Below are 528114 nucleotides of genomic sequence, written 5' to 3'. Positions count from 1 at the left end.
GGCAGGCAATTGCCAGAAGTTAAGGGTGGTCCCCCTTTTACCCCCAAAGAAATCTGGGTGGTAGTGTTGCCACCAGTTACAAGTGGCAGCTCTTCTTGCAGTCCTTTCCTTGTTTCCCTGCCAGACACCTCAATCCCTCCAAGGGCCCGCCCTGCCTCCAATTCCCCAGCATCTAAGCACTTTCACTCAAAAGGGAGGCCAGGATGTTATCACATTGAGCCATGGCACTTAAAAGTGGTGGCAAGCTGTATTCATTCTAGGGACAGCCAAAGTGCCTGATCATTTGTGATACGGGTTTTCTGGGAAATGTTGGCTTGGATTGTTTTTAAATAGGCTGATTTGCATAGAGCTGTTTGCATTGGGAAATGTTTGAGGCCCTGAGGGAGAGATCAGATTGAATATGTTCAAGGTTAAACCAAGCCTAAAAATGTACTCATTTTAATTTTTTGCTCAAAGGATAAGCAGCCGTTACAGCATGAAGCAATGTTAATTGGCCTGTCTGTAAAAATGTATTAAGGCATTGGTTCACTTCAAGAAAATAAAGGCTGTGAGAGTTGTTGTTTGGTACAAGTTAGCAATGCAAAGAACTGAGAATGACTTTTTCAATAGATTTCGGTTGTTATGGCACCATCTGTTTTGCCGTCATTAATTATTAGTTCCATTGCACATAATAGTTTCTTATAAAAATCATGTTCTTGCTACTTTCTCCCCCCTCCCCATGTCTCCATATAAATCAGTTCTTATATTTAGTAGGAACAATTACCCTCAAAACACCAACGGCAACTATAAAACTGCCAGGCTTGCCATTTAATGCAGTTGCTGTTGACATTGTCACTAGGGTTGCCAGCTGTCCTTTTTTAAAAGGATCATTGGAAAGCTTCTTCCTTATCTGACTGGTAGGTGTCTAATCCATTACACTATGGGCCCTTCCAAGCAGGCCCTTTATCAGAGGATCTGATCCCACGTTTTCTGTTTATCCCAGATTATCTGGCAGTGCAGACTCATATAATCCATTTTAAAGCAGAAATTCTGGGATTTAAGGCCTGTCTGGAAAGGCCCTATGTAACCTGATTGTTGTTCCTGGGTTATGAATGTCATTTCCTAATTGATTATATGATAAAAACATGGGGAAAGTTTATTAAACTGCAAAAAAAAAATTTAAGCATTTTGAATAAGGGATACTCTACATCAGGGATCCCCAAACTTTTAAAGCAGAGGGCCGGTCCACAATCTTTCAGACTGTGGAGGGGCCAAATTATCATTTGGGGGAAAAAAACCCGAACAAATTCCTATGCACACTGCACATGTCTTATTTGTAGTGCAAAACAACAACAACAATGAAAGAACAATACTATATTTAAAAATGAAAACAACTGTAACCAACATAAACCTATCAGGATTTCAATGGGAAGTATGGGTCTGCTTCTGGCCAATGAGATAGTCAAGTTAATTAGGATTGTTGTTGTTGTTGTTGTTGTTGTTGTTGTTGTTGTTATTGTTGTTGTTGTTGTTGTGTGCCTTCAAGTCATTTCAGACTTTGGGCGAGCCTATGTCTAAAATTATTTATTTATTCATCTACTACATTTATTTATTACATTTATATCCCGCCCTTCTCACCCCGAAGGGGACTCAGAGCAGCTGTATATACATACAATATATTATATTATTAGCATTGCACAATATTAGCATTATATATTACTATATTGAACTATACTACTATACTGTAATATTATATGTAATATATAATATATAATTGATATTATTATATGGTATTATTATTTGTAATACCAAATAATTTGTCAGCTCACCACAGCCGCTCCTGAATGAACACACGAGACTCTCTGTGGTATCACCAGGAACTTTTACTGTAGGAAACATGAACATCAGAAAAGCCAAGAATGGGAGGCTCCGGCCAACCCTCCTTTATATACCCTCCCCCTCATTTGAACAGTCTCTTCCCGCTCAGTAAAACCCCGCGCAAATTCCCCGCCAAGTCCATCAGCCGTTTCTCCTCCGAGTCCTGGGACGCAGGTGTCTTATCAATGTCAGTGACCCTGAAACTCAGAGCCACATCCAGGCTCTAGTAGCAGGGTTCTGACATGGCGTCCTCCTCCCCTTCGTCCTGGAAGGAAAAGATTAAACACAACTATTGTTCTCCGCTGTCCAGAGTTCCTTTATACTTTTTTAACAGGCTGCAATGGAATACCGGGTGTACCTTTCCTAGGTCCTTTGGTAGCCTCAGCTCATAGGTCACTTCGTTTATTCTTTTTGCTACCCTGAATGGCCCTATATAGCGTGGAGCCAATTTCTTGGATGGGAACCCCAATTTCAGGTTTTTTGTGCTCAGCCAAACCAGATCTCCTTCGCCCAATTTGTCCCCCTCTCGGCGCCTACGATCCGCAAAGAGCTTGTACTTCTTTTGTGTTTCCCGCAATGCCTCTACCACGGTTTGCCACCCTTGCTTGATTTTGGCCGGCCATTCCTCGTCGGTCTGGCCCTCCCCTTCCTTCCACTCGGGTAGCCTGGGGAAAGGTGCCACCTCCTGTCCGTATACTATTTCGAATGGGGCACGACCTGTGGCCGAATGTACGGCCCCGTTAAAAGCCATCTCAGCAAACGGAAGAAGGTCCGCCCAATCATCCTGTCTATAATTGGTGTACATCCTTAAGAATTGGCACAGTGTCTGTTGGGTACGTTCGACCCCCCCGTTGGTCGCGGGATGAAAGGCCGAGCTCAGGTTCCTTTCTGCTCCTAACAGCTGTAAGAATTTTCCCCAAAATTTTGCAGTAAATTGGACTCCCCGGTCACTAATTATCTTGTCGGGACACCCATGTAGGCGATATACATGCTTCACATACAAATCAGCAAGTTTTTCAGCTGAAGGGAGTTTTGGCAGAGCCACAAAGTGTGCCTGTTTTGAGAATAGGTCCAATATTGTCCAAATGTATCTGTGGCCTCTGCTGGGGGGTAGTTCGCCTACAAAATCCATGGCTACGCATTCCCATGGCCTCATGGGCTCCACCACCTTCTGCAATAGCCCCTGGGGCTTCCCCGGTGGTGTTTTTCCCTCTGCACATAATTCACACTGCGTGACGTATCCCCTGGCGTCTTTCCTCATTCCGGGCCACCAGCATTGTTTGGCCAACAGTTTAATAGTCCTGGTGGGGCCTAGATGACCCGCACCCTTGTTATCATGGTACTTCCTTAACATTTCTCGTCTTAAACATTCAGGAATATACAATTTCTTATTTACAAACACCAAATCCCCACACAATTCTCCCTTTTCTTTGTTTGTTTGTAACCATTTGTCCATTCCATACGCTCGCTTCAACTCTTCCTCCCATATTTCTCCTCCCCCCGTGGAAATGGCAGTACGTTTGTTTTCTTTGGCCGCTTGTGCTCGAGTTAGTACTGCCAGGCCCCATTGCTTATCAAGAAAAATACTCCCTTCAGATTCCTGAATTCCTCCCCCGTGCTGAGGCATCCGAGAGAGAGCGTCAGCGAGTATATTATGTTTCCCCTGGAAGAATCTGAGTCTGAAATCAAAACGGCTGAAATATTGGGCCCATCTAATTTGCTTCGCTGATAGTTTACGAGGGGATCTTAGATACTGTAAATTTCTATGGTCAGTCCACACCTCAAACGGTGTTCCACTTCCTTCCAGAAAGTGTCTCCAGCACTCTAGTGCTTTTAGAATCGCTAAGGCTTCTCTCTCCCAAATCGGCCAGTTTTTTTCTGTATCGCTAAACTTTTTTGACAGATAGCCACATGGCTTCAGGTTCCCCCCCTCGTCTTTCTGTAGCAGAACTGCCCCATATGCCCGGTCTGACGCATCGCAATGTAATACAAAGGCTTTAGACATATCAGGGTGCTGTAGGACAGGCTCCTCAGTAAAACGCTTTTTAAGGGCTTCGAAAGCTTCCTGGCATTCTATTGTCCAGGTCAGTTTGGCCCCTGGGGCCTTCACTTTGGCTGTTTCTCCCCTACCTTTAGTCTTTAACAAATCCGTTAATGGCAAAGTGAGGCGCGCAAAGTCCTTGATAAATGTTCTATAGAAGTTTGCGAACCCTAGGAAGGATTGCAGCTGCTTCCGTGTTTTGGGGGCTTCCCACCCCCTCACGTCTTCTACCTTCGCAGGGTCCATCGCCACTCCCTGGGAGGAAATCCTATACCCCAGAAAGTCTATCTGGTCTTTATTGAACTCGCACTTGGCAAGCTTCGCATACAGTTTTGCTTCTCTCAACTTTTGCAGGACTTCCCTGACTAGTTCTATGTGTTGCTCCTTAGTCCGAGATACTAACAATATGTCATCTAAAAAAACAAAGACTCCCTTGTACAACAATGGATGCAACACTTCGTTGATTAATTGCATGAACGCGGCGCCTCCGCCGCACAAACCGAAAGGGAGCACACGATAATTGAATAATCCGAATGCACAGGAGAAGGCCGTCTTCCACCTGTCCTCTGGTTTAATCTGCAATTTATGGTACGCTTCAATTAAGTCCAATTTAGTGAATATCTGTCCCTCCGATAACTGGGCGATCAAGTCCTTCACTAAAGGTAGGGGGTATTTATTTCCAGAACTGATTGCATTCAGGCCCCTGTAGTCAATGCAGAGCCTCAGCGTTTGGTCCTTTTTGCGCCTGAACAACACAGGCGCCCCTAGAGGGGAATTTGAAGGCTCTATGAAACCCCTCGCTAGGTTTTTATCAATGTATTTTCTCAGTTCCTCCTTTTCCCTAGCCGACATTGGGTATATTTTTGCCTTAGGAAGCTCTGCTCCTGGGACTAGCTCTATCTTCACTTCAACTCTCCGCTTCGGTGGGAAACTGTCTGCTTCCTTCTCATCAAATACGTCCACAAAATCCCGATACTCTGGGGGTAATTTATCTGCCAGTTCTGCTATCCTGATAGAGTCTTCCTCCCCCCTTTTCCCCGGCTCCCTTTCCACTTCCTGGCTCCCTCCTTCCAACTTCATCCTGAAGATCATGCTCTTATCCTCCCAGTTGATTTGCGGGTTGGCCTGCCCCAGCCATGGCATGCCTAGTATAACATTATAGCTGGCTATTTGTGATATCACAAATGACACCTTTCCTTCCCAACTCCCTATCTTACACTTTACATCTTCGGCACTGTACTTAGCTAATGATCCCGATGCTGTGGATCCGTCCAACTGCGAAAAAGCTATTGGGGATTCTAGGTTCGTTCTTTCGCATCCCAATCCCTCGGCTAATTCAGGGGAGATGATGTTCCTGGAACATCCACAATCCACAAATGCTTTGCAGGTTGCTTGTTTGCTGCCACTTTCCAGCTGAATGGGGACCACTATCATGGCTTTGTCCTGACTTACCAACCCCCCCGAGTGGTGCCTCATCGGTGGTTCTTCCTCGGCGCGTTTCCCTGCCACGGCTCTTGGTTTGGGCGGGCCTCCGCCTTCCCCTTTTCTCTGCCAGCACTCGGCAGCCCTGTGGCCCAAACGGCCGCACACGAAGCAGCCCCTCCTGCTGGTGCTCACGTTCCCTGTCGGCTCCGTTCTCCTCCCGGCTGGGGTTGATCCCTCCTTCCGGCTCCCCTCTTTCATCTGCGGCCGCTGCTGTAGCCCTCCTCGGTGCCTCCTCGCCTGGGCCAGCGATGTCTCGATGCGCCCCGCCAGCTGAATCCATCCGCGCAGTGTGTCAGGCTCATCACGATGCACCGCCCAGGAGAGGATCTCCCGCCTGAGCCCCTCTTTGAAGAGTTCTATCTTTGTCACTGCAGACCATTCCGGCACCTTTTCAGCGAGGCATTGGAACTCCTCCGCATACTCAGATACCGACCTCTGCCCCTGGGAGACGGTCTTCAACTCCTCCCTCGCCCGGATCTGCTCCAGTGGATCTCGGAAACGGGTCTCCAGGGCCCCCATAAAGCGTCGGAGTGACCCCAGACATGGGTCGCGCCGCGCGTGTAGTTGAACGTACCAGCTGGCCGCTCCCCTCTTCAACACTGCACCAATGGCCCGTACCCGGCTGGATTCCGTTCTAAAAGTGTGGGCATTGTCCTCCATATAGCCCCTCACCGTGGTCAGGAAAAAATCCAGTTCAGAGGACTCTCCCCCAAACTCGATCCTTAGTTCCTCTCGTCTCGGTAGGGGTCCCTGTGGTGGCAATCCCCAATTCTCCGCCCGTCGCAAGCCCCCTTGCGGGCCAGTGGGCCCCGCTGCTGCTTCCCTTTGTCCTGTGCCACGCCCGGCATTCGCCAGGGGCACCAGGGTCTCAGTTGGGAGCGTAGCCGGGATTCTCGGAGGCTTTTCCCCTTCGTCGTCACTCTCCTCCACCCGCGTCAGGCTCGTTTGGATCTTGGGCCGGGCACCGGGCTCCTTTCGCATTTCCCTTCCCTTCGGTGCTGGGAGGTCTGCAAAGCCCTGGCTGCTTCCCATGCTCACGTCCCACATTGAGCTAGCCCGGAGTTCCCTTCCTCGCTCCGGCTCCGCCAAAACCGCCAGGCGCTCCATCGCCCTCGACATCACTGCCAGGGTGGTCTCCATCGCCGACATCCTCTCCTCCAGAAACACCATCTTTTGCGGGCCTGGGGAAGGTGAACCTTCCTCTCCTCCGGTGCTATCTCCCCGCACCACTCCGCGCCTCTGGGTTACCCCATTTGGCTGGGCATAAGCGGTGGATGACGCCAGGGCCGCCAGCTGGTGGAACTCAGCGTCCGTCTCGGGAGTGGCCCTTTCCGACCTTCCTCCTCCGGCGCCCAAGAGCTCTTCATCCTCCACTTGCATGTTACACCTCACCGCTACAGCGGGATGGTGTCCGTTTCTTGGCTTAGTGTCAGCTCACCACAGCCGCTCCTGAATGAACACACGAGACTCTCTGTGGTATCACCAGGAACTTTTACTGTAGGAAACATGAACATCAGAAAAGCCAAGAATGGGAGGCTCCGGCCAACCCTCCTTTATATACCCTCCCCCTCATTTGAACAGTCTCTTCCCGCTCAGTAAAACCCCGCGCAAATTCCCCGCCAAGTCCATCAGCCGTTTCTCCTCCGAGTCCTGGGACGCAGGTGTCTTATCAATGTCAGTGACCCTGAAACTCAGAGCCACATCCAGGCTCTAGTAGCAGGGTTCTGACATTATATTGTATAACATTATAATATTATTATCAGTATTATATGTAAATACAATATATTATATTATTAAAAATGATATAAAATATTATATTATAAAACTGAGGGCGGGGGCCAGGTAAATGACCTTGGAGGGCCGCATCCGGCCCCCGGGCCTTAGTTTGGGGACCCCTGCTCTACATGTATTCCCTTTCTGAAGAGAAAGAAAACTTGAAGGCTACTACAATAAAAAAGGTCAAGTTAATTTTATTTACACTATTCCCTCCTCATCATAGGCTATCACTCGTGTTAATATATTGCTACATACAATACTATTATTAATACAGGCAATCACTCGTGGCCAAGTATGATTATCTTCAAAGGGTAGAGTCTTGGCAGTGACTGTAAGTGACTGTAAAGACCTATTCTGGATCTACATGGTAGGGCTTCCCAGTTCTCAGTGTCAATGGCACATATTTTAAGGTTAAGGTAAGCCCATCTTTGAATGTCCTTTGTTGTCCACCAACATTTTGTTTTCCATTCTTGACCTGAGAATAAAATAACTGCTTTGGGAGATAGTGATAGTCAACAGACATAATTGAGTGCAGCATTTTTTTAATGAAGCAGAAAGTGTTTGAGGATTGGGACATTCATACAGATACCAAGATGTTTATCAAGCTCTTTCCCTATGTAACAATATTTGGAAAAAAGATCCTCATTTGAAAGTGTTATTTCCTGTTAAATTGTGTGGTACTGTACTTACTTTGAAAAGAGTTGTTATATTCCAGAAATTTTGTTTTTGTGGCTGCCACAAACTAGCATATTTACTCAAATCTAATGCCCATCTTTTCAGATTAGAAGACCTAGCCAAAATTAGGGTGCACATTAGATTAGTGTAATAGGGTAATCTTAGTGCTGAGCCAAAGCAAAAGGGGAAGCTGCTCCAGGAGCTGCACTTGGGGCTCCTATTTGAGTGACTAATCTGTAATTTAATTGCCATGGTTCAATGCTATGCAATCCTGGGATTTGTACTGGTAAGGCATCAGCATTCTTGAGCCTTCCCTGCCAAAGAATGCTTTATTTATTTCGTGTCATGCTTTTGACACGAAATAAATAAAGCATTCTTTGGCAGGGAAGGCTCAAGACCTTGTAAAACTACAACCCCCACGACTCCATACCATTGAGCCAGGACAGTTAAAGTGCCCCAATGCGGCATCCTCATAGTTTGTGAGGTTTGTTGGGATCTAGGCAAGTGAGCTTTATATATTTGTGGAATATCTAGGGTGAGAGAAAGAACTCTTGCCTGACTGAGGCAAGTGTGAATGTTGCAAATTGGCCACATTGATTAGGATGGAATGGCCTGGCAGATTCAAAGTCTGGCTGCTTCCTGCCAGGGGATTCTTTGTTGGGAGGTGTTAGCTGGCCCTGATTGTTTCTTGTCTGGAATCCCTCTGTTTTGTGAGTTTTGCTCCTTATTTATTGTTCTGATTTTATTTACTGTCCTGAGTTTTTCAATGTGGACAATTTCAACAGAACGGAGGAAACCATGAAAAAGAACAAAATCAGTAGTTTAAAAAATTCTAAAATCAGGACAGTAAATAAAGAACATCACTCAAAAAACAATTCCAGACATGAAACAATCAGGGTTAGTGTCATGCCACAAGGAGGCAGAACATCACCTTCTAAAGGGGTGGAGCTTAGCCTTGGCTCCTGCCAGCCTGAAACGGCAGTTATTTTTTTGTCAGTTGGTGAAGCACTGGAAGGAAGTGTAGGAAGCAAAAGGAGACAGAAATTCACGTCACGTCGGAACTGTACCCAGTTTAGATATAAAGCCATACACTACAGCAATAGATAAAGTCGTGACAACATTGTATTAATCACCTCAAAGCTACAAAGAATCCAGTCATGACAAGACTTCATACTGTGTGGCAATATCTATCCAGAACTGCATAGACTTAAAGATTTCCTCACAAGAGACTTCATACTGGCAATAAGAGGAAAAGAGATCAATTTTGTCTACCAATAAAATATTTCGTTTTACCAAACACAGTGTCCGATCTGTCCTTCGTGCTATGGTTCCTTCCAGTTCATTTAGTTCAGCATGGAGGCAGAACAGCTAGCTAACCCCTCCCAACAAAGGATTCCCGCAGGCAGGATGCAGCCAGCCTTTGAAGATGCAAGGTTATTTAATGCTAATCAAGGCGATTAATTGCAACATTCACACTTGCCTCCAACACACAAGAGTTCTTTCTCCCACTTTGGACGTTCTAGAGATATATAAACTTTACATGCCTAGTTTTCCAACAGACTTCACAAGCTCCGAGGATGTCTGCCATAGCTGTGGGCGAAACGTCAGGGGAGAATGCTTCTGGAACACGGCCATACAGCCCGAAAAAAACCCACAGCAACCCAGATCCCAGAGGGGAGAGCAAGCAGTCTTTATAGCAGGCGTGGGCAAACTAACAGCCCTACCGGCAGTTAGGAATTGTGGGAGTTGGAGTCCAAAACACCTGGAGGGCCCAAGTTTGCCTACGCCTGCTTGATAAGGAAGGAGCCACGCGCTCTGCTCTCAACAAGTTCCTGGCGGAAGTTCTGAAGCAGGCGTGGCGCGAGGACAGCTGTCTCGCGAAGAAGGCGGGCAGGAGGGCGGGGCTAGCGTTGCTCCTCCCCTCCAGCCCCGCCTCCTCCCTTCCCCTCCCCTCCCCTCCCCGGCCTCACGGGCCTTGCCTGAGGGGCGCAGGCGCTGGGGATGCGACGGGGCCGTCGTGTGCGTGCCCCTCGCGGGGGAGAGCGCGCGCTAGCAGTGGCCGCGGCATTGGCGGCGGGGCTGGGGGCGCTAGGCTTGTTGTTGCTGTGGCAACGGGGCCCTCCCGACTCGGAGCCGGGCCCAGGCGGCGGCGCGGCGGTGTTTGTCCCCTCTTCTTCTCCTGCGTTGTCCCCGCGCCTCCTCCGCCGGCCCGTGTACGAGAAGCCGCCGCTGGGCCGGGAGACGGAGCTGGGCGAGTTGGGCCGGGCGGCGCGACTGGAGCTGAGCGAGTCGGAACTGCGGAGGCAGGAGGAGAGCGTGGCCCTCCACCAGATCAACGTCTACCTCAGCGACCGCATCTCCCTCCACCGCCGCCTCCCCGAGCGCCGCCACCCGCAGTGAGTCCCTTCCACGGAGGACTGAGAAGGCTACTTCCTAGAGCGCTAGTTGGAACTTTCCACGCAGGGCAGAAATCCCACAATAGCTGTTTCGAACTGGGTTATAAGGCAGCGTGGACTCGGATAACCCAGGGCCCTTCCACACAACCATATAGCCCAGAATATAAAGACAGAAAAATCACATAGTGATAGTGCTTTGAACTGGTTTATCTGAGTCCACACTGCCATATATTCAAGTTCAAAGCAGATAATCTGGGATTTTATTCAGCTGTGTGGAAGGGGCCCAAGTAACATCAAGATTGTCATTTCCAACAAACAATATTTACGTATTAGAAAAAGTCAGTCTTTCCTTTTTTATGAATGCTCCCATTAGAAAATGTATAAGTATGTGGGTGAAAACATCCCCAACCCCCACCCAGTTCAGAGTTGGCCAAGTTGGGTCTGTGTACCAAGTTTGGTCCAGATCCGTCATTGGCTGGGTTCAGTGTTCTCTGAATATGGGTGAATTTTAATTCCCGGATTCCACGGTCTTTCACCCTCAAATCCCACTCAAAGTTGGCCAAGCTGGGTCTGTATGCCAGATTTTGTTCGGATCCATCATTGCTTGGGTTCACAGTGCTGTCTGGATGTAGGTGAACTGCAGCTCCCTAAAATCAAGGGCAATCCCCACCCAAACCCCTCCAGTATTTTCTGTTGGTCATGTAGGTTCAGGGTGCCAAATCTGGTCCAGGTCCATCATTGGTGGGATGCAGAGTGTTCTTTGATTGTAGGTGCTTCTTGACAGGGGGTTGGACTGGATGGCCTGTGAGCTCTCTTCCAATTCTATGATTCTATGAACTATAAGTCCCAGCAACTACAACTCCCAAGTGTCAAGGGCAATTATCCCCAAACCCCATGTGTATTCAAAGTTGGCCATGTTGGGTCTGTGTGTCACCATCATTGGTGGGGTGTAGAATGTTATTTGATTGGAGGTGTGCCAACTTTGGTCCAGATCCATCATCATTTAGGTTCACAGTGCTCTCTGGATGTAGGTGAACTATAACTCCCTGACATCAAGGTCAATTCCACCCAAACCCCTCCAGTATATTCTGTTGTTCAGAAGGTTCTGTGTGCCTTTTTGGTCCAGGTCTGTCATTAGTAGGGGTCGCAATGGTCTGTGGCAGTTGAAGGTACTGCAAATCCCATCATCTGTGGTCCATACTTCCCCAAACCTCACCAGAACATAAAGTGGATCATTGGGGTGGGGGGGTGGGGGTCTGTGTCCCAAGTTTGGTCCAGGTCCATCATTCATGGACTAGTGGTCTGTAGAAGTCGGAAAAACACCGCCCGCTGGCTGGATACATACTTACTCACAAACCCTGACTTTTATTTTGTTTTGTTTTATTTTATTTATTTATATAGATAGATAGATTACTTTTCCATCATATTATTTACATTTAATTCCAGTGCAAATACACCTAAACCTTGTATGACCACATTTCTAAGTTGTATTATTGCTGTTATTTCTATAGTATATGCATTTCATTTGATTATACCTTGATGTTTTGTACATCCTTTTCTTATTAACATTTGACTCTTTTTCATAATAAAAAGCCAGCCATGTTGCCCACCCATCAAAGATTACATAAATCTGCAGGTGTACTCCACCAAAAGGAAAATCAGCCTGTTTAGTAAGCTTGGTAACATGTAACACAAGTTATGTTCCTGGGTCATTTATGTCATTTCCCAATTGATTCTATCATAAAACCACGGAGAAAGTTTGTTAATCTGCAAAAACATTGTCTTTGCTGGACATCCTGCTGCACGTTTTGCTCTAGTTTTGCAATGAATATCTCAACCTATTCAGCATAGTTTGTGGCAGCCACAAAAACAAAGTTTCTGGAGTAGTCCATCTACTTTCAAAGTAAGTCCTGCGCAGTTAAACCAGTTGTTCCTGGTTTGAAAGGAAACAACACTAAAAAAGGAACAGATTTTTTAATTAAAAAACCTTTATTACAGAGTGTTATGTAAAGATTTTATTTTTATAGGATTTTTTTCTATTATGTATAAATTTCTTGTGTGGAAAGGGGTTTGGAGTGGGACAACATTAAAATGCCCTGATCTACCTGTATAGAGATGCTTCAGGTTTCCTTCTCACTCCTTTGCACTCAAAGAATGAGCTTGGTGTCTCTGACAGTGAATGTAAAATATATTTCCGTCTTCAAGGTGCTACTAGATTCCTTTTTTCTTTATTTCCACTTCCTTTTTTTTACTGCCAGCACACAGACAAGGCTTTCTCCACCCTTCTTCCTTCACAATAGAAAGGAAGAGTCTTATGAGTTTTTTACAGCACAGGCAAAGCAAGAATCACCAGGAGTCTGGCAGCAAGTGAAAGGCTCTCCAGTTTCATCCTGAGGGAAGTTTTTGTGGATCACTGTCACTGCAGTCAACTTGGAAAGGCAATTAACACAATGGGGTTGGTGTCTTAAGTAAACATGTTCAAGGCTGGCACTCTGCAGCACACACTTGGAGGTCAGAGAGCGGCCACCTGAGGATGAGGGAGAGGCTATATAGAGAATAATATGGGAGGAGAGCCAGAACCTGGCAGAAAGGTAAAAGCCAAATGGGTGTAACCTTCCCTCAGGTGACAAATGAAAAGTATGTGTACACAGATACCAAAAGAGGGACAATTACATCCTGTCACTGGCTCATAAAGCAGAGCTGGGGTGTTCTGGGTCTCTCTGTGTTATTTTTGCTACACTAGTTTTGGTGAGTCCATGTCACCAAGGATTCAGTTTCCCAGGGCGGGCTATTCCTGTCATAACAATGAGCATTTATGCCACTTGTGTTCATAGGTTGTCTTAAGGTGGTTCTACACTGGCCATACAATGTAGTTTAAGTCAACTAGAGGCCAGGATGGCCACAAAATACATACCACCAATGCATTCTACAACATTCATTAAGGGTGATACAGCAATTTAAATAAAGTCCCAGGAAAGTCCAGGTTCTGTTAAAACAATGTGCTGGAGCAGATGCTAGTGTATTCCAGACCCCAGATCCAGGGCGGAATCAGTTCTGCTAAATGCAAAGCACATTGTAGATACCCGCCCCACTGAAGTGCATTATGAACAACCGAACGGGCTGCTGAAAAGCACCCCAAGGGCCTGGCTGGGCAGCAGCAGGTGAATTGGCCTCTTGGATTACTTCTGCTCATACTTCTCACTTTCCCTTTTAACCCTGTATTCCTTTGGTGCTCTAATGTTCATATCTCCAGAAATGGGGGACAAAAAAACCCTGGAAAGTGATTTGAAACTAGGTTTCATGGTAAATGTAATTACTGTACCTTCATGACCTCAAACTGGTTCCAGGCATAGCAATCTGATCCACCTGCAGCTGAGCAGGTTCCCTTTGAACTGATTCCAAGATGGATTATAGTGTAAGTGTATAAGTGCCCTTTGTGGGACATGAAAAGCACCTATCTTCAGGTTTTGTGGGTCTGCCCCCTCTCATCAGACAGATATATTTTTAAAAAACATGAACAGTTTCTGTGTTTTGCTGCTAGCCCATCAGTGAAGTGTCGTGTTGGTCCAATTGTTTCACTTATGTATTTTAATACAAAAACTATGCTGATAGTAATCACAAGCTTCAGAAAGAAGCCTTTGTTCAGAAAGCAAACTTCTTATGCATGTGAAGGAAGGCTACCAGGAAGTACCAGGACATTATCAGTAACAGCAATAGCTTTGTGAGAAACCAGCAATAATGTTGCAATCTTCTTGATCAATACTTTTATGTATTTAAATGTTCTTCTGATCTCATGCTTTGCAATTCCTTTCTTGTGCCATGGGGATTGTATATATACAGGTTGTGTATCCCTGATCTAAAATGCTTGGAACTTGAAGTAGTTTGGAGTTTGGAGTACCTGTATTTGCATATACCTACATACGCTCCATGCAGTCATGCTGGCCACATGACATTGGAGGTGTCTACAGACAACGGCGGCTCTTCGGCTTAGAAATGGAGATGAGCATCATCCCCCAGAGTCGAACACGACTGGATTTAACATCGGGGGAAACCTTTACCTTTACCTTTACATAATGAGATATCTTGGAGAAGGGGCCTAAATCTAAACATTAATTTATGTTTCGTATGCATCTCACACACATAGCCTAAAATCAATTTTATACAATATTTTAATAATTTTGTATACTTTGAACTATCAGAAAGCAAAGGTTTTACTCTCTCAGCCACCCACGTGTATGCAAGTATAGTTTGTCATGCAAGGATAGTTTGTCATGCAAGCACCCTCAGATGAAATAGTTAAGTGACAACATTTATATTTTTGCAAAAGAGATAGTATTTATTAAAGCCTTTGTACATTCTTCTGGAACATGGCCATATAGACATACAACAACCTTTGTACATTCTTTAACTTGATTATGTTCAGACTGTTATTAATATCATTCTTAAGATTACTTAGGAGGGGAATGAATCCAACTGAACTTACTTATTTCTAAGCAAAATTCATAGTCCTGGTTATTTTCTTCTTATCAGTAATGGTGTTTGAAAACTTTTTCTTACTGGGAGTTTTCCAGGCACGTGATCCTTAATGGATGAAGCCGGATGCAGCTGTGTCCACTCCTTGTTTGTTTCCCTTCAGATGTTAATATCTTAGCCTGCACAAGGAAGTATCCTTTGTGGGACATATGGACGTTGTCAGCAGTCTCTTTGTCACATTCAGCCCTGCTTGTTAGCAGACATTTTTAAACAAAACGTTCTAATATGATTTCAGATTGATTGCAGAAAAGGAATTGACTGAATCAGTTTTTTTTGGCAGGGAGTGGTAGAGGGAGTATAACTTGCAATATTGGCTAGTTTCAGTGAGGGAATTGTAAGCTGTGAGGATGTGCACGTATCAAGGTGACAATCATATTTTGAAACTCTGCCATCTTATAAATAGCTACTAGCAAATTTTCAGAAAAAGTATATCGTCTTTTGCCCTTTTACTGTGTTTTTGTTCTTTCTATAAATAAGTTGGGAAATATATTTAGTCACTTGGATTCTTAGATATTTGATGCTAGAAAAACAAAGTAGTGTTTTAGAGAAGTTTTCTATTTTTTTATTTGTTTGGCAAAATTAAGATTTGGGCAGATCCTAGCTTTATCCACATTGTGTTTACTCATGTATGCTTCTGGAAGTCAGCAAACAGGGTTTTCAAATTACTCCCAACTTTTTTCAGGACTTCTCAAAAACAGCATTAGGTTGTCTGCAAAAATATTCATTTTATATTCACAAGTTGTTATTGCTACTACTTGTGATACTCTAGGCTGCGTGAGCACTGGAAACCAGACACCAAAGCCAATAAACAATCTAATATCTTTATTAAAGAATTGAAGAAATAAAACAAAAATAAGCAGAATATATAGTCCAACAATAGACCTTCTGGAAAAGGTCAAATATAGACCAGTATTATAAAGTCCAGTCCAGTATTAGAGTTTAAAGATGATAATCCAATTAACCGAAACACACTCAAACTTCCAAGCAGTTTGAGTGGGGAATAATCTAGGTCTTTTGCAAGAGTCTCAGGAAGCTAGTCCAAGGCAAAGGAGTTCAAAGCAAGGCAAGGTAACAAGGCAAGGCAAGGCTGAAGATAGTGGATCCAAACGTGGTCCAGACTTGACTAGAAGGCGAGGCGCATCGCCCGGTCTACTTGAGAGTAGCGCGCCACAAGGAACTAGAAACGAAGTTAATCCTCCAACTGACACGTTGACACCACGCTGGCTAGCCAGTGCGCAGAACTTTTAAGGGACTTCAAATCTCCCTTCAAAACAGGTGTCCAACACTTTTCCCAAGGGAAAAACTGGCTAGAGGCAACATCTTCGCCAGATGCAAGCCTCCCTGGAAACTCTCAAGGGAAACGGGTTAGTCAGCAGTTTCTCTGGCTGCTAATCTCGCGCTCCTCCGTAAGCTAGCCTTCTCCGAGCGACTCGATTCCCAAAACACCCTCCTATCAAAGGGAGGGGAACCGCTGGGAACAGGCTCGGCCCCAAGGCCTTTTTTAATGAGCTTTGGGCTTGAACTGTCAACAGGGAGCATCTGGAAGGGAACGGACTCTTGCTGAGTCGGCATAAACCCTATATCCTCGTTGCTCTGGTCCGCAATGAATACAGGATCATGACCCGAGGGTCTCTGGGACATCACACTACTTGGATTTCAAACTGCTGCTTGATTGCCTTTGCCAAGGAGTCTAGTGCATTGTTAAATAATAATAGTGACAGAGAACATAGGTTGTGTGTGTACGGCAGGCATGGGCAAACTTAAGGCCCGAGGGCCGGATGCAGCCCCCTGGGCGCTTACCTCAGGCCCTCCTTATTTTCCTTGTCCTCTTGGCATAAGGACATGGTGGCCCACCACATCCTTATGCCAAAAAGACAAGGGAGGAAGGCACGCAGCAGCTGAGAGCCCTCTGGAGCACTCTCAGCCACCGCCTGTTTCGCTCTCCTCCTGGCATACCTCCAAGAGGAAGGTCCGAGGATCGGGGAAGTTGTAGCATGTCTTGCCTTTCTCCCAGCATAAGGATGGGGTGAGCAGCCCCATCCTTATGCTGGGAGAACAACCTAAGGATGACCCCCTGCTTTCCTGGCTGTGTCTCACCCAGCGTGTACCTGACCCCACTCCCTCCCGGCCTGGCCCTCCTGGCTGGGTTTGTAATGCAGCCCCAAGGCAAAAAAGTTTGCCCATGCCTGGTGTAAGGTGTATTTGTTGCAAGCCTCTTTTGTAGAGTGAAGGCGACTGGACTAGCCCCTTTTCGTTTTTAATTTATCCAGGTGTGAGAAGAGGTAGTTCAACTCAAGATAGTTTAAGTCTTCAATGAAATGACAGCAAATTTTATTTTTATACTTATGTTAAAATGATCATATTAGATAAATTGCTTCTGGGTGTAAAACACAACTCATCATTTTAATGTAGGAGCCCCCAGTGGCACAATGGGTTAAACCTTTGTGACGGTAGGACTGCTGACAGAAAAGTTAGCGGTTCAAATCTGGAGAGAGCGGATGAGCTCCCTCTGTCAGCTCCAGCTCCCCATGCAGGGACATGGGATGGTAAAACATCAAACATCTGGGCGTCCTCTAGACAACGTCCTTGCAGACAGCTAATTCTCTCACACCTAAAGCGACTTGCAGTTTCTCAAGTTGCTCCTGACACTATTTTTTTTAAAAAGTAGTTAGTAGGCATGCGCAAAAATATCAGAATCCTTCTTAATCATAATAAAATCATTAATAGTAATACAATCAAACAGGGTTCCGATGTGGTTTGGCCCTTCAGAATTAACCTTCCAATTTGAAGCATTGGAGCCCATCCTTGGAATACCTTTCAGAATACCTTCGGATATATGAGAAAGCATTGGGCTTAAGAGCCCCATAAAAAGCACGCCTGGAGCGTTTTCACTCCTGGAGGAGAAGGAGGGAAAGAAGACAAAAGGGGCGAAGGGAAGCAGGGAAAGCCGTGCGTAGAAGAGAAGGGGCGCATTTTGCAAGAGTGTGCCTCCCTGTAAACAAAATGTGGCACGTGGAGTGAGGAATGGGTGGAAGGAAAAGAGGGAGGAAAGGGTTGCCCTGCTTGCTGCTGCTCCAACTAACCCGGGCTGACTACCTGCTCTCAGAGGGCCCTCTCCAATGTCCAGCTCCCATTGCAGCCTCTCTGCCCGGGCTTCAGCAGCATTGGCTTGCTCCTGAAGGCTCTGGATCTTGCAGCACGCTGCCTCTGATCGAGGACGCAAGGAAGGAAGGAAGGAGGGAGGGAAGGAAGGAAGGAGGAGGGGGGGGGGAAAGGAGAAGTTTCAATTGGCTTCCCTTTCTCCCTCTTTTGCACAGAGTTCTTCAAAGCTTTGTAAAAAACGCAGCTCCCAAACTGGATTATCCCCCTCCTCCTCTGGGAGGAGGAGGATTATGTATGTTCCCACTGCCATATAATCTAGGATAAGATCCTGGGATATAGGGACAGTGTGGAAGAAGCCTCAGGCTGGAACTAAGGTAAAGGTAAAGGTTTCCCCTGATGTTAAGTCCAGGGGAAACATGGCCAACTGTGAATACTGACAGGCTTTGTGGGTGATTGACCTTGGCATCAGAAAGTTATAGTTCACCCATATTTGAGAACACTGAACCCAGCAAGTGACGGATCTGGACCAAGCTTTGCATACAGACCCAACATGGACACAGCTATGAATCCTGGGGGAGTTTTGGGAGGGTTGACCCAAGACTTTTGGAAATTGTAGTTCACCCACATCCTTATACATTTTCTCATGGGAGCATTCATAAAAAACAAAAGACTGAGATTTTTTCCTAAGACATAGTGTAACATCGGAAGCGGGCTAAGAAAGCCACTTGTGAGTAGAAGAGGGCTAAGCCTCATAGGAAGAAACAGCGGACCCTTTTTTGGAACAGCATGGTGTAGTGTAGTGGTTTGAGAGTTGGACTACAATTGTGGCTTGATTCCCCACTCAGCCATGGAAAGCCACTGGTTGTTCTTGGGCAAGTCACACACTCTCAGCCCCAGAAAACCCAATGAAACAGGAAATAACACTTTCAAACCAGGAAAAGATTTTTGTTATTATTTAAAAATGTTTTTTTTAATAAAAACTTTGAAAATTTGCCAAAAATCTGAGGATAAGTCAAACGTTCTTAGATTTGGTGAGCTAACAGTGTTTTTTTTGTTCTACCACTGTAGCAAATTTCATTAGGATAGCTCAGAAAATGAGGGAGAGAGAAGCCCTCAATTTTCCCCTTGACAATAATGTTTTCCTTCATGCACATGCGCCATTAATTAGGTACATACGAAGATTCGGAAGTTTTGGAAAGTTTTTAATTTTTTGCTTCAAAATCTGGAAATGACTTTAGAAATGAAGCGCCAGCACCCCCTACTTTTAAAGCGAGTATTGAACCATTTTTTTCATGGATCGCACATGCCCAGTAGTTAGAGATAGATTTTAGATAGATAGATAGATAGATAGATAGATAGATAGATAGATAGATAGATTGTTCAATTTGAGCAATCACAGTTATAAGAATTTTCAGGTCCTGATTAAGGATGGCTACATCATACTTTACTGAGTAGTTTAGTTAGTGACTTTGCAATCTTGTTTCCACTTACATGATTCAAGAGGACCCTCTAGAAAAGAAATCATTAAAAGAATCTTTATGTTTGAGACAAGTTTTCCCTAATTTTTTAAATAAAATGCAATGTTATATCTGAGCTTTATAAACATGAGCGGTTTTCCCCTTCCCTAATCCATCTCTTAATTGTTTGATTAAATGTGTGTGTGTGAGAGAGAGGGCAAGCAATAGCACCAGAATTTAGATGTGAATAGCATTTGTGAATAATGCAGTGTGGCTTTGACAGTCAGATATACATCCGGATGGATGTTTGAATCCAAACATGTGCTTCTTAAATATATTTTATGAATTACAACACACATTGGATTTTTTTAAGGGGCTGTTGCTTGACATGTGAGTAATGCATGAAGAAATCATGAGATAAAGTTTCTTGTTAGAGGTCTTATCTTCTACATTCTGTTCTTTCTTTGCTTGCTCGCCTCCATTTTACATAAACTGTTTGTCATGGTAATGTTTTACAAACCTAATTTCAGAACTGGAAATGTGTCTTCTTGTTACAGATGTACAGAGAAGAGATACGATTATTATAACTTACCAAAGACTTCAGTTATAATAGCCTTTTATAACGAGGCATGGTCAACACTTCTTAGAACAGTTCATAGTGTTCTTGAGACATCTCCTGATATACTTTTAGAAGAAATTATCCTTGTAGATGATTACAGTGATAAAGGTAAGCTATTTGAGTTATCCCCACAAAACACTCAATTGATAAGGATTTCCAGTAAAAGAAGTAGATTTTATGGTATACCAAACTTAAGACCAAGCACAGGCCTATTTATAAATAACTAGCTTTGCCCGGCCATGCGTTGCTGTGGTTTATGGGAATCATTTGTTGGCCAGGTGGAATAGCAGTGAATAGCCTTGCAGACTCAAAGCCTGGCAGTTTTCTGGAGTAGCTGGAGTAGCATCCTGGCTGCTTTCTACCTTGAGGAATCCTTGGTTGGCCAGTTTGAATAGCAATTAATAGTCTCAGTGTGGCAGGTATAAATGCTGCAATTAGCCACCTTGATTCACATTTAATGGCCTTGCAGCTTCAAAGCCTGTTTGCTTCCTGCCTGGGAGAATCCTTTGTTGGGAAGTGTTAGCTGGCCCTGATTGTTTCCTTTCTGGAATTCCCAATTGCCCTTCTTTCAGAGTGTTGCTCTTTATTTAGTGTCCTGGTTTTAGAGATTATATTGTTCTATATTATTATACCACAGTAATTATTTCATATTACAGTAGAGTCTCACTCATCCAACATTTGCTTATCCAATGTTCTGGATTATCCAATGCAGTCAGCCTTTTAGTAGTCAATGTTTTTGTAGTCAATGTTTTCAATACATTGTGATGTTTTGGTGCTAAATTCGTAAATACAGTAATTACTACATAGCATTACTGAGCATTGAACTACTTTTTCTGTAAATTTGTTGTATAACATGATGTTTTGGTGCTTAATTTGTAAAATCATAACATAATTTGACGTTTAATAGACTTTTCCTTAATCCCTTTTTATTATTCAACATATTCGCTTATCCAACATTCTGCTGGGGTGTTTATGTTGGATAAGTGAGACTCTACTGTATATTTATAATCTTATATGCTTAGAACTGGATTATACGAGGCCCCTTCTACACAGCTGTATAAAATGCACATTGAAGTGGACTATATGGCAGTGTGGACTCAAGATAATCCAGTTCAAAGCAGATAATATAAGATTATAAATCAGATAATCTGTATTTTATAGGCAGTGTGGAAGAGGCCTGATTGAAGCGGCCCTGGGCGCCATTAAATGGCTGAGTGGGTTGCTAGGAGACAAAGTGGGCGGAGCTTAGCCTTCTAACTGGCAGCAATGGGAAAAAAAACAATTGTTCCTCTCCCTCTAATTAGAACTTTATTTTTCTTGGTTTTTTATGTCTAAACACAGCGGGGATGACCATGTCTTTTGTGGCCAAATTTTGTGGGTTTTGTGTTTTTTGTTTCGCTGTTTACTTTAAGGCAGAAATGGTCAGAATATTTTTATATATATAGATAGATTTGTACAATTTCGTATCAGTGATAGAACAGAGTATTGGATATATTATTAACACAACATATGAAACACATAAACTGAAATGGCTTGAAAATGACCTACATTTTAGCCTTTGTTTTACATTCTTTCAACTTCTCACTGACAACCACATGATGTTCTGTCCTTACACCATAGTGTTGAGTACCTTTAAATGCTTTATTTAGTTATTTATCTCCCAACCGTCAACCCTTATCCATTCATATCCCAAGCTAACTGATACTTTAGGATCTGTCAAAATGTAACAGAGCCATAAGTACAATAAAACAATGATTTATTGATTATATAATGATGCTAAGAGGGATACAGCAATAAAACCTCAGGCAAAGTCAAAGTTGTAATGTAGTGGTTTGAGCTTTGGACTCTGAAGACCAGGGTTCTGAAGACCAGGGTTCAAATCCTCACTCAACTATGGAAATCCACTGGGTGACCTTGGACAGCTACACTCTCAACCACATAGGAAGGCAAAGGCTGCCCCCCCCCCAAAAAAAACAAAAACAAATCTTTGCCATGAAAATCCTGTGACAGGTTCACAGGGTTTCTATAAGTCAGAATTGACTTGAAGTTACACAACAGCTACAAAGGCAAAGTTAGCTCACATCCCTTTATCTGATTTATGTTGTTCTTTATTACAGCTTCTGTCCAAGGTAGTCCGTGTGATGAGTCAGACCCTGCCCCAACTGATCAGGTTTCTACACAGGGGTATAGTTGATTGTATACCCCTCAGGACCAGACCGCTAGCCTGATTTCCCTCTCCCCAATCTTTAAATATCGTTTCCCATTTGCTCTGAAAGATCGTAAGGCTTACAGGAGAAAATGTTTACTGTATTCTAACAAAGGACCAGTTCTTTATGTGTTTCGCAGAAAACATTCTCATCTTTCTCTAGAGGATGAACTGATATTACACACCCTATTAGGGAAATTGCAACTACTAAAAGGTGTATTATTATTGCCATCATTTGCTAAAGACCTGTTTCTCTAGGAAATGCTCTATTATTATATTGTGCATTTCTTAAGCATATAAAACTCATGTATAGGCTATAAGGCTATACATGAGATTTAACGCATCTCTCCATATTAACTCTTCAAGAAATCCCACCCCACCCCCCCACCCCACCCCCCACCCCCATATTTAATTTGTGTTTTTCCAACTAAACTTTAATCCAGTGAACGTTTCTATCAGCAGAATGAGGATTGAGATTGTTTTCATCATTTCCCCCTCTGGAGTTAATAGAAACATTTTGATGAAAAATCAGCATACTATTAGCTACTTTGTCTTATCTATTGATCTCTTTTTTTACAGAACACTTAAAGGAGAAATTGGAAAACTATGTGGCAAATTTGCGCAAGGTACGGCTTATCAGAGCTAATAAGAGAGAAGGCCTGGTTCGAGCAAGATTATTGGGAGCTTCTATAGCTAAAGGAGATGTTCTTACATTTCTCGATTGTCATTGTGAATGCCATGAAGAATGGCTTGAACCATTACTGGAAAGGTAATTTCCTGTTAAATTCTTCAAATATTTATAAAAAATGAGATGTATTTGGTAGCTTTGGTGAGTGTATTTTTATTTGTAACAGTCAGTGTTTCCTTCTATACATCCTTTTCTGTAAGGTCTTAAAATAAATTTAAGTGCAACATGCTAGGGAGCAGTCATAGTGATCTTTTTTTCATTAGCATTTCCTGTAATGCATGATACTATTGACTACCATCTCCCACAGTTCCTTACCACTTCTATATTAGGTTGAGCCTCCGGGAACTGAAGTCTAAAGCTTCTGAAAGGGTCTCCTCCTCTGATGTAAATTTAATTGATAAGCTTTGGTGCTTACAAGCTCCTGCACAATGTTTCATCCCAGTCTTGTGTGTATAGATGTGGATGCATGTAGAAAACTTGAGTGTCTTGGAAACTGTCTCCTGCAAGGAGGACTAACTGTGTTAGCCTTAATCCCACATTATAAATTAGAATACCGGTAAACCATTTTCACTTAAATTGGCTGTGCTCAGGAAGCCTGCACTGAACATTGTCAACTGAATTCAGATTCCATTAGGACAGCGATGCTCCTGTAGGAGTTTGTAGAGTTTGCCACTTTTGAAGTAATCAAAGATATTAGTGTCATTTTAACAGTTTCTAAGATATAGCTTGTTAAGGAATAAAATCTTCTAGCATATTAAAGACTAATATATTTATTCTGGCAAGAGCTTCCGTGGAGACAGTCCACTAAAAGCATAATGTGTTAAAGTGTCAAAATACTTTTTGTTATTACAGTAGAGTCTCACTTATCCAACGTTCGCTTATCCAACGCAGTTTGCCTCCCGCCTGGATACATATCTGTTTCTCTAGGCAGCAAGGCCTGAACTTTTTACGGATTTAATTTTCAACAATGTTGTTACTGTATGTTCATTTTATGCAATTCTATCTCTAATAGGCTTTTCCTTAATCCCTCCTTATTATCCAACATTTTTTATCCAACGCTCTGCAGGCCGGCTGTTTATGTTGGATAAGTGAGATTCTACTGTATTAACATTGTGAATAAACCACAAGATGGCAGTGTGGTGCAAGTTTTAGATTGAAAGTCAATTATTTTCCTCAGGTTTAACAGCCTTCAAAGCATATGGTCTTTACAATGATTCATGATTATATGTTTTTTTGTTTCCAAGCATTATGTACAAATATGATCTGATAAATCATAGATTTGTCACGACATTACCCGTTATCCACTAGTAAATGTAAATGAACTGCTATGCAATATTGTTTTGTGCAAGTGCATATAGTGCCATTGTACGATAAGTCTGGTAATGGATTTTGCTGTTCAGTCCTTTACCAGCTGCTGCTGCTGCATCACTCTAGTTGTCACTTGAATAAATTAAGCATTGTCAAATATTTCAGAATTGCAGCTTTATTCTGGGAGTCTTGTGGTCCAAAAGAAAAGGGGAATTTAGAAATAGGGTTGGTAACATGTCAAGTAGCATTAACACTGTATTTTGAAATGTTTGAGTCAAAATCTTTCCCAAAATATTATGTTGCTCTGAATATTGGGAAGTGTTGTAGCTGCTACTTTTTACTGGATGCTGCAGGATAAAGGAAAGCTAATGCATGTTTGAGTAGGGATTGCTGCAGATTTTTATCTTTGTAATGCTTGGCTTTCCCATCTGTGAGTAACTTACTCTTGCTATACCCAACGCTCTTCCTTTCATTTCCTCACCTGCTTTGACTTCATCTTCTCTGTGCTCTTCGTTCTCTGTCTTCTTCTCCTTTAGCTGTTTGGCAGCCAGCCTGCAGCTTGCCTACCTGCTTGGACTGTGGCCATCTCACTGACAGACCCAGTCAGGAAGTATTGGTCATTGAGCTCTTGAAACCAATTGGATCTGAGAGTGAGTAAAGTGAATCTCCTTGCACTTTGGAATTTGGGAGGTGATTAATGTTCTGCTTTGGCTTTATGTCTTCAGTATGTCATTAAGCCTAATATTCCATCACATTCTGATGCAAAAAGCTCAGAGAAAAGTGTAGATTGGCAGCACCCATATAAGTGTTTTTCTTTTGATTGCACTTTTCAGTTACTCAGTATTACTTCTTTAATCCCTCGGTGGCGTAGTGGATTAAAGCCTCGTAACTTGAAGGTTGGGTTGCTGACCGGAAGGCTGCCAGGTTCGAATCCCACCCAGGGAGAGTGCGGATGAGCTCCCTTTATCAGCTCCAGCTCCATGCGGGGACATGAGAGAAGCCTCTCAAAAGGATGGTAAAAACATCCGGGCATCCCCTGAGCAACGTCCTTGCAGACGGCCAATTCTCTCACTCCAGAAGTGACTCAAGTTGCTCCTGACACGAAAAAACAAAAACAAACTTCTACTGCAGATAGAATTGCCCTGGGTTATAATGGTTTTACTTTTATAAAAGAAATGTGTGAACCTTATGGTGCAAGTAAATATACTTCATTCTCTTTGACTCAACTTGATTTGTGTAACAATGCTGAAAAGAGTTCATTTAGCAGGAATTACCACCATGACATGTTTCCTTATTGACACTGGTGATTACAAAACAAATCAAAAGGATAAAAGTTGTTGTGCTCCAACTCTGTTAGGATGGCTAAAATTTAGCCGTCTAAAAATTTCCAGCTGTTAACATATTTGTACATAACTTCCCTTTTGCAGAGCAAAAGCTCTGCTAAGCTCAGTATTTGTACATCTCCTCCATTGCTATCAGTGAACTTACTGGCATTAATAAAATACTTGATTCCCCAAACTCATTGCTGGATAGATGAAGCTTGGCTGACTAATGATATTTAAACAAGTTACATTTCATTATGCCACATTTCCAGACTGTGAAGCAAAACACCTATGTATATTGTAAAATGTAAAATGCTACTAGGCATTTGGACAGGTTAGAAATTGTGTGATTGTTAGTATATATATATATAAAAAACAACCAAAAGGACCTATAGATCACAAGCTGAAAGCCCTGGTTGTTTGTTTATAGATACCGTACACAAATTGTGGAAACAGTATTTAGCACTTAGGCCCCTTCCTCACAGCTGTATGAAATCCACATTGAACTGGATTATATGGAAGTGTGGACTCAGATAATCCAGTTCAAAGCAGATATTGTGGATTATTTGTCTTGATATTCTGAGTTATATGACTGTATGGAAGGGCCCTAGAGTTCTATAGGTTTAATCATTGAAGGGTTGTGGGGCATTGAGTAGAAATGTGGTAAAAATAAAGAGGAATTATTTTTGATGTGAGCACACTCAAACGTGCATATGTATTTAGGGCTTCTCCTGCTCATCTATTTTCCAAAGCTGTTTGGAAAATTAATCCAGTAAAAGAACTTGGTGTAGATGTATATTGAAGTTTTAGGAGAAAATGAAATATATGTAAATGTTTATTTTCTTACATTTTCCCAAACTTATTTTACTACTTAGTGATCTAACATCCATTGTTAGTAATTTAGCACATAACATTCTGGTGTATGTTTATAAATTATAAAGTTTGTAAAGTATACATTACTCTGTGGACAAACATGTATACAAATGGGGTGTAGTGGGATACGTGTACCTTTGTCTTTTTGACTTCTCTTTATGGCCATTGTTAAATTGTTTTTTACGAATATATCACATTTTGCTTTACTGTTACATTTCACACTTCCCTCCATCCCTCCCTCCTGTCCACAAAACTTGACTCCATATATCTAATTAAAACCTATTTTAGAAATTTATCTTTTCCCAATTAGTTTGAAAGTTGTTATTATGTTCTTTTATTTCTTGTTATGCTGAAGGAAACTAAAAATGTCTGTCTCCTGGAATCAAAGTATAAAACCTTGTTTCTAAAATGTTCCATTTATTCTAAAAGAGAAAAATATTTCCAGTTTTTGCACATTCCCTGTAATGTCTAGATAAAATGAATTATTTCCAGAGAGACACTCTTGGTTTTTTTTCTTTTGTGGGGAGCTGCTTTATATTTCTGGTGGACTGGTGTTGTGGGGACAAGAGGGAGGAAAAGGCCAGATGTGGAAGGAAACCTTAATCTTCAAAAAGTTATGTTTTGATTTATAATTCTCAGAATCTCTCAGCCTACATGGTTAGTAGCCACACTGGCTGATACTCAAAAATTGTTTGAGAGAAATTGAACAAGATGCAAAAGGTAACATCTTATTCTTTTCCACCCCCCCCCCCCCAAACGTATTTTGTTCCTGTAGTGGAATAGAAAACAGTAAATGACATGGAAATTATTTTTCTTTATGAATTTCCCTAGAATTAAAGAAGAACCATCTGCTGTTGTCTGTCCTGTGATTGATGTGATTGACTGGAATACTTTTGAATACTTGGGAAATGCTGGGGAACCCCAGATTGGTGGCTTTGACTGGAGACTGGTCTTCACTTGGCATGTCGTGCCTGAGAGGGAACAAAAACAAAGAAGATCTAAGACTGATGTCATCAGGTCAGATTTAATTTTTTTATTCTTATGACCCAAAATATACTTGGCCAAAATCCTGTAGGAGCCCATTACAGTTGAAGCTAGCTAGGAGTTCCCCTTCTTGATACAGTGTCCAATTCAACCCCTAAACCTTTTCCAGGGCACTGGAAAACCATTGAGGGCTGGTTTCTGAAACTACCTGAAGGATGCCAATGGAATATTTGTCATGTTTTCCAGGATAGTATTGGCTCTCTACTCCGATTCCTGTCTATGCTTTAGCTGTGTGGTTTATTTTTTAAACCTGTTGAGTGACTAGTTACCGCTCAGCAGTGGTATTGAATGTAATAGCTAAAACACATGACACAAATGCATTTATAGACTGATACACTGTAATGTACATTTGGCCTTTTAATTGAGTTTTGTAACCTTGCTTTTTATAAATATATTTTGGCATTGTGAACTTCTCAGTACAGAAAGTTAAACAAGTAGCTGTGCAAGTCAGATACTATTTTTAAAATTAATAGGGTACAAAAGAAGATCAGTTGGTGTTTAGTTCATAAGACCATGGCAAATGGAATATTGGTTGCAAATGAGTCATCATTTAGAGCCTGTATGGAATGGGTTTTACACAATCATATTCACTGAATGCTAATACGTACGTTATTTTCGAAATGCCCTTTAATATGGCTAAACAAAGTCATTCTGAAATATCAATGCAATATCATTTTTAATGCCAATGAATTTTTTACAAATTTTAAACTCTCCTCACCTTTAAATTTAAAATAGAGCTATTCTTTATAGGTTACACAAGAAAACGGATGTCTCAAGAACAGAGATGTATAGATATTAATGGTTACAATTTGAGAACATGCAAATAAACCAGCTGTTTTAGCTATATAAGGCTGTCAATAACTGCAATAAAAAGTGTTTTTCTAGTCTTGAAGACCCTGTATCTGTTGTTAGGGAGTCAGAGCTTTGTGCAGAGGTCTTAGCTGGTTGTTTTCATATAAAGCATTGATTGCTGGGATACAAAAGACTGATGATTTCTGTCTACTGTCCTTTTCAGATTTATGCAATTCAAGAAACATAGTTTTTCCATCATCGGGGTGATTTTATTTCCTGATTATTCTTTACTCCCCTTTCTTTATTACTATTTTTCAATTTGTATGATCAACACAAATAATTGAAGTAGTGGAAATTGGGTATAGTTCTGATACCTGTTGTTTTTACCTCCCTTTTTTGATTACTAATTGGCACTCTTTTTATTCCCTGATGACCTTTTAAAGATAATTTATGTTTGAGCGGTGAACATATACTCTAGGTGGGGAAATGGATTCATCTGAAGTACTTTCAAAATACTATAATAGTCTTGACTATACTGTAGTTTAAGTATATACTGGATTGTAGCATTGAATCCCATTTATTTTTAGTGGTGCTTAACATGTTCATCTGTACTTCTGTTGTCTCAAGAGTTAGATAGTATGTGTGATGTGCTTTTGGTTCTCCATATCTTTTAAACGTTCCCTCTCAGAATTCCTGATGATTGCTAGCTGGGGCATCTGGAAACTAAGTTGCAAAACATCTAAAGGACCAAAAGGTTACAATCATAAATGGTTATGATTTTTTAGTCCCGTCCCCCCTTTGTGGAATAAATTGTGCTTTAAAATGTATTAGGAATGAGTTTGGCAGAGTTTTTTTAACAGCTTTGGTTTCAGCTGCAGCTTCAGCCTAATTTTATTTATAACTTATAGCTGACCCGAATATAAGCCATGGCACCTAATTTTACCACAAAAAACTGGGAAAACGTATTGACTCAGGTATAAGATGAGGGTGGGAAATGCAGCAGCTACTGGTAAATCTCAAAATAAAAATAGATATCAATAAAATTACATTAATTGAGGCATCAGTAGGTTAAATGTTTTTGAATATTTACCATATTTCAAAGAAAAACAGTAAACTAGCTCTGTAAGTAGAAAAGTATGGTCAACAAAAACAATATGGTATCAACAATACATTTTTAATTATAATAATAAAACTTCATTTGTATCATGTTCTATCTCCCCATGGGGACTCAGGCCAGCTTCCAACATAGTAACAGGCAACATTCAATGCCTATATAAACAATGCAGAGCTAGATATAGATGTATAATTATGTATACTAATTTCACATATGCATTTTCCCCTGAAACATTTGTAAATCCTCTTTATATGTTCATTTCCCTCCTGCAATATTTTACAAAGTTACTGTTAAACGCCCAATCCTATTACTATTTAGTAGAAAAGAAAGCTCATGCATTTAAATCAAACTGTTTAGACCAAGGGTCCCCAAACTTTTTAAACAGGGGGCCAGTTCACGATCCTTCGGACTGTTGGAGGGCCGGACTATAGTTGGCCACCGAGCAATAATAATAATAATAATAATAATAATAATAATAATAATAATAATAATAATAATAATAATTCCAGCATATCTATCTTGTTTGCTGTGTCATACAATAAAATAACAACAACAACAATAAAAAAGGGTTGGAAGAGACCCTTTGGGCCATTGAGTCCAATCCCCTTCTGCCTTTGTGCACCGAAAGCACAAGCAAAGCACCCCTGACAGATGGCCACCCAGCCTCAATGTTAATAATAATAATAATAATAATAATAATAATAATAATAATAATAATAAAAGAGGGTTGGAAGAGACCCTTTGGGCCATTGAGTCCAATCCCCTTCTGCCTTTGTGCATCAAAGCACTAGCAAAGCACCCGACAGATGGCCACCCAGCCTCAATGTTAATAATAATAATAATAATAATGTGATTTTGTGATACGAAATCCAGCATATCTATTTTGTTTGCTGTGTCATAAAATATAATAATAATAATAATAATAATAATAATAATAATAATAATAATAATGGTTGTAAGAGAAGAAGAGACCCCTTGGGTCATTTAGTCTAACCCCCTTCTGCCCTTGTGCCATGGGGGCTGGATAAATGGCTTCGATGGGCCGCATCCGGCCCCCGGGCCTTAGTTTGGGGACCCCTGGTTTAGACTCATTGTGGCTTTTGAGTTTATTCCTGGTTGTACATTTGTTTGGTTGTCTTGGTGGATGATGCCAGAAGAGGCCTACTCTGACCATTTTGATTATTGAGTTTTTGCTGGCTTTTAATACTATAAAAGTAGTATTTATCTGCATTGTTTCCTGGGACGAGAATAAGGAGCACCGTGTAACAATGTTTTTAGTCCTATTGGGATGAAAATGAGGAGCACTGTATAATGATATTTCTAGTCCTGCAAGATGGGGTAATTCCAGCATTTTGCAATGAAATGCTGTGAATAAATTGATAACACTCTGCTCTGATGGAATGGGATACTTGGTTGAAGCTCTGAGTGTTGCAAACAGGTTCCAAAGTCAGAGTGAGTTGGGCCAAGAAGGTACTTATGGCTAATGCAATTTTTTGATTGATGGAGTTAGGGTTCACCCTATTTTGAATGGGGCTGCTTAGTCCCATAGGACTGAGACCAGGGAAGAAAATAGATGTGATGCTCAGAGTCCCCTTTACCAATGGCCCATATGGTTTATTAGAGGTACAGTAGAGTCTCACTTATCCAAGACTCGCTTATCCAAGGTTCTGGATTATCCAAGGCAATTTTATAGTCAGTGTTTTCAATATATCATGATATTTTGGTGCTAAATTTGTAAATACAGTAATTACAACATAACATTACTGCGTATTGAACTACTTTTTCTGTCAAATTTGTTGTATAACATGATGTTTTGGTGCTTAATTTGTAAAATCATAACCTAATTTGATGTTTAATAGGCTTTTCCTTAATCCCTCCTTATTATCCAAGATATTCGCTTATCCAAGGTTCTGCTGGCCCATTTAGCTTGGATAAGTAACTGTAGTTCAAAATCTTGGTTCGAGTTAATGAAGCATGAACCACCCAAGGACCAGAGTACTTAATAATCTGGATAGCATAGTGATTAGTGTCTATTAGTGTCTTATTTGTCTGTATATATTGTTTTTTCTTTTATTATGGATACGGTCAGCGGACTAATCAATAAACAAATTTATCTTAACAATCACCTTCCTCTATGTTAACTCATCCGAGTATTACTTTTTTCTTTGTAGCACCAGCTCCAGGTACCCACTGTGTTCTTTGTTTTCCATTTCTTTCAACATGTTTAATGCAAATCCATTTGTATTAGCTCTTGTGTCTCTGTCTTTTCTATAAAAAGAAACATCATTTCAGTCCAACGTGTGAAATCATATAGAGCTATAAAAATTTTTAAGGAAAGATAAAATAGGTTGATCTGTTCAGAATATTTTAGTTGATTCTTGAGAATGGGCAGTATAAAAATGAAATCAGTTAAGAAATATACTGTTATATATTGTTTCACAGTATGAGTCAAGACAGTGTTGACATAATAGGACATGTTTCAAATGCTCTGACACCTTTGTGGGGTTTTTCCTTCCTCCCATACTGCCTTGTTCAGTCTTTTATTTGATTACTTCCTTTCGCCATGCAATGTTTTGAAAACTTTGCATTATATGTTTTCACCATCTCTTGCATTTCTTTCTACCTGCTCTGTTAGTAACTCTCCTAGATTGAAAATGGAAGCTTAGGGACCTTCTACACTGCCATATAAAATCAAGACTATCTGCTTTAAACTTGATTATCTGGCAGAGTAGATACATATAATCCAGAGATGATAATGTGGGTTATTTCTTTGATAATCTGGATTATATGGCAGTGTAGAAGGGGCCTAAGAACCACAAATCTTTGGGAATATAATACAGTAGAGTCTCACTTATCCAACATAAATGGGCCAGCAGAACATTGGATAAGTGAAAATGTTGGATAATAAGAAGGGATTAAGGAAAAGCCTATTAAGCATCAAATTACATTATGATTTTACAAATTAAGCACCAAAAACATCATGTTTTACAACAAATCAACAGAAAAAGCAGTTCAATACAAGGTAACATTATGTAGTAATTACTGTATTTATGAATATAACACCAAAACATTGCAATATATTGAAAACATTGACTAAAAAAAATTGGCTACTAACAAATTGACTACAAATAAAGATAGAATTGCATAAAATGAACTTACAGACAACATTGTTGAAAATTAAATCCATAAAAAGTTCAATCCTTGCTGCCTAGAGAAACAGCTGTGGATCAGGGCGGGGGCAAACTGCGTTGGATAATCCGGAACATTGGATAAGCGAATGTTGGATAAGTGAGACTCTACTGTACTTCCTGTTTTGAACTTGCTTTTTCTTCTCTGTAACAATTGGTGATAATCTATATATGAGCAAAGTATAGAGCAAGCCCAAGCACAGCAAGGTCTCCAAATAACTCAAGATTGATGAATGTTTACCTATGAGGAAGCTGTGATTATCCCATACTTAACTCATTGATCACAATTCCTACTGTTAACACTTTTTACGCTGTGAATCATAGAATAGTAGAGTTGGAAGAGACCTTATGGGCCATCCAGTCCAACCCCCTGCCAAGAAGCAGGAAATTGCATTCAAAGCACCCCCGACAGATGGCCATTCAGCCTCTGCTTAAAAGCCTCCAAAGAAGGAGCCTCCACCACTGTCCAGGGGAGAGAGTTCCACTGCCAAACAGCGCTCACAGTGAGGAAGTTCTTCCTGATGTTCAGCTGAAATCTCCTTTCCTGTAGTTTGAAGCCATTGTTCTGCGTCCTAGTCTGCAGGGCAGCAGAAAACAAGCTTGCTCCCTCCTCCCTATGACTTCCCCTCACATATTTGAACATGGCTATCATGTCTCCTCTTAGCCTTCTCTCTGCAGGCTAAACATGCCCAGTTCTTTAAGCTGCTCCTCATAGGGCTTGTTCTTCAGACCTTTGATCATTTTAGTTGCCCTTCTCTGGACACATTCCAGCTTGGCAACATCTCCCTTCAACTGTGGTGCCCAGAATTGGACACAGTATTCCAGGTGTGGTCTGACCAAGGCGGAATAGAGGGGTAGTATGACTTCCCTGGATCTAGACACTATACCCCTATTTATGCAGGCCAGAATCCCTTTGGCTTTTTAAGCTGCCGCATCACATTGTTGGCTCATGTTTAACTTGTTGTCCACAAGGACTCCAAGAACTTTTTCACACGTACTGCTGTCGAGCCAGGCTTCCCCCATTCTGTATCTTTGCATTCCATTTTTTTCTGCCAAAGTGAAGTATCTTGCACTTGTCCCTGTTGAACTTAATTTTGTTAGCTTCAGCCCATCTCTCTAGTCTGTTAAGATCATTTGAATTCTGCTCCTGTCTTCTGGAGTGTTAGCTATCCCTCCCAGTTTGGTGTCATCTGCAAACTTGATGATCGTGCCTTCTAATCCTTCATCTTAAGTCGTTAATAAAGATGTTAAACAGAACCGGGCCCAGGACGGAATCCTGTGGCACTCCACTCGTGACTTCTTTCCAAGATGAAGACAACGCATTGGTGAGCACCCTTTGGGTTTGTTCGCTTAGCTAATTACAGATCCACCTAACCGTAGTTTTGTCTAGCCCACATTTTATTAGTTTGTTTGCCAGAAAGTCGTGGGAGACTTTGTCGAAGGCCTTACTGAAATCCAGGTACGTTACATCCATGGCATTCCCTGTATCGACCCAGCTTGTAACTCTATCAACAAAAAAGATCAGATTAGTCTGGCATGACTTGTTTTTGGTAAATCCGTGTTGACTATTAGCAATGACTGCATTTGTTTCTAAGTGTTTGCAGACAACTTCCTTAATAATCTTTTCCAGAATCTTGCCTGGTATCGACATGAGGCTGACCGGACGGTAATTGTTTGGGTTGTTCTTTTTTCCCTTCTTGAAGATAGGGACCACATTCGCCCTCCTTCAATCTGCTGGGACTTCTCCTGTTCTCCAAGAACTCTCGAAGATAATTGCTAGTGGTTCTGAAATAACCTCAGCTAGTTCCTTCAATACTCTTGGATGTAGCTGATCTGGCCCTGGGGACTTGAATTCGTTAAGAGCAGCCAGGTGTTCCTGGACAACTTATTTCCCTGTTTGGGGTTGGATTTTCCCTAATCCTTCATCCACTCCATGTTGCTGAGGTTGAGGACGGCTTTCTTTTTGTGAGAAGACTGAGGCAAAGAAGGCATTAAGTAGTTCTGCCTTTTCCCTGTCCCCTGTCACCATCACCCCATCTTCTCCTTGCAGTGGTCCTATTGCCTCCTTGTTCTTCCTTTTTCTACCAATGTAAGCAAAAAAGCCTTTTTTGTTGTTTTTAATGTCCCTGGCAAGCCTGAGCTCATTTTGCGCTTTAGCCTTGTGAACATTTTCCTTACAGGAGTTGGCTATACGTTTGAATTCTTCTTTGGTGATTTCTCCCCTTTTCCACTTCTTGTGCATGTCTCTCTTGAGCCTTAGCCTGGTTAGAAGTTCTTTGGACATCCATTCTGGCTTCTTCGCACTTGTCATATTTTTTTTCTTTGTTGGCACTGTTTGCATTTGTGCCTTGAGTATTCCACTTTTAAAAAACTCCCATCCATCCTTAACTCCCTTATAGAAAATGATCTTCTGCTTAGATCATTTTCTTGGATCTTCTGCTTGGAGTCAAATGGGACAGATGACCCTGTTTTGAGAAATTGCTAATTATTGAGAAGAAACAATACTTCTCATACCTCTCAGACTGTGATAAAACCATGTCTTTCAACAGCCTATTTCAATCTATGAATGCTTTGAAAACAATAAACAACCTGAGCTTCTTACATTTTCTTTTAAGTTAATTCAAAAACATGAAACTTTAAAAAACTTTAAACTTTAAAAAAGAATTTAAAAAGAAGTGTAATATCATAAAAAGGAGGAAAAATTAATGAGCAAAAAATAATACCACAAATGATTCTAGGGGTTGTTGACTAGCAACTCAAAAGGAGCGGGAGAAAGAAAACTTCAATAGGATTTTACAAGCAAAACAAATCATGTTGCAAATTGCTTGTAACAGAATAAATGATGGTAGATGCAGGTCATATAGAGTCATCAGATTTTCTCTGAGCCATGTTTTTACATATGTACTCACAAAGATTGATATTTTTGCTGTAGAATGTTTTCTTAGTGTATTTGCACATAAGAGAATTTTGGTGACATTTGAACAGGCAACAATCCCTCTTAGCTGAGGAAAATGAACTTGTTTCTGTCCCACTTCAAATAATACTAATGCAAGTTTTTACTCATTTAATTATCGTGAAGCATAGTATTGGGATGCCCAGAGAGGAAAGGTGTATCTGCTTGTTAGTCTCCAAAGAAACGTCTTGCAAGACCACTCTGCAGCATTTTCCAGCCAAAACTTCCAGCATTGTACCAGAGGAGCAGTTTATGGACCTAAATGAATCAGCTATCAAAGGAGAACAAGAAGATATTGCCTCTAGACTGAATGATCCTAAAAACATGTCATCTACTATCACTGACATGGTTAAACCACTGGGAAAATTAAGATCAATTGATGAGATGTGTCATTCTGAGAGGGATCTGGTTGAGGTCTGTATCTATGTTCTATTAGCAATGAATGAGGTATAGCAGTGAATGTGATGACTTCAATTCCAGCAAAAACCCTTCTATTAGCTATGAATGAGGTATAGCAATGAATATGATAACCACAATTCCAGGAAAAGCCCTTGGAGCCAAAGAGGGTTAACGATATTACCATCATCCCTCGGCATGAATTTTTTTCTGAATAAATAGTCTCTGTCCACATAGAATTGTTGAGTGCTTGTGAGGATACAGACATGACTACATCACTGTGACAATTATACTTACTATCTTGAAATATTGTGCTGGGGAATACATTTCTTGATGTAGATTTTGCACATTATTTACACAAATTAAAAATTCTTTGTTTGAACAAAACATGGGCCCTTGAAGCTAATTCAGCATATCATTGTGGAATTTGGTCATTTTCTGTTCCAACTGTCAAAACATGTACTGGAGACCATCATAGTGGTGGCGGTGCTATCACAATTGATTTGTAAGTCAGTATTCAATCACTGGCTAGTTTTTTCATCAATGTGTATAGATTCTTTTCAATATGGATATGCGTCTTGGTTTTCTTATTTGTATAAATGTCATTTTTTCCGCCTTCATCTTCACGAAGAGTCGTTTCCGACTCCATGACCTCATGGACCAGTCCACGCCAGAGCTCCCTGTCGGTCGTCGCCACCCCCAGCTCCTTCAAGGATACCATCCATCCATCTTGCCCTTAGTCAGCCTCTCTTCCTTTTTCCTTCCATTTTCCCCAGCATCATGATCTTTTCCAAGCTTTCCTGTGTTCTCATGATGTGGCCACAATACTTCATCTTTGCCTCTAATATCCTTCCCTCCAGTGAGCAGCCGGGCATTATTTCCTGGAGTATGGACTGGTTGGATCTTCTTGTGGTCCAAGGAACACTCAGGATTTTCTTCCAGCACCAAAGTTCAAAAGCATCCATCTTCCTTCGCTCAGCCTTCCTTATGGTTCAGCTTTTGCATCCATAGGTTACTATGGGGAATACCATTGCTTTAACTATGCAGACCTTCATTGCCAGTGTGATGTCTCTGCTTTTCACTATTTTATTGAGTTTGACCATTGCTCTCCTCCCAAGAAGTAGACGTCTTCTGATTTTCTGGCAGCAGTCTGCAGAATGCCCGCAGTGGCGCAATTGATTAAACTGCTGAGCTGCTGAACTTGCTGACTGAAAGGTAGGCAGTTTGAATCCAGGGAGTGGGGTGAGCTCCTGCTGTTAGCTCCATCTTCTGCCAACCTAGAGGTTCGAAAACATGCAAATGTGAGTAGATTGATACTGCTCCGGCAGGAAGATAACGGCACTTCATGCTATCATGCCAGCCACATAACCTTGGAGGCATCTATGGATAACACTGGCTCTTCGACTTAGAAATGGAGATGAGCACCAACCCCCAGAGTTGGACACGACTAGATTAAATGTCAGGGGAAAACCTTTACCTAACAGAATACATCATGACACAATGTTGGGTGCCTAAAGTTAGTCACCAGCAGGAGAGCTAGCACAATAGATGATATGCCATTCCATTCCATTCCATGACATACATTGATTTGATTTTAACAACAGGGTTGAAAGTGATTATTTTTCTCTGTTGCAGTTATTTAATTTTGACCCCCATGTCTTTCACAAAATCTAGATGGAATTCATGAACAAAGAATACAGTAGTCAATTAATCCGATCATCTCCATCCTTCACATTTTGAGAGTACTACTTTAAAAACCTTTTGCCAAGACAGTTTAGATTTTAATTTGTATATTACATAATGCTTATCAAACCATTATTCAAAACCATTATTCAAAACGATAGACCAAAACGAGTATGCAATAAACAGTTTAATCCCACAAGAGTAGTAACTAATAAATTGTTTCATACTGAATTCAAAAATGCCTGAAAAGCATTAAGGGATTACTCTCGACAGGTACAGTAGAGTCTCACTTATCCAAGCCTCGCTTATCCAAGTTTCTGGATTATCCAAGCCATTTTTCAATATATTGTGATATTTTGGTGCTAAATTCGTGAATACAGTAATTACAACATAACATTACTGCATATTGAACTGCTTTGTAAAATTTGTAAAATCATAACCTAATTTGATGTTTAATAGGCTTTTCCTTAATCCCTCCTTATTATCCAACATATTCGCTTATCCAAGCTTCTGCTGGCCCGTTTAGCTTGGATAAGTGAGACTCTACTGTACATAGAAGTAACTGCTACTTCTGACAGTTTAGCTTCTATGAGGTTAGAAGCTAAACTTCTAAAACAGGTGGGAAAAACACATATGCTAGAACATAACGTTAACGATTAGCCCTAGCTGTGTTGGAAAAGAATGAGAAGTAGTTTGGGGATAGCTTTTCTAGTGATAGTCTCACAGTCAGACCTGTAATCATTGGGCAAGTTGTATCTCATTTTAGCAGGCTGTAAAGGATGATTGGTGCCCCCAGTGGCGCAGTGGGCTAAACCGCTGAGCTGCTAAACTTGCTGACCTAAAGGTCAGCGATTCAATTTGGGGAGCAGGATGAGCTCCCACTGTTAGCTCCAGCTTCTGTCAACCTAGCAATTCGAAAACATGCAAATGTGAGTAGATCAATAGGTACTGCTCTGATGGGAAGATAACGGCGCTCCATGCAGTCATGCTGGACACATGACCTTGGAAGTGTCTACAGACAACTCCAGCTCTTTGGCTTAGAAATAGAGATGAGCATCAACCCCCAGAGTCAGACAGGACTAGACTTAATGTCAGGGGCAAAACCTTTACTTTTACAGGATGATTCCTTCCATTGGTTCTGAAATTACCTCTTTGCCTCATTGGCTCATTTGAGATAAAGAAGTTGAACAGCTATAGTGTTCTGAGCAAGGCCCCAGGAGAAAATGTGATACCGTCATCAATGTTCAAATACTTGAACTAAATGGTGGGCCTGATATTAGCCAAAGTGTTTACTCGGATTAACAACACAGGTATAATTCAATTGGACTGGAAGTAGAGTATAATTGTTCCTATTCACAAATAGGTGATATGTTAGATCCCAATAGTTATCAGCCTATTAGCCTTCTAGACATTACCTCTAAGTTATGTTATCTGTTAGATAAATCGAATGGCTGTGACTCTACTTAACCATGTCATTTACCTTGAACAGGCTGATTTTAGGGAAGGGAAGAATACTATTGCCTAGTAGTCTGCCTCTTTTTTTTAGCCCAACAAAAATGCTGATCCTACCAAATACATGTTTCCTTTATTAACTTAAGAGCAGCTTTTGATTCAACTGATGTAAACCTGTTGTGGCATAAACTGGCCACATATAGATATTCTATTTAATCAGTGAATTCTATTCCAATTCAACTGCTAAAGTAACACTTGGCATTTGTGGCTCATTGACCGATCCTATCCCAATACAAATTTTTAATTTATATCTGAGCAACTTAATCCAACATTTTATGACCAAATTTTTTTGGTGAAAAAAGATGTTTGTTCTTGCTGGTGATGTGGTTTTTAATTCCACTATAAGAATGATAAGGTTGCTCTCTAAGCTCAGTGTATTTTGTTCTACAGTAAAACTAAACATTAACAATCATGTTTACTCAGATCTAATGCTCACCTTTTTTTTACCTCACCAAAATTAAGGTGCGGATTAGATTAGTGTCTTGTACTCTTAGTGCTGAACCAAAGCAAAAGGGCTATCATGGCTCAATGCTATGCAATCCCGAGATTTGTGATTTGGTGAGGCATCAGCATTCTTTGGTAGAGAAGGCTCAAGACCTTCTCTGCCAAATTACAGCCCTCATGACACCATAGCATTGAGCATGGCAGTTAAAGTGGAGTCATTCTACAGCATAGATGCACCCCAAAGTTTTATTTTCCGTTGCTGGAAGCTTAGGTTTTTATAGATGGAATTCTAAGCAGGTAGCCACTGTAATACACACCTTTTTTGAACAAATGTCAAAGATTGTATTTTTTTTAATGTTGCGCATTACATTTGGCAGCAAATGCTTTTTTGGTTTCAGAGTTTTGAAAATTGAGGTCCAAGTTATTTTGGTCTGGAATTACTGCATAGTCTTTTACCACTGACCGTTGTGGCTGTCCCCCCCCCCCCCGTTTGTCTGAAGGGGAATTAGCATTTAAGAGTATTCAGTGTGTGTGTGTGTGTGTGTGCTTGTCCAAAATAAAACTTCTTGTATTTCACCTCTGTATCATACCTCAGAACCCCCTTCAAAGTATCAAATAATGTGGATTAATTTACTAATAATACCATAGCCAAAATATCACATATATGGAGGCAGGAAGTAATACCACCGCTCTCTGTTTTCTGGTCATTTATGAATAATTACTACATTGTTTCATTCTGGGCTATGAGAGATTTGGGGTTTTTTTTTAAAGGGAGAGATGTGCCCTTAATATTAAGACATTGTGATGTAGAGTCACAGGTTAATGGTTAATTGGCAATTGGGAATGGCATATTATTTAAAGCTGTAGTTTCCCCCAATAGGTCTCCAACTATGGCTGGTGGACTCTTTGCAGTCAACAAGAATTACTTTAGTTATCTTGGCTCTTATGACACAGGGATGGAAGTCTGGGGAGGAGAAAACCTTGAATTTTCATTTAGGGTAAGTAATATTATTAGATGTTTTCCTTAGAAATAATATACCTTATGCACTATTTGTTCTGTATGCTTCCTGCATGAGAAAATGTGAAAATCTTATAGTAGATATTATATATAGTTTTTTAAATTATAGATACTAATAAAAATGTTCCTAGGTGAAAATTTTATAATTTTGCATACATTTGATGTATTGGGGCATAAAATTGCACAAAAAGGTGGTTTAGGCAAAATCCAAAAATTCTGCACATAAAATAAATGCTAATCGTACAAAATTCTTTTTTGTACAAAAAATTGTGTATTACACACACACAAAAAAACCCTATCCTCACTATTTTTTCAGAAACATTTTCCTAAAATGTTCCAAAATGGAAAAGATCTCTCTGTGTTTGACTACCTTTTTATTATTATTATTATTATTATTATTATTATTATTATTATTAAACTTATATACCGCTACTCCCGGTTTGGCTCGGAGCGTTTTACAAAAATAGATTAAAACAATACACTTGGCTTTAAAATAACAATAAAAACAATAAAAGCAACAATAAAAGCAACAATAAAAGCAACAATAAAAGCAACAATAAAAACAGACATAGCCCCGAGTCTTTCACCCATTGAACGCTTGTCGGAAGAGCAAGGTTTTGCAGGCTTTCCGAAAGGCAAGTAAGTCTCGGGTGGTTCGAGTTTCCACTGGCAAGGCATTCCATAATTGAGGGGCTACAATCGAGAAGGCTCTCTGCCTAGTGGAAGACAAATGATAAGTCCGTATGTTAGGGACTTCAAGCAAATTTTGGTCTTCGGACCGAAGTAATCTCTGGGGTTGGTAGGGTGATAAGCGGGCCCTGAGGTACGCTGGCCCCAGACCATGTAAGGCCTTGAAAGTTAGTACCAGTATCTTGAAAGTAATCCGGTACTCAATCGGTAGCCAGTGCAGCTGTTGAAGAATTGGGGTGATATGCCATCTCGCCGGCACCCCGGCGAGAAGACGAGCCGCCGCGTTTTGCACCAGCTTCAGTTTCTGGATCACTGACAGAGGAAGGCCAATGTAGAGGGCGTTACAGTAGTCGAGCCTCAAGATGACCGTCGCCTGGATCACCGTTGCCAGGTAGTTCCTAGATAGGTAGGGAGCCAGTCGCCTAGCCTGACGTAGATGGAAAAACGCAGATCTGCTCACAGCAGAGACCTGGGCCTCCATTGTGAACAGAGGGTCCAATAAGACACCAAGACTTTTTACCGAAGATGACAGACGTAATGTCTCACCATCCAGGGTAGGCAGCTGGATCTCCCTCCCACCCGGACGGCCCAGCCAAAGGATCTCCGTCTTCGCTGGATTCACCCTCAACCTGCTGGCACGCAACCATCCAGTAACGGCTTCAAGGCACTGATGGAAACTATCGGGTACGGAGTCCAGCTGGCCCTCCATCCTCAGAATGAGCTGAGTGTCATCAGCGTACTGGTGGCACTCGAGCCCAAAGCTCCGCAACAGTCGGGCAAGCGGTCGCATATAGATGATAAATAATAGAGGAGAGAGAATAGCTCCCTGTGGGACCCCACAAGTTAGCGGAGACCACGCAGAAACCCTCCCATCACCACCCGTTGTCCCCGATTTTGGAGGAAGGAGGACACCCATTTCAGGGGTATCCCCCTAACCCCCGTCATGGCTAGGTGGTGGGTCAATAGATTGTGGTCAACCGTATCAAATGCTGTTGTGAGATCCAATAACACGAGCAGCGCTGATCCGCCTTGATCCCTCTGGCAGCGAAGTTGGTCTGTGATGGCGACCAGCACAGTCTCCGTCCTGTGCCTCCTACGGAAGCCGGACTGGAAGGGATCAAGTCCGGCTGTGTCATTGAGGAACTGCTGCAACTGTTCCACTGCTGCCCTCTCAACCAGCTTGCCCAGAAACGGAAGGTTCGAGACTGGGCGGTAGCTAGCGGGAACCGAACGATCTAAGTCTGGTTTCTTCAGCAGTGGAGATACTGATGCCTCTTTTAAACACTCTGGAAAAACTCCTTGCTCAAGGGAGCTATTTATTATATTCAACAGAGGTTCACGTAATCCATCTAGGCAGGATTTTACTAGCCAGGAGGGACACAGATCGAGGGAGCAGGTGGTCGGCCTAGCTGCAGTCATGATCCTGTCAACAGCCTCTGCATCCAGCGGGGTAAACCGGTCCAGGATGGGCCCAGAGAGTGGCCACGGAGTCTCAAGTTCAGTTACTGTATCCATCGTGGCAGGGAGTTCCCGGCGAAGAAGCGAGATCTTGTCTGCAAAATAGCTCTGGAAAACCTCAGCAGAAGGAGCCAGGTCATTATTGTTTGGAACAGAAGGGACCTTTGTCAGGGATCTAATGATCTTAAATAATTGTGCTGGGTGTGAGCTCGCAGACGCTATCAAGGAAGCATAATACGACTTTTTTGCCTCGGTGATAGTCTTACCTTCTAATAGAGTGTTTCTGTTTTAAGACCCTCCACTCACTGAGGACAAGAAATTTTGCAAGCAATATGTACAATGCCATTTTGATTATGAATCTATAATGTGTTTCAAGCACTGCATCTGGCTTAGCTGTCTGCAACTAAGAAGTTCATAGAATTATAGAGTTGGACGATACCATAAGGGCTTTCCAGTCCAATCTCCAGCTGTGCAGGAATAGTTATAACACTATATTGTAATAGATCAGGGCATTAATTCACATCAAGTCTTCTGTAGGGCTAAAATGGTCAGTAAAGCAGTTTTAAGCAGTTTTGTCCTCCTCCTCCTCTAACAGTGCTTCCAAATTATAATCAAATAAAAATATTTACTACCGTTTACTTTATAGGAAAAATAGTGTGCACGAAACATCATTAAAGGGAATGTATTGCTTTCATTAAATAAAAATATGATGTATGTGTGTCAGGCATTTTTGGATGAGGGTCCTTGAGTTTTCTGGATAATGCAACATCCAACCATAAGTGCATTTGAGTCATAAGAGTTAAATCCTTTGTTCTGAATGATAACACTTGCTGTTAATCACTTTTGAAAACAGCATCTATCATGGTCCAGAAGAAAGGATTTCACTATTTGCAGAGGAAGGTTTATGTGTTTACAAACATTCTGCTATATTTATATTAATCATATACGAAATATAAAAGACATGAAAACTGCAACAGTATTATGGAGGTAAACACAAACAAATAAAAATAATTGTAGTAGTGTTGAAAATTATTATGAACAGACAGTGCCCTGCAGCAGTTTTTCTTCTTCCCACCAGTTGACAGCCATGGCAAAATATAACACCAAAATATAGCAGCTCTACTGAGACTACAGAAATGCCTATGCAGGTATTCACCTGTATGTGGCTGAATTAAAGATACATATGAGACTGAAATACACATGCAAGCCATACTTTATGTCTGTGGCATGGGTCTGGAAAGTGTTTGTATTTGCATTCACCTGAATACAATTAAAGCCTCTGTGCAACAGGAACCATGATAAGGCTGAGTTTCCAATTACTTAGAATCTCAGTACACCTGAATGCAAGTAGAAACTCTTTGCTGACCTTCCTGTTCTACAGGGAAAAGTGTTTTCGGGAGCCTACACATCCAGGGATATCTCATGTGAAGCCCTGCCCTCTTACACAGTTTGAGCCTTCACATTTAGACATGAGCTTTGGTTTTATGGATCTAGCAGTCTGGAGTGCTTTCAGAAGCTGAATCTAAATCTCTAGCAATTTCAAAGAAAACTGGTGCATACTGTAATTCTTCAATCTAATATCACAAACTTTAATTTCATACTCTTTGATCTTTATATAGTATCTAATTGAATGGATCTAAAGCACAAATGAGCCAATAATTATTTAATGATGTGAAATGCCCCGGCTGCTTCTTCTTTCCTCTTATCTGAAGTGTCCTCCACAGCCACCTGCTGACTTGTATATAAAATACATGCCTCTGAACTTACTAATTGCATTTTTGTAAAGGCAATAAATGGCTTTGCCCATGTGTCCTTGTCCTATCTTTTTAAAAGTTAGGGCCAGTTAATGCCTACTTAGAGACCTGTAGAAACTTACAGAAAGGAGTGCCTGCACTATTAATCTCTAGTTCTTCTGTAAAAGTTGACAGGTTCAAAATGCCTCAGGAAATTAAGGTAATACTGGTATGGTATGTTACCAAAAAGAATCATGCAAAGTTGTTGACATGAGGTACTTGTATTTGAATGTGTAAAAAAGGCTCAGGAATTGGAATCATTTAGCACTGAATATTGTTGGATAGCAGCTCCTACAAACGATCACCACTGGCCATACTGGCAGGGTCTACTGGGATTTTCTGTCCAACACACTCTGAACTGATTCCCATGCTTGGCTTAAGAGATCAAAATTAGTGTTGGTTTTTACATCACCAAACTTATTTGGTAAAGTATGTATGTGCATGCATATAAAATGCATTTTGAAACATGAATGAAATGGAAAAGTCTGTACATATTAACACAAAGCTGTTGTTAGTCAAAAGTGGTAACAAGCACATTAAAAACTTTTTGTTAAGCAGGTTTGGATTGCAGGTGTCTACTCAACTTTCCAGACATTTGAAGGGACAAAAAGTCTTGAAATAGCTTAGTGTTTACCAATCCATGAGGTAGATTAACAAGAAGCAATTAACAAACTGAACAGAATAAAACCCTACAAGCAATTTTCAGTTTATGCCTTTTTCAGTTGCTAAAAATGAAACTAAGCTACATACAAGGTGGAAGTGTAGAACACTGTGTTTCTAGCATTCTTTATTGGATTGTGGTAATATCCTCCAAGCTGAGGCCATGCTGTTGTATTAGGGTTTTAAGTTTATATATCCATAAATTCTCCCATTTATCTAATATCCCTAAAGACCAAGGTACTTCAATACTAAACAAGTATACTGGGGATACTGTGATGTTCAGAGCAGATGTATACTGTGTATACATTATGACTGACTGTTTTCTTCTGGGATCCTGAACAGACTTTGGAGAATTGTTTGCTTTTTAATCACACAAGCACATATGTATCTCATAGACATATTTTGTCTTTTTGTTTTTGTTTAGATCTGGCAATGTGGAGGAAGTCTTGAAATTCATCCTTGTTCTCATGTAGGGCATGTTTTCCCTAAGCAAGCTCCCTATTCACGGGCAAAGGCTTTGGCTAACTCTGTTCGTGCTGCAGAAGTGTGGATGGATTCATACAAAGAGCTTTATTACCACAGAAATCCACACGCACGCATGGTAAGTTTATTGTTGAGCACACAAGCATAAAATATAGAGCCTTTTTTGAGGGACCCACAGCCTAAATTTTGAATCCAGGCAGAAATAAGGAAAAGTCAAGGCAACGTTACAAGGCACAACTTTACAGGCACAGTTGCATATATGTTGCAAGTTTTCAGAGGTGCAGAAAACCAGCCTCCTAATTTACTGTATATCAGTTATTTAAATACAGTAGAGTCTCACTTATCCAACACTCGCTTATCCAACATTCTGGATTATCCAACGCATTTTTGTAGTCAATGTTTTCAATACATCGTGATATTTTGGTACTAAATTCGTAAAAACAGTAATTACTACATAGCATTACTGTATATTGAACTACTTTTTCTGTCAAATTTGTTGTATAACATGATGTTTTGATGCTTAATTTGTAAAATCATAACCTAATTTGATGTTTAATAGGCTTTTACTTAATCCCTCCTTATTATCCAACATATTCGCTTATCCAACGTTCTGCCGGCCCATTTATGTTGGATAAGTGAGACTCTACTGTAGCATATTTCTAATCATTAAACTAAAATGGTTGAGAGTTAAATCTTTGAAAACCTGGAGCCAGAGAGATCATTGAACAAGCTTTCCAGGATTGAGACTTGCGTATCCTCTAATATTTCTGAAGACCTGCATGTAGCAGATCACATATTTAGTCCCTGGATTTCTAAGCAGGGGCTAGGAGACACTGTAGTCAGTGTCAACAACTAAAATGGATGGACTAATGGTCTGAGGCATTGGTTTGACAGTTTGTTTGATTCTATGACTAGCAAAATCAGAACATATTATGTAGAATATTATGAACTAGTAAATAATATCACTACAAGGGCATCTGAAGAAGTGGATTGATATCCCTGAAAACTCATCATCAAATTGATCAGTTAGTTTTCAAGGTGCTACTAATTTTTTATCTGGTGGTTTTTCTTTTATTGTACTTTTACTCTGGGATTATTATTATTAGGAACCATATGGAGATGTGACAGAAAGAAGACTTCTTCGAGAAAAGCTGAAATGCAAGGACTTTAAATGGTACTTGGACAATATTTACCCTGAACTCCATGTGCCAGAGGATAGGCTTGGCTACTTTGGGATGGTAAGTAACATTTTTCTTTAAAATTTAGTTTCAGCAATTTCCAAGCCTCATTTCTCTTTTTTTTTCAGATTTCGTGGTCAAGATCATTCAAATTATTTTGTTTATCTGAAGTAAAGATAGGTAAAGAATGAAGTTGTTATGCTAGTCTTTTGTTAATATTACTCAAAAAGGAATAAGGACATCTATCATCATGAAGTTTGGTCTCCCATGGAAACACAGTTCTGGACTAAAATCATAGAAGTGAATCCCAACAGTGAAATAGAAAGGAGCTGCAAGAATTCACAAAAGGAAAAATGAGTTGGCAAAATGACAAGACTGGCTTCTTTGGTGTTGTCACGGTTGAAATTGGAAGGGGAAAGAACAGTCAAGAAATTGTGGTAGTCATAAGGCTAGGTCATAGAGTTGGAAGAGGCCTCATGGGCTACCGATTCCAACCCTCTGCTCAATGCACAATCTCCAGCTAAAGCATCTCCAGCAGGTAGCTATCTAGTCTCAAGACATCCAGAGAAGGTGACTCCAACAGAGATTAGAACCTTCTCACCCCAATGGAGTTAATATGTTATGGTATCAGTGATCCTCAGACTTCATTCCTCTGGATGTTTTAGATTCACGTCCCAGAATCCCTAATGTTAGTCAAGTTCAATGGGGAGTTGATACTCCTAAAGGACTGAAGTTTGAGAACCACTGAACAAATGACCTATCATCCGTTTATTGTGGTAATAAGGACAGGCAGGTATACTTGCTTTAAGAACTGGGACAACAAGGCCCTGGGACATTACTTTTTTCCATCAAGAGGAATGAAATTTCCTCCATTATTCATTACAAAATTACACTCACATGGTGCTGTCCAGATTTGCAGTGCAATAGTGCGCTGTGGGAACTCCCCCCCACAAAGAATGAATAGACTGAATTTCCAATGTCCTAAAGCTAAGTAAAACCTCTTTCTAAATTATTTCTTTTGTTTTCTTTCTTTAAACAAATTCTCTCCCACATAGATTGAATTTTGTTTAAAAGATTTTTTAAAAAAGTCAATTTGAGACAGAATGGAAGGCTAGCTGCAGTTCCTGTTGGGTTTTATGGAGAAACATTTGAAGGGGAAAGCATTGCACTTTACTCTTGTGAAATTAAGAAGGGTAACAGTAATATCCTCTTAATAGACTGGAAAATGAGTAATGCAAGAAATTCCTTTTTTTCCAATAATGCTCCAAACTTTTCTATAAACCTACAGAGGTATAGGTTAGGATTTCTACAGAGATACAATCAAGAGTATTTGGGTGTTTCTAATTTCTTTCAAAGCTGATATTGTTAAAAGATGCATGGTTATTACTTTCTTAATTTTTTTTTCTTTCCTGGGAGAGAAAAAGTCATCCTTCCTTTTTATAACATACACTTGCTTACATTATATAGCAATCAATCCACATAGTTCTCCGTTCTTGAACTATAATGCAGTGGTGGCAAAACTTTGGCACATGTGATAATATAATGCTGCAGAAAAGAAGGCTTATTTTTTCTTGGAAATTCTCATTTGTTGTGCATGGTTACATACGTGGAGTATGCACAGGTGGAACAGAGCATGGACCATAGTCTGTGGGCAATGCCTGTACATGAACTACAATTCCTATATAGATCTAATTTAGTAGTATAACATAGTAATTAGCTAACAAATACTGTTCTGGTGACCTGCCTGGTGCTGCTTGCTTAAAGGATTTCTATGCAGTTTTCTCAGAACTGGTTTTTTCTAGCTGTATCTAGCCCAACCATGATTGCCTTACTTTATCATTCCCTCACTCTGGTTTTATGTGTTCTTAGCCAATTTTTGCTTTGTGAAATTCTACACTTCTGATGCTGCTATGAATTTCCTTGAAGGGAAAGTTACTTTTGGTTCTATGTAGCTCTTCAGCTTGATGTTTCCATTCAAAACAAAAGGGCATGATCATAGTGAAATTATTTTTATTCATTTGTTTTTTATTGAGAAGTAGAATGTTTGTAATGCATATTTCTTCCCAGCAAAGTAGCACATACATCTTGGCTGTGTTCAGCACATAATTATGATATACTCTTGCTAAGAAAGTATGACGTACGTGAAGTATATATTATTTAGAAAAAAGTCAAAAGTTGCAGCATTTTCCTACACGTTGAATTCTTAAGATAGATAATGCAAAATTATAAAAGCAGTTCATAGACCCAACTGAATGCATTTTCACCACTTCCTCAATAGTTTGAAAATTGAATCCCAGTTACAGACATTTGAGAATTCTGCCCAGTCAAAAAAACAGTTTTATTTATTTCATGTCAAAAGCATTTCATAAAGTGATAAAATAAAGGAATCACAAGCAGCTAAATAGTTTTAGACCAAAAGCGAGAAACAGCGACCCTATTGTCCATAACTTTAAACAACTCCCCCGTACATGAGGCAGGACATTGTGGGCAAGCATACATATGCAGACTTATTTGTTCTGCTCCGCAGTCACACAAGGTGGAGGATTCCTCCAGGTAGTGCCATCTTGCCAAGTTTTCTTTTGATCTGCCCACGCCACTTCTGTTTAGAGACTTCCAAATCTGCCCCTGGAGGCAGACCCTCATGGGGGGACATTCAGTTGGAATTACCTGGTTTAGCTGCCCAGAGGGATCCTGTTGCTGCTGCTGGAGGAACATTAATAGGAATGGTGTTTCTCATGAAGCTTTTCCTTGATTTGAGTAATAAAAAAAATCAGCTTGGCTTTAAAAGCTTCGATATAGCTATTTGACTCTTAGGAGAAACACATCTAATGTTCATAATGTGGATGTGAAAGTTGTTATATAGGGCAGGATCTAGTATTGTTATGCTATTAACATATTAACATGAACCGCTTGTACTGTAATGACCTTTCATTGCCTTTTAGCTAAAGAATAAAGGAATGGCAAATTTTTGCTTTGACTACAATCCTCCCAATGAACATGACATAACGGGACATGTGGTCATTTTATATCCATGTCATGGAATGGGGCAAAATCAGGTAAGAAGTTATTTTCACTGCTGTGAAAGGAGGAAAATTGTTTTGAAAGCCTCTTGGTCACAAAACTATAAAATGTTTTAAATATATATGGCTCTACTCCTGTACCTGAGATTAGGTGACAACTGTTGAGTTTACATATGAATAGAATCACTCTTTAAACCACTTGTTCTTTCTGACCATTTGGTAAGTTTCCATACTATTCACTTACTTTTGTTTTATTCCTTTTATTAAAAAGCAGTTTTATATTTCTGTTTTTCACATTTGTTTACTATGTACAATGCATCATATAAATAGACAGACAGACAGACAGATAGATAGATTTATCCCAAACAAGCCAGAACAGGGTTGAAATCTTGTAAATGTTGGTGGAATGATCAGTCCTTGTAGAGATTTTCTTCACAGTTGCTTCTGCTGATTATTTTTTGATGTAATTACTACCCTGGAGAACTACAAACTTGCTTAAGACCTACCCTGCATGATTTATAATATTTCTTAGTGTCTATAATGCTTTTTGGTCTCAGAATTGTTCTTTCCTCCCCTTTTGGTGGTTTCCAGTTTTTTGAATACACCTCCTACCATGAAATACGTTATAATACACGACACCCTGAAGCCTGTGCAGCAGTTGATCCAGGAACTGATTATTTGAAAATGTATCTATGCCAAGATGATATTCAGAAAATTCCTGAAAACCAAAAATTTATGCTTAGAGAGGTAAGGATGTTAACAATAGGATGTTAACTGTACATTACAAACAAAAAGAATGAGCTGCAATGTGAATGGAATAGGTTGTCCCCAGGGGACTTCAAACTGTACTGTTTTCTCTAATGTCAGAGTAATAATTCCACTTCAGTGCATTACTTCTCTGAATAGATTGTTTGGTGCCTTGAACCCCTCCCTATGAGTTTTTCCCCACCCCTTAATTGAAATTGATGCAAAGGTGTTTCAGTAGAGTATCAATTTTCATAGAATGTGAGAGATATTGTCCCTTTGTTCTCCAAAATGCATCCATAAAAGGATTGAGGTACATGCATGCAGCAAGGAGTTGAGCAGATTTCCTGATAGCTGCCAATGTAGATTATGGCAAACACCATCTGATTAGTTAAGCTCCACTTGGTCCTGCACTGGATAGATATAAATGTTCTTCCTGTTCTTATAGTGGAGTTTTCTAAGGGGCCTCTTGGCTTTTAATTGATTTTTAAAATTTAACTGTTAAATATGGTTACTCTGTCATAAATACTAAACTACTTTTTATCATCTCCAGGATGGGACATTAGTGCACATGCAGACCCTAAAGTGCCTACAAGCTGAATCCAATGCCTACAATGGCAATCCAGCACCAGTATTGCGACCATGTTCCAATTCAGAATACCAGAAATGGTTTTTCAAAGAAAAACGTTGATATAGAAATTCTTTTTCGTGGTTGATTGAGATCATCTTTGGAAGCAAGAAAATCTCTTATATCCAAAAGAAGTATAATTCCTGCCCCCCCCCCCCCAATTTGTATTAGCAATTGTTTTAGTTGAAGTGCTTGAACATCTGCACATGATTTTGATACTATATACATTTTCCTTGTTTTTCCCCAAAGACCAAATATTTTTATAATCCTATTGGAAATCAAAATGGAATGAAAGCAGTTGCACTAACATTTGACAATAACTCAGATATTTATTTTTTTTAACTGAAACATTTTGCTTTGGTGCCTTTCTAGGAAACACTGAAATAAATATATAAAATTAGAACAAATTATGTTGTGAAATGTGTGATTGTTCCACATGTACCATATTGATTTGTTTGTATGTCTTGATTAAAATCATAATTCCATACAGTCATCTCATTCAACAGATATGAATCTAAAACAGCACTGTTTACACTGCCGCCATGTGCAGAAGCACAACAGTATAAAAAAGTGGAGGATCCAAGTACAGCCAACCCATTCTTAACCAAAGGAGTATGCTCAGTCATGCTCATGAACTACAGTAGAGTCTCACTTATCCAAGCTAAACGGGCCGGCAGAAGCTTGGATAAGTGAATATCTTGGATAATAAGGAGGGATTAAGGAAAAGCTTATTAAACATCAAATTAGGTTATGATTTTACAAATTAAGCACCAAAACTTCATGTTATACAACAAATTTGACAGAAAAAGTAGTTCAATACACAGTAATGTTATGTTGTAATTACTGTATTTACAAATTTAGCACCAAAATATCACGATATATTGAAAACATTGACTACAAAAATGGCTTGGATTATCCAGAGGCTTGGATAAGCGAGGCTTGGATAAGTGAGACTCTACTGTGTTTTAAAATGGGGTAGGAAGGGATAACTGGGAGGGCAGAGAACAGGAATGTAGAGCCCTGAAAAATGGTGTGGCTATTAACTGAAACAGAAAAAAGGACCTGAAAAGGACCTATTGGGGTTCTAAAACCTAGAGAATGTTGAGAGTATCTGCTGAAAATGGAAGGCAGAACAAGGAATTGGCCTACTTAGTTCTCAGGCTACATCTAGTAAAAGAATATGGAAACAGGGATTAAGTGATGTGATGAGGTTCAAAAAAGAAACTAAAAACAAATTCTCTACAAATGCTTATGTGACTAAGAAGACAGCTATATGGACAACCGTTTAATAAATATTGGATTAAGTTGAAATATCACAGACTATATTAGGTTGGCTGGTTTCAAACACAGACACATCATACAAGCACAGGGAATTTGGAAAAGAGTTGTGTGGTTACAGGTTTCACAAAGAGTACTCTACCACATGGGAGCAGGTCCCAGAAAAGCAGCTCCCCCTTGAATGTAACTGCATTTTAAGAGCCAGATACAGAGGAAGATTACAGTGTTTGGTTATGAGCTATATTTCCCTCAGCTGCTCCAGGCAAATGGTCTTCATTCTCCATAGAGAAAGTATGCTACTGAAGCTAATCAGAATATTCCACCAGGAGAACCATGGGAGGGAAAACCCCACAGCAGTATTTGCTTTCCTACTCATCTCCAGCTTCAGAGATGGCATGCTTTTAAAAAACAAAGCATGTCAGAATTTAGTGAGTGTCCCAGTACTAGAGATGTGTGTGATGAGATTAAAATGTACCTCTTCCAGAGAAGTCTCAGAAATGAAGAAAAGAAAGGAAGTATCCTTAACTTCCTACTCTCCAAGAACCACCTAATTCCTCCGAGTACCATATATAGCAGTCCTGACATTAGGGTTATGGTTGACATGGCAAGTGATTTGAGACCAGAGACACGCACACATGTAGATTATGATGCCAGAATCTACTATCCCATAGCTATTTGGGGAGATAGCAAAGGAGGATAAAAGAGGAAGGGACATATTGCTCTTTTCCTTTCCCAAAGTCTTTCCACCCCTCCTCATCCCATTCCTATTTTATAGTGTCACGTGTGTAAGATTAAAATTGACAGCTGGGCCCAAATGTGAAGTTTTACCACATAATAGAATAAATAACATTTCAGACAAGGAGCTCTGGTGGCGAAGTGCGTTAAAGCACTGAGCTGGAGACCGAAAGGTCCCAGGTTCAAACCCCAGGAGCGGAGTGAGCGGCCGTTGTTAGCTCCAGCTCCTGCCAACGTAGCAGTTCGAAAACATGCCAATGTGAGTAGATCAATAGGTACCGCTCTGGCAGGAAGGTAACAGCGCTCCATGCAGTCATGCCGGCCACATGACCTTGGAGGTGTCTACGGACAACGCCGGCTCTTTGGCTTAGAAATGGAGATGAGCACCAACCCCCAGAGTCAGACATGACTAGACTTAACGTCAGGGGAAACCTTTACCTTTTTAACATTTCAGAGAATGGCTGGAACATGTGTAAACACTTCTGTTATGCCCCCCCCCCCCCGGTTAATATTTGAATCCCAGTTTCTAATATGCTCTTCATCTGCAGATTGAAAGAGTGACACTTACTGATCCCATAGCCCAAATGAGAAAAAAAAAAGTCCTATAAGGTAGATATTGGCTATTGCTCATATAATATTTGCAGCAGCTTTCTGAAGGGATTTTGACAGAAATTTGAGAGGTCTTGTGATACAAAGCAATTAGGACAGAGAATGGCAACTTCCTGAGTATAGCACTATTGAGGACAGTGAAGCTGCTTTGTGTAACCTGCACCATTTCCTTTGTCCTCGTCTTTGTCAGTAATAACCGAGAGTTTGAAGTCTAGAAAGGTTTTGCAATGGCATGAGCATTATTTTGTATCCATTGAAGATTTGAAATGGAACAGGAAGCACTAGTTTGGAGAGTGGAAAGATGGCACTTGAGCACTGATTTACAGAGAGATTTTGTATGATACAAATACTGTCTGTGGAGAATGACCTCTGGCTTGCAGACGGGGAAACTGTTTTGCATCCTTCAAAGCTATCACTGTAAGAGAATTTGATAAGATTTGCATTTGGTCCTTCCCTCTACAGTGAATCCCAGCCACTGCTAGAATGCAGCTCCAGAGACCCTGCCCAAATGAGAATTCTCCCCAGCTCAGCATACAAAATAAATCCTGTATGAAATATACCATTATGGAGAGGTTAAAAGGGTGACAGAACTAAAGCAAAAATAAATAAATGAACAATAAAAAATCATTTCCCTATACCATTCATCATATATCAATTACAACGTCCTGCTTCATATGAAAGGTAGGGTTGTAATAGGCAGGTGCATTTATTCATCCACTGGGAGCCTAAGGAGGCTGGCATGTAGCAAGACACCTGCTCCCCAAGCAGTATGCTTTGCCAAGGCTTCTCAGTACCTGTGCTCATAATAGGGAGCAACAGGCCATAGAAATTGTGGGACAGAATCAGATGGAGAGCAGTTGTTTGGTACCAAATAACTACATCTGTGCCTGAAATGTGCATGTGAAATGACTATAATTTTAAATATTGAAATGACACAAGAAAAAAGGATTAATCTATACATAGTGATATTTTATGTGAATAGTGTGTTTTTCGGTTGCAGCATTTGTTTCACATGTAGACTAAGATAAGTGAAAGCAGCACTGAAAATATTGTCATACAGTGGTGAATGAGAATCTGCAGAAGTTGAAGGCAAAGAAACATTTGATGGGAGAAGCAGGTTATGTGTAGTGAAAGTGGAGTGTGCAATAAGGAAAACATAACACTGATTATGTATGTATGTATGTATGTATGTATGTATGTCAGTGTTATATCTTAACAATGTGTAACAGATGGGCAGAGTAAGTCAGGAAAGGCATGACCCTGAGTTCGCAAGAGCCATTAATTATGGGCTCTTGAAAATATTTCGTTCATAGGGTTGCCACAAACTCAATCTGACTTGATATCAAGTAACAGCAACAAATACATCATCTGAACTCTATTTTGTTTTATTTACAGTATTTCTGCCTTGTTCTTTAAAGGAGAGACTTATGGATCAGCTCACTTAAGATTAAATAAAAAACAAGCAAAAAACTCAAGAGCTTACAATTAGAAATACATCATGCTAAAATTACAGTGCTTGGGGATGTGGAAGAAGATAGGCAAACAAGCAGTAGTCCTGCATTGTACAGGAGTGGTTAAATTAAAATCAGAAATTCATTCCATAGCTTGAACATGGCTCCTTCTACCAAATGTATTTGTACACTGACATATATTTGTTGTTTATTCATTCAGTCACTTCCAACTTTTCGTGACCTCATGGACTAGTCCACGCCAGAGTTCCGTCAGCCATGGCCACCTCCAGCTCCTTCAAGGTCAAGCCAGTCACTTCAAGGATGCCATCTATTCATCTTGCCCTTGGTCAGCCCCTCTTCCTTTTTCCTTCCATTTTCCCCAGCATTATCCTCCATCTTTCTTGTCTTCTCATTATGTAGCCAAAGTACTTCTTTGCCTCTAATATCCTTCCCTCCAGTGAGCAGTTGAGCATTATTTACTAGAGTATGGACTGGTTTGATCTTCTTGCGGTTCAAGGCACTCTCAAGAATTTTCCTCCAACACCACAGTTCAAAAGCGTCTATTTTCCTTTGCTCAGCCTTCTTTATGATCCAGCTCTCACATTCATAGGTTACTATGGGGAATATCATTTCTTTAATTATGTGGATCTTTGTTGCTAGTGCGATGTCTCTACTCTTCACTATTTTATCGAGATTGGTCATTGCTCTCCTCCCAAGAAGTAAACGTCTTCTGGTTTCCTGGCTGCATTCTGCGTCTGCAGTAATCTTCATGTCTAGAAATACAAAGTCTGTCACTGCCTCTACGTTTTCTCCCTCTATTTGCCAATGATCAGTCAGTCTGGTTGCCATAATCCTGGTTTTTTAATGTTTAACTGCAACCCAGCTTTTGCACTTTCTTCTTTCACCTTGGTTATAAAGATCCTCAGCTCCTCCTCACTTTCAGCCATCAGAGTGGTATCATCTGCATATCTAAGGTTGTTAATGTTTCTTCCAGCAATTTTAACTCCAGCCTTGGATTCGTCAAGCATGATGTGTTCTGCATACAAATTGAATAAGTAGGGTGATAGTATACAGCCCTGCCATATTCCTTTTCCAATCTTGAACTAGTCTGTTGTTCCATGGTCTGTTCTTACTGTTGCTACTTGGTCATTATACAGATTCCTCAGGAGACAGACACAGTGACTTGGTATCCCCATACCACCAAGAACTTGCCACAGTTTATTATGATCAACACAGTTAAATGCTTTAGAATAGTCAATAAAACATAAATAGATGTTTTTCTGAAACTCCATATCTTCCTTCATTAAAGGTAAAGGTAAAGGTTTCCCCTGACGTTAAGTCCAGTCATGTCCGACTCTGGGGGTTGGTGCTCATCTCCATTTCTAAGCCGAAGAGCCGGCGTTGTCCGTAGACACCTCCAAGCTCATGTGGCCGGCATGACTGCATGGAGCGCTGTTACCTTCCCGCCGGAGCAGTACCTATTGATCTACTCACATTGGCATGTTTTCGAACTGCTAGGTTGGCAGAAGCTGAAGCTAACAGCAGGCACTCACTCTGCTCCCTGGGTTTGAACCTGGGACCTTTCGGTCTGCAAGTTCAGCAGCTCAGCACTTTAACACACTGAGCCACCGGAGGCTTCCTCCATTATCCAGCAGATATTGGCAATTTGGTCTTTCGTTCCTCTGCCTTTTCTAAACCCAGCTTGTACATCTGGCAACTTTTGCAAGATTTGAGCATTACCTTACTGGCATGTGAAATAAGTGCCACTGTACAAAAGTTTTGGCATTCTTTAGCATTTCCCTTTTTTAGTATGGGATATAGACTGACATATATACTGGCTAGTTAATTAAAAACTGATTCACCGTCTCTCCCTACGCTTCTGCATCCCTCTTCCTTTTCCTCTTCTTTCTCCTCCTCCTCACCTTCTGATAGTGAACTCAAAACCTATACTTAAATAGTTTAAATTTCACTTCATAAAGAGACGTATCATTTTACTTGCTGCGGGGAGGGGGGAGGATTGTGATAAATTGCCAAAGCAGCCCAAATATGATAGTGTGTTCAGTAGTTTTGGCTGTTGCAGTTATTGTTGGTGATGGGGAGGGGAAATGAAATTGAATATTGTAGAGGATGGCATAATGGGCTGACTGAAGTACCTTACACTGTAGCATTGTGTCATAGAGTGCACTTGTTATTTTAAATTTTTTATTGACTTGCTTTATTGAAAATATTCCCATTGGAGCATACTTTGAAAGTACAGCTTGAATGCACATTCGCTTCAGCACTTCTTTGGTTCTTCGAGAAAAAAACCCATGACCAATATTTTATAAATAGAAAATTATTCTAGGAAGAGATGTGTGCAGGCTAGGGTGAGAGTGAATGTACAGGTCAGACCGTTTGCATTTAACATGGCTAGATTTTGTTGTAAAGATGCAGAAAAAAGGAAGAACGGATTGACACCAAGGTCAGTGGCGAGTGAATGAGCTGAGGACTGAATGTTTGTATAAAAAATGGTGACTACATTTATCAGCACTCTCAACTCTCCCTTACATGTGTCAATTGCATTATACTTAAATATTTGATAGCTGCCTATATGAATGAGCTCAATTGAAAAGCATTGTAAAATACAAATATATGACCAGCATTTTCTGGATTCAAGGTTGTAATGGATCCCCCGGTGGCGCAGTGGGTTAAACCCTTGTGCCGGCAGGACTGATGACTTGAAGATGGGTTGCAGACCTGAAGGTTGCTGGTTCGAATCCGAGGAGAGGACGGATCAGCTCCCGCTATCAGCTCCAGCTCCATGTGGGGACATGAGGGAAGCTTCTCACAAGGATGGTAAAAACATCAAAACATTTGGGCGTCCCCTGGGCAACGTCCTTGCAGATGGACAATTCTCTCATACTAGAAGCGACTTGCAGTTTCTCAAGTCGCTCCTGACATGAAAAAAAGGTAATTTTGTACTTTGGAAGGCCAATTCAAGAGTACATCACAGTTTATGCTTGCATCCACCAAGTGGTGAATATGTAGTTTCCTTGAGGGAAACAAGTATGAATTACTTCAGGGAAAAATTAATAACATTATTAATAACTGTGTATATGATTTTATACACACTTATTAATCATGTTATTAATTCTCCCTGAAGTAATTCATACTTGTTTCCCTCAAGGAATTTACACATTCATATGATTTTATATAGGGGTGGTGCAGTGGGTTAAAGTGCTAAGCTGCAAAACTTGCTGACTGGAAGGTTGGCGGTTCAAATCCGTGGGGCGGAGTGAGTTCCCGCTATTAGCCCCAGCTTCTGCTATCCTAGCTGTTCGAAAACATGCAAATCTGAGTAGATCAATAGGTAATGCTTTGGCAGGAAGTTAATGGGGCTCCATGCAGTCATGCCAACCACATGGCCTAGGAGGCATCTACAGAGAATACCTGCTCTTCGGCTTAGAAATAGAGATGAGCACCACACCCCAGAGTCAGACTCTACTAGACTTAAGGTCAAGGGGAAACCTTTACCTTTTATATGATTTTATACCCCTTCCTGTGCTTGCTCACTTACTTACGTTAGGTATCACCTCCCCAATAAGCAGTTTCTATCAGCAATGGAAGTTACAGATGTTTCATAGAACTCTGCTTAAAAATAAATTGAAAAAGCCTGAAATTATTGGCACCATGCATGTATGTGTATATGCTGTCAAGTCACCTATTGACTTATGGTTTCCCCATGAAATTTTTGAAGAGTTTTCTTAAGCAAGGAATATTCAGAACTGGTTCTGCCAGTTCCTTCCTCTGAAATAGTCCAATATATTTACCTGAAAGATCTTGCTGATCTTAGTTAACAGTCCCATTAATACTGTAAAAATGTTACACTTTTAATAGCTTTAAATCACACATGGTATTTTATAGCCTTACAGATTTATTGTGTGAATGATGAAGTGACAAAGATTTTTTTTTCCTGTGAGGACTGCAAATGGAAGAGATTGAAAGGCCGTGATTCAAAATTCATGTCCTCTTTTTCTCTGTCTGATTTAAAACAAATGTGATGAGCTTTCAACCAATTCCCTAGAGCAGCCTTCTCTGTAATTTGATAAAATACTCTAGCAGAGTATAGTCAGAGAGCTAACATTCTGTAGAGTTATCTGAAATGAAATCTTTGCACATTTGATTTGGCATTAATAACTATCTTCAGAACAACGCATGTGGAGTAGCCTCTCGATGCGTTTATAATGTGTGTACTTTTTTGAAGTAATGAATAAATAGACTGATACAATTCTGATGGATATGACCATTAATGCTGTTTTAATTATTAAATTGATAGTATTTTGGGATCTTTTCTTTAATTATGAGAAATAACCAAGACCAATGTCTTTGGAAGTTGAATCTGTGTGCATCATAACAACATCTGGTGTAACCCCCTGCTTAAATGTTGCCCAAGTATGCCTGCTTTCCTCTACATTCCTTGTTCCTGTAATGTTAACATAATATATTTATCCCTTATTGTTAACAGCTTGTTTATTTTAACTTTAGTTGTAGTGTGGGTTGTATGTTGCATGTGCTAAATGTGTTTGTCAAATGTTTTGATATGGCCAATAGGCTAATCAATAAAATGTACTGTGGGTTTTTTGTTAACATAATATCTTTTAAATTGGTCTGTTTATAGACACAAAATATCTTGTTTATTTACCTAGTTACTTACTTTTCATCTTATGTAAACTGGCCTGAAAAGCTTCCTACTGAAGAGCAAGACAGAAGTGCTTTGACTTCAATCTTAAAAATAAGTATCAGTAAAAAAAATAGTTTTGCAAAATTAGATGTGTAAAAGAATATATAAACACTGACTTGACAGTAAGAGAAAATGGTATGTATGGTCTTCCCACAGGCCATACCAAATATAATTTTATACAGATTAGATCAAGAACAGCACGTAGCAGAGTTCTCAGTATTGAAACTAAGTGAAAGCAGAGAGCTGTGGAAAAAGGGAGTGTCGATGAATATCACATTCCCACCTCCTTATATCAGTAGAGAGTCTTGATCAAATGTTGATAGCTTTTTAAATGAAAGAAGCCTTTCCATTCATGGAATAATTGACTTAGATCCATTCCTGTACATCAGTGTTGGGCACTAAAATGGTTATTATAATAAAGAGGTTATTTACTTCTTGTGTCAGAAGCGAAACCAAGGGTACAAGTTGTAATGGATTTGCAAACATAGAGATTGTTTTTAAGAAAGAAAAAAACAGGGAAAAAAACTTGGCATTAATACTAAATATCTTTTGCCCAGTAGCTGGCCACTTGGAGTGCCTCTGGTGTTGCTGTTAGAAGGTCCTCCATTTTGCATGTAGCAGGCCTCAGAATGCATTGCAGTAGGTGGTCTGTGGTTTGCTCTTCTCCACAGTTGCATGTTGCAGCCCCATTACTTAAGGTTGGCTCTGCATCTCGTGGTGCCAGAGCGCAGTCTGTTCAGCGCCTTCCAAGTTGCCCAGTCTTCTGTGTGCCCAGGGGGGGAAGTGTCTCATCTGGCGTCAGCCACTAATTAAGGTTCTGGGTTTTAGCCTGCCACTTTTGGAATCACACTTGCTAAGGTGTTCGTGTGAGTATAAGCTATTTCTTGATTTAAGGTGTTGGCGTGCTGGCTGGTATCCGAACAGGGGATGGGCCAGAGATGTCAATGCCTTGGTCCTTTCATTGTTGGCTGCTACTTCCCGGTGGATGTCAGGTGATGCAATGCCGGCTAAGCAGTATAATTTCTCCAATGGTGTAGGATGTAGACATCCTGTGATAATGCAGTATGTCTCATTAAGAGCCACATCCACTGTTTTAACGTGGTGAGATGTATTCCACACTGGGCATGTGTATTCAGCAGCAGAGTAGCAAAGCACAAGGGCAGATGTTTTCACTGTGTCAAGTTGTGATCCCCAGGTTGTGCCAGTCAGCTTTCGTACGATGTTATTTCTAGCACCCACTTTTTGCTTGATAGTAAAGCAGTGCTTCTTGTAAGTCAGAGCACGGTCCAGGGTAACTCCCAAGTATTTTGGTGTGCTGCAATGCTCCAGTGGGATTCCTTCTCAGGTAATCCTTAGAGCTTAGAGGTGGAAAGCACACGTCTGTGTTTTAGATGGATTAGGGATCAGCTGATTTTCCCTGTAATAGGCAGTAAGAGCACCTAAAGCTTCGGAGAGCTTCTGTTCAACCATTTCAAAGCTCCTTGCTTGGGCAGTGATGGCACGATCGTCAGCATAGATGAAACTCTCTGTCGCTTCTGGCAGTGGCTCATCATTTGTGTAAATGTTAAACATTGAATGAGCAAGCACGCTCCCCTGAGGGAGGCCGTTTTCTGTTTTCACCATCTGCTTCTCTGACTCTGGAATTCAACAAAAAAAGCTCCTGTTTTGTAGCAGACTTCCTATGAAGCGGATGAGGTGGTAGTCCTTTGTAATATTATAGGTTTTTCTCAGGAGAAGGCGATGGTTTACTGTGTCATAAGCTGCTGACAGGTCTATGAAGACAGCTCCTGTAATCTGCTGCCCTTCAAACCGACCTTCTATGTGCTGAGTCAGATTCAACACTTGTGATGTGCAGCTTTTGCCTTTCCTGAAGCCAGCTTGCTCCAGAATCAGACATGGGTCTATTTTTTCCATAATTCTATTCAAAATAAGTCTCTCCAGAACTTTGTAAAGATGGCACCACAAGGAGATTGGTCTATAGCTTTCTGGGTCATTACGGTCTTTACCTGGTTTCAAGATGGCTTTGACTCTTGCTTTCTCCAGATTTTGGGAATGACAGGATGTTCATCATCTTCAGCAGCCAGCACCTTGCTTTTGGGCCAAAGTTCTTAATTTGTTCCATCCGTAGATCGTCCAGGCCAGCGGCTTTGCCATTTTTACATTTATTGAGGGCCATGTTCAATTCAGTTGATGTAAAAGGTTCTTGAAGGTGGTTGTTCTCATTATCTGGTTGTCTGACTATTGGTTTCCTTCCTACTTTGGTGGAGAGTTTGGGTTTCCCATTCTTCAGAAGTTGATGCGCTATCTGATCTGCCTTTATGTTGACATGGGTGTTAGTTTGTGATGAATCATTGCTCAGCCATCTTAACAGCCTCCATGCCTTCTGACAGCTCCTGCCCATGTCGACTTCTGTTATCAGCTTAACCCACTGTTCTTTCTTGGCTTCAGAGATGGAGGACAGAATGCTCTGCGCTGTCTGGAGAGTTTGCTCACTAAATGGGTCTTCATTGTGGAGCCTGTAGTAGTCTTCCAGCAAGGCAGCTGTATCAGATATAATGCCCTGAAGGTAGTGTGTTCTGCAGCCTCTCGGTATAGAGGCCCGTGAGCAGGTTTTTACTATTTTGATAAAGCGCTCATATTCCTCAGGGATTGGGGTGACTGATATGATCTTGACATCTAGCATGTCTGAGAATTTGGACCAATCTGCTTTTCTGAAATTGAATCTTCGTTTGAATCGAACTTTCAGAGGCCTTATGGTTGGGAACAATTGGCATGCTATTGGCCGATGCTATGTGTTTGGTATTGGCGGCCCCACTGATTTAAAGCATTGCTGCACATTGCTGTCACCCACAAATAGGAGGTCTGGGTTAGATCCTCGGTGCCATCTCCCACTGTTGTAGGATGGTGGGAGCTTACTATCGTGAATCAGTGATAGTTTATGCAGTTCAGCCCAGGAAAGGACAGCCTCTCCATTTTTATCCTCCTGAGCATAGCCCCATACGTGGCTATGGCTGTTAGTCACCAATTACTACAGTCCTTTGGTGACTATCAAAGTTCTCTGGAGACAAGAAAGAAAACTCTTCATTTAGGGGTTTGTAGACAGAGGTAATTGTGATGTTATTAAGCTCTACTGTTATAACCTCTATATTGTTTCTTTCGGTGTTATGGACACTGCTGACTTGAAGGCCTGGTTTGACAAAGACAGCGCTTTCATACTATGCATGTGGTCTCTCTGCCACTAAGATCATTCCTGGGACTTTTGGTCATTTCTGTTGTTTATCCCTGTGTGTTTCTTGGACACACAACACGTCACATTTCTTCTTCTCGGCACAGTTCATAAAGCAGCTATTCTTTGGCAGCTGACATGCCTTCGATGTTGATTGAGATTATTGTCATAGTTGGTCCTGAAAAGGTCAGTTGGTTGGTTGGTTTGCTTGCATGTTGCAAGTTGCACTTCAGTTCTGGTTGTGAGAGAATCTGTCATCTACAAAGACGTTGCCCAGTGGACGCCCGGATGTGCCACGATCCTGCGTGGAGGCTTCTCTCATGTTTGAGGTAAATTTGACAGTGACTGCCAAAGTTGCAAGAGTTAACATGCAAAACTGGAGGTGGCCAGGTTCAATTTAAATTTTGAAACATTTACATTTTGTAAGCTTAAACAGTGTGATGAGATGGAGGGCTATAGTGCCTTTAAAAGGTAACTTCTCTCTCCTGGAGGCCTTCAGAAGAAACAAAACATTTTTTTCCATCCAGGAAGTATGAAGAGATAAAAGCCCACAATAAATAGCCACACATGATGACATGCACCATGGTGCCCCCCTCAATGCTATGGATCTCAGTTAACATTTGGATAGGCTTCATTAAATTGCCCAGTTTTGTATAATTTGGTTCTACCTACTTGTACTTTTGTAACTCGTGAAATATTTTGACCATATCAATAGTTTTCCTCAAAGCTGCAAAGATGTTAAATGACAAGACCAATTGATACACTCCTTTGAAATATTAGTCTCTTTGATTAAAGCTTAAGGTTAATGGTAACTGAAATAGAACAATGGCTGCTTCCCATCCTTTTCTCATCAGTGTGCCATGTGCTCTTAAATTTATGTTTTATATTTTTCTCTGCTATGGCTTTTGAATGATGCCACTGAGAAATCAAAGTTATTTTTTCTTCCACATTGGAGTAGATCATGCTCTGTCTAAAGGTAGATTTTGCTGTCCTTTTATCACCTTTTATCTCTTTTGTCAGATGAGAGTCAAACTATATCATCTTTAAAAAGTTATCCTTCATCTTCTTTTAATCCAGCTCTTGGTTAACTCTCAACTGAATTGCCCTTCTTCCTAATAAGATGTTTGTTCCATTTCTAAGTACTTTGCTCTCTTGGAATGGCCCATCAGTCACTGCCTTTTGAAGTATTAATTAATGAAAACAAACACTGAAAAGGTGCCTGCATTTTGTTATGTGCTCTTTATTTTCCTTGTATAGTATACACGTTGAATTAAATCTTGGAACTTGCATACATCATTAGCAGTTTGCATATGGCTCCACTAAAATACATTATGAAGATATTAACCCCATTGATTAAAATATCCCACTCTACATAGGATTAGTTGGATTTATCCTGCTGGACACTTGTCATCAAAAGTAAAATTTCTGGCTAGACATTTGCAGTTCCTGGTTCTTGCAAACATGAGCCTTGTGTTCATTGCCCCACACATTCCTACAAATGTATACTCTGTGATATCCTTTCCTTCTTCTTTCAAAATTGACCTTTCTCATTTTCCCTAATTTTATACCCCATTGTCCCTTTTAAACCATTCTTATTGAAATCTTATTTACTAATTTTATTGAAAACTTTGTATTATGTTGCATTTCACCCTTTTTCATTCCAGTGTATTAATGAGCTTTTTAATGCTGTCAGTGGAATGATGACATAGTGGTGAAACAAGAATACAGGGTGTTTGAAAAAGAACTCCCTAGTTTTAAGTAATGACACATTAAAACTAGGGAGTTCTTTTTCAAACACCCTGTATATCCATGATATCCTTTTAAAGATGCCTGAAAATGGAGCAAAAACCATGAGTCAACATACATTTGCAAAGCAGTCCCACCATAAATAAAAAATGAGGCCCATTAGTTAAGATCCATTAGAAGAGCCTTATTGCTGGGATGATGCTATCTGCCCAGGCAAGCTTACTTAACCTGGTATCCTCTACATGTGTAGGACTGTATCTGTCCTGGTCATGTTGAGTGGGGATGGTAGTAACTGCAGTCCAACACAGCTTGAGAGCAATTGTTGGTGAAAGCCTCTCTTAGGCTACATTATCCAGAGTGGGAGCAAGAGGCTTCTCAAAGCTCAAAAGATGTTAAATGACAAGACCAATTGATACACTCCTTTGAAATATTAGTCTCCTCAACTCATGAATCTAATTTATAAAGGATATTGTGATATAATTCTGAGCAGTAAAATGTAATTTGCAACTGTTTATTTTACGATAAATGTATTTGTCTTCATGGGTCAAGACTCATTCGCCTTTTAATGCATGAGGTATGTACAGTTCCTATGTGGAGATGGAGAATAATGTGTGCCAAGATGCATCTAAAACAAAACGTGTTGTAATTTACTTGCATAAAATTTTCACCCACTAAGTGGAAACCAGCTTACTGGCTTGTTGTGTGTTCAACAAGTCCAGCCTTACTTTTGGGTAGAGAGTTATGAAAGCAAAGCAAATGCCTTTATTTTATTAAATGTTGCTGTATCCTACCTTCTGGGGAAGAGTGTGATGTGGTGTTTGTGAGACTTTTCTGTTCTAGGTGACAATATCATTCTGCCAGTTTTGAGTGCTGGGCAGGAGGATGGGTGTGGAGAATGGCAGGAGAATATGTAGACTTGTTCCTCTGCTTCAGAGTTTGCTGCTCTGGTTCTTGGATGGCTCATCAGAAGCCACATGGTTTTTCTTCAAAGGCCAAAAGGCTGGCAAACCATAATGCATAGATGTGCTTGGCCAAGAAGCAGTCATCTCCTATGTAGGCTTGCCAGACATACTTCACCAACGATGGCACATACTGGAGGGACATTCGTTCCATAAAAGGGTGCATTAGCAAACTCAATCCCTGCCATCCATCTTCATTTTAAACACTTCTCTGGTGACAGACCTGGGAGAGTTGTTGGCCAAATGAGCCTCAAGGCAAGCCACACAAAATGCTTGTTGTCTCACCTGGGGCTTGGTTTGCCTCATGTCCTTCTCTGCTTTGGTTAGACCTCACCTGGCAGTGCTGGACACACACTGGACTTGGTCTTTTGTCAAGGATGGGAGGAAGGTGGCAGTGTGGAGGAGCTATCACTCAGTTGCCATAAACCGACCATCACCTGATCAGGTTAAAATGGTCCGCCCCAGGAGGCTTATGGAACCAGAAGGATTCCTGATGGCTCTTGGAGAATTTTCCGCCTCCTCGGTAGGTGATCCTGTCAATGCTCTGGTCTCTCTCTGGAATGGGGAGATGACCCAGGCAATAGACACGATTGCTCTGGAACATCCCCTCTCAAGTAACCGAGCTAAACCAGCTCCTTGGTTCACCGAGGAGCTGGCAGTGATGAAGCGAAAGAAGAAGGAACTAGAGTGTGTGTGGCAATCAGAGCACAGCGAATCAGACCGAACACAGCTATGTTCCTATCTTAGGACGTATGCCATGGCAATCAAAGCCGTAAGGAAAGCTTACTTTGCGGCCAACATTGCGTCTACAATGAACTGTCCGGTGGCGCTGTTCCATGTTGTCAAAAAGTTGTTAAATCCCACCACTCAAGGTGGGATCCTTGACAATTTGGCAGCCCGCTGCTAACCATTGCTCAGTTCTTTGCAGACAAAGGTGCTCTGATCCGCTCTGACTTTGACGCCATATTAATGGCAGTCTCTGAGGATGTAACACGAGCACTTGCTTGTCCAGTTTTGATGGATTCATTTCAATTGGTTGAGCTCGAGGATGTGGACAAGATCCTTGGAGAGGCGAGGCCAATCACATGCATTCTAGACTCCTGCCCTTCCTGGCTGGTGAGGGAAGCCAGAGGGGGTTTGGCCGAGTGGGTGAAGGTGGTGGTGAATGCCTCCCTCTGGGATGGCAAGTTTCCAGCGAGCCTAAATTGGCTGTGATCAAACCACTGTTGAAGAAGCCATCACTAGACCCCACTCAATTCGTCAACTTTCAGTCCATTTCCAATCTCCCCTATTTAGGCAAGGTCATGGAACATGTGGTTGCTTCGCAGCTCCAGAGATTCTTGGAGGACACTGATTTTCTAGATCTGGCACAGTCTGGCTTTAGCCCGGGGCATGGTACCGAGACAGCCTTGGTTGCCTTAGTTGAAGATCTTTGCTGGGAGCTGGACAGAGGGAGTGTGTCCCTGCTGGTTCTGCTGGACCTCACAGCGGCTTTCTATACCATTGACCATGGTATCCTTCTGGGACACCTTGCGGGGATAGGGCTTGGAGGAACTGTTTTGCAGTGGCTCCACTCATTCCTGGAGGGTCGGTCCCAGATGATGTCACTGGGGGACAACCATTGTCTTGTGTGGTCCCGCAGGGCTCTGTATTGTCTCCCATGCTGTTTAACATTTACATGAAGCCACTGGGAGAGATGATCAGGAGTTTCGGAGTGCGGTATCATCTCTACGCAGATGATGTCCAACTCTGTCACTCCTTTTGACCTGTCACTAAGGAGGCTATCCAGGTCCTGAACCAGTGCCTGGCAGCTGTGTCGGACTGGATGAGGGCCAACAAATTGAAATTGAATCCAGACAAGACAGAGGAAGGCAGAACAGGGTATAGGGTTACAGCCTGTGCTGGATGGGGTCACACTTCCCCTGAAGGTGCAGGTTCGCAGTCTGGGGGTGATCCTAGACTCATCATTGAGCCTGGAGCCCCAGGTCTCAGTGGTAGCAGGGGAGCCTTCACACAGTTAAAACTCATGCGCCAGCTGTGCCCGTACTTTGGGAATCTGGACTTGGCCATGGTGGTTCATGCTCTTGTTACATCCTGATTATACTACTGCAACACACTCTACGTGGGGCTGCCTTTGAAGACCCTTCAGAAGCTCCAATTAGTCCAATGGGAGGCAGCCAGGTTGATAACCAGAGCGGCGTACATGGAGTGTACTACTCCTCTGTTACGCCAGCTCCACTGGCTGCAGATCAGCTACTGAGCACAATTCAAAGTGCTGGCTTTAGCCTATAAAGCTCTAAACAGTTCCGGGCCAGCTTACTTGTCTGAATGTGTCTTCCACTACAACCCACCATGTAATTTAAGATCTTCTGGGGAGGCCCTGCTTTCGGTCCCACCAGCCTCACAGGTACAGCTGGTGGGGACGAGAAACAGGGCCTTTTCAGTGGTGGCTCCCCGCCTATGGAATGCCCTCCCAAGTGAAATCAGGCAGGCTCCCTCTCTCCTATCCTTCCATAAAAGAGTTAAGACTTGGCTGTGGGACCAGGCCTTTGAACAATAGTAGCAGCATCAACTGCAACTACATGTCTCAGGATATAATGACAGACCCGGTTCGGTCTTGAAATGCGCCTAAATGTATATTTATATGTGTATTTTATGAATATTTTAATGTAACTTAATTTTAAATTGAACTGAAACGTTATTGTAATTTTTATATGTGTGTTTCATATTTGTAAGCCGCCCTGAGTCCCCTTATTGGGTGAGAAGGGCGGGGTAAAAATACTGTAATATATAAATAAATAAATAAATAAATAAGAAATTCTGGTTAGTAATGATAACCGAAACCCCGGCCTTTAAATTAATTTAAAAACGCAGCGGGGAGTTCCGCAGGTTACTCACCAAAGGAACGGAGCGGGACCGCAGCAGACTATTATTGAAAGATCTTTTTTTATTTCACTTTCCCCTTCCCTGAACTATGTAACAAAATCCCCCAATAAAAGTAGCATTTATTTTAACAATAACACTCTCTATCTGGTTATTTTGTATCTTTCTCTGACTCCTTCCTTTGCATGCAATTTCTCTCTCTCTCTCGTCCCTTTAACTCCGGCTGAGGTTTCTTCGCCATAGATTAATATGGCGGACGATACAAATCGGCTCATATCTCTATCAAAATTACCCCTAGAACGCTCCTTTTTTAGTCCTAACCCTTTCTAAGGCTCCTGACTCGAAGACAACCAGCGGAACCGGAATCGGTCCAGTTTTCGGCACCTCAACAGCTGATTGTCAAACGGGACCGACCGCTTCCTTCCAGCCTTATCCCGGATTTTCCTCTCCCCGCGACTCGCGGAATGGTTTTAAGAGATCCCTAGCCCCCTTCTGTGAACTGGGGATGGGGGGATCGCTCTCTCGCGGGGGAGACATGGATCTCCAAGTACCCTCACCCTCTCTGCAGCTGTCAGGGGGTGCCCGGACGGGTGCCCTCCACGTTTCATTCATACTTTCATGATTTTATGAAGGAGAAGAACACTCTTCCTCAGACCTACCCCTGGACTTATGAAATCCTACACTTCCAAAGACTGCAACCCACATGTGCCTCTTCCCCATGCCATCTCTACGAATTCCTCCCATCACAGATGAACTCTTTTTTCCTCATGTATCCATGAATGTGCATATTCTATGTACCTGGACACCCTCATGACCCACTGTTGTATGAATTTCTAATCGTTGGGCTAACTTCATGAATTGTGAAATCATGCTGCTTGAACTCCACTCCTATGACTTTCCATATTGGGTTCCCCAGATGTTGTAAACCTCATTCTTATCAAATGTTTTCAATTGTTTATATCATCCATGGTTCCCCTTTGTGCAATGTAACCCCCCTCTATGGATTCTCCTTTATTTCCTTGAAATCTATCTATCTGCCTATATGTATTTGTACTCTTTGGGATCCCCGGAAAATATGTATTTTTCCCAGCAGGGTTTATGTTCCAACTTTATTTTAATTTTCATTCTATCCCATATAATTGTCAAATCATGAAATCAAATGGGAAATATTATGACCCCAACGTGAACTCTAGCCCTATGACCCAGACCTCCCTTCCCAAAAAACAAAAGGATAATCTGCCACCGTTTAATCCAATCTCATTCCGATCGCATGGACAATATAGGGCTTGAGTCACCAAATTCCTAAAGGTGACTCGCCCCCAAGGCAAACATTGTCATATCCCAGGCCAGGACGCCTCAGGAAGGCACCCCTGTGGAGCCCGTCAATGACGGCTCATCACCACCCTTCTTTACTTCCCGTCTGACACCCCAAAGACATATCTAAAATCTGTGAACGTGACAGGACCCCGGACATCCTTGATGGGTGCCATTAATTCCTTTAGAAATCGGCTGGGCCAGGATTAATCTGATATTTCCTGTCCTGTCACTTCATTGTTCCAATAACTCCCGCCTTCCCCTTCCTGATTAGCCCGGGTGGGGACAAAAAGCAGCTCCCTATTGGGCCAGCGGAGCAAGGCGGGAAACGAAAGCCCGCCTCGTTCAACCCTCTAGCCTATCCGCGATCAGATGGGCGGGGGAGCAGGGCGGGAAATTCAAAGGGCTGTCAGACCGAAACATTGTATAAATATGGCTTTATTTGAAACATATGTTACGCTAGTAGATTGAATGATCGCTATTAGCGTCCTTTTCAGCTGAATTGCTCAATAAAGGCTCCTTGGCGGATTTTCCTTCAACTTTGGCGAACCTTCTTCATTTCAGGCTTCAGGTTGTATTGCGGCTTATATTCTCCTTTTGGCTTCGCCAAGGTCCGTTCCCTCTGGACCGGGTCGGGTCTCTCCTTAAGGGCCCGATCCCCTAAAACGCGGTCGACAACAGTAAGAGATGTTGAACACCGGAAGGGGCTGCCACAGAGTGGAGTTGCTTTCTTTGGAGGTTTTTAAAGAAAAGTTGGAGGGACATCTGTTGGGCGTGCTTTGTATCTTTTTGCATGGCAGGGCATGGTCCTTGTAGTGTCTTCCAGTTCTGTGAGTCTAGGTTTTTGTTACTTGTTACAAAAAAAGTGTGTGTGTATGTGTGGAAAGAAAAGCAGCTGTTCCAGCCTGTTACCACAGTAAGTGGTTTTTTTTTAAAAAAAATTAAAATATTTTTAAAAATATTTTTTCTTTTATTATCCTTGTTTCTTAATACATTTTCATCACATTTTCATTTGGTAAAATTACATCTAGGATATTTTGTATCCAGCATTCCAGCATTTATTTTGTTTATATGTTAAAGTTTTACATACCCTTTATTTAATCAACATTTACTACTAAATTTCTAAGCAGACAATAATAAAACCTGAGACAAATGAAATAAAAACCCCATGTTATCCCCCATCACCCACCTCTTAACCACATTTTCCACTATATTGTTATCTTTAGCCATGTGCACAATTCTCTTACTTTCTTGATAATATATGTATTGGTTTTATCCATTTTTACCCATTCTATATTGTCCATTTGTCCCCCCCCCTATTTTATCCTCTTGCGTATCCTTCTTCATTACACTTGTCATAATTTAGAATTGTATCTGTTCATATATGTAACTAGCTGTGCCCGGCCACGCGTTGCTGTGGCTAAGTATGGTGGTATGGGAAATAAAGTATTGAGGAATTGGTGGTAGTTAAGGTCAAGGGTAAAGGTTTTCCTCAGACATTAAGTCCAGTCGTGTCTGACTCTGGAGGTTGGTGCTCATCTCCATTTCTAAGCCGAAGAGCCGGCGTTGTCCGCAGACTCCTCCAAGGTCATGTGGGATGACTACATGGAGCGGCGTTACCTTCCCGCCGGAGCAGTACCTATTGATGCACTCACATTTGCATGTTTTCAAACTTCTGGGTTGGCAGAAGCTGGGGCTAACAGTGGGGGCTCTCTCCGCTCCCCCAATTCAAACCTGTGGCCTTTCGGTCCAGAAGTTCAGCAGCTCAGCGCTTTAACACGCTGCGCCATCTGGGGATATTATTTCCTAAAGGTTGTGAATATACAATATTTCTGATTGGTTTTTTTTGTTTGTTGGAGGCAAGTATGAATGCTGCAATTAGGAAAAATGATTAGGATGTAATGGCCTTGCAGAAAAAGTAGTCCAATAGGCAGTAATGTTATGTTGTAATTACTGTATTTACGAATTTAAGCACCAAAATATCATGATATATTGAAAGCATTGACTACAAAAATGCGTTGGATAATCCAGAACGTTGGATAAGCGAGTGTTGGATAAGTGAGACTCTACTGTAAATACTACATAGCATTACTGCGCATGGAACTACTTTTTCTGTCAAATTTGTTGTATAATATGATGTTTTGGTGCTTAATTTGTATAACGATTACCTAATTTGATGTTTAATTGGCTTTTCCTGAATCCCTTCTTATTATCCAACATATTCACTTATCCTGCCGGCCTGTTTAAGTGAGACTCTACTGTATATTGATAATCTTAAATTATCTGCTTAGAACTGGATTATATGAGGCTTCTTCTTCACAGCTGTATAAAATGCACACTGTAGTGGATTATATGGTAGTGTGGAGTCAAGATAATCCAGTGCAAAGCAGATAATATAAGATTATAAATGGGTTATATAGCTGTGTGGAAGGGCCTTGAGTCTACACTGCCATATAATCCAGTGAAAATTAGATAATCTGTGGAAGAAGTCTAAGTGAGGCCTAAATCGGCCTGTCCCCTAACTGAAAGCTGGCTGTCCCTTGGTTGCTAGGCAACCAAGTGGGCAGAGATTAGCCCTCTAAACTGGCAGCAATTGGATAAAAAAAATTATTGCTCTCCCTCTAATTAGGACTTTATTTTTCTTTTCTTTTTATTGTATCAACCTTGAGGCGTGGATGATGGGTTGTGTTGTCAAATTTTGAGGTTGGGGGGCGTGTACTTTTGTTGTTTTGTGAATTGCCGTGATGCCATCACTCTTTTATATATATAGATTGTTTCAGTTTTCCAACGTCTACTTTTTACATCTTTCCACCTCCATGGAGTTGCTGCTTGTCCATCTCAAATCATAACTTTAAACAGTTCTTGTTCTTTTCTAGTCATTCTCTTGTTTCCTAATGTTCCCATTAGTATCATGTCTAAATTTACTTGTATAGGTATTTTAAATATTATTTCAATAATTTTGTTATCATTCCAGAATATGGTTACTTTTGGACATTCCCACCATGTATGTGAATACCACCCCTTGTTCTTTCCGCATTGCCAGTACATTGGGCTTACTCCTTTTAGCATATATGATAATTGGGCTGGAGTTCTACACTATTTTAGTATCAATGTCCTTTCTAATTCTTTGTATTTATCCATTTTTATTTCCTTCATCCCCTTTGTTATATCTTGTGTTATTTGATTTACAAGTGGCCCTTCTCTTTGCCATTCATTTTTTATTGTACTTATCTATATAGTCATTGTCTTTTATGCCTTGGGAAGTTGGACATCTCTGGAACAGGCAACATGGGCTTCGTCTAGTCAAGCAAGGAAGAAAGAAAACTATTTGGGGCATGAGTTCTTGTGGGGGTCACAAAAAGAAATGAGATTGACGGAAAGCATGGGCCTGGAAACAACCCTCAGGTACCAAGAGTCAGGCCCGTAGCAAAAAAAAAATTGGGTGGTATTAAAACTTTTTTCCTGAGATGACTGAGATGATCTAGCATGAGATCTTAACAAGGCCCTGAAATTACCACCATTGTGCAAAGGTTCTACATAGGTAACAGGTCCTGAATCATTGCTCCTCTTAAAGCCAGGTCTTGTTGGTCACAGAGGACAATTGGCAGACATTTCTTTCTTTTTTCTTCTGCTTTCTTCTTATTTCAGTCCTCATGATGATGGATTACATCAAGACATTTTCCACTGTGAATTAGGAAGAAGTTTTCAGCCAAGCACAAGTTGTTCTGATGGGACTCTGTATTTCAGTGTCTATTGAAGACTTGTATTGCATCTTTCCAATGCACAAATGGTTTAGCAACTAATGCACCAAGCTTCTGATGAGCACCTTTACCCCCAACTTCTCCTCCAAACTCCTCCACTCTGTAAATCAGTGGTTCTCAAACATCTCATCCCCAGATGTTTTGGCCTTCAACTCCCAGAAATCCTAACAGCTGGTAAACTGGCTGGGATTTCTAGGAATTGTGGGCCAAAACACCTGGGGACCCACGGGTTGAGAACCACTGCTGTACATGAAATGAGTAGGCTAATCAGGGAAATATGCTGAACCATTTGGGTTGAAAACGTAGGTGCTTCTTTTTATCCACAGGAAATACATGTCCTGGCAATAGAGTCTGTGGATTTTGCACTAATTGAGCTTTCATTTGGTCATCAGAAACAGTCTTGTTCATAGAAAGTCCAATGACACAGCTTCTCTTTGCTCCAGTTCCATTGTTTCTTTGGCAGGGCTTCCACTATGGACGCTTCCATTATGTCAGTTATTGCTTCTATTGCAATGTAAATGGGTAGAAAGGTAGGTGATAATGTGAATAATCCAAATTTGATTGAGATAGTGCTTGCAGTTCTGGAGGGACTCTAATTTTGGCTTCTCATAGACTTGGCATGGGGATTTGGTTAACCAGTTAAAATTAATGTATTTATCCATTTTGATTTCATCCCCTCCATTATATCTTGCGTTATTTGAGTGGCCCTTCTCTTTGTCATTCATGTTAGACAGTTATCATATAGTCATTGTCTTTTGTGCCTTGGGAAGTTGGACATCCCTGGAACAGGCAGCATGGGCTTCGGTTGCTGTGAATTTTCCAGGCTGTATGCCCATGTTCCAGAAGCATCCCCTCTTGAACAGATGTTTTGCCCACATCTATGGCAGGCATCCTCAGTGGTTGTGAGGTCTGTTGGAAACTAGGCAAGTGGCGTTTATATATCTGGAATGTCCAAGGTGGGAGAAAGAACTCTAGTCTGTTTGAAGCAAGTTATTTATTTATTTATTTTTCATGTCAGAAACCTTCGGTTGGGTTGCTGACCTGAAAGCTGCCAGGTTCAAATCCCACCCTGGGAGAGTGCGGATGAGCTCCCTCTATCAGCTCTAGCTCCATGCAGGGACATGAGAGAAGCCTCCCACAAGGATAGTAAAAACCTCAAAACATCCAGGCGTCCCCTGGGCAACGTCCTTGCAGACGGCCAATTCTCTCACTCCAGAGCGACTCAAGTTGCTTCTGACATGAAAAAAAATGTCAGAAGCGAACCAAGGATGCAAGTTGTAATGTATTTGAGAACACAAAGTAAAAAAAAAATTGCATTATACTAAATGTCCTTTGACTAGTAGCCCACTTTTTGCTTGATAGTCAAACAGTTCTTTCTGTAAGTCAGAGCATGATCCAGGGTAACTCCCAAGTATTTTGGTGTCCTGCAATGCTCCAGGAAAAGAGATTTAAAGATGGGCTTAAAGCCAACCTTGGAGCCTCCGATGGCCTAGGGGATAAAAGCCTTGTGACTTGAAGGTTGGGTTGCTGACCTGAAGGCTGCCAGGTCCGAATCCCACCTGGGGAGAGTGCGGATGAGCTCCCTCTATCAGCTACAGCTCCATGCGGGGACATGAGAGAAGCCTCCCACAAGGATGGTAAAAACATCTGGGAGTCCCCTGGGCAACGTCTTTGCAGACAGCCAATTCTCTCACTCCAGAAGCAACTCTGGTTGCTCCTGACACGAAAAAAAAGCCAACCTTAAAAACTGTGGCATAGACACTGAGAACTGGGAAGCCCTGTTCCTTGAGTACTCTAGCTGAAGGTCAGCTGTGACCAGCAGTGCTTTCGAATTTGAAGAGGCAAGAATGGAGGGTGAAATGTGCAAGAGGAAGGTGCATCAAGCCAGAGCTGGCCCTAGGTATTTTTCAAGTGTAGGCGAACAGAATTTTGGCACCCCCCCCCCCAACCAATCACTGAAAAATAAAAGCGTTGGATAAGCGAAAATGTTTGATAATAAGGAGGGATTAAGGAAAAGTCTATTTAACATCAAATTACATTAAGATTTTACAAATTAAGCACTAAAACATCATGTTTTACAACAAATCAACAGAAAAAACAGTTCAATACCTTGCGAAGGCAGGCTGCAGGAGACAGGAGTTGCCTCAATGGTGCCCCCAACAAGATGGCACCACAGGCAACTGCCTAGTTGGCCTGGTAGTTGAACCGCCTCTGCATCAAGCGAACCCTTCACTGTGGAAGAACATGTGGGTCAAAAACAGGGGTACACGGTCACCTACGTACCCACCGCCAGAACACTATGCCTGGAAGACAATCATCCTTGGACAAGGAAGGATCACCTAAGTAAGTAAGCAAGTAAGTAATGCTCCAGTGGGATTCCCTCCCAGGTAATCCTCAGAGCTCCAGGCAAGTGTGAATGTTGCGATTGGCCACCTTGATCTGTGGAATGTCCAGGGTGGGAGAAAGAACTCTTGTCTGCTTGAGGCACGTGTGAATGTTACAATTGGCCGCCGTGATCTGTGGAATGTCCAGGGTGGGAGAAAGAACTCTTGTCTGCTTGAGGCACGTGTGAATGTTACAATTGGCCGCCGTGATCTGTGGAATGTCCAGGGTGGGAGAAAGAACTCTTGTCTGCTTGAGGCACGTGTGAATGTTACAATTGGCCGCCGTGATCTGTGGAATGTCCAGGGTGGGAGAAAGAACTCTTGTCTGCTTGAGGCACATGTGAATGTTGCAATTGGCCGCCTTGGTCAACATTTAATGGCCTTGCAACTTCAAAGCCTGGCTGGTTGCTGCCTGGGGGAATCCTTTGCTGGGAGGTGTTAGCTGGCCCTGATTGGGCTTCGTCTAGTCAAGCAAGGAAGGAGGAAAACCACTTTGGGGGAGGACGTGAGAGTCCTTGTGGTATCAGAAAAAGAAATCAGATAGAGGGGCGTTTTCCATAGAGCTGAACGCATGGGTCTGGAGACGCCCTTCAGCTACCAAGAGTCAATTAGCGTCCACCTGTGTGAGGGAGAGCGCGCGCGAGCGAGGGCGTGAGAGGCGGGAAGACAATATCACCCCGAGCCCCCATTTTCCCGCCTTTTTCTGTCTCTGGGTTTTTTTTGGGGGGGGGGGGTAATGGGACGTGCCCGAGCCTTGCATCTTCTCTTGGTGCGTCTCGTGCGTCTGTGCGAGAAAGGGAGGGGGGCGGTGAGGGAGTGTGTATGTGTCGCCTCCTCGGCGGCAGTAGCAGCAGCAGCAGCATTGGAGGGAAGGACAATCCCGAGCAGCAGCACACAAACAAGCCTTCTCTGGGGAAGGAAGGGAAGAAGCATTGAGGAGCGGAGCCTAGGAGGAGCCCCTCGCCCAGGAAGCCGCCGTGGTGCTGGTGCTGAGGGAGGACTCCGGGGGAATGCGGCACTGAGGGAAAGAGGAGAAGGCGCTTGCTTTCCCGTTTGCCTTCCTTCCTCGCTTGGCTAGGACTCCCCTCAGCCTACCTGGCTTGGAAGGAGACGGAGCGCGCCCTCGCCCAGCCTGGCCGGGGCTGAGTGAGGGGCTGAGGAGGCGCCAAAGCGAAGCAAAACAGGAGGAGCAGCCGCAGGAGCAGCATCTCGCTTTCCATTGCCAGCCCTAAGGAAGGAGCAGGCGCCATTGCCAGGAGGCTTAGCGCTGGGGCCCCCTCCTCCTTTGCCCCCACAAGGATGCCTTCTTCTGCCTCCCCCCGGCGGCCCAGCCCGGCCCCTCCGCCCGCGTGGCCCCTGCTGCTGCTGCTCTTCCTCCTCACCTTGGCCTCCTCCTCCTCGTCGTCGTCGGCCTGGGCGCGGAGCAGCTCCCGAGCGCTGTCCGGGATGCCCCCCTCCTCTTCCTCCAGCAGCACCCCCATCGCCATCATGGGCTTGATGCCGCTCAGCGACGCCGTGGAGAAGGGCAAGATCGGGCGCGGGGTGCTGCCCGCCATGCAGCTGGCCATGGAGCAGATCCTCAACGAGTCCTTGCTCAGCCCTTACGCTCTGGACCTGCGCTACTACGACACCGAGGTGAGGCTGGCATCTGGGGATTGGGGTCCAGGCGAGCTTTGCAATTGGAGCCCCCCCCCCCCCCCCCCAGTTCTTTGGGAGCCCTTCCACACAGAATATCAAGGCAGAAAATCCCACATTTTCTGAGTGTGGACTCAGATAACCCAGTTGAAAGCAGATATGGGATTTTCTGCCTTGATATTCTGGGATATAGGGCTGTGTGGAAGGGCCCTAAGTACCTTTCCATACAGCTGCATCAAATCCACACTGAACTGGCTTATCTGGCAGTGTGACTCTGGGCCCTTCCACACAGCCATATAACCTGGAACATCAAGGCAGAATAACCCACAATATCTGCTTTGAACTCAGTTATCAGAGTCCACACTACCATATATCCCAGTTCAAAGCAGATAATGTGGGATTTTATTCAGCTATGTAAAAGAGGTCTCAGTTCAAAGCAGATATTGTGGGTTATCTGCCTTGATATTCTGGGTTGTTTAGCTATGTGGAAGGGCCCTAAGCCTCTTCACTCCCCTCCCTCCACACAGCTGTATCAAATTCCACATTTTCTGCTTTGAACTGTAATATATGGCAGTGTGGGCTCGGATAACCTAGTACAAAGCAGATATTGATGGTTATCTGCCTTGGTATTCTGGGTTGTTTAGCTGTGTGGAAGGGCCCTAAGCCTCTTCACCCCTCCCTCCCTCCCTCCCTCCACACAGCTGTATCAAATCCCACATTTTCTGCTTTGAACTGTAATATATGGCAGAGTGGACTTGGATAACCTAGTACAAAGCAGATATTGTGGGTTATCTGCCTTGATATTCTGGGTTGTTTGGCTGTGTGGAAGGGCCCTAAGCCTCTTCACCCCCCTCCACACAGCTGTATCAAATCCCACATTTTCTGCTTTGAACTGGAATATATGGCAGTGTGGACTCGGATAACCCAGCACAAAGCAGATACAGTAGAGTCTCACTTATCCAACACTCGCTTATCCAATGTTCTGGATTATCCAACACATTTTTGTAGTCAATGTTTTCAATACATTGTGATATTTTGGTGCTAAATTCGTAAATACAGTAATTACTACATAGCATTACTTTGTATTGCACTACATTTTCTGTCAAATGTGTTGTTAAACATGATGTTTTGGTGCTTAATTGGTAAAATCATAACCTAATTTGATGTGTAATAGGCTTTTCCTTAATCCCTACTTATTATCCAACATATTCGCTTATTGAACGTTCTGCTGGCTCGTTTATGTTGGATAAGTGAGACTTTACTGTATTGTGGGTTATCTGCCTTGATGTTCCAGGTTATATGGCTGTGTGGAAGGGCCTTAAGCCTCTTCAGCCCCTTCCACAAACTGTATTAAATCTACACTGAATTGGTTTATCTGGCACTGTGGACTCAGGCACTTTTCACACAGCCATATAACCCAGAATATGTTGTGGAAGGCTTTCTTGGCCGGAATAAGTAGTTTGCTGTGAGTTTTCCAGGCTGTATGGCCATTTTTCAGAAGCATTATCTCCTGACCTTTCGCCCACATCACTTCCCAACAAAGGGTTCCCCCAGGCAGGAAGCAGGCAGGCTTTGAAGCTGCAAGGCTAATCAAGCTGGCCAATTGCAACATTCACACTTCCCTCATATCGACCAGAGTTCTTTCTCCCGTCCTGGATCTTCCACAGATATATAAACCCCATATCCTCACAGCCTCTGAGGATGCCTGCCATAGATGCAGACGAAATGCCAGGAAAACTCACAGCAACCTAGTAACCCAGAATATCAAGGCAGAAAATCCCACAATATCTGCTTTGAATTGGGTTATCTGAGTCCACACGGCCATATATTCCAGTTCAAAGCAGAACATGTAGGATTTTATTCAGCTGTGTGGAGGGGGCCTCAGATAACCCAGTTCAAAGCAGATATTGTGGATGATCTGCCTTGATATTCTGTGCTATAGGGCTGTGTGGAAGGGCCCTAAGACCAACCTAGCATGGTAGAAAAGGATTGGCAGAGGTAAAGGTCGGCTAGCCATTTCTTGGAGTTTCTCGCTCTGCGTTTGGGGCTTGCCTCTTGGGGGGGAAATAAGAGAAGGAAGGACACGATCCTTTGGAAACGGAGTCACTAAGGGCCCTTCCACACAGCTGAATATAATCCCAAATTATCTGCTCTGAACTGGGATATGGGGCAGTGTGGACTCAGATAACCCAGTTCAAAGCAGATATTGTGGGATTTTCTGCCGTGTTATTCTGTGTTATATGGCTGTGTGGAAGGGCCCTGGTGAGCATCTGCCCGACACGCTCTGTGGCCTCGCTTCCCGCATTGAGAAAGCAAGAGAGCGAAAGAGGGACCCGCCGTTTGAGGCTCCGCCGCCCGCTTCGGCGAGCATCTCCTTTCCCTGCCCAGGAAGTCCCTTCAGCAACAGATGCCCGCCGGTGAGCTTGGCCACCCAGCCCAATGCCCTGCCATGCAAGGAGATACAAAGCCCTGCCGCTTGATGCGCCCCTTTGATGGACTCCTGAAGGGCGAGCAGAAAGAAGGCCGGGTTTCTGGGGCTTTAGTTAGGGAGAGAAAGAACGAAATAGAAGGATAGAGAGAGAGGTTTGTCCTTTCCCTCCGCCTCGTGTGCTGCCTGGCGCTTCCATCAGTAAACACACAATGCATCCTCCCCTTGTCGCTCTCTCCTCGCTCTCTCGGTTCTCCCTCTAGCTAACTGTCAGCCAGGTGCATCTTTGCTCACAGAGGATAGCAGCAGTACCATTGGGCTGGCTTGTTGTGAAAGGAGATCGGTTCCCGCCTGGAAAGAGTTAATTTTGCAGTCCCCCCCTCTCCTCCCCCTCCTCTTCCTCCTCCTCCCACCCGGCTTGTCGCCGTTGCAATGCCTAATTCCTCCTCCTGCCAACGCCGGGCACCCCGTCCTTCCTTGCACTTGGTGAGGAAGGTGGGCGAAGGGCTCCAGTCCCAGCCACTGCGAAAATGCCCCCTTGAGGTGTGCCATTTGGATCAAAAGCAAAAACACTTTAGTTCTTCCTTAGCTGTATTGTGGGCGCACTGGAGGGTTTTATTGTTTGGGGCTTGCTGGTTTTTTTGTGTTTTGTTTTTTTGGTTACAATTCAAGCGAACGTGTTTGCGGCAAAGAACTGCTGATTCAGTGTGGGACCTTTCCTGAAGGTGGCAGCATTTTCTTATGTAACACTTGGGCCCGAAGATCAAGCTGGCCCCTGCTGTAAAAGTCTCACAAGCAAGGTGTTCGCTTTCCCTGTCCCAAATGGGTCTAAAATAAGTGCCCTGCGCCTTTGTCCTGTTCTGCACTGGGTGTTTGGGCAGGTGCGCTTGCAAATCAGCAACATCGAAGTTTGCTAAGGAACAAACAATTCAGTGTCGGGTTCCTTTCTGTTTTCCAATTCATTGGCTTGGGTTAAAGTGACTATAGGTTACCCCGTACAATGCATTTTCCTTTTTTTTTTTTTTTTGCTTAGATAGAAGCCGAGAAACAGCAGAATCTTAAGGAGCTGTGTAATACGAATTTTCTGTTATCTTTCTGTAACTACTGTCTCACTAAGCTTGTAGTAATATCTTTGGAAACATTTCTTGATCAGCTCTAGGAAGCTTCACCGAAGGGAGGGGTGGCAGTGCATCTTATTTTTGTTCAATATTATATATATATTTGCCATGCTATAGCTTTACTCATGATAAGCTATGATTCAGGGTGCATCTACACTATAGAAGTTGTAGTTTCACGTGGCCTTTAACTTTGTCTGCTTAATAGGGCTGGTGCCTCACAAAACTACAACTCTCTGGGTTGCTGTGAGCTTTCCGGGCTGTATGACCATGTTCCAGAAGCATTCTGCCCTGACGTTTTGCCCACATCTATGGCAGTCATCCTCAGAGGTTTTGAGGTCTGTTGGAAACTGTTGGATATATAAAGTGAGGTTTATATATCAGTGGAATGTCCAGGGTGGGAGAAAGAACTCTTGCCTGTTTGAGGCAATTGTGAATGTTGCATTTGGCTGCCTTGATTAGCATTTAATGGCCTTGCAGCTTCAAAGCATGGCTGCTTCTTACCTGAGAGAATCCTTTGTTGGGAGGTGTTAACTGGCTCTGATTGTTTCTTGTCTGGAATTCCCCTGTTTTTTGAGTTTGTTCTTTATTTACTGTCCTGATTTTAGAGTTTTTAAAATACTGGTACTAGATTTTGTTCATTTTCATGGCTTCCTCCTTTCTGTTGAAATTGTCCACATGTTTGTGGATTTCAGTGGCTTCTCTGTGTAGTCTGACATGGTGGTTGTTAGAGTGGTCCAGCATTTCTGTGTTCTCAAATAACAATAAACAATCAGGGCCAGTTAACACCTCCCAACAAAGGATTCCCCTAGGCAAGAAGCCCCTAGGCTTTGAATCTGCAAAGCTATTCAATACTTATCAAGCTGGCCATATGCAACATTCACACTTGCCCCAATGCCGACCAGAGTTCTTTCTCCCACCCTGAACATTCCACAGATATATAAACTCCATTTGCCTAGTTTCCAACAGACTTCACAACTTCAGAGGATGCCTGCCATAGATGTGGGTAAAACACCAGGAGACAATGTTTCTGGAATATGGCCGTACAGCCTGGAAAGCTCATAGCAACCCAGTGATTCTGGCCATGAAAGCTTTTGACAACACTACAACTCTCTGATTTCCATAGCATTAAGCCAAGGCACTTGAAGTGGTGTCAAATTGCATTCTACAGTGTATATACACCCTAAGAAAGAAGACTGTGACCATGAAGAGTAAATGGGTGCAGATCTTTGTTTCACATGCCAGATCAGAAAAAAAGCAAATGTACTTTAATAGTGTTTGGGCTTATATTTGTACATTTGTACATGATGACATTTGTACATTTACATGATGACATAAAACAGATTTTTGAAAACTTTGGTTGGCAAAGCGATTTCTTTATTCCCAACTAGATAACTACAGCATCATGGCTGTGTGAACTGACCATCACAGAACACTTCAGACAGAAATTTCATATCTTATCATCCTCTCCTTCAGCTACATGTTTTTTTTTGTAATGAATTCAATTCACATATATTCCAGTCATTACTGCGATAAGCAGAAAAACAGAGTTGTCTGAATCAAGCCTTAGATAATGGCATTCTAGATTAGTAGAATTTGTGGTCTTGTATATTTAAGAAAATCATTTTTCCTGTTGCTTGCATTGGTTTTAGTTGAGTATAGTTGTAGGAGGCTATTTGTACCAGACTCTGCATGGGATGAGCCTTTATATGTTCACAAATATCCCTGAAAGCAAGGTAAACAAGGATGCTTGATGTTTGCATCTGGATGCAAATCCACTTGCAGTTCTCAGTCCAGATGAAGAGATCAATATGTCAAAGATGCTTCTTTGTATGGATTTCCTTATCTCAATCAGAGTGTGAAGGTTGAGTAACAATCCTTTAAACATTTAACTAGAAGAAGAAATAATGTAAGCCAAGGCAGACTTTGATCTTTGGAGTAGTCTCATGCTTGTTAACATAATATTTCACCCATTTGCTGATGTTAAACTGATATCATTAATAGGGAAAATGTGCAAGTCACATGCTATATAAATGTTCAGAAAAAATGGAAACGTGTATTCTGTGTATTAAACAGAGCATGAGTTTATAGAGAGATGTCTCTTTAAAGCTACTTTAGATGGGACGTTTTCTATATGATATAAGAAATGGAAAGCTGCTTAGTTTATAAGTATACTGTTTCATGTGATGAATGCATGCATGTTAATTTCATAATCTATAGATGCTGTGGGATGCTGTGATTAATGACATTTTCATGAGATACTCACAATCTTCTATACCATTGGGCTTCAAGTAGTGGGCTATGTTCCCAAACTGCTGACAACATTAGTAGCTCATGTGGGCTGTTACTAGCAATACCTGGCAATTCTCATCATTTGGTTAAACATTTTAAAAAGTAAAGACATCATTGCTGTGAATGCATGTGTGCGTACAGGAGAAATTATGGATAATATTGAAAGAGAAAGGGCTTTTTCTTCTTTTATGGTTCTCACCACATAGGATTTGTTTATCACAGAGATTTTGTTTTTTGCTGGAACACTAGTTGAATGATTTATGTGACTGTAATAAAGAATCAGATGTGTTTATTAGGTCTTGTGGCAAGGGTACAATACATTTGCATTAGAACAAAAAAGCAAAGGGGCTAGATGGTTTTACTTGCATTGATAATATTGATGTAGTTATCACCTTATAGTGGACCCTTTGTATCCTCTGGGGCATGGGTACCAAAATCTGTGAATGCTCCAGACCCATTATATACAATGGTGTAATAAAATGGTGTGCCTTATATAAAATGGCTAAATTAAGGTGTGCTTTTAGGATTTGAAATGAATATTTTCAAGCTGTGGGTGGTTAAATCTGTGAGTGCCGAATCCATGGATATGGAGAGCCAGCTGTACTGTACAACCACAACATTTGCTCAGTTCAAGTTGCACTTTCGTGTTGAATGCGTCCAAATTTTACACTTTGGTGTGTCCTCTGAATTTCTCTCCCCCAATAAGTTTGCGTGCATGTGTCTGGAGTGGGGACAGAAGAACTTGCTACAAGAATTTAAAAAAAGGAATAAATGGCATGATAAAGACTGAGTCCTGTGTTAAGTCCTTTGTTGCAGCCTTGGGTCAAAGTTGAGTCTTGTGTCTGAAATAATTCAGGTTTATAAGGTCATATGCCAAGGAGACAGCCATTTAGAAAATGTTAAACATTAAAACAAAATAAAACTGCAAGTGAGCTGACCATGGTGCTAGTTCTGCCATGCCTGTAAGTGCAAACTGGTGTTCCTAGCAGCTGTGGAGGAAGAAATAGGTCATAAAAATATTGTCAATGTTCCTGTAACAATACAAGCTACTTCACTGACTTCAGTTTAAGTTCTTTTAAGATGCACAATGATTTCTGTTAATAAAGAATATCGATGAAGCCTTATAATAAGTTAGCATCAATAATGAGGAATATCTTGCAGGGGAAATTATGTTCCATTTAAAAAAACTGCTTTACATTGAAAGAATGAAAGGTTGAGTTAAGAGAGTGATATGATGTTAAACAGGTGAAGTGGAGCAGCCTGTTCATTCTTTTTGTCAGATATCAACATTGGTATTCTTTTGGTAAATAAATACATAAATAATACTTCCTAGTGCTGTAACACTAGGATCCCCTGGTGGCTACGTGTGTGGCCTGGCAAATTTTGGATCACCGTCTAAAGCGTTGTGAATACTTGTCTCATTATTAGAATGTGTGCCTTGAGTCTAAAGAATTTGTGCTGGGTTTATGAGTCATCATGTCCAAGAGTACAAAGCAGTCAGGACATTATGAGCCATCCACTATACAATACATTTGGCAGCCAACCTTTGAATATAGAACTGATACTAATACTATGTTCACAAAGATCTTTTTATAGATCATTAGGTTACTCTTGCAGCAACTTTGGCAACAAAAATTATATTATAGTAGTTTGCTCGATGCCAGCTCCCTTGATCCCTCTAGAGCATTAGTTCATCTGCACCAGTGGTTCCCAATCTTTGGTCCTCCGGATGCATTGGACTTCAGCTCCCACAATTCCTGACAGCTGTAAAGCTGACTGGGATTTCTGGGAGTTGAAGTCCAAAACAACTGGAGGGCCAAAGGTTGGGAATCACTGGTCTAAGGAATGAGACAAGCAGTGGCTATTGCTGGCAAAGGCAGTTTGTTGCTGTATAGAAATGGAGGCCACATCCATTTCTCCCCAAGAAAGTTTGAATAGGTGATTGCTTGGGGAACATGCAAAAGAAGGAAGGAACATAATAGCTCTTCTTTCTCTTCTAACGTGACAAATAATTTGCTCTAAAGCACTGGTTCTCAATCTGTGGGTCCCCAGAAGTTGGTAAACTGGCTGGGATTTCTGGGAGTTGTAGGCCAAAACATCTGGGGACCTACAGGCTGAGAACCACTGCTCTAAAGCAAGGCTGCTTTAATGGTACAGTAGAGTCTCACTTATCCAACACTCGCTTATCCAACATTCTGGATTATCCAACGCATTTTTGTAGTCAATGTTTTTAATAAATTGTGATAGTTTGGTGCTAAATTCATAAATACAGTAATTACTACATAGCATTACTGAGTATTGAACTACTTTTTCTGCCAAATTCGTTGTATAACATGATGTTTTGGTGCTTAATTTGCAAAATCATAACCTAATTTGATGTTTAATAGTCTTATCCTTAATCTCTCCTTATTATCCAACATATCCGCTTATCCAACATTCTGCCGGCCCGTTTATGTTGGATAAGTGAGACTCTACTGTAGCTGAAATCCAGTTCTGCAGTCCTATATGCAAATAGCTTAGCTCTTACTTACCTCATGCGTAACATTGTGCAGGATTTTGTTGCCAAGACCTTTAAAGTCTTGTACATTTATATATATAAAAGAGTGATGGCATCACGGCGACTCACAAAACAACAAAAGTACAGGCCCCGCAGCCTCGAAATTTGACAACACAACCCATCATCCATGCCTCCAGGTTGATACAACAAAAAGAAAAGAAAAACAAAGTCCTAATTAGAGGGAGAGCAATATTTTTTTTATCCAATTGCTGCCAGTTTAGAGGGCTAATCTCTGCCCACTTCGTCTCCTAGCAACCAACTCCTAGCAAGCCAAGGGACAGCCAGGGTTCAGTTAGGGGACAGGCAGACTTAGGCTATCTAATTTACACTGGATTATATGGCAGTGTAGACTCAAGGCTCTTCCACACAGCTATATAACCCATTTATAATCTTATATTATCTGCTTTGCACTGGATTATCTTGACTCCACACTGCCATATAATCCACTTCAGTGTGCATTTTATACAGCTGTGAAGAAGGGGCCTCATATAATCCAGTTCTAAGCAGATAATATAAGATTATCAATATACAGTAGACTCTCACTTATCCAACATAAACAGGCCGGCAGGATAAGTGAATATGTTGGATATTAAGAAGGGATTAAGGAAAAGCCTGTTAAACATCAAATTAGGTAATCGTTATACAAATTAAGCACCAAAACATCATATTATACAACAAATTTGACAGAAAAAGTAGTTCCATGCGCAGTAATGCTATGTAGTAATTACAGTAGAGTCTCACTTATCCAACACTCGCTTATCCAATGTTCTGGATTATCCAATGCATTTTTGTAGTCAATGTTTTCAATATATCGTGATATTTTGGTGCTAAATTCATAAATACAGTAATTACTACATAGCATTACTGTGTATTGAACTACTTTTTCTGCCAAATTTGTTGTCTAACATGATATTTTGGTGCTTCATTTGTAAAATCATAACCTAATTTGATGTTTAATAGGCTTTTCCTTAATGCCTCCTTATTATCCAACATATTCGCTTATCCAATATTCTGCCAGCCCGTTTATGTTGGATAAGTGAGACTCTACTGTACTGTATTTACAAATTTAGAATCATAGAATCATAGAATAGTAGAGTTGGAAGAGACCACATGGGCCATCCAGTCCAACCCCCTGCTAAGAAGCAGGAAATCGCATTCAAAGCACCCCCGACAGATAGCCATCCAGCCTCTGCTTAAAAGCCTCCAAAGAAGGAGCCTCCACCACGGCCCCGGGGAGAGAGTTCCACTGTCGAACAGCTCTCACAGTGAGGAAGTTCTTCCTGATGTTCAGGTGGAATCTCCTTTCCTGTAGTTTGAAGCCATTGTTCCGTGTCCTAGTCTGCAGGGCAGCAGAAAACAATCTTGCTCCCTCCTCCCTATGACTTCCCTTCACGTATTTGTACATGGCTATCATGTCTCCTCTCAGCCTTCTCTTCTGCAGGCTAAACATGCCCAGCTCTTTAAGCCGCTCCTCATAGGGCTTGTTCTCCAGACCCTTAATCATTTTAGTCGCCCTCCTCTGGACGCTTTCCAGCGGTTTACCACTAAAATATCACAATGAATTTAAAACACTGACTACAAAAACATTGATTATAAAAAGGCAGACTGCGTTGGATAATCCAGAACATTGTATAAGCGAATGTTGGATAAGTGAGATTCTACTTTAATATGAAATAATTACTGGGATAGAATAATGCAGAACAATATAATCTCTAAAACCAGGACAGTAAATAAACAGGGGAATTCCACACAGGAAACAATCAGGGCCAGCTAACACCTCCCAACAAAGTATTCCCATCATCAAAGTCTGGCAAATCCTCTGTTTTTTCAGGGTCACAGACAGTAGAAGCACATAAAATATCGCAAACAACACCACTCTGAAAACAAGGGAATTCCAAACAGGAAAGAATCAGGGCCAGCTAACACCTTCCAACAAAAAATTCACTCAGGGAGGAAACAGCCAGGCTTTAAAGCTGCAAGGCCATTACAGCCTAATCATTTTTCCTAATTGCAGCATTCATACTTGCCTCCAACAGAAAAAAAAACCAATCAGAAATATTGTATATTCACAACCTTTAGGAAATAATATCCCCTGATGGTGCAGCATGTTAAAGCGCTGAGCTGCTGAACTTCTGGACTGAAAGGCCACAGGTTTGAATTGGGGGAGCGGAGAGAGCCCCCGCTGTTAGCCCCAGCTTCTGCCAACCCAGAAGTTCAAAAACATGCAAATGTGAGTGCATCAACAGGTACTGCTCTGGCGAGAAGGTAACGCCGCTCCATGCAGTCATCCCATATGACCTTGGAGGAGTCTACGGACAACGCCGCCTCTTCGGCTTAGAAATGGAGATGAGCACCAACCCCCAGAGTCAGACATGACTGGGCTTAATGTCAGGGGAAAACCTTTACCCTTTACCTTAACTATCACCAGTTCCTCAATACTTTATTTCCCATACCACCATACTTCGCCACAGCAACGCATGGCTGGGCACAGCTAGTGTAATATATAATATGGAATAAAATAATGAGATATGGCAACATTTATAGTGCCATAGCTATATTTTCAAGTCATGATGGATGAGTTGATTCAAGCCAACTTTTATTTTAATTTAATTTTAATTTATTAAAATGGTATAACTTTTAAACACACTCTAGAGCATTTGTTTGTTTGTTTGATTGATTTATTGATTTTCCATATTTGTACTCAATCTTGATGGGGACTCAGAGCAACTTCACATGTTGGCAACAATTCAATGCCTTGAAAACATACACTTGGTAAAACATCTGCATTAAAAACAGAGAATTAAAACAAATAAAAACAGATACATCAATTATTAAAATCACATAATCCAAAGTCATAGTGCATGGCCGTTCCAAACTGTCGTTGCACAGATTCTTTGTTTATTTATTGAACTGCAGGTATTCTCCAAAAGCTTAGTCCCATAGCCATGTTTTAACTTTTTTTCTGGAGGCTAGTAGGGAAGAAGCTCAATAGCCGAGAGGCCGCTACTGAGAAGGCTCTGTCTCTCATCCCCACCAACCATGCCTGTGAAGGAGGTGGGACAAAGAGCATGGCCTCCTCAGAAGATCTTAATCTCTGCAATGGTTCATAGGGGAGGATATGTTTGGATAGTAAGCTGGGTCAGAACTGTTTAGGGGTTTGTTGGCCATGGAACGGAAGGATAAGAAAAATTATCAGTCCTAAAGTATTATAATAATGAAGGCCTTAAATAAAATAAGGAAATAAATAGTAACTCAATGAAAACAGTTTAATCTATCAGTATACAATTTATAACATTCATTTAGTAAGTGGAATTGTGCATTTAGTTACAAATAATTCTACATTATGGATTGCATTGAAATAGACCTTAATTACTGCACTGATTTCTCTACAGATTATGATTAGACTCTTATGAAAACTTAGTACATCATTGGGAGAGTTACCAAAATATTAAAGAACTTTATGGACATAGTGTTGTATATCTGACAATTATGTTTGCTCACAGACATCTAGTCATGCATTTTGATGAGTGATTCGTATGAATATTGTCTTGGAAATGAAGTGTAAGGATGATTCCTAGATAGATAGATATACTGGATTACATGTTAAGAATGATATTCTTGCTCACTCCTCCCTGGAAGTCATGTTACCTGATGCTTGACATTTTGGGATGTTTTGGTAACATAGAAGAATACTCCTGAAGCATGAAGCTGTTCCATTGATCTAGAAGGAGATTTTCTTGGCAAATATACTATACAGAATATTCAGTGAGATCTGTATGGCCTTAAGGCAACAATTGTCGCAAGATCTGGTGGAAAGTTAACATTGAATCCATTCTATTTTACGGTAATATGATGTTCTTTGTAATTGTCCCATTTTACTGATATTGTACCCATGGCTTTATAAAAGTCAGTTTTCTCACCTAGACAAAATATAGCTCTGAGAAATGCTCTGAAGCAATTTTCCACTCTCCAGTTTATTATAGGTGAGTTTGTAAAAACAAAAATAAAAATAGGTACTCAAAGACTTTTGTCCACATGAGATTCCATTTAGTTGGCATCATGTTTAAGTGGGTTCATAGCTCTCTGCCTGTAGTATGTTAGTAAGTCCTCATTGTGATGTGTTAGTGAGCCATGGATCTTAATGGTGCTTGTGCTTTACTCACAGTATTTAAGTGTGAGTTTAAATGTGAGTTGAGTTTCATATAACTCAATCTAAATAACTTTATTTTGCATATTCATTGTCACTTTTATATCAGATGTCTGTTGAAAAGAGTACACTCTTATATATGGCTATTTAGAAGCAACCACCCCTGAGTTCAGTGGATCTTACTCCTCAAAAACTGTGTTATAGAGTTTCAGCCATTAAATTCTAAAAATGAAATGGAAATAGACACTTTAAATGCTGGTTACCTAGAAGAGGTAATTGGTAAAAGCAAGCAGCTTGAAAGCTGCATACACCAAATGTAGAGTTTCCCAGGCAACTTTAAATCTCCCATCTATTGAGGCAAGTATCCTGATGGGAAAAATAGTATGTAGTGATGTATCCAAAGAATTTTTCATAATCTTTTTGCTGAAGGGAGCAGTATTGCATTCATACAGAGCAGTACAGATGTCAGACTTCCTCACATGCAAAAGTCTGATATTGTGATACTGTGCAAGGCAGCTTCTTATGCCATTTTTGTGGGGAGAGAAATAACAACCAAAAAGAATGATGGTGGTGATGTACTTTGTAAGGTTCCCCTGTTAGCAATTCTGAAGCCTGATCCAGTAAAGGTGCTGCACAGTTGAGCTGCCATGTTTCCTGCCAGTAGTAAAGAGTAGGATTAAGCTTTGAGCTGCAGTGTTCATTTGATGTTGAATTTTTTTCTGTTGGAACTAAGGAGGTTTTAACAGCAGTTTGATGTGCATAAATCAGTACTGTCCACAAAACATTGCATGCCTGCTGGTGTGCAATAACATTGAAAATGATTATTTTAATATATCAACGTTTCAATGAACAGACAGATCAGTCTTCAGAAGAATTATTATTCTAATTTGTTTATAAATTTGTCAGCTGCAAGTGATGATTTCTGCTAGCAAAATGTCCAAAATGACAAATATTTAAAATTAGATTTGGCAGAACAGTTTGCCTTGAGAATTATTCTTGTGAGGGACTGATTCACAGCAGCACTGCTGTGAGCAGGATTACTGTCCAAATTGGAAAATCCAGCCTTGGAGAGCAGTTTATCCGTTAATAACAATTAGCTCCGTTCTTAGAGGGACACAGCAGCCCAAGGAAGTATCAACTTCAAAATGTCAGGCTGACAGACAAGCTGAGGCCTGTTTGCTCTAGAGATGAAAGCTCCAAGGGGAGGAAGGAAGTCAGAAGGAAAGTCTGGGAAAGATGTTTACTTGGAAATGGAGGATGGGCATTTTCCGGATTTGCATGCTGCTAATGATCAGATATTCTGAAGAGCGACCTCCTGCTCGGACTCGCCTCTCTATTCTTGGACTGCTACCTGTCGGTCACCTTCTGGAGAACAATAACCTAACAGCGGGTGTGCTACCTGCCGTTCGCATAGCTTTGCAACATTTACGTAGACATTCATGGATCCTGAAGAATTATGAACTTCAAGTATCATTTCAGGACACTCAGGTAAATGCAAATGCATTTGTTGACAGTATGTTTTTTTTCTGAAACCTTTTCTCAAACTAGTATTTAGATAGTTTGTGGTTTCTAAAACCCATGCATTTGTTCATTTTTGAGGGTGTGGAACTCTACCCTTTTTCCATACACAAAGGAATTGTGGAACAAGTCAAATAAATAGCAGAGCCCTTTGTTTCTTTTCTGTTAATTCATCTTGTAGATTAAAGCAGTAAATAAGACTGAGTTGCTTTGAAACATCAATCTTAGACAGGCTTCAAAGCAGTGGTGTCACAGCTTGCCACACTGCTTCTGTATATATAATGTTATCACACTTAATCAGGTCATTGATGTATTTAGCATGCCATTGTTTACACCAAAGTAGAAACTCCTCAAGGAGTTAGCAGAAGGGTCCCCCAACACTGCTTTCTGAAAGCCTTTTGATTAGAGATGCTAGCAACTAAATCATGAAGCAAATTTCCATCTGCCTCACTTGTTAGAAGTGTCTAGAAATTCCTTATGTGTGGCAATGAAAGTACTACTCAGTTTTGAGGCAACGAGATTGGTGGGAGCAAGATTCACTGCTTATTCCAAAGACATACTCTTGAATATGCTTAATATGACAATTAGGGGAGAAGGAAGTATATTTTTCAAAGCATTAGCTGGTGCTATTATCACTGTTATTTTTTTTAAAAAAAACAGCAATATGATTAACACAGTATGAACACTCATCATGCCATTTTAGAAGTGTGTTCTGACACATAAGGATGTCCACTCTTTCCTCTTTTCCCAAAATGACATGTTAGATGGGGAAGATGGGTTATTGTGTCATAAGCTCATGTGTTAAGATGGCCGTTGTATGCATATCTATTTGAGATTAAGCCCCAGAGAGCTTAGTGGACTTAACCTCCAAGACAGCATGCCTAGATTCTTGTCCAGGGCAGAACTCATTGTGAAGCATCCTGGAACATATTTATGAAAAACAAGTTGATTGTGTTTTGCCATCTCTAAAGCCCAAATTGCATTACAGTTCCAACATAATGACAAAAATATAATTCCTTTTCAATTGATACTTTGTTTGTATTGTGACAGGATATGTCTAGGGTCTTACTTCTCTAGCATGTGTTTTGTAGTACAGGTCAGAGGATGCATTCTGGTCATTTTTGAACAACGAAAGCACAAAGTTATTTTTATACTTGGTGATTTTGGAACTGTAACTGTAGTGAATTACTTTTAAAAGGGTAAAGCCTAAAGTCTAACATAAGCATGGTGGTGGTCTTGGGGAGCATGCAAGAGTGTCCAGCATTAATTCTTAGCACCTCCAATAAAATAATTTTAGGTTAGAGAACCAGAACAGGAAGTTGCCTGGAATGGCTGCCATAGTCAGATAGCATGGGACTAGTGCATAACAGACTTGGGCATGTAGAAAACAGAACAAATGTTGAGTTGTGAAGGTAGCTATAGAGTACATCACAGTTCCTAACTGAAATATTTGCTTCCTCTCCCCACTTACCTCTGGACCAGTGGTTCTCAACCTGTGGGTCCCCAGGTGTTTTGGTCTAAAATGCCCAAAAATCTCATCCAGTTTACCAGCTGTTAGGATTTCTTGGAGTTGAAGACCAAAACATCTGGGGACCTAAAGGCTGAGAACCACTGCTCTGGGCAAACAATGATCTTAAGGAAAGGGGGACCAGTTTAAAAGCAGGGATTTTGGTATCTCACAGTAAGCATGATGGAAGTTGCATTCCAGCTGTTGGTCAGCTGCAATTAGATGAATGTTCTTCCAGGATGACTGGAGGATATTGAGTTTGGTCCCTAGGCAGATTCTGGATTTGGTAGTAGAGTAGTAGTAACAGAAGAAAAAGAAGACTATATCAAAATAGTCTTGCTTTGGAGTTGCTGTGAGGTTTTTGTTTTTGTTTTGCTTTGTGAAGTTTCTTGGAACGCATTATAGAATATATGTCCAGTTCATGTAGCATTGCTAGACTTGATGGCCCTCCCTATGTCCTTGGGTGAACTAAGAGTTTCCCTTCACACAAATCCCCAAGCTCTTATAACTACTCTTTGCTGGAAAGATAAATGGCATTCAGTGAAGCTAGTTTGCCACTGCTGACCTTCTAAACTGAGTAACACTTTATCAGCTCCCCAAAATGAAAAACCTACATTTAGAAAAATCCCCACAAATCTCCTGCAGTATTCTGTATTCCGTGATAACTGCTCAAGGGATCCTTTTCCTTGGCAGAAAAGGTTCCCAGCAGATGGACAATTCAAAATCCACTTCTTTACAGTAAGCACAGTCTATTCTTTGCTTATATGTTGACTGGCCTTCTCTTCTAAGCTTATGTGTCAGCTGTCACAGGTACTTGTCACTTAAGAGCTTTAGACTGACATTTCTCAGTCTTCCTGGATTTGCCTTCTGAATGAAGGACATGGGCTGATTTTTCTCTTTGTTTTTATTCTTAGGTATATCCTCTCAGATTTTCTTGATAGGAGGAATTGTTTCTCCTTTGCATTGTAAATTTTGAATGGCGAACTCAAACAGTAACCAAACAAGATTAGCTACAACTGTCAAAGTTTTGTTATGGTATATAATAATGCTGTATTCATTCAACTTGGGAGATTAGAATATCTTTGGAAGCTTTTTACCTAGTTTTGATTTAAGGTTAATGAGCAATTGTCAATCTCGTTCATCATCAGTCTTTATTGGATTATAAAGAATAATAATAAACCTCTTGTGTTTTCTATAGTCTTCTCTCTGAACACTGGGCAGAAGGAAGCTTCAGATTAATTTATGCTTATATTAAATGTGAAAAATTATGTTAATCTTCATTTTTGGAATGTAGGCATGTTTATTGTATTCTGTGTGCCAAGGTGCTGACATGAGGTTCATAGAAACCTTTTAGTTTAACAAGCTTTTCCTAAATTGGCTATTCCTATAAAGAAAAGAATGAACAAGGAACAATGAATCAACTCTTCCCATTTGTTGTTTATAACCCGAGGGAACATGTTGTGCTCCATGATTATTGCTATTTGAAATGATAGAAACAGTAAGAAAGATACTATTGGGACATAACTGCTGGAGTAAAACATCACTTGCCCTCCAAAGAGTGTACAAACTTTTTAAATTTTAGAACTGTTACTTTAAATGTCAAAAGCAATGAAAAGACTGTGGGATTATTTTTCTTTGTAGTGAAAAAGCTGGATCCCATGTATTTTCCAGGGTGGCTGCATCTATTGGTGCAACGGAATATACATTAATGACCTTGTTCACAGTGTATTTGATTTAATTCAGGATAGGTTACTATTTCACAGTTGCAAAGTGAAACGCGTATGTCTAGAAAACACGAGAATGTGATCAAGAGGCTAAAGGCATTAATGACACACAAGCTAGATAAGGTGAAGCAGTTTGTTTTTCCCTGAATGTACTGGGAAGGGTACAAGTCTGCCCTCCCCTCCCTCCTGCTGAATTAAATGAGTACAAACTGATTTTTCACTTTGAGCTCAATTTGCAGCAATTAAATTAAGTTTATGATAAAGGGTAGTAGAGAGAAAAACTGGGATATTTTTAAAAACAGTTGAAACAGTGGAATAGCAGAGGATTGATTTAGAAAAGCATTACCATTTAGAGATCATAAACTTTTAGAACATTGCATTTATAGCCTTTTCGAGAAGAGCCAAATATTCATTGGAGTAGAATCTTCTCAAGTGGTATATAACCAAATGTAATTATGCAAGGCAATTTGCTTCAGTTGTTAGACTCAATAACTTATTGTTTCTGAGGACACATCCAGACAGCCCCTTTAATGTGGGACTTCCCGCCACAAAAAGGAGGCTGTCCAGATGAAGTTTTTGGAAAAGACAAATTAATTTGCCACAAACCAGGAAAAACTGGTTTGTGGTGAATTAATTTGATAGTAGGTTTGTTCCGCACCTTCTTGGGTGCCTTTCCCTTCTCCCTCGCACACTTTTCCTGCTGCTGCTGGGGAAGGCATGCACGGGGTGAGGGAGGAGGGAAAGCTGGGCACCTTTCCTGCATCCTCACCCCATGCATGCCTTTTCTGCCTCCTCACTCACCCCACACAAGCCTTTCCCGCCTCCTCCCTTGCCCGGTGTGTGCTTTCCAATGCTTTGCTTGTGCTTTTTATCACTGCATTATTTATTTATTTAACAATTAATTATTAAGGGGTGCTTTGCTTGTGCTTTTGGTGCACAAAGGCAGAAGGGTATTGGACTAAATGGCCCAAAGGTTCTCTTCAAACCTTGTTTATTACAATATTTTTGTTGTTGTTGTTGTTGTTGTTGGATGGCTATCTGCCAGGGGTGCTTTGATTATGTTTTGGTGCACAAAACAGGTAGAGGGTTGGACTAGATGGCCCAAGGGGTCTCTTCCAACCTTTATTATTTTTATGATGATGATGATGATTAACATTGAGGCTGCATTTGTTCCCGTTTTGTTTTTTTTACTTCAAAATAAGATTTATTTATTTTTTTAAAAAACTATAGTCTGGCCCTCCAACCATCTGAGGGACAGTGAACTGGCCCTCTGTTTAAAAAGTTTGGGGACCCCAGGTTTAGAAAGTCTTTATATAGAAATGAACAATTTTACTTCAGAACATCAAGGATGTTTATAGCTAAGCACATCAGTAGGATGAACTAGTAATATCCAAGTATCCACAGGTTTAAATCTTGAGAGATCTGCCATATAGATCAAAGTGGCAGAGTATAAATAATTAATTAATTTAAAAACCAGTTCTTTCTTGCCTTGGAGATCTAAATTTATAATCTAAAGTATGCTTGGAACTACATCCAGCTCCAGTTAATGCTTTAAAGTAAATGCAGTAAATAGACATAGGATCAAATGATATCCTGCCGTCCTCAACAGGATTTTAGTAGGAAAGAATTCTAAGTAAATCCAGTTAGGATTAAGTTGCAAACAGAAAGTGTATGTGCTTTGTCAGTTTACAAGAGTGACCTGTACACACAAAAGTACATCCTCAAGGATAAAATCTTTTGAAAAAAAGGAGGAAACTCACCCATATCTTTATATACATTGAGTGTTAGCATATATATTACCGGAGCCCCCGGTGGCGCAGTGTGTTAAAGCGATGAGCTGCTGAACTTGCAGACCGAAAGGTCGCAGGTTCGAATCCGGGGAGCGGAGTGAGCGCCCACTGTTTGAGCCAGCTTCTGCCAACCTAGCAGTTTGAAAACATGCAAATGTGAATAGATCAATAGGTACCACTCCGGCGGGAAGGTAACAACGCTCCATGCAGTCATGCAGGCCACATGATCTTGGAGGTGTCTACAGACAACGCCGGCTCTTCGGCTTAGAAATGGAGATGAGCACCAACCCCCAGAGACAGACACGACTGGACTTAACGTCAGGGGAAATCTTTACCTTTACCTATATATATTACAAGGACTGTTAATCCATCAAGGCAGAATAACCCCAATATCTGCTTTGAACTGAATTATTTGAGGCCCCTTCCATGCAGCTGAATAAAACCTTACATTATCTGCTTTGAACTGGGATATATGGCAGTGTGGACTCAGAGATTTCAGTTCAAAGCAGACAATGTGAGTTATTGTGCCTTGATATTCTGAGTTATATGGCTGTGTGGAAGGGCCCTGTGTCATTGGAAGGAGGACTTACTGATGGGCAGAACTGGTTGGTAGAAAATAATAATTCTAAAGAAATGGTTGTTTATGGAGTTGAATTTTATTTGTAAGTATTCTTGTGTGAACACCCTCATATCAGTATATCAGTGTTATTTTATATCCGTTTAACAGAAAATACATTTATTTTCATGTATGTATGGGAGATGTGTGTGAGTGTGTGTATGGTTGCATGGATGAAAATAATGTGAAGGATTGGACACATGGGCCACCTCCTACCAACAAGTTGTGTTTAGCAGAGGGAAATGTATGTCTGACTATGTCAGTCTTACCACAATGTGTATAGTGCTAACTGGTCACTTCATGGCAAATGTGAACTGGGAAAATGCAGTGGCAAACAAGACCTAAGTTGTGCAGTGAGGGAGAACTGGGTATAAATCTCTTGAAAAGACAAAAGTTTTCCAAATTGGAGGGCATAACTACAATTTCTTAAAATGCAAACTTTTTCCTCAGAATTACATCAATTGTTGCTGTAAAATCCCGTTACTGCTCTACAATTTGAGAGGGAAGCACTTCTCTATATGAATTGTGAGTCCTGATGTCAATGCAGGCTCCTTGATTCTCGTATGTTACTATTCCTTTGCTCACCCTTTACTGTTGTGTGCTCTGCTAATTGAATATTCCACAATATGCTTTTCTCTTTATTTGTTTTCATGCTCTTCTTAAGTTTGATGTTTTATGACCTGTTCTCTACAAGTAGAATGCTTTGAAGACAAGATATTACAGTGTCGTTGTTTTTGTCATTTCCTCCTTTATCTACCCACACAATTCATCACATGTAGACTATAATATAACAAAAAGAGAGAGAAAGAGACCAGCCATTGCACAGTGTCACATTATTCTATGTTATTGCAATAAAAGCAGATTATTTCAAGAGGAGTGCAAGAAATGGGAGCTATTGAAATATTAATAAATTGACTGAGCCCCATGAAAAAAGCCTAAAAAAATCCCACAACTTCTCTTAGTAGACAGCTCTGCTGTTATTAGAATTAGCTTCTTCTATAGTGAAACAATTGATCTGTCTGTAAAATCCAAATGACAGTACCGCAGAGGGTGAATTGCAAGAGGTGGATTAACATAGGTGATTTAGAACCATGAAGATTTGTATCCCATGTAGTTGAATGTTCAGAATATGGATGCTTGGATACTGCAGACAGATTGTCAGAGAATTAAAGATTCGTGAAGACAAAGCTTGCATGTTTGCTGATCATTGTTGCTATTTCAGAAGCTACATGGTGTTGGGTATTTCATTTGCTGCACAATGAAAGAAGAGAATGTAAAACCCTTGCTTATTTGACCTCCATGGGTACACAAAGCCAAAACTTTGGCCATTATAAATCAGCTCTGATTTCACCAAAAATTATACCACAAAACATTTACTATTGTATTTACTGGAATAAGCAATAGGGGAAGCTGCTTCAGAAGCACCTGGAGCTTCTATTTGAGGGGTGTTATCTGTAATTTAATTGCCATAGCTCAATGCTATGTAACCCTGGGATTTGCAGTTTGATGAGACATCAAGGCATTGCAAAATGACAGCCCCCACAGCATTAAACCAAGGCAGTTAAAGTGGATTCATTCTGCAGCATAGATACACCCCAAGGTTTCTTTTTCATTGTTGGAAGCTTTGGCGTTCTAATACAATTGTTTTTAAAGAAGGAATTCTAAGCAACGTAACAGGCATATTACAAAAACTGCTCGTTTTGCTGCTGCACATTACATTTGCCAGCAAATACTTTTTTTTGGTTTCAGGCTTTTAAAAATTGAGGTGCACATTAGATTCGAAGGCGCATTAAACTTGAGTAAATATGGGTATTTTTAAGGTGCTGCCGAACTCTATATTATATCCGATAGTTTAGATTCTCCATACATTATGGGACAATGGGAGGCAAAAGTGTTCTGTTTTAAAAAGCACATTTCACTTTTAATATCCTCTACTCATCTTATTCCATCTCAATACTTTGATAATCAATTTGTTAGAGCCTTTTGGGATAATGCACACCTCTGTACTTCAAGAGATCTGATCTCTTAGCAATAGAGACCCAACAAGCTGTTCAGTTCAGCTTGAGTTCATGTGAGTTAAACATATCCATTACTAAGCCTATTTAGTGTGCCTAGAATAGATGTGTGCCCTGCAATGCGTGAACACAAGGGGATGTGGGGAGGAAGAGAAAAAAATACAGCTTGCCAATCACAGATATCCATGTTACTCACTGCTTTCCTAGATTCTCTGTCACATACAAGAAATGTCTAGATGGCATTGCAACCAGCGACATCAACACCCAACTCAACACGCTGTCCAAAAATCATCTTCCTGCTTCACTTACTTGAAATCACTCAGTCCCTTACCTCACACAACAGAGCTGTGATGTGAGCCCACAGGACAAGGACAGGCATTGGCTCAGTAGGCCAAGAGGAGATAGGCATCAGGTATGAACAATACTCCTCGCATATGTATCCCTCATTTGCAAATGGCACTTCAGTTGCTACATTCCCCCAAGCCTGCTCTTCGGAGAAGCTATCTTAGGTTTTTAAATGGAATAATTTGAAGTTTTTACTGAACCTTCTTGAATTAAGTGTAGTTGCTGGGTCTGTGCTGGTAAAGGTGGGATGCCTATTAAATATGCTGTGGCAATTTTAATAGGCACCTCACTCTATTTTAATTAGGCAATTTAGGATCTCTTGTCTTGGCTTATGTCTTTGTCTACATCTTTATATTCTGCCTTGCTTGCATAGAACTCAGAGTGAAATAAATTTTATCCTTTTATGGATTTTACCCCCATAAGAACTTTATGTGTAAGTTTAGGCCACAAATAGTAACTACGCGTAGTTCAAAGTCCCACTGAGGTACTAGAGAAAAAGTTGTATTACACAAATTTGGTACAGCAAGATTGCAGCAGTATAATACTGGAGCCCCAGTGGCAAAGTGTGTTAAAGCACTGAGCTGCTGAACTTGCAGACCGAAAGGTACCAGATTCAAATCCCGGGAGCGGAGTGAGTACCCGCTGTTGCTCCAGCTTCTGCCAACCTAGCAGTTCTAAAACATGCCAATTTCAGTAGATCAATAGGTACCGCTCCGGTGGGAAGGTAACGGCGCTCCATACAGTCATGCCGGCCACATGACCTTGGAGGTGTCTACGGACAACACCGGCTCTTCGGCTTAGAAATGGAGATGAGCACCAACCCCCAGAGTCAGACATGATTGGACTTAACATCAGGGGAAACCTTTACCTTTTAATACTGTCTGTGGCCATTCCTTATCTCACAGTATTATTACTCTTCCATCACTGAATATGCATTCCAACTACTATTGTGGCTAACTTTTTTTTTAATGAGAAAAAAACAGAGTAGTGCCCAATATTTCTGCTTTTCTACTACTACCCCAGGTGTGATAAGCGCCTCCCACTGCAGTTCTGATATTGGAACATTTGCATGCTAGCGGGTATAACTTTCTTCCTCTTCCCTTCCCTATTCCCAAGCAGCAATAGGTCAGTCAGCTTCCAGTATATTAATATAGAAGGTTTGTCACTTGCTAAGAAAGAACTATTAGCCAAAATGTCTGAGGACATCTCGTGTGACATCCTATGTATACAGGAAACACACAGAGACATCACAATGAGAAGACCAAAAATTCTTGGAATGCAACTGGCAGTGGAACGACCTCACAGATAATATGGCAGTGCCATTTTTGTATGATCTGGTGTAGCAATCTCTGCAACTTCCCTCACAGAAGTGAACAACATTGAAATCTTATCTGTGGAACTTGATAGTTGCACCGTATCATCACTCTATAAACCACCTGGGGCTGATTTCTATTTTACACCCCCAACCAGTTGCCACAATCATGAAGCCCATTTTGTTGTGGGAGATTTCAATAGCCACAGTTGTGTCTGGGGCTATGACGAAGATGATAGAAATGGCGAAGCAGTTCTAACGTGGGCCGACAATAGTAGAATGAGCCTCCTTCATGACAGTAAATTACCACCATCATTTAATAGCGGCCGATGGAAGTGTGGTTATAACCCTGATCTGATTTTTGTAAAGGAAAGCATAAGCCACCAATGCACCAAAAGGGTATTAAACCCAATACCTAACACACAACACAGACCAATATGCTGCGTAGCATATGCAGCTGTAAGACCGAAAAGTGTCCCATTCCGCAGAAGATATAACTTCAATAAAGCTAACTGGACAAAGTTTACAGAGACCTTGGAAGCTGCTATTGCTGATATAGAACCTTCTATAGAAAATTATGACCTGTTCGTAGAAGCTGTGAAAAGATCCTCAAGGCTCTTAATCCCTAGAGGCTGTCGCACAAGCTACCTACCAGGCCTAAACGAAGAATCACTAAATCAGCTACAAGAATATCTCAGATTATTTCAAGAGAACCCATACAGTGATGGGACTATAGCAGCAGGCCAAAAACTATCTACAGCCTTAGCTAATGCTAAGAAAGACCGTTGGATAGAGCTGCTTGAGAACCTGGACATGTCCAAGAGTAGCCGAAAAGCCTGGCAATTGCTGAGACGCCTGGATAGTAACCCTCTGGTCAACCCTGGACACGCGAACGTGACACCAGATCAGATAGCTCACCAGCTAATTCAGAATGGGAAAACCAACTGCAGCAGAATAAAGATGAAAATCAACAGGGTGCCAGAACTTGAAACCCACCAGTTGTCTTCTCCTCTAAACCTGAAAGAACTCAGAGAAGCCATCAAGCGATTTAAGACTGGTAAAGCACCTGGCCTAGATGACCTGATGATGGAGCAAATCAAACACTTGGGGGCTAAAGCTGAAAACTGGCTTTTGAAATTCTACAATCAATGCCTGGCACACAAACAGATTCCCAGAGCATGGAGGAAAACTAAGATCATTGCCATCTTAAAACCTGGTAAAGATGCCTCCAATGCCAGGAACTACCGACCAATCTCTCTCTTATGTCATCTATATAAAGTCTATGAGAGGATGCTATTAAATCGACTAGGACCTGTTATCGAACCCAAGCTTATTGCACAACAAGCAGGTTTCAGACCAGGGAAAAACTGTATAGGTCAAATTCTTCATCTGACTGAACATATCGAGGAAGGCTATGAGAAAGGCTGCATTACGGGAACAGTCTTTGTGGACCTTACGGCAGCCTATGACACGGTGCAACATAGAAAAATGCTGCATAAAGTCTACCATATCACCCGGGACTTTGACTTTACAAAAACTGTCCAGACCCTCCTAGAAAACCGCAGCTTCTATGTGGAGTTTCAGGGCCGGAAAAGCAGATGGAGGAGGCAAAAGAATGGTTTACCCCAAGGCAGCGTTCTTGCACCAACCTTATTTAATATTTTCACGAACGACCAGCCACAACCACCACTCACAAAGAGCTTTATATAAGCTGATGACCTTGGCCTTACAACACAAGCAAAAGATTTTGAAACAGTTGAAAAGCAACTCACCAATGCCTTGAAAGATCTCTCCAGCTACTACAAAGAGAACCACCTGAAGCCTAACCCTGCCAAGACACAAGTGTGTGCTTTCCACCTACGTAACCGCGAAGCCAACAGGAAACTGAAAGTTACTTGGGAAGGCCAAGAGCTCGAACACTGTTTCCATCCTAAATACCTTGGTGTCACCTTAGACCGAACACTAACATATAGGAAACACTGCATGAACACCAAGCACAAAGTAGCTGTACGCAATAACATCCTGCGGAAACTGACTGGCAGCTCATGGGGTGCAGACCCACAAGTAATAAGAACATCAGCCCTGGCCTTGTCTTTCTCAACTGCAGAGTATGCCTGTCCTGTTTGGCACAAGTCTGCCCATGCAAAGCAGGTGGACATAGCACTGAATGAAACATGCAGAATCATCACGGGATGCCTTAAACCTACACCTGTTGATAAACTCTACAAGTTAGCTGGCATTGCCCCTCCTGACGTGCGACGGGAAGTTGCTGCTAATGGTGAGAGAAAAAAGGTCGAACATTGTGAAAGCCACCCACTGCATGACTATCAGCCTCCTCCCACCAGACTCAAATCAAGGAAGGGCTTCATGAGAACCACCACTCCTCTTGATGTTCCTCCAGCAGCAGCAAGGGTGTCTCTCTGGGCAGCTAAACCTGGCAATTCTAACTGGATGGCCCCCCAAGAGGGTCTTCCTCCAGGGGCAAACCAAGAATGGGCAACTTGGAAGTCCCTGAACAGACTCAGAAGTGGAGTGGGCAGATCAAAAGACAACTTGGCAGGGTGGCACTACCTGGAGGAATCCTCCACCTTGTGTGACTATGGAGCTGAACAAACAACTCAGCACATGTATGCTTGCCCACAATGCCCTACCTCATGTACGGAGGAGGAGTTGTTTAAAGCTACAGACAATGCGGTAGCTGTTGCCCGCTTTTGGTCCAAAACTATTTAGTTGCTTGTGATTTCTTTTTTTTCTTCCCCCCCCCCCCCCATTATTTGAAATGTATTTGTTGTACAATGCTTTTGACACGAAATAAATAAATAAAGCTTCCAGTAAATAGACGTGAGAACTCTCATAAACAAATTGGGAGTATATTGCTATTACTGAAAGGGTGCAAAAGAAAGAAATGCAATGCTGGTATGTTTCAATTTGCATTAAGTGTTGGCAGCTCTACACTTACTTGCTGGCTAGAGTACTCTGACCCCTTTACTGGGGTCGATCTGGAGTGGAGAATGTTGGATTGGCTCTGGGATGGTTTAGATCACCAACAGAGCCAGCCCTAGGTATTTTTCAAGTGTAGGCAAACAGAATTTTGCCCCCCCCCAACCAATCACTGAAAAATAAAAGCGTTGGATAAGCGAAAATATTGGATAATAAGGAGGGATTAAGGAAATGTCTATTAAACATCAAATTACATTAAGATTTTACAAATTAAGTACCAAAACATCATGTTTTACAAGAAATCAACAGAAAAAGCCGTCTCAACTGCACCCCCGTATCTTTTGCGCCCCAAGCGACCGCTTAATTCACCTCATTGTTGGACCGGCTCTGATCACCAACCTCCCAGACACTGAGTCCTGATGGTTCAGTGAATCTGGACTTGGATTGGTAATACTGGATGGCTGCTGTTACTGTCCTCACTTGCCATTGAGGCAGTCAGTGGGTGCACCATGGCTCGTGTCAATAACTCACCACCTGGTATGATGTTGCCTGAGGCACTAGAGCGAGGGGAAGGGGGAAGAGGAATCACCCCTCTTTTTGCCCCACCCTTCTCTGATCCCCTCGTCAATCCAGACAGCGTCACTCCAGGGAATGAGTGACAGACACTAGTCATGTCCTGCTAGCAGGCCACTGCAATGATGAGAGGGAGTGCGGTGGTGAGTGCCAGCGCATGTAGCCAGGCCAGCCATGCCTGGGTTATATAGTTGGCTATGTACATAGTTGTGGCTGGTTCTGTCTTGGAACTGGCCCAATTGCTTACATAGGTCCAAACTTCCAGTTTGCTCTAGATTCTTGGGGAGAATTCAGAGAAACCTGCAATGTTTATTAATATAATTCAAAGCTGTGCTGAGGTGGCCTTGACCCATGTTAACCCAAATAAGCTCAATGTATTGTTTAACTGCTGAGGAGCTGATTTACCCACCCTTCAGGAAACAGAGTTAGTGTAGACGTGCCCTACAGTATTGCTGCACTAAGAGTGCCAGGTGTGATAAAGTCTCCTCGATTCAAGTTCAACAGTGTTCTTTATTCATGATTTTCAAATTTCCAGTGTGCAAATGAATACAACAAATTAGACATAACTGTAATCTGAGGATCATTCAGTGTATTCAGGTTTGCTGGCTCTTCTGTGGAATAATACCTTTCACTAATTAATTGTTTCAAATCCCCTCCCCCCCCCCAATGATCTCAGAAATATGTTGTTCCTGGTATATTATTTTATATATACAGGACAAACATGGGGGCACTTGCTTGACAGGAAGGTAGGATATAAATTAGAAGTTAATAAAATAGATAGATTAATTTGAGCAACAACTGGATTATTCAATTTCTAAATAAAAATAGTTTTCCACTTAACTTGTAGTATGCATTTGTACAGCAGCAACAGTTTAATGTAGCAACAGATCAAACATTAGCATTTAGAGTGTTTTCTTCTATCTCAAACATGCTCCAAAAAGCATTAATAAGCTAATGTTAACATTTTCTTGCTGTGAGGTAAATAGGTGCTATGACTAATTTTTCAGATTAAAACTCAATTTTTTTTCACACAGAGAAGTTAAATGTTTTGCTCTTTGAGAAAGTCTATGCTAAATCTTCCACCCACAGTCTTGACCCGAACACTTTGAAGTGGATGGTGAAATTCCATGGAGTTCAGTGGGGCGGGATCAGTTTTTATTCTCTCAAAAGTGCAATCTTAAAATAGGAAGAAAGCTAACCATTACCTACAGAGAAGGTCCATGTCAGAAATTGATTTTCAGGCCTGCCAGTGTCTTGGAATATATGCCCATTTGAGATTGTTAAAAGTGCTTCTCTCCTGAGGAGCTGAAGAGACCTATTATAGCTTCAGGGTAGCACCTGTGAAGGAGAGTTGGTAATTGTGGGATTTGCCGTACTTGAGCTGCAAGTATGCTACTGCCTCTGAACTGTGTCGTTTTGTTTGTTCCTCTTTACCCTATTCTCCCAGTCATTCTCAAACCTACATGGTGTGACCATGAGGATTTTAGGAGCTGAAGTACAACAACACATGGCTTTGAGATCATGGGTTACATCGTTCCCCAATAGCTCACATATCCCTGCACATTGCCCACATATTCCTGCTCATTGCCCTCATATCCCTGCTCACAATCATGTCCAAATTAGTTTTCTTTGAACTGATTCTGTTTTTTTATTTGCATGCCCTGTCAATTTATGGGTACATTTCCTAAATAGGCCACATACAATTGTAGAACCAGATCATGACATTGTTATACATAATGCAGATATGTGTCTGTTTCTTTAAGCCACCTGTCAGCTTAAGGTGACCTCTATGAATTTCATGGGGTTGCCTTGAGCAAGGCATAAATAGGGATGGTTTTAAAGTTCTTATTTTTGAAATATGGCTTATAGCATTTAGCGTTTGTTGTTAGCTTCCCATGCAGGTACTAACTAGAGCTGACCCTGTTTAACCTCCAAATTCACACCATGATTTGGTACCTCTAGAGCAGGGGTTCTCAAATTTTTAAAGGAAAAGGTTTTCGTGGAGCCCCAAGAACACAGGGGCTGTATTGCATTTCAAAATTTGACAGATGGGCCCGGCCAGTGGCAGATAGATGAACAATGTTTGTGTAAATTAATTGAAAAAAAATGGAACAAATTCCTACCCTGTTTTCCCAAAAATAAGACATTCCCAGAAAATAAGACCTAGTAGAGGTTTTGCTGAATTACTAAATATAAGGCCTTCCCTGAAAGTAAGACCTAGCAAGGTTTTTGTTTGGAAGCATGCCCGGCACCTGCCAAACAGAACACCAGAGCATGCAGAATTGGTAAATATACATACCAGGTGTACATGGAAATAATAGTAGTAACAAGAAATTCTTGATAGGATTCACAGTTTGTCTGGTTATGTTGGTTTGTGATGACAACTACTGTATAGTATATAATAAATGTTCAATTTTTTAGTTCAACAATAAATGTGAATTCTTCTTCATGGAAAAATAAGACATCCCCTGAAAATAAGACCTAGAATCATAGAATAGTAGAGTTGCCTCTTGCCTTCTTGCTTTGCCTTGGTGGCTCCCTTCCTGCCTTCCTTCTTTCTCAGAAGCCCAGTTCTTCCAAGACCTCTTATGCCAGCTCTGCCTCCTCCTTGGAGCAGGTGCCTGCCCTCCAGCGCAGCATCCAAGATGGTGAGAGACAGACAGAGCACCCTGAGGCACGTGCAGAGTGCCCCCCTCCCCTCCCTTGCCATGACTGATGAACAGCAGTGCTTCAGAAGTGTTTTTCAGTGCCCAAAATATATATCTTTAATATTGAGGCTGGATGTCCATCTGTCAGGGGGGCTTTGATTGTGCTTTTGCTGCATGAAGGCAGAGGGGGGTTGGACTAGATAGCCCAAAGGGTCTCTTCCAACTCTATTATCATTAATATTGAGGCTGGATGGCCATCTGTTGGGTGGGCTTTGATTGTACTTTTGCTGCATGAAGGCAGAAGGGGGTTGGACTAGATACCCCAAGGGCTCTGGTGCTCCAGGGGGTTTAGGCATCAGTTCCCAGTTGGAAACTAAGAAGATCCAGCATGGGAGAAAACTTATCTGAGGCAAGTGTGAATTGTGCAATTGGCCAGCTTGATTAGCATTGAATGGCCTTAGAGCTTCAAAGTCTGGCTTCTTCCTGCCTGGGGGAATCACAGAGGGAATCACACAGAGAAACCACTGAAACCCACATGCATGTGGACAATTTCAACAGGGACACAAAATGGTGGACGTAGAGGAATAGGAAGCACCCCTCTCCCTTCCTTTTCCTCCTTGGCATTGTTTTGTGTGGCTTTTAAAAATATACACATTGAGTGCAATAGAAAAGCACATTTTGATTCCATGCACAAAATTATTTAATTATTGCGATCATATCTTGGGTCCCAAGATATGGTATATATAAAGATATGGTGTGTATGGTATGTGTGTATATATAGTTTTTATTATTATTATTATTATTATTATTATTATTATTATTATTATTATTAGGATCATTTCTTGGGTCCCAAGTAAGGTATATATAAAGATACGGTATATATATATATAGATATAGATATGGAGTGTGTGTGTATATATGGTATATATAAAGTGTATTTTTCAGTGATTGTTTTTTTTTGGGGGGGCACCAAAATACTGTTTGCTTACACTTGAAAATTACCTAGGGCCAGCCCTGAGAGTGGAGATAATAATTTTTCCTTCTTAGGGGTCTGTTAGCCCCCTGCTGCCCAGCCATGTCCTTGAGACATTTCACAGCAGTCCCCATTCTGTATTCTTTCTTGTGCTTAAGCAGGGTGGGTAGCTGAAGTGCACCCCACATTTTGCAGAGTTGATTTCATCTGGATCTGGGATATATTTGGATCTGCTGCAGCACATTTTATGGCTTAACTCTGACTTTCCTTTCCTGTAGCTTTTTAAATGCACTATATCCCTGCAGTGCGAATTGGCAGCATGCATTTTGTGGCCACCATAGTTTCAAGTAATCTTGAAGCCGCATTGTACTATCAATGTAGATGGAGAATCATATGAAATACTGTTTATTTGTTTGCTTGCTTTGTAAGTGGCCATTTAAGACCCCCATCAGTCTTGCTTCTAAAATTTTGAAGACCTTGGAGTCCAATGATGAAAATAGTATCTTTTATATCTTTTTGTATTAGACTCAACAATGAAGAGCTTTACCTTATCTCTGGACAGATACTTATTTGTGTTTTGTCAGAGACATATTATTTATCAGAAATTCACAAGCAACTTTTCTTATGTCATGTTTACACCACGTACATTTTAAGAAGGCTAACATTTTTCAAGGAGCTCATATATTTATCAGGATGCATTTGCATAGCCTTAAATGGACGTGCTGTCTGATTTAAATGGCTTGAAAAATAGGGTAGGTCATTAAAATGAAGACAGAATGGGAAGGACATGGTAAATACTGGTTTCACATAGCAACAGAAAGGCCAGTTTAATGGGATGCTTAATACACACCTCAATCTGGAAACAGAATATATTGTTCTCCTCTCCCTATCAGCAATGTCTAACAAAACACATCCATATCCTGACATTATGGCATCCTGTTTTTCCCTGTATGTGTTTCACATCAGTGATTACTGTTGCTTCTTGCAGGTTGCAAACAGCAACAGGGATTGTAAGGAGTAAGCGTTATTGCAGAAATATATTGTATTACATTTTGTGGACAAGAGACAGAATGAGCTTATAGATTTTGTGTCTGTTGTGGACATTGGTCCACCCTCAGATTCTTGTTTGGTGATTAAGCTTTATACTATTATGCAGTGGCAGCTTACTACTTTTTCATCTATCACAGTCAACCTGTGATGTGGAGTAGCGTTTACAGTGGTTGTACCTACTCTGGATTGTGCTTTTTGGCTTTCATTTTGTTTACCTTTTATTCAGAAAAACAGGTAGCTTTATGAGGATTTAATTTTTAAATGTTTATTAATTGTAACTGTATTGATTAGAAGAGCAATTAATATGCATTTATATTTATTCAGAATATTCATACACTGTTCTTTGCCAAAAGTCTCCTTGGATGGTTTACAAATCACTAATTTGTTAATCCCCCATCTTCAGGCTTATACATGACATAGAATGAAAAGAGAATGGTATGTAGGAGGGGACTAAGTTCAGCAGAGTCTGTCTGCTTTTTTCTTCCCCAGTTGCCACAGTAGTGGCACCTGGAACATGAAGGTAGTGGATCTCTCCAGCCAATGGGACACAAGGGAGTTGGGTCTGGTTGCTCTTCTCCCCTTCAGAGGCCCAAAGAGTGGCAATTTGAACATGGAGCTTGCAACACATGGTGGAGGCTCCCTAGCCATGAATGGAAAAACCTATCCCATGATGTCATGCTAAATTCATTGCAAACCAATTTTCAGTTTATGTTGAAGCAGTGATTTTTAGAAAATGGAAATTTAGGCCTGATGAATGCTCATTTAATGAGTCTTTAGACGTGTTTTCAGCCGTGTGGTAATTTCAAGTCGCTTCTGTTGCAACTTTGGGGCCAATTATGTTTGTTGTGGGCGTTTTGTGGGTGTTCCTTCAGTCCTCTACACTTCCCTGTTCCCAGTCTGTTGCTATTTAAACTTCCAATAAGCAGACAGAGAAGACCATTGACAGCAAATCCATTACTTTCACTTTCTCTCTGTTTGCTTCCTTTTAATTTTTAATTTTTATTTAATTTTAAATATTTATATTTTTTTAAATTCAAGTAATTTCACCTTTCCTTATAAGGCCATTTTCAGAACTTCCTGACCAAGTCTAAACTACACCTGTGTGTTCTATTCTAAGTCTAAACTACACCTGTGTGTACAGGCAGGTAGACTACTCTGATCTGCACATTGAAAACTAAAACAGGCTCAGATGTTTTTTTAACATGCTTGTTTTCTATGTAAGGAACATTTTTAGAATAAAAAAATACTGAATTACACAGTGTAAAGTTTTAAAGGCAAGACTTTGGTTATTATCTCACATTAAAATTAGATTTTTGTTTCTTTTAGGCAACCTTCCCTGCCTCTTCTATTTTTGCTATGTATCCTGTCCTAACTTTTCTGATAGTAGGCCAAATGTTTTTCTTCTGGCTATAGCTCCTGTGATTCATGATACATTTTGTACAAGGCACGCAATGTATATTACGGGGCTAAATCCTTCATGGGGAGAGAGTGATGGATGTGGGGCAAGAAGCCTCCAACAGCACCATTAGAATCTTAAGGCCAAAATATACCCCTCTGATGGCTAGACTGAGTCCCCATTTGCTCATTATCATACTGTCTTTTCTGTGGCATGTGATCACATCAGTAGTGCCTTTTTCCTAGACTAATTTTTCTCCATTTTGTGGGGAAAATGTCTTCTATTTCACCTTTCCATGAATGTGAAGTAAAATAGACTTCAGATTTAATCAGGATTGTTGAGGAAGCATTAAGCGTCTTTGGCCTTAGCAATCAGTTGTCAAATTATTCTAAATATAAAGCAATTGCATTCTTATTTAAGTAGGTCATGGGACAAATCAGTTTAAAACACAAGGTTTAATTAAACTAGCACAATTTATGTTTTTGGGAAAAACCTTTCCCTTTCAAAGATTGATCTTACTAGCTTGTTTTATTTGTAAAATACTCCACCCTTATTAGTATCACAAGCTATAGTTACAATCAGGATAGTGCATTCCGACACTATGTCCTCAAGTGTGATTGTGGCAGAACATTGTTAGCTTACTGTGTCTGGCTGATCAATGGATGGAGTGGGGGCAGCAAGTTGTTTTTCACATTGTGATTCCAACAAACTTTGTTTGTGCAAAATGAATACATATATTTCTGCTCATTTGAAGAAGCCCATTTAGCGCTACGCATAACTCTAAGAAGCTGGCAAACTGGGGTTTACTATTACTAGCCTTGAAAACACCACAATGCTTTCCAGAACCTGATAACTGGGGAAAGTTAAAAACAACACCACCAAAGTGTAATTAGAGGTGTGCTGTATCCAAAAAGGTCTTTTTTAAAAGCATGGATATGGGGTGGGGGAATATGTGTACCCTTCCCAAAGTTGTGAAACTGCACTTTTCAACATTCCTCACTTTTGCTTAAACCTACTTGGAATTGCAGTTCAACAATATCTAAAGTGTCCTGAAAGTTCCACTTCTGTTTAGAGTGTGGAAAAGCAAATGGTGATTATTCACCTTCAGAAGAGCTTTTTTACTTTGTGTGTCTGAATCACTACTCAGAGCAGCCGTTTTGAATGGAAAGAGGTGAGCCATAAACAGTGACGCATACAGAGAACAGTTGCCAGCTGCAACATTTTGCTACCTGGGAGCTTGAAGGAATCGTATTCAGTCCTATATGGGAAAGTATCATTAAATGAGGCTGACTTCTGAGTGGACATATATGGGTTTGCATTATAAATAATTCAATCACATTTGATGTAGGCATTACAAAATTACCTAACCTGCTGGAGACTGATTGGAGCAGCAACAGCAATAAAACTGAGAGAGGATGCTGTGGATAGCTTCCTCTATAGATAAATGCTTTTGGTTAATATTAATCTTTCTTGATTTTCTGGCAGCACACAAAAATAACAGAAAGTGTCAAGGACAGAACGCCACAAGATTCAAAGTAACAGAGTTTATTAGATTACAGAACTCAAAAATGCCCGTAAAACACAAGGGCCAGGCAGTTTTTGCCTTTAGGAGCAAAAAGGGGCAAAAGTAAATGTTCAAAAGATAAACCGGATTAAACCGGAGTTTAATCCGGGTAAAAACAAACTGCTTGCGTCAGCCTGGGTATAAACGAAACGAAAGCCAAGGAACAAAAGACACAAAGAATGCAACTAATTGGCAGCAGATTCCTCTCTGCTGCCAACACTGTGCTTAGAGTAACTTGCGTCGCTCCCCCACACACACAGCAGACAGGATCTCCAACACGAGTAAATCAGCCAAGGATTGTAGCAGTTGAGTAGACCAGTTCCGTTCCGTAGATCAAAGCCAGAAGCAGACGTTTGTAGTTTTTCCAAGTCCAAGAAGGGGGGAAGACAAGCCGTGGTCAGTTCAGTCCGAGTTCTCAAAGCAGGAGATGGCGTCCGTCAAGAAGACGACGGAAGGTCAAGCTAATAAGAGTAAGCACAGGTTTGCACAAACAAATGCCCACACAATCCCTCCCGCCGTCTGACCCTGGATTCCAATCAACTTACGTCACAGCACAGGAAAGCACACAAGTCTTCAGGGAAGCGTCCCACACACACACGGATCCCAAGCGTTTGCCCAGATTACCTTGCCCAACGCAATTTGCAATTGCTCTCAAGCCCCATTTTATGCCAGTTACAAATCTTCATCACTGTCAGCTGTCCTCCTTAACCCGGGCGTTTCCTCATCACTTTCCTCGTCAGAGCTGGAACACCTCTGACTACGCCCAACAGCATCTCCAGCTGTGGATCCCGTCCCATCCCTCCAGCTAAACCATGGGTCTAATCCTGAAGGTCCCCATTCATCTTCTGTCCCATCATGGCCAGTGGCACCCACTTCCTCCCTTACCCGAGTCCAATCCATCTCATCCTCCTCTGAGCTAACCAGCCCCTCCTCCATTCTCTCCGTAAACCCTTCGAAAGACTCCTCGTCAGATGGTGCTGCAAATATGTCTCGCAGTCTTTTTCTCTCTCGCTCCTCGAGAGTATCTGACTCTCGAGGAGTCTTACGCCCACGTCTGTCAGTAACAGAGCCATGAGGCTCAATCATAACACTATCCCCTCTCACAAAGGCCTCCTCCCCCGATGGCGGAGAAGTGGCAGTGATACCCTCCGCTATAGCACCACGACGACTAGAGGTATCAAGTTTCAACAGCGAACGATGAAAGACTGGATGGACCTTTAAACTAGACGGTAAACGCAAACGAAACGCAACAGAAGAAATCTTTTTAACGATAGGAAAGGGACCCAAATACCGAGGCGCAAACTTTCCCCCAGCCTGTTTAATATGTTTGGAAGATAACCACACCAAATCCCCTTCTTCCAACTCCTCCCCTGCCTGCCTGTGGCGGTCAGCCTGAGTCTTCTGCGTTGCCTTAGCTTCCAACAGTAAGCGACGGGCAACATCATGCAATGCAGCCATTTCCGAAGAGCGGTACACAGGGTCCGAAGAGACCACATTGGTCGACGGCGCCACACCTCCCCGTGGGTGAAAACCATAAGTTAGCTCAAATGGCGTATGCTGACTAGACGTGTGCACCGCATTGTTGTAAGCAAATTCCGCCACCGGTAACCACTTTACCCAAGCCGTGGGTTGATCTAAACAAAAACAACGCAGATACTGCTCTAAGAGCCCATTAACCCGTTCCGACTGTCCATCCGTTTGCGGATGGAAAGCTGAAGACACGTTTAACTTAGTCCCCAAACACTCATGGAAGTGTTTCCAAAAGCGTGACACAAATTGCGGAGCCCTATCTGAAATAATCACCTCGGGTGCTCCGTGCAAACGATAGATGTGCTTTGTAAATAGTAAGGCCAACGTAGGGGCCGCCGGAATGGTTGAACAAGGAATAAAATGAGCCAGTTTACTAAATAAATCCACCACCACCCAAATACAAGTATAACCCCCAGACTTAGGCAAATCTGAAATAAAATCCATGGAAATGATTTGCCATGGCCTCTCCGGAACAGGTAAAGACGATAACAACCCTCTAGGGCGCCCAACAGGCGTCTTACTCTGCTGACAAACGGCGCAGCTGTCACAAAAGCGCAGAATGTCTTGCCGCATCTTTGGCCACCAGTAGCTCCTGGTGATAAGCTGTACGGTCTTGAACCTGCCAAAGTGCCCAGCCATGGGTTCGTCATGGTGGGCTCTAATCACCTCCAACCTGAGGGTCCCTACTGGTACGTAAACCTGCCCCCTACGCACCAATACCCCGTCTTGATCCTGGAGATGCGGCAGTATGGTACGGTTACCTGCAGAGAGCAGCATCAGTTGCTCCTGAGTCCACACATCATCCTTCTGAGCCTCAAGGATCTGGTCATGTAACCCAAGCTCATTATCTACAACACACAGAGAGGCAGTAGGCAAGATGGTCTGACATACTACCTGCTCATTGGTCTTAAATTCCGGCTTGCGGGATAAAGCATCGGCCCGCAAGTTTGCCTTCCCCTCCACGAACTGCACCTTGAAGTTAAACCTGGAGAAAAACAAAGCCCAGCGGATTTGACGCTGGTTTAACTTCTTTGCTGTTTGCAAGTGCTCTAAGTTCTTGTGATCAGATCTGACCACGATCTGGTGCCGTGCCCCTTCAAGCCAGTGCCGCCACACCTCAAACGCCACCTTAATCGCCAACAACTCCTTCTCCCATATGGTATAGTTCTGCTCGAAGGGTGTTAGTTGCCGCGAGTAAAATCCACAGGGACGCAAGGTCCCTGAGGAATCCTTCTGAGACAATACAGCCCCCAACGCGTAGCTAGAAGCGTCCGCTTCTACCACGAACGGTCTGTCAACATCAGGATGGGTTAGTATGTTGTCCGATTGAAAACTAGACTTTAGTTGTAGAAACGCCTCGTGAGCTTCCCGCCCCCACACAAATGGCTGTTTCTTGCGCAGAAGCTGCGTCAAAGGTACCGTGAGCTTTGCAAAATTCGGAATAAACTCCCGGTAGTAATTAGCGAAACCCAAGAACCTTTGTACATCCTTCTTAGTCTTCAGCTCCTGCCATGAGTTGACGGCGTCAACCTTATGTGGGTCCATTTTAAGTTCCCTACCTGACACTACATGACCTAGGAACTCCACTTCAGGCACATGAAAGACGCACTTGGAAGCCTTGGCGAAAAGCCCATTAGCCCGCAGTCGGTGCAGAACCTGCTTGACATGTTGACGATGTTCTTTCTCGTCCTTAGAAAAAATCAAGATATCATCCAAATAAATCACTAAAAATTGATCAATTAGGTCCCTGAACACATCGTTCATGAACCTCTGGAATACCGCAGGAGCATTACAAAGCCCAAAAGGCATGACTCGGAACTCGTGGCATCCGAAACACGTGTTAAATGCCGTCTTCCATTCATCCCCTTCCCGTATACGGATTAAGTTATAGGCCCCCCGCAGGTCAAGCTTGGTAAAGACCTTAGCCCCTTGCACCCTTGATAACAGTTCCGAGATTAAAGGGAGCGGGTACCTATCCCGAATGGTGTATTTGTTTAGGATCCGATAGTCACAGACCAGCCTAAGTTCCCCAGTCTTTTTGGCTACAAAGAATACTGGTGCCGCAGTTGGAGAACTAGATGGGCGAATAAACCCCTTGGCTAAATTTTCATCTAGAAACTCCCGCAAAGCTTGCCTTTCCGGTACAGTCAAGGCATACAGCCTCCCTGCTGGCAGTTTCGCACCTTCTGCCAACTTGATGGCGCAATCATATGGCCTGTGCGGTGGTAATTTGTCCGCTTCTCTTTTACAAAATACATCAGAGAACTCCCCATACTCAGCAGGCACTCCCTCCATATCAGAATGAGTAACATTTAGAGTGCAACAATCCTGCCTCTTTAAGATCACTTTACGTGTTGCCCAATCTACTTGTGGGTTTACTACAGCTAGCCAATCCATCCCCAGGATCACATCATATCTAGGCAAGCTCGTAATATCCCACACAAACGTTCCCGTTACTCCCTGCACCTCCCACGTTACTGCTGAGGTTTCATGGTTAACCACCCCAGTCTCCAGCAGTCTCCCATCTGCTCCTTCCACCCACACGTCGCATGCCTTGCGCACTCTAGGAATGCCATGCTTCTTAGCAAACTCAATATCTACATAGGAGACCGTAGCCCCTGAGTCCAGCAGTGCCAAAGTAGAAACAAGTTCCCTTCCCCCAACAGATAATGTAATGGGTACGAAAACATGCTTCCTCCCCTCAGTTGACTGCTTGAGGAGCCCTAGTGCGTTGGACTCACGTCGCACTAGGGCTGGCCTTTTCCCGAAAGCTGGGAAGGTTTCACATTACAATTTTTGGCAAAATGCCCAGCATTCCCACAGTACAAACACAAGCCCAGCTGCCTCCTACGGCTCTTTTCCTCTGTAGACAGCTTTTTAAAGACCCCAAGCTCCATGGGCTCTTCCCCCATCACCACAGGTGCCCTGGTTACATGCATGGGTGGCGCACACATTGCTTTTGAGTGTTTACGAGCCTCGAACCTTGCGTCTAAACGCAGCACCTTAGCTACTAAGGCGTCCCAGCTTTCAGCCGGCTCCAAGCGTGCTAATTCATCCTGGAGCATATCACTTAACCCGGCAGTAAATAAAAGCATGAATGCATTTTCCCCCCAATCCAGCTGGTGGCGATACAGGTTAAACTTATTTAAGTAATCCAAAACAGTCCCCTTTCCCTGTTTCAACCGATACAGAGCCCACCCAGCGTTCTCCGTGCGGAGAGGATCCCCAAAAGTATCAGTTAACAACTTTTTGAAATTATTCAAATTGTCCTTGACTGGGTCATTTCCCAAAATTAAATTAGTGGCCCATTGTCCTGCGGGACCGGTCAACAAACTCAAAATAAAGGCCACCTTGCTAGTGTCTGTAGGAAAAGCATGAGCACTGAGCTGAGAAAAATAAAGCTCCACTTGTGCCAAAAAGGTTGGCAACTTGCACCTGGTTCCGTCAAAGCGTTCAGGAGTCAAAACATGTCCTTTCACAGCCTGAGCTGTTTGACTAACGGTAAAAGCCGTTTGCAATTGGTCTACTTTGGCCCGTAACTCATCCATCGTCTTCCTGACGGGTTTATTGCTGCAATAAACTTTTTATGGGCGTTGGGCAATCTGTCAAGGACAGAACGCCACAAGATTCAAAGTAACAGAGTTTATTAGATTACAGAACTCAAAAATGCCCGTAAAACACAAGGGCCAGGCAGTTTTTGCCTTTAGGAGCAAAAAGGGGCAAAAGTAAATGTTCAAAAGATAAACCGGATTAAACCGGAGTTTAATCCGGGTAAAAACAAACTGCTTGCGTCAGCCTGGGTATAAACGAAACGAAAGCCAAGGAACAAAAGATACAAAGAATGCAACTAATTGGCAGCAGATTCCTCTCTGCTGCCAACACTGTGCTTAGAGTAACTTGCGTCGCTCCCCCACACACACAGCAGACAGGATCTCCAACACGAGTAAATCAGCCAAGGATTGTAGCAGTTGAGTAGACCAGTTCCGTTCCGTAGATCAAAGCCAGAAGCAGACGTTTGTAGTTTTTCCAAGTCCAAGAAGGGGGGAAGACAAGCCGTGGTCAGTTCAGTCCGAGTTCTCAAAGCAGGAGATGGCGTCCGTCAAGAAGACGACGGAAGGTCAAGCTAATAAGAGTAAGCACAGGTTTGCACAAACAAATGCCCACACAATCCCTCCCGCCGTCTGACCCTGGATTCCAATCAACTTACGTCACAGCACAGGAAAGCACACAAGTCTTCAGGGAAGCGTCCCACACACACACGGATCCCAAGCGTTTGCCCAGATTACCTTGCCCAACGCAATTTGCAATTGCTCTCAAGCCCCATTTTATGCCAGTTACAAATCTTCATCACTGTCAGCTGTCCTCCTTAACCCGGGCGTTTCCTCATCACTTTCCTCGTCAGAGCTGGAACACCTCTGACTACGCCCAACAGCATCTCCAGCTGTGGATCCCGTCCCATCCCTCCAGCTAAACCATGGGTCTAATCCTGAAGGTCCCCATTCATCTTCTGTCCCATCATGGCCAGTGGCACCCACTTCCTCCCTTACCCGAGTCCAATCCATCTCATCCTCCTCTGAGCTAACCAGCCCCTCCTCCATTCTCTCCGTAAACCCTTCGAAAGACTCCTCGTCAGATGGTGCTGCAAATATGTCTCGCAGTCTTTTTCTCTCTCGCTCCTCGAGAGTATCTGACTCTCGAGGAGTCTTACGCCCACGTCTGTCAGTAACAGAGCCATGAGGCTCAATCATAACAGAAAGACTTTTAACATTCACATTTTTATCTTTTTAAATATTCCCTTTTAAATACAAATTAATGTATAGTCAAAAATATAAATTAAATAAAAAGCAGAATAAAAAATTAAATAGAAATGAAAATACAGTGCTCAAACACTAAATGCTACTAACTCAAACACAGTGAGATTTTGTCCCCCCAATCCCAACTGTAATGAAAGAAAAGAAAAAAAAAACAATTTCAGATCCAATCACATATTCCAACTAGTTACTCATAACAACAACCACAAATTATTGCAACATTTGCTGAAAAGGTCTATAAACAGTTCCCAAGCTTTCAGAACATTTTTTCAATTGAATTATCTTTTAAAATCCATGCTAATTTGGGGTAAGTCAACAGCATTAGCAATCTGTTTTTCCATTGTCCAAATCAGAAATGAGTTTTAACATGTACATTGTTTCTAATGTAAGTTTAAATTGTTCTCATGTAGAATGGATCTAATGCATATCCATACTACACCTGTCTTATAGAGTGAAGTGTTGTGCTGTTATTTTGTGATAATAGGGGTCACAAAAACACAGGTTGCAGCTGCCATGTAAATGTACTTTGGGCCTGGCTGCAGAGGATCCCAAATTATTCAGCCTAGTCCCTATGGGGCAGTCATAAAGTTACCTTCCTTTAACGAGTGGGAGAAATTTCAACAGACTGTTAAGGTGCAGCAAACCTTCAACATCTTCATGGAAGGTGGTTTTGTGCCCCTGGGAAATGCCCAACTGCCACCCCTCTCCCTCTCTGTCACAGTCAACCAGTCACATGGCAGGGAAGGATGAAAGACGACTGCTGAGTAGTAGGTACATAGCCCTATTACCTCTTCAGCTGGATGATTTCCCAGGGAGAGAGATGACAGGAGGGAAAAGTCTTTCTGTCTCCCTGGGATGCCTGGGCCTGTGTAGCATGGCATATCTTTTGGGATATCCACTGGTGTCTGTACTGCCAGTACTAAGGGGAAAGCCCAAATGCTGGTGCAGGATCTGGGCTTTCCCTTGTATTTGTTAAACCTAGGAAGCAGTTTTCCCCGGGTTAATCCAGATCAGTCCACATGTGTTGTATAGCCACTTGCAAATTGATTTTATCTCTCACTGATCTAAATGGACAATGTAGATGGGGCTTTTGAGAGCACAGCTATGCATTGCAATTAGAATCCTTGGGTCTTTAATTTCCTTTGCACAGAAACATTAGCAGTTACCACCTGCACTCCAGTACCAGCATTGAGATAAGGCTGGGTGCACATTTCATAAGACATTGCTATATATCATTTATGATAAACTACATAGTAAGATGTTTATGTATAGTTCTTCATGCTGGACTTTTGTAAATTCTCAAAACTGGATGGACCAAAAGAAAGCAGACCTACTATTTGACACGATCTTAGGGCACTCACTTTGGAGTTAGTGCCATTACATGTAAGGAAATATATGCCTAGTGATAGTATACCAAAGGAAGACAGAACAACTATTTGACAGCAATCTTATGATTCTATCAAACTTAGAAGTCAAATGTTTTCATTTGATTATATTAGTCCATTCCTTAAAATGCAAAGGCTGCAGTAAGTCCCATTAAATTCCGTATAGATGACTTCTGAGTAGGCACATATTGGGTTGCATTATGAAGATCTTTAGGATTTATTTCAGAGTCTAAAGGTCAAGCAGTATGGGTATTGATTTAACTGGATGTTGCCTCTCTTTCTTCATCAATATTTCCCATGATGAATTCATTTGAGTTGCAGGTTTATTTTGCTTTACATGAAAATCCATTTCTATCTACTCCTTTTTTGTAGTGCTGTTGGTCATCATTATGAAACTATTTTTGCTTTTGTAATCAGTTTTAGAGGATTTTTTTTACAGTCACTTTGCTTTTTGCTCTCTATGTATTTATTTATTGTCATCTTGGATCTATACATTTTTGTCCATAATTATTTTATGAACTCATTGCTTTATGGTTTAATTGATATTTTTCTGATATTACGTAATAATTAAAGCTGCAACCTTTCCTCATTGGCATATCAGCTGCACACATTTTCATAATTCATTTCCCCCTGTCCACATTTCTGTTCTATTTCTATGCCTATAGTCTACATTAAATAATGCATGTCAATGGTTAGTTTCATTGAGTCTACTAATAGGAATGCCATTTTACATACCAGTTGTCATCCAATTCATTCAAAAGGGATATACCAGTGGGACAATTTCTATGATTAAAACTTAATTCCACTGATCCCTCTGATATCAATGTGTAAGACAGGCTTTTTAAAAATCAAACGAGTTATCTGAGTCATATTTTACCATCAGCACTGGCCACTGTAAATTCTGCTGGCATCTCTAACTTGCCACAGGCTGGAATTCCAGTTTTATGTACTGTATTAGCAGACTGGATGTTGTAGTAGAGCCTGTGAGTAACGTTACAAACAGTAGTATGGGTGCCAGAAGGGGAAAAAGGGTTACTCGGGAGCAGGAATCTGATGATGAGCAGCAAAGAAAGAGGATCCGGGACATACTTACAGCACCTACAGATGAGGAGTCATTTTGAGGGATTATCTGGGGATGATGGGTCAATGAGTGAAGGAGAAAAGGAGACACCATGGATTGGACTAAGATAAGAGAAGTACAAGCTATTTGTGAGGCGCCAACAACTAGTGATACCTTTATGGGGTTCTCTGGGGGTGAAGACTGGCAGTCAGGGGATCCAACTGAGTCTTGGGGGGGGATCTAAGTCTTGACAGGAGATGGAGGAATTGGAGGGAAAGTCAAGGGAATTCACGTGAAGAGCTGGGAGCAGCTGTGGGGGATAGTGATGGGGTGGTGGTCAGTTCATCTTCTGATGATGATTTGTAAAAGTGGGTTCAGGGGTGAGAAGTCTTTGCAGAAGGCAAGGTGTTGATGTGCATTCGTGTACTGGGTGCTGTGTATTGGTAAATATTATTGTAGACTTGCTGTTGCCTGTTTCGTGTTCGGCGTTGGATTCGGATCTGCAGTTTGGACCTCCTGATCATTTGCGTGTTTTTTGACATGAATCAGCTTCTCGTGAATGTGGACTTCTCTCTTTCTGGACTTGGACCGGTTTGGCTAAAGATGCTGCTTCTGCAGATACTGGAGCGACACGGTTTTGGATTTCTCCCGCTTTGACCCTGGACTTCTGCTGATGATGCTTCTCTTCCTGTGACTCTTTTTGTTAATCATTTGTGTACTGTGTCTTTTTGTTTTGCCTCAGAGTGTTTTGTTTGACTTGTTGCTCTTTGCATCCAGTTAATCTGGATTAAATTTCTGTTTTGAAGTCACTTTTAAGTCTGGACCTTTAAGGCGTCTGTGATTCCAACACTGAAAGCTAGTATGGTGTAGTGGTTTGAGTGCTGAAGTCTGGGAAACCATGGACATGGTCACATGCAGCTCATTTAAAGTAATGGGGGGGAATGTAGTAATAGTGGTGGTTGTATTTAAAATTGCAGGTGAACCTCCAGATTCAAAAAGGGCAGCTGCTTATATTGTGCCTTGTCATTCCAGCCTCAGTAATTGGTTAACCCTTTATATGTTTAAAAATAATATTCTTAGACTATAATTCATTAGTATAAAACTAATGAAATAGTTATATAATTGTGTCCTTATGCTAACCAGTATATGTGGAAAAGATAAACAGATATCTGAAAAAATGTGTCACTGAATACAAAAGCAGACTCAGACATCACATCAGGATGCTATATTTATGTAAGGATATCTGGATTTCAGACACATTCTGTAAAATTTTATTTCCTCCAGGTTATATTAAGCACCGCAAACTTCATAGGATCAACATGGAAATTATACATTATTCACACAGTCTGGATTTATAGACAAACACTTTATGACTATGGATTAAATGAAAAGGTTGAATACATTTCCTTTTCATTTCTTCACTAGTATGCCATGTTCCTTTTATTTGTAATATTTTGAGTGGTCTGGATTCATTTAGAATGTGAATTTTATTAGAATTGGAACTTATTCTGGCTTGACATTGTACAGCGTGTTTCAAAATGATGAACCCAAAGGAGTATACAGTAGAGTCTCACTTATCCAACATAAACGAGCCAGCAGAATGTTGAATAAGCAAAAATGCTGGATAATAAGGAGGGATTAAGGAAAAGCCTATTAAACATCAAATTACATTATGTGTTATGATTGAGCCTCATGGCTCTGTTACTGACAGACGTGGGCGTAAGACTCCTCGAGAGTCAGATACTCTCGAGGAGCGAGAAAGAAAAAGACTGCGAGACATTTTTGCAGCACCATCTGACGAAGAGTCTTTTGAGGGGTTTACGGAGAGAATGGAGGAGGGGCTGGTTAGCTCGGAGGAGGATGAGATGGATTGGACTCGGGTAAGGGAGGAATTGGGTGCCACTGGTCATGATGGGATAGAAGATGAATGGGGACTTTCAGGACTAGACCCATGGCTTAGCTGGAGGGATGGGACGGGATCCACAGCTGGAGATGCTGTGGGGCGTAGTCAGAGGTGTTCCAGCTCTGATGAGGAAAGTGATGAGGAAACGCCCGGGTTAAGGAGGACAGCTGACAGTGATGAGGATTTGTAACTGGCATAAAATGGGGCTTGGGAGCAATTGCAAATTGCGTTGGGCAAGGTAATCTGGACAAACGCTTGGGATCTGTGTGGGACGCTTTCCTGAAGACTGGTGTGTTTTCCTGTGCTGAGACGTAAGTTGTTTTTGGAATTCAGGGTCAGACGGCGGGAGGAATTGTGTGGGCATTTGTTTGTGCAAACCTGTGCTTACTCTTATTAGCTTGACCTTCCGTCGTCTTCTTGACGGACGCCATCTCCTGCTTTGAAAACTCGGATTGAACTGACCACGGCTTGTCTTCCCCCTTCTGGACTTGGAAACTACATACGTCTACTTCTGGCTTTGAACCACGGAAAGGAACTGGGTCTACTCTTCTGCTACAATCCTTGGCTGATCTGTTCGTGTTGGAAATCCTGTCTGCTGTGTGTGTGGGAGCGACGCAAGTTCCTTTAAGCACCGTGTTGGCAGCAGAGAGGAATCTGCTGCCAATTAGTTGCATTCTTTTGTTCCTCGGCTTTTGTTTTGTTTACCCTCAGGCTGAAGCAAGCAGTTTGTTTTTACCCGGATTAAACTTCGGTTTAATCCGGTTTATCTTTTGTACGTTTTTTCCTTGTCCCTTTTTTGCTCCTAAAGGCTAAAATTGCCTGGCCCTTGTGTTCTTACGGGCATTTTTGAGTTCTGTAATTAAATAAACTCTGTTATTTCGAACCTTGTGGCGTTCTGTCCTTGACATTATGATTTTATGAATTAAGCACCAAAAACCATGTTTTACAACAAATTGGCAGAAAAGGCAGTTCAGTACACAGTAATGTTATGTAGTAATTACTGTATTTACGAATTTAGAATCAAAATATCGCAATGTATTGAAAACATTGACTACAAAAACATTGACTACTAAAAGGTATATTGCACTGGATAATACAGAACATTGGATAAGCAAGACTCTACTATATTTCATGATAGCAACATGTTACTTTACACAAAAAGTTACAAAAAGTTCAACAAGTTATTAAATGATCAAATTTTACTAACCATTTTGAGCCAGAAACAAACCTAAAAATATCTCTGCAAATGGATAATATCTCATTAGGCCTTATGTTGTGGGGTCATCATCTTGCAAATAACTGAGACTAGGGGCTGTTTGTGCACTGGGAGAAGTATCTAACAGTAATCATTTGAAACTGTATGCTCCACCCTTTTGAGCAGTAAGTTTCTTTCATGGGCAGTTTGTAGTTGCAAAAATACAGTGATTTCAATTTGAGCCCATCTTTTAGAAACAGCCTGTATACAAACCAAATTGGTGAGATGGGGAAATCTGTATCCATGTTCTCTCCCCTTCAAAGCAGAAAGGCTTATATGTACTGGAAATCAGACTTTGGTAGGGAAGAGGTTTAACCATTTTCCTGTGTTGTTTCTTGGGTGAAAGTTACATATTTTTATGCTGTTTTCATACAGTGCCCAAAACAGTTCAGAAGAAAAATTACTTCTCAAATTACTTGTCATCTGAGTGGGAAGAAGAAGGGAAGAAAGGCAAAACATGGATAAATCGAAAAAGAAAAAGAAGAAACACAGGATAAATTAAATATGATACATAAATAGAAAGAATTAAAATGAAGAGACAACACATCACTGACAAAACTAACCTTGAGTGCCAGCACATATATTCCTGCATTTCAAGGAATTCAGCACCATAGTTTAAATATAGTACAGTGTATAAATGCAAAGGGCAGAGAACATGTCTATGCCCTTGCTTGGAGACCTTCGTGTGTGTACTGTCCTCACTGGTAAAAAGCTTCAAGGAGATTGGGTGTCTGGTTAGCATCTTCTCAATAGCTGGAACAGGCTTCCTTGTCTCTCATGAGGTGACCCAAAGCAATAAGAGGAAAATGCTGAATAAACTAGAGAGAAAGGCTTCTGATTCACACAAATGCAGAGCGCATGAAGCACTTCTGTTCCATTCCCAGGGTGCTACTCTATGCCTCCAAAATTCACCAAAGAACTACTGTAAATTAAACCAGGAGTAACTTCTGATTCCTGTGTTGATTTTTTAAAGATGATTTTCTTCATTTTAGAATTTTGGGGAGACTGGGGGTGTTTTCAAGATTTCTAGCATTTCTTGAAGATTTTAATCAGATTTGAGCAATAGCCTTCCATTGGGGCGGGGGTTGTTTGATTTTGGGGAGGCCTGATAAGCTACAAAAAACCCTGTATATCAACTGTATATCCAGAAACAGATAGTAAATTAAGGGGAACTACCATATTTCATTACATAATAGTTGCCATTGCATACTAGTCACGCCCTCCTTTTTTTTGGGGGGGGGGATGTCTCAAAATTGTATTTTTGAGGAAATACGGTAATAGTTGTACCCTTGAATCACCAATCCATCTGCCCAAAAACCCACACACCCACATCACTCACTCAATTGCCCAGCCACCCGCCAATCTGCCCACCCAACCACCCTCCCTCCCACTCACTTACCCATGCACTCTCTCACACACTCACTCAGTTACCCATCAATTCCTGAATCAATTTCTTCCAACATGGAACACCAAATTATCCAATGCACTCGATGAGATCGCACCTAGACGCCTTCTCCGACCCCGTAAGAATCAGTCTCCTTGGTTCACTGAGGAGCTCCGTGCGATGAAACGGGAGAAGAGACAGCTAGAGGTCATGTGGCGGGAACGCTGTGATGAGGAATCGGAATCAGCTTATAAGAAGTCCAGAGAGTCTTATGAGCAGACTATCACCGAGGCAAAAAAGTCGTATTATGCTTCCTTGATAGCGTCTGTGAGCTCACACCCAGCACAATTATTTAAGATCATTAGATCTCTGACAAAGGCCCCTTCTGTTCCAAACAATAATGACCTGGCTCCTTCTGCTGAGGTTTTCCAGAGCTATTTTGCAGACAAGATCTCGCTTCTTCGCTGGGAACTCCCTGCCACGATGGATACAGTAACTGAACTTGAGACTCCGTGGCCACTCTCTGGGCCCATCCTGGACCGGTTTACCCCGCTGGATGCAGAGGCTGTCGACAGGATCATGACTGCAGCTAGGCCGACCACCTGCTCCCTCGATCCGTGTCGCTCCTGGCTAGTAAAATCCTGCCTAGATGGATTACGTGAACCTCTGTTGAATATAATAAATAGCTCCCTTGAGCAAGGAGTTTTTCCAGAGTGTTTAAAAGAGGCATCAGTATCTCCGCTGCTGAAGAAACCAGACTTAGATCGTTCGGTTCCCACTAGCTACCGCCCAGTGTCGAACCTTCAGTTTCTGGGCAAGCTGGTTGAGAGAGCAGCAGTGGAACAGTTGCAGCAGTTCCTCAATGACACAGCCGGACTTGATCCCTTCCAGTCCGGCTTTCGTAGGGGGCATGGGACGGAGACTGTGCTGGTCGCCATCACAGACCAACTTCACTGCCAGAGGGATCAAGGCGGATCAGTGCTGCTCGTGTTATTGGATCTCACAGCAGCATTTGATACGGTCGACCACAATCTATTGACCCACCGCCTAGCCATGACGGGGGTTAGGGGGATACCCCTGAAATGGGTGTCCTCCTTTCTCCAAAATCGGGGACAGCGGGTGGTGAGGGGAGGGTTGATTTCCACGTGGTCTCCGCTAACTTGTGGGGTCCCACAGGGAGCTATTCTCTCTCCTCTATTATTTAACATCTATATGCAACCGCTTGCCTGACTGGTGCGGAGCTTTGGGCTCGAGTGCCACCAGTACGCTGATGACACTCAGCTCATTCTGAGGATGGAGGGCCAGCCGGACTCCGTACCCGATAGTTTCCATCAGTGCCTTGAAGCCATTACTGGATGGTTGCGTGCCAGCAGGTTGAGGGTGAATCTAGCGAAGACGGAGATCCTTTGGCTGGGCCGTACGGGTGGGAGGGAGATCCAGCTGCCTACCCTGGATGGTGAGACACTACGTCCATCATCTTCGGTAAAAAGTCTTGGTGTCTTATTGGACCCTCTGCTCACAATGGAAGCCCAGGTCTCTGCTGTGAGCAGATCTGCGTTTTTCCATCTACGTCAGGCTAGGCGACTGGCTCCCTACCTATCTAGGAACGACCTGGCGACGGTGATCCAGGCGACAGTCATCTCGAGGCTCGACTACTGTAACACCCTCTACATTGGCCTTCCTCTGTCAGTGATCCGGAAACTGAAGCTGGTGCAAAACGCGGCGGCTCGTCTTCTCGCTGGGGTGCCGGCGAGATGGCATATCACCCCAATTCTTCAACAGCTGCACTGGCTACTGATTGAGTACCGGATTACTTTCAAGATACTGGTACTAACTTTCAAGGCCTTACATGGTCTGGGGCCAGCGTACCTGAGGGCCCGCTTATCACCCTACCAACCCCAGAGATTACTTCGGTCCGAAGACCAAAATTTGCTTGAAGTCCCTAACATACGGACTTATCATTTGTCTTCCACTAGGCAGAGAGCCTTCTCGATTGTAGCCCCTCAGTTATGGAATGCCTTGCCAGTGGAAACTCGAACCACCCGAGACTTACTTGCCTTTCGGAAAGCCTGCAAAACCTTGCTCTTCCGACAAGCGTTCAATGGGTGAAAGACTCAGGGCTATGTCTGTTTTTATTGTTGCTTTTATTGTTTTTATTGTTATTTTAAAGCCAAGTGTATTGTTTTAATCTATTTTTGTAAACCGCTCCGAGCCAAACCGGGAGTAGCGGTATATAAGTTTAATAATAATAAAAAATAAGATAATGGACGGGCAACCGAGTTTGTGCATGAAAGAGTATGAGTGTATGAGTGAGTGGGAGGAAGCGAGGGTCTTTAGAAGGGCAGGCAGCAGGATGTATGGCTGGGTGGATGGATAGATTAATAGTGAGTGAGTGAGTGAAGAGGGTGTGTGGATCTTTGGGTGGATGTATGAATGATGCACCCCTGCTTAAAGGGTCCGGCGAGTTTCCTCAAATTGATGAGGAAGCGTTTGTGTATGGAGGTGCCCAACAATGGCTGCAGTTTATCTTACAAGATGTTGCAAAAGAAAGCACAGGAAAGGAGAGCAAACATGACATCCCACAACTCTGTTTAAGGCAGGTCGTGGTTGAGTGATAAGATTGACGTGCCAACACAACGTGTCTGTGCAGAGGAGAACCACCCTATGCCAAAAGTTGCTATTTAATTACACCAAGAAGATGAAAAGCTTTCATCACTTTGTCTTGCATATGAACAAGGAAACACCATATCCCCTTTTACAAATTTCCAGTGCTGACTAGACAGCTGTATTCTTCAATATACCACGCAAAAGCACTATTGTGCCAAAAAGCGCATCTAGTGTTACCATGAGACCAGTGGTCATGAGCAATTAAGGTGCACCATAATTATTTATTTATTTAAAACATTTATATTCTGCCTTTCTCACCCTGAAGGGGACTCAGGGCAGAGCACAACATTAAAATCAGTTACCCTGTTTCCCCGAAAATAAGACATCCCCAAAAAATAAGACCTAGTAGACGTTTTGCTGAATTGCTAAATATAAGGCCTCCCCCGAAAGTAAGACCTAGCAAAGTTTTTGTTTGGAAGCATGCCTGGCACCCGCCAAACAAAACACCATATCATGCAGGGTTGGTAAATGTACATAATAATAATAATAATAATAATAATAATAATAATAATAATAATAATACATCACACAGTCCTAGACACTTGGGAAGTGTTTGACTTGTGATTTTGTGATACGAAATCCAGCATATCTACCTTGTTTGCTGTGTCATACAATAAAATAATAATAATAATAATAATAATAATAATAATAATTTTATTTTTATACCCCGCTTCCATCTCCCCAGAGGGACTCGGGGCGGCTTACATACCAGTTATATATGGAAATAATGGTAGTAACAAGAAATGCTTGACAGGAGTCACAGTTTGTCTGGTTTAGTTATGTTGGTTTGTGATGACAACTACTGTACAGTATAGAATAAATGTTCATTTTTTTTGTTCAACAATGAATATGAATTCTTCTTCATAGAAAAATAAGACATCCCCTGAAAATGAGACCTAGCGCATCTTTGGGAGTAAAAAATAATATAAGACACTGTCTTATTTTCGGGAAAACACGGTATATCTACTTTAAAATCAGCTGTTTAAACCAACTCAGGACACCATGCTGGCTCTGGTCAGCAGAGTAGGTTTCCTATTATTGCTTCATTGCACCTCGCCAAAGCTTGGTCCCACAGCCAGGTCTTTATCATCTTTCTGAAGGACAGGAGGGAGGGGACTGATCTAATCTCGCCAGGGAGGGAGTTCCATAGCTGGGGGGCAATCACTGAGAAAACCCCCTCTCTTGTTCCCACCAAATGCGCCTGTGACGGTGGTGGGACTGAGAGCAGGGCCTCCCCGGAAGATCTTAATCTCTGTGGTAGGTCATAAAGGGAGATGCTTACTACTATAGCCAATTGAAGGAAGTAACTACACATCATTTCAAAGAGAGAAACGATGCCTAAGGGAGTCTAGTATCCCAGTGGAATTCATTCAAAGGGTTGGATGGACTTAGAATTGATGGTGGATTGGGTCAGAACTGTTTGGAACAGAGGGCCAGGTGTGCTAGAAAAACAGCTGGGTATGCAAATTTTGCAGTTACTGAAGTCACATTGTCAAGGAAGTGAAGGAACTTCTTTGTGATAATAAGACGCATGAGGTAGCCATTCTTGGTAGTTTAGCCACTGGATGTATAGATGAAAAAGCCCTTTAAAGACTGTTTGTACCATTTGTATAATGAGAAGATGATGAGCAGTGATCACCAATTGATATCCACTGGACATGTGAAGCGCCTGTCCTTGAAACTGATGTGCACATGAGTAATACGGATTTTGGACCTTATCATGGCTAACATTGTGATTAAAAGTTTTTTTTTAAAAAAACTGACATTTCTAATGCAGTGGCAATGGCTGGAATAGAATGATGGTAATGCACCATGGGAAACTGAGGGGGAAGAAAAACGTCTTCCATGAGCAGTGCTGAGGACAGCACATCAGATAATGACAATAACAGTGGCACAGAGTCTTTGGACACGGAAGTTTAAGATGTTTTCTTAGTATTTAAATTTGTTCCATGGACATATGTTCTCAAGTTGCTTTCAATGTTTTTTTAATTAAAATATTATCTTTTTTGGAATTAAAAAGTGGAGGTTTCTCCTCACGTAATAGCCACACTCCTTTTTTCCAAAAAAGGGGGCGGAATTGCAAGTATTATGCAATGAAATACGTTATTTAGAACTGGGAAAAGAAGTCCAGGATAAGGACTACACTTGGGAGAAGTCCAGAACAAGGCAGTTTTTTATTTCCATTGTGGTATCACATAAGAACCTAATTCTACCAAAGCATATATGTTAAGTTAATTAGGAGCATGAGTCAAATCTTAGCATCTTGTATGTGGCATGATGGGGGATCTCTCATATTCCAGAGAGGATGGGGACTGCAATAGCTTTTGGTTTCTGTGACAGCCTCCCAGATACCATATGACTGACTCCAAGAGGGTTTCATCAATCTTTCAACTAACTGTTACTTATATTAAATAGGGGTTATTTTAGCTATGGTTTGGAACTTGCTTGAAACAAATTGAAAGTTAAGTAAGAGCAGAGCCGGTCCAAGGTAATTTTCAAGTGTAGGCAAACAGAAATTTTGGCGCCCCCCCCCCCAAAAAAACCCCAATCACTGAAAAATAAAAGTGTTGGATAAGCAAAAATGTTTGATAATAAGGATAATAAATAAACAACACTCTGAAAATTGGAAATCCAGACAGGAAGCAATCAGGGCCAACTAACACCCCCCAACCAAGGATGCCCCCAGGGAGGAAGCCCCACTTGCCTTGCTTCCTAGACTTCCTACAGAGGAGGAGGAGGAGGCTGAGTTGGATGACCCAGTAGTCTGAATCAGTACAACTATTTCTGACAATGTATGTCAGATTTTCTCAAACGGACATTTTCCAGAAGTGCTGGACATTCATTACTGCCATCTCTGCCTTGCACATCCATTAGAAAGTGTAGATTCTATATCTCTGCTAAACTAAATAGTTGCATACAGGTGTTAAAACTTTAATCCTCGGGAAAATCTACTTATAAATGAAGGTACTAGGACTTATTTAACAATTTCCCTCCTTTCTCATAAATGGGGCCAAAAGTGGCTCACCTATGAATTAAAACAAACTCCATAAATTAAAAAGTAACAGTAGAGAATGAACATTCAATTAAATAAGTGTGTATGCATTAAATTAATTCACCCAAGTTAGGTAAGATAAACAATACTTACTTCACAGGCTTCCCAAAAACCATATTGTCTTCCTAGGCTCCTTTTTGCCGCAGGAGACAGGAGTTGCCTCGATGGCGCCCCCCAACAACATGGCGCCACAGGCAAATGCCTAGTTTGCCTGGTGGTAGAACCGCCTCTGAGTAAGAGTAAACTGCTTACTACTAGCCAAATTTAATGTCAGTATTGGCTCAGTTAATCATGGTTAAATTTAGTGGTTTAATTGTGTAATTCAGAGTCAGACATTCAGTTCCATGGTGCATTTCTTATCCTAAGACTAAGGAATCATTTCTATTATACTTTCAGCAGGTGTAAAAAAGTGTAATACCAGATGAAAAGCAGTTTCCCCCCTGCTTTTTGTTACTTTTATCAATTTTAACTTTTTTTGGTGGGGACCCTCTGTATTTTCCATAAAGATACCGTAATTGCTGTATTGGTTCAATTAAACACTCTAAGATGTAAATATGTGTTAATATGCATAAAACATATTCACAAGTAATGCGGGAAACATTTTTCTTTGCTAATCTGTCAATTTTGAACTTAATATGGTTGTCACAGCATCTAATGTGGGAAGCAGTTTGTTTTAAATTGAAATAAAGGTCTATCTGACTGTTTAATCTGAATGATTTGACATATTCATATTGTCCTCTTTCTGTGAATGGATATGGCTTAAGCAGAAGCATTAGTATAATTGCTGAATATGAAACATCTGATCTCCCTGGCCAGCTGGCCTCCCTTCAAATAAATGGAGTGGGAAGCAGCAGGACAGGATAGGAATGTTAAAAATACTCTTTTGTAAGCATTTGATCTATAAAACAGAGGTAGTTTAGGCAAAGCTTATACTAATTTAAGACTAGGAAGGGAAGGTCAGGCATTGAGAGTGACATTCTCATGTGACACTAACACAAGTTTGGGATCTTTCTTCAGCCTTTGGTGAATTAAATCAGCAGCAGATATCACCTGGCCTCTAGATAACTTCTTGTGAACTAGAAGCACAGTAGAGAAAACAGGATGTGCCATTGCTTTCCTCTGCAGAATTCCTGTAGTCTTCAGAAAGCAAAAAGAACAAGAGAAGGGATGACGATTTTGCTGCTAGGAGAAAAGAGACAAAGAAGGCAAGCAGGTTGAAAGACTGAAAAAATACTAAGATTCTGGTAGAGAAAAGCCATACAGATAAAAAAAGGATAGAGAAGATAAGCAAGGAAACGTAACTGCTTGGTCCTTCTTTTGGAAGTGCAATCTCTTCAATATGTGGCTGCACCAGATCTGTCAGCTTGATACATTGTCATTTGGACATAAATTGCCATGAACTCATCTTAGGATAAGAGCAACAGTGCTGAACTTGGTGTGTCAAAGTTGAGGTTAGTGCAGTTATGTCTGTAAAAGCAGTCTGTTTCGAAATATATTTGTACTTCAGTATTTTTTCCATATTCCATCTGAACTGTGACTTTGAGCTTTTTCAGAAAGCTGCCTGCGGTTTCCTTTGTCCAGGACCTTTTGTTTGAGCTTCAAAACTCTTTTACATTTTACCTGTAATGTTATGTGGATGTGCATCTACCCTGTCAGCTCTCTTCATGCTCATACCATGTTATTACTGAATGGCAAATTAGCAAAGAGGGCGCGGGGGAGGGGAGTTGATCCATTGCCAAAGTATTGACTTTCCTCTGTATAGAGAGGGTTGCTCAAAGGGCATCTGGGGCATTATTTCAGATGACTTGGGCCATGTCACTAAGCCAGATCTAGTTATTTTCCTTCTGTTGATAGTCTCTGGGAAGAACTTTATACTGCTAGTGTTATCTTGCAACTTAGTAATATAAGTTGTTTATGATATGTTGTGGCTATTTTGAATGAGGATGTGATGCTGTGTTTATTGCCTAGACTACAAAATTTGTGGCTAATTGGTACTGTTTATAAATTAGTATTTGTTTTTTAAAGAAATTTTGTTGCAAAATCGTGAGACAATGGCAGATGTATCCTTTCACTCACATTGAATGTAGCTTTTGTTTTGGTTTTTTTTGTTTCTAAATAGTCCTCCTGCTTTCCTATTGCTCCTCAGAAATTCCTTTCCAAGATATTCAGTGTTTCAGGGAAGAAGGTCATATTTATTCACCTAATTAGTTTATGTGCCATTATTCAATTAAAATCCTCTAACAAAATTAAAAACATAAATCATCAATGAAAGACATTAAAAACCACATTAAACTGCAGCAAAATGAATTAGTAAAATGAGATAATGGCAAGAAACTGTCTTAAAATGCCTGGAGTGATTAAAAAGGACTTCACTTGGCACCAAAAAAAGGCATTGGGGCTTATGACCAAGACACATTCCCTCCAAGGGGCTACATTTTCAGAGGCTTTGTTGTTTTAAAAGAAAGGGCCTTAATGGGGTACTGTACTATTTTTAAACTCATTTTATTTTTAATCTCTGTTTTACATTGCTTTTGATGTTAATAGTTAATTACTTTTTGTTAGAATCTTTTGTTTGGCAGTGGCAGTGCTACTGCTTTTTTAAAATTTATAACCTGCCCTTTTCTCAGTTCTGAACTGGAAGCTTACAGCAGTTTAAAAAAATCATTAAAATTTAGAAAATACAAAAGCTAAAAAGCTGCTACATAACAATTTTTTAAAAATCAGTTACGTAAATACATGAATCATTAAAAACAACAACAGAACAGCACAACAAAATAACAGATATGACAAACCTTGCAAAATACGCTGGATTTTTTTTGTCTAAACAACCAGTCCTCAAAGGCCTGTTGGAGCTCAAAACTCTTCACCTGTTTATGGAAAGGAAATAGAGAAGGGACCAGTATAGCTTTTCTAGGAAGGGGGTTCCTGAACATGAGGACAGCTATTAAGAAGGCATTTATTTGAAGGCTTGATATTTGTTCTCATGGTGTAAATGTAAACTGCCTGTGCCCTAGTTCTCAGAAAATAATCAAATATAAATGAAGATAAATACTGTAATAGTATCTCATTACAGCAGTTTTAACTAGTAGCACCAGAATGCCAAAGCTCAATGGATCCTGGGCTCATCTTTGTAGGCTGTGAATCCCAAAAGAAGAACCACAAGGAAACAATGTGGAGTGAGAATGAGTCATTAAACAAATTAGTCCCAAATCATCTCATAGTGATGCATTATTTTGGGTTTTAACACATTGCAGGGTGGATATATGAGTTTGACTTTAAACAATCTATCTGCAAGAATATATATTAAAGCCTAGCTTTATCATCATCATCATCATCATCATTTAATTACTTATTAATCGCCCTCCATCCAAGATGCTCTAGGCGATTTACAAGATAAAATAGTAAAGGATAAAAATACATACATACAAATATTGATAAAATTAACATAGATTAAAAGCTCTAGTAAAGAGCCAGGTCTTAAGTGCTAGGATAAAAGGCCCTAACTCACGCATGGCTCTCATATAGGGCGGCAAGGCATTCCATAAGGCAGGGGCAGAAATAGAAAAAGCTCTGCGTCTGGTCCTTTCCAAGTGCACTTCCCTAGGACCCGGTATGTAAAGTAAAGTAGTTACCAAACAATCTATCAAACATTACTTTTCTACATAAAAATACAGTTATGATGAAACTATCTGACAGGAGAGAATTAAAAACGATAAACAACACTGAGCTAATATGGATAATCTTGCATTCTCCATTCTGATTCTGTGTAAATATGACCATGACACTATGAAACTGCATGCCCCCCCCTCTCAATCTCTCTCATTTTTGCCTAATAAATGTAGTCTCTTGTATTTGGAAATATGTAGGCATTTATTAGTGCTGGAACATGTTTCCTGAACATAAATCCCACTTTATTCAGTGGGATGTAATACCAAAAAAGTGCACATAAAATTTCAACCTTAGTTTTTAAGCAAGTCCTTCCCATAGAGAGAACCATACACAAGCCTGCCTCTTTTCTTTAAGCTGATCTACTTCTGCTTGCAGGCTGCCATGTTAATAGAATGCACACATTTCCTTGTAAGTTGTGAACTGAAAAAGGTGTAATGGTAATAGTAAGCACTTAATGTTGATAATTTTCAGGAAATGATTGCAGTTCAAAATGCTAGTAGTTATCTAAATAAGTGGTCTAAACTACAGTATGTCCTTATCCATGCATTTGATATCTACAGTTTCATTTATCCATGTTTTCCTCACTTAACTGTCAAATTACTGGGTCTGTGGCTTGCCCTCCTGCCTCGTCAGAAGTAAGACAGTTTTAAAAAGAAATACAGCCAGAGCTGGCTGAATCAGGGGCTCTTTCCCTCTTACTTTTGAGGGGGCAGGAGGGAGTAGATTCAGCTGGCTTAGTTTGTATTTCATTTTTTAAAACTTTTTTAAAAACCATCTTAGCTCTGAGGAGGCAGGAAGGAGAGCCTCAGATCCAGCCTCCTCAAAGGTAAGAGAGGGAAAGCTCGACACCAGTGGGTGCTCAACCTTTGGGTCCCCAGATGTTTTGGTCTTCAACTCCCAGAAATCCTAACAGCTGGTAAACTGGGATTTCAGGGAGTTGTAGGCCAAAACACCTGGGGACTCACAGGTTGAGAACCACTGCTCTAGGCAGCTCTGCACAATTGTTTTCTTCATGTAATGGTCACACCCCTCTCCCTTTTCCAAAGGAAAATAAAGATAAAAACTGCAACTATATACACAGTGAATTATGGTATCATCAAAATATAGGATTTACTATTATCAATGGCTTCAGGTATTTGGGAGGGGGGGGGGGGTTGGAACACATCCCCCATGGATACTGGTGTTATACTGCTCTATGGTTTAAGGGCCTCCATCCTATTCATTTAGAAAGTGAGTGAAGGATCAGGTACAGCAACACTGACATTATTTTTGTTAGTGTGCCAGCTAATATGGAAACTATTATTCATCCCCATCCAGATGGTGTAACCCATTATTTTAATAGATCATTTTTGGAATTGCTTCTGGATCATGGTCTGCTTCTAGAGGCAGCTGTAACTGTAAATATTTTTGTACAATTTTGTCTAGCACTGCTCCTTCCTTGGAGATGGCAAAACTGGTCACTATTATAAATGTGTTGATTACATTGCAATACAGTCTACCCTTAAAGGCTGTTTGAAAATGACACCTTGTTTGGAATGATTAAGTTCAATTTATCACCAGGATCCCTTTATTCAGAGTGTGTATTTATTAATAATATATTTCAGAGTCCAGTTTAAATTTGTTAAAATATTAATATTTATTTATATCCCACCTCCCCTCCTCAATTGGGAATCTCTCTTACAAATTAAAACCAATGCAAATATACTGTTTAAACATACAATTAAAATGTAATTAAACTGTCAATAACTTTCAAACATGTAATTAAATATAATAAAGCAATTTAAAATAGTTCAATTAAAAGCAGTAGAGCATTTTATTAAAAGCCCTCTTTTAAAGCTGGAGTTTTAAAAAAGCTTTGGGTATATCCGCAGTGTAGAATTATGCAATTTGACGGTACTTGAGCTGCATGGGTCAATGCCATGGAATCCTGGAATTTGTAGTTTGGTGAGGCACCAGCAAATTTTTTTTGACAGAGAAGGTTAAACTACAATCCCATGACTGCATAGCATTGAGCAGTGGTAGTTAAAGTAGTGTCAAGCTGCATTAATTCTAAACTGAAGATGCATTCCTCACTAGCTGATGGAAAGACACAATTTTCCCTTTCAGCCTCTAGAAAGTTTCTTTAACTGCTAAGCATTTTGTTCTATGCTGTTGGTTTTAATATTGTCTTCAAAAGGGTGGTACCCTCTGAAAAAGTGTGGCTTAGTGTAACAAAAATGTACCTTTGAGAACATCTAAACCAGGGGGCCCCAAACGACGACCCGCGGGCCATATGGGGCCCCTCGAAGGCATTTATCCGGCCCGCACAGTGGCAGCTCCCTCCTCTTTCTCTGTGGAAGGTGAGTGCTGCTGCCACCGCCTATCCTGCCTTCTCCCTCTCGCTACAAAAGCCTTGCTGGAGCCTTCCCTTTCAAGCATTTCCTGCCGTTTCCCTCTGCTGCTTGAGCCTTTGAGTCTTTCCTGCCTTCTGCCTCCCGCTGCACAAGCCTTGAAGCTTGCCTTTTCCCGCTTCCTCCCTCTGCTGCATGAGCCTTTGAGCCTTTCCCACCTCCTCTCTCTGCTGCACCTCCCCCTCCCTCGCCCAGTGTGTGCCTTGGAAAACTTTGCTTTGTGTTAATACAGGTATTTTAATTATTATTTAATTAACTATTAATTATTAAGGGGTGTTTGGATTGTGCTTTTGGTGCACAAAGGCAGAAGGGAGTTGGACTAGATGGCCCAAGGGCCTCTTCCAACCCTCTTCATTATTTTTATTATTATCTTTATGTTTATTGCTATTATTAACATTGAGGCTGGGTGACCATCTGTCAGGGATGCTTTGCTCTTGCTTTTGGTGAACAAAGGCAGAAGAGGGTTGGACAAAATGGCCCAAGGGGTCTCTTCCAAAATAAGATATGTGTAATGTGCATAAGAATTTGTTCATAGTTTTTAAAAAAGCTATAGTCCGGCCCTCCAACGGTCTGAGAGACAGTGAATTGGCCCCCTGTTTAAAAAGTTTGGGGACCCCTGGTCTAAACTATTAGCTTTAGTTTAATACTTGTGTGCAGAGGCCAAAAAGAATGTTTGTAATAATAATAATAAATAAAACTTTATTTATACCCCGCCACCATCTCCCCGTGGGGACTCGGGGCGGCTTACATGGGGCAGAGGCCCAAACAACATAAAACAAAACATAGGCAACAAATACAAATCACACTATAAAAAGATAAAACAGTAATACAATATATCAATTAAAACAAAAATACAGGATAAAAAATTGCATTTAAAACACATAAATGGTAGAATCATAATAAAAACGGGATAGATTATTAAAAACCCTCTGGGGCTGATTAATTAATGACTGTATCTCCAAAGGCCTGCCAAAACATCCAAGTCTTCAGTTGTTTCCTGAAGGAGCCAACCTAATCTCCCTGGGGAGAGAGTTCCATATTTGCTAATTTGTCTGTTTGCTAATAACAATAACATTTTGATTGAGTGATTGATTATTGTCATTCAATTTTCTTGAGACATCCTTTTCAAAATGAGTCAAGATTATTTATATCAATATAAAAACATAGAAAGTGTGACCACCTAAAATAAAACAAGCATCCACAAATGACCAAAATGCAGTTGCGCACATAAAGTAACTAGAAGAGATGTGAAAAAACAGACGCGGCAAAGCAATTTAACTGATGCATTAAAGCATTTCATCATACACTACATTAAGACTTCCAAATGCCTGGCAGTAAAGCAGTTCGTCTTACTCCTTGTGATGTGGTGGACCAGCAGTTGTTATTTTTCTCCAGTGTGCCAGGGACTTGTACCATATTTATGTTCATTGGCTAGAATTCCTTTCTTTCCTGGAAACTCTCCAGGAATTGGCAGCTACTGACTTATTGACTGGCAGAAGTCAATGGGAAGCACTATATCAGTATCAGGTACAGTATTTTATGAAAGGAGGGGCATAAAGATTATGTCCTTGGGTGCATCTACACTACATAATTAATGCAGTTTGACACTGCTTTAACTGTCATGGCTTAATGCAAGGAAATCATAGGTGTCCATATTATATAGGAATCCATTTTATATGGATTCTGTTTTACAATTTGATACCTCAAAGAGAACATGCAGTTTTATATATCTTTTCTCTGCCTGGTTTTAGAAAGAATGTAGGCTGCAGTTATTTATATCACTGCAATTAAAAATGTCCATATAAATGTTTCAGCTGCTGGTGGAATTATATTTTCGGTGTTGTGGGAGAACTGAATTTACACTTTTGTGAATTAATACCCAGTTTTGTCCTAAAATATTTTGTTTGTTTTTTTCTACAGTGTGACAATGCAAAGGGACTTAAAGCCTTTTATGATGCAATAAAATATGGACCTACACACCTAATGGTTTTTGGTGGAGTATGTACAACTGTCACCTCCATCATTGCTGAATCCCTAATAGGATGGAATCTGATCCAGGTAAGGAACCATACTTTGTATATATATTTATGGTGAATGCCTTAAAAAGGTAGGATATTGGGTTGCTGTGAGTTTTCCATAATGCATGGCCATGTTCCAGAAGCATTCTCTCCTGACGTTTCACCCACATCTATGGCAGGCATCCTCAGAAGTTGTGAAGTCTGGAACTGTGTGCTTCTGGAAAATGGCCATACAGTCCAGAAAACTCACAGCGACCTAGTGATTCTGGCCATGAAAGCCTTCGACAACACATGGTAGGATATTATTTAGAAAATTATATATTTTCTTGATTAATAGTTCTCCAGAAGATGCAGATGGATCTCAAGCATGCATGATCTACTTTATTTTTTAAAAACCCACATTTGGTTGGTTGATAGAGATTAGTCTTAAGTGGGTATATTTAATTTTCCCCCCAATCATTATTGTTGTTCCTTAACTGACTCATCTTTATTTCATTGAAAATTGGATTGTATTAAGAACTTTCACATCTGATGTGTTCACATTTCTGAAAATATACAGTACCTTTATTACTTCAGACTCTCCTTTAGCAATCAATTGTCTTTTATTAAATATTGCCAATCTCATATAATCACCTTGGAATCAGCTGCAATGAATTTGCATTATGTTTTAAGCAACATTGCCTAATCGGCAGTTAAGCCTCAGCAATTATTTCATTGTTCATAAGCCCAAAGTCAGCAAACAGTGCTGAGAGAGGATTGACAGTCATTGCATCCATCCACTTCATAAGCTATAATCTCCTGGAAACTTCTTGGCATGTGCAGTTTTGCTGATAAATATAAGATCTGGAAAATTCCTTTTCTCAAATCGATGCACATGCTAGCTGGAGGGTTCTGGGAGTAGTAAAGGTAAAGGTTTTCCCCTGACATTAAGTCTAGTTGTGGCCAACTCTGGGGATTGATGCTTATTTCCCTTTCTAAGCCAAAGAGTTGGCATGGACTACATGGAACGCCGTTACTTTCCTGCCGGTGCGGTACCTATTGATCTTCCTACACAGCAGCCCCCCAAAAAGGATTATTATTATTATTATCATCATTACCAATGCAAAGGCTCTGGCATAAACCAGTACAGGTATTCGCAGTGGTAGTTGGTGCACTGGGTGCTGTGCCAAACGATCTCAGCCGACATTTGAAAACAATAAACATTGACAAAATTATGAGCTGTCAACTGCAAAAGGGCACCTTACTGGAATCTGTGCACATCATCTGAAAATACATTACACAGTCCTAAATGCTTGGGAAGTGTTCGACTTGTGATTTTGTGATATGAAATTCAGCATAGATATATCGTTTGCTGTGTCATATTCTGTCTTTGTGTCAATAATAATAATATTTTTTGTACTCCACCTCCATCTCCCCGAAGGGACTCGGGGCAGCTTACATATGGCACAAGGTGTCTAAAACAATGCATAAAATAAACACACAGTACAATACAAAATAAAACTACTACTATATATAACAACAATTTGTATTGTATGATTCCTTATACTGTGGTCAGTGGAACTCATTTCCAGGAAAAGTGTAATCCAAATTGACTAGAAAATAAAATAAAACTGAATTTATTTTCATGCAAATATGCATAGGATGGCCCCTGTAAGGCAGCATGAAGGAAGATATAGCTACCTTCACTCAATTATCAGGAAGCATTTGGTTGGAGATCTTAAAGTAACTCTCTCTTCCAGGTCAGGTTTCCTGCTATCAGACAATGTTATGAATCAGTATAAAAGAAATTTGAAATGGGAGTTGCTTAAACCTTGGTGATTGATGTGCTATTGATGAATATAGTTGAAATTTGTCAAGATGATGTGACAGTGATATTGCCATAGCAATGGAGCCTTAATTGTGTACTAGCACAATTATATTTGATGAGCCGATGAAGGGCAAATCCTACATACTTAGCAGGCTACAAGTTCATTATCCTTTTCAGTGTAAAAACTAATATTGTAGGACTTTTAGGGGAGTTTTGGTGCACAGGGCAAGAAATATACCAATATTTTTAATAGAATTACTCGCTAAAAATAAATTGATTAGCAAAAAAAAAAAAAAGCTTTAAAAAGGCAAAAGGATGTAAGAAAGGTTGTTTTAAAGTATATTGATAACAAACTACTGAATCATTTGAAAGAGCAGAAAAATCATTTGGCACAAACAACTCTGCTGAACTGCAACTTTGAAATGTGTTTTTCACCCATTCTTTCCATGTCTTCCTTGGGAAGAGTTGTAGCAGAGTTATAGCCCTGTGAAAGCATGTGTGAAAGCATTGGCTCCTGAGAGATATTTCTAGACTATCCCTGAATGTTAGCTTCATTTTGGGAAACCGTTTATCTTTTCTTTTACTAATGGACATGTATGACAAATATGCTCAAGTATTCTACTCAATTGCTCACCACAAGTAAGCTTGTTTCCATTCTTGTGGTCAATCAGCACAATGACCCTGGAAGTACTGAGCAGCCATTTGGCTTTCAAAAATGATTTGTGAATTAGCAAAACTTTATTAACATTACTACACACTAATACCATGGCAGGGCTATTTTAGACATTGTACTCTAGTTTTGGATCTCTCTTCGATCAGATTGTGCCAGAAACCTTTGTCTTTTCTGCATTACTAAAAACATATCTTGCTTATGCAAGCTTTTGAGGAATAAGTGATTAATAGGCCCTTGACTGGTGTTGCAAGTATTACTATTATTATTGTTGTATTTTAAACACCCTGACTTACTGTGATGAAAAGAAGAGTATAAATCAAATAAAGCACTCTAGGAAAAACAGCTGCTGCTGCTATTATTATGCTATTACTAATAAGATTAATCATATTGAACTATTTGAGTGTACTATTTGTTAGATGGTCTTCAAGAATATTTATACATTTGCAATCTAAAACTGCAGTTAGTGAAAACAGATGTTTTTGTAAAAGCTAATTTAAAAAGATGCCAGCAGATGTAATAGTGAGAGTGGGGATTTTGACTCTTGTTGGGCTCCCAATCCAAACCAGAAGTATAGATCTATACATTGTTTGTTAAAGACTTCTATAAGGTCCTTGGTGGTTTTGATCTCCCAAAATATAAGATCAAGGCCTTCTTGGTCTTACAGGACTAACCTGTGCAGTTCTTTCAGTTCAGTGATGGTCGGAAATCTGCAAATAATAGCTGCCCCCAGCATAACATTCCTTTTTTTCATGTCAAGAGTGACTTGAGAAACTGCAAATCGCTTCTGGTGTAAGATAATTAGCTGTCTGCAAGGATGTTGCCCAGGGGATGCCTGGATGTTTTGATGTTTTTACCATTCTTGTGGGAGGCTTCTCTCATGTCCCCGCATGGAGCTGGAGCTGATAGAGGGAGCTCATCCGCACTCTCCACAGGTTGGATTCGAACTGGCAACTTTCAGGTCAGCAACACAACCTTCAAGTCAGTAATAATAATAATAATAATAAAACTTTATTTATACCCCGCCACCATCTCCCCAACGGGGACTCGGGGCGGCTTACATGGGGCCATGCCCAGAACAATATAATATAAACAGCATATAAAAAACAACACATCACAACACAGTGAACAATACAATAAATAATAATATCCATTTCAATGCAAATCAAGAAAACAATAAAAACAAGGGCAGACCACATGAACATTTAGTTAAAACTCGGGGTGAGAAAGACATAAGGATAAAAAAACCACAGCGAACGGGGTCAGTAGTCCTGCCAGCACAAGGATTTAATCCACTGTGCTACTTGAGGCTCCTATAACATTCCTGTACCTTTCCCATTGAAAGGCTTTACTGACTTTCAGGTGTGAGGGAAAGAGGCTCTGTGCCTAACATGTCCTTGAGGGATGTTGTGGGGTATTTTGTATATGGTATATTTGACAACTACATATTTATTAAAGACTAATTTTTGTTGGATGTGTATTCATCATGGCAGCCTGCTAGTGCTACGGACCCTCATACTTAGTAATGAGGTTGTTTTGTAGGTAATTGCTGTGATATTATGCTTGTAGAGTTAATGCCATGTGGGATAGAGCAGAAGCTTAATAAATGTTTATTGGTAACAAACTGCTTTTGAAATTGTCCTCAGTTTCAGGAGTGGTGTGATGTTTGGCATGGAGAGCTGCTGTCTGTGATATACAATCTCAGAAACACAAGCTCCTCAGGGAATGGAGAATGATGAGATGTACATTTCTCTGAAGCCTGGCTGATCCTGAAATGGCTGTTTAGTTCTCTAGCTTATGATGCATTTTTAATGTTTATAATCTATTTTTATGAAATGTTATATATTTAGCTAAGGATGTGAAGGATATTCTTTGTACTTCTGAAAGTCTAAATCAAAAGGAGCTGGGAATGGGGAGGGTGAGGGGAGAGAAAGCAGAACTGGTTTACAGGAGTTGAGCTTGAAGCAATCAGTAGTCATTTGTGGCTGGTGCTACATCCACCAACACCACCTGCCTATAAAATACTGCCAGAGGTCCTGAGAAGGAGAGATAGGCAGTAGCATGTGTGTGTATGTGGGTAGACTTTGTGCACTGCAGCTTTTTCAGGAAGGGACTTCTGGCACTGTTGCTTTGAGACAGGCAGACCTCAGAGTTTTGGCAGGGTCTATGCCACTGTTAAATAGGTTGCCTTATGGCTGCATTGTAGCAGTATTACACAAACCCAGTGGGAGTTTCACACAGCTCCAAGTTGGAATAGCTTTCAATCTGAGCGATGCACAGATAGCTGGAAGGGCAGCTGAGAAGTCCTTTTTAAAAGGGCACCCATTCTGTCTCATAGTGGCCTCTTGTGTAAACAGAGGTGCTTTGTAGAGGTTGCTGAAGTTTGACAAGGTAACAATGATATTTCTCTGCTATTGTGCTAACCCCAGTTTATTTTGAGAAATATAGAAGATATATAAGGTTCCTGCTGTCAGTTAAACAGCTATTACTTAGTAATAAAATGTGCCAGTCTGCCAGTCTGTAGTAATTCATTAGACTCTGGAAATAACACTGACACGTGGTTGTATGTGTCATAAGGACCTACTTATTCTGTTAAAAATAAATGTCTGTTCTTTTTTGAACAATATCTTTATCATGGCTGATCAACTCTAGCTGAAGCTACCATCAATACTGTAGGATTATTTTGAAAGATAATGGGCTGCATCTTTTGCTATTTAAGGAGATAGAAGTGTCAGTGAAAAGTGTTCACAATCTTTGACCATTTAAAGTAGGAATATTGGTTTTTTAGTTGCTTTTACAGGATTGAAAATATGGGTACTAATAGAAGATGTTCCTAAAATTTGTGAAGAGGCCATGCTAGCAGGGGGATTCTAGAATTCCAGTCCAAAAATCTAAAAGGCCAAAGCTCTGCTTTTGAGTGCATGTTCCATATGTTTTCATATGTATAAGGAGCCCCCAGTGGTGCAGCAGATTAAATTGCTGAGCTGCTGAACTTGCTGACCAAAAGGTTGGCGGTTCGAATCCAGGGAATGGGGTGAGCTCCTGCTGTTAGCCCCAGCTTCTGTCAACCTAGCAGTTCGGAAACATGCAAATGTGAGTAGATCAATAGGTACCTCTCTGGCAGGAAGGTAACGGCACTCCATGCAGTCATGCCGGCCACATGACCTTGGAGGTGTCTACGGACAATGCCGGCTCTTCGACTTAGAAATGGAGATGAGCACCATCCCCCAGTCGGACACGACTTAATGTCAAGGGAATCATAGAATCATAGAATGATAGAGTTGGAAGAGACCTCATGGGCCATCCAGTCCAACCCTCTGTCAAAAAGCAGGATAATGACATTCAAAGCACCCCTGAAAGATGGCCATCCAGCTTCTGCTTAAAAGCCCCCAAAGGAGGAGCCTCAACCACACTCCGGGGCAGAGAGTTCCCCTGCTGAACAGCTCTTACAGTTAGGAAGTTCTTCCTGATGTTCAGGTAGAATCTCCTTTCCTGTAATTTGAAGCCATTGTTCCGCGTTCTAGTCTCCAGGGCAGCAGAAAACAAGTTCTCCTCCCTATGACTTCCCCTCACATATTTATACATGGCTATCATGTCTCCTCTCAGCCTTCTCTTCTGTAGGCTAAACATGCCCAGCTCTTTAAGCCTCTCCTCATAGGGCTTGTTCTCCAGACCCTTGATTATTTTAGTCGCCCTCCTCTGGACACTTTCCAGCTTGTCAACATCTCCCTTCAATTTCAGTGCCCAGAATTGGACACAGTATTCCAGGTGTGGAATAGAAGGTAGCATGATTTCCCTAGATCTAGACAGTATACTCCTATTTATGCAGGCCAAAATCCCATTGGCTTTTTAGCTGCGACATCACATCGTAGGCTCATGTTTAACTTGTCCATGAAGACTCCAAGATCCTTTTCACACGTATTGCTGTCCTGCCAGGCATCCCCCATTCTGTATTTTTGCATTTCATTTTTTTGCCTAAGTGGAGTATCTTGTATTTGTCCCTGTTGAACTTCATTTTGTTAGTTTCAGTCCATCTCTCTAATCTGTAAGAAAATCTTTACTTTCCTATGTTTATGCGCAGATTATTTTATTCACTTTTATACAGTCTGTATCCCTTGTATTGGTGGTCGCATCCATTTCCTCTCCTGATAGGTGCTCTGGCATGCTGAGCATTTTGCAGTAATTAATCACATCTTGTAGTTACCAAAATGCACATGAAAGGATGGGAAATAACCCAATGGACATACTAACAACACAGTGCCAGGTATAAACTGTGGATGGAGATAAAGCAAAGATATTTCAAAGCAGTAACTTCTTTTTGATAGTCAAAGTAGTGAGCTGGAAGTTGTTATAGGGGTTCAGCAGTTCTTCCTCAGGTTTACTGCTACGAGGTTTCATCAATAACCATTAACCAATAACCATCACAATAGTGGCTCTAGGCTTTAAAACCAGATAGCCCTTTAACAGCAATTTAGGAATGCTGCAATTTATGTTATTTTTATGTAATTAAAAAGAGTGTAAGGAAAAGAGTAATTCTCCTGTTGCAGATTTCAAAACCATTCTTAAATTCATTATTGGTATAACTGACATCCACATGTTACTTCAACAGCGTCATTTTAAAAAAGGATGCAAAAGTATTAGTTCTTCACACAACTTTATCTGCACATTTAGGTTTCTGATTACTTTTACATTGGTGAACAAGCCCTCCCAAAGGGAATTAAGGAGAAAACATGTCCTGAATTAAAATTTAAACAATCTACCTATGTTTTACATGTGTGATCTCTACCATCCAGCATAATTTAATCCTATTTAACTTTCATCTTAAAAAAAACGACAGTGTTAATATCTTAAAATAATTGAGTTTTGCTGCTAGGTATTGGTGCATCAAAACTAAACCGAAGTTTAAAGTAAAGCAAAACAGCATAAAATACCATTATCAGTACAGTATGGCCCTCTTATCCATGGATATCCCATGCACAGTTTCACTTACACTCTAAAAAATAACTGCCCACTGGAAATGTTTGTTGGCCTTTCTGGGTTCTCCAGTGCTATTGCTTTATGCTTCTGGCCAAAGTATGTCAAAATGTAGGGTTCAGAGTTTTGTGTATCCATGTGTATATCTTGGAACAACCTGTATGTGACGATGATTAGGAATCAGGCATGAGAGCAATTCTAAACTTCTGAGGAAGAAAGCTGAAGGTCTGTTGAACAAATTCAGTCAATAAATCCTATGATAATTCGTTGTTGGGTTACTTACTGTAAGTCAGAAATTACTTGAAGGCATACACCAACAACTTGTCCTTTGTATGCCCTCAGGGTTATTCATGGCCATTGTGTGGCCCTGAGGATGCAGCCTGTTTCTACTCTCAAATGATCATTTAAGGCCCCCATTTGAGAGATCTGTCCCTACCCTGGCAAGGACATAGATGATGAAGTAGGGGAAAGTGAAGGAGAGAAAAAGAGAATATGGGTGTGATTCTCTTATTTTTGTCTGTGGTGCTGTCCAGCACTAATTTCAGTTTTACTCACTGCCAGCCCCTAATAGATTACCCTCAAAGAAGTGTAATACTCAGCAGAAGAAATTTGTTCCATCATGTCTTCAGGCTATTTGTCACCATCCAATGCTCCCTGGCCTCATATAGGCCAGGAATGCAGAATGGCAGTCCCCTACCATCCATTTTCCCCATATTGTGGCTGCTGACAGCCACAACACCCACATCTGCCTTTCCATGGAGAGTCTGGCTGCGAACAGCCAGATAGCAGCCCCACTAAGAAGGTGGGGGAGGGCTTTCCCATCTCCCAGCCACCTTGACAAGTGGTATATTGGCTTGCATCAGCTGCATCAACTGGAGATAGGTGTGAATATTATAGTTGTCACCAGTCACATGGGTGAGGGGTGGGGAGGGGGATATTGTGATGCTAAAACATGTTTGATATAGCTGTGCAGTTGAGATCCAGGATTGAGCCTTCTTTTTGGGTCATTCTAGAAGGCCTAGGGTTCATTTATATGTTCTTCAGTGATACTCTTAGAGAAAGAGGGAAGGAGGGAGGTAGAGTAACAGAAACCTTTTGTTGTGATTTTCATCTAAATATTTTACAGTTGATTATGATCATAGAGCAGGAGTGAAAATCATGTGACCCTCCAAAAACTTTTACTAACATAGCTGGTTGTGGGGGATGCAGGAAGTTGTGACCAAACAGCATCTGGAGAAATGAATAATTCTTAACTATCAATTAGCTTCAGACACTAATTGCACATCTGAGTCTTGGTGATTACAATTTACTAACAGTGCATCTAACGCTGCTACTGATAGGACAGTAGTCAATCACAAACTGTGTTTTTTGTAGTAGAAAGTGAGAGAGGGGATGGATAGATAAATTAGAACAGCTTCAGAGGAAGCAACAAAGACAGATGTGTGGAAAACAAGTTTTGTGAGGAAAGGCTGGAGGACCTGAAGGGAAGACTGAAAGTATGGGGATACAGGCATGATAATGCAGTTCAGATTTGTGGGGACTAGTTATAGAGTAAAATAAAGAAGTTTGATGGCATATTTCAGATCCTGTGCTACTTACATATCCCATCCAACCATGGCCTGCTTTTGTAAAGTATTGGAGAATTACCTTCTATTCTATACATAGTCTGTTCTATGAAAAATTCTTTTTTAGTATTCATTAGTTGACAATATGTTTTAATTAAGTTGTGGGCAGTGGCCTTTGCTGACTCCAAAGTTAGCATGCTGAGCCTCAATTTGGACTGGTGCCACAGGGAAGAGAATTTTACCCCCCCCCCCCAATCTTCTCTTTTTCCTGTATCAGCTGGAAGAAGAATGGTATGGGGGAGAAATGTCCATTACTACCTTTGGAATTACACATATTTTAACGCTAGTTAACACCCCATACCTAGTTCATCACACCTTCATTCTAGTTCCCAGCCAACATCATAAACATTTCAGTAAGCCTCTCTACCATTCCTATGGTTATCTACTCAACATCATACCCACGTGTTCTGCATTTCTGTTGTTATTCACACATAGCACCTGCTTATTTCTTGTTGTAAAGGCACTTCCCTCAATGCACGTAGTCTATGAAAATAAATGCAACATTCTACATTATTATTTCAGTGAGTCTCAAATGTCCTAACTCTACCACGTTTAGAACTCTTTTATATTTTTATTTGCTACAACAAGGTAGTTATAATTATCTCTGGGGTGAATGGTCCCAATGATTACTTTAACATAAATAGAAAAAAGAGAGAAAGCTTCATGATATACAATTAACATGTTAATTATTTATTTAGTATAGTATAAATTTGTGTTGCGTGAACAAACACTTTTAGATAATTCTCTTGCCTTATTTGAAGGGTTTCTTTACTGAGCAGTTATCGTTACGAGTTAAAATGAATTTCTGAATTTTTAAAATTTTTAGAATGAGAAACATTGATAGGAATCAATTATTTAAATTGGTCTTTGTCACAATCTGAACTTTTTGTTGATTTAAATGGCCCTGATTTAAATCAATCCACCCAAGACAGGAACCATTTACAAAAGAAAGTATTGATGTGTAGGCTAAAGATGTTTGCTGGCAGCTTGAGGTATGGAAGGAAATCTAATTGTTTTTGCCCATACTGATTCAGAGGTTGACTTGGCAGTGCTTTTAAAATGAGAAATGAATGGTAACTCCTTGTATTGAGAGAAGTTCAGAGAATCCTTCTGCCAATGGAACAGAATACTGTGAAAGTAACTAGAGTAATTTTGCAGCTGCCTCTTGGTATTCCCCAAGAGAAGTCGGAAAAAAGCAGGATTAGTTTCCAACCTTTCTAAATTTCAAGATGAAACTCCTAGATACTTGAAAGCTTTGTTTCTAGGAACACTTTCAGCTAGGGTGAGGATTAAATAGCAGTTTCATTACCTACTAGTTAAAATAACATTTAAAAAAATGTTCATTGAAATAAATTAATATGCCTTAGCAAATGTAACTGATTCTATATTTAGAGTGGGCTTCCAGGCAAAGGTGTCATAGGTCACCTGTGGAGATCTTAACAGGATGGGTTTTAACAAGGTGCCTCTCTTCCATCCATCGTTTCTGTCCAGAATACATTTGGATTGACGTTTACTGCTTTTTATATTGGCTAGACTATTGGAAATGTGTTCATTTTTTGCCAAAAGCTATCTAGGAATGTAGTGTGGAGATGGTACCATGCTAGACTTGGAGATAGGTGTGCATTGTGACTCTGGACTCATGAAGAAAACATGGAGTTAAGTATTGCTTTTGGGAACTGACTTCCTGGGAATCCTGGATAGTATTTTAAAGCAAATTTAGTTACAAAGGTAGTGTTACAAAGCTAAGCTTGAAAAATTTTTTGGGTATTGCCTTGTGCATTCTTACAAACTAAAGCAAAGTGTTGCACACTTCAGTGCTCTGTATGTCCCCTTGTCCCTTCTGATGGTTAGCAGTTCCAGTTTAAGCAAAAAACATAACATTATTAAGATTTGTTCAGTCTATATCATTTATCTTTTGCAAGTGAAGAATGTGGACCTTTTGGTTGCAGTTCTGGTCACATTGACCTTATTTCCAGATTCAAGAAAAGATGGGATGAGCAGGATTTAGGCTTGCTGGATTTAGTTTCCTTATCACTAGAACCCCCAAAATCTCCCAACCAGGGGCAAGTGTTTTAGACATAATTTCAGAATTAAAGAAAAAAAAATCTGCTTCTGAATGCATTTCAAGTCTAGGAATTTTGTTTTTAAGTCTAGAACTAAACCACAATCTAGTTCATTTCACACAAAGACCCTTGGGGGTTCAAAGGTTACTCTAAGCAGTCTTCATTTCTGTCACCCAGTTTCAGTAGGAACACCATTTGGAACCAGAACCTCTTGCTGATCTTCTGCAGTCCTTTGCACTTTCCTATTACTGCTTCCATTGATGAAGCAGCTCTATAAAAAGAATGTGAACACTGGGCAAGAGAACACCAAACCATTTTAATTAGCATTGCCCATGAGGTATCGTTCTTTTAGCTGATAACATCCTTTTTCTTTTTCTCTTTGGCTCCTAAAATAGTAATTTTAGATATGGCTGTTTTTGATTTTGCTTGCTTGCTTTCAGGAGAGGAACTGTCTAAAGCATCCATTACTCATTGTTCTCTAACACTATCACTTGCGAGATGTACAGGTTTCTAAATTGCCATTGAACTGAAACAATGCCACACAAAGTAATTAGCTGCCTTGTGAAAACAAGTACTTAGAAACCAATACTGTTCTGACTCTTGAGGTTTTGGTAGGCATAAATGGACAGGTGGTCAAAGTAGTTTGGCTGCATGTCATGAAAATAAAATGCAAGAAAGAGGCTTGAAAACAAATTGTACAATCTGTTCTCTTGCACAAATGCTATAGACGTGAAGAAACATGATTTGATTACACCAAAAGTATTGTCTAAAACGGCAGATTGTTCTGCAGTGATACTCATATATAGATGCCATTGTTCTTGTTGCACTTCAGCCGAAGAGTATATTACTAGATGACAGCCAAATTATATAATAGTGATATTCCTCTACATATATATATATATATATATATATATATATACACACACACACACACACACAGAGTAGAGTCTCACTTATCCAACATAAACAGGCCGGCGGAACGTTGGATAAGCGAATATGTTGGATAATAAGGAGGGATTAAGAAAAAGCCTATTAAACATCAAATTAGGTTATGATTTTACAAATTAAACACCAAAACATCATGTTATACAACAAATTTGACAGCAAAAGTAGTTCAATAGGCAGTAAAGCTACATAGTAATTACTGTATTTACGAATTTAGCTCCAAAATATCACGATGTATTGAAAACATTGACTACAAAAATGTGTTGGATAATCCAGAACATTGGATAAGCGAATGTTGGATAAGTGAGACTCTACCATACACACACACACACACACACACACACACACACACAGAGTTGATACACACACTAGAAAAATAAATTGCTAATTACTTCTAATGTACACCTTGAGTTCAGGTTATCTAAAAATAATATCTCCCTTTATCAGCCAATCAGATCTCTAAGATATTCCGAAGAGGTCCTTCCTTCTGTTACACCAACTTCTCAGGCCTATTTGGTAGATACAAGGGAGAGGGCCTTCTTGGCAGCTGCTCTCAAACTTTGGAATTCCCTCCCTAGAGAGGCCTGGAGGCCCCATCCTTACTCTCCTCCCACCAGCAAATTAAAACTTTTTAATGATATTAGTTTAGAAAATGACTGGGGTTGGCTTTTAATGCTGTCCAGTGCTGTTCTCAAGAAGGGTTATATATAATCTTTTAATACATTTAATGTTTTAACTTTATAAATTATTTAATTAGTTTTGAAATAGGTGTAACATTTATTTTTTTGGAAGTTTAGCATAGTTTTAATCTGTGTTGTTTTTAAAATGTTGCTGGCTGTTTTGTGTTCCATAATTGAGAAAATTGTTATAAATGAATTGCTATTTAATCCTGAAAATATCAGACATTGTACCACTGAATTTAACCTCCCCTCAAAGTATATCTATATCAGCTGCCAAAGTATTACATTGCACTTGTGTGTCACCTTTAAAACCAATGACAGTGCTTTATCATGAAAGATAGGGAAGCATGGGGGCACAAATTAATGCTATTTATCATTAATGTTATAATGTGCACTTACTACACCTTTGAAACTGATTTTTTTTAAAAATTGCAGGTTGTTTATAAAATCTCACTCTAAACATTCTCTAATGCAACCCTAATGCCAGAAGATAATACTGAACCTTTGTGCATATGTATTCAAACTAATGTGTATATAGGCTTCCTATCTCTGTTAAAGTTCACTTGTGTTTGCATGTGGTAAATTAATATAAAAAGCTTTGTATTATTGCCATTATGGGTATGAAAAGGTAGGTATATGGCACTGAAGTGCTAATAATTTTTACCCAGTCACCCAGGTTTGTACCCTAGAATGATCCTTAAGAAATCTGGTTACAATATAAACATGTGGAAAGATGTTGCTAAGAAAGGCATATTTAATTTAGATGTATGCGATGCCATTTATCTAAATGGTATTAGGGAGTTGTGTACAGTTTGGTCCCACTACTACTGTACTTGCTGTCCCGGAATCAGGTGTAACAATTTCAGTTTGCTTTTTAAGTTAAGTCTTGGACAGTCCCTGAAGGTATATGAAATTCAAAAGTGAAGATTGTCAGTTAGTTCAAGAACGCTAGATATGTCACAACAAATAAATATTGTAGGCATACTGTTGACAGTAGAAGTGAATGAAAGGTCTTACGGCAATTGTTCTGTTTTCTGCCAAGGAATGGTGAGTCTCTACTGAAATGGTATATTTGCTCACTTATTAATGGTTTCATGCAAGAAAACCAGAATGATCAGCAATCCCGATATACAGGAAGGCCTCAAAAGAGAAGGAAGAAAATGCTTGGGTGCTTGGTTGGTTTATACATAGAAGGCTCCAGTTTCAATTTATGAGTTGAAAGATTTCCATTTCAAATCTAGGTTCTTTCCATCTGCTGCCTCTTCTGCCACACAATATGTGTATTTCAACTAGAGAGTGGTTGGACTAAAGCATGAAAGAAAGGCAAGAACAATGCTTCCATTATTTTTAAAAAATCTGTAGTCTTCTTTCATGATCTTGAAATGTCATGGGGCCAGTCCAGTATGGGACTCTACTGGTGTACGTGTTGTACTTCTTCCAGTAGGATTAACAACCCATGAGTACAGTAGTTAGGAAGCAAAGTTTCTGACTGGTCTTGTGTTTTCCACTTCTGTGCCAATCTACCCGGTTGTTTCTGTGCTTAAAAACTGAGATATCTAGTGCTACCCTCTCTCATTCTTTTCACACACACCTCCAGAACAACACAAAAATTTAGGAGGGGATGTTTTTGCAACATATAAGCAAAATAGACATAAAACCCTGCAAAGCACTGTAGATAATATGAATGGCTTATTCAGTCTTACTGAATAAAACTATGTGTCCTACAGATTTCAAGCCAAGCTTTTGTCTGGAAGGAATCTACCATATTTACCCTAGTATAGACTGAGTTTTTCAACCCTTTTTTAAGGCTGAAAAAGTTCCCCTTGGCTTATACTCGGGTGAAGGTCCTGGCAGGAAAGTGTGGGCCTTAAAGACCAGGACCCTCACCTCGAGAGAGGAGGAGAGGAAGGCCTCTTCTTTCCTCTTGGCACACCAGTTACACGCTGCCCTTCTTCCACTCCTATGTTGTCCCTGGACCAAGGCATGCTCCAGGGAGGCTGCCTTTGCGCCCTCCTCTTCCTCCCTTCCCCTCCCCTCTGTTCTCCTGTGTTGTCCCTGCCATATTGGGTGAGAGTCAGGAGGGAAGGGATGGGGAGCTAGGGGAGTGAGGGCATGCTCCAGGGAGGCTGCCTTTGCTCCTCCCCCCTCCTCCCCCCACCTTCACTTTCCCCCTCTATTCAATGCCTGGCTTTTCCCTGCCTGGTGGAATCCTTTGTTGGGAGGTGTTCCCATGATGCTGTAAGCCCATTCAGTGTTAATCGAGGTGGCCAATTGCAACATTCACACTTACCTCAAGCAGACAAGAGTTCTTTCCTCATCCTGAATGGGCTTACAGCATCAAAGCCTGACTTTTTTCTGCCTGGGGGAAATCCTTTGTTGGGAGGTGTTAGCTAACACCTCCCAACAAAGGATTCCCTCCGGTAGAAAAAACCCAGGTCTTGACGCTGTAAGCCCATTCAATGCTAATCAAGGTGGCCAATTGCAACATTCACACATACGTCAAGCAGACAAGAGTTTTTTCCCCACCCTGAACATTCCACAGATATATAAACCCCACTTACTGATTTATTCTTGTCTGGAATTCCCCTGCCTTTTTGAGTCTTACTCTTTATTTACTGTTCTGATTTTAGAGTTTTTAAATACTGGTAGACAGATTTTGTTCATTTTCATGGTTTCCTCCTTTCTTTTGAAATTGTCCACATGCTTGTGGATTTCAAGAGAAGGCATGCTCCATGGAAGTAAGAATAGAGTAGGAAGAGACCCCCAAAGGCCATGTAGTCCTGCTCCCATGCAGGAAAAGCACAATGAAAGCTCTCAAAAGTGGCAACCCAGCCTATAATGATGATGATGATGATGATGATGATGATGCTGATGATATAGGAAGAGACCCCCAAAGGCCATGCAGTCCAACCCCCTCCTGCTCCCATGCAGGAAAAGCACAATAAATGTTCGCAAAAGTGGCAACCCAGCCTATAATGATGATGATGATGATGTAGGAAAAGACCCCCAAAGGCCATACAGTCCAATCCCCTCCTGCTCCTATGCAGGAAAAGCACAATAAAAGCTCTCAAAAGTGGCAACCCAGCCTATAATGATGATGATGTAGATGTAGGAAGAGACCCCCCAAAGGCCATGCAGTCCAACCCCCTCCTGCTCCCATGCAGGAAAAGCACAGTACAAGCTCCCAAAAGTGGCAACCCCAGCCGATGATGATGATGTAGGAAGAGACCCCCAAAGGCCATGTAGTCCAACCCCCCCTGCTTTCATGAAGAAACACCACAATAAAAGCCCCAAAAAGTGGCAACCCAGCCTCTAATAATGCACTTCATTTTTTCTGCCTAAGTAGAGTATCTTGCATTTGTCCCTACTGAACTTCCTTTTGTTGGTTTTGGCCCATCTCTCTAATCTGTTAAAATTATTTTGAATTCTGCTCCTGTCTTCTGGAGTATTAGCTATCCCTCCCAATTTGGTGACAACTTGATGATCATGTCTTCTAACTCTTCATCTAAGTAAACAAAAATAAAGATGTACAGAACCAGGCCCAGGATGAATAAAGAGGAAGCAAAGCCAGCACTCTGGAAGGAAAGAAAGAGGCAGACCATTTTTATTTTTGAAAATTACCCATCCTCAGCTTATACTCGAGTCAATAAGTTTTCCCAGTATTTTGTGGTAAAATTAGGTGCCTCAGCTTATATTCGGGTCGGCTTATACTTGAGTATATACGGTATATTGTCTTTCTTATACAATGACTGCAGTAGTTATCTGTAACAGAATTTAGATCCGTTCATCTTCTGAGAATGAGAGTATAAATTTCTGCTCTTAGAAGAAGCCTGTTCTTCAAGCAGGGATGCACAAAATATGTTCTTTTTATTTCTCTGGGTATTTTCCCCCTTTGATATGCTGGCTTCATGTTTAGGATGTTAACTTGTAAATATGGATATAATTTCCCTGTCCCTTTACATTTCAAAATCATTGTCATATAATCACCTCCACATTATTATGTGTGACTGGCTAAATTTGACATAATTTTGTACATCCTCTATTAGCTCTTGCTTGCTTTGGAGTTACAAATGTATCCTCAATCCTGTTGTCTATTGGGATCATTTTTCAAAAAGAGTGAAAATATAGTTTTCATCATGGTAGTGGAAAATCATGGCATTTCATGCCCTTTGAAACACACGGGGAACTCATTTCTTAGATCATAAATTATTCATTGTATCTGGTTTCAGGGAGAGGGATTTGGTCTATATTTCTTAACACCATTTTGAGATGATGCTCTCTGTGAGCGGGCAATAAACACAATTCCTTGCTCACAGTCACCTCACCACTGGCATATTATCAGAGCTTATTAATGATGATAATTGGGTTTTTGCCCACCCCCCATCGCCCCTGGCGGCTGATGACCTTGAGCTGACTTTAATCTGACCCAGCCTCCTCCTTGTGTGTCAGGGAGATGGAAAGGACATGTAGCATCTCCAACAGCTGAGCATCTTAGGCCTTGAAGTCTGCATTTTTTTTTATTCCAGCTGACCTGGTTTGAAGTTCTACACTTCAGTCACCTATGCCTCCTCCCTTTCTTAATTGTAAGATGGACTCTGGAAACAGGCCTGGGAGCATGTACTTTTAAATCATGTAATTCATTCTTGCAGAAAGAACTGGCTTTCGTGATGTAGGATGATAGAAGTAAAAGTGTCAGAATACTCAACTGAAGCATAATTCAACAATTTGGCAGAAATGTGTGGTACAAAAGTTCAGTGTATACCTGAAGGAAAGGGGGAATGGTGGTCACTATTGTTTCACATCCTTATGGAGTCAAGCAGATAAAATCAAGTAGTGTGATAATTTTTGTATAATCCTTATAATGAGAATCTGATATTAAAATATGTAAAGGTGGTATATTGGAGACAAATTGGATAATGACATATAGGAAATGCAAGTAATTTTTTTGTTCTATTATATGTATTACTAGAAATAGAATCATAGAGTTGGAAGAGACTTCACAGGCCATCCAGTCCAACCCCCTGCCAAAAAGCAGGAAAATGACATTCAAAGCACCCCGACAGATGGCCATCCAGCTTCTGCTTAAAAGCCCTCAAAGAAGGAGCCTCCACCACGGCCTGGGGGAGAGAGTTCCACTGTCGAACAGCTCTCACAGTGAGGAAGTTCTTCCTGATGTTCAGGTGGAATCTCCTTTCCTGTAGTTTGAAGCCATTGTTCCGCGTCCTAGTCTGCAGGGCATCACAGAACAAGCTTGCTCCATCCTCCCTATGACTTCCCCTCACATATTCATACATGGATATTATGTTTCCTCTCAGCCTTCTCTTCTGTAGCTAAACATGCCCAGCTCTTTAAGCTGCTCTTCATAGGGCTTGTTCTCCAGATCCTTAATCACTTTAGTTGCCCTCCTCTGCATACTTTCCAGCTTGTCCAAATCTCCCTTCAATTGCAGTGCCCAGAATTGGACACACTATTCCAGGTGTGGTCTGACCAAGGCAGAATAGAGGGGTAGCATGATCTAGACACTATACCCCTATTTATGCAGGCCAAAATCCCATTGGCTTTTTTAGCAGCCACATCACATTGTAGGCTCATGTTTAAGTTGTTGTCCACGAGGACTCCCAAGATCTTTTTCACACAAACTGCTGTCGAGCCAGGCGTCCCCCATTCTGTATCTTTGCATTTCATTTTTTCTGCGTAAGTGAAGTCTCTTGCATTTGTCCCTGTTGAACTTGTTAGTTTTGCCCATCATTTTGCCCATCTCTCCAATCTGACAAGATTGTTTTGAATTCTGCTCCTGTCTTCTGGAGTATTGGCTCTCCCTCCCAATTTGGTGTCGTCACCAAACTTGATGATCGTGCCTTCTAACCCTTCATCTAGTCATTAATAAAGATATTGAACAGAACTGGGCCCAGGACGGAACCCTGCGGCACTCCACTTTTGACTTCTTTCCAGGATGAAGAAGACGCATTGGTGAGCTCCCTTTGGGTTCGTTCGCTTAGCCAATTACAGATCCACCTAACCATAGTTTTGTCTAGCCCACATTTTACTAGTTTGTTTGCCAGAAGATCACAGGGGTCCTTGTTCAAGGACTTGCTGAAATCAGTGAGAAAATCAGCTAAAAATAAACTACAGTAAAACCAAAATCATGATTTTCTCAAAAAACATAATACAACAAGTTTCTTCCTTTAAATATCTGGGGGTGACCTTTCAGGCCTCTGGCTCCTGGGGTTGTCATCAAAAAATGGCAATACAAAATGCTTTATCCAGTAGTAAAGCTATAATATGCTTTTTCTATACAAAAGGTGGTCAATATATCCCCGCTGCAATAAAGGTTTTCCGAACAAAGGTAACAGCCCAGCTACTTTATGCAATTCCTGTTTGGATCACAGGCTTCTCATCTAAAGCTGAACAAGTTCAATCAGGGTTCCTTAGAAAACTGTTTGCTGTCCCCAATTGTGTTCCATCTGCTGTTTTAAGACTTGAATCAGGAACAGCCTCATTGGAATCAACAGCTTGGAGAAGGGCCCTAAGATATTGGATTGAGAGGATACTCAAAGGACCTGAAGCGGGATATACATATTTGATTCAAAAAGACCTCTTCAAATCCCACCAATTCAAAGCATTAAATGAGAAGTTTAGGCAATTGGGGCTTTCAGAGAACATACTGAGGGGTTTTGAGTATAAAAAGACTGTGAAGATCTTAGCAGAGCGAATTAGTGACATAGACAAACAGACCTCAATGACTCAGGCGCGCTCCACATGCTCCCCATTGACTCTAGGCCTAACATTTAATTCTATGGGAGGTGCTAAATATCTAGAAAACTTAAATATACCAAAATTTCGCCTTGCTTTTAGCTGGGCCAGATTCAATGCACTCAAATCAGCCATACTAGAGGGTAGATATAAAGGCACTAAATACGAACACAGAGCATGCCCTTGCGGGGAGGGTAATGTCGAAACTGTAATACATGTACTTTTTATTTGTACAATTTACAAAGATGATAGATTAAGGTTAATATCCCCTTTACTCACTAAATGGCCAGGAAAAACCCTAAATTGTTACCGCAGTTATTTACTATCTGATCTTGACAAAAGGATAACGGAGCAGGTGGCTAAATTTCTCTTTTCAGCGGCAAAAAGCCGTAAGTGCTTCATGAAAAATCTGTAAGTGTTGAGAATATAACAAAGAGTATCTAGGGGACGGTTTACTAATCTGTAATAAGTTTTTGTTTTAGATTATAAAGATAGTCAAATAACCAATAGAGATTGTACATACTTGTTATTAACCATAAGCCAAATGCAATGTCATAAATTACTCAAATGCTGTATTCCATCAGTGTACTGTAACTTGATCCTAGCCAATGGTTTGCTGACCGAAATAAAGGCTACTGACTGACTGACTGACTGAAATCCAGATACGCTACATCCACGACTTTCCCTGTATCGACCCAGCTTGTAACTCTATCAAAAAAAGAAAAAAAGAAAAGATCAGATTAGTCTGGCATGATTTGTTTTTGGTAAATCCGTGTTGACTATTAGCAATTACTGCATTTGTTTCTAAGTGTTTGCAGACCACTTCCTTAATGATCTTTTCCAGAATCTTTCCTGGTATCAATGTGAGGCTAACCGGATGGTAATTGTTTGGGTCATCCTTTTTTCCCTTCTTGAAAATAGGGACCACATTCGCCTTCCTCCAATCTGCTGGGACTTCTCCCGTTCTCCAAGAACTCTAAAAAATGATTGCTAGTGGTTCGAAATAACTTCTGCTAGTTCCTTCAATACTCTTGGGTGTAATTGATCCGGCCCTGGAGACTTGAATTCATTTAGAGCAGCCAGGTATTCCTGGACAACTTCATTCCCTATTTGGGGTTGGATTTCCCCTAATCCTTCATCCACTCTATGTTGCTGAGGTTGAGGCTAGCTTTCTTTTTGTGAGAAGACTGAAGCACAGAAGTCATTAAATAATTCTGCCTTTTCCCTATCCCCTGTCAGAATTTCCCCATCTTCTCCTCGCAGAGGCCCTATCACCTCCTTGTTCTTCCTTTTCCTACTGATGTAAGCAAAGAAGCTCTTTTTATTGTTTTTAATGTCTCTGACAAGCCTGAGCTCATTTTCTGCTTTAGCCTCGCAAACCTTTTCCCTACAGGAGTTGGCTATTTGTTTGAATTCTTCTTTGGTGATTTCTCCCCTTTTCCACTTCTTGTGCATGTCTTTTTTTAGTCTTAGACCAGTGAGAAGTTCTTTGGACATCCATTCTGGCTTCTTTGCACTTGTCTTATTTTAATTCTTTGTTGGCACTGTTTGCATTTGTGCCTTGAGTATTTCACTTTTGAAAAACTCCCATCCATTCTTAACTCCCTTGTCTTTTGGTATTGGCATCCATTGAATGCTGCTCAGCATTTCCTTCATTTTTTGGAAATCAGCTCTCTGAAAGTCCAGAATGCGGGTTTGACTTGTCTTAGTTTCAGCCTTCCTTTGTATCACAGACTGCAGGAGCACATGGTCACTTGCCCCTAAGGATCCGACCATTTCGACTGCATTGATCAGGTCTTCCACATTTGTTAAGATTAGATCAAGATTAGCCGATCCCCTTGTTTCCTCTTCTACCTTCGGGACCATAAAATTGTCTGCAAGGCAAGTGAGGAATTTGTTGGACTTTGTACTGTTGGTTGAGTTTGTTTTCCAGCAGATATCAAGATAGTTGAAATCACCCATGACTACTGTATCTCTTCTTTGTGCTTGTTTGGTCAACTGCTGACAGAAGGCTTCATCAAGTTCTTCATCCTGGCTCGGAGGTTTGTAGTAGACACCCACGACAAGATCTTTTTGAGTCCCGGTTCCCTTGATTCCTATCCAGATGCTTTCAAGCTGGTTTCCCGGATTGCCATCTTGCATCTCTTCTGCAACGTACATTTTTTTTACATATATGGCTACTCCCCCTTCTCTCCCCTTTGTTCTGTTTCTGTGAAAGAGGATATAGCCTTCAATGGCTGCATTCCAGTGATGGGAGTAATCCCACCATGTTTCAGTGATGCCTATGACATTGCAAGTGTGGTGTTGTGCTAAAAGTTGGAGTTCATCTTGTTTATTCCCCATGCTCTGTGCATTAGTGTAAAGACATGTAAGCCCTTGAGAACTTCCCCTGAGCTGTTCATTTGAGATTATAGTGTTCTTGGTAACTGATCCTTGTTGTGTTTGTGCAACCCTCCATTTAGCCTTATGGTGATTCCCTGTGGTCAGTAAAATACTGTTTGCAAGGCTATTGTCCCCCTCCCCCAGCTGACCTAGTTTAAAGTGCGCCTGATGAGGTTTGCTAGTCTATGAGCAAAAAGGTGTTTTCCTACTTGTGTGAGATGCACCCCATCCCTTGTCAGTAGGTCTTCCTTCTCAAAAAGCAGGCCATGGTCGAGGAAGCCAAAGCGTTTCTCCTGACACCATTTTCTGAGCCAGTTATTGACTTGTACTATTTTTCTGGCTCTTGCAGGGCCATATCTTACAACGGGGAGAAGGGATGAAAAGACCACATGTACATTACTTTGTTTTAGCTTTGTTCCAAGAGCTCAAAAATCATTTGTGATCTTTTGAAAGGTATGCCTAGCAGTATCATTGGTTCCTATATGAATCAACATGGGGGGGGGGGGTGTGATGGGGCTATAGGAGCCTGGTGAGCCTTTGAGTGACATGGTGTATTTTTGCCCCCCGGGAGGCAGCATATTTCTCGAGCCATCCCATCCTGTCTGGAAATGATGGCTTCCGTTCCTCTAAGGAGGGAGTCGCCTACTACCAAGACCTGTTTCCTTTGAGGGTTGACAGGTTTTCTTTTATGCAAGATAGTGTGTAGGTCCCCTGAAAAGTGTTCCTGTTGAAGTGGATTGTGTAGGTGTAAAGTGTTGTCCTCCTCCTCGACATCCCCAGTGCATTTGTCATTGACAATCCATTGAGATGCGTCCAAGAGCCCATCACTCTCCCAAGGGTGTTCCTGTTGTGCCTGGTCTACGATTGGGGATGGAGCATCTGCATGATGGTGTAAGCGTGAATGTGGTGATGCATCATTCCCGTCAGGGCTATCCCCCACGCATTGATCAAGGGTGGCCCATTGAGTGGTATCTAAATAACTGTGGTCCTCCACGAGATGTGTTTCCTGATCAGATGTTAGTGGTGTAAGAATTTGGAATCTGTTGTGTAAGTCAAGCCGAGAAGAAGAATTCTGCGGAGGCTGCCTGGTCCTGTGTCTCTTTCTACAGGTGACCCCCTGCCATGCCTGAGGGTTGTATACATTTGAGTTGATCTCCCCATAAAGTTCCTAGTCATGGTAGTGTTGGTGTGATGCGGGTTGCGTATCTAGAACAGTGTGTTGTGCAGCGTCCAAGAAGAGCTTGAGTTCCTGAATGTCCTTAAGGGTCTTAATACGGGCCTTGAGTTGTTGGATCCTCTGCTCCATCAGAGTCATCTGTTTACACTTGATGCAGATGTAGTTGAGTAGTTGTTGTGCAAAGAAACTGAACATGCCGCAACTTGTGCATGCGAGTTTTTGTTTTTGTTCCATCTCGTGGTAAGTGTAGTAACCAGGAATCTACTACTGTTGTAATATATTGATCTGAAGTCCACATATTAATTACTAGCTGTGCCCAGCCACGCGTTGCTGTGGCGTTGTCTGGTGGTGTTGGTGAGAAATTTGAGTTAGTGGTGGTATTGAATGTCTGTTGTATGGTTGTCTTTATGTTTAGTATGTATTTGGTTGTTTGTGTAATGTGAAAGTGGTGGGAGTAGAGGGGGTCTTTGTCGCTGTGTAGTATTGTATAGTATGCATATGTTGTCCAAGTGTTGTGAATGGTTAGATTGTGTCTTGGTGCATAGTAGAAAGGGTTGGGGTGGATGGCCGTTAGGGGTGTCTCCAAATTATTGGATGGTATAGTTCTATGATGATGATGATGATTATTATTATTGTTGCTGTTATCATCATGATTATTATCTTTATTATCATCATTATTATTATATAGTGGGTGGGTGGCCATCTGTCAGGAGTGTTTGGATTGTGTGGTCTTGCATGGTAGAAGGAGGTTGTACTGGATGATTCTTAGGGCTGTCTGCAAACATAAGGATTCCGTGATATTAGTATTGTTATTATCAAGAGTCTGTATGGCCATCTGTTGGGAATGTTTGGATTGTGTTCTCCATGGCAGGAAGGGGTTGGACTGGATGGCCTTTAGGGGTCTCTGCTATCTCTGTGACTGTAGGATTCTATTATTATTTTTATGGTGGAGATTGTGGAGATATTGGATGGCCATCTGTCAGGAGTGTTTTGATTGTGTGGTCTCGCATGGTAGAAGGAGGTTGTACTGGATTATTCTTAGGGCTGTCTGGAAACATGAGGATTCCACGATATTGTTATTAGTATTATTATTATCAAGAGGCTATATGACCATCTGTTGGGAATGTTTGGATTGTGTTCTCCATGGCAGGAAGGGGTTGGACTGGCTGGCCTTTAGGGGTCTCTCCTATCTGTGTGACTGTAGGATTGTATTATTATTTTTATGGTGGAGATTGTGGAGATAAGCACCAAAACATCATGTTAGACAACACATTTGGTAGAAAAAGTAGTTCAATATGCAGTAATGTTATGTTGTAATTACTGTATTTACGAATTTAGCACCAAAATATCATGATATATTGAAAACATTGACTACAAAAATGGCTTGGATAATCCAGAAACTTGGATAAGCGAGGCTTGGATAAGTGAGACTCTACTGTAAATAATTCGGATGATGGGCGGGCGCTAGGACCCAGGGGACAGCTTTTTCCCATTGCCTGCCTTTCCTCTTCCCTGCCAGCCATGAGGGCTTCTCTTTCCCTCCCGGCATGGCTCCCGATGGTGCGTTGTGGGTTCTGTCCATGTGGAGGTGCGTGACGTGATTTTGTGTTGTTTCAACCTTAAGGCGTGGATGATGGGTTGTGTTGTCAAATTTGGAGGTTGGGGGGCCTTTACTTTTGTTGCTTTGCTCGGTGCCGCGATTCCATTAGCCTTTTATATATATAGATTGTCTGTTGACACTATTGCATAACCTATTGGAAAATAACTACACCCAGTTTCTGGGCAATGTGAATCTCCATGAATATGTGGAAACCACCTTTTGAAAACCACTAGTCAAGAAAAGCATAACCTTGTTATAAGTCAACTCTTTGAACAAGTGATATTCACAAGCATTCCTGTAATGGCACACAGGTAACTCAGCTGTTAAACTGAAGAACCATGTCTTTAAACTGCCAAGGATAAAGACATGCCACTACAAAAATATATCTGGTTAACAGAGGATGGTTGTTTCTTTGCAGTTGAAGTTGCCCGTAAGATATACACTCTCATTAAATAACTTTTAGTTTAAAATATGCACTCAGAGATAAAAAAACAAAGCCTTCTTTGAAAAAGAACATATTTTGTTTACTCATAAACATCTTGCATTATTCACCATATAGGCACATTTCTTACTGAAGTTCAATTATAGGTAGGATATAGCTTCTCACAGGGTATCATTCTTTATCAGTAGTTCATAGTATTTAAGGTATAGTTGTACTCATTGAAGTGAGGAAAAAGATTTAATCCTGTGATGACACCTACTACCACCACAAGTTCCTACTTGGTTTTTACCAGGCCATTCCAGGCTGTGAAACGGGTGTTTGCCTGGTGTGGCTGCCCAGATTCCACTCAATAATCCCCATCCTTCAAAGGGTTTGACACAACATGAAGCAAATCCTGTGTTAGATTTGCCTGTAGAAGAAAGCACTTTGTATGTGGGCCAGGAGAAGCCCTCATGGGTTTTCTGGGTCTGGATGTTGTAGTTGTGGCCATACGCTCTGACATGATTTGATTCATGAGAACTAGCTCTGACATGTGTGTGTATGTATGTGCATTTCCTTGGTCAGTGGGTATTTATGTGAAGTGAATCCATTTAGATCTAGGCACTGGCTGTAACAGCACTCCTGCTGCAATGATTTTAATTGGAGTAGTTTGCTTGTCACGTATTCTTAGGCAAGGAAGTCATCTTCTAGCATCAGTTTCTCCCAAAAGTCTATGGGTCATACTAGGGCTGTGGGTTGGAGCGTCTATCCTCTGCTGTAGTTGCTCTGGGGTGGTTTTACAGAGGGTCCCTGTGGGGGGCTGAGTGCTCATGGACTGCACTAGGAAGGCCGACAATACGAGGCTGCAATTCAAGGCGACCAGGGACCTTGAGTAGCTGGTGGGCTTCTTCCTGTGGCAGGGGACATTCTTGCAGAGCTGGAACCACTGTGGGTGGAGGCCCGCCCAGGGGATGAGGCAGGGGCAGGAGGGGGTTCAAGGGACCGAAGGGGCACAATCTAATGATGCAGTGGACTCTAAGCTCCCTTTCCTTGGCCCAGAGGTAGGCCCCTTACAAGGAAAGGGTTTCAAAGGGCTCAACAGCACCCTTTTGCCGTCTAGGAAAAGTTCAGTCTTGGGTTAACAATTTGCTTCCAGCTGAATTACATTTTTAATCAATTGGTGCATTCTCCATACCTTAGGGCACATCTATACTGTAGAACAGAAGTCCTCAGACTTTTAAAGCTGATGGGCCAGTTCATGGTCTCTGTCTGTTGGGGGGTCGGACTAGAGTTTGAAAAAAACAATGAATGAATTCTTATGCACATTGCACACATCTTATTTGTAGTACAAATATTTTTTTTGAAAGAACAATACAATATTTAAAATTATGAACAATTTTAACCAACATAAACTTACCAGCATTTCAATGGGAAGTGTCAGCCTCCTTTTGGCTGATGAGATAGTCAAGTTAATTAGGGTTTTTATTTTTGTGTGCCTTCAAGTCATTTCAGTCTTAGAATGACCCTAAGTCTAAAGTTTTGGGTGAGGGCTGGAGTGCTGCATCTGGCCCACTGGCTTTAGTTTGGGGACCCCGAGTTTGTAGTGTAGAAAATCTGTTTCCTTTCACTATGTCTTGTATTGAGATAGACTAGTTTAGAAAGGTACATGCCTTTTCCTGCCTCATTAAATATTTGAAATGGTTACAGTAGATTTCTTTTTATTGTATGAGTCTAATTAGTCAGTGTGAGACCTTCATGTAAAGTATGCTAATGAAAAGTTTTTTTCAAAACACAGTAAGGTAGCTTCCTGAACTTAAGTTAAAAATAGAAGCTCTGTAAGAGCAGCATAATAATAGTATCATATGAGCCAGAATAAAATAAATCAGAAAATGTAACTTTCACAAATATGTATTGAACTCAGGGATGCAACACTGTAATATATGAATACTTCCACAGAAGTAAATTTCATTTAAGCCTTCCAAATTGTGAGTGTGGGTGTATTGTTGAGATCTGAGAACATTTTAATGCAAATTGAGAGGATTAACTGTTACACCTTTTATCCTCAGTTATTATTGGGTTGTGAATGAAAGCATGTTTTTTTTTTTAAAAAAAAAAGATTAATTTTGCTATGTTTACACTTGTTACTGTTTTGGAGAATGAAGAAACAATATGACCTCCTCAGAAGCTAAATTTGTGAAAAGTTACAAAGCACTCAGCTCTTATTGTAAAAGTGTATTGGCAATGGGAGCGGCTTTGTGCTTGCTTAATAAATGTACCTTGATATCTATTCTAAAAGTGAAATGTGATGGTGCATAAGGCGACACACTGGGACATAAAAAAGCTTTACAGTTTTAACTCTTTTGGGGGATTTCAATAACGTTTTTAAAAAGAGCCAGCTACTTTGATTTCCTTTGAAATACAGGAACATAATCTGTTGGAATAAGGTATTGCTTACATTTCCTATCTGAGAAGTTTGAAAGGTTGGCACTGAGATGTGAAAAACAGAATGATCTCTGATTCATGAAAATATTTTGTTGTTGCTATTCATTCACTCAGTCGTTTCCAACTCTTTGTGACCTCATGGACCAGTCCACGCTAGAGCTTCCTGTCAGCTGTCGCCGCCCCCAGTTCCTTCAAGGTGAAGCCAGTCACTTCAAGGATACCACCCATCCATCTTGTCATTGGTCAGCCTCTCTTCCTTTTTCCTTCCATTTTCACCAGCATCATGATCTTTTCCAAGCTTTCCTGTCTTCTCATGATGTGGCCAAAGTACTTTGTCTTTGCCTCTAATATCCTTCCCTCCAGTGAGCAGAGGGCATTATTTCCTGGACTATGGGCTGGTTGGATCTTCTTGAGGTCCAAGGCACACTCAGGATTTTCCTCCAGCAACAAAGTTCAAAAGCATCTATCTTCCTTCACTCAGCCTTCCTTATGGTCCAGCTCTCGCATCCATAGGTTACTATGGGAAATACCATTGCTTTAACTATGCAGACCTTCGTTGCCCGTGTGATGTCTCTGCTCTTCACTATTTTATCAAGGTTGACCATTGCTCTCCTCCCAAGAAGTAAACATCTTCTGATTTCCTGGCTGCAGTCTGCATCTGCATATTTAGTTTATTAAGTTTATGCTAATATTCATTTTGAAACTGAATGAGGGTCAAGTAAATGGCTTGGAAATTAACAGAAACTGTCTGAATGCCAAATTAAAGGTAAATAGCTGTTAAGATTGCCAGCATGGCATAATAGTTTGAGCAGAACCGGCCCGAGGTCATTTTAAAACATACGCGGAAAAAAAAATTCCGCCCCCCCGCGGTGCGGGAGGCGTGGCCACGCAATGCGGGAGGTGTGGCCAGACTTGGCCCCGCATCGCGCGACCACGCCCCTGTGTTGCGTGGCCACGCCCCTCGCGCCGCGGGCGGTGCAGGAGGCGGGGCCAGGGCGCGCGATGCGGGAGGCGGGGCCACGTCTGGCCCCGCCTCCTGCACCACGCACCCTGGCCCAGCCGGGCTGCGGCGGGAGTCTCTCCAGGCCACAGCAAAGGCTTTGCTGCAGCCTGGAAGGCCTCTGCCACAGCTTGGCTGCCCCAGGGCAGCTGGGCCAGGGTGCGCGGCGCGGGAGGTGGGGCCAAACTTGGCCCCACCTCCCGCGCTGCAGTCCCTGGCCCCGCCTCCCGCACTGCGCTCCCTGGTCCCGTCTCTCGCGCTGTTTGGGGGGCGGGGCCAGGGAGTGCAGCGCGGGAGGCGGGGCCAGGGCGCCGACCACGCCCCCGCTTTGGGCGCCATGTTGCGGGGGCGCTATCGATCCCCACGGGAGGTGGGGCCAGATGTGACCCCGCCTCCCGTGGGGCTCGATAGCGCCCCCGCAACATGGCGCCCAACGCGGGGGCGTGGTGGGCGTCCCATGTTGGGCCGGGCCTGAGTGCTGGATAAAGACTCTGGGAGATCAGGGTTTAAATCCCCTTTCAGTTGTGGAAACAGACTGGTTGACTTTGGGCAAGTTACAGTTTCTTAGCCTGGAAAGATTTTCTAATAAATCTTTAGTTTTCTCAGGGCATTATAAAAACAGTGTTAGAAAAAACATTGCCATTCGCATTTCAAATTGTAACATTATCTTCTCTAAACTGATGTATGCATTTAATGAATTAATGATAAACATCCATGTGAAAATGAATAGTAAACAAAACCAGCCTGCATTTTTTGATACCAAACCATGTCTTCTAAGCAATCATATCTTGTATTAATCTCAAAACTGCAGCTGTCACACATTTGGTGACACCCAAAAAGGTTCTTAGAATTTTTGATTGAAGCTTTTCAGGACTTCCGTTAAGAGGTGACATTGATCTCATGAAATTTGCATAGTCTTTAAGAGGTAGGAGTCAGGATTAAATAGATTAGACTCTATTTGGTATGATACAGTTTCCAAAATACACCTAGGGCTCTTGAGATAAATGGAGCAACCAGCCATTGCATGCTCATTACCCGAAGGGGACTCAGGGCGGATCACAATGTACATATACATGGCAAACATTCAATGCCATTAGACAAACGGCATATATAGACAACCACATATAGACAGACACAGAGGCAATTTAACATTCCAGCTTCTGGCTTCATGAGAGTATGCTCGATTCAGGCCACAGGGGGAGCTGCTGCTTCATCATCCACTGTGACACTAAGTCCTTGATTGAGTACTTCCTCATCTTCTGCATATTGCTGGAGATTTTATGGTGTCGTAAATTAGTTAAATTAGCCTACCGGCATAAGCGGTACCTAAATTCCAACTTGACCGATGCAACTGTCTTTCGGCTGCATAGGTCAACAGCAAGCTGGACTATTAATGGTCAGAAGCTTACCCTGACCCGGGCTGGCTTTGAACTCCTGACCTCTCGATCAGTAGTGATTTATTGCAGCTGGCTACTAACCAGCTGTGCCACAGGGTTATTAAAGGGTTTAGGTTACACTTTTTGGAGGAAAACATTTAATATTGCCGTTAGATGGGATATATAAAGCAAATTTAATAATTTTTTAATCATATTGAATCAAGAAGGTAAATTATGTCAATCTAGGTCTGCTTTAGAGTATTATTGCACAGCCTAACAAAAAATATTTTGGTGTCTTGGTTTTTAGGCTTGTTCCTGGAGTTATTAGGGCACTGATTCAGAAGATTGCATAGACCACATCAGCTCTAGTTTCTTGGATATGCTTATGATTTTCTATGGGTGGGCAAATTGTGACTGGTAGTTGGCATATGTTCTGCATCTCAAAAACTAAAGCTGATAGGGGAAATCTGTTGATGCTTTTAGAATCAGCAGGTGAAATATACGCAGAGACAGGGCTAACATTTGTCTGATATTTGTAGGTTGTGATCTCAACTTGCTTTCCTGTCCCTATGTTGTTGGCAAAAGTTCTAAATTGTCAATTTCTTCATATTTGCTCTGTTGGGAATATGTAGCATGGTTACATTTGTCAGTGAAAGCGGTTTTGCATATGGAAAACTAGAACCTTTGGCTGACCCAAGAAGTTAGCTTTTTTTTTTTTTTTTTGCAAACATGTCCTTTGGGGAGCACTTACTAGTTGTGCTGTCAAACGCTTTTCATTTTTTATTTATTAAAATCCTGGATTGAAATTCATAATTTGAATTCACCAAAATGTAAAGATCTGGGGACACTTATTGGACAATTAACATCAGAATGTTTTATTTATTAATCTTGTTTCCAAATCTTTCCATTTCTACAATGTTTGTATGGATTCTTACTTACACTAGCAGTATAAGATTGATAAGGTGCAGGTCCTTCAGAAAGATTATTTTTCTCTCTTGCTCCTGTATAAAGCATTCCCTCCATGAAACTAGTGCATTGTTGTCTTTTTTCTTTTCAAATAGTGATACTATATCTAATTATCTCCTTCCCCATGCTGACTTCTATGCCATTCACATAGCTCTTCAACTATTTCTTTTAGTGTTAGCTTTGCTGTCATGCTGAGAAAGAAAATAGAGGTGACCCCATAGTCCTCTGCATTGTATATGAAGTATTATTGTGGATGCAGCATTTAAGGGAGGTAGATCTACAGACGCTAACCAGGAGTGTTTTATATAGTCAGGTCCAATGAATAACAGTATTTTGATATCAAGCAAAGTGAAGGAAGCCGCTAGTTTGCACGATATATGTGCAATACACTTGTTACCAAAAGCTGTCTTTGACTAGGTAATTGGTTCTTTTAAATTATCTGGAGCGAACATTTGTCCCAGCTTTAGGAATACCGAAATAAGAGTTTAATAGACACCAGATCTGGTTTTCAGTCACTATTCATGTAACATTTATTAAGACATTTATCAACTACATCAAGTGGTCTCAAGCACACTCCATTCATTCAGTATACTCACTCAATTTGACCCTTCTCTGTAGATGATCAGTCTTACAGCAAGAGTAATGGGAGCTCAGTTGCAACTGTCTGGAGCACACCTTAGCCATGGAAAGTCTCCTCTACCTATAGTAGTTGCTTGCATGGCAAGCCATCTGGTAATCAGGCATTCTTTATCTCTCCAATCCCTTACACTGTTGTTGTTGTTGTTGTTGTTATTAACTGCATTTCTATACCGCTTTTCTCACCCCTGGGGGGACTCAAAGCAGTTTACAACATAGTAAATGGCAAAATTCAATGCCTTACATAATTCAATAATAATTCAATGCCTTATATAAAAATATATCACATATCTAAATCAAAAACATACAACTGTAGATTAAAACCATTAAAACTATAAAAACATCAAACATAGACATATGCATGAAACATGTTATTACAGCAATTAACATAGATCCCTTCTCTTTCCCCACCACCATCCCCCATCTCCCTCTCCACAGAGTTTCAACCTTTCTTTATATACCCTCCCTGCTCCCCCAGGGAGCAAGATGGTGGAGGCCCTCGATGACTGAGACCCCCACAGGCGTGGTCCTTTTATGCCCCAGCCTCTGGAGACAGGCAGGTGTTCTTTCTGGGCCTGGCTTCGCAGAGTCACAGGGCCAGGGCCTCAGTTCTGCAAGGAGTGAGTTCCAGGAGCTGAGCCAGAGGCAACAAGGAAAACAAAGGCTGCCTCTTTCCTCAAAGCCCCTGGTGATGGTACCTTCACTCCCTTGATGGTAGTCTATGGCTCTCAACAGCGAGGTGTTATGAGATAGAGTGTTCTCTGGAACAGTGAGCCCTCTCTCTGGAAGCCAGCAGATTCAGACTTTTGCTGTCAAGAGAGAATGACTTTGCTTTCTATCACCATTTTATCATGCATTGCACGTCTTCCATTTTTGTAGGTCTTCTCAGCCTCTATAGCAGTGGTTTTCAACTTAGGGGTCCCCAGGTTTTTTGGTCTATAACTCCCAGAAATACCAGCCAGTTTACCACTTGTTAGGATTTCTGGGAGTTGAAGGCCCAAACATCTGAGGACCCACATTGCTCTATAAGGTCTTTAACAGGAATCCCCCATATATTCACAACATACTTATAGCCTGAAACAATCTGGACTACTGAGGGATGATTATATATAATCTAGCAAATCATTTTGTGTCAAGAGTCAGACGCCAATTAACGAACAAAACAGAGTTTATTCAGGAGATAAGCCAAAAAGTAAACATAAACACAGAAGATAGCTTGAAACACTTGACTATCAGTGTTTCAAAAGCAGTCCAAACAAAAATATATCTCAGAAGTACGTTTTAACAAGCCAACCTATTTATCCACGCAGGCATTCAAATAAAACTAAAAAGACGCTTCAGTTCAGCTTAGAAAACAAATTGAGTTGGCTTCTAAAAAATAGGCAGAACAAACAAGGACTTGAAACCTTCCAAGAGCTGCAATGAGGAGCTTAAATACGGAACTCCAAGCAGGAAAACAAAGCAAAACAAACTTAGAGCTAGTGCAAAAGGCACTTTGGGTCCAAGCCCTTACTGTAGCAGCCAGCCGGCTCTGTGGATTTAAAGGGACAGTTCCCAAAAGAATCACCAAACTGGTCTGAAGACAAACAAACTAGAAATGCAGTAAACTGCTTCCACGGTGCAGATAATGCCAGGAGCTCCAAGAGAAGGGTGAAGAGGCGTTGTCAGGAGGATCCAAGGTCAGGTCAGGAGACAGCAGCAGAGTCCGGAGGGCAAGCCAGTAGTCAAAAGCCGAGAGTAGTCATCAATCAAAGGGCGAAGACAGAAGCAAGGTCAAATTCCAATCCAGGGTTCGAAAAGGATGCAGTCATCAAAACCAGGTCCACGAAATGGCACAAAGAGCCAAGCAACGATGGTAACAGCAGCTAGAAATAGTAATCAGAGTGCAGTCCAGGGAAACCCACACAGTTCCAGCCCTCCGTTACAGAGCAATCCCAGATAACTTACATCAGAAGCAAAGTCCCAGTCCAGTCTTCTTGAATGCACAGAAATCCCAATGGCGTTTCAGCAACACCTTGCCACACCCAAAGTGAAGTGACCAAACATTCCCATTTTATTCCCCTTCCTCTTGGGTGTCCAAACACTCACACCCAAACACCAGGTGTCCCAGATCTTACTCCGAATCAGAACTCCACACAGCTAGGGCTCGTGGATCAGGCGTGCCTAATTGCTTGTCAGAGTTCCAATCATCCTGCCCATACTCAACCCCATGCACACTTAAAGAACCATCCTCCCTTCTCCAAGCATCCCAAGTGGGATCTGCTCCTGAAGATACCCCAGGTTCAGTAGTATCCATAGGCCCCAATTCCCCAGACATCTCCGGTGGCTGTGCCCATTCAGTGCCCACTTCCCCAGCCACCACCTGTTCACCAGCATCCATTTCTTCCCCAAACTCCCCATCTGAATCTTCCTCAGAAGATTCCCCATTGAGCTCTCTAATCCGTTTCCTGCGCAACTCTTCCAATGAGCCCTCATTGCGAGGGTTTTTCCTTCCTCTTCTAATCCCATCACCATCAACCATAATCCCCGAAGGCGCAGTCACAACATTTTGAGTCTGAAACTTGTCAGGGGGCTTCGTGGACTGTAAAAGTGGAGTTCTGCAACCCACATTTTCTGCACTGAAATTCAGGAACCTTTCCAGACTATTCTGTACATTTTTTAGAGTTTAATTTGCAGATATGAATGCTGGTGATCTATTAAAGTCAAAGCTACTGATAAGTTTGACTAAAGATTCATCTATCTAATTACTTGTGTACTGCAATAAAACATTTTGTAGAGCATTTTTTTGGGTAAAATTCCAATTCTAAGTTGTGTGGAGGAGACACTTATTTACCCATGGATAACAAGGAAGTAGCTATCTGGAGGCATTTTTTTTGCAACAGTTCTGTAGAGAAAATAGCATCTAGAAACTATTTTACATTATTTCAATAAAAAAATCAAAGAGAAAAATAGTTACATTAATGTTATCACTGAGAATTGTCTGGTGCCATTTTTTATACTTTATCACTATCACAGAGGTTGGCTTTGAACTGGGTATGAGACAAATTGTTGAAAGGTGGTTTGGGATCTTGAAGAAACATTAAAATAATGAATGATAACCACTACTTTTCTAGTTGTCTACATCTGGTTAATGTGTGTGCCTATGCCATAGCACAGGCATAAGGTGTGGCAATTTCCTTAAAATATCTACCACTCAGTGAAGTAAAAGTAATCCCATCTTGCAAAGTACTGCTGAAATGGAATTAGGAAACCACAGTGCTATGGTCGGAAAACATTAGCATTCTATCATTTGCCAGAATGATATTGGCTTCAGCATATTTACATTGCATATATGGGCTGTGAATCACATTAATATGAATATGATATTTGTACTGGTTCTGTTAAAATGGTAAATTCCTGGATACTGACCATTGTGGTCATTCATAAAGATGGTATAATGTCTTTAGAACATGCATTATAAATATGTAGTGTATAGTAATTAGAGAAGGCCTATTTCTTAATATTTTATATCATTGTATGATTTAGTACAGTGGTGGATCCAAGTTCCTGACCTTGGGTCTCTCGACTGCTTGCAATGTCTCCCCCAAATACAGATATGTCCAAAGGCTTTTCTCTTTTGTTAAATGTTAAACCATATGGAGGCAGGTGCAATATGTTTTCAAGTTGAATTTCCCCTGCTGGAGACTTCATGAGTTAAAATAATATTTTTAGGCCATTTTAGGTAGTCCATGAAGACAATTTACATGTTGATTAGCTCAATGCTGAGATGACAAAATGGAGGCTTTCATTTTTTTAAATCGTGTCAGAAGCGACTTGAGAACATACTGCAAGTTGCTTCTGGTGTGAGAGAATTGATTGTCTACAGAAACGTTGCCCAGGGGACACCTGGATGTATTAGCTGGGAGGCTTTTCTCATGTCCCTTCAAGCTAGAGCTGACAGATGGGAGCTCACACTGTCTCATAGATTTGAACCAGCAACCTTCATGTCAGCAACCCAAACTTCAGGTCAGCAGTTCAGCCCACACAAGGGTTTAACCCATTGCGCCACCGCGGCTCCTGGAGGCGTTTATGCTTTGGACCTACTTGAGTCAAAGTGACTAAGAGGAAAAGTAAGAAGAAGGAAAAGACAGAGTGCACTAAAACTATATTGATTTAATCAAGGAAGCCATGCCCTGAGTTTGTAGGATCTGATCAAAGCAGTTGTTGACTAGGGTTCTTGGAGATATTTAATTTATAGAGTTGTTATAAGTTACAAATAACAACACTAAAACTTTGATGTAGTGTATATTCCAACTATCCTTGGCTTGTTCTGGGTTATGTTGGAGCACCATTTCTACTGGCCTTTCTATTTAAAAGATAGGAGGACCTGTACTTGAGCACATCTAGAGGATATCAAGTTAGGCATAGCTCATCTCATTGTAAGGTATATACAGCAAATAAACATCATATTGCTAGTGAGATTTCAGATTCTTTAGAAAGCAGAATCTAAAACCATGATGTCTCCTATGAGAGAGATGAAAAAATATGCTTAAGAAAGCTGGTGTTCTGTATCCATGGATTCAACCATTCACTGCTTGAAATATTTTTTTTAAAAATAAAAAAGCAAACCTTGATTTTGCCATTTTATATAAGGGATACCGTTTTATTTCATTTTTGTACATCAAAGGATTTGAACATTCATGGATTTTGATATTCATGAGGAGTCCTGGAAACAAGCCCTTGCAGATACCATTCGCCCCCTGTACTGTCATCTGCATATTCGGCAGGCACAGCAGTTTGTGCAGCCATTGTAAAATGCGCTTTTTTTCAATCAACTTCATGCTGGAAAATGTCGGCTTTATAGCCTGCCCCTCACCTGCTTACAAGGGATTGTTGCAGTTCCTTCTGTTACAGAGTTAGGTTTCAAAGTACTGTATTTACTCGGGTATAAGCTGACTTGAATATAAGCCGAAGCACCTAATATTACCACAAAAATTGGGAAAACTTATTGACTTGAGTATAAGCCGAGGGTGGGAAATGCAGTAGCTATTGGTAAATGTCAAAATAAAAATAGATACCAATAAAATTACATTGAGGCATCAGTAGGTTAAATGTTTTTGAATATTTACCATATTTCAAAGAAAAAGAGTAAACCTGCTCTGTAAGTGAAAAAGTAGGGTCAACAAAAACGATATGGTATCAACAACAACAACAACAACTTAATTTGTATCTCCCTATGGGAACTCAGGCCGGCTTCCAACATAGTAACAGGCAAACATTCAATGCCTATATAAACAATGCAGAGCTAGATATCGATCTATAATTATATATAGTAATTTCACATATGCATTACCCCCTGAAACATTTGCAAATCTTCTCTCTATATATGTGCATTTCCCTCCTGCAATATTTGCAAGCCCTATATATCTGTTTATATCTATTTAGACATCTCTCTGTCTATATATGTGTGTGTGCATTTCCCCTATAATATTTGCAAGCCCCATGTATCTATATTTATATCTATCTAGACATGTTTATATATATTTGTGCGTGTATTTCCCCTCTGTAATATTTGTAAGCCCTATATATCTATATTACTATCTATCTAGACATCTCTATATAGACAATTATATCTATATAGGATTTGCAGGCTTGCAAACATATGAGGGGAAAATCCATATATAAAAATAATGCATGCATATGGATATAGATAGACAGATACAGGGAAATCTCTCTCTCTTTATATATATATATATATGTGTGTGTGTGTGTGTGTGTGTGTGTAGGATTTGTGAAGACCTGCAAACATGAGGGGAAAATTCATATATAAAATTAATGTATTTCTAGGGGGGAAATCTATGTATTATTTACAAGCTTTGGGACATACATTTGCTCAAGGAAGAAATGTAAGCAAAGCACCCTAAAAAAAACTTGGGCCTCTGTTCTGCTCCCAGTTCCCACATCTTTTATTTCTCCCTTTTTCAAATTTTAAAAGTAGCCAGAAAAGGCTTTTGAAACCCCCCCCCCCCCAAAAAAAAAACCCTCACCACTTTTTTGTTTCCTTAGGAATAAAAAGAAACACACACCTTCTGTTGCTGACTTTTGCAAACATAGGTCTTTATTTTCTTTTGTAAACAGACATGGGGCAGGAGTGAAATAGATATTGCTTCTTCCCCACCAGAAAGAAAATTCACTCAAGTTGACCAGGAAGTTGATTTTCTCTCCTCTGCAAGTTGAGAAAATTGGGTGGGTTTGAAAGAGAGCCATACAAACAAGGAGGAAAGGAAACATATCTTCTTTCCCTCATTCTCTCCCTTTTGAGTTCTTGCAATATAACAGTAATAAAATAATAAATCCTGCAGATTTGCAAGAGTCTCTCTTTTTCTTCTCCTTCCAGCCATGCAATCTTTTTCTTCTTCCTGGCTTGCAAGAGCTTCACTCACTCACTCTCCTTTCCCTTTTCAAAACATTCCCTTCTTCTCTCTCACACACTCTTTCTAAAAAATAAGATAACTCCAGTCAGGGAGGAGAAGCAGAGGAAGGAGGCTTTGGAAAAGAAAGCACACTGGGGCCTCCAGGCTCTGCTGCCCGGCTTGACCCCGTTATAAGCCGAGGGAGGCTTTTTTAGCCTAAAAAAAGAACTTAAAAAATCGGCTTATCTTCGAGTATATATGGTACTTAATATTACAGTCATCGAACTTGAAAGGGTGAATAGCTCTTAAAGGCTACAAGACTGGCTTCCATATAACTTTGTCTCTTCACTTAGAAGATTCCTAGACATCTAGGAGTTGGCCGTTTACACTTGGCCTTCCAGTAAATCTACTGATCACCGGAAATTCTACATGGAACCATGTACCAAATAGGTATTTTAGTCCCTATCCTTCATGCTGAGAATGTTCTTTTTCCTGTCTGTGTTCCTGTTTAGCACCTACTTAACTGGAAGAAAATGATAGCTGAACCTTTCCTCTAAATTCTAACTTTCTGTCACAAAAAGCCTGAATGTAAAGGAGTTCCAGTTTCACCCATCAAGTTCTGCCAGTTACTCGTGGTTGCTATTAAAGGTACAAGTGGCAGCTCCAGCAGTTTTCCTGTCATATGATTGCTTTTTTCCTGTAAATGGATCATGAACAGCACTGCCTACAGTGCACTGTTAACAATAATAACATATAATAGAGTCTGCATGAAAATTCTTCCAAGTTCATTTTCTGCAGGGTGTTCTTAGTAATGACTTGACAAAGACATTTAACGTGTATCACATTTTGGAGATCATTTTCATTTATTGTTTTGCAAACCTGTGTTGATTACTCACTTTTAATGTGACTTTTTTCTTATCCACATTCTATATACTCTTAAAACAAATTAGAGGTGGAAAGCTGACATGACAGCTCAATTGTTGTGATTATAAAGCAGTTACTGTCACAGCTGTTTTCACACTTGCAGACTCTGTACTTTAAAGACAACAACTGATAGCCATGTGTTACATTAAGTGCAAGTGTTAAGAAAAACTGAGAATGATAACGTGATTTAAGAATAATTTAACTTTTGACTTTTATACACTATGCAGAAGAATATTTAATTCTTCTCTGTATGTTAAATGCAATAGCACAGTTGGAATGTTTTAAAATGTGCTTCCTTCTCTTGGTGCACCCAGAAGAGCTGAAGTCACGAGCATTTTTGCTGCAAAATAGAACTAGGATGTTTCTGGTTTTGACTGGCTTTGATATATTTAACATCTGACATTTTCCAATCTTTTTTCGCAGCCTGCTTTTCCTGTTGCTCCATCTGTACATGTGTGCTCCTTGTCGTTCATGTGACTATCCATCAAAGGCATCATCATCATGCATCCCTAGATTGGATCACAGTCTAGTCAAAGCTGACCATTTCACTTGACTTATGGCAACCCCATTAATTTCATAGTAATTTTTTAGTCAAGAAATACTGGTTTTGCCAGTTCTTTCCTCAGAAGCATAGCCATTGCAATTGGTATCTGTTGCCAGTCTCCAGTTTAAATATTGACCAGGGCTGACCCTGCCTAATTTCCAAGATCAGACAGGATCTGATACCTTTTGGGTATTTTAAGAATTACTATGACATTTTAAGTGAAATCAGTGGTATGATAAAGTGCTTGCATTTGACTAGATCATGCTCCAATAAAAACATACTGCTATTTATTCAATATCCTCTGAACCTCAATAGCTTAATGGGAATAACATTAACCCCTGAATGCAAATATCTTTTCTCCAACGTCCATTGTCAGTTGTTGTGGCTAGGAATTTCTGAGGCACCTTAGTTTGATCAATTTTTTTAAATTGCAGATGGACATTGTTACATCTTGTGGTAAAGTAATAGGTACATTAATTTAAAACTTGTGCTCAAAAAGCTATCACCTACTGCTTATAAGCTTTAGGAAAGTTTATGTTTTTCCAATCTGATAAGGATCTCTGAATAGTTTATAATTTTGGAAACACATTTTCTATTATAATTTCTGTTGTTGGTGTTGCTGGTGCTTAAACATAAAATACCCGGTTTATTGTTATATGTATGAAGACTGCGTATGCAGATGCAAAAAGAGGAATGGCCCCTTTAATAGTAAACCAGTAAAAAAGTTACTTTTTGAGAATATAGCTTCCAGAATCCCCCAGCTAGCAAGGGTTGCACTGCTTCTTATGAGTGGTGCAGGAGCATTTCCCATCTTTTCTGTTTGACTACTCCTATTCTTAAGTGTACCCGGTAATCAATTGTTATGTCTTTTTCTGTATTTTATTGCAGTTCATCATTATTTCTAAGAGGTGAGATCAGAATGGCAATGTTTAATTAACCTTCTACTTTTATTAAGCCAATACCATCTGGGACTAGGCTCATCAAGATATGAAGAACTTTTGCTGAGATTCTAGATAATGTTGGCTGTTTCAAGAGTCTTCTTTCCAGTATGAGACAGAAATACATTTTTTCATGGTAATTTCTTCAGGAAGATTGTGCAAAATAGACTGCTTTTATTCTTACTAATCATAGCATTTTTTCTGGATGCCTGAAGGCTGTCTATTTAATGATATGTTCTAGATCATTTATTGGTACTGACATTAAGCCGACTAGTTAGGATTTGCTTGACTGGTCACTTCTCTTTTCAAAGACAGTGCAGCAACCGAATTGACATTTTAACTCAGGTTTGTAATCTAAACCTCATAGCTTTTTTCTGTGCAGTATGACTAAAATATTTCCTATCCACTTTATTGGTGGAGTTAAAGTTTTTGCTTCAGTGTGCCGTATTTGGCACATGCCTCTTCTTTTATTCCTCTGTCTGGTTTACTCGATTCTAATGCTCACCTTTTTTATCTAAATTACCTTCTTAAAATTAGGGTATGCATTAGATTTGCGTAATATCATAAATACTTTTTAGGGTTTCAGGGTTTTGAAAATTGAGGTGCGTATTAGATTCAATGGTGTATTAGACTTTAATAAATATGGGGTAATTCAAAGAGAGAGGGAGAGAGAGGTGGGGATCCTTTTGGGAGTTCTTCAATCTGATTTTGTAAAATAACTTTTGGTGTATGAATAGGGGACAGTATGTATTTTGGTCTTGTATTTTGTCTTAGAATAAAAATATTTCTACAGAAGTCTTCCAGCAATGCGTGGGGAGAAGAATCACATTTTTCACCATGTATTTTTCTGATGGTGATTTCAAAGAGGAGTTGGGAAGAGTCCATGGGTATAAAAAAGACAGAGATGGTACATAGGTCATATTATTTCCATTCTGTTGTATTGGAAGGGGCATTTGGTAAAATCCAGTTTCAGTTAAAGCTGCATTTTTTTTAGCAGTGGTCTTCAGAAAACTGTTTGTAGTGAAAGATAATAAAGAGCCCGACCCACCAAGGACACTTTATTTAAGCAGGCTTTCTTGTACTATATGGAAATATATGCAATATGTACAATATGGAAATATGTACAATATGTACTATATGGAAAGCAAATCTTCCAGTTTTTCTTTCTCCCACATTTACATTTTATGAATGTTGGGCACATTTAGCTAAAAACCCACAAAGGTTTGAAATTAATTCCTGTCCTATAGGGAATGAAGTATTATGTCAATTCAACTTCCTCCCACATTTGTATTTTGAAATTTTTGGGCAAACTTTGATAAAAAACAAATTGGATTGAAATTTTTATGCAGCCCTACTATTAAAAATGTTTAACTTGCTACCATGTTCCTGCACAAACAGCAAAGAACAAGTATGGGCTAACTTAGAATAATGTTTATTTGGGCAAACCATCAAAATTATTCATGGTTCCAAATAATTGTTTCATGTATCTTCCATGAGCTTTAGCATAATTTATCCTACTAATCAATAAAGATAAGCAATGGATACAGATCAAACTAATGTGAGATCTAAATCTACATCTAGATCCAGTTTTTCTAAATGTTAACAGAAAGATAATTGATACATTTGATAATCCATTTTTGAAAATATTTTGACTATCTGGTGCAAGTGAAGGAAATAGTTACTAAAGTGAACCTCTCCTCTGATACCTGTCATCATACATATTTTGTTATGTTATGAAAATTTAAAAAGCTCATATTGGGGACTGGGAAGAAGCAGGGCTATACAGGTTACTGTTACACTGTTGTTTCTGACTGGTCAAGATGCCCCTTTAGATGCTGAAGACCAGATTATATTTTATTCATTGTATTACTGTCTTGCAATGGAGTTTTTATTTATAGACTTTATTTGTTTTATAGATTGTATTTTAATTTATTTTTTAATTATTTTAATGTAATTTTTAATAAAGTTTTTAAAAAAGAATACCCAGTCTGATTTTAGATTTATTCTTTTGAGTGGCACATATGCCTTCTTCCACACCCTTCCCCAACCCTAGTAAACCATGTCCAAAAGACAAATAGAGAAGATGTCCAGACGTATCTGTTTTTTGTACTGTTTCTGCTGTGAAGAATGATTTAAATAGGCAAAGGCAAGAATCAGATATTCTATTTGTCCTGCTCTCCAGATCAAGATATGTTATAGATGGTAGTCAGCTTACATATTTTAAAAGCATCAGATCCCATCTGTAGACTGTAGGCTATATTTCAGAGGAAGAAACTGGCAAAACTATCTCTGATCCAGAAATTTTCTGGAAAGGTAACCTCTCTAGTAATTTTATAGTATTATAGAATCATAGAGTTGGAAGACACCACAAAAGCCATTCAGTGCAACCCCCTGTCATGTAGGATCTCATGATCAAAGTACCCCTAATAGATGGCTATCCAGTCTCTCTTTAGAAACCTGCTAGATACTCCAGCAGGCATGGAGTATCTATGGCAGGCATGGACAAACTTGGGCCCTCTGTGTGTTTTGGACTACAACTGCCATAATTCCTAACAGCCTCAGGCTGCTTTCTTTTCCCCCTCAGCCACTTAAGTGACTGAAGGGGAAAAGAAAAGGGCATGAGGCTGTTAGGAATTGTGAGAGTTGTAGTCCAAAACACCCGAAGGGCCCAAGTTTGCCCATGTCTGCTCTATGGAGTCCTCCAGTGGAAGCATACTATAGAATTGGCTGTAGAACCTAGAAAGTTCCTAAAAAGGATGTGAGAGGGTGAATTTGTGGCTACTAGTTTTGTGGGTTTAGGGGTCATACTGTATATCTATAAGATAACATATTGCTCTTAAAAATCATTTGGAACCTGGTGAAGTCTTGTGACACCTTTAAAGAGGAACACATTTGTTATGGTATGAGCTTTTGTGCATGGCAACCTAATTAATCATATGCATGAAATATTATGTTCACTTATCAGATATGCATCTGTGTCTCAGAGTGAAAGAATGGCTGAAAGCAAGTTCAAAGGTAGAGGAAATGCCAAAATACAGATGATAATGTAGTAGCAGTTCACAAAGCAGTAGTTGTTGCTGCATGATATTAGTGAACGGCCACTGTTAATAAAATAATTCCAGGAAAGTATCTGAGGCTTGGCAGGTGTAGCTTGTCATGAAAGGATGAGGAAGACTGCACTTTGCAATGCCAATGCTCAGCTTCCCTACTGCCTGCCCAAAGAAGTCTTTTCAAATTGCTCTCAATAGCTGTTGACACACTGTCAAGTTTCTTATAGGCAGCCTCTTGGGCAAACAATTCTCTATATTTTAGCTTATCTGTTATCCTTCCCTGCCTTTTGTTTCGTCCTTTTGAACCCAACTGAAAGAACATTCCAGGTAATCATAGAAGGGCAGTGATTTCCTAATGGCATTCCTGATAATTACTGCAAGATCTAAAAATGTGACTGTGCCATAAAGATTTCTGTGGAAGCGTTTAGATAACAACCAGTAGCAAATAAATGCTGAGAAAGAAATGTCTAAAGTGAGCCAAATGAGAACATCAAGAAAATAAACTAGAAGCATAATTCCACAAAATATTTCCCTTACAGAGTCCTGAGCTTTCTGCTTGACAGCATTTATTTTTGCTGCCATCATATTTGGTCAGAAATACCTGTCAGTCATGCTCACTGCAGGATTCTTTTACACTTTGGCACTTTTCTCCTTGACTGGAATGGAAGGTATTATGAAAGAAGCCACTTTTTTTGTTCAGCTTCTCTCAACCTTCTCAGCAAGTGAAACGCATTAATTTAAAAGGCTTCTTATTAATAGACTTACAAATAATGGATAGTGGCTAATAAAACTGCACTTAAAATGTGTCTCTGCACATTTTTCATGAAAAATTAAGAACAAACACATTCTGTAATATTTCTACAAAATTTTTCTTTGATTTCATAAAACAGCTTAAAAGCGACACAAAATTCAAAGTGTTCTCCACCCCTAAAAAAGAGATTGCCCAGTTACTAAAGGTAATATTACCAAACACTGAAAACACAAACAATAACAAGTGTTGCTTGATGATAATCTCAATTTCCATGCTATCGCAAAAATAGCCTAATGGATTTTACTGACTATTTTTATAGATATCATAAAATCTTATATATATATTGAATTAAATACAGTACAAACAATTTAAATTCTTCAACAACGTCCAATTCATCCTTAAAATGTAGCTTATATCTGTTGATTGCACAAATTTTCTTTTCAGTGTTCAATAAACATTGATCAGTTTTAAACAAAAGCATTATGGTTGTGGGTTTTTTCACTTAAGTGAGTATATGTCATAACTTTCCACATTGCTGTATATTCATACGTTTTGATTTCCCATACAGCCAATGAAGGAGGTATTAGAATCTTTCTGCTGTTTTTTTTGCAACAGATCCAAGCATGTACAATTCATATCATGCAGTCATTAGTTCTCAGCATATCTAAGGTTAATATTTCTTCCAGCAATTTTAACTCCAGCCTTGGATTCGTCAAGCCCTGCGCTTTGCATGATGTGTTCTGCGTACAAATTGAATAGGTAGGGTGAAAGTATACAGCCCTGCCGTACTCCTTTCCCAATCTTGAACCAGTCTGTTGTTCCGTGGTCTGTTCTTACTGTGGCTACTTGGTCTTTATACAAATTTCTCAGGAGACAGACAAGGTGACTTAGATATGCAGATGATACCACTCTGATGGCTTAAAGTGAGGAGGAGCTGAGGAGCCTTATCACCAAGGTGAAAGAAGAAAGTGCAAAAGCAGTTAAACATCAAGAAAACCAAGACTATGGCAACCAGACTGATTGATAACTGGCAAATAGAGAGAGAAAACATGAAGGAAGTGACAGACCTTATATTTCTAGGCACGAAGATCACTGCAGATGCAGACTGCAGCCAGGAAATCAGAAGATGTTTACTTCTTGGGAGGAGAGCAAAGGTCAACCTTGATAAAATAGTGAAGAATAGAGACATCACACTGGCAACGAAGGTCTGCATAGTGAAAGCAATGGTATTCCCCATAGTAACCTATGGATGTGAGAACTGGACCATAAGGTAGGCTGAGTGAAAGAAGATAGATGCTTTTGAACTTCGGTGCTGGAGGAAAATCCTGAGTGTGCCTTGGACCGCAAGAAGATCCAACCAGTCCATCCTCCAGGAAATAATGCCCGGTTGCTCACTGGAGGGAAGGATATTAGAAGCAAAGATGAAGTATTTTGGCCACATCACGAGAAGACAGGAAAGCTTGGAAAGGATCATGATGCTGAGAAAAATGGAAGGAAAAAGGAAGAGAGGCCGACCAAGGGCAAGATGGATGGATGGTATCCTTGAAGTGACTGGCTTGACCTTGAAGGAACTGGGAGCAGCGACGGCCGACAGGGAGATCTGGTCCATGAGGTCACAAAGAGTCAGAAATGACTGAATGAATAAAGAAGAAGAAAGTTCTCAGCATATGTTTAATGAGCATATGGAAAAATAGGATGTTTTGTGATTGGATTCTTTTGTTCTTACTGCCACTGTTATGGGATTGGTCAGCAGAAGTAAAGCTCACTTTGTTGTCTAGCATCAAGTAGAATCACTTAAAGTCTACCTTTATCTCCTAAGAATAACAACAATCATGAAGGAGGCTAACTGGGCCCCATTAATAGTAGAAGATAATTGATTTTCACTTACCTGCCAAAGGGAACTTACACCTCTTCTTGCCTTGAACATATGTCCTTCTTCTTAACCTTTCTTCTACTTAATAATAATAATAATAATAATAATAATAATAATAATAATAATTTTATTCTTGCATCCCGCCCCATCTCCCCGTAGGGACTCGGGGCGGCTCACATGGGGCCTTGCCCAACATCACAATATAAAAACTTCCTTTGTCTCTCTTGTTATTTCATCTTATATGCTGAACCCCCAATGGCGCAATGGTTTAAATCCTTGTGCTGACAGGACTGCTAACCTTAAGGTTGGGTTGCTGACCTGAAGGTTGCTGGTTTGAATCCAGGGAGAGCGCTGATGAGCTCCCTCTGTCAGCTCCAGCTCCCCATGTGGACACATGAGAGAAGTCTCCCACAAGGATGGTAAAACATCAAAATATCTGGGCATTCACTGGGCAACGTCCTTGCAGACTGCCAGTTGTTTCAGACCAGAAGCGACTTACAGTTTCTCAAGTTGCTCCTGACACACACAAAAATCTTATAAATCTCTCTTTCATTGGCTATTTTCACTGTTGTATCATATCATTGATTCATGCTTAGCTTGTGGTAGATTACTACTCCTGATCAAAGGTTTATACTTCAACAACCATATCCAGGTTAGAACAGGAACCAGTGGTGCCTTGACAAAGTGAATAGATTCCTGCAAAGGTGTAAGACAAGGATGTTTATTGGCCCCTTTACTTTTCAATCTTTATATCAATGACCTGCCTGACCACCTCAGCAGGTCCACATGCGTAAAATTGGTAATAGACACATAAATACTCTTCTATATGTGGATGACATGGTTTTGATGTCTAATACTCAAATAGACTTACGAAGATTACTGATTAAACTTAACACCTACGCCCATAAAAATGAGCTGACAATAAACAAATCTAAGTCAAAAATTATGGTGTTCGGAAAGCACCCATCTAGACACAAATGGATTCTAGATGCAGAGCATGTAGAACAGGTTAGCTCTTTTACATACCTAGGCTTAGAATTCTCAGAGACTGGCTCTTGGCTGACACATGCCCAATCTTGCACGATCAAAACTAGGGCATGCTCCAACACACTGGCAAGACTGCTAACCCACAGATATCCTGGCTCTTTAACTCCGATAATCAAAGTTTATAAAGCAAAAATCCTCCCCATGATATTATATGGAGCAGAAATCTGGGGCCTAAGCAAACTACCAATACTGGAATAAACACAATCAAAATTTTTAAGACAGATACTCAGCGGATTATAAATTACCTCCTTAGGCAAGAATAGGGATGCTGAAAAAAGGACAGTAATCCAAAGGATCCTAGATATTGAAGCCCAGAAAGACATAGCCACCCTGTCAAACACAGGATCTCTGAAGTGGTTAGGACGCTTTAAACATAATTTCCAGTGGGCGCTGTACCTAAAAGTAGATATGCCAAGACACCTAAGAATCACTTTCACCAGGGCAAGATTGGAACAAATGGAGTCCGTGGAGAGATATGGCAGATTCAACCACATACCATACGAAGAAAGATTATGTATCTGTGGCACCCCTGAAGTCGAAAACTTGAACCACACTTTGCATAATTGTAACCTATATGAAAAAGAAAGGAAACAATACTTATGACCTTTTATTTGTAATAAAACAAGCTGGGATATTGCGGCCAAAATTTCATTTTTTTTGGCCGGCTATAACCCCACTCTGACAACAAAAGTGGCCCTGTATTTCTTTAAAGCTGCTAAAAGGAGATCGGAGTACATAGATCAGATTGGGGTGCAGTGTATGGGAGATGAGAATAGTTGATGCATAGATCTATAGTTAAGCAACATTGGCACCAAGAAGACAAATACAGTAGAACCTCGGTAGTTCGAGTTAAACGGGCGGGCCTCAGCTCAGTCAACCCGGATCACTCGGATTACCAGGTTCCTTGCTCTCCCTTTGGCGGCGGCTTGGAGCCAGGGAAGCAGGTGTCGCTTCCCTGGCTCCAAGTGGCCACCAAAGGGAGTAAGCCTCTTCGTTCGGCGGGTGCTTCCTTCCAAGCATCCGCCAAACGAAGAGGCTTTCTTTCCCTTTGGCGGCTGCTTGGAGCCAGGGAAGCAACTCCTGCTTCCCTGGCTCCAAGCACCCGCCAAACTGAGAGGAAACCTCTCCGTTCGGTGGGCGTTTGGGCCAGCCATTGAACGGGTGAAGGGGGAGGGCCGCAAAAGCCCTCCCCGTTCACCCACCTGCCCGCCCGTGCCTCGGCTCCTTCATCATGCAAGGAACCAGCTGTGCGTGTTGCTAGGTAGATAGCAAGCTACCTAGCAACACGCACGGGGCGCTCGCCCTTTGGGAGGTGCCCCCTGCATGTAGGTAGCTTGCACCTAGCAGCATGCACGCCAGCGAGCAGGTGAACGGCCCTCCCCGTTCACCTGCTTGGATTGCACGGAGGCTCAGACGAGCGGGGCTCGAACGAGCAGGGTTTTACTCTACCTGTATATCTGTATTTTATCTTAAGTGAACTAGATGTATGTTGTATGTTGCGTTTGTACTGTCTGTTCTTGATAAGGCCAACTGGCTAATCAATAAATTGTTGTTGTGGTGGTCTAATAAGATCCCTAGACCCTTTTCATATTGTACTACAGTTGGCCCTCCACAATTGTGGGATTGACTTTTTTGCAGATTTGATTATTCATTGATTTAATTAAAATGTTATCTCTAGAAATTCTATGTCCTCCAGTGTGATTTTATGGTGAAAATTAAGCACAGATTGAGCTCAGAGTCTTGTTCAGAAGATATAGAAATTCCTAGACAGACATTCTCTCAGGTAAAAATACAGTAGTTTTTGTGTTTTTTCACATTACTGAGGTCCTGTATCCTTAACATTAGTGAAAGTAGAAGGCAGAGACTACTTTTAATTTAGGTGTCACACCCTATATTTGTGTGTTTCATTTTCCCTGCCTACATGTAGTACCTTACCTTGGGCCATGGGAGAACTTTGTCAAAAGCCTTACTGAAATCAAGAGATGCTACATCTACAGCACTCCTCAAATGCAACTCTATATTTTTTAAGAAAGAGATTGGGTTACTTTGGCATGACCTGATCTTGACATACCCACGCTGGCCCTTAATAATCACAACATAATTTTCAAAGTGTGCACAGATTGTTGAATGTTCTCTTTAAGAACTTTTCTGGTATCAACGTCAAACTGACTGATTGGTAGTTATTTGGGTCCTCTTTTTGCTGCTTTCTGAAGATAAGGAAGCATTTGCCCTCTTCCAGTCTGCAGGGACTTTTCCTGTTATCCAAGAATCCTTAAATATTATTAATAGTGAGTCTGAGATTACATCTACAAGTTCCTCTTGTATTTTTGAAAGAAGCTCATCTGGCCCTGGAGACTTGAATTCATTTTAGAGTAGTAGTGTCCTCATTGCATGATTCATTCTATTTTTTTTCCCAGTTACTGCTTCCTGCTAGCATTTCACTGTCTTCTCTACACAGTGCCCATACCAGTTTCTTGTGCTTCCTTCTGATCTCAACAAAAACCAAAACTCCCCTTTTATTATTGTTAACCACCTCTGTAGTAATCCTGAGCTCATTCTGAGCTCTCGCTTTTTCATGTACCCCCTACAAATACTATCAATACCTTTGCATTCTGCTTTGGAATTTTCCCCTTCTTCCATTTGTTGTACATCTTATCAGTCACAGCTTATCTGCTCCACTTTCTTTAGACATCCCTGTCTTTTCCTCATTGAAATTATTTGCAACTGTTCCGTCAATATCTCAGCTTTCAAAACCTTCCATGTACAATGAACTACCTTCCCTTTGGACATTTATGATAACGAGACTCCATAATTTCACTAAACTTACTGAAATCAGTTCATTTTCTTGTAGTTCAAAGGGCGTTTCTGAAAATGTTTGGCTTCCTCTTTCCTCTGTGTGATAAATCTCAAGAGTACATGGTCACTCTTATTCAAAATTCCGTCAGTTTCCGTGCCATTGACCAATTACTCTAAATACGAAATAACTGACTCCTTTATTGCTTCCTCCACCTTTTATGCAATGAAATTGTCTGTAACACTAATGAAGAATTCATTGGACTTTACACTCTTGACAGAGTGTGACTTCCAAAACAGTGGTTGAAATTTTCCATTATTGCTCTCTCTTTCTCTTCTGAAGATTTGGCCATTTGATCTAGGAAGGCAACATTGAAACCTTCGGTTTGATTTGGAGCCAAAAGTAGATATCCATAAGGTCACTTCCTTTAATTTTTCACTGAAAAGCTATAATCTGTTTTTCATGTTCTAATTTGTGGAACCCCTCACAGGTGTATACATCCTTGGCATTCAATACTACTTCTCCTTACTGAATGATCTATTTATTTGCAATAGGTTAAATCAGGCATGGGCAAACTTCGGCCCTTCTGGTATTTTGGACTTCAGCTCCCACAATGCCTATCAGCTGTTAGGAATTGTGGGAGTTGAAGTCCAAAATACCTGGAGGGTCAGAGTTTGCCCATGCCTGTGTTAAACCCTTTTATTGCTATGTTCCAATCATGAAACTCATTGTACCATGTTTCAGTAAGTCTTTTGAAATCATACTTGTTTTGCTATGTTATGATATGCAAATAAGCCACATTTATGTATGTCACCTATGGATAGTCTTTTAAAAAAGTATGGCGAAAAACAATATTATTAAATAGCATACAAAAAATACTTATTGTCTTTTTTAAAAAAAATCTGATATTTAAAAATGAGTTGGGAATTGTGCAATACAGGGAAAATTATTTTCACAGATGGGATTGAGATCCAAGGGAGAATGTAGCCAAAGCGAGAGGGAGGGGAAGTGTTTGCTGACACATCCTCTCCTTGCAAGTCCCTTTCCTTTTTCCATACTGTTCCCCTAGATTTTTAGGGTATAAACTGAAAGGTTTTGAAGGATCAAGGTTTTTCTCCTGGTGGGAAGATTCTATAATAATTTTTTTAGATTCTAGCCAAGGTTTGTGGAGTGAGTACGCAATGAGATGAAGGGCAAATGTAAGCCACCGGCAACAACTGCATTAAACTATGTATACAATAAGTACAGAAATCATTCACAAGACAGTGTTGATGGTAACATTGGCATGGGTGTGCTTCTTATTATCTCAAGTGGGACACAAACACATTATCCTATTTCAGAAAAAAAGGTAATTTTTGATATGTGTAAAACAGTGCTTGAATACTAGAATCACATTTTGAAGTACAGTATTTTCTTTTTCCATGAATAATGACTGTCTCTTTAAAATCACCAAAGGAATATCCTGGAAAAAATAAAATGGATTCACACTTTTCCCTTCTGCTGTCAGACTTGGTGTAAAGACAGGCTGTTGGCACTATTTGCATTGCAAGGGTTAAGGCTGTGTGTCCTTTTAAGTTAGGTGAGTGAGTCTGTGGGCTGGCTACCTATCTCATCTGTCAAGTTAAATCTGTCATTTTGCATTTTCTTGCATTCAGACTGTTGATAAATATAAAGAGACAATAAGAATTATACAAATTTTGGAATGTGAATTATATTATTGTTTTGCACATACAGTAGAGTCTCACTTATCCAACACTCGCTTATCCAACGTTCTGGATTATCCAACGCATTTTTGTAGTCAATGTTTTCAATATATCATGATATTTTGGTGCGAAATTTGTAAATACAGTAATTACTACGTAGCATTACTGAGTATTGAACTACTTTTTCTGCCAGATTTGTTGTATAACATGATGTTTTGGTGAGAAATTTGAAAAATCATAACCTAATTTGATGTTTAATAGGCTTCTCCTTAATCTCTCCTTATTATCCAACATATTCGCTTATCCAACGTTCAGCTGGCCCGTTTATGTTGGGTAAGTGAGACTCTACTGTATTGGTAAATGCTGATCAACATACCAAAATTTATGACTTGTGTGCCTTGGCCCTCTATAAGACATGCTTTATTAGAATAGCAACTTATATGCAGTATCATATTGGTGGCTGCTTGGTTTGTAATAAGAAAACATTTCCAGAAATATCAACAGTCTACTTTTCTATTTCAAGCACAGTTTAAATAGATAGATTAAATTAACAGAATTTTTATGACTTTTGTTTTACAGCTCTCATTTGCTGCAACAACACCAGAGTTAGCTGATAAGAAAAAGTATCCTTATTTCTTCCGGACAGTGCCATCTGATAATGCTGTGAATCCTGCAATTCTGAAGTTACTCAAACATTTTCAGTGGAAAAGAGTAGGAACTCTAACCCAAGATATACAAAGGTTTTCTGAGGTAAGATCAATGTTCTTTCTTGTGTTACGTGGTTTTATTTCAGAAGTTCTATGTTCTTTGCACAAAGCTACAGTATGAGCAGAGGTATATTTCAGTAAGCAGTGGCTAAAATTACTATAAATTTCATATACAAAAGTTATGGCCTATTCAGAAGATAAGATGGCATGTGAGAGCTAGTTTGAATGTTGGTGAGATTAGGGTTCAAATCCCTGCTTAACCATAGACGCTCACTCGGTAACCCTTGACCAGTCCCACCCTCAGCCTCTGAGGATGGCAATTGACAACCTCCTCTAAATGAATCTTGCCAAATCCTGCCCTAAAAGCAGAGATTGAACTATCACATGCTGACCTTCAAAAGAGGGAATCAGAGACTGAGGACTTTATCACTCAAAGGTGACAGATCAGTATAGTAGCAGGACCATCTTTTTCAGTGATAGTTCTTATTGCATGATGTTGATGCTGGCCTGACACCAACCTGTGATGAAGCTGTTGGGGTGATTGACTGGAAAGACCATCAATAGCCCCTGGTTACACTATGGTGCTGAGCCTTACCTTGTGGGATGAGATCCCTTGGCTTCTTTAAATAGATAATAATAAAGAAAGGAAAAAAATGGCTGTGTGGAATTATACCTTCCACCCAGAAGCGGAGCTTAGAATAGCCAATTTGTCATAATGGCATGAGAATAAGAAGCTGCACAGTGCCACCTCTCATCCTTACAGTTAGTTGCCACTATCCTGAATGCTATGGGATAGCGACAAGCATACCTTAGTGTCCTAAAATATCAGTAACACAAGCACAAATAAAGGGATAACCTACCTCAAAAGGAAAGGTCCAGGATAACTTTCACTCTCTGTTTAATTTGGAACAGTTTTTGTGCTTAGATCTTTTAGGGAATTCTCCCAAAAACAGCTGAGCATCTACAAAAGCAGTATACTTAATAAGGCAGTCAGCTCACAGCAAGCAGAAGGTGAAGTGTTGTGGCTGTAAAATAATTCTTGAGCTTATGAGGCAAAGATGCAGAGTTCAGTCTTTAAAGTTTCAAAAAAATTATTTTAAAAATATAAGAACTACATTTCTTGATAGATAGGAGGTGGGGGGGGGGATTCCCTCAGCCTAGCCTAGCCTAGCCTAGCCTAATGCTAACTAGGTAAAGTAAAAGCTTTCCCCTGACATTAAGTCTAGTTGTGACCAACTCTGAGGGTTGGTGCTCATCTTCATTTCTAAGCTGAAGAGCCGGCGTTGTCCGTAGACACCTCCAAGGTCACGTGGTCCAGCATGACTTCATGGAGTGCTGTTACCTTCCCGCTAGATTGGTACCTATTGATCTACTCACATTTGCATGTTTTTGAACTGCTAGGTTGGCAGAATCTGGGGCTAACAGCGAGAGCTTACCCCACTCCCTGGATTCTAACCGCTGACCTTTCAGTCAACAAGTTCAGCAGTTCAGTGGTTTAACCCACTATGCCACCGGGGGCTAGCCGTTCTTTATTGAGGACTGCAGAATTGAGCAGTGTGAGGTTTATTTCTAACAAGATACTGGATTGTTTTGAAAATTTATCTGTTTGTTCAGATGCTCTCTGTATCATTCTGGACTGACTTGGTTCCTTCTTTGTTTGTTTCTTGCATGTACTCTCTCCAGAACAGAATATACAGAAAAATCCAGTGACAAGATGAGGTCAGACTGGTTTTTTGCTTCCTGTCTTTAAACAGGGCCTCTTGGAAGCAAGCTTTGGAGTGTTTGGGTGGAAGCCTAGAAGAAGTATCATAGTTCCAAGGCTATGATTTCTTGTTAGGGTTTCTCTAGGGCCAAGTAGGCCTTGCTAGTTTTGTTGGGCTGGCTGGGACAGCAGTTAGCCTCAGTGAGACAGTCCCCTCTGGTATGAGGCATTTGTTGTGCTTACATTCTGCTTTGGTGGTAGTGTATGTGTGTGCATGCGCACAAAGTACAGCAGGTGACTACCAGTTGTTTTTGCTTATGCAAGGAAATCTCTGGCATCTCCCTGCATGGGAGTAGAGGCAGTTTTAAAAACAGCTTGTGCATAAGCAGTTTTACCCTATTGACTCCTAGCCATTAAATATACATTTTTGATTTGGGTTGTCATTTTCCTTACTGCAAAATGATGAGGTTTTGTTTGGAGCTTTTCTTTTTTCATCTAAGCTCATTTTGCTCTTTTTCAAGATTGATTTTTGCACACCTTTCGTAATACCATATTTAAAATATAGTAAATGTTGCTTTGTTGCATGAGTGGTTCAAAATGGGTTGTTCATATTGAGTGGTTAACCAGCCTGTCCTTTTGGGGTTGCTTCCTGTATGTCTGTGTACTATAATATACAGGTGTGATCCCTCATGGCCGAATATGATTATCTTCCAAAGGTAGAATCTTGGCGGTGGGTCTGTAAGTGACTGTAGAGACTTCTTCGGGATTCACATGATCTTCCACAATGAGAATATAGGTTTCCAGGTGAAAGACAGTTTGCTTGATGTGCCTTCCTCTTGGCATATTTCTTCCTTTCACTTGTAATCCATAGCACTGTTGGTAATAGTTGACCCCTAGTTACAATGCTCGAAGACCAGAGCTTCCCAGTTTTCAGTGTTTATGCCACATTTTAAAGGTTAAATGTAAGCCCATCTTTAAATCTCTTTTGTTGTCCACTAAATCCATTTTCTACTCTTGAGCTGCAAATAAAATGAATATATATACACACACACACATATATGACACAAAAGTTAGTTCCATTAAAATCAACTGTTATGGCAACTGTAACTGTATGCAAAATGGGTCTACAGCATGTAATGCTTTAAACCAGGAGTTCTCAAAGTGTGCTCCATGAAGCCCTTGGGGCTCCACGAATAATAGTCTCCACAGTGCCATGCTGCTTCCCGCCTACTCCTCTTCCTCAGAAATTCAGGGAAATTAAAGTTTGGAGCTGCCAAAACAGCAGCAGCAGCATTCTCCCAGAGCACAAGCCCTTTTCCAACAAGGGAGGCCTAATTGCCCACACTCCTTTCCTTGCCTACCAGACCCTCCCCTCCTTTTTTACTTCCAAAACTCTATTTCCCTCCCACCGCTCAGAGCAAGGGCAGAATCAGGACTTTGAGATGGGAGACCAGGGATTAAGTATTCTGGACCAGCTACAATTAAGGACAGATGGCATTCAAGTATGGAGATCTAGCAGTTTGTCTGAGAAGAGGGCCAGCAGGTGGGATCACTTGAGAAATCTGCATAAATAGTTGAAGTTTTGAATAGATAGTTCCTGGTAGCGATGTGGGTATTTAGCTGCAGCATGGAGCATCACGTCTTAAAGATTGAAAGATGGACTGTACCCTGGATGTTGGATTGTGGACTATTCTTGTAAACTGTGCTGGTGAGATCTCCTAACTTCGGAATGTTGGAAGGGACTTAATGGCTTACCCTCTTGTCTCCTCTTTACTTGGCTGATTGATTCATGTGTTGACCTCGTATTGCCTCTCAACTACATTTCTGTGGATGGCTGATTTACAGAGACTTGCTGGGCAGGACTCTGACATTACTGTAAACCAGGAATGAGCAAAGACAAGCCTGTGGGATACACCTGATCCGCCACACCCCTGGACCATTTCTGTGATCCCCAAGTACCTATAGAGGTCAAAATTAATTTTTAGCATTTTTCAAAAAGTGCTCCAAAATCAATCCCCTCATCTTCTAGGAAGTGTGGATGGCATTCTCACCACATTTCAAGCCCCTGGGGGTAAAAACATTTTTACAGTTTTTGCCAAAACCCCCCAAGGGTTGGCATTTTCATCATGTTTTCAGCTCACCTTGGACCAATTTAGACTCAAGATACAACTTTTTTGAAAATGGCTTCTGCTCATTTGTTGTTGTTGTTGTTGTTTAAAAAAGGCTTCTCTTGATTCTAAAATGGCCCAAGAAGCACCTCCCTTCCCAAATATGTTAAAAACAAACCCTTATCCCTAAAAGAACATGCGGAAAAGTTTATTTCCCCAGTGATGGAAATAATGTATCCTAGCAATATTATTAGTATGCTTCTTCCTTATATTGGCTATGGTGTATGGGGCTGATGCAGTTCAACAATATCTGGAGTGGTGCATTAATGATAAGTTTGCCCTGCTTTATTGAATAAACTGATAAAATTAATATATAAATATATTCATAATTTATCTGTGTAGTACTAAAATAATCCTAGAAACTGTACTGCATGTCAATTCAAACTTCATGATATTTTGGGACAATTTGTTGTTTTTGATTAAATCTTCAATTGAGTTTCCTTTCCCTTCTGATAAGAATGTTTGACAGTGATCGTAAACTGTGTTGCCCCACAAAATGGTACATTAAGAAACAACAAAAAGAAGAAGATTGTTGCTTCAACAAACTGTTTTCCTCCTGTTAAAATTGAACATAATTTATTAACAACTTCTCTTTCTTAATTTGCTTTTACTACTATACTGTTCCTCTGATGATGTTCTTGTTATCATGAAATATTGGGAAAGTAGAGAGATGTCCCAAGTTTTCCTGCTTCCTTTCCTCTCACCCAGTTTCAAAGTGAGTGTACAAAAAATAAAATTGGGACATGGAAAAAGCCAGCAGTAGAAAGATCTGTGATTAGAGTAATGACACAAAATGTGTAATAAATAGCAGACACAGCTGTTGCAATGTCCTGTTGGGCCCCAGTTTACTCTTTATTCTGCTCAGGAGGAGAAAAGAGGAAAATAAACAGCAGAAGGTAATCTGTGAATTGTTCCTAAGTGTTTTCTTTCAATCACCACCATCCGTCTTCTATCCTCTGTTTCACTCACTCCCCTCAACCCCCCCCTAAAATACACATGCAGAGGATTGCTCTTGTTCCTGTTAACAGTTTTCTCTGTGAGATAAGCACAGACAAATTCCTTCAAGTCTCATTTCTGTTCTAACAGAACGTACAGAGCTCTAGATAAGGAAGCAATTATGAGTTTTTCCCCTCCTTGGGGAGCATCTGCTCTATTTCCTTTTTAAAATCTATTGCACTGGAGGAAAGCATAGAATTAAAGCATTGTTCCTGGGGTCTAGCTCCACACCCCTAAAATCCATTATTTAGGCATCCTTGGAGGCCCATCTGTAGTCTCATCTATTGTCTGGTTTTCTCAGACTGAATAAAAATCATGTCTTGAATTTCACCTTGGCTGCCACCCTCTACCAGTAGGGAGTCTGTACTAATGAGCCCAGCCTAGGTGACTCATTATCCCCTCCTCTCACCACCCTTTAAAGGAGAATAACCAAGCACAGCATTGTAGTCTATCTGGAAATTTAAGAAAGCATTTGTAAGAATGACATAATTGATACCATATTTTGGAAAATAAGAATGAAAAGGTGGTCTGATTCTTAGCATCATAGAGTTCAAAGGAACTGCCAGAGCCATCTATTTGAATGCATTGTTATGTAGGAATACATAACTAAAGGACTTGTGGAAGCTGGCAATCAAATCGCTGTTTAGAAACTCCAGTGAAAGGGAGCCCACCTTCTTCCAAGGCAGTCAGTTTTGTTTTTGAACATCTCTTGTAGGAAAATGTTTTTCCTATATTTATGTGGAATTAATTATAGCTCAAGTAGTTTGTGTTCTAGTCCCTGAAATAGCAGAAAACAAGCTTGCATTGTAATCTACATGCCATTCAGGTATTTAAAGATGGTTATCGTGAGCTTTCAGTCTTCTCTTCTCCAGGCTAAACATACCCAGCTCCCTAAGTTGGTCATCATAGGGCATGGTTTCCAGACCTTTTACAGTCTTGATTGCCTTCCTTTGGACATATTCCAGCTTGCATGTAAGGGTGATCCCAATTGCCCTTCCACTCTCTATATACTATCACATTCCACTGTATGTATAAGATCATACTTCTGCCAGAGCTTACATTGTAAGTGTCAAAGGCTATTTTTCCCCTTTTGAATTTGAAATTCTTTCATACTGGTATGACAGATCTCCCATCAAGAATGTCCTCTAGGCACAGTTACATGGTGGTACCCAGATCCCCATTTAGTTATTATCCTCTCAATCAAAATTCATTTAGATTAATTCAATTGATGTAGATAGTCTCTCCAGATCTTTGAGAATGGGACACGCAATGAAAAACACCAATGCTTGACCTTATGTGTTTCCTTCCACACAGCGGGGAGCCTAATGTGGTTCAGAATCCTGATTACATGGAGGCCTGTGCATGAGATACACTGCACCCAAAGCCATTTCTGTTAAAAAGAAGCCATGAGGACACATGATGATTTATAAAAGTAATCTACTCTGTAGAAGTAATGCCACCACTATGACTGCCATGGCCCAGTCCTATGGAATCACAGTGCTGGTACTTTTACAAGCTGGCAATTCCCGGATTTCATAGCATTGAGCCATGGTATTCAAAGTAGTGTCAAACTGCAATACTTCGTCAGTGCAATTGCTCCTTAATAACACCAGGACAAATGCAATGGTTCTTTAGTTCATCTTTCATACTGCCATTTACATAGGCTGCTGTCATGAGGGGTTGTGTGCAGAACTGAAATGTACAAACAAAATGTATTTGTTTAGTCATATATTAAAATATTTATATACAACCCCCCCTGCAGAGATCTCAGTATGAAAAATCTGGAAGATAGTTTCTTTTTAAATGAAGGAGTTAGCAATTAGCAAAATGGGCTAGAATAAACACTTTCATAATTCCTGTAACAAATATCCCTGTTTATAAGAGTTTTCTACTTACAGTATACTGGTGGGAATCAAAATTGAAATATTCAATAGAGACTTCTTGACACTCTTCTTTTCTGTTCCCATCCTTGCAGATTCTCACACATATTCATATGTAGTCTACATGTATTTAGGTGGATTCCTCAATTTCTCAACAATAGAAAACAGGTTTCTGTCACTCAAATCCTTTTCTTCATTCACAGCCATATAAGTTCAACCAAGATCATTTATCTTGTGTATTCTTGTGCGCTTAGATGCACCAGGTCATGCATACATATATTCACGCAAACCTTCTTGATATGATCAATCCAGTTTGATGAAAGGAACAGAGGATTCTACTTGTGATTCCTACACTCCTTGCTGGCTATTGTACCTTTAATTTGATATTTTTCTCTGTTTATATTTGAACAGAACAATTGATGCACTTGAATTACACATAAATCTGTTTTTACAAATTCTGATGCTCTGCTTTTTTTGCTGCTTCCCCTTTTGCAACAGTGCAACATATTGCCTACACAGTGTAGGAGTGTGCTTTAATTTTTGGAGGAGGATTAACTCCAGTTCAGAGGGAGCCATGGGGCAGAGTAGGTGGAGCAGTAAGTGTAAAGGTCTGAAATGTTATCAAAGGTTCGGATTAGAGCTGTGATAAATATTAACTGTGATGACGATTATGACATTTATTTGTATTCTTCCTTTCTCTCAAAATGATGAGCCAAAGCAGCCTACAGTTTTTTTAAAAAAGAGCATTAAAGCTAAAAACATAAAAAATGATCATTAAAATGGAATTGATCTATTCAGAGTATTAGAACATTCCAAACCTACACTAAAAGGAATTAAATGCAATTAAAAACATAAGCTGTTTATAAAAGGTCAGATTAAAAATACATAGCACCATTAGTCCATTCTTAAAAACTTACTACTTTAAAAGCTTGTTAAAATGAAATAAAAATGTTTGGCTGCCCACAGAAGGAGAGTTCCAAAGTCACTGTGAAGGCCTCTTCTCATGAGCCTAGGCAAGCTCATATGGGAGATATAGGCTGCACCTACAGCGTAGAATTAATGCAGTGTGGCACCCCTTTTAACTGCCATGACTCAATGCTATGGAATCATGGGAGCTATAGTTTTACAAGTTCTTTAGCCTTCTCTGCCAAATAGTGCTGGAGCCTCAGCTAACCACAGCTCTCATCATTCCATAGCATTAATATGTGGCGGTTAAATGGTGGCAAACTGCATTAGAAGCACAGCATCATAGACCTGGAAGGGGCCTCATGGGCCATGAGATCCAACCCCCAGAACAGCAAACCACCTCTAGCTCTGGGTATCATTTTAAAAAGTATTTCTCACAGGAAGCTGTCCAGTCTTTAAAAAAACCATCTAGAGGAGATTCTACCAGCTCTCTAGGCAAGGGGTTCAACTGCTGAACTGCTCTTGCCCTCAAGCATTTCCTTCTAATGTTCAATTAGAATTTATCCTCTTGACCTTTAAAACCATTACACCAGTCTCTGCCCTCTGGGGCAGCGGAGAATAGGCCTGTCTCCTCCTCTCTGGGACAGTACTTGACATTTTAAAGGGTGTGATCATGTCCTCTTTTTGTTTTGTCTTCTGCTCAGCTCCTTCAACCTGTCCTCATACATTTCCTTCTCCATAGTTCTTACCCCCCATATTGCCATCGTCTGAACTTGCTCCAAATTGTCTATATTTTTCTTAAAATTAAATCCAGAACTGAATCAGTGCAAAATATAGTGAGATTATTATTCTCCTCAATTTGAAAATGGTGTTCCTATTAATACAAACTAAAATAATAATAATAATAATAATAATAATAATAATAACTTTATTCTTATACCCCGCCCCATCTCCCCGAAGGGACTCGGGGGGGGCTTACATGGGGCCATGCACGGACACAACAGCACAAAATCAAAACAAAAACAATAGCATTTGCTTTCTTTGTTGCAGCTTTACACTATGGACCCACATTCAACTTAGGATCAATAATGATCCCAAAGCCCTTTTTGTATGTGGTACTGCTGAGCCATATATCCCCCATCCTATTCCTGTGCATTTGGATTTTGTAACCTAAATGTTGAATTTTGCATTTTTTGTTATTGAATTTCAATATATAACATGTTGCCTAATTTTCTAGCTTATCTAGTTCTTTTTCAACTTTATCTTCCAATGAGTTCATTAACTGTCCAGTTATGTATCATCTGCAAACTTGATAGGCATTCCCTCAACCCCATCGCCAAAATCATTCATAAAAATGTTGAAGACTGATGGCCCTGAGACACTCCAATGGAGACCTCTAATCACTACATGTTGCTTAGATACCAGTAGTGATAACAATAAAAATGTATGTCTCTACATTTTTTGCATTTGATTTATAAACTATTTTTATGTTCTTTAAAAATTATTGTACCAGATTTGAATTTTTAGCAATTGATTTTATTACATAAAGTGCATTTGTATATCTATCTATATAAAAATGTAATGTGCCGTTTTACTATGGAGTAAACAACAAAACCACTGAACCAAATCACACCCAGTTTGGCCACAAAAGTCATAATCATCCAGTCTATGTCTTTCAACCAAAAAAACCTAGAAAAATAAAGCCCAAATTAGTGGAAGAGAAAGAGCTGTTTTCCCCCTTTAGAAATGGCTCAGAATGGTAGGCCCCACCCCCTTTAGGCCCCACCCACTTTATATCCTAGCAATTCCCTCAGTCAAAATGGCACCCAGGGCACAGGCAGAGGGCACTTAGGCCTCTCCACACTGCCTATAAAATGCTGATTATCTGATTTGAACTGGATTATATGGCAGTGTAGACTCAAGTTCCTCCTACACAGCTATATAACCCAGAATACCAAGGCACATAATCCACAGTATCTGCTTTGAACTGGATTATCTTGAGTCCACACTGCCATATAACCCAGTTCAGTGTGGATTTTATACAGCTGTGTAGAAGGGGCATCATATAATCCAGTTCTAAGCAGATAAGAGAAGATTATAAATATAATATATAATAATTACTGTGGTATAATAATACAGAGCAATATAATATCTAAAATCACGACAGTAAATAAAGAACAACACTCTGAAAACAGGGAAATTCCAGACAGGAAAAAACCAGGGCCAGCTAACACCTCCCAAAAAAGGATTTCCCAGACAGAAAGTATCCAGGCTTGAGGCTGCAAAGCCATTAAATGCTAATCAAGGTGACTAATTGCAGCATTTGTACTTGCCACACCGAGACTATTAATTGCTATTCAACCTGGGCAACCAAGGATTCCACAAGATAGAAAGTGGCTAGACTTGCAAGCAGTAAGACTATTCAGTGCTGTTCAACCTGGCCAACCTAGATAGAACACACCCAGGATTTGAAGCCACGAGGCTACTCCACCCCATTCAACTAGGCCAATGAAGATTGCCCCTATGTAGAAAGTGGCCAGGCTTTGAAGCAGTGAGGCTATTCAGTGCAATTCAAGTTGGCAAAAAACCCCATTCCCCTAGAACGCAAGTATCCAGCCTTTCAAACAGCAAGCCTATTCCATTGTATTCCAGCTCACCAAACAAGGCTTCGCATAAGAAGATAGGGTTTGAGACTGCAAAGCTATTCACTTCTATTCCACTTCACCAACAAATGATTCCCATAAGCCACAGAAATGCGTGGTCGGGACAGCTAGTAGTAGTATAAATAACAATAACAGCAACACAATTTATAGTTAGAGGTCTCAGATTTATGTTTGGTTTAACAATATGAAAACAAGTTTTTGATAGCTTCTGGTTGGTATGGCCCAGACATTATGAATCCTTACCACAAAGTGTTCTCATTCACCATTTGAAAAGGTGATATATTTTCACTGTGGATTATTGGAGATATGAATCAATGTACATAGATATGTTCAATCAGAAATGTCACCCTGGAATGCATGCATCTCCCTCCCTCTCTTTAGGTACTGCTTGTAGGCCCAGTTGCAGGCACAGCATTATTACCCTTTTGAGGACAATGTACAGTGATCTTTCCACACTGTAGTTATCACATAGTACATTTCTTTGTTTTACAGTTATTCTATCAGCCTCAGAGGAAGGCAGTGGCAAACCTCTTCTGAATAAATCTTGCCAAGAAAACTCTGTGATAAGTTCACCTTAGGTAGGAAACAACTTGAAGGCACACAGCCGCAAAAAGAAGTAGCTGTCTTCAAGGTACTTTCACAGCTTCAGTAACATACACTGAATGGTAAACATGTTCAGTGCCTAATGTTTAGTGCCTAAGATGACAAACAACTGGATCTAAACCTCTAAACCAGGCTGTGGCGCAGGCTGGAAAGCAAAGCCAGCTGCAACAAATCAACAAATCAGTCTGACCAAGAGGTCATGAGTTCGAGGCCAGCCTGCGTCTTGTCTCTGTCTCTGTTCTATGTCATGGCATTGAATGTTTGCCTTTATGTGTGCAATGTGATCCGCCCTGAGTCCCCTTCAGGGTGTGAAGGGCGGAATATAAATGCTGTGAATAAATAAATAAATATTACTGTTGAGCACTCTTAGTTCTGACTCCACTCATGATCTCTCCAGACTAAATAAAGAAGTTTTGTTCTCCCACCACTGTTTTCTAAAATGTTCCTACTCCTTAAATTCATAGTACTTTAGCTTCTTTACAAAGCAAGCAATGATTTCTAGTGAAACATTTTGTTATGTTCTAGTAGCCAGCTTATGGTTGATTTCTTCCTACCAATCCTGCCCTCTAACTGGAAGCCTTCATAACACAGGAAGTCATTACTAATGTTCCCTTAACAGCAGAATGCTAGTTTAGTTCCTTCACTGGTAAGACAAAGCAGCATGAGCACTGTGCTCAGTATGTCCCAATTTATCTTAATTTGTGAATATGAGCTATATTGTACACAAAAGTGCAGTAAGACTTCTAATATTACCTTCAGGCCTGTTACTTTCCCACTGTTACCCTTTCATATGAATTGGGAGAGGATATCATTTTAATGTCCAAGCTGTCTCTTTTAGGGGATTCCACATATTAAAAGCCTTAATCATTTGTTTTAAACCAGAAATATCACTATTTATATGCAGTTGAAGAATGATTGATGTTTTTCCTTGCACCTCATCTTCCAGGATACTGGAGGCTGCCCTGACAGCCAATGTGCTGTTTTTTAAAGGCTTACGAAAATGTGCAGAAGTGGTGTTTGGTGTAGTTACTTCCCCTTGGTGCTTTCTATCAACATCAGTTTCACTCCTGTAGATCCTTCAGGACAACTTGTCTGTCACAAGAAGAGTGGCAGATTAACCAAGGCAGCTGCCTCTGGCTTACTTGCCCTGGGACTGGGTTGAGGAAGGCTTGACAAAGAGGTACGCACAGGATCAAAAAAGCTGTCGATCTTTCAAGTCAAAATAGTTAGGTTATAAAAATGTTTTAATGCATACAGTCATTAGGATGGGTTTGCTTTTCTTTTTGTATAACTTTAATGGATTAAAACTCAGTGTTTGCAATCATTCAGACCTTAAAGGGCAACATTGCAGTTTGTACAATCTTATATAGAAAAATGAGGAGATTGGGTTTCATTGTTTGTATATAAATATTTCTGTATTCATTTTCCATTGTTATTTTTGTATATCTTCACAATGTCTCCAGCTTATGGTGACCCTAAGGCAAACCTATCACAGGGTTTTCTGGGCTGAAAGCATATGACTTGCCTAAGATCACACAGTGGGCTTCCATGGCCAAGCAAGGAATCAAAACCTGGTCTCAGAGTCATAGTCCAATGCTTAAAGTATTTCACAAGACAGAAATCTTAAGCGGCCTGCAAGAAAAAAAAGGTTTCACTAATAAAACAGGAAGACAGGAATGAATCATGAAGTTAGAGAGACAGAAAAAATCCTTTAATGAATTTAAGCAAGAAATGCAAAGGTTTTTTTTGAAGGTTTTAGTGAATTTTTTAAAACCTTTACTTGTTCTCAGAACATTTAAAGACTATTAGTGCCTTCTCTACTTGTCAGGAAATAGTGTTCCATGATCAAAGTGTCACCACTGGAAATACTTTTTCTTTTTCAATCTTCCTGACTTAGAGGAGATCCTATGAAGTAAATCTTAAGTTTCAGGCATGGGCAAACGGTCTTAAATGGGTTACATCTAGTCCGTACATTATTGTGAAGAGTGGGATCATAAGCATACAGAAGGATTTTCTTTGTCTTTTCTACATATAGCAATCCATATGAAGATGGATACTGTATCCCTTCAATATGTCCAGACTAGCAATTCCGCTTGGAAAAAAAAAGCCTCCCACTGAAGCCAATGGGAGCTCCTCCTCTCCAAACCTAATTACTCTGTAAAGAAGTATGTGTGAAAGTGAAAATATGTGCCTGAATGAATAGTGTGTGCTTCTGTCTGGATGCCTAGGCATATATATGTGAGGTTGAGGTGATCACCCACCACCTTTTGTGTGGATGCCCATTGATACCCCATCCACCAACCCCATTGGCACACAGTCCTACAAAGCATGAAAGAATGTGGTCACAGATATGAAAAAGGTTTCCCACACATATGAGGGTCACTCTTTAATACTTGGTGCTTTCAAAGATTCAGACGTTTGAACATCAAGGGTGTATTTAAATTAGAATTACTGAGAAGGATGTAAGGTGAATCACAATTCAGCTAACTGAAATATTTGCAGACTGATAGTTTTAATCACTGGGGATCCAAGCATTCAGAAGTTTTTACGTAGCGAATTCTCCCAGAGCCACAAAACACTTAAAATGTTATATGTAGGGATTTATACTTATCACCCATTCTTACATTTTCAGATCTTCACAGAAAACCAGTAAGGCCAGAATGTTTGTTACTGTGAATGCATGTCTTGTTTTCATTTACAAAGCCTTTGCCTTAGTAGGGCCTTCTCCGTGGTGGCCTCCCGGCTCTGGAACACACTCCCAAGAGAAATTCGGCTAGCTGCCACTTTGGAAGGGTTTAGGAAAAGCCTGAAAACCTGGTTGTTTACACAGGCTTTTGAATAATTACCACCTTCCTGAATGCTAAACTCTTGAACAAATGGTTATCCTTGATTGGTTGCCTCCGCATGGGTAATTTCTTTATATAGCGTCAGAGTTCAATTCGCATTTGGGTTCTCCCCAGTGTTCTTATAGCACCTTTAACTTCCTCTATGTTTACAAGTCTCAGTGCACTTTGATCAGCCCATCCTTATGTTTTTATTGATATATTTTAACTTTGTTTTATTAATGGTTTGATTTTAATCATATGTTTTAATTTTTCATTTGTGTGTTTTTGGTGGTTGATGGTTTTTTTTGTATGTATACTCTTTTGCATTTGTAAGCCGCCCTGAGTCCCTGCGGGGAGATAGAGGCGGGGTACAAGAATAAAATTATTATTATATTATTATTATTTGAAAATATCGTCATGAGTTGGTCGGCTAGAAGAGAAGGCTGAGAGGAAACATGATAGCCATCTACAAATACATGGAGAGAAGTCATAGGGAGGAGGGAGCAAGTTTGTTTTCTGCTGCCCTGCAGACTAGGACGCAAAACAATGCTTCAAACTACAGGAAAGAAAATTCCACCTGAACATCAGGAAGAAATAGTTGAAACTATTGCTCTGTGAATGAATACAAGTGGACTGTGGTCTGAATATATTTGTAATAGCTGTACATTGTTGATTAAACCATCTCTTTTTATAGCCCATCTTAAATTAAAACATCACCTCAATAAAGTAGATTGCAATTTGTGCCTCTCTAAATAACAGCCTCGCTAAAACTGAACAAGATTCAAACAGTAGTGTGAATAACATATTAACAAAGCAAGTTCTTTGCACTCAACCACTAATTATTCTCACTGAGTGAGAATGGCATAAATTTTAAAAAAAGAAGAAGCAAAATTTGATCCAAGTGTGAAAGCACTCCCGCTGGATGTTGCACTAATTAGCAAGAGGAAAATATTACAATTAAAAGCTTCCCCCTAGCTTCACCTTTTCATCATGCATTTTCATATTTAAAATGTTTTACTGGGATGTAAGCATTCCTGAGCTCTCTGATTCTTACTTTGTAAAGAGGATTAACTGGATGGGATAGGATACGTAATACAAACACTTACATAGTAATTTCCAGGGAATCCTTGGAACTGTAGGGTGTGGATGGCCAGGTGAGAAACAGGAAGGAGCTTTAGGTCTTTGAATAGAGAAGCTTGACCTCTCATTAGATTATTAAGACTATTATTGTGTTTGGAAAAAAGGTGAACAATTTAACTTAAAATATTTCCAAATTCATATTTCCACCAAAAAGGTTCATCCACTATGGAATTAATGCAATTTGACAGCATTTTAATTACCATGGCCCCATACTGTGGAATCATTGTAGTTTTAAAGGCCTTTAACCTTCTTTGATGCTTCACAAAACTACAAATAAAAGGATTTCATTGCATTGAGCCAAGAAAAGTTACATTGTAACAGCTAAAATGTGGGTTGAACTCCAAAAAGGACTCAGGGATGCACTTTCCCACTCACTAATTGAGAGGAACTCCTATAAAACTGAAAGAGGAATAGCCTTATCCTACATGCATTTCTCTAATCGCCACTTACAGGCAGCTGCAAGTTGGTGGTCATCATTACTTTTTGTGGTTAAGAATTCCTATTTAACTATGCACTGTGGAAGAAGTATTTCCTCCCATCTGTCTTGAATCTCCAACCACTCTGTTTTAGTGGATGACCATCCACACCATGCATACGTTTATATTCAGTATTACCCCCTAAAAGGGGTGGGGGTATATTTCTGTATCATATTTAAATGATTGACTTCTGTCAGAAGCAGAGGTGGTCCACCGGCGAGGCCAATTAAGCGGCTGCTGGTGGTGCATTGTTCCTGGGGCGCCATCGAGGTGCCCCCGCGGTGGCGGCAGCCCCCTGGAGAGCGCCACCCATCCGCATGGCGCAGGCCTTCCAGTCGACCGCACGGTCGATTGGAAGGCCTGTGCACGCACACAGGCCCATCGCCCTAAAAGCATGGTCAATGAGCCTGTGTGCAGGCCTTCCAATCGGCTGCTGCCTCCACTGCCGCGCAGGCCGCCTGCGTTCCAGCCCAGTTTCAGGGAGACCATTTACCCCTGCAAGAAGGCCGTCCAGAAGCAAATCCACTCGGCCAAAGAGGTGAGAGGCTGAGGGGGAAAAGGAAAAGGGCCTGAGGCTGTGAGGCACGGTGGGAGTTGAACTCCAAAACACCTGGAGGGACCAACTTTGCCCATGCCTAGCACGTGGGGAACGGGGAAGTCGGCGTCGGGTGGGAGCTGAGGGGGAAAAAAAACAGAAAGCATGGAGGAAAGAGTTGCGAGTGAAGGTGCAAGGATGGCAAACTCACCCGCTTGGAAGCGGGGCCCTGGCGGTGCCAGCTAAGGGGCTCTCTCTCTCTCTATTCCCCACACTGCAGACTGGTGTCCCTGCCTTTGCCTCTTTCTCCCTTCCTCAGTCCCTCTCTGTCTATCTCTCCTCCTTCGCTAGCCAACCAGCCCCATGCAGGAGGCACAGCGTGCGGCCCCGCCACACAATAAACAACAATAGAGTTGGGAACTAGCTTCCCAAAAGGGGGAAGAGAGAGGAGAGAGCGGAGAGGAGAGAGAGCAGAGCAGGTGAAGACCATGCAGTGAAGCAGAGTCAGGGAAGGAAGGAAGGAAGGAAGGAAGGAAGGAAGGAAGGAAGGAAGGAAGGAAGGAAGGAAGGAGCAATCCCAGTGTTTCAAAGTCTCCTTCCCACTTTGGAGTTGTTTTGGTGAGGGACTGGGAGGGTGGAGGGAGAGAGAGGGGAGGTTTAGCCTTAGCCAGTGTGTTTGTTTTGTAATATCAAGGCAGAATAGCTCACAATATCTGCTTTGAACTAGGTTATCTGTGTCCACACTGCCATATAATTCAGTTCAAAGCAGATAATGTGCATTATCTGCCTTGATATTCTGGATTATATGGCACACAGCCATATAACCCAGAATATCAAGGCAGAAAATCTCACAATATCTGCTTTGAACTGGGTTATCTAGGATCCTCCCTCTGGCCCCTTCCACACATAGCTGAATAAAATTCCACATTTTCTGCTTTGAGCTGGAATATCTGGCAGTGCAGACTCAGATAATCCAGTTCAAAGCAGATATTGTGGGATACAGAGCTCTGTAAGGGTCCTCTCTCTGGCCCCTTCCACACATAGCTGAATAAAATCCCACATTTTCTGCTTTGAGCTGGAATATCTGGTAGTGTAGACTCAGATAACTCAGTTCAAAGCAGATATTCTGGGTTATATGGCTGTGTGCAAGAGCCCTCTCTCTTTGCCTCCTTGTCATGTTGCTCAACTGACCCATGATTTGCATTTCTGCCTGCTGTAGCATGCAGAAGGAATGCCTAGCTTGCCAAAGTTTATATGCCACTTAGGACCCTTCCAGACAGGACCTATATCACAGGATCCAATCACAAATTTTCTGTTTATCCCAGATTATCTGGCAGTGTGGACTCATATAATCCAGTTTAACATCAAAAGCCTGGGAAGGATCCTGGAATGTGAACTATTTTCACACCCTGCTCCTTTGGATCTTGATAATAATAATAATAATAATAATAATAATAATAATAATAATAATAATAATAATTATTATTATTATTATTATTATTTGTGTGTTGTCATGACCAGAATCAACGCTTTTATTTTTCAGTGATTGGTTTTTTTTGGGGGGGGGGGCACCAAAATTTCTGTTCACCTACACTTGAAAATTACCTTGGACCTCCTCTGGTCAGAAGTCACCTTAAAGTTGTGCTGAAGGACCTAGAAAACATATTTGTGAAAATATTTTGTCAGATATAGGTAGGTGAAACCACAAATAGCACTTTTTGTGGGTACAGGGTCCATACTGTATTTGTGACACCTCCAAACATTATAATGTTTCTGCATAAGAGAACTGCTCCAACACCTTGTTCATTTTGATTGGGCTTTGCTACAGCTTTTCCAGCTCTGCAACATCTTTTTTCAGACGCATTGACCAGAACTGTGTACAGTGCATTATTTCATATATGATTGCCCCTTAGATTTCAATAAGGCTAGTGTGATACTGAGTACTGGTGTGGTGTAGTGGTTTGAATGTTGGACCAGGACTCTGAGAGAACAGGGTTCAACTCCCTGGTCAGCAGAGGAAACCTGTGAGTCCCCAGGTTTTTTAGCTTACAACTCCCAGAAATCCCAGCCAGTTTCTGGGAGTTGAATGCCAAAACATCTGGGGACCCACAGATTGAAAACCACTGCACTAGACCATCTTAGGCAAGCCACACTTAGCCCCAGAGGAAGGCAATAGTAAAACCCCTATGAACAGATTTTCTCAGGAAATCCCTGAAATAGGTTCTCCTCAGGGTCAACATAAGTTGGAAATGACTTGAAGGCACATAACAACATTAAGTTTGATACTGGGTGTCTTTTTTCTATTCCTTTGTTAGTTGTGTCTAACATAGGGTGGTTCCCCCCCCCCCCCCCATATTTTGTATGTGTGTGGGTAAGGGGGGGTATTACTTTGAGTTTACATATTCATCTAGCACAACCCCAAAATCTCTCTTTTGGTCAGTGTCTGCTAGCTAAGATCCCTTCCATGTTCATGTGAAATTGGCATTTCTTTGCTAGTTTCTTCCAACTGCTGACATAGCCAGTTAGATTAGAAGTCTGGATTTAACGCAGAAAGGAGAGTGTGGATCAGTTACTGGTCTTCATTAGCCTATAGTACAGTGGTCCCCAGATCTGAAATTCAGGATGTTAGTGAGTTTACAGCTCCTAAAGATTCGAACAGTATGGCCAATCTTCAATGTTTCTGGGAATTGCAATATAACAATATTTAGTGGCCCAAATGTGGGGGCCATTGCTGTAGTGGATATGGGGTATACATTAACAAACAAAACAAGCAAAAATTCTGGGTTGGAAGTAATAGCAACCAGAAAATTTACATTTTGCAGCAGATGATCTCTTTCAAATTTCACTCTTTCGGTCTAAAGCAGATCTTGAGGCTGCAACAGTGTCTAGTTTTTTCAGATGTTCCGATGTTTCTCTGCATTTGAGGAATGCAAATCTTTATGAAATTAACAATACTAAAATGGAGGTGAATTTATATCTTGTGTAAGATTTAGCAGCCAAGTCACAAAAAACATTATAAAAGAGATTCGTTCTGAATTGTAGGAATTTAAATTAGATTGCCCTCTACAGAGTTCATGTCTGTCTTTCACAATGCCCCTGGACAACAATGAGAGAGTAAGAGAACAGCTGCAGAATATTCACCTCCTGACAGCAAAATGTATGTTACTGAAAAAACAGAGTGGCAAGCTACAGGCACTTCTGAAAAGCACATTCCACTGCTAGATGAAGTCAGTAGCCTTTTGGCTAATTCGTACATGCATGCTCAAAAAACCATGACAGCAACAAATATTTCTCTCTCTCTCTCTCTCTCTCTCTCTCTCTCTCTGTGTGTGTGTGTGTGTGTGTGTGTGTGTGTAGGCAGACTCCTTTCTGGATCTATGAGACACTGGATTCCTCTGTAATATGTGACCTTTCTATTCTACTACACTTACCCCTTGTTGCTGTTACGGGCTTATGATAAGGCTCTCACTTACGCCAATCCTATTGTTAGGATTTTCTTAGAAATATTTGCTCAAAAGGAGTTTCCCATTGCCTTCATCTAAGAGTGGGTCAACTATGGGTTTCTATAGCAGAGCAGAAATTCAAACCCTGGTCTTCAGAGTCATAATCCAACATACGCAACACTACATCACATTGTTTACATTATTCCATTGCTTTTCTTATTGGAGGCATATATGTGTAAGGTACACACATATGTATGTATGTTTGTACCTTTAACTTGCTTGTTGAGTTAGATCAACTCCATTAATTTTATAGGGTTTCCTGATGAAAGGAATTCTTAGAGGTGGATTTGCTTGTTCCTTCCTCTGAAATATAGTCTACAGGACCTGTTACTTTATTTGTTGGCAGTCCCAGGGCCGACATTACTTAGCTTACAAGATCAGACAAGATCTGGTTCCTTTATGGTATGTGAGTAGTTTTTTTTAATTATACATGGAACACCGACCCACAAATCTCAGCATTTCATACTATATTGTCATGGTAGTTAAGTGGAATAGCAGCAGTATAAAATATAATGTGAAGGACCCTAAGTGAGCTTAGACTTCCCTCTGCATAGACATATGTAGAATTGCACTTTACATTCCTTTGTCTTTTTCCTGGAGGTTTTGTTGTGTTCACTGAAATGGAGTGAGCTTTTGGAGGTTGCCAAATTGGAAACCTTTTTGTTCAAGTTATATTTTCTTGCAAGCTGTGATGCAGCTTTGTCTCAATACTCAGTTTAATAAAGAAAGGATGCTGAGATATCTGATGTATTTGTGTAATACAGCAATATATGAGCAGGCTTATATTGCCTTATAGGAAATACTTCATAAAAACATGATAAAAAAACAGAATTCATTGAGGGTTGTGATGACTCATGGGCCATGTAGTCCCGTTCCTAGTACTGTTGTGACAGATGAAGAGGAAAACTTGGGTTTCCCACCGTTTCTGCCAGATTTGGAGCCCTTGCAGCTGCAGGATGTTTGCCCACAAGAAGACAGCCAAACAAGCCTTGAGCCGAAATCTCCCCCATTTTCTCGCCGCCTTTATTATAATCAAGATAGACACGCGCGGGAGGCGACTCGCAGAAGCGCTCGGATAGCTGCCAGACAATTAGATGATTAAGTCTATTTCCCTTGGGAAAGTTTAAGGAGTCTTGCATCTGGACAGTATAGGTTTCGGTTCTTGTTCCCCAGAGAAAGTGTGCTTTGGCGGGAAAACAAGATCCTATATAGATGTTGGCCACAAAGAATTCCTTGCAGAGTCAATTCGTCAGCTCGTGGAGTGAGATCGCGTGTAGACTACGTACTCCAGTTCCCAGCTCCTGATTCAAGTTCCCAGCCCTGCCTTGTTCCACGGATCTCTATGGACTCAGTTCTTGTTCCACGATTGCCTTGTTTCTAGTTGGACCTTGCCAAGTCTCAAGTTTGTCTTGCCTTGCATTTTAAACCCACGGACCCTGTTTCCCGGATTCCAGCCTTGTTTCCCTTGATCTGGATTTACCTTAAGCCTCAAGACTATGGACAGTTCCCCACACTATTGCTTGCAAAATAGTGTGTGTTTCGGTGAAGTGGATTATAACTTTGGACTTTAATATCATATATTGGACATTGTTTTTCTGGACTATATTTGACCTTTCCTGAAAGGTCTACTTCTGAACTATATTCTACACTTATTTTTATTGACTTTATATATTTCTTTAATAAAGATATTAGATAGAATCTGGCCTCTGCGTATGGTTATTGGTGCTCTGCAGCCTGGGTCGTGACAGTTTGACTCCGCCACCCTAAGCACCAATTAACCTAGGCCAGAATGTCTACCGGAACCGGGGCGGAAGCCCAACCGCTCAGCTACACCATCTCCAAGGATGAAGTGGACAGAGTCCGAGATATGCTCCATACGCAGGAGGGAGAAATACGGGGCTTGAAGGAACGCGGAACCCGTCTCCTTGCCCTGGCGTTGCCAACCAAGTTTTCTGGAGAAGCTTCCAAGGTTCATGTTTTCCGTCGCCAATGCCAGGCATACCTAAAAAGCCCGTAATGCCGAGTTTCCCCAAGAAGACATCAAGGTGGCATGGATTTACAGTCTCCTAGACGGGCCAGCGGCCAATTGGGCGACGGCGCTGTTCGATGAAGCCTCCCCACACCTAAGTTCCACGCAAAACTTCCTGAATCACCTTAAGGCGACTTGGGGAATCGAGGACAATTTAGAGGCGGCCTGCCACAAACTCTAGCGCCTTTCCCAAGGGGACAGGCCCTTGTCCCAGTACATAGCCGAGTTCCGAGTGCTGGCCCAAAACACCGGTTGGAATGACATAGCCCTCAGAGGACAGTTTCGGGAGGGACTCAACATCGAGATGTTGGAAGAAATCTCCAAGGTGGATCCTCCAAACTCACTTGAAAGACTTATTGACCAATGTTTACGCGCCGAAGTCATGCTTGCCAACAGAAAACAGTGGCTCCGAGGCCAGAGTGGGAGAGCTGGAGCAAAACCTCCCGCTCCCGCCGGCATCCAGCCACGTCCAGTGTGGAGACCCCCGCCACCAGCCCCATACCCCAGAGGAAGCGAGGAGGTGCCGATGCAGTTGGGCAATGTGCGGCCCAGATTAGATGTGGCCGAGAAGGCCCGCCGCCAACGTTTAAACCTCTGTTGGTACTGCGGAAACGGGGGCCACTTTGCTAGAGAGTGTCCAGCCAAAGGAAAGCCCGCCGCTCGTTTGGCGGCGGCGTCCTCCGTGGAGACGAAGACGGCCGAGGCGGCTGGCGCAAAGCCGGCGGGGGAAGCCAGCGACCGGGCGTAGAGAGGCTCGCCAACCCGGTCAGAAACCCCATTCAAGAGCCGCCAACCGGGGTCCTATTTCTCCTAGTGGTCACCTTGTGGTCAGCGAAAAAAGGACCTGTCATGATCCATGCCATGATAGACTCAGGAGCAACAAACAATTTCATCGATAGAGAGTATGCCGACTCTCTGGGATTACAATATCACGATTTCAAGAACGCCCGGGTGGTGCAAGCCATTGATGGCCGCCCCCTAAAGACAGGTCCAGTAAGCCAATGGTCTGAACCCACCAGAATGTGGATAAGGGAACACATGGAAGAGATTTCCTTTTTTGTTACCGAGGTTCCTCATTTCCCTGTGATTTTGGGGATCCCATGGCTGACACTCCACGACCCTAGCATCTCATGGACCAACAGAGAACTGCAGTTTGCTTCTAAATATTGCCAAAACCATTGTCTTGTAGCCAAGGTCTGTCATGCCACAGACGCTGAAGCCATCATCACCTTGCCCAAGAAATACTCAGACTTTTGGGATGTTTTCAATGAAAAGGAAGCCGAGAAACTACCCCCGCATAGGCCTTATGATTGTGCCATTGACTTGGTGGAGGGGCCCCCGATCCCGCGAGGACACCTCTACTCCCTGACTGAACCAGAGCAAGAAGCTCTCAGGGAGTTCATAGAGTCAAACCTCCGCAAGGGGTTCATCAGACCTTCTCAATCCCCAGCCGCTTCCCCAGTGATGTTTGTGAAGAAAAAGTCAGGGGATCTACGGCTAGTTGTGGACTATAGAGCCCTAAACAATATCACTAAACGGAACCGCTACCCCCTGCCTTTGATCTCGGACCTATTAGACCGGCTTCGGGGGGCCAAGGTTTACACCAAGCTGGATCTTCGGGGGGCTTACAATCTAATTCGCATCAGAGAGGGGGACGAGTGGAAAACCGCCTTCCAGACTAAATTCGGATTATTCGAGTCCCTAGTCATGAATTTCGGTTTATGTGGAGCTCCCGCAACGTTCCAGCACTTTGTCAATGATATTTTTCAGGACTATCTAGATCGGTTCTTGATCATATACCTGGACGATTTTTTGGTGTTCTCAAGATCACAATCAGAACACGAGAAACACGTCAGAATGGTGTTACAACGTTTGCGGGATCATGGACTATATGCCAAGTTGGAAAAGTGCGCCTTTGATCTCGAAGAGGTTGATTTCCTGGGGTACCGCGTCTCGCCACAAGGGCTCTCCATGGACCCGGCAAAGGTCTCCGCAGTTTTGGAATGGAGGGCGCCAACCAACAAGAAAGAGGTGCAACGATTCTTGGGGTTCGCGAACTACTACCGCAAGTTCATTCCAGACTTTGCCTGCTGGTCTGACCCAATCACCAGCTGCATCCGTGGAAAACAGCCTTTCCGCTGGACGGAGCAAGCAGAGAAGGGGTTCCAGCAACTAAAGAAATTATCAGCCAATTCTACAGCACCCTGATCCTAAAACCCCTTTTGTTGTGCAGGCTGACGCCTCCGATGTGGCAATTGGGGCTGTACTCTTGCAACCAGTGGGAGAACATCTTCACCCTTGTGCTTTTTACTCCCGTCAACTAACAGCCCCAGAGAGAAATTACACTATTTGGGAGAAAGAACTTTTGGCCATAAAGGCAGCCTTTGAAAATTGGAGACATTGGTTAGAAGGGGCCAAATTTCCCATTGAGGTCCATACTGACCATCGTAATTTAGAGCATCTAAGAACTGCCCGCAAGTTAAATCAGAGGCAGCAGCGCTGGGCTCTATTCTTTGAGGGTTTTGACTTCCAGATTCATTATGTAACCCCAGCTCAGACCAAGCAAGCAGATGCTCTATCACGGAAACCAGAATATGCTGCAGGGCGCAGAGAGACCTTTGAATCCCAATTGCTACAGCCCGAGAACTTTGCCACGCTCACAGTGGGAAACACCAAATCCACTCCAATTGAATCAACTCCCTCTACTCCAGGGCCCCTTTGTGCTCAGGAAATTAGAGCCAGTCAACAGGCGGATGCCTGGGCTCAAGATCAAATTCGCCAAGGACTACGTTTCCCTTTCTCACTTAAGGATGGATTACTATGTTACAGAAATCATGTCTACATTCCTCCAGGACCAGGCAGAGAAAAGGCTCTTCGCCTGTGTCATGACTGCAAGCCAGCAGGACATTTTGGACTATTTAAAACCATGCACTTGATCCTAAGAGATTTCTGGTGGCCCAAGATCCGCAAGGATGTGGAAAAATATGTCAATACCTGCCCGGTATGCCAGCGTTCCAAGACAAGAAGGGAGAAGCCCTCAGGGCTACTGCATCCCCTTCCTACTCCATCTCGTCCATGGGAAATAATTTCTGCGGATTTTATCACTGACCTACCACCTTCCCTTGGATTCACCACGATCCTAGTGGTGGTGGACCTTTTTGCCAAGTTGGCCCATTTCATTCCCTGTGATGGCCTTCCCACGGCCAAGGAGACTGCAGATTTATTCCTTCAGCATGTTTTCAGATTACATGGATTGCCCAAGAGTCTAGTCACAGACCGTGGGTCTCAATTCACCTCTCGTTTCTGGAAAGCACTACAAAAACTATTGGGCATAGACTCTCGTTTATCTTCGGCTCACCATCCCCAAACGGATGGGCAAACTGAGCGCACCAATGCCACTTTGGAACAATACCTTCGCTGTTATGTAAACTATCAGCAGGACAATTGGGCTTCCCTGTTACCTCTGTCAGAGTTTGCCTACAATAATGGTGTCCAGGCTTCAACTAAAGAAACCCCGTTCTTTGCAAACTACGGCTTCCATCCCCGTTTCTTTCCTTCTGTCATTGAAACCTCAGAAGTTCCCGCAGCAGAGGACTGGCTGCAAGAACTCACAGCAGTGCAACAACTATTGCACCAGCAACTGGACCAAGCCAAGGAGGACTATAAACGCCATGCTGACAATCATCGCCAGCCGGGCCCCGAAATCAAGGTAGGAGACCGGGTTCTTCTGTCCACTCGTTTTTTGCCCTCCCACCACCCTTGCCGGAAGCTAGATGGCCGTTTCATTGGTCCCTATCCAGTGGTGGCGCAACTTAACCCTGTGACTTTCAAACTCCAACTTCCGCGCTCTATGCGCATTCATCCAGTGTTTCATCGCTCCCTGCTCCTTCCGGCGGATGGTGTGCACCCTGATGCAGACCGGCCGGCCCCCACTCCTGTTTTGGTGGATGGGGAGGAGGAATTCGAGATTCAGGACATTTTGGATTCTCGCTTTCATCGCCGCCTTCTTCAGTATCTCATTGACTGGGTAGGTTTTGGCCCCGGAGAACGCTCTTGGGAAGACGCTTCCACAGTCCATGCCCCCGATTTGGTCCGCCGCTTCCATCAGGCCTACCCTGCCAAGCCGCGGCCCCGCACCTCAGGAAGAGGGCCCATTTTTGAGAGGGGCCTTGAGGAGGGGGATAGTGTGATGACTCATGGGCCATGTAGTCCCGTTCCTAGTACTGTTGTGACAGATGAAGAGGAAAACTTGGGTTTCCCACCGTTTCTGCCAGATTTGGAGCCCTTGCAGCTGCAGGATGTTTGCCCACAAGAAGACAGCCAAACAAGCCTTGAGCCGAAATCTCCCCCATTTTCTCGCCGCCTTTATTATAATCAAGATAGACACGCGCGGGAGGCGACTCGCAGAAGCGCTCGGATAGCTGCCAGACAATTAGATGATTAAGTCTATTTCCCTTGGGAAAGTTTAAGGAGTCTTGCATCTGGACAGTATAGGTTTCGGTTCTTATTCCCCAGAGAAAGTGTGCTTTGGCGGGAAAACAAGATCCTATATAGATGTTGGCCACAAAGAATTCCTTGCGGAGTCAATTCGTCAGCTCGTGGAGTGAGATCGCGTGTAGACTACGTACTCCAGTTCCCAGCTCCTGATTCAAGTTCCCAGCCCTGCCTTGTTCCACGGATCTCTATGGACTCAGTTCTTGTTCCACGATTGCCTTGTTTCTAGTTGGACCTTGCCAAGCCTCAAGTTTGTCTTGCCTTGCATTTTAAACCCACGGACCCTGTTTCCCGGATTCCAGCCTTGTTTCCCTTGATCCGGATTTACCTTAAGCCTCAAGACTATGGACAGTTCCCCACACTATTGCTTGCAAAATAGTGTGTGTTTCGGTGAAGTGGATTATAACTTTGGACTTTAATATCATATATTGGACATTGTTTTTCTGGACTATATTTGACCTTTCCTGAAAGGTCTACTTCTGAACTATATTCTACACTTATTTTTATTGACTTTATATATTTCTTTAATAAAGATATTAGATAGAATCTGGCCTCTGCGTATGGTTATTGGTGCTCTGCAGCCTGGGTCGTGACAAGGGTCTAGTGTATTTCTGGTTAAAATTAAGTGCAAAGAACATGATATGTTGCAGAAGATTTAAACTAATTTCTAAAAATACAATACAAGCCATATTGGACACATGAGAGAGACTGGGAAGATTTCAATTTAATTGAGTACAGCGGATTTAATTGCACAGTGTTATGCTAAAGTTTTATTGATTTCAGTATTATTAGATGACTAGATGGATTACTGCAATAATCAAGGAGATGGAAGATTGAGTAAAAATGCACTTAGGTCAGACATATTACAATGATAGTCGTACATTTATTTGTATTTGGTTCCTTTTCACTTTAGCACCAGCCTCTCATTACTTGAGAGTAATGTTACATTTTAAAATGTACAAGTTAAAAATATAATAATGGTGACCGGTTGTCAAATTTATTGTATTTAACTGATCACATTCCTTTAAAAATTGCCGTTATATACCAAAAGCAAATTTAATCTACCATGACCTGGCATGGTTTGAATAAGGAAGGGAAAATCCTGAACATTGTGTTACCTTATATGCTGTACTCCCTGTGCAATTGCAGTCTCTATGTACAATCAGTAGCTCAGGAATAATTCAAGAATTATGTATTCAGTGAGGTGCCTTTTCAAGAAAGATTATCATGGCAAGAATGTTTCTCTGGATGGTGTTGTGTGCTGTGAGGCACTTCTCCGTGAACTGATCCACCACTGGAAGAAATTATATTGCAGTGAAGCTTTGGATAACATAAGGAAGGGTTAACACCCCTGTGATGTTTGATTTGATGTCTATGCCACTGTTCAGAAGATTTTACTTTGTTTTCTGTGATAATGGGATTTTGAAAAATGGCTTGTTGTAGAAAAAAGGATTGTCAATAGAGCTACGATGGAGACCCCTTTTGACCCATGAGTGAATTTCAGGAGTGAATTTCCCTTCTGAGGGTAGATTTCTCGCCCTTCCTGTTGTCTCAGCCTATTCTTAACTGTGTTCTTACTATCTTTCCTGAAACTATCCAAGGTTCTGAATTCTATCTTCAGGGAAATCCCCTTGTGAAGAATAAAAAGGATCTAGGAAGAAGGAGAGGGGGAAAAGGAACATGGCAGCATTTTTAGTCTAACTGGCTTTTATTTCATCATGAGCTTTGTGTGAACATAAACCTATTTAAGTTTTAAAGAATATTTATTGCAAAGATCATGGAAAAATAACAAAAAAAGCAATCTTCAAAGTGCTAACATGTTCTTTTCATCCCATTCCCACTCCCCCCCTTTTATGCTGTGAAACCTCCTTGTGATGAGTTATACCAGAGGTCCTTAACATTTTAAGCAGAGAGTTGGTTCACAGTCCCTCAAAAAACATAAATTCTTATGCACACTGCAATATCTTATTTGTAGTGTAAAAAAACCATGAAAGAACAATACAATCTTAAAAATGAAGAACAATTTTAACCAACATAAACTTGCCAGTATTCCAATGGAAAATGTGGGCCTGCTTTTGCCTGATGAGATAGTCAAGTTTATTAGGATCGTTGTTGTTGTTGTGTGTCTTCAAATCATTTCAAACTTAGGGAGATCTTAAGTCTTTTTAGGGAGGCGGTTGGGTAAATAAGCTTGGAGGGCTACACCCAGCCCACAGGCCTTAGTTTGGGGACTTCTGGGTTATATTTTGCTATATTAAACCAGGATGGGCGTTAATTCCTGGAAACATTGGCTGGATGGCTGCCATGGTCCTTATGTGTCCCCCCCATTTGTCCCCCCCCACACACAAAGGAGCGTCATAGCAACTTACATTAAAAACACTTCAATACAATTTAAAATATACAAATATTAAAAGAGAATTAAATATCAGTGGTATGAAAAATTCACAGTTAAAATCCATAAAGATAGTTTAAAAACATATTCAAAGCTAAAAACCACAGCACCCTCTGACTTGATCTTAAAAGCCTTTTTCTTTTAACAGCCTGTCTGAATAAAAAGTTTTTTGCCAGGATGACAGCAGGGAGGGGGCCTTCTGGAAAGAAGGGAGTTTCAGAGTCGAGGGGCAGCCACTGAGAAAGAAGGCCCACTCTCTTGTTCCCACCAAACGAAGTTGCTATCAGGTTCAATTTTTGGCTTTGGTGTCTAGTGACTCTGATATCTATGGGTTACTCTGAATTTTAATGATGCTATTTATCCCTTCAATATGTTAAATACTTCATTTATTATTTGACATAAACCCTGAATTACATTTATTGCCATAGCGGTGTTGAAACCACCATCCTGAAGTGCTTTTTTTGTTAGCTGGATGCTGAAATCCTTGGTAGATCTTCAAAATCTATCTTCCTCATCCATCTGTACAAATACACTATTACTTAGAAATATGTTTCACTGTAGTATAATTCTGAAATAAACTTCCACAAATTATTAAGGGGAATGCAAACCAAAGTGGGAAATGTAATTAGGCACACTGCCGGAATGATTTATGCAGCATGCCTTAGGATCCCAACTCCTGGATCTACAGACACTTATTCTCACATGAATGCAGATGATTTGGTCATTTTGTTCATAAAATCATTTTTAAAAATGAAAGCAAAAACATCCTTGTTGTATTTTTGAATGACATGAAAAGAAAAGCTACAGATATCTATTTCAGAAACTAATTATCTTAAAAGTGTTTGCTACTACAAATTGGATGTGTATTTTCTGTCAAGGAGAGGGAGAATTCAGCTTGCAATTAAATATCACAATCCCAGACAGATATCTGAATCTTGGTATATTTTTCACACAGATAAGACTGAGAAATTTTATGTTAAAAAATAAACTGTATACTTGAATAGATTTTTTTCATTATTTGGGTTTATTAAATCCAAATTTAGCATATTGGCCCTCCAAATTCTATCTAGAGCAGTGGTTCTCAACCTGGGGTCCCCCAGATGTTCACCTCCCAGAAATCCTAACAGCTGGTAAACTGGCTGGGATTTCTGGGAGTTGTAGGCCAAAAACATTTGGGGATCCCAGGTTGAGAACCACTGATCTAGAGATATATTCACCCTTTGTTGCTTAATTTTTTTGCAACCCCTTAGATTTTTTAATGTTAATAATTCTTCATCATGTTTTGTATTGAAAGATTAGGATTTGCAGTCTCCAGAATAAGCATCTTCCAGAATTCTGCTTTGAAATTGAGGTAGTAATTCTTCTTCTCTGAGGAGTGGTTTCATGATTTGCATGGGATGGGGAAGCCATTGCCTTCTATTGAAGATCTGTATTACTATTGAAATATCTTGGTAGCAAGCATTCAGTCACACAGCTCTAGTTTTTTAAAAAACAGCAGAAGTAATTTTCCCCAGAACAAGTAGCGTGTTCCTTCTTGTGAGTCAGCTCTAAATTCAAGCCCGTTTGTTTTTGAATGGCCAAAACTGTGACTTGCAGCCCATATCCACAGGAAGAGGGAGTATACAATTGCTTGTAAACTACTAGCCAGCAAAACTCCTCGATCAACATTAGTGTCTATTAAAAAGCTATTCACATAAACAAAATCCAAAAACAAATTGGAAATAGACTAGAACAGTATATTTTTATGAGCGTCTGGAAACATTTGTTTTACGAGTTGTATAGGTTTTTAATTTTGTTTAATAATGTGTGTATTGTGCTGCTTATGTAATGTATGTTGCTGTTTTTATGCTTGTAAACCGCCCTGAGTCCTTTCAGGGAAAGAGGGAGGTATATAAATAAAGTTTTACTTGCATACTTTTACTTACTGTATATACCCGAGTATAAGCCTAGTTTTTCAGCCCTTTTTTTTAAGACTGAAAAAGCCCCTCTCAGCTCATGCTCAGGTGAGGGTCCTGTTTGGCTTATATGGGTCAGCTTATACTCGAGAATATATGGTACATTTATTATTTTTCTCTATTATTATTGGTATTATTACATTTATTATTTTTCTCAATTATTGTTGCTACTATTACATTTATTTTACTCTATTTTTATTATTATTAATACATTTATTATTTCTCTCTGATATTATTATTATTATAATTGTATTTATAATTTTACTCTATTTATTATTACATGTATTATTTTCCTATATTTATTATTATTATTATTATTATTACATGTATTATTTTACTCTGTCATTATTAAAAGGATACACATTTACATTGAAGAAGATGAGAATGATTTGATCAGAGTTGGACAGTCTTATCTTAAATTTGAGCTTCATGTAAATATTCAAAAACATTTAACCTACTGATGCCTCAATTAACATAACTTTATTGGTATCTATTTTTATTTCTGAAATTTACCACCCTCGGCTTATGCTGGAATCAATGTTTTCCCAGGTTTTTTTGTGGTAAAATTAGGTGCCTCAGCTTATATTCGGGTCGGCTTATACTTGAGTATATACGGTACTTACTATTTGGCTACCAGCCAGAGTGGTCAGAGGCTACATCTATATTATACAGTGGTTACTCCACTATGTTTTATTCCATATTCTTGCAGAATTTCCTGTAGGAAGAAACTATGCAAGACCAACAAGTAATTATGGTTACTCTCTATGCTGGCATTGATTCTCTTGAGTGATAGGAAGTCTGAGCTATTCCTACAGGTGATTCAAGCCTGGCCTAGGATCCAGCTATATAGAAATATTCCCATGCTGTTCTGGTGAAATTTGAGTCAGCCTTTACTCTCCAGACTTCCTGCTTCTTAGATATTTTACCTTTCGCCCTATTGTCTAACAAGCTATTCCTCAATTTCTCTCTTTTTGGATGCCTAATTATAGTTTTACATTTACAAAGAGCTCTTTATTGTTGCATTCTTGGAGCATGTCTTTGTACTGTATGCTTGGCTTCCCTCCAGTGTTTGACATAAAGGTTTCTTTGAGCCATTTTTAATTTTTATGTGCCAGCATGCCAGCTTTTTATTCATTTTTGTGTGAAACTTGTCGTTCCTGATAGATGTTTATTCTACAGAATGTTCTTCATTTTTGAAACTGAAACCTTTCCTTTCTTCTCCATTGAAAGGATGGTCAAGGAATGTGGTTCCTTTTCTTTATTTCTGTATGTGCCGGTATTTCCATTTTTTTCTGAAATCCAACATGGTTAGCAGAATAAAGCACAAATGAACCTGTAGCTATTGAAGGCTTTTTAAACAATCCCCAGATTTTGAATTGCAACTGATCTCTTTTTTTAAAAAAAAAACATAAGTGAGGTGTGATCCATATATCCAATACAACTTTGTCATCAGAAAGTAACATTATTGAATTTATTTCCACAATGTCTTCAAAGGTGCCACATTTAACACATTCTGTTAGGATAAGCTAGAATTTATCAGAGCATGAATAACTATGGCAAAACTACTTTTGTTCAGAATAATTCCTGACTGGCATGCCAGTTTAAACTTCTGAAAACCATGCAACACAGTATTTTCATCTTGTTTGAACTGAGCTTCAGTTTATAAGCTTTCACCCAATCCATTACTGTTTGACAGCACCAGTTTAGCACCTCAGTTGCTTCACTGAATCTGTGAAGTATAACCGGGTGTCAACGGCATACTAGCAGTGCCTCATAACAAATCCCTGGCTGACCTCACTCAGCAGTCTCATGAACACGTTAAAAAGCATGGGAGACAATTGGGAACCCTCTGAGACCATAGAACATAAATGCCATGGGGCCGAATAGTAATCTTCAAGCACAACAGGCAGTGCACTTCAGAATCATTGAAATATAATGCCTCAATCTGAGCCAGACCAGTCAGAAGGAAACTATACAATTTCTCTGTTACAACAACTTCATTGGCTACTGACCCACTTTTGTGTACATTTCAATGGGTTGGTTATGATCTTTAAAAGCTTGGTATCAGCCTGTCTGAAAGACGATATGTCCCCATGTGAAGCTTTCTGGGTTTTAAGATTATAGAAAGAGGACTTTGCTTTATTCCCATCACCACCATAGGCACATTTGGTGATGGCATCAAAGAGAGATTTCTCAATGGATGCTGCCAGGCTGTAGATCCTTCTTTCACAGGAGACAAGAACTGTTCCCTACCCACTGACAGAAACCCCTTTTTATTTAGACAGGTGTTGGCTTGTTAAATGGTTGTTGCAGAATTGACTTTTAGTAGAGGGCATTGGACTTTAATTCCCATTGTGATATTTACATACTTTCAATCTGTTTTAAATTGGTACCATAGCATGTTTATTTTTTTTAACTCAAGTTAAAATACATTGTTTTTAGTTGTACTTTGTTTCCCTCTATTTTGTAAGCAGACATGGGTCCTTTGTTCAGAAGACAGTGGGATACTAATAAATAAGGGAAAATAATATTGACATCTACTAAGACTACCTAGGACAGTGGTTCTCAACCTGTGGGTCCCCAGGTGTTTTCGTCTACAACTCCCAGAAATCCTAGCCAGTTTACCGGCTGTTAGGATTTCTGGGAGTTGAAGACCAAAACATCTGGAGACCCACAGGTTAAGAACCACTGACCTAGGAGAACAAGCTGACTCATGTTCTCTCTGTCCCTCCCTCTGCACAGATTGTCCATCAGCAGGAAAAGTGGGGTTTTCATTACTGTGGCAAGGCAAAATAAAGGCAGTACTCCCAGTAAGAATTCAGTCCCCTGACACTGCAAATTGTTCAAACCTAGAGATTTTATATTTAATGTGCTCACATTTCGTTGGTTCACATTCTTCCCTGGCCACATTTTTAATGTTGATGGAACCTCTGAGATTGGCTTTTCTTGATCAAAAATAGCTTGTGGTCTAATTTTACTTCTTTTTTGGAATAGTTTGTTTGTTTAGGTTTTGTTAGTGAACAGTTTTGAAAAATAAGTAGCCATGCATAAAAAAATCTTTGTTTAATCATATTGACTTTCTCTTTGAGAGTTTTGTTTTCAGTAGTTGAGATACTATTTTTTTAGTGTAGTTTAGTTTTTGTTTTTGTTTTTATCTGTCTAGTGAAATTCTGACACCTATAAAAGTAGAGGTGTTAAGGGTACAGTGCAGTGTGGTATCTACAGTAGTTTTGATTCGTTTTTTCCAGCTTCTAATTAGGACCTCAGGGCTTTTTCCATTAGGAAGCTGTTCACAGTGCTGAAAATCTGAATTCAGGCTTGTCTGATAGTTTGGAGTCAAATAACCAGGAGCCCTTTCATAATACATGATTATAGTGTTATTATTCTCCTTTAACTGTTGAGGGTCCATCTGCTGGAGTTGTGGGATTTTCAGTTTAGGGGGCATGTTTAAAATCTCAGACAAATTGTACTAATGCCTCACCAAACAACACAATCAAAATCCTACAGGATGTGCTGCTGCACTTGTGAAATAGTGAAATCATAACTATGTTTTTTGGTTCTTTCCCTGCCCCTGCTCCTCCCAACCATTATGCCATTATTGTCTTTTACACCAAAGAAGAGGGTGGAAATTGCATAGATTATTTTTGTCCAGATAGACATTGCCCCATACATGCAAGGACAACACCATTTCCTTTTTCCCCAGTGGTGCTACTTTTATTTTTATTTTTTCTGTCTTACAGGATGTGTATTATAAGTTTAAGAATGCTTGTTGCTGAGTTGTTCCTGCAAGGAATTGAATAAATGTCATTATCTGGTAGGGTTTGGCTACAGACAGTTGATCAGGCAGCATATGGTTTAGGCAGCACTTTCACTGATTGGATTCCAAAATGTCTGGCCTGGTATTTCGAATTATTTTCACATGTCTGTCTGGTATTCATGTTGTTCTTTAAATAGAACACTGAACTTCAAAGATGTTATCAGATAAAACTTCAAAGACTTTTCTGTCAGATAAAAAGAAAAACACTAAGCTCAGAAGTGATCCTTATACTTAGAATCTGAATGTTTAGATGGTGCAACATCATTTCCCTTCAGACTATGATTTTTATTTATTTATTTATTTATTTATTTATTTATTTAAAATGTCAACTGCACCCCTGTAGATTTCACTTTATATGATTGGATCAGTATCTCTCTATAGATTTCTATTATAAAGTTAACTCATGTAAAGAAATACTTTCTTCTATTGTTTTCATTTTTCAGTTTAAAAGCCTTTTGCACATGTTGTTTGCATGATTCATTTCCCTTGTATATGGGTTTTCTAAAAGTCTAGATTTCTTTTTTGTTCTTTCCTCTTCTATTCAGCTTGGATTTCCTTTAGTCTTTATGTTCTGTTCTAACCCTTTTCTGTAGTTGCAATATTACTGATATCACTGCTTATCCCTTTTTTTTGTAACAGAAAATAAAACCAGAGCCAGCATTTCCATTTTATAACTAATTCTTTACACACAGGTAGGCAGAGTTTGTAGTATTACTTTTGTCATGTGTGGTTTTTAACCATAAAAAGTCCTTTCATAAAATTATTTGATGTTGGTGTACTATTAGATTTAAAACAACCTTTCCACTGACATACTTCTTCATTAATCCCAAAAACTATAATCCCTTTCTCTCACATGCATATGTATTGGAGTCATTTTTAAAGGAAACGTGGTGGCTCTATATGTTTTTATACTTTGTATGTATATGCAAAAAAGTGAAATGCTTGCCAGGCTACCTTTCCTCCCCTTTAAAATAAACAAATGAATTAGACATCAGAACCATTAATTTGAAGAAAAATTCAGCAGAAATTCTGATTGTACAAACCATCTGTTCTGTCCAGTGCTCAATCATCATGAACTTCTGATGATCAACATCTGGTGGGATTAAGCTCCCCCCGCCACACAGACACATTCGAGCTACAAAGGATTTATCAAGCAGTACTTACATCCAGCTTTAGTTTACTAGGGGAAACCTCAATGATAATAAGATGAAATAAGAATATTTACTGGAATTGTGGATTTTACTCTAGAACTAGCAATGTAAGCATTAGCTATTGGAAAAGTGTTTAGCTTTCATTTGGGATCATTGGTTTATCTAGCTCAGTATTGTCAACTCTGGCCATCAGTGGATCTGCAGAGATCAAGGCAACATTTTTTCCTATCCTTGTGTGAAAATCCTTCATTTTCCTAGTGGTCACACATCCCTGGTTAGTTTCCAAAATCAGATGGGAACAGGCATGTTCAGGGTAGTATTCATGGTTGCTATTTATTAGCAAGTCAACTAATCTTCACTGTTGATTATTCTTCTATGTTATCATTCCAATAAGTGAGAGGTGAAGAAATAGAGGACTAGATTTAGAAGAGTTCTTGTCCAAATCCCTACATAATCATTAGTTTTGCTCTAAGTTTAAGTTTGTTGTATTAACTTAATGCTTGATGTGATTGTAATGACAAATGTTATCATTACAACATACTCCAAAGCAAACAGAACTACACTGCAATTAGTAAATAATGTTGATGGTGAGAGAAAGCAAATAGGTGATAAGAGGATAACATGATTAATGATTATATGGAGGAAACCTAGCAATTCAGATGAATTAAGACTCTTCCAGGGTGGTTGTCTAGAAACCTTCCACTGAAGAGAGCATTTTTGTCTTTCTCTTGATCTTTATGCTGTCAGGTGCCAAAGAAAATGGCTGTTGTTTATATCTCACAAGGATGAACAGTCCATCTGTTTTGATAGGCTTGTTCAGTAGGATGGGATAGTGATGGCAATGCTTTCTTACCTCTGTACTCTCTTCCAGGCTTTAATATTGCCATGTTCACCTTAGAATCATAGTATCATAGAATAGTAGAGTTGGAAGAAACCTCATGGGCCATCCAGTCCAACCTCCTGACAAGAAGCAGGAAATCACATTCAAAGCAACCCCGACAGATGACCATCCAGCCTCTGCTTAAAAGCCTCCAAAGAAGGAGCCTCCACCACAGTCCGGGGGAGAGAGTTCCACTGCCTAACAGCTCTCACAGTGAGGAAGTTCTTCCTGATGTTCAGGTGGAATCTCCTTTCCTGTAGTTTGAAGCCATTGTTCCGCGTCCTAGTCTGCAGGGCAGCAGAAAACAAGCTTGTTGCCTCCTCCCTATGACTTCCCTTCACGTATTTGTACATGGCTATCATGTCTCCATTGCCTTGCAATTACCTTGCTTGGTAATTCTTTGTGCTGATTTGGACCCTCCCAAAAGTACCCAAAGCACAAAAGCTCCATAATGAACAGCAACTCTGCAATGTTCTTCTGGTATTTTCTCCTAGAGTGATGCCACCAGAAATCTCACTTGGAGGTTTTGTAATGTTGTTGAGGCATGATCTGCAGGGATTTTGAACACTTGGTATCCTTTGTTGAAATTACAACCTTCTTCAAGCCTTCTCTAGTAATGTTTATCTATTACCCCGTTGCTTATTGTTTCCTGTTTGTATGTTCTGGTATGCAGCCTCCTTTACTCTGTGGTCCCTAAGAAGTTATAGAAGGGGCTGCAGAACACATGCACTCTTAGTCTCTCTCTCTTTTTAACTATGTGACCCCTTGATAGATGTTTTGTTATAAGAGAGATGTTCTGACCACATGGCACAGAGATTTATCTCAAACATATCTGAAACTGGACTGATAAGTTTTGTACTTGTGTATGCTGAACACATGAGGGTTGTGAGTAAACCAAATATGTTATTTTTATCAAACTGTACTTCATTTTTGTATCTTGAGTGCATGATATAAAACAAGTTGTTTTATAGGAGTGTATATATTTTCAGGCACTGAAAAACACTTCTAAAGCTCTGCTAAAGCTTTTTATGCCCTGGCAAAAACAAGACTGAATGACAGGTTATTCAGTCTAACAACTGAAACCATTGCCTTGAATAATTATTTCTGGTTGTATACCACAAGAGAAGATTCTATTCTAAAGGGTTTTTGGCTCTTCTCTGAAATGTCATGCTTTTCTAAAAGGTTGTGGTCTCCAAAGTGTGTTTTCCAAAAGGTTACAAATGCCATTTCCCAAAAGTTTTCTCATCCAACATACGTTGGAAGCTAAAATCCAATAGCTTAAGTCTGAACTCATTTGGGGACTATGAAAGTGTCAGAACAAAACTTATGCAACTTGTACACAAACTAGGTAAGCAAACAATGTCTTTTTTCCAAGAGGCACTGGATAGTATGTCTAAGGCCTTAATCCAAAGTGATAAAGGAAAAAATGCTCCTTTCCTTCTGTATCCTAAAATATATCTAGAATAAAAAAAACAAAAAAACATTAGCAGAACTGTTTCAGGAATTTAAGGGATCTAGTATCTTGTCTTGTTTCTTTGCTTCATACTATGATTTCCCCATCTTTGCCTAGACCAGGGGTCCCCAAACTAAGGCCCGTGGGCCACATGTGGCCCATCAAAGTCATTTATCCAGCCCCTGCGGCAGTAGCTCCCTCCTCCTCTGCCGAGGAAGGTGCGTGCAGCGCTGGGTAGGAGAGAAAGGCGCGCACCTTTCCTGTCTCCTCCCTCGCCTGGTGCATGCCTTCCAAAGCTTTGCTTGTTTATAATGGTATTTTAATTATTATTTAATTAATAATTAATTATGAAGGGGTGCTTTGCTAGTGCCTTTGGTGCACAAACGTAGAAGGAGGTTGGACTAAATGGCCCAAGGGACCTCTTCCAACCCTCTTTATTATTTTTATTATGATTATGATTAACATTGAGGCTGTATTTATTCCTGTTTTGTTTTTGTTTTTTTTACTTCAAAATAAGATATGTGCAGTGTGCACTGCATAGGAATTTGTTCATAGTTTTTAAAAAAACTATAGTCCGGCCTTCCAACTGTCTGAGGGACCGTGAACTAGCCCCCTCTTTAAAAAGTTTGGGGACCCCTGGCCTAGACTATCAAATTCCCAGCTGCTCTTTGCACTTTCTGCTCTTTAAGAATACAATATGCTCTAATTTTCTAGTAGTTACTTTCAAAACTCCTCTTCTTTATTCTCAGGCTTATTTTTGAAAGAACAGCAGAAAACTTTATCAAAGTCACAAATTTGAGTCTTTACTGATAGAATCATGAGATAATGTTTCTTGCATCCTATGGTGACCTAACAAATTAATTTACATGTTCTTTAGGTATTCACCTGGTAATCAAAGTATGGCCTTTCCCCCATACTGATCTTGGGATAAGATGTAGTATGAGTTTCAGTGATTAAACAGGGGTAGTAGAGGAATACAGTATATTTGTTGTAAACATGCAGGTTTGGCAAACAAATTCAGAAATAGGTTGCACAAGAGCCATTATAATAGTTCAGGACAGCACAGTCACTTCAAGGCCTTTGAGTTTAGTAGACAATATAATTGATTGTCTATACCTTTCCATGAAATCAAACATTGTTTAAGTAATTATATACACCCACCAACCTTGACTGACTATTTAGCTTTAAGAAGACCAAGGAAAAGAAGTGGGTTTGGATATGAGAATCCAGATTCACACTTTTTCTTCATTGAATCTCAATGGATGGAAGTTTTGCCAAAATGAATCTCTCTTGGACTCTCATTTGGAGATGTAAATAATACATTACCTTGAGTTCTTGGGGTACTGGATTAAAAAGCAGCAAATAGAATATTCAATGGATAAAGATAAATCAAAGCACAATTAAATTGCAGTTGATAATGTTTTGGACTTGTCAGACCAAATGTGACGCCCCTTTTTCCTACTATTTGTCGCACCTCAGGTTAGCTTCACTTTGCTAAAGACACCTGGCTGAACACAGAACATAGTCTTTTGTAATTTATTAGGAAATAGGGAAAAGATAGTTTATAAAAGGTAAAAGTTCAGTTCCAAAAGATAGTTACAAAAACAAGTCTGTAGAATAAATCCATAGAAACATTAGGCATGAAACAAGGTCCTTAAAATGAAGCCAAAGTCCCAGAAATGAGGATACATCCAGGCTACAAGATAATACAGGAAAGCAGACTTGGTTCTTGATTCAAGCGAGGAAATTGCTTTGACGAAGATTTCCCTCTCAGCAGACTGTTTTAATAGCATAACATGAAGGCATTTCTTTGTCCTTTGACCTCCCTCTTATTTGCTATTCTGAGACTTCTGCGCAACCCCCGAAATTCCAAACGACTACCCCAATCTAGAGAAGCAGCCTCATTGCTTTCAAGGCCGCAGGGCTCGTCAGTGTTATCAGGCTGAGGCTGGGAGCTGCTCTCCCTTTCTGCTTCTTGCACCTGAAAACCATCATCAGTAACAACACGATTTCTTCCCATGGGAAAACCTCCCTGCTCCTCATCTCCCACAGCAGGAATACTCTGCACCTGAATTCTGTAATTCCCATCAGAGTCTTGAAACTCATCCTGAACCTGAATCCCATCATCTTGCAACTGCATCCCAGAATCCTCATCAGAGTCACACAAAGGCTGAGTCACAACACTATTGTTTTAACATCCCAGCTTAGCTGTCTTCTCCCATTCTTGTTACTCAGGGAATTCTTTGTAGTTTTCCTGCATCTCCTCAGCTAGCCTTCAGCCATATCACTGCCCTTGAAGTAAGATCTAGCTGCTTTTTCTGTGTAGGAAAAAAATGGGAAGCAACATCATGATCACCAGCCTCATGCAACAAAATTTGTGGGGTTAACTTTGAAAAAATTATACTTAAACACTTTCGCAACACTTAGAATTCATTATAGTTTATGGTTTTTGTTTGACTTCTGATATGTTTTATTACTTATGCCTTTTTAAAAAATACGCTGAGTGTGCTATAAGATTGGATTTCTTAGAAGCATTGAGAAAAGTATGATGCATCTAGAATGATTCAGCCAATATTTTTGTTACATTTTAATTTATCCACTCTTTACACAACTGCCTTGGGCTTTGAGGTGGAAGCAGGAAGAAATATTCCCTCCAACTTCCTCCCAAAGGCCAAGGCTGTTGTGTGCACATTCACATAATAGCCTTGGACTGGTGGGGGCGGTGGGAGCAGGAAGAATTGCCACTGCCATTGCTAACTCCTGAAGTTGTTGTGTGCACATTCACACAATGGCCTTGGGCATAGTAGTGTGGCGGAAGCAGGAGGAATTCTCCTGTGTGGTGAAGCAGAGCAAGGGCTCAATTACTGGGGTGAAGGAGGATAGCCATTCCTCGTTCTCCCAGGCTACAAAGCAGAGCAACTTCAGTTACTCTTCCTTCTATGGGTCATAAGGCGAGTAAAACTTTATTTTCAATCAGGAGCATATACAGGGGTCATACAGTATATTATAAAGAGGCCTAGATTTTATTTTTAAGCGTAATTTGCAGTTAAAAGTTTTCATATTGAAAGCAAAGCAATATGGATTAGTTTGCCTAAATTATGTCACATTTCCAGAGTACTTTTGGAGATATCTGTGCTTCCACTGTTTATATTACTTAATACAGCAACTGTACTGAATGTTGGCTCAGTGCACATTTGTTTGTATTGTGCAATGGTGTTACAAGACAGTGACATTTTCCATGGTTGATACCAATTCACTTATCTTTGGATTTCTTTCTTTTTGAAAAAGGTACGGAATGATCTCACTGGTGTCCTATATGGTGAAGAAATTGAAATCTCAGACACTGAGAGTTTTTCTAATGATCCATGCACAAGTGTCAAAAAGCTCAAGGTGAGTATAACTGCTTAGGCAGTTTAAGAAGCAAACTGGGCAGTAGGAAAGAAAATATTTTATGGCTGCAAAACTGGATGTGGGTGGAAATGAGAATTTTTAATTAATTGCATGATAGCAATTAAGATATTGTGATTATTAAGTATAGCAATAATGCAGAATTAAATATTGGCAGTATTGTAACATTTGAGGCATTATAAGTAGTAGTATCTCAACAGACCAGCTTTAGCAAAAATTTATGAATTTAGGTAGAAAAGTTATATATATATATTCTAGAATGTTTTTCCCCATGATAATACAATTTGACAACAGAGAACTGCATTTTTAAAATTAATTCAATAATTAAAGATTTGAATTTAACATTTAAACTAGAACTTTCGAAATCAATGGGAATTGAGTCAGCTATGATTAAAGGTGTAATTAAATTATAGAATGAAAACAATTTGACATTTTAACTACCATGGCTCAATGCTATGGGATCATGGAAAGTGTAGTTGCACGTGGTCTGTAGCCTTCTCTGTCATAGAGGGCTGGTGTCTCTCCAAACTACTACTCCCTCGGCTGCATAATTTTGAACCATGGCAGTTAAAGTGGAGTCAAACTGTATTAATTCTACAGTATAGATGCACCCTTTTTAAAATCCCACTAATTTCACTAGGTTTGTTAGTAGGACCACATTTGACTTCAGCTATCAATCAGAGCCCCATGTCGCTGCTGAGTCACTGTTATTGGCTATGGGGGGAAAAGCCACTGGCAAATTGCATATATGTAACAAAATGGCCAAAAGGGCCGGGCTGTGGCGCAGCTGGCTAGTAACCAGCTGCTATAAATCACTACTAACCGAGAGGTCATGAGTTCGAAGCCCGGGTCGGGTTAAGCCTCCGACCATTAATAGCCCTGGCTTGCTGTTGACCTATGCAGCCCCGAAAGACAGTTGCACCTGTCAATTAGGGAAATTTAGGGACGCTTTATGCGGGAGGCTAATTTACAACACCATAAAACTGCCAGCAAAACACGAGGAAAAGGAATGAGGAAGTACAGCCACTGCTGGATGGTGAAGCAACAGCTCCCCCTGTGGCCGGAATCGTGAAGCTGGAAAAATGTTAAAAATGCCTCTGAGTCTGTCTAATGTATGTTGTTTGTCTGTTGGCATTGAATGTTTGCCATATATGTGTTCATTGTAATCCGCCCTGAGTCCCCTTCGGGGTGAGAAGGGCGGAATATAAATACTGTAAATAAATAAAATGAATATAGACTGAGTGGGTGAGACTGTGATCTTCCAGTCCTCTGGCATTGACTCACATTTGTCTCATTAACCTAATTTCACAATGGGCAGGTATCAGAATTGTAAAATCAGTGTGTATGTATTTAAAGATATCCAATGAACCAATGCTGGAATGAGTCCACATGTGATAAAAGTTGCCATATGTGTGAAAGCATTTTTCCATAGTAAGCATCTGTAAAGTCCAATTTTGCATAAGAAAGATAAATGCAGGTAATAAATTTGTGTATTCATGTGTTAAGTTCTCTTCTTTCTCTTTCTATGGCATTTCTAGCTTTACAGTTTTCACTCTTTTGCTTGCTTTGCCCCCATGTCTGTCATTATCTTTCTTTATGCCATGTGCTGCTTGGATGCTGAACACCTGATTATAATTTTCATGTTTATTACATTAGACCTCAAGGATTGTCCAAAAGTAGTAAGAGATAAAGGTTCCCTCATAAGAAGCAGCAGCTATTCCAGTTAACTGACACTTTATCCCTTCAGTGCAAATTCCTGCAGATAAAAAGTAGGGCATAGAAATCTAAACACTAAATGCTATCTTGCTATCTTCTTATTTTCCCAGCTCCTAAGCAAAACTAGATATGAATGCATTAGGTGTAGTATAGAGTTTTGAAAATCTGAGGAAATGCAAGTTCCCTAGTGAGTCAATGTGGTGCATTTTTAAAGTAATTTATTTCAGTCGTAGTTCCTGATCTTTTGAGTCTTTCTGGTTCTGATAAATTAAACCAGACTTTTAAAAAAGCTTAGTAAATGAGTAGATTTTTCACTGTTAACTAAGCTTTTAAATTGTGAATGCCTTGTTTCATTTTCATATTTGATATTTCCCTGCAGAATTTAGAGCCACAGCATTAGGGTGTCATTGTTCACTTATATTTTTTTGGGTTCTTCCCTGGTCTTTGCTGGTCTCTGGAGGTATGAAGAGTGGGTGGAATGAAAGGGCTGAAGACTTCTGTTGGAAAAGCCCAAACAAGCTTCCCAGAGCAGAACAAACACCAATGCAATACATGTGTAAACATTTTAATGAGTGCCAGTTAGCCCCTTGTATAATATATTTCAGTCCTTCTTCTTTATGCATATGTATTCATGGAGTCTACTTGGTAATGGTTTTACAAATACTTTGTGTTTCAGTTAGTACTATCACCGAAGTATAAAGGCTTCACTTAGTATGTGATTCTTCGGGTGTGTCCATACTGCATGATTATATGATACTACTTTAACTATCATGGTTCTGTCATATAGATTTCTGATCTGGGGAAAGACAAAGACCCCTCAGGTAGAAAGCTCTAGTTGGCAAAGTTAAGAAGTGCAGCAGAGAATTCTTCATACCTCATCAAACTGCAGAATTCCATAGGACAATCAAAGAACTAAAGTGGGTCCAAACTTTTATAGTTGTTCGGTGTGTATATCACATTTGTGCTGAAATATATTATTATATTTAAAGACTGAAACTGACTATATAAAAACTGCTCAGAACCCAGCCTAGCCAGTTTTACTACCCCAATGATTAAAAAGACTAGTGCAGACTAAATAGGACCTTCTTTCCCCCTTGGTTAAGAATATGCTATGATTCTTTCTGGATCTGGGTTACTGCTCTAACAGTAATATATGAGACAGAATCAAAGAATTGTAAAAACATAAGATATGGAAGAGAAACCACAAGGATCATCTGGTTTGCCCCACTGCATTGCAGAAATGCATAATCAAATACCTCCTACTACTGTACAAAAATAATTTTCGGGTTCCAACCAATGGATATTTGTAGAAGATAGATATCAGATTGAAGTCTGTTTTTCCCTAACTGACTTAGGGAAAAATCTAATACGATTTAGATTTTGATTCTCATAGTGTTTTATCTTATTGTAAAGGCTTGCTAGAAAACAAAGAGTTCAAAATAACATTGTGGGAGGTAGACTGGTATCTGGATCGTAAACACGTTTCTTGGAAGTAACACTAATTAGTTTCATAGAGAACATGCTTTCTAGAATAATGTGTAAGACATTCTGAAAATCATCAGAGGGATGTCATCAGAGAAAAAACTGAGTCTTCTCTTTTAAAAATACTAATAATCTTTGTATTAAAACTTCAGTTGTATCTATATATTAATGTTAATAACCACAGTCACATAATGTAATGTAGTATACCTGGAGAAAACAAATCCCAGTCTATGATGCTATGTATCAAGACATTCAAATACTTTGGATTTATTGTGCAGTGTATCAGAAATAAATTCATGGTTAGGAATGAAATCCCAAACCCAATTGTCCAGCTAAGGTAGACCCATATAATAATTTTGTAAGTCAGCGTTTTTGTTGCTGTTGTGTATTTCAAAGTTATTTCTGATTTATGGTGATCCTAATGTTACCCTGTTATGGCATTTTCATGGCAAGATTTGTTTAGAGTGGATTTGCCTTTATCTTCTTCAGAAATTGAGATCACGGCCTGCCCAAGTTATCAGGATTTGAACCCTGATCTCTGGAGTTGTAGTTCCATACTCACACTCACATTTAAGTAAGTCCTATTCAGTGGGCCTCCTTAGTTGAAATTACTAGATTTAGGCAAATTAATGTACTGAAAAATTTAAATTCTGTGAAATTATGAGCTTTACTTGTTTCAGATAACATTGTTGTTTTAATGTAAGATCATGTAGAATATATGAAAAGGAAAGTGGCAGTTGATACATCATTATGGAATAAAACTGAAAAAAACAAAATAGTGGATGCTAAATTGCTGTTGAATTATAATGGAGGGATTTAGAAAAGAAAAGAAAGTTCACCAGTTTATCAGGACAGTGAAGAAAGCTGACTGGGAAAAAATAAACTAATTTAAATATAGTGTTGGACACAAGTTTTACAGGTACTGTGGGTTGCTAAAAAGACAAATAAATGGGACCTAGAGCAAATCAAACCTGAATTTCCCTCAAAGCTAGGATGACTAATCTGAAACTACCATTCCTGTTACGTGCCATCAAGTCATTTCCAACATTATGGCTGTCCTATCACAGGGTTTTCTTGGCAAGTTTTGTTCAGAAGATGAGAGAGTAAGGCTTGCTCATAGTCACCCAGAGGTTTTCATGGTCAAACGGGAATCCAAACACTGTCCAGGACTCAAACCATTGCACCATGCTGGTTCCTGAAACTGTCATACTTTGGACATGACTGACTAGAAAAGACAATAAATCTTGGTAAGGTTGAAGGCAGTAGGAAAAGAGAAAGGCCACATTCCAGATGGATAGACTCAATCACGGAAGCCATATCCCTGCATTTACATTAGTGGTTCTCAACCTGTGGGTCCCCAGGTGCTTTGGCTTACAACTCCCAGAAATCCCAGCCAGTTTTCTAGCTGTTAGGATTTCTGGAAGTTAAAGGCCAAAACATCTGGGGACCCACAGGTTGAGAACCACTGATTTACATGATGATAGGGTGACTTGGAGGTCCCTCATTCATTGGTTGCCAAAAGTGAAAGTTGACTTGAGGGTAGTCAGTCAACAATAAAGATGACAAAGGAATTTTCCCCATGATTATAATCTGTGGTGGGATAAGGTGCGTCATAAAAAGAAGCACTGTGGTTATAAAGGCTGTAGCTTTACGGATGAAGGCCTTTGTGTCACATTAATAAACTGTTCTGCATAAAATAGACTAATCTCTGCCCAGCTCTCATTGAGATGAGAAGGCTTCTTCTGCAGAGTACAGTTTCAACTGCAAGTGAAACCTAATGTAATTTAGCATTTTCTCTTACCACAGAAATGCTTCTTCTCTTAATATCATTCCAAGTACTATCAGGCCACCTAAAATTCGAGTATGGCATGGATAATAGTTTTAACTCAGATTTCAACTTGCACTATCCATCCTTACAGCTATTTAATTGCCCCTTTTTAAAAAAGACATTCCATAAAACAAATCCAACAATTCAGAACTTATTAAATAAAATAGGATCGTAAATATATACCATGCTTGATACCATATAATTAGAGGAGAGGCGATTGACAGTGAGAGTGTGGCATTCTCTCAACACACCAACATGGGGCCCTTGTTGTCTTCTGGGGTCTGGCTACTAAATGGATGCTCATTATATATAATGGTGTAGTACAATTGTGTGTCTTGTACAAAACCATAAAAGCAAGCTTTGTCTTTTGTTTTAAATATTTTTGAGCAATGGATAGTTGAATCTGTGGATATGAAGGACCAGCTGTATTCTATCTTCTTTTTCTCACTCTTTCTCTATCCTCCCCAGAAAGAAAAGAAAGCCTGGATTTGAATTAGCATATGCATTAGTATTGACTTCGTAAAAATTAATGACTTGAGTTGGGATAAGCATCATCCCCTCTCTGATCCCTAGTGTTTTGTTTATGAAAGAACTGAAGCTAATCTTAAAGGCCTGTTGCTAAGAATTGCCTTTGTGCTTTCTAACACAATTTAAGATTATTTCTCAAGGGTCCTACATCAATCTTCTCACTTCACTAATCTCTATTCTTGGTCTGGTATCTCAACTGGCTTAAATTGAAGATGTGGTGGTTTGGGTGAAAGTGTTCTGTTGTGGGAAAGATATACAGGGTGTTTGAAAAAGAACTCCCTAGTTTTAATGTATATTTATACTTAAAACTAGGGAGTTTTTTTTTTCAAACACCCTGTATACCATACATAAGATCCTGCTTTCTTTGCAACATTGGGAGTGTGGAAGCCAAATGAGGAAGATTGTGGAGAGTGTAGCTTTCTATTTTCCTGGTTGGTGATCCGTGCTTGTCTCTTTCTGCCACATGCAATGTTAGAAGCATGTGGGTGCGGATGATGAACAGGGATTATGGCGGCTGTGGCCTTTGAAAATCCTCTCTTGGTTGCCACCTCACTCACTCAGCCCCTGTATAGAGGCTAGATGGGAGGTGAGTGTGGAGGATCTTCCTTACTGCCTGGGTCCTGATAGCTGGCTCCTGACAAGGCAGATGTCATTGTCTTGCACCTACTATTGGAAGAAAGCTCACAATGATCTTCACTAGGTTGCTCTTCTGCCCTCGAATCAGCCACTAGCAGTATTGGAAGAACAATTGATAGACTCAAGGGCTGCAGGCAAGATTCACCTATCTGAGGACCTACCTTTTCAAAGAGCATGTGTGAAATAAAAGGTCATAAAATAAAATGTGCAATAAATATGTATGTTATACCCTTGGTTTATAACATTTGTTTAGAAACAGGTTGTTCTAAGAAAATTCTGATTTAATTAAGATATTTTTCTTTCTTTCTTTCTTTTATTTTCTGCAGGGTAATGATGTCCGAATTATCGTTGGGCAGTTCAATGAGGAAATGGCAGCAAAAGTATTCTGCTGTGTAAGTACAAAAAAAAAAGAAGCAAAATGAGAAGGGAGAGAAATAAATATAAATTTAAATGCTATTGAAACATTTATTGTTCATTAAAGGTGTTAGTAAATAATAGCAGATTAGAGAACCATGATCCTGTGGTTTAAACTAAGTATGAAGTGCAAAAGCCATTATAATGGTTGCACTGAATTGAGTAAATGATATTCTGTTTTTTTTTTCTTAAAGAGATTCAGATCTGGGGAAATTTTCATTTTTGGAACATGATTGCACTACCAGCCATGTTTCTTGGATTTGCAGATGAAAAAAAAATAACATTTCCAAGGTGTGAAGTATCCAGTGATAGATTGGTATCTGTGCATTATCATCAACTTGAAATTTATAGAAAAAAATGTAAAAATTGAATGCTTTATTTTAAGAGAAACTTTGGTAATGGAGGTAGAATGAAATGGAAAGAATGGGGATAGATTTCTACACCTCCCACAAAAACAGCTCAACAGTCTCTAGCCAAGGATTTCTACGTGTGAAATTAAACAACTGGGTGAAGTAAGTCTTGTATAAATACACAAAAACATTTTAAAAATTGAGATGATTTGAAGGCATCTTGAAAAATGCATGGGATAATTATTTTTCAACAGTTTCATCTTTTAATGATTTTTGTTTTACTGGTGAAACGTAAATCTAACACCCCATCAGTTCTAATTAGCTGCAATCAGTAGGTTTAGTGGGTACATCTTTTAATGAGATTGTATGTCTCTTTAGAGAATAAATGGAATGAACAAAAGAATAATCTGAATAAATTATTGAATACTTTTATCACAAAGTGAGTGTCAAATAGTAGCTGTAAAATGTTTAATTTGTGTCTTTCTCTTTTTTGATTTGAATAGATCTGCTTTTTGCTCATCTGTTCTGCAAATCATTCCTTTACATAGAAGCTTAATAGAACTTTGTTTCCACCTGAGCACAGGGTTGAACAGAAGTGACACAAATTGAGGTGTCATAGTGGAGAAAACCAAGAGAATTAATTAGCTCTGTTGATCTGTGTGTTTGTCTTTTGGCAACAAGCTGTGTTTTAATTATTCCCCAATTTTGATTTTAATTTTGGTTTATGGTTTAGCAGAGAGCAAGATTTCATCAAATGTGTAGCAAGCTAATATAATACATTGGTATAAGTTCAGTTAGTACATATAAAGGGGAAAATTTAAATTTTATAGTTTTCAAAAGTTTAACAAATACAGGTTGAGCATCCCATATCTGGAATTCTAAACTCAAAATAAATTCCAAATTCCAAAATTGTCCAATGGATGTTCTTATCCTAATTAAATTACTTTGTTTTGGATTTTTACAACTGTTATATCATTTTAATTACATTCTATCCTGAAATTTCATGATAGAGGATAGGACAGAAATATAAATTGAAGATCCCTTGTCCAGAAATCTGAAATATTCCAAAATGCAAAATTGTCCACACCTTTGTTTTCTGGTGGTTCCATTTACAGAAACATTTGTTTCATGAACAAAATTATTAAAAAATACTGTATAAAATTACTTTCATGTATAAGATGTACTGTATATAAAATAGAACTGAATGTCATGTTTAGACTTGAGTCTCATCTCCAAAATATCTCATTATGTACATATATGCAAATACGGGTATTCTAAAAGCCAAATCAATCTGAAATCCAAAACACTTCTGATCCTCAGCATTTTAGATAAGGAATATATATGCAAGTGGATAAACTACCATATTTCATTGCACAATAGCCACACTTTTGTCCCTTTTTAATATAGAAAAGGGGATATGATTACTATGCAATTAAAAAATCTGCCATTGATACTTCGATTTCTTTTTAAATTAACTGCATTTACAATGTGTTTTAATCATGCTGTAACCTGCCACCAGTCATGAGGAGAGGTGGGTAAGAAATAAAATAATAATAATAATAATAATAATAATAATAATAATAATTATTATTATTACCTCCAAGACAAAAGGAGAAGGAGGAGGAGGAATGATCCAGCATCAAACAGCTCTGTTTCTGTTGTTTCTTGTAATTGCCTTGCCTTGGAGAAAGGAGGAGAGAAAGTTCCCCCTCCCTTCCCTCTTTCTCGAAAGGCAAGGCAGTTTTCAAAATCTGAAACTGAGTTCTTTGGGGGAAGTAGAGATGATCCGAGTTCCAGAGACCTTGATTTCATAGTTTTAAATTGCCTTAAGACCTTGGAGGAAGGAAGGAAAAAAGGATGAGCCCCCAATGACTCTATGAATAGCATGTGAGGAACACACAAAATACCATTTTTTCCACCCCAAAAATGGGGGTGCAACTATTACACATCAACAACTATTATGCTCTACCCACCATCCATGTGCTATCATCAATGTAGAGCAATGGTTCTCAATCTGTGGGTCCCAAGGTGTTTTGGCCTACAACTCCCTGAAATCCCATCCAATTTACCACTGTTAGGATTTCTGGAAGTTGAAGACCAAAACATCTGGGGACCCACAGGTTGAGAACCACTGGTGTAGAGAGCCATTGCTGCAGAGTTCTTGCACAAACATCCTTCCACAAGAAAGCCATCTCATCCAATATCATTCTGATAGTTGAACACAGTACAGACCAGATAGCTATATCCCACAAAGGCGCATCATTTTCAGGAATTAAATAGCATATATTTCTGCCAGCCTCCTACATGCCTTTGCCCTCACCAAGTTTTATGCTTGTGTGGGAGACAGCTTGGAAGTCTTGACACTCCACTTTGGGTGTCCTAATTGAAGGAAGGTGGAACATAAGTGTACTAACATTTCAGGAAGTGAATACCTCTGCTTATGTTGGAAGCAGCTGGAGTGCTGCAGGCATGAGGAGGAGTGAGTACTAACTTTTGGAAGGTAAATTATGGGACAGGAGGCACAGTTAGAAATAAATGACCAGTGTACTAGAGTATACTGGGTGAGATTGTATGATGAAGAACACATTTTAATACTCTTCATACGAAAAATGGAAGGAGAAGTACAAAACTGCTAACATCTTTGTTCTTTGTCTAAAATACCAATATTATCATTTTCCCTTTTGGCTTATTTATAGGAGCTGTTGTCTAATGTTGCCTCTACATCAGGCCTGTTACTATGTAGATTGTGTTTGTATTCAGTGGATGGCATCTTGTATATTTTATTATGTGAATAGTGAACATGGACAATGTGAATAATAAAATATATGAGTTGTCATAATTAGAAATGAGTTCCTCCTTTTATCTTTCCTTTTTCAGATAGAAGGGGTTTTTTTTAGATTGAAAGAATGAGTGCTTAACGTATCTAACAGGATCATTTTGAATGACTAGTTTGTGCCAATAATATCTCTCTCCCTGTTTTTCTACTGTAGGCGTTTAATGCACAGATGTATGGCCCTAAGTATCAGTGGATCATTCCTGGGTGGTATCAGACCTTCTGGTGGGAAAAAGCTATTCCAAAGCTCAATTCATCAAACTGTCACACTGCAAATATTCTTAGTGCCATGGAGGGCTACATTGGAGTGGATTTTGAACCTCTAAGCTCCAAACAGATAAAGACCATTTCAGGAAGGGTAAGTTAATTTAATTCCTACCCCCCCTTTTTTTAAAGGAAGCCTAAGATTATTTTGCATGTATCAATTGCATCATTGATTTCCTATCAGAGTAAATCTGTAGCCCTAAGTTATAAAGTAGTCAGTTCCAAAACAGGGCTAAAGATAGAACCTGACTCCCCAAATATGGGTATCAGACATTCAAAATTTTCATACTGTCACTACATTAAAATGGAAAAACATTTATTCACTTGAAAAATCACACCATTTTCAGATAGAAAGCTTATATTTATTTCTCCTGAACATTCAAATAAGTCCCAAGCAGGTTAACAATGTTACAAATATACATTTTAAAAGTTTTTACTCTCAAAAAGTACAATTTCTCCATTCTTGTCTAGAGGCATCCAATTTCCCAAGTCTTGACCACTCAGAAAGTTTTCAGTTGGAAGCTACCCATGTTGATTGGTTTGGGATTTTCATATCACATACCTCTCTACCTCTCCAGCAGAGTTTACAAAGAGCTTACAAACAAGGAAAAAACTTTTCACAGCTTTTATATTTTACTTCAAAATGTATTTAAAATAGAGGCCTGCCTAAAACAGGAATGGCAGAGAAATGGCCAAAGTAATTTGCTGGAGGCATTGGCGAAAATTGCAGGAATCTGTGGTCATCCAGTGGAGAGGGGGGAAAACATGCAGACTTGTGTTTTTAGCTAATTTGTTAAGGCATTGTATGTATGTACCCAAAGGACAGGGCCTTTTTTATTAGATCATTTTCTGTTAGTGAACATGAACAATTTTTGAGCTCCATTTAGCAAATTAATTTCACCATGGTTACAGTGCCCCAAACAACATAATTAAGATCCTACTTATTCTACATTTAAGTGTAACCAATATAATTCAGAATCCCAGTTGTGTGCCACTCCTATAGTTGGTGTGAGGCATTACTCACTATTATAGATATGGGGTGAGAAGGTGACACTTTTAAACTAATGAACACCTCTTCTGCATGGGGTTTTCAGGAAAGAAATGCTAGGAAATTGGTACTGAGAAGCTGATCCTCCCCCAAAAAACCTCAGTATGTCTAGCTTTAGGATAACCCTATTTCCAAGGATCCCTCTGTTCATCCAAGCAAGCTCTGGAATGAATGTGTGCATATATTTCTTAAACATTAGGAAAATCTTCCTGATGATTAGAAATGTTTGGCAAGGGAATATATTGCCTCAGAGTGTGGTGGAATCATCTTCTTTGATGGTTTTGAAGAAGAGACTTGATGGCCATCTATTGGGAGTGCTTTGATTGTGTTTTCCTGCATCATCATCATCATCATCATCATCATCATCATCATCATCATTTCATCTATACCCCGTTTTATCTCTCCTGAAGGAGACTCAAAGCAGGATGGCAGGGGGTCAGACTGGATGGCCCTTGTGGTCTCTTCCATCTCTGATTCTGTGTTTTTGACCTTTGGGTTCTCTTGTCTAAAGCTGATGTGAAGTATTCTAAGGGATATCCTTCTCGTTTTGTAGTCCTGGATGCAAGGAAGGTTTAAGCGAGAAATTCCCTTTTTATAACCATATAACCAAATACTCAAGTATGGAAATGAAGAATTTGCATATAAGCTATTTCTTTTTTTCCTGCTTGAGTCACCAAAAATGTAGCTGACATGCTGTCACAGCAGTCTATGGAGCTGGTATTCTGGTAGAGGTGATATTTCCAAAGGAGAGAAGGTTTTGCCTCTGTCAGTGCCTCCTGTCAAAAATCAACAGATCAATAATGGTGTATCTGCCAGCTTACTGCTCAGCTGAGTGCTAAAATGTAGTAGAGGAGCTGTCACAGAAACATAATGTCAACACCAAGGGGCAGGGCATGTTGTGCTCATGGAAATGGCAACCTTTCCTTGCATTATCCTGTATAATACTGCTCATTGCAAATGGCTATTATAAGCAGATGTTTGTATAACTCCCTCAGAAGATGAACCAGCTCTGGGGGCACCTGCTTGAAATAGGGAGCTATGTTGAAACAATATATAAAATCAAAGAGTTGGAAGAAACCACAAGGGTCATTTAGTCCAGGCCCTGGCGTGCAGGAAAAGCACAAAGAACCCCTGACAGATGGCCATCCAGCCTCTGTTTAAAGGCTTCCAAGGAAGAAGCTTCCACGACACTCTGAGGCAGAGAGTTCAACTGTTGAACAGCTTTTACAGTCAGAAAATTGTTCCTAATTTATTTATTTTTTCGTGTCAGGAGCAACCGGAGTTGCTTCTGGAGTTCCTAAAATTTAGGTGGAATCTCCTCTCTTGTAATTTGAACTCATTGCTCTGAGTTCTAGTCTTCAGAGCAGCAGAAAATAACCCTGCTCCCTCTTCCTTATGATATCCTTTTACATATTTATACATGGTGATCATGTCTTCTCTCAACCTTCTCTTCTCCAAGCTAAACATACCCAGCTTTTTTAGATGCTACTCATAGGGATTCATGGACTCCAGATTTTTGGTCATTTTAATTGCCTCTCTCTGAACACCTTCTAGCTTGTCAATATCTCTTTTAAATTATGGTGCCCAGAATTAGACAGCAGTGTTATTCCAGGGGAGGCCTGACCAAAGTAGAATAGAGGGGCACTATGGCTTCCCTTGATCTTGACACTATGCTTCTTTTGATGCAGCCCAAAACCCCATTGACTTTTTAGCTGCTGCATCGCATTGCTAGCTCATGTTTAACTTGTTGTCCATTAAAACTCCCAAGATCTTTTTCACATGCACTATTATTGAGCCAGGCATCACCCATTTTTTTCTGCCCAAATGTAGTTCTTGTTGTCCTTGTTGAAATTCATTGTGTGTGTTCATTTTGGTTCAGCTCTCTAATCTGTTATGGTCGTTTTGAATATGCATTTTGACTGTATATGAATGGCCCACCTATGTAAGAATGCTGATCATTGTTGATGAGCTTTTCCTCGGATAAATGTGTCATATCATAAGAAGCTCAGTAGTGCAGGAAGAAAAATTACTGGACATTCTCCTGTTACACAGTAGAAATGAATCTAGTTGAATTTGTGTATGTCCATGTGAACGTGTTGCAGTTTGTTTTGGGTTGTTTTATATTTCCCAGAAAATGTTTACAAACACCCAATGCAAATCCACAATCTCTATGAAGCTTCCAGCATGACTCTATAATTCTGATACCCTTGTGTAACTAAACATAAATATGACTAACCAAAATGCATAACCAAAATATGCAAAAATGATCCTTGCTGCTATTCTCTTTTCTTTTTCATATTCCTTCCCCCAAATCATATTTATTTATTTATTGTGTCAGAAGTGAATTGAAACTCCAGTTAGAATGTATAAAAAAAACCGCACAAAGTTAAAAATTGGGTATTATACTAAATGTCCTTTGACCAGAAGCTGGCCATTTGGAGTGCATTATAGTAAGTGGTCTGTGGTTTGCTCTTCTTCACACTCACATGCTGTGGACTCCACTTTGAAGCCCAATTTCTTAATGATGCCAGAGCGCAGTCTGTTCAGCATCTTCCAAGTTTCCCAGTCTTCAGAGTGCCCAGGAGGGAGTCTCTAATTTGGTATCAGTCATGAATTGAGGTTACTGGTTCTAACCTGCCACTTTTGGTCTCTTGCTTGCTGCGGTGTTCCTGTGAGTATCTTTGTAGATCTTACGAAGCTATTTCTTGATTTAAGGTGTTGGCGTGCTGGCTCATATCCAAACAGAGGATGTGCCGGAAATGTCAATGCCTTGGTACTTTCATTACTGGCTGCTACTTCCAACAGATGTCAGGTGGTGCAATTACTGGCTAAACAGTATAATTTCTCCAGTAGTGTAGAATGTAGACACAGAGGGGTCCTTAGGTAATTTTCCCTAGTAGGCAAAGGTAATTCCCCCCCCCCCCCCCCCCCGTGGTGCGAGGCTGCGCGGGCTGCGGCGGGAAGGCCCAGCCAGCCAAGGGAATGGGAGGGTGCACATATGCATTCTCCCATGGAATCACAGAGCCAGGCAGAAAGGGGGTTGGATTGGGTGGAGCATGAGGAAGGAGGGTGCACCCACACATTCCCTCCCTCACTTACTCAGGCAGGATTGTGGAAAGGGGATGGAATGGAGGAGCACAAGGAGGGCAGGTACACATGTTTTTCCCTGGCTTCTTCACTTCCACTTCCTTGAGTGGGCAGGAAGAAAGGGAATAGGATGGGAAGCCTGAGAACAGAGTGTACATTCCATCACATACTTGCTTGCTCAGACAGGTGAGAGAGAAGGGGAGGCCTGGGCTGGACCTTCCTGCCGCGCAGCCTGCCCCCCCCCCCCCACAGCCCCCACGCAAGAAGGCCCAGAAAAGAGGAGGAGGTGGGGGGGCGCCCCCCCCAGACGATGGTGCCACAGGCAAATGCTTCCCTTACCTGGCGGTTGGACCACCTCTGTGTAGACATCCTGTGATAATGTGGCTTGTCTCATTAATAGCCATATCCACTGTTTTAGCGTGGTGAGATGTATTCCACACAGGGTATTCCTACTCAGCAGCAGAGTAGCAAAGCGCAAGGGCAGATGTCTTCACTGTATCTGGTTGTGATCCCCAGGTTGTGCCAGGAAGCTTTCATATGATATTATTCTAGCACCCACTTTTTGCTTGATAGTCAGGCAGTGCACGGTCCAGAGTAACTCCTGAATCAAAAAAATAGATGATAAATACTTTGGGGCAGGCAGGTCTCCCCCCTTACACCATGTAAAGTGCCATTATATTGACTGTAACAAGTCATAACATGAAGCACTTTTTGTTATTTTTCTGAAGCTATACATGGTCCAAGAGGCATCACTGATTTTGATGCAAGTATCCAATTGTGATGGTTAGGTACAGATTTTTAATGTGCTTTTCAGTTAATCTGTCTTGTATCCTTTCCCTACAGACTCCACAACAATATGAAAAGGAGTATGATCAAAGGCGTGGGAATGTTGAGCCAAGTAAGTTCCATGGCTTTGCTTACGATGGAATATGGGTAATTGCCAAAACACTGCAGCAAGCAATGAAGATTCTCAATGCCACCAACAAAAACCAAAAAATCGAGGACTTTAACTATACCAACAAAGACCTTGGGAAAATCTTCCTGGATGCAATGAACCAGACCAGCTTCTTTGGTGTAACGGTAAGCCTGTCTCAATTATTTTTAACTGAAGTCTGTAGTTGTATCTTTTCTGGGAAATATTTCAGCTGTTGGCTAGTAGAAGGAAAACAACATATGTAGGGAAAAGTTCTGCTTGCTGTCGTTCAGAAAAGAATGAATAATGTGTGTGCATGTGTTTGGTATATGAGGCTGAATGGAAGATCTATTGCTTTGGTGATTCTTAGTTCAGCAGGGCTTACAGGAGACATTTGGTCCCAGTCGAAATGATCAGGGTAGCTAGGGAGCAGCAGAAGCATTCGATTTCTCTGAGACTTTCAGAGCAGAGTCATGGGAGAAATGGCGATTCAGATTGGCACTTCTAAATGCAGAACCAGCAAGTTATTCTTCTTTCTGCTTAATTGCTGCAATTTGTAAGGTTATATTTTGGGGGCACAACAATTCTTTAATTCCCATTTAGACTTCTTTTTTCAACTAGTTTACAGCAATTATGAATTAGACCAATCTGATGATTGACCCCAGGACCATTTTATATTTTATGTTTGTGTATCTGAAATATTTTTAACAAGATGCAAATGTACACTATAAAACATGCTCAACATTTGTTGGATGAATTGATCATAGATTAGATCAGTATTATTCCCAGTATTATCCCCAGTTCCCAAGCCATTGGCTGCCAGTCTCTTTTGAGTTGCCATTGGAGAAAGAAACAGTTTATTTATTTATTTATTTATTTATTTATTTTTCAAACTCCCCTAGGGCTCGGGGCGGCTTACAAGAACCGGCTAAAATCAACAATTCAAAAACATCTTAAAAACATCTTTAAAAACATCTTTAAAAAACATCTTTAAAACATCCTAAAAGCACCTTTTAGTTGTTGTCAATGGGATCAAATACAATGCTGCTCCATGGCACAGTAGGGGAAAATGACAATCTTCTACATTAGATAGTGTGAGAAACATGTAACTAGATGGCAAACCCGGATTTGCAGTATTCTAGTATGTGAAAAACAGAACCATCTGATAGGCTGCAGTCTTTACTGAGCCCTATTCATCCTTACAGCTAAGCCTCATAGCTCCTCATGCAAGGAAAGTTCAGGTCACTAACACCATTTTGCCACTTAGCCATCTGTGCCTTCCCAAAGGGCTTTTGAGACAGTTTTTAAGGAAATGCTGTATTCGTTTCCTGGTTTGTTTCTGCTGCCTGTTTTTTCGTGTTATGTTTTATTCATTGCAATATTAAGAGTTCACTGGAAATCACTGACTTAAAAGAGGAGTATGAAAGTGTATCTTCATCATACATAAATACCGGCAATAACAATTAATCATTGGGATGTAATTCTAAGTAGTAAAAGATACCCTATCCCAACTATAAAATCTTGCATTATATACTATGTGGCATAATGACAAGAACCCACACTCCACATATAAGGCAGGCCAAAGTTGGTATATGATGATTCATGACACAATGATGGTAGTTTGCACAGTAAAGGTTTATGTGTAGTTAGGGTTCACTCATTATCTGGTGATTTTCCTTCAGTAACAGATGTAATCCAGGCCATAATATTTAGCATGACTTGTCTTTACTTGCACACAGAACATATCAGACAATAATTCAGAATTTGAAACTCATGTTTCCTTATTTTACATGTTTTATATCATCTTCTCACAGAAAAACTGTCAAGGACAGAACGCCACAAGATTCAAAGTAACAGAGTTTATTAGATTACAGAACTCAAAAATGCCCGTAAAACACAAGGGCCAGGCAGTTTTTGCCTTTAGGAGCAAAAAGGGGCAAAAGTAAATGTTCAAAAGATAAACCGGATTAAACCGGAGTTTAATCCGGGTAAAAACAAACTGCTTGCGTCAGCCTGGGTATAAACGAAACGAAAGCCAAGGAACAAAAGATACAAAGAATGCAACTAATTGGCAGCAGATTCCTCTCTGCTGCCAACACTGTGCTTAGAGTAACTTGCGTCGCTCCCCCACACACACAGCAGACAGGATCTCCAACACGAGTAAAACAGCCAAGGATTGTAGCAGTTGAGTAGACCAGTTCCGTTCCGTAGATCAAAGCCAGAAGCAGACGTTTGTAGTTTTTCCAAGTCCAAGAAGGGGGGGAAGACAAGCCGTGGTCAGTTCAGTCCGAGTTCTCAAAGCAGGAGATGGCGTCCGTCAAGAAGACGACGGAGGGTCAAGCTAATAAGAGTAAGCACAGGTTTGCACAAACAAATGCCCACACAATCCCTCCCGCCGTCTGACCCTGGATTCCAATCAACTTACGTCACAGCACAGGAAAGCACACAAGTCTTCAGGGAAGCGTCCCACACACACACGGATCCCAAGCGTTTGCCCAGATTACCTTGCCCAACGCAATTTGCAATTGCTCCCAAGCCCCATTTTATGCCAGTTACAAATCTTCATCACTGTCAGCTGTCCTCCTTAACCCGGGCGTTTCCTCATCACTTTCCTCGTCAGAGCTGGAACACCTCTGACTACGCCCAACAGCATCTCCAGCTGTGGATCCCGTCCCATCCCTCCAGCTAAACCATGGGTCTAATCCTGAAGGTCCCCATTCATCTTCTGTCCCATCATGGCCAGTGGCACCCACTTCCTCCCTTACCCGAGTCCAATCCATCTCATCCTCCTCTGAGCTAACCAGCCCCTCCTCCATTCTCTCCGTAAACCCTTCGAAAGACTCCTCGTCAGATGGTGCTGCAAATATGTCTCGCAGTCTTTTTCTCTCTCGCTCCTCGAGAGTATCTGACTCTCGAGGAGTCTTACGCCCACGTCTGTCAGTAACAGAGCCATGAGGCACAATCATAACAAAAACTCAGCACCTTTTCCCCTAAAAAATGCTTAGGGAGCCCATAATGCAAACTTAATATTTTAGTCATGGGATTATCATACTATCCTATGCCAGAAAGTGCTAATTATCTTAAACAATTGAGAATGTCATGTACGTATATCCGACATTGCCTAAATATCAGAGGGGCCTCTGTCCCCTCTTTCACTTTTCTTTCTCTCATACCTACTTCTTCTCCCGCCCCTTCCCTTCTCCTTTCCTTTCTTCCCCCATCTTTCTCTCTTTCTCCTTCCTTTCCCCTCCCCTCCCCTTCTCTTTCTGTCTTCTCCAACCCTGAAAGGGCCTACTTCACAATGTCACCATGAGGACACGACTCTCTTTTTGTGTCTTTCCTTCCTTTCTCTCTTTCTGTCATCCACATGCCATCTTTCTACAGGGGGCCACTTCAACTAGCAACAGCATTTGTAATACAAACAGACATACCTTGACACACACACACAATTCCTTATAACTTAGAATTTATACGTCCTTTATAATTCTTTTGAAAACAAATCTGCTAATAGAATTTGCTTCTTGCTCTGATTCCTCATGTTGTTGTTTTCCATTTCACTGAGTCTGGTAAATCTGAAAAATCAGAATAATGGTGGAATTATCTGAATGTCTTGTGAAGATGAAACAAATGGAAATAAATGAAACAAATTAATAAATAAATGAAATAAACTGAAGCTGACCTATACAAGCTACATGATGCTGTGTAAGGGATTGTTTATGTTACATTGTGGATTCTGAGATATGTTTTGAACAACATAGAAAAAAAGAGAGAGAGTATTTGAACATGATGGCATGTTCAGACATTTAAACAGCCTTAGAGAGTGTCTACACAGACACTATAATCCAGTTTGGACGTGGATTGACACAAACTGTTTTCTTTTTGTAACGTCTACACAAACACCCCAGGAACTGCTTCAAGACTGGGACAGTGACTACAGTATCCTCTGAATGCAAATCAGAGGCAAACTCAGGAATTGTTTCCCTAACCAGTCTGCTGAAATGTACTGGTTTGCATATCCATGTCAGTTCAGGATTAGCATTGGACTATGGCAGGGCACAGGAAATGAGGACAAAGGAGTGGATAGCAAGAGATCCCATGGGAATGATAATGGTTTCCTTCTGGGGAAGTGATTATTTGCCTTCTGGCTAGCTCTGTTTCAGTTTTTAAAAAGTTTTTTTTAGTGTTAGTGGTGTCCTGACAATTGCTCTGCATTTTCCCATTTGTTTCATGCTCTGCGTGGGACATACAGTTCAGCTGCAGTGCATTATCTCTGTTGTTCTGGACAAGTTGAGGAGTTTTTTAAACACACTGTTTCAGGCTTAATGCATGCTACATTGGAGGTGTACATTTTTTTGGAATACCCCACCCCCAAGTTGGCTTCAAACTGTCCTTCCCAGAGAAGGTTTCCTCTGACAAGAAAGATTAAGAGGAGAGCCCAAGCAGCAGGCTCTAGACAGAACCAGAAGAGGTTGGTAGCCCTTCCTTAGAAGTGGAACTCGTGCACCGGCGCATTTCCACAATATGGATCAGTTTGGATTAGAGCTGGTCATGCTGTCTACATTCCAGAGCATTTCCTAGCTTTGCTTAATGTGATTTACCCTGCACTAAGGACCAGAAGTCCATTGCTGCCATCTGGATATCCAGGTTCAACTTCTGGTTTACTTTGAAGGTAAAGGTCTGGTAGACAAGCCATAAAACAAAAGTAACAAAAGTGCATGACAGACTTCAATGAGCTTTAAAAAGGGAGCACTGAGATAATCATGTCAGCTGTGATATTTACACTTGGCAATTAGAACAACCAAAGCCATCTCTTTGCTACAAAACTACATGTGCACTGTGTCTGCTTTGCATCATGTTATTTCCATGAAATCTCTTTTTCTGACATTTTGTTGCTCCTAGGACTCTCTCCATGTTTTTCCTACTTTGCTTTGGGTGCTTCTTGTGTTGGTTTTCATGCATAGACCTAGATTGCTTCTACTTTTGTAGAGACTCTGTGTCTGTTCTCTTGAATCAAAGGTGCACGCTCTTGGACACTTGAAAAGGACACCCTGCTTCTGCAGTGCTGCGTAGGCCAACATTAGAGGCACAACAGAGCAAACCTAAACATTTTCTTTTGATTATGCATATCCCGTCATAATGGAGTTTTGTATAAAACTGTAGCCTGAAAACAGAGCTAGACTATATTTATGAACTTTCATCGTTGACACAGTGTGTAGCATTGTAGTAGCTTCTGCGTCTCATGTCAGTGGGACAGTGAACTCCCATAGCAGTGGTGGCAAACCTTTTAGAGACTGAGTGCCCAAACCACAATCCAAAACCAGAGGTAAGGTGAGTGGGCAAGCACGGGAGTGGGCAGGTGAGCGAGGGGGGCAGCGATGGTACGCATGCCAGGAGAGAGGGTACTGCATTCCCCTTCTGACACACGTGCTATAGGTTCACCACAACTGCCCTATAGGGTTTGTTTTGACCTACTGAGAGGCTTTTCAAGATACTGAGTCTATTTTTGGGAGGTGAGTATAGCACCTCTCATAGCTCATAAAACATACCTCTCATGTTTTAACTAAATTCATTGTGCATTTACCACCACACTGACATGGAAGCCACATCTGTAGTGATATAGTAAAATCTAGTGTTGATCAGGACAGAAATAATTATCACATGCATCAAAGAATTATTGAATTCTTTTCCTGTATTTGGAACAGTCCAGAGACCTCTGCATATGGGACAAAAGAGCACTGAATTATATTCACAGAAAAAAATCAATCCTGTTCTGGATAGCACCAAGCAATTCTACATATTCTTAGTTGTATTTGCAACTGTCACCTGAAAAATTCATGACTAACATTGGAACTAGTAAATCTGCTTTCAGGACTTGCAACAGGTGTTCAGATATAACACCTCCATGCCTTTGTATACATTCATCTATTAAGATATAAAGAAAATCACTTTTAAAGAAAACAGAGGATGCTTAGTCTGCAAAAGAATAATCTCATGTAAGCAAGTTGAAAGCAAAGTTAAATTACAAACAACCTTTGCAATAGATAATGAGCTTGCCAGGCAGAAGGGATATAAATATTTTATGGACTTCCTAGTTTGGTTCCTTGTAAAGGTTGGTCAGGAAGTGCATCTGTTTTAGAGTGTGCAAGAAGCCTTTTAAATAGCCAAATTGATGTACAAAATTCCCCAGTGCATTTTCCCGGCTTGTCTTTCCCTCTCTTTAAAAAAAAAAAAACAAAAACAAAACCAAGGGAGACCTTGCTTGGCAATCCAATTCATTCATTTTGACTGTGCAGCAATCACATCCCTGAAGCGACTGGACTTGAATGAAATTTTCACATGATGGAACAAAGATGGTAAAAAAGATTGAGACATATATATGGACATTTGGAATAATTGACAACCTTTTCCTTCTTCAGTTTCAACGGTGCTAATAAGAGATTTCGGAAGAATTAGCCTGTAGCAGAAAACAGCCATAAGCAAGATGTAGCAGCGAGGCAAACATAACAGATTGTTCAGGTATTATGAGGCCTTAGAGTGCTTCTAGGGACTGCAGGAGTTGATCCCACTAATATTAAGCACAACAGAAGGAGAAAATGCCATTGTTTTTAATGCATGGTTCCATTTAATGTAGGTGTTTAAAAGAGGAAAAGAAAAAATGGGTGGTGGTGGGGGAGAAGAACATCATAGAAAGGTGATTTAAATTTCGAACCATTGTTTTGATCTTAGCAAAAATACTTCGCTTCCAGTCTGCTATTACCCATGGAGAGCTGTGATTGCAAATTCTTAGTCCTTCTTATGACTGCAGTTTAAAACATACATCTCTCACAGAGCACACTCTATTTAACATGGCATGCTAAATATTAGAGTCAACATGGAGTTAAGGTTTGAATTTTGGAGAAAGGGGCTGTCTACATAGGTCACCTATCTGAAAGTGGACAAGTTTTGCATTCTTGAGTTGGGAGTATAGTAACTGCTTTCGGAGATGGTAATCTGGCAATCGGACAATGTGATCAGTCCAGCAGAGTTGATGGCGTAGGAGCATTGCTTCAGTGCTAGTGGTCTTTGCTGCTTCCACCACACTGACATTTGTCTGCCTCTCTTCCCAAGAGATTTGCAGGATTTGTCCTCTGCAGCAGGACAAAGACAGGTGCTGTAAAAGCTCCCAAGGCCAGACCAGAATATTGTCACTCTGGACAAGTCCCAAATTTTGTAGTCCATGTAGATGGGTCCTTAATCTCCAGACAGTTAGGTTCATATCCTCTCTTAGCCATGGAAACATACTGGATTGTCTTGGGGAAATCGCATTCTCTCAACCTCAGAGTAAGGCAGTGACAAACCCTCATTTGTCAAGAAAATTCTATGCTAGATCAAAGTCAAAGATACACAGCAACAACAGATATGCTAGATGCCCATGGCAGTTCTGTTTGCCATTATATAGCAAAGGGCAACCCCATGGTTTTGCTAGATATCCTCCTGGGTAGATCCCAGATTAACCAGGGGGTTGGCCCCCCATCATTTTGACATGACGGCAGCTCTGTAGAAGAGGCCTGCCTCCATTTGCAGGCCTCTCCATTATGTTTTTTAGGAAAGGGTGGGGAGCTGAGGGGGGAGGGGGGAGGGTAGCAGTGCCATTTTGTTCTTCAGGCTCCTGGAGCCAGAAGAACTGGATAGCTGTGGGCGTTGAGTCTCAGAATCACATACAATGATCCCAACAGTCAATCCCCACAGGCCCTAGACCTTGAAGGTGCAGACCTTCCTGGAAGGTCCACTCCTTCCCAGGTGTTTTTTAACCCGGAGTAAACCTGGAAATCCAGGTTTACTTCAGATTAAACTGGTTTAGCTCATGATGTCATTTGGATGTCTCAGACTAATCCAGAAGCAAACATGGACTTTAGATTTGTGCAGATTGTCCCCTGACTTTGAGAAAATTACCTTTGAAGCTACAACTCCCAAAATCCTCAGGTCAACATGAGCCATACTAACTGGGGAATTGTGGGAGGTATAATCAAAACAGCAATTTTCTGTGTATACCTGCCCAGTGTCATCACTTCAGAAATTATTTGCCCTTCCAGTGTTTGGAGACAAGTAATAATCCTACTGCAACAGAGAATATAGAAAATATCTCATCTTATTCTGATAAATGTAGAGCGTATGAGGTCCCTTGAGGAGATGATTGTGCCTTCAGTTGCTGTTAAAAAGGTCAAGACAGCCAAACCCCAGCAGCAGCATCTTCCTGTGAAAGTACAAAAATAAAATTGTTAGCAACTATACTGCTAGCAAAATAGCATTCAGAGGGAACCATAGAACAAGGTTTTATGATATAAACTGCCACTTACTGTTGTCATGTCAAAACATTTCCTGCTAAAACTGAATCGGTTCTCCCCTTTCACAAAAAAAAAATCCTTGTTAACAGACTCACGTTAGGAGCAGCAGATTAATTCTTTGTTCAGCACATTTAAATAAAGGACGTCATTTAAAACAAGGGCATCTGGCAAGTTTATGGATTTTTTGCAGTCAGTTTGTGATGAGACCTTTTCTAGCCCTAGAGTAATTCCATGATCTGTCCCTCTCAGCGGAGCAGCAAACCTTACAGCTAAATCATTTGCTAACCAAACATTTATCTACACTTGGATGCTCAAGGACTGCCTGAGGTTCAAGAGCTATTAGAATTTTTGAAATGCTTTATAAATGCACTGTGCATTCTGTGTGTATTTTTGTTAATGAGTGGGAAGCTATTAGCCTGGAAGTTCCTTGCTCAGCTGTAGGAAAAGGTGGTGGACTTTTCTGTTTGTTTGTTTTGGTCTCAGCTACTAAAGGGACTCTAACAGCAGGCTACTTCATGTTGCATTAAAACAACTTTAGAGAATCCTAGGCTTTGTGTAAACCAGCAGAAGGTTTTAGTTTGCAGTACACTTGACACTAAAAGAAGTTTAAAAGATAAGAGCATGTTGGTAGATTACATTTTTACAGTGTTTGCTTAAAAATATAATTTGGGAGTCATGAAAAATGTTTGCAAATTCACAAGGCGTCAATTATTAGAGTTAAGATTGGCTTTAACTCCCTATTGAATTCGCTTGGAGTGGCAAATCTGAGTTTGTTGATGTACAAATTATGAAACAACTACAAGAGCTTTTGTTGTCTAACAATTCCTAGTGTCATAATAAATGGTATGTAGCACATATATTGTAGGACTACCATAGGAACTGTAGAAAGAAGTGGATATGAAAGTTAACTTTAAATGTTGTTGTTTTTGTTGCCATTACCTACTGCTGTGGAAAATTGTATACAGTGATATTTGCTTACTAAATCAGGTTTATCTTTTGAAGTACAACTGTGATTACTTGTGATTATATTAAGTGGTCATTAAAGTTAAGTTATAGGTTCATATTTAAAGTTATCTTTCAACATACCTTTATCTCTAGGGCCACTGGTGCATAACCCTTTTCTGTAAATGCCTTGGCTCCTATGCTCCTATAATGCTAACTCATAAATCAAACAGAATCACATAACTTGAGCAATCATCATTGGGCTACTTATGGGATGTGATACATATATTGTTTGATAGCTATGCAGTGCAAAGTTATCACCCAAATATATATAACACTATTTTTATATATTATTATAAGCATTTATTAAGATAAAATCAGCCCTCAACCATCCATAGCTTGAAAATATTCCACCTCCCCCATCCAAAACGCAAACCTTGATTTTTGTCATTTTATATAAGGGGTGCTGTTTTATTACACAATTATATCCATTGATTTTGGCATGCACAGGGGGGATCTTGGAACCAAACTCCAACAAGTATAGAGTGCCCACTGTAAGAAGTAATGTGAAATTTAAAAGAAGAATTCTCCATCTTGTATTTTACTCAAAGTTTACATCAGCTTTGCTTTCCCCACTTTGTGGGGAAAGGCAATTTAACATGAAGATTGATTGATTGATTGATTGAATGATTGAAGAAATAATACTATACTTTACACTATGTACAAAAGGTTTCTAATGTGTGTCACGCCCTGGCAGCGGAGCACTAGAAACCAATACACAGAGGCCTATAACAGTCTAATATCTTTATTAAGGAATAATTAAATTAGAACAAAAATAAGCAGAATATATAGTTCAGCTTTAGACCTTTCAGGGAAGGTCAAATATAGTCCAGTAAAATATTGTCCAGTATATAATATTAGAGTTCAAAGTTATAATCCAAACCGAAACACACTCAAACTTCCAAGCAGTTTGAGTGGGGAAAACGTACAAGATTTTTCTAGAGTTCAAAGTAAGTCCAAGGCAAGGAATTGAAGACAAGACTGGATACTTGACACAAAGATGCAAGGCTGGAAACACGGTGAAACAGGACAAGAAACACAGCAAGGCAAGGCACGATGAGACTGGAAGTTAGCGGACTTAAAATGCAGTCCACACTTGGCTGGAACCGAAGTTAATCCTTCGAACTGACTTGTTGACTCCGCGCGGACTAGCCAGTGCGGGGAACTTTTAAAGAACTTCAAATCTTTCTACAAAGCAGGTGTCCAGTGCTCCTTTTCCCAAGGGAAAAGACCTGAAACAACATCTTTGTCCAGATGCGATCCTCCCTGAGAATTCTCAGGGGAAACGAGGTAATTAACACTCTCTCTGGCCGCTAATCGGGCGCTTTTTCGTGTTTGCGATTTCTCTGAACGGCTAGCTTCCCAAAACTCCCTTCTCGCAAAGGTGGGAGAGGTGCTGGGAATAGGCGCCTGTTCAAGGTCCTTTTTAATGAGCTCCGTGCTAGAATTGTCAACAAAAGGCATCTGGAAAGGAACCGCTTCTTGCTGAAACGGCAGAAATCCCATTTCTTCATCACTGTGATCCATAATGGCGCCAGGGTCACGACCCAGAGGGCCATGGGACATCACAATGTGTGTATTGGTGTGTCTTTATGTACATCTCTGTATGCACATACATTGTCTTTACCAGCATGTCATGTTGGTCTACATGTCAGAAAAATGTGTACACTTCTGTCTTTATGGTCAACATTATTATTTAATTATCAGTTTTACTGGGAATAGGAACCACCACTATAAGAATTTCACCACCGTAAGTGTGAATAGGAAGTTAGCAATTAAAGGGTAAGGGCCGGGCTGTGGCGCAGCTGTTGAGCAGCTGCCTTAAATCACTCTGACCATGAGGTCATGAGTTCGAGGCCAGCCCGTGGCGGGGTGAGCACCCGTCAATTAAAAATAAAAAATAGCCCCTGCTCGTTGCTGACCTAGCAACCCGAAAGATAGTTGCATCTATCAAGTAGGAGATAAGGTACCACTTATAAAAAGTGGGGAGGCAAGATTAACTAATTTACGACCTGGTATGAGGAAGTGCCGTCAGTGTGGATGATGAAGCAGCTGCTCCCCCCTGTGGCCAGAATCGAACATCCCCTCAGAAGAAGGTTAACTTGCCTCTGCGTGTCTCTCTCTGTCTCTGTTTGATGTGTTTATGGGCATTGAATGTTTGCCCTATGTGTGTTATAATGTGATCCGCCCTGAGTCCCCTTCGGGGTGAGAAGGGCGGAATATAAATACTGTAAATAAATAAATAAGGGTAAGTAGTTGGAAGAGAGTGAAAAGGTAACCAATTAATTATAGGGTTCATTGTAGTGAGATAATCCTTGTTGCATATAATTTTTCAATAAAATGTGTTAGGATGCACTTTCTTCAAGAACAAGTAGCCTACATTTTGAGCGAAATAGACTAAACACAATGTAAAGTCACCATTTTTATTTCACTACCAGAAGACTTCAGAAAAAGTTGTGCCTTAGCAAAATGAAATGGTCCTAGTGTGGAAGCAGACTTGATGTGGAAAGTGGAAACTGGGCCACCAGTACATCCTTAGCTGTGCCTGTCACTAGATCTGCCCAGAGGCACATCTTGCTGAAAATTTCTGCAGCATGGCTATTTTATTGTAAAAATACTTTTTAAATCTAGAAATGATAGCAACTGACAGCTTTTCACTATATGAAGCATCAAATGTTTGGACAATTGCTTCAAAATGGGCTTACATACCACACATTACGGTTGTCATTGTATGTTCAATATAAGTAGGATTTAAAAAAAATAAAAACATTAGGTTCATATTTAAGGTTATCTTTCAACATATTTAAAATAGGGAAGTACAGACTTCATTGCCTAAATATCTTAAAGGCACCAGATCTTGTGTTATCATGGCAGCTAAGCAGGGCCAACTCTGGTTAGTACTTGGATGGGAAACTACCAAGGGCTATCATGTGCCATAGGTAATGGCAAAACCACCTCTGAAGACTCCTTGCAGGAGGAAACCCTATGAAAATTCACAAGATGCATACTCTCAGAGTTTTGTTTGGCTGGATTTCATGATTTGAGCTATGCTGCCCCATCGACTTTAGGAGTTAAGGAAAAGAGAATCAGCTATTCTCGTTCTCTTTCATAAGTTGTGGTTTCTCCTGACCTTCTTTGTGTGTTATCTTGTATTTCACTCATATTCATTCATAGTGATGTGGAGATAGTATATTGGCATCACTATAAACACAGATGCAATCCTATCATATAATCTATATAACACAAGGTAAAGTGCCCAAATCCACATGGCAAATACTGTAGTAGCAAAACCTAGTTTACAATGTAGATAAAAAATGGGGAGGAAAATGATCAAGAATGAGAAAATGCAGAAATATTTAGTATCTACTTGTAACTATCTGAAACTCTGGTTTGATAAGTATTGTACAAAAAATAAATATTAAACATTTATTAAAAATTGTAAGATGGTATGTAAACTCTACAGTGTAGATAATAACACTGCTGTCCTAAATATTCTCACCAACATAGGACAGAGTTTTCAAGATGTCACCTTGAAATGTCATCTTGAAATCACTACAGTAATTCTATAATTTTACTGACCTGAGACTTCATTTATTTGTTCTCTGTAAACTACATTTGCTTGAAATCAAAATAAAGAATTCTTGGAATTCTTCTGGTTTAAAACTGAATTGCTATACTTCCCTTCCATAGTAATAATCTAAAGGAGTTGTGGTTTGGAGAAATGTGAATACAGACACTCAATTCACTGAAATGTGAAATAGTTATTAGGTGTTTTCTAAATATTAAAATTGAAACAGAATGTTAAAGCTACTTTTTACATTTGGAGACAGTGGTGAATGAAAGATATATGGCAACATTAGAGATATGCTATGAAGTAAAATAATGCATTTGAAAGCTAAAGGGTGCAACTACACAATAGAATTAGTGTACAGTGAGTCTCACTTATCCAACATAAACGGGCCGGCAGAATGTTGGATAAGCGAATATGTTGGATAATAAGGAGGCATTAAGGAAAAGCCTATTAAACATCAAATTAGGTTATAATTTTACAAATTAAGCACCAAAACATCATGTTATACAACAAATTTGACAGAAAAAGTAGTTCAATACGTAGTAATGCTATGTAGTAATTACTGTATTTATGAATTTAGCACCAAAATATCATGATGTATTGAAAACATTGACTACAAAAATGCGTTGGATAATCCAGAACGTTGGATAAGTGAGACTCTACTGTAGTTTGAAATCACTTTTATTGCCATGGCCCAGTGTCCTGCTCACTTCAAAGGATCAGTCTGAACGCAGATCAGAGATGGCTGCTCTCAAATCCAATCTTTATTGAAGAACACATGACTTTGGAAAAGTCAGGAATGACCCAATGTTTACATACAACTATTTTTATAACTTTTGATGCTACGTAACACCACACGTAAATATCATCATCAAGTCCCACCCCCAATATCACATTACTACCATTTTCACACACTAGACCAATTATAATTGTTTATACTTTCGGCCCCAGGTTCCCAGGCATATTCTATCTTCTTCTGCCAGGTGCTCCTGGGATTGTTTATGTTATGACTCCCAGTTACAGGGCTGAATTACCAAAGCCCTGTAACTGGGTTCCATGACATGGTGCCCTCCTTTTCTTCGTCCTCCTCTTCGGTTCTTCTTTCATCACAAGCCTGAAACAAAACAATAATTCTATGTGTCCATTTTGTCCAAAGTACCCATATATTTTTTCAGTAAGCTACGATGGAATACAGGGTGTATTTTCCCTAAACTTTTTGGCAATGCCAACTGGAAAGTCACCTCGTTGATAACACCCTGTATTCTAAATGGTCCAATATATTTAGGGCCCAATTTTTTCGAAGGTAGCCCCAGTTTGATGTTTTGGGTACTTAGCCACACTAAATCTCCTTTCTCCAATTTATCACCTTCCACCCTCTTTCTGTCTGCGAATACTTTGTACTTTTTATGTGCTTCTTTTAAGGATGCAGTCACTTGACTCCAGCATTCCATCATTTGCGCTTTCCATTTCCCTGCCTCTGTTCCCTCATTCTCTGTCCATCTCGGCAGCTGGGGCAGAGGCTGTATTTCATACCCGTAAACTACTTCAAAGGGGGTTTTATTTGTTGCTGAATGTATAGTCGAATTAAAAGCTAGTTCTGCAAAAGCCAACCACCGAGACCAGTCATTTTGTCTCATGTTAGAGTACATTCGAAGGAACTGCCCAAGTGTCTGCTGAGTACGTTCTACCGCCCCATTTGTCATGGGGTGAAAAGCAGAACTTAAACTCCTTTCTGCTCCTAGCATTTCCAGGAATTTTTCCCAAAATTTTGCTGTGAATTGTACTCCTCTGTCAGCTCACCACAGCCGCTCCTGAATGAACACACAAGACTCTCTGTGATATCACCAGAAACTTTTACTGTAGGAAACATGAACATCAGAAAAGCCAAGAATGGGATACTACGGCCAACCCTCCTTTATATACCCTCCCCCTCATTTGAACAGTCTCTTCCCGCTCAGTAAAACCCCGCGCAAATTCCCCGCCAAGTCCAGCAGCCGTTTCTTCTCCAAGTCCTGAGCCGCAGGTGTCTTATCAATGTCAGTGACCCTGAAACTCAGAGCCACATCCAGGCTCTAGTAGCAGGGTTCTGACATGGCGTCCTCCTCCCCTTCGTCCTGGAAGGAAAAGATTAAACACAACTATTGTTCTCCGCCGTCCAGAGTTCCTTTATACTTTTTTAACAGGCTGCAATGGAATACCGGGTGTACCTTTCCTAGGTCCTTGGGTAGCCTCAGCTCATAGGTCACTTCGTTTATTCTTTTTGCTACCCTGAATGGTCCTATATAGCGTGGAGCCAATTTCTTGGATGGGAATCCCAATTTTAGGTTTTTGGTGCTCAGCCAAACCAGATCTCCTTCGCCCAATTTGTCCCCCTCTCGGCGCCTACGATCCGCAAAGAGCTTGTACTTCTTTTGTGTTTCCCGCAATGCCTCTACCACGGTTTGCCACCCTTGCTTGATTTTGGCCGGCCATTCCTCGTCGGTCTGGCCCTCCCCTTCCTTCCACTCGGGTAGCCTGGGGAAAGGTGCCACCTCCTGTCCGTATACTATTTCGAATGGGGCACGACCTGTGGCCGAATGTACGGCCCCGTTAAAAGCCATCTCAGCAAACGGAAGAAGGTCCGCCCAATCATCCTGTCTATAATTGGTGTACATCCTTAAGAATTGGCACAGTGTCTGTTGGGTACGTTCGACCCCCCCGTTGGTCGCGGGATGAAAGGCCGAGCTCAGGTTCCTTTCTGCTCCTAACAGCTGTAAGAATTTTCCCCAAAATTTTGCAGTAAATTGGACTCCCCGGTCGCTAATTATTTTGTCGGGACACCCATGTAGGCGATATACATGCTTCACATACAAATCAGCAAGTTTTTCAGCTGAAGGGAGTTTTGGCAGGGCCACAAAGTGTGCCTGTTTTGAGAATAGGTCCAATATTGTCCAAATGTATCTGTGGCCTCTGCTGGGGGGTAGTTCGCCTACAAAATCCATGGCTACGCATTCCCATGGCCTCATGGGCTCCACCACCTTCTGCAATAGCCCCTGGGGCTTCCCCGGTGGTGTTTTTCCCTCTGCACATAATTCACACTGCGTGACGTACCCCCTGGCGTCTTTCCTCATTCCGGGCCACCAGCATTGTTTGGCCAACAGTTTAATAGTCCTGGTGGGGCCTAGATGACCCGCACCTTTGTTATCATGGTACTTCCTTAACATTTCTCGTCTTAAACATTCAGGGATATACAATTTCTTATTTACAAACACCAAATCCCCACACAATTCTCCCTTTTCTTTGTTAGTTTGTAACCATTTGTCCATTCCATACGCTCGTTTCAACTCTTCCTCCCATATTTCTCCTCCCCCCGTGGAAATGGCAGTACGTTTGTTTTCTTTGGCCGCTTGTGCTCGAGTTAGTACTGCCAGGCCCCACTGCTTATCTAGGAATAGGCTCCCTTCAGATTCCTGAATTCCTCCCCCGTGCTGAGGCATCCGAGAGAGAGCGTCAGCGAGTATGTTATGTTTCCCCTGGAAGAATCTGAGTCTGAAATCAAAACGGCTGAAATATTGGGCCCATCTAATTTGCTTCGCTGATAGTTTACGAGGGGATCTTAGATACTGTAGATTTCTATGATCAGTCCACACCTCAAACGGTGTTCCACTTCCTTCCAGAAAGTGTCTCCAGCACTCTAGTGCTTTTAGAATAGCTAAGGCTTCTCTCTCCCAAATTGGCCAGTTTTTTTCTGTATCGCTAAACTTTTTTGACAGATAGCCACATGGCTTCAGGTTCCCCCCCTCGTCTTTCTGTAGCAGAACTGCCCCATATGCCCGGTCTGACGCATCGCAATGTAATACAAAGGCTTTAGACATATCAGGGTGCTGTAGGACAGGCTCCTCAGTAAAACGCTTTTTAAGGGCTTCGAAAGCTTCCTGGCATTCTATTGTCCATGTCAGTTTGGCCCCTGGGGCCTTCACTTTGGCTGTTTCTCCCCTGCCTTTAGTCTTTAACAAATCCGTTAATGGCAAAGTGAGGCGCGCAAAGTCCTTGATAAATGTTCTATAGAAGTTTGCGAACCCTAGGAAGGATTGCAGCTGCTTCCGTGTTTTGGGGGCTTCCCACCCCCTCACGTCTTCTACCTTCGCAGGGTCCATCGCCACTCCCTGGGAGGAAATCCTATACCCCAGAAAGTCTATCTGGTCTTTATTGAACTCGCACTTGGCAAGCTTCGCATACAGTTTTGCTTCTCTCAACTTTTGCAGGACTTCCCTGACTAGTTCTATGTGTTGCTCCTTAGTCCGAGATATTATCAATATGTCATCTAAAAAAACAAAGACCCCCTTGTACAACAATGGATGCAACACTTCGTTGATTAATTGCATGAACGCGGCACCTCCGCCGCACAAACCGAAGGGGAGCACACGATAATTGAATAATCCGAATGCACAGGAGAAGGCCGTCTTCCACCTGTCCTCTGGTTTGATCTGCAATTTATGGTACGCTTCAATTAAGTCCAATTTAGTGAATATCTGTCCCTCCGATAACTGGGCGATCAAGTCCTTCACTAAGGGTAGGGGGTATTTATTTACAGAACTGATTGCATTCAGGCCCCTGTAGTCAATGCAGAGCCTCAGCGTTTGGTCCTTTTTCCGCCTGAACAACACAGGCGCCCCTAAAGGGGAATTTGAAGGCTCTATGAAACCCCTCGCTAGGTTTTTATCAATGTATTTTCTCAGTTCCTCCTTTTCCCTAGCCGACATTGGGTATATTTTTGCCTTGGGAAGCTCTGCTCCTGGGACTAGCTCTATCTTCACTTCAACTCTCCGCTTCGGTGGGAAACTGTCTGCTTCCTTCTCATCAAATACGTCCACAAAATCCCGATACTCTGGGGGTAATTTATCTGCCAGTTCTGCTATCCTGATAGAGTCTTCCTCCCCCCTTTTCCCCGGCTCTCTCTCCACTTCCTGGCTCCCTTCTTCTAAATCTATCCTGAAGATCATGCTCTTATCCTCCCAGTTGATTTGCGGGTTGGCCTGCCCCAGCCATGGCATGCCTAGTATAACATTATAGCTGGCTATTTGTGATATCACAAATGACACCTTTCCTTCCCAACTCCCTATCTTACACTTTACATCTTCGGCACTGTACTTAGCTAACGATCCCGATGCTGTGGATCCGTCCAACTGCGAAAAAGCTATTGGGGATTCTAGGTTCGTTCTTTCGCATCCCAATCCCTCGGCTAATTCAGGGGAGATGATGTTCCTGGAACATCCACAATCCACAAATGCTTTGCAGGTTGCGTGTTTGCTGCCACTTTCAAGCTGAATGGGGACCACTATCATGGCTTTGTCCTGACTTACCAACCCCCCCGAGTGGTGCCTCATCGGTGGTTCTTCCTCGGCGCGTTTCCCTGCCACGGCTCTTGGTTTGGGCTGGCCTCCGCCTTCCCCTTTTCTCTGCCAGCACTCGGCAGCCCTGTGGCCCAACCGGCCGCACACGAAGCAGCCCCTCCTGCTGGTGCTCACGTTCCCTGTCGGCTCCGTTCTCCTCCCGGCTGGGGTTGATCCCTCCTTCCGGCTCCCCTCTTTCATCTGCGGCCGCTGCTGTAGCCCTCCTCGGTGCCTCCTCGCCTGGGCCAGCGATGTCTCGATGCGCCCCGCCAGCTGAATCCATCCGCGCAGTGTGTCAGGCTCATCACGATGCACCGCCCAGGAGAGGATCTCCCGCCTGAGACCCTCTTTGAAGAGTTCTATCTTTGTTACTGCAGACCATTCCGGCACCTTTTCAGCGAGGCATTGGAACTCCTCCGCATACTCAGATACCGACCTCTGCCCCTGGGAGACGGTCTTCAACTTCTCCCTCGCCCGGATCTGCTCCAGTGGATCTCGGAAACGGGTCTCCAGGGCCCCCATAAAGCGTCGGAGTGACCCCAGACATGGGTCGCGCCGCGCGTGCAGCTGAACGTACCAGCTGGCCGCTCCCCTCTTCAACACTGCGCCAATGGCCCGTACCCGGCTGGATTCCGTTCTAAAAGTGTGAGCATTGTCCTCCATATAGCCCCTCACCGTGGTCAGGAAAAAATCCAGTTCAGAGGACTCTCCCCCAAACTCGATCCTTAGTTCCTCTCGTCTCGGTAGGGGTCCCTGTGGTGGCAATCCCCAATTCTCCGCCCGTCGCAAGCCCCCTTGCGGACCAGTGGGCCCCGCTGCTGCTTCTCTTGGCCCTGTGCCACGCCCGGCATTCGCCAGGGGCACCAGGGTCTCAGTTGGGAGCGTAGCCGGGATTCTCGGAGGCTTTTCCCCTTCGTCGTCACTCTCCTCCACCCGCGTCAGGCTTGTTTGGATCTTGGGCCGGGCACCGGGCTCCTTTCGCATTTCCCTTCCCTTCGGTGCTGGGAGGTCTGCAAAGCCCTGGCTGCTTCCCACGCTCACGTCCCACATTGAGCCAGCCCGAAGTTCCCTTCCTCTCTCTGGCTCCGCCAAAAACGCCAGGCGCTCCATCGCCCTCGACATCACTGCCAGGGTGGTCTCCATCGCCGACATCCTCTCCTCCAGAAACACCATCCTTTGTGGGCCTGGGGAAGGTGAACCTTCCTCTCCTCCGGTGCTGTCTCCCCGCACCACTCCGCGCCTCTGGGTTACCCCATTTGGCTGGGCATAAGCGGTGGATGACGCCAGGGCCGCCAGCTGGTGGAACTCAGCGTCCGGCTCGGGAGTGGCCCTTCCCGACCTTCCTCCTCCTGCGCCCAAGAGCTCTTCATCCTCCACTTGCATGTTACACCTCACCGCTACAGCGGGATGGTGTCCGTATTCTTGGCTTAGTGTCAGCTCACCACAGCCGCTCCTGAATGAACACACAAGACTCTCTGTGATATCACCAGAAACTTTTACTGTAGGAAACATGAACATCAGAAAAGCCAAGAATGGGATACTACGGCCAACCCTCCTTTATATACCCTCCCCCTCATTTGAACAGTCTCTTCCCGCTCAGTAAAACCCCGCGCAAATTCCCCGCCAAGTCCAGCAGCCGTTTCTTCTCCAAGTCCTGAGCCGCAGGTGTCTTATCAATGTCAGTGACCCTGAAACTCAGAGCCACATCCAGGCTCTAGTAGCAGGGTTCTGACACTCCTCTGTCACTGACCACTCTACTGGGACATCCATGCAGTTTGTAAATGTGGTTTATGTACAATTCAGCTAGTTTCTCGGCTGATGGTAGTTTCGTCAGTGCTATAAAGTGGGCCTGTTTAGAAAACAGGTCCAATACTGTCCAAATATAACGATGTCCTTTGCTAACCGGTAGTTCCCCCACAAAGTCCATAGCTACACATTCCCAAGGTCTGGTAGGTTCTGCTACTGTTTGTAATAATCCCATTGGCTTCCCTCCTCTCGATTTATTTCTGGCACAATCATCACATTGAACAACATAATTTTTTATGTCCTTCCTCATCCCTGGCCACCAGCAATGTTTTGCTATTGCTTTTGTTGTTTTTGTAATTCCTGTATGACCAGCGCTCTGGTTGTTGTGAAAACGATGCAAAATCTTGATCCTTAATGTTGCTGGGATATACAGTTTCTTGTTCACAAACCAAAATCCCCCCTTCTGCTCCCCCTGTTCTGCATTGGATGCGATCCACTGGTCTCCTTCATAAGACTGTTTCAGCTCGTTTCCCCAATTATCTTTTCCGTCGAGTTCAACCATAGCAGTGTTCTCCTTTTGGGTTTGTGCTCTTGTTCTGACAGCTAAACCCCATTGTTTGTCGGAGAATATTGTTCCCTCTTTTGCTGTGGGTATTCCTTCGTGTTGAGGCATGCGTGAAAGAGCATCTGCCAAGACATTCTGCTTCCCCTGAAAAAACTTTAATTGGAAATCGAACCTGCTGAAGTATTGTGCCCATCTAATCTGTTTGGGGGACAATTTTCGAGGGGACTTTAAATACTGGAGGTTCTTATGGTCAGACCAAATTTCAAATGGGATTCCGCTTCCTTCGAGAAAGTGTCGCCAGCATTCTAAGGCTTTTAATATGGCTAGTGCCTCTTTTTCCCATATCGGCCAACATTTTTCAGTTTCGCTGAACTTCCGGGACAAATATCCACAGGGTTTTAAGTTCCCATTTTGATCCTTTTGCAATAGTACTGCCCCATACGCACAGTCTGAGGCATCGCAATGGATTATGAAAGGGCTCCTGATATCGGGGTGTTTTAGAATGGGTCCTTCTGTGAAGCATTCTTTTAGGGTTTCAAATGCCTTTTGGCATTCTGGCGTCCAACTTAGTTTGGCGCCAGGAGCTTTTACTTTTGCTGTCTCTCCTTTCCCTTTTGTTTTTAAAAGTTCCGTAAGGGGTGCAGTTATTTGCGCGAAGCCTTTTATGAAGGATCTATAAAAATTTGCAAACCCCAGAAACGATTGCAATTGCCTCCTTGTTTGAGGCACTCCCCATTCTTTTACATCTGATACTTTAGCTGGATCCATAGCTAACCCTTCTGGAGATATCCGATACCCCAGAAAGTCAATTTGAGTTTTATTAAATTCACATTTGGACAGTTTTGCGTACAGCTTTGCTTCTCTTAGTCTCTGCAAAACTTCCCGGACCAATTTCACGTGCTTTTCCTTATCTTCAGTCACAATCAAGATATCATCAAGAAATATGAATACCCCTCTGTACAACAATGGGTGCAGTATTTCATTTATAAGCTGCATAAAGCACCCGCCTCCATTTTTTAAACCGAAAGGTAAAATTTTATATTCAAAATGGCCGAATGCGCAGGAAAATGCAGTTTTCCAAGTATCTTCCGGTTTGATCCTTAATTTATGATATGCTTCAATTAAATCAAGTTTAGTAAATATGCTCCCTTTTTTCAATACGGTAATTAAATCCTTTACTAAGGGCATAGGGTATTTATTGTCCTTAGTAATTGCATTTAAATTTCGATAATCAATGCACAATCTTAGGGAGTTGTCTTTCTTTCTCCTGAATAACACTGGGGCCCCGAGAGGAGAATTGGATGGCTTAATGAAGCCCCGCGCCAGGTTTTTATCAATGTATTTCCTCAATTCCTCCTTCTCCTGCACAGACATGGGATACACTTTTGGTTTTGGTAAGTTTGCTCCGGGGGTTATTTCAATTTCTACTTCTATATTCCTTTTGGGAGGTAATTTACTTGCCTCTTTCTGATTGAACACATCCACAAAGTCTCTGTATTCAGGTGGCAATAGCAGTGGGTCTATTTCACCTTCTTCATCTCCCTCGTCCTCCTCTTCTGCAATCTTGCTTATCTCCCATTGCGTCTGCTGTTCTTTAAATGCTAGGCTCTTTCCTCTCCAATCTACTTCGGGATTTGCCTGTTCGAGCCATGGTATCCCTAATATTACGTGGTATGTGGCAATAGGGGCTATCACAAAGGATATTCTTCCTTCCCATTTGCCTATTTTACATGGGACCTCCCGTATTTCCTTTGTAGATACTTCCCCAGTAGCCACTGATCCGTCTAGCTGCGAAAACGCAATTGGGGAGTCAAGCGCCATCTGCTGGCATTTCAACGCTCCTGCTAACTCTGGAGTTATAATATTCCTGGAACAACCACAATCCACAAATGCCTTGCAGGTGGCCCGATTCTCTAGCCCCGATAGGCAGATTGGCACTACTATCATGCGTTTGTCCCGACTCACCAATTTTTCTGGAGATTCTGGGGCTTGCACCTCCTCCTCCGCACGCCTCCCGGTTGCTGGCTTGGGCTTTGAGGGTTTTGGCGGCTCCCCCTTCCGTGCCCAGCATTCTGCTGCTCGATGGCCCGTCTTCCCACATACAAAGCATCCCGGTTTAGGTTTGTTGTCGTCTCCTCTGGAGGGAATCCCCGGCCTCCCTCCAGGTCTTTCCTGCTTCCTCGTTTCTCCTCGACCTCTCGCCACCGGTCTTTGCTGGCCGCCGCTGCTCCTGAAGCGCTTTACTTGGGCCAGGGTGGATTCAACGCGCCCCGCTAGTTGAATCCATCCCTGGAGCGTTTCGGGGTCATCTCTGTGCGCTGCCCAGCTGAAAATCTCGGGGCGTAGTCCCTCTTTAAATAATTCCACTTTGGTCACTTCAGACCACTCTGGTACCCTTTCCGCGAGGTGGAGGAATTCTTCTGCGTACTCGGGCACCGTTTTGTCCCTCTGCTTTATTCCTCTAAGCTGGTCTCGAGCTCTCAATTGCTCTAGCCGGTCTCTGAACCGGTTTTCCAGTGCGGCGAGGAAGCGGGGCACTGACCTCAGGCATGGGTCCTGTCTGGCATGTAGTTGCACATACCAGCTGGCCGCTCCTCTCTTTAGTGTGTTGCCGATGGCCCGAACCCTGCTTGCTTCGGAGGGGAATGTGTGTGCATTGTCTTCCATATATCCCCTGATGCTAATTAGAAAAAAGTTCAGTTCGGCTGATTCCCCTCCGTATTCTAGCTTGAGATCTTCCCTTCTTGGCATCCATTCAGCGGCCCGTTGATGCTGTCTGGGAGGCATGGGGAAGGGTTGCATCGGGTTTCCTTGGATCACGCCGCGCCCCACTCCGGTGGTCATTCTGCGCGGCTCCCGAAATCCTGCCGCCGCTGTCGGCCCTTCCCCCCATCCGCATACTGGCCTCGCTGTAGCCCCCGCATCTCGCCTTTCCCCGTCGTACGGCACATCCTCCTCCTCTTCCTGGATCTCCTGCTCCTCTCCGCCTTCGTCAGCTAATCCACTGGACCCGATCCCTGGCCCCAGTGGTCTTTCTACTCCGATGCCCATTCGGGGGGTTGGGAGCTCTGTTGGGGTTGGCGGCCTCAGAGTTCCCAGAGCTTGCTGGCGCTCCACTTCGCGCGCCATTCTGTCCCGGAACTCCAGCTCTTGCCAATATTCCTCGTCTCCCTCGTCCCTTGCCGCCGCGGGACTCTGCGTTGAAGCTCGCTGTCCCCTCTGGCTCCAATCGCCTCCTTTGCTTGGCTCTCTCTCGGCGCCATATCGGATGTGCTCTTTTTGGAGATTCTCTTCCAATATTGGCACTATTCTCCCCACGGTATCCGACAGCCTGGATAAATGAGTTTCCAGGATGGATAACCGCTGGGCCACGGTCTCCGGCATGCTTCCTCCAGATCCCCAACTGGTTTCTGCCGCCGCCGGAACGCCTCTTCCCCCTCTGGGAATCCTCTGGGTCACGCCGTCCGGCTTGGGGTACCCCGTAGAGGAAGCTATGGCTTGCAATGTCTCTTCTGCCAACGGCAGAGCTCCCAGCGGAGGCCCCTTTGCTCCGTCATGGCTTTGATCTCCTTCCCTGCTCATTATCTCTTCACTGCAAATTTGCAGGAGGGTGAGAACTGGGATTCCTGACTTAATTGTCCTGCTCACTTCAAAGGATCAGTCTGAACACAGATCAGAGATGGCTGCTCTCAAATCCAATCTTTATTGAAGAACACATGACTTTGGAAAAGTCAGGAATGACCCAATGTTTACATACAACTATTTTTATAACTTTTGATGCTACGTAACACCACACGTAAATATCATCATCAAGTCCCACCCCCAATATCACATTACTACTATTTTCACACACTAGACCAATTATAATTGTTTATACTTTCGGCCCCAGGTTCCCAGGCATATTCTATCTTCTTCTGCCAGGTGCTCCTGGGATTGTTTATGTTATGACTCCCAGTTACAGGGCTGAATTACCAAAGCCCTGTAACTGGGTTCCATGACAGCCCAGTGCTATAAAATCCTGGAATTTGTAGTTTTATAAGGTGTCTAACCTTCTCAGACCAAGAGTGCTGGTGCCTCACCAAACTCCTAGAATTCATGGCAGTAATGGCAGTTCAAGAGGTGCCAAACTGTTTACATCAATACTACAGTGCGGATATACTCTTAGGTTGTGATCCAAATTCAGTTCCTTTGGATTAAGACCTATATAGGGCTGCACTACCAAAGTTGGTCATTGTATTTGGGCTATTCTGGAAGTTGTAGACCAAAACAGTTACATCTTCACACTTTTAAAAAATTGGAAACATATAATCTAGCTTGCCAGTATTTGAAAAGGAATAAAAATCACATTATAGAGAAAAGGTCCTGATTGAGGGATATATTATAGTGAAATTACTAGCAAGGATGTTTTCAAATCAAATCTTTATTTACGGTCAGCGACCAACATAGAATCCCACCTTATAATCATCCATTCACATCAGTACAGTGTTTACATTAGATTAGGATATAAATTAAAATTTAACACCATTATAAAAGATACTTTTAAGACCCTACTCTGACTATAGGTTTTGAAAAATAAAACCTAGACCTTAAAAATATATCATGTTAAAACATCTCGTCCTATACTATCCAACTGCTGGGCAAGGATGTGTTCAAATTATTGTCCAAGACTTTTCTTAATATGACGTTTCCCACTTTTCTCCATATACTCTTTTCCTTTCTTGTTTAGTCTTGCCTTGCATCAGGTCAAGACTAAAAATGACGCAAGTGATGGATTTCATCAGTGCAAGACTGGGTGTCAAATGCAAATATTGATCCCGAGGTGTAGGAGCATGGCATGTTAATGTTTATATTATTCTCAATGAAGGTAACAAAAGAAAGAAAACACATTTTTTTTTTAGAGAAGAGAAGACACATTTGTACTCCTCATTTCTCCTGAACTCTAAGACTTTGCTGAAATAAGCCTTTTCTCTATGGTACTATTTCAGTGGCATTTAACAATCATGGACTTGGATTTTGTGAATATTATCTGATGGTTTTTCATTTGGAAAGCTGACAAAATCAGTGGTTATTTAGTAACTGCAGCCTAAATGGCTGTTTTCTCAAAGCAATGTTCTGACTTGCAGATTTATTTTTTTGTCCTACTGTGTTTTCCATTATTATTTACAATGCAGTACCAGGACTAGCACATTGTGGGGAGGAAATAATGGCAGAGATTTGTGGGAGAAATAGCTTCCATGTGTTATCAGGGTGAGAAAAACAGGCTTTTGGATTATGAGGTGTACTGTATTTTAGTTTCAAACTTTTGCCTAATTTACAGTTATTTGGGAGTTCAGATCCTAGAATTATTGGGCATTAGCCATACTAACATTAACTTCTGGAAGTTGAAGTCCAAAACATCTGTAGAACCAAAAGTTGAAAGCCACTATTTAATGAATGCAGGTATTGGTGCCCTAAGAGTACTATAGATATGTAGCAGAGTGTGGAGATAATAATTGTGATTCTATTACCAATAGTTTGTTATTTTTCCAAGTAACAAGTAAAAATGATATCATTTTAGAGAAGATAATGACTCCACACACACTGCCCATTTCGCTTTAATGAGAGACAACAGCTAGCTAAATACAGTAGAGTCTCACTTATCCAACATTCGCTTATCCAACGTTCTGGATTATCCAACGCATTTTTGTAGTCAATGTTTTCAATACATCGTGATATTTTGGTGCTAAATTCGTAAATACAGTAATTACTACATAGCATTACTGCGCATTGAACTACTTTTTCTGTCAAATTTGTTGTATAACATGATGTTTTGGTGTTTAATTTGTAAAATCATAACCTAATTTGGTGTTTAATAGGCTTTTTCTTAATCTCTCCTTCTTATCCAACATATTCGCTTATCCAACGTTCTGCCGGCCCGTTTATGTTGGATAAGTGGGACTCTACTGTATTACACTTACCTACTTGTATGAGTGACGTAAAAATATCTTCAGATTTTTACAATATTGAACAAAGATCTCCTTTATTGCTCTGACAATGCACATCCATATGTGCTACTCTTTCCATTCTGGGGCAAAGGCCATCTACACTGACTATTTAGGTTGATATGAGTTTGGATAGCCCACAGGGGTTGATCGGTTTGATCCAAGGAAAGATGCTTAAGGAGGCTGCATTCCAGATTAGAATAACTCAGGGAAAGCATGAATCCTTTACCAGGATTCCAGTTTTCGATTGGGTTTTGGCAGTCATGACACACCCAGCTGGGTCTACATAGGAACTGGCAGCCAGTTCCTAATAGCAACACCATGCTCCCCATGTTCAGAAGGCCTGGGGATGCAGGATGGCTTTTCCTCCTCCCCCACTAATCTCTGCCAGTGACAGCAGAACAGGATGACCTATCTTATACTCAGCAGTACCTCTTCCTCCTTCTGTGTCAAGTGACTGGCAAAGGAGCCTGGGAAAAGGAAGAGGAGAGCTTTCCCTTCTCATTCCACCGAAGTGGTTCACGGATCCTTGTTCGGCTGCAAAATCGTCTGGAATCAGTGTTTCAGATGCCAGTTATGGCCCACTTTATCAGACTGTGTAGTAGAGACATGCAATTTTGGCAGAAGGCATAATATTTTGGGGTCCATTGTAGACTGGCTCCTCATTCTGTTTACTGGGAAGTTACTTGAATTGAGAAGGGTGTTGCCATTTTCATTAGGCAAAGATTCGGCCCATTGGCTACAATGGGAAACTTTAAAGGCTCAATCCTTAGTCATTTTAAGGAATATCTGCATGAAACCTACCTCAGTTTTAGACTCTCTTTACAATTGCAGGCCTGCCAAGTTTCAAAACAATGCACCAATCTACTGATCTTTTAGAATTATTTTAAGTTTTTACCATAGCATTTTAAAAAATAAGACAAACAGCAAGAATTCTAGGAATTATAGTTGCCGGTTGTGTCCATGCTCAGCCAATCAGAGCATGGACACAACCAGACTTTTTATTGGATGAGTAACAGAGAGTGAAAAAAAAAACTTCAACTCCCATCAAGCTCTGAGAGGAATTCAGAGACTTTTCAATGTGAGTTCCTAGCAGGGCACTCTCTGGAGGAGGAGCCTAGGAAACTTTCCAAAAAGAAATGGACAGATGCTACTTCTGCTGGGGAGGGAGAAAAAGACTGCAAGAATCCCACCTTTTCCAGGAGCCCCACGGCAGCCCCTGCCTTAGGTATATTGCAGACTTAACTCTGTCCTCTCTGTAGCTGATAAAATCTGGCTCTCTTAATCGGTTTTCCTGAGCTTTTCGGCTCCCTCCTCCCTGTTCCATTTTTGGAGATTATATGAAACGGACCATCAAATATTACAAATCATTTTCATTCAAACTGATTTGGGCCCAAGCCAACTGTGTAGGACCACCCTACAGTGGTAGAAATTCAGGCTGACACAACTTTAATTGCCATGGCACAATGGTATAAAATTTGGGGAGTTGTCATTTGGATGCGGCATCAGCACTCTTTGGTGGAGGAAGCAAAAAACCTTGTAAAACTACTCCCATGTTTCCTTAGTATTGATACATGGCAATTTAAGTGGTGTCAAGCTGCCTTTATTCTACACAGGTGCACCTTAAAACTGTATCAAGTAGTGATGCTTGAGCATTTGCAGAAGCAGCTATTGAAACAGCCACACTTTCTGTCCCAGCCATAGCATCATATCCCAAAGTAATGTGACTGCTACTCTGAGCACCATGAAAAGACCTTTGTTTAATAATTTTAAAAAGAACTATTTTCCTCCCCAGCTACTTCTTATATGAGTATAAATTATAAAAACAACTCAATAGGATATTACATGTTGTTTCACCTAAAGTAGTCATGGTTAATTACTCCCATTTCAGCTGAGCAATGGGGACATGAGAGAAGACATTACCTGGGCGTCTCCTGGGCAACGTGTTTGTAGGTTGCCTGTTCTCTCACACCAGAAGCAACTTGCAGTATGTTCTCAATTTGCGTCTGACATGATAAAAAAACCTGAGCAGTAGAGCTGTTCCAGATTTTAGGTGGAACTTCAAAGGAGCTACCAAAGATGCTGAACCTTGTCCCCAAAACAGATCCAGTACTTTTAATAATTTCTTTATTGGTTGATCAAATAATAAGGGGAGCAATTTAAGAGAATGTCATTGGTCCCTCAGTCAAAGGTAGTGAAATAAGAAGATTCTTTTATAAAATAGTATTCTAGATCCTGGTACATTGATAGCCTTGATCTGAAGATTTAAAGAGTTTTCTTGTGCCCATACATAGTTTTAAATATAACTAATTCTATTAGATTTAAAATCAAAACTGTTTCATGTTTGCAGAGCACAGATTGGAGACTGCTTTGGAAAAAACCTGGTTTTTATCTTTTTAGTATGGTGAGAAAATACATAGAATGTAACTGGACTCAGTAATCATAGTGTTTTTGAGGAGCTAGTCTGACAGTGTTTTTTATTTTGAGCTCAATAGACTTGAGTTAAAATCCCTCTTCAGTCAAGATGCCTCATGGGTATCTTTGGGTATGTTGCCATTAAGCCTAACTATGTTGTGTGGATAAAAGAGGAAAACAACTGTGACAGATAATGAACAATTGCTCATCTTTCCTGGGCCAAGTGTTATTTGATGGCAAGGATAAGAAATAAATAGACTTCCAAAATTGTTGGAAAAAAATCAAGCAACTTCTCCATATTTATGATATTTAACACTATATTTAATGTTTCCTTGTTTTTTAAGCAAAGAACATAATTATCAACATATTAGACAAACATTTCCTTACATTTGTATTCTCCATAACTATTCTACTTTTTGATAAAGCACCAAGAAGAATGTGTCCCACAAACAACAATAGTTAATCAATATATACAGCCTTGCTAGACCAGTGTGCAGGTTTTTCATCAGTTCAGTTTTTTAATTATTTCTTTTCCTCTTCTCCCTTTTCCTTCCCCGCTGTCTCAGATATTAGCAGCATGCTGCAGCATTTAGCAACACCCATTTAAATGTGAAATAGCAAAAGCTACATGATACACACAATAAAGTGTTTCAAATGACTGCATTTGATTTTTCACACTTGACCAGCTTTCTAGTGGAGAAGTTCTTTTTCTTCTTGCTAGACATTATTAGAAAGAACTAAAATTTGTATATAGAATAGGCAAATACAAATTCTGCTGGGAGAATTAGAAACAATAATATGTGCATATACTACTTTTTGTTGAATGTATTTGTACTCCTCAGCAAGGCAGATGGAATATAAGTACTTGTGCATATTATGGTGGTTAACAGATTTACAAAGATGAAAACCAGAAAGTGGATAAACCACATTACCTTTTCATGTGAGGGCTTTAGTCTAGTGGTTGACCATTGAGCTTCATGTGCAAAGAGGTGTACCCTGTTGGGATCCCATGTGTGTACAGTCAGAAACATCTCCGGAATTAGGTTTGAGAAAAAGCTCACTGTTAATCAGAAAAGTTGAACAAAATTGAACTACTTCTTTGACCTCTAATATGTTAGTTTGATTATGTTTGCAGGTGAGGTTTGGGACAGGCTTTGCATTGCCAGAAGGTCTAGGTGTCAGTGTGTGCTGTGAAGTGTCTTCAGCCATGTTTATGGCTCCTCTGAATCACAAGCCCAGCCTTGCCTCACTTTCTGTTTCAAGTCACCTTGGAGCAATTTCCCAGGCACCCAGTTCATCATGGGCCATACATAGTTGGACCTCTGCTGTATGCAAGTCACAAAAAAAACTTGAATTCAATGAAATTGACACAAACCCAAGACAGATCTACTGAACACTTTTGGAACATGATAAATTACATAGCTGATATTTCCAACATGGTTACATTTATGTAGTTGCTTCAGCTCCTAAGAGAGAGAGAGAGAGAGAGAGAGAGAGAGAGAGAGAGAGAGAGAAAGAAACAAAGAGAATGTATGTGTGTGGGAAGAACTGTTCATTGCAAAGTCACTGAGGGATCGTTTTATAAAGGAACAGTAACGTTACAACTCAGCACCTATGTTGAGAAGTGCGTAATCATCCCATCTGTTATACCCATACGTAATCCCATGGTACACTTTGTGCATGTTCACTTTAATGGTATTCATGACAGTGTGTACATTGATAAGCCATCTGTCCAAGACATGGAGTTAGTGTGTTGAGTTTTTAAAAAAAGACATTCCCTGCTTTCACTAAGCTGCTTGTGAGCTATTTGTAATTTTATTAGCTCTCCCTCTTTTTTTGTTGAATCCAGACATTTGTGTATATATCCTATGTCCAAGTTCACAACCATAATACATTTTAACTTACTGTAAATAGACCCAATGGCTTGAGAATTGTGCCTTTCTTAAAAAGGATTGTGATCTATGTGGAACAGTTAATCTCGAAACTTGGTTTCCATATAATATGACTAGAACTTTGGTTTCTTTAGCAAGATTTTCCCATGAACCACATAAAAGACTATATGTGAATTGGCAGGCTGGTTGTACTGGTGTGTGAGAGAGGAGTGAGGGATGAGTGTCCCTCTTTTCTGAATTGGAGAACTGAAGGTACAAAGTACCCCCTCCCATTCCCTAGTACAGTGGGAAAGATTGCCTCCTTTATTTCTGTGTTGGCCAAAGAGGGATGTGAATCCCTTCTCCGTGCGTTGGCATGGATGTCTATGAGCACAGTAGCTCTTTGTACTGGAGGGTTGGGCGAAGGAAGAAGCTTGTAGAGGAAACCTTGCAAAATGCCAGGTTCCTTGGCCTCCAAAAAGGCATCATAGCACTTAGCAGGGTCACTTCTATAACCTCCTCTCAAAGGCCACAATGTATTACTGTGCTGCTTACCCACTCAGCTCTGGGCTTTTTCTTACGGGATAGTAAACACAAAGGTGACTAGTCCCTGACAAGGGCAGGACCTCTTGTTTGTGGTCTCTCCAACTGGCTCTGTACATTGCATGTCTTTTCCATAGCACAGAAGGTACTGCTTATGAAAAACAGGAAATACGGCAGCATTTTCCTTTTTTCTTATTTTTGTTCTTGCTTTGCTAAATTGTTCTCAGATTTTTCACATCACTTTTCAATGGTACAATTCAGCTTCAACTGATTTGTTTATGGCCACATTCCACTGACCCTTTGTGAAAGACAAAAATGTCAGAGAAGCTCTTCTGATTCCTTAACAAGGAGGTTCATTACTGGAAATTTCAAGAATTACTCTACCCCTGAAATATAACAGAGATGTATTTTCAATTATACTTTCTGCATCTAAGCTACTGGATATGTTAATTAATGTTCTGTGCTGTGGGAATGTCAGTGAATGTCATCACTTAGAAAAGGTATGGGTTTTCCCTTGATGATTTACCATATATACTTGAGTATAAGCCGACCCTAATATAAGCCGCGGCACCTAATTTTACCACAAAACTGGGGAAACTTACTGACTCGAGTTTAAGCTGAGGGTGGAAAGTGCAGCAGCTACTGGTAAATTTCAATATGAAAATAGATCCTAATGAAATTATATTAAGGCATTAGTAGGTTAAAGGTTTTTGAATATTTACAATATTTCAAGGAAAAACAGTAAGCTACCTTTGTAAGTGGAAAAGTAGGGTCAACAAAAACAATATGGTATTAACAATAACATAATAATAATAATAATAATAATAATAATAATAATAATAATAAAACTTCATTTGTACCCTGCCCTATCTCCCCATGGGGACTCAGGCCAGCTTCCAACATAGTAACAGGCAAACATTCAATGTCTACATAAACAATGCAGAGCTAGAAATAGATCTATAATTATATATACTAATTTCACATATGCATTTCCTCCTGAAACGTTTGCAAATCCTCTCTATATATGTGCATTTCCCTCCTGCAATATTTGCAAGCCCTATACATCACACTGGCAACGAAGGTCCGCGTAGTCAAAGCAATGGTGTTCCCCATAGTGACCTATGGATGCAAGAGCTGGACCATAAGGAAGGCTGAGCGAAGGAAGATAGACGCTTTTGAACTCTGGTGCTGGAGGAAAATCCTGAGAGTGCCTTGGACCGCAAGAAGATCCAACCAGTCCATCCTCCAGGAAATAATGCCCGGCTGCTCACTGGAGGGAAGGATATTAGAGGCAAAGCTGAAATATTTTGGCCACATCATGAGGAGACAGGAAAGCTTGGAAAAGATCACGATGCTGGGGAAAATGGAAGGAAAAAGGAAGAGAGGCCGACCAAGGGCAAGATGGATGGACTGTATCCTTGAAGTGACTGGCTTGACCTTGAAGGAACTGGGGGCGGTGACGGCCGACAGGGAGCTCTGGTGTGGACTGGTCCATGAGGTTACGAAGAGTCGGAGATGACTAAACGACTGAACAGCAGCAGCATATATTTATGTTTATATCTATCTAGAAATCTCTATGTGTGTGTGTGCATGTGTGTGCATTTCCTCTACAATATTTGCAAGCCTATATATCTCTATTCATATATATTCTATCTAGACATCTCTCTCTATATAGATAATTATTTCTGTATAGGATTTCCAAAGACTTGCAAACACGTGAGCCAAAAATTCATATATAAAATAATGTATACACATAGACATAGATATACAGATACATGGACATCTCTAGATATCTATATGTATATAAGATTTGCAGAGACCTGCAAACATATGAGGGGAAAATTCATATATAAAATTAATGTAGATAGATAGATAGATAGATAGATACAAATATAAAGGTACATAGGGATTGCAAAGGCTTGCAAGGGAAAATGCCTATATATCTGTAGCAGAGATTAACAAATATTTCAGGGGAAAATGCTTTTATAAAATTAATGGGTAGTTATATATTCTTCTTCCTGACTTGCAAGGGCTTCTTTCCCTTTTCAAAACATTCTCATGGTTAAGAGCGAGGGAGGCTTTGGAAAAGTAAATACTGATAAGGAAGGGAGAGATAAATATATCATATATTTCAAGCAACGGCCTCCAGGCTCCATTGCCGGCTTGACCTTGACACATTATAAGCCGGGGGAGGCTTTTTCAGCTCATAAAAAGGTCTGAAAAACTTGCCTTATCTTTGAGTAAAAATGTTTGCTTCCCTGAAAAATACCTTAGATATTTTATCAGACTTCTTTTGTTCTCCCTCTCCCCCTTTACATACAATTGTAGCTGTGATGAGGATACATTTAAGATTTCCTTTTCTTGACAATAAACGTGTGTTTATAATTCTGTGGATACATTATTGCTATGAAGCATAAACTCAGCAAAACAATTTATGGATGTGCACCAGAGTTTTGTTCAGTATTTTATTTGATACCGTACATCTTCTCTGTATTCTACATTTGCAAACTGTCTTTGTTTCCGCAGGACAACACCTTTCCTGCTATGAAATTGGGACTATTTTAGGAGTGAAGGAAGCCTCCTTGGGTTGCTGTAAGTTTTCTGGGCTGTATGGCCATGTTCCAGAAGCATCCTCTCCTGACATTCCGGAACATGGCCATACAGCCCAGAAACCTCACAGCAACCCAGTGATTCTGGCCATAGAATCATATAATAGTAGCATTGGAAGAAACCTCATGGGCCATCCAGTCCAACCCCCTGCCAAGAAGCAGGAAATCTCATTCAAAGCACCCCCGACAGATGGCCATCCAGCCTCTGCTTAAAAGCCTCCAAAGAAGGAGCCTCCACCACAGCCCGTGGGAGAGAGTTCCACTGTCGAACAGCTCTCACAGTGAGGAAGTTCTTCCTGATGTTCAGGTGGAATCTCCTTTCCTGTAGTTTGAAGCCATTGTTCCACGTCCCAGTCTGCAGGGAAGCAGAAAACAAGCTTGCTCCCTCCTCCCTATGACTTCCCTTCACGTATTTGTACATGGCTATCATGTCTCCTCTCAGCCTTCTCTTCTGCAGGCTAAACATGCCCAGTTCTAAGCCTTTCCTCATAGGGCTTGTTCTCCAGACCCTTGATCATTTTAGTTGCCCTCCTCTGGACACTTTCCAACTTGTCAACATCTCCCTTCAATTGCAGTGCCCAGAATTGGACACAGTATTCCAGGTGTGGCCTGACTAAGGCAGAATAGAGGGGGAGCATGACTTCCCTGGATCTAGATGCTGTACCCCTATTTATGCAGGCCAGAATCCCGTTGGCTTTTTTAGCTGCCGCATCACATTGTTGGCTCATGTTTAACCTGTTTTCCACGAGGATTCCAAGGTCTTTTTCGCACACACTGCTGTCGAGCCAGGCGACCCCCATTCTGTATCTTTGCATTCCATTTTTTCTGCCGAAGTGAAGTATCTTGCATTTGTCCCTGTTGAACTTCATTTTGTTAGTTTTGGCCCATCTCTCTAGTCTGTTAAGATTGTTTTGAATTCTGCTCCTGTCTTCTGGAGTGTTAGCGATCCCTCCCAGTTTGGTGTCATCCGCAAACTTGATGATCTTGCCTTCTAATCCTTCATCTTAAGTCGTTAATAAAGATGTTGAACAGAACCAGGCCCAGGACGGAACCCTGCGGCACTCCACTTGTCACTTCTTTCCAAGATGAAGACGACGCATTGGTGAGCACCCTTTGGGTTCCTTCGCTTAGCCAATTACAGATCCACCTAACCGTAGTTTTGTCTAGCCCACATTTTACTAGTTTGTTTGCCAGAAGGTCATGGCAGACTTTGTCGAAGGCTTTACTGAAATCCAGGTACGCTACATCCACAGCATTCCCTGTATCGACCCAACTCATAACTCTATCGAAAAAAAGAGATCAGATTAGTCTGGCATGACTTGTTTTTGGTAAATCTGTGTTGGCTATTAGCAATGACCCTATTTGTTTCTAAATGTTCGCAGACCATTTCCTTAATGATCTTTTCCAGAATCTTGCCTGGTATCGACGTGAGGCTGACCGGATGGTAATTGTTTAGGTCGTTCTTTTTTCCCTTCTTGAAGATATTTGCCACATTCGCCCTCCTCCAATCTGCTGAGACTTCTCCTGTTCTCCAAGAACTCATGAAGATAATTGCCAGTGGTTCTGAAATAACCTCAGCTAGTTCCTTCAATACTCTTGGATGTAGCTGATCTGGCCCTGGGGACTTGAATTCGTTTAGAGTGGCCAGGTGTTCTTGGACAACTTGTTTCCCTATTTGGAGTTGGATTTCCCCCAATCCTTCATCCATTCCATGTTGCTGAGGTTGAAGATGGCTTTCTTTCTGTGAGAAGACCGAGGCAAAGAAGGCATTAAGTAGTTATGCCTTTTCCCTGTCCCTTGTCACCAATCACCCCATCTTCTCCTCTCAGAGAAGATGGGGTGATGCCTCCTTGTTCTTCCTTTTTCTACCAACGGAAGCAAAAAAGCCGTTTTTGTTGTTTTTAATGTCCCTGGCAAGCCTGAGCTCATTTTGCTCTTTAGCCTTGCAAACCTTTTCCCTACAGGAGTTGGCTATATGTTTGAATTCTTCTTTGGTGATTTCTCCCCTTTTCCACTTCTTGTGCATGTTTCTTTTGAGTCTTAGCCCCGTTAGAAGTTCTTTGGACATCCATTCTGGTTTCTTCGCACTTGTCATATTTTTTTCTTTGTTGGCACTGTTTGCATTTGCACCTTGAGTATTTCACTTTTAGAAAACATATGATTCAACCTTTTGCAGGTTGAAGGTAGAGAGAAGAGAAACTGAATTTTTCTGAGTTCTCAGAAGCATTTCCTCACCAATGAAAATGTAAAATACAATACAACCAGCCCTCCATTTCCACATATTCGTTATACATGGATTCAACCATAAATTGTTCGAAAATCTCTCCCCCCCCCCCGCAAAAAAGTCCCAAAAGCAAACCTAGATATTGCCATTTATATGAAGTCCACCATTATACTGTGATATTGCGTATTATGGGACTCAAGCATCCATAGATCCTGGACCCAAACCCCATTGGATACCTAGGGCCCATTGTAAATTATCTTGTTTAATGGGAAGAATTAATTGCAGTTGCTCAAAGGATCTAATTTTTAAAAGTAATTAGCCTTTGTTCACAAAAGTATGTTCTCTTTAACAAAATATTTTATATGAATATTCATCAAGAAACCACATATATGAAACCTATATTGCAATTTCAAATGTATTGTCCTGTCTTTTTATTCACCAAATGTCATTGATTTCTGCTTTTTCCTGTGTGGTTTTATATACCATTGTCTGTTCTTCCAAATTCACAGTTTTAGTCATTCATAACAAAAGAGCCTCATAAAGTAGAAAGGTCATTGTGTGTAGCTCCCTTGCCAATACAAAAGGACGTTTCTTCCATGCATCTCAGCCAGTGAATCCAAACATCTAATGATACCATATAATTCATGAAATTTTCCCAGCATCTGGACTTATTTCACACTGATTTAAGGCCAAAGTACAGCACTGAAATGGCTGTAATCACTCTAACTGATGAACAGCTCTATATTAAAGGCAGGGAAGTGCGTTCCTTTTGATCTTCATGGATCCCTCAGTAGCTTTTGATACCAATGGTAATGGTATCTTACTAGACTGCCTCCACTGGATGGGAGTAGGGTATGTAGTGTTACAGTGGTTCTGCTACTATCCGTGAGGCCAGTTCCAGAGTAACCTTGAGAGATTTCTGTTCAGCCTCATGGCCATTAAGATGTGGGGAGGCCACAAGTGTCCATCTTGCCTGCCACACTATTCAATAGCCATATGAAGTGGCTGGGGAAGGGGAATTGGGATGAGGTGCCAGGGTAGGCTGAATAACATCTAGCTGTACTTCCACTTCCATTGGGAGTCCTCTGAGGCTGTTTTGGTGCTAGGCCAGTGCCTGGATGGGCAAGGTGGCGATCAGTAAGCTTTGGCAAAATCCCAAACGAGATGAAGGTTCTGTGGACTGGTGGTTCTTAAGTACAGGAATTGGGTGAAAAACTTATCCTGGATGGGGTTCCACTCTTCATCAAGTGGGTTTAGAATAGAGTTCCAAATGTTGCATAATGTTTTCTTCATTTGATTTTCTTCCATACATCTCAGTCAGTGAATCCAAACATCTAATGATAGTATATAAAATGTTACATACCTTTCTTGGACAGGGATAATTTAGCAGCAAAAGTAGTCCATGCATCAGTAACTTCCTGATTAGATTAGGGTAATGCATGGTGTTTAAGTCTTTTCTGTTGTTTTAATCTGTTGATTTATTTAATACATCTTCATTCTATTTAATTTATTTTGGGATCCCCCCCCCCCAAAACCTGGACAGGGATAATTTAGCAACAGTATTCTATGCACTAGTCACTTCCTGATTAGATTAGGGTTATACTCCTTTAATTGTATGGCACCTTGAGATTTCATGATAGATGGCAGAACCGAAATGTTTAAATTAATAAATGTTTGTCAACTTGTTTGTTACAACACAAAAAGACTTCCTAGTGGTAACATAGGTCGGGCTGTGGCGCAGGCAGGTGAGCAGCCTGCTGCAATGAATCACTCTGACCATGAGGTCATGAGTTCGAGGCCAGCACATGGCGGGGTGAGCACCCGTAAATAAAAAATAAAAAATAGCCCCTGCTCGTTGCTGACCTAGCAACCCGAAAGATAGTTGCATCTATCAAGTAGGAAATAAGGTACCACTTATAAATTGGGGAGGTGAGAAGAGTGGGATAGAAATGAAGATAATAAGGAGGAGGAGGAGGAGGAGGAGGAGGAGGAGGAGGAGGAGGAGGAAGAAAAAGATAAGCTTGCAATGAAGATAGTGAATGGGGGAATTGTCAGGTCTTTTGCATTATAATATAATCTAAAACTTTCTTTCTTTGAAGAATGAAATATGGATGTCATTTTGAAGAAAAGTCTGTTTAAGTATCTCCTTGAATCAACCTCTGTTACTAGAGTCTAGCAAAATAAATGATACTAGAGTAAAATCAGAATGCTTCCTGTTTAAATCAGTAGATATGAAAAAGAGAAACCCTTTGTTGTGCTACTTAAAGCAGACTGAGTAGCTAAAATTATGGGTTCTTGTGTAGTACATTCCTTTAATAAACTATACAGTTGTGATATGCCTAAGGAAAGAGGCTTGCTTGTTTAACTGTCCCATTTCTGCTAATACTCAAGCAAAAGACTTTTAAGATTTGATTCCTTGTTAAATATGTTTTGTCAAAGACAGAACGCCACCAGATAAGATTCAACACAGTTTATTAAAGATACAGAACCAAAAAATGCTCATAAAAAACAAAGAGCTAGGCAAACACTCGCCTTCAATATGAAAAGTCACTCAAAAAGGTTCAAAAGATAAACCGGATTAAACAGGAGTTTAATCCGGGTTAAACCAAAAATGCTTACTTCAGCCTGGCACTTTAAACAAACAAAAGCTGGTAAACAAAGATTCAACAAAACATAAATACTGGCAGCAGATTCCTCTCTGCTACTCAACAGCTGTGGTTGAGTAACTAAGTTGTTACTCCTCCGTGCAGCGGGCGAACTCCGGGTCCAAATACATCAATCAGGGTTGCAGCGGTCAGCGGGGTCCCAATCCGGTCCGAGGTCGATAGCCAGGTGCAGGCGTCTTAGGTTCCACGAATTCCACCGATAGCCAAAGAAAGGGTAGTCCAAGGTCGTAGTCAGTCAGTCAGTCAGTCAGTCAGCCAGTCCAGCGTCAATTCCGAGTAGGTAAATAATGTCCGTCAAGAAGACGACGGAGGTCCAAGGTATTCAGCAAACGAAACACACCCGTCTTCAGGAAATTCCCAACAAGAGCCCAAGCGTTCGTCCAGATTACCTTGCCCAACGCAATTAGCCCTGGATTCAAGACCCCATTTTATGCCAGTTACAACTCCTCATCGCTATCAGCTGTTACCCTAATTCCAGGTGCCTCATCATCATCATCCTCATCAGAGCTAAAACATCTTTGACTACGCCCCACAGCATCCCCAGCTGTGGATCCCGTTCCATCCCTCCAGCTCGTCCACGGGTCCGATCCTGCAACCCGCCAGTCGCTTCCCATGCTATCATTACCAGGAACACCCAAATCCTCCCTCACACGAGTCCATTCCATGTCATCCTCCTCTGAGCTAACCACCTCTTCCTCCATTCTCTCAGTAAAACCCTCAAAGGAGTCTTCGTCAGTTGATTCTGCAAATATGTCCCGCAGCCGTTTCCTCTCTCGCTCCTCAAGAGAGTCTGACTCTCGAGGAGTCTTACGACCACGTCTCCCAGTATTGGAGCCATAAGGCTCAACCATAACATGTTTCTTCAAATCACAGTACTGTAGATACAGAACACCTGGTTCTTAAACAAAAATAGTGAGTGTTCTTCTTGTCTATGTTTTTAGCTGGTGAGTGTGTTCACTTTTAATTTTGAACTAGCTTGGGGACCCAGAGATGCCCGGGTTATTTGAAAAGGGCATGATTTGTCTTTGAATGTTATGTATTCTGTTTGGAGTGGGTGAACTACAATTCCCAGAATCGTGGGTCAATCCTCCCCAAACCCTGCCAGTATTCAAAGTTGGCCATTTTGGGTCTGTGTACCAAGTATGGTCCAGATCCGTTGTTGGCTGGGTTCAGTGCTCTTTGGATGCGGATGAACTACAACTCCCAGAATCAAGGGCCATTCCCACAAACCCCTGCAGTATGTTCAGTTGGTCATGTAGCTTCTCTGTGCAAAGTTTGGTCCCGGTCCATTGTCGGTGTGGGCCAGATTCTCTGTATGCAGGTGAACTATAATTCCCATTTCCCCAAACTTGTCCAATATGTTCTATTGGTTATGGGGGCTCTGTGTGCCGAGTTTGGTCCTGGTCCATCTTCGGTGGGGTTCGAAGTGCTCATTCATTGCATGTAAAATATAAATCCCAGTACCTACTACTCCCAAATGTCCAGGCCAATTCCTGTCAAAACCCACCAGTATTCAAATCTGGGCATATCAGGTGTGAATGGCAAGTTTGGCCCAGAGCCATCATTGTTTGGGTTCATAGCGTTCTTGGTGTAAGTGAACTACAACTCCTCTACATTCCCCAGTAGGAGTCACAGTGCTCTGACTTGATGTAAGGTGAACTACAACTTCCACCATGTGGAGTCAATCCCCCAAACTCCTCTGCTGTGTTTGTTCTGCATACAGATTTGAAAGGGAAGGGTAGTAGGCGGGGTCATGCAAATTTCACACCAATGGAGAACCCTGGGATGCCTGCCTGTGGTGGAGGAAAATGCAAAATCTAGGATGAAATGGTCCCCAGATGAAAGCATTCCTTGGGTGGTGGGCCATAGTGTTTAGGGAGGACATTGGCAGAGGATGGGCTACATGTTCATGGAGCTCGCTGTAACCGCAATGTTAGTGGAAAATAGTGACTTGATGGCTCCTTAACAGTGGGAACTATAGCCTGTTTGTGGAGGCTGGAGGCTGTCTGTGTGAGCAGACACCAGTTCCACATACATACATATGGGTTTTCACGTTTATTATGGATATAGATATAGATATAGATAGAAGATAGATATAGATAGATGAATGTTGTCAGGAGTTACAGTTGATGAGAGAAATGAGCAACCTCATATTATTTTCTTAAGTCATGTCATGGAAAACAGGCTCTAATAGCTTTTTAAATGCTTTGTGCTCATTCTAATTCAGAACAACATTCCTGCAGTTGAAAAACTTCCTGTTAATACATTTTTACAGTATTTTGTATACTGAGTCTGTTTTTAAAAGTCTTACTGCTTCAGCAAGCCAATTCAAATTTCAAACCAAAATGCCAATTATTCTCCATCCTTACCAGACAATAATGAAAAGACATACATAAGAGATCTCGTTCAAATCGTTAATATTTACACAGCATCAGTAACCTGTCAACATTTGTGGCTGCCTTTTTAATATGGGAAAATGCAAGGTGCTGACTATAATATCATGTTGACGTGGATTCACGGCGTCTTCAGTAATATTTCAGAGACAATCTTCAGCTCTCTTGCCATGTTTACATGGGGAAGATCAGGGAGAAAGACATTTAGGCCTTTTGCAATGAGCTCTCATTTTTCGTCATCAGAATTATAGCAGATTCTCCTCTGTTCTTCATTGTCAGAATTAAGACAGGAGAATCTCACCAGAGCTGCTCATGAGATGCTGGCTGAGTTGGAGGAGTATGAGGATTGGATCGTTTGTCATCTTGAAATCAAAAATTCTAGCATTGAATTGTACATGGATGAATTCACTTTTCTGATCCACTGTGTGAGTTGTTTTTAACAGATCTGCTAAACGATATAATGGAATTTATACAGTAGAAACTTGTAAAGATTTGTGTAGCAATTCTTTTAGGAGATAGGTTGTGGGACTAATGGCGGTAGGACAGTGACTGGGGGAATTCTTACAGTCTCGGCACCTCGGACAGACCAGGAGAGTGTGTACTCCCTCCTTTCATCGATGGATCAAAGTCGGAAAGGTCACAAACCCAAAGGGGAACAAACCAACGACCCAAGAACCACTTTCCTCTCAAAGGGAGGTGGCCAGGGGTCCGGTAGAGTTCTCCACAGGGTAGTGGGTCGCTGAGAAGCCACCTGGGATCCATGATCATCCAGGATTACTACCAGCTGCCCACATTTTTAAAGCTACACAACAGAATCTACAACAAATGTGAGTAAAGAAAATTCTATCTCTATAAAGGAAAGAAAGTAACAGAACGACAGAGAGAGGAGTGAAAGAACCCAAAAATTAACTTGAAAAATCATTCATATGTAAAGGCAAGCAGCCTCGCCAATGGAACAAAAGGGAGAGCTGTGAGATCTCAAAAAAAAAAAAAAAAAGAACTATATAACCCAGCTACAAAGGAAACTTGGGAGTTCTTATATGCTTAAGGGGGACAAAATAACCTTGATTATAAAGGCATAATTTAGAATCAAACAATATCATGGAATTTATACAGCAGAAACTTGTAAAGATTTGTGTGGCAATTCTTTTAGGAGATAGGATTGATAAGCACCCATGTATACCTTGATGGTAACACTATATAACAAAATTTGGAATGTTTTCTGTTTCTGGTTTGAAAGTATTATTTCCCATTTAATTGTGCATTACTTACTTTGAAAGTACAGTAGAGTCTCACTTATCCAACATAAACGGGCTGGCAGAATGTTGGATAAGCGAATATGTTGGATAATAAGGAGGCATTAAGGAAAAGCCTATTAAACATCAAATTAGGTTATGATTTTACAAATGAAGCACCAAAACATCATGTTAGACAGCAAATTTGGCAGAAAAAGTAGTTCTATACGCAGTAATGCTATGTAGTAATTACTATATTTATGAATTTAGCACCACAATATCACGATATATTGAAAACATTGACTACAAAAATGCGTTGGATAATCCAGAATGTTGGATAAGCGAGTGTTGGATAAGTGAGACTCTACTGTAGTTGTTATACTCCAGAAACTTTGGTGACTGCCACAAATTATGTTGAATTGGTTGAGACTCGATGAAATATTAACTGAAAAACTATAGCAAAATGATGTCCCACAAACACAAAGTTTGTAATAATCCTTTTCCATGTTTTTATGATAGAGCCAATTAGGAAATGACATAAGGATATAACCCAGGAACAAAAAATGTGTCACATAGTGTAACTGGTGCTTTCCAAATCTTGTGCCATTTAAAGTTCTAGAATCCATGGACAGGAAACTCTCACAACCTCTGATATCACCCAAAGCTGGGCACAAACTAAAAGGGAATCTAGATACCTACTCTCTTTAACAGGCCAGAGAACTGAGTGCATAACAAGAGGCTGTGTTTCCTGCTATAAACCAAATGAAAAATGTCTTTCTCTCAAAATTTGCTAAGATGCAATGACAGCATTGAACAAGTGTTGATCAGGGAGATATTTATGGTCACTGCTGGTGATGGCATCTGTCTGACAAGTGTTGGTAGTACAGGCTGCTGTTTGAGGGTGAGGAGTAACCTTTGGAGCCTGGTGCAACACTCTTCAGAGCCATTTAGGGAGAAACGCTGGAGTCAGTGTAGCTGTCCATAAAGCCCAGGACCTTATCCCACCCTAAAAGTTATTGGGCAAGTAGGCTTATTAACAAAAAACCCTCCCATTAATGTCTCGCAGAGTAACTTATTAGCAGCAGCATGACCCAGCACCAGTAGCCAAAAGTGATAAAAAGAACAGAAATACACAGACCAATGTTATATCTTCCTTAGGAGGCTTTTCTTCATAGCAAAATAACATGGTTGGTTGCACTATTTACAAAAACAAGGTTTCTATAACACACACAGCAGCCTGCACACTGGAGCTTCACACATGAGGCCTTCCTCACAGTGAGGCTTACTTCACACTGAGGTGTTTCTCCCACAGTGAGGCTTACTCTCACTGAGGCTAACACTGAGGTCTACCTCACACTGATGCCTTCTCTTACTGTGACTGGCTAACGCAACTCAGGACAACACTAGCTTCGGCCCACTAACTCTTAATAGGCTTCAGCCTACTCACTCTCCTCAGCTAGCTTGTATAACCCTCTCAGTGCTTGACTCATGAGTCTGTAATTAAAAATACCTAGTTAATTTTTAATATTTCTGACAAAATTATCCTTCTGGCATAACAGAGTCCCATGACACATAGTCACTTCCGGTGACTGTTCACTGAAACCTGTCTTGCTAGTGTGCGGAGACAGAGAGAAAATACCATTTTCAGTAGTTGGGTATTCTCCCAACTCCTGCTAGAAGAGAACATCAGGAAGTGGAGGAAAATGGGAAAATGTCATGGGATGGCTGGCTATCCCTGAAGACTGATCTTGGCAGGGTAGGTCGCTATCCCACTATCAAAGATGCTTTCCCTCACTTTCTTGCACTCCCCCTACACACACACACTTCCTTCCTTCCCATGGGATAAAGTTACTGGTTTCATTGGACATTAAATCTGCCTTGAATTCCTCTAGGCAGTGGAGGCTTCAGCTGCCTTGGAGAAGACAGATTGATGCCCTGGTCGCTGGGAGATGTCCTGTGCAGTTATACCAGTAGATAGGGTGAAAAGGCCCCAAGGAATGATGTGATGTTAAAGCAAATATCTTAACCAATTATCCTCAATTTACAGAATTATGCTTTTGTCCTGTAGTTGCATTACTTTTAATATTGATAACCTATAATTTGATCTCCTTATTTAGGCACAGTTACATCTGAAGGATACATTCATTTTTGTGTTTCAATATAATTCAGTGTTATATTACATATAAAATCTCAGGGCTTAGAATGTTATTTTCAAAAGTAATTAGTTATGTTTGCATCTCCACAACAAAAGTGGTTAATTATTAGTTCTTTCTTAGTTTTTTTTAAACATCAAAATGGTGCAAGCTGTTTGTGCTACAAAATATACCTAAGTAGTAAAGATGTCATATCTTATAACTATAAAAATAGCCAAAAGCTATTTAACAATCAAAAAGGCACCAGGAATTAATTACAAATAACTTGCTTATAACTTCCAACTTCTAAAGCATCTGCACCAAACTACATCTCTATATGTATTTTTCTATGTGGAAGATAAAATAAGTTATTACATGATCACAAAGTGAAATGCCAAGAGCTCATAAGTGATATTTTAGGACAATAATGTATTTATTTTCCCAACTTGAAATGTAGCATTTCATTCTGAGAATTTATTCAAATTAGAAATAGCTTAGAAATTTGTTGAAATAAACAAAATACTACCCCACCCCCGTTCATCTTACCTGTTCTATTAAAAATGCCGCATTGATTTTTGAGCTTGCAAATGCTCTCAGGTTGTCAGTTGTGATGTTCAATGAATTGTAATTCTTCATACATCACTGCTTTTCATCTCTCACAGCCATGATTTCAGCAGTAGTCTAGAAATCTCTGCACGCACACACAAACATGCCTTTTCCCCTTGGAGAGGTGCTCTAATTGTGAATTGTACTCATGCAGCATGGACTAATTTTAATAAAACAGAAACAAATTAAATGTCACAATTAATGTATATGAATTCATATATTTTACAGTTACCGAGTTGAGCTTATTTGACCTTTAATACAAGAACAAGCCATAAAAGTTCCTCAAGATTAGGGATACAGACCACAATTAGTATACTGTTTTGTACAGTATATTTACAGATCAGAGATCTTTAGATTCATGTAACTGTACACAACGTTTTAGCTTTAGCCTGCAATTCTTAACACAGTTGTGCATTCTTAAATACAGTAGAGTCTCACTTATCCAACACTCGCTTATCCAACGTTCTGGATTATCCAATGCATTTTTGGAGTCAATGTTTTCAATACATCGTGATATTTTGGTGCTAAATTCATAAATTACTACATAGCATTACTGCGTATTGAACTACTTTTTCTGCCAAATTTGTTGTTTAATATGATGTTTTGGTGCTTCATTTGTAAAATCATAACCTAATTTGATGTTTAATAGGCTTTTCTTTAATGCCTCCTTATTATCCAACATATTAGCTTATCCAACATTCTGCCGGCCCGTTTATGTTGTTTAAGTGAGTCTCTACTGTACTGTATTTACAAATTTACCACTAAAATATCACAATGAATTTAAAATACTGACTACAAAAACATTGATTACGAAAAGGCAGACTGCGTTGGATAATCAAGAACATTGTATAAGCGAATGTTGGATAAGTAAGATTCTACTTTAATATGAAATAATTACTGGGATAGAATAATGCAGAACAATATAATCTCTAAAACCAGGACAGTAAATAAAGAACAACACTTTGAAAAATTGAAAATTCCACAAAGGAAACAATCAGGGCCAGCTAACACCTCCCAAGAAAGGATTCTTCCAGAAAGGAAGCTGAGAAGGGAGTGAACCACTGTGTATTACCAAAGTCATTATTATTACTATCATTATTATTATTATTATTATTATTATTATTATTATTGTGTTGTGGTCAGCCGTGAAAATGAATACAATCTGGCTCCAAGTATTCAAAAACACTAAAATCAGAATATATAAAAATTAATGTGGTATAATAAAACAGAACAATACAATCTCTAAAATCAGAACACTAAATAAAAAACACCACTCTGAAAACAGGGGAATTCCACACAGGAAACAATCAGGGCCAGCTAACACCTCTCAACAAAGTATTCCCATCATCAAAGTCTGGCAAATCCTCTGTTTTCTCAGGGCCACAGACAGTAGAAGCACATAAAATATCGCAAACAACACCACTCTGAAAACAAGGGAATTCCAGACAGGAAACAATCAGGGCCAGCTAACACCTCCCAACAAAAAAATTCACTCAGGGAGGAGACAGCCAGGCTTTAAAGCTGCAAGGCCATTACATCCTAATCATTTTCTCTAATTGCAGCATTCATACTTGCCTCCAACAGACAAAAAAAACCAATCAGAAATATTGTATATTCACAACCTTTAGGAAATAATATCACCTGATGGCACAGCGTGTTAAAGCGCTGAGCTGCTGAACTTCTGGACCGAAAGGCCGCAGGTTTGAATTGAGGGAGCGGAGAGAGCCCCCACTGTTAGCCCCAGCTTCTGCCAACCCAGAAATTCAAAAACATGCAAATGTGAGTGCATCAATAAGTACTGCTCCGGCGGGAAGGTAACGCCGCTCCATGCAGTCATCCCACATGACCTTGGAGGAGTCTACGGACAACACCGGCTCTTCAGCTTAGAAATGGAGATGAGCACCAATCCCCAGAGTCAGACATGACTGGACTTAATGTCAGAGGAAAACGTTTACCCTTTACCTTAATTACCACCAATTCCTCAATACTTTATTTCCCATACCACCATACTTTGCCACAGCAACGCGTGGCCGGGCACAGCTAGTATATTATATGTCCCTAGCTGGATGAGGATAAATGTTTGTAATGCAGGAGAGGTAGACTTATGTAAATCAGTTCAAAAGGTGTTCTGTGATGTTTACATTAAGTTGTGAATAAAACTGTATGTTTGTTTCAAATAATACTTGGCACACTATTAATCTGAAATATATGTTTGTAACAGTTGGGAGTAGACATAGAAGTTGTATAGTATATAATGACTAGATTGAGACAATAGGCACAAAGTCAGAAACAACCAACTAGCTTTTAAGGTGGGTAATGGAGGGTATCAAGGGCAAGAATGACTCTTCACCCCAGTAATCCTTCCTTGTTTACAAATTTTCACACTCCCTTGTTGATTTGTTTTAACTCTGTGTTCCCTGTTATATCAGACAAGAGAGACTTTATTTCGATTAAATAACCAGGATAATTAGCAAATAATTAATGGAGAAAGGGAGCCCTAAGGAACTAGGAATTAGAATTAGATCTAGCTTCTGAATGTTTTGAAATGTCATTCCACTCAATAAAGCATGTATGAATACACAAGGGAAATGCAGAGGTGGATTGCAGTGATGTGTTCTCTGTGTATATATTACAATTGCATAACATTGAGGAGTTGTTTTCCTTTTTCCTTTGAAAAAAGTATCACAGATAAGAGGAGTAGAATAGTAGTAGAGATGTGAAGAAAACTAATTAATATTAGTGTTGTCAATGAAAACAGGAGATCTTGAGCTGAAGAAAAGGAGACCAGCTGTGGTACTTTTTGGACTTTGGGAATTTGTGTTATTGGGAAATTTCATTAGTGTTAAGCTAGGTGAGATACTTTGCACTATGGGGAGTAACTATAATGATGAAGCAGTATTATCATAACTATTTCTCCTAATTTCATCCCCAAAACCCAATAGAGAAGCCAGGCAGCCACACACTGTGCCTTGCTGGTAGGAGGGAGCTGCAAACATCATGGTTTAGTGATCTTCTGTTCCCCAGTGCTTCAGAACCCCTTGGTTGATGCTGTCCCCTGGCTTCTAAGATTGAGTTTGCAATATTTACAATGACATACTCATAACATACTGTATTAACAATGCCATATCTCTGGCTTATAACATTGTAAATACTGAACAAGTCTACAGGTGATTTTCCTGTGCAGAAAATGTGTTTTCAGGCAGAAAACAGACACTTTATGCAAAAGACACTGATTTATGCACACATTTTTATTTTATTTTATTTACATAGAAACAGTATTGAGTACCCTTAGAACATTCATCCAGTTGAAGCTGTAAGTTTCTCCTTCAGGTTTTCTTTTTGTATATGATTCTTTGTGGGAAATTTAAAAATATATCTAATTGAGTTTAAATTACCATCCGTAGTGGATTTCAAGCTTTGAGAGCAGACTTCTTCCTACTGTTTGGGGCCAAATCAAACACTGCTTTGGCGGAAGTAAAAATGCTTCCATTGCTTCATGTCAATACTTCATGGATTTCACAGAATTATAGAGCTGGAAAGAGATTCCGAGGACCATCCGGTCCTGTTAGGTGTTTTTACCTTAGTGTTTAGTTTGTGTACAAGGAGCTCTGGTTCTTAGCAGCTCTGAAGTTTGCCTGATTTGAACAGCAGTCACACAAACAGCAGAAATATCTTACCAAGGCCTTTTATCTCGTGTAGTTCAAGAATAGAAAACATGAACAGTCTGTACAAAACATGATCTCTCCTTCTTTCTACTCAAAACAAATTCTTCAACATATCACTTTCTCCAACAAAACATCAATAACACTGTCCCACAGGACATTTGCTGTCTCAGTATACAAATACTAACCAATCAATTATTATATTACTCCATCCCAGTTGTATCAAAACATCATAGTTGTATCAAAACATGGATTGTTTCATGATTACACCAACCAATGAGATTTGTCTAGTCATCCTGACTTCATAATTAAACATGAATATACTTAACATGTGCAAATGACAACAAATCCAACCCCTTGTCATGCAACCAAAGCACAAAGTTCCCCAGGGCAGTAGAAAACAAGCCTGCTCTCTCTTCTTTATGGCACCCTTTCAGATATTTAAACATAGTTTTCACCCTTCTCTTCTGCAGGCTAAACATACCCAGCTCTGTAAGCCGCTCCTCATAGGGCATGGTCTCCAGACCATTGATCATGTTAGTTGCCCTCCTCTTGGACACGTTCCAGCTTGTCAATATCTCCCTTGAATTGTGGTGCCCAGAATTGGACTCAGCATTCCAAGTGAGGTCTGACCAAAGCGGAATTTTATGAGGATTCCTAAACAACTTTTCAGAACTACTTCAATATTCCTGGCAGTTGCCCTTTTCTTTAAAAGAAACTAGTTTTCCCCAAAGCCCATCTACACTGCCCTATTATTCATCCTGGTATAATGCTGTTTAACCTGCAATAAACCTGGAAATCCAGCTTTATTCTGGGTTAAAAACCATCTGGGAAAATGTGGACCTTCCAAGAAAGTCCATATTTTCTCAAGTATAGGGGGACCACCGCGTGCAATCCCAGTGGATAATCCCTGCAGCCATCCCTCCTCTGCAGGCTCAGGCAGCCTGAGGAGAAGAGGTGACAGTTCCACTTTCCCTTCCCTGGCTCTCTGTTTAGCCGTGAAATTTATTTCAATGCATTCGGACTGAGGAGGCTCCTGGCGTCCTTTTGAAATGCCACGAGTTCAGCAGAAGTCTCATGCTTCTGTCCAGAGACTTTGAAAGTAATTTTTAGGGCTAAACGGGTCAAGGGGCCAGAAAGGTGGTGTTTTGGTTCCCTGTATGCCCTCCAAATTTACACGAAATTGGCATTTTAAATGCTGATTTCACTTGAATTTGGGCCAGTGTAAAAGGGCCCTGAGTCTCTCACAGCAGTTTTCCCTAGTGGAACCAAGCATATTTGATCCAGATTTCAACTTCAGGATATACTACTACTAGTAGTACTATCGTCTTCTCCTATGGCTATGGTTTCCAATAAATTTGAGATGACTAGAATGAAACTGTACCACAAAATTTTCACAGTTCAGCGCTGTGTTTCAACTATTTAAAATCCAGGTATAATATGCTGGAATATCAGTGAGTAATAAGTACATAATCTAGCAGAATCTAGTAGAGAGCTGCTTTCAACTTGAATTTGTAGTGTAGTAATTTGGAGTTAATAGATACATTTTAAAATAGATTGCTGGTGCTTCTGGATAATGTTCTTTAAAAAGTGTTGTGTTCCAAACAGTCTCTGCTCTTAATTTCCCCTGCTTCTCACCATAGCAACTTGGAGTCCCTCCTACGTTTGTTGATAGCAGTGACTGTTTGAGTTAGAAAGTCAGTGTTGAAACAGATGGGAGTGTGTGTCAGGTGCTAAACTGGCACAGAATAATCTGACAGTAAAGTAGACATTAGGTAGCCATAGTAGAATTTGATCTCACTACTACCTTGTCAGGATTTGGTCGGTATATCTAACTCTGTCTAAATTTAGCATCTTAGCAGTAGCACCATGTTTGGTGTTTCATTCAAATAAGAAAGTGCTAACAGTTTGTTTAAATACTGTTTAACAGCATGAAAATTCCACAGAGAGCCAAGGGAAATACCACCTTTAAATGCATTTTTACAACTTTTCTTTCACCCACTACTGTGCTTGCAAAGATTGCAGATGGAGTATACTTCCAAACTTGGCTGCAAGGCCTTGTACCGTGGAACTTAAATACAGGGTATTGAATGATTTTCAGTACACAGTTCAACCATTTATTTTGGTTCAGAAGAGGCAACTGTCTACTAAATCCAGTAAGATAAGAAATCTAGAGCTGTACTAAGATACAAATGCCTCGTCTAGGCTGCTGCAGGAAAGCAATGGTTCCCAACCTTTGGTCCTCCAGTTGTTTGGGGCTTTGTCTTTCAGCATTCCTGGCCATTGCATAAGTCGGCTGGGGTTTCTGGGAAGTCAAAAAAAAATATCTGGGGTACCAAAGTTTAGGAACCACTCGAAAAGAGGAATGCAATTTTGTACACAGAGTTTGGAATCCTTATCCTTCTGATGCATGCTTATTCTTTCTTTTCGTTTGCTTCCATCTTTCCCATCTCATTCCATTGTCTCTTTTACTCTCTCTGGAGTGGGTATTCTTCCAAATCATGCCCATAAATTTGACTTGAAACACTGCCTGCAGGTCCATTGAGTAGCTTACGTTTTTGAATTACTTCATGTGAATATTTTTCTTCCTCTTCTGAAGAAAAGGAAACTCTTAGTAAATCTTTTCCAATCCTTTCCTGCCATAGGAAACAGATCAGTGTCTTAACAACCTGTGACCAGAGCCATCACCTCCCTCCTTCCCCCATTTGTCTTTTCAAAGGGTTTCCTACTGCAGTTGTTTTTTTCCTCTGGCCCGGAGATACACTAGACATGTAAAGCCTTTTAGAGGATTTGCTTTCCCTCTCAAACTGGGAAGCAAATGATCTGTGGTTGCAGGTGTTCATGCTTGACAGTAAAACATAAAATCTTATTACATACAAGGTTATGTCGCACTTTAAGAATCACATTATAGATATAATGTAGCCAAAGGGTTCTTCCATATGTATTTTTCATTAAGCAAAACATGTGGAAGTATCTAAAGTTATCAACCAAAACAATAAGATGATAAGTAAAAATTGCCTAATATGATTGGCTTACACTGCTGTCTCTGTTACCCACAGTCACGAATCCTTTCTTGTTTTTTCATGGCTCATTGCCATGAGTATCTTCTGGTCCTCTTCTCTCAAGATGTTTATTTTAGTAGTTATACACTATTTTAAGTCTTTATCAACCAATTGTGTGTTGATAACTCGCCTCCTTCTCTTCCTGTTGCCACTTGGGCTCCTTTTCTCTCCCTTTGGCTTCTCCTTCCTCCCTTCCTTAGGTTGTAAATTTTAATTTTTTATGATTTATAATAGTCTTTTAGAGTTTATTGAAAAACCACGAAACAGCGAATCCGCGAAGTAGTGAGGGAACACTGTACTGTTAACTGCCCTCCCCTTCTGACACTGAGCCAGTCTCTCTGTTTATAATGCTGATTACCTCATACATTTGTAACGAAGATCATATTGTAAAGCTTATAATGTAGAATAATGAAGAAACCCAATCCCACTGTCACAAATTCTGTGGTTGCAAACGCCACAGAACAGATGTTTAGTACTTGGCATTTTATCACACTATCTTCATAATAATAAAAATGTCTCCAGAAAAATTTCTTTCATACACCCCTGCCCCCTTGCATAATACCTTCTTCTCTAGTAGCAACCAGAAATAATTCTCATAATGGTTCTCTATCCAGGAAAACACAACTACTTACTACTCTTGCATTTGTAATATATCAGAGTATTTGTAAGCAGACTAACATTAAAAGAGCCTGCATGATCAGCTCCTCAATTAGTTAAGCATCCTTCCCCCCCCCCCCCCCCCAGTATCCAGCCAGATCCTCTTGGAAGCTACAGGCAGGAGATGAGAACAATAGCCTTCTGGTGCTTTAGCTTCTCAATATAGTCATACCCTCCATTAATTTGTTTGTTCTGGTTTTAAAACTATTTGCCTTGGTAGACATCAGGTTCCATAGTTAAAGGGCGTACTGTTTATTTCCTCCAGATTTTGCTGGATTTCAAGTTCCAAGATTTCTTGTTGTTGTTGATAATGATGATGATACTGATGTATGATAGAACCAACAAGAAAAAAGAAAATGGTGTTGAGACCAGTGGAGTTTCCGCGGATGAGGAGGGGGACTTTTTCGTGGAGCCTGAGGTTTTTTTTACTTTTGATCCTGTTACTTCTGTGGAAGAAAATGAACGTGTTCCTCCTGATGATGGGAATGTTTTGGTTAGATCTGTTATCAGGAAAACAGAAAGTAATTCTCATGAGAATCTGCCAGGGATTGACTCTGAAAGGAATGTGGACGAGACAGAAGATCTCCTATAATTCAATGATTACAGTTACAAATAGATAGTGCAAAGCAGAGACTAATTTGTTGTTCCCAGAGGCTGAAACATAAGCAAAGTGAACCCAGGCATGAGAAGGAATGATGTCATGGGTGAGAACTAGAATTCTTAAGCATTTTGACATAATGTTCATTGGGAGATCAACATCAGATTTTCATGGATCAAGTCACCTGTCTTGGGAGCTCTGAGTTAGGAGTTCTTGTCTTTGGTTCTGTATCTTGTTTTCCTGTTTAAGATCAATGCCTCTTGATTGGATTACAATTTTTGGTTCAAGTTTTCAAGACTTTGGACTATAGTTATGTACAAGTTTTCAAGCCTTTAGATATAGTTTTGGTTTAAATGGTTAAAACTCTTGGATTACAGTTTCTTGTTTTTACCTTTTGGGATTTTGGGTTCATATTCAGAGTTGGTCACTTCTATTTGTTATTCTCAAAAATATCAAGCTTATGTATATAACTTTGAAATTGCTTTTACAGTCTGGTTTTTTATTGTACCTTAGTGATTGCCTAGTCTGCTGATTTTGGAATGACTTTTGGATTGTTGTCTACTTATTTTTGAAACTGCATTTTCTATTATATACTCTTTTATTAACTTATTACTTATTGTTGAACGGTATGGTGTTTGGATGAAAAGGAGTCACACAGGTGGCTAGACTGCAACAAATGGTCACTTATGGAAAAGTCATCAATGGCAAACTTGGAAATTGAGCTCAAAAGGTGGGGAGATACCAGCACATAATCTATCACACAGCTATCCCTGGCCAAAATGAAAGTAATGCCATTTGCATTGGGAAACTTGACAAGCCATTAAGCCCAAGTTTGCTAAAGTGCAATGTAAATTTAGCGAAATTAAGGCCTGAAAAGTTGTTAATATGATCTTTTGACTGATGAGCTGCAGAAGTAAATAGAAATTGTATAGCATCAGGGTCACAAATCACATTATCTAATAAAAATGTGCACAGTTGCCCACCCTGGCATTGAAATCACCAGCCAAAATTATTTCCACAAGGGGAAAATTATTTTATAAATCTTCAGTGTGAGTGGTAAAAATTTCCCAAGTTCTTAGCAGCAAGTTAAGCTTGTAGGGATATAAACATTTAATATGACGTAAAAGGTTTTCCCCAAGTGGAGATTAATTGCTTGAGCTAAGGGGGGGGGGCAGCTTGGGAGAGCTGTATATCCCACATGTCTAGAAACAAAGGTAGGTAGACCACCAGATAGGCGTCCATACTCCTACCTTTTGCTGGATACAGCCATTCTTAGGATTTACCATGGTAGCCACAGATAAGGACAAAGTTGTCATGTCAGACTTGCCATTGTTCATGCTATGGATATCAGCCATAGTTGTCAACCTGAATATGGAATCTAGGGCAAAGAGTATCCCTGGAGCATGCTTATCAAAGGTGATTAGGTCTGGTGATTCTGGGCTGTAGTTTGACCCATCATCCTTAGAATGGTCATGGCAGCGATGTAGGTTCAGCCAGGGATCATGGATGTCATGAATTGGTGCAGTTTTAGATTTAAAATTACATAGCTCAGGAGATTTTTGCTGTGGCAAATAAGATCTCACCAACTGGCCATTTTTGAGTTGGCGAAGGTGTCATGGAGAAACTGACATGCAAATGTGCTACTGTTGATAAGTTTTCTGCTACTGGTGAATTTGGCTTAGGCTTGATAATACTGGTTTTCCTAGTGGTGTGGTTCCACAGCTGGACAAAAGGGAAAGTAAGATTCCTTTTTGGAATTGTCTGAGGCAAGGTCTTTAACACCCTAGAATGGAAGCACCCCTTAAGCTTGCAGATTTTTTCCCCCTTCATTATCAAGTTGGGGGTAATTTGGGCTGGTAAAACATAACTGAAACTGCTTATAACAGGAGAATAGCAATATTCCTTCAAGACATTTTTGACTTATGGTAACCCTTTTGGAGTTTTCTTGACAGAATTTGTTCATAGGGATTTTGTCTTTGCCTTCCTCAGAGGCTGAGAAAGCATGACTTGCCCAAGGTCACCAGTGAGTTTCCATGGCCAAATAGGGTTCCAGATTTTGATCTCCCAGTGTCCTAATTCAATACTGAAACCAGTACACCACTCTGGGTCTCAGCATTCCTTGCTGTTGGCTGTGTTGTCTATTGGTTGGCCTAGATTGTGGATTACTGCCTAATAATTGCTGCCTTGACCGGCATTCAGACTGAAGCCTTAAACAGGACAGTTGTTCCTTTTTTGATTTAAAGTATGTTTTTGTATAACTATTCATAAACAACCCAAGCTTTTTCAGATTAGAGATATGCTGTTTTGTCATATTCAGACCTATTTTGTTCTTATGCTGTCAGTGAATCTGTTGCTTCCAACAGAATCATCAGTCTGCCGTTCCCACCTATAAAGCTTCAAAAATGTTTTGTGGAAATGAGAAGCACTCATTTGCATGATTTTTTACTCATTGGAGGGCAACAATGGAAATGAAAAATCAAGGCTTTATCTGATACAGGATAGAGAAGTATGTCAGTCGATGCAAAGTTAGTGTAGACTCAGTGTTGGATAAATAACTATTTTACTAAATATGGAGGTATGCACTTCTTTGGTAGTTTATTGTGCAAACAAAACATTCAAATGCAATGTAAATTATTTAAAAACTATTTAAAATGAAAAAACCAACAAAATTCATAAGCCTAAATCCAATTGTTAATGAGAGTAAACTACTCAATAAAATAGAACTTGATAAGTCAACATTTGAAGTTGCTTCACCTACAACACCACAATAATCTAATAGGGAAGTTAGCACAGTATGATTAGTAATGATAGCACTATCGCCCCCTATATAATGTTATGCGCAATATCGTGCCCGATGCTGAAAAAAATGCTTCAAGGTGCAATCATCACTTGTCTCTTTTGTCTGTTTTGGGTTAACGAGACCCCAACTGTAATTTTGATCATTAAAGGAACTTTGTTCAGTCCATCTGAAATGGACTGAACAAAATTGACCCAGGGCACTTGACCAGTAACAATAATACATTTATCATTTTGGGCATGAATACCAGTTTGTTATTCTCTTCCAGGCCACTGCTTCTCCCAGGCACTGAGTATAACTTCGGTTCTTATATATATATTAGAATAATAAAATTCCAGAGTTGGAATGGGATTCAGTCCAACCCCTTGCTATATGCAGGATCTCCAGATAAACCATCCCAAGTTAAAGACATCTAGAGAAAGATATCCTCCCATCTCTCTACATCATTGTTTCCATTGATAAACTACTCATAGTATCAAAAAGTTCCTTTTGATATTCAGTCGCAGTCTACGCTCCTGTAATTTAAAATCATTAGTTGGTTCTCCCCTCTAGAACAGGAAAGAACAGACCTGCACCCTGTTCTCTCGTATTGAAAGAGTGCAGTCACAACATCCCATAAGTTTCTCTTTAGAAATTCTGAACATACCTAGCCTCCTTAGCCTTTCCTCATGTGTTTTGTTCTCCATACCTTTCATCGCCTCTATGTCTCATTACTCCTCTCACCTTAGAGACTGTGCTTCTATTATTGCACTGGTAAAATAGCATTAGATGTCTTTGCTCCAGTATCATATTGTTGTCTTATGTTCAGTTAATGATCAGAAATTATCCTAAGGTTCATTTTGCCTGTACTACTGCTGAGTCATGTGTTCCTCTTTCTATACCTCTGCATTTGGTTTTTCAATTTATTTAAGTTATACTGTTTAGTAAAGGTAAAGGTTTTCCCCTGACATTAAGTCTAGTCATATCTGAGTCTGGGGGTTGGTGCTCATCTCCATTTCTAAGCCGAAGAGCCGGCGTTGTCTGTAGACACCTCCAAGGTCATGTAGCCAGCATGACTGCATGGAACGCCATTACCTTCCTGCCGGATCGGTACCTATTTGCATGCTTTCGAACTGTTCAATTGGCAGAAGCTGGGGCTAACAGCGGGAGCTCACCCCACTCCCCAAATTCGATTTGCCGACCTTTTGGTCAGCAAGTTTAGCAGCTCAGTGATTTAATCCACTGCGCCACCAGGGGCTCCTATACTGCTTATGCCTCCATATTTTGTAATCACAGAGACAAACTGAATTTATGCCATGCTAGATGATGAAATGCTGGTTTATAAGGAAAAATTGGGATCAGAATCTAGATCATACACTAAACCTACAGACCATAATTGTAGTTGAAAGACATACTTTTATTGCCCAAAATTCAGTTACTGGTCCTAATTAGAGGATATCCATCAAATAGTGGGATTTTACTTATCATTTTTTTTATTGATTTATTCTGTGGGACAAACAATTGAAATTAGACCATTATTAGCAGTTCTTAGGATACTTATAGCATGAAACAAACACTTTCTGACAAATTAATGCAAAAATACTGAGTTGATTAGGTAAATAATTCAGAAGCATTCAAGCTTACAATTTGCCTCCCCTTTATTACCTCTATTATTAATTCTGAGATCACAGACTAGATCTGCAAATATGCAGTGTTATGTCTTGAAAGATATATTAACTGAAAAAATACAACAGTTGAAAATTATCGGTAACTGGTTTTCATCCAGTGAGTTGTTGTAAAACAGACTGAAAAAATGCATCCATAAACAATGACTGTAAAATACATACAGAATTTATGATACTATTTTAAAACAGATTGCATGTGCTGTTTACGGTTAATGTTTGTTTTTATTTTAGAAGCTTTGACTTCTAAAAAACCCACAGTGTTAAAAGAACAGCGAATTCTTTCAGTTTTGTAATGTTTTCACCTATTTTTTAATGTGGATCCTAACTTTTGTTCAAATAAATTAATCAAGAAAGAAAATATCAGAATTCCAAGCTAAGTTTGAAAGCTTCATCAAATAATACGTTTAGGCAGTGATGGGGCGGTGTTGGTCTTTATATTTTATCTTTTTGTCTAAGTTAAATTACTTGATTCTTTGTCAAGCTTTTGTGTCTTGTCCTTGGTTTGTCTGTTTCCTGTTCAGACTCTGATTAGGGTCACTAAACACTTCTGTAGATCAAATGTGCATATGTGTTATACTCTGAATCAAAAATGTTTGTGCTTCAGTTTACTATCACCACCACCACCACCACCATCATTATGATTTTGTGGAGATTCAAATTGGCAGTTGTCATTTAGGAGCTAAAACAAAAACAAATCAGGTTTCTTATGACCTTCCTCTCAATTATGTTCTTTGCTGAAGATGCCAAAAGGATTTCAGATCATTTAAGTGACATTATATTTTCTTACTTGTCTTTTTGATCTATAGGTTTCAAAAGTTTCAGAATTCAAACATTCCCCATGGAATACTAGTGTTTGTGGATATGTGATGTTTGGGGGAGAACAACTGGGAATATTTTATACTGTGGAAACATAGGCTATAAATAGGAATGCTGATATACATATGTTTTTTTTTTATAATGCTGGATTAAATGGAGGAGAGAGCTGATTTTGCTTAACTTTTAACATGCTGCTTTAGTAAGACTGGCAAAAAAATCCAGGAGAATGCCATGATATAGAAACTTGCAGTAGTGTTATAATATTAGTTCCTTGAGAAAATGACAAAAGTACAGAAAGGAAGTATGTAGTTAACTTTTCTTCTGTGCCCATAGACTTCCAAATAGCATGCAGATTTCATTTATTCATAGATATGCTAAATCTTTTTTGGTGCTTGCATGAAATTATGCCTTTTCTCTCTACAAAAAGTTATCTTTGCCTGTTCACAATTTAATGACCTATTTGAGCCTTCTGCATGACAAACTAGAAAGTACACATTATGATGATGCCTTTATTAGACTAAGCAGGAGGCACAACATTCATCACACTAGTTTTTGAAGTCTACTAACATCTTTAGCAGACAAATTGGTCAAAAATATGCAGGGAAAGAAAAGTTATGTTAAAACCTTCTCAACCCAACTATGAGTTGAATAGGAATAAAAGCAGTAGAAAAAAACAATAATATTTCCTTTTCCCATTTGCAACCACAATGTGCACCCCTATGAGATCTAGTGTCTCTGTCCAGTGGTGAGATTCCTTGAAGAATCTGATGTCTAGATAATCATAGATATTTGGACTTAATGTCAGGGGAAACCTTTACCTTTACCTATTCTCCCAAAGTGGCTTAGGATATCTGTTTAAACAAATACAAAAGTTATAACAGTATTAAATATTAGTCCAATTAAAACATTATTTTTAAACAATGAATTTAAAAATAATTAAATATGCTTAAAATGTATATTACCTATTGAAATGGCACATCCGTTGCATAGTCTTCTATTCTAACTAAATACTAGCTGAATGTCTATTTAATATTTGCCAGCCAGCAAAAGGGGATCAGGGAAGGGGCCAAAGAAGCTTCACTTAGGTAGGAGTTTCACAAAAAAGACTCCTACATTTTGATCAGAAAATCCTGTGTGATGGTGGAATGGATAGAAAACCCTTCACTGTAAGAGTCAGGCAGGCTTATACAGGATACTTGTTCGAAGTAGGGTAAAAGGAGAGGTAAAATTTCAACTGCTCAAAGACAGCTGAGGGAAATAAAAGATGGAAGAGATTGAGGAGATACAATAAGTTTATATAGAAATACATTAAAGTTCCAAAGGACTTATTTCTCTTGCAGATGAAGATTAAAGGGGGGGGGGGGTGGTTTGAAGCCAGAGGCTTCAAAGAAAAGGCAGGATTTGAAGAAGCTTTTGGAAAAAAAGAATGTGGCATTATATCATGTAAATGTTCTGGAAGACAAAACTGAAGTTAGCAAAGAAGAATGGGCATTTAAATAAGGCAGTTTAAGGGGCAGTTATGGTTCAGAAAGTTGGATCATGGTATTTAAGGGTGGACAAAATCCTTCAGTTGGGAAATTTTGGTGCCTCATTACCACTTGATAGTTACAATTTTGCACAAATGCTGCTTGTTTTGTACTCTTGTACAGGTTCTTCTTTATTCCAAGAAAGGTTGTCTGTTCATATTACCAAGATTATCAAAGGCAGTGTCTTGATTAATTATCTATAATTAACTACACAGGGAGGAATTGTCTCTTTAATATAGCAAGCTAGGGTATGATGAGATCTTCTGTTTGAACTAGACAAATTTCAACTGGAACAGGGCACTCACTCCTCATGGTGAGGGATATTAGTCATTTAACCAACATATCTCATGTTTGCTAGCCAATGAGGAATCGTTAGCTCTCAGGCTTAATTTTCACATCTGTGCTGTGTAGCTGTAGTCTGCAGGTGGGAGTTCGGGGCTCTTCCTGTCAGGCTCAAAATGGGGGACCTGTCTCAGTTTTACCTGAGGCGTCCAAATGCTGCCTCGGGTAAAACCTAATTAAGCCAGAAAAAAACTGGGATTTCCCAGTTTGGTCAAGATTAATAAAATACCTTGAAAGATCCAGACATTAAGCTAAGGTCCAGATCTTTCCAGCTGACGGCCAGGTGGGGATTGACCCCTGGGACTACTTCTGCAGTCCCAGGGATCAATCCCCGCAGCCATCCTGGTTCTTCGGGCTCCTGCAGCCTGAAGGAGCACGATGGCACCCACCTCTCCCTTCAGCCTCCCTTTTCCACCTAAAAAACTTACCTGAGGGATCTGCTGGCAGTACAGACCCCTCTGGAGAGTTCTTCTGACATGCAAAAATGATGTGTCAGGAGCTGGGGCGGGGGTGGGGGGGGGGAGGCAGCATGACCTAGGATGGCATCTAGCCACCCTCTGAGGGGAAGTCCGAGGTCTGGGTTGGGGACAGGAACCTGAGAGGAACTGGGTTAAAATAACCCAGTTCCTCTTGGGTTTTAGGATAGTGTAGAAAAGCCCTCACATAACTTAATGTTCAATAATGAAAATCAACCTTTCCTTTTGCATATGTTAACAGGCCCGCTGAGGAGAAGGGTTCTTAATCATGTTCTCTGTTAGTCACACAAATGTGTCATTTCTGTGCCTGAGCACCATAAATTGAGAACCTATCACCATGCATGCATGTCTTTGCATCTTTTCCCCCTCAGTTCTGTAAGGAGCAGCAGGGTTAGGAAACTCTTTGTTGTCCATGCTTTTATTTACCCCAAACTCTTAGTTAACTCTGTTAATTGTTTCTTCAACCTTGGTCATTGCTTATTGTTTTGTCACCCCTTCTTCTAATCTTTTTATCCATTTCTCCTTCGAAGTGAGTGAGTGTGCCAATTTATGGTCTCAGGTGTCTGAAGTGTGGATCCAAAATAATGGTAACAAATGGGCATTCACTCTTGTTTGTTTTCACTGGAGGAGTCGCATGTTGAGAAAATGTAGAAAACTGTTAATCCTTTAGTAAACAGGACTTAAAGAATGAAACAGCATGCCTATGGGTTCACCCCATGGGGAAGTTTTTAATACTTTGCACCCACTAGAATCATAGAATAGTAGAGTTGGAAGAGACCTCATGGGCCATCCAGTCCAGCCTCCTGTCAAGAAGCAGGAAATCGCATTCAAAGCACCCCCGACATATGGCCATCCAGCCTCTGCTTAAAAGCCTCCAAAGAAGGAGCCTCCACCACAGCCTGGGGGAGAGAGTTCTACTGCCGAACAGCTCTCACAGTGAGGAAGTTCTTTCTGATGTTCAGGTGGAATCTCCTTTCCTGTGTCAGGGAATACTGAATGGATGCACTGAATCCAATATCCTTGGTTCCAAGATCCACTGACTCCAACACCCATCATTGGTTTCAGCACTTCTAGATCCATTTCACTATACTTATGCTCAGGAAGAAAGGTCATGTTCTCAAAAAATCTCAATACGAGTAAAGAGAAAAAGAGAAGAAGAAGAATAGATATGCACCACCAATGATATCTGATGCTGATCTTCAGCAAGATTCTCTCCTCTCCAAACTGGTAATGTTGGTCTCACTGATGCACAAGATGGAATTTCTTCTACCCTCCACCATCCCAGTTGTGTCTGCTGTTGTGTCTTGGAGGAAGACAATTAGGAAAATTTACTGTTTCTTCCAGTACATCATAATCAGCTTGGCAGGTTAAGTTTGTAAAAAGTACTTGGAAGAGAAATTGCAGGTGTTCATCATCTTGTGTCACCTTGGTACATTTGGCAGAATGAACTGAGAGATCAGTCAATGTAGATGGGGTGTTAAGCTGTATAAAAGCTTCATTCCAGATCTGGCCATGAAGAACCTACTTCATGTAGGAAACAAGTGGCTCGACATTATGATCAGCCTCCTCATAGCCACTGAAATCAAGGTAAGGATATTTCTTCAACATCTGCAGCCCCATCAATATCACTAGACAGACCAAGAATTGATCCCTGGGCAGAATACTTCAGACATTCAGGAAAGCCACCTTTGCCTCCTCATTGGAACCGCTGTAATTGTCGCTATTTTTGGCATTTTTGTCCACACATACACAGGTATACCCACCATCAGCAGAATGGGGCCCATCCTCCCTCCAGAGTTTCCTCTGTTCCTTCTGTTTCCTCCACCACCCTAAGCCACAACTATCTGCCTCTTTATCTTGTCTACCACCGCATGATCAGCCTCCAAAATGGGCATTGTGTGAATTGATGGGAGTTCTGCAAGCAACCATGTAGAGTAAGGGAGATTTAGAAGTTGCCTTTTAGCTACAACCATTATGGAACACACAGGGTGTACAGCTGTAAATGGCATACTATAACCAGAATATAATTCAATAAATAAACAAAATTCACACCACCATGCCTTGCATGGGAAAGCAAATACACCCCTCCTAACTCAAGCATCCAACAAACTAGATATTTAAGTTGAGGCTCCTGTTGATTGCAAGCAGGAATGTCCAGTTCCTCCTGCCACCTCCAGGAACATGATAGTCTTATTGTCTGAAGTCCTGCAATGGAAAAGGTTCACTGTTACCGGAGTGCTGATAGTTACTTGCCTAAAGATGCAAGCTAGTCAGGCAATGCACATTTGTATATAGATATTTAAATGCTGCTAAATGATGCAGTGTTTTATTTTTGTTTGGGATTATTAGATTTTTAAGGAACTATATGAAACAGCTAGATATTGACTTGTTCAGTGGACTGTTGAAGGCAGCAAGCCAGGCACAGTGACACAATTTACACTCTTTAACTGTTTCCCTGCAGCATAACCCAGTAAAACATATTCAGTGTACTGAGGAGTTTTGTCAGGGGAGGAAAAATTAAGTTCTGACTATTATATCTTGAAAATATTTCCTATGGCTCCTCAGAGTGATCAATTTATGGACAACGCCTCCCAGGGAGAAAGGAATGCCATTGGACAACTATTCTGGGGAATCTAATAAATTCTTATGGCAAAGCAAAGGAGAGTATCTGTGATGATTAGATGTATATGTTTTCTTAATGAAAATTGAACCTGTTTATGTCCTAAAACATTCTAAAGAATGTACTGTCTTAGTTCCTTCCTCCTTTCTGTGTCCAGCTATGAAGTTCCTTTCGTGATCTCAGAGTACAAAATGTAAGAGACTGTTAACTTTTTCAGTGTGTGCTTCAATTAAATGAAAGGCATGTCACAGGAGCATTCTTCCTTACCCCTGCCATCCTGCGCATACACCAACTATGGCATGCCACAGCCTTGGGGCTTTGTCGCAGCTGCAAATCCAGCATGTGATATGCCTTTCATTTCAGCAAGAGACATGCCAGGAAGTACTAGAGCCCCTAATTGCACAGTAGTGAAGTGCATGAGGCATATAATATTTCTTGAGTTATATATATTTTCCTTGATATTAATAGTCAGAAATGGGGTTGACAAATGGAAGCAAACAATGGGATAATAAAACCTCTTACTTACATTGACTCCATTCTGCTGGCTGTCACAGTGCTTTCCCCCAAAACACGTAACACGTCCAATGTTAAGTTCAGCCAAGACTGGAATCCTGTAAACAATGGCATAATAATCATCCTAAGGTACTGCAAGAAACATGTTTGTGTTTAATTGATCAAGCATAATGATTACTTTCTATATGTACAATTGATGCTAGTTTCAAATTTAAAGATTGAGAGTAAATTAAAGAACTTGAAGTTAATGCATTTATAATAGTTAATGTAATAACATCATAATCATCATCATGGGCATCATTTTTGGCCAAGAATGATTGTCTTCCAGAGGTAGAGTTTTAGCAATCAATTTTTAAATTACTGTGAAGACTTATTCCAGATCCACATGGCCTTTCACACTGAGGACATAGATTTCCAGATGGGAGGCTGTCAGGATAAGGGTTAGCTCAATGTGCACTCTGGATCACACTCCAGATCACACAACATATTGTACTGCTTTGCAGTATCAGAAAGACAGCCTAGAATTGTTTCTAATGTCAGGCAATGCTTCTTGAAGACAAACAGTACATCACCAGCCTTTGGCTGTCTCTGAATTTGAAAGCTTTCATTAGTTCTCACAGCTATTAATGGACAATGTGAAGTATTTCATAGACAAGATATAAAACTTATTAAACAAAGCAAAATACAAAAGAAACTCAACCCAGGATGCCTAAATGCTTTCAAAGAATCCTATCCACAGGTTGCCCTTTATATTTTGTGGTATTGTAATCATTCATTAGAACAGGAAACTATATTTGGAATGCAAGCGAAAAGACCATGGTGTCAGAAAAAAAGAATAATTTCATTCCTAATTATGCTTAAGGAACCCTTCTACAAAAAAAATTCTACTTTAAATAGCTCTCCCATCTTGGCTCCTCCAATATCATTGGTAGCAAATGGAAAGAAAAACAGCAAGGCACACCCCCCCCCCTTTTTTTTTTTTTTGCAAGGTCCAAACTGAGTGAAGGGAAGCATCTTTTTGTGAAAGATAGAAGAAAATCCTTCTATAGTCTAATTTACGTATATCAAGTGAGCAGAACTATTTTTTTAACCCTAGACCTTGAAGCAACAATGTAATTAATGGCCATGCTTTTGGAAGGGTAATTTTTATGGGCTGTTTGAAGAGTACATCTACTGATACTCATTGAGGTTTTGTATAAGTTAAACATTTATACATCCTAGCAAAAGAAGTGTTACCTAGACAAAACAATTGCCCAGAAGATAACAAAATATTGTCAATACATTTAAAATTCTACTATCTCAGTCACAATTTGGCATGGTATATACATAATGCTTTAGACATCTACATCAGGGGTTCTCAAACTTTTTCAGCCGCAGAGCTCTTTCTGAAGCAAAAGTTTCTCATGGAGCCCCAAGACATGTTTATATATTATTTTTTATAATATATTATATATATAATGTATATACAGTAGAGTCTTGTTTATCCAACCTTTGCTCATTCAGTGTTCTGTATTATTCAACACAGTTTGCCTCCCACTCGGATCCGCAGCTCTTTCTCTAGGCAGCAATACGCAGCGGGCCAACACGCCCAACAACAACACAAGTGCAGCCACACTCCCAAACAAGTGGCAGACTTGTTGTGAAACATGATGTTTTGGTGCTTAATTTGTAAAATCTTAATGTAATTTGATGATTAATAGGCTTTTCCTTAATTCCTCATTATCCAACATTTTCACTTATCCAGTGTTCTGCCAGCCCGTTTATGTTGAATAAGTGAGACTCTACTGTATAATGTATGTGTAGATAGATAGATAGATAGATAGATAGATAGATAGATAGATAGATAGACAGACAGACAGACAGACAGACAGACAGACAGATAGCACGGGCAAACTTTTTGACACATGGTTTTTTAAAATTTGACAGATGGGTTGTGCCAGTAACAGATGGATGGAGAGTATTTGTGTGAACTAATTGGAAAAAATGAACAAATTCCTATGCACTTTACATATCTCATTTGCAGTGCAAAAAAGGGAAGGAAAGAAAGAAGAATACAATATTTAAAATGAAGAACAATTTTAACCAACATAAACTTAACAGTATTTCAGTGGAAGACCCCAGGGGCCATCTAGTCCAACCCTCTTCTGCTATGAAGGAAAAGCACAATCAAAACATCCCCAACAGATAGCCACACAGCCTTTGTAATAATAAAAGTAGTAGTAATAGAAGCAACCCCAGGGGGCAAGAAAAAAAGGTTTTCTGTTGGCAAGAAAAAAAAGGTTTTGAGGGGCAAGGGAGGCAGATAAAAAAGGCATGTGGGGTGAGGGAGGTGGGGAGGGAGAGGAGCAGGAAAGAGGAGGAAATACTTGAAGGGGAGGAGGAAGGAAGAGGAAGAGGGAGGGAACTGCAAAGCTCCTCAGGATGCTTTGTGGAGCCCCAGGGGCTCCATGGAGCACACTTTGAGAACTGCTGATCTACATAATTATGGTGCTTTAATCTGAAAAGCACATGGAAAAGGTGCCTGTACAAGTTAGAAAAATACACATTTGTTACATTGTTCTTTTGGATTGATACAATGTGATGTAGTTTCCCCTTTGTTTTGGCAGGGCAAGCAGAGATGTTTATGCCATAGAGCAGTGGTGGGGAGCAATAAATCATAATGCATAGTTAATAGGGAAACTTCCTTTTCTGGTATGGGCACACAAGGTAACAATGGCTATTGCTCATTTAATATACATATGACCGGTGATGCACACTTTTGCCTACAAAGGAGGAGATGTTCTGAATTGGAGGAGGAGGAGAAGAAGGAGCGGATATACTTCTATTGAAGATTTGTCTGCCTGTGATTTGGTGTTAAATCTCAGAGATCCAATACCCTGTCCCTGCCTAGCCCCCCCCCCCCCTTGCCCCATTTCTTTATTATGGTCATACTTTCCTATCCTTTTCTCAGTGTCCCATAGGATATGCCTTCATGTCCATACTCATTTTCCTGCTCCTGTGTTCACAGTCATTTTTCTACTTTGTACCCTCAACTTTTCTATCCAGGCATATCTACCTTTTGCGATCATTTCAGTCCCTCTTGCTATTTATTGTATGCTACTCACCTATACACTGAAACCCTCCTGTTTTGATGACAAATGAAATAAAACTTTGATGTACCACTTAATTTTTTTCCTAATCCTATGGGGATATAGGAATGGCAATTAGAAGACAGAGCCTAAAGGGTGGGAATTAATTCTGAACTTTGTCTGTGGATCAACTTCTGGCAAATATTCTTCTGTCATGGGCATAAGAATATAAGTATTTCTTCATAACATATTATTCCAGCAGTAGATTGACTTTTTAGTTACAAAACTAAACCTTCTATCATTTGTCTCAGATAACAGCCATCTAAAATGGGTCATAATTTGTGGTAGTGAAATGTGCCTTAATTATGGCTGCATGAAGTAATGGTTTCCTTTGCCAGACCTAAACTCATCAGTCATTTTACTGCATACCCTCACATTCTGGTATTATAAGACATAAGAAGTATTTTGATTTTCTCCACAGTATATCTACCATGATCATTTTCATTGACAGCCTATCCATTGTTTTTCCATGTGTTGATCTTTTTCTAATTAAAAAAGCACCTTAGCATGTTTAATGGCTTGCCCCAGTAATTCCATCACACATACATCAACTCCTCTTGCCATAGATAGTTCTTTTGACTTGCTTTTTCTATTTGCATATGCTATTCGTAAGGGAAAATGTAATAAATCTTCTTGATGTAATGTCTAAAACGATGTTTGGAGTAATGTAGTTAGTCCTATCTGTAAAATCAGCTCAGCATAATAAGGTATGGGTTCTCTGGGCAGGACTAAATATTATACTTAAAAATATTTGTCTACTAGCTAATGTGAATGCACAATGATTTGCAGATGGAAATCACTTGATAAGAGAAGATTTAAGACATTCTCTTTCCAATTAAACATATACATCTGACATGGAAATATGAGGATCTTTGCAAAGGCATGAACATACATGGCATATTATATACTATGAGAGCTATCATGAGGAAATTAATACTGGCAAGTATTGATGTATACTTGTTTTTTATTTTAAGTAGAGTGACAAACTGTTTCATTCAAGTTTCTAATGAAGGTAATAAAGACAAGCGCTCTGGGTTGTAGACAAAGCTACAGGGGTTTATTATGATTTGGCCAAATAGGATGCAAGTACAAGCAAGGCACTTCAAAAGGTACAAGCATAAACACACAGAAAAATACATGACATTTTTGCAGTTCTGACTTCCTGCTCCCTCCCCTGATTGGCCAAAAAGAGAGGCCAGCTAGGATCTGTGCCAGGATTGGCTGAGGGTTCCCTGACATCACAGCCTGCAGGAGGAGATTCCCATGGCGGGAAGAAGGACAGGTGGTGGTTCAACAGTTTGAAGGTCCAATTGATGCCCTTGGGAGGGATAAACCTGGATAAACCTTGATTAACTCAAGTGCCCAGCTCTGTTGAAACAAAAAAAAATGCAAGGCTCAAAAGATAACCAGGGGATTGGCTGCCTATTCCTAAAAGTTAATGTCAGGTGAGCCTGAGGCTGGGCCTATTCAGCCTGTGATTGTACCTGCACCCGACCTGTCAGATGAATCTGGGTTGGAGCCTAGGATTCCCATGCAGCCCGAAGTAAAGGATTTTGTACAGCCAGAGTTAGATGAGGCTCTTGTTCCTGAGGATTCTGGGAGCAGGCATACAATGGTTCCAAGCATGCAGCTTGAACCGCATTCCTTGGGAGAGTCAAGGTTGAGTTATCCAGTCATGATAAGAGTAATGAGGTTGAAAAAAAAGAAAGCAATAGGTCAACAGAGACAAGAAAGGGAGGTTTTGCAAAGGAGCAGACAGTTGCTAATGAGAAAGGGTTTTGAGCAAACTTCCCACAGAAGGAGACCATGAATCTAGCTTTAAGAGGAGCTGCTTCTGAAAGAGATTTCAGAGGTGGTAACATTGCTCTTTGAGAGGTTTAATCCTGCTTCATGAACTCGTTTCATGCTTCATGGATTCAAGTTACCTTTGGACTTCCATGCCAAATTCCTGTAAGCCTTGCATCTTGAGTTTTGTCCAGTTCTTGTCTTTGGTCCTGGGGATTTTGGATTATCAAGTCATCTCACTGAAAACCTTGCAATTTGAATCCCTTATTCAAGTTAAATATCCTGCTCTTCGTTTCAGTTTTTGATCCTGTTCCTTGGACTAATTTTGATTACCTTGTTTGAAGTTTATTCTTGTGTGTGGTTTTCATGGACTCTTGCTTCAAGATTCTCAAGTATCGCGTACCTTGTGGACTGAAGCCTTGCTTCATTTACTTTGAACTTTGATTTGCTTTTGCTTACATATATTCTTCAATAAACAGCTTGCATTGATTATAGTCTGGGCTCTAGTGTGGTTTTGAGGTGTCTCTGCAGCCTAGGGGTGCAACAATTTTATACATTTAAAAATTGACACAGTATACAAATGATACAATTTACACATAGAATATCAATGTGATACATTTATTAAAGGGTTAGCTTTAATAGAGTTTTAGAGTATAGGTCCTAACGATTTCAATATTGTCCAAATTTGGAGCTGTGGAAAATGTTTAAAAAATAAAGAAAAAAATCATATATCTTGCTTGCAGTCTATTTATTGTCCATACATTGGGGAGGAGGTGCCATGGCTCGACAAAACTATAATGGGGAAATAAGATTAGGTCAAGCTGTCCTTAGGAGTCTCTTAAGTCCTTCATGGTATGGAATGCAGTTAATAGAACATGAAGCTGAAAGAAGTAAAACTGCATTTCCTCAGAAGAGACATGAGAAATTAGCTTCACCATAAATAAAAATGTGTGAACAGTTACCAGTCACATTACATACTTCCACTTCAGGTCAGGTCTCCAAGTGACATGCAACGGTTTTAAAACACAGTGCTGCGATTGTGCTTACATTGTGGAGGTCCCCGTCACAATGTAAGCAATAATCTGTTGTACTGCCATGGTTCCATCCTGTGGATTCCTGGGTTTTGTAGTTTGTTAGGGCACTCAAATACTGTAAAAAAACCTCTCACTTAACTGCCCTAATGTGTGTCTATGACATCCAGCTCAAAATGAGAAGCTTAATGCAAGAGCAATTATAGTGTATAGGCAAAGAATGCAAAGATGACTAGACCTTTTAGACAAAGCAGAGTAGTTATTCATCCAGTGTAGAATAAACCACATATGTTCTACTTAATTGCAAGGATAGTAGCATAAATGGACACAGAAAAAATACATAAATTAATGGTTTATCAATAGTGATCAACTGAGATGCATTAACTATTATCATGGGAACATTAAGATTAATGTTGTTCTTAAGATAATGCCAATCTTCCGCTTGTTGGAAACTGAGAGGAAACAACAGGAAATGTACACACCCATAATTGTTTAATGGCTTCTTGAGTGTTTGTTTCCACGCTTGGCCTATGCTAATCTTCTTCATTGACCGAGTGAATCACACATTAGCAGTAAGAGTGCCACTTTTTGGCCCTGGATGATGAGTGCAATCAGACAATTTTCTTCTGTACAAACTATTACAACACAGGATCTTTGCTTTGCTTTGCTTTGCTTTGCTTATGTAAAGTCCTTTTCTGAGGAACACAAAGGAGGAACAACTACAGCTATGACTAAATTATTTTACTGATGTCTTGCTAAGGTTAAAAAAGCAGGAGTGCTGCTGAAAATAGCTACCCTGTGACATTTTCTTTTTCCCCACTCCAACATATACTGTCAATGTCCAGTTTGCTTTCCCAGTGTCTTGACATCCTTATGTACATTGCTCCTATCTTGCATTGCTTTGAAGTGTAGCATTAGGATATCAGATAAGATCTCCCAGATGGCACACAGGGGAAAGAGTAATCCTGTGATCCCTTTAACAGTTCTTAATGGGCAAATACATATAGGCTGTCTGTGGAAAGTGAAAATAACCTCACATTGTACAGATTTGTAGTCCTAGCAGAGACTAAAATAAATTGATTTTCTAGCTGTGGATTCAGTGCCAGGATATATCTCCCCCCTATAAATTGTCCCAAATATTTGAAGACAATTTTCCAAAATTAAATTCTTTTTGTTCACCAAAGACACACTGCCAATTTGGTGCCTCATCTATATAGAATTTCATAATCTGAAATAATCAACATGCAGATAATGTCTTTGTCGTTGCAGGTATCTCATGTTTATTTAATTACATACAATTTGATCAGACATCATTAATAGTAGCACACAGAGTTCCTAGTTGTGTTCTTAGACATACTAAATAGTATTCCATGGTTCCTGTTGATTCATTTGGAAAATAGAGATGCAGTGTGATCTAATTTAAACACCAATTATATGCATTAGATGTTATACAGTTATGAATTATCTTTATAAATGTTAGCACAAGTGGAGAAAAATTCATCTGAACATTTCACTACACTCACTCTGTCTAGAACTGGATATTGTCAGATTATTGTTTCATATTAAGTATCATCAATTACTAGTATTAGAGGTGGAATCTTTCTTCTTCTTATAGCTATGAACGCTAAGATACTGAACAGACATATATTTCTTAGTTATATGGTCAGTCCACCACATTAATTGGAGGTAAGGGTGCAGGGCCTCATGAAAGTGGAAAAACCACAAATAAAGAAAACACTGTATTTTAACTTTAGAGAACACTTCTCTTGGATCCTCTAAGCTCCAACATGACTCTACAGCCAACTTCTCTATTGTCAACTTCTTTGTCACATTGGAGGTCACACAACCTCTAGAGATTCCCTGAGAGTATATTTTAATAAAATTCATGAATAATCAAATCCACAAATGTCAAACCCATAAATGTGCTAGCTAATTAGTATGTAGATGAATAAAATGATAAATGTATTAACAACAGCAAGGATCTTCCATTGACATAGGAGCTAATCTATATATTATACAGAATCAACAATCTGCTTTCTAGACAATCCCACTTCAGACTGCATAGATTTTAAACATCTACACTAGGAATTAAATTCTTTGTCAATTTCATTCTCAAAAGATAACTTTTAGTAATTTTCTCACCAACATAATAAAGATGGATTTTTGTGGAAGAGTATCTACAGTTCGGGATGTATTCTGCACAAAGTTTTCACGGGGTATTTTTGTTCACAAAACAGAATTTTCTATGTAGAGAAAACATTATTTATGCACAGCAATATTATTTCTAGGAAGAAAATGCTGTTTTGTAAACATAAAATGCTATAATCTGTGCAAAATTCACAATCCCCCCCACAGTTTATAATATCACAGTGTTAAAATCTAGAAAATTCAATAAAATCAAACAATATGACAACAAAATAGTACCACGTGTATTTTATATGTTGGATTTTACAGCAGGTATCTTTTGTTGTTGTGAAATACTATACATTGTCTTTAAAATGTGATGGAAAAGCAGCAAATGAATTAAGTGTTTATAGAACAGAGTAGACAAAGCCCTAGTCAAACTGAAGAACCTCCATTTGAAAAACAACTTCAAACTTTGGTTTCTATATGCTGATTCTCCTGGTTTATGTTGTAATTCTCTACATTTACAGCTCATAATTGTTTTTAATTGGCAATGTATATTTTCAAAATCCATATACAATGTATATTTTCAAAATGTTTAATTTTTTTAAAAAAACAATGGTCTGATTGTGACATTGCATCCAATTCATGGAAAAGTAAAACAAAATATGTATCAAGGTTTGAATATTGCATTGCAAACTAATGCCAGAACTAAATTTCAAGATGATTCTAAAATCACTAGAGAAAATCCCATAGTTACAATTGTTGCCATTGAATCAAAAAGAAGCTATTGCTAATCACTTCTCTTTGAGTGTTATATATTTGGTTTTTTTCTTCATATTTTGTCCATGTAAAACCATTGTGTGTCTGTCTATAGTGTGTAGGCATTGTAGCTTTCCTGAAATTACGCAAAGCCATGGCACACCAGTACTTGATAAGAAAACTACTAGGAATCATCATGCAGCACTCGGCAAATGAAATGTAGAATAGAAATAAATGTATTTTGTATGCAATGTGTGAAATTAGGTAGGGACAAGCAATGAAATAATTCCAGTAGCCCTACAGATAATGCATGAAAGTCTGTATTTATACTATTTATTTTCTGGGTTGAATATCTGTATTTTTCATCCCAGAGGAAATGGTAGTCCACCACATCAGATGATTTAAAAAAACACAATTTATATCATTCCCAAGGATTCCAACCCATGGAATCAGATTTTTTAGTGGACACTGAAGGATGCAGAGGGAAGAGGGAGGCAGAAAGCCCCAGGCCATAGATGTGGACATATACGCAAAGGAAGTTAGGATCTGAATAGTGTGTATGTGCATGTACATGCACTTTCAGTTGAGCCAGGTATATATGGAATTTACTTACCTTTTCCTCAAATTGACCTAGCCTGACTATCTGCTTAGCCTAGTCAGAACTCAAAGAAAAATTCCTCACACTGATCTGAACTTAACTAATTGTCATGTACTTATGGTTTATAGTAAAAAAAGCCTCTGTTTCCTGGGTGCTTTCAGTGTAATAGTGTACAAGTCATACCTTTCTTAGTTCCTTGACAGCAATGGAATTGCTGTAAAATGATTTGTAAGAATATATTCCCAGAATGCGAATGGTAATTAGTTTAAACTTCGTAAGAATTTATTTTATTTACATATTAAGATTGGATGTCTAGGGAAAGATAGATCTTTCCAGAGATAGGATTGGAAGTGAGTGAAAATAAGAGTAATTTCTGTCAGTAGTTGTAAATATATATCTATGCTAATAGTACCCTGTGCAGAACAAATATTGGGTTATATTGTAAAATTAGTTCTGTAACTCTAAATTTACTTCAATTTCAAATATATATTTTAATCAGTGAGAAGTTTGAATTATATATTTAATGTCACTGTTATTTAGAGTAAACTGAAACATCATAATGGTATCATAAAATTATTATAAGGTATCTATTTACTTTATTTAGGGTCAAGTTATGTTCAGAAATGGAGAGAGAATGGGGACCATCAAATTTACACAGTTCCAAGGTAGGTGGTGGATATTTCATTATTCATACCTTTATATTGTTACGATGGTAAATAGCTAAGCACGTAGCATTTGCTCTAATAGATGTCTCTCACGGTATTGTGGTATGAAAGGAACTTCACTGAAAAAGTGGTAATAAAATGGGGCAATAAGCCCAGAAATAATAAACTTTCCATTTTTTATTTTATTTCTTTTACGTGGGGTGGGGGGGGGTACATTTTTTTGAAATACTTGGCTTTAATATTGTGATGTTTTGTTTTTTTTAAATGGTGTCATATATGTGATCTAAGTACAGACAAAGATTGATAAACCTTATTAAAGAGAGAAATAAAAATCGCTGAATCCTTATTTCCCACCCCCTATAACTAAGGTAAGCTAAGCAATATTTAGAGTTTACAAAATAAGAATAGCTGTTCTAGTAAAAAAATTTTAACTGACTGTTTCACTTTTAAAAAAACATGAAAATTGCTTTTTGAAATTTAATTAAAGATGCATGCACTGATGATGAATTACAAAAACAGTACGATAGTTTGCAGGAAACTAGCACATTGAAAAGGAGCAGATATGGACCTTAATCTCCCCTCCACAAGGAGATTTCTCGTGTCTTACACTTTGTCAGCCCATGTTATGGCATCTTTCTGGTTGAGCTGCAGGTATGTAGCTGGGAAGGGGGGGGGGCTTGAGGGGCTTCAGGAAATTAAGAGATTTGTGCTGGAGTTCAGGTAGAAATTAACCCCACACCAACACAGGAATTCTTGTTAATAGGTGATTTGGGAAATAGATCAGGATTAAAAAAATGTAGTAAAATTTGTCCTTACTATTTTGTACTTTCTGGTATGCCATAGTCTGTTATAAATCTTTCTTTGCTATTTTCTCTGCAAATGCACTAGTTATAATCAATGGCAAGTTATTGCTTATAGTGACATTGGATAAGCTTTTTTGTTGGAGTGTCAGAAAACAAAATATAAGGGGAAAGTGTTAGTGTCAGATGACAAAAGACTTGAATTCCACTGCTATATAATGCAGTCTGAACTGCATTGTATTCCCTGCCTGCCTGCCACATCTCTGCTGTAGGTTGTCTGCTTCTAAAGGTACTTTAGAAAAAGTTGCCATTGCATTTACATTATATGCAGCTGCAGAAAACTGATGTTCTTAGAGCCCTTTCCACACCGCCAGAATATCAAGGCAGAAAATCCACAATATCTGCTTTGAACTGAGTTATCTGAGTCCACACTGCCATTTATGTTGGATTATGGTTGTATGTGTATGAAATGTAAATCAAGTGTTTTCTGCTGTTGAGCAAGAGTGTATTTTTCAGTAATGAAACAGTTAACAGCAGGCTAGTTTTGACTGACAGCCTGTTGTGATTGCTATGACCTATCAGGCATGACTTCCGGCCTTTGGGGGTCGGAACTTCCTCCGGACTGAGGAATGTGTTTTATCTTATCTGTGTGTTCGGCGTTGAGCATTCGCTGAAGATGGACTATGAATGCTATGCTCTGAAGCCGAGAAATGCAACTCTAAATAGATATGTAAATAAAGTTTAACAACAGTTGATTTTCAACTGACCCCTTCGCCTGCTGGAGTGTTTCTTGACCAGTGCTGATTCTCCGCATGGGAATACAGTCTGGAGAAGGAGGTGAGACCGGGATGATGAATTTTGGAATCCACTCTGCACCCCATCATCCCCTGAGCTCAAACCTGATGTATTGGTATATCATGAATGGGCTCTAATTAGTACGAGTTAAAACCCAAAAGAATTTATAGTCTTGAGAAGATTTTACTTTCAATGCATACAGAATAATTAGCATGGCTTCTTACATGCAGGAACTTTTATTGCCTTTTCTGCACATGACTACCAGGTTAACCTGTGAATCATTTCTCCTTGAGAGCATTGTGATCGAAATGACATGGAGTTTGGCTTGTAGCATTCAGTCTGTAATACCCAACACACATATACAAGCTGTTCTTGATGCTGTAGTCACGAACACAGTAAAACATGCATGAATAAAACAATCTTAATTGCTGTTCTCCTTTTCACTTTCTTGAATAACTCCTAGGAATATTTTGGAAGTAAAGAGAACAGACTGAATTATTGTGTAGGGGCAATTTGGAGAGGCTTGATGTGATTTCATGTAATCCACCTCACTTTTATTAGCATTTTTTTCCTCTTTTTCAGCTCTCATTTATTTCTACAAAGCAAATGAACTCAACTACTTTTTCAAATATTGCTAAATGCAGGAAAATACTCATTTTACTGTGTTCTTCCACTATTACCTAATATGTAAAATCTCGTAAAAAGGTAGAAGTGCTTAAGTCAAAGAAATGAGCACCACAAGAACATAACTCATGCAAAAGACAAATATAAAGAGTCAAGGGAAATAAGTTACAGAGAATACCAGTGGATCCCAATCTATTACACCGTTGATTGTTCAACACCAAAGAATGAAAGTGCCATCATAGATGGACTATTCATGGATTAGCATATATAACAAGTCCATTCAAGTTGTCTCGAGAAAATAGGTACAAATGAATCAATATGCTAATACAAATGCAAAGGGGGAAAAGATGGAACAGCTTACAGAACTGTTCAGTACGATTCCAGAAAATTTGTCTCTGCCAGAAAGAGATTTGGTTCAGTTAGGTTCTGCCTGCTGTGTTATTTGTGGAAATAATGGTCTCTGAAGTACGGATTAATCATGGAAATTTCAGAGGCAACTTCTAGCCAGCACAGAATGCCCCACTCAAGTAATCTGCTATGGAAACTTGCATAAGTGCACTTAGCAGACAATAGGGGGAGTAGATTGCTTGCCCTATGAGTGAATGAGTGGAATATTTTAACACATATGTGCTAATCCAAAGTATCAAGTGGGATTACATTTTTCTAACAACCCACCCCCAAGTTTCTTACTGAAACTCTACACCATGCAGACAGATCACATAACTTAAAATAGAAATTAAAAGTATCGTTCTGAATTAGGAAAGTCTGCCTTGAAAGACCATGACCAAATTCTAAAAACATTAACACCAACCTCCTGTACCTCTGCTGAGAAATAAACACTATTGATCTCCAGGGAGCTTGCTCTCAGATATGTGTGGAATTGCAGTCTAATTTGCTTAATTTTAGTTTCTGTAGATTTTATATAGCATTTCAGTAGCCCTTCAGAATTAAGGTTTGTTGCTTTTCATTGTGAAAATATGAACACCCTGTGCACAGCTGTGGGGAAGGAAAGCTTTTCCTGTCATTTGGGCTGCTCAAAAGGTCAGCATAAAAATGTTCTAATACAAAGCAGTTCTTGTCTGACTTTGCTAATGTGACATTTGAAGCAAGGTTGTGACAGTGTGGTGTGACAGCAGGCTAACATTGTCTAGCACTAACAAATAGCATGAGGTCTGGCTGTAAGAAAGAAATCATTTGCAAACCAGTCCATTCAATAGTTCCTCATTCAAACACTGAGGAGGGAAAAAGGTCCATCCTAATATATCCAACTTTCAAAATGTAACAACCCAAGCCAAAAAACAAGTTGGTCTTGGATTTTCTCTTTGGTGAGGCTAATCCCATCTGAATACACATACCTCGCTTAATAGTATTTTGCAGTTTAGAATAAAGAGACACATGGTCTCCCTTTCAGTTGCATATGTACAAATCCTGTTGATCTAGCTTGTATACTAGTTCAATCCTGTTGATCATGCCTGCAGTATTATGGGGTAATTGCATGAAAGTAAGGCCTCAAAATTAAGTAATAGAGAAATCTGTGGAGTTGCAAGCACAGTAACAAGGGCATGTGAATGTTTATAGGATGTTGTCACGACCCAGGCTACAGAGCACCAATAACCATACGCAGAAGCCAGAATCTATCTAATATCTTTATTAAGGAAATATATAAAGTTAGTAAAAGCAAATGTAAAAGATAGTCCAGAAGCAGACCTTTCAGGAAAGGTCAAAATTAGTCCAAAGAAATAATGTCCAATATGAAATATTAAGGTCCAAAGTTGTAATCCAATAACCGAAACACTCACTTTGCCAAGCAAAGTGAGGGGAGATGACAAGGTCCTTTAGTCCATAAAACTTGAGCGTGGCTAGGAAATAACTTGATCTTGAACGTGGAACAAGGTAACTAAGAACAAGAACAAGGTCCGTGGAATAACTTGATAAATCCGTGGAACAAGGCAAGGATTGATCCTGGGAAACTAGGCAAAGTCCGTAGATAAACAAGGCTGGAAAGCAAGGCGAAGGCTGGATAGCAAGGCAAGGCTTGAGCAGGAGCGAGGCTTGAACCGGAGCGCGCTGTCCAGACACAACTCGCTCCGTAGGCTGACGAATTGACTCCGCGAAGTTGCTACGCGGGCAAAACACCTATATAGAGTCCAACTTTCTCACCAAAGCGGTTCTCTGGGAATCAGAAACGAAAGCTAAACTCTGAGACCAGATGTTAAACTCCTTAAAGATTCTCACGAGAACCAGTGTTAATTGGCAACATTCTTAGCTGCTATCCTCGCACTCCTGCGCGAAGCTGAATCCAAACTTCTCTGTTGTTTACAAAACTCCCGGCGCAAGAACACGGGAGAAGTAGGCTCTGGGGTTGTTTGACATACTTCTGGGGCACAACTTTCTTGCAGGTGCAAGGTTCCCAGATCTGCCTGGGAAAGATCTGGCTGAGAGGAATCCAGATCAGACTGGGAAGGTAAAAAACCCAAGTTTTCATCTTCATCAGGAATTACAATGTCCTGAGCAGGACTACAAGGCCCATGGTTCATCACACTATCCCCCTCCTCAGGGCCCCTCCCAAACTGGGGTCCTCTCCCCGAGGCGCGAGGTCGCGGTTTGGTGGGATAGGTCAGATGGAAGCGACGGGTTAGATCAGGAGCATGGACTGTGGAGGCGTCTTCCCAAGAGCGTTCCTCAGGGCCAAAACCCACCCAGTCAATGAGATATTGTAGGCGGCGGCGATGAAAGCGAGAATCCAAAATGTCCTCAACCTCGAACTCCTCCTCCCCATTCATCAAAACAGGAGGGGGGGCCGGTTGGTCTGTATCAGGACGCACACCATCCGCCGGAAGGAGCAGGGAACGGTGAAACACTGGGTGAATGCGCATTGAACGCGGAAGTTGGAGTTTGAAAGTCACGGGGTTTAATTGCGCCACCACTGGATAGGGGCCAATGAAGCGGGCATCTAACTTCCGGCATGGGCGGTGGGAGGGCAGAAAGCGAGTGGACAGAAAAACCCGATCTCCTACCTTGATTTCGGGGCCCGGCTGGCGGTGTTTGTCAGCGTGGCGTTTATAGTCCTCCTTGGCTTGGTCCAGTTGCTGGAGCAAAAGTAGTTGCACCGCTGTGAGTTCCTGCAGCCAATCCTCTGCTGCGGGAACTTCTGAAGTTTCAATGACAGGGGGAAAGAAACGTGGATGGAAGCCGTAGTTTGCAAAGAACGGCGTTTCTTTTGTAGAAGCTTGAACTCCATTATTGTAGGCAAACTCAGACAGTGGTAACAGAGAAGCCCAATTGTCCTGTTGGTAGTTTACATAACAGCGAAGATACTGCTCCAAAGTGGCATTGGTGCGCTCCGTTTGCCCATCGGTTTGGGGATGATGAGCTGAAGATAAGCGAGAGTCTATGCCCAATAGTTTTTGTAGTGCCTTCCAAAAACGAGAGGTGAATTGAGATCCACGGTCTGTGACTAAACTCTTGGGCAATCCATGTAGTCTGAAAACATGTTGAAGAAATAGATCCGCAGTTTCTTTGGCCGTGGGGAGGCCTTCGCAGGGAATGAAATGGGCTAACTTGGTGAAAAGGTCCACCACCACTAAGATCGTGGTGAATCCACAGGAAGGTGGTAGGTCAGTGATGAAATCCGCGGAAATTATTTCCCATGGGCGAGATGGGGTAGGAAGGGGGTGTAAAAGCCCTGAGGGCTTTTCCCTTCGTATCTTGGAGCGCTGGCATACTGGGCAGGTGTTGACATATTTCTCTACATCCTTGCGGATCTTGGGCCACCAAAAATCCCTTAGGATCAAATGCATAGTTTTAAATAGTCCGAAGTGTCCTGCTGGTTTGCAGTCATGACACAGGCGAAGCGCTTTTTCCCTGCCCGGTCCGGGTGGGATATAAACATGATTTCTATAGCAGAGCAGCCCATCTTTAAGCGAAAAGGGAAAATGCAGACCTTGGCGAAGTTGGTCCTGCGCCCAGGCATCTGCTTGCTGACTAGCCCTGATTTCTTGAGCACAGATGGGTCCTGGAGTAGGGGAAGTTGAACCAATGGGAATGGATTTGGTGTTCCCCACCGTGAGCGTGGCAAAGTTCTCGGGTTGTAGCAGTTGGGATTCAAAGGTCTCCTTGCGTCCTGCAGCGTATTCCGGTTTACGTGACAGGGCGTCTGCTTGCTTGGTTTGGGCTGGGGTCACATAATGGATCTGGAAGTTGAAACGTTCAAAGAATAAAGCCCAACGTTGCTGCCTCTGGTTTAGTTTGCGGGCAGTTCTTAGGTGTTCTAGATTACGATGATCAGTGTGGACTTCAATGGGAAATTTGGCCCCTTCTAGCCAATGTCTCCAAGTTTCAAAAGCTGCCTTTATGGCCAGTAGTTCTTTTTCCCAAATGGTATAATTTTTCTCTGGTGTGGTTAGTTGACGGGAGTAAAAGGCACAGGGATGAAGGTGGTCTCCCACCGGTTGTAAGAGTACAGCCCCAATTGCCACATCCGAGGCGTCCGCTTGCACAACAAAAGGGGTTCCAGGATCTGGGTGCTGTAGAATTGGCTGGGACGTGAATAATTTCTTTAGTTGCTGGAACCCTTTCTCTGCTTGATCAGTCCAGCGGAAGGGCTGTTTTCCACGGATGCAGCTAGTGATTGGGTCAGACCAGTGGGCAAAATCTGGAATGAACTTGCGGTAATAATTCGCGAACCCCAAGAAACGCTGCACCTCTTTCTTGTTAGTTGGCGCCCGCCAGTCCAATACTGCTGAAACCTTGGCTGGATCCATGGAGAGCCCTAAAGGCGAGATGCGGTAACCAAGGAAATCTACCTCTTGTAGATCAAAGGCGCATTTTTCCAGTTTGGCATAAAGTCCATGATCCCGCAATCGTTGTAACACCATTTTGACGTGGTTCTCATGTTCTGATTGTGATCTAGAAAACACCAAAAAATCGTCCAGGTAGATTATCAAGAACCTGTCCAGATAGTCCTGAAAAATGTCATTGACAAAATGCTGGAACGTTGCGGGGGCTCCGCATAAACCGAAATTCATAACTCGGGACTCGAATAATCCGAATTTGGTCTGGAAGGCGGTCTTCCACTCGTCCCCTTCCCTGATGCGAACTAAGTTGTAAGCCCCCCGAAGATCCAGCTTGGTGTAAACCTTGGCTCCTCGAAGCCGATCCAGTAGATCCGAGATTAAGGGCAGGGGATAGCTGTTCCGCTTGGTGATATTGTTCAATGCTCTGTAGTCCACCACCAAGCGTAGTTCCCCTGACTTCTTCTTCACAAACATCACTGGAGAGGCGGCTGGGGATTGAGAGGGTCTGATGAATCCCTTGCGAAGGTTTGTCTCTAGGAATTCCCTGAGAGCTTCTTGCTCTGGTTCAGTCAGGGAGTAGAGATGCCCTCGCGGGATCGGGGCCCCCTCCACCAAGTCAATGGCACAGTCATAAGGTCTATGTGGGGGTAATTTCTCGGCTTCTTTCTCATTGAATACATCCCAATACTCGGAGTACTTCTTTGGCAAGGTGATGATGGGCTCGGTGTCTGTGGCATGGCATACCTTGGCTACGAGGCAATGGTTTTGGCAGTACGGTGAAGCAAACTGCAGTTCTCTGTTGGACCAGGAGATGTTAGGGTCGTGGAGAGTCAGCCATGGAATTCCCAAAATCACAGGGAAATGGGGAACCTCGGTAACAAAGAAGGAAATCTCTTCCATATGTTCTCTTATCCACATCCTGGTGGGTTCCGACCATTGACTTACGGGGCCCGTCTTGAGGGGGCGGCCGTCTATGGCTTGCACCACACGGGCATTCTTGAAATCATGATATTGTAATCCCAGAGAGTCGGCATACTCTCTATCAATGAAGTTGTTGGTAGCTCCAGAGTCTATCATGGCGTGGATCATGACGGGTCCCCTTTTTGCTGACCATAATGTGACCACGAGAAGGAACAGGACCCCGGTTGGCGGCTCTTGAATGGATTTTTTGACCGGGTTGGCGAGCCTCTCTACACCCGGTCGTTGGCTTCCCCCGCCGGCTGTGTGCCAGTCGGCTCAGACGTCTTCGTCTCCGTGGAGGACGCCGCCGCAAGCCGGGCGGCAGGCTTCCCCTTGGCTGGGCACTCTCTGGCGAAGTGGCCCCCGTTCCCGCAGTACCAACAGAGGTTTAAGCGTTGACGACGGGCCTTCTCGGCGGCATCTAGTCTGGGACGCACATTGCCCAACTGCATCGGCACCTCCTCGCCTCCTCTGGGGTATGGGGTTGGCGGTGGGGGTCTCCACGCTGGACGTGGCTGAACGCTGGCGGGAGCGGGGGGTTTTGCCCCGGCTCTACTGCCCTGGCCTCGAACCCACTGTTTCCTGTTGGCAATCATGACTTCAGCCCGTAAACATTGATCAATGAGTGCCTCGAGGGTCTGGGGAGGATCCACCTTGGAGATTTCTTCCAGCATTTCAATGTTGAGACCCTCCCGGAATTGTCCTCTGAGGGCTACATCGTTCCAGCCGGTGTTGTGGGCCAGCACTCGGAACTCGGCTATATACTGAGACATAGGTCTGTCTCCTTGGAAAAGGCGACGGAGTTTGTGGCCGGCTGCCTCCAAATTGTCCTCGATTCCCCAAGTCTCCTTGAGGTGGTCCAAGAAATGTTGCGCTGATCTTAGGTGTGGAGAGGCTTGGTCGAACAGTGCCGTCGCCCAGTTGGCCGCTGGCCCGTCTAGAAGACTGTAAACCCATGCCACTTTGATGTCTTCTTGGGGAAACTCGGCATCACGGGCCTCTAGATAAGCTTGACATTGGCGACGGAAAACATGAACCTTGGAAGCTTCTCCAGTAAACTTGGTAGGCAACGCCATGGCCGGGAGGCGGATTCCGCGCTCCCGCAAGCCCTTTATTTCTCCATCCTGGGCGTTGAGTCTGTCGCGGATGCGATCCACTTCGTCCTTGCTGATGGTGTAGCTCAGTGGCTGCCCACCGGGTACGGTTCCGGTAGACATTCTGGCCAAGGTTAATTGGTGCTTAGGGTGGCGGAGTCAAACTGTCACGACCCAGGCTACAGAGCACCAATAACCATACGCAGAAGCCAGAATCTATCTAATATCTTTATTAAGGAAATATATAAAGTTAGTAAAAGCAAATGTAAAAGATAGTCCAGAAGCAGACCTTTCAGGAAAGGTCAAAATTAGTCCAAAGAAATAATGTCCAATATGAAATATTAAGGTCCAAAGTTGTAATCCAATAACCGAAACACTCACTTTGCCAAGCAAAGTGAGGGGAGATGACAAGGTCCTTTAGTCCATAAAACTTGAGCGTGGCTAGGAAATAACTTGATCTTGAACGTGGAACAAGGTAACTAAGAACAAGAACAAGGTCCGTGGAATAACTTGATAAATCCGTGGAACAAGGCAAGGATTGATCCTGGGAAACTAGGCAAAGTCCGTAGATAAACAAGGCTGGAAAGCAAGGCGAAGGCTGGATAGCAAGGCAAGGCTTGAGCAGGAGCGAGGCTTGAACCGGAGCGCGCTGTCCAGACACAACTCGCTCCGTAGGCTGACGAATTGACTCCGCGAAGTTGCTACGCGGGCAAAACACCTATATAGAGTCCAACTTTCTCACCAAAGCGGTTCTCTGGGAATCAGAAACGAAAGCTAAACTCTGAGACCAGATGTTAAACTCCTTAAAGATTCTCACGAGAACCAGTGTTAATTGGCAACATTCTTAGCTGCTATCCTCGCACTCCTGCGCGAAGCTGAATCCAAACTTCTCTGTTGTTTACAAAACTCCCGGCGCAAGAACACGGGAGAAGTAGGCTCTGGGGTTGTTTGACATACTTCTGGGGCACAACTTTCTTGCAGGTGCAAGGTTCCCAGATCTGCCTGGGAAAGATCTGGCTGAGAGGAATCCAGATCAGACTGGGAAGGTAAAAAACCCAAGTTTTCATCTTCATCAGGAATTACAATGTCCTGAGCAGGACTACAAGGCCCATGGTTCATCACAGATGTTGTGGCTGTAACTAGTCTTAGGAACTAATTAAAATTAGTTAAGTTTAGAATTCAATTAGTGATTTAACAAAAAGAGTTTGCTTAATGAAATTTATTTAAACTTCATTCAGTATCTTAAATTGGACCTTCAGCATTGATTTAATTCCAGAATTCAGACTGAGATAATAATCAATTTAGAATCTATGCTGGAGAGTAAATAAATTTTACACTTCCTATTGATCAATAAATGCAAATTACTATTAGAATCTTTGTTTATTTTTCTTCATGACTGGAGTATGACCATTTACTTAGGTACCTAAATGCAAGGCAGGTCCAAGGTATTGCTACTTTGGAATGGATCCTGAATCTGCTTTTATTTCTATATATTGTCAGATTCAATTTGTGTGAGGGTTTTTTTGTACACTTGCTTTTATCATCTCTCTCCTTTCATAGGGGACATGGCTACAACTCCCTAGCAAAAGTTGAAAAACCATATATACGAGGGCTATCTACAAAGTAGGTTACGTTTTGGATTTTAAAAAGGACAAAATATAGGAGAAATCATTTACCATATGCAGCTGAAAGACACATCCCAAAACTACAATCTCATGTAATCCCCATTGAAATGTAGGCACGTTTCATATAGATAAATGAGTTTGAAAAGTACTGCTCCAGTAAATTCCCCACTTGTGTCCTCAGCCCTTCCCCCTTCTCCCTTCCTGCAGCGTAGCCAAAACGCCGCGCTGCCAGCCACGCTCCCATTGTTGGAAATGGAGGAGAGAGGGCAAATTTACTGGGGCAGACCTTTTCAAACTCATTTATCTATATGAAACGTGCCTACATTTCAATGGGGATTACATGAGATTGTAGTTTTGGGATGTGTCTTTCAGCTGCATATGGTAAATGATTTCTCCTATACTTTGTCCTTTTAAAAATCCAAAACGTAACCTACTTTGTGGATAGCCCTCGTATCTACTGGGGGTGGGAGTGGTATGAGCTGCCTTACTGAGGTCTGTGGGCTACCTGTCATGATCCCAATGGGAAGAGGAGAAATTGATTCAATATGCCACTTTACTTACCCTGTGGATCCCAATACCTTTTCCTCTTCTTGTATACCATGAAGATCTGTTTCACTCGAGCAAAGGGAGGGTGAAACATGGTGAAACAGAATGACACTTCAAGCAGGAAGAAGAGGAGGAAGCCACCCGAGCCCACAATGTCACTTATGTGGCGGATCTGATTCCTCTACCTCTTCCTGTGTGCCATGTGTTTCTGTTTCTCCCAGTACCTCCCTTCCATTGACCGCGTGAAACAGATATTCACAGTGTACAGGAAGAAGAAAATCCAAATCCACAGGGTTAGTGAATCAGTACACAGGACTGACTTCTTCTCTTTCTACATATGATGAGTTTCTGTTTCACTTGGAACTACAGGCAGCATTCCCACCTCTGAACATCCCCCTGCTCACCTCCTGAGGACAGGGCTGCCATATGGATGCTCACATGGAAACCACAACTTCAGTGGGTTGGAGTGGCAGCCCAAGTGCACAAATAATCAAAATTGTGAATAGAGAATTAACTGATATTTGTAAAATAGAAAAAGGAACAAGATAAACGTGTCCCACTTTTCTCCCTTCTTTTTTTTCTTACTTCAGAAGTACTATTAAGAAAAATAAGATAAAAGAAGATATTAAAAATTTGAATAATCTATAAAATCACTGGCTTTTGCAGATGATGTTTGAATTTAATTTTGGTGGATGATTGTACTAGAAAATCCACTGGAAACTATGATTCTTTTCATGAATTCCCTTGAACAATATGAAGTGAGAGATCTCAGAGTAAATGAAAAAAACACAAAAATGTGAGCAAAGAATAAAACAAAATAAGGCCCTATCATCGGCAGAACTATGTAGATACCAAGTAACAAAAAGAGTAAAATATTTAGGAATAAACCTATTGAATAGAAAGTAAACTTTCAGAGATAATTATGAAAAGACATGGAAAGAAAAAACAAGATTTACATAACTGGAAAAATCTTAATCTCTCAATGTTAGGAAGAATATCTGCAATAAAGATGAGCATCTTGTTCAAAATGTTATTCCTTTCCTAAACAATTCCAATTATACTTCCATTAAAAAACTGGTAAAAAGACGTCAACAGTCATACAGCAAGCAAAAAAAAACCCCCAAGAATTAAATGTAAGAATCTCCAAGATGATAAAAAGGGGTGGCCTTGAATTACCTGATCTGAAATTATGTTTTGCAGCATGTTCTTAAATCTTGTTGAAATACTGGGTTTTTACTAGACAATGATTGATTTGTGGAACTTGCAGGTCGGGATGGCATGATTATTTGGACAGCATAGTTATTTATAGTATAATAAAGTGAAAGCAAATTAATTCGACAACCATTTTGTAGGAAGAACCATATTAAGAATCTGGGGTAAATTTTAAACAATATTAGGCAGTAAACTATCGGTTTGGATTTCCAATCAAGGGGCATTTTATAAACTAGATAATGTAAAAATGTTTGAAAAGAATCAACATAGATTCAAAACACAACAGGAATTGTTGGAAGAAGGAGTGGAATTTAACTAGTATATTTATATAAATAATTTTATAAAAGATACAAAATGATTAAAAATTATTTGAATTTGAAGAAAATAGAAATTATAAATCAGTTTGCACATAGAATTTGTCTATTTAATTAAACAAAATGTATTTTTTTTTACTGAAAATGGAATTATAGGAAGAACAAGTGAAAGAATATATGATTCAATGGGTGCAAAAAAATGAATTTTGCACTGGAGAGATGGTAAAATATGTCCAAAAAGAACAAAAGGATATTTTAAGTTTTGACCTTTAAAGAGAATTTCTACAAAATGCTGAAATAGCCAGAGTTTGAAGATGGTGCCTGTCCAGTCAAACTGGTGAAGATGTATAAGGACACTGCCAATTTATGTTGGAAATGTTTAATACATCAAGGTACTCTCTATCAAATGTAGTAGACATGTAACAAAGCAAAAGCATATTGGAGACTGATACAAAATTTGTTAAAAGAGATATTTAAAATAAAATCAAACATGAGCCAACAATGTGATGCAGCGGCAAAAAAAGCCAATGGGATTTTGACCTGCATAAATAGGAGTATAGTGTCTAGATCCAGGGAAGTCATACTACCCCTCTATTCTGCCTTGGTCAGACCACACCTGGAATACTGTGTCCAATTCTGGGCACCACAATTGAAGGGAGATGTTGACAAGCTGGAATGTGTCCAGAGAAAGATGACTAAAAATGTTCAAGGGTCTGGAAAACAAGCTCTATGAGGAGAGGCTTAAAGAGCTGGGCATGTTTAGCCTGCAGAAGAGAAGGCTGAAAGGAGACATGATAGCCATGTATAAATATGTGAGGGGAAGTCATAGGGAGGAGGGAGCAAGCTTGTTTTCTGCTGCCCTGGGGACTAGGACACGGATCAATGGCTTCAAACTACAGGAAAGGAGATTCTACCTGAACATTAAGAAGAACTTCCTAACTCTGAGAGCTGTTCAGCAGTGGAACTTTCTGCCCCGAAGTGTGGCGAAGGCTCCTTCTTTGGAGGCTTTTAAGCAGAGGCTGGATGGCCATGTTGGAGGTGCTTTGAGTGCGATTTTCCTGTTTTTTGGCAGGGAGTTGGACTGGATGGCCCACAATGTCTCTTCCAGCTCTATGATTCTATGAAATACAGCTAGATCCAACTTTATTTCTAACAGGACTTCTAAACGAACAAAGACTGTGAATTTTATTATTATTGCAGCAAGGCTTCCTGTACTTTGTGTGTAAAAACTAAAAATGTACCTTCAAAAGAAAATTGGATTATAAAAGTTGTAGACCTGGCAGCAGTGGAAAATTTGCCTTACTTGATCAAGGAGAAGTCAACTGATAACATTTTAAAAGAATGGGAGCTATTTGTATTATTTATAACAAAAAAAGAAAATATAAAAAAATACTTGCAGGCAAGTAAAATGTTGAGATAGCAAGGTAGAATGAAGTTGTCTAAAATAAAATATTATGTGATGACAATAATATTTTCATCATGTCTTTAAGGGCGGAGGTGGGAAGTCCATTTTAACTTTTTAACTTTATTATTTTTATTATTGTTTTTAGGGGGTGGGGGAAGTTAGTTTTAACAGATATATATAGTTACATATATTGGGAAATTACTGTCTTTATAAATTGTATAACAACACAGTACTGAAGCCATTGGAAGTGGAGAGACAACTGTATCTATATAAATAAAAATGTAATGTCTGTCAGTGAGGGACCTCGTATCTCCCAAACTACTCCACAGAATGCTATGAAATTTGCACACAACATAGCATTCAAATTGCCGTGTGTTTTAAGCCTACTCTCACAAACCTGACACACCTGAGAAAGGTAAAATCATACCCCTAAGCAACAGCCAATCGGTCTCCTTCTCCCTTAGCTACCTTCCTAACAGACTGCTCTTCCCCTTAGCAATGGCCAAGCACTCTCCTCCTCCCTTAGCAACCATCATAACAGACGGATCCTCCCCTTAGCAATGATGTAAGCAATGGCCAAGCAGTCTCCAACCTTTAGCAACCAGTGTGGGTGGGGCCGCATGGGAAGGCTAGGCTCGCCCTCCTCGCCACTCATGAGGAGTTACACGAGGCCGAGGCTTTGAGGCCTAGCCATGGAAAGGGTATCAAGAGTGACTTCAGAAACTGCAAGCTGCTTCTGGTGTGAGACAATTGGCCATCAGCAAGGATGTTACCCACGGGACACCTGGATGTTTTTACCATCCTTTGGCACGCTTCTTTTATATATCTGTAGAAGGTCCAAGATACGAGAAAGAACTCTTTTTTCCTACAGGCAGGTGTGACTGTTCCAACTGGCCAACTTGATTAGCACTGAATAGCCTCGCTGCTTCAAACACTGGCTACTTCCTGCCTGAGGGAATCCTTTGTTGGGAGGTGTTAGCTGGCCCTGATTGTTTCATGTCTGGCATTCCACTGTTCTCTGAGTGGTGTTCTTTATCTACTACAAGAAATGTTGCAATTGGCCAACTTGATTAGCATTGAATAGCCTTGCTGCTTCAAACCCTGGCTACTTTCTGCCTGGGGGATCTTTTGTTGGGTGGTGTTAGCTGGCCTTGATTGTTTCATGTCTGGCATTCCACTGTTTTCTGAGTGGTGTTCTTTATTAACTGCAAGAAATGTTGTGATTGGCCAACTTGATTAGCATTGAATAGCCTTGCTACTTCAAAACCTGGCTATCTCCTGCCTCGGGGAATCTTTTGTCGGGAGGTGTTAGCTGGCCCTGATTGTTTCATCTCTGGTATTCCACTGTTTTCTGACTAGTGTTATTTATTTACTGCAAGAAATATAGCAATTGGCCAACTTGGTCAGCATTGAATAGCCTTGCCACTTCTGGTATGAGAGAACTGGCCATCAGAAAGGATGTTGCCCAGGGGACACCCGTATGCCTTACCATCCTGTACGATGCTTCTCTTTATATATCTGTGGAAGGTCCAGGGTGGGAGAAAGAATTCTTTCCTGAATTTTTTTCAATGAACCAGACTAGACCACAGCAATGCGTGGTCTGGTACATCTAGTAGTAGTAGTTGTTATTATTATTATTATTATTATTATTATTATTATTATTATTATTATTATTCCCCATCTTTTCTCTCCAAAAAAGATACTCAAAGCAACTTACAGTAAAACTGATACAATTTTTAAAAACCCAAAACATACAAACTTTATAATAGAGTTAAGTATTAATGATATTAAAAATAGTTACAAACCCTTGATACCAATTAAAAACCTATTCATAGCAAAAACCACAGTACCCCGTGACTTGATCTTAAAAAAACTCCTCCTTTAAAAGCCTGCCTGAAAAAAAAATAGCCTGCCATCAGAAGGATAGCAGGGAGGCCTTTCTGCCTTCCTGGGAAGAAGGGCATTCCAGAGTTGAGAGACGGTCACCAAAAAGGCTAGTTGAAAAGATCCTGAATTTATGGGTAAATACCATTTCCAAATATGAGGCCAATAAATCCTTCAGTCTTTGGGGAGTATAACTGGTTGAAGATGTAAAGTTCTTATAATCAGGAGATGGATTTGTACTTCTAATGAATAAATTCCAGATGTAGTTGCCAAGTAGATATAGGCTGTGGCATAACTAGGAAATGGCTATAATTTCCAGAACCCCATCCCCTACTGCTTAGTCCACATGTGTAAATTTTCCAGACTCTATACGAGCTCTAATGTTATGATGATTTAGCATGCACTTGAAGTTGTATGTCCTCTTTGACCTGTTTCCATTGGCTCTTTAGCAGCTCTGGTGTATAACATGTTACACGAAGACTAGGGGGAAAATAAATTTGGTACCTGCATCATATTTTTAGGTAGCAAGGGTTTCCTCAGTTGCATTTGTATTTATAAAAAATGTTTCTATAATAAAGGTTATAGAAAAGATTTCAGTTTGTATAAATAGTTAATAGAGAAAGCAGTTGTAGCTAAGAACCCTTACAAGCCTAAATGTTCTTCAATTTTCTGTTTTAACAGAAAGTGCTCTATGTTGGGGTTTACTCAGCGGAAACCTCCAGCTGGAACAGAGCCATGCTTTAAATGGGATGTCAGACCAAATTTATCCATGGACTTGGCTTTAGGCTCTGTGCACTAGGCAAAACTCTAGCCTTCTCTAAATGCATGTTGTCGATCTGAACAAATACACATCCTACCTCCTCTGGCTATCCTGCAGGAGTCAGCACTATGCCGGACAGTTCTTACTTCTGCTGTATTGCATGTCAGCACTGTTCAAGGAACCACAGACACTATTTTGACCAGAGGAGTCAGCTGGTCTTTGCTGCCCTTTCCCCCCACCTTGCTGGCATCTTATACCCAAAGTCAGCATAATTGATAGTTGCTACTTTCAAAATTATACATAAAGCACACATACCATACTTTGCATTACATGAATGTTTAACTGCACTCTGAACCATTTCATTTGTAGGTACATGAATTAAAATCCTGGATTTTATTTGTTTGTTTATATTCCACCTGTCTCCTCATGTGGCTTACAATACAAGTCAAAACAAACATTTGCTATAATGTATTATTAATAAGAAGCAGTAACCTGACTGCTATGAGAAGCCCCTGGACTTCACCCCACAATCTGGCTTCTTTGGCTGTTGTCAATTGATACATGTAGCAATAGTTATCATTTAATACACTTTTTATCTTTATATTGTTTTAATTTCTTCATAAATATGGGAGCCTTTGTGGGCTGGGAGACAATAAAGAAAGATCTTGACAGTAATAAATAAACAAATAAATCCTTCTAAACGGATGTTGCCTTTTTGCCTATGGTAAATGAACACTTTTATAAACTGAAGCAGATATAATAGTGTTGAATAGCGTGGGTAATCATAGTGGCCTTAGGGTGAGAAAGTGACCAAGTCTTTCTTTACTATCACAGACTGCAACAACATGTAGGGTTTTCAGGTCTTCCATAGAAGACCTTTATATTATAGGAGATATATCCTTTTAGAGTTCAATAAGTAAAAGCTTAGTGGATTTAAACATTTATTTATTTAAAAGGACATGCCATTAGAGAGATTACCAGATAGCAGTCCGAACAGAGAACAAGCGTTTATACAAAGTTTATCTTGCCTTCTTTTAGAATTACACAGGAGTAGTAATTAGCCTTACAAAATGAAAATACAAACTAACTAATAGTGATCAAAGACTAATTCCAAGCTGTGTATGTCATAACTTGTTTTTTTAAAGCTCCACCTAGTATTGTTGTCTACAAAATGCGTAGATCTGTTTGGAATGTCTTTCAGATGTTTAACATATTCCTGTTTTTGGCTTGATATTTTTACGCTTATAGTATCTGTCATAATTGGCCCCATGGCTACTTAGAAATATTTCTTCGTAACTAGGAGCTTTCTCTCCTGACTGAGACCTTCATGATATAGGAGTTATTTATTTTGGGCAGTTTCTTACTTACCCCTTCAAATCATATAAAGAAATAAATGTGCGAAGAGATCTGTAAAAGTCAAAATATAAAAAATGTTCACATATTCACAGTTATTATAAAACCCACATCTGCTTGTCATGTATACACCACAAAGTAATCTGTTCCTGGCCATTACTTCTTTAATAGAAAATTTAGTACCAGATACAGAAATAAAATGGGAATAACAGGGATAGATTCCTAGATCAATCCAAAAGAACAGATCAGCATACTTGCACAAGAAGTGGAAAAGGGGAGAAATCACCAAAGAAGAATTCAAACGTATAGCCAACACCTGTAGGGAAAAGGTTCGCAAGGCTAAAGCGCAAAATGAGCTCAGGCTTGCCAGGGACATAAAAAACAACAAAAAAGGCTTTTTTGCTTACGTTGGTAGAAAAAGGAAGAAAAAGGAGGCGATAGGGCCATTGCCAGGAGAAGATGGCGTGATGGCGACAGGGGACAGGGAAAAGGCAGAACTACTTAATGCCTTCTTTGCCTCAGTCTTCTCACAAAAAGAAAGCCATCTTCAACCTCAGAAACATGGAATGGATGAAGGATTGGGGGAAATCCAACCCCAAATAGGGAAACAAGTTGTCCAGGAACACCTGGCCACTCTAAACGAATTCAAGTCCCCAGGGCCAGATCAGCTACATGCAAGAGTACTGAAGGAACTAGCGGAAGTTATTTCAGAACCACTGGCAATTATCTTCAAGAGTTCTTGGAGAACGGGAGAAGTCCCAGCAGATTGGAGGAGGGCGAATGTGGTCCCTATCTTCAAGAAGGGAAAAAAGAACGACCCAAACAATTACCGTCCGGTCAGCCTCACATCGATACCAGGCAAAATTCTGGAAAAGATCATTAAGGAAGTGGTCTGCGAACACTTAGAAACAAATGCGGTCATTGCTAATAGTCAACACGGATTTACCAAAAACAAGTCATGCCAGACTAATCTGATCTCTTTTTTCGATAGAGTTACGAGTTGGGTCGATACAGGGAATGCCGTGGATGTAGCGTACCTGGATTTCAGTAAGGCCTTCGACAAAGTCCCCCATGACCTTCTGGCAAACAAACTAGTAAAATGTGGGCTAGACAAAACTACGGTTAGGTGGATCTGTAATTGGCTAAGCGAACGAACCCAAAGGGTGCTCACCAATGCGTCGTCTTCATCATGGAAAGAAGTGACAAGTGGAGTGCTGCAGGGCTTCGTCCTGGGCCCGGTTCTGTTCAACATCTTTATTAACGACTTAGACGAAGGGTTAGAAGGCACGATCATCAAGTTTGCAGACGACACAAAACTGGGAGGGATAGCTAACACTCCAGAAGACAGGAGCAGAATTCAAAACGATCTTGACAGACTAGAGAGATGGGCCGAAACTAACAAAATGAAGTTCAACAGGGACAAATGCAAGATACTTCACTTCGGCAGAAAAAATGGAAATCAAAGATACAGAATGGGGGACGCCTGGCTTGACAGCAGTGTGTGCGAAAAAGACCTTGGAGTCCTTGTGGACAACAAGTTAAACATGAGCCAACAATGTGATGCGGCTGCTAAAAAAGCCAATGGGATTCTGGCCTGCATCAATAGGGGAATAGCGTCTAGATCCAGGGAAGTTATGCTCCCCCTTTATTCTACCTTGGTCAGACCACACCTGGAATACTGTGTCCAATTTTGGGCACCACAGTTGAAGGGAGATATTGACAAGCTGGAAAGCGTCCAGAGGAGGGCGACTAAAATGATTAAGGGTCTGGAGAACAAGCCCTATGAGGAGAGGCTTAAAGAGCTGGGCATGTTTAGCCTGCAGAAGAGAAGGCTGAGAGGAGACATGATAGCCATGTACAAATACGTGAAGGGAAGTCAAAGGGAGGAGGGAGCAAGCTTGTTTTCTGCTGCCCTGCAGACTAGGACACGGAACAATGGCTTCAAACTACAGGAAAGGAGATTCCACTTGAACATCAGGAAGAACTTCCTCACTGTGAGAGCTGTTCGACAGTGGAACTCTCTCCCCGGGGCCGTGGTGGAGGCTCCTTCTTTGGAGGCTTTTAAGCAGAGGCTGGATGGCCATCTGTCGGGGGTGCTTTGAATGCGATTTCCTGCTTCTTAGCAGGGGGTTGGACTGGATGGCCCATGTGGTCTCTTCCAACTCTACTATTCTATGATTCTATGATTCTATGATTCTACTTCAGCTAGCTTTTTGTTCAAAATTAACAATATGCAATGTCAAATAAAACAACTAGATATGGTAATCCTTTCATAAGTAAGACAAAAATACTTTGAACCTTCCAGAGACCACATGAAATGTTTTTCAAAAAAGCATCTAGGGCTAGCTTTTCCTTTCATTAAATTTCACTTTTGTTATTATTTCCATTTTCATGAAGATCTATCTTTTTTACAGATCTAGACTGAGACCAGCTGGTGAAGCAGATTTATCTGCTCCCTTCTTTTTGATTTCTCTCTGTTTTGGTGTTCTATTGATAGAGGTTGTGGAGGCAGCCCCTCTTTACTTATCTGTTGTAATCAGGTATACAGAGCTACAGCCAGGCCAGTAGCAGAATTGCTCTCCAACCAGTGAAATCACGAGACAACATAACATTGTGGGTTAACAATGGGCCATTTTTATTATATGTTACCAATCAATCTCTGTGTGATCTACCAACCAAATGTAAGGGCATTAACATAAATTTGAACTTGTACATGAACTTGAACTTACACTTGGATTTTGTTATGTAATAAAATGGAGCAGTGACCATGAGAGAACAAAATGGCGAGAGACCATGTTCCCCAGATGCAACCCAAATGTTGCTCCCAAGGGGGCCCATCAAGCAAACAGGTAGAGACATCAATCTCTCCTGTTGTGTGCACTGATGTGTACCTATCACCCTTTTGGAGCCCCCAGATGGCGTAGTGGACTAAGTGACTTGAAGGTTGGATTGCTGACCTGAAAGCTGCCAGGTTCGAATCCCACCTGGGGAGAGTGTGGATGAGCTCCCTCTATCAGCTCCAGCTCCATGCAGGGACATGAGAGAAGCCTCCCACAAGGATGGTAAAAACATCAAAACATCCGGGCGTCCCCTGGGCAACGTCCTTGCAGATGGCCAATTCTCTCACTCCAGAAGCAACTCCGGTTGCTCCTGACACGAAAAAAAAAATCACCCTTTTACACACCTGAAGCCTAATTAGAACCCTCTTATTCAATTTGCTATGGATTAAACAGTGTAGAGTAGGTGAAAAAAACCCATAACCTTTTTTTTTACAACATTTATATCCCACCCTTCTCACCCGAAGGGAGTCAGGGCGGCATTGGGGGGGGGGGATCCTCCCCGGCCCCATTGGCAACCCTTGTAAAGTATACTGTAGGGGAGACGGGTGGGTCGGTCAGCGTCGTTGAAGGAATGGCCTGGGCGAGGAGTGCACCTCCGCTGACCCTGGCCACAACAAGTCCCGGCTGGGACTTCACTGAGAGGGAGCAAAGCTTTTCCCCACTCTCATGTTGAGGGTGGAAAAGGAATTCAGTTCTTTCCCACTACAAGCTTTATTGCATTATTTATTTCAGACACTTTGCTGTAACCTGGCACCAAAAGTCAGTGCTTTTCCAGCCTTTTAAAACCCTTCTTCCCTATGCCAATAACTCCCCTCCCCCAATCTCAGCTAACAGAAATTAAACGGAAGACGAAAGGGAACTTGACAGATATAAAAAAGTGGAAGTATTTGTTCAAAGGGAGTTTATTTATTTATTTATTTATTTATTTACAGTATTTCTATTCTGCCCTTCTCACCCCGAAGGGAACTCAGGGCGGATTACAATGAAGATATATATGGCAAACATTCAATGCCATCAGACAAACAACAAACAGTATAGACACACACAGAGGCAATTTTAACATTTCCAGCTTCATGAGGGTATGCTCGATTCCGGCCACAGGGGGAGCTGTTGCTTCATCATCCACGAGCGACACCGAGTGCTGTACTTCCTCATTCCTTTCCACATGCTGCTGGCAGTTTTATGGTGTTGTAAATTAGTTAAATTAGCCTCCCGCATAAAGCGTACCTAAATTTCCTAGTTGACAGATGCAACTGTCTTTCAGGCTGCTTAGGTAAACAGCAAGCCGGGCTATTTAATGGTCAGGGGCTTAACCCGACCCGGGCTTCGAACTCATGATCTCTTGGTCAGTAGTGATTTATTGCAGCTGGCTACTAGCCAGCTGTGCCAAAGCCCGGCCCTAGTCTTCTTCTGAGGCTGAGAAAGTGTGTGACTTGCCTAAAGTCACCATGTGGGTTTCCATGGCTGAGCAGGGATTGGAATCCTGGTCTCCAGGGTCATAGCCCAATGCTAAAATGCTAAGAACAAAAATACTTTTTCCCACCAGCAAGAGACAGAGCAGCTTCATTGACATTAAAGTCAATAGGCAAGCCAAAAGTTTTCAGTGTTGAATCCACCAAACATTAAACCACCCAATGCCAATTACTCTACTTAATAGTCAACAACATATTGTGACAATTTGTTAAGGCCCCACAGCCTCAAATGTTTTGTAATTATATTACAATAGCTTTTCTCCAGTCAACATATTTTACAGCAGTTACAAAGCTGAAGCAAGACTTGTCTCTATCAATTTAATTTCTTTCTTCCTCTCAGGCATCCAACCAGGGAGCAATAGCTGGAACCAGTAAATTCATTAACACTTCAGGATCACCAGAGATTTATTCTTTTTTCAGTGGTGTAGTACCAGCTGGGAAGATGTGTCTATAGAAACCTCAATCTTCTGAAACACCCCATCAGTCCAATAACTTGATTATTGGATCTTCATTAAGAACACAAAAGTCAGTGTTTAGAGAAAAGGGAGAGTGGAGCAAAACAACTACCATTGCTGTATTGTTTAATCTAGCACCATGTTAAAAAAAGGAAAAATACAGTAAGAGCATTCTAATCGTGAATGGGCACTGGCCCAAAGGAATATAAGCACTTTTAAATTTTAGGATTTTTATTAGGAGCATGTGTTTATAAACCTACTTGAAATCAAAGGGGCTGGATCAAAGTTTTTAATCATTGAGTTAGGTTTTCATTGAAATGTGATGAAAGGATAGTTCATGAACTCAAAGGAGGAAATATTTGGACAATGTAAATTAAACATTTTTTTCTGTTACTGGAATATTTAGGTCTGCGATGGTCGGAAGGAGGCCAATGTGATAAACTTTGCTCTTATATTTGTTTTTTATTCAGTTTCCAGAGGCAATACTACATTATATAATTTGATAGAGCACCTAGAAACTGAATACATTTGGTAGGGAAAAAAGCAGTAGCCTCAAAAGTGTGGAATGCTTTCTTAGAGGCATATGGGTCTTTTATTGTGTAGATAATGCCTCAGCCATGCCCTCCTTTATCCTAAAGTAGCAGATAGCTATCATGTCTAGTAGCCACTAATAGTATAATCCTCCATGAATTTGAATCTTTTTCTTTCAAACTATCTACGTTCATGGCCATCATTAGACTTTGATTTTGATACAAAACAGAGCAGCTCACTTACCTGGGCTTCTGAAAAAATGTTGTGACACTGTGCAGTACAATCTGGATAATAGAAATGGATAACAGCCCTCACTCTCTTTCCGCTCCCATGCTCTAATGGTCAAGGCAGACTCCTTTGGCAACCAGAGTCACAAGAACTCTCTCTGGATACGTAATTATGCCAATTGTTTTGCCCCTTTTCAGACTCATGACCTGGGAAAACAAGCATTCCCATTTAGAATGCATAGGTGTTCTGGTAGGTAGGTGAAATCAACAGCTGCAAATTAGAAAAATAATCAACGTAAAGTGGGTCAACATGATTCGGAAGTGAGTCAGGCCTTTGGGAATCCTGCCCAGTCATTTGTTTTAATGAGTGCCCAGGGTTTTAAAACCAGCTTACCAGTTTTAATCAGTGAGAACCAATACTATGCTGGAGTACCCAAGTGTATGTAGAAATGGTCATTAAACACTACTTCATAGAGGTAGGCTCTTTTTTGCAAGCTAAGGGGGTGGATCTGATGAGGCTCGTGGGATCATATCTCTTCACAAGTCTAATAAAGTCTATGATTTGAGTTAGATTATAAAGAGCCTCTTTGTGTACACAGTTTGAACATAATCATTTGTCTTCCTCGCATTTTACATACAATAAATAATACAGAAGTATAGACAAAGTATTTTAGAAGAGAATCTAAAAAAACAACTCTGGTGTTTGAGGAGCAGTACTGATCATCCAAAGCTAAGCCCTTTTTAACACTGCTGGCTTTAGAAATGTTTGCCTTTGAAATGAAAAATTATGATTTGTACCACTATACTACAAGCCCTCAACTGGTGATTGGTTATTTTAAACAATATACATATATAGAGCTTGTGGGAAGGAGGATTGCTTTGGAAAACTGATACCCAAAACATTTTGCTCCATGTTAAGTTCAACCTTGCTTTTACAAAAATAGGAGTATATAATATATATGTTGCACTTTCCTATTGAAATCAAGACCATGTTTTTTAAAATGTGATGTTTATTTTTTTATCTATATCCAACTTTTCTCTCAAATAGGACTCAAGATGTCTTGCAATATAAATTAAGACAGAACATATAAAACAATATGGGGTTCAAAAATACCAAAATACACATTCAGGCACAGCAACCAGGGTAGCCAAGTTTAACCAGAAGTTCAAGAATGTTCTCTTCCTCTCTTTTTTCTTGTTCTTGAAGTAGAATGGTCTCTCTTAGTGGTTCTCAACCTGTGGGTCCCCAGATACTTTGGCCTTCAACTCCCAGAAATCCCAGCCAGTTTACCAACTGTTAGGATTTCTGGGAGTTGAAGGCCAAAGCATCTGGGGACCCGCAGGTTGAGAACCACTGTTCTGTTTGATGCATCATTCAAATAAACACAATTTTACATGAATATTGCACATGCAATGTGAGTAGATCAATAGGTACTGCTCTGGCGGGAAGGTAACGGCGGTCCATGCAGTCATGCTGGCCACATGACCTTGGAGGTGTCTACGGACAACGCCGGCTCTTCGGCTTAGAAATGGAGATGAGCACCAACCCCCAGAGTCAGACATGACTGGACTTAACAGGGGAAACCTTTACCTTTTACCTAATTTAAATGTATAGATGCAAGTTTAGAAATAATTTTTATTACTAAAATGAACATTCTGTATTATTATTATTTTTATTTACAGCATTTATATTCCGCCTTTCTCACCCCGAAGGGGACTCAGGGCGGATCACATTACCCATATAGGCAAACATTCAATGTCTTTTAACATAGAACAAAGACAAACAAACATAGGCTCCGAGCGGCCTCGAACTCATGACCTCCTGGTCAGAGTGATTCATTGCAGTTAATTTCAGCTGGCTTGCTCTCCCGCCTGCATGACAGCCAAGGCCCATTTTACCAAAGTGATGAAGACAATGATTTGTGTATCTGATCAGTCTGCTGTTTAGGTTCTGTTAAGGAGCAGCTCTGAAGTTCTTGTTTCCTCTTCTTAAGGTTCTGTTCCTTGAAACAAAATGTGAACTGAACAGCTTTTCCAGAGTGAGATGACACATGGCAATTATCTAAAATGTATCCCCTAGCTCAGTGTGGTCCAACCTTTAGTTAACCAAGGGCCAATCAAACTTTAGTATAGGAATGTGAGGCTTCAATATGGCCGTTATATGACCATTTCTTAAAAATTTAAAGCAGTAAGAAGGGTAAATGATTTTTTTTTCCAAATGTTAAATTAAAATATTTTTCCAGTAAGAAGGGCAAGGACCAACAAAAATGAATTGGTGGGCCGCATGTGGCCCACGGGCCGCGGGTTGGACCACACTGCCCGAACTAATCAAAATTGTATTTGCTTTGATTTTTATTTAATTTGATTTCACCTAACCTGGAAATATAACTGAGTGGATAACAATACTTCTGAATTATGTTAACACAATATGAAATGTAGTAGATTGTTTCCTACATTGGTTATAGGAAATATTTTATCTGGCTTTTTTCATCAATGGATGCAGCATGGTGTGGTTTTGGCCTGTGACCAGAGTCTGAATTCCTGCTCAGCCGTGGAAAGCCAATAGGTCATCTTGGGCAAGTCACACACTTTTAGCTTCAGATGATAACAAAGGCTACCTGTCTCCACACAAATCTCTCCAAGAAAACTTTGTGATAGGGTTGTATTAGGGTTGCCTAAGACTGAAATGATTTTAAGGTACAAATCATGTCTGGTATTATTTATTTAAATGTATGAAAGTATATACAAAGCTTCATTTCAGCTAGTGCTAAGCCCCCAAATTGGCAGGCCTTTACTTGCCTACATACAGCCTCCCAATCTCAGTCAGTTATTTATCTATAGAACATGCACAACATGAATGGAGAAATAGGTACAAGACCTTGTCACAAGCCCAGATGCCAACTCTGCTCACATTATCTATTTGGGAAATTTCATTACAGGACCTAATCACATCGCCTACAATATTAGAGGTACTTTCACTTATTCTTCCTCTAATATAGGCCATCTTCTGTCAATCCTTCAGCAGTCTACACTGGGCAAAAAGATCTGTCTCTGAGCCCAAAGGACAAATAGACATAAACCAGACATAAAAAATGGAAATATACAGTACACACGCATCAATTGCAAAACACTTCCATCTTCCTGGGCATTCCATCTTGAACTTCCAGATTCCATCTTGAACTTCAACAGCAACAAACAAAACAAAACAAGCTTCAAAGAGAGATAGGAATAAAACAACACCAGAACTGGGATATATCCATAAACTCAAATCCATTGACCATGAGCAGAGACATTGATTTCTTGAATTACCAAACACATTATATAACATACCCCAGCCTCATGAGGGTTACCTTGCTCATTTCATTATAATTCCTTCTTTACTCCCAGCCAGCCTTCGGTCATTCATACGTATTTATTGACTTTAGGCAATATTTTCCTTCTTAAATTGGTCCTTCAAACTGGACCTGATGAAACAGATTTAGTCTAGCTAGAACCTTCTTTTTCTTAGTTAATTCTAAAGTGGTACAAAATCCCTTTGGTAACACATAAACTAAAAATAGATCAAAACATTATGTGCTCATAAGAATGCAGGCTAATTCCTACCATCACCCCCCAATATTACTAGAAAGATTAAGGTTTATTGTTCTTAATCACCTAATACCACATGCCATTTTTCTTTAAAATAATGCTTGCTGGAATTTGAGTCATTTCTGCTGCTCTCTCTCTTTGACTTGTACTGCATCTATCTTCTATATATATAAATGAGTGATGGCATCACGGCAACTCACAAAACAACAAAAGTACAGGCCTCCCAACCTCGAAATTTGACAACACAACCCACGCCTCTAGGTTGATACAACAAAAAGAAAAGAAAAATAAAGTCCTAATTAGAGGGAGAGCAATAATTTTTTTATCCAATTGCTGCCAGTTTAGAGGGCTAATCTCTGCCCACTTGGTCTCCTAGCAACCAAGGGACAGCCAGGGTTCAGTTAGGGGACAGGCAGATTTAGGCCTCACTTAGGCTTCTTCCACAGATTATCTAATTTGCACTGGGTTATATGGCAGTGTAGACTCAAGGCCCTTCCACACAGCTATATAACCCATTTATAATATTATATTATCTGCTTTGCACTGGATTATCTTGAGTCCACACTACCATATAATCCACTTCAGTGTGCATTGAAGTGTGCTGTGAAGAAGGGGCCTCATATAATCCAGTTCTAAGCAGATAATATAAGATTATCAATATACAGTAGAATCTCACTTATCCAACATAAACAGGCCGGCAGGATAAGTGAATATGTTGGATAATAAGAAGGGATTCAGGAAAAGCCAATTAAACATCAAATTAGGTCATTGTTATACAAATTAAGCACCAAAACATCATATTATACAACAAATTTGACAGAAAAAAACAGTTCCATGCGCAGTAATGCTATGTAGTAATTACAGTAGAGTCTTACTTATCCAACACTCGCTTATCCAACATTCTGGATTATCCAACGCATTTTTGTAGTCAATGCTTTCAATATATCGTGATATTTTGGTGCTAAATTCATAAATACAGTAATTACTACATAGCATTACTGCGTATTGAACTACTTTTCTGCCAAATTTGTTGTCTAACATGATGTTTTGGTGCTTCATTTGTAAAATCATAACTTAATTTGATGTTTAATAGGCTTATCCTTAATCCCTCCTTATTATCCAACATATTCGCTTATCCAACATTCTGCTGGCCCGTTTATGTTGGATAAGTGAGACTCTACTGTACTGTATTTACAAATTTACCACTAAAATATCACAATGAATTTAAAACACTGACTACAAAAACATTGTTTATGAAAAGGCAGACTGCGTTGGATAATCTTGAACATTGTATAAGCGAATGTTGGATAAGTGAGATTCTACTTTAATATGAAATAATTACTGGGATAGAATAATGCAGAACAATATAATCTCTAAAACCAGGACAGTAAATAAACAGGGGAATTCCACACAGGAAACAATCAGGGCCAGCTAACACCTCCCCACAAAGTATTCCCAGCATCAAAGTCTGGTAAATCCTCTGTTTTCTGAGGGCCACAGACAGTAGAAGCACATAAAATATCGCAAACAACACCACTCTGAAAACAAGGGAATTCCAACAGGAAACAATCAGGGCCAGCTAACACCTCCCAACAAAAAATTCACTCAGGGAGGAAACAGCCAGGCTTTAAAGCTGCAAGGCCATTACATCCTAATCATTTTTCCTAATTGCAGCATTCATACTTGCCTCCAACAGACCAAAAAAAACCAATCAGAAATATTGTATATTGTATAAGAGAAATACCAACAAATCAACATTGGTTGGAGAAATTGAATGAGATATATGATATGTACAAATTAACATATCTAATGAAAATAAACAGGGGTAATACAATAAAATCAACTAATTGGGAAAAGTATGTAGAATACAAGGAAAAGGCAAAGGAGAAATAAGCAAAAGAAGAATCCGAGGACACTCACAATGACCAAAACTAGTCCAATAAATGTAAAAAAAGAAAGAAAGAAATGGAACAAAACCTAGCCCACAAAGAATAGAAAGCGGAAGGACTTCTGTATCCCTTCCCTTCCCGACCCCCCTCTTTCTCACCTTCCTTTTTTTTTTTCTTTTCCTCTTCTCCCCCTTTCACCAATCCCCGTGAACCATCACCATTTTTATTTTTACTGTATTGTATGTATGTGTAAGAAAATCTGAATAAAAATTTATTTAAAAAAAAAGAAAAGAAAAGAAATATTGTATATTCACAACCTTTAGGAAATAATATCCCCTGATGGCACAGCGTGTTAAAGCGCTGAGCTGCTGAACTTCTGGACTGAAAGGCCGCAGGTTTGAATTGGGGGAGCGGCGAGAGCCCCCACTGTTAGCCCCAGCTTCTGCCAACCCAGAAGTTCAAAAACATGCAAATGTGAGTGCATTAATAGATACTGCTCCGGCGGGAAGGTAAAGCTGCTCAATGCAGTCATCCCACATGACCTTGGAGGAGTCTACAGACAACGCCGGCTTTTCGGCTTAGAAATGGAGATGAGCACCAACCCCCAGAATCATACATGACTGGGCTTAATGTCAGGGGAAAACATTTACCCTTTACCTTAACTACCACCAATTCCTCAATACTTTATTTCCCATACCACCATACTTCACCACAGCAACGCATGGTCGGGCACAGCTAGTGTTTTATAAAATATCTATTTTTTCTTCATATGTATGCATGTGTTAGAATTTTCAAATATTTTAACATACAGAAGTTTATATACTCAGAATATTGGTCATTGGGCACCAAGTACATAACTATCTGGGAAATACTACACTACACAGCTTGGAATTTATTTATTTAAATGTTTATGTTACATCTTATCATGGAATCTCAGAGTGGCACAAACATAGATAACTCTGCCAAGTTTGAATAACATAAGACAAAATAAACAATTTTAGTATGCTAAAATGTATTAAACAATTTGACACATTAAAAGGTGACAGTTTTCAAAGTAGATTTATACATTACAAATGATGTATTGAAAAGCAAACCACTGCTGTCTTCATTTGTATAGGCCAGTGGTTCTCAAGCTGAGGTCCCCAGATGTTTTTGGCCCATAGCTCCCAGAAATCCCAGCTGTTAGGATTTCTGGAAGTTGAAGGCCAAAAACATCTGGAGACCCCAAGTTGAGAACCACTGGCATAGGCTATTGTGAGTAGCTATCAGGACCATGGATAGCTCCCAATTTACTCATTTATTTTGGCTTTATAGAGCTGTCTTAGCAAAGGACCCAAATACTAATGGCTTACAAGACCTACGCTCAAAACTTATATTTAGTTTTCCAGGGACTCCACCCCTAAAAGATTGTAGGTGTATGTGTCTTCAGGGCTGTGGTTTCCTTGATGGAATTCATCCATCTGGAATATGGTCTTGTTCTTTTACTACAACAGTCTCCCTTACCAAGCATTATTATCTTTTCTAGTCAGTCATGTCTTCTCATGATGTTATTAAACTTCAGCAGCCTCCATTTAGTCATCTTGGCTTCTAGAGAATGTTTGTGCTTGATTTGCTTTAGGGCCAATTTATCTGTCCTTTAAGTATTCCATAGTATCAGTAATCTGCTCACTCCCAGATGCAGGACAGGTTCACATACAGTGTTATCCTTCAAAGAGATAATGTCCATCTCTAAAGTAGGACACACTGACAGTCTGTTCATTCTTATGAATATCCTGCTAGTTATGAGCCTCCATCAAATCAAGAAATGAACAAAATTCTACTTCTCAAGTTTTAATCAGCTTGGCAAGGAATCCTTTCCTTACATTATATAATATATCATACTTGCAAGCTAGCATCCTGGCATTTTCTGACAGGATAGGATGATGATCAAAATTAAATCTTTGTGGCTTTAGGCAATTAGCTTTACAGTTGGGTGCAGAGTGCTCCAAACAGTAAGCATTTGCTGAATTATTAAAAAGACACACACACACACACACACACACACACACACACACACAATCTTCTCTATGCTACAAATGTAAACTGCAGGGAGAAGTCTAGGAATGTTTTACTTCAATGTTTTTATTTGTGTGATTAGTGAGTTCCACATGGAGAATTATGTTTATATACATTCCCATTGTTGGTTTTAAAAGCAAAAGAAGCTATGACCTCACAACATTCAGTGAAGCCAGGTCTGAAAAACCCATTGCTCCTATTATATGGCAAAAAGCAAATTCATCATAGAGATACTATCTGAGCTTTAGGGATGTAGAAATGCTAGTTTAAATCACTGGTCCATGTAGTATTTAAACTACTGTTTCGCAATTGGCTGTCCTCCAAGTCCACTGTACTATAGCCCCTACTATACTCTCCAGCACTGGTTATGTTTAACAGGAGTTATGTGAGTTGTAGTATGGCCACACTACAGACCTGGAAATGTCAAAACACAAACATGAGCAGTTTTTATTCATTCAGAGAACATTCTCTGCCAGTGAACATTCTCTGCCTTCACCCAAATGATACTACTTGTCATACAATATGCTTTTTGTAATGTGACTCATGAAAAGTAAAGTCAATTTTAATAACTTTACATGAGGGAATAACCTTATTTGGCCTGAGACAATCTCAGCAAGCCTGGGAATCCCTAGCAAATGGTTATTTCAGTCACCTTGCTTGTAGAAATGAAAAAGTTTCCAAGTTGAATGAGATAGAGAGCGATGTTCCATTTTTATTGGGTTATCTCTTTTGTATGTGTTGCATAGGCAGTATGGAAAAACATACAGCTTTATATAATGCAGTGGGATTAAATGGGGCATACTCTGCTAGATAGTGGTTGTTTTATTCAAGATCACACTCCCAAGCATTTCTGGACCCAGGCCAAAAGTCTAAAACAAGGGCCATCAGCCTTTTCATCCACATGGGCCCTTGCTATTTAATGGTAGAATCATATTGGTCTACTCTAGATGGGATTAGGTCAAATGGTTATGCAGTTGTGCTGGAGGTGGAATATTGAGAGTGGGGCATTTATTTGTGGGATCATAGGATCTGATACATGCACTTTCCCCTTCTGCCTGTTAACAGAAGTTCTGGAAAGAAGCCACTTTTTTCCTGATTTTTACATATTGTAAATTCCTTAATCCAGTTGACTAGAGACAGAAATAGTTCTGCAGTGGAATGCTTCTGCCTGCTGCTGCTCATCCATCAAACACCCTCTCATAACTAATCCTTTTGATCACAAGAATCTTCTCTTCTAAATCCGTCATCTGCACTTATTTAATCTTTGATGCCAGTGGGAAATCAACAATAGCTAAGTTGCAGTTGGAGGGGGTGGGGAATGGCTAATTTTATTTACAGATGAAAGAGCTCTATCATGTAGAGTTACTGAACTGTGGAAAGACAACAGAGATGTGATCTGATTAAGAAATCTCTATAATTTCATGTCTCCAGCATGCTTTCCAATTTTTATTTATAGGATTGTTTTAATTCATATTTACCACACAATTTATTTATTTATGTACTTAATGCTAATTTATGCCATTGATCTAAGGGTCAAGTAGTTGAAAATGTTCTCCCATCAATAGTATGAATTACATTCTGCGCAATTCCGTATCCTTGTGTAGTAGATCTTACTTAGGACAGGATGAGTGGTTGGCATAAAAAAAACCTGAGCAATTGCTTTACCTGACTTGTAGAACTGTGTAAGATAGATCAGTGCTGTTTTTAAAGAGTTTTGGGGTTCCAGAATAAATCCAGAAGAGTAGTTGTTTCTGGCCGATATATTACTTTATGACCAAACTGTTTGGATCTAAGTATATTGACCTTGTTTTTTGGGACTCCAGTTATGAAATAGTAAGCAGCTTAGCCATGAGAACAACTGTTGTAACTTGGCATTACTTTGAAATGGAGAATGGTTGCAGTAGCCAAAAGAAGGAGAGGGGAAATCCTTTTTGTCACTGTGATGGAGCTGTTTACTAAAGTATCTCTTTCCCAGGATTGTTGAACTTGTCTGGCAGCTAATTCTAGAACTAGTCTGCCTAGATTGAAAGACTAAAGATACACAGATGTACATATGGTTAATGCTCACGCCACCTCTCAGGAGTGAGAAGTTCTGGGGGTGGTGCAGCATTTCCTTAACAAGGAAGTTATGGGAAGCTCATGGCACTTCATAATAATTCTATTCTATCCTATTTGTTGTCAATCCACTCCTTTGGGCTTCATGTAAATCTACCATTTGCCAAAATATACGATCCTGTGCTTTTGTTTTCCATTCTGGCCGAATAGCTTATCCATTGGTTCGTCCCATTGAGTATGAGGTCTGCCCAATAATATTCTTGTTTATCTGCAAATGTACAGTTTGAGTTGGGAGAGATGCAGACTTCTTTTCCCACGTTAGATCTCCAGAGACAGGCAGCTGCTAAGGAAGACAATTTCTCTAAACTTGTAAAAGCCATGGCCCAGCTGTCTTTGATCTCATTTGAAAACTGAAGTGTGTTCTTTGGTCCTTTTTATGGGCATCTAAATAGCGCATCTAAATAAATGCTCCATAGTTGTGGAGTGACAAAAGAGAAAGAGGTGTTTTTGCATTGTTTAGAAAATGTAAGGGACGATCCTGCTATCAAAGCAATCGCCCTAACAGAAGAGATATATGACAACTTTATCATGGAGTACTGAAATAAATTTTCAATCATTCTTCTCTGTTATGTCTCACTTGTCCAAACCCAACTTTTGCCGAGACAGACAGAAAACAATAAAATGTGTTAACTGTTGAGGAAAAATGTATTCACTCTACAGCATGTTGCAACAGTTAATTTTCAGCTAGTATACCATGATATACTCAGACTTCAGTAAACATTTTTCTTCTGTTAATGCCTTGAATTTCTGCAACTATTACAAAAGCAATAGTTAACATTTTCACCGAACTATTCATGACAATCTCAAGTTCATTTTCTGAGTCAGTCACTAGCAACTGAGATTCCATCAATGCATTTGTTGAGTTAGAGTTTACTTATTTATTTGTTCCAGTTTGCAACATTTTTCATTTACTTACATTGAATCACATTTGCCATTTTATTTCCCACTCCCACATTCATAACACTGGTCCTAACCTAATCCTTGTTCAAAACAGGGGAGTTCTACTATACTGATCCTCTTATGTTATCCTATTGGACAAACACTGTGGATTGGGAGTAGGAGACACTGTGCCGGGCTGTGGCACAGGCTGGTGAGCAGCCTGCTGCAATAAATCACTCTGACCATGAGGTCATGAGTTCGAGGCCAGCCCGTGGTGGTGTGAGCACCCATAAATAAAAAATAGCCCCCGCTCATTGCTGACCTAGCAACCCGAAAGATAGTTGCATCTATCAAGTAGGAAACAAGGTACCACTTATAAAGTAGGGAGGCAAATTTAACTAATTTACGATGTTGGAATGAGGAAGTGCCGTCACAGTGGATGATGGAGCAGCTGCTCCCCCCTGTGTCTGTCTCTGTCTCGGTTTTATGTGTATATGGGCATTGAATGTTTGCCCTATATGTATATAATGTGATCCACCCTGAGTCCCCTTCGGGGTGAGAAGGGCAGAATATAAATACTGTAAATAAATAAATAAATCTGCAAAGACATTCCAGAGATGGCATTAGGGAATCCTGTTCAGTGTCATGTCTATTATGCTCTAGCATGCTATATGTTTCTACTCTATCCTCTATGCTTTACAATAACTATATGAAGTCACTTGGTGAGATCATTAGAAGGTTTGGGGTGGGTACCATCAATACACTTAAGCTATTCAACTCTACTTGTTCTTGTTGTCATATTCAGCTAAGGTTGGACTCATGCCTATATACTGTAATTGTGTGAGGGCCAATAAACTGAAGCTGAATCTTCAAAAATAGAAGTTTTGTTGGGTTGATTCTCAGGTATAGAAATTAAATGAGCTATCTGACATGAATGGGGTTCCACACCGCTAAGGAGCAGGAATTTTCCAGATTGCTCACACTGCTTAAGGCCAGCTTTGACTGGTCTATCAGGTACCACCATTCATAGAATGGGACAATGTATATATTGATAATGTCCTGATTAGACTACCACAGTAGGCTAGCCCTGCATATAACTTGGAAGCTACAGCTAACACAAAATGTAGCCATTACATGTATCATTGGACAAAAACTGCACAAAAACTGCACGCAACTATTTTTTAAGGAATCGTACTGGCTGCCAATATGAACCAGATCTGAGTTCAAGGTGCAAAGTGATAAGATCAAAACCTTGAGGAGGTTGGGACATCTATGTATGCCTGATCAAGGACTGAGGTCTGCTGCAGGGTCTTCCTCTATGTCCCAGAAGTAGGGAAATGAACTGTGGGAGAGACTCTTCCCTGCTGTAACATCCAGATTGTGGGATGCCTTTCTGTGACAGACCTGATTTGCCCTAATACTAGCATCATTCTGGCACCAAGTAATAACATGAATCCAAATTGAGTTCATTCAAATCTGCACTTTTTTGTTTTTTTCATTGTCCTAAGTAGTTTTAGCTGTCTTGATTTGAATTTTAGTTGCTTCTAGTTTATGTTTTACTGTTTTATGCTGGCCTAATTATTTTATGCTGCCATCAAAGATCATGATATTGGATAAGATATACATATTTAAATCAGTTGACCAATTAATAAATCTGGTTGATTGATTTTTACATATTAGTCACCAAACCTCAACAGTGTCTCTCCTTGTTTCAAGCCAGTAAAATACAAACATAATAAACTAATTGTTGGACTATCATGACACCAACATCTACTGCCCGATATAGTTGTCTCTTTTCACCTAATGGTAGTGCTGGCCCTAGGAAGAGCTTCACTTTCAACAGCACAGCATTCAAAATGTGAAGGGACACAATCCGTCATATTTTACAGTCCTTCTGACAAAAACATTTGACTCTAATTTCTTCCATTGAAATAACTGGTACTCACAAGTGCTTAATTTGGACCAGATTGTGGTAATGCTATTAGAATGAAGAAATGCTTTTCAAATTGGCTTTCTTTATCATGCTTATTTTCAACACATAAATTAATGTGATCGCAGTATGAGGCTCCAGTATAAATTTGCAAGTCACCCCCATCCTCAGTTATTACTAAAGAGAATATGTTTTCTGCCACAATAGGAATTGCCCCTTTCCTTCCTGTATCATAATTGACAGATTTGACATTTTCATCGAGGTACTGGCACAGTGAAAGGAATATTTATTTAGTCTTGATATGCCTAAAAAAACTTCATAGCATTCATCAGTCTTCAGGCCACAGAAGTCTCACTGGTATCTTTTAGTTCTGGTTATCAGTTCTCTGACAGGCAGGAAGTGCTATTTTATCCATTTTTTATCTTGCATAATTTCCCCATTTGCGGTGTTGTTAAAAAGTTATTTCATGTGTATGATATGCAGAGTGGTTGAAGTTGCCAATAACATTGCTTAAGTCCCAGTTAGAATTCACAACACTGCAAATAAATATATTCTGATACTAAATGTAAAACAATTACAGTTAAAGCACCTATTCCCTGCAGCAACAGTGTGGCACTACTATTCCCTTCCCCTCAGCACTCTAATAGTAGGACTGGATCATCAAGTGTCAGCAAGAGAGTGAAACAGGGCCACTCTCAAAATAAGATGGTTTCTAAGTATTGAGAATCATATATACTCTATTTCCTTGTGTATACATCTCTTTTAGAAAAAATATCAACTCCCCAAAACTGGATTATTAATGGGTCACCGTACATTAACTCTTATTTAAATAGGGAACCACCCACTTTTCTGAGTAGAGTGTTGAAAGGCATCCTGGAAGAACCCAAAAGAAGCACCTACACCTTCTACTAACTCTGTCGTTGCACTGCTTCTGGTCTGTTTGAATGCCCGGGTGGGGAAATGGCCCCCTAAAACAACATTGGTGCTGCCCACTTTCCATGGAGTGACACTGAGTTTAGCCACTGGTCTAACTGAAATCCACAATTTTAGCTCTTAAATCTGCCCTTGATTTATACATGGGCTTAATGTATACATGACTACATATAGTGAATTCGCAACAAGAAAGGCAATTCAACACTCCTACCTCAAAAATCACCTTAAGATTCTAAGATATAAAAAAATGGAATCAAGAGAATAAGCAAATCTAAAGTAATTAATCGCATTGTATGGGAAAGGGATTTCAAGGGTTCATATGTCTTTATTCCTGCCTTTGGGGAAAAGCACACATTGGCTGCTGAAAGATAGTTATGGGAAAAATCCTGGATTTTGCCTTTGTATTCAGGTGGAGAGGTGGAGTGGGGGTTGCTTATTCCCTGGAGAGAGAGAAAAATAAAAAAGGGATCATCTAAAAAAATGGGTGTTGTGGGTCATGTTTGAGTCTTGTAATTTATTTTATGGTAGAGGGAAAATCTGGACTCCACACGCCACAAAACTGCAATTTTTGGTGTATGAGGGGCTCTTGAGTTATGGTAGTCATAACTACAGTAATTTCAGCTGAGTGGGACTCCAAAATATTTTGTTCTGTATCAACTGTGCAATGTAGTGGTGGTGATGGCTTGCAATCTAGTTACACTCAAATTCCATTTAATTTGTCTGAGTCATTTCATATGTTACCTTAACTGTAAAAGGTGTTTGTAAGAATGGCAACAATGGGAGAGTCAGGTAAGCAAATATAGCAGCTTTTCTAAATAAGGAATGACTGGACTGACATAAGCAATCACATTTTTTTTTGTTTCACTGCAGACAAAAAAGAAGTGAAGGTGGGAGAATATAATGCTATACTTGATTCACTGGAAATCATCAACAACTCCATCAAATTTCAGGGTAAGACAAGAATATAAAAGAAAGCGCAGGAATGGTATTACAGATTTCTGTGTAATTTTTAGTTTGTATGCAATATAACGTGTAGAAATGTTTTTGTACTGCTACAGAGAAAATCACTAAAATAATCCATTGACTATGGTTTAGATTCTGTCTCATCTCAACCAAAGTTCCACCCACCCAATATTTTCTGAGTAATATAATACCAAGTGAAAAATGGGCTGAAAGAAGGTACTGTGGAGTCTCCCCCATTTGCAGCAATTGGCCTTTGGGAGGTAGACTGTCTCCCACAAACACTGGAAAGGCTTCTTCCTTCTCTTCCTCCCCCTTATCTCCCCCCCCCCCCCCGCGCAACCATTTCTGGTCGTTCCCTGAGGTGCACAGCATAGTCTGTTCACACTGACTGGCATCAGAACCTGATCTGATGGCACAAGTAATCTTGTGAGTTTAACAGATAAGGAATTCCATGTTTGTTAGACTGGAAGTAGGATTTTTCTAGGGCCCTCCAAGATTTATGTTCTGTAGATTATTAAATTATTTTAGAATCTTCATTTTCTTCCAAGCCTTTCCTTCCCATTCCACTAGTATCGGCTCAAAACTCTAAGATGTCAACTATACAGTATTATGTAAACTTCCTGCCATCAAGAAACAATCCCGCATTTCACTAGGGAGCCCATGTGCATTTCTGCAATAGAAGCAAGCAACAGCAGGGTACGATTTTTCCAGGTGCGTCAAATATTCTATTCCCAGGAGTCTATGCATTTTGCAGGCTCTGAAAAAGGGTAGGAAGATTATCTCATTAAGAATGAGAGATCCCAGAGTAGCTTCAGTCCACTGTAGCTGCCTAAAACCCAGCTTCCTGCAGCACTAGGGTGTGTGGGGATGGGGGGCAAACATCTCCTGGACTCCTTACCATCCTCATCTCCTTATTTATGGCTTAAGGCTGGTTGCATTTTAAGGAATATGTTGTTTAATGCACCACAAAAATTAGACCCAATTTTGTCACAAATTGGGTCATTGGAACAGACCCACTTTGCAGGGAGTGGTGTCTGTGTCCCTATCTGATCTAATGCAGGGGTCTTATTAACAGATTTTGTGGATGTAGGCAACCAGTATAACATCCAGTTTACAGACAGTTCTAGCAAGAGAATCACATAGAGACAACCATCCATGTGGAATCCAACGTCTATTATGGCTCTCAGGAAGTGTACTTGCTTAGAAATTAATTCCCATCATCCATCAAGTAGATAACAAGTACATAGCACACAGTTATTTTCTTGTGATGTATTACTTCTTGATTCTGGGTACTACTGATATACTGTAAGGCAATCCTAAGAGAAGCTCGTTGGCTTCCTACCATGTAATATTGTTGTTATGTTTATACCCCACTTTTTATCTCCACAAGAAGATTTAAGACCAAAGCTTTAGTTTCCATATTTTTGCTTTTATACGGGTCTGTGATTGATTCAGAATTTTCAGTCAAGGGAGGAGACATAAACCCAAAGAATACTAATTCTTACATCTCCATTCAACATTAATTTTCAGTGGTACCCCTGAAACCCTTCCCAAAGGCAAAATGAATTCAGGGAGAAGGACTAGGAAATAGAAACTGCTCCTAGGAAATAGGAGGGGGCTGGGATGTGTGAAAGAAATACACTTTTTCTTTCCTTGGATAATATTTTCAGAACTAGTACATCACTTACACATTACAGAGATATAGTGCTATTTTTCCACTTAAACTGCCTTGGTTCCATCCTATAGTGTCCTGGGATTTGCAGTTTAGACAGGGGCATGTAGAATTCTCAGCCTGAAAGCTTTTTTAGTGCCTTTGATTAAACTACAAATCCCAGGATTCTGTGGGATGTTGCCATGGCAGCTAGAGTGGAATACATCACTATAATTGCATTGTGTGAAAGAGCTCCAGGGGCTCTTCCACACTATGTGCTTCTGCTCCCAGCAAGGATGCATTGCCCCCCAGACATCTGTGTCTCAGTGCTGCCAAACATCAGTGCTGATTTTCCCCTTGCAGACATTCCTCATAATTTTGCAAATGTCTGAGGAAATAGCTACAGGCACAATGAACACTAGTTCAGTGCCACAACTTCCTCAGCCACAGCGGCACAGCTATAGGAAGCTAGTGATGTGTATATTCAAGCAAGAATAGCATATCTAGTATTGAAATCTGACATTGGACAATCTGGTACCATTATTCAATAAATGAGGTGATACAGTGTGCAGTTTTATTTGCATGAATACAATAAGTATTTAAATTGTGGCTCTTACCGAAGGGAATATTTAAGAGCCTGGGCACTTGTCCATCTCTGAATGAATAAATAATAAAACGTATACACGTCCTGACACTATTCAAAATATGTAGAATACACTTCCAGGTTTAGTCACTGGCATCTCAAGTTTAAAAGCCCCAGGTACTCATAGATATGATTTTCCTGTACATAAATAGCATACAAGTGAAGCTGTATGTTGCATTATAAAACCCAAATGACTTTAATGAACTCATTTTTTAAAAAGGATTTCAGACTGCCCATCAGTGTAGAATAGAGCTAGGCTTGCCAGAGAGCAACCTGGATAATATTTCTGCAACTTTAGTTTAGAAGAAAGAATTTCAGCAAGTATTGCTTGTTATCTGGTTATACAAATAGTAAAATTACTGGAGCCTTCCCAACGTTAACTCCTGGTTTAATTCTTCTGGGCCTTAAATGACCCATGTGGACCAAACCGAGAGCTAAAAAATTGAGAAGAGGTTCCTTGGTGCTATCAGAAACATTCATGGGATCACAAATTGCCTTCAAACCATAATTTCCCATCTGTGATTTAGGCAGTACTCAAAGTACTGAGGAACTCATAACCTTGGTCCAGTAGGGAATAGCTTATACTTATCAAGGGAAAATCTTTAACAAGAAAAATAAGTGTATAAAACTATTCTGGCTGTAAATTTGTTGGTTTATTTCCCCACGAATGCTACATTTATATAAGATTAACTCTCCTTTTCTTTCTGGCATTCAGGGATAGAACCGCCAAAGGACAGAACCATTGTCCAGCCACAACTTCGCAAAATCTCTCTTCCTCTCTACAGCATTCTTTCCGCAATCACTATCCTGGGAATGATCATGGCTAGTGCTTTTTTGTTCTTTAACATCAAAAATCGAAATCAGAAGTAAGTTGAAAATCAGTGTGAGGGACCTTTTTCTGTATTATGGGTAACTTGCTGGGTACTGAAAGTTATTTTGCCGCTGCTAATGGATTTTAAATGTAATTGCCTGTGTTTTACTGCTTGTTGTCCCTAGTTTTTACATGAACAAAAAGGAGTGTTCTTTACCTACATTGATTTCCCTCTAGAGCATTAGTTCATCTGCACCGGTGGTTCCCAACCTTTGGTCCTCGAGGTGTTTTGCACTTCAGCTCCCACAGTTCCTAAGAGCTGGTAAACTGGATGGGATTTCTGAGAGTTGAAGTCCAAAATACCTGGAGGACCAAAGGTTGGGAACCACTGATCTACACTGTAGAATTAATGTAGTTTGACAGCACTTTAGCTGCAGTGTCTCAATTGTGTGGAATTATGGAAGTTGTAATTTTACAAGGTCTTTGACCTCCTCTGTCAAAGAGAATGCTGGTGCCTCACCAAATTACATTTGTCATGATTCCATAGTATTGAGTCATAGCAGGCAAAGTGCTGTCAAACTGCATTAATTCTACAGTGCATATACACCCTGCCTTAGGCATCATCTACACTGCCATATAAGATCCAAATTATCTGCTTTGAACTGGATTATATTAGTCTACACTGCCATATAACCCAGGGCCTTTCTAGACAGGGCCCAAAATGTAGGCCCTGTCAGACTTTTACCTGAGGCATCCAAACGACACCTCAGTAAAAGAGGATTAATTTGTGACAAAGCCAGAAAACCTTGACTTGTCCTGAATTAAATAAATACTCCATGAGACCTGGGCCCCATTAGAATGAAGTACGAGCTTCCACAGTACCAGGAGTCTGTTCCCACACCAATCTCACTTCTTCGGGCTTTCAAAAGCCTGTAGAAGCGAGGAGGGTGCCCACCCCCTTCCCACCCCCCGAAAAGCCCCTAAAATAAGAGAAAACTTATCAGGCAACCATGAGGCCTCTCCAGCAGGCCTCCTGGTGTGTAGAAATGATGTGTCAAGAGGTGGAGGGGGGCAAGGAGGATAATCTCTCCAGCCCCTCCCTTTGCCTTCTGGTGCATTATTTCTATGTGCCAGGAGGCCTGCCAGAGAGGCATTGTGGCTGCCTGGTAGGTTTTCTCTTATTTTAAGGGCTTTTCGGGGGGAGTGGGGTCAGTGCCCCATTGCCTCCCAGAAGTTACCAGGAGGACATGCAGACACCAACAGGGAAAGCCTGTTGTTTTTGGGCATGGGAATGGGACTTGCACCCACTTCAGAGCAGGTTTCTTTAACCTACCCCAAAGCGAGTTTAAGTCCTGTCTGGAAGCACCGCCAGTTCAAATCAGATAATCTGAATGTTATATGGCAGTGTAGATGGAGCCTTAATTTGTGAGAAGTAACACCTGAGTCAAAATGTATGTATGTATGTATGTATGTATGTATGTATGTATTTGCAGTATTTATATTCCACCCTTCTCACCCCGAAGGGGACTCAGGGCAGATCACAATGTACACATACATGGCAAATATTCAATGCCATTAGACATACAAACAGAGACAGAGATGAAGACACAGAGGCAATTTAACATTTTTTCCAGCTTCCAGGCTTCATGAGGTATGCTCAATTCCGGCCACAGGGGGAGCTGCTGCTTCATCATCCACTATGACACCAAGTGCTTGATGGATTGCTTCTTCATTCCTTTCTGCATGCTGCTGGACGATTTTTATGGTGTTGTAAATTAGTTAAATTAGCCTCTCCGCATAAGCGGTACCTACATTTTCCTACTTGATAGATGCAACTATCTTTTGGGTTGCTTAGGTCAACAACAAGCTGAGTTATTTTTTTAATGGTCGAGTGCTCACTCTGATGCTGGCTGGCTATGAACTCATGACCTCTCGGTCAGTAGTGATTTATTACAGCTGGCTACTAACCAGGTGCGCCACAGCCCAGCCAATGTAGGACTATTACTCTAATATTGTCATTTCCTTCTCCTGTGTGAATTTTAACATTTTGTTTGATGAAGAAGCCAATGAAGCTTGCAAAGCTTGCATGATGTGTTTTGTGCATTTTGGTTGGCACAATAAAGGTATCACTGCTTTGTGGATTTTGTTGTATTTTGCTGTTAGGCAAGAGTTACTTGAGTAGATAATTATCACCAACAGCACCTTTCTCTCTTTCTTCCTCCCCATTCAGATCATTCATGACAAAAATCTGAACTGATTGCTTGTAGGATTCTTTTGAAATTAGACCAAGTAGGGCATGAAATTAGCCTTAAGGTTGAAGTTTGCCTTTTGGTGGCTATCTTTTACCTTACCTCTCCCTGCCCCCTTCTCATAAATTACTGTGATTAGCACTAAAATCTATGTGCTGGTCATGATCCAATCAAATTTAATCACCTCTAAGATTGTAGACTTTTGTATCTCTTTAGAGAAAGAGGTCTACTCTTACTGAACTCAGATGGACATATGTTATGGTCTGCATGTTACTTTCAGCAGAAGAATTAGATACATACTTTCACCCCTCCTATTGAAACCAGTGCCTTAAAGGTGCTTAATTTTGGTTGGATAATACCTAATATTTTAAAATAATATTCTATTTAATTGATGTTCCTGTATAATATCTTTGTGTTGGAACGTTTTATTAAATCCTTTTATTCTGTTAGATCAAAATTAGTGTTTTCCACTGTGTATTATTAGCATAATCCCCAGCTAATTAAACCACTGTGTAATGTAAGGAGTTGCTTTAGTACAGGAGATCAAAGACATTTAGCCATAATAATGCTCATCTAAACTTATTTATAAAGCAAGCACATAGATTTGCATATTTCCCCAATTTGCACAGAAAGCTGCTTCTCTGATCCTGCGTGAGATGGTTCAGTCTTAGGCTGTTTCCCGACAGAGCCGTTCACAAGTGTCAGTGTGCTGAAATGGCATTGTCGCCTCTTCTAGGCCATATAGGGACAGCTGAAACCTCTAAAAGCCTATAGACAGCAGATCCTGTCTGATCTTGGAAGTCATGCAGGGTCAGTCCAGGTTAGTACTTGGATGGGAGAATGCCAACAAATAACAGGTCCTGTAGGCTATATTGCAGAGCAAGGAACTAGAAAACCCGCCTCTGAGTATTCATTGGTTAAGAAAAGCCTTTGATATTTTTGGGGTTGTCATTAGTTGACAGAATACTTGAAGGTGCATGCAAGCACACACAGCCCTCTCTTTGTGTTCTTATTCCTATAGAACAAGATATAAAAGAAACCAGTAATATCTATGAAAGTAGAAATGGAAAAAAAAAGTCATAGCATTATATTTTGTGGGTCCACTTTATCAGATACATTGATAGTATCCATGAAAGTTTATGCTATCAATTTCTTCTTGTTATTTGTTCATTATATTTTATTATATTTAAACGTTTATAGGATGTGCCTTTGCTATCTGCTGGGGTTTGATTCCAGGACCCTCCACAGATACCAATATCTGTGGATGTTACAGTCCCATTATATATTGTGGTGTCCCTAGTGTCCCTTTTATAATATTGCCAAATGCAGGTTTGCTTTTCAGATTCTATTACCTTTTGGTGAATATTTTCAAGCCATTGATGGTAGAATCTATGGAAACAGAATATGGAGGGCCAACTGTATTTGAGGTTAAAACACAATTACATAAATTATATTAAAACACCATTGAAATTTTAAAATTATAAAATAATTTTAAAATAGAACAATACAATAAACATACAGAACATGGATCCCATTTTAAAAAACTCCTGCAACCATTTAATCATTAATTGCCTCTTTGAATGAAAAGAACTTTGCTTTCTGGCAAAAGGAGACCAGATCTTTCCATCTTTGGATGGAAAGAAGGCCCTGTCCCAAAGATCTTATAGGTAAAGGTTTCCCCTTGACATTAAGTCTAGTTGAGTCCGACTCTGGGAGGTGATGCTCATCTCCATTTCTAAGCTGAAGAGCTGGTGTTGTCTGTAGACACCTCCTAGGTCATGTGGCCAGCATGGCTGCATAGAGCACCATTACCTTCCTGCAAAAGTGATACCTATTGATCTACTCACATTTGCATGTTTTTGAACTGCTAGGTTGGCAGATGCTGGGGCTAACGAGAGCTCACCTTATCCTGTGGATTCGAACAGCCAACAAGTTCTGCATCTTAATGGTTTAACCTGCTGCACCACCTCATATAAAAAGATATTCCTTGTTAGCCTTGATAATACTTTTGGATTCCTTTATGTCTTTTAAAATAGACAAAAATAGACTAACACGGCTACCTCTTTGAACAGTGTAGACGAGTCTTTTTTTAATTGCTCTTGTTCTTCCAGGTGTTTTGTCGTCTGCAATTTTAACAGTGAAATCACACGCTATTGCTAGTTCTTCGTTAATTGTAATCTTCTAGTGTTATTGGCTTTATACAGAGTAGTTCTTTTATGTCTAATGACTTTTCTTAGGTTCTTCTCTAAGACCCTTTCAGCACATCTCCCCTACTCAGACTCTGTTTTGTGAAAGAGCTGCCATCTCATTTGGGGTTGCTCTTTTTATTATTGTTGTTACTGCTATTTATTGTGACTGTCTTCTCTTCACAGGTTAATAAAGATGTCCAGTCCTTACATGAACAATCTCATTATTCTTGGTGGGATGCTCTCCTATGCATCTATATTCCTTTTTGGCCTTGATGGGTCTTTTGTCTCTGACAAAACATTTGAGACCCTTTGTACTGTAAGTAACTCTGAAGCATTTTAATAGAAACAGATCAGCTTTTGTAATAATTATATTGCAATGTGCTGTTAAAGGAGGGAAATTTCTACTCAAGGAACCATGTCTGTGCTGCAATTATTTCAACCCAGTCTGTTCATACTGAAGAAGCTGGTAAAGCTCTTTGTTGAATGGAAGCTATATTTTTCTGGACAATTCTTGGCTTTCCTTCTTGAAACCTATCTTTCTATTATTACTGCTACTACTACTACTACTACGTACCACCACCACCACTACTACTACTACTACTACTACTACTACTACTACTACACTTTATTTATATCCCACTTTATCTCCCTGGAGGGACTCAGAGCTGATTATAGTATACATATAAGGCAAACATCCAATGCCTTTTACATTTTCCATGCTTGCTGTCCATAGACATTTCCGATCTTTTTTTGCCGTCATGTCTGCATAGGGTGCCCCTTTACCTTCCTGCCCAGATGGTTCCTATACTTGCATCGCATGCTTTCGAACTGCTAAGTTGGCAGAAACTAAGGCTGACAGTCGGAAACTCACCCTGACTCATGACTTCAAACTGCTTGGACTCCCTGAACCATCTTTGAAGTGGCAGGGAGTCCAGCCATTCCAAAATGGTAAGATGCCACTGAGGAGCCAGCTTATGAGACCCCCTCAAGTGACATGAGGTATAATCCCCTGTTGTCACCTCCTTCAATTTTACAGCCATGACAAAGTTCCCACAAGAAGGTAAGTGGGGTGGCAGCTGGGAACAGCTATGACCGGTGGAAGGGAATGACAGTCAAGATTTCTTTGGCCTGTTCCATTTGGCTAGATCCAGCCACCTGTCTTGACTATCTCTAAGTCAGGACAGAACCCAAATCCTAATGCAAGATTTCAATTTTCCCTTGAATTAGATTAACCTGGGGCCAGGCTGCATTAAGGGAGCCTTATCCCTGGTTAAGAATGATCAGTCCTTTGTGGTGTTTAGCTTCTATGGAACTGATTCACTACCTAAATGATCAGTGTAGTGATAGGAAAGATAACAGTGACAGTCCAGCTTGGCCAAATTAGTTTTGGGTCAGTTGGATTATCTGGACTCCATCCCTGCCACAGGTTTGGGGTAAAGTGTCTGAACACTACTGTAGCCAGCCTGCAGCTTTTTTGCTCTAGATGGCCCCATTTTTTTTTACTAGGTTTAGATGAATCCTCATAAGCCCAAAGTGCCTGAGAGAAAAGCTTGTCATAGAATTGAAGAGATTTCCAAATGTTTTTTATTTTAATTTGTGTTTTTGCTTTGACGGATTGTTTTGTATTTGTGCCTATTGGCATTTTGTCCCATATGTAAGCTGCCCCGAGTCCCTTCTGAGAGATGGTGGCAGGGTATAAGAGTAAAGTTATTTATTTTATTGTATGACACAGCAAACAAGATAGATATGCTGGATTTCATTTCACAAAATCACAAGTCGAACACTTCCCAAGTGTCTAGGACTGTGTGATGTATTTTCGGATGATGCGTGCAGATCCCAGTACTCACCAGTTCTTTGCTGCTGGCAGGTGGTACTTGAGGCATAAGTTCCAATGAATCATTTGGACCACATAGTTGTGCCTCTGTTTGTAGTCTGTCTGTGCGATTTTCTTACAGCAGCTGAGGATATGATCAATGGTTTCGTCGGTTTTCTTGCAGAGTCTGCATTTTGGGTCATCAGCTGATTTTCGATCTTGGCCTTAATTGCATTTGTTCTGATGGCTTGCTCCTGGGCTGCTGATTCTAGACATCCATCGACAAGTGGGCTACGGAATCAAAATACAAATGAACAGTCACAGAAATATACAATGCCAAAAAACCACACAGTTATGAAAAGCTATTACAACTCTGAACCTCAAAAGCACCGCTATCAAAAAAGTTATTTATTATTATTATTATTATTATTAGTAGTAGTAGTAGTAGTAGTAGTAGTAGTATTCAGGCATAGAGCCTCGACAGAAGTAGACCTACATTGTGTAACGGGATCTGGCAGGTTCTGTGCCTGAAGTGAGATCAAACTGTTTTATAATGGGCAAGTTTGTCTGTCTGATTAGGCCAATAAAAGACCATCAACAAAGTGGTATTATGTGAATTCACCTTCATCAACAAAGTGGTATTATGTGAATCAAAGCTGCATCTTCAGTAGGAAAAGTTATGGCAATTGTTTTTTTGGGATTCAGACAGAATCCTGCTAGCCTTGCCTAAAGGAACCACCACTAATTCGGAAACATATGTGGAAACTCTTTAAGAAACCTCAAGCTTGCATGCATCATGTTAGTCCACACTGATGGAAACAAGATCTTTTGCTGTAGCATGTATGATAATATCCTGTCTTATGTCAGTTGGCAAACCCAGTGTGAGATTGAAAAACCTGGGTGGGCAGTTTCCACACCCACCTTATAGCCCTGATCTGGCACTATCAGACTGCCACCTATTTGGCAAACTGAAGGTCTCCCTGCGAGGAACAAGATTTGAAGAGGATAAATCCCTTGTGGCAGGCATGTAGCCCGGGGGGGGGGGGGCTTGAGGGGCTTCAGCCCCCCCCCCAAATTCTCAGGGTGGTCTGCGAGAAGGCCTTACATTTATTATTTAAACTGTTACGTTTATTCATATCATGATCTGATCACCATGTTCAATATATCCCATATGCATGGGGGAATTGGGATAATTATACAAAAGGTTTGCTAGGGTAGATCCTCTCTCACTGAGACTCAGCCCCCCCCCCCCCCCCCCAAATCAAAATCCTGGCTATGGGCCTGCCTTTTGGCAACTTCTATACAGTGGCTCAGACAAGCCGATCCAGAGTTTTACCATGCAGGCATACAGGCCCTAGTTCCAAGGTTGCTGTATAAATAACAAAGGTATAGAGTAAAATTTAGATTAAATATATATATTGCATTACTTTTAGAGGGGCCCTCATATCACTGAGAAATCCAAGACTTCGGTGTACCTATGTGCCATTAGTGTCTCTGAAAAAATGTGAAAGAAATCCGTTATGTCCAGAGTTAAAAGGTTAGTGCAGCTGAAAGGCTAAGTAACCAAATGCCAGAATACAGCAATTAATGCCCTTAGCAGCCTTAATTATACAGTGTGACATAAGATTGGAAAAGGAACTGAGACCTTTACAGATTTAAAAGAGGACACCTAACAATAAGGAGAAAATGGAAATGTTAAAAGATGGTAAATAGACTTAAAATGTGGGTTGAAGGGGACAGGAAATTAAAAATCCTTTCTTTTTAAACATTAAAAATTAATTATCTATGAATTTTAAATGGGGTTTCCGTTGAATTAATTGATTTTGGAATTTCTACTATTTTATAAGCATATTAGCTACTGAGGCCAGGAACTGCCAGTCCGCATTCTCCTGGGTTTTTGGCATTGAAGTTTTCTTAACCTTAACTTTTAATTTAGCAGAGATAGTCTTTATAGCTAAGATTATGGCTGTCCTGCTTGCAAGCAGGCAAACCTGCTTGCTTTGTTCTTTATATAAATTTTACACAACACATTATGGATAGTGGAACTTTGATAGCATTTTAACAATAGATTTTATCCTACACAATCCTGGATTTGTAGTTTCATGAGGTATTTTGAATTCTTTGCTAGAGAGCTCTGGTACATTTTTCAGAATTATGTCAATAGAATGCTCTGGCAGGAGATCCTCTGTATTTCATTGAAATACAGTGTTCCCTCACTTATTGTGGGGGTTAGGTTCCAGGACCACCCACAATAAGTGAAAATCCGTGAAGTAGGGACGCTATATATTTATACATTATTTTAGTAGTTATACACTATTTTAAGTCTTTATCAACCAATCGTGTGTTGATAAATCACCTCCTTCTCTCCCTGTTGCTGCTTGGACTCCTTTTCTCTCCCTTCAGCTTCTCCTTCTTCCCTTCCTTAGGCTGTAAATTGTAATGTTTATTATTTATAATATTCTTTTAGAGTTTATTGAAAAACTGCGAAACAGCGAATCCGCAAAAAGCAAACAGCGAAGTAGTGAGGGAACACTATACATATACCAGACAGGAACATTTTCTACTAGGAAACACACCATTATGCAACCATTAATATTAAAAGTGAATTCAGTTGCAAAGTTATGACTAGTGATATAGAGGAACCAAGACTGACAGGGTTAAAGTCTTGGGACATTTTTATTAGTGGGAGCTATGGCATCATTTGCCATCCCCTTGGATCCCCCAAGAATTAGAGGGGAAACCAATTTTCCCAGCAATTATGCCACCAATTATGTATTGTTAAAAATGTATTGTTCTTGCAAAGTGTTACCTGGTAGAGATGAAAACTGCTACAAATTGTGTTAAATCATCTCAACCTCCTTCAATTTTGCAGTCTTTATGGTAGTCTTGTTACAACCCTACTTATACCCTTAGTCTAAACAGGTTTTAGCCAGCGTTTAGGCATGTTACCCAGTGCCTGTTTGAAATGAGCTATTATTATTAATTTATTATTATTATTATTATTATTATTATTATTATTATTATTATTATTATTATTATTATTATTATTATTATTATTAAAAATCTCTATCCCTTGTAGGAACTGGAATATGGTGTAAAACATGGAGGCACACTTCTGTGAAACTTTTGTAAGAAACACATCCACCCAGACTTTCAGACACCAGGGAGGCAAAAGGAAATGGTGGTATGGTGGAAGCAAGGGAAGGTGGGAGTGCCAGGATAGGGACAGTGAGCAGAGCAAGTGGGGAGTGCAGGAAGCAGGAGAAGGACACACAGGAAGGGTGAAAGATGAGGCAGAGGAATGAAGTAGCAAGGAAAATCGTGAGCAATCCAAGTGGCAGGGGGAAAAAAATCAGGGAAGAATAGCATTGTGGAGGTGTGAGGAGAGGCAAACAGGGGAAGGATAGGGAAGAGAAATGCGTAGTGCTGGGGTTATTGTACAATGGGTTCATGGTGTCTGCCGGGGTTAAGTTCCAAACCTCATGGATGCTCAAGACCCATTATATACAATGGTGTAGTAAGACGGTGTCCCTTACATAAAATGGCAAGATCAAGGTTTGCTTTTTAGAATTAAAAAAAAAAATACTTTCAAGTGGTGGATGGTTGAATCCTTCAATGCAGAATCCATGGATATGGAGGACTAACTGTATCAGAAACAAGAAAGAGGCATTGAGAAGAGGTGAAGGTGAAGCCAAGGAGGGAATACCGATAAAAGGGAGTGAGCAGCAAGATGCAAGAAACAAGCAATATGAACATTGCGAGAACTGAGATAAAGTGAAGGACGAAGTAAGATGGAATGCCAGCAGCATTGGATAAAAGATTGCACCTAGCAAGATCTTGCCCTTCCAAATTAATCACCACATTGCTGATTATGGTGGTGAATAAGAAACAAGAAGAATGCTTTAGCATGTTCGGGCAAACCACAAGGTTTTTAAATTATGTGAAAAAAGTGGCAAGAAATGATGAGGGTAAATCCATATGCAGCATCCAAATCCAATATCTCAGCATGTTTAGGTGGCTTAATCTTGCTCATTTTAATTGATACAAGATTGTATCCTCTAGATAAGAAGAAAATCATTGGTAAATATAATACTGTATGAAAAGATTCCAGAGTCAGCTCTTCAGAGGTGATCATGAACAGAGACCTTGATTCAGTTTAATTTGTATGCAGTTCATTGTGGTTAACAACTAGTGATGGTGGCATCCAGATCAGTAGACCTAACAATGAGAAATTTACCAAGAGATTCCTTGCCATGACTTTGTTATGATATAGAATTGTCAATGTTGCTAAATGTCACCCCTATTCTTTGTTTTCTTTCATTTAAATATAATGAATTGGAATTCTTCCTTTAGGAATCTTGGATTCCATATTTTGTATATAAAATAAGAGATTGAAAAGTATGCATTACAATTCAGATGGAAGATGTGTATACACTATTTGCTATTCTGTTTGCACTCACCTGGGAATACAGTGGGGCTACATTTAAATAAATAGGCAGAGAAGGATTGTAGGGTTAAATCGTATCACTACCATAAGACTTCCCAACTTTATTTTTAAACTGCTTTTGTATTGGATTGATTTCCAGACTGTTTACAATCATTTCAAAAGTAAAGACAAAACCTGGCCTCTTTCTGTCAAGATACCAGTGGCTGAATATATACCTTTACTTTTGAATTCAACATACTATTTTATTGTATGTGGTAATTACAGGAAGTTGAATTCAATTGAGAGGGAAGAAAAACAATGTGATTTCAAATGCTACACCATCTGAGCTGAAAGGATCTGTGCCTGTGTGTTGGGCTTTTTAAATCCATTCCCCTCCTCAGAATTCAAGAATTTGCTTTTATTAACCCAATTAAGATGGTGTTTATGTTTCACTCTTAATGTTTATTGATAATGTTTGTCTGGTGCCTTGTTTTTCTTCTTAGAACAATAGGGTTGCCTATGGTAATGTGCCTGGTGAAAAATAGAGCACAAAAACTGCAGCATAAATGCTAATGATGCAAGGGGTTTTTTTTAAACTGCATCATCAACATTGCCAGCTGAACACTCTGTCCCACATTTAAAATTGCTGGGATGAAAAGCAGACAATTTTTCATTATTTTCAGATTCCTGAGCTTCCTTTTCTACCACATTGTCCAAGGTACATTCCTTCTTTTATAGAGCCCTTCCTTAACTTAAATTTGATTTCTTCTTAAAGGCTTTCCATTTATATATTGTACTTTAATAAATGAGAGTTAAGACTTTAATTCTGTCCTTCAGTTCTTTTCATATTCATGGAATTCAAAGCGCTTCACTGAATTGCTAGCCAATTTTCTACACAGAAACACATCCGTTATTTCCCATTTGGGTTTGTAGCTACAGTATTTGGCTTAGGTCAGGTTCAGATAGAGAGAATTGATGGGTGAAAACTTGGATCTTATTCGGAAGAAGAGTTGATATTGCTCATATTTTGGGTTTGTGGGCCTGCTGCTTAAACACATAAATATGTTTGATATAAGGTTGAGGTTGGGAAAATTACTTTTTAAAATCATAGCTTTCAGAATTCTTCTGTTGTCCAAAGGAGTAGCTTTTTGAAACTCTGAAGAAAAGTTTGATTCATCCTTTACTTAAATTATGCTTTTTTATTTACTTCAGGTCCGAACTTGGATACTTACAGTGGGCTACACAACTGCATTTGGGGCAATGTTTGCGAAAACATGGAGAGTCCATGCAATTTTCAAAAATGTAAAAATGAAGAAAAAGGTAAGTTTCAAAACCAAATCCCAATAATACATGCTTCAATACCCCCCCCCCCCCCCCGAGTTCCCCCTCTCTTTCTTGAAGAAGGAAAGATTGCATTGGAATCAGTTTGGTGAAGAAAGGCTTCTCTAATTTGCCTGTTACATTGTTTTCTTGTAGGCAACTATGGTATAAACAGGGGTCCTTAAACTTCTAAAGCTGAGGGCTGGCCCACAGTCCCTCAGACTGTTGGGGGACTGGACTATAGTTTGAAAAAAACCATGAGTGAATTCCTATGCACACTGCACATATTTTATTTGTAATGCAATTTTTTTAAAAAAAGAAAGACCGATACAGTATTTAAAATGATAAACAATTTTAACCAATATACGCTTGCCAGGATTTCAATGGGAAATGTAAACCTGCTTTTGGCTGATGAGATAATCAAGTTGTTGTGTGTCTTCAGATTGTTTCAGACTTAGGGCAACCCCACGTTTAAAGTTTAGGACAGGGTAAATGACCTTGGAGGGTCACATCTGGCCCATGTGCCTGGTATAAAGTGTCATGAGTTAAAAACAGTGATTGAAGTGATCTGAAGATGCTAGCCACAGATGCAGGTGAAACATCAGGAGAAAATGCTGCTAGAACATGGCCATAGTCTGGAAGCCACACAACAGCCCAGTGATTCTGGCCATAAAGGCCTCCGATAATGATTGAATTATTAACCTGACTTGAGATGTTATGTAATAGCTAATTGATCATTTAAGTCTTGTCCTTCTCTGTAAGACATGCAACATCCTTTTTTTTGTATTTGGAAGCTTTTATTGACGGTCACCTTCCTATCTTTCTAAATGAGTATATTAATATTTGAGATTTTTAACTTTTGCAGTGCAAAAACTGCTTCAATACTACTCATTCTCAGTTTCTTCACTGCTCACCTCCTTGCTTGTTTCTTTTTATTCTTGTTTTTAAATGTGTGTGTGTGTGGGGGGGGGGGGGTAATATTAATATTTTCTTGTGGAGATCTCCATGGGAGCCTAGCTCTTCCATAGCAGTTTGCTATTTAAATATGATGGGGTGCATCCACCTCAATTTCTTTTGTATTTCATCTCCCAATTTCTAGAATATAGTTACGAAGCAATCCATACCATGGCTAAATGGGGAAGCCCTACTTCTTTAAATTTTGTATTGTGTGTTCATTGGATAGCAAATACATTGTTAAAGAGATACAGAACATGCCAGTCAGCCGAGTACAAAATTTATGGGATGTAGTTGAACTGGCAATTGGAATTGTGCTATATTCATGTTATCAGAAGACAGCAAACCTCTTTGTAAGTGTGCAAGTAATTGAAGGTTTGGTGTTGTGTCTAAGCTTGGGATGGTGGTTTATTGCTCATGTAAAAACCAGGAATCAGTGACAAACATTAACCTTAGTTTTCAATTCTTGCTTATTAGAGAAGGCACAAAGCAAGATGTATACTTACATTTTTTTTATTACCTTGTTAATTTAACCAATCCCACTTGCAGGAGGAACCTTCTTAATGCCCATGAGCACTGAACTAGAACCCTCTACAGTTCTGATATTTTGTTATATGTTAACATAATGGCCCTTTCAGAGTTTCAGCTTGTACTTCCTGGGGAGGAAACTTGCTTCAGGGATTACCTAGTAGATATTAATCCAATAGGAGATACTTGAGAGTAGGGTTCTTTAAAACATTCCCAAGAGTTTTCTTTTCTCTTTTCAGGATGATAGTGGAGCTGTCTATGATGGGTCGCATTGTAAGATAGAAGCACTGGAGTATGAATGGGATGTGCAGTTCAGATAGATTCTGGATGTTAAATAACATGTTCTGCCAATGTGGGTGTGATGTATGACTGATGCTGTGTAGTTTTGTCCTGGGCATGTTGCCATTGTCCTCATTTTTGCCATCTAAGCTATCAATCTACTGCCAAAAGCTTTTCTCTCTTTTCATCTCACTAGTTGGCACTACTTCTATTATCAGGCATGGCATTGAGAACGTTTGGCCTTTTGTCAAACAGAGGCTATTATTGTCTCTGCCAATTCACAGGCTGAGGAACTGGAGATTCATCTCTGGTGGGTACTGGTGGTGGAATATGCTGAGGTGATGAGAAAAACCAAGGGGTGTGAAGTCTCAGAAAAGGGAGCATTTCTTGCCCTGCATGTGCCATTTGTAGATTGTTCAACTCATTCTTGAATTAAGTGTCTGTTGGATGGCAACACAAGGATTTCTCATCAGATCAGAGGAATTTTCTGATTTTTGCAACAGAGTATTTGTTTATGGTTTCAATGCTGATTTGACAAAGTTCAACCAGGTGTTCAAACATAAAGTGAATGGACTGTTGGCATTGATTTCTTTCTGTTACTTCACAATGAGCAGTACAGGAAATATGAGAATGGGAAGCAATGTGTTTCCCAGACCAAGATCTGTGGTAAGCCTGCTACCTCCTGGTGAAGTTATGGTCAGCCTGATTTTATAATATGAAACAAAAAAGAATAACTATGTTTGTTTACCCGGGGAGCTTGACACATGTAGTGGTCATTTTGCACTGCCCACCTGTGCAGGTTTCAAAGACACTGTCCACCCAGCAACTGTTTTCTGACATGTGCCATACTTTTAATTCTTTTTACAAATTTGAGTTTTAAATTTAAAAGCAATTTTTTAAGTGTATTAAAACAGGTACATGTTATCAGTTGGTATATATAAGTGTATGAATCATGATAGATCTTAGATGTGAAACAAAACGTGGCTATGATGAGAGGATAATGTGCCTCATAAAACAATTTTAGTTGGCTGGACAGGACAAAAGTCAATATTTTATAAAGCCACTTTTTGTATACTGGTCATCTCATATTGTTGGCTTTTTTCCCCGTGTCAGGAGCGACTTGAGAAACTGCAAGTTGCTTCTGGTGTGAGAGAATTGGTTGTCTGCAAGGACGTTGCCCAGGGGATACCCAGATGTTTGATGTTTCACCATCCTGTGGGAGGCTTCTCTCATGTCCCCGCATGGGGAGCTACAGCTTACATATGAGAGCTCACCCCGCTCCCCGGATTTGAACTGCCAACCTTTTGATCAGCAGGTCAACCGGCACAAAGTTTAACCCACTGTGCCCACCGGATGTTCCACATAGCTGGCTGAGCCCCCAGGATAGAGACCTATCAACCCCTTAAGCCATAGTGTTACTTCTCATTTTTAGAGAGACAGAGACACTCTAAATAAATAAATAAAAACTTTATTGGTATTTCGCCCTATCTCCCCGAAGGGACTCAAATGTCGGCATGAGCAAAGATACTGCTGTACAGATCTTTGACTTCTCCAAGCAGTTGAATTTTCTAGAGATTGTTTCTATCTTTTGTTATTTGTTTAAATGTTTGCATGGCACTTTTTTAGCACTGGAGATTTGACAAATCAGTTCATAAAATTTAAAAACAAATTCCATACATTTAAGCATAATAAAACCTAAACAGCCTGTTACCATAGTTACATACAAATGGTGAAGTAGTATGCCTTTTTTCTGAGATGAAGTAGTGTACCATTACACTTTCTATTTTATTCTATTATTCTCTCTCAGACCCTTGAAACCTAATTCAGACTGCCCTTTTGTATCATTCCTCTACCAGCCCCGCTTTATGTTTGGCAAAGGAATGTTAAGAGGTCTAGCTTCCCCCATTCATGTCACTTAATAGCATTTAAAAGCTCTGGTGGATTGAATCAAGTCCATTTTCAAAAGTTGTGAATGATCAGTTGTGTGAATTTAGGAAAGCCACAAGTCAAACATGAGGAATAACTTCTGTCCTTTGTAGTTTGTTTCCTGCACACAGTATCCCAAAGTGCTCAGAGTGTGGATGCTCAGTTTAGCAATAATGTTTAGTAGTACGAGGGTTGAATGAAAAGTAATACCTCCACCTTCATAACTCCTCAACAGATGGCAGTACTGGTATACGGCAGGTACTGGCTTGTTCAGTAGACTCTCCTCTACAGTTCTATTTGGTGGGAAGTCTTAGCATTGAATGGTTGTATTGTTAAAGTGCGAAGTATGGAACCCTGCACAGATGGTTGGTCAATGCGACTTAAGCAACGTGCAGTCATCAAATTCTTGACAGCAGAAGGTGTCATCCCAAAGGAGATTCATCAGAGAATGAAAGCTGTTTCTGGTGATTGTGTTGATGTGAGTACTATGCATCGATGGGCAAATAAGTTTAAAGATGTTGAGATGGGAACATCTGACTTGCGTGACAAACAAAGAGTTGGACGTCCTGTGGCAGCAACCATCAAGTTTCACAGCAAAAGGTTGACAGATTGATTCAGGACAATTTTCATATCACTCAGAGAGAAATTTCAAGTATAATCGGTATTTCACAAGAACATGTAGGTCACATTATTGCTTTTCTCGGCTATCGGAAGATCTGTGCATGATGGGTACCCAGGATGCTGATGCCTGAAATGAAAGCATCAGAGACTGGATCTCACCACCGTATGCCATCCTCCATACAGTCCAGATTTAGCACTGTCTGATTTCCATCTGTTCCCGATAATAAAAGAAAATCTGCACGGACATTATGCTTCTGATGAAGACGTTGAGAGAACTGTGAGACACTGGTTGCGGAAACAGAGTGTCGACTTCTTCTGTGATGGCTTCAGAAAACTTGTTCATCATTGGCAGAAATGTATCCAATATTCTGGGGGTTATGTGGAAAAGTGAATAGTGATAGTTAAAGAGCACATTCTAAGGATTATTTCTGCCTTTGATTTATTAAAATATCCCCATCCAAACCCAAGTAACAAAGGTAGAGGCATTACTTTTCATTCAACCCTCGTATATATTCTCCATGCATTTGTCTAATCTGTTGTAAAGTGAAACCTAGATTAAGGACAAACATTTCATCATGTGGCGGTGAATTCTATCAGTGCTCTTACAATCATACTGACAATGTCAGTCAGTTACGGTAAATCAGTGCATCACAAAGTTATCTTCATCTCCATTCTCTTTTTTAACTGAACTAACATGCGATGGTAGATCTAAAACAGTTAGTTCATTGGCTGCTGTTTGCTGAGTTCCCACTCAGTGAAAGAGAGAATAGGGATAGGACTAACTGCCCATATCTTGCTTACGTATAAGAATGATGCTGTAATCTCCAGAGTCCCATCAACTGCAGCTTCTTGTCGCTCTCTTGTGACCCACCTCCCCATTCTTTACCGATGGACTTCTTGCAGTTTTTCAGAACCTAGTCTGAGAACCTCTTGAAGCCTATGAAGAAATAAGACATCAATTTTGTTTGGCTGTACTGCAAAAAGGACCAAGTCTTCAAGATGTGGAACAATCACCAAGTCTCAGCAGTCTTGAAATGTGAACCTATAACAGTTGGTTCATAGTTACTGGCCACAATGGCTGAAGAACCACAAAATATATTTTCCAGGAAAGTAATCAAGAACTTTACTGAATATATTAGAAAGCTCTGGACTTAAATTTAGGGAAAATGCACATCTTACTCCTCTGTTCTTGTATTGCCCAAGGCTGTCACAAAAAGGCTTTTTTTTTTTTTAGCATTCTACCTTCTGTGACCTTGAGGTGGTTGATACACAACTCACATAAAGTTTACTGCGATGAGAAAATACACCAAAGCTAGGCATAATGCTGGAAGGAGATTCACATATTATTTGTATGACTAATTGAGGGACAAACAGAATTTACAAGATTACATTACAAGATTTGGAATGTTGCGCAATGTTAGTTTAAAACATATCCTATAAAATTGATAGGATCTAAAGATGGTGATGGTGATTATTTAAATCCTGCCTTTTTCTGAATCCAGGTCTTAGGTGGCTTAAAAATTAAAAAGAGACACTGCTTAAAAATTTGTAGTATATATAAAATTAAAATGAAATTAAACTAGCAGTATTGGTTCAGTATAGTGATATGGCTTATGGGCTAATCAATAAAATGTAACTAGCAATATAAACAAAAGCAAGGCCATTAAAAAGAAAACAACATAGACATCATTGCTGAAAGTTAATCTTCTGGGGAAAAGATCTCTTTAGATTCTTGGAGGTGTGAGAGAGACTACTTGTGTTCTAGATCCTTGCCCTTTCTGGCCTATCAAACTTGTCAGTGGGGAATTGGCTGAGTGGTTTACAAGGATTATTAATGTCTCATTGGACCAGGGACAATTTCATGGAACAATTTACACATTCATACTTAAGCACTGGGTGCTGGATGAGTGCCTGGCCGCTGTGTCTATCTGGATGAGGAGGAACAAGCTGAAGATCAATCCCGACAAGACAGAGGTCCTCCTGGTCGATCGTAAACCTGAACGGGGTATAGGGTGGCAACCTGTGCTGGACGGGGTTACACTCCCCCTGAAGCCACAGGTCCGCAGTCTGGGAGTCCTCTTGGATTCATCGCTTACACTCGAGGCTCAGGCGTCAGCGGTGTCTGGGAGGGCCTTCGCACAATTGAGACTTGTGCGCCAACTGCGACCGTACCTCGCAAAGGCTGATCTGGCCGGGGTGGTCCATGCCTTGGTCACCTCCAGACTGGACTACTGTAATGCGCTCTACGTGGGGCTGCCCTTGAAAACGGCTCGGAAGTTCCAACTGGTCCAACGAGCAGCAGCCAGGATGTTAACTGGGGCCCCTTACAGAGAGAGGTCAACCCTCCTGTTCAAGGAGCTCCACTAGCTGCCATTTATTTTCCGAGCCCAATTTAAGGTGCAGGTGCTTACCTACAAAGCCCTGAACGGTTTGGGACCATCCTACCTCCGTGACCGCATCTCCATCTACGAACCCACACGTTCACTTTGGTCATCTGGAGAGGCCCTGCTCGTCATCCCGCCTGCGTCGCAAGCGCGGTTGGTGGGGACACGAGACAGGGCCTTCTCTGTGGTGGCCCCCCGACTCTGGAACACTCTCCCCAAGGATCTCAGACAGGCCCCTACATTGGCAGTCTTCAGAAAGAACTTGAAGACCTGGCTGTTCCAATGTGCCTTCCCAGATTAATAGGAAATCTCCAATACTGAGTCCCATAAGCACTTTATTAGAACTAAGATCGCATATCGCACTCTGCACTTGCCCTATAAGCCTTATATATCACCTGTCACATCAGCACTTTTAATCTTGTACCCATTAGTCTGGCCCGGCCCAGTTCTATTGTGTTTTAGCGTATTGTTATTGCTTGTGGTTTATACTGTTTTAATTGTTTTTAATTTGCCTTTTGTTTTGTATTGTTATATTGTGTGTTGAGGCCTTGGCCTTTGTAAGCCGCATCGAGTCCTTCGGGAGATGCTAGCGGGGTACAAATAAAGTTTAATAATAATAATAATAATAATTTCCAGGTCACTTCCAAAGAGAGAGGGGGCAATGCACACACACAAATGTTGGCTCGTTTTTAATATATTCATTAATGTGTGCATCAGTGTATTAATTTTTTCAATACATATGACTTTTTACAAGCAGTTTGCCTAATGCCATATATTTTTTCATATTTCTGGTAACACACACACATTCAAGTCTCATGTTTCCATGAGGTATAGATTTTTCCAATGGAGAACGATATTGTAAAATATGAGAAATTATGGATTTTGGTTGCAAAAGGATTTCAGTTTGCCTCATGCTCTCAAAGGGTAAATCAAGTAAGCTCAAGACAATCAGACTTGAACTGCGCTGAACTGCTTTAGGATCCCATGCTGTGACATGGCGACAGTTTAGTGAATCACTAAGAAAACCTCTGTCCCTTTGTTCTATTTTTCCCTTTTGAATTAAAAAATTAAAATTGATATTTGTAAGCTGCTTATCACCTTAAATCAGTCTGAAGCATGAACCAATAAAATGTAGGGAATTTAACCATTTTCAGCAGTTTCCGATAATATCATGTTGTATTAGTGTATGATCTGGAAGATGTCATCACTCAGGTCCTGCTCAGATTAGGTCCAGGAAGGCATTGAACTAAAATGAAGTAGTTATAGCTTTCCTGATAACAAATGTGGAAATAATTCAGTATTAATTTTATATATATATATAATTTTATTTATACCCTGCCTTTCTCCTCATGGGGACTCAAGGCAGTTAACAGTCTCACACTAGACAAGTTTAAAGAGTGCAATATAAAAGTAAAAAAACAATTAAATAGTAACAGTGTGGTAAAAACAGAATTAAAATACAATACATATGGCAACTGGTTGCACCGAGTATTGTTACACGGCTTTTTTATATTCTTATGTTTTATTGAATTTGTGTTTTTAACTTTTGTTATTTTTAACAATGGTTTTATTCTAACTTTGTTTTTGCTTTGATTGATTTTTGTATTTGTTTCTATGGGCATTTTATCCCATATGTAAGCTGCCCTGAGTCCCGTTTGTGAAATGGTGGCGGGGTATAAGAATAAAGTTGTTGTTGTTGTTGTTGTTGTTGTTGTTGTTACATTTAGAGAGGTATTTAAAAGTCATATCCCCAATCCCCAACCTCCCCAAAGCCTGACCCTTATCCTTCCCTGAATGCCTAGAAAATATAAGATAAAAGTGTTATTACATCCCTTCACACACAATTTGACCTAGCTTCAAGTGCCAATGCTTTTTTGTTCTACTCTTGGTATGAAGCTGCTCTCTTGGCTTCAAATGGGCCTTTCAGGTTCCCAGAAAAAGGTGCTGGGATAAAGGGAAAGTACTATAGGTGTGGACTGATTCCACAGCCTTGTGTAATGACAGTGTCAAACTGCATTGATGCTACAATGTAGAGGCACCATAGGTTTGCCTTTGTCTTACACAGTTTGCTTATTGGACTTACAGTTGCTTTCTACCCTTGGATGTATTTACCACACATACACAAGAGCTCTGTGTAGCAGGACTAAGGGAACATTGCACATGGCCTAATCCATGTCATAAAGGTGGGCTTGGGTGGGGGGTCTAAGTATGGACTAGGACCTGGCAGAGCAAAATGATTCAATAGATGCCTGAAGGATATTCTGAAAAGTAAGAGTTAAATTCATATTACTGGAATGTTTTACCCATCAATACTAATGGAATTCCAAACTTCTTCTAAATATTCAGTGCATAGGTATCATCCAGTGAGTTCCATACAGTTAAGACTGCAATCCCAGAAGATTTACTAACACAATGAAATGAGTCTCTTTTATTAAGGATAAGATTAGATGCTCATTGGGATTTTTTTCTCAGTTACTAATATAAATATATGAGGAGGGAGCTGATTTTATAGAAGTCAACACCCTATGCTAAATAAAATGAACACCACCAAATGCACGATTAAAAGGCCATCTGTTGAAAATGAACCAACATATGGAGAGTTACGTTACATTTTCCCCAGCATTGTTGCTTACTCCAAAATGAGAAAAATAAAAACCTGTTGCTTAAAACTATAGTATCATAATGATGATGAAGAAGAAGAAGATGATGATGATGATGATAAACTTAGGGGCTCTTTAGTTGCTGGTCCAAAAAGTACTTTCAAATAAAGATTTCTATTTTATATCTTATTGTTTTGAGAAGTGCCTGAGGATTTTATTATTGAGTAGAATAGATGGGTTGGATCTAGACAGATACTCCAGTTTTATAAATAATTAAGAGTATATCCTGTTGAAGCCAACAATTCTTTCTTGTATACAGTTTTAATGTAAGTTAGTTGCATTTAGATCCCGATGAAATCATTTGGTATGGGTTAGGCCATATGCAACCAATCTCTTCTGATTTAAATAAGATTTTAGAAGATAGTTGAATTGTTACTTTAGTTATAGTTCCTGGCAGAATCTGTAATGCATGTATTTCTACATAAATATGAGCATAAAAACATTTGATTAGAATGTGTATATGTGTACAGAATATATTAAAATTATGAGTACTACTGTCTGTTCAGTTGGCTTTGCTTGGCAAATAAAAAACAATGTAAATGTAGCTTGTGAAATGACCTTTTCTTGTCTTCCCATATTACAGATAACTTTTCTATGTATAATTCAAAGCTTCCTAGCAGTGCTATATATTCATGGCACTTAAGGAAAGCTTCATAGTACTCTCAGAGTTAAATGGGAATACTACCCTCCTATGCCGTCTTCTTTTTCTTCTTAGATCATCAAAGACCAAAAATTGATGGTGATAGTTGGAGGGATGCTGCTAATAGATCTTTGCATCTTGATTTGCTGGCAAGTTGTTGATCCCTTGCAGAGAACAGTGGAAAAATACAATATGGAGGTATGTTATTGAAGTTCTAATCCTTCCTCATTTGTTGTTAGAGACTGTAATGCAGAACAATGAATGAAAAATATTAGAAGTCAGGTATGGATTTTTTATTTTTAGTGGACTGGAAAAAATATTTATGAAAAAAGAAAAATGCATCTGCAGTCTAAATACAGTCCTGTATCTCTTCTATGCTTCAGAGGTTTTAGATGGAGTAATGTTGTAAACACAGGGGAGCTCTCTACTAGTGGTCTATAAGAGATGGTGTTGCAATAAATAATAGATTTTTAGACTCCATTAGCAGAATTCATGAGGAACTAATGCAAGCTAGACATAAAATAAAGACTTACAATAAAGTCATCTGATTGAAAGATCACTGTATTCAGAGCTAAGCTTTCAATGTTCTTGTGGATCTTTAGGTATTGTAATGCCAATATCCATTATTTTACTCAGCTGAATTCATTTATGCACTTGGTCTGCATTGATGTCATTCCAAAAAAGGTCACCCTGGAAATGCAAAGGTCGAGGATGACAGAATTCATAGCATGCTGTTTGACTAATCAGACATTTCAGTTGTGTGCAATACCCTTTCAGAATGAAAGATTTAGGAAGTGGGAAATACTCAAAGCAGGAAGAAAAGTCACATTGTTTAATGAAACGAGTTCTATGTATGTAACTGCTGAATATCTAAAAGATTTGCTTCAAAACAAAGTATGTTGAATGCATTAATCTAAAATGGAATTTCTGTTACATGCTGTTTGCTTATTGGTATGGGGATAAATCTGTTTAGGTTTTTTTTCCTGCATTATTGTGAATGTCTGGTCTTGAATACTAGAAGTTATTTTGTATCATTGCAAAATTAGTGTGATTTAGCTGTATTTGATTTATAGGGAAAACACACACTGGAGCGGCAGCCTATGGCTTAGATCTGAGATATGTTTGCTTAGGTTTTGAGAGGTTCTAGTAATTGCTGTGGGAGACAATGGCTGTTTTGATGCTTACAAAAGGCCGTGACACAATCTAGGAATCTACATGGTGTTTTCTGAATGATGTCGCAGATTGTTGGCTTGAGAAATAGGGTGAGAAATGTGCGAAATGCCATTCCACAGCATCTTCCCTGGTTGATCCTTGCAGTCAGATCCTTGTTATAAAATGGACTTGTCTGTACCTACCGGGTAATGTTGATGGCAATAATGTCTGTATTTTTCTAATTCAGGGATAGCCAACTACTGTTTTCTTGTGGGTCAATTCCTGAAGAACAGAACCAACATAAAGAACATCTAGAGCAGTGGTTCTCAACCTGTGGGTCCCCAGATGTTTTGGCCTTCAACTCCCAGAAATCCTAACAGCTGACTGGGATTTCTGGGAGCTGTAGGCTAAAACGCCTGGGGACCCACAGGCTGAGAACCACACAATTCCCTCCCTTGTTGTACTGTCAAAGCTGAATGGTGGAGCCTATGGAAGGTTGTACACTTAGGAATACCTCTGTCAGAGGTTCTTTATGTTAGCAGAGGTAGTTTTGATGTGAGCTGTCCAGGTTCTGAACACAATTCCTGCCATTGACTCCTGCATGGTTGGGGATTGGAATGAATGGCCCATGTGATCTCTTCCAACCCTATGATTCAATGATTCAGTGTTTAGTTAGCTTCTGCAACACCTGGAGATCCAGTAGAAGAAGCTGATGTTCAAAGCAAGAGTAGTAATAATGCAGCCAGGAGCTACACCTGCCATTGGGCGGTGGGGGGGGGGAGGTACAATTTTTACATGGTAGTCTTCCCAGAGTTACCTATATGACAATGTTTCTGTTGTCTATTAGGTAATGAATTGATTATTTTAACACTACTGTTTTGAGAAATAGTCTTGATGTATTTCTTTTAAATTGTTATCCTTGGTATCCTGGTGGATTTTATGGTTTGCCTTTATACGTCTGTTGACTTAGAAGTTTTATGATAGAAAACGTGATTATGATAGAAAACGTGATTAAACGTGGCTATATAAGAATAGGAAATAAATAAGAAATGTATCTTTTAGAAAAATGAAAACTTCTCACATAGCAGTGATTTAGACATTGCCTCATGGGAATGCAGGAGGATTGTTCTGATTTATGCCATTGATAAATGTAGGGAAAATAATGTCTGAACAGTCCCAAGTCAGTTGAGTTCATTTGCAGGCCCAAATTACACATATGGAATGCAGAAAGTAAGGACCTTTGAAATTTGCATGGATGGCCCTTTCCTAGATTTAGCTACATGATGATGTCATTGCAGGCAGATGAGGTTAGCAGAGAGCAAAGGCATGAGGAAGTGATAGAAATAAGGAGACATTTTTGCAAGATAGCCATCAAAATAATAATAAGCGAAATAATATTATTAACCACAAAAATAAATATGAAGAATTTGCTGTCTTTTTTTTGTCTAGACATATGTGGTACTGAAGGCATTGGATGAATATCCCAGCATTAATCAAACTGTTTTTAATCATTTAGGCCCATGTATAGGTGCTGTTGCTATATTCTAATATAAAGTCTCTTTAAAATTCAGAATGAATCTCCTTCTTTAATCTTCTCTGCACTTAATACTTGCCTCCCAGCTGCTGTTTTATCCTCCCATTTCCAGTGTTTCTCTTTTCACTTTGCTTTGCTTTGACAGCATACATAGTTGTGTATCTGTTTGTATTCTTGCAACTATATTTCTACATGCATAAGATGCTTTTTTGGAGAGTGGGAGCATATGTTATTAGCATACCTTGGTTTCTTTTAAGCCTTTCTAGTTATAGATCAATTCTGCCTTAATCTCTTGCAGATATGACTTAGCAATTTGATCCCAAAGTACATAGAATGGACCAATCCTTTTGAAGCTTAAGCAAGTCTGAATCTCCTCAGTGCCTACCTGGAAAGCCCCATGGGAAATCCTAAATTTTGTGTTCCACAATATATAAACTCACAATATAAAATTATATATATACAGTAGAGTCTCACTTATCCAAGCTAAACGGGCCGGCAGAAGCTTGAATAAGCGAATATCTTGGATAATAAGGAGGGATTAAGGAAAAGCCTATTAAACATCAAATTAGGTTATGATTTTACAAATTAAGCACCAAAACATCATGTTTTACAACAAATTTGACAGAAAAAGCAGTTCAATACGCAGTAATGTTATGTTGTAATTACTGTATTTATGAATTTAACATCAAAATATCATGATATACTGAAAACATTGACTACAAAAATGGCTTGGATAATCCAGAAACTTGGATAAGCGAGGCTTGGATAAGTGAGACTCTACTCTGTGTGTGTGTGTGTGTGTGTGTGTGTGTGTATGTATGTGTGTATGTGTGTGTATGTGTGTGTGTGTGTGTGTGTGTGTGTGTGTATATATATATATATATATATATATATATATATATATATATATATATATATATATAAAATAAACAAAGGAATAAATAATTTATGGCTTGCTATGTGTTTTGGAATACATTCCCCAAAATCCCTTTAGGCTGGAACTTCCATGAACTGTAATACAAAGCACCTTAAACAGTGGTTCTCAATCTGGGGTCCCAGATGTTTTTGGCCTACAATTCCCAGAAATCCCAGCCAGTTTACCAGCTGTTAGGATTTCTGGGAGTTGAAAGCCAAAAACATTTGGGGACCCACAGGTTGAGAACAACTGACCTAAAGGATCACAGGTTCCTCTCTCCTGATTTGAGAATGTATCTAGATGTAGAATTATAACCATGGTTTTAATTATGGAAGAATTCAGAAGAGGTGTAGGTCCTGGAGTCATGATGAGATCCAGAAAACATTTCAATTTTTTATATTCTTTTTTTCTTTTCTTTTCTTTTTTTCTTTTTTTATTTTTGGTAACAAACCTATTCACTTGAAAATATATGAGCCTTGGCTTCTCTTATCTTGGCAACTGGTAGGACCCATGGTGGCAAAATGGGTTAAATCCTTGTGCTGGCAGGACTGCTGACCTAAAGGTCCACGGTTCGAATTCACAAGACAAGGTGAGCTCTTGCCTGTCAGCTCTAGCTTCCCATGCAGGGACATGAGAGAAGCCCCCCGCAGGATGATAACACATCCGGGCGTCCCTAGGACAATGTCTTTATAGATTGAGGATTCTCTCACACCAGAAGCGACTTGCAGTATGTTCTCAATTCGCTTTTGACACGATAATAAAAATCCTGGCAACTGGGAAATCGACATACTGTGTTGCCAATGCTTTCTTTAGGTTCTGGTTGAACAAAATAGAGGCAGGCGATCAGAAACAATCTGTTATTCAATGCATACTGAAGCTAATCTATGGTAGTATAATTTACTTTTTATGAAACTGTGCTTTTGTTATCTTTTGAAATGTATAGCATTATACAATCAGGTATTTTTATTTCCGCATTCAAGTTTGCTTTTTTTTTTTTTTAGAATTATCCCAGATGGGTGTGTAACTACTAAAATACATATATTTAAAAGTAATCCTCTAATTCTGATTGACAATTTGATAGCGATTATTTATAGAACACTTACAATAGTTAGATCCCATGCATAAATCAAAAGAAAGGCACATAGCCTTCCTTCTGAGTTACAGAAAGACTGTGGACACACAGGGGAAAGGATGGAGAGAAAGAAGACAGATCAGCACAACAAAGCTGGAGTGAAGAAGTGAAGCACACAAATCCCATTCAAGCCAGATGGATATCTTGTATTTGAAAGTGTGTCAGCCATATATGGACCTGTAGTGCATCATCTTTCCAACGACTGCATTTCCCACAACTTGCATGTTGTTGTTTTAAATTGTACATGGGGACTTGATAGGGACATTAGAGAGCAAGATGTAGTAATTAATGGTGAAAGGTTGGTGTTCTGAGCTATTCCCCTTCTCATTCTTTTGAAATATTCCTGGTTTAGCTACATGGACTTTAAGGTCAGGAGGGACCATTGAAATAATCTGTTCTGATGTGTTGCATAACATTCAGAAATTTAATTTCCTTTACTTATTACCGTATCAAGGCCACTTAATCATACTTCTATAAAAGATATCTTTTTAAAGGCCAGTTACTCAGAATGATCTGGGCTTCTTACCAAGCTGGATTTCTTATTCATACAGATAGAGGTACCTTCAGTATACTGGGATTCAAGAAAAGAAATTCACCAACCCACCTTAAGTATGTTTGCTTTATGTACATTTCCATTTAACTTATTTTGATTTAACATCTTCCTAATAAGCTTTCTAAAAACTCCAGTAAACACTTGATTGACATAATCCACCATGAGTTGCAAATAGAGTAGACCCATTGAAGCCAGTGAGTCTTCTATAACTACTGATAACATTTCTCAATCTTTTAAGTGAGCCTACTCTGCGCTGAGCTCACATTGGACTGAGCATCCTACGGGACATCCTCTGGAACAGTTGTACTAATTCAAATTTAGTAGAGATGAGGAATGAATGTTTAAATGAGCTCCATGTAAAATATACCTTACATTGGTATGCTAATGAAAAGGTTATAGGTTGATGGAAGGTTTTCTTTTTCTTTTTCAGTTGTGTATCACCACCATAACCATCATCATTGATTTAATAAATCCATCGTCATCTGCTGTTTTAGTGGCATTGTTTACATTTTTAATATACAGTATTTACTAACTCAGTAGCTGCTTCATCATCGATTGGGATATACTGCAATATTCATTTGTTTGATTCTTAAATTTGTGCTTCAAATGCAAACTAGTTATGAGCCACCTTCCTTTTACTGTGTAGAGGCCATCCAAGAGTTCAGCTACAGCTTCTGGCATCACACAATGTGAGGCATTAAAATGAAGTCTTCTATTTGCTTTGTTTATATTCCTTTGATAACTGCCTCTTTGTATGCCTAAACTGCATTCTTAGGTTATTGCTAGCACTTTCTTTGGGAATAAAAGTAAATTTCACTGAGGGACATCATTATTGTTTTAGGGAATAATGGCTTTATTTTGTGCTCCTCCCATTGCTAAATTGCTAAATCCTGAAGCCACCAGTTTACTATCTAAAACAGAATGGATGTTGGAGAATATGTTAAAAACTAGACTACAGTCTGCATTATCAGTGATTCTGTGCATCTGTCCCAATCTGTGCTGCAGTACTGAAAACGAGTCCTCTTGAAATACCAATGAATTAATCTGACCACATGATCATAAGCGTCACCAGATTTTACATGCAAAGAATAGATTTTCAGGCATCGAAATCAGACACAAAATATTTGCCCTGTGTAGGAAACACATATTGCTTTAGAAAATGGTCATTTATAGTTTTAGAAATTCCCCAGGATATTTTTATTAATGACTACATGAGAACTCAGTTATGAATTATAGATAGCTGTTTTAGGAATAGCTCATTCTGCACTCCAATTTGTATTGCTCATCTTCACCAGAGTTCCAGTTAACTGGCTCTTCAGAGAGAGGAAACACTACCGTCATCCTCTTTAGCCCTTGGCTCTTTTGTTCCAATTTGTTGCTTTCATACCAAGTTAATCAATGTGCAGCTAAATGCAGCTATCAGAACTTTGCAAGCCAGGGCACTTCTGAAATGACCAGTACTGAAGATATAAAGCATCCTTACACCAAATCAGGCCATGGGTTCATCTGATTCAGTCCTGTCTACTCAGACTGGCAGTAACCCACCACGGTCTTCAAAAAAAGATACATATCAAGTATGCTTCTGAATAAGTTTTTTGTCAAATACTGAAGCAGAGATCTTTCTGTATAGGTCTGCTGCTGAGGAATTGACGTTCCTAATATTAAACAATATTCTCTTGACTGATATTCCTTATGATTACAGTGTTGAAATGATATCCTTCTTCTATCTGAGGTATTGACCAGGTTAAAAGACCAGGCCTTCTCATTGATGGTGCCCAGATAATGAGGCATCGACTCATGAGAAATTCAGCTTGTTCCATTTATATTATTTCAAAGATCTGCTGACAACTTTTTGGAATAGATATGCATGTCAGTATTGTGTTGTAATGAATATCTTTGTCTGAAATATTGCCTACTATTTTTTGGGAGATGGGTATGCTTTCTACATTCCCCTTTTGCTTAATAATGCATTTTATTTATTACCCGCCTCTCCCTATGGCCAAATGGAAACAAGTAAGATCATAATGTTTGGATGTTATTCTCATCACTCACTGCTGTCCAAAATATTTACCCTATGTGTCTAAAATAACATCCTCTATGTCAGAACCCTGCTACTAGAGCCTGTATGTGGCTCTGAGTTTCAGGGTCACTGACATTGATAAGACACCTGCGTCTCAGGACTCGGAGAAGAAACGGCTGCTGGACTTGGCGGGGAATTTGCGCGGGGTTTTACTGAGCGGGAAGAGACTTTTCAAATGAGGGGGAGGGTATATAAAGGATGGTTGGCCGGAGTCTCCCATTCTTGGCTTTTCGGATGTTTATGTTTCCTGCAGTAAAGTTTCTGGTGATATCACAGAGAGTCTCGTGTGTTCATTCAGGAGCGGCTGTGGTGAGCTGACACTAAGCCAAGAATATAGACACCATCCCGCCGTAGCGGTGAGGTGTAACATGCAAGCGGAGGATGAAGAACTCTTGGGCGCAGGAGGAGGAAGGTCGGGAAGGGCCACTCCCGAGCCGGACGCTGAGTTCCACCAGCTGGCGGCCCTGGCGTCATCCACCGCTTATGCCCAGCCAAATGGGGTAACCCAGAGGCGTGGAGTGGTGCGGGGAGACAGCACCGGAGGAGAGGAAGGTTCACCTTCCCCAGGCCCACGAAGGATGGTGTTTCTGGAGGAGAGGATGTCGGCGATGGAGACCACCCTGGCAGTAATGTCGAGGGCGATGGAGCGCCTGGCGTTTTTGGCGGAGCCAGAGAGAGGAAGGGAACTTCGGGCTGGCTCAATGTGGGACGTGAGCGTGGGAAGCAGCCAGGGCTTTGCAGACCTCCCAGCACTGAAGGGAAGGGAAATGCGAAAGGAGCCCGGCGCCCGGCCCAAGACCCAACCAAGCCTGACGCGGGTGGAGGAGAGTGACGACGAAGGGGAAAAGCCTCCGAGAATCCCGGCTACGCTCCCAGCTGAGACCCTGGTGCCCCTGGCGAATGCCGGGCGTGGCACAGGGCCAAGAGAAACGGCAGCGGGGCCCACTGGTCCGCAAGGGGGCTTGCGACGGGCGGAGAATTGGGGATTGCCACCACAGGGACCCCTACCGAGACGAGAGGAACTAAGGATCGAGTTTGGGGGAGAGTCCTCTGAACTGGATTTTTTCCTTACCACGGTGAGGGGCTATATGGAGGACAATGCTCACACTTTTAGAACGGAATCCAGCCGGATACGGGCCATTGGCGCAGTGTTGAAGAGGGGAGCGGCTAGCTGGTACGTTCAGCTGCACGCGCGGCGCGACCCATGTCTGGGGTCAGTCCGACGCTTTATGGGGGCTCTGGAGACCCGTTTCCGAGATCCATTGGAGCAGATCCGGGCGAGGGAGAAGTTGAAGACCGTCTCCCAGGGGCAGAGGTCGGTATCTGAGTATGCGGAGGAATTCCAATGCCTCGCCGAAAAGGTGCCGGAATGGTCTGCAGTGACAAAGATGGAACTCTTCAAAGAGAGGCTCAGGCGGGAGATCCTCTCCTGGGCGGTGCATCGTGATGAGCCTGACACACTGCGCGGATGGATTCAGCTGGCGGGGCGCGTCGAGACATCGCTGGCCCAGGCGAGGAGGCACCGAGGAGCGCTACAGCAACGACCGCAGATGAAAGAGGGGAGCCGGAAGGAGGGATCAGCCCCAGCCGGGAGGAGAGCGGAGCCGACAGGGAACGTGAGCGCCAGCAGGAGTGGCTGCTTTGTGTGCGGCCGGTTGGGCCACAGAGCTGCCGAGTGCTGGCAGAGAAAAGGGGAAAGCGGAGGCCAGCCCAAACCAAGAGCCGTGGCAGGAAAACGCGCCGAGGAGGAAACACCGATGAGGCACCATTCGGGGGGGTTGGTAAGTCAGGACAAAGCTATGATAGTGGTCCCCATTCAGCTTGAAAATGGCAGCAAACAAGCAACCTGCAAAGCTTGTGGATTGTGGATGTTCCAGGAACATCATTTCCCCTGAATTAGCCGAGGGATTAGGATGCGAAAGGACGAACCTAGAATCCCCAATAGCATTTTCGCAGTTGGACGGATCCACAGCATCAGGATCGTTAGCTAGGTACAGTGCCGAAGATGTAAAGTGTAAGATAGGGAGTTGGGAAGGAAAGGTGTCATTTGTGATATCACAAATAGCCAGCTATAATGTTATACTAGGCATGCCGTGGCTGGAGCAGGCCAACCCGCAAATCAACTGGGAGGATAAGAGCATGATCTTCGGGATGAGTTTGGAAGAAGGGAGCCAGGAAGTTGAGAGGGAGCCGGGGAAAAGGGGGGAGGAAGACTCTATCAGAATAGCAGAACTGGCAGATAAATTACCCCCAGAGTATCGGGATTTTGTGGACGTGTTTGACGAGAAGGAAGCAGACAATTTCCCACCGAAGCGGAGAGTTGAAGTGAAAATAGAGCTAGTCCCAGGAGCAGAGCTTCCCAAGGCAAAGATATACCCGATGTCGGCTAGGGAAAAGGAGGAACTGAGAAAGTACATTGATAAAAACCTAGCGAGAGGTTTCATAGAACCTTCGAACTCCCCTTTAGGGGCACCTGTATTGTTTAGGAGGAAAAAGGACCAAACGCTGAGGCTCTGCATTGACTACAGGGGCCTGAATGCAATCAGTACTGTAAATAAATACCCTCTACCCTTAGTGAAGGACTTGATCGCCCAGTTATCGGAGGGACAGATATTCACTAAATTGGATTTAATTGAGGCTTACCATAAATTGCAGATCAAACCAGAGGACAGGTGGAAGACGGCCTTCTCCTGCGCCTTCGGATTATTCAATTATTGTGTGCTCCCATTCGGTTTATGCGGGGGAGGGGCCGCGTTCATGCAATTAATCAACGAAGTGTTGCATCCATTATTGTACAAGGGAGTCTTTATTTTTTTAGATGACATATTGATAATGTCTCGGACCAAGGAGCAACACGTAGAACTAGTCAGGGAAGTCCTACAAAAGTTGAGGGAAGCGAAGCTGTATGCGAAGCTTGCCAAGTGCGAGTTCAATAAAGACCAGATAGACTTTCTGGGGTATAGGATTTCCTCCCAGGGAGTGGCGATGGACCCTGCGAAGGTGGAAGACGTAAGGGGGTGGGAAGCCCCCAGAACACGGAAGCAGCTGCAATCCTTCCTGGGGTTCGCAAACTTCTATAGAACATTTATCAAGGACTTTGCGCGCCTCACTTTGCCATTAACGGATTTGTTAAAGACTAAAGGCAGGGGAGAAACAGCCAAAGTGAAGGCCCCAGGGGCCAAACTGACCTGGACAATAGAATGCCAGGAAGCTTTCGAAGCCCTAAAAAAGCGTTTTACCGAGGAGCCTGTCCTACAGCACCCTGATATGTCTAAGGCCTTTGTACTACATTGCGATGCGTCAGACCGGGCATATGGGGCAGTTCTGCTGCAGAAAGACGAGGGGGGGAACCTGAAGCCATGTGGCTATCTGTCGAAAAAATTTAGCGATACAGAAAAAAACTGGCCGATTTGGGAGAGAGAAGCCTTAGCGATTCTGAAAGCACTAGAGTGCTGGAGACACTTCCTGGAAGGAAGTGGAACACCGTTTGAGGTGTGGACTGATCATAGAAATTTACAGTATCTGAGATCCCCTCGTAAACTATCAGCGAAGCAGATTAGATGGGCCCAATATTTCAGCCGTTTTGATTAGACTCAAGTTCTTCCAGGGGAAACACAACATACTCGCTGACGCTCTCTCTCGGATGCCTCAGCACGGGGGAGGAATTCAGGAATCTGAGGGGAGCCTTTTCCTAGATAAGCAATGGGGCCTGGCAGTACTGACTCGAGCACAAGCAGCCAAAGAAAACAAACGCACTGCCATTTCCACGGGGGGAGGAGAAATATGGGAGGAAGAGTTGAAGCAGGCATATGGAATGGACAAATGGTTACAAACGAACAAAGAACAGGGAGAACTGTGTGGGGATTTGGTGTTTGTTAATAAGAAATTGTATATTCCTGAATGTTTAAGACAAGAAATGTTAAGGAAATGCCACGATAACAAGGGTGCAGGTCATCTAGGCCCCACCAGGACTATTAAACTGTTGGCCAAACAATGCTGGTGGCCCGGGATGAGGAAAGACGCCAGGGGGTAGGTCACGCAGTGTGAATTATGTGCAGAGGGCAAGACACCACCTGGGAAGCCCCAGGGGCTATTGCAGAAGGTGGTGGAGCCCATGAGGCCATGGGAATGCGTGGCAATGGATTTTGTAGGCGAACTACCCCCCAGCAGAGGCCACAGATACATTTGGACAATATTGGACCTATTCTCAAAACAGGCACACTTTGTGGCCCTGCCAAAACTCCCCTCGGCTGAAAAGCTCGCTGATTTGTATGTGAAGCATGTATATCGCCTACATGGGTGCCCCGACAAAATAATTGGCGACCGGGGAGTCCAATTCACTGCAAAATTTTGGGGAAAATTCTTACAGCTGTTAGGAGCGGAAAGGAATCTGAGCTCGGCTTTTCATCCCGCGACCAACGGGGGGGTCGAACGTACCCAACAGACACTGTGCCAATTCTTGAGGATGTACACCAATTATAGACAGGACGATTGGGCGGACCTTCTTCCGTTTGCTGAGATGGCTTTTAACGGGGCCGTACATTCGGCCACAGGTCGTGCCCCGTTCGAAATAGTATACGGACAGGAGGTGGCACCTTTCCCCAGGCTACCCGAGTGGAAGGAAGGAGAGGGCCAGACCGACAAGAAATGGCCGGCCAAAATTAAACAAGGGTGGCAGACCGTGGTGGAGGCATTGAGGGAAACACAAAAAAAGTACAAGCTCTTTGCAGATCGTAGGCGCCGAGAGGGGGACAAATTGGGCGAAGGAGATCTGGTTTGGCTGAGCACAAAAAACCTGAAATTGGGGTTCCCATCTAAGAAATTGGCTCCACGCTATATAGGGCCGTTCAGGGTAGCGAAAAGAATAAACGAAGTGACCTATGAGCTGAAGCTACCCAAGGACCTAGGGAAGGTACACCCGGTATTCCATTGCAGCCTGTTAAAAAAGTATAAAGGAACTCTGGACAGCGGAGAACAATAGTTGTGTTTAATCTTTTCCTTCCAGGACGAAGGGGAGGAGGACGCCATGTCAGAACCCTGCTACTAGAGCCTGTATGTGGCTCTGAGTTTCAGGGTCACTGACATTGATAAGACACCTGCGTCTCAGGACTCGGAGAAGAAACGGCTGCTGGACTTGGCGGGGAATTTGCGCGGGGTTTTACTGAGCGGGAAGAGACTTTTCAAATGAGGGGGAGGGTATATAAAGGATGGTTGGCCGGAGTCTCCCATTCTTGGCTTTTCGGATGTTTATGTTTCCTGCAGTAAAGTTTCTGGTGATATCACAGAGAGTCTCGTGTGTTCATTCAGGAGCGGCTGTGGTGAGCTGACACTCTATTAATCTAAAAAATAACACATGAATAGTACTATGGCAGTAAAAAGCACTATTTCCATGTTCTGGTAAGGACAGGTTTCCAGCAGTTGAATTTATTGTTATATAAGCAACTCTAGAACAAAATCACAGGCTCCTCCTTGTAAGGATATTGGCCAGCAGTGATGTCATTTCCCAGCATATACTATTTTATCATGTGTTTTCTCCTCCCTTCTGAAATCATCCCTCCATAACCAGATGTCATGCCATTTCAGGATATTCAGTTCTGACCTGAATAGGAGCTTTTTTCAGCGAGTACCTTTGCAAATCATGGGGTTCCTCAAGCTTGTTGGTATTTCTCTTGCACATGGTTGGTGCCATTCTGGCTATACATTATTCCCACTTGTTTAAATGAGTCTGTTTTACTATAAATGATGATAGATGAGTGCCTATAAACATAGGCAAAATCCAATTCAGATATTGATTGAAGCATAAGTGTTGTCACAACTGGGCTGAAGATGTCCAGAGAAGAAAGGGAATGGCATTTTAGATTGTAAATGATGGTTGATCCCAAGCCAAAATGTCTGGGTTTTCAAACAGTCAATAACTTAGATTTAATGGATCCTGTGGAATGAATTGGAATCCATGGAAGCTTCTACTAGAGATTGCTTTTTCTCATTGGGTCTTCAAGGAGTTTAAAAGAGTCTTTTATCTCTATTCTTGCTACAATTAGCAGGTGAAAGAAACAGTATCCTGAACAATATTGAAAGTAACATGTTAATTCCAAAATGGATGAAGAAAGCCTGTGGCCAAACAGATGGTTGATTAGTTCAAATAAAAATGTGAAATCTGACCATCTCCCTACTGCTTTATGGTTTTGACCACCTGTTTGCACTGCTGTAGCAAGTTTTCTACCTGGGAATTCTAAAAATTCTTCCTAAATTTCAAATCCCAGAGTTGCATTGGATGGAACCATGGCAGTTAAAGTGAAATCATAGTACCACAATTGAGTAGTGTGAAAGGACTCCATCAAGTGCCCGCCAGCTGTTGGTTTCCCTGTCCAATCTACCCCAGTTTAAGCACTGTGGCCCTTCTTTAGAGTCCACTCCATTGTTGTGTTCCCAGTGTCCTTTCAACTCCACTCATTTTTTCCTCAGTTCCTTTTTCTCTCTGCTTATTGGGTGTTCAGCATCCCTCCCTGAGCAACTCTGCAACATTCACCTGGAAAAAGAAAACAGGGCTGCACCCTCCCTAAACACCATACATTTTAAACAAAGGTTTAAAACAAGGCAGCTGGGCTTTTTACAAATGACATTACAGTCCAAGTTACACAGTGTAGGAGGAGCCTTTTGACTTTCCCTTGAACAATTGGATAGTATTGGGGGCAGGGAGGCATACATTCCTAAGCAGGATTGAGGTTGCAGGTGCAGCCTCAGTCTCTTAATCAATATGCTTATTTATTATGTGAGCTGATTATCGAAAGAAAGACTGTATTGCTTTGTTTCTTAGCTTCTCTCCATGCCACATTCCTTTCCTTTTCTAAGTTTGGGCCAGAAATGCATTTCCCTGGTTGTGTGAAGTTTAATCCTAATTAAACTGACAACCTCTTTGCAGAAGTTTGAAGTGCAAATACTCTAATATCTATGTCTGCTATGCAGCCTGAATGTTCATAAATAGGGTTCTATGTCATTATGTGAGCTCAACCAATTAGTAGTGCTGGAGTAGAGTACATAGAGCACATATGGCATAGAGCATGTGGCAAATCGAATGATACTGTGTTCTGATTAAAATGTTTTGGCAAATTAGTAGGGGGTTTGTTATTCTTATTCTGGCTATCCATGTGTTTCAGTATGTAAGTTAAAACTGAAATAACAAGTAACATATAGTCCTAACTCACACACACACTATTTAAATTGTCCTTGCCAGGAAATTCAATCAACTAACAGCTGGATTAGGGAGAACTTTATAAAAGGAGAGTGCATTATGAAATGAAGCATGTAATTGATTGAGGTACTTTCCGAGGGTGCACTGCTCATCGTGGGGCAGAGCTCATGAGTCTATTAGTTGCTTGACTATTGCTATAGCCCTCAATTTCCACTACTTATTTCAAACTATGTGCATTTAATTCTCCTTTGAATCCTACTCATCTTCTTAGAAACTAAATGTAACTGCATGATAGAACATGCTTCCAAAGCCAGCCATTCTACATACAGCTCAGGAATACAGCAGGCAGCCAGAAGCTGAAAGTGAGAGCTGTCCGTTTCAGCTGCTCCACCTGCCTGATGGCGATTGCCAGCTGTTCCATGGCGGGTGAAGCTGAAGGTTTGGTCTCACTCTCGCTCAAGGACCTTGCTGGCAAAACTGGCAGCTGCTTAAACAGGAGCTTTCTAAGGTCTGTTTCAAAGAGATGCTCTGTGATCTTACAAAAATAACAATTTTCTGATATTAAAAAATCATTTTTAACATCAGTTTCTAAGGAAACAGATGACATTGTGATAACTGGAAGCCAGCAGTGGAAGCTGACTCAGCTGGTGGCCAGTTTTGTTTCAGTTTCCATGGAAACAGTTTTGGAATAGGCATAAATAAACTCACAGAATGCAGACAGCTATAAGACGGGTGGACATGAGTCTTTTCCCAGCCGCCTACCTGTCCTTTCTTCCCCTCAGCAAGTATGGCCTTGGACCACTCACATTGGCTTAAGATCATACTCTTCTGAGTACAATGCATGTTTTCCAAGAATGTTTAATAGTGGGTCATTTTAGGGGAAGGTGTGTGTGAAATGCTGTAGTTCCAGTGAAATCAATAGCAGTTTCATGATTCTCTGTAATAGGTGAGGGTTTATGCTCACAGCAGCTTTAATTAGAGTTATATTTGTCTTCTGAGAGAAACATTGGCCTTGTAGAGCATCAGAAACAAAGGAAGCTGTCTTAAACTTAATTTTTTGTTCTATTTAAACTTTGTGAGACCACTAATTTATTACATTTAAATTTTGTAGGACAATTGGTCCACTTATTGGCAAAGGTTCTCCAGACTTTCAAACTGGAGTTTTCTCAGTCACTAGCTAGATATTGGGGATTGAACCTGCGGCCATTTGGAAGTTGGAGGGCACCCTCAAATATAAGCCTCAACGAAGGAAACTAGCAATCCCCACCCCAGCCCACTCCATATGAGAATTGTTGGAATGTTCTCACTCTTGTCTTTTGCATGAACATTGAAGGAAAGTCATTTTTAGCTTAGCTCTGTCCAACCCCCCCCCCACGCACACACGCACACACACACATACATTGCACAGTGTCTTCCATTTTTAATCTAAAGGAAGGATGCGTGTGCAGACCAACATTTATAGTTGTTGTTTTTGTTTTTAAATGGTGGTACTTTTTTCATATGAAAAGAAATGTTCTGCCTCCCTATGCTCCAGTTGAGAAAGTGATCCCCTGTTTAATCAAATATAGCTACATAATTATTGTTTCACTTGAATTATCTCTATAAATGAATTTATGAGGCAATGTTTATTAAAACAAAACTTAATTAGTAAACTGACCTTTGCTGTGAAATGATAATGTGCTTATTTTCACCATTTGATCTAAATGTGGCAGCTAATTGCTTTAATTTGAACTGAATTTAACTGCATTGATAGCTTTTAAGATGCAGTTTGGGGGCTCTTCTGTTTTCAGGTATCCTCGCCTGGTTTTAATAGAGAAAATTTGTTTTTGGTAAAGAACCATTTGACAACCTACAGCATAGAAGTAGGGGATTCAGGTTTTGAAAACTACATTTGTCTACTCCTGGTCTCTTGACATACGAATTGCTAAGTTCCCCTCCCTTTGACTTACATTAAACAAGCAAACAACCAACAGAGAGCCAATCTTTTCCAATTGAAATGTAGGTGTAGCGCACCACTCTTTGATTATATCATTCCAGAATGTAAGTGGGGGATTGAGTGCTTAAATTCTAATCAAATACATGTCTGGTGTGCAATGTGTCTGCAACATTCTTTGTACTAGCCTGGTGGAATCCCACTGAATGAACACATTCAGGACTGGATCATGGTTTCTATGAGACAGTTACTGGTTCACAGTTCTTGTCCTCCTATACATTAGGAAGAAAAGATTCTGAAGTTTTTTCTTTGTTGACACAAAATACATGTTGCCTGGATAAGACTGCACAAACACCCAACCACTTTATCCATGCAACATGTCTTATTTGTCTGAGTGCTTGAAGACCCCCAGCTTGTTCCACAACAAACTATTCTTTCCCCACAGGAAACTGCTAGACCTTGGGTCATGATAGAATAACCCATGGCAGTGTTCAATATAGCCTTTTTCCCCAGATAGTTTTTAATACTCTTTATAGCATTGCGAATGCAGACCAGAGGTATCACAAAAATGTGATTAGGATTATTCACAAAGGCAAGTATCTCTTCTTGAATTATTGAGAGTCAAGTGGGCACAGTCCATCTCAGATAGTCATAATGTTTGCTTCTGCTTGCGTATCCCTAGACTATCTTTACAAAGGGTAACATGAGATCAGCAGTCTCTTTTAAAGTCAGGAGATACTAGAACAGTTTAAGAAATCAAACTAGGGGATCGTTGCTTGAATTCTTATTGAATTCATATCCCTCATGGATGTTCCTGGTAATCTTGTTTGTACAGAAGGAAAGCACAATTCCCTAAGTGGTGCTGTGAAGAAGACTATATTTCCATAGAAAACTATTTGTGAGCTTGGAGGGAGAGTTTTGGTTTTAAACCAAAACACACACCCATTCCCAATGCTTTTTTACTCCACTGATAAAAGTACATTTAGCAGCTCTAGGGGTGCTAAATGCGATCCTTTCCCCATGCAAAGGATCGTTACCTTGACGTGGTATTGGGGCTTGGGTGCCTCGATGATGCCATTAGCTAAACCGTGCAGGGCCACCCAAGACGGGAAGGTCATGGCAGAGAGGTCAGACTAAATACGATCCCTGGGGAAGGTAATGGAAACCCATCCCAGTATTCTTGCCATGAAAACTAAATGGATCAGTACAACCAGAGAAATGTCGGCATACCGTCAGAAGATAGGACTCCCAGGTCGGAAGATGACCAAAATGCTTCTGGGGAGGAACAGAGGACTAGTCCAACTAATCCCAGATGTGATGACACAGTTAGCTCAAAGCTGAAAGGAAGGCTAACGGCTGACGGTACTGGAGGTGAACAACAAATCTGATGCTTTAAAGATCAACACACTATAAGAACCTAGAATGTAATATCTATTAGCCAGGGCAAACTGGACATGGTTATTGGTGAAATGTCAATATTAAAGATAGACATTCTGGGAGTCAGTGAACTGAAATGGACTGGAATGGGCCACATCACAACAGGTGACCACCAGATCTACTACAGTGGAGAAGAGGAACACCGAAGAAATGGAGTAGCCTTCATAATTAATAACAAAGTTGCTAAAGCATTGCTTGGATACAACCCAAAAAATGATAGAATGATTTCAATTTGAGTTCAAGGCAAGCCGTTTAACATCACAGTGATTCAAATATCCGCCCCAACCACAGGTGCTGAAGAAGCGGAATTAGATCAGTTCTATGAGGATCTGCAGCACCTACTGGATAACACACCAAAAAGAGACATTATTTTAATTACAGGAGATTGGAATGCTAAAGTGGGCAGTCAAATGACAACGGGGATTACAGGCAAGCATGGTTTGGGACAACAAAATGAAGCAGGACGTAGGCTGATAGAATTTTGCCAGGAAAACTCACTGTGCACAACAAACACCCTTTTCCAACAACCTAAAAGAATGGCTTTACACATGGACTTCACCAGATGGTCAACACCGAAATCAGATTGACTACATACTCTGCAGACAAGGGGGCAGACATCCATCCAGTTGGCGAAAACAAGACCTGGAGCTGACTGTAGTTCAAATCACAAACTTCTTATTTCACAATTCAGAATCAAACTAAAGAGAATGGGGAAAATACACAGACCAATTAGATATGACATAACAAACATTTATAGTGAATATGCAGTGGAGGTGAAGAATAGATTTCAGGAACTAGATGTAATAAATAGAGTCCCAGAAGAACTGTGGACAGAAGTTCACAACATTGTTCAGGAGGCAGCAACAAAGTACATCCCAAAGAAAAAGAAAACCAAGAAGGCAAGGTGGTTGTCTGCTGAGACACTGGAAGTAGCCCAAGAAAGAAAGACGAAAGGAAACAGTGATGGGGGGGGGGGGGGATATGCCCAATTAAATGCACAATACCAGAAGTTAGCCAGAAGAGACAGGGAACTATTTTTAAACAAGCAATGCATGGAAGTGGAAGAAGACAACAGAATAGGAAGGACAAGAGACCTCTTCCAGAAAATCGGAAACATTGGAGGTAAATTTCAGGCAAAAATGGGCATGATCAAAAACAAAGATGGCAAGGACCTAACAGAAGCTGAAGAGATCAAGAAAAGGTGGCGAGAATATACAGAAGATGTGTATAGGAAGGATAATAATATAGAGGATAGCTTTGACGGTGTGGTGAGTGAATTAGAACCAGACATCCTGAGGAGTGAGGTTGAATGGGCCTTAAGAAGCATTGCTAACAACAAGGCATCAGGAGATGATGGGATCCCAGCTGAGTTGTTTAAAATCTTGGAAGATCATGCTGTCAAGGTGATGCATGCCATATGCCAGCAAATATGGAAAACACAAAAATGTTTTCAGATTGGAAAAAAATCTATTTATATCCCCATACCCAAAAAGGAAAACACTAAAGAATGCTCAAACTTCCGTACAGTGGCACTTATTTCCCATGCCAGTAAGGTAATGCTCAAGATCCTGCAAGAAATACTCCAGTAATACATGGAGCGAGAGTTGCCAGATGTTCAAGCTGGGTTTAGAAAAGACAGAGAACGAGAGACCAAATTATTGCCAATATCTGCTGGATAATGGAGGAAGCCAGGGAGTTTCAGAAAAACATCTATTTCTGCTTTATTGACTATTCCAAAGCCTTCGACTGCGTGGATCATAATAAACTGTGGCATGTTCTTGTTGGTATGGGGATACCAAGTCACCTTGTCTGTCTCCTGAGAAATTTGTATATAGACCAAGTAGCCGCAGTAAGAACAGACCACGGAACAATAGACTGGTTCAAGATTGGGAAAGGAGTACGGCAGGTTTCCCTACCTATTTCACCCTACCTATTTAACTTGTACGCGCAGGGCTTGACGATTTCAAGGCCAGAGTTAAAATTGCTGGAAGAAACATTAACAACCTTAGGTATGCAGATGATACCACTCTGATGGCTGAAAGTGAGGAGGAGCTGAGGAGCCTTATCACCAAGGTGAAAGAAGAAAGTGCAAAAGCCGGGCTGCAGTTAAACATCAAGAAAACCAAGACTGTGGCAACCAGACTGACTGATAACTGGCAAATAGAGGAAGAAACAGACTTTATATTTCTAGGCACAAAGATCACTGCAGATCATAGAATCATAGAATAGTAGAGTTGGAAGAGACCTCATGGGCCATCCAGTCCAACCCCCTAGGCAGACTGCAGCCAGGAAATCAGAAGACGTTTACTTCTTGGGAAGAGAGCAATGGCCAACCTCGACAAAATAGTGAAAAGCAGAGACATGGCAACAAAGGTCCGCATAGTGAAAGCAATGGTATTCCCCATAGTAACCTATGGATGCGAGAGCTGGACCAATAAGGAAAGCTGAGCGAAGGAAGATAGATGCTTTTGAACTTTGGTGCTGGAGGAAAATTCTGAGAGTTCCTTGGACTGCAAGGAGATCCAACCAGTCCATACTCCAGGAAATAATGCCTGACTGCTCACTGGAGGGAAGGATATTGGAGGCAAAGTTGAAATATTTTGGCCACATCATGAGAAGACAGGAAAGTTTGGAAAAGATCATGATGCTGGGGAAAAAGGAAGAGAGGCTGACCAAGGGCAAGATGGTATCCTTGAAGTGACTGGCATGAACTTAAAGGAACTGGAGGCGGCGACGGATGACAGAGAGCTCTGGCGCAGACTGGTCCATGAGGTCACAAAGAGTCAGAAACAACTGACTGAATGAAGAAGGGGTGTAGGGAATACCAAAATATAACATAATGGAAAAAATGAACATGTCAAGGACTCTGCTGCCAGTCTGAATTTAGGTGACTTTGTCATAGGCCTTTCAACATCAACAGCTTGTTTGGTGCTTAGATAACAAATAAACAAGGAAGAATACAGCAATTTTTTATTTTAAGCTAAATAATGCTTTCTGAGTTATCTAGTATGCAGTTTGCAATAGTGTAAACTAATTAATGAAATGTCTGTCATCATTTCTCAGTGAAAGATAAATATTGCCTTCTACCACTGTCCAAATGCAAATGGCTAACAGTGAGGAATGAGAAATGCCACAGCTATCACTGTATCTTTCTTCAAATGGTTCATTTGCCTTTGGCTTTTGGATTTCATAGTAATGAAGATGAAAGATTGATTGGCTCACTGCTTGACCTACTTTGAAGAAATGAAAGAGCAGGTGGCTGGCTTCGAACTGACACTGAAAGCACAGAGCTCTACAAAAAGGCAGCAGAATAGATGTTTCAGGCGAAGTCTCCCTTAGCACACAAAGCTGTTTCCCGCAAAGAATCATTTATACTCGTTACCTTTTAAAACGGCATGTGTTTCTTTTTTGCTTATTTACGCTAATCGTTCTCATTCCTGGTTTCTGTAAACATGTTTTGGTTTCTGCTTAAGCATGTAGTTTATTAAACAATTTCCATTAATGCACCAGGGAGCTCTTAAAGCTTGATAATTCCAACATCCTGAACATCTTGTATAAATATTTACAGAAATGTATTGTAATTGCAACATATTTAATCTTTGTATAGAAAGATATATTAGTACCCCCCTTTTTTAAAATATACCATTAGACCTTGAACAACATCCAGTGGAATAGAAGAGCTGTTTTTCCATCTCAAGCTAAAAATTATTACAGTAGAGTCTCACTTATCCAACGTAAACAGGCCGGCAGAACGTTGGATAAGCGAATATGTTGGATAATAAGGAGGGATTAAGGAAAAGCCTACTAAACATTAAATTAGGTTATGATTTTACAAATTAAGCACCAAAACATCATGTTGTACAACAAATTTGACAGAAAAAGTAGTTCAATAGACAGTAATGCTATGTAGTAATTACTGTATTTACAAATTTAGCACCAAAATATCACGATGTATTGAAAACATTGACTACAAAAATGCGTTGGATAATCCAGAACATTGGATAAGCGAGTGTTGGATAAGTGAGACTCTACTGTATTTTATTCTGTAACAGATATGCCTCTCATCAGCCCACAGCAAAATAAGCTCCCATTAAGCACCTTAAACAGGAGTGTTCGATCCAGAACTCTAAATAATCTTTCCACCTTTTAAGAGATTGAAATTTTGTCATTGCCCAACTTAATAAAAATGTCTAAATTGGACAGATGTGTTAAATTACAGAACAGAAACTAGATTTTAATTTTCTTCAACATTTCCCAAAAAAGTTAAATCTCTTTGGCCTCTCCAAGGTTATGTATAAGTTAAGACTGTGAATTTTCTGGGAAAACAGAAACTATTTGTAATGGGTTTAGTGAGCTTTGACTACATGTCTCCCTTCACATGGGAATTCTTGTATGTGCCATGCCTTTAATACTGTCCAATGCAGGAGATTTCATGAACAAGTGATGTTCTGAAGTTATTTTTGTTTTGTCTCCCCAAAGACCTCCCTTGGTTCATCTCCCAAAGGAATCAACTCACGGAGCCCCATGAGACATGACAAGCATATTTCATCCAGAATAGGCTTCTGTCATTGCAACCAGGGGAGTTATTTTTCACTCACATGCCTGCCTGTCAGAACTATATTACCATAAGTTCTTAGCATCCTAGAAAATATTACTGAAAGATTACCATATGCAGTGTTGGCAGCTCTCATGAAGTTGTTGTTAGCAATTTGATTTTAATTCTGTTGCGCAAGTACTGATGGAGGCATGATTAACCTTCATGTAACTGTGGAGAGGCAGAAATGGAACCAAAATCCCACCCACACATGAAATCCCTGAGTCAAACTTCAGTGGCTCTATCATGTCGGCGTAATATAAAAGTCTACATCTTGGCTGTCACCAGAGCTCTAGCCAGATCAGAATGTTGCAACAAAGAAAACTCAGTTTGGCCTAAATGATGTGAAAACAAATCCTTTGATTTTGCCTGATAGAGGCTGGCTATGTGAGCTCCAAAACTGTCACATGTTTGTAAAACTCAGTATCAGAAGTTGCTTTGAATATACCAGAGCATGAGTAGCCAACCTGTGACAATGGTGGTACAAGAAGCACAAACAACAGCACTCTATGGCTCGTCTACACGGGAAGCCCTCCCTTCCTATGACAACTAGCTGTCTGCTGTGCAGCTCAGTAGACTAGAATCATAAAATTATAGAATAATAGAGTTGGAAGAGACCACATGGGCAATCTAATCCAACCCCCTGCCATGCAGGAAAAGCACAATCAAAGTAACCCTGACAGATGGCCATCCAATCTCTGTTTAAAAGCCTTCATGGAAGGAGCTTCCACCACACTCTGAGGCAGAGAGTTCCCCTGCTGAACAGCTGTAGTATGCCCTCTAAATCTTCATCTAAATCATTAATAAAGATGGGTTACTGTGAGTTTTCTGGGATGTATGGCCATGTTCCAGACTCACTGACTTTTCATCCACATCGATGACAGGCATCCTCAGAGGTTGTCAGATATATTGGAAACTAGGCAAGAGAGGTTTATATATCTGTGGAAAGTCCAGGGTGGGAGAAACATTTACACTGACCTCCAACAGACAAGATTTATTTCTTCTACAGGACCGAACCCTGTGACACTCTATTAGTAACTTCTTTCCAGGATGAAGAGAAACCAATGGTGAGCACCCTTTGGGTTTGGTCGCTTAACCAATTGTAGATACAACTAACAGTAGCATTGCCTAGCCTTCATTTGACTAGTTTGTTTGCAAGAAGGTCATGGGGGGATCTTGTTGAAGACCTTACTGAAATCAAGATATGTTACATCCACTAGATTAGCACCATGCTAGAAGATGGACTATCACGCTGTGGGTTTGTACTGTGGCTGACAAAATCCATTTTATGATATCAATTGTTGTTAATGAAGAAGATATCTTCCCAACAAAGATCAACAGCACTTGTTCTTCTCCACATCCTTACTACCAGCAGAGATATATTTGAGACATGCTGCTAAATAGTTAAGGCTGTATCAGCTCATAGATGCTTAGTGCCATCTGTAGTGATTCAGTATTGGGACGAGTTTACTCTTAAAAGTATTCTTAAATAATTGTATTACATATATATATGATTGTTATGTGTGATCTTTCTACCTGGGAAATCATGCCTAAGATACATTTTTAATCTCACAGACCTCCCCAATATATTGAACTGGATTAGATCTACTACATGAAAAGGTCTGGATTAGATCCATTCTAATTACAGAAGTAATCCAAGGGTAGTTCTGTGATGTATAAGAAGGCCCCCTCTTCACGGAGTCCTTCTGTAAAATGGCATTTGTATTTCATGCACATTTAGAGTAGCAATGCAGCAAATCGCATGTGTATGTGTGGGCGGGGGTGTTGTAACACACGCATGCATACACATAGAGGTGTACCTTGGAGACGCAGAAACAAACAGGAAGGTTTGATTTGTTGTTGCTAATTTTCAAATTCCCAGAAAGCACCAGGGGCTTTTTCTTAATTATGGATCTTTTAATGAAGGCAATTTGTCAAATGGATAAAGATGGATTTCACTGGAGTCTTTTAATATTGCAGGTTTTACTGTGCATAATTAGTATGGAAGCATGTTAAGTTTTTAAAAAATCGGTAGTGTTCTAATTATGTGGCACTATCTCTGGGAATGAGGAAAGGCACAAATTCGGTTTTCACCAACACTGATTATCACATTTGTGCTATGATTGTGAAGTACTAATCAGCCATGATCCACATAGATTTCATTCTGTATCATTTGCTAGCAGCTAAAACAGTATGAAGAAGGCAAGTCTCTGATGTATTGAAATACACTGACATTTCTTTAAGGGCAGATTGATTTTTTTTTCTCTACAGAGAGTTCTGTCTCAAAGCTGGACACATGATTTTCAGTACCTGATTAGTTTAGGCATTAATCTAGACAAAGTTAAGCACACATACGTCCTCTTGACTTAAACAGGAGAATTAGACAGATACTTGACTCAATCAATGGGACTTAAATATGCTTAGCTTTAGTTGGGTCATATGCATTTTGCCTTGATGACTTTTATACTTTCCAGAATATTGCAAAGATGCTGTATACATATTGGCAAAAACTGCACAATCTTGAATAAAGATTGCGGGTTTTCCATAACAATTGAGCAATGACAGTCGTATTTTCTATTATGCAGAGTTTACAGAGTTATTGGTTATTTCTATTAAGAGTTGAATATTTTAATTATAATTCCTATATTGAAAAGGGTTGCTTTACTGAAACTTCTCCTCCTTCCAGTAACTTGGCACAAACATTTTAACTTGTCCAGGGAGAGTCTCTTGGCTGTTGCAGCTTTACTACTCTCTCCAGACATCACACCATAGTACTTCTTTCTCTTTCCTGGATTAGTCTTAGAGGTGATACCAAAAAGTGACCAAGCAATGCATAGGAACACTTCACAGTTATTTATAGCTAATCAGATTTTTCTATGTGATAATTCACTGGGCCCCCAGTGGCACAGTGTGTTAAAGTGCTGAGTTGCTGCACTTGGGGACCAAAATGTCGCAGGTTTTAATTCGGGGAGCGGAATGAGCCCCAGCTGCTGCCAACCTAGCAATTCGAAAACATGCAAATGTGAGTAGATAATAGGTACCGCTCCGGTGAGAAGGTAACGGCGCTCCATGTAGTCATGCCGGCCACATGACCTACAGACAACGCCGGCTCTTCGGCTTAGAAATGGAAATGAGCACCAACCCCCAGAGTCAGAAACGACTGGACTTAACATCAGGGGAAACCTTTATCTTTTTTTAATTCACTGAGACTTAGGACTTCATTCCACAAGGGGGAGGATGAGTGGAATTGTCTTCTTTGAGTGGAGTTCTGTGGTGTTCTGTCATTAAAGAAGAGAGAGAATTTACTCATCCTCATCACACAAGATTGTCTCCTGTTTCTAGCTCAACCATCGGCTTTATTTCCCATCACACATGCAGGTGTTGTCTCCTCCCATTTCAAGGAAGCCAACATACTTGTCAACCTTTCTATGAGATCTGCTCCATCCTCTTTAAACCCCTATTTACAGTTCTTCCTAATATTCAGGTGATTCTCTTTTTCCGAAATGTGAATCTATTGCTCATGTTCTTATCTCCAGGGCAGCAGAAAAGAAGCCTGTTCCATCTTCAATACAACACCCTTTCAAATATTTAAACATAGCGATCATCTCCCCTATTAACCTTCTCTTCTCTGGGTTGAACATACCCAGCTCCCTAAGCCATTCTTCACATTCCAAACATTTGATCATTTTGATTGCCCTCCTCTGGACATGTTCTTGCTTGTCAATATCCTTCTTGAATTGTGGCGTCCCGAACTGGAGCTCTGACCAAAGCAGAATACAATAGTACTATTACTTCCATTGACTGACACACTATATTCCTGTTAGTGCAGTCTAGAATTGCATTGGCCTTACTAGCTGCCACATCACACTGTTGATGTATATTTGGCTTATGGTCTCCTAAGACTGCTAGATCCCTTTCACATGTAATGTTTTCAAGCTAGGTATCTCTTATCCCATATCTCTGTATTTTTTAATTTATTCTAATTTATTTCCTTAAATGTATTAACTTACATTTCTTCCTGTTGAAATTCATGTTATTAGTTTTGGCCCAGCTTTCTAATAAGTGAGGTCATTTTGGATTCTGATCCTGTCCTCTTTTTTATCCATAGTGGTTGATGTTTGTATTATTACTGCACTTGCTTGGTCATTATATGTTTAATTGTATGCTATGTTTTAATTGATTATTTATTTGTTGTTTCTTTGTTTTTAGTTTATTGATATGTATTTTAAACTGTTATACTTTGTCTCTGTTTGGGCTGCACCCCATGTTAGCTGCCCCGAGTCCCTTCAGGGAGATGGTGGCGGGATAGAAAAATAAAGTATTATTATTATTATTCTGGGATGTTAGCTATCCCTCCTATTTTGATGTCATCTGCAAAAACGATAAGCAATTCATACCTTCTACTTAATTATCCATCCAAGTCATTGATGAAGATGCTAAATAGCACTGGGCCCTATGGCACCCTACTGAGAGCCTCTTTCCAGAATTAAGAGGGACCACTACTGAGCACTTTTTGGATCTAGCCAGTCAACCAAATACAAATTCACGTAATAGTAACATTGTCTAGCACACATTTTATCAATTTATTTGCAAGAATATCAAGGGGGACTGTCAGTGGCCATACTAAAATCAGGACTCATTAGATCCACAGCACTTCCTTCATTTTCCAGGCTGATAACTGTAGACAAAGAAGAAGAAGAAAAGATAGATTGATCTAAACATATTTAATAGTTGGTTTTAAGGAATATTATAAATGGGGGAATAACATATTGACATTTTATCATATCTTCTGTATCCTATGCATCTGTTCAATGACAGAGTTTGCTGCTCTAATTCTTGAAATAAAGTAACACTTGAAAAGAGTTGCTATCTGGGTAGTATGTGAACAGAACATTTACATTTTGAATGCAGCCACTTGGGAAAGCTGCCTCATTATGAATGCTGTGCAGTTTTGATTACCAGTTCATGATTTATGGATTTATGACCAGTAGAATTCATGAAACATGTCATAATAGACTAAAGATTCTGGAATCTATTTGTGTTTTTTCCCTTTAGTATTTGCATTCTTACCCACATGCTTTGCCTGTTTGTCTAACTCCTTCAAGTGAACAGAAACTGTAGTTTCTTCCTTTGATGTGCATCCCTTTTAGTTAGGAGATCATCAATTATTTAGAATTTCCAAGCCCTTAGAGCCCAATACTTTGAACATAACAGTATAAATAAAGCATTCTGAAGATCACTGTTTTAAAATAGGTCACAGTTTTCAAAAGACCTTTAGCCATCAAGTGCTTGAAGAGCAGGGAAATCCTTCCTTAATTAATCTGCATATGTTAGCTATACTGGGAAGATGCATTGAAAAACCATTGCTAGTACAGTGTCATTTATGTGAGTGATTCTGGGTGGTCTTTTCTGGAAGCAACTCTTTGTAACTCAGAACAATTCTCATTAATCACAGACTCGGTGTGTTTTTTTAAAATGAGCCCAATACCTTTAAATTAAGGATGTGCCATTAATATTATGACCTACTCAGTTTTCTCTCTAAAATAGGTTATATTTAAAATAAGCAATGAATGTGAATATTCAGTGCATACCCATCATTTTCCAGTTTATTACATTATTCTTTTTTTCATGTTGTCCTCAGTATTATATTGGTATGCAGACAAAATATGTCCATTAAAAATTATGGTACATATAGTATTTTTCAACCCCTCTTTCCTTATCTTTCCATAACTTAATTTCATTTGTGTGTCACAATGATCTTATAGAGTAGATTAAATTGAAGGGAAATGATCAGTTCAAGGTCATTTATTAAACTGTAAATCTGAGTTGGGATTGAACCTGGTTTTCCTAGTGCTAATCAGCACACCACTTCTACTCTCAAATTTATGCTACTGTGTTCCAGTATTACATTATTTTGCCAGTAACATGAACATTTCCCCACTGTCTATACTTCATTACATCTACTACTTGAAGCTTTTAGTTATTTTCAAATATCTGATTTCATTTGCAAAAGGTATATGAAAAATGAATGATTATAATATTGCTTAGCATCTTAGCACTAATGCATCACATTTTCCAAACAATCAGCACATATTATGTGCACTCAGAACTATTATTCCAGCTCTATAAAAGGTTGTTAGTATTGTCTCCTATTGAAGAAGAGTGTTGTGCATAGTGAGCTTAAGAGACAGCAGATTGTCCAAGGACACTCTCTAAATGCACATGGCAGAGATGGACATTTGAACCAAAAATTAGATCAACTGAGCCTTTTAATCACTGCATTAAAGTAGCTAATTTTGTGTCTGTGCTAGGCATAGACAACTCTCCTGCGTCTCGTCCATTGAATTCTGCCTGATTTTCTCCCCTTTGACTTCACAAGGGATGACTGCCAAGCCATGGTTTTCAAACTGTATTCTAGAGAAGGTCACTGGTGAGGATCAATAGCAGGCGTAGTTTTCTTTCAATGTGCAGCTCCATGGAAGGAGTGGATGCCTTCTGTTCTGTGTGTCTAGAGACTTCATCCCCCCAGCTTCTATGCTCTGTTTCCATGAGCTTCAGAAATGGAGCCCTACAGGAGCTCCAAAGAGGCCATCTTGTGTGGGGCTCCATTTCTGCAGTACATGGAAACAGAGCCTAGAAACTATCTTCAGGAGTCAGGTGTTACCTGATTCCAAATGGCAGAAAGTGGTGGAAAGGCGGGCATTGATGCGGTAAGGATGTGGGATGATTGGCCAACCCAGAAGACAGGGAAAGATGGAAGGGAACGGGGTAAGATCTAGGTTACAGCAAGGCTCAGCAGGCCTCACCCAGTCACAAGGAATGAAGAGAGACTTCTCTATTCAAGAAGTCTGTTCTTCTCAATAGTTCCTTAGTACAAAACACAAAGCAGCTCTTTGGGAAGCTACCAGAAGTAGAAAGTGTTTCCTAAAGATGAAACATTTTCAAACCATGGAAGTAAAGAAATAGCTTGGAAGAGTTCCTATGTGGACCATAATTCCCATATTCCGCAGTATAGTCCCAAGCTCTGGGAAATAACTGTACAGTATGTCCTCTGGCTGTATCTGTGAGAGATGCATACAAAATTTACTATGTAAATAAGATAACATGGATAATAGTAAACCTATTGAAATGAATAACTTCTGCCAGAAGTTACCATAGATTCACTGTGGGAAATTTGCTAGGACTTGCAGAGCTTCAAGCAAAACCTATACCATAGAATCACCTGGAGGGCCTAGAAAATTTCTAAAGAGGACATGTTCTGTTGGATGCAGATAGGTGAAACCCTGGATTTGGTGGCATTGTATAGTCATATGAAGACTTCAGTTGTGGGAGCAGGACAAATGTAGCTGAGGTCCCATTATATAACCTTGAAAGACTCTTGTTAAACACAGAATATTTCCTTCTGCACTTGGGGAATGACAGCTTCATTTTTGCTTATGTTAAAACAAATACAAAGTGATTACGTGGCAACTTCTTTCGTTGCAGAATCCAGATTTCATTAAATTCCTAATTTAAATCAAATAAAAGTATATCGCTCCATCTTTTGTCCTACTTTCAAAAAGGAAAAATCAGTGTGTGGGGGATCATTGTTTTAGACTATAATGTTTTCAATCTTCAAGCATCATGGTCCAATGAAGCTGGAAGCATTTTGTGGCCTGCATAACTGGGACCTTCTGGAAGCTGTAGTCCAAAAATATTTTTTTAGATTCTGAACATAATAGAAATTTTAAAAAGCATTTGTAATGAAATTAGGGTGTAAGAAAACAGAAATCTGTTATTGTTGTTGTTACTAAAGTTTGAATGGTTGCCATCTGATTTTAAATTCAGGAAATTATTATGGACAGGCGTTATTAACTAAAGAGATTTAGTGAATGATGATCATAAATTTGATTATATTTATAATCCCTTCTATCTCATCCTTAAGTTAGAAAGGGTGAAAATATTTTACAGAAAATACAGTCTTCTTTGATTTGTCCTATTTGTCTTTTAGGTAGAAAAATACCAATATGTTTTTGGTTTCTTTTATGACATTCTTTCAAACATAATTAGAAAAAAATTATATTGCAGTCGAGGTGAATAAACCATTTTAAATCTATGTCTTTGGGTATCTTAAAAGCTAGTATACTAATTCTCTCTAATGTATTGTTCATTAAAAAACACTGAATAACAATAAAAGTTAATTGGGCTGCTTTTTGGAATAATGTATTTGGAGTAATTTTTACAGCACTATGTTAAAATGGATTAATGGTTGGTTGATTGTTGTAACTGAGCCAAATAGTAGTAAGGGATAATGTTAACATGTTTCAAGTTGATTCCCAATACTGGCAACTTGCTTTCCTGAACTGCAGGAACAACTAATTTGCAAACAAGCTAGTAAGAAATGTAGAAATAAGCAAGACTGATGGGGACTGATGAATGGAGATTGAGTTGCTTGTTAAACTGACAGCAATTGTATGAAGTTTTAGAATCACATCTAAAAACTATTATCTAAAATTCCGTTATCTTCTTACTATGATTGTAAGGTAGCTGTCAAAAATGGTACTGGAACACTCAAACTTTCATTTAATATAGTTCAACTTGCAATCATATGCTAATGTGAATTGGATGTTTTGAGCAAGTTATAGGTCGCATACACGCGCTGTATGGGCATGTGCTTGGTTTTGGTGCTGTATTGCTATAGTACATCTGCACTGTAAAATGAATGTAGCTTCACACCATTATAACTGCCATGTCTTAATGCTGTGGAATCATGGGAGTTGTCATTTGGTGAATCGCCACCACTATTTGGCAGAGAAGGCTTAGAACCTTGCAAAACTCCAGCTCCCATTATTCTTATAACATTGAGCCATGATAGTTAGATTAGTTAATCCAATCCTCTCCTCAATTTTTGTATTACCTTCTGCCTATAAAGGGAAAGTAGGGACCAAGTAGGGACCAAGACAATGCCTTCAAATAGTGCTGGTGGCACTTTGGAGTTCAGACCAGGGTCAAAGAACCTAGAGATTTGTAGAGAAAACACATCTCCAGAGACTTCTTCACATGCGCCACCGGAATCATTGTGTATCATTGTGGATCGTTGCGATCCCGGCAACACCTGAGCAGGGGGTGTAAGGATCTGTCGCCCCATGCTCTGCATCGTCATGGTTTCCCTCCTGCCTCATCACGTGGGGGAAGCCTTCTTGAGCTGGCTCGGCCCATCTTTCCTAATGGAAGGACAGGGAGCCTCCCATCAACTTCCACCGGCAGTATTGCGGTGGTGGCAGGGTGTTTGAGGCAGTTCAGCCACAGAGCTGCCACAGAAGTACTTTGCCGGGATGTGATGAGAGCTATTGGGCTCATCACTGCTGCCAAATTTTGGACCACATGAAGAGGTCCTGGGAATCTCTAGATCCTCCAGTGTGATTCTGTGGTCATTTTTAAAAGCAGAAGTCAACCATAGAGTCATGTTGGAAAATCTAAAAATTCATAGGAAGAAAAAAATCAATTTCTTTATTCATTGTTTTCCCCTTTACTGGGGTCCTGGACTCCTATCCTTGGTGAATGTGGAGAGCTGGCTGTGATACAGTTTAGATTAGTCTAAAATGGAGGTTCTCAAATGTTTTCAACTGCAGCATAGGTAAACCTTTGGACACAGGGGCTGTATTACATTTTAAAATTTGATAGACTGGTTAGGTCAGTGGCAGATGGGTGTTTGTGTGAACTAATTGGAAAAAAACATGAACAAATTCCTATGCACATAACCTCGTTTGTAGTGCAAAAAGAAAAAAAAAGAAAAAATAATGCAATATTTAAAATGACTAAAATGTTTAACCAATGTAATCTTAACAGTATTTCAGTGGAAGGCTCCAGGGGCCATTCAGTCCAACCCCCTTGCAGTAAAAGCACAATCAAAGCACCCCCAACAGATGGCCATCCAGACTTTGTAGCAAAAACAACAAAACAACAACAACAGTCATAGGAGCAATCCCAGGGGCTATCCAGTCAACCCCCTTATGCCATGCAGGAAAAACACAAAACACCCCTGGCAGATGGCAATCTAGCCTCTGTAGTAATAGCTGTAGTTGTAGCAGTAGTAGTCGTAGTCATAGTAGTAGTAGTAGTAATAGTAATAGGAGCAACCCCAGAAGCCATCCAGTCCAACCCCCTTCCGGGATGCAGGAAAAGCACAATCAAAGCACTCTCAACATACAGCCACCCAGCCTTTGTAATAATAATAATAATAATAATAATAATAATAATAATATAATGATAATGACAATAGCAAAAAGTGAGTGAAGAACGGGAGGGGGGGGGGGGCAGAAAGACATCATACCAACCTGTCTCCTGTGTCATCGGTTGGGAGCCACTCCCACCAAGGAATAACTGCCACTCTGGGGCCAAAGTGAAGAATTGGGGGGGGGGGGTAGTTCCATCTTGTCTCCTGTGCCATAGGAACATGCTATGCTAATATTATATATATATATAAATTTATAATAATTTATAAATATATAATATATTGTATATACATATAACATTGATAATAATATTATAATTATACTAATAATACAATATAATAATAATAATTATATATTAAATGTAATATTACTAATAATATTACCATATAATGATATAGTACAATATAGTAAATTAATGCTTATATTGTGCTATGCTAATAATATATTACATTTGATTTGTAAACTGTTCTGAGTCCCCTTCGGGTTGAGAAGAGTGGGATATCAATGTAGTAAGTAAGTAAATAAATAAAAAGGGCGGGCATCTAGTTAAACTCCCTTCTGCCATACAGGAAAAGCATAACCAAAGCACCCTGAGTGGTGGGAGGCAATTAGGGTTTTGGAAGCAAAGAAGGCAGGAGGAGGATCAGTGAGAAAAAGAGTCTGGACAGTGAGGAAGCTTGTGGGGAAAGGGTCTGTGTCCAGGGAGGATGCTGCTGCTACTATTCCAGCAGCTCCAAATGTTAATTTCCCTGCATTTCTCAGGAGGAGGAGCAGGAGCAGGAAAGAACAGGAGACAGGAAGCAACATGGTGCTGCGGAGCAGAGCACAGGGATCAGCAGAGCACAGTTGGAGAACCTCTGATCTAAAGCATGTTGTCCTTTCTGATATGTGGTATTTTCCATCTCATAGGCACATCCCTCCATCAGGTGGACTGTAGAGTGGATCAACATCTCTTTGAATGTACTATAGTGGTATAACATGGGAGAGGGCACACTCAATGCTACTAGCAATCAGGGTTTCGCTTAGACAAAGTGTCTATATAATTTTCCTTGAATGCTCCCATATATTTAAGAGCTATTTGTGTTAAGGTATGTACTTTCATTAATAAACATTACCTCTGTTCTGGAATGAAGATTCCTAACTATTGCCAAAGATTTTCAACAATGGCTAACCCTGAAGCTATTCGTTTAAATCTTATGTGAACTTTCCTCACTAAGTAAGCACTGAGCCATAAGAATTGTGGCACTCTTGCTTATGAACATGTTAGTAGATTGCATTAGGAATCACAAAATGCAATCACAGATCCACATTAATATCATCATCTCTAGGTACAAAGGTTAATTTCCCAGGTTTCCCAACTCATGCTATCTGGAATCACCTCTGCACAGATAATTTTACTTTTGTTGCTATGGTGCAGCAGCCACAGAGGCAGAAAAATGCAGGCAACGAAGCTTACAAGTAGTTTCTCAAGCGACTGGAGGACTGAGTGTGGTAAATGAGTAACAGTTCAAAAATGGAGCCTAGCCTACTTCACTCAGTTGAGGAGGGTAGGGAAGAGTGACTGTAAATAGTTAAAGGAATCACTGCTAGCATTGTCATCATTTCAGTATTATCTTCATGTGCCAAGGAACGCTGTGGATTACTTGTTCCGTCCCCCAGGACGATGGTTTGCCTTACCTATTGGTCGTTTGTTTGTTTTCCTTCCTTTACATTTTGTTTGAGCCTCTGGCTGCAAAAGCCTAGGAAAAATGGCTTGGAATCTGCAAGTGCTGGCTGCAGTTTTCTTTGCAGTGATTGGTCAAAGAATACAACATCTTAGGACCGCCCTTTTTACCAGGGTCTAGTCTCCATTTTAGAGTTTCATTCTGGCTATAGTCTTCCAACGTGCTGGAGCTGTGCAAGGCTAACTGGGACAAATCATCCTCAAAACCAGGCCAATCTAAGCCTATCCAAATTAGATAAGTATTGAATTATACTGATCTGGAACAGAAAATCTAGTTAGAGGAGCAGGGTTATTCCATCGCTTCTAGAACTAATCTTTGCTGTAAAGATAGGGAAGGAAAGAGTTTCTCCTTCTAATATAGACAGCGTGATTAGGGTATAGTGGTTTTATAATCACCTTTGCCTTCTGGAACCAGGGATAATTCTGTGACTAAAACCTATAGAAATTTGTTTCATTTTCTGCAACTTTAAGATCTGTGCCAGGTTTACAACCTTGTATGAATAAACATCCTTTTTTGAAGTTATCCAGACTCAGTTGTTCAATATCTATAGGACAGCTTATAGGGATTTGCAGTTCGCCCGGATAAAGGACAGCACGTTTCAGTTTTATAGTTTTTTATTGTCCGGCGGACGGCACAGTTTTGAGGTAGATCAGCGGTTTTTCCGCTTGAGCTAGCTTGCACGGCTTTATAGTTTTTTATAGTTTAGGAAGTTTTAGTATAGGCTGCGGCTTTTCCGCCTGAGCTCAGTCTGCATACCTAAAGACTCTACCAGCGTCTGAGGCAGTGGAGCCCGCTCTCAGACCCGAAGGAGTCAAATAGTGGGGCTCTATTTCCTTGCTATTTGGCTCGCGTGTGCGCACGTGGCCCAGTGGCTTTCTGGGTTTGCACAGGCTGTGCAGTTCCCAGCAACGTCCAGGGCTCCCTCGGCGGTAGACCTCGAGCCGCGGAGCACCAGCGACAGTTCTTTGGCTGGCTCTGAGGCGTGAAGCCCACCAGAACCAGGCTAGAACCTGGACAGGCCTGGCAACGCTGCTGCGAGTTCGGCCGGAGCACTCAACCGGCTTTGACAGCCTCTTCATCAGGAGTTCGGCCGGAGCACTCGGCCGGCTTTGACCTGCCTCATGGTCCGGCGGTGGTGACCTGCCTCATCGTCCTGCGGTGGTGACCTGCCTCATTGACCTGCGGCGGTGACCTGCCTCATCGTCCTGCGGTGGTGACCTGCCTCATCGTCCTGCGGTGGTGACCTGCCTCATCGTCCTGCGGTGGTGACCTGCCTCATCGTCCTGCGGTGGTGACCTGCCTCATCGTCCTGCGGTGGTGACCTGCTTCATCGTCCTGCGGTGGTGACCTCCCTTCACAGCGGGGAGGAGGCGTCTTTTCTCTCCTCCTTTCCAAAGCCAGCCTCGGTGCTCCTTCGGCGGCAGGCCTCGAGCCGCAGAGCACGAGGTGCTTGAAAATTTGGCGAAGTCGCCATTTTGGCAGTTTACGTCACTCGGGCAAGGGAGGTATCAAGTGGCAAGTTGCTGTCAGTTGGCATTTTGCAGCTTGCCCACTAAAATCTGGCGCCAAAGGTCACAATCTTTGTAAAGTATAGTTACTTAGTGATATATATTGCTATGGTTAAGTGCTGTGAATTGTATTATATATTGAATTTGCTTTTATTGTAAATTTACTTGCAGGTATATTGCATTTGCCTTTGTTGTAAATTTACTTGCTATTAAGAATACATAATGTCTATGCAATTTCAAGATGATACAGATGGTATACCTCCTTCTGAGGCTGAAAGTAGGAATGAAAGGCCCCAAAGGATAAAGCACCCTTCAGCCAAGATGCTAGCCCATCTAATAGGTGAAAAGGAGCTCCTCCATGTGAGGTTAGGTTCGGCATGGGAGCGAATTGTAACATTGATGGACAGAATTGAGAGCTTGGGTATTACAAGGGTGCCATCCATATTACAGACCGACCTTGAAGAGACCTTCGGTCTCTGGAGGGGTTTGGTGTCTAAGATAGTCCAGGTCCTCGAGCGCATTAACGCCAAGGATTCAGAGTTAGAAATAGTGAGTGTCTTAGCTGACACTAATGAGAAAGAAAATAAGGTGAGGGCAATTCTAGATGCCTTGGAATTTAGTTCTCCACCTGTTAATCTAAGGTCTGAGCCAAAAGGAAATCAGTCTTCCTTATGCAGCCATGAGACCAATCTTTTAAAATCACCTGCTGTGGCACTTAGTCTTAAGTCCAACCGCTCTAGCCAGGTATCTAAACTAAGGGAGTGTGCATCATCTAAACATAGCCACTCTAGCAAGTCTTCTGCTGCTGGGAGTGCCATCTCTTCCCTAGCTGCCTTGCACATTAAGGAGGCTGCACGTCTGGAGCTAAAGAGCAAGGTAGCGGGGGTGGAGGCTGATGCTAAGGCAGCTGATCTCACCCTTCCCTTTAAAGAAGAAGAGCAACGACTGCAAATAGAACAGGCCCGTAGACAAAGCGAAATGCAAATGGAACAGGCCCGTAGACAAAGCGAAATGCAAATGGAACAGGCCCAAAGACAAAGCGAAATGCAAATAGAACAGGCCCGTAGACAAAGCGAAATGCAAATAGAACAGGCTCGTATAGAGATGCTTAGAATAAAGATGGATGCCGCAGCCAAAAGGGTAAGGGCTGAGACTTTGGCCAAGGCCCTAATTGAGCCACTCACAGAAGAAAATGTAAGCCAGTTACCAATACAGGACCCTTCTGCCAAAGTGTTTGCGCACCTTGGCAGCATGTACAGTCAGTTTTCGGATGAGGAACAGGGAGACTTCTCTCCTTACCCAGAGCAGGGCCCCAAAGTCACTTTTGAGTTTCCTGCAGAGCAGAGCGTCATAGCGGGGAGCTCACCCTTGCTCGAGCTACCTGTGCCTCCTGCTAAAACCCTAGGTCAGTCAATCAGGGCCTCAAGGCCGAGTGCTAGTTGGCCCCTACAGACAGCTGCACAGGGAACCATCGATTCGTCAGTGGTCGATGTCATCCCTCCAAGAGGCCAAAGGTTGACGCAAGGTACACGGTGGGAGTCCACTCCACAACAGCAAACTCCTCAATTGTTCCCTTCGACGCCGGAGTCCCAGCTTGTCTCCATCATCAGAAGTCCCAGAAGAGATCTTAAGGACAAGGGTGTCGAAAAGTTTTCGGACAAGCCTGAGGAATTTCTTCTCTGGAAGGCCACCTTCCAGAGAGCAATCAGAGACTTAAAGTTATTGCCTGAGGAAGAACTGACTCTTCTGGCTGCATGGTTGGGCCCAGCCTCATCCTCACAAGTTAAGAAGATCTACGCAGCCCACGTAGCCGATCCCGACAAAGCCCTGGAAAAGGCCTGGGCCAGGTTGCAGCAGAGGTATGGGTCCAGCACAGAGATTGAAGCATCTCTTATGGACAAGCTCCAAAGGTTCCCAGCTTTAAAACTCAAAGACTTCAAACTCTTGTGGGACCTTAGCGATCTCCTTGCGGAATTAGAGTCGGCCAAGGAGAATCCAGAACTGCCCGGTTTGAAGTGCCTCGATCAGCACCTGTCCCAGAGGCAGATCTTGACCAAGCTGCCCTTCACTTTGCAAGAACGCTGGGGACAGGAGGTCTTCAACTACAAGGAGGCCCACTCCCAGGCATACCCTCCATTTTCTCATTTGGTCCAGTTCATCACCAGGGCAGCCAGAGAAAGGAATGATCCACAGACGGGCCTCCCCACCTTATACCAAGGGACCCAGCCAGAGAAGGCACCTAAAGTGGACAAGAAACCATCTAGAGAGGCCAATAGACCTGTCAGCGTAAAGGCAGTCGAAACTCAACACAAGACTGATGAACCCAGGTCGGAGGTAAAAGAGGTGCTCTGCCCCATTCACCAAAAGCCTCACAGTTTGGCCAACTGCCGGGAATTTGGCAAGAAGCCTTATAAAGAAAGACAACAGATTGTACAGAAGCTGGGCATATGTTTTAGGTGCTGTGGAGCAACTCCTCACTTTGCATCCAACTGCAAAGAGGACGTCAAATGCGCAAGGTGTAACAGCCTTAAGCATTGCACCGCGATGCACAACTCTGACGCTGTCTCCCGCGCCAAAGGGGACACGTCTTCCAAAGAAGGGTCATCTACTGAAGCCACCAACATGCAGGCCGCGTCACGGATGCAGGAGGATGCTCCATCGGTCGCCTGCACTGAACTATGCTCTAACGTGCACCAGTTCAGAGTCTGTCATCCTATCTGCCTAGCGGATGTATATCCATCCAAGAGCCCTTGGCTTAAAAAGAGACTCTATGTGGCCCTAGATTCACAGAGCGATGCCTCCCTAGCTACTCCAGAGTTCTTCCGCATGTTTGACCTTAAAACCAAGATGGTCGATTACACCATGACTACATGTGCAGGAAAAAAGAAGTTGCAGGGTCGCATAGCATCTGGCTTTGTTGTCTCCTCTTGCGACCAGAAGAGACAGTTCAAGTTGCCAGACCTGATTGAGTGTTCCTCCATCCCTCGGAACAAAAAACAAATTGTAACTAGAGAAGTTGTGGAGGCTCATCCACATTTGCGACGGTTAAAGAATGCCATACCAGCCTTTCAGCCAGATGTGGACATTGCCCTTCTGCTTGGTGCGGACTGTCCGAACTTGTTCTATGTGAACGACCAAGTTAAGGGACCTCCAGGGGCGCCCATTGCTCAGCTGCTACCACTAGGCTGGACAGTTACAGGCCCAGTGTGCATAAACAAGATGCACCCACCATCGTCGTTGGACTCCAATCAAGCACAGGTGCTTAAAGGTGGACGTCCTACACTTGTGCGCAGTTGCCTAAGTCACATCTCAGTCTACTGCCAAGCAATAACTCCAGAGTATTCCTCCATCTTCAAAGTCTCTGAGAGAGACGAAGCCACAGCGCTCTCGAAAGATGAGCAAAGGTTTTCGGACATTATGAATGCTCAAGTCTCACGAAGTGCAGAGGTGAAAGCCTGCAAATCAACCACAGAAATCAAGATGGGCCAAAGATCTTGTCTGGAACGACACCATTTTGAACGTTTTTCGGAATGGCACAGTCTTCTTAGAGCAGTTGCTAGGCTTATACATCGCTTAGTCTGCAAAGATAGTCAGCCTTTGCAAGTTCAGGACATGTTGAAGGCTAAGGGAGTAATATTCAGGTCAGTTCAGAGGCATGAGTTTAGTCTAGAAATAGCCAGGTTAGAACAAGGGCTTGACACCCCCAGCCGGAGTTTCTTGCGTGAGTTAAACCCATTTCTAGACAAGGAGGGCATTTTAAGAGTGGGAGGGAGGTTAGCTAAGGCTAAACTCAAAGTGTGTACAAAGAACCCCATCATTGTACCCCCCAATAGCCATATTGCTTTGTTGTTGGTTCGTCACTACCATGAGAAAATCCATCATCAGGGTAGAACTCTAACTGAGGCAGCCCTTAGAAATGAAGGTCTGTGGGTAGTTAATGCCAAAAGGTTGGTCAACAGTTGTATTTTTAAGTGTGTCAAATGTCGGCGACTCAGACGTAACTGTCAAAGTCAGTTAATGGCAGAACTACCTCAGGATAAGACTTTGACAGACCCACCCTTTTCCCATGTGGGAATCGATGTGTTTGGTCCTTGGGAAATTGTTACCAGAAAAACCAGGGGTGGTGTTGTAAATAATAAAAGATGGGCGGTTTTGTTTACTTGTTTGTCAAAACGAACTGTCTATATTGAGGATGTAGAGGGAATGGACACTTCATCATTTTTAAATGCATTGAAAAGGTTCATAGCCCTCAGAGGGCCAATTAAGTCAATTCGATCGGACTGTGGCACCAATTTTGCATGTACAGACCTTAGCCAACCACTTCTGGAAGAGGTGGAAGGCCGAATACTTAAGCCAGCTTCCAACCAGAAGACTCTGGCAAACCCCAAAGGACAATGCCAAGGTGGGAAACCTTGTGTTGCCAAAGGACAAAGACTTGCCCCGCTATGCCTGGCCTATGGGCATTATACTAAAGACCTTTCCTTGCCCTGACGGTAAGGTTAGAAAAGTTCAAGTAAAGACTCATAGTAAGGACAAAATGTCTGTCCTGGACAGACCAATTAGTGACCTCGTGTTGCTTATTGGAGATGTTTAAAGTTTTATACTGTTGTATTGTTGTGTATACAAAGGTGTTTGTATGTTTTTGATTGGTAAATTCCCACATCCTGGGAATTTAGCGGGGAGTGTTCCGTCCCCCAGGACGATGGTTTGCCTTACCTATTGGTCGTTTGTTTGTTTTCCTTCCTTTACATTTTGTTTGAGCCTCTGGCTGCAAAAGCCTAGGAAAAATGGCTTGGAATCTGCAAGTGCTGGCTGCAGTTTTCTTTGCAGTGATTGGTCAAAGAATACAACATCTTAGGACCGCCCTTTTTACCAGGGTCTAGTCTCCATTTTAGAGTTTCATTCTGGCTATAGTCTTCCAACGTGCTGGAGCTGTGCAAGGCTAACTGGGACAAATCATCCTCAAAACCAGGCCAATCTAAGCCTATCCAAATTAGATAAGTATTGAATTATACTGATCTGGAACAGAAAATCTAGTTAGAGGAGCAGGGTTATTCCATCGCTTCTAGAACTAATCTTTGCTGTAAAGATAGGGAAGGAAAGAGTTTCTCCTTCTAATATAGACAGCGTGATTAGGGTATAGTGGTTTTATAATCACCTTTGCCTTCTGGAACCAGGGATAATTCTGTGACTAAAACCTATAGAAATTTGTTTCATTTTCTGCAACTTTAAGATCTGTGCCAGGTTTACAACCTTGTATGAATAAACATCCTTTTTTGAAGTTATCCAGACTCAGTTGTTCAATATCTATAGGACAGCTTATAGGGATTTGCAGTTCGCCCGGATAAAGGACAGCACGTTTCAGTTTTATAGTTTTTTATTGTCCGGCGGACGGCACATTACTCCTTTTTCCAGGGTGTACACCGACCACATAGGTTGGTTTGGTTGATTAGATTGCTATTTTTGGAACAGGTTCGAGGCCAGGAAGGTGATTACATTAACCATAGAAGGTGGCCTTGAATCAGTTCCAGAGTCCACAATATCCATGGTTTAGCAGCCACTGGAGAAGGCATATTTTCCATTTCCCAACTAGAAATGCACCAGTGCTCTGGAGATGTATAAGAAAGAAACAAGAACAAGCAACACTGAGCAGTGGGTGTAATCAATTCCTGTCCCAGGAGGATAGTTGGCCCCCTGATGCCCAACTATGACCTTGACATGGGGCCTTTTTGGCAGCCCCTATTTCCTTGCTCCAAATTTCAAAGCGTGCTTTAGAGCAGGCAGCTATGTACAAGGTGCTTGTGATGACTCATGGGCCTTGTAGTCCTGCTCATGACATTGCAATGCCTGATGAAGAAGAAAACTTGGGTTTTTTACCTTCCCAGTCAGAACTGGAATCTTCTCAGCCAGATCTTTCCCAGGCAGATCTGGGAACCTTGCACCTGCAAGAAAGTTGTGTCCCAGAAGTATGTCAAACAAACCCTGAGCCTACATCTCCCGTGTTCTCTCGCCATGAGTTTTGTAAACAACAGAGGGGTTTGGAAGCAGCTTCGCGCAGGAGTGCGAGGATAGCAGCTAAGAATGTACCCAATTAAGTCTGCTTTTCGTGAGAATCTTTAAGGAGTCAGACATCTGGTCTCAGAGTTTAGCTTTCGTTTCTGGTTCCCAGAGAACTGCTTCGGCGGGAAAGTTAGACTCTATATAGGTGTTTTACCCGCGTAGTAACTTCGCGGAGTCAATTCGTCAGCCTCCGGAGCGAGTTGTGTCTGGACAGCGCGCTCCGATTCAAGCCTCGTTCCTGCTCAAGCCTTGCCTTGTTTCCAGCCTCCGCTCCTGTTTCCCAGCCTTTGTTTACCTACGGATCTTGCCTTGTTTCCCAGGATTAACCCTTGCCTTGTTTCACGGATTTTACCAAGTTATTCCACGGACCTTGTTCTTGTTCCTCGTTACCTTGTTCCACGTTTCAAGCCTTGTTTCAAGTATCAAGTTATTTCCTAGCCTTGCTCAAGTTCATGGACTAAAGGACCTTGTCATCTCCCCTCACTTTGCCTGGCAAAGTGAGTGTTTCGGTTATTGGATTACAACTTTGGACCTTAATATTTCATATTGGACATTGTTTCTTTGGACTAATTTTGACCTTTCCTGAAAGGTCTGCTTCTGGACTAACTTTTACATTTGCTTTTACTAACTTTATATATACCCTTAATAAAGATATTAGATAGAATCTGGCCTCTGCGTATGGTTATTGGTGCTCTGTAGCCTGGGTCGCGACAGTTTGACTCCGCCGCCCTAAGCACCAATTAACCTCGGCCAGAATGTCTACCGGAGCCGGACCTGGACCGGGCGGCCAGCCGATTACCTACACCATCGACAAGGATGAGGTGGACCGAATCCGTGATAAGCTCAATGCACAGGATGGGGAAATAAAGGGTTTGAAGGAACGCGGAATCCGTCTTCCGGCCATGGCGTTGCCAACCAAATTTACTGGAGAAGCTTCTAAGGTTCATGTTTTCCGTCGCCAATGCCAAGCTTATCTAGAGGCCCGTGATGCCGAGTTTCCCCAGGAAGACATCAAGGTGGCGTGGATTTACAGTCTCCTAGACGGGCCAGCGGCTAACTGGGCGACGGCTCTGTTCGACCAAGCCTCCCCACATCTAAGGTCAGCGCAACATTTCTTGGACCACCTTAAGGCGACCTGGGGAATCGAGGACAATTTGGAGGCCGCCGGGCACAAACTCCGCCGCCTCTTCCAAGGAGACAGGCCCATGTCTCAGTACATAGCCGAGTTCCGAGTGCTGGCCCACAACACCGGCTGGAACGATGTTGCCCTCAGAGGACAATTTCGGGAGGGTCTCAACATTGAAATGCTGGAGGAAATCTCCAAGGTGGATCCTCCCCAAACGCTGGAAGCACTCATCGATCAATGTTTACGGGCTGAAGTCATGATTGCCAACAGAAAACAGTGGGTCCGAGGCCAGAGCGGTAGAACTGGGGCAAAACCCCCCGCTCCCGTCAGCGTTCAGCCGCGTCCAGTGTGGAGACCCCCACCACCATCCCCATACCCCAGAGGGAGCGAGGAGGTGCCGATGCAGTTGGGCAATGTGCGTCCCAGATTAGATGCCGCCGAGAAGGCCCGCCGCCAACGCCTAAATCTCTGCTGGTATTGCGGGAATGGGGGCCACTTCGCCAGAGAGTGCCCAGCCAAAGGGAAGCCCGCCGCCCGTCTTGCGGCGGCGTCCTCCACGGAGACGAAGGCGTCTGAGGCGGCTGGCACACAGCCGGCGGGGGAAGCCAACGACCGGGCGTAGAGAGGCTCGCCAACCCGGTCAAGAAACCCATTCAAGAGCCGCCAACCGGGGTCCTGTTCCTTCTAGTGGTCACCTTATGGTCAGCAAAAAGGGGACCCGTCATGATCCACGCCATGATAGACTCAGGAGCTACCAACAATTTCATTGATAGAGAGTATGCCGACTCTCTGGGATTACAATATCATGACTTCAAGAATGCCCGTGTGGTGCAAGCCATTGATGGCCGCCCTCTCAAGACGGGCCCCGTAAGCCAGTGGTCGGAACCCACCAGGATGTGGATAAGGGAACATATGGAAGAGATTTCCTTCTTTGTTACTGAGGTTCCCCATTTCCCTGTGATTTTGGGGATTCCATGGCTGACACTTCACGACCCAAGCATCTCCTGGTCCAACAGAGAACTGCAGTTTGCTTCAAAGTACTGCCAAAATCATTGCCTCGTAGCCAAGGTCTGCCATGCCACAGACACCGAGCCCATTATCACCTTGCCAAAGAAATACTCCGAGTATTGGGATGTATTCAATGAAAAAGAAGCCGAAAGGTTACCCCCACATAGACCTTATGACTGTGCCATTGACTTGGTGGAGGGGGCCCCGATCCCGCGAGGGCATCTCTACTCCCTGACTGAACCAGAGCAAGAAGCTCTCAGGGAATTCATAGAGACAAACCTTCGCAAGGGATTCATCAGACCCTCTCAATCCCCAGCCGCCTCCCCAGTGATGTTTGTGAAAAAGAAGTCAGGGGAATTACGCTTGGTGGTGGACTACAGAGCATTGAATAATATCACCAAGCGGAACAGCTATCCCCTGCCCTTAATCTCGGATCTACTAGACCGACTTCGAGGAGCCAAGGTTTACACCAAGCTGGATCTTCGGGGAGCTTACAACTTAGTTCGCATCAGAGAAGGGGACGAGTGGAAGACCGCCTTCCAGACTAAATTCGGATTATTCGAGTCCCGAGTTATGAATTATGGATTATGCGGAGCTCCCGCAACGTTCCAGCATTTTGTCAATGACATTTTCCAGGACTATCTAGATAGGTTCTTGATAATCTACCTGGACGATTTTTTGGTGTTTTCTAGATCACAATCAGAACATGAGAACCACGTCAAAATGGTGTTACAACGATTGCGGGATCATGGACTTTATGCCAAGCTGGAAAAATGCGCTTTTGATCTACAAGAGGTAGATTTCCTTGGATACCGTATCTCGCCTCTAGGGCTCTCCATGGATCCAGCCAAGGTTTCCGCAGTATTGGAATGGCGGGCGCCAACTAACAAGAAAGAGGTGCAGCGATTCTTGGGGTTCGCGAACTACTACCGCAAGTTCATTCCAGATTTTGCCCGCTGGTCTGACCCAATCACTAGCTGCATCCGTGGAAAACGGCCCTTCCGCTGGACTGATCAAGCAGAGAAAGGGTTCCAGCAACTAAAGAAATTATTCACATCCCAGCCAATCCTTCAGCATCCAGATCCTGAAACCCTTTTTGTGGTGCAAGCGGACGCCTCTGATGTGGCAATTGGGGCTGTGCTCCTACAACCGGTGGGAGATCACCTTCATCCTTGTGCTTATTATTCTCGTCAACTAACCGCACCAGAGAGGAACTATACCATTTGGGAAAAAGAACTATTAGCCATAAAGGCAGCTTTTGAAACTTGGAGACATTGGCTAGAAGGGGCCAAATTTCCCATTGAAGTCCACACTGATCATCGGAATCTAGAACATCTAAGAACTGCCCGCAAGCTAAATCAAAGGCAGCAACGTTGGGCTTTATTCTTTGAACGTTTCAACTTCCAGATTCATTATGTGACCCCAGCCCAAACCAAGCAAGCAGACGCCCTGTCACGTAAACCGGAATACGCTGCAGGACGCAAGGAGACCTTTGAATCCCAACTACTACAACCCGAGAACTTTGCCACGCTCACAGTGGGGAACACCAAATCCACTCCCATTGATTCAACTCCCCCTAATCCAGGGCCCATCTGTGCTCAAGAAATCAGGGCTAGTCAGCAAGCAGATGCCTGGGCGCAGGACCAACTTCGTCAAGGTCTGCACTTTCCCTTTTCGCTTAAAGATGGACTGCTTTGCTATAGAAATCATGTTTATATCCCACCCGGACCGGGCAGGGAAAAAGTACTTCGTCTGTGTCATGACTGCAAACCAGCAGGGCATTTCGGACTATTTAAAACCATGCATTTGATCCTAAGAGATTTCTGGTGGCCCAAGATCCGCAAGGATGTAGAAAAATATGTTAACACCTGCCCAGTATGCCAGCGCTCCAAGATAAGAAGGGAGAAGCCCTCAGGGCTTCTACACCCCCTTCCTAACCCATCTCGCCCATGGGAAATAATTTCTGCGGATTTTATCACTGACTTACCACCTTCCTGTGGATTCACCACGATCCTAGTGGTGGTGGACCTTTTCACCAAGTTAGCCCATTTCATTCCCTGTGAAGGTCTTCCCACGGCCCAAGAGACTGCAGATTTATTCCTCCAACATGTTTTCAGACTACATGGATTGCCCAAGAGTTTGGTCACAGACCGTGGATCCCAATTCACCTCTCGTTTCTGGAAGGCACTACAAAAACTATTGGGCATAGACTCTCGTTTATCTTCAGCTCATCATCCCCAAACGGATGGGCAAACGGAGCGCACCAATGCCACTTTGGAACAGTACCTTCGCTGTTATGTAAACTACCAACAGGACAATTGGGCTTCTCTGTTACCACTGTCGGAATTTGCCTACAACAATGGAGTCCAGGCTTCTACAAAAGAAACGCCGTTCTTTGCAAACTACGGCTTCCATCCACGTTTCTTTCCCCCTGTCATTGAAACTTCAGAAGTTCCCGCAGCAGAAGATTGGCTGCAGGAACTCACAGCGGTGCAACAACTTTTGCTTCAGCAACTGGAACAAGCCAAGGAGGACTATAAACGTCACGCGGACAAACATCGCCAGCCGGGCCCCGAAATCAAGGTAGGAGATCGGGTTTTTCTGTCCACTCGCTTTTTGCCCTCCCACCGCCCTTGCCGGAAGTTAGATGCCCGTTTCATTGGCCCCTATCCAGTGGTGGCGCAATTAAACCCCGTGACTTTCAAACTCCAACTTCCGCGTTCAATGCGCATTCACCCAGTGTTTCACCGCTCCCTGCTCCTTCCGGCGGATGGTGTGCGGCCAGATGTAGACCGGCCGGCCCCCGTCCCTATTTTGGTGGATGGGGAGGACGAGTTCGAGGTTCAGGACATTTTGGATTCTCGCTTTCACCGCCGCCGCCTGCAATATCTCATTGACTGGGTGGGTTTTGGCCCTGAGGAACGCTCTTGGGAAGACGCCTCCACAGTCCATGCTCCTGATCTAACCCGTCGCTTTCATCAGACCTATCCCGCCAAGCCACGACCTCGCGCCTCGGGGAGAGAGTCCCAGTTTGGGAGGGGCCTTGAGGAGGGGGATAGTGTGATGACTCATGGGCCTTGTAGTCCTGCTCATGACATTGCAATGCCTGATGAAGAAGAAAACTTGGGTTTTTTACCTTCCCAGTCAGAACTGGAATCTTCTCAGCCAGATCTTTCCCAGGCAGATCTGGGAACCTTGCACCTGCAAGAAAGTTGTGTCCCAGAAGTATGTCAAACAAACCCTGAGCCTACATCTCCCGTGTTCTCTCGCCATGAGTTTTGTAAACAACAGAGGGGTTTGGAAGCAGCTTCGCGCAGGAGTGCGAGGATAGCAGCTAAGAATGTACCCAATTAAGTCTGCTTTTCGTGAGAATCTTTAAGGAGTCAGACATCTGGTCTCAGAGTTTAGCTTTCGTTTCTGGTTCCCAGAGAACTGCTTCGGCGGGAAAGTTAGACTCTATATAGGTGTTTTACCCGCGTAGTAACTTCGCGGAGTCAATTCGTCAGCCTCCGGAGCGAGTTGTGTCTGGACAGCGCGCTCCGATTCAAGCCTCGTTCCTGCTCAAGCCTTGCCTTGTTTCCAGCCTCCGCTCCTGTTTCCCAGCCTTTGTTTACCTACGGATCTTGCCTTGTTTCCCAGGATTAACCCTTGCCTTGTTTCACGGATTTTACCAAGTTATTCCACGGACCTTGTTCTTGTTCCTCGTTACCTTGTTCCACGTTTCAAGCCTTGTTTCAAGTATCAAGTTATTTCCTAGCCTTGCTCAAGTTCATGGACTAAAGGACCTTGTCATCTCCCCTCACTTTGCCTGGCAAAGTGAGTGTTTCGGTTATTGGATTACAACTTTGGACCTTAATATTTCATATTGGACATTGTTTCTTTGGACTAATTTTGACCTTTCCTGAAAGGTCTGCTTCTGGACTAACTTTTACATTTGCTTTTACTAACTTTATATATACCCTTAATAAAGATATTAGATAGAATCTGGCCTCTGCGTATGGTTATTGGTGCTCTGTAGCCTGGGTCGTGACAGTGCTTTGGATTTTTGGAGCCAATTTGTGGTGCCACAGTTCAATATGATTTACATTTGGGGCTCGCTGATGCACATTCAGGGACTTAAATCATATTTTTCCCTAACTTTGCTTGATGCTCTTTAAGCTTTTTAACTCATGCTGCAGCATGCTTTAGCAGTGTGTGTTAGCTTAAAATGCATTATACGGTCAGTGTAGATGAGCCCCATCACTCCCCTAGTTTCAAGTGTAAGCTCCCACTTCTGCAGTGTAGTGATGATAATACTGATCTGCTTTGTCAGGTTATTTAAAGGATTACTGAGATAATGTACATTATATGTAAATCCCAAATTTATTATTTTTTGAAGTGAAATGTTTGTCTCGGACCATATGGCTAATAGGATAACCGGATCTTTTAATCTTCAAATTTGCAAATATATTTACCACAAGCCAGAGAAGTAGTTGAGCCTATAAAGTGTTGATTAAAGAGGCAAAAGAACAGTAAACTAGCATTTGCAATCTTGGTACAAATTATAAGTGAAAGATTTTCTTTTTGATCTGGACATTTAGTAATACCCTGGATGAACTTGGGGTCTCAGACAAATGTTCAGCACATGGGGTATATGGTATAAAGAAGGTTCAGGTGTGGAGAATTAGATTTAAAACCCTGCTATCTTTGATGTATGCAATGGGGTGTGGTCAGACTGATTTACAGATTAATAACTCGCTGTAGCATCCCCTTTGTAAATGCACTGAGAGGAATGTAATCCCATTCAACCAGATGACATTTCTAGATATTCTAAGCATATGGCTCTTTCTACTCAACTTTATAGCATTCCTCCCAGCAGGATGATAGGTGATAAAAAGGCAAAAATATTGCTGACATTGTGTTACACTCTTTGAATCACATTGCAGCTGGGTGAGGTAGCACCACTCAGTTCAGTGTGTATATGTGTGTGTGTGTGTTGAATATCCTAAGAATAACAGAACTAGGAAAGAGACATCACACTGGCAATGAAGGTCCGCATAGTTAAAGCAATGGTATTTCCCGTAGTAACCTATGGATGCGAGAGCTGGACCATAAGGAAGGTTGAGCGAAGGAAGATAGATGCTTTTGAGCTGTGGTGTTGGAGGAAAATTCTGAGAGTGCTTGGACCGCAAGAAGATCCAGCCCAGGGGTCCCCAAACTAAGGCCCGGGGGCCGGATGCGGCCCTCCAAAGTCATTTACCTGGCCCCCGCCCTCAGTTTAATAATATAATATTTTTATATCAGTTTTAATAATATAATATATTATATATATATATAATATTGATAATAATATTATGTTATATAATATAATACTAATAGTAATACCATATAATAATATTAATTGTATGTTATATATTACATATTATATAATAGTATAGTGGTATAGATCAATATAGTAATATATAATGCTAATATTGTGTTATGCTAATAATATAATATATTGTATGTATATACAGCTGCTCTGAGTCCCCTTCGAGGTGAGAAGGGTGGGATATAAATGTAGTAAATAAATGCAGTAAATAATTAATTAATTTTAGACTTAGGCTCGGCCAAAGTCTGACATGACTTGAAGGCACGCAACAACAACAACAACAATCCTAATTAACTTGACTATCTCATTGGCCAGTAGCAGGCCCACACTTTCCATTGAAATCCTAATAGGTTTATGTTGGTTAAAATTGTTTTCATTTTTAAATATTGTATTGTTCTTTCGTTGTTGTTGTTGTTGTTGCACTACAAATAAGACATGTGCAGTATGCATAGGAATTTGTTTGTATTTTTTTTTCAAATGATAATTCGGCCCCTCAACAGTCTGAAGGATTGTGGACTGACCCTCTGCTTAAAAAGTTTGGGGATCCCTGATCCAGCCAGTCCATACTCCAGGAAATAATGCCCTGGAGGGAAGGATATTAGAGGCAAAGCTGAAGTACTTTGGCCACATAATGAGAAGACAAGAAAGCTTGGAGAAAACAATGATGCTGGGGAAAAATGAAGGGAAAAGGAAGAGGGGCCAACCAAGGGCAAGATGGATGGATGGTATCCTTGAAGTGACTGGCTTGACCTTAAAGGAGCTGGGGATGGCAACAGGGAGGTCTGGCGTGGACTTGTCCATGAGGTCATGGAGAGTCGGAAGCGACTGAACAAATAAACAACCACAACAAAAGGAAAGAAGAAAAAGTAATGGAAAAAGACCGTACTGGGCCAATTCACATTACACAATTACAGTATTATATTTCACCTTAACTACCAGGGCAACATTCCTTAAAATCCCAGAATTTAGGGGGACGTTTAGAAATCTCCATGCAGTCATTCCGTCCACATGACCTAGGAGGTCTATGGACAACTTCGGCTTAGAAATGGAGGTGAGCGCCACCTCCCAGTCTGACTCGACTAGGCTTAATGTCAAAGGGAAACCTTTATCTTTACCTTAGAAATCTCAGCCATTGAACTTTAGTATTTCACCAAACTACAAAGCCTAGAATTTTGTAGGATGAAGCCATGTTGGTTCAAGTGGAATTAAAGTATATAGTCAACTGTGTATGTTGGCTTTTTTCTTTTCTTTGCTGCATTGTTCTTTCTTCTTGTTTCTATTATTAGTTTAGATCTTGGCCTTCTAGAGTAGGAATAGGGAATCTTCGCCCTTTCAAATGTTTCTGATTACAGTCTCCATCATCCCACATTGTTGGCCATGATGAGAAAGCTACCTGGAACATGGAGACCAAAACATCTCAGAGGCCAGCCCTATTCTAAGCTTTGGCATATTTATAAGAAGTATATTCTTGAACCTACAGGAATAAACCCATGTTGTATAATATGTAATACGACATATATATTCTGGAAGTGTTTTGTTCTGACGTATTAAACGGCCTCTCTTTGTTAGCTCTGCTTTTTCTACTTTCTTTTTCCTTCCCAATTCATTTGAGACAATGAAGGTGTAAGGATACCTGCTTTGAAGTACTGGTGAGTGTATCAAGAATGCTCCCAGAGGATGGGAACTCTAAGTCTCTGTATTACAAAGCAACGCCTACTGGGAAAACTCAATTGGCAGGCTGTTTACTAAGAATGCTAAGATGAGAGAGTCAGGGGAAATTGTCAGACAAGATGAAATCTTCTAAATTCCTCTTCCCTGCACAAAGCATGCAAGAGGGCACAGGCTGTCAAGTCTGCAATGAGGTGACAGCATCTGAAAAAATTGCCTTTATAAAAGCTTAGAGCAACGTTTTTCAGGCTTTGCAGCAAAAGCTTTCCTCATTTCCAGATAGACTGTTTCCTCTGTAGCAAAAATTTAAAAAATATCTGTTTGGTCCATTTATCATTCTTGTTCCACATCTGAAAGCAGATAGGTTAATACAGTGATCCCTCACTACTTCACAGTTCGCTTTTTATGGATTCGCTGTTTCATGGTTTTTCAATAAACTCTAAAAGAATATTATAAATCATAAAAAATTACAATTTACAGCCTAAGGAAGGGAGGAAGGAGAAGCCGAAGGGAGAGAAAAGGAGCCCAAGCGGCAACGGGAGGAGAAGGAGGCGATTTATCAACACACGATTGGTTGATAAAGACATAAATAGTGTATAACTACTAAAATAATGTATAAATATTTAAATAAATATAGTGTCCCTACTTCGCGAATTTTCACTTATTGCGGGCGGTCCTGAAACGTAACCCCCACAATAAGTGAGGAAACACTGTATACAATAGAGAATGAAATGCTGGGAAAATGCTGGATGAACAGTAGGAAAACGGATATGGCATGTTATACAATCAGGTAGCAAAGTGAAGAGATGGACACATAACCAGTAGAATTTCAGTTTAGAAGTCAGGACAACAATGTTTTATGCAGACTCATTTATAAAAACTAATCTGCTTCCAAACTTTGCTTAATGGCAGAATTCAAGTTAAATTCTTCAGTGCTTTGATTGAATGTATATATGCCACAATTATAGGATTTTTTAAAAAGAAAGATTCATTTACATTTTTTAATGTTTATTTATTTGCCAAATGTTATCAGACTAGCAGGGGCTTTAACTAAAGCCATGAGGGAGTTTGACATTCAGCAAAATCTAACACAAGAAGAAAAAGAATAATTACCATATATACTCAAAGATAAGCCAAGTTTTTCGACTTATAATCAGGTCAAGGTCAAGGCCGGCAATGGAGCCTGCAGGCTATTGCTTGCAATATGTGATCTATTTCTCTCTTCTCCCTTATCAGTGTGTTTACTTTTGCAAAGCCTCCCTCCCTCTTAATCAAGGGAATGTTTTGAAAAGAGAAACACTCTTGCAAGTCAGGAAGAAGAAAAATATATATTCATTAATCTTATGAAAGCATTTTCCCCTGAAATATTTGTTAAACTCTCCTACAGATATATAGGCATTAACCCCTTGTAAGCTTTTGCCATCTCTATGTACCTTTATATGTGTATCTATCTATATACATTAATTTTATATATGAATTTCCCCTCATATGTTTGCAGGTCTCTGCAAATATCTATATAAAGAGAGATGTCTGGATAGATATGAATATATTCTTACCTACCTATATATAGGGCTTGCAAATATTACAGGGGGGAAATGCGCGCGCACACACACACAGAGGGGATTTGCAAATGTTTCAGGGGGAAATGCATATGTGAAATTAGTATCTATAATTATAGATCTATATCTAGCTCTACATTGTTTATATAAGCATTGAATGTTTGTCTGTTACTATGTTGGAAGCCGGCCTGAGTCCCCGTGGGGAGATAGCGTGGGATCCAAATGAAGTTTTTGTTGTTGTTGTTGTTGCTGTTGTTGTTGTTATTATTATTATTAGGTTATTGTTGATACCATATTGTTTTTGTTGCCCCTATTTTTCCACTTATAGAGCTAGTTTATTGTTTTTCTTTGAAATACGGTAAATATTCAAAAACATTTAACCTACTGATGCCTCGATTAATGAAATTTTATTGGTATTTACTTTTATTTTGAAATTTACCCATAGCTGCTGCATTTCCCACCCTCAGCTTATACTCACGTCAATAAGCTATCCCAGTTTTTTTGTGGTAAAATTAGGTGCCTTGGCTTATATTCGAGTCGGCTTATACTCGAGTATATACGGTACTACTAATAAAAAAAAGTTTAATGGTTACAAAACCCATGACATGACACCGAATTTCATCATCCCAGACTAAGTTAAGCCCAAGAATTAAATAAGCAGTTTAGGACATAATAGAAGAGAACAGGTTTTGAATAACCATTCCCCAGGGCCAGATCAACTATATCCAAGAGTATAGAAAGAACTAGCTGAAGTTATTTCAGAACTAGCAATCATCTTTGAGAGCTCTTGGAGAACGGGAGAAGTCCAAGCAGATTGGAGGAGGGCAAATGTGGTCCCTATCTTCCAGCAGAGAAAAAAAAACCCTACCCAAACAATTACCGTCCGGTCAGCCTCACGCCGATACCAGGCAAGATTCTGGAAGAGATCATTAAGGAAGTGGTCTGCTAACACTTAGAAACAAATGCGATCATCACTAATAGTCAACACGGATTTATCAAAAACAAGTCATGCCAGACTAATCTGATCTCTTTTTTCAATAGACTTACAAGCTGGGTTGATACAGGGAACGCCATGGATTTCAGTAAGGCCTTCGACAAAGTCCCCCACAACCTTCTGGCAAACAAACTAGTAAAATGTGGGCTAGACAAAACTACAGTTAGGTGGATCTGTAATTGGCTAAGTGATCGAACCCAAAGGGTGCTCACCAATGTGTCGGCATCATCTTGGAAAGAAGTGACAAGTGGAGTGCCGCAGGGCTCCGTCCTGGGCCCGGTTCTCTTTAACATCTTTATTAACAACTTAGACGAAGGGTTAGAAGGCACGATCATCAAGTTTGCAGACAACACCAAACTGGGATGGATAGCTAACACTCCAGAAGACAGGAGCAGAATTCAAAACGATCTTAACAGACTAGAGAGATGGGCCGAAACTAACAAAATGAAGTTCAACAGGGACAAATGCAAAATACTTCACTTCAGCAGAAAAAATGGAATGCAAAGATACAGAATGGGGGACGCCTGGCTCGACAGCAGTACATGTGAAAAAGATCTTGGAGTCCTTGTGGACAACAAGTTAAACATGAGCCAACAATGTGACGTGGCAGCTAAAAAAGCCAACGGGATTTTGGCCTGCATCAATAGGAGTATAGTTTCTAGATCCAGGGAAGTCATGCTACCCCTCTATTCTGCCTTGGTCAGACCACACCTGGAATACTGTGTCCAATTCTGGGCACCGCAGTTGAAGGGAGATGTTGACAAGCTGGAAAGTGTCCAGAGGAGGGCGACTAAAATGATCAAAGGTCTGGAGAATAAGCCCTATGAGGAACGGCTTAAAGAGCTGGGCATGTTTAGCCTGCAGAAGAGAAGGCTGGGAGGAGACATGATAGCCATGTATACATATGTGAGGGGAAGTCATAGGGAGGAGGGAGAAAGCTTGTTTTCTGCTGCCCTGCAGACTAGGACACGGAACAATGGCTTCAAACTACAGGAAAGGAGATTCCACCTGAATATCAGGAAGAATTTCCTAACTGTGAGGGCTGTTCGGCAGTGGAACTCTCTGCCCCGAAGTGTGGTGGAGGCTCCTTCTTTGGAGGCTTTTAAGCAGAGGCTGGATAGCCATCTGTCGGGGGTGCTTTGAATGCAATTTTTCTATTTGGCAGGGGGTTGGACTGGATGGCCCATGAAGTTTCTTCCAACTCTATGATTCTATCGCTGAAATCCATTGTGGTTTTCTGGGAAAGCAATACCTGCCAATTCCATCTTTCAGAGTCTCTGCCTTGACTGTCCCAACAGGCCTTAGACCTTCCCAACAAGAGATAGGTCTTCCATTGCAGATTAGATTTTTCAAATGTCTGGTCTGCTTTATTTCAGATTTCTGATTATCAGGTTGTCATGTTATATTTTGTTTTGCTTTTGCAATCTTGGAATACTTTCAGTTAAGGTTTTTTTCTACTAGTACTTTAAAAATAAATAAACACAACAGTAAAAATGTAATGATTTTCTCTCCTCTTGTTAATAAAATCACAACTCAAAAAGGTTATGTGCTTTCCTTAGCAACTACACATACCTCCTTAGAGAGCACCATGGGTTTAGACTGGTAACCACAGGAACTTAGAAAACAACATGCATGATAAATTAATTGCAGTTGGAGACCTGCTGTGTTTAGCTAAGCTTTTCTGCACTTCCTGCTCATTCCTCTTTTTCAACAGATGCCTTTTCCTAGACCATCCTTTCCAAACTCAAAATAATAAATTATGTAAAATATGTTGCCAATGTTTTTTAAGATAGGGAAGGCAAGATATTACTCTCTGTGTGTGCTTGTGTTCAGTTTAAACTGCAGTACCTGACTAGACATAAGTTGGATAGTTAAATGATTCAGTCAAAAATATGACCCAGTTGTACTTCTGCTGTCACCAAGTGACAGGATCATTCTTGAACTACAACCAAAAGCCTGCCAGCCACACTGGCATCTTATACTAATTTAGCCATAAAGAGGCAGTCTTTTGTTCCTTCTCAGTGCACACAGCAAACACCCCCTGCTGTGTTTAATTTCTGAGTGTTTGAAGAAGGATGACATGGATAAAATCTACAAAACTGATACACAGGGACATGATAATTTTTAAATATTTACTCTGTTGCTACTCTAGCTGTAAAGAGAGATAAGTCCTACTCATCATTATGCAAACATGTTGAATCAACATGTGAAGACAGGAGCTGTCTCCCTGTCCCATCTCTAGTTCCACTGCTGTCTTCACATGGAGACATATAAATCCAAGTCAGAGAGCTTTCTCCACATTTAGGCAATCCATGTGATGGATACCCCATCAAGTCGACAGCGTCCATGGATAGGCGAAGCTCTCTTATTGAGATTCATTGCTCCCCACATGAGGAAAGTAAGAAACAAAAATTGGAAGAGGTTAAGCATGGCTTCTCTTTATGTGCTATTCAACATAGTTACATAATGTGTGGATGGGATTTCTCTCTCTGCGTGGTTTGTATAACAACATATTAAGTGGTTAGACAGTAGTCATGCTTATATCTCTCTGTGTTTCTCGTTCATATTATAAGGATTTTTTCTGTGTACAGTAGAGACCATAATTCCGAAGGTATTGCTATTCCTGGTTAGGGAGGCTAGTTGTCCTGAAAAAAAAAAGTGGAAGCAAACACACTGTATTGTATGTATATTTACCTTCCTAAGCCACTACACTACATTGATAAACATCCATTTGAATTGTGCTCTTTTCTTGTGATACAGTTTGGGAACACAAGCAGAGGACTTTATAGATTATGATGATGATAAACTATAGCACATATGTCTCTCAATCACTTTCTGGGTAGTTTCCAACATAAAATACAGCAAAAAAAAGACAAATGAACAAAAATCAATGATGTGATAAAGCAGTTAGCAATTAAAACTACCAAAACTTTCAAAACACTAAGATAAGTGGAAAGGTCAAAATAAGTACCAAGCAGAATTCTATCAGGAGACAATTTAATAAATGGAGAGCCATGAATAAGAATACCATTCCCAAGAAGGATAACTTTGCTGGATGATCTCGACATATAGGCATGTTGTTAACAGCACAGTTCTTATATCAAGTACCTATGTTTCATAACATCTTAGAGATTTAAATGGATAGACACAACTGTAAAATGTGCTCAGAAATAGATAAAAATTCAATATGGCTGTGCAGTAATGCATGAACTGGAGATGTTTTGAGCTAGAGCTGTTTTCCTGAAAAGAAGTAGAGCTGGCATCATCAACATACTCATGACTTTGTGTTGCTACATACCTCCTCCAGTGGTTTGTTAGTAATTATGGGGGACAAGATGAAGATCCCACAGTATACCTGTTATAATATCACACCATAATTCCATATCATTTCCTTCTTCCAAGCTCAAGTAGAAATCCCATCCTTCTGCTGCCCAGAGAGTCTACTATAGTCAATGTTATAATCATATTTTAGTAAAAATGTAATAGCTAAAAAATGTTTCCTTGACTATAATAAGAATTATTAATCTCATACCTTTAATTTTGGCTTTACTGCTGTTTTAGCGAAAATATCTTAATATTATTTCTATATTTTGGTGATTTAGAAGAAACAAAGCATCTATTTAAATGAATAAACTTTTTGAATTAAGGAGTAATAAAATAAGAGCAAACCTAAAACACAGAAGGAAGGCTATGAGGGGAAATGTAAATCTTGCATGGTTATAATTCAGCCATTAAACTATATGGATAAACTGTTTCTGTGACCTTTCCATTCCAATTATTTAAAAAGAATGCCTGGTGCTCTATATATCTGTTTTGCTGCTGCCATTGATCTTCTCATATCCTATGTGTTAATTTAATCATGTCAACCAAATGCCATTCTAAAATGTCATAATCATATTTATAACATTTAAAACTGAACCTAGTGGAACTATTGAACTTGTTGGGACTGAGCTGAATGTTGGTCTTACCTCTTACATTACATTTTAGAGTATTTGAACTTTGTCACCCACATTATTTCAGCCATCTTTGTTTTGTTTTTAACAAATCCATTATGGTTTACTAGTATCAGTTATCCTTGTGTACAAGTGAGGAGACAGGGGCTGAGACTGGGAAACAGTAGCTTGCTTAAGGACATCTGGTGAATTAATGGATGGGGCAAGATGGAAACTGTGAGTTTAATGAGCTTTCCTAAGTGGTAATGTTCAGAAATGTAGAGAGAAGAATTTTAAGGTGTTCATAATCTCTCAAGTGTTCTACTAGTTGAGTGTGTGCAATAATATCATCCTATTCACTTGGTTTACAATAGTACAGGTGAGTGCACATCATCATGCTATGTAATACTGCCATGCTTCCCTGAAGAATCATTTGATCTCCAACTGCCCCTAGGTTCACAATTGCACATAAGCTTGCAACTTCAATTTAAAGCCGTCAAAATGTTTTTCTAAGATGAAGAAATCCACAAACTGCCTAATTTCATTCAAAATGAAAGCTCCTAAAGTTAAAAAAAAAAAGCAAAGCTACCAAAACATGAGAGGAATTGAACTTTTCATATGACAGCTTGAATCAAAGAAAACAGAGCTGTGACGCGTACAAGACAGATGGCTGATGCGGGTGGAGTTTTCTCTTAATAGGATGCAAATCAGAATTTTTTTAAAAAACAGCCTTCTTTTCCTAAGAAATCATTGTGTAATAAAATATTATCGTAACAGAATATTGCTTTTATATTCAGTGCTAGATGGAAAGCTCCATATTTGGAACTAGGATAAAGAACTTTGCATATCACATCACAACTTGGCTCTGGAGAGCTGGGGAGTTCATGCACCATTAACAATGTGTTAGATTATAGCTCCATATAATTTCAAGATTTCTCAAGACAGTGTTTCTGTGGAGAGACAGCATGATATGCTAGTGCTAGATGAAACTGTTTTATAATATTGCTTGTAGGTCTTAAAGCTAAAAATCTTTCCAAGTAGAAATCTTGGACAAGATTGGGACGATCCTAGGCCATTGTGTAAATCAACAGCCATGCTGTCCTCTCAAGATTTGGGTAACCCTCCTCTCCAAATCAGAGGCTGAGCATTTGCATGGGCTGCATCTACACTACAGAATCAATGCTGTTTGACATCCTTATAACCGCCATGGCTCAATGATGTGGAATCATGGGAAGTGTAATAATAATAATAATAATAATAATAATAATAATAATAATAATAATAATAATAATGTAAAGCTGATAAGGAGAAGACTTGGCTATGGCTCACGAATGGGACACTGAAGAAGGAGACAGAAGGCCTGATCCTTGCAGCCCAAGAGCAAGCCATCAGAACAAATGCAATTAAGGCCAAGATCGAAAAATCAGCTGATGACCCAAAATGCAGACTGTGCAAGGAAGCTGACAAAACCATTGATCATATCCTCAGCTGCTGTAAGAAAATCGCACAGACAGACTACAAACAGAGGCACAACTATGTGGCCCAAATGATTCATTGGAACTTATGCCTCAAGTACCACCTCCCAGCAGTAAAGAACTGGTGAGATCACAAACCTGCAAAAGTATTGGAAAATGAACACGCAAAGATACTGTGGGACTTCCGAATCCAGACTGACAAAGTTCTGGAACACAACACACCAGACATCACAGTTGTGGAAAAGAAAAAGGTTTGGATCATGGATGTCGCCATCCCAGGTGACAGTCGCATTGACGAAAAACAACAGGAAAAACTCAGGACCTCAAGATTGAACTTCAAAGACTCTGGCAGAAACCAATGCAGGTGGTCCCGGTGGTGATGGGCACATTGGGTGCCGTGCCAAAAGATCTCAGCCGGCATTTGGAAACAATAGACATTGACAAAATTACGATCTGCCAACTGCAAAAGGCCACCCTACTGGGATCTGCGCACATCATCTGAAAATACATCACACAGTCCTAGACACTTGGGAAGTGTTCAACTTGTGATTTTGTGATACGAAATCCAGTATATCTATCTTGTTTGCTGTGTAATACAATATAATAATAATAATAATAATAATAATAATAATAATAATAATAATAATAATAATAACAACAACAATAACAACAATAACAACAATAATAATAATATTTTACCCATCTCTCCCCAAGGCTCAAGGCGGGTAAGAAACAGCACAGTTAAAAACACACAAATACTATAAAAATTCTACAAACACATATTAAAATACAGTTCCATAAAAGATACATATCAAAGCATTTCTGTAAAATACACATTAATCACACAGGACAGAGAGCAAAACACACGACATAATTTAATGAGGCACCAGAACTCTTTGGCAAAGGATTTTTTTTCCTTGTCAGGAGCGACTTAAGAAACTGCAAGTTGCTTCTGGTGTGAGAGAATTGGCCTTTCTGTGGAGAGAAAACATGATATGTCTGCAAGGACATTGCTCAGAGAACGCCTGGATGTTTTTTGATGTTTTTATCATCCTTGTGAGAGGCTTGTCTTATGTCCCTGCATGGAGCTGGAGCTGGAGCTGATAGAGGGAGCTTATCCACACTCTCCCCAGGTTAGATTTGAACTGGCAACCTTCAGGTCAGCAACCCAACTTTCAAGTAATCAGTCCTGCCCGCACAAGGGCTTAATCCACTGCAACACGGGGGTTCAAACAGAGAAGGCTAAAGACCCTGTAAAACAACAACACCCATGATTCAACCGCATAAACCATGGCACTTAGAAGAGTGTAAAGCTGCATTAATCATACAGTTTAGATGCGCCCATAGTCCCTGGGAATGTAAGTGTCAGTTTAGTTACCTTCCAGACAGAGTAATCCCCCTTCCCATGATTTAGGGAGCCCTCTTGAGTAGAAGAATACTGGTGAACAAGTCACTTTTCACAATTAGACCCTTTACAGGTCCCTGGAAAGCTTCCTGCTGTGTTCTGAAGGGTCAGACTTAAGAATCTATGATTTTAGACAAAAAATGGTAGAACAGTGGCTCAGATGTTAATCCACAATATCTGCTTTGAACTGGATTATATAGAAATGTGGACTCAGATAACCCAGATCAAGGCAGATATTGTGGGTTATTCTGCTTTGATATTCTGGGTTATATAGCTGTGTGGAAGAGCACTGAGGGTCCTTCCACACAGCCATATAACCCAGAATATCAAGGCAGATAATCCACAATATCTGCCTTGATCTGGGTTATCTCAGTCCAGATAACCAAGGGGAGGGGGCTGCCGGGGCAAAGGCAAAAACGGAGGGTGAAGGCCCAAGTCAGGAGGCCCCAAAACAGCCCGATGAACAGGAAGGAAGAGAGACATAGCTAGCCAGGCCTCCCTGCAACCCAAGCACCCCCTAGTCCCGAGAAATACCGCACTGGATCCTGATCGCTTCACCGCCACTGGAATTACCGCTGTTTTCTTTTGCTGCTGCTGCCGCCACACCACTGTTCCCCTCTGTTTGCCTTCCGCAACCGCGTATTTCGGGTAGTGCTTGGACCGCCCCTGGTTATAATAGCTCCACTAGCTGCTGATCTAATTCCAGGCACAATTTAGTGATGATTGGTAACCAACTGTGAAATAATGGGCTCCAAACACATGAAGGTGGATGAAATGAGGATTATTTTATTTGTTGTTAACCTGAAAAAAATGTGCTGGAGGGGGGGGAGCAAGTGTCTGCCAGTGGCAAAACTTCCCCAGCCTCTCCTTGGGCAAAAACACCTGATCCTGAAGGAATCCAGTGGTTTTGTATTGCTTACAGTCATATTTGGAAGGCAGACTTAGGGAGCTCATCCCCAGAAGTAAAAAAAATAGGCCCCCTCCCCTGCATAGTGTGAAGTTCATGCTAGGAGTGGGGCAAATTGATATTGAAACTTACAAAGGTTTAATGCCCTCATTTTGTCAAGATCACTCCAAGCTGATCTCAGCAATTTTCAAAATTCCATATTTACTGCAGATTTCAACATGTAGCTGTCCAGACAAGTAGCCATTGATGATGTCATCCTTTAGGTTGTGGTTATTGCTAAATATCGGTTTAGGGTTTTCAGATCTAACATTTAAGAAACTATTTTTTATAATTTTTTATATTTTATGATTGCCCCCTCCATCCTTACCATGTAGGCCTCTATGTGTCTACTCAGATATAAGTCCCATTGAGCTCAATAGGTCTTACTCCCAGGTTAATATAGGATTCCAAATTTATAGAGGTTGCTACTGCTCAGTAAGATAAAGATAAAGGTTTCCCCTGACGTTAAGTCCAGTCATGTCTGACTCTGGGGGTTGGTGCTCATCTCCATTTCTAAGCCGAAGAGCCGGCGTTGTCCGTAGACACCTCCAAGGTCATGTGGCCGGCATGACTGCATGGAGCGCCATTGATGGTACTATTGATCTACTCACATTGGCATGTTTTCGAACTGCTAGGTTGGCAGGAGCTGGAGCTAACAGTGGCTACTCACGCCGCTCCCGGGGTTTGAACCTGGGACCTTTTGGTCTCCAGCTCAGTGCTTTAACGCACTTCACCACCGGGGCTCCGCTACTGCTCAGTAGGTTTTTAAAATAGTGTATTAGGAGTTTCAAAGGACGCTGGAGCATATCTGGTACCTCTTAAAACAACTGGAGCCAAGGAATTGGTTCTAGCTGAACATAAGACGCCAATGCAAAACAGACACATGGGAGAGACATCATTGGTAATCAGCAGTTGTACTGATATAATCCCACAAATGGATGGAACTGGAAACTGGCCAGATTCCCTTTTTGTTAAAAGCAGGGGGGTTAAAAATTAATATGATGACAAGACTTCAGCTATAATAGAAAATATTTTCCAGTAATGGTACAAAACATGAATAAGATGCCCCCTCCCCATTGGAGAATGTTTGGGGTGAGTCATTTCTTTGAAGTGTAAATGCATCTTAAGAGGGATGTTAAATATTTCAAGTAATTGGTATGAACATGCAATCTCTCATAAATGTCTAGTGGCCGTCTACAAAATGCAGATTAGAAAACGAACAGGCTTGTGCAAGAGGGAAAAGTGCTCAAATATTCTGGAAAGAATGTGCTCCTGGACAGAACTGCATCTCCCTTCCTTGATTTCCATTTCTATATCCTGTCTATGTCTGTTCACAAAAAAAACCCTAAAAATCTTTTAAAGTAAAATGTAAAGTTAAAGTAACTCTATGTGTTAATCTCCTTGCCACAAAAAATGGGTCTAATGCTAACATGACAGTGAAGATCTCTGCAACAGTACTCTACCTGTTTCAATAACAGTTCGTTTGGATGGCATTCATTTTGAAATGCTTTTGTCTGTGTTATCTGATTATTTTCAAATATTTTTAAACAACATTAATTGATGTCCATTTTGAAATTGATTTGACTGGCTTAAAACAAAATGACAACAGCAATTAACATCCTCTTTCATTGTTAATTAAGGAAAATTACACACTAAAAATATAAACATCAGTACACAGAGGTGATTATTGAGGCTGGATTGTTGTTTAAGCACATTCTGTAATCAGGACCATCCAAAAGCTGTGTGCAAAACATCTAGGCACGTTAAGAGCTATTTTTCAATGGATACATGTTCCTCTGACATGGAATGAATATTATCTGCCAGTGAGTGATGCACAGCTGCCATTGCAGTTTGGTGTGTAGAAGCAATTGGATGCTTCCCCACTGGGAGGGTGGGTTCAGAATAATAGATCAATCTGTTTGAAATAAATTAAAAGAGTGACCAGGGCTGGAGGAAAGCTTGTCAGTAAGGATGCTATAGGTAGATTCATCCATAATTAGAGAATGAAGTTTGAATTTTAGTTAGTAAATTGCTTTCTGCTGTGGATACTTAGGCTTCAGAGCTCTGCTCAGGCACATAGGATATGTTGGACCATTTTCCCTTGAAACTTCGAATCTTAATCCAAAGTCTCAGCCCTTGATATCAGATATAGTCAAGATATATATACCTTGACTTGAATAACCTTTATTCAAGTCTTGGATTTGGTTCAAAAGCCTGATGCCAGCTTTTCCTTCTGTGACATTCAGAAGGTCACATTGAGCAGACAATATAAAGATAGATGCAGGAGATAGAGCATTATGTCATAAAGCTGATAGCCTATATGGCAAACTACAGTACAGTTAAAGCTATTTGGTGCTAACTTTCCACTCTTGGCATACTTAAAGGAAACACACAACTCTCCCAACAACAAAAAAATTGGCTAGATGTTGATATTCATTCTGTAAGTGGGCTTTTCCAGGCAAATCTGGCCACATCTACAATAACCTCTTAGTGGCTTTTTGATGAGCTCTTTGGCTCTTAGAAGACAAAGCTATTGCAGTCGTTTAAGAGATGATCCCCTAGTGCTGCTAGGCTGCTGGCTGCTTATTAAATGTTTATGAAATGTATGGCTTGCTTTTAGTTTCAAAGTAGTTATGTCCTATAAGAGTAAATAATCCTTTTATTGACTTAACTGTAAGTCTGTAAAAAAACCAAATGTACAGTTGTAGCAAAACAGATGTACACAGCATGGTGGTATAGCATGAGATTAAAGTGGAAATGGTCTGCTTTCACAGCTTGGACTTATCCATGGGTTTTACAATGGGCTTGGGCATCATTTCCTGTACTACTATCTGGTGGTGCAAATGGTGATGATAGTGGTGGAAGCGACTATCACTCTTGCTTGCTTCCTTGCTTTCTCCTTCACCTTCTCTTCCTCTTCTTTAACCTGTCCTCTTTTCTTACTATCATTGTTGTTCTTTACCATTACTGTCTATCCCAATCAATGTGATTCACTATAAATAAAAATATAGATGTATCTCAGTTAACAGAGCCTCTGACAATCAAGCTCCTTCTCACAAAGTTTTTTATGGAAGCCCAGCTCTCCTTTTCTTGTTTCCTGTCTAGCCGGAAGATTTGGAGAGGCAGCATTGGCATTGAGAGGGCAGTGAAAGAGAAAGACAGGCTGAAAAAAAAAACCAGATTTTCAGTGTTGGTTGCAGCTTGGTTGCAATGAATAAAGCTTGACTGGGAAGGAATGGGATGCTGCTCAGGGTAATCCTGTTGTAGCTGTGTGTAGCTGTATACATGGTAAACAGATGCCTCCAAAATCGCTTATTGTGCATATGTGAGAAACAAAGCAGAAAGAAGTGTGTGTGTGTGGGGGGGGGGGTAGCTTGCCTCACCAGGTCCCCTCTCATGTTGAAAAAGTACAGATATATATGTTTTGCTACCAAAAGGGAAATCAAAAGAAAATCAGAGACTGTTGAGAGAGAGGGAAAAAACAACAATCTGGGGTGCATTTTAGGAGCTTTCAGGTAGTCTCTAGAAAATTCAAAATGTTTTGGTTTATGTATGCAAGGCTTACCTGTCCTAGTTGTTGCATTTCACATGTGCATAATGTTCATTTTAAGTAAAGAATTTGCTATAGCATCTTTGTGTGTATGTGCAGTATAGGAATCCATCCCTATTCTTTACATGTTATTTCTACCTCTGATACCAAGTTTCTGGTAAAGAAATAAAGTCCAGGAAAACATCTACCTCATTAACCTAGGTATACCTGTACACTCAAATATACATATATTTACCTAGAAGGCAGGAGCATCAAGGGAAAGGAAAAGAAAAAATCCCTTTCCTCAAAATATAAGGTTACTAGCTGACATCATTTCTTTACTGTGCATCTCATTTGTTTGCAACTTGTTTTGAACTTCCTATGTGGAATTTTCTTCCTTTGCAGGTAAATATGAGACAAAATGACAGATGAAGTTGCTGAATTTAGCAAAAAATGGGGTAGCTTTTCCCCATGGGATTTGATTACTCATCCATTCTCTCAGGCTATCTTGAACTAGGCCAGCCTGGGGTGGGGTGCAAGGAGATGGAAGGAGCTCCTAGCCGTCTTGCTAAAGGGCTGAATCAGTTTTTCCCAAAAACCTCAAAGACACCTATCGTACCTTTTCTGCATTTTTTCCTGACAAAGTAGTTTATGCTGGATGAATGTTTCTAATGAGGGCAAAGGCAGTTTTAATAAGCGAACAAGTATCACTACTCTTGGTTCAGGAAATAATGGACTGCCTAGAGGTCTACTGACTTATGCTCCAGTGGCAGCTTTTATTTCCACAGCAATCTTCTCTGCTGAGGCAAACGGTCTTTTGAAGGATGCCTGTGACAAATTGGGTTGCTTTGAAATGAGGTTTCAAGGCTTCAGTGATGGTTTTACAAGTACCAAGTACTTCTTTCTGGGGCTTAGACGGTGATGCATAGATGTGTGTGCGTCTGTGTATTTACTTAACTGTGGATTTCCCTATCGAAGGAAGTTAGCTTGGCCCCTTCTCTTCTAAGCCACCAAAACAGTAATAATTGCCATAGCATTCAGTGCTTGAAACTGCTGTTTTGATTGATTTTAAGATTGTTTTTAGTTAAAAAATTTCATGGTAAATGTTTTTATATTTGTATTTTTGGGATTTTATCTCTTCATCGCCTTGGGAATCCTTGTGGTCTAGGAAACAATGCAGAAATGCTGCAAATAAAGAAATCTTACCTCTGAATACAAAAGCAAACATTATCCATATACAGCTCTATAAAAACTGTGCCTAATATCAAATCCCAGGCTGTTTTGAAAGAGGCTGGTAGTCCAGATGGCTTTGGGTGCAAAGAACAGCAATCTTATTTTACCAGAATTACACGATAATCAGGTCATTATATCAGCATTACTCAAATTGATGGTCTCTGGACCAGTGCTGAGCTGTGAATCATTGCCTGCCAGTCTGCTGGGGTTTTTTTTTTATGAAAGAAAGAAATGGTTGTAGTAAAAGGGAGAAAATGATACTGGTCCTTCTCACATTAAGAAAAAAAAAGTTGCTTATCCTCCACATCTTTGAAGAACATTTAGGTTGCAGTCAATTGTTCAAGTGACTGAGCTTTTGATAAAGAATGATCCACAGTTACAGATATTTTTAAAGAGAGGCCACTTTCTGTAATTGCAAGTGTTTTGTTTTGATGTGCAAATGTGTCTCAATGACCAGGAATGCTGATACCCTTTCAGAACAATAGCTGACCTATCCAACTAATACAAATGCTTATTTTTGTCCTTCCAACAAGCAAGAGCTTCCCAGGAGCATATTTTGTCCATGTTCCTGATGAACACATCCCCTAGAGCAGGGGTCCCCAAACTAAGGCCCGGGGGCCGGATGCGGCCCTCCGAGGTCATTTACCTGGCCCCCGCCTTCAGTTTTATAATATAATATATTGTATATACATATAATATTGATAATAATATTATAATGTAATACAATATAACACTAATAATAATACCACATAATAATATTAATTATATATTCTATATTACATATAATATTACTCATAATATTACAGTATAGTGGTATAGTTCAATAAAGTAATATATAATGCTAATATTGTGCTATGCTAATAATATAATATATTGTATGTACATATAATTTGTAAGCCACTCTGAGTCCCCTTTGGGGTGAGAAGGGTGTGATACAAATGTAGTAAATAAATGCAGTAAATAAATAAATAATAAATAAATAAATTTTAGACTTAGGCTCACCCAAAGTCTGAAATGACTTGAAGGCACACAACAACAACAACCCTAATTAACTTGACTATCTCATTGGCCAGAAGCAGGGCCACACTTCCCATTGAAATCCTGATAAATGTATGTTTGTCAAAATTGTTTTTATTTTTAAATATTGTATTGTTCTTTCATTGTTCTTGTTATTGTTGATGTTTTTGCACTACAAATAAGACATGTGCAGTGTGCATCGGAATTTGTTTGTATTTTTTTTTTCAAATGATAATCCGGCCCCTCAACAGTCTGAAGGATAGTGGACTGGCCCTCGGTTTAAAAAGTTTGAGGACCCCTGCCCTAGAGTGATTAGTATCCCTAGAGTAGGTGTCACATGGCCAGTGGCAGCTGGAGGCATCCATCTCAGTGAAGCAGTGAGTCTGCTTTGAGTTTCAAATTGAACTTGAAAGGAACTATCCAAGTTGTTGAACCTTCTCTCTCAAATAGGTTCAGACTAGAACTTAGAGAATGTTTTTCACCCCATTGACATGAAAGCCAGCACTTATCTCTGTATACAGTGAGAAACTTTAAAAATCATGTTTCTCAAGCTGCAAACCTTTTTAGGTGGGGAATCCATTTGATGGATAAGAGAGCAAAAAGGTTCTGGCCAATACACAAGACTTAAAGAAACACCACTAAACTGGAGCTTCTAGCCAAAGAATTATCCTTCCTCACCTTCTATCACAATGTCAAAGCTTCTCATGTGCTGATGTGGACATAAAAATATTTGATCAAGGCATTTATAAATAAGCAATCTGGAACAAAGTGCAATTTTTTTCCTTTCCACAACAAATGCAAGAAGCTACTGAATGAAAGGGAATGACATCAGGGAGAGCTCATGTTACTAAGACATTACAACAACAAAAAAAGGTGCAACAAAAAAGCTGACAGGCTACTTCATAAGCATACAAAATCAGTAGCTGGACAGATGTACTAGCATAAACTTGGCAAAGAAGACTTCTGTACAGTTTAGTTCTGCTTCTTTTAATTCAAAAACTCCTTTCAGAAATGAAGTGTTAAGTAGAAGTATATTAGAAGTCCAGGCTTCTGGAATATGTTACCTGTTTTCATTCAGACACCAATATAGATATACAGTAATAAAAGAATATTGTAATATTAAAATGTCTATATTGGAGCTTCTATAGAGGAGTACATCTATATTACTTGAGATCATTGGCTCAAAGATAATAAAGAAAACCTTTCATGCATAGACGAATGAAAGAAGAGCGTTGCGCTTCAAGCGGAATTCAGTCTAGCCCAAAAAAGACACAATAACTTTGCACAGTTACAAAAGAAAAAAAGTAAAACTTTACTCTTTACAGCAGAATCCAAACATAAATTTGCAGCATTGCATTAAAACATAACTCTTTCAGTATAACAAACTTACACAGCCCTTGTAAGCTTTTCTAGATGCAGAAAGCATTGCAAAATACAAGAAGCATGGCTTCTTCAGACTCTTCTTCTAAAAGAGCCAGATTCAAAAGTGGAACCAAAAGCAAAAGCAGGAGCAGAAGCTAATATACACACACAGCCACACCCGACTGGGTGTGGTTCAAACTTAATTGCTTCACTGCTGACCTAGATTAGCTCCTGAATGTTATGATCAGCAGTGTCGTTTTTTCTTTAACACACAGAGTTTCATTATACCCTAACAACGAGTACTGAAAATCTGCTCTTTTTCAATCATTTTTTCCATGAATATCCCACCTTTTCTTCTGTGAACTAAAAGTGATTTACACATGTTTTCCTCTCCCCACTCTTCTTTATCTTCACAACAGTATTTGAAGCTAGTTAACTAAGTAAAGATTGGCCCAAGGAACTGCCATGAGGTTCCTGTGAGACTAGTTTCTCCCCAAATTAATCTCTCATACAAACACACAGGTTTTTATTGTGGCTAGCCCTGAGTGCTGATATACACTGAAAACCACTATATTTCTTCTAAAAAATTAGTCAGAATCACAATAAAGTGTACTGTCAACTTCTTAAGCTTATATTGACCTTAAACATATAATATTGCTAAGCATTACATTAACGCCTGGAAAATGATTTGGACATGAGATCTTGCCTCGGCATTTTATATGGTTTTAATCTGCATTGGCTTCATGTGTAAGCCACCCCAAGTCCCATCTGGGGCCGGGCTGTGGCGCAGGCTGTTGAGCAGCTGCAATAAATCACTCTGACCATGAGGTAAAGAGTTCGAGGCCAGCCCGTGGTGGGGTGAGCACCCGTCAATTAAAAATAAAAAATAGCCCCTGCTCGTTGCTGACCTAGCAACCCGAAAGATAGTTGCATCTATCAAGTAGGAAATAAGGTACCACTTATAAAGTGGGGAGGCAAGTTTAACTAATTTACGACCTGGAATGAGGAAGTGCTGTCAGAGTGGATGATGAAGCAGCTGCTCCCCCCTGTGGCCAGAATCCGACATCCCCTCAGAAGAAGGTTAAATTGTCTCTGCATCTGTCTGTCTCGGTCTCTGTTTGATGTGTTTATGGGCATTGAATGTTTTTCCTATGTGTGTATAATGTGATCCGCCCTGAGTCCCCTTCGGGGTGAGAAGGGCAGAATATAAATACTGTAAATAAATAAATTGTGATGGGGTACAAAAATAAAGTTATTATTATTAATTATATGTGTTTTAATTGCTTATATATTTAGATTGTTTATATGTTGATGTTTTTTTATTGTTTCCCCGTGTGCCACTGAATTTTTGCTGGATCTGTAAGCCACCTTGATTCTCCTCTGGGGTTGAGAAAGGCGGGGTAAAAATGAAATAAATAAATAAACTCCTAGTGTGAATTAATGAGATGTGTTCTTAGCCAGCAAACACATGCACGTTTTCTTTTGAATATGGTTGCACTTTGGCCAATTCCATCTCTCCTACCTTTGGCAGAGCACAGGTATTAGAGGAGACCCTTGCTCCCATCCTATGCATGGTAGGGAGGAAAAGTGACATGTACTTGATGTTAAATGCAGTCTACATTTTAACCTAGCTATCAAGAGGTGTTTTGGCGGCTTAGGGACACCACTGTTGAGGTTTGGATAAACATTACACTGCACACTGCAACATTTGCTTTCTCTTCTCTGTAGATTCTGCATGTAGGATGGCATGCTTCAGATAGTATCAACACCATCAAGTACAGTGGAGCACTTACAGGCTTTCCCGTGACTCAAGAAATGATTGCTTTTAAAATGGTTGATGGTTGCCTTCCAGTCTCTTCAAGGAAAAAGGAAGAGTGATTTTTTTGAGAGAGGCCAGGGGATAGCCTAGTTGCCTAGGTTGCTTTTCCTTTCCTTAGTGGAAGGGATTGGGAAGGGCCGAGGTTTGTCCATGTGTGGTCTAAACTGTTCACATATTTAGGACTGAGTAATGACTGCTAAGTTAAATCATTCTGTAAAGGCAAGAATGCACTACTCTGGTGAAGTCAGAGAGTAAGCCTGCTTTCCACCAGGAAAAAGCAATTCCTTGAAGGTGGAGATTGCCCATGGCTTCTTTCACAAAGTTAGGCATTTCCAGTAAGTCAGAATTTCCTTTTCCATGTATAATAAAGAGACAAATTACTGGAAATTATTTCCCCTTGAAATATGTTAAATGAATAATGGCAATGATGATGTTAATCGTTATCATCAAAAGTGGAAAATGGTAACTGAGAACCCTAGAGCTTGTTTGAATTGATCCATTCTGATTAAAGTGGTGAAGAGAGACATTATCATGGGAGACTGCTTTCCATCAGCAAAAGCTTTATTCGTATTCTCTATGTGAAATTGTATCTTCTCAACCCACAGGATAAAATATTTTGCATTAAGCTGATGACATGTGTCAGAATATGTTCAGGTCACTGGTTTATTTCTGACCTTCTTGTCTGAGTCAATGCGGAAACTGAAATGTATTTTTGCCAACTTTTTCTTTCGGTCTCATTTCACTGCATATGTTGTGATAAATTCTGCTTTCTAGGCAAGCTGGCTGTATCAGTCCCATTCGCCATTCTGCCATCTGTGGAATAATTAACTTTCCTGACTTAATGGGAAATCAGAAAGAATTGTAGCTGCTTCATTTGTTTCCCATTCCCTTAAAGATCACAAGTTTAGTCTCTCCAGCCTGCCAGAGGCATATTTCAATGATCAAGTTGAAAACGCAACTTAGATAACTTCTTCTCAGGAAAGCATTTAATTTCAACAGCAACCAGACAAGGTCTGGGGCGAGTCAATCCATTTGATATCTGTGCAGATCATGGCATAAATCAATTTTTTTTTATCCAGATATGTGATACTTTTTATTTCAAGACACTCACGTTTTACAAGACCTACTATAATTTCTGATTCTGCCACAAATCTAAATTAAGTGAACTAGAATCCACCCTGCAAAAGTATTTATGTTCTTCATCAGCTCACTTACATATGTGAATGTATGCAGTGTGTTACTATTTACATTTGTATTATTGGACAGGAATAGAATGTATTTTTATTTCCATTAGTTCCTTCAATTATTTCAGATTATTTGTGATTATCTTTAATGAGCTGGCTTTACGCAACTAAATCAAACCATTAACTTCAGCAATATGGCAGCCCACTCCCAGGTTACTTTTCATTTCTCTTTTCATCTCCTCTGACCATCACATCAACATTTACATATCTTTTTTTCAGTGGATCTCCTCTAGTTGAAATTACCTATTACACATTGGTTCATAAAATGAGTGTATATGCCATATCTAGTAATTACCAAAGACATAGGTCTGTTTGCATAATAGTGACTCTTTGACTTATATAGTATTATAATATATTTAAAAAGAGCTTCAACACTTTAGAAAAGCAGTTATTGGTTTTTATACTATTTCACTGCCATTTAATCTTGTTGTTAATATCTATCACCCCATTTCCTCCTATCTATAAAAATCTGCAATAGCCATTGGGAAAAGGTGTTGACAATAAACTGAGCTTTGAGAAAAGGGAGTGCATTTCACTAGCTATAATTTCCTTAACACTTTTATTTTATTTGTAACTAGCTTGGGGACCCGGCAGTGCCCGGTTTATTAGAAGAAGGCATTGATTGTTTTGGGATGTTGGGTAATATCACTTAGGTTTGGTCCAGATCCATTGTCAGCTGGGTTCAGGGCTCTCTGGATTAGGGTGAACTACGGCTTTCAGTTTCTCAGGACAATCATCCCCAAACCCTGACAATCTTCACAGTTGGCCATGTTGGGTCTGTGTGCCAATTTTGGTCCAGATCTGATATCAGCTGTGTTGATTGCTCTCTGGATAAGGGTTAACTATAACTCCTAAAATCAAGGTCCATTCCCACTAACCCCTGAAATATGTTCAGTTGGTCATGGGGCTTCTCTGTGCAAAGTTTGGTCCCAGACCAGTCAGTAGGGGTCACAGTATCAATGAAGGTACTGCAAGTCCCATTATCCATGGCAAGTGTAGTCCAGATCCATTGTTGGTTGGGTTAAGAGTGCCCTCTGGATGTGAGTCAAGTGCAACTCCTGTAAATCATGGTGAATTTTCTCCAAATCTCTTGTTCAGTTCCTGATCAATTCCTGTGTTTGCTGTGTGCCATAAAAAGGGATAAGAAAGGATTAAGGGACAGGCAGTGGGCGAGGTCATGCATATTAAGGAATCCTGGGATGTCCATTCTGGAGGAAAAACAACATCTAGAATGAAATGGTCACTGCATGAAAGCCTTCACTTGGGTGGGGGGCAGAATAGTGTTTGTGAAGGACACTGGCAGGGTTTTGGCTACATGTTCATGGTGCTCACTATAACCTGCAATGTTCCTTGGAGGGAGGGTCATAGGTGGCTCCTGCGCAGTGGAAGCTATATAGCTGTAGGTGGAGGCGGGAGGCTGTCTGTGTAAGTGGACACCCCCGCCACATACACACATATACATTTTTCATTTTTATTCTGTGTATACATGTTTTCCTGCTCAGCTAAAATATTAGAACAGTTTACATTAGAACAAAATATAAAACAGTATCAAACACTTTAAATGATAAATAATTGAGCTTTTAATGTGATTAAAACAACGAATGGAAAAAGCAAATATTGCAAATACTGGAAGTTCAAAGTCTGTTTATATGTGGTTTGTGTTACTAGCTTCTAGGTTGTAATGAAGATAGTGAAATAGACAGAAAATTACTGATGGATTTTATTTTTCTTAAAGATTTTAAATTATTAAATAAGAAATCATAGTCATATGGTAGGAAGGAAGAGAAGGAAACGAGCATATCTTTTGTAAATCTCCTAAAATTGTAATATAGTTTAAGGGACATATTAGTAGACCTGATAACTAAAGGGGAAAGGGGGATAGGAAAGAAAAAGGAAAAATAAGACAATTCAGATTCCGGTTTTTAAAATGTCATGACTGATTTTAGAAGTAAACAGCTGTGAAGATCGTCCTGGAGGAGCAGGAACCAAAATGTCAGTTAATCCCAGCCCACCCAGTGGGCTTTGCTGTCTTTTGCTCTTCTTCTAAAACAACCAGATGGACATATCTCCTGAATCTCATAATAGGTCACACATTGTTCGCTAAAGTAGCTAAAGCTGTTTAAGTCATTAGAAACAAGCAAAACATCTCGTTCCTTTCTTGAACTAGGTGTCATTCCAGGCCTCCCCAAGGGTTTGCTCCATATCAAACATTGTCACACACATTACCTCTTTTTAAAATTAGCCTTATTGGCAGTAAATGATTCAGCAGATAATTTTACCTTCAAGCCTTCAAATACAAGAGGCAATTAATCATAACTTAATTAATCATACAAGAAAAGCATACTAACCCTTTTTTCTGATGGGGTCTAGCATTCTCAGTCAGTGGTAGAACTGGGTCCCTAAAGAACTATTGTATTTATTCACGTATAAGTCAACATCATGTGTAAACCAGGAGCATGTTCTTGTGCCAAATTATGGATTTTGATAATCCATAATTTGGATTATCAGGTAAATTACTTTTTGGTTGCTGCTCTCAGACCCTGGGACTCCCTCTCGAGAGAGGGTGGCCCCTTCCCTGCTTGACTTTTGCAGGCTGGTGAAAACCTACCTCTGCCATCAAGCATTTAGGGAATCTTGGAGAGGCAGGCATTTTAATACATTTTAATATTTGAATTCTTAATAGTTTTAATAACACATATGGTTTGTGTTTTAATTTTATGTTTATATTTTAATGTATTTATATTGTTTTAGTTTGCATTGTGTCATATTTGATGTTTATTGCCTTGAGTCACTATATAGGGAGAAAAGCAGGAAAAAATAAAGTTTGTTAATTTATTAAAATAATTTTCTTAATAATAATAATAATAATAATAATAATAATAATAATAATAATAATAATAATAATAATATAATTTCTTACCCACCTCTCCTCGTGGAAAGGCAGGTAAGTTAAGCAAGATCGATTCTAATTAGTACTTGCATAGGTGATTGTCAAGCAATCTAAGGTGTTTAGAGGAAGGAACTGGCAAAACCACCTCTGAGTAGTCTTTACCTAAGGAGTAGCTATAAAATATAGGGTTGCCATAGCCGACATGCAATTTAAAGGCACTTACACATGCAGTTTTTAATCTAAAAATCATTTCTCACTGTTGTGCTTAGATTTATTGTACTCATTGCTAATTCATACCAATTATTTCTAGAATTTCTATCTCTGCATATAAATTACAGTCTGCAATATTTTGTAAGGTTGTGTGCCCTTTTGGCCTCTATTTTAGTGTTTAATTTCCTCTTTTTCAGCAGTGCATAAGTGGCCATCTTAGTTAAGCTTAAGCAGTTTTTTCCCATCCCTCCTCTCCATGCTGCTGAAGACTGTAACACACAAAGCTGCTTGAAATGTTTTTCAGTGGGGAGTGGAAGTTATTCTTGGAAGAACATACTTTTGGGGAGAGGTATATATATATATTTATAGGTAGCTTGGTCTGCTGTTTTTGTTTGTAATCTTTATATACTTGAGTTGTTGCTGAATCTTTTTAAGATAAAGATGTCTAAAACATTTTAATTGTCATTACCATTGTCATCATCATCAATTATTTTAGATGTATTTTGAATTGCAAGGTCTGCAATTTGGGTGAGAAGGGCGGGATATAAATATTGGAAATAAATAAAATAAATAAATATTGGCAGATGATGGCAATGAGAAAGCCAGAATTAAAAGAAAGCTTCTTTCTGACAACCTGATGGCCATGTCTTTTGAGACTTGGCATTGAAGTTATTAAGAGATTGCATATGTGTATATTTATTTTTCCATATATCATGTATCAGTAACCATGGCCTTTAAAAATTCACACATGTATGTCTTCTAAAGGATCAGATCTCAGAATATAACAAGAAAGACAAAGGGAGACAAAGGAAGAAGAAAGTTAGAAAGAGATATGTATAACCAAATATGATTATGGACTATTAGGTTTCATTTCAGCTGGGCAGAGACATAATGGGCTAAGCCAAAGACTTAATTTCTGAACTAACAAACAGTACCAAGCAGAAATCCAGCCTTTGTGTTGATCTTAATATAATTGCTAGTTCTATTCCCTCCTAAATATTGGATTTCCTCCCAATGAAAAGCTTTGGACTGATAATCTTAAAAGCCCAGAGACACATTGACTCTTCTGCTGCAAAGGGTCACTGTTTCTGGGACTGAGGCCTTCAAATAGTACAATTAATACTCCCCCTGAGTAGTGTAATCTGTTGCTTTTGTAGAGAAGTCGACTGATTGTTATGTATGTTCAGAAATTCTTTCCAAAAGGGATTAGCTCTACCATCTGAAGACCAGCAATACAGTACAATTAATTCAACAGCTATTGACTGATCTGAGCCTCATAGAGCTATGATTGGGTTAGGGTTTGTTCATGCTCATTAAGACTGTTTATTATTTCAGGACGGTTATACTATGAGTATTATATAATAATCATGTCTACAAAAATAATGCAAGGGTGTCTTAATACAGTCTAGAGTTAATTATACATTACTGTGCAGTGTTTCTTTGTGGAATAGAAGAAACATTCATCCATATAGTCTACAAGTGCACAAAAATGATTTTTCAAACTGATTCTCAGACAACTGTAATTTTTTTTAGCCAGGGGATCAGTAATAGCAAGCAAACTACCCAAAAAGCATCTGCCAAACACGATCAATTCTCTGACTTGCAAGGGTAGATAAATACATTTTAGACTAGCTGATGCGAGGTGACAGATGTTCCCACCAGACCTAGGCAGTGCCCTGCGGAAACTATGTGTATATCTTAGCCCACTGTCCCAGAATCCATGGCAATGTGCAGAGTTTCTGTGAGAAGAACTTGTATTCCCTTATGAGACTGGTTGATGCTGGGGTGGGGGTCCATTGAAGGAAAACATTTGAAAATCAGTGGTTTATATAGCTTGGCTGAGTATGAAAGACTGAGCTGCAAGCTCTGAGTCTGTCAAGGATACTTTTGATTTCATGTTCACACTTTGAAGGTATAAAGAGTTCAGAAATTCAAGTAAGTCCATGCCTGGTTATTGTAGGACTCCTGAGTTTATAAACAGACCCACAAGTACAAATAACAGAGTGAGGGACTTTTTACAAAACCTACACAAAGCAGGGAGTGAGGGATGGGAGATAAGAGGAAGACATGAAAGGAGAGGACCAGGAGAGAAGGGAAAAAAGTAAAAGACAGGAGCTCAATTGCAGACAGGTGTCATAGTGATTGATTTCAAACTGGTGTGTTACTAGTATGTTCTCTGTTTCAACAACGGGATTGCAGTAGGTTAACAGGTTAGAGAGATAAAGTCCCCAGCCACCCCAGTTATACTGTTTTGTATATGAAATTGTCATCAAATGAACATATTAAGAAATTGCCAAGACCCTGTTAAGGAAAATGACATGATACGTTTTTCGTGTTCCAAGTATTTCAGCAGTTTTTCGTAAAGGCGTATTATATTTCATGCACATACATGTGATGGTATGGTAGCCTCGGGAAAAGTATAAAAAAAGATTCTCTTCCAATTTATAAAATTTCCTCAGTTTGGTCCATAGTAGCCTATTTTGAATTTAAGCAAACAAATGTCTTTTGTGAACCTGTTTCTGGATTTCAGGGATGCTATGTTTGTACAAAGACCTTTTTAAAAGGAGCTCAGTCTCTCTGGACATTTACTAAATGTCAGTGATTTACTTTGAGAACTGAAGTCTGGGAAGAAACCAATTAGGGGTAGGGGTCTGCTACTAGTATGCCCTGTTTATGCCCTTTCAAATGATACCCAACTAGCTGATGTTGGAAATAAAAAGATGAGTTGAAAGAATGATTGGACCAAACACGACAAAACTGTCATTGTCTCATAGCTCTGAAGCAGAGAGCATGCTTTGTATAGAAAGTGTGGCTCAGTCCATCAGATCTCTAGCCTCAACACAGATGGGAATCAGCTTTCTTTTTTTGGATAATTCCCAGAATTCTCAGCCAGAATGGTCATTGCGGATGCTGGCTAGGGAATTTTGGGAGCTGTAGTAAAGAAATGAAATGGTATGCTCTACAGCAGGAATTGGAGTTATGCAGCCCCCAAATGTTGAACTGCAACTCCCAGTATTCTTCACCATTACCAGCGCTGGATATGGCAGCTGGAAATCATAGTGGAATAACATCTGGAGAACTACATGCTTCCTCCCTCTGCTCTAAATATAAATATGAACCTGCTGCAGAATAACAATTATATCATTTGGTTTGACATCAAGATGTTTAATGACTTACTTAGAATTTTCCATCAATTGAACGAATTTACACACAGTCTGTCTACTACTGTTGAAAAATTCTAACATCTGATTGTATGTAATTTATAGGATTTTCTTTGGGTTTTTCTATAGTGCAGAGTCACTACACAATCACAGTATTCTGCTTTGGACAGGTTTGGGTGGAGAAAGAGGTAGCACAAGGTTTGAACAGTGATGTGTGTAGATTTTACAGGTGATGACAGTACATTTAAAGGCCAGAGTGTGGAGCTAAGAGAAAAACACATATTTACTATATAGGCATATTGTATCTCCCAGTTTAAGGCTGAGCTTACATCTCATGTGACATGTTATTGACAAGTTAAGTAAGAATCTAAGCTGATCATAGCTGTAACCACATTCCTCATACCAATGACTGTAGAAAGCAATGAAACAAAACAGAATGTTCTTCTGCACAAAAGGCACAGCACACATCCGCTGTTTTTAATTATTTTTGTATGAGGACTATTGTCTGAGGAAAATGTACAATTAAAGGGAATGAATTGTAACAGATGATCTACAGTAATGGATTAACATGTTCAGGGGTCAAATGGCACTTGCACAACTTATTGGAGGACAAAACCTGAGTCCTCAAATTCAGCAAAAAGATGACAGAGTTGTTGTAGAGAAATACAGAGGTCCAAATTTACATGCTTATTCAGGCGTAATCCCCACAGTTCTTTGAATGCAATCTTTGACAAAGACTACATAGATTTGCAGCCTTAATTGCTGGACATTTGCAGCACACACGTTATAGGCATTAGTTTATCTGAGGCAGATGATTGCTTTCTTTTTAGATAGATTTAAATTGATATCACATGAACTAATTAATGATTATTTTGAATTACATTTGCTCCTGTAGCCCCACCTCTCACCCTCCCCCCCTCCCCCCAGATCCATGGAGCAATATAATCTCACAGTACAGTCATTTGTATCCCCTAAAAAGATCTGCTTGTCTTTCTTTTTATAGTCATTTAATTGACGGCTGAGACTGATTGGTTGTTAAGTATTCTCTTACTCGTGTCTATTGATATACTACATCTGTTTTCTGTCATTGCTGTATTTTGGTCTTTGACTTGGAAGCTGAATCTGTATTTACGGCTTATTAGGCTTGGATATGATTTTATCAAATGGCACCAACAGCTTATTTCTTTCATGGTACACCACCTCCACTGCTTCTAGTAGTACCCAGTCATTGAATCCGTTACATTGTGACTTGAAAGTTAATTAATGCATTCAGTAGGCATCACTGAACTGGTCTGGTTTCTTCTGCTGATGCAGCATATGGCAAGAGGCTGCTCCTGAAAGCAAATTGGTATTCCAGAAACTCCAGGGAAGGACCTAAAAGCCAAAATTGCCCCACACCCCCATCCTTAATGGCACCTGGCTGGGTGTCTAGATTAATATCTTATTCTAACCCAATATTTTTGGAATACTAGTGATGTGTAGAAGGGATTTAATTTATCATTCCCAGCACATCTTGTTGATCTCATCAAGGAAATTCATTTAACAATTAGACACATTATGCCTTCTGTTAAGACATTTGTAGACAAACAAATAAAGCAGTTTAATGCTGAATTATTGGAGCATCTATTCTCCTTATTACTTTGTACATGTGTATGCTCCCTCTCAGCTAGAATGGTATTGTCCAAAGATTTAGGAAGCATTTTAAGCTCTGCTAAGATTCTTTTATGTAGAGATGTGTCAAACTGAGCCCAGGATTTTCTCTGCAGAAACCATGTGCTTTATCACTGAAGTGTGAACCCCAGTGCAGAGAAACATTGCCACTCCCTCAACCTATTGCTTTTAAAACAAATGTGTGTTCTGAAGTGAGATGCAGAGTATTATTGAAGGAAAAAAAACAAAAATATGAAGGAGCGCTAGAAAACATACATAACTGCAATATTTAATCAACAAAGGTGATATAAATAATAAGATAAAATAAAGGAAAATTAATCAATCATATGTAGACTTAACAAAAAATGCACACGTTTAATGTGACTGCAAAATGAGAAATAAAGAAGTCAAATAACAAACATCAAGTAATATAGCATGTCAGAGCCTGAATGGTATAGTAATTTGAGCGCTGAACTAAGACTACAGGAGACTACGGATTGAATCCTCACTTGGCCATAGAAACCTAATGGGTGAACCTGGCAAATCACACTCTTTCAACCTTAGAAAAAATGAAAGCATAAATTATGCCATGAAAATCTAATCATAGGATTTCCATAGATTTTATGCAACTTGAAGGCGCATAACAACTGTTTGACAGATTGTATCTGCCTGTATGAACCTGCCCAGACTAAGATCCTCAAGAATAGGTTTTTAATGGTTTTAATTTTTAATTTTTAAATAGCACTAGGTTTAATTCTATTTTAATGTTTATAAGTCTTTAGGTCTTAAATTGTATTTTGTAATATTTAATCATTGTTCACTGATATGAATCTCTTTTATGACAAATGTGAAAATAGATGGGAACTGATTAATTAAATAATAACATGAGAAGCTGGCAACAGTTGGCTAACAGACTATCTAGGCCAGGGTTTCTTAACCTTTCTCACCTAAGAAATGTTTTCATGACTGCTTTCCACCTGAGAAATTTTTACCTGACCCCAAGTATATAAAATAGGTATAAAAATAAACATTTACTGATAATTAATCAGCTTTTGCCAGAGTTGCTAAACAGGCTCATTAATTGTTTTCTGAAGCATAGATGAAGCATTTTCTGCAAAGCCCACTGTAAGCACTGCACATTGATGCTAAGAGATTTGTGTAAATGAGTGGCATTCAGAAACCTTGTTGTTGCTGACATTTTTGCGACCCCCAACATTGAGCTAAGGGCACCCCATTTGGGATTAGAACCACAGTTTAAGAAGTTGTAATCTAGACATGCTCAAGTTTTCTGTTTCCTTCAGATAGGGCAAAATCGATAAACTTCCAAAATATACATCTTTAGGTCAAATTAGAGGAGGGAAATTGTGAAGTCATGAAATATCATATCACACATTTTAATTTTAAACACAAAGCAACTACATTCCTAATCTTAAATATGTTCTGGAGTGACAAGGGCAGGAATGTTTCATTCAACCTTCAAAGAGTAAACATAGGACAATACAAAATAAGAAATACAACTGTGAAAGGAGGTGAGAACATCTAGAACAATAAGTCAGTCCCAGCCCGAGGAGGACCCCTGGGCTAGGTTGACCTCAAGCTCAAGCCCTATCATATATAGAGAGATGGGCCAAAACTAACAAAATGAAGTTCAACAGGGACAAATGTAAGATACTTCGCTTCGGCAGAAAAAATGGAATGCAAAGATACAGAATGGGGGACGCCTGGCTTGACAGCAGTGTGTGCGAAAAAGACCTTGGAGTCCTCGTGGACAACAAGTTAAACATGAGCCAACAATGTGATGCGGCAGCTAAAAAAGCCAACGGGATTCTGGCCTGCATCAATAGGGGTATAGCATCTAGATCCAGGGAAGTCATGCTCCCCCTCTATTCTGCCTTGGTCAGACCACACCTGGAATACTGTGTCCAATTCTGGGCACCGCAGTTGAAGGGAGATGTTGACAAGCTGGAAAGCGTCCAGAGGAGAGCGACTAAACTGATTAAGGGTCTGGAGAACAAGCCCTATGAGGAGCGGCTTAAAGAGCTGGGCATGTTTAGCCTGCAGAAGAGAAGGCTGAGAGGAGACGTGATAGCCATGTACAAATACGTGAAGGGAAGTCATAGGGAGGAGGGAGCAAGCTTGTTTTCTGCTGCCCTGCAGACTAGGACACGGAACAATGGCTTCAAACTACAGGAAAGGAGATTCCACCTGAACATCAGGAAGAACTTCCTCACTGTGAGAGCTGTTCGACAGTGGAACTCTCTCCCCCGGGCCGTGGTGGAGGCTCCTTCTTTGGAGGCTTTTAAGCAGTGGCTGGATGGCCATCTGTCGGGGGTGCTTTGAATGCGATTTCCTGCTTCTTAGCAGGGGGTTGGACTGGATGGCCCATGAGGTCTCTTCCAACTCTACTATTCTATGATTCTATGATTCTATGTTGCAGCACTGATGGGCTGACTCACAGATTACTGTTCCCCACTGCCCAAAGCTTCATGGTAGCCTGCTTGCCCCCACCACCCTAACCTTCCTAACCAAACCATCTTGACAGTTGAGGGTTTCAAGTCCTCCTCTCTCCCTTTCACTCGCATCCAGCCATGACTTGAAAGCAAGATGCAACTCTAAAATTACATTATTTCAATTGCGCGATCAAATATAAGGAAACAAAAATAGGGGAGACGAGAAGGTTAATTGGGTTGTTGTATGTTTTCCGGGTAATGGTTACACCATATGTGGCTAGGCCATGTATAGATCTGCCTACATGAGAGAGAAGACTCTTGAACAGACCTGCATAATCTGTGGCCCTCCAGGTGTTTGGGCCCCCAACTTCTAGACGCCCTAGCCTACTTGTTCAATGGTCAGGAATTCTAGGAGCTGAAGTCAAAACACTTGTTGGGCTGCAGATTGTGCAGACCAGCTCTTAAGAGGTCTCCTAAACTCTCATGACATCCAACAGGACCTTGTGGCCCAGAAATTTGCAACAGCTAGGAAATTCAGCCAGTGCAAGGACTTCCATGAACTAGCTGTGACTTAAGTACCAAGTTTGGTCCAAGTTTGGAGACAGCAGTGTTTGCTGCAATCCCCTGGAACTAGTATGCATGTGTTTGTGTACTATGTTCAAAATAAAAAAATCTGTACCTAAGCAAGCCATACTCTGGGCCCAGAAAAGCTCAATTTTTGCAACTGGTACAAATTATGGAAGTCATCATTTATTCTACTTTAGTAATCAAAAAGAGGAAACCACACTTGGTGCTGTTAAAAGGCAATCTACTGGATCATCTTTTTACTTTTCAGCCTAGGAGCACTGCCATCATGGTAAAAAAGTCTTTGAAAACAAATACTGAAAAGTCTCAGGAATTCTGGATCTTTCTGAAGTTGTTCTTTGTTACTGTAGAATTGCAGCAGACATGGAGCACAACCAGAAAACTAATTCAAAAACATTATTTTCTCCTTTTTGTGAGAGACACATATGCTTTTGAAACAACTGGCATGTTTATAGTACAAACAAGTCATTTTATGTATATTGAGTTTGAATGCCCCACACAGAAGTTAGATGCAGTGTTGCTTGAATTGGCAGTCATAAGCGTGAAGAGTTTGGGCACAAAGCCACAGAATGAATCTGAATGGTGCTATCAAAAACTGAAGCCACTTATGAACACAGTAGTGATGTGAGAAGGTTGCAGTCCAGTTTAGAAAATGAGTGGCTTATGGAAAAGGGAAACAACAGCTTTGCTTCATTAGAAACAAGGCTCAGTGACCAAGCATTTTATGTTCTAATCTTAACCACATTCACTTCATAAAATGTTACTTGGAACTTCACTCTTATGTCAGAGATTACATCCCTAAAAGAAGTGTGTGCTCTGAAGATGAAGCATCATCATGGTATTAATGTAGGTTGGGATGTATGCATGCACCAGTGCATGTGAGCTCGTTCACTGTTAATTTGATTTCTCCTTTTACTCAAGTCAACATCTTTTTAAATTAAGGCTACCAGCCATAAATGTACTGGACATTAGTGTAGTTGTCACCGCTTTTGGAGCTATAATAAACTTGCACTTTGAAGGGCTAATGAATCAATATACAAGGTTTCATGGATACAATCATAACTCACTGTCTTATCTAAAATAGTAACAAATGATATAAGATAGTATCATACATTTTCATTATTTTGGTATACTGGGAACAGTCCAAACATATCTTGCAATTTTAAACTACAGTAGAGTCCCACTTATCCAACATAAACGGGCCGGCAGAATGTTGGATAAGCGAATATGTTGGATAATAAGGATAGATTAAGGAAAAGCCTATTAAACATCAAATTAGGTTATGATTTTACAAATTAAGCACCAAAACATCATGTTATACAACAAATTTGACAGAAAAAGTAGTTCAATACGCAGTAATGCTTTGTAGTAATTACTGTATTTACAAATTTAGCACCAAAATATCACAATGTATTGAAAACATTGACTACAAAAATGTGTTGGATAATCCAGAACGTTGGATAAGCGAGTGTTGGATAAATGAGACTCTACTGTACTAAAACAACAGTTACATTAGAAAAGAGAACTGATCCCCAATCAGGACAGTTGAAGGTTGTGTTGGTGTTTGACATGGCATGTCTTTATTTACTCTGTATTAGCATGTCTTGCAATGGTTTGCAATGGCAAACTATTGATTAGAAAAGTTAAATAAATAGAGACTATTCCGACAACCAGTATATCCTTCAACTGTGCCCTGGTTTGGAAGGAGGAGCACTCTTGATGTGTTCTCTCTCATTTGATTTTCAGCTGCTTCTAAAATCTCCCACTTCCTTTCTCCTCTTAGTACTTTCCCTCTTATCTTTATACTTCAGTTACTGCAAACTAAGCACAAAGAAGTACCTTCCACTCAATTACCCTGCAAGGAGGACAGGAGCAAGGGAAATCTCGTCCTTCCTTGTAGATTCAGGCAAAAGCAAACTGATGCAGGCTTTTCTAAAATGTATCTACTCTTTAGTAGTTTGACGCCATTTTAGTTGCCATTGCTGAATGCTATGGAATCATGAGAGGTGTCGTTTTACAAGATCTTTAACTGTTTCTGCCAAAGAGTGTGCTGCCTCACCAAACTACAGCTCCCAAGATTGCATAACATTTAGCCATGGCAGTTAATGTGGTGTCAACCTGCTTTAATTCTACAGTGTAGATGCACCTCTCATTTGTGGATATTTTCTCATGAATATTTTTTCTGTCTTGACCACTTTCTGCTGTTGCTTGGCCACATGCATCCTGGTTTTTGAGGACCCCATCAGATGCAGGACCCCCCCCCTTCCCTGTTTCTACACACTTTAAAAACAGTTTAAAGACGGAGTCCTGTGAAGCCCATCATACAACACAAAACTACTTCTGGTCGTTCCCCATTGGACTCTGTTTTACAAATGTGTTTAAAGCAGTGGTTCCCAACCTTTTTTTTTTTTTTACCAGTGCCCACTTGATCAGAGACCACTTTGACCAGGGCTCACTCTCCAACATTAGTACCAAAAGGGTTACGAATCAGTTTTTGGTCAACTTTAGATTCAGTTTGGTTATTTGGGGTGCTGATTCAGAAAATGGCATTGGATAGATCACATCAGCTCTAGTTTCTGATACAGAACATATACCATCCAGTTGTCGCCATCTGCTTGCCCACAGAAAAGCATATTTAATAATCTAGAGTGGATGTGATCTATTCAATGCAATGGTCAGCTCTGCAGAAAGGAGCAGAAATAAAATAAAATAAAATAAAGAGGAAGGAGGTTCACTGACAAAAATTTTCGTTCTCGCAGCCCACAGGTTGAGAACCACTGGTTTAAAGTGTATAGAAACTGGTAAAGGCACTTATTTACACCTGGAATGGGAACAGTCAGATTCCCACATGTTAGATCACTTTTATAATGTTAAAGAGTGGGCATTCCTGTGAGATTCGATACTCCTTTTCTCACCAGTAATTCTCTTGTATGAAATTTTTATAGTATTTTTTTAAAAAGCAGTTTACTGTATTCTTCAGGAATTGTGCAATTTCAATACATCACCCATTCACAGTGGCTATATTTCTCCCTGTTTAGACCTAGATTTCAGACTTCTGCAATTGTGGAATTCCCCTTTTAAAAAAGGATGTGAAATGGGTGGGGACTACACTTTTGTGATAGTTCAGAATGTGGAAAATTACAGTAGAAATGGTTGAAAATATTATCCGTTTTCCTTCAAAATGAAACAGAACCAAATGTTATGGTAAGAAGACGATGGGATGAGGCCCCAAGTTGAGTAAGAAGAGCCTTGCATAACTGGTTCTCTTTGATAAAATTGAGTTTCTTTAGCATATCAAAAAATGACAGACCAATCTTTTTCTGAGCAGCACTACTGAGTTAGTACTACTGAGAATTTTAGAGACGCCTCCTAACTTAAGAGATCATTTCTCTCATTATTGTATGTGCATAGGTCTAAATTGAATACACTGAATCAGTGCTAAGTTCCCATTGATTTAGGTGGTGTCCTGTAGTCAGGACTAATAATTGGGATTTGGGCTTTATTATATATTGTGATACTGTTCTTCAGTAAAACGCAGCACATGAGTTTGCTTTTAGTCTCTTTGGATACAGAGAATCAAGCTGAGGCAATAGGAAAAAGGACTCTCTAGATCTAGAAATCTGACACGTGTTACATTTGGTTTTTATTGATAAACAGAAAGAATCACATATCTGCCAGGTGGAAACTGGAACATGGGTGGCCAAACAACATCAGAGTTTGGCCAAAGTAACAAAGGTTATTAATGAGGAAGAAAGGTTTAAGAAAAGTTGTCGCCATTTGCTTTTGTCTAAGTCTATGGGGAACTAACTTTTTTTACAAATTTCATCTCCACCTGCTGAGTGGTATCTTTGAACCTTTAATTCAGTTTGCAGCAATTGAAATAAGCTGAAGACAGCTGAGGAGAGAGAGTGGGGCATTTTAAAAGCTGCTAAAAGGTGAGATGAGAGAGGTTTAGTCAGGATTGTCTCTGGCAAATTGGGACAGAACTAAGAAAACCATGCCAATGAGAGATGGTTGGGTGTTGAGTGTCTTGAAAAGTGTTAATGAATTTCAACAAATAAGTGCATCATTTTATTTAAAAATTAATTTAAAAGCACTCTTGCAGTTGCAGGATGTTGGGGACAAAGAACTTCTGTGTCATAATATTTTAGTCTTCATTTACTCAGCCATCTACATTAATCTAACCCATAGTGGAACAGCTTTGAGGACGTAGTAGTTGCCTGAAATAACTTCTGTCAAGCATATTCAGCGAAGCCAGTTTTCACGCAGTAAATGAAGGTGAAATTTATATCCAGCAACATGCCCTGCCACTGTACTACAAGCACCAAATATCTTTTTAGAGATTATGGTATAAACCAGAAATGGGAATCATGAGCCTATTGGAAGCGCAAATCTCAAGAGCCCTAGTAGGTTACCCAATGATGAAGAATGCCAGGAGCTGCAGTGTAACAATATATAGAGGCGATAATGATTTTCATTCATGTTGCAAACAGACTAAGGTGGGGTGTCCTCTTGACATGCTGAAGGTCTCTGCAGATGATGCCATCAAAGCTTATTAAAATTGGCTATGAGAGACAGAGAGAGGAAAACCTTTCTCAACCTTGGTATGCCAGATCTTGCACACTTGATAGATTCTACTACTTGGATAGCACCGCACAGAGAAACATCACAGAGAGCCTTCTAATACTGCAGACCTTCCTTCCATAAACACTGTGCCAGTCATTATGACAGTCATTTTCTACTAATGGGAAACAGTAGGGTATTTTAAATTAACAACCACTTCTTGCCTTGTGGCTTGATGCCACCTAGCGGTTGCAAGGGAACTAAATTACATCTGGAGATGGGTAATTTATAGGCTTCTTGCTTTTATAATAGCTTGAATATTGCTTATTGCCTTCCTCTGTAATTCTTTTTTTATGAAAAGACATGAATACTGTCTTTGACTGGTTTATGATAATAGTCGTTTAGAAACTCATCCAGCAGGCATGCTGGCAAAACTGAGGCTTAATGATTAGTCAGTCACCCGGACTGCTGTGGTTTGATCTTTCCCCAGAGAAGCTATGTGGAAGGCATTGGTTGAAATTTATCGCCTCAGCTCTCTGTCAGAAATGTATTGATTATTGGAGCTTTCCTCTAAAGGCAATCTTGCTTTAAAGATTAAAGTGTATGTTTTAGGGCACTGAAGGAAAGACATTTATTTTTCATTAACCAAATTAAGGAAAATGGGGTGTGTATTAAATATTTGGTACTGTATGGGATGAGATGTTGAAGGAATTACACAGAATTCCTGTTATGCAAAGAAGTGGGGTGGGAAATTCGAACATAGAAAAGAGTGGAGAGTAACCCTTCATCCGTCCAGCTTTTTCCCTTCAAGAAGCTTGTCACCTTGTTTTCATGTAATCATTTATCTCCAAATGCATTTAAAGTCTCACTCAAAGCATACAGGGATTTGAGGTGAAGGGGCCTGGCAAAAAGGAACTGTCCTCTTCCACTTATACAGCACCACGGATGCGTCTACACTGTATAATTTGACACCACTTTAACTGCTATGGCTCGTTATGGAATCATGAAAGTAGTAGTTTTACAAGATCTCTAGCCTTCACTGCCAAAGAATACTGGTCTCTCATCAAACTATAAATCTCAGGATTCCATAGCATTGAGCCATGACGGTTCGAGTGGTGTCAAGCTATATTAATTCTACAGTGTAGCTCTTAAATCTCTCCTCTTAACTCCTCCATTTTCTGGAGAGCGGCAGTATTTTAATTTTAATGTTTGGTTGACTCTACAAGAGAATTCTGCATACTTTGTGAACTATAAAAGGCCCTTCCAGGGATTTAATCTGCCTTCTTTTTTTAACTAATAGTATCGCTCATAGAGCTTACAGCATTTTGGAAAGAAAAACAAGAAATAGGCTTCACAAAGTGATAGCTGATTTGTATTTGCAATCTAGCCTCCTGGACAAATTAACAAATCCATCACTCCAACATTCTTAATAGAAGAAACAAATTTTATGAAACTTGGCATCCACCAATAACTTATGCTAATGAAAATGGTCAGATAATCAATCCTTCAAGAACTTACTCTAACCTAAGGAAAATCATGTTGGAACGACTTCCTTTGAAAAAATCCAATTCAAACTAAAAAAATGCTTTAGGCATAATTAATAGTTTCATAATTTTTAAAGGTTATTTGTTCATGTTGGTTTTGAATGCACATTTTATAATTAATTGTCAATCAACATATTAAATCTATACTTATATAAGGATTTATAGTAGCACAAAACACCAGTTGTTGGTTGACTTTGAAAAAGTGACTTAATTGAAAGATTATTTCAATAAGGAAGTCATAAAAGATTGGATGCCTTTCTGTTTTTATCTATTTTTGGATGAATGTAGTCCACATTGTATTTTAGCTTACACCTGTTCAAATCTAGGTATGGTTAGTGTCTGTAATTTTATGTAGACTAGAGGTGCAATTCAAATGTACCTCCAGACATCCTTGGTCTCTAGGGTCCAATAACCCCTAGAAATAACACCCAATGCTGAGGTTTACTGGGAGTTGCTGTCCATCAACCTCAGGAAAACTGGATGATTCTCACTACAGGCCTAGGCAAGTTTGCTGATTTTCTTGTTGTTGTTTAGATTTTATATTCTGTTCAATAGCTCTTCAGTTCACAAAACAAAATCAATAAAACATCTCAGTGGGAACTACAGTTCATATAAACAGGAATGTTAATCTCAGAAGAATGCAATGAAGAGGTAAATTTGGACAAGACCCTCCTAAAAGAAGAAAGGTTTGCAAGCCTTCCAAAAGCTCTAAGGAAGCTTACTAGGCTCTTTCCAGACAGTGAGAATTCTCTAACCCAAGTCCTGCCTGGAAAAAGCTTTTTAGTCCTAAACTTCTGTGCCATAAGTGAAGGACTTTTGCCCTCCAGACATTTCAACTACATCACTCTGCACCATTATCCACACTGTCTAGACTTAATGGAGCTGAAGTATAATAGCTTCTGGGAGGCCAACACTTCCCTGCTCTTTCTTTAAAATAGTGCAGTTCTTGAAACTTCCTTCCTAGGATCTGGAACACAAAACTGAGGATTTTGCCTTTAGTGAAGAACAACATGGTTCCTACCTCTTTGCCCCCAATTCTATTGCAATGATTGACCGAATTGGCAAATCATACAATAATAGAGTTGGAAGAGACCACATGGGCCATCTAGTCCAACCCCCCAATTTTACTTAAACAATGGGAATGGGAGCAGCTGAACGCAGGCAGTTTCCATAGGTTCTGTCGGTTTGTTCTTAAGTTGACAGTGTGTGTGTGTGTGTGTGTGTACATATATACATAAATACATACATACATAGAATCATAGAATCATAGAGTTGGAAGAGACTTCACGGGCCATCCACTCCAACCCCCTGCCAAGAAGTAGGAAAATCACATTCAAAGCAACCCTGACAGATGGCCATCCAGCCTTTGCTTAAAAGCCTCCAAAGAAAGAGCCTCCATCACAGTCTGGGGCAGAGATTTCCACTGCCGAACAGCCCTCACAGTGAGGAAATTCTTCCTGATGTTCCGGTTGAAGCCATTGTTCTATGTCCTAGCTTCCAGGGCAGCATACTTTGGATAGGTTAGAAAAGGATTAACACCTCTATGGTGTTTCTTTTGCTGTCTGAGCCCATGATCAGAAGATTTCACTTCATTTTCTGTCCCTGAGATAACTGGATTTTGAAAACTTTGACTTGTTGGAGACACTGAAATTACATTATGGGCTGGTGGACTGCATTTGTTTCAATGAGCCAAAATTTGGGGTGCAGGCAAGTTTCATGAAATATAGCATGGCATTTGCTTTCAATCAGAGCCAACATGTTTCATTCATCATAAAACCCCAACAACCAAACAAAAGCAAAGTATCTGTTTCTGTAAATAATTCATGCTGGAAAAGGAAAGCAAAACTATCAGATTGATAAGGTGAATGGTCCTCTTTTAATTCTGACATGTTTTCATAACGAGGATTGAAAATGTGCCAAGGCTTTCCATGACAACCTGCTTACGGAGATTCCTATGTTTTAATATAAGGGAAATCACACTTGCAACAGAAATACAGTTTATTAACACAAAAGGGAGCCTTTGGAATGCTTAATTGCCATTGCTTAAGACTTCCTGCTAACCCTGTGGGCAACAAGAACAAAAGGGTATTCAGTGCTCATTTTTCAAATTTTCCATACTTTTTAAAATTCACAGTTTTAGGTTTTAACTAGGACCACTTTATATTCTTGGTTATAAAATCAATATTGATGCAGTAAACACTTGCTATCATACAGTTTCCTGGGTGCAACAGGTTACACCTATCTGTACATTTTATATTCTATTGTAAATGAGAGATCTAAATATAAATCTAAATACTATAAAAGCAGCAGATACCCTAGAGGTACTCTGGGTAGTACTTGGAGGAAGGAGAGACCACTAATGAATACTAGCTGCTGTTGGTTATATTTCAGGGGAAGGGACTGATAAAAAGACTTCTGGGTATTTCTTGTCTAAGTCAACAGATGGTTTGTAGGGACATACACAAGCGTGTTAGTGGCTAAAAACCTGTATATTATATACATTACATTAGCAAATGCATTTAAGGTAGTTATGAAAGAAATTGGCCTACATCTTTTTTACAACACCTCAATTCAGGTACATCCACCTAGCTGCAGTCTCTGCCAGATTAAACTAGAAGGGTTATTATTCCTGAGGTATCATTTATCACATACCTACGGTAACTAGTCTCAGGTTCAATGTTAACTGTCTTGGAGTTAGAGAGGCTTTTCTTCATACAGAAAAAAATCAATATAGATTGTGTTCTTCTTCATCCATCTCCATAGTAGGAAAAACACAGGACTTGTTAGATTTTTCCTTGTCTTCCCACAATTGTAGATGTAGGAGCCGTGTCCTTAGGGTCAATTATCAAAGAAATTGCTGTGTCAAGTCTGTTTCAGTATAAAAAGAGGGGAGGAGGAAGGAGACTTGTGGGCATCTTGAAGGGATAACATCTGAAGAAGTAGGCTATAGTCCTTGAAAGCTTATGTTAGAATAATTTTATCTTCCAAGTCTTCTTTTTCCTTCATTTTTTACGCCCAAAAGAATGGGAGGTTTTTGGCTGCAAGCAAACAAAGGCAATCCTGTTTGCTATTATACTCTGTGCTTTGAGTGGTAATCTTCCAGATCAGGAGTGAATTCAAAATAAATTTCGAAATACAAGGAAATAGTCATTCTAAGTTATACTCAAGTGGGACATCATCTAGCAATATGAATATAGCAGGGCATCCTTTGGTGTGGTTAAGGCCAGATTTACCACTGCCTTGGAGCTGAGTGGTTGCTACTGACAGTGATGGATCAAATTCCCAGTTTTGATTCTTCACTGGACTGCAACATAGGAAATCAATGTACAGTAGAGTCTGACTTATCCAACACTAGCTTATCCAACGTTCTGGATTAACCAACGCATTTTTGTAGTCAATGTTTTCAATACATTGTGATATTTTGGTGCTAAATTCATAAATACAGTAATTACTACATAGCATTACTGCGTATTGAACTACTTTTTCTGTCAAATTTGTTGTATGACATGATGTTTTGGTGCTTAAATTGTAAAATCATCACCTAATTTGATGTTTAATACGCTTTTTCCTTAATCCCTCCTTATTATCCAACATATTCGCTTATCCAACATTCTGACAGCCCGTTTATGTTGGATAAGTGAGACTCTACTGTATTTGAAACTGCAAATTCACAGGACAAATACACAGCTGACAACTCTAGAATGGTAATGTCACTATTAAAACATTTTCCTTTTAAGCTAGTACAGTAAAAACATGGACAGAAAGGAACCATTGTTGTGATAATGCCAGCACAACATAGCAGTTAAAGGTTGTACACTGCTGTTTCAGAGTTGCATTTTGGTATCAATTTTCATTGAAAATGCCTAGATCTGTAGTGTGTAAACCATGAACAAAGGTTTCTTTCTTTTTTTAACATCTTCAGGCAGGAATTTCATCCTAAATGAGTCACTGGAGCACATTTGTGGAGTAGTTTTTCAGATCAGGGAGTCTACACACCTATATTCCTTTGTTTCTGAGCCCGAAATCACAAATGGCCTTTTTGTTTTCTTTGAAAAGCAGTCAAGATATTTAAGAACAGAAACCTAATTCTGCCTTTTCTCATTCCTTGCCATTGAATTCATCACCAAGCTCTTACTGCTACTTCATTATTTTTTCCTCGCCCATTGAGTGTCTGTCTAACCCAGCATTTTCTATTGGCAGCAGGATTCTAGGATCTCAGGCAGAGTAATTGGTCTTTTTCAATTTGAGATGCCAGGAATTGAGCCTGGGACTTATGTCACATGTGGAGATCTGTATGCTTGCATTCACAGGTGAACTACGGCCTTGGAGTTCTATATTATGTATTAATAAACCTGTTCTCCTCCCATCTTCTGCCCTGCTTTGTCTCTAACTAAACCTGTGGGGGTGACTGAACAGGAAAAAATCTGAGTAACAAAATGTACACTTCTGTACACATACCAGTATGTAGTACGTACATAGATGTACATAAATCTTGCCATCTAGTGGTCAAAGAAGAGGAAAGCCTTATAGTCTTTGGTAATGGACCAGAATTGTTGCATACATACCTGGTTTTGTTTGTTTAGTATATAACCCTCATTAGTTTAAACTTTCTCACTGGGGGCATAAGATTGGATCCTTCCTTTCTGTACTTTTGACAGAAGGCAAAGACTGTGTTGCTCTACTTAGCTTTGGTCTTTAAAACTAGCAGTAGCTTCTGGAATTGGTTTAATAGTATGGCTTATTACAATGAATTTTTGAAGTGGTTTCAATAGTTTAAAAAAATGCTTTCATTTACTATGTATGCCACGCTTTGGGTGCTCTGACAGAATGAGAAGTAATAAACAAACATTTTTAGTCAATAAATAAAAAGTTTAAAATGGAACATACTTCAAGAACATAAATGAAAGATTATTCCACAGAAGTGTCTCTGAAAATGCTCCGTGATGTTTTTGGCATAGAAACAATCCTCTCCCAACCCCTACAAGCCCCTCTTTCTGTTGTACATGTACAGGGGCATAAAAAGGATCCTTCAAACCCCTGGCAGAAGCATAAAGAGCACAGCTCTCTTAAGAGACTCCCTTTTGAAGAGGTGCTCATTCATTGTTTTTGCAATATTGTACCAAGAATGCAAATTCGGAATATGAGCATTGATTAAAGGAGAAAATAAACCTAAGGAGTGCACCAACAGGAAACAAAATAGTACATATAATAAATTATTTTCTACACACAGGCAATCTCTGAGTTACAAACATCTGGCTTACAAACAGCTCATAGTTTAGAACAGGGCTGAGACAACAGAAAGTGAGAGAAATCTACCCCTTGGAAGGCAAATTCATTCCTAAAAGAATTATCATGGGGAAAATATGTCTCAATTGAAGCCTTATCACCAATCCTTGTTTCTACAACAAGCCTTTTTTTTTCAAAATCCAATGATGTTAAAAATGCCTCTGTGTCTGTCTAAAACTGAATGTTGTTTGTCTGTTGGCATTGAATGTTTGCCATATATGTGTTCATTGTAATCTGCCCTGAGTCCCCTTCAGGGTGAGAAGGGCGGAATATAAATACCGTAAATAAAATGATCACAGGGACAAAAAGTGAGGTAAAATCCTTTGAACACGGGTGCAGACAGCAAAGTAAACACCATGGGGGTATTAACCCTTACCTACGCTATCAAAAACTAATCTTGCTGGAGTTACACTTTGAAAATGTACTTGTTCTGACTTACATACAAATTCAACTTCGGAACAAACCTACAGAATCTATCTTGGGCACTGCCTGTATTGTTCTGCCACTAATGTACATATCAAACGTCTATGTCATTGGATTCAGATTAGCAGGCCATGATGATTGGCATAATTTCTCCCAAAATGAATTGTAACTTCTCTGAAATGTTCTAGGGAGACAATAATTCCCATTGTTATTGTCAAAATATGTTTTTCAGTCTTAAAACGATTTTGAAAATGTTTGAATGCATAGACTGATTGTTCTGTTGTAAATAGAGGGAGGCCAAGGGAGCAAAAAAGAAAAAGAGAAATTGACTCAGGACATTGAATATCTGCAATATATACAATCAGTGCCATAGCAAGGAAAGCTACTGTTATTTATTCTTACTTTGAAGTCGAATTTAGAGCTAGGACAGCAGTTAAAAGGATCTGTGCCTGGCGATCCATATGCTAAAAACCAGGCATACCAGGTCAGAGAAGCCAGCTCACCAAGTTGAAGACAAGCCACAGAGGTTTATTTCCAAAGGGATGTATATACCTCAATTTTGCTTCAAAATGTACAAGCATAAGCATACGATAAATGTTGATGGCTTTTGATGAGCTCAAATGTCTAGTTCTGTGCCAAACAAAGATAGGAGCTTCAGAAAACAAAGGTGTAAGACAGAGATGTTGCTTGGGTACTCAAAAGGCTTAGATTAACACATGTCCATTATAAGCCCCTGTTCTTGTAGGCAGCAATCCCTCAGCTTTAAGTTAACCATCTAACTAGACAAAGAGATCTAGGTTTATCTGGGCTGGTAGGAAATCACCCATCTCTGTATACATATGAACAATGGTTTTGGTTTGGGAACAGACCCAGAAGGGTTTGTTTAGCCTTCCTGTTCCCAGGGGATAATTTTGCGGGATCATGTAGAATTGGCTGTCTTGATCCATTTTATAAAACCGTTTATACATTTCAGATTTATGAAAATAGATACAGTATATAAAAAGATTAAAGTTATATAGAAAGTCATGAAGAATAGATACAATTTATTAAAAGGTTAGCTGTGATAGCTGTTGTTGGATTGGTCTGTCTTCTGATGTTTTGAGCCTGCACAATTCTTGAAAGGGTCTTTCAAGGGAAAAAAATCATATATTTATTTCTGAGCCCTTGGTGAACTATAAATATTTGGGGGGGGGGGTCGTGTTCTACAAAACTTATACCCCACCTTTCTTCTGACATGAAATTGAAAAGTAACTGAGCTCATTTTAAAGATGTGGGTTGGACTAAGACTAAGCTAATAAACCTGTGATCGATCATGCATTTCTGAATCCAGATATGCTTTTATCAAATACTAGCTTGGGGACCCGGCGGTGCCTGGGTTATTAGAAGAAAGCACTGTTTGTTTTGGGGTGTTAGAAAATATCACTTAAGTTTGGTCCAGATCCGTCGTTGGCTGGGTTCAGTGCTGTCTGGATAAGGGTGAACTACAACTTCCAGATTCCCAGGACAATCACCCCCAAAGCAGACCTGTATGCACAATTGGCCATGTTGGTCTGTGTGCCAAATGTAGTCCACATCTGATGTCAGCAGGGTTCAGTACTTTCTGGATGCAGGTGAACTATAACTTCCAAAATCAAGGTCCATTCCCCTAAACCCCTGCAGTATGTTTAGTTGGTCATGGGGCTTCTCTGTGGCAAGTTTGGTCCAGATCCATCATCGGCTGGGTTCAGTGCTGTCTGGATAAGGGTGAACTACAACTCCCAGAGCAAAGGTCAATCACTCCGAAACCATGCCTGTATGCACAGTTGTCTATGTTGGGTCTGTGTGCCAAGTTTGGTCCAGATCTGTCGTGGCTGGGTTCAGTGCTGTCTGGATAAGAGTGAACTACAACTCCCAGAGCAAAGGTCAATCACCCCAAAACCAGGCCTGCATGCACAGTTGGCCATGTTAGGGATGTGTGCCAATTTTGGTCCAGATTCGAAGTCAGCTGGAATCAGTGCTGTGTGTATAAGGGTGAACTACAACTCACAGAGCAAAGGTCAATCACCCCAAAACCCTGTGTGTATGCACAGTTGGGAATGATGAGGCAGTGTGCCAAGTTTGGTCCAGATCCGACATTGGCTGGGTTCAGTGCTGTCTGTATAAGGGTGAACTACAACTTCCAGAGCAAGAAGTGAGTGAAGCTACTTGGTCCTTCTTCCCCCAATCTGCCCCAGGACAGAAAAGGGTTCATGGGGGTTCTGTGTGCCAAGTTAGGTCCAGTTCTGTAGATACAGATACAGACTAGCTTGGGGACCCGGTAGTGCCCGGGTCATTTGAAAAGGCAGTGTTAGCCAGTGTTCCAAGTATAATCTAGATCCAATGTCAGCTGGGTTTGGTGGGAACTAAAACTCCCATGTGCAAGTCCCATCATCCATGGTCCATCCACCTCCAAACAGTATGTAAAGTAGGTGAGGGACGCAGTGGTCTCGGGAAGTGAATAAAGATACTTCAAGTCCCATCATCCATGGTCCAAACTCTTCCAAACCATATCAGGATGTAGGGTGGGTCATGAGGGCTCTGTGTGCCAAGTTTGGTTTGAATCAGTCATTGGTGTGGGTAGCAGTGGTCTCAGGAAGTTAGTGGAAGTACCATCATCCATGGTCCATCCTTCCCCACAACATACCAGAGCGTAAAGTGCCACATTGCATCTGTGTTCCAAGTTTGGTCCAGTTGTGTCATTCATGGGGTTCGCAATTGTCTGTTGGAGGCGAATCAGGTGAAGGTACTACAAATCCCATAATCCGTGGCCCATCCTCCCTTAAACTGCTGCAGCATGTAAAGTGTGCCATTTGGGATATGTGTGCTAAGTGTGGTTCAGTTCTGTCATTCGTGGCAGTTGCAGTTGTCTCAAAAAGTGAGTGATGGTACTAGAAGTCCCATTATCCTTGGTCCATCCTCCCCCAATCTGCCTCAGAATGGAAAGAGGTTCATGGGGGTTCTGCGTGCCAAGTTTGGTGTAGTTCTGTCATGGGTGGGCGTCGCAATCGTCTGTGGGAGTCGAAGCGATTGAAAGTACTGCAAATTCCATCAGATATAGATATTTACACCCAAAGTTTTTAAGTAGATTGAAAGGGAGCATATTTTGGATGTTGCAGTATAACTTGCTGAAGCAAAGAAGATAGACGATTGGATTAAATTGTTTCTGGATTCAAAACAGGGTGGTAGTATTTTGGGATTGACTGATTGATTGAATTTATATTCCAAGATGGGATTCAACATGGTTAGATATGTGATGACTGGTATGTATACAGTGCCTTGCAGAATTATTCTCAACCTCCTTTATATAAACAAACTAGGACATAAGTGTTCATCACTCTGGGTCAGCACTTGGTAGAGGCACCTTAGGCACAAGCCTACTTTGGGTAATCCCCATCAATTTTATGAATTTTGGTCCTGCCATTTTTACTCATTCTTCTTGGCACAATTGCTGAAGCGTTTGTCAGGTTGGGTGTGAGCGTTTGACAAATAGTTTTCAAGTCTTGCCACTGATTCCCAGTTGGATCAAGGTCTTGACTTTGACCAAATCACTGAGAGATCTGGATATGTTTTTGCTTTCAAAGCATTGCAGTGTTGTCTTAGCTGTATGTTGAGGATCACTTGCTACGAGTTGAGCCTTCCCCCTAATCCCAGGTTCCTTCCAGACTGAAACAAGTTTCCCTTTAGAATTGCCTTGCAGGTGGTTCCATAGATCGTGCTCTTCATCTTGGCCAGATCTTACTGCCTTCTTTGCAATGGTATGATGCTGCCCCTTCACTGTATGTTTCACAGTGAGGATGGTTTTCTCAGGAAAATGTTGGTTTTGTGCCATAGCATTCTGTGACAAGATCAACACTGAATATTTTGGTCTCTTCAGACTACAGGATCTTTTTCACATGTTTGTGTCCAACACACCTTTTTGCGAGCTCCAAGTGGGCTTTGATTTGGGTTTGGATTCAGCAACTACCAGGGATACTTAGGTTGTCCTTTTCCTGCATGGCAGGGGGTTGGACTAGATGGCCCATGTGGTCTGTTCCAGCTCTATGATTCCATGGCTTTATTTTCACCATTCTTCCATTAAATCTGAGTGTGTAAAGCATTTGGAGATTTTTGGCCCAAGAACAGTTAATTCCAGCTACAGATTGGTTTGAGTCCTTCAGAGTTACCGCTGACTCCTGGACTTATTCCCTTTCCCAGCTCACTGAGTTTAATTTTTTTTAATATTTTCTCTTTGTTTCCTTGATAAGTTAGTGAAGTTATTTTACTAAATTGGATAACATTTTCTGAAAAGCAAGAATTAACACAAGGTTCTGCTACTTTCCGTTCTGCCTTTGGCCTTTAAATTGCTAAGGCTGGACTTAGGACTCTGCAGTGTTACCAAGAATGCTGAAGTGGTTCTCTGCTGCGCTTTAAGCGGCCTCTTGGCTGATTGCACAGTTGGAGTGGCCTCAAGAATTAGAGCATATCGCACCTTCATGACTATAGCAAGCAGTGTACTGAAAATTGATCTTGATTTCTGGGAGGATTTTAATCTGTTGCTATTCAGTATATATGGTAACTTGACCTTTTTGAAATGTTTGGTGCAGACGGTGCTGTGATAATAGACCACTATTACCTCTGTTCTCGCCACATCTTGCAATGATGCTGTAAGCTATTCTACCTGACAAGCAGCTCATGCTTCTTGAAAGTGTGCACAATTATTTAAGTATCAAACTAGCAAATACCTCTCTTTTCAACCCTATACGTCCAGGCAAAAGGGTTTTACTTTCATAGAAGCCCGCAGGAGTGGCAGCTTAGCTTTTAAATAGCCTACATAGTTTAATATTTTAAACTATCAATTTTTCAAGACCAAACATAGATTTCCTGCCACTTCTAGCTTTCTGTTCTTTCCTTTGAGGGACATTTTTAGCCATCATGTGGCCTCCTGCATGTTCCCAGATCCAATGCTATTTATTATGCATCCCTTTTCTAAAGCATATACCATAACTGCAGCCATTGTTGTTACTGTACTTCTAAAGTAGGCACGGGCAAAGTTTTTTGCTTTGGGGCCGCATTGCGGGCCTGACTGAGGGGGCTGGGCCGAGAGGAAGGGCGGCCGGGCACCTGCTGGGTGGGACAGGTCTGGGAGGGAGAGGGCCTATGAGAGGGTGGGGCTGGGAGGGGGCAGGGCAGGGGTCAAGTCATCCTCAGCTTGTCCTCCTGGCATAAGGATGGGGCTGCTCCCTCCATCATTATGCCAGGAGGAAAATTAGACATGCGGCGACTGCCTCTATCCTCCTCCCCAATCCTCCTCCCCTGTTCTTTGGGCTGTCCTCTCAGCATTATGTCAGGAGGAGGGCAAGACAGGCTACAGCTGAGAATGTTCCAGAGGGCTCTCAGCCACTGCATGCCATCCGCAGGCCATCTTCTCGGCATAAGGATGGGGCCATTTACCCCGTCCTTATACTGGGGGGAAGGCGAGACGTGCGGAGGCATAAAGATGCGGCGGGCTACCGTGTCCTTATGCGACAGGGAAAATGAGAAGGGCCTGATGTAAGTGCCCAGGAGGCCTCATCCGGCCCCCAGGCCTTAGTTTGCCCATGCTTATTCTAAAGGATATGCTGTTACTCCAGCTGGACTGAACAACTGATCACTTGCCTGGTAACGCTGATACAGAATTGCAAAGCTGTACAATCAATGCATTAATTCGTGTATGCTGTACAAGTTGCTATTAGCAAGTGGGAAATCTGGAAGAGAAATGGTTTAGTATGACTACATTAAACAAAGGCTCTAAAAGCTTTAAAAATAAATAAAGCCCATTTCTTATTTGTTCTCTATATAATTACCAAATCGGAAGAGTTGGCGGGTGTGCAATATATCACTTTGCTATATATGTCAAAAACAGTGTGCATCTGTATACCAATGTCTTGGAAACATGACAAGGAGAATGCTGTTGCACTTATGTCCTGCTCCTGGACTTCCTATTGGCATGTAGTTGGTTACTGTGTTACCAGTAAACTGGAGTACATGGATTTGGGGTCTCATCCAGTATGGCTCTTCTTAAGGTAGATATATATTTCTTCTACTCCATTGGTGCGGGGCAGGGATTGGAAAGTTTCTGCCTAAGCTCACTTCTTTAGGTGAAATTTGAACTAGGAAACTCCAAGCAGTTCTCTTTTTATTGTCTCATCTCTTGAAAAATCTTGAAGGCCATTATTTTAGAAATATAAGTATTAAGAAGGGGTAAAGGTGTACACAGAATAAGAAGTATATCCCATGTATATTGATATAGCCAGGATCGCTGTGTATGCTCCATTCTCAGGTTCTATACTTGTTCAGGGTTTCAAGAAAATTGAATGTTGCCAGAGTAGGCAGGTCAAGAGCCACTCAACTTGTTTTCTGAAGTAAATAAGAACCCTATCCAAGCAGTCAGGAAGAGGAAGCAAACATATATAAATCACAACAGCTGTTACAACGGTAGTGATTGTTTGCTGTCTTGTTTGGGGTAATTAGAAACAACAAGCAAAGGCATAGGTAGACATGGAAAATGTTTTTTGTTGTGGTCACTAAGGAGTAGTCATATTGGTAATTACAACTCTAAGGACCTCCAAAACCAAGACTGTTCCTACACTGTAGAATTAAAGCAGTTTAACGCCACTTTAAATGCAATTGAATCCTGGGCTTTGTAGTTTGATGTGGCACCAATATTCTTTGACAGAGAAGGCTAAAGAACTTGTAAAATGACTTCCATTATTCCATAGCATTAAGTCGTAACTGTGAAAGTAGTGTCAAACTGCATTGATTCCAAGATACATCCTAAGACTCAGACACGTATGCATTTAAGTCCCGAGAGAGTCTAGTTTGGATCTGATGTGGCCATAGGAATCAGTTTCTCCACTTCAACCTCACCATAATGAAGTTGCCTGCAATTGTGCATTGGGCTCTCTGATCCATGGCAACATCTCCCATGTGCCACTGTGGTAATGCATAAACTTAATCAGAGTAAATTCTTCCTCTCAGCCATTCCCTTACAAGTGGAGCATAAACAGATCCCTTCCTTCCAACAGTTTGTCCCTGAAACAGCAGAGAAAACCCATGGCTCACAAACTTCCATTTTATGCTTGCTTCCCAAGCTATACATTTCTATTTATTTCTGTTGTTTATTAATGTCATTTCAGAGATCCTTCAGTTTTCTTTTCTTTTTTAAAGTAGCAAGAAATCTGATAATGACTCTGGAATATTCTCTTTTATGTGACATCTATGGGTAGTCAGTCAGTGTGGAAATACATCCAACAGAACTATGCTGAATGAAATGTGGTGTGACATCTGCTGTGGAAGGAAGGTTAAATTATTTACAAAAAATGCTGCACAGAGGATTCACAGATCTCAAAAGAACACTACAGGCTAGACTACCTGTTATGCAGTGCAGTCCTAAGTATGCCTAGTCTGAAGTATCTATGTATTAGATTGTAGCCTTGTTCTGGTTTTAAGGTAATTCTGAAATGCTATTTATCTCTGAATATGTGTTAGAAAGATTAGTGCAAAATGTATTAGAGAACATAACCTTTTAGAGAAGAGGCAAAAAACCCTTTAGAGCATAATCTCCTCTTGTAGTATATAACCAAATATAATTATGCTAGGCAATGGTTTCAGTTGTTAGACTGAATAACATGCAATCTCCGATCTGTCAGAAAAATAGAGATTTGCCAGTGGATAAAAACAGCAGAGCTTTAAAAGTGTTTTTTTCAGTGCCCAAAAAGATACTCTCCCATAATCAACTTGTTTCATATCATGTGCTCAAGAGACAAAAATGAAGTAGACTTTGATGGAAATACAGTAGAACCCCGGTTAACTGAGCTCCGGTTAACCAAGTGTTCGAGGTGCCGCTGGGGGCACCTCTCCCTCTCCTTCTCTCAAGTGAAGGGAGGAGAGGGAGAGGGAGGAGCAAGTACCCCAGAAACGCCCCACCTCTCCCTCTCCTTCTCTCGAGAGAAGGGAGCTCTAGAAAAGGAGAGGGAGAGGGAGGAGGAAGCACCCCGGAAGTGCCCCGCGATTGGTGAGGGCTTGGCCCAGAGAAGCGGCCCGTGATCACTGCAGCAGCGCTCGTAGGGTGCTTCCCTGGGCCGAGCCTTCGCCCCTTGGGAAGCACCCCACGAGCGCTGCTAGGCAGTAGCGCTCGTGAGCTGCTTCCCAAGGGACGGGCCCTCGCCGAGGGACGTCTCCCCAGATCTCCCTCGGCCAGGCCCTTGCTGGAGGAAAAAGTTTCCTCCAGCAATGGCCTGGCCGAGGAAAACCCACGGCATGCGCCTCATTTCTCAGAAGGACAGGAGCATGCCACGGGCTTTCCTCGGCCAGGCCATTGCTGGAGGAAACTCTTTCCTCCAGTAAGGGCCTGGCCGAGGGAGATCCGGGGCGTGCTCCACTTTTCTCGGAGGGACAGGCCCTTGCTTCAGAAAGGGCCTGTCCCTCCGAGAAACGAGGAGCGTGCCATGGGTTTTCCTTGGCCAGGCCATTGCTGGAAGAAACTTTTTCCTCCAGCAAGGGCCTGGCCAAGGGAGATCCAGGAGACGTCCTTCGGCGAGCCCTCATCCTATCCGAGCCGTTCGGTTATCCAAGATCGGGCCCACTCATTTATCTTGAATAACCAGGGCTCTACTGTAACATATTTGGTTTGCTCACAACTTTCATGTGATCAGCATACACAGATACAAAAAGATATCAGTCCAGTTTCAAATATCTTTGAGATGGTTCTCTGTGTTAGCTGATCAGGGCATCTTTCTTGTAACAAAACAGCTATCAACAGGTCACATAATCAAAAGGAGAGAAAGAAAAAAGAGAATGTAGTCTGCAGCCCCTTTTATAACTTCTCAGAAACCATAAAGGAAGCTGCACACCAGACATGCATACTGGAAACAGTAAGCAACAAGATCATAGACAGATTGCTAGAGAAGGCTTTCTCTGAATTAAGAAACATTTAAAGCAATGGGAAAGTCAGCCTCCCAAGGCTTGTTTTTTCCTAAATGCTTGTTTTAAAAACATAGTACAAACCGGAGGCTTTTATGACAGATAATACTGAGGAAGTCTAAAATCCTAGTTTAAGTCAGATGTACATAGTAATTTTTATATATGAATACAATATGAATGAATACAATAAATTGTAAATGCGATCTTTGCCTGTGATGTTCAAGTGTGTCATTTTCTGTGCAGTTGAGATTTTTCTGTAATAGCATTTTTCTATATGGAAGTCTTTGGAAATGAGATGTAGGATTGTTTCAGCATTCAGTTTGAGATTATTGAGTCAGTATGGCATAGTAGTTTGAGGTTTTTTTTAATCGGGTCAGAAGCGACTTGAGAACATACTGCAAATTGCTTCTCGTGTGAGAGAATTTGCCATCTGAGAGACATTGCCCAGGGAACACCTGGATGTGTTAGCTGGGAGGCTTCTCTCATATCCCCGCAAGCTAGAGCTGACAGGAGCTCACCCCGTCTCATGGATTCAAACTGCCAACCTTCAGGTTAGCATCCCCACCTTCAGGTCAGAAGTTCAGCTGGCACGAGTATTGAACTATAAGTGTATCTACACTACCGAATTGTATTAATGCAGTTTGACATCACATTCATTGCCATGGCTATGGAACCATGAGAGTTGTAGTTTGGTGAGACACAAGCACTCTTTGGCAAGGAAGGCTAAAGACCAGATAAAACTACAGTTTCCATGATCCCATCGCTTTGAATCATGGCAGTTAAAATGGTGTTGGATTGCATTAATATTAAGGTATAGATGAACCTTAGAAGATCAGAGTTCGACTCAGCAGTGGTAGGCTATGGGGTGATCTTGGGCAAGTTCAACTCTCTCAGCCATAGAGGAAAACAATGGCTCCTAATAAATCTTGCCAAGAAAATACTAAGATAAGATCACCATAATTTCAAGTTAACTAGAAGGCACATAACAACAATAAATGAGCTTACAGCAGTGTTATCCAACATTGTTTACTCAAGGATGACAAATGCCTGTCTAAATATTCTCACACTGAAAACTAGATTCAACAAATAGATCTTGAATTGTGCAGAGGAATTGGGCATATAGCCCATTTCAGTTTTTTCCTCTCTCTTCAAGAGATTATTAATGGATCAAAAAGGATAGCCTTTTTTTTAGTTCTTTGTCTTTTGTTGATCAGCCTGCAAAAAGCATGAGCAGTTATACTTTGATCCTTAGAAAATAGGATAAGGATGAGCAATAAGATGGTAGCTTACTTATGCATTGCCCAAAAAGGAAGAACGGATCACTAAAGCACAGGACAAAATAGGTCAACAGTTTCCACAAAATTTACATAAGCTAATCTATATGTAGCAAGGCATATTTGAAAACAAGTAGTAGAATTTAAAGAGAAACCTCACCACGGTTGGAAAGACTAAGTGCCTGCTCACTCTGCTGTTGTTAGGCAATGTCAGCTCCATGTTCTGAGATGGTTTTGGAGTCTGTATTTTTAAATCAGACTTAAGACTGGAGAGCCCTTCAGACTCAGCTCATAGGGGACTGTCTCATAAAGTAAGATAAACAGGAATCTTTATGTGCTATAACACTATGCATGAAAAGAAACAGTTTTGGATGAAACTTGCAAATTTTTAGGAAGTAAGGGTGAACCAGGTGCATGGCTTATGTTTGAACGCCAAGTGAGCTATTAAGCAGGCACCAAGGTACCCTAAAAAAAGAACATATAGTCATTAAATCGGCATAATTGTAGAATGTAGAAAGGCACTCAGGATTTCTTATGCCTTGTATGTCAGGGACGACTAGTGTTCCCTAGCGTAAAATGTTTAGAACATCTCCAAAATAGAAAGTCTAGAAGATCCCAGAATGACTGGGTTGCTATAAGTTTTCAGGGCTGTATGGCCATGTTCCTGAAGCATTCTCTCCTGACGTTTCACCCACATCTGTGGCAGGCATCCTCAGAGGTTATGAGGTCTGTTGGAAACTAGGCAAGTGACGTTTATATATCTGTGGAATGTCCAGGGTGGGAGAAAGAACTCTGGACTTTCCACAGATATATAAACCCCACTTGCCTAGTTTTCAACAAACCTCACAACCTCTGAGGATGCCTGCTATAGATGTGGGTGAAACGTCAGGGGAGAATGCTTCTGGAACATGGCCATACAACTCACAGCAACCCAGTGATTCTGGCCATGAAAGCCTTCAATAACACATTCCAGAATTACTTCAGATGGAGCCAGGATAGTTAAAGTGGCATGAATCTGATATAAGTGCTTAGTGCAAATACACCTCAAAGAATGCACGGGTTCTGAAATAAGATGGTTGACATAATAGTAAGTAGCTAGAGTTTCTGATAAGCAGCTAGGTATGGGTTTTTCTTATTTATTCACAATTCCTGTACAAATAGGAAAATAAATAATTGAATTAGTTTATCTGATTTATTTATTTATTTATTTCCAGCATTTATTTCCTGCCCGTCTCACCCGAAGGGACTCAGGGCGGCTTATGACAATTGGCAAAATTCAATGCCTACAATGTAATTATAAATCAAAAACAGTTCATACAATCAATTAAAAACTATTAAAATACAATATAAAAATGTAAAACATATTAGATCCATTCGTCCAAAAAACCTCATGCTTTAGCCTTTAATTGGACCATGTCGACTTTGCCATTTATTCATTAAAAGCCTGAGCACATAACCATGTTTTTACAGCTTTTCTAAAGCCCAGGAGGGCTGGGGCTTGTCGAATATATCTGTGGAGGGTGTTCCACAGCCGAGGAGCCACCATCAAGACAGCTCTGTCTCTCGTTCCCACCAGCTGCGCTCACCAGATGATCTTAGGGATCTTGTTGGCTCATAGGAGGATATAAGTTCGCACAAGTAGATTGGACCACAACTTGTTAGGGCTTTATAGGTCAGGACCAGCACTTTGAATTGGGCTCGGTAGCATATTGGCAGCCAGTGGAGCTGGCTTAGCAGGGGGGTGGTACGCGTCCTGTATGCCATCCCGGTTATTAATCTGGCTGGTGCCTGTTGTACTAATTGGAGCTTCCGGGCCATCTTCAAAGGCAACCCCGCATAGAGATCAGTGTATCAGTGTATCTAACCTAGCATAATAGGTAGCCCTACTAGTTCTTGCTATTCTGCCCATTTATCGGTCCTGCAAATACCACCTCAAATACCAAGTTGCTAATCCTGATTGATAAGGAAACAGTAATTCGTTTTCTTCATCCTTCATTGGTGGTAAATATATTTAATACCAAAATAATGTGAGCCAAAGAAGAGTTGCCCATCAGAATAGAAAACAAGAAGGCCAAAAGAAATAGCTCAGTTGTTTTTAAATTGGAAAGGCCCTGACAGATTAAATTTAGATATTAAAGAAATAGCTTGCCTTCAAATTCATGGATGAACAGTCAGAGCTCTGGAGGACTGGAGAAGGACAAACCATTATATTTTTGAGGATGTGAATAAGGTAATCCTAGACTGCTGAAGACAAGGGAGCAGTTTGACAGTACCCTTTAAGTGGTGAGAACAGATCATAAATCAATTGGTGAATTCTAGAGAACAGCACATCCATTCCTTAATAACATTGCTGATCTAGGAGACTTGGAGGCAGAGTATAATATATCTTGATATGAGTAAGACATTTGACAGAATGCTACATGCTTTGCCAGCATTCCCCAACCTAGTATGCTCCCAGTGCTATAAGCTACAACTCCCACCTTTTCTGACCATGCTGGTTCTGAATGGTAGAATACAAAAACACCTGGAAGCTCAGATGTAGAAAAGAATGAAGCCAGAAAGGAATGCTGCTGGGAGTGCCCAAATAGTTGAAAAGTCATCTGCAACTTATTAAATTATAGATTGTCAAATTGGGGGGGGGGGGGGTATTTATCAAAAGCTGTTTTCACTTGTTATTTGGATGCAAAATTACATTAACAGATTTGCAGGTAACTAAAGGGGATTTAATGCATTATAGCCCCAACATTTCACAGATAAAAATGAGGACATGTAGACCAAGCAGCATCAAAGTGATGTCAAGATGGCAAAAGTTATGAATGAGGGAGATGATGGGTTGGTTTTGCCTTGGTCAAAAGGGAAGGGCATGATTCTGCTCTCCCCTCTCCTGTTCCCACTTTTAAGTTGAGTCCTAACTGCATTTGTGCTTTGAACTTTGTTTTCAACTGTGGAAGTAGGCCTAGGATGAAAGTGGACAGTAAGAGGAGAGAAAAAAACCTGAGCCATTCAAGAAACAACTAACAAAACCCCTTTGATGACAAAGTATTGATCAGGATATGGTCCCCACAAAATTGGGACAATTTAGGTTAGGGTTATCAGATCTCAGAGCTTGGCCAGGAGTCTCCAGTTTTCATAGGCCATCTCAGTGTGGGAGACACAGGTGTGAATACTCCAGTTTAGGTGGCCTCCAAGTAAGAAAAAAGGGCTATGTGCAAATATCCAGTTCATTTAGCAGAGTAATTTGCTACAAGTAATATGAATTAATGGATTTGTTTCTGCAATTTGTAAAAGCTCTTATTTTAGTCTTTGTGACACCAGGGCTCATCCTCTACTCTATATCCATCTTCTGGATAGAAGCAAAAGGGCTAAATAAAATGCTTTCCTAAGTACACAAGAAAGGAAAATCTCATCATTTTCCTTTATGTGAGAACATCTTTCGTAGCTAAGGTTTCTGTCTTAATTTCCAAATATGAGAATATGCTATGTGTATGTGTGTTTGAATGACAAGCTGTGATCAACTATAGGTGGTACTTAATGCATAACACTTAATTACACCACTAGGAGCTATCCAAGCATCTCAGGTTTTGACTCAGATACCTCAGAGCCTGGAAGGATCCCGACCTGACAACTTATTTGGAGGATATGTTGTGAACCTGGTTTATTTGAAGTCAATGTTATGCAGCCTGCTAATGCTTCCACAATAGGGCTCAGTGCCAACTATTAAATACAAACAGGGCCGGCCGGAGATATTTTTAAATGTTAAGCGGGGGTGCTAAAAAGCGCCCCCGCCACCGGCCCCGCCTCCCACGCCCTGGCCCCGCACAGCGTGCCCTGGCCCCGCCTCCCACGCTGTGTGGGAGGCGGGGCCAGGGCGAATAGTGCGGGGGGCGGGGCCAGAGTTGGCCCCGCCCTCCGCCCAGCGTGCCCTGGCCGCGACCAGGAAGTAAGGCCCGAATGGCCTAGCTGTGCTGTGCGCGTGCGCACAGCACAGCTAGGCCATTCGGGCCTTACTTCCTGGTCGCGGCCGCCGATCGCCCGGGCGGCCGGCGGCCGCGACCAGGAAGTAAGGCCCAAATGGGCTATCTGCGCTGTGCGCACGGGCACAGCGCAGATAGCCCATTTGGCCCTTCCTGGTCGCGGCCGCCGGCCGCCCGGGCGATCGGCGGCCGCGACCAGGAAGTAAGGCCCGAATGGCCTAGCTGTGCTGTGCGCGTGCGCACAGCACAGCTAGGCCATTTTGCCCTTAGTCAACAAACTAAGGGCAAAAATGGCCTATCTGGCAGTGCGCATGCGCACAGCCAGATAAGCCATTTTTGCCCTTAGTTTGTTGACTAAGGGCAAAATGGCCTAGCTGTGCTGTGCGCACGCGCACAGCACAGCTAGGCCATTTGGGCCTTACTTCCTGGTCGCGGCCGCCGATCGCCCGGGCGGCCGGCGGCCGCGACCAGGAAGGGCCAAATGGGCTATCTGCGCTGTGCCCTTGCGCACAGCGCAGATAGCCCATTTGGGCCTTACTTCCTGGTCGCGGCCGCCGATCGCCCGGGCGATCGGCGGCCGCGACCAGGAAGTAAGGCCCAAATGGCCTAGCTGTGCTGTGCGCGTGCGCACAGCACAGATAGGCCATTTTGCCCTTAGTCTACAAACTAAGGGCAAAATGGCTTCTCTGGCTGTGCGCATGCGCACAGCACAGATAGGCCATTTTGCCCTTAGTTTGTAGACTAAGGGCAAAATGGCCTATCTGCTTGTCGCGGTTTGGCGTGGGCGCGGGGATTGAAGCCCCGCGCCAACACCGGAGGCGTCGGTGGCGCTACGGGTCGCTGTCGACGCCTCGACAGCGCCCCTAGCGGCCAGCGCCCGAGGCGGCTGCGTCAGCGGCCTCGTAGAAACAACCGGCCCTGAATACAAATTCTTTCTTACTGAATCATTCTTATGAGTTTTGGCTACCCATATTAACCCTAGACTTAACAAATGAAAGACAGGTTGCTTCCCTACCACAGATATCTTTTGAGTGGTCTTCTGTGCAGTCATGTGGTCAGTGTCATTTCTAAGTTGTAGTGGGGAAGGAGTTTGGGGAAAATGGCATCTGTCTTCTATTTAGCCTCATGGAACGGCTATAGAGACTTGTATTACTCTACTTGTGTTTACAAAAATACATACATACATAAATGGGAGTCCCTCTCTGGGCAGTCCTATCTCCTCGCCACAGTCACCAAGTTTTGACTGAGAAAGCTCAGGGCCTGGAAGGATCCTGTATTTGAAGGGTGTTGTTGTAGTAGAGCCTGTGAGTAACGTTACAAACAGTAGTATGGATGCCAGAAGGGGAAAAAGGGTTACTCGGGAGCAGGAATCTGATGATGAGCAGCAGAGAAATAGGATCCGGGACATACTTATAGCACCTACAGATGAAGAGTCATTTGAGGGATTCTCTGGGGATGATGGGTCAATGAGTGAAGGAGAAGAAGGAGACACCATGGATTGGACTAAGATAAGAGAAGTGCAAGCTATTTGTGAGGCACCAACAACTAGTGATACTTTTATGGGGTTCTCTGGGAGTGAAGACTGGCAATCAGGGGATCCAACTGATTCTTGGGGGGATCTAAGTCTTGACAAGAGATGGAGGAATTGGAGGGACAGTCAAGGGAATTCACGTGAAGAGCTGGGAGCAGCTGTGGGGATGGTGATGGGGCGGTGATCAGTTCATCTTCTGATGGTGATTTGTAGATAAAAGTGGGTTCAGAGATGAGGAGTCTTTGCAGAAGGCAAGGTGTTGATGTGCGTTCGTGTGCTGTGTATTGGGAAAGTTTCTTGTAGTCTTGATGCTGGACTCGGATCTGCAGTTTGGACCTGAACCGGTTTGGCTAAAGATGCTGCTTCTGCGGACACTGGAGCAACGCTGTTTTGGATTCCTCCCGTTTCGACCTTGGACTTCGGCTGACAATGCTTCTCTTCTTGTAACTCCCTTTGTTAACCATTTGTGTACTGTGCCTTTTTGTTTTGCCTTAGAGCGCTTTGTTTGACTTGTTGCTGTTTGCATCCAGTTAACCTGGATTACATTTCTGTTTACCTTTTGGACCAGGTCTGGTTTGGGTTTTTGAGTTTTGACCAGTGGAACTGCATTTAAGTATCCCTGCGTCCTTTCCTTTTGTTTCAATAAACTCTGTTTTGAAGTCACTTTTAAATCTGGCCCTTTAAGGCATCTGACAGGTGTGTTGCAAACCTGGTTTAACCCAAGGTTTTTAACAAAAAAAAATAGACTAGTTGCTTACCTGTGACAGACATATTTTGAGTGGTCTTCCGTGCGGTCATGCGGTCAATGTCATTTCCAAGTTGTAGTGAGAAACTATGTTGTACTCAAGTGATACTGCTACCCTGAATAGAGGATTTAACTTCTTCTCCATCAATGTTTCCATGCTTGAAGAAGACAAAGGACTATCTGTGATGGCAAGGAGAAAAAACATTTGTAGGGAGTACTGGGAATAGACAGTGGACTTATTACTGAGATACAGATTCAGCAAGTAGCCCTGTCACTAATCTTGTATATATTGGAGTTCAACCCCACACTGCCCAAGTTTGCAGCCCTCAATGAGTAGTTAGATGGTTTAGAATAGGCTGAGGGAAATCCCCGACTCCTGAACGATAGTTAGAATGTATCTATTTCTTCTCACCTCTCTGTTTCTTCTCTCCTTCTGATTGGTTATGTAGAATGGATACTTTGCAGGTGCATGCCTTTTGTGTTTGCCTTTTACTTTTGCATCTTGGTGTGTGCTGTGTCTATTGAAACCTCTCTCTACTTCTGTGTCAGGAGAGATATAATTCCTGGAGATTTTTCCCTCTCTTTGAACCCTAGAAGATGGAGTTTAGAGTAGCTAGGACCCAGTTATTTAATATTAAGAAATGTACAGTAGAGTCTGTACATCCAACACTCGCTTATCCAACATTCTGGATTATCCAACGCATTTTTGGAGTCAATGTTTTCAATACATCATGATATTTTGGTGCTAAATTCGTAAATACAGTAATTACTACATAGCATTACTGCGTATTGAACTACTTTTTCTGCCAAATTTGTTGTATAACCTGATGTTTTGGTGCTTAATATGTAAAATCATAATTTAATTTGATGTTTAATAGGCTTTTCCTTAATGCCTCCTTATTATCCAACATATTCGCTTATCCAACATTCTGCTGGCCCGTTTATGTTGGATAAGTGAGACTCTACTGTAGTTATTACTTTTGTAAATAAACCTTTTGTGATTTTAAAGACAGAACTTTGCATGTTTGCACCCTAAGCTCTAAATTCTTTACAGCCGCATGGCACTTCACGTTCTGCTTGCTGTGAACTGAATGTTCAGCTTTAAGTATCCTGTGTTTGCATATTTGTGGATGCTCTGCTGTTTTGGGGTAGTTTCTCATAACACCCAGAAAACCCTAACAATATACACCCTGCATTCTTCCCATTGCTAAAAATCCCTTGGACAAGAAAATGTTACTTAGCAATAAGGTGTACTATAGCATTTTCTGCCCCATGCTCAGAAAGACTTTGCTATCTGACAGGAGGGGCAGGAGTACAAGTAGAAAAGAACATTTGAAATTCCGTTTCTGTAGGCCATTCACAGTAATTCAGATAATCCAGAATGCTATGACACTATGATAAAACAGTAAGACTTATGAATAACTATGGGTCTTTTACTGACCACACATTTTTAAAGTTTACTTCTATTTCTTAATCGTTCAGTGGAAAATGAAAAGGGAAGATAAATTACGAGTAATTTCAAATGACACAATTTTGGCATTATGATCCCGCTTTGGCTGCCATGGTTCTATTCTGGGAGCCACATTTTAGTTAGAATTCTCTCTATGGATTTACACTGCCATATAATCCAGTTTCTGAATCCAGATTATCTGCTTTGAACTGGGTTATATGAGTCTACACTGCCATGTAATCCAGTTCAAAGTAGATAATCTCGATTCAGAAACTGGATTATATGGGGCCTGTGACATAGAACTCTAGTGCCACACCAAATTATCCCAGGATTCCACAGGATTATCTGGCTAAAGATAATTTATAAATACCTTTCTTGAAATATGCAATTAGATGGGATATCAGGAAATGCCTGGTGCTTGTGGAGAGACTGTATTTTCCCCATAGAATTATGTCCATTTAAGCATCAGCTTTAGAAAACAGGATGACCCCCAAACCTGCTTCTCAGCCTTGTGTTGAATTTGGGGTGTCAAGGAGGTACTCACCTAACCTGGGAATAAGACACATTTATCTCAGCAAAACTTAATTCTGGGTAAACATATATAGCATTGTAGTGTCACTCTATGTAAAAAGAATGGCACAGTTCCACAACTCAAAGCCCTTTCCATTAAAAAACAGTTATCTTAAGACCCATTCAGCTAGGATCAAAACCTACCACAGGGTAGGAATGAACAAGTACTGAGTACCAGTAAGGTATTAAAGCAGTGATAACACAAATCATGCCAACCACTTTCTTTGCTATAAAACATAACAAGTCAGAAGAAGAGAAAAATCCCTCCCAGATGTAACATTTTCTAATTAAAGCTAAAATCTGTGGTTAAATTGGGAAGGTGTGATGGCAGCAAAGAATGAGACAATCGTTCATTCCCGGATACATCAGTCTTCTTAAAATCAGAGTCTTTGAAACAAAAGCCCACACAAGAGAAAATGATAAATTATGGATATATTCTGTTGAGAAATGTTATTGGTTCATGGTGACTGTGGAGAAATTGTGCATCCACAAGCGAGGACTCTATAAATAGCTTTAACAGCATTGTCTCATCTCCAAATCTCAGTAAACTACAGCCAAGGAATGCTTCCTCTCGTGAAGTTGTTTCATTACAGCTACAACTGGAAAGAGCTGCAAGACAGTTTTATAGATTAAATAATGCATGGAGGATGGAGACTGCTGAGGTGAACTGGCTAGTTGAGAACTTTGTTGCTTTTAGAAGCACATGACAAGAGTTGTGGATAAAAATACACTCTTTGTATGTTTTTTTTTTTGAAACACACTTAAGTTTTCCAGCAATCTTGAATGATGTGAAATATCCAGGTCAAGGAAATCTAAAGCCACACTGAGATTTAAACTCCTTGCTTTCAAAATTGTGCATGTCTTCTGCAATTATATGTTTCCAAATGTTCTGTTGAGGAAAATGTCATCCTTATCGAGATGAAGCTTTGGTCTAAAACTGCAGTTTTGTTCTTTCCATCGAATACAATTGCAGGTTAATTTCAGGTAACGAAATATTGCAGGATAGGATCTCAGCTGTGCATGGATGAACAGAAGTGGCTAAAAATATTTCTTAGGCAATGAGGATTTGAATGTTCTGAGCAAAGTGGATTTCCTTTGGGGAACTGACAACTGAAAGGTATTTAATGTTTCAAGGCTCTGCTGGAGCAGGATAAATCTGAAAACTCGGTTCATGTTTTGGCAGTTTAGACTCGCTCAAAGCAGAAGGCAACATCTTTATGGGAAAATAAACAACAGAGAGATTCAGGGAAGCTATCTAGTGATCCAAATTTCAAAAAGCACTTATCTTTTATTTGCCAGTTCACAGCATGGATAATTTTCTTCTCGCTTTTAATTTCTCAGCGACAATGTATATCCTGCTCAGTTTCATCAGATCTGCTATATATTTACACATTCTCTGCTGTTTCATACCTTCAAACATTTCACAGATGTGTGGACAAGCAACATCAAAATGTGACAAGATGGCAAAAAATTATGAGGAAGAACAGACAAGCTGGCTAAAGCAGTTGGCTTTTGCTTGGGTCTACAAGGAAGAGGAAGACTCTATCCCTTCCTCCCCTCTCCTCCATGCTGAGTTAACTGCACTTTGGACTCAATTTGCAGCAATTGAAGGAAGCCTGGGATGAAGAAGGAAGCTGGGAGGAGGAGAGAGAAACCAAGATAGTTTAAAAGCAGCTGGAAAAGTGGGAAAGTAGAGGATTAATTAGGACTGCTCTTCTCAGATCAGGATGATTGGAGAGTATGCTGCCTTGCCGTGATTTTGCAGGCGAGGCTTTCACCCTCTGTTTTAAGCCTGGCTTTCTTGCTTATATTAAGAAAATAACAATATAGATTAGGGCTTTTTAAACTATTTCATTTACAAGCTCTTCCTGTCTGTGAAATTTTGACATGCTGCTAAACAGGCTAATTTTCCCTTTTATGAAGTACAGCACAGTTCACTACAAACACAGCACAACAGATTTGTGTAAATGTTTAAAACACCTATTAGGTGATATTCAGAAAACATTTACTCTTGCCAAATTTTTGGGATCTGGAGCTAAGGGGATCTCATTGGGATCTGGAGCTAAGGGGATCTCTTGGGACCCACAGTTTAAGAAATAGTAGTCTCTGGTGGCAAAATGATTTGGGAATAGACTGTTTGCAGATAATTGTGTGCATCTTTAATTACGTAAACCAGTGCAACTTATAAGTGTATCTCTTTGCTTTAACACTTTACCTGGACAGGGAAATGTGGACCAAGAGCCTGCTTCCAGTTAATCTACATTTCTTGCATTTGCTCATTTGGAGCCATCATCCTGACCAGAGTGTTTCTTATTACTGTGCATAGATCCATATGTCAAATATTCCCTTTCCTTTTTCTTCTTCTGCCCACTTGCAGCCTGACCCAGCAGGCCGAGATATTTCTATCCTTCCCATTTTGGAGCACTGTGAAAACTCTCACATGACCATTTGGCTTGGCATTGTTTATGCCTACAAAGGGCTACTCATGGTAAGTAATGGTAAGTGGAGTTCAGAGCCAGTGTAGTATAATGATGGGAGTGCTATAGTAGGATTAATGAAACCTGAGCAAAAACATCCATTCAGCCAGGAACCTTGCTGGATCACTTTGAGTTAATTGTTCTCTCTAATAAGACTGTTAGTATAAAAGTGAGGATGGGTAAGGAAGGACCATTCCCAAGTCATTGGTAAAAGAAATAGTTGTCCCTTTAGGAATGTATATTAATCATATACAGCATGTTGTTACTTCAGTGTTGGACCAGGACACTAAAAGACCAGAATTTGAAATCCTCCACATCTGTGGAAACCTACTGGGTGAACTTGAGCAAACCACATACTCTCAGCCCCAGAGGAAAGCAAGGGTAAACCCTCTTTGAATAAATTTTGCCAAGAAAACCCAGTGATGTGTTTGCTTTAATGTCATCATGTCAGAAATGTCTTGAAGGCACACAAAAGCAATTATCTTGCAGTCAGTTATTGGACCTAAAATGGCTTGTAGGTGGTATGTACAAACATATGGTGCAGAATCTAGATAGGGTGGAAGAACCAACTTCATTAATTCATAAATATTTCCAAAAAGAACCAACCAAATAGAACTAACTTCAATATTTGAACAGTTTGCAAAATTATTTTTAAATGAGTCATCATTACAAGGTTACTAGAGAAAAAATTACCACGTTAATCTCCCTACTCCTTTTTTCATCAGCAACTCACAGCAGAGATGGACAGCTCACCAACCTGTTTATGCCAAGTTTGGAAAAGTCATTTTTAGGGCCAGAATTTCTGGGACAGGCTGGGAAGATCTGAGAGCTATAGTGCGAACAAAAATCCCTTCCAAGCTTTGGGTTACTCTTACGTGGCATGATATAATTTCCACAATCTCACACCTTACTAATACCTACAGCTACTTGCACCCATCAGCTGAGATCAAGCATCATCAGAAATAACTACAATGATGGAGTTCTATGGTTATAGCTATGTCGTCTAACAGCGCCACTAAAGAAAGCCCTACCTTTCCAGCCAAACAGCACCTCAATCCAGGGGTTCCCAGCATGCTGCAGATTGGGATGCTGGGAAATGATATCCACAGCATTCTTCTGGTCATAGCTGTAAACATCATTTCACAGTGCCCCACTTTTCTGGTCTGGTGTCTCCAGCTGCCAGTTGTCAATGTGCCTTGCAACTTAGAGAGTGCTAGATACATCATTTTTCCAGGACCTCAATCTGCAGGACCTTGGAAACCTTTCATTTGTGATGCTACCTGGCTGAAAGCATTGCCAGATGTAGAGGTGGCATTGCCAGACATAGCTATGACAATAGAGCTTTCTCACTGTAGTTGCATTTGATGATACAGGATCTCAGCGAATATATATGTCTGTCATAATTAAGAGAGGTTTGGGGATCATATTTAGTTGCAAATGACTAAAAACATGTACCTCAAATGTTGCAAGATTGTATATTCAGCTTATGATCTACTGAACAGGAATCTACTCATTCTTATGAAATTTGGCACCATCCGAACAATGTGCAATTTTAAATCCTATTGATTACAAATGGGAAGCTTAGGTTTCAATGGGGGAGTTAAAGGTATGGTATTAATTAGTGGAAATTAAATGTTCTTATCTCTGGCTGGATCGTGCTTTGTTTTTGCATTTGCCAAGATATAACTGAATAAGGCACAAGCTGTTATAAACAGGACATTTTAAAGTCTAATGTATACAAATCTAACTTGGCCAACTGTATTATGATCGCTTTGTTTTCTTTTCCTAATTTCAGCTGTTTGGGTGCTTTTTGGCTTGGGAAACCCGAAATGTGAGCATTCCGGCTCTGAACGACAGTAAATACATTGGCATGAGTGTTTACAATGTAGGCATCATGTGCATTATTGGGGCTGCTGTTTCCTTTCTCACACGAGATCAGCCCAACGTGCAGTTTTGCATTGTGGCACTCGTCATTATATTCTGTAGCACCATCACGCTCTGCTTAGTGTTTGTACCAAAGGTAAGCACATGCATTTGTGATGGATCTTATTATTTGCATTTCATTTCCGTACATCAATTAAGCTCACTTGTTCTAGAATCCCACAGGGAAACAACTTTTGAATAAGCCCCACTGAAATGAGTAGTAACCTCAATAGAACATGTTGTGGGAGTTTGTGGGGTTGTATCTACGGGGCTAAAAACAGCATTAGTCCTATCTAGAATAGACCCATGGAAATCAGCAGATCTTAAATTAGTTCAGCAGGTCTACTCAAACTACAACTAATGGTGGGTTTAGCTGATGCCTCATAACATGTGTAAGAGTGGTGTAATGAGTCAAGTGTTGGACTACCTGAAAGACATGGGACCAAATCCCCTTTCAGTAATAAGTATTATTTGGACACAACATAAACCATATCGCAATGTTGTTTGGCATATAAACAATATTTTTGGGAGAGGATCATATGCGATTTCCCTTAATAATAACACAGAATATCACATATATGTGGTGCACCACTCTAGGGATTTACACATTTTTCACCTCAAGGACAGTTCCCTGCCTTGATTAGACACAGAACTAGTTTTTATTATGGCAGTAAAGCTGTGTCTAGGCAGTACTAATTCATAATGCAAATGGAGAACCAATGCCTGCTGAATCCTCTATGGAAAGTATCCCATTGTATAGAAAACTAGATGTTGGATAAAGAGTTCTAGCCTGTCATCCTGAATATGTCCAGTTTCATTTTGGGTCTTTTTATGTAGCAGATTCTTATTTAATTGAGGAATATTCAGTCATGTGATTTTCCACCTGCAAACTACAGTAACACAGCTCAAGGAAACTTAGAGCTCTGGGTGTCTGTCCAGTTATACAGTCCACCTAGTTGTGGGTTGAAAGCTTAATGACAGTGTGAAAACAATTTTCCAGTATCTGAAATCGGAATCTAATGAATTGCATCACTTTTAATGCAGGAAATTCTAAAAGAAGAAACAGACTATGTCTATTCTTTTAGAATAAGTATTGAGAGGATCTTTTGAATATTACATTTGGGTGCATAGGAGCCACAAGTGTTCTTGCAGCATTGCTCCAGTAACATCAGAAGTCTGCTATCACATAAGAGGAAGCCATGATTTAATTGGAGGTGTAACACTGGGGAGGCATATCCCCAGCTCCTCACCGTGATATTCTGATATTAGATAAACTGCATGTTAAGAAATCTGTTCTAACTGGAGAAGGGGAAAGAGAAAATAATCTTAGCTCATGTGTATGGAAAAACTGGTTAGCTATTTGTTGAGACTGTGCCTCAAAACCTGGCATTTCACACTGAACCTCATGTTCTATAACTATTTTTTTGGCAGAGAGCACAAAAATAAATTGAAATAACCTTCAGATTTTTCCCTCTGCTTTCAAAATTTTCAGTTAATCACTCTGAGAACAAATCCAGATGCTGCTACTCGGAACAGAGGGCTCCAGTTCACTCAAAACCAGAAGAAAGATGACTCAAAAACATCGACGTCTGTCACCAGTGTCAACCAGGCGAGCACATCTAGGTTAGAAGGACTACAATCAGAAAACCACCAGCTGAGAATGAAAATAACAGAGGTATTACTAACAGCATGCTCTGGTTAGACCATTCTGCCCAATGGACATTGACTGCTTTCTCAATCTGTGCAGCCATGAGACTCAGAATCAAAGCAAATGTGTTATTCAAAGATCCATGACTGGATTTCCTGGTTTTGATCTTAAAATCCACTGTGAATTAGAGCAATGGTGCTGTGCATAGGGAGAGCATCAAAAGCTACTTAGTGAAAGTGATTAATTACTGTGTGTGTGTGTGTGTATATATATATATATTTATTTATTTATGTATGTAAGGTAGAGAAAATTGGGTTATATATACAGTAGAGTCTCACTTATCCAACACTCGCTTATCCAACGTTCTGGATTATCCAACGCATTTTTGTAGTCAATGTTTTCAATATATCATGATATTTTGGTGCGAAGTTCATAAATACAGAAATTACAACACAACATTACTGCATATTGAACTACTTTTTCTGCCAAATTTGTTGTATAACATAATGTTTTGGTGCTTAATTTGTAAAATCATAACCTAATTTGATGTTTAATAGGCTTCTCCTTAATCTCTCCTTATTATCCAACATATTCACTTATCCAACATTCTGCCAGCCCATTTATGTTGGATAAGTGAGACTCTACTGTAATACCTCTCTCCACTATGAATCTGCTTCTGGCCTTTTGGAAGGACCAGGTGGCAGCAGTGACAGCTCTTTGGTATTTAGCCATCATGACAGTTTAGAATTGTGCTATTATGCCATGGCAGATAGTTGAGGGGGTCAGTGCTTCCTTTAGGTCCTCAGCTTTTCTACGGATCACATTATAATATATAATTTGGTTCCAAAAAAAACTGTCCTAGACTTAAGTGGCTAACATACAAAAGTTTACAAAACATTCAAAACTGGAGAAATGTGCTAAAAAGACATACTACACAAAGTCAGGTAATACCCTGTTTGGAGACTAGGCTCCTATAATCACCCCAGTCAAAAAGGCAATTGCTATGATAAGACACAATAGTAAATGAGAATGACTGAGAACAGTGTATCTGCCTCAGTTTCATCTTGCTTGCAAATACAGGTAAACTGATATAAATTCATGAAGAATCTAAAGTGTGCAGTTACATCTGGTTTGTCTGTCCCTAAGCAAACCAGGAATTGTTTGGCTTCGGACACTAGTTTGTTAGAGGAGAAATGAAGGCAGGAGTCTTGGTAAGGTAAAGGTTTTCCCCTGACATTAAGTCCAGTCGTGACCGACTCTGGGGGTTGGTGCTCATCTCCATTTCTAAGCCGAAGAGGTGGCGTTGTCCATAGACACCTCCAAGGTCACGTGACCAGCATGACTGCATGGAGTGCCGTTACCTTCCCGCCGGAGTGGTACCTATGGATCTACTCACATTTACATGTTTTCGAACAGCTAGGTTGGCAGGAGCTGGGGCTAACAGCGGGTGCTCATTCCGCTCCCGGGATTTGAACCTGGGACCTTTTGGTCCTCAAGTTCAGAAGCTCAGCGCTTTAACACACTGTGCCACCAGGGGCCCCTGACCCAGATATAAAAGGAAATGTTTTCTTTCTCATTAGTTTTAACAGGAATCCGAGAGTAGATTAAAAGTCTTGCATCTCAATTATTTTAGCCCTCCCCATGAAGGAGATTATTGCACTCAATATAGGGTTACTTATATGAGATCATTGCACACAGTTAACTCAGTAGGAATGAGAAAAAAGTGGCAGACTCTTAACCTTCCCAGTAGGCTCAGGCAAAAGCAAATGGCTGCACCTTCACATAGTATATGTGTAGTCCCTCATTAATAACTTTTTCCATCTTGATCACACTTTGATTTTCTTTGGCCATATGTCCCACTATTCAACTGTGAAATGCTGGAGGGTATGATAGACATAACTTGCTTTGTGGTAAGTGTAAAAGCATTGAGTCATTCATATTATTTTGTGTGGAGGAACATTGTTGTGCCCACATTTCCTCCTCCTCCTCCTCCTCTTCCTCCTCAAGTAATGTGTTACACAAGTGAAACCATCACCACTTACTGACACCCAGCCCTGAGCTTAGAACATCATTTCCTTCCTTAACCAGGCAAAGCATACCATTGTTCATGGTTCTTTTCCCCTTCATTTTGTTTTGTTGTGTGAAGTGCACTTCCTCAATTTTCTCCATGTTAATACAGTGGCAAATTGGGATAAGCATTTTGTAAAAGCATAAGCATGTAATAAACAAGCATAATTAGCCCCGTTTGGAAATGGGGAGCTATATTATCAGCCATTTCCAATAAACCAGCCCTGCTTATAGCTGGAGCTGCTAACACTTTTCAATTAATTCATATTGACGAAGAAAATTTTCAGAATTTTAGATTCCAGTTATCTCTCCCATGGAACTCTGCAGCATATTTTAAGTACCAAAAAACTTGCAAAATTGCATCCTGGCTGCAAGAGATGATGGTATTTCAGAGAGAGAGAAATCTGAGGGTGATTTCATCTGGGTATTCTTGGCATCCCTTTGCTTGGAGCCTCTGGGTTTGATGTAAAATCATTTGCTTTATCTCATGGAAGAAATATAATCCTTTTGAGTTTGTCTTGGCCCTTTCATCTCAGATTAGAATATGTGCTTTTTAATTAGACCTATCTTTTAAAGTAGGTTTGATGTGTATTTTTAAATAATCATTTCTATATGTGAAAAAATAGCTCCTGTATTTGTCTCATATGGAAGTCAATTATTTCAGCAATATTTTCCCCAAATATTTAAGGGAAATAAGCTGATTTCATGTGTTGAGCTCTCCACGTGGGTAGGTAGGAAAGTGGGCAAGGAAGACTTCTGTTGCTATTTTTCCTCCTTTTTGTTAGGTGCCTTCAAGTCATTTGTGAGATACAAACCTCTCAATGCTTTCTTGCCATTTTTTATTCAAAAATTGCTTTCCTTTTAGGCTGAGAGAGCATAACTTGCTCACAGTTGCTCTGTATTTTATGACCATGTAGAAATTTGAATCCTAATCTCCAGGGCATGGTTCAAGGCTCAAACTATTGGTTCCATATTTTCTACCACTACCTTAATGCAGACAAGGGCAAGTTAGTTAATCTTTTTACCATCTTTACTGGGAACTCACTTCTTCACTCGTTTTTATTTTACTGGGAATGGTCTCCATAGAGGATTTACTGACGCACATCAAAGACAACATAGCTTCCCAGATCATGGGCCCCAATGAGAGCTGTGCTTCTCTCATTGTACACCCCATTTTTACCTGATGAAGGCTGATCTACAGAATGAATGATTGAAGTTTCCACACTGTTGTTCTGACTTAATGAGATCCTTTAAAGTTGTCCACTTCTGGAAGCTGGGTTCATGGGATACTTCCTACATGTGAAGGCTAGGAGTCACCTAGAAATGAGCTTTATTGGCCCACTCACATATTCAAGATGTCACCTAGGAATGGGATCCATTGAGCCACTCACATATTCAAGATATCACCTAGAAATGAGCTCCATTGGGTTGCTCACATATTCAATAAATCACCTAGGAATGTGCTCCATTGGGCCACTCACATATTCAAGATCAATCATTATTTGAGCTGGCCAGTCCTGCCCAGCTGCCCTACCAACAATCCTGCCATACCACTATCTAATGGAAAATCAATGCCTCAAGCAAGGGAATGCAACAGGAAGGAAGGCAAGAGTGGCATTTGTAGCTGGAAATAGAGTAGTGGTCTCTAGCCCAAAGATATCTGACTGCAAACAGTGGAGGTAGCACTTATTTTTCAGATTATAGCTCCCAGAATGCCCCAGCCATCATAGCTGTGGTAAATTATGGGTGTTATAATAAAACAAAAAGACAGTGATATTTCCAAAGCTCTTTGTGCTGGGCATAGAAGCAATAGCCAATGAAATCATGGGAGAATATGAAAGCAAATGGCTCAAGATAGCTCTCAGATGTTTAAACAGATATAGCTAAAACTTTTAGATTAAATAAGAATCTGAAATGTAATTAAACTGTCAGTAAAATTAAAAGCAATTAAAAACAGACCATTCAAAAGAACAACAAATATAAACAAGACAGTACATAAAAGGCCCTTTCCGCCCGAGCAATCAAGTCTTCAAAGTCAAGAAAACATGCTCTTTGCTAGTCTTTGAGCCTCCTTCTAAACCTGGACAAAACTACAAGTTTATTACCTCAACCAAATCCTGGAGGTGCCTTTATGACAATATCCTAACTTGGGATATTGAAAGCAACAGGAAACCTGTCCCTCTTTGGAAAGCCATGGAAGAAAACAGATTCTGAAATACAGCCCAGAATACATACAACAACAGTGATGTTTCTTTGCAGATCTGTTTTTCTTGGGAGTCCATTCAAGTATACCATTTTTTAAAAATGAACTGATTATAAAGACAGATAAGGTTGATTTTTTTTTTAGAATATTCTGTTCTATTCTCTTTGAGAATAAAATTAATTCCATGAATCTTCTATTTTAAGTTTGGACAGTTATGAGGAGAATATGGAATATTGCAGAACAGATTGGAGAAGTTTTTGCACCTTTAAAAATTAAAAAGAAATGTGACATGTTTTTCACAAGACATAGTGTTTGAGGGAGGTGTGCAGGAACAGCACCAATATGAAAGACTCTGTCAGGACCCTAGGCAGCTTTCTCAGAGCAGGATAAAAGAGAGTGCAGAGAATCCATGGTGATCCATTTTCTTTTGAAGACTTGACACAAAGTGTGACTATGCTTAAAATGGAAATATTATACCTGTTTACTCTGGGTTTAAGCAGGATTCTGAAATAAAGACAGCCTCTATGATCAGAAGCCACTGAGTATCTCCAGCAGCTATCACTTCTAACAGATGCTTTCCCCACCCACGGAGAGGGGTCTTTCACTCCCATCTGCCAACTCATCTTGGTGACTTGTTTCATCTTTTCTACTGCTAGAATTTTACTGTTAGAGAAGAAAATGAGCAGAGCTGTGGAGGGAGAAACCTTGGAAAAGGCTCTCTATTGGTACCTGTAGTAACTGTGAGAAACTGAAGCTACATACAGAGGTCCAAAGTGACACCTGGAAAATCTGAAAGAATCTATTAAATTGTTCCCAAATCTGGACCCCAGATATTGTTGGCCTTAAACATCTAGGATCCCAAACCAGCATGGATAACAGATTGGTCTGGTCCAATGACATCTAGAGAGTACCAAGTTGTCTATTGAAATTTACAGGCATTGTCATGCCCGCACCGAAGCTTTTACTGTTTTCTTTGTTAAGTCTCAGTTCTCTCCCTAGTTAGAATGGGTTCAGTTACTTTTTGTATAATTTTCTGTGGAGGGGAACTTTAATTAGACCCTGTCCCTTTAAGACCCCCCCCCCCCCCAGAGGTGGAGATTGCAGTCCTCCTCAGCAGCTCCTTTGCAGTTGGTTAGTTTAAGGGTGTCTACAGCATCTAGAGGCTGCAATATCATTGACATCTACGGAAGTCAAAAGTTTAAGAAGACAAAAGGTTGAAGAAATTAAGTTTACGACTCGGAGAAGAAGCTTGAAGATTAAGGAACCAAGTCTGTGGTCTATAGAAGAATGAGACTTAATAGAAGGTGTTAACAGAAGACAAAGCCAGATAAAGGACACAAAGAGTTCAGAAATAAGATCTTTTAAAAAGTAATTAAGAGAAACCCAGTTAAATGTTGTCGAAGGCTTTCATGGCCGGGATCACAGGGTTGTTGTATGTTTTCCGGGCTGTATGGCCATGTTCCAAACGCCAGGAGAGAATACTTCTGGAACATGGCCATACAGCCCAGAAAACATACAACAACCCAGAAACCCAGTTAAGTTCTGAGTTTCCATCTGTCCCTTCAAGTAATTGCTTATTAGTTAGACCCTGGAGGAAGTACTACTCTTACATACAATTAAATTACTTTTTGTTTATTGTTACACCTTTTTGTTGAGTTTCTAACTCTATTCTTGCCAATAATTGGGCACCTGAAAATTAGTTCAGGGGACATAATAGGAATCCTATAGAACTTCCGTTTCGATGTCTCCAGGGTAAAGGTCTATTTAGCACTGGCAGAAATTTTGGTACACAAATAGATCCAGACATCCATAACAAATGGGGTTATATTTTTCTTCTATATGCCAATTCAATCTATCTATCTATCTATATATATATATATATATATATATATATATATATATATATATATATATATAAATGTAATGTGCGGTTTTACTATGGAGTAAACAACAAAACCACTAACCAAATCACACCAAATTTGGCCACAAAAGACATAGTCATCCAATCTATGTTTTTCAATAAAAAAACCTAGAAATATAAAGTCCAAATTAGAAGATGTGGAAAAGTTGTTTTCTCCCTGGCTGCCGGTCAGAAGGGTAGGCCCCGCCCCCTTTAGGCCTCGCCCCTTTATCTCCTAGCAACCCACTCAGCCACAATAGCGACAGGCAGAGTTAGGCCTCACTTAGGCCTCTTCCACACTCCTGATATTCTAATTTGATTATCTGATTTGAACTCAGTGATATGACAGTGTAGACTCAAGGCCCTTCCACACAGCTATATAACCCAGAAAGCCAAGGGAGATATAATCCACAGTATCTGCTTTGAACTGGGTTATCTTGAGTCCACACTGACATATAATCCAGTTCAGTGTGAATTCTATACAATTGTGTAGAAGGGGCTTCATATAATCCAGTTCAAAGCAAATAATATAAGATTATCAATATAATACAATAGTCTCACTTATCCAACATTCGCTTATCCAACGTTCTGGATTATCCAACACATTTTTGTAGTCAATGTTTTCAATACATTGTGATATTTTGGTGCTAAATTCATAAATACAGTAATTACTACGTAGCATTACTGCCTATTGAACTACTTTTTCTGTCAAATTTGTTGTGTAACATGATGTTTGGGTGCTTAATTTGTAAAATCATAACCCAATTTGATGTTTAATAGGCTTCTCCTTAATCTCTCCTTATTATCCAATATATTCGCTTATCCAATGTTCTGCCGGCCCGTTTATGTTGGATAAGTGAGACTCTACTGTATATACAAATTACTTTGATATAATAAAACAGAACAATACAATCTCTATAATCAGGACAGTAAATAAAGAGCAACACTCTGGAAGCAGGGGAATTCCAGACAGGAAACAATCAGGGTCAGCTAACACCTACCCAGCAAAGGATTCCCCCAGGCAGGAAGCTGAAGAGGGAGAGAAGTAGTGTGTATTATCAAAGTCATCATGATAACTATTATTAATAATATTATTGTGTTGCTGTGAACCATGAAAATGAACACAATCTGGCTCCAAGTATTAAAAAAACACTAAAATCAGAACACTAAATAAAGAACAACACTTGGAAAATGGGAATTCCAGACAGGAAACAATCAGGGCCAGCTAACACCTCCCAACAAAGGATTCCCCCAGGCAGGAAGCAGCCAAGCTTTGAAGCTGCAAGACCATTAAATGCTAATCAAGGTGACTGATTTCAATACTCATACTTGTCGCACCAAGACTATTCATTGCCATTCAACCTGGTCAACCAAGGATTCCACAAGGTAGAAAGTGGCCAGGCTTGCCAGCAGCAAGGCTATTCAGTGCTGTTCAACCTGGCCAACCAAGATTTCCACTAGGTAGAAAACCTCCAGGCTTTGAAGCCATGAGGCTATTCTGTCCCATTCAACCTGGTCAACGAAGGATGCCCCTATGTAGAAAGCGGCCAGGCTTTTAAGCTGCAAGACTACTCAGTGCAATTCAAGCTGGCCAAACAAGGATTCCCCTACAAAGGAGGTAGCTAGGCTTCAAAGCGACTCTTTGATTGAAGGTTCTACTCCAGCTCACCAAACAAGGATTCCCCTAGTTATAACACAGCCAGGCACTGAAGCTGCAAGGCTATTCAATCCAATTCAACCAGACCAAAAAAGGATTAACCTTGGTAGAAGGCAGCCAGGCTTTGAAGCAGCGATACTACTCTATACTATTGAAGCTGACCAACCAAAGATTCCGCTAGGTAGCAAGTAGCCAAGCTTTGAAGCAACGAGGCTATTCATTGTAATTCTAGCAGCCCAAAAAACCATTCCCCTAGAACGCAAATACCCAGCCTTCTAAACAGCAAGCCTATTCCATTGTATTCCAGCTCACCAAACAAGGATTCCCATAAGAAGAAAATGGCCAGGTTTTTGAGGCTACAAGGCTATTCACTGCTATTCTACTTGGCCAACAAATGATTCCCATAAGCCACAGCAATAAATGGCTGGGCACAGCTAGTGGATTTATATGTCTGTGGTGTGTATTCCATCATGCCATTTGCAAGGGATCTTTCTTTCTAGGCCCATGTCTGTGTGTGCCTTATAAACGTAACACTATCATCAACTATAAATAAACTATGCATATGGCCACAGTGGTCCACGCTCATTACATCCCAAATAGATTACTGCAATGTCTATGTGGGTCTGTCTTTGAAGACTGATTGGAAGCTTCAAATGGTTTAAGAGATTGTTCACTGGAGCAGTGTATCTGCTACCGAGCACAATTCAAAGTGCTGGCTTTAGCCTACAAAGCCCTAAACGGTTCCGGCCCAGCTTACCTGTCCAAACGAATCTCCCTCTATGACCCACATTGGAGGTTAAGATTGTTGTGGGAAGCCCTGTTCTCGGTCCCACCACCTTCACAAGTGCGACTGGTGGGGACAAGAGGTGGGCCTTCTCAGTGATGGCCCTTCATCTGTGGAACTCCCTCCTCAATGAAATCAAGTCAGGCCCCCACTCTCCTGACCTTCAGGAAAACACGGGCTGTGGGACCAAGCATTCAACCAGTAATTTGAATCACTGCAATAATTATAATGAATTAATGTGATCGACAAATGGACAGGCCTTGGACTAGGATTTGAATTTGCGTGATTTTAATTGATGTTTTAATTATATGGATTTTAATTGTATCTGTTTATTTTTGGATTTATATGTGTTGGCATCAAATTGTTGCTTGCTGTGAAGCTACCCTGAGTGCCCTTCGGGGTGAGAAGGGCGGGGTATAAATGTGGGAAATAAATAAATGCACAGCCCAGCGCCACAGCCTGCGCCGGGCTGTGGCGCAGGCTGGTGAGCAGCCTGCTGCAATAAATCACTCTGACCATGAGGTCATGAGTTCGAGGCCAGCCCGTGGCGGGGTGAGCACCCGTCAATTAAAACATAAAAAATAGCCCCTGCTCCTTGCTGACCTAGCAACCCGAAAGATAGTTGCATCTATCAAGTAGGAAATAAGGTACCACTTATAAAGTGGGGAGGCAAATTTAACTAATTTACGATGTTGGAATGAGGAAGTGCTGTCACAGTGAATGATGAAGCAGCTGCTCCCCCCCGTGGCCAGAATCGAACATCCCCTCAGGAGAAGGTTAAATTGCCTCTGCGTCTGTCTCTGTCTCAGTTCTATGTGTATATGGGCATTGAATGTTTGCCCTATATGTATATAATGTGATCCGCCCTGAGTCCCCTTTGGGGTGAGAAGGGCGGAATATAAATACTGTAAATAAAAATAAATAAACAAACATGTTTTTGCATGTTTGGGAAGGCTACACATTCATGTGGGTTGAGATGGCTTTTCTCTTTAAAGGCACCACTCTAATACTCTAGTTAAACTTTCATTTAAACAGCTGGACAAAGCTTTAGAAGAAGTCACTATGCAACTGCAGGACACACCTGAGAAGACAACGTATATTAAGCAGAATCACTACCAGGAACTCAATGATATTCTCAGTATACGCAACTTCACAGAAAACAAAGGTATGGAATTGAGTCCTAGCAAAGCTTTTGGTTTATCAAATGTATTAACCCTATACCACCCCAGCATGAAGGGGTCACACAGAAGTCCTAACTTTAATGTTCATCATAAATTGTTTGGACATGTGATAAACTCACAAAGATCTCTGCAATTTTGTAGATCATGGTCATGGTCATGCACATGAAAGCTAGAAAGCAAGTAGAACTCTCTTCCTTACTGCTTTAAATGCTACCTCTCCCCCATTCCCATAATTTAAGCGACCTACTCACATGTTTGTCCCAGTGGTCTATGCCACAAGTTAGCTTCCAGACATTTTGATGCATAGCCTCCTCTTGCTATGTACCAGGATTGTGGATAATAGGGATAGGACAATGAGTAATTTGGCATGAAAAGTGGGATAGGACAAAATATGTCACCTATTTTGAAAGAGAGGAATCTATATTTGGAAGAAAGCAAGCAGCTCTTCTTTAGCAACCCTTTTTGCAAATTTGGTGAAGCTAGTAGGATAACAGGGATACAGTCATACAAATCTAACATGGATGGCCTTCTGTTATAGTGGTCTTCAGCCCACTTATATTTTGCCTGAAGGTGCGGATATGGTTCCAACTGCTCGTTCTTAATCGTCTCTGTTCTCCCCCTTCCTCGGCTGCTTATATCCATTCAGGAGGGAATCAGCTTGAGAAACATCATGTTAGGATTAAGCTAAAGAGCAATCATCAGTACTTGCAATTTCTGACTTCCAGTTGGGATGCAAAGCACGTTGGTACATTACTCATCCTACTTTTACTTTTGAAAACTTTGAATAGTTTCCGGTCTTTTCAGCTGTTTTTATAAGGCCAGTTGAAAAAACAGGTCTCCCTTCTCTTACCTTGTTTTTGATTCAAGGAACAACAAATGAAAAAGAATTGTTAAGTATTTGTTTGGATTACTCAAACCTTTTTAATGGGGTAATCAATGACAGGAGTCTTTGTAAAAATACTTTGAATATGCATTAAAATAGACAATGCTCCTGTAAATAGTTTTAGGGGGCGGGGAGGAGGGAGGAATGGGTCTTTGATTTTAATGCACGGTTGTCCCAGATAAAGAAGCCCCACAATATTTAGATCAAAATTCTGGCACACGGGCAAATGGCAATGTATCCATGTCAAACGCACCACAAACAGGTCACTCTTGTTTCCAGTCTGAGAATTGAACTCTCACAGGCCAGAATCCTGTTAGTAAAGTGCATATGTGTAAGAGGGGCTCACATGCGTGTAATTTTTCCTCGGGATGGAACGAAAGGTGCTGTTCTGCAGCCATTTAGGTGACATCCAAAGCTTTCCCCCAACACACAGCTCTCAAACTCCAAGAGACAGTGTTGCTGCATAATAGTGGAGAGGGCAATAACGGGATATACGGTTCATACAATGTTGCTCCAAGAGAAAGAAATAGTTCTCAGTACATTTTCTTTCTGCGTAGAGATGGGTGTTTATCATTGGACTTACTGTCTTGATTCCTTTCCACCATCACCCCCCCCCCCCCCCCCCGGATATATACAGGGGATAGAAGGAATTCTCCATATGTTTCATTGTAATCTCTTGGACAGAGTGTCAGACAAAAATATTGGGAATGCTCCAGATAAGTAACTTCAGAATCTGGTGACTTGTGAGGCAAAGATGCTGTGCCTTAAATTCCTAAAGGGTCACATGGTGAAACAAAGCCGCAGCTGCTGCCTTCAAGTTGACTTATGGTGATTACCTGACATTCATAGGGTTTTCTTAGGCAAGGAATACACAGAGGTGTTTTTCCAGTTGCTTCCTTTGAAATATAGCCTACAGGATTTGGTATCGGTTGACAGTCTCCCATCAAGTACTAACCAGAGCTGGCCCTACTTAGTTTCCAAAATCAGACAGGATTAGATCTGGAGGGCTGACTATGTACGATTTATATAGCCCCTTAAATGTATGTTACACTTCTTGCAAGCTACCCTGTTTCCCTGAAAATAAGACAGTGTCTTATATTAATTTTTGCTCCCAAAGATGCGCTAGGTCTTATTTTCAGGGGATGTCTTATTTTTCCACAAAGACGAATTCACATTTATGGTTAAATTTTTAAAAATGAAAATTTATTATCTACTATACAGTAGTTGTCATCACAAAACAGCATGACCAAACTGTGAATCCTTTCAAGAATTTCTATATTATATTTTATTGCTATACTGTTTTAAAATTACTGTTTTAAATTTCTGTTTGTATGTGAATTTATGTTGTTGTTGGGTTTCTCCCTGTGTAAGCTGCCCTGAGTCCCTTCTGGGAGATGGAGACTTTATTCTATTTATTATAATATTATTATTTCTTGTTACTAACTTTATTTCCATGTACAACAATCTATGGTATGTACATTTACCAATCCTGCATGCTTCCAAACAAAAACTTTACTAGGTCTTACTTTCGAGGGAGGCCTTATATTTAGCAATTTAGCAAAACCTCTACTAGGTCTTATTTTCTGGGGATGTCTTATTTTCAGGGAAACAGGGTATCAGCGGAGGGATCGGAAAGTACCCTGAACAGTGCAAGAAACAATGTTAGCTGACTGCCAAGGTGTTACTTACAGCCGTTTAGGAGCAGTGGAGTCATGTAACTGGGTTGTTTGGTCTGAGGCATCTGGCACAAGACCAGGGCTTCAGTACATATTTCTAAATTAGAAAATTCTCAGTCTTGAATAATTCAGGTTTATTTTCGTCTTACTTACTAGAAGGCAAGAGGGGTGAAACAAATAGAAATGATTTTTTTTTACCTCTGCTGTGGTTTCAAGTCATAGGTTTTGTAGCTGTAGTGAAGAACCAGGTGGGTCTCTGTATTTGGCATTGCAGTCCTCTCTACAACTCAGATAGAGGCAAGTCACTGCAAAGTTAGGAGGGTGGGAGGGATAATCTGATGGACAAGGTTTTATTTTGGAGATACAATTATGAATATAAGTCTCATCTCCTGACCCAGCACCCAAACCTACCTTCAAAACCAGCAGCTTCATTGAGCACCAGAGGTCTTAGGTAAGGAATACTGCTGGCAATCAGGGCAAAGAAAGATGACATTTCCAACTCCCTCCCACCATGATAGTTGGAAATATCACACTACAATGCCCCAATAACTAGAATTGATCGCCATTGCCCGATGCAGCTGCTGAAAGTTAAGACAGGTTTTTTTGCAAGGGGCATTTGTGAGTGTGGCAATAATGTTATTTTTCTTATAAATCTAGCTGTTTCGACCTCCACAATCCATTTTCATATTACAGTAGAGTCTCGCTTATCCAACGTGAACGGGCCGGCAGAATGTTGGATAATGAGAAATTAAGGAAAAGCCTATTAAACATTAAATTAGCTTATGATTTTACAAACTAAGCACCAAAACATCATGTTATACCACAAATTTGACAGAAAAAGTAGTTCAATACACAGTAATGCTATGTAGTAATTACTGTATTTACGAATTTAGCACCAAAATATCATGATGTATTGAAAACATTGACTACAAAAATGTGTTGGATAATCCAGAATGTTGGATAAGCGAGCCTCTACTGTACTTGCAAAGATGTGCTTATATCCCTTCTCTTTAGACATAACATAAAGAGAAGAAGTGAGATTACTAGGAATGTGTATTTGCCAAATGTGGAGTAGAAGTATGTATTAAGGAAGAGGCAAGGCTGGGGAGCTAGGTAATACATCTTGACCAGTAATAGGAACATGGATTATGAAGGGCAAAGCAGGCAGATTTAAAAGAAAGAATTGATTAAATTTGGAACATAAACTAGAATAGGCAACTTGGTGTCCTCCAAATTTTTAGATTAAGCCTATGACAATTGTTTACATTGATTGGCTCATGGGAGTTTTACTCCAAAACCTTGTGGAAGGACCAGATTGCTAACCCAGGCACATCATTATCCCTGGTTTCAGAATAAGGACCCTTAAAAGGTTTCCTTTGCTGATTAGTAGTGTGCAGTTAGGAAAAAGGTTAGGCAGATGTTCATCATCAGGTTTCTCAGCTTTTAGTGATGATGGTTCTTCTTTACCTAGATGGTGAAAAGGCTGTGTTGAAAAACCACCTTGATCAAAATCCACAAGCACAGTGGGATACAACAGAGTCTTCTAGAACAAACAAAGACTTTATAGAAGATATCAACTCCCCAGAACAGTAAGTGCCATGGTTCTGTTCACTGCATGTCCACAAGAATTTGGGATTTTTAGTCCTGAGAATCTTTTGTGGTTGACATAACATGCAAAGAAAATCTTGTAAGATACGAGTCAAAAGTTATCAGTCTACTTTTGGACTTTTCAATCATATTTTTAATTCTTAATCATTTGAACACATGCGTATTTAGTGGCTACAAAAAATAAACACTGATTTGAATTCTTGCTAATGCTGCTCCATACATCCCTAGCATTCTAATTTTCAAGCATGATGGTGCTTCTGTTGAATGTTTTATGTATACGGTTCTGCCCCCGTATTAATACTTTTGATCTTACTGAGTGGCCAACAGGTAAATACATTTTAATTCTGCAAAGAAGCAAAGGAAAAGAAATTCAAAGCGAAGGACCATGGTTCGCAAAAGAATTCATTTGGGAAGGAATCTGTCAGGTGGCTGCAACTTTTAGCCCTTCACCAAAGTTAGGATTGTTGGCCGGATCATAGCAAACACATGGAGAAGTGAAAATGCTTTGTCAATAACTGAGCTAAATGTCCTTGCTGTTTCTCTCTCTGTCTTTGCAGCATACAGCGCCGACTCTCCTTACAGCTGCCCATTCTTCACCATGCCTACTTGCCGTCGATAGGCGGGGTCGATGCCAGTTGTGCTAGTCCATGCGTCAGCCCCAGTGCCAGTCCACGGCACAGACATGTGCCACCATCTTTTCGTGTGATGGTTTCTGGCCTGTAGGATATTCAGAGCTTCCTGAACTGATTTTGGTACTTCATGGCTGGACTGAACATCTTGTGTTGAACTCTTGCCTTCTACATACTCCTTACTCTAATCACAGAGGAACTAGTGTTATAAGGCCATCGTCAATGGAGGACCAGCTCCACTGCTGTGCAAAAGCATGCAAAGCGGAGACGGTTACCCAGAGGTTGAGCTGTAGCCTTACTTGTGGACATTTTTATTTATTCACAGAGAAAGTCACCAAACCATGGTCCTTCCCAAATTGTTCCTGGAGGCAAGGTGGCTGGAAACATAAACTTGACAAAAAACAAATCAAAAAAAGGACCTCCTTCAAGTGTCACTATGCTTTATATGGCTACGGAAAATATGGAATGATGTGCAAAAAAATAGGGGGAAGGGAAGAAATCCCATCAGAGATCTCTAGTAATGGAAATGGATACTTTGTTTTGCAGGATTGCGCTGACCTTCATTTTTGGGACTTTGTTCTTTGAGAAACCCTTCCTTAGCTGCGATTGAGATGAGTTCATCTCAGTGCCTCTTATCTTAAGACATGCTTGGAATAGAGGAGGTTTCAAGGAGGAAGTAGGTCTAGGGGCAAAATCTCACAAGTGGGCGGCCAGATAGCAGGCACTCCTCCTTCTTGCTAACACATAGGGTTTGGCAGGATCCCAGAGTGATGGCAGAAAATGAGGGCTGACAGTGCACAAGGCTACGGGTGAGTCTTGACGTTTTAAGATGAATTGACTCCTCCCCCAAGTTTGATTTAAACCACAGTGCAGTTAATTTGAAGGAAGGACATGTAGGGATGGGACACAGATGCCACACTGCTGCAGAGGCATTGACCGTATATACACAACCTTTGCTTCATATCTTCGCGTGTGTGACAGTAGTAGTTGAGAATAAGAGTCCAAATCAACTGTGCCTGTATGAGGAAAAATCCCTTTGCCTTTTGAATTGGAAAACAAAAAGATGAACAGTGGTTTAATCTCTTTTTGCCCCCAAGAAATTGGAATTTAATCTTCTTCTCTGAGCAGTTGAATTGCTATTGGAGAGCGACACGCTATTGGAGATTAATGTGTTCATACAAAATGTCCAAGTGGTTCTATCACTTACCGATAAGGTCTGATTCAAGCATGTGCTACTTATGTGCTAGTGATTCTGCGCATGCCTGTGGGAACTAAGACCTTTGTGCATGCATGATCCAAAAAGGGGCACTCATGCTTTGTACAACTACCTGGCACAGGGAATTTCAGTGGACACACTTCACTCTGGGCATTGTGCTGCCTTGTTGAGAGATGGCACATCATGTGAAATTCTTACTGCTGTCTAGTGCTAGTCCAGTTTGCTCACAGTCCAAATTTGTGCATTCAACATGGGAAGATCAGAGAAGCACCGCCAAATTCCCTTCCAGTTACAGGATTTCAGAGCCAAATTCTGTGACGGTGCTTCCGAATGGCTAGCATATGATTTCAGGGCAACCTTTTTGTGACTATGTTTCTGAATGGCCAGCATATGAGAAGCATTGATCTATGAAAAGGACTCACCGATACAATCAGCCTGTGAATTACATGAGTTGTGTTTAGGCCCAGGAATCACAGTGGGAAAAGAGAAACAGAATTACTCATACAGCCTTCACCTTCCTTAAATACCACGGGCTGCTATCTCCATTCTTGGCCATTCTTTACTGGTGGCCAATTTGGCATGCAAGACTGCTGAACTTTGGCAATACTAGCTGTCTTTTCTAAAATCCTGTATGAATTAAGTAACATTTTTGAGATAAGGCATGGTGGAGGGGGGTGGCGTTTATGACTGCACTGTCCTCTCTTGCACAACAGGAAAGAACCTTCTGTTCCTCTCGTGTCCCGGTGCAGCATTTGGTATCTGCACGAAGAGAGAAGTACCAAGTGAGTCCCTGTAGATGTCCCCTGATCCCATCTTGTTTGAGTATATTACCCATAAATTGTAGTCCACTTGCGGGCATCACAGAACGTGCCCCTGAACACATTATCACTGAGGGGTCATGGAGGCTTCTGAAAGTGTTGGGTTGACCCTACGTCTACCATGCAGGAGGTAGAACACATTACTCTGAGCACTAACCACCGAAGGTGTTGTCTGGTGTGTGTGTGAGTGAGGGTGTGCGTGTGGGTGAGTGAGTGTGCTGATAGTATTCTCTTAATTTATTAATAAACTCCATCAGGACTTTATTTAATACAAATAAATATTACTTTTCAAAAAGGACAATAATACTGTATATAATGTATACACAAACATTTCTGTAGAAAATATTATTCCAACATAGCAGGAAACAAAAACAAAAAAAATCCAAAAGTATTGGACTGTTGGCGGTGAGTGTGTGTCTGTAACTCTTTGTGAATACTGACTGTGTGCTGTTTCTTAGGTTTAAATCATGCAGTACATTCTTTGTCTCAAATGCAACTGTAGTTCTTCCCACAACATTTTTTAAAAATTTCCTGCAGAAAATAAGACCCACAAAGTGACTATAGTTATTTAATGTTTATGTTCTTTTTCTACTGCAGCAAAAATGTACTGTAAAAAATTACAAGGAGGCTGTGCCCCAGTGGCATTTTCCAACCAAGTTAGTGCACAAAAGCTTTAACCTAGACTGGAACTGTCAGAATTATTTTTTAAAAAAGCAAGAGAAGGAGAAAAAGGAAGTACATGGAGAATTTCTTGTATACCCCTTATACTGCATGAAAATCAATTTTTAATAAATTGTTGCAAAAATCTGTTTTATTAATAAAATAGAGAAAACCTAATTAACTATTACTTGATTCGTGTCTTCCTCATAGCTTTTTGGTGTTGTTTATTTGTTTGGTTGCTTCCGACTCTTCGTGATCTTGTGGACCAGCCCACGCCAGAGCTTCCTGTCGGCCATCGCCACCCCCAGCTCCTTCAAGGTCAAGCCAGTCATTTCAAATATAACATCCATCCATTTTTCCCATGGTCGGCCCCTCTTCCTTTTTTCTTCCATCTTCCCCAGCATCATTATCTTCTCCAAGCTTTACTGTATTCTCAGTATGTGGCCAATGTACTTCATCTTTGCCTCTAACATCGTTCCCTCCAGTGAGCAGCTGGGCATTATTTCCTGGAGGATGGACTGGTTGGATCTTCTTGCGGTCCAAGGCACTCTCAGAATTTTTCTCCAATACTACAGTTCAAAAGCATCTATCTTCTTTCGCTCAGCCTTCCTTATGGTCCAGCTCTCGCATCCATAGGTTACTACTGGGAATACCATTGCTTTAACTATGCAGACCTTTGTTGCCAGTGTAGTATCTCCACTCTTCACTATTTTATTGCTCTCCTCCCAAGAAATAAACGTCTTCTGATTTCCTGGCTGTAGCCTTGAAAAATTGCATGCACTTGTTTTCTTCTAGATAGGAGTGGGGGTGGGGTTATCTTGAGTAACTATTGGTTGAGCCAAGGGATTTTCTACTTCCACTGCCATATTTCAGGTAACCTGTTCAATGCACATCAGCACAAACACATTTGTTGGATAAGATGGGATAAGCTGTTGCTGCATGGAGTTGTCTGACATATACTATGCGGGTCCTGAAACATTTATTTAGTTGTTGTTTGCCCAAACCATTTCTAACTTATGGCAATCTTAAGGTAAGCCTATCATGCACTTTTCTTTGCAAGATTTGTTCAAACAGGAGTCGCCCTTGCCTTCCTCGGAGGCTGAGAGGATGACTTACCTAAAGTCATCCATTTAGTTTCCTTGGCCCAGCAGAACTTCAAACTGTGTTCCCAGAGTCCAGTATTCAAACCATTGCACCATGCTGGCTCCCTAATAAAGTCCTAGTCTTTTTAAATGCCTGTGATGTATTACTGCTATTTTAATTCCTCTAGTTGTTTACAAAGGATTGCTCTAATACTTAAAAACATGTTGTGCTTACGGTTTCCCGAATCCTAAAGAAAGTAATATATTATAAAGTAGTGTGTATGGGCACATGAGGGAGCCCCCGGTGGCGCAGTGTGTTAAAGCACTGAGCTGCTGAACTTTGAGACCGAAAGGTCACAGGTTCGAATCCGGGGAGCGGAGTGAGCGCCTGCTGTTAGCTCCAGCTTCTGACAACCTAGCAGTTCGAAAACATGCAAATGTGAGTAGATCAATAGGTACCACCCCGGCGGGAAGGTAATGGTGCTCCATGCAGTCATGCTGGCCACGTGACCTTGGAGGTGTCTATGGACAACGCCACCTCTTCGGCTTAGAAATGGAGATCAGCACCAACCCCCAGAGTCGGACACAACTGTACTTAACGTCAGGGGAAACCTTTACCTATAGGCACATGAATATGTGTCAAGTCAGTTAAGGGTTACCAAACAGAGTTTTGTTTATATTTACCTCTTTTCATTCAGTTTGTCTCTTGGAAATTGTATTTCCTTTCTACTAGACAAAGGGCAGCTTTTTCACTGCTTATGCACAGGATTCTTTTGGGCCAAGGAAGATGATTTAGTGAGTCCAGTGGTCAAGGGTTTTAGAGGGTGAGGAAAGCTTGGCGTAAACAGTGAAAGGGGTTGAAGTTTTAAAATAAATAAGTAAAATAAAAACACTGCTGTGCACAGTAAGAATCCGAAAGCAAATGTCTTTAGACATTAGTCATTAATAAAAATATGCAAATAATTTAAGGAATGGAGTCATCCCTTCTGGTTTTTCTTACGTATCTTTGCACATAAGCTGTGTTCTTTGATGAAATTACATTGTATGAATCAACAGCTGGAATGAAATAAACTTGTCAGCAGGATCCTTGTATGGGGGCACACATTTTCATCCACATCTTAGACATATCTATCAATAATAATAATAATAATAATAATAATAATAATAATAATAATAATAATAATAATAATAATAGCATTGTTTATAATCTGCCCTATCTCCCCGAGGGGACTCAAGGCAGTTTCCAACAACATAACAAATTGGCAAACATGCCAAAACAAAGTACTAAATGAATCAAATACAATAAGACAACCTAAAACTATGTAAGACAGACTAAAGCATAACAAAATTAGATATAAATAAACATAATGTTCATGTTCAACAGGACCCTTATAAACACTAAGATGGGATATGTAATCATATTGACTGCGCTCATCAATCTTCTATACTATAGGACCTATAGCAATGTATGTGAATCTTCTCAAGCTATCTGGCAGACTAATAAGGGTTTTTCATATCATATTTGTAACAATTACAACTCTCTTTCTTTTTTTCTCCCCTCCTCCCTCCCTCTTTTTCTTCCTTCCTTCCTTCCTTCCTTCCTTCCTTCCTTCCTTCCTTCCTTCCTTCCTTCCATAGACCAGCAGTCAATAACTTGCACACCAGCACCGGCTAACACTTAACACTTCAACCCCCTGTTCACAATATTTACTGTAATGTGTGCTTTTACACAGGTATCCGCTGATTTCATGGTACAAATGAAACAAATATGAAAAGAAGCCTAGCAATACCATGCATAATTTCTACAAAAATTGTGCAACTAATTGGTTATATGCATAATACACATGAAGATAGTCATCAGCTTTCTCAGGACGTCCTCTCCCTGATTTAGTAAATAAGCCCCCAAGTCCATAAAGGATAACTTAGACTGAGGTGCAGAAGTAGAAAACTGAACTGTAGAAAATTGTTGAAATAATGATAACCGTAAAAATGGATGTTTTATCTGCACTGTAGTTATATTGTGGCATGAAATGGGAGACTGGTATTGTTTTATAGTGATCTTCGTCAGTTTGTGTAAGTTACACTTTTAAGTACATACATCTTAACATTTGCACTTTTAGGTATTACACAATACCACCAGTCACAAAATGTCTTCCTTTTTACCATGCTTTTCATAATAACCACAAGGTTAGATTATTTCATAACTGCTCCACAAAGGAATTTATAGCTCCCGAAATCTTGTTTGGTAAGAAAGTTATCAAATTCCTTGGGCTGAATCGCAGGCCCATATACCTGGAAGGAATCCCCACTGAGCTAGTCAGGTTGATTTCCACCTAAATGGGTGCAGAATCGCATTGTTAAACATATATTAAAATCCCCGGTTGTTTTCCTAATATAAGATGGGGGCAGAGTGCTGTTTCAAACAGAGCTAACCTAGATTTTCAGACATTAGTCATGACCTCAATAGAGGCTTTGAAAATCAATTTTGCTTTCAAAACTTCCTTCTTGCATTTGTTGCTCCAACACCCACCTCTCCGTTCTCAAATGGATTTTCACTGTTCGCTTGCAAAGTGCCTGATGTTCTGTGGCGATGTCCTATGAGAACCCATGACCTCAGCTACCAGGTTGTTGCGCTGAAACTATAAATGGTATCCATGTTTCACACTTCTTTCTGAACGCCAGAGAAAGAAGTATCTCTTAAGAGGCAGTGGGGTCGGGGTGGGGTTAGGGCTTGTTGAGAAAATGCAAATACAATCTATGGTCATTTGGGGTGGAGTGGAGGAGAGCAGGGTGTGGAGACTAATCTAAGCTCTGATTTCTAGACAGGACAGCCAAGGCAAACCTTTAAAAAAAGATGCATGCTTCAATTATGTATAAGCTAAAATATGTTCTTGTGCCAGTGCACATTTACAACAGAAGTTACTCACCCATTTCCTTTGCTCACTCTGGCCATTTCGTTCTGCCTTCATGCACTGAATTGACTCTTGCAAGGAACGTCTGGCTATTCTTCAAGTTGTTTCCAATTTATGATTTAATTTTTCCCTTGCTCACTCCTTCAGTCTTATGATTCTAATGAGAATACCTCTATACCTATAACAAAACACCTTAGGACCCTAAATGTGAAAAAGTATGAAAACCGATCCAAACAAAAGTTGAATATAGCTTGGGAATTCTTACTAAGATGTATTAAAGCATATATCAAATAAAAAGTCTTGAAAGATCCTGATTAATTTCATCTTTGCAACCATATTAAACAGCCTAGTGTCGAGGCCTATGAATGACTGCAAACAGACAAACAAAGATCTCTGCAATTTTGTGCTAAATTTGCATAAAAACAAAGCTTGCCACATTCAGGTCTTTTGATTCATCTCATCTAGTGCTTCTTACTCTGCATGGGAGTAGTTCTACGATGTCTCTCCTTGAGATCTTTTAACCAAAAACCCCTGGGATTGTCAAGGAATTTCTTGAAGACAGACTGTCTGCAATGAAATCAGTACAGACACAGTTCTACCATGTGTTTGAGCCAATTAAAATTTCAGCTTTAGGCTATAAGACATATTGGGGTTTGCTTCAGCATAAATATGGACAGAATTAGACAACAATCGCCATAATAACAATCACACCACTGGGTTGTTGTATGTCTTTCGGGCTGTGTGGCCATGTTCCAGAAGTATTCTCTCCTGACATTTCGCCCACATCTATGGCAGGCATCCTCAGAGGCTGTTGGAATCTGACTAGGAATCTTGAGATTGACACAGTCAAATATGGCTACTGGATTAAACATAAAAACATTCCCTTTCTTAGAGGAAAAGACTGAGCTGTTACTAATAATTAATCAGGAAAACTTCAGTACTCTATTGGTAGTGTTTTGACAAAAAACATCCCAACAAAGGCAAGCAGGACAAGACAACAAAACACTCTCAGACTTTGGAACAACACAAAAACACTGCCTTGATTCACTTTTTTCATTACCTGTACAGCTCATATTTCAATTGCAGGTCGTGCATGAAATTTACCTTATGCACAGGGAAAGGGTAGCAGTCTTTCCAACCACAATTTGGAAAAGCTAGTGAGTTAGCATTACAGTATTTTAGAATTTAACTCACTTTCATTATTCTGTTGTTGTTACATTGGCTACTTAGTCGGGGAGAGCGCAGATGAGCTCCATCTATCAGCTCCAGCTCCATGCAGGGACATGAGAGAAGCCTCCCACAAGGATGGTAAAAACATCAAAAACATCCGGGCGTCCCCTGGGCAACGTCCTTGCAGACGGCCAATTCTCTCACTCCAGAAGCAACTCTGGTTGCTCCTGACAGAAAAAAAAATTCGCTACAGTCACAGAGCCGATTTCACCCTGGATCTGGGATACACTGGCATCTGCTACAGTGCATTTCTGGACAGAACTCAGACTTTCTTGGAACTTTTTTAAATGCACGCTGCAGCGCATTGACAGATTGCATTTTGCAGCCTGAAGCTGGCTTCAAACTGCATTTTATAGTCAGTGTTGAAAGGTCCAACCGCCAGGAGCCATATTAAGCAAAGATAGGTTTAGCTGCCAATCAGGGTACAAGGAATTTCCAACCTGCTGTTGCCAGACAGTGAGACTGCGACAATCAGAAGCAGGAGCCTTCACTTGCATGGAGTAAAAATGTCATCTTTCTTCTTCCAGATCACCAGCTGAATATGCCTCCTTCACTCAATCTGGTAGATAAGAGAACATTTATGTAATTTTACACTAAGACTGCTTAGCATTATTGAATACAGAGCAGTTACAGATGCATTAATTTTGGGTTATGGATCTGTAACTGAAATATTGAGTGCCATCTGCTGCTACTACTATTACTTATTTGAAATTTGAAATTGTTTTCTATTATTGATTATGTGTTCATAATGCATTACTCTTCATATTGAAAACTCAATTACATATACCTATCATGTCCTAAAGAAAAAAAATCCCCAAATTCTCACCTGCTTTAATGAGTTAAAGGAAGGGGAGAGTGGACATTTTTCATGACTCAAAACTAAAACAATGTCAATGTTTTAACACCAAGAGAAATTACATTGGCTGTTGGGTTATTTAAAAATAAAACACAAGCCATCCTGTTATTTCTAATGAATGATATTCAGGCTCTGTCCAGTTCAGGCACTGACCAGACCATGACCTCAGTAAAACAATTCTGCAGGTTATGGTGCGGCTTGTGAAGCCTTCTTTGGTGTCATTTCTATCCTGATACTAGTGCGGAAACAACCCACATACATTTTTTATTAACCACTGTAAACAAACTATACCATGGTTTTTAGTGACTTTTTTATCATGTCAGAAGCGACTTGAGAACATACTGCAAGTCACTTCTGGTGTGAGAGAATTAGCCATCTACAGAGACGCCCAGGGGATGCCCGGATGTGTTAGCTGGAAGGCTTCTCTCATGTCCCTGCAAGCTAGAGCTGACAGTCAGAAGCTCACCTCGTTTCACGGATTTGAACTGGCAACCTTCAGGTCAGCAACCCAACCTTCAGGCCAGCAGTTCAGCTGGCACAAGGGTTTAACCCATTGCATCACTACGGCTCCCAGTTTTTAGTGACTAAAAACCATTTGAAGAACTAATCAGACAAGCATGTGGAAGAAAGGAATAATGTAAGACACAAAAATAAGAAAAGTCTTAGGACTGAATTTTTTCTACACTGTCTTCTGACTCAAACAGTTGCAGCCCACCAGGAACAAACTGACTTCAGACA

At 40.6% G+C, this 528114-nt stretch overlaps 3 protein-coding genes and 1 long non-coding RNA gene across 5 annotated transcripts; 2 read left to right on the top strand and 2 right to left on the bottom strand.

Annotated features, from left to right (window-relative positions):
• Window positions 1–9779: 9779 nt before the first annotated feature.
• On the top strand, window positions 9780–51543 carry galnt12 (polypeptide N-acetylgalactosaminyltransferase 12). Its single transcript, XM_003219822.4, has 10 exons — window positions 9780–10230; window positions 19880–20049; window positions 22727–22916; window positions 27170–27355; window positions 40345–40462; window positions 45508–45684; window positions 46673–46804; window positions 49687–49800; window positions 50356–50511; window positions 51062–51543. The coding sequence occupies exons 1-10, from the start codon at window positions 9836–9838 to the stop codon at window positions 51197–51199; spliced, it is 1776 nt and encodes a 591-aa protein (XP_003219870.2). The 5' UTR covers window positions 9780–9835; the 3' UTR covers window positions 51200–51543.
• A 25419-nt stretch (window positions 51544–76962) lies between these two features.
• gabbr2 (gamma-aminobutyric acid type B receptor subunit 2) lies at window positions 76963–521473 on the top strand. 2 transcript variants are annotated; one of them, XM_003219823.4, is made up of 19 exons: window positions 76963–77837; window positions 139374–139511; window positions 191584–191754; window positions 232568–232669; window positions 239204–239269; window positions 242632–242832; window positions 247717–247953; window positions 321807–321867; window positions 359820–359900; window positions 362922–363072; window positions 367639–367771; window positions 374907–375014; window positions 385082–385204; window positions 500344–500454; window positions 502239–502463; window positions 503859–504041; window positions 513661–513790; window positions 517837–517954; window positions 518531–521473. In XM_003219823.4, exons 1-19 carry the CDS (start codon window positions 77502–77504, stop codon window positions 518694–518696), a joined length of 2841 nt encoding a protein of 946 aa, XP_003219871.2. In that variant the 5' UTR covers window positions 76963–77501; the 3' UTR covers window positions 518697–521473. The 2 variants fall into 2 exon arrangements, with proteins under 2 accessions (XP_003219871.2, XP_062836908.1); XM_062980838.1 differs by lacking the exon at window positions 76963–77837 and adding an exon at window positions 91486–91864.
• LOC134299033 (uncharacterized) lies at window positions 261424–272433 on the bottom strand. Its single transcript, XM_062980841.1, has 2 exons — window positions 270332–272433; window positions 261424–261797 (listed from the first exon to the last, which is right to left on the bottom strand). Exons 1-2 carry the CDS (start codon window positions 271946–271948, stop codon window positions 261714–261716), a joined length of 1701 nt encoding a protein of 566 aa, XP_062836911.1. The 5' UTR covers window positions 271949–272433; the 3' UTR covers window positions 261424–261713.
• Window positions 310642–311875, bottom strand: LOC134299034 (uncharacterized). Its single transcript, XR_010006194.1, has 2 exons — window positions 311788–311875; window positions 310642–310846 (listed from the first exon to the last, which is right to left on the bottom strand). It is a non-coding gene; the product is annotated as an uncharacterized LOC134299034 (long non-coding RNA).
• Window positions 521474–528114: the final 6641 nt, after the last annotated feature.

The sequence above is a fragment of the Anolis carolinensis genome, chromosome 4 (genome assembly GCF_035594765.1).
Source record: "Anolis carolinensis isolate JA03-04 chromosome 4, rAnoCar3.1.pri, whole genome shotgun sequence".
Lineage (NCBI taxonomy): Eukaryota > Metazoa > Chordata > Lepidosauria > Squamata > Dactyloidae > Anolis > Anolis carolinensis.
The sequence above is the reverse complement of the archived record's forward strand: the minus strand, read 5'-3'. Positions and strand labels throughout refer to the sequence as shown.

Coding starts and splice junctions, on each gene's coding strand:
- gabbr2 (XM_003219823.4), top strand. CDS start 77,502: ATGCCTTCTTCTGCCTCCCCCCGGCGGCCCAGCCCGGCCCCTCCGCCC. Junction 139,512..191,583: donor TAGGATGGAATCTGATCCAG/GTAAGGAACCAT, acceptor TTTGTTTTACAG/CTCTCATTTGCTGCAACAAC. Junction 363,073..367,638: donor ATCAAAAATCGAAATCAGAA/GTAAGTTGAAAA, acceptor TTCTCTTCACAG/GTTAATAAAGATGTCCAGTC.
- galnt12 (XM_003219822.4), top strand. CDS start 9,836: ATGCGACGGGGCCGTCGTGTGCGTGCCCCTCGCGGGGGAGAGCGCGCG. Junction 20,050..22,726: donor AGATGATTACAGTGATAAAG/GTAAGCTATTTG, acceptor CTTTTTTTACAG/AACACTTAAAGGAGAAATTG. Junction 46,805..49,686: donor GGCTTGGCTACTTTGGGATG/GTAAGTAACATT, acceptor ATTGCCTTTTAG/CTAAAGAATAAAGGAATGGC.
- LOC134299033 (XM_062980841.1), bottom strand. CDS start 271,948: ATGAGCAGGGAAGGAGATCAAAGCCATGACGGAGCAAAGGGGCCTCCG. Junction 261,798..270,331: donor CAGAATCTCCAGAAAAATTG/GTGAGTCGGGAC, acceptor GTTTTGTTTCAG/GCTTGTGATGAAAGAAGAAC.